At 40.2% G+C, this 446,928-nt stretch overlaps 1 protein-coding gene across 7 annotated transcripts; it reads right to left on the bottom strand.

The window, feature by feature from the left end:
* Nucleotides 1-94,896: 94,896 nt before the first annotated feature.
* Nucleotides 94,897-445,904, bottom strand: DYM (dymeclin). Of its 7 annotated transcripts, none has more exons than XM_049900187.1 (18): nucleotides 445,584-445,904; nucleotides 421,385-421,576; nucleotides 402,733-402,785; nucleotides 398,976-399,069; nucleotides 397,414-397,547; nucleotides 381,428-381,500; nucleotides 351,198-351,323; nucleotides 349,779-349,921; nucleotides 308,011-308,190; nucleotides 297,879-298,057; nucleotides 294,337-294,462; nucleotides 291,881-291,994; nucleotides 290,682-290,776; nucleotides 247,364-247,528; nucleotides 205,143-205,245; nucleotides 165,505-165,687; nucleotides 150,483-150,596; nucleotides 94,897-95,394 (listed from the first exon to the last, which is right to left on the bottom strand). In XM_049900187.1, the coding sequence occupies exons 2-18, from the start codon at nucleotides 421,522-421,524 to the stop codon at nucleotides 95,245-95,247; spliced, it is 2,172 nt and encodes a 723-aa protein (XP_049756144.1). In that variant the 5' UTR covers nucleotides 421,525-421,576; nucleotides 445,584-445,904; the 3' UTR covers nucleotides 94,897-95,244. The 7 variants fall into 7 exon arrangements, with proteins under 7 accessions (XP_049756144.1, XP_049756143.1, XP_049756140.1 ...); XM_049900185.1 differs by lacking the exon at nucleotides 247,364-247,528 and adding an exon at nucleotides 140,875-140,937 and having other exon boundaries at nucleotides 95,356-95,394; nucleotides 445,584-445,903; XM_049900183.1 differs by lacking the exons at nucleotides 247,364-247,528; nucleotides 445,584-445,904 and adding an exon at nucleotides 445,159-445,527 and having other exon boundaries at nucleotides 94,905-95,394.
* Between the last annotated feature and the right edge of the window lie 1,024 nt (nucleotides 445,905-446,928).

Here is a 446,928-nt window from a genome sequence, read left to right on the forward strand (position 1 = left end):
AATCGCCGGTGAGCCGGCTGAGCGGAGGACTGGAACCGCTGGGAGCAGAGGGGGCTTCGCCGGGAGTTTGGGAGCGGAGCTAGGCGGTCGGCGGCCCGACCTAGACCCGGACCCCGAGCCTCGCACTCGCTGTCCCGGCACTCCATTCATTCGTTTTGTTTAAAGGCCTGACGGTGGCTCCTTGGCCCCGCCGGAGGGAGGGAGGGGGAGGAGGAGAAGGCTGTCTCTGTTGAAAAGACATTTACACCGGACTGGACCCAGGCCCTGGGAGTGTGCGCTGGAGGGAACAGCCAGGCCGCCGAGGGCGGGAGGCGGCGCGAATGTGACCTCAGCGGCGGCCGCGCGCTCCCGCCCGCCGCTCCCGCTCCGGGCTCTGGTTTCTGGGACTGCCTGCAGAAGTGCGTCTAGCGCACAGCTCTGGAATGCATTTGGCCGGCTTATGCGCTGCGAGGGGCAGCAGCCCGGCGAGAAAGGAGGGAGCTGGGGGCTCGCCTGCCTGCCGCAGGCAGGTTTCCTCCAGGGCCCGGAAGACCTCCGCCGCCCGCCGCCAGCCTCCGGGCGCGGGGAGATTACCCTCTGAACAATCTGCCCGGTGCGTGCATATGCATACGGGGCCTACTTCGGCCCCTCCTCGTCCTCGGAGCTTTCAAGGTGCTTAGGGTCAGAGAGTCACTCCCTGACCCCAGGTTGGGGAGCAGCGTATAACCCACCTGGCAGGTCATTACAGGCAAATGGGTAAGGAAAGCATTGGTAGAGAAAGAACAGGAGCGCTTTTGCAGCGTGAAAACCGGCGGTACTAAAGACGTAATGATTTAAATATATACGCATCAGTAGCGGTAAGGCTATTAGCTGGCATGGTGATTCTAATCTCACATTTTATTCAGTGAAATACGATTTTAAAAACTCATTTACAATTGTGAGATCAGTACAACAATGAAACTCGTTAAAAAAAAAAAACCTTGCCGCCGAGTCGATTCCGACTCATAGCGACTCCTATAGGACAGACTAGAACTACTCCATAGGCTATAGGGTTGCCGAGGAGCGGCTGGTGGATTGAACCGCAGACCTTTTGGTTAGCGCTGTAGCACGCCGCCCTAGTTCTCAAATCACTGCACCACCAGGGCCCCATGAAACTCCTACGGGGTTTTAAAGAATCTTTAGAAACGCTAAAACGCACTGTTTGATCTCTGCCGCTAAATGATACAGTTTTAAAAGGCACAGATGAATCTTGGACACCCCTACAGCTAAGGGCCCCTCCCCTCCAATGTCTGACAGGCGGTAGATGCTTACTAAATATTTAGGAATCAACACTTAGAGCTGGATAGGACTTCAAGAGGCATTTGGACCACTTTCCCCACACACCCCCCAAAAAGCACCTTTGGAGACATAAAGGGGAGAAGAAATGAGCAACATTGGTTACGTGATCATCTCCGACAAGGGAGCTCTGAAGTTTATTAATCTAGAAGATAGCAGAATGCCAAGCGGTGCAGAAACGTGTATGTAGGAGGCAGTAGGAGCTGGCATTCTAAATATTTGCTTTGTAAGGCCACCTAGACTGCAACTGTATAAGATCAGAATTTTGTTGTAGATAAAAATGTTGCTTATTGAAACTGTGTGTGTACAACTTTCTGAAGAAACAGTCTGCAAAGACAGCAGCCAAGAAAGCCCAGGAGGAAATGGAGAAGGGGGAGATTTGGTTCTGGGTGATTCTAACATCATAGGCAGATACAACCAGAAGAAACAGAAATGAGATTTTCGAGGTGCCTGGGAAATGTCTAATACACTCACCTCAGGAAGGCTTAGAAAGAGTACAGTACCAGACTAGAAGTCAGAAGACCTGATTCCTGCAGAGCCCCTCACTAGTAAAGCAACTTGCGCTAATAATGATCCTTATGTTAGGCGAGCACTTGGCAGGGTTTGAAGCTTCCTGAGCAAGTTGCCTGCCCTCTTGGGTCCCATTCTGTCTCTCAGCTCTGAGCCTCACTAGCAGATCTTCACTTTTTGAGAGAGGCTAGGCCGGGCCACAAAATGGCAGGAAGGATGTACATAAACAGAAAAAGCGAGTATCATACCTTCTAACTACGTTTCTTGGCTAACTAGAGGATCTTAAGAATCTTTTGGAAATCTGGCCATTGACGTCTAAATCTCTCCGCCATGTGAGGCCAGAGCACACACAGGGCAAGTAGGTTTAACGGGAGTTTTGGAGTGGAATCTGACGTCACAGCTTGTCTGGGTGGAACATGCGTGTACTTGCAGAGGTATGTTCCCATATAGTGTAATTGTGGGTGTTTTAATTCAGGCGTCATTCCTATCTTGCCTTCTCCACGCAGCTTCCCTCCTCCATTTTACTATGCTGGGTAGAAAATGGGTGGGATGTGGGGCAAGTAGCTACAATTGTTGGTTCTGGGCTGCTTTATAGCTCCCTGGCACCCCTTGAATCAGTTAACATCCGGAGCCTTCCTGCGTGCCAGCCCCACCCCATCCCATTCTTACTCCTTTCCTTTCCAAGAAAGAAGCAGGCACTAGGGGAACTTCTGGCTGGCGGGTGTGCCTAGAAAGGGAGCTCCTTTTTTCCCTCCACGTGTACAAATATGACCGACAAGCACAGCTTCTCAAGACTATTCTGATCCTCTTAATAAAAAAAAAAAAAGTTTAGGAGTTCACCAAACTATTGTGAATGAGTTTGATTCTAATCATTTGCTGGCAGGGAATATGGAATAAAATATCTCATTTGCAGTTGTTTATTTCCTGTTGTGGCTTCTATTTTCATCTTTTAGTCACTTTGGTGATAGTAATCAAACCCTAATCATGGTGCAGCCACAAGTCACAGAGACCAAAATAACTTGCGGCAGAGTTATGACAAACAAGGATGGAGTCAGCTAAAGACCTGGCTAGCTACTTAATCACTGCCCACCCACCCCACCCCCAGCACCTGGGAGGGGGGGCAGGTGCTGCCACTTGACACACTGGCTAAGTGGAGAGAGGAAACCCTAGGAAGTTTCTCCAAGGCCTGTGGTCTCTGAGCATTCAGGAATCCCCAGAGTGCACGCGGATGGAAAGCAGCAAAGTGCACGAGAAGCAGATGAAGAAACAGGTGACCCTCGACAACTGCCAGGGGAAGAGGAAGCCTGTCAGAATAAGCCTGATTTAAGAAAGGGAAGGGAGAAAAAGGAGAATTTCCTGAATTCTCAACACCTAGCAACAACCCTAAGCCAAAGCTGAAAAACTCCTGCATAGGATTCTTCCTTTCAGTTCTTTCCTGGTTGTCAATGGTTCAGGGAAGTGAAGGGCAGAGAGACGCCCCCAAAGTGCATGTGGGTGCGTGTTGGTGGGGGTGAGGCCAGGGGTGAGGCAGGGATGAGGATTTTGTTCTCACAGTAACCAAAAGAAGAAACAATTGAAGAGGCCAAAAGAGTGTTGGAAAATATCGACATTTCTTGCACAATCGTCCCCTGAAAAATGTGTGAGTGAGCCCTAAGCCATCCCTAACTGGCAATGATACAAATGAAAGCCATGGTTTATGAAAGGAAGAAAGCTGGAGTGAGGCTGATATGACAAGCAGCACTTCTTGGGTTATGGTTGAAGAACAAGAACATAGGTGAATGAACGCGCATCTAATTCACTGTCAAATAAAGGTGCTGTAAGCCCTGACTCATCAAATATTCTTGCATTGCAGACATGCTGTCAGCTGAGCCATAACGTCTGCTAGGTGGCTGTCCAGTGTACCCAACTAGGTACCGGGGGTTGAGACTGGGGTGACAGGATGAAATACACTTTGTTACAGAGGAGATAAGAGAAACATCCAGAAGAAGTAAAGAAGGAGAAGACCTGAGACCTTCAAATATATGGGCACGTAAAACAGATAATGGTAATGGTTGAAAAACTTGATAAACATAATTAGTGCCACTGAATTGTACACATAAATAAGGTTGAGATGGCAAACGATTTGTTGCATATATATTTACCACAGCTTAAAAAAAAAAAAAAAGAGAGAGAATCCCGGTGGTGCAATGGTTAAGCACTCAGCTACTAAATGAAAGGTTGGAGATTTAAACTGACCCGCCACTCTGCAGGAGAAAAGACCTGGGGATCTGCTCCTGTAAAGATTACAGCCTAGGAAACCCTGCGGGGTCAGTTCTGCTCTGTCATATAGGGTCACCATGAGTTGGAATTGAGAGCACCTGATAATAATGTGTGTGTGTGTGTGTGTGTGTGTGTGTGTGTGTGTGTGTGTGTTTAGAGGGAGACATGTGGTTTCCTCTAGGGAAGGGAACTAAGTGGCTGCAGAACAGAGCTGGGAGGCAAACTTCACTGTATGTAAATTTTCTGTCTTTTGACTTTTGAGCCATGCAAATGTGTTACTTATTCAAAAAATAAATTTTAAATGGTTAAAACCCCCTGTTTGCTTTCCTCATTTCCTGAAATTTGCTCTTCTGATGTCCTTGTCGGAAAAGATAAGTCGGCGAGGTCCCCGTGGGAGTGATGCCCCTGTAGACAGCTTCTCTCTTTCTGTGGGGCGGGGCGGTTACTACAGGAAGGCGATGACAACACAGGCCAATGTCTCATCCCAGACGGCAAGGGTGGAGACTGCCTCGTCATGACCCTGGCAAGAGTCAGGGAGGAAACATGCTGGTCCTAATCAAAAGTCATTCTAGATATCAGTCAGGTGCAAGTCCTAACCCGGAACAGACAGCCCAATAAATACTGATGTCGCGACGACGGAGACTCGGGAAGGAGCCTGCCCAACCTGAGAAAATGAGAGCTTCGCTTTTTGGAACAGAAACGCAGTCACGTGATTCTTGATCAATTTTGCCAGCATTGATTCAGAGCTCAAGACCTTTGAGGGATATAAACGCAAGCATTAAACAGCCTCTGCCCTCAAGAAGTACATAATCTAGGGGAGGGCTAGAAATATGGAAACGAACAACCCTTGCAAAATGTGATCCCCGCTACCCTAGCAGCAAGAATGGAGGTGCTGGCTCTGGAGAACATAAAGTCAAGGAATTTATTCTGTCTGGGAGGGGTCTCAAAAGGTTTTCCAAAGGGAGAATGAAGAAAACCAAAGACACAAGGGAAAGATTAGTCCAAAGGAGTAATGGATCACAACTACCACTACTTCCACCAGACTGAGCTCAACCCAACTAGATGGTACCCGGCCACCATCACCGACTGCTCTGACAGGGATTACAATAGAGGGTCCTGGACAGAGCTGGACAAAAATGCAGACCAAAATTCTAACTCACAAAGAAAGACCAAATTTACTGGTCTGACAGAGACTGAAGAAACCCCCAGAGCATGGCCCCCTGACACCCTTTTAACTCAGTATTGAAGTCACTCCTGAGGTTCACCCTTCAGCCAAAGATTAGACAGGGCCATAAAACAAAATGAGACTAAATGGGCACACCAGCCCAGGGGCAAGGACAAAAAGGCAGGAGGGGACAGGAAAGCTGGTAACGGGGAACTCAAGGCTGAGAAGGTGAGAGAGTTGACATGTTGTGGGGTTGGCAACCAATGTCACAAAACAATATGTGTATTAATTAATTGTTTAATTAGAAACTAATTTGCTCTGTAAACCTTCATTTAAAGTGCAATTGAAAAAAGAAAGAAAGAAAAAAAAAAGTTTCCCAAAGGAAAAAATATTTTGAATGAGATTGGTTGAGTTGACTAGTCAGGCACAAGTGCTCATGGTACCAATGGTCCTATTTAAAAGGAAAACACAAGAAAGAGAGAAAAATATTTTAGTTTTCTGTCAACTTTAAGCTAACTTTCAAAACCCAAGCCATGCTTGTCTCTTTAAGTATACAACCTTGAAAAAAAAACAGTTGTCGTGAAGTTGATTCTGACTCATGGCAACCCCATGTGTGTTAGAGTAGAACTGTGCTCCGTAGGGTTCTCAACGGTGCATTTATTAGAAGTAGATTGCCAGGCCTTTTTGCTGAGGCACCTCTGGGTGGACTCAAACCTTCGATCTTTTAGTTAGCAGCCGAGCGTGTTAACCATTTGCACCACTCAGAGACTCCATCCCTTAATCTATAAAACCAAACCTAACCCATCGCAATCAAGTAGATTAGATTCCAACGCATAACAACCCTGCAGGACAGAGTAGAACTGCCCCCGTAGGGTTTCCGAGTCTGTAATCTTTAGGGGAGCAGCCTGCAGCGTCTTTCTCCTGTAGACCGGCTGGTAGGTTCAAACCACCGACCTTTTCGTTTAGCAGCCAAGTGCTTAACCACTGTACCACCAGGGCTCCTTTTCCTTTATCTATTTCCCACTGTCGTCGAGTCGATTCTGACTCTTAGTGACCCTATAGGATGGAGTAGAACTGCCCCGTAGAGTTTCCAAGGAGCACCTGGGGGATTCAAACTGCCGGCCTCTTGGTTAGCAGCCATAGCACTTAACCACTAAGCCACCAGGGTTTCCATAAATGCTCCTAAAGCTTCAGAAGTCAGTGATGGTCCTTGCACAGGTGGCCTGGGAGAGCATACTTCCTCAGAACGAAGCTGTCTTTGCAGGAAGAAAATTGCAGGAACAACCCGAGATCATCTACAGTTACAGAAATGTTTCTGCTCAAACAAATGGAAAATCCTTGACCTCCACTCCCCGAATTAACAGGCAGGTATCACTTGTGTCAAACTGGTTCATGACATGAAACAATGCCAGTTTTTACAGAAGTGGAGTGGAAGTGTGTTGAACCGTGAAGTCTTCTTGCAAAGGCTCAGTGTGGGGGTACTTAGATAATGTTCTCAAATGCCAACAAGGAAATAATTATTACTCCGCATTACAGTTTTCACAAAGAGATAAACAATTTAGCTCATTCCCACGGGCACTGAAAAACTGATTTTGCAGACAGCAAAGCAAGGAAGTAACTGTTGTTTCCTACATAGATGCACCTCGAGTATCCCTGGTGTTATTTCTCACAGTCTAAAACCCTGGTGCATAGTGGTTAAGTGCTACAGCTGCTAACCAAAGGGTCAGCAGTTCAAATCCACCAGGCGCTCCTTGGAAACTCTATGGGGCAGTTCTACTCTGTCCTATAGGGTTGCTATGAGTCAGAATTGACTTGACGGCACTGCGTTTGGTCTTTTTTGGTTATGCTCCAGGCAGCCATACTGAAATGGACTCCACACACCGGATCATGTTGGACTGCCACATTAATCTGGGATGGCTCCATCTGTGTTGTTTTCTGATTTTCTCCCTATTTTTATCTTTCCCATTCCCATGCCAAAAGTCACCAAAGGGTGACTTCGGTGTTGAATTCTGCCTAGTCCATGCTGGTTAGGATCTGAGCAAGGAGACATTCTGTAATGATGAATCAGAACTGGGCAGCCTGCAGAAGGGGTGAAGCAGGTTTCCTCTACAGAGCATTTCATCTGCAGCAAGGAGTTATTACTAGAGTCAAGGAGTCAGGGGGTACTACACAGCTGCCCCTGGCATACGCTGGCCCCACCAAAGAAGCCCCTGCGAACACAACAGAGAACCCATGAGAGAACCGGAGAGCAGTGAGATGCAGACCTCAAATTCTCTTAAAAAGGCCAGATTTGATGGTCTGACTGAGACTAGAAGGACCCCAGAGGTAATGGTCCCCAGACCTTCTGTAAGCCCAAGACAGAAACCATTCCCAAAGCCAACTCTTCAGACAGGGATTGGGCTGGACTACGGGATAGAAAATGATACTGGTGAAGAGTGAGCTTCTTGGATCAAGTGGACACACGAGACTATGTGGGCAGCTCCTGTCTGGAGAGGAGATGAGAAGGCAGAAGATGGCAGAGGCTGGCCGAATGGACACGAAAGCAGAGTAGAGGGAAGTAGTGTGCTGTCTCATTAGGTGGAGAGCAATTAGGAGTACATAGCAAGGCGTATATCAATTTTTGTTGGAGAGACTGACTTGATTTGTAAACTTTCACTTAAAGCACAGTAAAAATAAAAAAAAAAAAAAAGAAGAAGAAGAAAGCCTCTGGCCCATGAGTAATGCCAAGGTATTACTACTGCCAAGGTCGTAGAGGGGAGAGGGAGTGCCAGGCGGGACCTCTCAGCCCAGTTTTAGGACTAGATATGATACTTTTCTACCATTACTAACTTCCAGGCCCTAGGAAAGAAAGTCTGTTTCCGTAGTCTGTCTACCTTCCTCATACAACAAACTGAAATAACAATGCCTGTGTGTGGCTCAGGGAACAAAGTCCTCACCACAGGGTTGCTGGAAAGAGGTACAGACATGAGGAGAGAGCAAGTGCTATGCAAACCAAGTGTATACAGATGCTGATTATCACCATTCTCCTGGATTCTGAGGTAGGAGCCGCCCAATAAACTAATTTCCACAATCTTCGGCTCCTAGGAAATGAATTTTTAGAGGAGCTAATTGCCCGAGTGATAGGGTAATGAAGGAAGTAGCCATCTTTTCTAGCGACTGGGATTTTATTTGCGTGGGTCTGACAAGGACCGGTTGGAACCCTGTCACAAAGGCCAGCGTCAGAGTTTAGAAACAAATAATGGGAAATCTTTTTCTTAGCCTCTGAGTGAAAGGGGGATACGTGAGGAAACAATGCAAGTGTTTCTAGTCCTTTTCAAGCATAACTATGTGTCATAAGTGTTTTCCTGTGACCCGGAAATAACTCTGGTGATAATTATGACCAGCAACAAGGAAGCGAGGAGAGGTTTACCTTCAAAATATGTGTGGGGTGCAGGGGGAGGGAGGTGAGACTTGCCTCAGCAGAGCTACATCCTGGACACTTAGTAGCTCCTTTTGAAGGCTTTCCAGGTAGGTGGGATAGGGTACTATTTAGCGTTGCTAGAGTCCGGTAGACCAGTAAGAGAAAGATAAGGAAAGCACAGTAAAATGAGGTGAGAGTTTGAAGGGATTGTAAAGGTTATGTAGTCCAGAGACCCCTCCTCTTCAGTCCAAACACTGGAGGAACCCATCATCCCTGAGAAAGCTTGCACAATGTGAGTTTTTCCAAAAGCTAAATTATTTGGTATTTTTAGCTTTCTTTTTACATTTCATTTGTTTTTGTACAGGTAATACATACACCGTGATACACAGTTTAAAGGGTTTAAAGGGTATGTTGGGCAAATCCAGCCCCCCCACCCCCACCCTGCCAGCTCCCAGCCACACTGTTCTTTCAGGAGGCACCCTTTTGATGCAAAAGTTATTGAAATTAAAGGACTAGCTTCTGCTTGGATCTTCAGTCCCATAACTTCATGTGCCTATATGATATCTCCCCTTGGATGTTACACAGGCACCTTAAACTTATTATGTCCCAAACAGGTCATCTTCTTCCCAGAACATTCCTCTCCTCCAGAGCTCTGGTCTTCCACCTTCCATCCAGTGATTGGAGTAGAGCCCCAGGACCACCCTGGGCAGAAGCCTCTCCCTTGCTCCATATCCAAATATCCCCAAATCCTGTCAGTTTTACCTTCAACATATCTCTCAATGCATCTTCTTTTCTCCAAGTCCACCCACCACAACCGCCACCAATACATGCACCAGCATTCCTCTCGACAGATACGCCAGCCTCCTATCGCTTTCTCACTTCAGCTCTTGCCTTACTCGCGGCCACCCAGTCCACCTCTGATGCCAGACTGTTGGTCTCAATGCTGATCTGATTGGCACAGACACCAGTTCCCTTCCTTGGCCTACAAAGTCCTGTGTGGCCTGGTGCCCCCACCCTCCCGCATTGGCTCAGCATTCTCCCTTCCATCCCAGAGCCTGGCGCATTCTGCCTTCTAATCTGAAAGGCCCCTCATTTCTCTCCTATGGCTCCTCCAGCCTCCCAACCTCTGAGATTAGGCCAACACCCCTCACATCATCATGCACCTTCAGAGCACCAGGCACTGCCTCTAGATAGTATTTGCAACACTTGCAATTTTGTTTCATTCCCATTCTTTGATTAATATCTGTCTCCCCCACTGCATTGTACATTCCAGGAAGACTGGGGGGGAAAAAAAAAAAAACAAAAAACCCAAACCCCTCGCTGTCGAATTGATTCCTACTCATAACAACCCTACAGGACAGAGTAGAATTGGCCATAGGGTTTCCAAGGAGCGGCTGGGGGATTTGAATTGCTGATCTTCTGGTTAGCAGCTGTAGCTCTTAATCACTACGCAATCAGGACTCCTCCATGCGGACAAGTGTTACGTATATCAGTGCCTAGACAGAGTAAGCACTCGACTAATATTTGCTGGATGAATGACAGACCAATAATGATGGAATAAACCATTTATTCTGAGATAACACCCTTCCTAGTGTAAGGAATTAAGTGTCCTATCTTTTAAGTTTGCATTTCCTACTAACCTAAAGGTTGGGAGTTTGAAGCGATCTGGTGGTGCCACAAAAGGAAGGCCTGGTGATCTGTTTCCTTAAGATTACAGCCAAAAAAACCCTATGGAGAAGTTCTACTGGTACTGGTACTCCATGAGTAGATAATCCCTCGTGACACTAGGCAGGGTGGGCATATCCATTCCATTTCACGACACCCCCTCCCCATTCACTGGCTAGAGTAGCACCCAGATCTTGCACCAGACATGCCTCCTGCCCAATGGCACTGGTCCAGCCAGCCATCTCCAGTGTCCTCCACTGGCTTGAGGGAGACATAGAAGTGGAGGAGAATCAGGGTAAATCCTACCCCAGCTAGGAAGATACAGGTCCAAGAAGGCACTCGACAAATGTGCGTTCCCTTCCTCACCCTCGCTCAGTGGTAGATTGGGGTGGAGGGGTATTTTCATCTTCCAAGAGAATGTGCTCCATGGCTCCGGGATTCTGCTGTCCTCTCTGCCTCCACAGGGCTTCCAGCCCAACATTTCAGTCTCTCATGGAACATTCTTGACACTGGAAAGGATCTGGCCATCACGTAAGCCACTGTAGCTGCATTCTTTAATTAATATTTATTGAGTGTCCCTATTAGGTACCTGGCAAGTTCTTTGTGTTGTATGTAGCTGGAATATCTATTCCCCTTCCTCTCCAAGAATGGACATTCCTGGACAACCCAGGAACGCTGACAAGCCAAGTGAAAGTAAGCACACTCTAACAAAAGCAAGAATGAGCTGGGAGTTATGCTTGAGTCCTGGGTCACAAATTGGCTTGGCAACTTCCCCCAGGAAGCGTCACTTCTCTGAACCTGTGTCTACACAAACGTAATTGACAATATCACCTTACCTGCCTCCTGCAGCTGGAGGTGTCGTAGAAACCAAGGGAGATCAGGTAGGTGACATCCTTTGACAAGTTTAATATGCTATACAAATGCCAGATTTTCCTCCCAGATAAAGTCATTGGTGCCTTTCTTGACAGGCACACAAACGGAATCAGGTTTAGAAGAACGAAACCCTGGGATGTCAGATTCTGATATATGCCAGTTGTGGCATGAGTTTAGGTTCTGAGGCTCTGATTCAAATCATTGCCAAGCCCCTTACTCTTTGATAAATATTAAAATATGCTCCAATAGTTTGGCAATTTGAATTCACCAGCTGCTCCTTGGAAACCCTATGGGGCAGTTCTACTCTGTCCTATAGGGTCCCCATGAGTCAAAATTGACTTGGAGGCAACGGGTTCAGTTTTTTTTTTTTTATATGTATATTACATAAATATATCCACACACATATACACATATTGGGAGTGAGGGAAAAGGCAGGTGCCTTTGGGACTTCCTTTGCAATAACTAAGGAACTCCTGGTGGCGCAGTGGTTAAGCGCTTGGCTGATAACCAAAAGGTTGGTGGTTTGAACCCAACAGCTACTCTGCGGGAGAAAGATGTGGCTATGTGTTTCTGTAAAGATTTACAGCATTGGAAACCCTATGGGGCAGTTCCGCTTTGTCTTACAGGGCCGACCGGAGTGGCAACCAACTAGACAGCAACGGGTTGTGTTTTATTTTGTTTTGTTTTGCAATAACTTGGTGCCGCGTATCTGGAAGTTCAGTGAGCTTTATGCTGTACAATACGACTAAATTAGACTGGGAGTTGCTATAATACAGAGTTAGGCATGCAAACATCAGAGTATTAATTACATACATTCCTGGTGGACATGTAAATTGGTGCCATCTTACTGGACAGCAGTAGACAATTTGAATCAAGAGCCTTAAAAATGTTCCTAATTCCCGGCCCAGTAGTCTAGCTAGGAGTATATTCAAAGAACATAGTCAGAGAAGAGGGCAAAGATATGTGTACAAGGATATAAATTTAAATCTTATTTTGGGAAAACTGGGAACAACTGAAGTGCAAAATTATAGTGGAATGAGTAAATAGATTATAGGATATCTATGTTAGGAAATACCAGGCAACCATTAAAATGCCTGGTTTCGAATAATTTATAATGACGTGTTATGGATCAAATTGTGCCCCTAAAAAAATGTGTTGGAATCCTAACCCCTATACCTGTGGATGTGATCCCATTTGGAAAGAGGATTTCCTTTGTTATGCTAACAGACCATGTCATTGTAGGTTGTGTCCTAAACTTAATCACTTCTGAGTTATATACATTGTTGTTGAGTCAATTCCGACTCATAGCAACCCTATAGGACAGAGTAAAATTGCCCCATAGGGTTTCCAAGGAGCAGCTGGTGGATTCGAACTGCCGACCTTTTGCTTAGCAGCCATAGCTCTTAACCACTACACCACGTGGGCTCCAGCATACAGAGCAGCATAGAAACAGAGACAAACAAGCACAAGGCACAAGGAACAGGTATCAGGTGAAGATCACTAAGGAAACTGAGGAACTGAGGAACGGCAGGGCTACAGAAGCTGAGGCAAGGGTGTTCTAGTGCTCTGAATTTGGACTTCTAGCCTCCTAAACTGTGAGAAAATGATTTCAGTTTCTTAAAGCCACCTACCTGTGGTAATTCTGTAACAGTAGTACTAAGAACCTAATACAATATGACAAAATACTCACGATAAACAGAACTCAAAACCGTATCCCCAGAGGGACTGAAATTTTGGATACGCGCATACTGGTATATCTGCAAGGAAAAAAAATCATAAGGAAACAAAGCAGTGGTTATATCCAGGTGGGAGGAATTAGAGATGCATGTTTTTGTGTTCATCTTCATATGTTTCCTGATGTTCTATGGTGAGCCTGTATTAATTACTTTTATATTGGAAGTGTCTCCTGATCCCAGCTGGATCTGGGTATGTTCAGGAAGTGGTTAGCACCCAAGAGGGCTCCACAGCATATGCTTCCAATAAGCCCTCCTGGGGCTGAATCAGATACATAATCTGCATTGGTTATCTACAAAGTACCCAGGGTACAGTGTGGACACTTGCGGGGGGGGGATTACCCAATAGGCAAGGTAAGCACGGTGCTTACTTTGCTCACCAGGTCATCTGTAGTGAAGAAGTTCATGACAGACCTGTAAGAAAACACAAGCGAGCCTATGCTTATTACCTTGCTTACTGGGTCATCTGCTCCTGTCAGGGATTGTAAATCTGAGAAGAGGTTTTGATTCTATAGGAAGGTACTGTGGGGTTGAGAGAGAGACAGAAGCCAGCCATACTTAAAAGCAGAATCTTTGATGTGGTTAATAAAATATGAAATTGTTCACTACAGATGATCTGGTGAGCGAAGTTAAGCACCATGCTTACCTTTCCTATTGGATAATCTGCCTCTGGAGTGTGGCGCAAAATTGTGATTAAGTGACAATGAACTAAAAATACTGCTTTGGTGCATCTACAGCGGTTTTGTTGAAACTTGTGATGTATATACAGCAGTTGATTAAAGATTGTATGTCAGATATACTAACACAGACACACAAAGTCTCGTGTGTATTTCACATTTGAAGAGGATGTGGTTGGCAAGTGTTTTAGTTATCTAGTGCTGCTGTAACAGAAATACCACAAGTGGGTTGGTTTAGCAAACAGAAATTTATTTTCTCACTGTTTAGGAGGCTAGAAGTCCAAATTCAGGGTGCCGGCTCTAAGGAAAGGCTTTTTCTGTCTGTTGGATTTGGGGGAAGGTTCCTAGTCTCTTCAGCTTATTTCCTGGTTCCTTGGAGATCTCTTTGTGGCTTGGTATGAATCTTTCCCCATCTCTGCTTCTCTGGATTGCTTGTTTAATCCCTTTTATATCTTAAAAAGGAAACCCTGGTGGTGTAGTGGTTAGGTGCTACGGCTGCTAGCCAAACAGTTGGCAGTTCGAATCCGCCAGGTGCTCCTTGGAAACTCTATGGGGCAGTTCTACTCTGTCCTATAGGGTCGCTATAAGTCAGAATCGACTGGATGGCACTGGGTTTGGTTTTGGTTTTTGGTATATCTTAAAAGAGATTGACTCAAGATACACCCAACACTAATCCTATCTCATTAACGTATCAAAGACAACGCATAACCAAATGGGATTATAGCCATGGGCATAGAAGCTAGGGTTTACAGTATGTATTTTGTGGGGACACAATTCAATCCATAACAGCAAATATGATTCATATGAGTTACCTAAAATGTGTAAAACATAGTCTTCATTACATGTTAAATAGCAGCATTAAACACTGATCACCTGAAACTAAAAATATATAATTGAAGAAAAGACCCCATTTTCAATGGTAATCAAAAAGATAAAATACTTAGGAAAAACATTTCAAAAATGTGCCTAATCTATAGGAAGAAAACTTTTGAACACTAAAGAAGACTCGAATAAAAGAAAAGACATACCTTATTCATGGATTGGAATACTCAATATTATAAAGATGTCAGTTCTCCTCAAATTTATGTGTAATTTAACTTGATCCTCCAAAATGCCAACAGTATGATAAACAAGGGATGGAGTCGGGGAACTGAAAGGCTGAAGCTAGGAAAAAATTTTTAAAGGAAAAATAACAGACAGGGACTAAGACCACCAAATATTAAAGCTTTAGTAATTAAAACAATTTCTTACTGACACAAATTTAAAAATTTTTTTGTTTTTTTTGTTTATGGTACAGAATGGCTTACAAATATATGTTTTTTTCAAAGAACCAACTTACAGTTTTGATAATTTTCTATATTATATATTTGTTTTCTATTTTTAAATTTCTGCCTTTTCTTTGTTTTCCTCCTTCTTTCTTTAGGCTTAATATGTTGTTGTTGCTTTTTTTCTTTTTTTCCTAACTCATTGAAATAAATACTAGATCACTGATTTTCAGCCTTTCTTCTTCTGTAATGTATGCATGTTGTTGCTAGGTACTGTTGAGTCAATTCCGACTCATAGTGATCATACGTACAACAGAATGAAACACTGCCCGTTCCTGCCCCATCTTCATAATTGTTTCTATGTCTGAGCCCATTGTTGCAGCCACAGTGTCTATCCATCTTGTTGAGGGTCTTCTTGTTCTTCACTGACGCTCTGCTTTACCAAGCATGATGTCCTTCTCCAAGAACCGGTCCCCTCCTGACAACATGGCCAAAGTACATGAGATGAAGTCTCGCCATCCTCGCTTCTAAGGAGCATTCTGGCTGTATTACTTCCAAGACAGATTTGTTCGTTCTTCTGGCAGTCCATGGTATATTCACTATTCTTCACCAACACCATAATTCAAAGGCATCAATTCTTCTTCAGTCTTCCTTATTCATTGTTCAGCTTTCGCGTGCTTATGAGGCAATGGAAGATATGGCTTGGGTCAGGCACGCCTTAGTCCTCAAAGTGACATCTTTGCTTTTTAACACTTTAAAGAGGTCTTTTGCAGCAGATTTGCCCAATGCAATACGCTGTTTGATTTCTTGACTGCTTCCATAGGCTTTGATTGTGGATCCAAGTAAAATGAAATCCTTGACAACTTCAATCTTTTCTCCGTTTATCATGATGTTGTTTATTGGTCCAGTTGTGAAGATTTTTGTTTTCTTTATGTTGAGACGTAATACATATTGAAGGCTGTGGTCTTTGATCTTCATCAGTATGTACATAACACTATACATTTCTCTTTAAGTAATTGGTCTTGTATTTTCATTATCATTCAGTTCAAAATATTTTCTACTTTCCATTTGACCCAGGGGTTATTTGAAATGTCAGAGTAGGGAAACTTTTTATAAACCCAGATGACTTAAAAGGTTGATAAATTTAGGCCACACAAACTACCAAAAGTTTTGGGTGGCCTAAACCACACTGAGCTAGTTCTTACAGGTTCAAGAAAACTTTTGAACACTAAAGAAGACTCGAATAAAAGAAAAGACATACCCTATTCATGGATTGGAATACTCAATATTATAAAGATGTCAGTTCTCCTCAAATTTATGTGTAATTTAACTTGATCCTCCAAAATGCCAACAGTATGATAAACAAGGGATGGAGTCGGGGAACTGAAATGAGAAGGCAAGCCACATGAAGAGTGATGTGCAGAAATTATGTACAGGCAATCCCTGGATTACAAAGGAGTTCTGTTCCTGAGTCTGTCTTTATGCAGAATTTGTAAGTCAGAACAGTTAGGTGCAGTTCATATTTAACATCAGTTAGTTAAATGTTTGTCTTAGTATATAGTGTACCTTTCTATGCATAAAAAATATTAAAGAAATATTTCCAGATACAGTAAACAACTTTAATATAATAATACAGTAATAATAACAATGTTTTGATGCATGTCTTAAAGTAGCACCCTTTTGTTGTTGTGAACCATTGTATGTACCTCAAAATTTTAATATAATAGGCTTTGGAGGGGGTTCATAACTACTGGCTATAAATAAGTCAGATGTTTGTAACCTGGGGACTGCCTTACTGTGAGCATTTAGGACTGGCGGGCGATGGCGGGAGGGTGGATCTCAGGAAGTTTAATGGCCAATAACTGGGTCTCAATCGATCAGTAGGACTTACATGGATAAAGAAGAACTAAGGGAAGTATTCCAAATGCGGGGAAAAAGAGAGAGCCAAGCATCTCACTGTGATAGAAAGCATTTGGATTACCACATAACTTTGCCCTCAGCTTCCACCACCCATCTGTCTGTCCCGCTGGGATGGCTTGTGTGTTGCTGTGATGCTGGAAGCTCTCCCACCAGTATTTCAATATCAGCAGGGTCAGTCATGGTGGACAGTTTCAGCAGAACTTCCAAACTAAGACAGATTAGGAAAAAAAGGCCTGGCTATCTACTTCTGAGGAGTAGCCACAGAAAATCCTATGGATCACAGAATATTGCCCAAGACTTTGGCTAGCTTACTTTGAACACATCATCAGGAGAGACCAATCATTGGCGAAAGACATCATGTCTGGTAACATGAAGGGTCAGTGAAGGCAAGGGACATCCTCAGGGAGATGGATTGACACAACGGCTGCAACTGGACAAATGGCTGGACTCACATATACCAACGGTCATGAAGATGGTACAGGACAGGGCAACCTTTTGTTTTGTTATACGCGGGGTCTCCATGAGTCAGAGCCTACTCTATGGCAACTAACGAGAAACCCCTCACCTTGTTGGGAAATCTAGGGCATGTAATTGAATCTTTGTGCTATCCAAAAAACCAAACCCATTGCCTATGAGTCAACTCTGACTCATAGTGACCCTACAGGACAGAGTAGAACTGCCCCATACGGTTTCCAAGGAGCGGCTGGTGGATTCAAAGCACCAATGTTTTGGTTAGCAGTCAAGCTCTTAACCACTGCGCCACCAGTAATGAAATTACTCCTGAGGTTCACCCTTCAGCCAAAGATTAGACAAGCCCCATAAAACAAAAAGAGACTAAAGGGGCACACCAGCCAAGAGGCAAGGATGAGAAGGCAGGAGGGGATAGGAAAGCTGGTAATGGGGAACCCAAGGTCAAGAAGGGGAGAGTGTCGACATCTCGTGGGGTTGGCAACCAATGTCACAAAACGATATGTGCATTAATTGTTTAATGAGAGACTAGCTTGCTCTGTAAACCTTCATCTGAAGTACAATTAAAAAAAAAAACGTCGGAGCATGAAACATTTCTAGTTTTAAATTAAAACACATTAATAACCTGAAAAAAAGGGGGGAGAGGGTGCCGTGAGAGGCAGTGGTTAGAAGCACAAACACTGGAGCTAGACTACCTGAATTTAAATCTTGGATCTGCTCCAAACTAGAAATGTGACTCTCTGTGCCTCAGTACCTACTCTGTAAAATGGGAACAACAATGGCACTGTCCTTGTAGAATTGTCCTGAGAATTAACTTAGTTATAATTCAATTATATACATAAAGCACTTAGAAAAGTACCTAATATATAGTAAAGGCTCTGTAAGTGTTAGCTGCGATAATAGCCGTCATCAACATTATTATTAGCAATGAAGTTGACCTGTACATGAAAAAGGCCAGCTCCTATTCTAGGAGGTGGATGACTTCATTCAAAGTGAGAGATGAAATTCTAGATCCTGAAACAAGAGATGCTGTGAAGTCTCTTTCTTCAGGAATTACGGAATCAGAATCGGGAAGGACATTAGAAATGATGGATTAGAGAGAGGACATTCAGCCTGTTTGAAGACTTTCAGGGACTATGAATTCCCTGCTTTCAAGGAAGACTATTCTTCCCCTCCTGGACTTTCTAAATAGAAGACTGACCCCAAACTGAGCTGAAATTTGCCTACTTATAACTTCCATCCACTGATCTAACTCCTGCCTTTGGCAGCCAGGTAACCAATGAAGTCCACCTCCACCTGCCAGCTAGTCCTCCTTCACCTTCTGTCCTGCGGACTAAGTTGGCCTTGTTCTGTTGAGTCGCAGTCCTACAGCAGTATTTCCAGATACCTCGTCATCACAGTTACCCTCCTCTGGGGAACCTCTATTGGTCAACGTTCCTCTTAAAATCCAGTATCCAGAGCACAGAGCTTTGGGTCTGGCATGTTCTAGGCAAGAGTGTTGAATGAATGAATGAGGCAGTCCAAGTAACGCCATCATATACCAGAGCTACCATCATCCTTTGTCTAGTACTTTGTACTTTTATTAACACGGCCTCAGATTATATTAGCTCTTCAAGAGCTAATTCAATGGTTTGAGGAGGCAGACTTTCGTCCCCAGGCCCCTTCCTTCCCTGGGAGTCCAAGACTGCAGGACTCACTGGCAGACACCCACCTGCCCTGGGAGCCTGCCAAAGAAGGTGGCACAACAGGAAACGTGAAAGAGAAAACAAGCACTCAAATCATGAAAAACAGAAGCTTGCCAGTGACAGACTCAAAAGATCCCGTCTGTCCTGATAGACTGGTGGTAATTGGGGTGTTCATTGGTGCTGCTCAACAAATATTTCTGGTTGCATTCCCAGATCAAAGGCAGAAATGCACATCCCTGCCCCCTCAAAGTTAGTTGTGTCCATGTGACTTCCATTAACCAATGAATTACGAGCGCAAGGGCCAGTGCCCCAAATGCCTTGTTTCCTTTTCTTGAAAGCACCAAGAGGGAGCCTCCCTGAGTGGTGAGGACACAGAGCAGAGCCCCCAGCCACGCCCTGAGGGACATGGAGCATGAGTGAGAAATAGACTTTTGTAGCTTTACCAAAAAAAAAACCAAAAAGCGGGGGTCGGGGGTGTCTACCTCTACCTGCCACATGGACCTAATCACAGGCGTCTTGGGGAACATAAAACAAAACCCTGAGTGGTTGGAGCCAGAGGGGCTGAGAAAGAAGGTCCAGCCCCTACCATTCCCAGGTGTGGTCCTTGGAAAGTCATGTGGCTACCCCAGGCCTCATTTTCTTACCTCCAAAAGAAGAGAATTCCCCTAGGTGATCTTTCGCCAAGCTTCCTTAAATCTGCAGGATCACATGAAAAAACAATCCTTTTTTTGTGTGTGTGCTTTAAGTGAAAGTCTACTAACAGGGTTGCTAGGAGTCGGAACCAACTGGACAGCAACGGCTACAGGTATCTAGTTAGCGACTGACCCTCTTCCTCCCTCCCTACCCTTGTAACCATCAGAATGTTTTCTTTGAAAAGACAATCTTAAGACAAGATGTTATCACTGAGGAAACCGAGTGAAGGGCATACAGGATCTGTCTGTATTATTTTTGACAAGTACATGTGAATTATAATTATTGGGAGGGGGGTAAAGGCACTCTTAAGCTGAGCCAGTTCTCAGAATACTGGTTTGTGAGTTTGGTGGCCTCATCTATCAGGAGGAAACCATTAAACCAGGTTCTGTCCAATCAGTTCCGACTCAAGCTGACCCCGTCTGCGTCAGAGCAGAACTGTGTTGCATAGGGTTCTTAAAGGCTGATTTTTCAGAAATTAATTGCCAGACATTTCTTCCAAGGCGCCTCTGGCAGGTTCAAATCTCCAACTTTTTGGTTAGCAGCTGAATGCTTTAACCATTTGCACCATCCAGAGACTCCTTTGGGAGGAAATCCCCTTCCAAAAACTCTGTAGGGGCTTTCTGGGTGTAAGGCAATTTGGTTGTGAGCTTCCTCCCTCAGCAGGTCTCCCCAGCAGTCCATCCATCCCCAGGCCTCTGGAGAAGTCACTGGAGATCCAGTTAACTCTGAAAAATGGCGAGCCCAGAGTTCCCATTCTCCTGCTTAACTTAGCCACAGAAATGAAATACTGAAGAATATAACGTATAACAGCACTATATGTGTCCTTCCTCGGTGTAAAAGCTTTCAGATCGCTGTGTTTTTTTAATGCTGGAACGAAAAGTAAACGCTGGTTGTTATGTTTTTTTCTTTTCTGCATTTTCCAAATTTTCTTAAATGAAAAAAAAAATCATTCACCTTTATTCAAGGAAACAAAACTCACGGTCACAGGGACGGCCTGTTTGGCTGGATGATTAGAGGACACTAGAGAGATAGGAGCCTTTAGGAGCCCTTAGCTGGGTGACCTTGGGCAAGTCACTTTCTCCCTCTGGCCTTGGCGTCCTCTTGGCTGGACAGATGTCCTCTGAATGGCCCTTGAGGTCAGAGAGCCAGCAGAGCCATGGGCAGACTGACTTTCCCTTTCTTGTCCAGCCTCTCTCCCCTTTGTCATCCTGTCACACAGCTCCAGTCACCAGGATTTCCCCTAGTTTCCAGACACAAAACTCCCAGGAATCTAAACAAGCAATGGAATCTTAGTAATCTGACAGACCAAGACTAGTCTAATGTAATGGCAGGTGACCTTTTTGGCTGATCTACAGACACTAATTATTCTTAACCACAGTACTTGGGGATTGTCTTTAACAGCAGGTAAACTGAGGCACAAAAGAATTCAAAGCTTGGTCTAAAAAAAAAAAAAGTCTAAGGTCACCCAAAATGGTCCCCGGGTGGTGGAAACAGTTTGCACTTAGCTACTGACCAAAGGATTGCCAGGTTGAAGCCACCCAGCAGTGCCATGGAAGAAGAAAGGCCTGGTGATCTGCTTCTGTAAAGATTACAGGCAAGAAAACCCGATAGAACTCAGTTCTACTCTGTAACACATAGGGTCACCATGAGTCGGAATCAATGCGATGGCAATGAGTTTGGGTTTTTTTGGCAGATCACGCAGACTAGTGCTGGTACTGCGCTTTCTTGCAGTCCCCTCCTACAGATGTTCCTGTGCCCAGATTTGCAGGCTGGTGAAGGGTTCTTTAAGAAGCCTTAAAGTAGTTAAACGCTTGGCTGCTAACTGGAAAGGTCAGAGGTTCGAACCCACCATCTGCTCCATGGGAGAAAGATGTCTGCTTCCATAAAGATTAAAAACAAAAACAAAAAAAACAAATCCATTGCCTTTGAGTAGATTCCGGCTCATAGGGAGCCTACAGGATAGAGTAGAACTGCCCCGTATGGTTTCCAAGGAGCACCTGGTAGATTTGAACTACCAACCTTTGGTTAGCAGCCATAGCCCTTAACCACTACACCAGGATTTCCATTAAGATTATTGGCACCTTGGAAACCCTATGGGCAGTTGAGTCCACGGCAACTTTTTTTTTTTAAGGAGTTTGTATGGCTGCATCACTGGTCCAGTGAGAAAGCCCTATTCAGACAGGGAGCAGGCACACCAGGGCTTCATTCCTTTAGGTAGGCTATTTGACCTTTCTAGATTCCACCTGGGGCAGGGGGTGGGGTGGGGAGGAATGTTGGGCTTTCCTAGCTCTGTAGTCTAATATCTGAAATCGATTTATTCTATATGATCTATAAACTTTTTATTGACGTATAATTTACATGCAGAAAAATGCATGGCTCATAAGTATACAGCCTGAGGAATTTTCACAAACTGAATACACCCATAAACCAGCACCCGGATTAAAGAATGGGACGTCACCAGTACCTAGAGTCCCCCTCCCTTGTGTCCTCCCAGTCACTCCCCGCAATGGTAACCCGTAAGGGCTGTTGAGACTCCTAACGCCAGAGGAAACATTTGCGTCTGTTTGAACTATATGTACATGGGATCACTGCATTTTAAAATGTACTTTTTTTTTTTTTAAGCAACAAAAACTAACTTTCCACGTAGTGGAATTTCAGGATGAAGTTGTTTTTGGTTTGGGTAACTGCAAGTTGCTTAAAAATCACTTTATGTGGACCATGAAGAGATTTAAGGACAAATCATTTCACTCTGCCGGATTAACTCAACAACTCACTTGCAGCTGCTTCTCCCGCAGAATCCTTTGGGCTCCATTGCTAGTATTTTACTCCTCTCCTCAGAACACCAAAATCCTGTGACTCTAAGGCCCAAGCAAGACTGGCGCTTTTTTTTTTTTTTAAATAGACTTTTTATTTAAAATAGTTTGAGATTTACAGAAAATTTGCAAAGACAGTGCAACCAAAACCAAACCCATTGCCGTTGAGTGGACTCGATGGGACAGGGAAGAACTGTCTCATAGGGTTTCCAAGGAGTGGCTGGTGGATTCGAACTGCTGACCTTTTGTTTAGCAGCCAGGCTCTTAACCACTGCACCGCCAGGACTTCAGATATGGTGCAGAGTTCTCATATACCTGTCACTCAATTTCTCCTATCATTACCATCTTAAACTGCTATGGAACATTTGTCATAACTCAGAAACTAACGTTGGCATATTCCTATTAACTAAACTCCATGTTTTATTCAGATTCCGCTTGAGTATCCCTACTGTCCCTTTTCTGCTCCAGGATCCTCCCAGGATACCCCACATTACATTTAGTTGGCATGTCTCTGTATACTCCTCTGGACTGTGATAGTTTCTCAGGTTTTCCTCGTTTTTGACAATCTTGACAGTTTTTGTTTTCTTTTAAAATTTCGTTTTTTTGTTGTTGTTGAAAATCTACACAGCAAAACACATCGATTCAGCAGTCTCCACATAAACAATTCAGTGATTAAATTCTTTGGGTTGTGCAACCATTCTCACCCTCCTCTTCTGAGCTGTCCCTCCCCCATTTAACATACACTCACTGCCCCTAAGGTTCCTATCTAATCTTTCAAGTTGCTGTTGTCAATGTGATCCATATAGATAGCTCTTAAAAGAGCAGCATGCTCAAAGCAGACATTTTTTACTAATAAGTTAAATTATTGTTTAGTCTTAAGAAGACTTCAGGGGATATTTTTGGTTTAAGGTTTAAAAATTATTTCAGGGCAAAAGTTTCAGAGGTTCATCCAGCCTCCTTGGCCCCAGAAAGTTTGGAGTCCATGAGAGTTTGAAATTCTGTTCTGCTTTTTCCCACTTTTGATCAAAGATTCTTGTATAGAATCTTTGATCAAAACATTCACTAACGGTAGCCAGGCGCCATCCGGTTCTTCTGGTCTCATGGCAAAGGAGGCAGTTGTTCATGGAGGCAATTAGCCACACATTCCATACCCTCCTCTTATTCCTGATTCCTAAGACTTAGTTTTGACAAATACTGGTCAGGTATTTTGTAAAATGTCTCGCAGTTAGGTTCGTCTGATATTTTTCTCACTATTACACTGTAGATAAGGAGCCTTGGTGGTGCAACAGTGAAGCACTCGGCTGCTAACCAAAAGGCTGGCAGTTTGAACCCACCCAGGGACTTTGTGGGAGAAAGCCCTAGCAACCAGCTCCCATAAATATGACAGCCTAGAAAACCCCATGGAGGCAGTTCTTCTCTGTGATATAAGGTCACTATGAGTTAAAATCAACTCAATGGCACCTAACAACAACACTGGAGTTAAGACTTTAGGAGGAGGAAGACCACACAGGTAAAGTGGTTTCATCACATCACATCAGGAATACATACATGCTATTAACACGACTTTTCACTGATGATGTTAACCTTCAGCACCTGGCCCAGGTAGTGTTTCCTAGGTTTTTCCATTGTAAAGTTACTTTTCCCCACTACCCCTTTTCAAACTCTACTCTTTGGAATCAGGTCATAGGCGCAGTCCACACTCAAGGGGAGGAGGGGACCAAGTGCCACCTCCTTGAAAGGTATTAGCTACAGAAACTCTTCGGAATTCTCTGTGTGAGAGATTTGTCTCTTCTTCCCCGTTTGTTATATTTATTCAATTGTTTATTTGAGTCAATATGGACTCATTCATAGGTATTTATTTTATACTTCGGATGAGAATCCAATATTACATTATTTATCTTGAGGCTAGAATTGTTCCAGCATTGGCCATTGGGAGCTCTTTTGGGTTAACTCCTGTGTCCCTTTGATATGTCTCCGTCTTTTTGTTCTTGGAGCACTTGCTTACTTTCTGGGATTACAAGATGCTCCAAGCTTCTCTTGAGTACTTCCTGCCCCAGCCCTAAAATCAGTCATGCTCCAAAGAGCAGACTGGCTGGTTTTGACCCATCTTTTCCCAGCAAAATGCAAGCAGTTCTGATGGTGGGAAGGAATCCAGCCTTATTGTCTGTTGCATGTCAGTCATTTACAAAAGACTGTAAATCTAGTTTGGTGTTTTACGGGGGTTTCCCCCAAATTTGACTTGTTGCTGTGGTTAAAGTAGCTACATCCTTACCTTGGTGCCTACCTTACCTTCTCCCAGATTGTTTTCAGTTTGCGTAAAGCCACTTTGCTCACTCACTTTACTCAGCCTGTGGTGTAGATCCACCCCAAGTGAGTCAGGGCACAGGGCTAGGAGGATAAATTGGACAGGCCCTCCTCCTGCAAGGTCTCTGACCTGCCAGCCTGCACAACTGCTATATAGAGCGCTAGCTACACGCACAAACACATACACACACACACTCACACATCCATTTCCAAAAGAAGGCTGCAGACTGAGGGAGATGGAGGTATTCCCTCTGAGAGTTAGTGTTCAAAGAGGAAAAACAGGGAGGCACTTGGGCAATCCAGAAATGCAGGTCTGAGCTGGCCTGGGGTTTTAGCAAAGGAGGAGTGAGTTCTTCAGAACAGGACCAATTAAAACCTTTTAAAATCATTGTTCCTCTGCCTTCTTTCAAAGCTGAGCACTCATGGCCTTCTCTTTCATTCTTCCCACCATTCCATCATTTTAAATTAACCCCCTTGCTTTTCTCTGCTGCCTCCCTCCCCTCGTAGAAATGCTGATACACGTGGAGGGGGATGCTGACACTTGTTTTGCTTAATATGGAATCATGGTGGGCTTCCTGCCACGCTGACATTCCCCACCCCCTTTCCCGAAGAGCAGATGGGAGGGGGAAAGGAGCCACTTACGTCATCGGAGCACGTGACCAGGTAGTAAAGTTTCATGGCCCCCACTACTCTGGGGTGCACATGACTCAGTCTCCAGGAGCCAGGGCGGTAGGGTAGGCAGGGCTTCCCTGGGACAGAGCCATAAACGTTTTATAGCTCGGTGAAAGGCGACACATGGAGTAGGCATCACCTACACACCTTCATTCTTCTATCAAGTCTCTCTTAGGTCCCCCCGCCCCCAAATATCCCTTTCTGGGAGAATTGTACAAAGGTCTGAAGATTCTAAAGTGATGTGGGAAATAAAGTTCTCAGTGGAATTTTCTCGTGCGATAGGATACTATATAATTAATGGAACCGTACAGGCTGAAGGTGACTTTGACCTTGTCTGAGTGATAAATATAACCGGAGTTAGGCATAGAACACAGCATTCAGAAAAGGCAAACTGCTTTCCTCCTTTTTATTTTTAATCCCACCTCCACTTTGCCTCTCTATAGTATCAGGGTACTTTAAGGAAAGAGAAACCAGGTCTCTAAATCTTAAAAACAGTCAGCCCGGCTGCCTCTTTTTGGGGCGGAGGGGAAGGGGGAGGGTACTTGGCCTTACGTACAGTGTCCACCCCTCTACCTGGTGCACGGACCTGCTCCAGCCGCTCCGCCAGCTGGTGGCAGGGCTGTGACGGGAGCCCCGACCTCCCGACGCCTCTCTGCGTCTAGGCGCTTCCCATAATGGAAGGCTTCGCTCCATTAAAAGTTATTTTAGGGATTCCACAAGCCCACCGCCATCCCCCCAAAGTGGAAAATTTATGTAAACGAGTCAAAATGAAGCAACAGTTTCTTAATAAGTATGTTTGGAGTTACACTGTGGACTAAGTGGAGCCCAAAGCAGGCGAGTGGATGGGGATGTTAAGGGTTCAGTGTTCTTTTCTATACGCAAGACTATTTTTAAAGTTTGAAGGGCGCAGTCAACCTCACACCAAGTCCAGCGGTCCACGCCCCCACGCCACTCCTTCAGGTTAGACAAGGAGCCGGTTCCGCCTGGCCCTCTACGCCGCGTCCCCTCGGCGTGACCCTGGCCCAGCCATTCACGCACCCCCACCCGCTGAGCAGAGTGGCAGGCGCCTCGGGGAGGGCGCGGCCGCAGCCAGCTCCAGGTCCCCTCCGTGACTGTGTCTTCCCCACACCCCAAACAAGGTGCCGAGGAGGCCAGGCAACGGGGGAGGGGCTTAGGGATGGGGAAACCCGCGGAACCCCCAGCTGGCTAAGAGGCTGGGGAGGCTGGGGACCCTGGGTGAGGGTCAGGAGGGGGAGCCACACGTGGGGCGGGGGGCCCGAGGAGACGCAGCCAAGGCTGGGAGGACTCCTGTGAGGAGCGGGTCGGGGGTCTAAGGTCTGAACTTCAGGACAGGCGGAGGGGTGGGGGCTGCTCGCCATCCCTCTAAAATAGCTGCCAGAACACCCGAGGCCGGGGTTGGGGAGTGGGGCTCCATCCCCCTTCCGGGCTGCGGGGTCATGGGCCCGAGTCGCCCATGCCGAGTCAGACTCATGTGTGCGAGACCTGTGACTCAGACCGGCGGTGGCGGCGGCGGCGACTCGAGGCCCAGGAAACGGGGAGGGCTTGCCCACCCGCGCTCGGGAAGCTGGTGTGAAGAAGGTCGGAGGGGCGCACGGCCGGCGCCGGGGAAACTGGGAATGGGATACGGTGAAAAGCGAGGTGCGCGCAGTCGGCAGCGGGGGAGGGGCGCGGTGGCGGGAGCGCGCGCGCAGCGGCGGCGCCGGGCGGAGCCGAGGCCGCGGCGGGCGGAGCCAGGGCCAGGTTCTGCGCCGTCTGCCCGGCGCCGCGGTCCGTGCTCCCGCGCCGCCTCCCGGGTCGCCTCGCGGGTGGTGGAGGTAGAAGCTGGGGCGGGGGCGGGGGCACCCCAGGGCTCAGGTTCCAGATCCGGGGCTGGCCTGCACCACCGCGCTGGAAGCAAGCGGTCGACCCGGGGGAGCCGGAGAAGGAGGGCAAAGGAGGCGGTGCCCCGGCACGGGGAGGAGCGCGGCGGAGTGGCTGGGGGCGGGGATGGGGCCCACCGCGGGAGCCGAGTCCCTGCAGCTGCGCTCTGGGCCCAGTTTGAGGAAGTGGGAGCGCCCCCGCCAGGCCCCAAGGCGTGGTGGCCAGAGCGCGGGGCGGGAGGTGTGCCCGCGGCGAGGACTTGGCCGGGCGGGGCGCAGCCGCACAGCCACGATGGCGGCGGCGGCGGACCTGTAAACCTTAATGACAGCAGTCTTGTCTGTCTGCGTCTATGACTCACGCGGTGACCCAGCCTCCAGTCACCAGACGGCCTCCCTCCCTCCCTCTGGCCTCAGTTTCCCCAGCCTCGGAACAATGAGGCTGCTGTCGTTATTCATTCCTCAGAGCCCATTCACACAGGTAGCACTGCCGCCTCTCCAGGGAAGGGACCGAGGTGTCGAATTTTTAATTATCCCTGGTAGGGTCGGGGCTGGGGAAGGCCGCGCCACGCTGGATAATTGAACACGGGGACTATTTCCAAGCCGTTTTAAGTTCTTTATTTTAAACCGTTCGTTCTTTCCACTTCCTCATATTTAAGTTTGACCCCTTCCTCCCCACTCTGATGGAGAAGCTTGAAAAGCAGTGAATGAGTCACTACCCGGGCCTGGGTTTTTTGTTTGTTTACAAATACTGTTTACTGTTTACTTGCAGCAAGCTTTAGCGCCTACCTGGGCAGTGCTCTGTGTGGTTAGCACTGAGTCCAATCCAGGGTCCACCGAGAGCACATCATTGGTTGTGTGTGTGGAGGGGGGAGGAGCGGGTGTGACTGGGATGGGGCACAAGGGAACTGTCTGGGATGATGGAAATGTCCCATATCTCGATTCAGTTGATTACACGGGCGTATACAGCTGTCAAAACTCACCCACTCTAAAAATGGGTGCATTTTATTGCATGTAAATTATACCTTGATGAAGTTTATTAAGGCCACTAGAGTCTCAGAAGTTAGGAGGCTCGGTCAAGGTCAAATAGCTAGTCAGCCTTTTGCGTCATTCATAACATTTTAGGATGTATTGAGAGAAATAACTTTAAAAATATTACACAGACTTTGAGGAGGGGAAGGAATCCTGGAGAAATGTTGCTTGTTAGGGGCTCCCCAAGGAAGCCTTTACATAAGTTATTTATCTAAATCTTACAACCAGAGTCTGGAATGTTACTGTTCTTGTTAAGTGCCATGTAGTCGATTTTGACTTACAGCGCCCCACGTGAAAGAGAACTGTCCCATAGGGTTTTCTAGGCTGTCATCTTTACAGGAGCAGATCACCGGGTCTTTCTCCCTTGAAGTGGCTGGGTGGGTTTGAATAGCCAACCTTTGACTTAGCAGTTGAGCACTTAACCGTTGTGTCACCAGGGCTCCTTACTGTTATTCACATCCCCATTTTACAATCCAGGAAATAAACCCGAAGAGATAAAGTGACTCCCAGAGTCACTAAAAGAGACTGTCTACATTTTTTAGTGATCTTATCTGATCTTGCCCCTGTGTGGGGGGGCATCCACCCCCAGGCGCCTCTATTATCAGCCCTCAGTCCCTAAGGCTGTCCCCTGCCCTCACCATTGGAAGGCCCTGTCCCATGTGGAATCTACCCCACCCCTAGGACCTGGTTAAGGCACAGCTCAGCTTTTCCCTCTCTGCACCCTTCTCACTTCATCACCTGGGCCACACTGTCACAGCTCACTGGATAGTCCCATACACGTCCTGCACCTGCTCTGGCCAGGCCCTGGGCAAGGTGCTGGAGGTGCAGAGGAGACGAGGTCAAGCTTATAGTTGGGGACATTAACGCCTATGTGCTCCCCCTCACTGTAAAGTGAGGCCTCAGTGTGGGCCAGAGACTGGCTTGAGTCTTCAACCTTGGGAAAGGATATGGGACCCACTTCAGTGTCCTTGTCTGTGAAATGGGAATTTCAGCATTGTCTTTGCAAGAGAGTAGTTGAGGCAGCAGAGTGAGGTAGGCTCTGGAGCCAGACTGCCTGTCTTCAGATCCTAGTCTCATCACTTTGAACTGTTGGACCTTGGTAAGTTAACATACTTCTCTGACTCAGTTTTCTTATCTATAACATGGAAGTCAAAACAGTAATTCCCTCATGGAGCTGTTTTTAAGATTTAGAGCATTTAGGTTTGGAAAAGGTTTAGAACAATGCTTGGCACAAAACGAGCATGTGTACACAAAGTTCATACATGCTGAGCAGTCCCTTGTACATAGTAGGGGCTCAGCGAGTAAATGTACATGGCTTTGAATGTCAGTTCATTCCTCCGGACCTTGATATTTTTCTCTTTAACCATCTCTGAAGGGAGAGATGGCAGGCTGAGGCGAGACCTGTGTGCCTTGGTTCATGGAGAAGCGGGACCTTTGAGGAGGAGAGCCATGAGGCAGTAGGTGGGTGCCAAGCATGCTGGACTTGCATCCATCCCCTCCCAATGGGTACAGCCATTGATGAGATGGTAATTGGCCCCTCAGAGTAATGTGATCACAGTCCGACCCTTCCCCTGAACATGGGCTCATCTTGGCTTTGAGCAGATTTCCATTGTTTACTGGTATTTCCTCATATTTTCCTCCTCAAAATAAGTGTGTAAGTACAAATGCTGTTCTTTCTGAAGTTTTCATACTAATGTAACTCACGCTACTTGTGGTCTTCTCTCTGGGGTGGGGACACAGTAGGTAGCTTGGATACCCAGCATGGAGTCCTCACACTGTCCTCTCCAAGCCTGTGGACCTCCCACAGACTAGACTGCCCCGCTTTATTTTGTGGCTGCATCACATCATAAATGATCCAGCCTTCTTGTTTTGCTTTACCCCCATCACCAACTGCCTGGAAAACCCTGCTTGCTGTTCAGTACCCACCTCAAACACCCCCTCTTTGCTGTGTCTCGCTTGGCCAGCCTTGCACAGAACTCATGCTCCCTCTTGGAGTTCCTGGATGTTTTACTCATGGGGATTACGGTTGTTTAGTTGTCTCTTTCCCCAGCTGCGTGCAATTTCCTTTGAACCAGGACTGTCTGTCATACTGGTTCCTAGGAATAAAAAAAACAAAAAACCCTGTTGCCATCTAGCCGATTTCCACTTATAGCAACCCTATAGGACAAAGTAGTACTGCCTCATAGGGTTTCCAAGGAGCAACTGGTGGATTTGAACTGCTGACCTGGTTAGTAGCAGAGCTCTTAACCGTTGTGCCACTAGGTGCTTAATAAATGCTTGTTGTATTGATTTGAACAATAACTTGAACTGATTAATCAAAACCTTCAGCCTGAAATGTCCAACCCAGATATATATGTATGTATATTTTTTTTTTTATATATGTATAGGGGAAACCCTGGTGGTGTAGTGGTTAAGTGCTATGGCTGCTAACCAAAGGTTAGCAGTCCGAATTCACCAGGTGCTCCTTGGAAAATCTATGGGGCAGTTGTACTCTGTCCTATAGGATTGCTATGAGTTGAGATCAACTCAATGGCAACAGGTTTGGTTTTGTTTTTTTGTGGTGCAACGTTTAAGTGCTTGGCTGCTGCCTGAAAGGTTGGCAGTTTGAAGCCACCCAGCGGCTCTGCAGGAGAAATATCTGGTGAACTGTCCCGTAAAGATTACAACCTAGAAAGCCCTAAGGGGCGGTTCTACTCTGTCACGTGGGGTTGCCATGAGTCGAAATCACTCAATGGCACTATGTATATAATGCATATATTTTAAGTGACTTATTAGTTAAATCCATTTTTTTTAACCCAAAAGGTACCCAACGAACCAGTTTGAGTTGGAGCCAAACCTATGTGTTTTCTAACCATTGAACTGAAATCAAATTAGAACATATTGTCTTCCAAGCAGAAAATTTCCCAAAGTGAAGAATGGAAAAAAATAAATGTTCTTTGTTTCTGGGGACTCCCTCACTCCATCTCACATGCCAGCACCCCTCTTGGCCCTGAGGCAAATGTTCTCTGCTCCTGTGAAGCTGGTCCTGCCTGGAAGCTAAGTCTGATTATCCCTGCTTTACAGACAGGGGACAGGATGGTGAGGATGAGGCCCCTGTCAAGGTCGCCCAGGCAGGACTTGAGCTCCGGCTCTACTCCTGCAACCCTGGCTCTTAACCACCATGCTCTTTGCCTCCATGGTAGGAAAAACATCTGCCATTGCAATTCCCTTTAGATGTTGCCATAAAAAGGCTTATGGTATTAGTCCTCTCTGGGGCATTTCAGACAGTTCTTGGGGAATAGCTCTTCGTCAAAAGAGCTCACTATTTACAGGCTTGTTTTTTTTTTTTTTTTCTTTTTTAAATCACACCTAAGTTACAAGCTCTTGGTGGAAAAGCACCTGTCATTAACTCCGAATTCCTTATGAGAGCCTCAAATGCCTGGTCCACCCCTGGAGATTCTGAGTGGGTACATACGAAAGGGTAGGGTGGGTGGGGGGGTCTGCATTTTTAACAAGTCACACGTAGTTTGAGAACAATTCCCATGCAGCACTGAACACACTGTAGGCGTTCAGGATTTGCTTATGAAAGGAAGGAAAACTAGGGAAGGAGGGAGGGGCTGGCAGCTCACCAAAGGATTTCACAAGGTAATCTTTTTCTACCCAGCTCATGTTGTTGTTGGGTGCCCTGGAGTTGATTTCTACTCATACCTACCCCATGTGGCCGAGTAGAGCTGCCCTGTAGAGTTTTCTAGGCCGCAGTCTATATGGAAGCTTATTGCCAGCCTTGCTCCTGCAGAGCCACTGGGTAGGTTTGAACTGCCAACCTTTCAGTTAGCGGCTGAGCTCTTAACCGTTGCATGTGGTAGGCTCTTATAATTGTTGCATGTACAAGGAGGGAAAGCCTGTGGTGGTCCAGGAGTACAGGGCAGGGAGCAGCTTCTCTGTGCAGCCTGAGAGGACCCTCAGGACCTCAAAGGTCATTGTGCTGTCCAGAAACAGCAGCCACTAGCCACATATGGCTATTTAATTAAAATTAAAGATTAAGTTTCTCGGTTGCGCTAGCCACATTTCACGTTTTCAATGGCTACATGTGGCTAGTGGCTACTGTATTGGTCAAAGCAGATATAGAACATTTCCATCATGGCAGAAAGTTCTACGGGACAGTTGTGGGCTTGTATGCGTATGTTTAGAATGGAGAGGAAAAATGGGAAAGGTAGAGGGAGGACAAGAAGAGACAATAAAGAAAAATGGAAGAAGGAACACGGAGCTTCTGTTAGGGGTGATGGAAAGGTTTGGAAATGGACAATGGTGATGGTTGACCACCACCACGAATATCATTTACGCAACTGTCCATGCAAGAACTGTTAAGATGCTAAATGTTAAAAAAAAAAATTGGTAAATGTTTTGTTACATATATATTTACTGTAATTAAAATTTAAAAAATATATAAAAGGGGAAAAGGTGCTGAGGTAGGAGAGTGAAGGGGCTGGAGGCCCTGGGGGCCTGAGTGCTGATGGGTCCCTGGGTTGGTCACCAAGGCAGGCTCCAGGGGCAGTGCTTCAGGGAGAACTGAAGAGCTTACTGGGTGCAGAGCTTTGTGCAGGAAAATCACCCTCAGCTCAGCTGTGGGAGGACCTGGTGCTCCAATAAATGAGTGTTTATCCCTTTAAGAGTCAGTGTTACGTTCATTGTCCAGAGCTATGCTCAATTTTTGTATAAATCCTTAAATCTGTCATATAGATTTGAATGCTTTCTTGCTGACTTGTCCTCTGTGTGTTATTTCCTTGGACTGTAATACCCCGTGATTTCAGAGCCCTATTAAAGCGAGCCCCCACCCCCGCTCTTATACCAAATCATCCAGACAGCAGAGTTTTGATCATTTTTCTTTTTTAACAGTTCTTTTCCCTCTTTGCACCTTTTACTTCTCCATGGGTTTGGATATCAGCTCACACAGGCAGTTACAATTGTATATAAAGTACAAGTTAATATGTTTTGACCAAAGGCTCATCAGTCAATAAAGACCTTGTATTTTAGAGCATGGACTTTCTGACATCAATTTTGACTGCACAGAAGTATTTTCCATTTAAGCCTATTTTAGTTCTTTTCTATTTAATGGTGTATTGGGATTTTTGTGTACTTGGATTTTTGGTTAGTTGATGTGTCACTACTGGTAAATACAGAGACTGAAGTGATTAAAGTTCGGTTAGTTCTGATTCTTTGTGGTAATCATGCTCTATAAAGTTTCCACCAACACTGGTTTAGCGAATATGGAACCATTGCTCCTAGGGGAGATACAGAGTTAGGTTCTTGCAAGCCTCTGGTCCGCTTTTCATTAGCCGATCAATATATAACCTTGTTTATTTTTTTATAATTTTTATTGTGCTTTAAGTGAAAGTTTACAAATCAAGTCAGTCTCTCACACAAAAACCCATATACACTTTGCTACACACTCCCAGTTACTCTCCCCCTAATGAGATAGCCGCTCTCTCCCTCCACTCTCTCTTTTCGTGTCCATTTCGCCAGCTTCTAACCCCCTCCACTCTCTCATCTCCCCTCCAGGCAGGAGATGCCAACATAGTCTTAAGTGTCCACCTGATCCAAGAAGCTCACTCCTCACCAGCATCCCTCTCCGACCCATTGTCCAGTCCAATCCATGTCTGAAGAGTTGGCTTTGGGAATGGTTCCTGACCTGGGCCAACAGAAGGTCTGGGGGCCATGACCACCGGGGTCCTTCTAGTCTCAGTCAGACCATAAAGTCTGGTCTTTTTATGAGAATTTGGGGTCTGCATCCCACTGCTCTCCTGCTCCCTCAGGGGTTCTCTATTGTGTTCCCTGTGAGGGCAGTCATCGGTTGTAGCCGGGCACCATCTAGTTCTGGTCTCAGGATGATGTAGTCACTGGTTCATGTGGCCCTTTCTGTCTCTTGGGCTCGTAATTGCCTTGTGTCCTTGGTGTTCTTCATTCTCCTTTGATCCAGGTGGGTCGAGACCAATTGATGCATCTTAGATGGCTTCTTGCTAGCGTTTAAGACTCCAGACACTACTCTTCAAAGTGGGATGCAGAATGTTTTCTTAATAGATTTTATTATGCCAATTGACTTAGATGTCCCCTGAAACCATGGTCCCCAGACGCCTGCCCCTGCTACACTGGCCTTCGAAGCATTCAGTTTATTCAGGAAACTGCTTTCAGTTTAGTCCAATTGTTATAACCTTGTTTTATGTGTGTTTCCGTTTATTGTCGTTGTGTGCCACCGAGTCAATTCCAACTCATAGCGACCCTGTATAACAGAGTAGCATGCCCCATAGGGTTTCCTAGACTGTAATCTTTATGAGAGCAGATCTCCAGGTCTTTTCTCCCGTGGGTTTGAACTGCGACTTTAGGTTAGCAGCCTCGTGCTTAACCATTGCGTCACCAAGGCTCCTTCTGTTTCTGCTGAAAGACACCTTATTCAATATATATTGTTGATTCCTCAGCATTGAACTCATGGCCAAAAGCACTATTAACTCATGCCTGAACAAAGCTTATCCCACACGTGCATTTTCTCTGTAAGTCTTATCATGGCCGCCTTGCACTTAGGAACATTAAACAGTACCTCAGCACTAGGCTTGGGAGCCATTTTAAACAACGAAATCACCGACAAAAAAAGCACAAAAATGAGGAAAACGTGGCACTAAATAGACGGTGAAAAGGGCACTTGTTTAGAGTTTGAGAGCTGAAACAAGAAGTCAAAGCGTTGCCTTGTTCAGCCCCAACTGAGAATGTGTGAATTGAGTGACTCACGTTTTTCACTGCTCTGAGCATGTCCAGGGATGACCATGAAAGCATCATGATTTTGGCGCTATGCATACATCTTAGCGAGTAAGTGAATTCACAAGTATGGAATCTGTGAGTGATGAGAATCCACTGTAGTTCCTGTCCCCGGAGGCTTATTTTAAACTACCCATGACCATGCTGTTTTAGAAGGCGGGGACCAGACCTGAGACTCTGCCTTCGGCACCTTCAACCCCTCCTTTTCTTCTCCCCGCCCTCCCCACCCCCACCCCCCCCACCCCACCCCTGCAAAACCAAGGGCTTTGAGGTTTTCCTTCTGTACAATGAGTCACCAAATACTGACTTTGAGGCCATTTAGGAGAGCTTTAGGGAACAGTTGGCTAACCCAAAACCCCACAGAGATCGGGCCAGGAGGACACCCCCTATATTCCAGTTCCCAGGTTCTGTCCGCCACACTCAGGCTTATTCCCAGAATCGGCTCTCTCAAGGGAATCTGCATTTTAAAATAAAAACTTGGGGAGAACAATGTTTAACTTAATAGGGTGACTCTCCCAGGGTGGAATGTCATGCACTAGGACTGGGTGGGACTCCTCCTGGAAAATATGTCCCTTCTGATAACATGTCCAAAGTACTTGAAACAAAGTCTCACCATCCTCGCTTTTAAGGAGCATTCTGGCTGTACTACTTCCAGGACAGGTTTGTTCGTTCTTCTGGCAGTCCATCATGTAATTAATATTCTTCGTCAGCACCGTAATTCAAAGGCATCAATTCTTCAGTCTTCCTTATTCGTTGTCCAGCTTTTGCATGCATATGAGGGGATCGAAAATACCATGGTTTGGGTCAGGTGCACCTTAGTCCTCAAAGTGACATCTTTGCTTTTTAACACTTAAAACAGGTCTTTTGCAGCAGATTTGCCCAATGTAATATGTCATTTGATTTCTTGACTGCTGCTTCCATGGGTGTTGATTATGGATCCAAGTAAAATGAAATTATTGACAACTTCAGTATTTCTTCATTTATTATGATGTTGCCTATTGGTCCAGTTGTGAGGATTTTTATCTCTTCATTTCGGGGTGTAATCCATACTGAAGGCTGTGGTCTTTGATCTTCATCAGTAAGTGCTTCAAGCTCTCTTCGCTTTCAGCAAGCAAGGTTGTGTCATCTGCATGTGGCAGGCTCTTAATGAGTCTTTCTCTAATCCTGATGCCGTGTTCTTCATGTAGTGCAGCTTCTCGAATTATTTGCTCAGCATACAGATTGAATAAGTATGGTGAAAGGATACAACCCTGATGCACACCTGTCCTGATTTTAAACCAGGACTATTCAAAGACTGCCTCTTGATCTATGTACAGGTTCTGCATAAGCACAATTACGTGTTCTGGAATTCCCATTCTTCATGATGGGGTCACTATGAGTTGAAAGTCAAATTGACGGCACCCAACAACAACAATTCATAGTCCAGATCTTACCTCATACTGGGTACCTGGTAGTGGGAGGGAGATGTTGGGGTGAATTCCTGCTCCTTCCCCTCTCCTACTCCATGTCCAGGAAGAAAACAGTCCTCGGTTTTTGTCTTCCAAGGGACAGACAAAGCATGGGGCTGGTGGGCTCCGGCCCTGGGCCCTGTCTTGAGCGACCTTTGCCTGCCAAAGCAGTGTCCCCCACTCTCAGCCACTGCCACCTCTGAGGGCCATGCCGGAGGGCCACAGACTCGGCCTATAAATACATTTTTTCACAGTGGACTTTGTGTTGTTTGGCTCTTTGCTAAAAAGTTGAGGATTATCTCTGGTCCCCAGAGTGGGTGGCACATTACCCTTTCCACCTGGATTCCTAGGAGACCCCCCCGGCTCCACAGCATCAAATTCTATATTTTCTCTTCAGGACAACTTCTCTCATTCCCAGATGCCCTTTCTATCAGTCTTGCGCTATTTTGAACTGGGGCTCAGTTCAACTCTTCATTGTTTGTCTGGGACCCTGAGTGTTTTTCTATTGTGGTTTTCCAACACTCTTTTCCCCCCTTAATTTTCCCAGTAGTCACCAAGCCAGGGCCTACAGAGCTGCGGCTGCGGTTCAGCCCACTGCCATCCCTGCAACAACACAGGGCAGGGGTCTTGGGCCCAGAGGACTTCCACGGCACTCAGAAGGCCCGAACAACAGGCCACTCTGAAAGAACTGGGGCTTTCCTACCAGAGAGCCTAGAGTTTTCTTAAGGAGGCAGAAGGCAGAAGTGTGAGAGCTAAGGTAAGGACCTAACCCCAGATGTTACTTTATACAAACAATACAATCCAACAGCTTCTGGCTCTGATTGAAAATAAATTGGCCTTTCTGAGGTTCTTTTTTTTTTCCTTAAACCAAATATGCTCTCTTTTCTGTTTTCTCCCCTCCACACCGGAAACTCTACTTACGATTTTTAAATGGTCTTAACTGGGGAGAGGAAGTTGATTGGCTGAGGAGAGAATTCCAAACTCGGTCCATATCCCACTGGGCTGGGAGTCAATAGAGCGCCCTCCGGCCTGGCGGCAGGAGACCGGGCAAGCCTTGAAGTATTTATTTTCTGTGGCTTTGCCAGGGCCTCTGCAGACAGAGTTTTTATTGAATCTGGCCCCAAAACTGCTGGGATTAGGACTTGCTTGGCTACACAGAGAGAAATAAGTGTTCTCAGAAAAAAAAAGTTGCCATCTCCTGACCTCTCCTGCCCTCCCCCTCATCCACCCCTCCCCACGGTGGTTTCCGTGTTTTCAAGTTTTCCAAAATTTGCTCGTACTGAGGAAGAGTCATGTTTTTCTGAAAAGTCCAACACGCCCATCCCGGCTCCACTGGAGCTGCGGTCGGTGGCGTCAGTCTCAGGAGCTCCCGCCACCCCCAGCTGGGCACAGGGAGGGGGCCTACTCATGCCTACTGAACCCCTCCGTGTGCTGTGGGCCCAGGCCACCTCCCAGGTGGGCACTGTGGGCCGGGCAGTGGGGGCATCCCAACCCTTCCCTCCAGCTCAGAGCTGGGAGCGGGCCCTGGGTGCCCAGGAGCTGCGGAGATAGTGAATACAGCCCCAGGGAGCTGACATCTGAGGGAGAGGGAGGGTGTGAGGGCCTGGGGGCGGGCCTTCCCAAGGTCAGGCCTGTGCTGGGCAGAGCCAGATCAGGATCCAGCAGAACCAAACTCCCCAGCTGGGTCCGGGCTTTCCTGATGGACCCTGGGAAGTAGGCTCCCCAGGGCTTTAGGGGGCTCCAAGCTGACGCCAGTAACAGGCTCTCTGGCTGTGCCCTGAGGCTCTGGCCTGGCCCAGACCTGTGTCCTGAGGAGGCCTCTCATAGCCACTCAGGGCTTGTGGGTGGGGAGATTCGGCCCAGACCGGGTACACTGAGGGACGCCTGCCTCATCCACTGCCACACTGTGGATCAGGACACTGGGGTGAGAAGGCAGCCCCTGGTCCTACCCCAGGCTTGCTCCCACCCCTGGCCTGCCCCGGCCAGCATGCTCCATTTTCCACAAACTTACTGTCTGAGATGTGATTGTTCTCAAGGTCCCTTAAACACATTCATTAGTTTATTCATTCAACAAACAACTGTAAACAAAATATCTGCTAGAAGAGCAGTGCTTTGGGGTCCCAGAGGGGAGCGAAGCCACTATTTCCCTGGGGTACTTCCCAACTGGAGACAGGGTGTCCTTAGTGAAAGAATTAGACCACCCCCGGAGGCCTCTGTTCTGCTTTGGCTGGAAGACTCAAGCTGGGAGGACAGAGGTATAGATGGATCTGGGTTCCCCAGCAAGGCACAGCATCTTTGGAGAGAGGAGCACCCCAGCAGAGGCAGGGTAGGCTGAGGTGCCTGTGAGGCAGAGGGAAGCAGGCCATGGCCTGGTGAGCCCACTGATCAGTGTGACCACTCCTCATTCATGGACTGTGGCATCCACCCAAAGATTTGTTACATGAACAAAACCCAGCCGTGTTGGGTTTGGAGGTTTGTTCATGTGTTTCCTTGTTCCGAACTTGAAGAACTGTCTATGCTGTGGGAGGAAGAGCCAGCTTATCACCAGAGTTCATTGTGGGGCTATTAATACTGCTGCCCCCTTCTCAGGGTGGGGGAGATAGGCCAGGCTGGCCAGCCCAGTCCCTGCAGTGCCTTCCTCCTGGCCCTGCCAAATTCCTCAGAGCCCAGTGGATAAGATTAGTGGTTTCTACTTCCCAAAGGCCTGGTCTGGCCTCGAATTCTTATCCAGCTCCAGGCTCCTCTACCTTGCGTGAGGGCGGAGCTGACTCTGGAGGGTTAGGAGCTCAAAGACCCCAGTGAGGGGCCAGGGCCCTTATCCAGAGGTGACTTGATCCCTGAATCCTTGACGCCTCCCTGCAGAGCTGCCTGCCTCCTCCCTCCTTCCAGGCTCCTGTTACTCCCCAATTTCACAATTCTAGAGACAATTCTGAAAGCAAATGCCTGGGTGCCCACTCATCTAGCAATGGGCAGAAAGGAGAGACGGGCAGGGCAGCCAGGCCAGGACACAGCCAGAGAGACCCACCCTGTCCTGTGAACTTCCTGGGCCTACTTCCCTGTCCACCCCCACATCCCCACAGTTGGGCCCCTTTTGGCTTCAGGACTGGCCCCTCCCTGCCTGTCCACTCGAGATGCATAGCTCTGGCTGGTGCCCACACTAACCCCTCATGCACCCGGCGCCTGCCCCCCTGCTCACCCACACCCTGCCTGGGCCCTCACTGAGTACACTTGGCCGAGGTAGGTGAGCTCTCAGAGGTTGGTGCTGCAGAGCACTGTGGTCAGCAGCCCTCATGGGCCACTTAAAGTCCTGCCTCAAACCGTTTGATTGGTTCTGTGTGTGCAAGAGTGGTCTCCACAGCCCAGCTGCTGGCTTCTGGGCATGTGCACATGAGCGTGCGCACGCACACACACCCCATACAAACACACCACACACCCCCCCCGCCCCACGCACACACCCCGAATGAGCTCTGAGGAGGGAGGGATGGCAGGGCACAGAACCAATGGTCAATCTTTGTTGATGTTAAATGATTCATTATGATGCATTTAGAACTCCACGGGACCAGGCATCAGGAGCCCTGGATTCTAGAACTGATGGCTGCGATGCGCTGTGCGACCTTGGGAAAATCACTTACCACTCCATCTGTCCACAGCTTCTCCATTTCCTGCTCCATGTGGAGATGAGATTAGCCTTACCCTTGCAGAGCCTACTATGGATGAGGCTAGGGAGAGGTCAGAGGGTCACACCAGGGTCTGGTCACTCCGGTGGTGAGGGAGTTCATCTTGGGGAGGGTGCTGGGTCCGTTTCATTCCTGATCCCCAGCAGAATGTTTCTCTTGATCTCCCAGGAGCTCTGTTCCAAGAACAGGGGCCACCATGGTGACTCTGATGCTCCCTCTCTCCAGAGCCCCACCCCTGCCAACCTGCTGACCTCCCACTCACAGCAAACCCCAGGCTGTGAACTGCATGACCCCAGGGGGCCGCCCTCTGTGAGTCTGATTTAGTTCAAGGACAGATTTTGGCTGAGGGGCCTTCAGGCCGTCCTCCACTGTCCAGAGGCTGGAGAGAGGCTTTGGGGTTGAGTAGGCTGGCCCAGGCTGTGACCTTGGCCAGCACAAGGTGGCCTGGATGACAACTCAGAGCCCAGCCAGCATGGTTTTCCTACCTGTAGTCTGGTCCCATGGAGGACACTGCAGGGTTGCCTGGAGGCCTCCTCAGCAGCATAGGAGGGAGGGATCTGGTGGATTCCGCTGAGGTCAGGACGCTGTGGGTAAGGGGAGAACGTCCCTTCCTGGAGTAAAACAACACCCAGGGCCTTCGAGGGTTAGTGGGAGAAGGAAAGAGCCCCGTTGGGAAGCGGAGGCTGACCTTGAACTTCTGTCCCCCTCAAGTTTAGCCTCTTCTTGGAGGTCTGTTGTTCTAATCCCTGCTGTTGTGCTCTGCAGTCTCACACCTGAGTTCTCCTCCCCCTTTTAGTTGCTATTGAGTCAATTCAGACTCATGGTACCCCCATGTGTTGCAGTATAGAACTGCTCCGTAGGGTTTTCAAGGCCATGACCTTCTGGAAGTAGATTGCCAGGCCTTTCTTCCAAGGCTCCTCTGAGTGGGCTTGAACCACCAATCTTTCAGTTAGTAGGGGAGTGCTTAACTGTTTGTGCCACCCAGGGTCTCTCTTCTCTCCCTAGACCACGGTTTCCAACCCTGGCTGCAGACTGGAAACACCTGGAGAGCTCTGACAACCAGCGATGCCCAGGACCTGCCCCCAGAGACCCCAGTGTAATTGGTCTAGGGTGTGGCCTTGTTGAGACCCTGTGTCTTAGGGTCTAGCCTGCCTCCATGTGAAGAGCACCTTCTCTAACCCACACCCCTACCCTGCAGTATCTGAAAGTTCCCTGAGTTTCTGCCCAAACATGCACTGCTCACTTGGATGACTGTTGACACATCTGGTCTCTCCCACAGATGAGGGGCAGCCTCCTGGCCTCTGGACACTGGCCACCTGGGGCAGGTCCTTAGTAAAGTGGCATTAAAGGCTTATCACACATATGCAGGAGTCATGGGGTTCGTCCTCCTACTACTGCCTAGCACTAGCACTAGCTGGACAGTGCCCCCACCGCTGCACCATCCAGCCAACCCAGTTCCTAGTAGGAGGCAGGATGGGTGGTAGTGATCGGCAGTTGCCGGAGGGGGCCAACTCTGCAGCTCAGGGCAGCCTGGAGGGTCCCTTCTCCACTGAGCGGGTCTCACTGGGATCCCCAGTGGATGACCCTCACGCCTTCTCATGGGGACCTCTCGGTGGTGTGGTGCCATGGCCTAGGCCCTTCTCTGGCGTCTGCCTTGGCTTTTGGAACACTCTGACTCTCCTCCTATCCCTTGGCAGACTCCCCAGTTCCCCCTCCCCCACTTGCCCTCCAAATGAGGGGTCCCTCGGGGCATGTCCTTGGCCCTGTCCTCGCTCCACTCTCTCCCAGGAGTGACCTCATCCAAACCACAGCCTCAAATGCCATCTGTGCCCCTAGGGCCCTGACTCTTATCTCCACCCTAGCTCTCTCTCTGAGTTCCAGAACCCTGTATCCAACTGCTTACTGAACCCCTCCCTGGGTAGCCCACAGAAACCTCCAACTCACCCTATTCATACCCCCAAACTGCTACTCTTCAGTTTTCCCCTGTCTCAGAAATGACAGCTCCACTCAGTGGCTAGCCTGCACCTTTCCCTTGACTTCTCCTTGCCCCCACCTTCCCAACTAAGCTCACGTGGTTAATTTCACCAGCCAAGTCTTGATTCTACCCACATCTCCCCACCTCCCTCCACCAGCCTGGTCCGGGCCACCATCATTTCCCACCAGGCCACTGCAATAATCACTTCCTGAGTTCCATCTTGCCCTTGTTCAAACCTCCATCCAGCAACCACTAGGATGTTTGACAGGGGAGCCTGGGTATGTCACTTCTCTGCCTAACACCTCCTCATGGCTCCCCATTGCTCTTAGGACAAAGTCTTCTTTAAGGGGATTGACCCTTCCTTCATCCCTGGCCCCTGTCTGCCTTCCTCCTCCTGGTTTCTTCATCACACATTCCAGTCATTCCATCTTCTTAGAGTTCCCTGACATGCTGTAGTTTACACCTTTGAGACATTACACCTGCTCTAGAATGCCCTTCCCCCTTCCACCCAGTTAACTCTTATCCATCCCTCAAAACACCACTTGTGTGCTACTTCCTTTGGGAAGCCTTCCAGGAACTCTTTGGTCTGTGTGCTGGAGTGACTTGGAATGTGTGTTAGTGATTCACAGTGCCGTGCTTTCAAGGTGGCTGCTCTTTCTGTTGCCATGACCCTTGGGGAATTTGGAGCCTTGCAGAGGGACCACAGAGTGTTCAGATGAGGCGACAGAGATTATCACACGGTCCATGGGTCAGAGGAGTGGGGGTTTATCAGACTTCTGTGGGAGGCGTCTGGTACAGGCCCCAGTGTGAGCTTTGCCCACATGTCTTAGGTGAGAACGTGGTCAGGAGCATTCGCAAATGAGAAGCTGGGGCCGCCACGGGAGCTTTCTGGAGAGATGGTCATGTGTTGTGTCTTGCTAGGGGTTTGGGTTACAGGGTGTATTCATTTTTCAAAACTCTGTGAATATATGCTGAAGACTGGTGCATTTCATTGTATATATATATATATACTTTATATTGAAAAAAAACTTTAAACAAATATTGAGCCCTAGTTAATGATATGCTTGCTGACATATTTGGGGGAAGTAAACTGATGTCAAGGAGCCCTGGTGGCACAATGGTTAAGCTCTTGGCTGCTAACCGAAAGGTCAGGGGTTCAAGCCCATCAGCTGCTCCGCAGGGAAAAAGACCTGGTGATCAGCTTCCAAAATTACAGACCTATATCCCTCTTGAACTTAGATGCAAAAATCCTCAACAAAATTCTAGCCAACAGAATTCAACAACATATCAAAAAAATAATTCACCATGACCAAGTGGGATTCATACCAAGTATGAAAAGATGGTTGAACATTAGAAAACCAATTAATGTAATCCTTTTATCATATAAATAAAACAAAAGACAAGAACCACATGATGTTATCAATTGATGCAGAAAAGGCGTTTGACAAAAACTCAACACCCATTCATGATAAAAACTCTCAGCAAAATAGGAATAGAAGGAAAATTCCTCAACATAATTAAGGGCATTTATACAAAGCCAACAGCCAATATCATCCTAAATGGAGGGAGTCTAAAGCATTCCCCTTGAGAACGGGAACCAGACAAGGATGCCCTTTATCTTCACTCTTATTCAACGTTGTGCTGGAGGTCCTAGCCAGAGCAATTAGGCTAGATAAAGAAATAAAGGGCATCCAGATTGGTAAGGAAGAAGTAAAAGTATCTCTATTTGCAGATGACATGATCTTATACACAGAAAACCCTAAAGAATCCTCAAGAAAACTACTGAAACTGATAGAAGAGTTCAGCAGAGTGTCAGGATACAAGATAAACATACAAAAATCACTTGGATTCTTCTACACCAACAAAAAGAACATCGAAGAGGAAATCGCCAAATCAATATCATTTACAGTAGCCACCAAGAAGATAAAATAATTAGGAATAAATCTTACCAGAGATATAAAAGACCTATACAAAGAACACTACAAGATACTACTGCAAGACCAAAAGAGACCTACATAAGTGGAAAAACATACCTTGCTCATGGATAGGAAGACATAACATTATAAAAATGTCTGTCCTACCAAAAACAATCTATAGATACAATGCAATTTCAATCCAAATTCCAATGACATTTTTTAATGAGATGGAGAAACAATCACTAACTTCATATGGAAGGGAAAGAGGCCCCGGATAAGTAAAGCATTACCGAAAAAGAAGAACAAAGTGGGAGGCCTCACACTACCTGATTTTACAGCCTATTATACTGCCACAGTAGTCAAAACAGCCTGGTACTGGTACAACAACAGATACGTAGACCAATGGAACAGAATTGAGAATGCAGACATAAATCCATCCATATTTGAGCAGCTGATATTTGACAAAGGCCCAAAGCCAGTTAAATGGGGAAAAGACAGTCTCTTTAACAAATGGTGCTGGCGTAACTGGATATCCATCTGCAAAAAAATGAAAAAAGACCCATACCTCACACTGTGCACAAAAACTAGCTCAAAATGGATTGAAGACATAAATATAAAATCTAAAATGATAAAGATCATGGAAGAAAAAATAGGGACGACACTAGGAGCCCTAATACATGGCATAAAAAGTATACAAAACATTAGTAACAATGTACAAACACCAGAAGAGAAACTAGATAACTGGGAGCTCCTAAAAATTAAACACTTACGCTCATCCAAAGACTTCACCAAAAGAGTAAAAGGATTACCTACAGACTGGGAAAAAGTTTTCAGCTATGACATTTCCAATCAGCTTCTGATTTCTAAAATCTACATGATACTGCAAAAACTCAACAACAAAAAGACAACCCAATTAAAAAATGGGCAAAGGATAAGAACAGCCACTTCACTAAAGAAGATATTCAAGTAGCTAACAGATACATGAGGAAATGCTCAGGATCATTAGCCATTAGAGAAATGCAAATCAAAACTACAATGAGATTTCATCTTACTCCAACAAGGCTGGCATTAATCCAAAAAACACAAAATAATAAATGTTAGAGAGATTGTGGAGAAAGTGGAACACTTATACACTGCTGGTGGGAATGCAAAATGGCACAACCACTTTGGAAATCGATTTGGCACTTCCTTAAAAAGCTAGAAATAAAACTACCATACGATCCAGCAATCCCACTTTTTGGAATATATCCTAGAGAAATAAGAGCCTTTACACGAACAGATGTATGCACACCCATGTTCACTGCAGCACTGTTTACAATAGCAAAAAGATGGAAGCAACCAAGGTGCCCATCAACGGATGAATGGTTAAATAACTTATGGTGTATTCACACAATGGAATACTCTGCGTTGATAAAGAACAATGATATATCCATGAAAAATTTCATAACATGGAGGAATCTGGAAGGCATTATGCTGAGTGAAATTAGTCCGTTGTAAAAGGACAAATAGTGTATGAGACCACTATTATAAGAACTCAAGAAACAGTTTAAACAGAAAAGAAAATATTCTTTGATGGTTACGAGAGTGGGGAGGGAGGGAGAGGGGTATTCACTAATTAGATAGCAGATAAGAACTATTTTAGGTGAAGGGAAAGACAATACATGATACAGGAGCGGTCAGCACAACTGGTCTAAACCAAAAGCAAGGAAGTTTCCTGAATAAACTGAGCACTTCGAAGGCCAGTGTAGCAGGGGCGGGGGTTTGGGGACCACGGTTTCAGGGGACATCTAGGTCAATTATCATAATAAAATCTATTAAGAAAACATTCTGCATCCCTCTTTTGAGAGTGGCGTCTGGGGTCTCAAATTCTATCAAGCAGCCGCCTAAGTTGCATTGATTGGTCTCAACCCACCTGGATCAAAGGAGAATGAAGAACACCAAAGACACAAGGTAATTATGAGCCCAGGAGACAGAAAGGGCCACATAAACCACAGACTACATCAGCCTGAGACCAGAAGAACTAGATGGTGCCTGACTACAACCGATGACTGCCCTGACAGGGAACACAGCAGAGAACCCCTGAGGGAGGAGGGGAGCAGTGGGATGCAGACCTCAAATTCTTGTAAAAAGACCAGGCTTAATGGTCTGAGACTAGAAGGACCCCAGAGGTCATGATCCCCAGACCTTCTGTTAGCCTAAGACAGGAACCATTCCCAAAGCCAGCTCTTCAGACAGGGATTGGATGGGACTATGGGATAGAAAATGATACTGGTGAGGAGTGAGCTTTTTGGATGAAGTAGACACATGAGACTATGTGGGCAGTTCCTGTCTGGAGGGGAGATGAGAAGGCAGAGAGGGACAGAAGCTGGCTGAATGGACATGAAAATAGAGGGTGGAGAGAAAGAGTGTGCTGTCTTATTAGCGGGAGAGCAACTAGGAGTATATAGTGAGATGTATATAAATTTTTGTATGACAGACTGACTTGATTTGTAAACTTTCACTTAAAGCACAATAAAAATTGAACAAAAGATTCCCTTTTGCCAGTGAAATGATTCGGACTCAGAGTGACCCTATCGGACAGAGTAGAACTGCTGCATGGGGTTTCTAAAGCTATAAATCTTTACAGAAACAAGCTGCCACATCTTTCTCCCACAGAGCCACTGGTGGGTTTGAACTGCTGACCTTTCAGTTAGCAACCGAGTTCTTAACCACTGTACCACCAGGCTCCTTCCTGTAAAGAAATCCTATGGGGCAGTTCTGTTCAGTCCTATAGGATTGCTATGGGTCGGAATCAATTCAACAGGACACAACAACGACAAACTGATGTCTGCAATTTACTGTGAAATGTGTCACGAAAAGTACAATGGACGAAGAGAGGGATGGATAGACAGATGTTTTTGTTTTTGTTAGCTGCCCTCAGGTCGGCCCCTGACTCATGGTGACCCCATGCACAAGGGAGCAAAACCCTGCCTGGTCCTGTGCCATGCCCAGATGGACTGCAGATAGACAGACATGTACAGGTAGTCAGCACAGTAACATGTTGATGATGGAGCCCAGGTGGTGGGTAAACAGGTGTGCACTGTAAAATTCTTTCAACTTTGCTGTATGTTTGAAAATTAAAAAAAAAAAAAAATACAAAGCTGGGGGTGGGTAGCAGTCTAGAGTTGGCAGAGAAGGCAGGAAGAGCTCTCTTGGCCACCCCTGAGCCAACAGCATTTAGGTCTTCACGTGTGAGGCCACCCCAGCACCTCTCTGAGAGGCCTGGAGAATGTTGAAGTTTATGGTTTGCATTTACACAAACACCATGAATTGGATAAGTTTTATCACAACATGGTTTGTGCTCGACTACTAACCTAAAAGGTTGGTGGTTTGAATCTACCCAGCAGTACCATGGAAGAAAGGCCTGGCAATCTACTTCTGTAAAGATGATAGCCAAGAATATCCTATGGAGCAGATCTACTGTGTAACACATGGGGTCACTATGAGTTGGACTTGACTCAACAGCAACGGGCTTGTTTCTTGTTTTTAGGGCCTACCGTTTTCAGCAGTTCTCTCGGTTGTTTTCAGAAAGTCCCAGGGCAAAGACCTGGGTGGACTCTACTATAACATTGCAGTAAAGATGCTCTTTCTCAGAGTGAGCAAGATGAGGTAAACAGGGCCTCTCCAACCCCCAGCAGAAGGCTCTTCTATTGAGACTTCTTGCTGCCCAAGGGGTGACGGTTAGAGGCTTGCCCCTGTTGGAGCCCTGGTTGCACCCCCAGGACGCTGGAGGTGAGCTCCCTGGGGCAGGGACTGCTCCTGATTTTCCTTTGCAGCCTGTCTGGCACATGGTGGGTCTCAGAACTGCTTGCTGGGTGGTGGAGTGCCCTAGGCTGCCTCATATGGCACATTGGTTTGTCTAGCCTGGGTGCTCTGTTCATGCATGGAACCCACAGGGACTCCAGCTGCCCACTGCTGCCCGCAGAGACACCCTAAACTTGCTTCCTGGGTGGGATCAGGATGGTTAGGGCTCAGAGTCCCTCTGTCCTAGGTCACGATGGAGCTGCCTACTCTGGCATTCCAAGTGTTCCAGAGCTTGTCCCCACCTCTCTGGCTTTATTTCAACACTGCCCAAGGAGATTTCTCTGCCCCAGTCACAGAGCCCTAGTCCCTGCCCTCCAAGCCTTGTACCCTCCAAGCTCCAGACTTATGCTCAGCCAGTGACCCCTGCCTGGAATGCCCCCCATCTTCCCCTGCCTATCTGAACTGGCACTAGCCTTCAAGGCCTTTTGCCCCCAGGAGCCTCCCAGACCAGGGCTACCACTGTCTCCTCTGACTCTCCGTCACTCATTGGCCGTTCTGCTGGCCTGGCACTAATCAAACAGTATTATTAATTAGTAAGCATTACCAACTACTTCTTTCTGTGCATCTAGCTGATCTCCCAAGGCCTATCTATTCTCCAAGGAGCCTAGATGGCACAAGCAGTCTGCATTCAGCTGCTAAACCAAAGATTGGTGGTTCGAACCCACCCACCCGCTCCTCAGAAGAAAGGTCTGGAAATTTGCTTCCATAAAGATTGTTGTTGTTGTTGTTAGGTGCCATCAAGTCCATCTGACTCACAGCAGCCCCGTGTGACAGAGTAAAACTGCCCCATAGGGCTTTCTTGGCTATCACTTTTATGGAAGCAGATCACCAGGTCCCTCACTTGCAGAGTCACTGGGTGAGTATGAACAGCCAGGCTTTAGGTAGCAGTCGAGTGCGTAACTGTTTGTGCCCCAGGGCTCCTTCCATAAAGATTGCAGCCAAGAAAACCCTGTGGGGCTCAGTTCTACTCGAACACATGGGGTCGTCATGCTTCGGGCTGACCCTACAGCAGCTAAAAAGCTTTCTGTGCCCCTTCCCTCCCTCAAGGCTTAGTGCAGGGCCCAGTGAGGGAGACACCCAGCGAGCTGGTTGACAGAACCATGAATCTTCAGGCCAGGTTTGTGGTCCTGGGCCCAAAACAGGAGCCTTTTTTATGAATGAAGCATGTGAAATTGGAACCTGCAGAGGTGAAGACAGAAGCAACGCTGCCCAGACTGTCTTCCTGTGGTGTGGATGGCAGAAGATGGGCCTCCCAGGTCTGCTTTCTCCAGAGCCCATCATCACCTTCAACTTGACCTCCACGGGGTCTCCCATTTGTCCCGCTCCCCCACCTCTTCCCGAGCTGCCCTCTGTAAAGTGATCTTTCTATATTTACTTAAACTTCTATTTAAAGAGGAATTCCTCATAATTACTCAGCCACAGAGAGCTGACACTGTTTGGCTCTGTTTATTTAGTTTCTCCTAGTGATTGGCAAAATGTCCTCAGTGGCTTTAAAAAGCATATATAGACGAATGACCTGTGGATCATAAAATAAAGTATGATGTTCTTCTCTGTCCTCATGAGAGATGACATGCGGAGGGGACATGCCTCACCACCCATTCCATAAAAATACGGACTCCAGTCACGTCTGAGGTGGCATTAAGGGAGACATTTTTTAATTTTTGAATGAAACCCATATCATTCAGACGTGACTATGCCTGTGTATATTGTGTGTGTGCTCAGCACCCACAGCTACAAAGCACTTCATGTGGACACACACGGACATTCACACCCACACGCACAACCTCACGAATGGCAAAGGGCAGACAGATGCTAACAGAGGAATAAAGCAAGGATTAATACATCTATTTTTTCCTTAAAAAAAAAAATTAATTGATTCTTGGCTCTTAGTCCAGTAGTGAAACTAAAATAGTAAGTTATTTTTGTAGAAATAATTCCCAAAACGATTCCCTCTCTCCTCCCTCTCTCCTGTACTTCTCTTCCACCCCACCAAGCACACAAAGACCTTCCAGAGCCCTCAGGGAAAACTCCGCAATGACAAACCCAGAGAGAGTTGTGCTGAATAGCACTTGTAATCATCTGGCCAGTAGCTGGACCCAGAGATGGTTGGCAATTTAGGGATTTTACAGGGATGGCATTGTGCTGTGTGCTCTCCATTAGTCCCAATGAGTTTGAAAGCATAGAGGAGGTAGGGGCAATGTTTATGCCTCCCCAAAGGTGACCCCAATCAGCCTAACCCACCACAGCCTTCTGCTGCCAGGAAGTACCACCATAAGCCTCCACGACCTGCCTTCCTGAGGGACTCCTATCTCCACAGCCCATTTTCCACCCACCCAGACCTTGAGTGGACTCCTCTGTACTGGGTGGCCCCCAGGGCCCTCCACCGACTTCTCACTACTGCTTTTCCCATCCCTCGGTGTGAGTGAGTTGCCCTTGGCGGCAACTGCCCCTTTGAGGGGGACTGGGCCTGTGCCCTGGGCTCCCGCAGTGTCCCCAATCACCTAGTACACGGTGTGGGGATGAGTGTGCAGGAGGTAGGGATGCCACACGCCTGATGCTCCATTCTGTGGCCTGCTTTCACATGGCACAACCCCAGAGCACAGGAGAGGTCTATTATTGTTGACGGAGGCCCCTTCCTGAAATCTGATTTCTGCTGGGCCCGAGGCTGAAGAGAAAGACAGATCCGGGCAGATAGCGGCGGTAGCTGGCAGGACATCCTCTGGGTCCCTGGTTTTGTTGAGCTGGTGATTGAGCCTCACTCAGTGCTGTTGCCTCCCAGAAAGCTAAGGCGACCATTTCTATCAAAAGGGCAGGATGAGAACAGAGGACTTTCACCCATTCCTGAGGAGCCCTGGTGGCACTGGTAGCATAATGGTTAAGAGCTTGGCTGCTAACTGAAAGGTCAGCATTTTGAACCCACCAGTGACTCTGCAGGAGAGAGGCCTGGCAATCTGCCCCCATAAATATTACAGCCTAGAAAACCCTATGGGTTCCTAAAGCCAGCTGTCTTCAGACATAGGCAGGGCCCAGAAGCATGCAGTACAGTCTGCAGGGACCCCCTCTAAGCCCCACACCCCATCCAGAGAAACTTTGGCCCCAGCCCCTCCATAGTGTTTGCAGCCCTTCCATCACCCACCTCCTCCCAGGGCCTGCTACCATGCAGATGCTAAGAGACTCACTAAGCTATTTCTAGCTCTGAAAACTCCATTAGTGTAGTTATTCAACAAGCATTTATTGAGCGCCTGCTATCTACCATGGAATCCTGGTGGCAGAGTGATTAAGCGTTCATCTGCTAACCAAAAGGTCGGCGGTTCGAACCCACCAGTGGCTTCTCGGGAAAAAGATGTAGCAGTCTGTTTCTGTAAAGATTATAGCCTTGGAAACCCTATGGGGCAGTCCTACTCTGTCCTATAGGGTTGCTATGAGTTGGAATAGACTTGATAGCAATGGGTTTGGTTTTTGGTTTACCATCTACCATGAGGAAACCCTGGTGGCATAGTGGTTAAGTACTATGGCTGCTAACCGAAAGGTAAGCAGTTCAAATTCACCAGACAGATGCTCCTTGGAAACTCTGTAGGGCAGTTCTACTCTGTCCTATAGGGTCACTGTGAGTTGGAAATCGACTTGATGGCAATGGATTTGGTTTGGTTTTATCTACCATGAGCTCTGCTTAAAACAAAACAAAAAATCCACTGCCATCAAGTCGATTCTGACTCATAGCAACTCTGTAGGACACAGTAGAACTGCCCTATAGGGTTTCCAAGGCTGTTAATCTTTATGGAAGCAATTGCGACACCTTTCTCCTGGGGAATGGCTGGTAGGTTGGAACCACCAACCTTTCGGCTAGCAGCCAAGCACTTTAACCACTGTACCACCAGATCTCAGTTAACATGGCAATAAACAAGGCAGGTGGTTGAATCCCTGCTTCCAAGGAGCTTGTAGTCTAGCAGCAGAGTTCCTAACCTTCAGGTGCATTAGGATCCCCTGAAGGCCTTGTTAAAACACAGCTTGCTAGGTCCCACCCCTAGGGTTTAGGGCAGGACCTGAGAATTTGCATTTTCAACGTGTTCCCAAGTGATGTTGAAGCTGCTGGTCTAGGGACCACGGTTTCAGAACCTGTGGAAACTGTAGAAACTCCTCAAAGGAAACGGATTGAGAAGAGCAGGTGATTTTTAAGGAGAAAAAGACTGGTGGTTCCAGAAAAAAAGAGGGTGCATGGCCTGTAGACTCTCAGCATACCGGAGCCTTAGGACTTCACCTGAAAAGCTGCTGTACGAGATGGTCTCTAAGATCCTTTCCAGGTGTCTTTTCTGGAGGTGGGTGAATTGGCATGAGGCAGAGGATGGCATTTCAGGAAGGCAGCTTGTGAGCAAGGATGTGGGGGCTGGGAACCATTGGTGTGGGGCTGCTGTTGGAGATGAGGTGACTTCGAGGCTTCCTGTGTTCCCCAGCTTGTCTCTCAGCTGCTGCCTCCTCCTGAGCACCCCCAGCCCACCAGACACTGCTGGGCGGGGCGGGGGCGGGGGGCGGCGGGCGTGTAGGGGCGGCTGGAGCCAGCACGACCTGGAGCCTCCTTCCGCTGCCCACAACACCTACGGTTTTAGAATCTGAAGAGCGGATGCCACTCCTCGCTAAGCAACTCGTGAAACAAACAGCTTGCTTCAGGGCTTTCTTTTTTGAAGCTGACTTTGTTGTTGGGGTGGGGAGATGTGTGTACAGATAAGCTCTCCAAATGATGACATCACAAGAATAATAAAAATGACACTTTGCACTCTGTGTCTTCCACCCCAGAGGCACACTCTTCAAAATTGTTGCAGGTCAATTCCCTTTTTTACCAACTCCAGGGGCTGGGAGTGCCACTGGGAACTCTTGGAGGAGCTTGGGGGGAAGCCACCTTAGCGCTCGGAGACTCAGTTCCCCTATCTTATACATGAGCCGAGCTAGAGGGGTTTTAAGGTCCCCTGGTGGTGCAGTGGTTAAGACCTCGGCTGCTAACCCAAAGTTTGGCAGTTCAAATCCACCAGCCACTCTTCGGAAACCCTATGGGGCAGTTCTACTCTGTCCTACCGAGTCACTGTGAGTCGAAATCGACTCTACGGCAATGGGTTTTCCAGTTCCCAATTATATACATGAAACTGATTTTAACTGAGTGTCTGACCAAAGCTTTGTTCAATGTACTGTTCATTGCAGTGGTGGTTGTTATAACTGAGTTTGACCTGTATACTCATCAGAAGAACTTTGTCTTTTAGTAGTATGGTGAGGGGGTCAGGGGAAGGAGCCCTGGTGGTGCAAGAGTTAAGTGCTTGGCTGCTAACCAGAAGGTTGATGGTTTGAATCCACCCAGCGGCTCCGTGGGAGAAAGACCTGGTGATCTGTTCCCATAAAGATTACAGCCTAGAAAACCCTCTGGGGCAGTTCTACTCTGTCACATGGGGTCGCTATGAGTTGAAAATCGACTTGACAGTTCCTAACAACAAAGGGGTCAGAGGTTGCTCCCGAGGTCTCCTTATAACAAATAACAGGAAATTACTAATCAAAATCAGGTGCAGGGCCTGGGCAGGGACCCAAGACAGGAGGCGCCCTGAAGTGCAAGCTCCTTTAGCTCCACAGTAACCCCTCCCCTGTGTGGTTAAAGGTCTACAGTCATCCTGAACAAATACCAGTTATCTGGAGTATCAGAGACTCTTGAGATCCTTGGTCACAGGCTTGAGTTGGCACTTTGCAAACCTGGTGTCTCCGCGCCCATTCTGCCCTGGCCTGTGTTTTGGCCTTGACACTGTGGTTGCCAGGCAACTGTCTATCCTATAGGAATTCACACTCATTCTTCCAGGCAGACACACATTTAATTTCAGCCCCAGAGTGCTCAGTGACGCGGGGTGTCACCAGCCTGCACCCTCACAGAAATAGCCTAAAGCACGGAGTCAAAAGTAGCTAGGGGAACTGATAGCCGCATTTGATCTTATTCCCCTAAAATAGCCTGGTCCTGTTTATGGGGCCACTCTGCAAGGGTACATACGTGGGCCTGGCTGTGTCCTCGGCTTCCGCCCTCCGCCTGGAGCTGGCCTTTCTGTGGCCATCGCCAGAGACATTCTCCGTGACTCAGGGACATGAACATGATGTAACAGCGCTGGCTGCCGGCTGGGGTGATGGAATTCCAGGCGGGACCCTTGGTGCCTGCCTGCCTGTTCTTGATCAAGGTCAGGTGTGGCTGAGGGCAGGCCTCATCAGCCCAGGGTGTGGGGGCGGGAGGTGCAGCTGGGCCCCTCGGCCTCACACACCAGGGCTCTGACCCTCCCCTCCAGGAGCCCAGGCACTAGATCAGTGCCCCCACTACAAACACCCCATGCTCCGCACTGTGTGGACCCACAATGGTCTCGTTCTCTAGAGTAGTGACTCTCAACCATGCCTCCTGTCTGGAATCACCTGGGGAGCTTTAAAAAAGACTGGTTCTCCCCATCTGGGGCAAGGGAGAATGAATAAAACCAAAGACACAGGAAGGATTAGTCCAAAGGGCTAATGGGCCACAACTACCACAGCCTCCACTAGACTGAGCAGCACAACTAGATGGTGCCTGGCTACCACCACCGACTGCTCTGACAGGGATGACAATAAAGGGTCCCAGACAGAGCTGGAGAAAAATGTAGAACAAAATCCTAAGTCACAAAAAAAGACCAGACTTACTGGTCTGGCAGAGACTGGAGAAACCCTGAGAGCATGGCCCCTGGACGTGCTCTTAACTCAGTATTAAAGTCACTCCTGAGGTTCATCCTTTAGCTAAAGATTAGACAGGCCCATAAAACAAAATGAGACTAAATGGGCACACCAGTCCAGGGGCAAGGAAGAGAAGGCAGGAGGGGACAGGAAAGCTGGTAACGGGGAACCCAAGGTCGAGAAGGGGGAGTATTGACATGTCATGGGGTTGGCAACCAATGTCACAAAACAATATGTGTATTAATTGTTTAATGAGAAACTAATTAGCTCTGTAAACCTTCGTCTAAAGCACAAATTAAAAAAAAAAATCCTTTGGGAAAACAAATAAGACTGGTTCTGATGTAATTGAGAGATTCTTGTGCAGCCAAGGTGGAGAGGCTGGGGGCTCCAGCCCAGGGTCTCCTCCCTGACCAGATGCTGAGCCTTTTTTTTTTTTTAAATCAGGAGTTCAACACACACACACATTCATATATTTAAATTTTATTTATTTTGTTGTCGTTGAAAATATACACACCAATTCAACAGTTTCTACATGTACAATTGAGTGACAATGACTACATGCAACAAGTTCTGCAATTCTCACCCTCCTTGTCAGAGTGGTTTCTCTGCCATTAACTTAAACCCACCGCCCCCTAAGGTTCCTGTCTAATCTTTTGAGTTGCTGTTGTTGATTTGATTCCATATAGATAGTTCGTAAAACAGTGTAATGATCAAGGCAGACCTTTTTTAGTAGTTAACATATTGTTTGGTTTTAAGAAGACTTCAGGGAATATTTTTGGTTCAAAGTTTAAAGATTATCTCAGGGCAATACTTTCAGGGGTTTATCCAGGCTCGATGGCTCCAGAAAGTCTGGAATCCATGAGAATTTAAAATTCTGTTCTGTATTTTCCCCCTTTTGATCAAGATTCTTCCATAGAATCTTTGATCAAAATGTTCAGTAAGGACAGGCAGGCACCATCCAGTTCTTTAGTTCTCTAGGCAAAGGAGGCATTTGTCCATGGAGGCAATTAGCCACGCATTCCATTTCCTCCTATTCCTGGCTCTCTTTCTTCCTCTATTGCTCCAGGCAAATAGAGACCAATGGTGGTGCCTCTTTTTTGTCCCCCTTTTGACAAGCAACTCTGGATTCTGACATTCTAAGGCCCTTCTTGACCTGGGGCACAGCTGTCTGTCCTGTCCTTGGAGACCCTCAGCCTGACAGTCAGGTCCAACCATGGACCTATTGTGTGCCCTGCCTAGTGCTGAGCACCCCCTGCAGTCACTAGGACTCAGCCCATTGGGCCAGCTTTAATCACAGTGATTTGGGGAGACACTTCTTTTTTTTCAGCGGATGTGTGAAGGTCTGAGCACCATACCCAGAGTCTAATCCTCAGCCAGTCACTTAGCCTCGCTGGGCCTCAGCTTCCCCTTTTGTGAAGTGGGGGTGACTTCTGGTGCCCTGCCTGGTGCTGAAGGCTGAGATGCCCAGGTAGATGAGCTGTGGCCCTAGCAGGTTATACAGAGGACACAGGCCCTAGGCTGGCACTTAGTAATGGCATGAGAACTGTTCACGTAACAGTTGAATTCAAGGCCCACATGGGCCAAAGCCCCAGGCATGTTCCTAAGGTGCTACTCCCAACTTCACCCAGGGAAGGTGCTCTGGAAAGGTGGCCCAGCCTTGCCTTGTTTAGTAAGCTGCCTTATGGCCATAGGTCAGTCACTCAACTACCCTGGGCCTCAGTTTCCCTCATCCACAAAGTAGAAATAATGGCACTTTTTTCATCCTGTCCCTGGGTGATGCAAACAGTTAAGGCACTTGGTATTTGAGGTTCAAGTCCACCCAGAGGTGCCTTGAAAGAAAAGCCTGGCAATCTGCTTCTAAAAAATCCGCCATTGAAAACCCTGTGGAACACAGTTCTACTCTGAGACACACGGGATCACCGTGACTCAGAGTCAGCTCAAAAGCAACTGTTTTTCTTTTTCCACCTCTCATCTAACTCACAACTTAAACATAAACACTTATTTGGCCTATTTGAAAATCACTCACATAGTATATGGTAAACACTGGTTATAAAGTGTTGCATCATTTGCAAGCATATAACGAGCCCCCTTCTCCCTTTTCCAGGGCTGCATCCGTGTTGTTACGGTGTTGTTGGTGCTTCTTTTGTCTGTGCTGAGATTGTCTTTTCCAGAAACAGAGCAGGGAGAGAGCTGTGTGTGTAGGAGAAGGTGCCGGACAGGAGGAGGTGCTCCGGAAGTGGAGGGAGACAGCCGGTGCCAGGCCTCAGCTGCAGGGAGTGCTGGCAGTAAGCACTTCAACCTCTTTCTGTTTGCCCTTCGTCCTCCTGACTGGGGGCCCCTCTGGGCAAAACCAATGGGCAGCAGAAGGGCAGGGGCACTCTCACTGGTGAAGCCTCACAGAGAACCGGGGAGGGTAGATATGGTGGGTCAGGCAGACCACTTGGCTTAATGATCGCCGGCCACTGTTCTGTCATCTCCACCATCATTACATCCGGCCCTTGAGATTCCATGACAGTAGATTTTTGGTTCTGACAAAAAAGGATCTTCAAGACATATTGAGAACAAGAAGCATATTGCAGGTCCATACCCACAGTAAGACCCGTTTATGTTAACGAAAGAAACCCCAACTCCACATAAGTTTATTTTTGTAATCACGAAATGTGGAGGGGCCACACCAAGCCTTTGACGTTGGTGAATATGGAGCAGTCTGGGGAAGGGAGAAGGACTTTCTATGTTTCTGTACCACCCAAATCATGCAGGAGTAGAATATATCTGTGATTACTTGTTCAATTAAAATATACAAAACCAAAGCAAAACAAGGAGCGGACTGCCCGAGGACCCTCCAACTACTCGGAGGCTTTCTTCCAAGAAACCTTGAGATATGGAGGTAGAGGGTGGTGTCTGAAAATGGATTTTGGTCGAAGTTCCATCACCTAGCACCTTCACAGGCCCTCAGCTGTAAAATGGTGCTAACAGTATTTTCTTTTCTTCCAGCATATGTTTGTGAAGAACGAGAATGAAGGATTTCTGCAGAACCCCCTTGCAGTGGCTAAAGTGCTCTCTATGCTTCAGGAAACCCCTAAACCTACCTACAGGGCAGGAAGAAGTTTTCATTTCTCCATGACCTTGATGACAGTACCCAGTACATAGCTTGGACCCCAGCTGGTGCTCAACAGAGCCTTCAAGGTGTGCATGACTGGGTGAGTTATGAACCAAAGTGACCCCCATGTTACTGAACTCAGCGTATCAGCAGTATTCAATGTGGTCAGCCCTCCTCCATGATTCACTTTCTTCACTTCACCTCCAGATGCAACACTCCTGTTTTTTCCTCCTCATGGACGGGCCTTCTCCAGCTCCTCAGCTGCACCCTCCTCTTCTTCCTGACCTCATGAGTTGGGTGCCCAGAGCTCAGTGCTTGGGCCCCACTCTTCTATGGCTACACCCACTCCCCCCAGTGATCACAAGTTTGCTGACAAGGCCCACGTTCATTCTCCAGCACAGCTCTCTCTCCCAAACCCCAGCCTCGAACAGTCAACAGCCTCCTTGACCTCTCCACGTGGGTGCCCAATGGCCTTATCAAAGTCAGTGTGACAAACCTTAACCTCTGGTCTTCCCCCAACACTGCTGTCCCTGGAGGGTTTGCTATCTTGGACGATAGCAACTCCGTCCTTCTATTTCTCAGGCTAGAAACCTTGCAGTCATCCTTGACCTTTTTGTCTCCTACCTCATGTCAGGAAATCCCATGGGTCTTGCCTCTAAAATACAGTCAGACTCTGACCTCCATTATCACAAGAATCTCATCAGAGAAGTTCACTTTCTCGTTCATGTTCCCGTGTCTGCCTTTGGTCCCCTACGGTCTGATTTCAACAGTCAGAGTATCCTTCAGAAATGCAAGCTGTATCTATCACTCCTCTGCCAAAACCCTAAACCCTCCAATGGCTTCCCAGAGTAAAACACAAGGCCTTACAGTGGTCTGCTGTAGTGGTTCCCAACGTGTGGGCCCCAGACCAGCCACATCTACATCGCCTGGGAACTCGTTAGAAATGCACATTCTCCGGCCCTACAAGCCCTACAAGCAATTCTGGAGTCCTGGTGGCACCGTGGTTAAGAGTTGGCTGCTAACCAAAAGGTCAGCAGTTCGAGTCCACCAGCCACTCCTTGGAAACCCTGTGGGGCAGTTCTACTCTGTCCTATAGGGTCGGTATGAGTCGGGATTAACTCAACAGTAATGGGTTTGGTTTGTTTTTTTCCAGGTGATTCTGAAGCATGCTCAAATTTGAGAACTACCACAACCCACTGATCTGGCCTCTACCATCTCTCTGACCACCTCCTACCCTCTGCACCAATTGCTCCATTCCAGCCAGACAGGCCTGCTTGCTAATCCTCAAACACTACAGACATACTTCTGTCCTAGGACCTTTGCCCTTGGCTGTCCTCTCTGCCTGATGTCTGCTTGGCTCACTCCCTTGTCTCCTTCAAGTCTTGGTTCAGATATCGTCTTCTCAGTGAAGTCTTCCCTTCCTACCTGTCTTAGTTATCTACTGCTGCTACAAAGAAATACCACAAGTGAATGGCTTTGACAAGCGGAAATTTATTTTCTCACAGTTTAGGAGGCCAGAAGTCCGAATTCACAGCACCGGCTTGAGATCGCCATGGGTCTTGGCATCTATTTTACCCTATGTCTCCTCTGCTCACTTGTTTAATCTTTTATCTCTCAAAAGAGATTTACTCAAAACACACCCTACATTAATCCTGCTTCGTTAACATAACAAAGACAACCCATTCCCAGATGGGATTATAACCACAGGCAGAGAGGTTAGGATTTACAACACATTTTTTGGAGGACATAATTCAAACCATAACACCATTCTACTTAAAATTTCAACTCAGTGACCCTATGGATTTCCTAGGCTATTATCTTTATGGAGGAGCCCTGGTGGTGCAGTGGCTGTCCTACAGGATCATTATGAGTCAGAATTGACTCCATAGCAATGGGTTTGGTAGTCTTTATACAGGTGCCCTAGTGGTGCAGTGGTTAAGCACTTCGCTGCTAACCAAAAGGCCAGTGGTTCAAACCCACTAGCTGCTCTGTGGGAGAAAGATGCTGTAGTCAGCTTCTGTAAACCATATGGGACAATTCTACTCTGTCGTTTAGTGTTGCTTTGAGCTGGAATTGACTTGAAGGCAACGAGTTTTTAAAAAATCTTTATAAAGATGTCACTTTGAGGCCTGACCCAATATGCGCCTGACCCAAGCCATGGCATTTTCAATCACCTCATATGCATGGGAAAGCTGAACAATGAATGAGGAAGATCAAAGAAGAATTGATGCCTTTGAATTAGGATGCTGGCAAAGAATATTGAATATACCATGGACTGCCAGAAGAATGAACAAGTCAGTCTTGGAAGAAGTACAGCCAGAATGGTCCTTAGAAGTGAGGATGGTGAGACTTCATCTTATGTACTTTGGACACGTTATCAGGAGGGACCAGTCCCTGGAGAAGGACATCACGCTTGGCAGAAGATCAGGAAAAAAGAACAAGACCCTCAACCAGATGGACTGACACAGTGGCTACAACAATGGGCTCAAACATAGCAACAACTGGGAGGATGGTGTAGGACCAGGCAGTGTTTTGTTCTGTTGTACGTGGGGTTGCTATGAGTTGGAATTGACTTGACGGAACCTAACAACAACAACGTGGGAGCAGATTTCCAGGTCTTTTGTCCTGCAGAGCAGCTAGTGAGTTCAAACTGCCAACCTTTAGGTTAACAGCCTAGTGCTTAACCCTTGTGCCACCAGGGCTCCTTATTTTTCGTTATGACATTGATTATCTTCTAATATTTCATACAATTGACTTATTTATGATGTAGCTTGCTTATAGGTTAGCTTTTCTCACTAGAATGCTGACTCCATTTGGGCAGGGATTTTTGCCTCTTGTGTTTGCTGGTACACCTGAGTGTCTATGAAGTTGTCTGATCCACAGTGGACACTCAGTAAGTGTGTGTTGAATGAATAAATGAAAATCCACATAGCCCCAAAGAGCAATTGTGAAGTGCTGTTGAGACGATTCTGACTCATAGTGATCCTATGTGACAGAGTAAAACTGTCCCATAGGGTTTTTGAGGCTGTAATCTTTTTTTTTTTTCTTTCTGTCTTTAATTAGTTAGAATTTTTCTAGGCGGTAATCTTCATGGGAGCAGATCGCCATGTCTTTCTCCCAAGAAGCTGCTGGGTGGATTGGAACTGCCAACCTTTCAGTTAGTAGCCAGGCACCAGGGCCCTTCCAAAGAGCAGTAGCTACCATTCATTGAATGTATATTCCTTTTTGACTTCTCTTTAAAAATTAGCTCTAATTCTCTCAAAATCCCTGCAAGATACGAAAAAAATCTCCATTTTATGGACAGGGAACTGGACTCAGAGAAGTCAAGCATTTTGCCAAAAGTTTCTCAGCTAAAGAGGTTTGTGTTTGGAGTCTTTCTGATTGTGAGGCCTCTATACTTTCCCCAATACCTGGCAGCAACTCGTCTCCCTAAATGGCCACTAAAGCCCCCCAGCAGGAGGCGACACACAGCCTCAAATGCAATCCAGCCTTGGAGAAACACACAGTAAAATGTAACACAGGACCCAGCAGGCCGGGGACCAATCCATCTGTGGATAAAAGCTCAAAGAAACAGCCAGAATTCTTTGTTACCCAGGGCTGGGCAGGGAACGTCTGGCTCCTTGGAGTTGGCTGGTGGCGAGGAGGGGCCTTGGGAGCAGGGTGGGCTGGCATGGCAAGCAGGATGGCATCCAGCTTTCTCTAGATCCCCATGCAGCCCTTTAGAGAATGTGCCCTTCACCCAGTCTCTAAGCAACCGCCTTCTGCAGCAGGCAGAAAACTCGGGAACCGATCCATTAATGATACGTTAGGAAACCCTTACTGAAAATAATTACACCCTCCTCGGAGCGCAACGTGTCAAAACATGCTAGTTGGATTCGTAGGTTCAGGCAGAGCCAAGGCCACCCCTTTCCGCCCACTCCTCCTCTGCGCAACCTGCCACGTCTTCCAGGGCAGACCCTCTCCCTCCCTTAATGAAATTGGTAAAATTGTGGGGGGGTACCCACAAAATCCATACTGCATCTCTTTTCTGCACCGCATTACTCAGCTAACAACAGGCTCAGGGGATGAACACCATCTTTTCAGAACAAAACTGCAGACATGCAGTTGTTAGGCACCATGGAGTCGATTTTGACTCATAGTGACCTCTTATGACAGAGTAGAACTGCCTCATAGGGTTTTCTAGGCTGTAATCTTTGCCAGAGAAGAGCAACAGGTCGTTTCTCCTGGGAAGCCAATGGGTGGATTCAACCACCGACCTTTCTGTTAGCAGCTGAGTACTTAATCTTTGCGCCACCAGGGCTCCTTCCAGACACGCGGTAGATGGTTTGAAACCAGAGCTGCCCTGGGAGACCCAGGATGGATGTCAGCAGAGCTATGGGAACTTGAGGCTAATTCCAGCAGTGGGGGTTCAGGAGCCTATGGGGGCTGAGGGAGTGGGGAGGGGCTGTGAGGCTACCCTGCCAAGAAGAGGCCAAAACCCATTGCCATCGAATTCTTTCTGACTCATAGCGACTCTATAGGACAGAGTAGAACTGCCCCATAGGGTTTCCAAGGAGCACCTGATGGATTCGAACTGACCTTTGGTTAGCAGCCAATCTCTTAACCACTGTGTCACCAGAGCTCTGAGAGAAGGGGCCAGAAACAGTTAAAGGGGGGCAGAAAAGCCATCGCTCACTCCTGTCAACAACCCACCACATCACCTGGGTTTCCTGCCCTTTCTTCGAGACTCCAGCAAAATTGCTTTTGAGAGCTTTTGCCAGATCCCTCGGGATCATCCCCTTTTTTAAAAAAAAATTTCTTTACTAATTTTTAGAATGTCAAAATAATACATGTTTACTGGAAAACATTAAAACAACACAAAAGTGTCTAAAGGAAAAAACGATTGTACCACCCCCAGTCACCTCCTTCTTTAAATCCCACTCTCTTGGAGTTAACAATTCAGGGCATGGGTTCTCTGTATCTCTCTCATTGTGTTTTTATTCATTATTGTTTAGATTTGATTTGTTTTGTTTCCACAAATATGAGCTCATCTCACATGTACGGAGGAGCCCTGGTGGTGCAGTGGTTAAGCACTCAGCTGCTGACCAAAATGTCAGCAGTCTGAACCCACCAGTGGCTCCGAGGGAGAAAGACGTGGCAGCCTGCTTCTGTAAAGATTGCAGCCTTGGAAGCCCTATGGGGTAGTTCTACTCTGTCTTATAGGGTCGCTATGAGTTAGAATTGACTCAGTGGCAATGAGCTCACACCGATTCCCCCATGATCTGCTTTCTCACTCAACAGCATAATAGCATGGACGGACTGCATGAGGTCAGAGTGTGGTGATGTGTCAGAATTTATTGGAGCAACCTGCTACCGATAGGTGGTCAGGCTGTCTCTAATTTTTTTGCTGGTTCAGACAAAGCTGCATGAACATCTTTTTCAGAACTGTCCTCCTGAGTTTGTGCAAGTGTTTTTGTGCAATATTTTCCTGGACATGAAATTGCTGTGTTCAAAGTTATGTGTATTTAAACATTTGAGAAAACATTTGATAGCTATTGCTAAATTAACCCCCCCAAAAGGCTGCACCAGTTTACTTTCAAACCTACAGTGCAAGAGAGTTGTTTTCCTATATCCTTCCCAACACTGTATATTATCAACCTTTTTGTTTGAAAATATAATATCTCATAGTTGTCCATTTGTATTTCCCCTGATTACTGGAGAAAACAAACATCTTTTAATAAATAAATGTATTGCGCATTTTACTTTCTTCTGAGAATTACTTCTCCTCTGTTGCCTGGTTTTTTGGGTTTTTATCTTTTTCTAATGTGTAGATTCAGGATAGGAGCCATGGTGGCACAATGATTAAGCACTCAGCTGCTAGCCAAAACGTTGGCTGTTCGAATCTACCAGCTACTCCAAGGGAGAAGAGACCTGGGAATTGCTCCCATAAAGGTTACAGTCTTGGAAACCCTATGGGGGCCGTTCTACTCTGTCCTATGGTGTTGCTGAGTCAGAATCAACTGGATGGCACACAAGGACAACAGATTCAGGATACTAATTCTTTATATTTTACATATGATGCAAATATTCTCTCCTGGTGTGTCATTAGTTTTTTTTTTTTTTTAAATAATTTTTCTTGTGCTTTAAGTGAAAGTTTACAAATCAAGTCAGTTTCTCACATATAAACTTATATACACCTTACTACATACTCTCATTTACTCTTCCCCTAATGAGTCAGCCCCCTCCCTCCTTCTAGTCTTTCCTTTCGTGACTGTTTCACCAGTTTCTACTCTCTCTACCCTCCCATCTCCCCTCTAGACAGGAGATGCCAACACAGTCCCAAGGGTCCACCTGATACAAGTAGCTCACTCCTCATCAGCATCCCTCTCCAACCCATTGTCCAGTTCCTTCCATGTCTGATGAGTTGTCTTCGGGAATGGTTCCTATCCTGGGCCAAGAGAAGGTTTGGGGACCATGACTGCCGGGATTCTTCTAGTCTCAGTCAGACCATTAAGTCTGGTCTTTTTATGAGAATTTGGGGTCTGCATCCCATTGTTCTCCTGCTCCCTCAGGGGTTCTCTGTTGTGCTCCCTAGCAGGGCAGTCATCGGTTGTGGCTGGACACCATCTAGTTCTTCTGGTCTCAGATGATGTTAGTCTCTAGTTCATTTGGCCCTTTCCGTCTCTTGGGCTCATAATTATCTTGTGACCTTGGTGTTCTTCATTCTCTCTCTTTTTTTTTTTCTTAATAATTTTTATTGAGCTTTAAGTGAACATTTACAAATCAAGTCAGTCTGTCACATATAAGCTTATATGCACCTTACTCCATACTCCCACTTACTCTCCCCCTAATGAGTCAGCCCTTCCGGTCTCTCCTTTTGTGACAATTTTGCCAGTTTCTAACCCTCTCTACCCTCCTATCCCCTCTCCAGACAGGAGATGCCAACACAGTCTCAAGTGTCCACCTGATACAAGTAGCTCACTCTTCATCAACATCTCTCTCCAACCCATTGTCCAGTCCCTTCCATGTCTGATGACTTGTCTTTGGGAATGGTTCCTGTCCTGGGCCAACAGAAGGTTTGGGGACCATGACCACCGGGATTCCTCTAGTCTCAGTCAGACCATTAAGTCTGGTCTTTTTATGAGAATTTGGGGTCTGCATCCCACTGATCTCCTGCTCCCTCAGGGGTTCTCTGTTGTGCTCCCTGTCAGGGCAGTCATCGGTTGTGGCCGGGCACCATCTAGTTCTTCTGGTCTCAGGATGATGTAAGTCTCTGGTTCATATGGCCCTTTCTGTCTCTTGGGCTCATAGTTGTCGTGTGACCTTGGTGTTCTTCATTCTCCTTTGCTCCAGGTGGGTTGAGACCAATTGATGCATCTTAGATGGCCGCTTGTTAGCATTTAAGACCCTAGATGTCACATTTCAAAGTAGGATGCAGAATGTTTTCATAATAGTATTATTTTGCCAATTGACTTAGAAGTCCCCTTAAGCCATAGTCCTCAAACCCCCGCCCTTGCTCTGCTGACCTTTGAAGTATTCAGTTTATCCCAGAAACTTCTTTGCTTTTGGTCCAGTCCATTTGAGCTGACCTTTCGTGTATTGAGTATTGTCCTTCCCTTCACCTAAAGTAGTTCTTATCTACTAACTAATCAGTAAATAACCCGCTCCCACTCTCCCTCCCTGCCCCCCTTGTAACCACAAAAGTATGTGTTCTTCTTAGTTTATACTATTTCTCAAGATCTTATAATAGTGGTCTTATACAATTTTTGTCCTTTTGCCTCTGACTAATTTCACTCAGCATAATGCCTTCCAGGTTCCTCCATGTTATGAAATGTTTCATAGATTCATCACTGTTCTTTATCCATGTGTAGTATTTCATTGTGTGAATATACCACAATTTATTCAGCCATTCATCCGTTGATGGACACCTTGGTTGCTTCCAGCTTTTTGCTATTGTAAACAGAGCTGCAATAAACATGGGTGTGCATATATCTGTTCGTGTGAAGGCTCTTATTTCTCTAGGGTATATTCCGAGGAGTGGGATTTCTGGGTTGTATGGTAGTTCTATTTCTAACTTTTTAAGAAAACGCCAGATAGATTTCCAAAGTGGTTGTACCATTTTACATTCCCACCAGCAGTGTATAAGAGTTCCAATCTCTCCGCAGCCTCTCCAACATTTATTATTTTGTGTTTTTTGGATTAACGCCAGCCTTGTTGGAGTGAGATGAAATCTCATCGTAGTTTTAATTTGCATTTCTCTAATGGCTAATGATCGAGAGCATTTTCTCATGTATCTGTTAGCTGCCTGAATATCTTCTTTAATGAAGTGTGTGTTCATATCCTTTGCCCACTTCTTGATTGGGTTGTTTGTCTTTTTGTGGTTGAGTTTTAACAGAATCATATAGATTTTCGAGATCAGGCACTGGTCGGAGATGTCATAACTGAAAATTCTTTCCCAATCTGTAGGTGGTCTTTTTACTCTTTTGGTGAAGTCTTTAGATGAGCATAGGTGTTTGATTTTAAGGTGTTCCCAGTTATCTGGTTTCTCTTCGTCATTTTTGGTAATATTTTGTATTCTGTTTATGCCTTGTATTAGGGCTCCTAGGGTTGTCCCAATTTTTTCTTCCATGATCTTTATTGTTTTAGTCTTTATGTTTAGGTCTTTGATCCACTTGGAGTTAGTTTTTGTGCATGGTGTGAGATATGGGTCCTGTTTCATTTTTTTGCAAATGGATATCCAGTTATGCCAGCACCATTTGTTCAAAAGACTATCTTTTCCCCAATTAACTGACACTGGCCCTTTGTCAAATATCAGCTGCTCATATGTGGATGGATTTATATCTGGGTTCTCAATTCTGTTCCATTGGTCTATGTGCCTGTTGTACCAGTACCAGGCTATTTTGACTACTGTGGCTGTATAATAGGTTCTAAAATCAGGTAGAGTAAGGCCTCCCACTTTCTTCTTCTTTTTCAGTAATGCTTTACTTGTCCGAGGCTTCTTTCCCTTCCATATGAAGTTAGTGATTTGTTTCTCCATCACATTAAAAAATGTCCTTGGAATTTGGATCGGAAGTGCATTGTATGTACAGATGGCTTTTGGTAGAATAGACATTTTTACTATGTTAAGTCTTCCTATCCATCAGCAAGGTAAGTTTTTCCACTTAAGTAGGTCCTTTCTAGTTTCTTGCAGTAGTACTTTGTAGTTTTCTTTGTACAGGTCTTTTACATCTTTGGTAAGATTTATTCCTAAGTATTTTATCTTCTTGGGGGCTACTGTGAATGGTATTGATTTGGTGATTTCCTCTTCGATGTTCTTTTTGTTGATGTAGAGGAATCCAAGTGATTTTTGTATGTTTATTTTATAACCTGAGACTCTGCCAAACTCTTCTATTAGTTTCAGTAGTTTTCTGGAGGATTCCTTAGGATTTTCTGTGTATAAGATCATGTCATCTGGAAATAGAGATAATTTTACTTCCTCCTTACCAATCCGGATGCCCTTTATTTCTTTGTCTAGCCTAATTGCTCTGGCTAGGACCTCTAGCACAATGTTGAATAAGAGTGGGGATAAAGGCCATCCTTGTCTGGTTCCCGTTCTCAAGGGGAAATGCTTTCAGGCTCTCTCCATTTAGAGTGATGTTGGCTGTTGGCTTTGTATAAAAAAAAAAAAAAAAATTTTTTTAATACAAATAGATGCCCTTTATTATGTTGAGGAATTTTCCTTCAATTCCTATTTTGCTGAGAGTTTTTATCATGAATGGGTGTTGGACTTTGTCAAATGCCTTTTCTGCATCAGTTGATAAGATCATGCGGTTTTTGTCTTTTGTTTTATTTATATGGTGGATTACATTAATGGTTTTTCTAATATTAAACCAGCCTTGCATACCTGGTATAAATCCCACTTGGTCGTGGTGGATTATTTTTTTGATATGTTGTTGAATTCTATTGGCTAGAATTTTGTTGAGGATTTTTGCATCTATGTTCATGAGGGATATAGGTCTATAATTTTCTTTTTTTGTGATGTCTTTACCTGGTTTTGGTATCAGGGATATGGTGGCTTCGTAGAATGAGTTAGGTAGTATTCCGTCATTTTCTACGCTTTGAAATACCTTTAGTAGTAGTGGTGTTGTCATTAGTTTTTGAATTTTGTTTATGATGACTTTTTTTTCCCTTTGAGCTTCCAAGTAGCCAAAGGTGCTCGCCCAACTTTCCTTTCTGCTTTCTGGGTGTCTGGCTCCTCCTAAATCCTACTCTTCAGGGTGAAAATGATGGGGTCTCAGACCTTCAGACTTTGTTGGTATAAATGCCAAGCCAGGAAAGGCTTACCCTGAGAGAAGAAGCATTTTGTCAGGTAGAAGCGTCCTGACCCAGGTACGACACATGACACACCTCTTGCTGCACCTGGAACAGCCTCACCCACCCCCAGGAGCCTTTCCCAGGGCTGCAGAACAACTCCCTGGCCTGCCAGCCTGGCCCAGGCCCAGAACGTCCCCCAGGAGAGGAGCAAACAGGGGCTTCAGGCTGGGATCTCCTCTGCCCCCTCCCCACTCCCTGTCCCTGTTGCCATCCTGCTGTGGGAAGGGGAGGAGAGGACTGGGCAGACCGGCAGGCCACCCTTCCCAGCCAGCACTGGCTCCAAGGAGCCCAGATAGGAGAGATATGTTAATGGACTTTTCCAGAAAGTGTAGGACTCCGGCTCCAGTGTGCAGACAGACAGACTACAACACAAGTCCTGCAGAGAGCCAGCCTTATCTCCTGGACCTTTGCAGGGTGCCTCCGAAAAATGGGCTGGTGGAGGGGTGGCCCAGGGGTTGTTGCAAGGGAGCCAGCCCCAGGCCCTCCCCACCCAGCCTACTTAGTAGTGACAACCCCAGCTGAGTTCTTTTGTTAAAAATTCACAATTGTAAAAAATTTAAAAAGGGCAAATCTGCTGTAAAAGACCTCTTTAAAATGTTAAAAAGCAAAGATGTCACTTCCAGGACTAAGGTGCCCCTGACCCAAGCCATGGTGTTTTCAATCACCTCATGTGCGTGGGAAAGCTGGGCAATGAATAAGGAAGACCGAAGAGGAACTGATGCCTTTGAATTGTGGTGTTGGTAAAGAATATTGAATACACCATGGACTGCCAGAAGAACGAACAATATGCGTCTTGGAAGAAGTACAACCAGAATGGTGAGATTTTCTCTCACATACTTTGAATGTGTTATGAGGAGGGACCAGTCCCTGGAGAAGGACATCAGGGTTGGTAAGGTAGAGGGTCATGGAAAAAGAGGAAAACCCTCAACAAGATGGATTGACACAGCGGCTCAACAATGGGCTCAAACATAGCAATGATAGGACGGCGCGAGACTGGGTAGTGTTTTGTTCTGTTGTATATGGGGTCGCTGTGAGTCGGAATGGACTCAATGGCACCTAAAGACAACATATACTACATACAAAAATAGCAAATATCACAGAAACGAAACACATGGAGAGTGCCGGCCTCTTGGAGCTCACCCCAGAGACAGGTACCGGGCCTGGGGTCTGTGCTGAGCTCATTAGCGTTGCTGCTCACTCTTGTCCTCCCCCCACCATTTTCTAGGAAAGCATCCAGCTCACCTAGAACCAGTTGCCGTGGCGTCAATTCCAGCCCACGGAGACCCCATGTGTATCAGAGTAGAACTGTGCTCCACAGGGTTTTCAACGGCTGACTTTTTAGCCTTTCTTCCCCAGTGCCTCTAAGTGGGTTTGAGTCTCTAACCGTTTGGCTGCAATTTGCACCACACAGGGACTCCTGTACCTTCTGGATTTTCAAGTATTTTTGCATAACATGACACACAATATTTTCCAGCAGTTAAAGACTCACCTTATCTGTGGCTGGGCCTCCTTTCCCAGTTCTATTGTTGTGGGTTTGTATTTTTTTTTTCCCCTCTTTTAAAAAATCTTTCTTAAGAAATATACATAGATTAAAGTACATGAAACACAAACATACAGCCGAATAAATGAATTTAAAGGAAACTGCGTCCAACCACCATAGAGGCATGGAACATTATCAGAAGCTACCCTTCACCTGGCGCCCTTCCAGTCCTAACCTCCCACTTGCCTTCAACTAAAGGTAGCGCCCATCCTCTTGGTCAGTCACTTCTTTCTTGCTTTCTTCTCAGCTTTTCCCACTGTGGTTTGGTTTTGCCTGTTTTTGTTAGGTTTTGTTTTTTGTTGTATAGTTTTGTTTTTTTGAGGCTGGTCTATCAGCCCCTGCCCTAGGCCTCCCGCACCCCTCCTGCTCCCACACTAGGCTGGAGGCCTGTGAGAGCCACCCCTGGCCGCCAGGCTAATGATCCCCAGGTGGGAATTCCTTCTCCACCCCTCACCAGGCACAACCTAGGGCAGGTTATTAAATGCTTTAAGCTTCAGCGTCTTCTCTATAAAATTAGTTATTAGGAGGGCTGAATGCTATAACTAATGGAAGGCCTTTTAGCTCATTTCTGGCATTTAGAAAGCAGGACACAAAAGTTTGCTATTATTCTCGCACCTTCCCACCTCCTTCACTTGGGTGGTGCAAGTGGTTAACTCGCTCGGATGCTAAATGAAAGGGTGGAGGCTTGAGTTCATCCAGAGGTGCCTCGGAAGAAAGGCCTGGCAATCTCCTTCAGAAGGATCAGCCACTGAAAACCCTATGGAGACTAGAAGGACTCCAGAGGCCATGGTCCCCAGACCTTCTGTCAGCCCAAGAGTGGAACTGTTCCCAAAGCCAACTCTTCAGACAAGGATTGGACTGGAATGTGGGATGGAAAATGATACTGGTGAAGAATGACCTTCTTGGATCAAGTGGACACATGAGACTATGTTGGCATCTCCTATCTGGAGGGGGGATGAGAGAGCATAGGTGGCCAGAAGCTACCGGAATGAACATGAAAATAGAGAGTGGAGGGAAGGTGTGTGCTATCTCATTAGAGAGAGAGCAATTAGGAGTGTATAGCAAGGTGTATGTAAATGTTTGTATGAGACACTGACCTGATTTGTAAACTTTGACTTAAACACTATGGAGCACAGTTCTACTCTGACACACATGGGGTCGCTATGGGTCGGAGTTGACTCGACTGCAACTGGTTTTATTCTCAGTGCCTGATATACTTTGCAAGGGGGATCTCTTACTTCGCCAGTAAGGCCCAACCCAAATGTTACAGCTTCTGTGACACCCCCGCCGAATGACTTGCTTCTCTGGCATCTTTTTCTCACATGGCATTCCTACCTTCTAAAAGGCTAATAAAAATCTCTGCCATTTATTGGGCCACTAACTTCATGCGAACTCTTTCTACGTATTCTCTGTAATCCTTGCATCAGCAAGGACAGGTAGATTATAGCTCTGTTTTATGGATGAGCAAATTGAGGCTCATAGAGCTTAAGCAATTTTGCCCAAGGTCACAGAGTCTGTAAGTGACAAAGCTGGAACTCAGATCCCTGAGGGCAGAATCCAACTCCATATTTCCAGCCAAGGCAGCTGAACATGACTGGTTCGAAGCCCTGCTGAGAATTTGTATTTCTAACAAGGTATCAGGAAGTTATAAGAATCACTTGGTGATCTTGTTAAAATGTAGATTCTGATTCAGTATATCTGGTGGGAGAATGCAAATTCTCTTTAGGGAACTTGTTAGAAATAATAAATTCTCAGCAGGAGTTTGAACTGGCTTTGAAGCCCTGGGCAGCAGCTAGCCCATAGAGTGCCTTTTGACATGGTAGAGAAGGTGGACTTTTCTTCTGGGTGGCCGTAGCCCTGCACTGAGATGCAGTCCACAGGGGTGGTAGCAGGTGGGCTACGGGCCCCACTTGCCCCTGGTGTAAGGCACAGACTGTGTTAGAGTCTTAGAGTAAGAGACAACACTGTCCCAGCTCTCAGCCACACTAGACCTACCTGAGCTGGCCAGTGAGACCCACAGCAGTCACAGATCCCCCATGCCCCAGAGCCTGGGGAAAAGGGTGGTTCCCTGCAAAATGTGTGCTGAGGCCCTGAAATCTAATTGACTTTGGAAGGCCCAGAACATTCCTTGCTACATCTGAGCCTCCATGGGTGCCAGTCCTAGTACTGGCTGAGACCCTATGGGGACAGGAAATAGGTCGCCTTGCCCAGTCTGTATATGGTCCCTGCGGCCTTCTAGTTGACTTTGACGTGTGTTACTGAGTAGAACGCTCCATGGGGTTTTCTTGGCTGTAAATCTTTACAGAAGCAAGTCGCCAGGCCTTTTTTCCACTGCACCACCAGGTGAGTTCGAATCACCAACCTTTAGGTTAGTAGCTGAGAGCAAGCTGTTTGTGCCACTTAGGGACCTCTGTGAGTGGTAGTTACGGCCATTTTATTTATTTATTTTAAATGACTTTATTGAGGTACAATTGCCATACAACAAACTGAACATATTTGAAGCACACAATTTGATAAGTTTTGACATGTTACACCAATGAAATCATCGTCACAATCAAGTTATGAACATGCCTATCATCTCCAAGGAAACCCTGGTGGCGTAGTGGTTCAGAGCTACGGCTGCTAACCAAAAGGTTGGCAGTTCAAATCCATAAGGTGCTTCTTGGAAACCCTATGGGGCAGTTCTACTCTGTCCTTTAGGGTTGCTCTGAGTTGGAATCAACTCAACCGCAACGGGTTTGGCTTTTTTTGTATCATCCTCAAATGTTTTGTTCGGGTCCTTTGTAATCTCCCTCTCAGAACCTTCCATGACCCCAACCTCAAGCAATTACTGATTTGTTTTCTGTCACTATAGTTTGCGTTTTAAAGAATTTATATATATATTTATATTTTTAAATATATTATATATTCTTATGTATATATAATTAGCAATTATATACATATATTAAAAAAAAAAAGTTGCCCAGTCCACTCCAACTCATGGCCACCTGAAAAGTGTCAGAGAGCTGTGCTCCGTAAGGTTTTCAATGGCTGATATACTTTTTTTTTTAAATTGTACTTTAGGTGAAGGTTTACAGAGCAAATTCGTTTCTCATTAAGTAATTAATACACAGACTGTTTTGTGACATTGGTTGCCAAACCCGTGACGTGTGAACACTCTCCCCTTCTCGACCTTGGGTTCTCCACTATCAGCTTTCCTGTCCCCTCCTCCCTTCTTGTCCTTGCCCCTGGGCTGGTGTGCTCATTTAGTCTCAAATACATGGTTGATCGGTGCGTGTTATTGTTTGTTTTATGGGCCTGTCTAATCTTTGGCTGAAGTGTTGTGGCCATTTTAAAGCCAGCTGCCTTTGCCCTCTTGACCTCAGGGGAACTATACAATGAAGTGGCTACAGGCTCCAGAGCCAGACAGCCTGGGGCAAGTCCCAGCTCAGTCATTTCTGTCTGCGTTACCTTGGCCAAGTTACTTCTCTGTGCTTCAGTTTTCGCCTCTGTAAAATTGTGATTGAGGATAGCACTTACCTTCTAGGGTTCTTAAAGGGTTTAAATGAGTTTATACATGTTTTTACAGTACAGCGCAAGTACTGGGACAGAATAAGGCTCAGTAAATGGCAGTGATTTGGGTTCTTCCTCTCTTTTGGGCTCCCAGAGGACCCTCCCTCCCCGAAGGTGAATGCCTGCAGGCCCAGTCCCAGGTGCAGTCACATTCTTGAAGCCCCTTCCTGAGCTTTCACGGAACCTGGGAGTTGGGAGGGCTGGCCCCTAAACCAACGGCCAAAGATTTCGAGGGCTCTGGGAGGCCCCAGCGGGCCTGAGCTCTGCCCTAGGAGGCCAGGCTCCCAGGCAATGCTTGTGCTTCATCCTGGGTCCTAACCCTTCCCCAGGCCTGGGCCCACCCCTAGGTGGGTGCACCCATCTGACCCAGGAAGATAAACGGAGAAAAGGTGCATGCAGGAAACCAGCTCGTGTTGAAAATCTTGTGTGCGCTGGACCACAAGGAGGTGCTTCACAGCATTATTTCATTTATTTTTCAATACGCTGTGAAGTACTGGTATCAACCTTCATCTCACAGTGGTGGAAAAGAGGCTCAGAGAGATTAAGTAACCGGCTCCAGGTCACACAGCATTGGGATTCTGTCTGGCCCAAGTCTGGGCTTTTGCTTCTACAACTTACTGCCCTAAAGTGGGCAGCCCCCCGGGGTTGGGTGTGGACAGTCCTGAGGGAATGACCAAAGTGAGACCCCCAATTCCAGAAATAGAAGACCCCACTCTTGCTTCACAGAAATCCACATATCAGAGTCTTAAGAGATGGGGGTTGTGTTGAATCTGTAGATCCATTTGGAGATTATGGCTACCTTAATATTAAGTCTTCCAATTCACGAATATGAGATGCCTTTCCATTTATTTACATCTTTTAAAATTTATTTTAACAATGTTTATTTTGTATTTATTGTGCTTTAACAATGTAGTTTTCAGAATTACAAAACTTGTTAAATTTATTCTGTTTTGTTATTTTGACGCTATTATAAAAGGAACTGTTTTCTTAATTGGTTTTGGATTGTTCATTGCTAGTAAATAGAAATAAATTGATTTTTGCATCTTGAACTTACATTCTATAACTTTGCTGAGCTGGTTTATTGGCTCTAATACTTTTTTTTTTTTTTTTAATGGATTCTTCAGGGTTGTCTATATACAAGATCATGTCAACTTTGAGTAGAGAGAGTTTTACTTTCCAGCCTAGATGCCTTTTATTTCTTTTGCCACCTAATTGCCCTGGCTAGAACCTCCAGTAATCTAGTAGACTTCCACATCCTTCTTTGGCGGAGCGGCTGGTGGATTTGAACCACCAACCTTTCAGTTAGCAGGCGAGTGCTTAACCACTGAACCACCAAGGCAGTTCTACTGTGTCCTACAGGGTTGCTATGAGTCAGAACCGACTCGATGGCAATGGGTTTTTAGAACCTCCAATCGGGGCAGTGGTGGTTCAGTGGTGGAGTTCTTGCCTTCCATGTGGGAGACCTGGGTTCAATTCCCGGCCAGTGCACCTCAAGGACAGCTACTGCATGTCTGTTGGTGGAGGCTTGTGTGTTGCTGGGATGCTCAACAGGTGTCAGCAGAACTTCTGGACTAAGCCTGTCTAGGAAGAAACCCTGGTGGTTTACTTGCAAAAATCAGCCAGTGAAAACCCTGTGGATCACAATGGTCTGTTCTGCAACCAGTCACCGGGATGGCACAGGACTGGACAGCTTATCGTTCACTTGTGCACAGGGTAGCCACGAGTCAGGGACTGATCCGACATCAGTTCACAACAACAGAACCTCCTGAGCAACGCTGAATAGAGGCTGTGAGCAGGGGCATCCTTCCCTCGTTCCTGATCTAAGGGGGAAAGCTGTCAGTCTTTCTCCATTAAGTGTTAGCTGTGGTTTTCTTTGTAGGTTCCCTTTATCAGGTTGAGGAAGTTCTCTTCTATTCCTAGTTTTTTGAATGTTTGTGTCATGAAAGCGAGAGCCGTTTCTCTGAAAAGATGGCAAGAGAGCATTTGGCCAACTGCTTTCTCAGGCTTGTTTGTTCCCTACAAGGGGAGTCAGTGCTACTGCCTCCCCACCCACCCACCCAGAGGTGAGCTGTCTGGATCCTCAGAATCCCACCCAAAGCTTGGGATGGGAGGGCTTTGCCTCTGTGAATGAGACCCCTCTCCAAACATTACAGCCCGAGGCTCTCAGGTCCCACCCCTCCTGGCTTGTGAGTAGACATAGCCCCTGTTGCCACTCTGAGGAAGACCTTGGTCAGGGAGCAGGAGACAGAGGGATGGTCGGTCCCAGGGCAGTGGCTGCCAGTCCTACAGGTGGCTGCGGGTCCCTTGTCACCAGCTCAGAAAGTGTTCATGGGCCCTGTCCCTCCCCAGAGAGGGAGAAGTGGGGGGACAGGAGAAGGGGCCGTCCCCTTGCTGACCTTTCACCCCGTGTCACAGGAAGTACATGCTGCACCAGCTCTGCCTTCAGAAGACCTGGGTCTGCCTCAGGGGCCTCTTGGCCAACTCTCACCCAGTTCATCTCTATCTTCCTCCCCAGTTACAGCTCTGCTTCGTACCTTCCTCTCTCCTAGTTCTTCCTCAGGGGCCCCTCCACTGGCAGACACTCCCCAGGTTAGGGCCTCCCCCCAAAACCTTTGTGCCATAGCTGGCTTTGGCACACAGCAGGTGCTCAATAAATGCTCCTTTCCTGGGTTTACAGGCAGAGGCTTAGGTGTGCTGGGGGAGAAAGAATGAGTGGGAGGGGTGGGGAACCAGAGTGGTAGGAGGAGAGGCAACTGGGCCTCAGAGACCTCAGGGTGGGACTGAGGGCCATAGGAACCCTCCCCCAGTGCTGGGACCCCATTCTCCTATTCCCGGTCCCGGGAGAGGCCCATTCTTTTGGGACGACTCACTCGCCGTGCCCACCCACTCTGTCATGCCTGGGCGCCCGGCAACGGTGAAGATAATAAGGCTGACAAGGTATTTATGGCGCGTCTTCCTGGAGGAGCCGCATGGCTTCCCAGACATGACCTCAGTGCTCACGGGACAGCCTTAGGCACCAGGTTGGTGCCGACTTGCAGGAGGAAACTGAGGCCCAAGAGGGCGAGGGTTCACTGGCAGATGCTGTCCTGTGGGCCAGAGGGTCTCAGGAAATAGGGGACTCACTCCTCACCTCCAATTCACCAAACGCATGAAAGCCAGGGCAGTTAGAACATAAAGGTTCAGTTAGGCCCATTCATTCCTAGGGGGATCCCGACAGGTAGCCCACCTGGTCTCCACCCTCCTTTGTCTGTACCCTGCCTTGCCTGATGTGGCATTTGTGGCTTCAGCAGCCACTCTCCCTGGAGGGTCACAAATGGTGTCCTGCTGGGGTGAAGCAGCTGCCACAGGCCAGTACCCACCTTGCCAGGCACTATTGGGGAAACCAAGACACAGGCTTCACCCTCACCCTGGGGAGTCTGAGGAGTGGAGTGAACCCAGCAAGGCCGGGGGAGGGGAAGGGGGCAAGGGCTGTGCACAGGGCTGGTGGGAGCAGCTGAACTGAGCCATTGAGCCCTAAGGGGCCTTGGCCTGTGAAGGAGTGGTGGCCTCATGCACTTCATGAACTGCTGGTGTCTGCTCAAGGGGCCTCCACATCCATACCCCTGGGCCTCTGAGCATCCTGGCAGACCCCACCCCTAGGACCCTGCACAGATCAATAGCCTGGGGGTCTTGGGGTCCCTGCTGCGTGGGCCAGCTCTGACAGTGAGGCCTCTCGTCCCTGGTGGCCTGGCCTGGCTCATCCCCACTCCCCAACGGAGGTCTGCCTGTACAGCCGAGTGATCGAAGGTGCTGTGATCTGGCCTCGGGCCTGGACTGTGTAATACCCATTCCGCCTACTGAGCCTTTATGTGTGTGATCCCCTGTAGCCCGCAAAGGAGCCCTGGGAGTGTGCACTTTCATTAAGCTCCGTCACTGACCAGAGACTGAGGTACAGGGAAGTTCAGTTCTCCTCAAGGTCACAGACCTGCTAAGTGACAGGGCCTCAGCCACCGTGATGCTGGGTCCCAAGGATTGCTGACTCCCTGCCCCAAACCCAAGGCTCCCTGGGGCCCAGCTGGAGGAACAGGCCTGGGCATGGCTGGGCCTGAAGTTTCTGCAGTAGGAGAAGATGCTCTTTTGTGGCCCTGATTCTTCTCAGCTCCGCTCCCTGGGTCATGGGGTGCACGGCTGGGGGCTAGGCAGAAGAGAAGGCTAAGTGGGAGGGAGCTCCTGCTGCTCACGGAGGAGCTGGTGCACAGGGTGCAAGTTGGGGAAGCCAGCCCCTGGGTGGTGGGGCTGGGGGCGGGGGCTCGGAAAGGGCCCACCTGGGAGCACACAGTAGTACAATAGGTACCAGGCACACGCCTGCTGAGGGCCTTGCCCTGGCCTGGCTCTGTGGGGCGCCAAAGACCCCCAGGCCTGTGGTCTCTTGTGGTAGGGAAGGTGAGTCCAGAGCCTTGGGCAGGGAATGGGATGGGGTGGAGGGGAGCGGCAGCTGCCTTCTAGCCCTGACCAGCCCTGACAGGCTGATGACCTTGGACAAGCCCTTCCTCTCTCAAGCCACAGCCACAGCTGTGAAGTGCAACCTTCTACTTAAGGACGTCCACCCAGGGGCCGCCATCACCTGCTCTCCTGGAAGGCCCCTAGCTCCTCAACATGAACCTATTTCTTGACTCTAGGAGTGTGTGCATGTGCACATGTGTGTACGTGAGTGAGTGTGTGTCTGTGTATGTGAGAACATGTGTGTGAGTGTCTATGTGAGATTGTGAGTGTATGTGTGAACACGTGAGTGCATGTGAGTGTATGTGTGAACACGTGAGTGCGTGTGAGTGTATGTGTGAACATGTGTGAGTGTGTGTGAACATGTGTGAGTGTATGTGTGAACATGTGTATGTGAGTGTATGTGTGAACATGTGTATGTGTCTATGTATGAACATGTGAGTGTATGTGTGAACATGTGTGTGGGTGTTATATGTGTGAACACGTGAGTATGTGTGTATATGTGTGAACATGAGTGTGTGTGAACATGTGTGAGTGTGAATGTGTGTGTGAGTAGTAGATTTGTGAGTTTTGGCGTTAGTTTAGGCAGGAGTGCGGGGCAGAGCCCTGTAGACTTCCTTGTCTGGGAACCCACCGGGCTGGCTATAAATCCTCACCTTCAGCCCCCTGTTCCCACCCCAGCCCTCCCAGCAACTTCGGGAAAGAGGAATCATGTACAATCCTAGGAGGTAGGGGGCATGGGGAGGGGAATGTGAAGCCATCCCTCATCCCCTCCCCCATTCCAGGGCCAGGCTGCCCTTTGCCACCGTGTCACCTGCGCCTCCTCCACCCTCACCCCCTGTCACAGACTCAGGGTCTCTGGAGACAGCTTGCTGTGGCTCGAGGAGGAAATCTGGTGGCCTACAAATCCCCAGATGACACCTCACCTCACCCCCATTCCCTGGTCCTGGCTGCTCTGTTCTCCAAGTCCCCTGGATTTCTGAGAGCTCAGGTGAAGCTGTCCTTCTCATCTGTGGGAAATGGCTTCGGGAGTCCCAGTCCTGGCCTCTCCCGAGTCTAAAACTTGTTTCCAGTGGTTTCTACAGAAGTCCACCAAAGTGTGTCATCTCCACCACAGGGTCAAAAGGCCTGATAGACTCCTCACCTCACCTCTCTCCTCATGCACTGATGACCTCCCCCACCTCCCAGCCCCTGCTGCTCCCACTTCTTGTCCAGTCAGCTGCAGCCAGAGCCCACCACTGTGGCAGTAGGCTGGGAGCGGCAAGGAGCCCTGGCTCTGGAGGCAGTGGAGCTGGGCTTGAGCTCTGCCGTATCCATGTGACCAGGGCCCAGAACTGCCCCCTGAAGCTTCAGTTTCCCCTCTCTGTCTCTGTTTCAGGTAGGAAGAATGCATGACAGGACACCAGTTAAGAGCCTGGAGAGCATCCAGTGCTGGGGCTGGGGCTCTGCCCATGTGGGTTCCGGACCCCTCAATTCTTCCCCCCCTCCCACTTGAGCCCTTGTTGGCTGTCAATGCACGGCTGCCATCACCTTCTTGAGGGCCCCCAGCCCCTCATGGCCCCTCGGGACGGCAATCCAGTGACCTGTGCTGAGGTGAGCTCAGAAACCTCCATGGCTGGCATCTGTCTCCCATATTGGGGCCTGGCTGGCCCACTCACCCTCTGCAGTCCTGGTATCTTCCCAACTCTGTTTGCAGAGCAGGCAGCTCCTGTCCTAGAAGTGCCCTCGCCTCCATCTGCCTCACTGCGGAGAAAGGTGGAAGGGGAATTGGAGCCCAAGAAGGAAATGAAGCTCCAACAAGGATGCTTAGACTTGCTGGAGAGAGGGTCCATCTCCTCCTGGACATAGGAGTACACCTGCCCGGCCTGGGAAAGGACACGCCCCCTCCTGCCTGTGGAAGGACCTGCAAGGTGGGCGGCAGCCAATGACCTCACCTCTCCTGGCTCCAGCCAGCAGTCCTGCCTACCTCTGGAAAATTTATGACTCAGGCTTCAGGTAAGAAGGGTAGAGCCCTGCCAAAGTGCACTGTCCTGACCCTGTGTCACACTAGTCCAAGGGAGTCGCCCCCCAGCAGGGCAAAGGGGAAACCAGGAGGAACCCAGAGGGAGTTGGAAGCCACAAGCTCCTGCTCTCCCCAGTGCAGTGGCTGAAGGCTGGTGGCCAGGGCCTGGGGAGAATGCCGAGTTGGGTTTGACTCTCGGCTTCCAGGAGTTTACTAACAGAGGGGAGGCAAGGGTACACAGCCCACACACCACACTCAGGGCTGCCAACTATGGCTGCATGGGTGGTACACTGCTTAACTCCAGGGGGCGCCACACACACACTTTGACGTAATAGCTGGTGTGGCGATGTGAAGATCTGATCTTCTCTCCCTCTTCCTCTCCCTCTCTCTCACACATACACACTTCATTCACATCACATATTGAGAGTGATTTCCCATCAATGTCCTGATGTGTACATGCTTCCTCTGCCTTGCTTAAAGATGGCAGCAGCAGAATAAAGCCTGACTAGCGTAGGGGCTAAGAGCCCTGGTGGTGCGATGCTTAAGAGCTTGGCTGCTAACCCAAAGGTCAGTATTTTGAATCTGCCAGCCTCCTCCTTGGAAACCCTATGGGGCAGTTCTACTCTGTCCTATAGGGTCGCTATGAGTCAGAATCAACTTGATGGCAATGGGTTTGGTTTTTTTGGGGTAGGGGTTAACTTGGGGAGTGGGCTTACAACGGAGGAGATCAATTACTTTTCTACCAGACACCCCTTTTCTGGGCCTGCTCCATGCTTCCAGAAGTCAGAATTCCCCTCACCACCCTGGGATTCACTGGGGCTAGGCCTGGGGCTGCCACCCTTCCCTGGTCCAGGCCTCAGCCTGGCGGAGCGACTTCTTACTCTCAGGACTGGCCTCTTGCTCTTGTGCTGGCCAGGCCCTCGCTCAAGGAGTCCCCAGTCTGGGCCTCCCCCATTTGGACTTTGAGTTGGAATGTGACCTGTGTGTGAAGGACTTCCCTGAGCCCCTGAAAGTCCTCATGCAGTCACCCCTGCCCTGCCAGGAACATCGTCTCTGCCTTTCCCATGGGCTCCTTCCGCAGGGCTTGAAAACACTCCCAAGTCTCTCTCATCTTAACTCCCCTCCCCCCGTAATGTAATTATCAGCCAATACGTAACGAAGCACCCAATACATATGTATCATAGGAGCCCTGGTGGCACAATGGTTAAGTGCTGGGCTGAGAACCAAAGTTTATGGTTTGAATCCACCCAGCGGCTCCTTGGGAGAAAGATGTGGCTGTCTGCTTCTGTAAAGATTACAGCCTTGGAAACTCCGTGGGGCAGTTCTACCGTGTTCTGTAGGGTCCCTGTGAGTCAGAACTGACTCCACGGCCATGGGTTCGGGTTAACATATGCATCAGGCATGGCTCTAAGTGCTTCACAAATAACACAGGGTTAATCCCCCTGACAGCTCTGTGAGGAAGTCCATTATTATGCACATTATAGAGATAAGGAGGAGCTCTGGTGTCGTGACAGTTAAGTGCTCAGCTGCTAATTGAAAAGTTGGTGGTTTGAACCCACCCAGTGGCTCCATGGAAGATAGACCTGGCAATCTGTTCCCGTAAAGTTTACAGCCAAGAAAACCTATGGGGCAGTTGTACTCTGTCACATGGGGTCACTATGAGTTGGAATCAACTCAATGGCACCTAACAACAATAATGTGGAGAAGAAGGAGTCCCTTAGTGATACAAGTGGTTAGTGCACTTGGCTGCCAACCGAAAGGTTGGAGGTTTGAGTCTATCCAGAGGCACCTCAGAAGAAAGGCCTAGCAATCTATCTACATAAAATCAGCCACTGAAAAACGCATGGAGCACAGTTCTGCTCTGAACACATGGGGTCACCATGAGTTGGAATCAACTTGATGGCAACTGTTTTTTTTTAATAGATAAGGAAACTGAGGCTCTGGGTGGTTACACAGCTAGTAAGCACCAGAACTGGGATTTGAACCCAGGCAATACGTCCCCCTGGTCCATGCTCATAAAGATCACTATATTAGACTGCCTTTCTTCCTCTTTTAAGCCTTGTCAGCAGAAGGATATTGGGGATTCACCAGGCGGTAGCCTGTTAAAGTGCTCCACAGTGACCCCTCATGGCTTTCTGGAGAATCGTAGGTAACCGTAGCTTTTCCTTTGATGCCCCCACCACCCGCTCAAGGGTGCACTGTCCAGACTGGCATTTTTGTTCACTGTCAGCAAATCAGTTCACCCCTAAAATGTAAAACCAGAGCCCACGTTCCCAGGTAGTTCTTCTCCTCCACAATCTCAGTAACTCAGATTGTGCCTTCGTGTGCAGATGGCATTGTCACTGCCACCTCCTCCACACATGAATTAGCCATCCTTCTGCAGATGACAGAAAAGTCCTGGGCATGTCCCTGAGGCCTGGGGCTGCCCTCATGGAGCTGCCCCTTGGGAAGAGAGACATTCCACAGTTTACACATTAATGAGGAAGACACACACTGGGAGGAGTAGGGGCTGGAAGAAATAGCAGCAAGTGACTGTAGGTGGGGCTCTTTAGACAGTGTCTTAGTCACCTAGTGCTGCTATAACAGAAATACCACAAGTGGATGGCTTTAACAAAGAGAAGTTTATTCTCTCACAGTCCAGTAGGCTAGAAGTCCAAATTCAGGGTGCCAGCCCAAAGTGAAGATTTTTCTCTCTGTGGTTCTGGGGGAAGATCTTTGTTATCGATTTTCTCCTGGTCTAGAAGCCTCTCAGCATAGGGACCCCTGGTCCAAAGGACGAGCTCTGCTCCTGCTGCTTCTTTCTTGGTGGCATGAGGTCTGTCTACTCTTTGCTCGATTCTCTCTTTCATATCTCAAAAGAGATTGACTCAGGATACAACCTAATCCTATAGATTGCATCCTGCCTCATTAATGTAACTGCCTCTAATCCTGCCTCATTAACATCATAGAGGTAAGATTTATACCACATGGGATAATCACATCAGGTGACAAAATGGAGGACGATCATACAATAGTGGGAATTGTGGCCTAGCCAAGTTATACACTTTTTTTTGGGAGGGGGCACAATTCAATCCACAACAGACAGGGTGGGCAGGGAAAGCCCCTCAAAGCTGAGGGTCGAGAGGAGGGGGCTGTCAGAGGACCTGGGGGAAGAACAGACCAGGCAGGAGGCCTGGGGCAGGAGTGGGTTCACAGCTTAGGGAAGCAGCGGGGAGGCCAGGGTGTCCAGGGCTGAGGCTATCTAGGGAGGGGGAGGGGGGTCAGGCTCCCAAGCCAGAATCAGAGGACCCCAGGCCCTGTGCCAAGAGTGAGTGCATCTGACTGCGATGTGAGTGTACATGTTGGGGGGAGGCCCTGCTGGGGAACCTAACAGAAGAGGGAACCTGGACAGGTGGTGTTGAGTGTGAGACCAAACAGGGGCAAGCTCAGAGGTGGCTCCTGGGCTCCAAGTTAAGGTAGGAGAAGGGGACAGGTGTGTGTGTGGGTGGGGTGGTGGCAGTGACTTCAGACCAGGCTGTGCCTCCCACCCCCACCCAAGGCAGGGAGCCATAGAGGGCTGCCCACACCCCTCCCCTCTGGGTTTGAACTCTCTTCCCCCACCCCCCCACTCCCACAAGGCTCTTGAAGGCTCAGCTCCTTTGGAACACACAGTGAACCTGGATGTCCTTCAGAAACACATCCCACCCTACCCACCTCCCAAAATGCCGTAGCAGCAATTGCCACCAAATGAGCACGCGCACACACACACACACATGAATATGTCATCCATTAAAATTCCAGTTTTACAAACTTGTTCTAAAATTAAAATTGCCCAAAGGACGTGGAAAATAGCCCTGCTTTGAAGATCTGTGCACTTTGGAATGGCCTCCTAAGCCCACATCTGGTTTTCTGTTCTCAGGACGAGGTGGGGATGCTAGGTCTGGGTCTCCTGCTCTCTGGTGTGATCGGGCTGGTTTGGTGGAGTTTCCACTTGCTCTGGACACCCCCCTACTCTGCCAGCATCTGTCTCAGGGGGTTGGCTGGCACTGGAGTGGTGGTTGGCAGGCTGTGGCTGCAAATGAGGCCTGGGTGGGGGGCTGGGGTAGGATAAGGTGCCTGTGTAGCCAGGAGCTGGGTAGAGATGTCCCTGCGTAGGACCCTCCTTCTAAGGGTGCCCCCTCTGCCACACATACCCGAGAGTCCTGGCCACGCTGGTAGAGAAATACCTTTCCCAACAGAGGTTGGATTCTACCGCCTTCTCCCACCCATGACCAGACATCCCTTTCAATCTCCCCACATCCTCACCAACATGTTGTTATCCATTTTCTTTTCTTTTTTTAATCAGTGCCATTTAAGCCTTAGTAAGATGGTATCTCATTGTAGTTTTGATTTCCATCTAATGGCTAACTGGAAACCCTGGTGGCGCAGCGGTTAAGAGCTACGGCTGCTAACCAAAAGGTCGGCAGTTTGAGACCACCAGGTGCTCCTTGGTAAACCCTATGAGGCAGTTCTACTCTGTCCTATAGGGTCACTATGAGTCAGAATTGATGGCAACAGTTTTTTTTTCATTTTTTTAAATGACTAATTGGGGTCCTGGTGGTACGGTGGTTAAGAGCTACAACTGCTAACTAAAATGTCGGCAGTTTGAATCCACAGCTGCTCCTTGGAAAACCCATGGGGCAGTTCTACTCTGCCTTATAGAATAGCTATGCGTCAGAATTGGCCCGTAATTTTCATTTCTTATACTGTTCTTGTCAGACTTTTGGTATCTAAGGTTTTGTTGGTCTCATAAAATGAATTTGGAGGTTTTCTAGTCTGTGGAAGAGTTTGTGTAAGACTGACATCATTTCCCTCTTAAATGTTTGGTTGAATTCACTGGTGAAGCCATCTGGGTCTACAGACTTCCTTGTGGGGAGAATTTAAATTATGGATTCAATTTATGCAACAGATATAGATGTCTCCAATGATCAAGATCTTCTGATATCAGTTTTGAAAAGTTTTTTTTTTAATTTGTCCATTTTGTAAAAAACTTAAGAACATCTTTGTTACTATTTTAAGTTGCCATTGAGTTGATTCCAACTCATGATGACCCCGCGTGTGCAGAGAACTGTTCCATAGGATTTCCAAGGCTGTGACCTTTTGGAAGCAGATCGCCAGGCCTGTCTTCTGAAGAGCCACTGGGTGGGTTTGACCCATCAACTTTTTGGCTAGTAGTCAAGGGCTTAACCATTATGCCACCCAGGCATAAATGATATTCAATAAACTGCACATATGTAAAGTGTATAATTTGATTAGTTTTGACATACGTATACACCCAAAAAATAGCACTACGATCAAGAGCATTTCATCTAAATTTAATAATTTATTAGTATTCATAATCTCCTCTTAAAAAATTTTAATGTCTATATCGCTGTGCGTTGGAATCGACTCGAGTACTTTGCCACTTGTCACTTTAGATATTATTCATTTCTTCCTTCCTCCTCCCCTCGCTTCCTCTTTTCTTCCTCTTCTTCCCTTCTTTGATCAGTTTTGTTACGGGGTTACCAATCCTAATAGTCCTTTTAGAGAACCAACTTTTGACTTTCTTGCTTCCCTTTATTATTTGTGTTCTGTAGCATTCATTTCTGATTTATGCATTTAAAGACACAAATTTCTAAGCGTAGTTTTAACTGCATCCCGCAGTTAAATTTTTTATTCATAAATTTTGTTATGTGGTGTTTTCATTATTACTCAGTTAAAAATGTTTCAAATTTCCTTTGTGATTTCTTCTTTGAGAGATGGGTTATTCAGAAATCTGTTTCTCAATTTCCAAACATAGGATTATCAAATTACTTTTTTGTGATGGATTTCCAGCTTAATTGCATTTTGGTCGAGAACATATTTCATTTGAATTCATTTTTTTGAAGTTTGCTGAGACTTGCTTTATATTCCAACATACACATTTTGAGTTCCGTGCTCTGTGTATTTCTACGTTGGCAGCCATTTTCTTCCAGCACTTCAAAAGTCAATATTCCGTTGTTTTCATTGCTTCTGTTGACAGCTCTGCTGTCAGTCTAATTGTTGCTCCTTTGTTTGATGGTAAATCTTTTTTTCTTCCTTCACAGTTTATTTATTTTTTTAAATTTGTTTTCCAACAGTTTACTATGATGTGCCTAGGTGTGGACTGTCTGTTTTTATTTATCCTACTTGGGGTTTGTGAAGGGCTTCTTGAATTTATGGCTTGGCAGCTTTCATGAGTTTTGGAAAAATTCTCAGTCAATATTCATTTATTTAAATATCTCATTCTTTTACTCTTCTTTTGAGATTTCAACACCACTTAGGTCAGACATCCTTACTGTATTTTTTATGTCTCTTACCCTCTAGTCTCTATTTTCTGTATTTTTAACTCTGTGCTTTTTTCCCCTTCTGATTTTATACCTTAGTAATTCCCAGTTGTCTTACTTGCTTTTAAATCAATGCACTGAATTTTTTTTTATTGTGAAATAATTTTAGACTTAAAGATCCAAGAATAGCATAAAGAGTTCCCAGAATACACATTAGCAATATGAAAGGAGATATAAGGAATATCCAAGATAATATTACATGCAACTTGATGATAATCACTTTGAAACTCTACAGCAGGGGTTAGCAAACTACAATTTATAAGCCAAGTCTGATCAACCATATATATGTATTTAATATACATTTAATTTTATTTAGTTGTTGCTGAGAAAATACACACCAAAACATACATTAATTCAACAACTTCTACATGTACCATTTAGTGAACTGATTACATTCTGTGAGTTGTGCAACCATTCTCATCCTCCTTTTCTGAGTGGCTCCTCTTCCCGTTGACAAATTCACCACCTCCTAAGGTTCCTATCTAATCTTTCAAGTTGCTATTGCCAATTTGATTCCATATAGATCGTTCTTAAAAGAGCATAATGCTCAAGGCAGATCTTTTCTTTTACTAGTTAAGCCAAACTATTCTTTGGTTTTAAGACTTCAGGGGATATTTTTGATTTAAGGTTTAAAGATTATCTCAGGGTAATGGTTTCAGGGTTCATCCACCCTTCATGGCTCCAGGGAGTCTGGAGTCCATGAGAATTTGAAATTTTGTTCTGCATTTCCCCACTTTTGATCAGGATTCTTCTGTAGAATCTTTGATCAAAATGTGCAGTAATGGTAGCTGGGTACCATCCAGTTCTTGTGGTCTCATGGCAGAGGAGGCAGTTATTCATGGAGGCAATTAGCCACACATTTCATACCCTCCTTCTATTTCTGGCTCTCCTTCCTCTGTTGTTCCAAGTGAATGGAGACCAATTGTTATGCCTTGGATGGCTACCTGCAAGCTTTTAAGACCCCAGGCACGACACAATTAACTCGGAGGCAGAACAGAAGCACTAAACATGTTATTAGGCCAATTAACTTGATGTCCCGTGAAACCATAATCCTAAACCTCCAAACCAAAAGATCAAATCACGTGAGGTTTTTGATTGTACATAAGCAGCCTCAGCAGTTACTTTTTATTTTTTTTTGTCCTTGTTGTAAATGTATCTATCGTACCACTTTTGCCAATTAAACTTTTTACGATGGCAATAACAATAATTGGCTGTGCCGCTATACCCTTAATCAATGCAATATTTCCATCACTGTAAGCCCTCCTCTTCCCCCTCCCTCCTGGCCCTGGTAACCACTGATAACCTTTTTTTTCTATACATTTGCCTTTTCTTATCTTTTTCTATAAGTGAGGTCATACAATATTTGTCCTTTTTTGATTGATCCATTTCACTCAGCATAATGTCTTCCACTTCCACCCATATGTAGCATGTATCAAGACTTCATTTCTCCTACTGCCTGTATTTCATTGTATGTATGTACCATATTTTGTTTATCCATTCATCTATTGATGGGCATTCAGGCTGTTTCTACCTTTTGGCTATTGTGAATAGTGCTGCAGTGAACATCGGTGTGTTAAGTGTCTGTTTGAATCTCTGCTTTCAAGTCTTTTGGGTACATACCTAAGAGTGGAAACGCTGGATCATTTGGTAGTTCTATTTTTAGTTTTTTGAGGAACAAACACACTGTTTTCCACAATGACCTGTAGCATTTTGCATTACCACCAGCAATAGGTACAGTTTCTAATTTCCCCACAACCTTGCCAACATTTATTATCATTTAATCTTAGCCATCTTACACACTGCTGTTGCATCGACTCATAGCAACCCTACAGGACAGAGTAGAACTGCCCCAGAGTTTCCAAGGAGTGCTTGGCGGATTTGAACCGCTGATCCTTTGCCTAGTGGGAGTGAAATGACATCTCACCGTGGTTTTGATTTGCATCTCTCTGATGGCTAATGATGCTGAATCCACTGAATTCTTAATCTTCTTATAGTATTTTTTCAGTCCTAGAATTTCCATAGTTTTCAATTCTCTGTGGAGATTCTGGCCATGCATTTTCTTTTTGAACGTAGTGAGTGTAGCTATTTCAAATTCTGTGGCTGATAGATCTGCAGTCCCTGTAGGCATTTCTAATTCTTTTTCTTCCCTGATGGTTTTAATTCATATTGTCTGGTCTTCTCTTATGCCTGAGTATTTTTGATTATAAAGTTGTATAAATAATTTGAGGCCTTGGGTTATGTCAGCTTGGTCCAAAGAGAATTTACATTTGCTTCAGCTGGTCACCGGGGGACACTAGCAATCTGTTTCATCTCAATCCACATTTGGGGACTGTGATGAGTTAGAGATGAGCTGCAGTACCCGTGACGGAGAGTCTACTGACAGTAATGGAGGACCAGGTCATCCAAACCAATCTTTAGGGACAACTTGAAGATTAGGCCAAAACATTTAAAAAATTTGCTTGAAGGCATCACAGAGCCAAGAAGAGGGTGAAGTACTGCCAGGTCAGTTGCACAGGGCTGCTTTTCCTGGGGGGCTTTAGCTAATTCTAGCGGGTGTGTCTGAGTGACTGGCATTTTTGAAGGCCTTGAAAAGTGAGATTCCATGACCTGACCAAGGGGGGTTGGATTGTTGGTGAATCTCCCCTGCTTTGGGCTGGGACCCCAAATGGCTATGCCCTAATGAGATCAAATTTTAAGCCTTATCTTCACCGAGTTCTTAAATAAAAATGTATTATTTACTGTGGATCATGTGCTACTATCCATTCTCTTGGTTTTTCGTACTCACTGGAAGCCTGGCTATTCATCAGTGAACTGAAATCCTGACCTTCTTGAGCTCAGGAGAAAACATAGCACACTGAAACAGCCCCAAGTTTGGAGTCAGAGGCCCAAGGATCAGTCCCTAATATCAATGGACAGCTACTGAATTTACAGGCATAGTGCCTAGGAGGGATTAAAGAGACTCGAAGGGTTGACCTTACAAACTCAAGCCTGTAGGATATCACCAAGTACCACAACTCTAATTTATGGCTCTGGAAAGAAGCAGAGGGGACTCAGTTATGGAGGGAGGTATAAACTTAACGTAAAACCTTTTGCTTCCCAGCATCTAAAAGGACAACACGTTGCCTAAAGAATGGTATTTTAAGATTAAAGACATTGAGGACCTAAAATTATCCCTGCATTATATGTTTCTTTTGGGCTTCCTTTATAAACTCTTCAGGAAGTGGCTGAGCATTCTGACCAAACCTAGTTCGGTGTTTTTCTACTTCTCCAGCTCTCGCAAGCGCGTTCCTTCGGGAGAGGCCTGTGCAGTGCATTTTCTATGCTTCACCTTTGGGGACCTCCTCTTTTCCTCTCTGTCTTTGTCCCTGAACTGCTCCAGACCCCAGCTCCTGTCTGCTCTGCTGAATGGTGGCAGTCCTGTGATGCCAAGGCTGCTAGGCTGTTGTTCATAGACCCTATGACACCCGCCTAAATGGATGACTATGGGAACTGGAATTGTAATTTTGCAGCTTTTTGCAAAATGCCTTGAACCCTTGATAGGGAAGGTGCTACTGAAAGGGGCACATTCTTTTAAAAGTAAATATTGTGGCAGAACCCTTTGTTGATAAAATGGCACACTGCATAATAGCTTCACATTACGGGTAAAATCAGGTGTTGTAATTTCCACCCAAACACATGGTAGTCCTGTATTGCATCATTTTATACATTTTTACTTTGTGCAGAACAAGAAGATTTCTAAGCAAATTAATATTCAAAATTAATGCAAACACATTAATTGGTTTATCATTTAATATTACTTAAAAAAATTTTGTGTTTTCTGTGAAAGTTTACACAGCAAATCAGGTTCCCATTTAACAATTTCTACACAATTTGTTCAGTGACATTGGTTACATTTTACATAGTATGTCGACTTTCTCATTATTTCCATTCAGGTTGTTCTGTTTCCATAGTTTCACTGCCCCCTTGCCTTCTCATCTTCGCTTTAGAGTAAGTTTTGGCCATGTGATCTCGTATAGATGATCTTTTAAAGGAGTACTCCTCAAGGGCAACACTATTTTATGAGCCAGTCTGTTACTTAGCTAAAAGATGACCTCATAGAATAGTTTTGGCTCAAGGTTTAAAGGGTATCTCAGGGTGACAGTCTTGGGGAGTCCTCCAGTCTCAACTGGTCCAGTAAATCTGGACTTTTTGGAGTTAAAAAGTTCCACATTTTGCTCCCGTTCTATCAGGATGCATCTATTGTGTTCCTGATCAGAATGGCTGGTAGTGGTAGCCAGGTACCATCTAATTCTTTCGGTCTCAGGGTAGATGAGGTCATGGTTTGTGTAGACTACTGGACTTGTGGACTAGTTTCTTCTGAGTCTTTGGTTTCCTTCATCCTCTTTTACTCTGGACATGTAGAGACCAATAGTTTTATCTTAGATGGCTGCTCACAAGCTTTTAAGACCCCAGACGTGACTCATCAAGTTAGGATGTACAACATGAACTTTACATACTGTGTTATGCCAACTGACTGAGTTGTCACACAAGCCTATGTTCTAAGCTTTCAGACCCCAGAAACCGATCCCGTGAGGTGTTTTAATAAGTACCCGTGCTTGTGCTGCCTATGTGCTTTATTGAAAAGAACCCTGGTAGTGCAGTGGTTAAGCACTTAGCTGCTAACCAAAAGGTTGGTGGTTCAAACCCGCCAGTCACTTGGTGGTAGAAAGATGTGGCAGTCTTTTTCTGCAAAGATTTATAGCCTTGAAAACCCTTTGGGGCAGTTCTACTTTGTCCTACAGGGTTGGTATAGGCATTGACTTGAGGGCAATGGGTTTGGTGGTGTTGTGGTTCAGTGCTACAGCTGCTAACCAAAGGGTCGGCAGTTCAAATCTGCCAGGCACTCCTTGGAAATTCTATGGGGCACTTCTACCCTGTCCTCTAGGGTCGCTATGAGTTGGAATCGACTCGGCGGCCCTAGGTTTGGTTTTTGGTTATTGTATATATGAATATACATGGATGCACACACTTATATGTATATACACACATATCTGAATATAGATACATCTATATATGCCCACTTACACACACACACACACACATAACCACACTTCTTTTAGTAGTTGTTGTACAGTTGTATACGTCCTATAACTTACCAAAAAGTGTTTCTTGCATACTTCTTAGTGATATCATTTACCTTGGTCAAGCTGTGCACATTTCACTCACATTTGGTGTTATATTTCCCATTCCCCAAAATAACAAGTGTCTACTATCTAGAGAGTGATCCCCCACCCACCCCCCATCCCTGGTAACCAGCAGTGAATGTTGGTTTTAGAATGTATACCTATTCTTGTCTTTTTGTAATAGTGACATCATATAGTATTTTTTTTCTTTTATGATTGACTTACTTCACTCAGCATAATGACCTCCAGTTTCATTCACATTATATTTTGAGAACACATCATTATTCTTCATGGCTGCATAGTATTCTATTGTATATATATACCACATTTTGTTTATTCTTTCATCCATTGATGGGCACTTAGGTTGTTTCCATTTTTTGCTATTGTGAATAATACTGCAATGAGCATAGATGTGCATATGTCTGATTGTGTCTTTAGTATGAGATCTCTAGGGTATATACCTAGCAGTGGGATTGCTAGATCATAAGGTAGTTCTATTTCTAGCTTTTTGAGAAAATGCCATACTATTTTCCATAGTGGTTATACCATTTTCCAATCCCACCAGCAGTGGATAAGTGTTCCAATCTCCCCACAACCTTGCCAGCATTTTTTTTTTTCAATCAGTGCCATTTTAGCTATGGTGAGATGGTATCTCATTGTAGTTTTGATTTGTGTCTCTCTAATGGCCTATGATCTCAGCATCGTTTCATGCCTCTGTCACGTCACTTGAACGTCCTTTTTGTTGAAGTGTCTGTTCATGTCCTTTGCTCATTTTTTAAATGGTTTGTCTTTTTGTTGTCATTTAATTATTTTAATTACCATGTAAATATTTCACAAAAAAAGGGAAGGAACTCCTGGCGGCTTTGCAGAGCCTAGAGGCAGTGATGCAGGTGCTGCCTAAGTGCTGAGGAGGAGCTGCGGGGTGGGGGGCTGGGGGCTGGGGTCTGAGGGCTTGTGCTCACTGGCTGCACTGTCTAAGTCCTGAGGAGGAGCTGGGGGCTGGAGGTTGAGGGCTTGCACTCACAAGCTGCACTGGAGGCTGATGCCCCAGCTGAGTTTGTAGGCCAGAAAGCATGTCACTGTGCAGTGAACTTAAAGAGGGAGAGGGAGGTGGGGAGAAGAGCAGAAGGGTGGCAGAGGGAGAGGGGGGAATGCTGAGAGCTGGGCTCTGATGGAACCTCAGCTAGGTAGGTGGCCTGAGGAAGAGGCTGTGTGAGATCGTCAATCAAAGGTTCCTTGGCAATTTACGCTATCGAGATGACAAAGTTTCTGGGAGACAGTGTATCCTCCCATCATAAGGACTGACAAATTCTGCAGCCCAGTGATGATCATATAGCACTGCCCTGCCCTCAGACTCAGAGGACAATCCCATGGTCCTACCAGAGGCTGTCCCTGGGTGGTAGAAACAGAGAATGTACTTTGCTGGTCCACCCAGAGGCACTTTGAAAGAAAGGCCTGCCAATCTATTTTGAAAAACCAGCCACTGAAAACCTTAGGGAGCACAGTTCTAATCTGACACACACAAGGTCTCTTAAGAGCTGCAATCGCTTCAATGGCAACTGGTCTACTGGTTATCAGAGGCTCAGCTCCTCCTAAGGACCTTCTTTTCTCTTGATTTAAAGGAAAAGCAAGCAAATCAAAATGCCCTGGAAATAAATGCAAAGCTGTATTATCATTTCCTTATACAGGGAATAAGTCTAATTGCTACCTGAAATGTTAAGTCATTTCGTCCTTTTGACTGAGAGTTGCCCCCTTTGTATTCAAATTGCCTTTTCCCCAAAGCTAGGCAAACTGGAAGTCATTAACATGCCTAATTGGCTAGTTTGCAAAGTCTGGTGCACCTGATACCGGTGAGATATACAAGAGCAGGAGTCCTCCACCATTCATGGAACAGGTGAGAGGCTCGCATAGAACAAGCCTGGAGGTGGTGAGGGGCAAGCTGGATGTGCATGCTGAGTAAACGCAGGCAACAATGGGTCCTTCACCTGTCATTTAACCTCAGGAAGCCGCAGTGTCATCACCTGTCCAGATGAGGTTAATAAAACGGCCCTATCTGCCTCCAAAACCTGCTGAAAGTGTCACCCTAGGTCTTTAGCAGATGGAAAGCACAGGGATGTGAACTAAAAGCCTTTGGCAGTGTGCTTACCTTTTGCAGAGCTTGGTTTGACTGAAGGTGGCCTTCTCAGGACTCTCAGGAGATGATGATGGCCCAGGATGACCTGGGCTCCAGTCCCAGGCCGGGGACAGGAGAAGTGGCTCCCAAAAGAGATGACAGCAGACTGAAACAGGGTGCTTGGTCTCCTTTGGGATTACGTGCTCTCCACAGAGAATAGCAGGTGCTTTTTGTGTCTCTGAGGATGAAACCAGGCTCCTCATCTAGCCTGGAGAGGGGCCAGCTATGGCGCAGTGTGTGCCGAGAAAGGATGGCCCCACACTGCTCATTGAGCCCCAGTGCTGCCTCCTCCCCAGAAGCTCCTTCCTCCAGCCCTGGGCCCAAACACACACCACACAGGCCCAAAAAAGTTTAAAAAATCAGAGATGAAAACATGTTTTTCATCTCACGTGGAATACTGTATTCATCAAATCGGTTTCCTTTTTCCTCTTATTAGTCAGGCTGAAGAAAAAAGATTGCTCTCAAAATTAAGCTTTTCCTTTCTCAATGATTAATACAGAGTAGATTAAATTAATTTACGCTAGACTCCAATTTAATTCCAGCTCCAGCTCAAAGGCCAAATCCACAGAAGCACTCATCTGGGCTTTATAGCAAAGAGTTATTTTCTTTCTTTGAGAGAAGGATGCAGAGGGTCTAAAGGCTAATATAAACTGCCCGGGCAGCATCCAAAAAAACCCGACCTGTTGCTGTGGAGTTGATTCAGATGCTAGCGACCCTACAGGCCAGAGCTGAACTGCCCCACAGGGTTTCCAAGGCTGTGAATCTGTATGGAAGCAGACTGCCACATATTTTTTCCTGCAGAGCAGCTCCTGGGTTCAAACCACTGACCTTTCGGTAGTCCTTCTCCTGGGCATAATCAGCCAAAAACCAAACCTGTTGTCGTCAAGTTGATTCCGACTCATAGCAACCCTACAGGACAGAGTAGAACTGCCTCACAGAGGTTCCAAGGAGTGCCTGGTAGATTTGAACTGCCAACCTTTTGGTTAGCAGCCGTAACACTTAACCACTACGCCACCAGGGTTTCCCCTAGGCATCAAAAAAAAAAAAAAAAAAAAAAGGCATCATAGTGTTTATTAAATTGTGAGTCCTCTGAAAGGCAGCCACATAAGCAATAAACACACACACACACACACACACACACACACACACACACACACACACACAGAGTTTCATTTCCTTATTAACACCTATCTCATCATCTTTCCAGACTGATATTCCTTAACATTAAAAAAAGGAGCCCTGGTGGTACAGTGGTTAAGTGCTCCATCTCTAACCAAAATGTTGGTGGTTTGAACCCACGCGCTACTCTGAGGGTGAAAAGATGTGGCAGTCTGCCTCCATAAAGATTTACAGCCTTGGAAACCCTATGGGGCAGTTCTACTCTGTCCTATAGGGTGGCTATGAGTCCGAATTGACTCTATGGCAAAGGGTAATGGATAACATTAACAACAACCGCCACCCACCCCGGCCAAAACAAAATCTAGAACACACCCCTACAAAGGAAAAGTGGATACTGGTGAGATGTGATACACCTAAGGCATCAGGTTCCTGGGAAAGCTCTGGAGTTTTCGGTTTAGAAATGAAACTGCATGTTGAGTAGCAGGTTTTCATGTTTATTATTGTTGTGTACGGCCCCCCCACCCCCCTTTTGCATTACAATCTAAGGTGAGTGATCTATTGCCAACGGGCACAGATTCTCTAAATCAAAGTGGCACGGGAAACACGCTTTGTGTAATCCTCTTTAGCAGAAGATACACTAGGCAATCTATCTCCCTACTTCTGCTCCCTGGACAGCAAGAAAATAACTAGAAGGGCTGCTTGGCTGGAGGGCGGGGTCAGGGTGGGAGGCAGCAGCCGACCCTCAGTCGGAATCCATTGTGAACAGCTGGATGTCTTGAGGGTTCCAGTACAGGCCTGCAGCGGAGTTGTAGACAAGAGACCAGACGTAGGGGATAAAAAACTCCTCGGGCTGCTCCTCTTCCACGTATTTGAATTTCAGTTCTGGAAATTTCTGCAATGAAAACAAGGTGATTTGATAACTTCACAGTTCCCTGGAAAAGCAAAAGCAGCAGAAGTTTATACACTACTAATTGGTAATTAATAACTGGTAATAGGGCCTGAGAGCGCCTGGCTTTAAAATGTTTTTACTTTCAAACAACTCCTACGAAAATGCAAGTAGAAAGAGCAATTTACACTATTGGTTCTGGTCAGCTAATGTCCATTTGGCTGACAGTCTGCTGAGAGGAGTAGGGACTCAAACAGGGGTAGAGGTAAGGAGAGAAACATCACCAACTGAGAAACAGATCCTGCATGGGAAGGAAGACACGGGCTCAAGCAAATACCACCTACTGTACAGTGCTCAGGGCTGGTTCTTCTGGAGAAATATGCTTTCAGGAGTCAGTCATTCTGGAGAAGACGACTTTCCATTCACAGTTCCTGACTTGACCTGAGATGTCAGTCATGGTCTGGGGCAGGCCACATGCGGCCAAGAGCTCAGCCTCGGCCTTGGCCTTGGTCTCTTTGGAGGCAGGCAGGCACGAGCAGGTCTGGCTCTGCACACTCTTGCAGTGGCCTGGGTCTGCACTCCTCTGTCCCAGCTGGTAAGTGAGAGGGTGGGGCTTTAGCAGCCCTAGAGGGCACTTAAATTGTATTGCTTCACCAGGACTGGGGGCTTTGGATGTTCTAGTCTTACTGCTGACCTATTTATTCCTACAGGGGCAGTGGGCATGAGCCTCCTCTCAGCAGCCCCAGGAGCAGGCTGAAGTCCACAGAAAGCCCCTGAGGCTTCTTGCCAGGGTGACTGTGACTGGCAGGAGTGGCTGCAGTTTGGTGACCTTTCTGCCAGGTGTGGTGGGGTAGGGGGCAAGCTAAGTATGTTAAGAGGAAGTAGACAGTGGAAGGTTGAAGGAGAGAAGGTAGGACACAATACATATACACAAACATGCCTCCATACGCACATTTTCCGATGCATGGCCCTGAGGGCAGAGATTTTTACTTTATTTTTATTGTACTCATACAAAGATTCACACACACATTGTCATGTGACCCTAGCTGCTCTCCCCACAACGTGACAGCACATTCCCCACCCCCCAACCTGATCCCCCGTGTCCACTCAACCAGTTCCTGGCCCCTTTTGCCTGCCCATCTTGCCTCCAGACAGGAGCTGCCCATTCAGTCTCATCTATCTACTTGAGCTAAGAAGCACTCTCTTCACAAATATCATTACACGTCTTACAGTCCGGTCTAATCTTTGAATAGTTCGCCTTCGGAATGATTTCAGTTCTGGGCTAACAGAGAGCCCAGGGGGCCATGTCTTTCGCTGTCCCTCCAGTCTCAGTCAGACCATTAAGTCTGGTCTTTTTACTAGATCTTGAGTTCTGCACCCTACTTTTCTCCTGCTCCGTCAGGGACTCTCTGTTATGTTCCCTGTCAGGGCGGTCATTGGTGGTAGCCAGGCACCATCTAGTTCTTCTGGTCACAGGCTGATGGAGTCTCTGGTTTATGTGGCCCTTTCTTTCTCTTGGGTTAATTTTTCCTTGTATCTTTGGTGTTCTTCATTTTCCTTTGCTCCATGTGGGTTGGTACCAATTGACACACCTTAGATGGCTGCTCGCTAACTTTTAAGACCCTAGTTGCAACTCACCAAAGTTGGATGCAGTACATTTTCTTAATAAACTTTGTTATGCCACTGACCTAGATGTTCCCTGAACCATGGTGCCCGGATTCCCACCCCTGCTACTTGGTCAGAGATTTTAAAAATTTGTTCTGTTTGCTGTTGTATCCCCATAGACAGTGCTCAGGCACTGGAACAGTGCAATGAAAGAATGAAACAAAAAATCAACCATCTGTGAGGACTAAGTCCCAGATACATTAGTAGGTACTTCATGTATATTATTTTATTTAATCTTTCTTATGTGAGTCATTTTGGAGCCCTGGTGGTGCAGTGGTTAAGAACTCGGCTGCTAACCAAAAGGTTGGCTGGCAATTTGAATCCACCAGCTGCTCCTTGGAAACCCTATGGGGCAGTTCTACTCTGTCCTATGGGGGTGCTATGAGTCAGAATCCATTTGATGGCAACAGGAATGTGAGTCATTCATTCATTGTATTTAGTACATGCTACTTGGGGCCAGACAGGCATTGTATGTGCCAGGGGCTAGGGACATAAAGGCACAGCAGCCAAAAAACAAACTGTCCTTAGGGAAGGTACATTCTTGTGGGAGAGAGACAAGTGAGTAGCATCAGCAGCAGCAACAACAGAACAATTCTAACACAGTAGTAAGAAAGGGAAGGACAAGATGCTCTAGAGGCCTGGAGGCAGAGGAGGCGGCACCCAATGCAGAGGGAGGTGTGTCCCCAGGAGGAAGCATTGTGGAGGGAAGGCCTGTGGGTGAGGCAGGGGGCACATCACGATTGGGGGGTCGAGGAGGTCTCATGTGTGCAGAGTAGAACTGCTTCCCAGGGTTTTCAAGAATGTGACCTTTCAGAGGCAGATGGATAGGCCTGTCTTCCCAAGCACCTCAGGGTGGGTTCATACAGCCAATCTTTTGGCTAGTGGTAGAGTGCTTAACAGTTTGTGTCACCCCTAGACTCTTGAGGAGAGGGTGGAGGGAAAGTAAACACTGGCGAGCAGGGCCAGATCTGGGGAGGCAAATGAGCCTCCTGAAGAATCCTGAACTACTTCCTAAGGCCTGGAAGCCTCTCAAGGGCTTGAAGAAGGGTGCAGATGGTAAGAGTGGCCCCCAGCAGCAACCTTTTGCTCTCAGTGTGGTGAAATGGGGGGGGACAGGGCTAGTGCCCTGTCAGGTAAGGGGCAAATAAGCCTGAATGAAGCCAATGCATGCTGGGTGGAGAGAATTAGGTGGATTTAAAAGATATCTAAGGAAGAGAATCAACAGAATTTGTGGGTTTTATCATTTTAAAGGATAAAAATGGTAACAAATTAGGTAAGAGGCCCAAAGGGGGGAGCTAGGACCTGAATCCACATTTGTCTCATTCCAAGCCCGTTGTCTAATATACACTTGACTCCCGAAGGGCTTGGGATACACACTGCTGACTTTCCCCAGCACCTGGGGCCCTTAAGTGGTATCTTGGGTCGCTGTGTCACCCTGGGCAGTCCTGAGTACGCCTGTCCCAAGTGAGGAGCTAACACACACACACACGCACGCACGCACGCACACACAGAGTTACCAGATTTTTAAACAACATTTACAATGATTGGGACTAAACAGACTAAACACCTAAGTGATGATCAGAGAGGGGCAGGGTTAACCAGGAAATGCTTTGTGCGAAGGTGACTTTTGAGATAAAATCTTTCTTGCAAAAGTGTATAGGAATTCCTAAGAAGAAACGTTTTCTGGTCACTGATGTTATTTCATCATTCCAAGTCACTGCAGACAGCACAGCCCATCTGTACAGCTTTAGTGAAAACCAACTTCCTACATCATGGCTCCCAGAATAGTATGTAAATATAGGTTTCATGCCTTGTTGTCAGGTGCCGTTTAGTTGGTTCCAACTCATAGTGGAACAACAGAACGAAACATTGCCCGGTCCTGCGCCATCCTCCCAAATCGTCACTATGTTTGAGCCCATTGCTGTAGTCACTGTGTCAGTCCATGTCATTGAGGATCTTCCTCATTTTTGCTGACCCTCTACTTTACCAAGCATGATGTCCTTCTCCAGGGACTGGTCCCTCCTGATAACATGTCCAAAGTACGTGAGATGAAGTCTCATCATCCTCGATTCTAAGGAGCATTCTGGCTGCACTTCTTCTAAGACAGATTTGTTCGTTCTTCGGACAGTCCATGGAATATTCAATATTCTTCGCCAACACCACAATGCAAAGGCATCAATTCTTCTCAGTCTTCCTTATTCACTGTCCAGCTTTCGCAGGTACATGAGGCGATAGAAAGGACAATGGCTTGAGTCAGGCGCACCTTAGTCCTCAAAATGACATCTTTGTTTTTAACACTTTGCAGAGGTCTTTTACCCAATGCAATGTGTTTTATAAGTGGCCCAAATCCCAGCATTACCTACCCTGACAGCCTCTCTCATATCCTCCCTCACCATATTCTTCAGTTCCTTTCTCAAAACTCTTCTGGTTTAATGAAAATCCAAGCTTTTTCAGGCTCTCAGTGTTCCTAATCAGCTCTTTGTTATCATCTGTTTAGGCTAAGAGTCATGGTGTGTGCTGATGATAATGTTAACGATTGCAACTTCAAGTATAACTTCTCTGAGTGGGCTCTGTCAGTTTGGCTGACAATGTTCAGTTAGCTCAGGGATGTGGCACTACTTCCACTATGCGCTGACATGAGCTGGGATCCCCTTGGATCCCCGTTTTCCACTCCCTTGTCATCCTTTCACTTGAATTCTGCCCACCCTATGCTCAGTATTCTCTGGATGTACCGTAACTGCCCAAGCAGGTGGGTGGCCTTTGGTGGCCTGGGGCCTTTGACATCCTTGCTGAGTCTCCTCACACAGTCTGTGCTGCTTCCAGCCTGGCAGGGTACTCTCAGGTAGGGGGGACATGGTATGTGGAGATGGCAACAAGTCATTGTCATGGAAGTCAGGTATTTTATATAGGTAGCAACTCAATGAGATTCTTTTCTGGGTGCAGCTAATAGCTACCACTAACCAAACACCTCCTATGCACCAAACCTGCCTGGAATCTCCGCACAGAACATCAGGGCAGTCACCATAGTGTGCCGGCTGACACTGGTCTCACCAGCCCCAACTAGCAGAAGACAAAGTAGAGGCTTGGAGGGCTAAGTGCCTGGTTCAAGGTCACACAGCCTATGAGGGGCACAGTAAGGGTTAAAGCCTAGTCTGACTGAGTGTACCGGATCAGTGTGGAAAGTGACACCAGAGATCTAGCCACCTGCTATGGACTGAACTGTGTCCCCCCAATATTTGTGTTGTAAATCCTTTGTTATAATAAGAGGCTGTATCAGTGCACAGTGTGTTTTAAGCTCATCACTTTTGAGATATAAAAAGAGGAGATTAGGACAGAGGACCAAGCAGAGACGAGAGAAGATAGATGCCATGCCACGCCAAGGAACCAAGGAACAAGGGCCTTCGCCCAGAGCTGACAGAGAAAGAAAGCCTTCCCCTAAAGCAGGCAACCCGAATTTGGACTTCTAGCCTCCTAACTGTGGAAAAATAAATTTGTTTGTTACAGCCACCACTTGTGGTATTTCTGTTACAGCAACACTGGATAACTAAGACAGTACCCTAGAGCTTTGGTATTAAACTCCATTTACCTAGGCAGCCTTTTCACTGTATGGCACAGAACCCAGCACACTGCTGGTCCTTATCAGAGATGAGGACAATGACCACACAGCCACGTGATAGCAACAGTCAAGAAAGGATGGGGGCTCTGTTTGAACAAGAGGCATTTACGCCATAAGAATGGAAAGAAAGTCCTAGTTCTTGGAGCAGCCTCAACCTTCAGGCACCTTTGACGCTGACTCTGAGGGTAGAGGTGCAGCTGGGGTGCTCTGACAAGGTTGCAAGCCTGAACTTCCTCTGTCAGTGGGCATAACAACAGCCTATGTTTCTGTGTGGTCATGTAGCCATGAAAATGAGCTTCTTCCTGTTAGAAACAGAAATGACTCAGAGGCATGAAGCCTTTTCTCCCTCCTGGGATGTATTTGGGGGTTTTCCTATGAATATCTTAGGAAGGGACGTGAGGCAACTGATCTGAGACAGCTTTTGACACCTCTAAGGAGGGTGGGGAAACCCTGGTGGCGTAGTGATTAAGAGTTATGGCTGCTAACCAAAAGGTCAGCAATTCAAATCCACCAGGCGCTCCTTGGAAACCCTACAGGGCAGTTCTACTCTGTCCTGTAGGGTTGCTATGAGTCAGAATCGACTTGATGGCAATGGCTTTGGTGTTTTTTGGAGGATGAAATAGGACATAAAACAAGCAAACTTTAAACTGGATTCATAAGGTTTTTTTTGTAATCAAATCAAAAAAACTCAGGCAAGAGCCACTCAGTGGTCTGGCACTTAGGTTACCTGCCCTCATGGCTGGGGGAATTGATGATGACTCAGCTGGAAAAAGTAACTGAGTCAAAGACTGCCCTTTTAGAGCATCCAAAGGTGGGTCTAGGAGGGGCCTACTCAGAAAAGTACCTTGTCCCCATGACTACCTTTCCACGCCAGCTGGTAACAGCAGAGGTGAAAATGCCTCATTCTCATTTTAGCTAATGTTTATGGCAAAACATTCATTCATCTCACCATCTGCAAAGGCACATGACATCTCTTCCCAACATGGAGACTCTTTCTCAAACCTGAAAGTAAACTAGTTGGCAGATAATAACTATGGCTTTCAAATATAATAAATAAAATTTGAATGAAGGGTGATACCCAAAGTAGCAAGGATATCCTACTAAAAAAATTATAAAATTTATCGAAGAGTATATGGTATATAATAGTATATAAAAATAGCATAAAACAATATAAGCTGTCAATAGTAGAAACGTGTAGATTTTATTATAAAGTCTTTCTTCAAGCTGATCAATGATTCTTTCTAGAGCCCTGTAAAAACCCGTTGCCATTGAGTCAATTCCGACTCATAGGGACCCTACAGGACAGATGAGGACAGCCCCACAGGGTTTCCAAGGAGCGGCTGGTGGATTCGAACTGCAGACCTTTTGGTTAGCAGTTAAGCTCTTAACCACTGCGCCACCAGGGATCCATTTTTACAGCAATTCTCCATTAAAATTTTACTAATTGATTCTGAGATCATAGCTGTCATTTACTGATTACCTGTTATGTGTTGGGCATGAATAAACACTTTACACAGAGCTACACATTTAATCTTTGAAACAACCAGAAAAAGCATTTGAAAGGCAAGTAGATCACATGTGTTTCAGCCCCATCTTTTCACTCAGCAAATATTTACTGAGAGCCTAACCGATCATGGGAATGGCGCAGAACTGGGCAGTATTTCATTCTGTCATTTATGGGGTCGCCATGAGTTGGGGGCCAGCTCTACAGCAACTAAAAACAACACTATGCCGTTGGCACAACACTGAGCACACAGCTGTGCGTAAGACACAGTCCTGGCATTTAAGGGCCGTGAAGTCCAGTCCTTATTAGCTGGGTGACCTTGGACTCAGGCTCTGAAAATGTAAAGTTTGCTACACTCTGAGATTTTGCATTTAACCGTCCTGCCTACTCCTCAGAGTTGTGGTGACATTCAGAAGAGATGAGCCACGCAGAAGTGCTTTATACAGCGCCTGACACAGGTAAGCGCTGCATGAATGCTGGCTGCTATTGCTGAATGTTGGCTGCTATTGCTAATGTGAAGATGACAGGAAAAGGTAAGGTAAACTCATAATTTTATAACTTTCAGCAGTCAGATCTAAAAACTAGAAATACTGGAACTGGCCTGGTACCACACCCATTTCTCTTGTGCCATCCAAATGGATGCTTCTCATTTGGCAACCCTACCCCTGACTCATAATAATAGAAACATAAATGACATGAACCCTTCCGCGTGAAAACCCAGGAAAAAGTGCTGACAAATAGTTTAAAAGCAATGGACTCATCTTCATAAACATTTAAAACATGGAGTTATCTTAGTAAGAGAAGATAGTTTTGAATAACTTCCTTCTTTCCTTCTCTCAGAGCCTGACTCTACCTGAAGGGAGGGAACTGGCCCTGAGGTGGGTTTGTGGTTTTGGTAATGAGAACAAGGGTCATTTCTAAAACATATTTGACATTAAGAACATGACCTATGTGTTCACAGCCTTCTTGAAAGATTATATGGCATGTTCAATGACATCCAAGATGGAGCCAGGAGAGTGGCATCTAACCCTTTGAGCTGAATGGGCCTGGAGTGGCTTAGGTTACTGGGAGCCAGGACACTGTGCCTTCTGCTTGGCGCTTACAGAGACAACCCAGTAGGAGAGCTCAGGGGAGGTGACACTCACTGATTGTCTCCTATGTGCGAGGCACTTCCCACCCTACCAATGACCACCCTATATAAAACCAAAAATGGCACCTCTCAGCTCACTGATTCATTTCCTTCACAATGCTTAATGTAATCGGTGCTTATCTTATATATTAATTTATTTGTCCACTGTCTCTCTCCCCACTAGAATACAGGTTTCAACAAGGCAGGAACCCTTCAAGTCCTTGGCATATTATGTCTGTGGAATGATGATTAATTCACTAAATGAAAGAATGACTTCAAACCTGTACAATAACCCTGTGACATAGGTATTAACTCTGTTTATAGATTAAAAAAACGAAACAAAAAACCCAATGCTCAAAAAAGTTACATAACATGCCAAAGAAGACACAGTGTGCAAGTGGTGGAGCCAGAAGCTGGACGAAACTCATGCCTTCCCCAAGGTCAATAGGTACCTAGGTGTGCTTGTCTTTATAATATATATACTGCCACACCTTTCTCCTGTGGAGAGGCTGATGGGTTTGAACTGTCAAACTTTTGGTTGGCATTCGAGAGCTTTAACCACTGTGCCACCATGGCTAAACGGACATTAGGTGTCCACATCTTTCAAGTAATGGTAACGAGCTTCAAACACTTCTTCAGTGTCCCCCCCGCCAGTATGTCACTTTATCACTGTTCCTGAGTTTCCCCACCTGTGGGATGATGGAATTGATCTCCAGGCCTGGTTTCTACTCTGAAGTTCAGGTGGCCCAAGACTGGGGGATATTGTCTCTGTCCTGGCTCAACTACTGGCAAGTTGGGTCATTTTGGGCATTTCTCTAGGACTCGGTTTTATCGCCTTGTGTAAAACGAAGGACTTCTGAGCTTCCTCCAGTTGAGACTGGGTGTGGTTTTGGGAGATGACCCTGATAAAGTATAAACGTTTTATTCTCTGCTACACTTCCCCGGCTCTGCTGGATCATTCTGGAAAAAAAGGTTGAATGAGCTGAGCCTGGGCTCAGCTGCCACCTTGAAGTCAAGCTTTTACTAATTTCTACTTAACTAGGCTTCACTTGGTGGCCAGCTCAGCGGAGAGGGTATTTGAAGTTTACTGAGCTGTCCTGTGGTTTCACAACAGATTGTCTCAAAGGCAAAAAAAAAAAAAAAAAAAAGCCAGATCCTTAAAACCAAGACAAACACGAGGCTGTTGCAGAGTGGCTCTGTGGCCTGAAAGCTCACGGCCAAGGGGGTTGAGGGTCCAGATTTCGCCCCTGCTGGTGCTGGCTGGTTAGGGCCTGATGCCTTCCATAGACTGGGTTCCTAAGTCAGTTGTCTCCTGAGTGTGCACCACTGGTCGCAGGGGGACAGAAAGGTCAAGTACAGACAGAGCAGCGTGAGGACATCTTTAGGCCAGAAAAACACTTGAACACGGAGACAGCGCCATGTACATTCGGAACCTACAGGGCCAGTTCCTTCTCTCCTGGAGTGAGCAAGTGAGGTACTTTGGGGGCTGTTTGCTTGGCACTTTTCACCAGCACTTACAATGTTCAGAAAGGGCAATAATGCATAAATGGCAAGAAAAACAAGAGTACATTCTGTAGGACTGGTTTTATAAAACCAACACTTGAAAGCACCAGGTAAAAAGCATCCTTTTTCCAGCAATGAGTTGTTTTTAAGACCAGTGTACTGTAAACATTTTAAAAAGGTGAATAATAGATGACAAACACAAAAAGAGTTTTGAAAATGCTTTTTGGTCAACCTGATTAACTGGGAATGTGGCCTCTGCACAATTAACTGTACCCAAGTGACATCTGATTTGACTCTCTCCCAAATCTACCTCTCTGTCTAACAGCTATAGAAAGCCAAAATAGTTTGAGATTTAAATTGGCATTCTTAAAAACATGTGGTCTTCTAATATGTCTTAGGCATTTGAAAAGCTAAGGAAAAGACAAAAGGCTTTATGTAGCCCTGAGGACACTCGGGGACACATTTTGTCAGAATTCAGTCCAAGAAATGTCATCGTCTGAATGTCAAATCGATAACCTAGAAACAGCCTCTCTTTCCCTAATGCTTGTTTTCAAGCCAGTGGTGGAGAACATCATCTTCCTGTGACGGCTGAGGGAAGCCCCACTTCTCACTTGAGAGCTTCTTCATGATGCTCACCCAATCACAGTCCTTTGGCGAGCATTCTTCAGCTTTCCCAGCTCTGATGTCCGGTCAGCTTCTCTCTATCCACAGCTCCCCTCTCTTGGATATCTTAGGACTCTCAAGTGGACTTGCTCTGAGGATGACTAAAGCTTTCGGAAGGTGGAGGTGGGAGCTCTGGAGGGTTGGGAGCTTTGCTTTGATTGTTATGACAAGAATTCATCTAGAACTGGCTAGCAGTGGGCAAGGTGCTAGTTACCTCAGGCCCAGGCTACCCTGATAAGGGAGCCCCTTGCTTCTACCTCTCTCTTTCTGAGATAGTTGTCCTGTGACTCAGCTCAACAAAGAGAGAACACCCATTTCCTAAGCTTGGAGCTTGGTCTCAATCCAAAGCTACTTGCAACAATCCTGTTGTTTTGATTTTTGGAGCCAGAGGTAATGCTAGACTCTTGAGTTTGACCAGAATGCTTTTATCAGCTCCAGTGAATCAACCTACCACAGTGGGACATCCGGACGCCCATCTCTGAGACAAAGCAAAGGTCTGATTTAGTGGTTGAGGCTTGGGTATAACAAGCAGACTGAAAGCTTTAAAGACCGTCTCTGCTGTCAGTCATGGGATCTGATGAAAACCCACAGGAAGTTCAATGAACAGATGTAGGGCTCAACTGCAATAATTTTATTACCACAAAAGTTCAATGGCATTTCCCCCTTTCCACCTAAAGATTATACAGATAGCATCAGAAACTCTGGCAAGCACCTGGCACAGCTCCAGAAAGTTTAATGTAATTTAAAATCAAACAGCTACATAGCACATTAAAAAAAATTTTTTTTTTAAAAGACCATATTAAGGCCTCTGAAGAGACAAGTAGGTAGGTTATCCTCAGGAGTGAGGCAGCCCGAGTAACTGCTGGCAGATGGTGCGGGTCAGGATTGATTAGGTTAGTTATTGTAAGCAGCACACGAAGGCTTGTGGTGGGTAGGTCCTGCTCAGATGAAAAATAAACTGGGTTCAAGATCCTGTCACAAGATAGCAAGGTAAGAATTTATTATAGGGCCATTATTTTTTTTTTTAATCCAGGGGCAAAATATAAAATTTGAGGAGTATCCAGCCTCCCTGTCATCCTCCCCTCCACATACTACTACTGTTTAACATTGGGTCCTTCAATTATGGGTCCTTAAGCTAAAGGCTAGTGAGCACCAACTATGTATGAGGCATTGTGCTTGGGACCATAGTGGACAGACAGGAATAATTGTGGCCCAGGATGTTTAAACAGTAAGGAAGAATAAGAACAGGAGGGAGCATAAAATAAGACAGAGACAGTACCACCAGAGGCTCCCCCAGGTCTACCTGGCCCCTCAGATCTAGCTAATGCTGAGGTTGGAGGATTTCAGTTGGGCTCAGAGGCAAACTCTGGGAGAAATAATGAGCTGAAAAACTAGGACACTTCTATATGATCAATTCAGATAAATTATTTCCTGAGTAGATAAATCATTTCTTGAGCAAGACTGGATTTCAGGTTCTTCCATGTGTAATGGAGTGAGCCACAAGAGTATCAGATATTACTACTTAACTGACAAAAAGAAGATAAATGCTGGTCTACGAGTCACAAGAGGCCCCTGGGTGGTGGTGCAACTGGTTTGCTCTCATCTACTAACCTAAAGTTTGGTGGTTCAAATCCATCCGGCAGCACCATGGAAGAAAGGCCTAGTGATCTGTTCCTGAAAAGATTACAGCCAAGAAAACCCTAAGGGGCAATTCTACCCTGTAACATACGGGGTCACCATGAGTTGGAATAGACTCCATGGCAACATGTTTGGCTTTTATTGGTATGAATAATAACAAAACAATGAGAAGTATTTCTATCTTATGTGAACTAATTTTAAAATTAATGAAAAACTCAATATAAAATATAGAAAACTACAATGGACCACTTATTATTAGAAGCAAATTACAAGTTAAGCAATATAAAGCTAAAATTAAGACGCACACGATGGGGGTGGCTCAGAGGACAGTTACAATACACCGCATATCCAGGACCGCCATGGCTGGCTGTGCAGCGTGCCTTGGGGCTCTTACCACTAAAGAAGAGTAGTTATAAGGTGAGCAGACAATTCTGAAAGCTCAGGCCAGGCAACTAGCCACCTCTCCCCCAGGAAACTGCCTTGCTTCCTCTGAGTGTCTACAGTAACACTAACGACTTCTGTAACTGGTGGCAAAAAGACTCTTAGAACACATACAAAGAACACAGTACAAGGCTGAAGGCCACTCTCATGAATTTTCCACCAACTTGTCACCAGATCATCAGCCAGACTTTGAAGCCCACTGGAGTCTGGCGCCTGAGCAAATGTCCCTGTTAGACCCTTCACTCATGGGAAGGAGAGACACTTTCCTTTGTCTCCATTCTTAAAGTTCTCTTATTTTCTGAGGGTCATGATGAGGTATGGAGGAGAAAAAAACCAGAATAAGCTTTTCTGCTGCCAGGTAAGTCTGAGAAGAGCCTGGACAGATGGACAGCGTTCTGCCCCACAGGGACAGAGCTGGGGTGGGGTGGGGAGAGAGCTGGCCTTCCACGTGGAGAGACCCTCAAGAGCAAACAGGCACAGGGTGAAAAGTATGGTATCTGGGAATGGCAAGTAGTGTGGTGTGGCCAGTGTAAAGTCTTTTCTCTGAACCTGGAGTAAGAGAATTGGTTGAGGATAGAGATATATAATTAAAAGTCATCAGTTTTGAGGTGGCAGCTGAGGTTGCTGGGTTGTGTAAGTTCTTCAAGAAGACTGAACTGCACTGTTTCCTCAAACCACCTGCTCCTGAGGCAAATCAATCCCAATTCAGCAGGCTGGGAGGAAGAGGATATTCTGATTCCCACGTAGGAGACGAGAAGCAAAAGCAGGGAATGAACTCTTTTGTAAACTTTTGCAGAAATTCTTTTGCTGAAAGCTGGCCCAGAGGGGGAGCCAGAAAGGACTGGAATTGGTTGCCCTTCTGCACATAAAGCAGTGGGGATCATCCTTTAGAGAGGATACAGATATCTGGTGGATAGAGTGACAACCCAGAAAATAAATACTTTACTAGGAGATAACACTCTAGTTAGAATACAAGCTCCATGAAGGCAAAGGGTTTTGTTTTTCTTCTACTGATGTGCCCCTTAGTGCTTAGAATATTGCCAGGGGCTTAATAGACATTTGATGAATGAATGAAAAACAAAGGGATGCAAACTGTTTGTGGAAAACCCCAGAACTATGAAAAGAGAGATGTGGAAAATTGAGTCCTGCACACCAGGTGACTTAGTGGAATAATTTTCCAAAGTTATTTGGGAGAAAATGAGCCGTATTAAGCCCAAGGCAGGTTGAGAAGTGAATGAGCGAGCTCTCTTACTTGGAATTTTGGGGGCAACACTTCAATCTAACAGTTTTACTTCTCAAATTGCCTGCTCTCCTTGTTACCACTATCTATTCTCAATTACTTAGGAAGATCCGGCTCATGGATAATGTTGCTATAAATGGTTACTACCATATTTTATATTTCATTATATATCTAGTGACGGACAATAAGGTCATTAACATGTATATGAGTTATAGCCATGGACTAGACTTGGCGCATAATATGTAAGCTGAGACAAGTTCCATTTTTCATGAGTTCTTTACCTTTTACGCTTATTAAGGTTGCAATATGGTATTAAAAAAAGAAAGGCATATAGCCTCAAGATGTAAAAGTTAAGCCCTAACTACTGTATCAGTGATAATCTTTCTCTCATACTGATTTTCTTCAGACCAATTTATAAACTAGTGGGAGATACGGAGTGGGGGAAAGATTCTGGATCACGTTTAGACACATTTTGGCAGAACAAGAGTCTCTGTCATGTCTGAAGTGTCAATGCTGGGAGTTATATGTGGAATGACATTCACAGGTCTGTGTGGATGAGGGCAGACAGGAAGGTGTCACTGGCCGGCCTCAGCCCAAGCTGGTGAGTGAAGGAGAGTTAGGGTAATTTAATCAGGTGGAAGCACACATTTTTGCTATAGTATGTCAAAGAGCTATCTAGAAAGAGAATTCCAACTAAGACAACTATAACCAAAAAACCCAAACCCATTGCTGTTGAGTTGATTCCAACTCATAGCAACCCTATAGGACAGAGGAGAACTGCCCCACAGGCTGGTGGATTCCAACTGCTGACCTTTTGGTTAGGAGCTGATCTCTTAACCATTGCACCACCAGGGCTCCGAGACAAATATGGAGATAAGAAATTGTTCTTAATTTCTTAAGATCTATCTTTGTACATCTTAGAATTTAAGACTTTTTCAAGCCTTCAAGGTATGTCACATATTTTTAGAAAAATCGAGCTTTAATTAATTCCTTAGCAAGAAGTAAAAACTAGGCTTTGATAATGAACATTCTAGAGCATCCATTATATAAGAGTTTTTTTCTTCCTCTCTCTGTGTATGTTGAGAACAATTTACTCACAGTGTTATGCGAAAAGCTCTGTGGTTGCTAAGCCAGTGATGTTTTCTTCAATCTATTTTGAGAAAATCCTATTTAAATCCTATAATTCTAATGACAAACAACTCAAAGTCCAGTCTTAGCACTTCCTATGGCTGTATTTCCCAAGGACCCATGCATGATCCACGAGTGGGCGAGCCACACCTACGGCTTCCCTGCCAAAGCAACAGTCCTGGACCCGAGGTTATTCCAATGTGTGTTATCAATGAATTAAAAGCACATAACAAGATTTGTTTACTTCTTCACTGTCATTAGGGCTAAGAGAGTGAATTAGTAAATCTAGAGGAAAGGGAATGGAAGTTAAATGCTCTACAATACTTCTAGTAAGATCATTTGCTGAAGAGCGGAATTTGGTACGAAGTGAGTCCACCTTAGATTTCATTCAAGGAAGAACTCATGCCTTTGAATTATGGTGTTGGTGAAGAATATTGGACATACCAAGCTACCAGAAGAATGAACAAATCTGTCTTGGGAGAAGTACAGTCAGGACACTCCTTAAAAGCGAGGATGAAGAGACTTAGTGTCACATACTTTGGACATGTTATCAGGAGGGGCCGGTCCCCAGAGAAAGACATCATGCTTGGTAAAGTAGATGGTCAGCAAAAAAGAGGAAGACCCTCAATGAGACAGACTGACACAGTGGCTACAACAGTGGGCTCAAACACAGCAATGATTGTGAGGATGGTGAAGGACTGGACAGTGTTTCGTTTTGTTGTACGTACAGGGTCGCTATGAGTCGGAACTGACTTGATGACACCTAACAACAATAACATGCCAGTGAAGTTCCAAAATCATGTGGCTGAGAGGTAGAGCTATCTAGAAGATAGGATCTCCCAGCTTGAATACAACAGGTCTAGGTCACTCCTTTATTACTTTTCTGAGCCTCAACTCTAAGAAACCAGGGGATCACAGAGTATTCACACTAAAAGGGACTGAACACTCTCCCACCCCCACATATTTACTCCTATCCTTCTAAAAAGAAGGTACAAGTGAACAAATAAAAACACAAAAATCCTTAACAGTCAAGTGGAAATGATATTAAATTAAAAATGTATAATTTTTTTCAAGAAATTGTCCTAATATAATATGTATGTATATATATAAAACAAAAAACAAAAACCAAACCCAGTGCCGTCGAGTCGATTCCGACTCATAGCAACCCTATAGGACAGGGTAGAATTGCCCCATAGATTTCCAAGGAGCGCCTGGCAGATTCGAACTGCCAACCCTTTGGTTAGCAGCTGTAGCACTTAACCACTACATCACCAGGGTTTCCAATGTATATATATGTATATGTATCGTATATATATATACACACACATACACATACAGTAAAATTTGTGAAAGCCAGAACCTGTGTAAGGTGGAAACTTGTCAGAGAAGGAAAACTCAAATATTTCCCACCAATAAACAGTGAGAGAAAAGTGGTAAGACTGCACCCTGTTATAGGCGGAAAACGTTGAGACCCAGAAAAACAAGGCAGTCCTGTTGATCTCTGGCTTTCACAGGTTTCTCTGTATATTCCCTCAGCCTGAAACTCTTCCAACTCAGGCTTGTTTAAATGCTATTGATGAATTAGTTGTGCTTTTTTCCTCTTGAAGTCAGTAAACATGTACTATTAAGTTGATTCAAAAGATTGATTTTGGGTTATGTATCATGCTGTATGATATTAGTGTGTTCTTCTGATTTACAAAACAGCTAAAAATTGTGAAACGTTCAGTTGGCTGAGACCTCAAGACAGGAGACAAGCAACAAATGCATTAGAAAGAACTCATCCGAGGACAATGTTTCCAACTTTTCTCGGGAAAACATGAACAGGAAGACACAAAGACAGAGAAAAGTGGGTGGATGGGTAGATCACTGGAGGAGAGAGGATAATAAAAACACTACCTCAGTGAAGGTACATGAACTAGTACCAAAAAAGAGAGCAGCAAAGGGTAGGCTGCTCTACTATATATTAAACTATACAGCTAAAATAATGGAATGATATCATATCCTTCCCTCCCTCTAATATGGATCATCACAGGAGGATATAGTTTAGGTGGCGCAGTAGTTAAAGTGTGCGGCTGCTAACCAAAAGGTCAGTGGCTTGAATCCACCAGCTGTTCCACAGAAGAAAGATACGGCAGTCAGCCTCTGTAAAGATTACAGCCTTGAAAACTCTATGGGGCAGTTCTACTCTGTCCTATAGGGTTGCTATGAGTCAGAATCAACTTGAGAGCACACAACATGTTACAGTCACGGAAAACTAACCAAAAGATCTGTATAAAAGAAAATCTCATCTAGGGAAGACAGGGTAAATATTATTTTGTAGTTTAAAAGTAGTTGTTGAGATTAAACCTTCCAAAAATTTTCATTTCAGAAACGTGAGATTTAAAAATATACATGAAAAGAATCAAAGTTCAGATTTCCTTTATGTACTACATTGTATGAAGAATACTGTGGCTCCCATACTCACCATACTTCTTCCTCCCCACTCCTTGATTTCATTTTTTTTTTAGTAATTTTTATTGTGCTTTAAGTGAAAGTTTACAAATCAAGTCAGTCTCTCACACAAAAACCCATATATATCTTGCTACACACTCCCAATTACTCTCCCCCTAATATATATATTTTTTTAATGAGGCAGCCTGCTCTCTCCCTCCACTCTCTCTTTTCGTGTCCATTTTGCCAGCTTCTAACCCCCTCCACTCTCTCATCTCCCCTCCAGGCAGGAGATGCCAACATAGTCTCAAGTATCCACCTGATCCAAGAAGCTCACTCCTCACCAGCATCCCTCTCCAATCCATTGTCCAGTCCAATCCATGTCTGAAGAGTTGGCTTTGGAAATGGTTTCTGTCCTGGGCCAACAGAAGGTCAGGAGGCCATGACCACAGGGGTCCTTCCAGTCTCAGTCAGACCATTAAGTCTGGTCTTTTTATGAGAATTTGGGATCTGCATCCCACTGCTCTCCTGCTCCCTCAGGGGTTCTCTGTTGTGTTCCCTGTCAGGGCAGTCATCGGTTGTAGTCGGGCACCATCTAGTTCTTCTGGTCTCAGGATGATGTAGTCGCTGGTTCATGTGGCCCTTTCCGTCTCTTGGGCTCATAATCACCTTGTGTCCTCGGTGTTCTTCATTCTCCTTTGATCCAGGTGGGTTGAGACCAATTGATGCATCTTAGATGGCTGCTTGCTAGCGTTTGAGACCCCAGACGCCACTCTTCAAAGTGGGACGCAGAATGTTTTCTTAATAAATTATTTTATTATGCCAATTGACTTAGATGTCCCCTGAAACCATGGTCCCCAGACCCCTGCCCCTGCTACGCTGGCCTTCGAAGCATTCAGTTTATTTTGGAAACTTCTTTGCTTTTGGTTTAGTCCAGTTATGCTGACATCCCCTGTATTTTGTGCTGTCTTTCCCTTCACCTAAAGTAGTTCTTATCTACCTATCTAATTAGTGAATGACCCTCTCCCACCCTCCCCCTCCTCGTAACCACAAAAGAATGTTTTCTTCTCAGTTTAAACTATTTCTTGAGTTCTTATAATAGTGGTCTTATACTATATTTGTCCTCTTGCAACTGACTAATTTCACTCAGCATAATGCCTTCCAGGTTCCTCCACATTATGAAATGTTTCACAGATTCCTCACTGTTCTTTATCGATGCGTAGTATTCCACTGTGTGAATATACCATAATTTATTTATCCATTCTTCTGTTGATGGGCACCTTGGTTGCTTCCATCTTTTTGCTATTGTAAACAGTGCTGCAATAAACATGGGTGTGCATATATCTGCTTATGTAAAGGCTCTTATTTCTCTAGGATATATTCCAAGGAGTGGGGTTGCTGGATCGTATGGTAGTTCTATCTCTAGCTTTTTAAGGAAGCGCCAAATCGATTTCCAAAGTGGTTGTACCATTTGACATTCCTACCAGCAGTGTAGAAGTGTTCCAATCTCTCCACAGCCTCTCCAACATTTACTATTTTGCGTTTTTTGGATTAATGCCAGCCTTGTGGGAGTGAGATGAAATCTCATTGTAGTTTTGATCTGCATTTCTCTAATGGCTGATGATCGTGAACATTTCCTCATATATCTGTTAGCTACCTGAATGTCTTCTGTAGTGAAGTGTCTATTCATATCTTTTGCCCATTTTTTAATTGGGTTGTCTTTTTGCAGTATCATGTAGATTTTAGAGATTAGGCGCCGATCAGAAATGTCATAGCTAAAAACTTTTTTCCAGTCTGTAGGTAGTCTTTTTACTCTTTTGGTGAAGTCTTTGGATGAGCATAGGTGTTTGATTTTTAGGAGCTCCCAGTTATCTAGTTTTTCTTCTACATTCTTTATAATGTTCTGTATACCGTTTATGCCATGTATTAGGGCTCCTGATGTTGTCCCTAGTTTTTCTTCCATGATCTTTATCATTTTAGATTTAGGTCTTTGATCCATTTTGAGTTAGTTTTTGTGCATGGAGTGAGGTATGGGTCTTGTTTCATTTTTTTTGCAGATGGTTATCCAGTTATGCCAGCACCATTTGTTAAAGACTGTCTTTTCCCCCATTTAACTGCTTTGGGGACTTTGTCAAATATCAACTGCTCATATGTGGATGGATTTATGTCTGGATTCTCCATTCTGTTCCATTGGTCCATGTATCCATTGTTGTACCAGTACCAGGCTGTTTTGACTACTGTGGCGGTCTTGATTCCATCTTAATCAATCCATTAACCAGTGTACTATGTGAAAAACACCAGGGTATGATAAGTATAAAGCAAAGGAACTGAAAATCTAGTAGAGACAAAATATAAATGTACAGACTACATATTTAAATAACAATCTCATTATTAAATACCAAGAAGACTGATAAAAAGTGAACCACTGGAAGGGTTCCCAGCAGGGAGAGGTCAGTCAATGCTGGGAGAGTCTGCACAGGTGGTGGGTCAGACCCAGGGCTGTGCAGGGCAGGTGGAGAGGGGGAGAGGAGGTCATTACAGGCAGGAACAAGCAAGGGAGAAAGAGCAGTGTATTCCGGGGCTGGGGAGCACAGAACAGGCAACGGAACATGCTGGGAGGTCGCGGGGGCTGGGTCGTAAAGGTGGACTGGACTAGAGTCTGAATACTTTATTTTTCCTGGATTCTTCAGACATGTGGGCAGGAGGCAATGAAGGAGATGAGAGGTGGCAGAGATGGTGATGGTAAATGTGTGTCACATTTTCCCCCACCCAAAAGCCACCCTGGAGAAACAGGCTCCATAGACCAGGAGCAGAAGTACCCCTGGGTAGGTGCTTGTGCAAATTCTTGGAGCCCAGATATTCTGTGACTCAGGAAGACAGAAGGGAAAGAAGGACCAGAGGTGAAAAGAAGTTGGATGTTGGAGGAGTCATACATGTAGGAGAAACGTTCTCAGGAATGGGGAAGGGCTGAGATTGAAGACCTGCTAAGGCGTCCCAGCCCACTGGAGTTGAGAAGATTTAGACACCAGATATTTAGCCCAACTCCCTTATTTGACAAATGGGGAAATGGAGGCCTACAGAACAATGATTTTGTTCAGGCCTCAAGGCTAAAATGTGGCAGAGATCAAATAAGAACCAAGTATTTTGGGCCCTTGCTAGGCTGTCCTACAACAGAGACAGAGAGGCTGGGAACCAACAGGCATGGGGCCTGAGAACAAAGTAAAGGGTACCAGCAAGGAGGAATATGTAAAGGATAGTGAAAAATGGTGCTGCAAGATAAGCCAGTTGGTCCGAATGCCAGTAAGAACTTCTTAGTTCTACCAGTCTGCAAGTCACTTCTCAGTTAACTACTTTTATGTTACTGTAGCCTGTCTTCAAAGGTATTAATGTGAGAGAGATTCTGAATATAAGGTGACAAGAGTTCTAAGCTACACGTCTGGGGTCTTAAACGCTAGCAAGTGCCCATCTAAGATGCATCAATTAGTTTCAACCCACCTGGAGCAAAGGAGAATGAACACCAAAGACCCAAGGTAATTATGAGCCCAACAGACAGAAAGGGCCACATAAACCACAGACTACATCAGCCTGAGACCAGAAGAACTAGATAGTGCCCGGCTACAACCGATGACTGCCCTGACAGGGAACACAACAGAGAACCCCTGAGGGTGTAGGTGAGCAGTGGGATGCAGACCCCAAATTCTCATAAAAAGACCAGATTTAATGGTCTGACTGAGACTAGAAGCACCCCGGTGGTCACGGTTCCCAGACCTTCTGTTAGCCCAAGACAGGAATCATTCCTGAAGCCAACTCTTCAGACATGGGTTGGACTGGATAATGGGACAGAAAATGATACTGGTGAAGAATGAGCTTCTTGAATCAAGTAGACACGAGATTATGTTGGCATCTCCTGTCTGGAGGGGAGATGAGAGGGCAGAGGGCATCAGAAGCTGGTGGAATAGACACGAAAAGAAAGAGTGGAAGAAAGGAATGTGCTGTCTTATTAGGGAGAGAGCAACTACAAGTATATAGCAAGGTGTATATAAATTTTTGTATGAGAGACTGATGACTTGATTTGTATACTTTCACTTAAAGCACAATTAAAAAAGAAAAAAAAGTTCTAAGCCACAGTAGTAATATCTTCTTTGGTTGGAAGTTCTAAACAGATTGCCTGGGATTCTGCCCATATGCCACCTTCTTCATAGGTCAATGCCAAACTACATAGCTTCTCAAAAGTGCAGAGTGGCTAAATAAATCGGCAAATTGTTAAACATGAGTGCAGCAGAGTTCTTTGGGTAAATAATTTTAATTCTCTTTTTGGTCTTGGTTTTTCTTGGACCAAGGTCTCCCCACAGTGAGAATGGGAAGGAGAGGGTATGATGAGCTGGAAAGGAAATGTTTCCTTTTAGGGTCCCAAGAAATAGCCAGGAAGGGCTCCCACACAGTAGATGAGCAAGAATGAAGTGGCTGACTACAACAGGAACAATGGCTCCCTAAGGGGGTGCCAGCCAGGGACTGCTGGGCTGGCGCTGCCACAGAAACAGCAGTGACTCCAAGCCTGGCCAGCAGTGTGTGCTGGGCTTGGGCAACACGTGATGGGAGGGTGGGGAAGGGCTGCAGGGGGCCATGGTGGGTCTTAAGTCAGTCACACTCATGTCTCTTCAGCTGTCATTCTCTGCTCCCACTTGCCTGAGACAGAGGCACAAAATGGGCTTGGGGGCCTTAGTCTAGCACCGAGCAACTAAGAAGTCCAGTAAAAAGAGGGTATTTTTATTGTCAATATTATGGCAAAGAAGAATACTTCAAATTCTCTCCTTTTGAAAGCCAATGTAGACAGAGGGTAACAAACAAGGGACAGGCGATGGGATCACAACTCAAATGTGATCCAGATCTCAGACTGCATGCCACAGAGGAGAATATTCACAGGAAGCTCATGAATGTGAAAATGTTAATATTTGTAAGCTGGAGCAAAGATCAAATCTTCCATTTACAAAAGCCTATTCTTTCCCATTCATGACTGTTGCTTGTACCTTTTTTTGTTCAAAAAGGCAAAGGTTTTATGTTTCATTCCTCACTGTGTTAGCAGTTTAAAAACTGGCCTACCACATCCAAAATGGAGTCTTGAACTGACTGCAGGGCAGGTCTGGAATGTAACTGCACTGTATAAATCTGTGTGATTTGAAATTTTTCTGTAACTTCCTTATGAAGGGAATATTTTAACATTTTACAACATTATGAACAAGCAACAACACTGTCCGAAAAAAAAAAAAAAAATCCATTGCCATCAATTCCAACTCATATTGACCCTATAGGACAGAGTAGAACTGTCCCACTGGATTTCCAAGGAGTGTCTGGTGGATTTGAACTGCTGACCTTCTGGTTTGTAGCTGAACTCTTAACCCTGTGCCACCAGGGTTCCAACAACGTTGTTGGTAGGTTAAAAGTCTGTGCAGAGGTGGCAAAGCAGTGACACAAACCACCAGACGAGGGCACCACAGAAGGGATGACACTCCATGTTCTGAAGAGGGCAGCTCCTTGAGCCCCACCAACATGCAACGTGGTCCCACGCACAGATCAGTGGAATGATGGTCAGACAAGACAAGGCAAGGAAACTCGGAGTTAGTCACCCTTGTTCTTCTTCTCTCCCTGACAGTGGCTCTCAACACTGTGGATATAGACTGGAAGGTGGTATAACCCCAAATGCCATTTGCTGGATCTGGTTAGAGCCTTGGGAGCCAACAGGCTGTGTCTCACTTCATAGTTAGAAAGCGGAAGCTGGCGCAGGCATTACATTTTGACTTCTGCACCTTCTAGTTCCCCAGCTTAGGGACTGGAGGTTATAAAAGGCAGGACCTGGGCACATAATGCTCCCACGACAAGTGTCACACCTACCAATCGTGTGAAATATAAATACTATGATAAGGAAGGATAAACTTTAAGATTACTATGTATGTCTTGCAACTGGGCTATGAATGGTATAATGGAGGGAAAATTCAGGACACCTGAATTATAGGCCTGACTCTGAGGCTAATAAATTTGGACAAATAACGTCACCTTTCTGACACCTGGTTACGGCATCTGTAGACCGTTACTGCTGATGAGGCCTGCTCTGACCGGCAGTGGAGAACTAAGATGCTGAAGATAGCTGAGATGTTTACATGACTCACATGGGGCCCAACAAGGGCCAGGCAGGGTTGGGGCAGAACCTGGCTAGCACCTCATCTTGCCTTGTCCAAGCAAAGCCATAGAAGGTTCCGGAAGAGCCCATCTGCTGCCTGTGACAGAGGTCACAGCCAAAGAAACACTGGAAATAAGGGACTCCTCCTCTCTTCTCTCTTTTGGTCTCCACAGTTATTTTTCAAATCATTGCCCAGAAGGTAAAAAACACACCTGTAGGTGAATCATTTGAATATCTATAGTCATTTCCAAAACATGATAATGGTTTAAGAGGAAGGAGTCATATTTCATAGCACAGCTTCTAATTATATCAAATTTACATATTTCAATAAAGAAAGATACACTGATGATCTCTTTTACTTCCAGTGACCCACAACGGGTAACTCAAATTGCTAAACATAAGCATAACAATTAAACGAAATTGGAATTTACCTTGAAAATATTCATAGATCATTTAAGAGGATCTTTCAAAGGGAAATTCTAAATATAAATGATCAACACACTGTATTTTAGGATTTGGATATAGAAAATATTTAAGTAATAAAAACATTCTTTGATTCTTGGAGTTTATATAGAGCAAGAGAATGCAGGACATACCTCTTATTGGTACGGTATATGAAAACTATAAACTTCCTATAAAGAAAATTATTGTATACTCAGCACCGAAAGGATGACTACATCTGAGTCTGGGACTTTTAAAATGCCAGTTAATTTTCAAATGAAGAGAGAATGTTGTGCTTATTGCAAGAGTCATTGTAATTGTAGATACATCTTCCATGATTTATCCATTCTGGTGAACATCCAAATCACCCTCTGATAAAACTTCTGATTGAATCCCTATTGCAAAGTGACCTGCTTATCTATACATCCTTTCTTCTTTTTTATCAGTATTTACATTATCATTGCTAACACTGATGCTCTAACACACTGGTGCTCTAACACAGTGGTAGACACAAAATAATGGCCTTCTTTGTCATCTGGCTGATGGGTCTGCATTATTTAGTTTTGATTATTCCAGGATCCCAACAAAATGCTGACCCCTCTGCAGTTTTCCTGGCTGTTTTGGTGGGCAGGGCTCTTGCGCTGGGACCCCTGGCAGTGAGAGGTGGAGGTGGTTGCCCACACAGTGCCTCGGAGTGAGGGCAGGGGCGAGGGGCTGGGAGCCCTGCAAGCCCTGCAAGCTTAAGGCTTATTCAGTACCACTGAAAGCCCAACATTTTATTGTGAAAAATGTCACACATCCAGAAATGTGGAGCTAATAGTACAGTGAAGCCTGCGTGCCCATCAACCAGCTACATACAAGTCCTCAACTCACGGTCACTCTTGTTGCATATACCTCAATCCCCCTCCTCTGAACTGTTTGGATGCCAATCTCAGATATTATATAATTTCATCCTTAAATATTAGCAAATAAAATCTCAAACAGAAAACGACTTTTTGCTCCACTTTTAATATAATTCAATGTGAAAATAAATTATTTGGTGCCAGTTATACAATAAAATATATGAGATATGGTCCCTACCCTTAAGGATCCTAACATTTACTTGGAGAGGTAAGAAACACAAATAGGGAAAAAAAGATCACCAGAAAGCAGTTCTCCAATGTGCCCTAATATTAGAAGATGCAATGTCATAAGTGACAATTCTGATTTAGAGGATTCAAGATCTCCACATATTGGCTCCACCTGGCCTCTCAGCTTTATCTTCTATCTCTTCTTTACACAAGCCATCGGCTTCTGCCAAAATGAACTCCCCAAAGTCCTCTGTAGGCTCCAGTCGATTGTTCACATCCACACCTTTTCTGAGACTGCTCTTTGTATGTTGTCTTTCCCACGCACATTTTCGTTTCCTATAGAGCTGGCTGAAAAGCTTCCACCTCCTTCTCAAAGTCTTTCACAGTCCTTTCCAGTGCCCAGTGCCCTGCCAGCCCACAGCCATTTATTTGTACATTTCCCACAAGGTGCCTGGACTGGATGTGGGTTTGTATACGGTTTTCATTCGCTGCTAGATTAAATGAAGACAGGCTCCATGAGGATGCCACCTATAGCTCCAGGGAAAGCTTTGCTGACTGAGGAAGGAGCAGAAGTCCAGGCAACAGGGCAGAGCCGGACCAGAGGAGAGAATGAAGGTCTGTGGCAACACCACCAGGGTAAAGAGAGAAGGCAACTTGGCGGCTCTTCATTCCTGTACCTCCCCATCCCCAAAAGGAAACTAGGGCTTGGAAGTGACAGATCCAGAAATACATCAGAGTCTCCTGAGTGATGGTCACATTTCATGTTTTGAGTCTAATGACCTTTTTTACTTTTGTTTTCCACTAGAAACAAGGGAAGAGACAAAACTCTGTTTCCATCTTTCATCTGGCTCCATTCTAATGTGCCTTTATCTTCCTGATAAGGTTGCTTCCAGCCAGCTTGCCTCTGGTAAAAGGTCTCTTGCAGTGGACTTCAGGATGCCCTTACGTGTAGCTCAGGGGAACTGCTGCAATAAGCCCTGTCCTGATCGTCTCAGGGTGCAGATTAAGCAATTCTCCTGCCTCATCTTCAAAAGGTAGAAGGGGGGGAAGCAGAGTCTGGGAGAAAGTCTCAACATATATTCCTAAAGGAAGATGTTTTACTAAATTTTGTATGTTTTAATCTTTGATCATTATCAGCTCTGTAAATATTAGAGAGCGATGACAATGGCTCAGACTCACTGTCACCAACTTTCTGATCTCAGTTTAGGAAGTGCACCCTTATCTGGCTCAAGTTCAGGACACGCTGACTAATGCCCCTAGTCAGTCTCCAGGCCTGGACTCTGGGACTCCGGCGGCCTGGGGAACGCACACAATGACCAGGGACTCTCAATCCTCCTGCCTTAAGTGTGAAGCCAGGGAACTACCTCCCACATGGGCAAACAGCAAGCCATTCAGGTTCCAGAGACCAAAGTTAAAATGGATTGGACTCAAGGTGTTCCACTCTAATGGCACAGCCTTGTGTTTCCCATGCACAGACAGAATACACACGGATGGCCGTGCTCTTTGCTATTTGTCCTCCCCACTCCGCCTCCACCCTTGAATTATTTGGAAAGGAAATAGGAGTCCTTGGGACAGACTAGGGTTCTAGTGAGGGGCGCAGTAAGTTTAGAGAAATTTATGCATATTCAAATTTCTTTCCAGGGTTTCTTCCCCACCCTATTTCCTTTTGGGAACAGAGTTGGGTGGTAGGAAGGAGGAGATTATAATAAATTTGGAAAGCCATTTAGGCAACGAGCCTTAACCTGAGGGCAGAAAGGAACAAAATCCCCAAGTAGGAGCTGTCAGTATCTGGCATATTCTGCCATCATGTTTTTGTTCACCTCTCACCTCCTCTTTCCCCAGTGTGGCAAAAACTAGATTAACTAGAAATCTACTAGTTGGAACCTTCACTAAAGCACATCAATTTTTAGGAGCAAAGAATAAATATGATGAGAATAAACACATATTCAGGAAGCTAAAAAACAAATAAATGAAAAAAGCAATCTCCTGCTGAGATTTGTATATTCTCTGCCAGATCTCCCACACCTTACATGGGCCTGTCCAAGGAGAACTCATGTTAGAAGCAGGGCTTCCAACCGGTTTGTTCCATTCAAACCCCTGCTGAGAATTTCTAACAAGTTCCCTGCTGAGAATTTGCATTTCTACCCCAGGTATACTGAATCAGAACCTATATTTTAACAAGATCCCCACGTGATTCTTATGAATGATCTCCTGGGAACTTGTCAGAAATGTACGAACCTGTTCAAGGATCTGGTTAGAAGAACGATTAAAACAGAAGATTCTGAATTATTCATAAAAGATTAAAAACATGTTTTTTTTTTTTTTTTTTATCTATGCCCAAATAATTTCCCTCTAACTAAAAAGTCTGGAAATAAGTTTTACTGAAGAGGATTACATTTTGTAGATAAATCATATAGACAAAACTAAAGAAATGTGTACAAGAAAGACACTATGTCACACGGCCAAGAAACTGAATGTAGTTTCAGACAGTCCCTGCCCCAGAGTGGCTCCCCATCTAGAGGGACAGCCATAAATGTATAAAACAATGATAATTCAATGTGTGAAGTGCTCTAATAGCTGGGCTAACAAAGTGGTGGTCAGACCAGGGAAACTACAGAGAATATGTTTTTTTTAATTATTTGAATTAGCACAAATGCTACCTTTGTATTTGCAAATTCCTTCTATATAAAGAACAATGAAAGGCCAGTTATTAGTGAATAGCTGGACTTGTAAACCTTTTTGAGAGAGAACTATCCTTACAGTACTCCTTGAATGGTGAGAAGAGTCACGGAATATAAAGGAGATCTGCCCCAGCCAGCCTTGTGACCCTGGACAAGTTAATTCTCCTTGTTTTCCCCATTTATAAAATAAAGGGGTTGAAACAGAGAACTTCTAAATGATCTCTTATCTCTCCATTCTAACAACTGATGCTGTGACTGGATATTTTTCCACCCACTTTCTTAAGCTCCTGCCTAGCTCCTCTGTATCGTTCTTTAAATGACAACAGCATTTCCCACAAACCCCCAAGGCTTACAACGAAGAAAGAACACAGTTTAATGCTGCTTCTTAGAGATGAAGAAAACTCCAAAGAATATGGTTTGTTAATTATTTTAATGCAGTTTTTACTGAAAGGCTGGGCTGCTGGAGGTGAGATGTATAAAAACCACCAAAACCAAAAATGAATACAAGCAACTCAACAATCCCACTCCCCCCTAAAAAAAACCCTGAAGCTTTTGTTAGAACTTAAAAAAAAAAAAAAAAAAAATGTACAGCTCTCATATTCTGAGAATACCAAAACCAAAACACCAAACCTGGTGCCCTCAAGTCAATTCCGACTCACAGCGACCCTACAGGACAGAGCAGAACTGCCCCATAGGGTTTCCAAGGAGTGCATGGTAGATTCAAACTGCTGACCTTTGCTTAGCAGCTGTAGCTTTTAACCACTGCGCCACCAGGGTTTCCACTCTGGGGACAGGAGTAGAAATTTAAAACAAGGAAGTGGTTTCTCCTATTTCCTCTCCACAAGTGATTACATTCCAAACTATCTTTTCCATTCTACTGAAAAGCTGTACATTTGTGAAATAGGGAGTCACAGTTGACTCTTATATTTCACGTGCACACATCTGCATGGAATCGACATGTCTTTTCGTAAACATACACTCTAAAGCATCTTTTTAGGACACTGGAATCAAGTGAAAATCTATAATACCAAGTTTTCAGTTTCTGTATAACGGGAATAGTATGTACATGGGGAACATGGGCAAAACAAGAGAAGAAGTACAATGTTGGTTATGGGAAGAGTAGAGCTTCCATTAGATCATCGGGCTCAGCATCACCTGCCAACACACTCGTAGGATACTTAACTTCCTAGAGGGGTGATGTGTGAGTTAAACTAGGTAACTTAGTCTCAACAGAGCTACTACTGTGCTCATGAAAAACAGTGAATAATCTGTGCACTGTTAAAAATCAAATCGACTTTTGAGTTCCTCTTTAAAAGAATTCCAAAATTAATTAAACTTACCTAGCAATCTACCTATTTTGGAAGTTCCGACTAGTGGTCTGAGCCTTCCTTGGGCACAGATCCTTCACTAGCTGCTCTGAAAGACATGTCTTTCAGTTTTTCAAGGGCAGGGATGATATCAGTTCTGGGTCTTACAATCACCTCAACTTTTGCTTAGGGTCACGACCTCTAGAAAACCAAAACCCGTTGCCAGAGTTGATTCCAACTCATAGAGATCCTGTAGACAGAGTAGAGCTGCCCCACAGGGTTTCCTAGGCAGTCAATCTTTACCAGAGCAGATCGCCAGGTCTTTTTTCGCCATGGAGTGGCTAGCAGGTTCAAACCAGTGACCTTTTCAGTTAACAGCCCAGTGCTTAACCACTGCTGTAACCAGGGCTCCTTTCATGACCTCTATGGATCTGAAATTTTTTCTGATGTCTTTTTTTTCATGACTAGTATGTAAAAGTTCCTATAAGATACTGAAAAGTAAGATTCACATGTGGTGTTTTTTTCTTCCTTTCTTTGCTATATCAGGACAAACGGCCCTTAATTTTCACAACTGTTAATGTGCTAACTTGTAGCAGTTCCTTACGATATCTCTTCTAATCTCTCTTCTAATCTATTATGGGCTTAGGAACCAGATAGCCAAGCTTGTTAAAACTGCATTGAGCCAGGGGCTCATAGCCCCCTTCTATTAATAAAGTACATGAAAAGGACTTTGAGACATATATTTTCATTGTTCAGGAACTATAGCCCTAATTTTTTGCTTTGTTCTAGAAAAGTGAGGTTGATAGATAAGAAAAAAACACTGACTAACAATTACTGAGAGCTTACTTTGTGCTAGATACTATATTAAGCATTTTACACGCTTTTACATCTCTTTAAATCCCCCTAACTACCCTAGGAGGTAAGACTGGTTATGAGATAGTTCCATCCTTGAGGTGAGAAAGTGATGTACAGTGAGGGTTAAGTAACCTGCCCAAGACTGCATCCCTGGTGCAGCTATGATTCACTGTTAAGCCCTGTAGTATCCTACCTGCTTTTCCATTTATGCACCTCAGGACATTGGTTTCAGGGTCTAAATTCTGCCACGTTCAAACAAATCAAGGTATCTCATTGCCCTCCATGGTTTGTTTGTGCAGTGTTCTTCCTTTGCCTCCCAACTCCCCTTCCCCATCTGCATCCCCCCCAACCCAATTCATTTGAGATTTCTCACATGTGAAAAGGAAAACAGCAGAGAAGCTGTTTCTCTGAATGTTACTTTAGAAACTGTGCCCTCTCAAAAAGCAAGGCTCTTTAAAGGACAACCCCTAGCAGACTGCTGAGCAAGGAGGACTTGCTCAACCAATATTAGTTCAACAAATAAATGAAAGGCAAGAAAATCCATATTGCAAATACCAGCTTTGTAAAAAAAAAAAGGTAATGTTAGCCACTGGATGTTGGACTCAGAGGTCTAAGGACTGAGGGAACACCGTAAATAAATAAATGATCAAGAGCCCACATGGCTGCTTGTACCCTATTGTATCCTGATCTGAAAAACCCTCAATATTGGATTTGGTGTTTTCTCTTCAACAGGGACTGTTAACAATGAGAGGCTCTATGATGGAATGTGGAAAACATGCATAAAGAGCTAAAATACTCAATGATTTTTTTCATTTTCAGATTTTGTAGTTTAGGGTGGGATACAGACTGCCAGAAATAAGGCAAATAAGAGCCTACCTGCTATTATTTCTCATATCTGTATCAACAGGAAGAATGTTGAATGCACAAATCTGATAAGACTGGTATTTATCTAATGGCAGAGGTTGTTAGAAACAAGGAAAAGATCTAGACACACTATTTGAATACTTTCATTGGTAAAATTCTTCTAATGCATTTTTTTAAAGAAAGGCTCTGCTTTTATTTCCAATAATACAGTCTTTTGCTACAAACACATTAAAAATGAATGGAGAAAAATAAGAAGCAACCACCCACTTCAGTCTGTTTAACATTCTCGGATATAATCGAAACCATGGACACAATGCTCTAAATGCAATTCAAATTCACTAAAGCTTATCTCCCAGGGATGAATACAGAGAATGATTCACTTATTTACCCTTTATGGAACCACTGTGTCTCTTCAGGGGTTCAGATTATGAGCACACCCACCAGCTGGCATAGACTAAGGGTTAGCTTTGTGACTTCAAGTACATTTTTAGCAAACAGGAGCCAGGAGAGCCAAGGGTAACAGAGCTTACGGATAGTAAGTCTTCAATAACCGGGGGGCCAAAAATAATCGGGACTAAAAGTCAAGTAAAAAGAGTCTAAATTAAAAAAAAAAAAAAAAAAAGTCTAAGGAATTCACTCTTAAATATTTATCAAGTGTATATACATTAAATGGCACCTATTTAATGACAAGGAAAGAAAGGACAATAATGGTGAGACTACAAAGGATCCCATTTACAGCATCTAGTCAGAGGGACTATTGAAAATTAAATAACGCTGTTTGTAGCTGCTACTGCTATCAATTAGCCAGCAACCACTTCCACGGCCGTAATAACTGCCACATGCACACTGTGCATTACCTCTGGGCCTGCTAATTCTAAACACAGGAGGGTCCTGGCTGTTGACAGCACTCAGTAGACTGGCCTACAACAGAATGCCCTGCTCGTCAGATTTTGTTTTACCAGATGAAATGATTCAGTACGTCAGAATATTTTAGATAATTTAGCCTAGTTCCGTTCCTTAAGCATATGAACTAGATTACACACTTTGTAATAATTTAACCTTCACTTTTCAAACATTTTCTGTGCCATACGACTGCAAGTTTCTCTTTATTTTTGTTCCTTCTAGTTTTGCAAAATTTAAACAGTGATCATTGGTCTTAGTTACAAGGTTCTGCTGCCAATAAGGTAATTCACGTCCTGTTTAAAGACTTTATCATTTTTAAAAACAGAAAAATCAGTCCTGTCAAACTGAAACTTCAGTTCGAAAGATGAAGATGCCAACATGAAAAAAGAATCCTATCCCAAAGGGGGTGTCTTTCTATATCTACAAAAGTGGTCCCCATACTCGCTCCACTGCCTGGAAGGGAGCAAAGTCTAGCACTGATGGGGTTCCCACGGACAAAGACCTGAAGTGCTGAACAACCAGAAGGAGTTAAGGCTCCTCCTGAACTCTGGAAAGGACCAGACTTCGTCAGTGAGGTTTGGCAATGTGAGAAACCCTGTAACCAATTTCATTTCCTGATAAATGAATGGTCCACGGGGGAAAGTCAGCCGGCCTGATCTGGAGCTGTTGAGAGCTCAGACTTCATTGAAAGGCTCCTTGAAGGAGCCAGCCTGTCTCTTGCTTATCGCTGCTGAGCCAGACAGCCCCATGTGAACAGGGGACCTGCCAGACTCCATTTACAGCTCTTACTGCAGCACAAGTGACAGGGCTTCCCAAACATGTGTATCCCTTTAAAATGACACTGCTATCTTATGCCCCTTCTATCAGACTATGCTTTTCAACCAGTGGGGCTGGAAACAGGCCTATGAAAATGATTTTAGAACTAGTCTAAACCAATGGTCTTTATCATTTAAACTTAACTTCCCTCCCCCAGCCAAAAGCAAACTATCCTCAGCATTCAGTTTAGAGTTGAAGAAATGCAATTGGTAAAAACAAATGAAACAAAATATCCAGATAAATAAAAGTAAAAAGTAAAAAGGCAGAAAGTCCATCTGAGGGGAGCTATGAAGACAAAATACTGAAACAGGTTTCTCTGAGATGTGTATAGCCTAATTCATCATTACAGCCTTTTACCATTTTAAGATAAACTGGAAATGAGTATATGTTTAAGTAAACAAAAAGGCAAATTCTCGTAAATATAACCATATATGCTGTTTTTATGCTTAAAATATTAAAAAAAAATCTTAACGAACACTTTACATTAATTCAAAATTGGCCAAAGCATATATTTAAAAATACGCTTGCTGAATTCAAGTAACTTTTTGTCAAAGGTTAACCTGACAAATATCTAATTTGGGCTTGCTTAGAGAACACATACAATCAAAAGAATACATACAATTACCCTACATAAAATGGTCAAATGAACTCTTGAAGGCAAGAGAAGGGAAAAGTCCTAAAACAATGGCTTCAGGCCCTCGATGATAAAAATAAAGAAAAAAATCTTAAACGAGTGAGCTTTCTGAGACTCTTGCAGCCTTCAACTGGCAGTAAGGAAACCTGGGGCTGATTAGCCTCACCCTCGCAAACCCACGTCACAGCAGCCATGAGGAAACGCTGGAGGTTTACAGGGAGAGGGAATGTTAATTCCATCCACCAATAATATGTATAAAATAAGGAAAAGAGGGAGAGCCAGTGAGCCCTGAAGCTTCCTCTTTAACCCACCTTCTGACCAAATCCATTTTCTCTTCCTCCATGGTTTTGGGACCACAAAGATACATTCTTTCTTTGACTTCAATTTTGGATTCTTGGCGACATCAAGTTAGGCTGCCTCCAGGCCCAGGCAAGGGAGAGAAGTCTTATGCATTCACTTGCAAGGAGCTGGTACTAAGCTTGCCTTATTAAGGTCAAATAATTTGATAACAAAAAGGACAGACTGAAAGGAAAGGGAGTTTCCTAGGTTATTTTAAAATCACCTGAGTTGTCATCCTGATTCATCCCATCAATTGAAAAAGATAACCACTTAACACCAAGGCTCTTTTGGTCTCCAGGGCTTATCAATAAAGAGCAAAAAATACATTTCTAAATATTGTTTATGAACCATGTGAAATTTCAAGTCTACATATATAAAAAGCACACACGGTACTTTTAAATTCAGAAAATAAGCAAAACTGGAAAAATTGGAAGGTCTAATTTAAAAATAGGGCACATTACCCATGGTGGGGGAATCAGCCTAGTTCATAACATGAAAACTGAGCTATTTAAAGGATAATCGTCATCACTTTGTAGGCAGAGCCACAAATGACTACCAAGTTTAATGGCCAAAAGCAAATCCGAGGCCTTTAATTAATCTCAAGAATAGTTTCTTATAAATATTCTGCAAAGCATATCAGTTTCTTACACAAAAGAACCAAAACGCCTTCCTGTTTTCTTCTGAATGTGGCTGCTTTTGGATCATCTTAAATTCAGAGCTAGGAGGAGCGGGAGTTAAAAGAGAGGAATGGAAGGCTTAAAGAGCCAATGCTGAGCCTGCTGTGGAAAAGGCCTGCCGTGACTGGACTCACATGGTTCTGATAAGAGACTGTCTGAGGGATGGGGGAAGCAGACAGGACAGGATCTCCCTCTGATTCTCATCAACAAAAACTCCAGGAGGGCGGGGACCCAGCTTCCACTTTTGCCTCCAGCATGATTTTTATAGCTAGACAATGGATGAGACAGGATCCTAGGGTCTGGACAAATAGAAATACCAGGTATTTATCATGAGGAGGAGTCAGGGAAACTCCCTCTTTCAGTATGCTCTTCTTTCTTTCCGGATTTGTGTTGATCCACGTGAGCCACCACACTTTCCTGAGGAGGGTGGTTCTGCTGGTTTGGAGGGAGCAGACCAAGCCTGAGTGCTGAAGGCTTGTTTCCCCTACACCAATGCGGGAAACTCACCCACCCCATACTACCCCTTATACCTCTCTTCAGACTTTCATCCAAGGATCGGCATCATTCAGAAATGTCTATTTAATTAAAGTGAGGAAGTTTTGCCATAAAACACCCGAGGAAATGTAGGCACAGACAGATTTAGTGATGAATAAACAGGAGGTCAATGACAGGTCAAGAGAAAAATATACATTTCTGGATCCCTACCTTGGGAAACTGGCAATGGGTAGGATGAACTAAACTACAGATACGAAGTTTCATCCACATTTTGATGATGGGGGTAGGTGGTTAATGCTATAAAATGTCAGAATTTTTCCAACACTGGAAATTCAAAACATTTATTACTGTGAGTCTTGGAAACAGGAATGGCAGTTTAAGTTCTGAGGTGGGGAAGTGGAAGAGATCAAAAGACTATTTTGTAGAGAAAAAGTTTTATGAAGTGCTCTTTCCAGCTGAGGACATAATTATTATTTTCTGCTGGGAAACATTCTGGCTAATTTACAGTAATGATCTGATATAACATGGGAAGAGTTAAAATCCCATACCCGTAGAAGCTTGCGAAATACATATTTTCCTATGTTGAGCTTGGGATACATTTAGCCTCCATTTTGATAGGGCAATGCCAGAAATGTGTTAGCATGGGTGCCCTGTTACTGCAGACGCAATGTAACAACATTAAATTTTAAAAGCAAAGCAAAGCAAAACAGAAAAAACAACCTTCCTTAAAGCTTACCACTCTAAGTAAGTAAATACTTTCATTTTTGGGACTGGTGTGTGTATGTCTACATTTGGATAGATGGATACACACACACACACACAGTGTGTGTGTGTATATAAATATAAATATGAACATAGATGTAATCATATGAAAAATATTATGATGTTTTTAACTTTGAGTCTGGGAAACACATTAAGAAAAGCTGCCATGCCTTTCTACTTCTAGACGACACTATAAATTATTTCCTACTTTTGGTTTACTCTCCATGCTACAGAGATTATGCCAAAAGTAAACTACTGAAATATGTTTTGGTGAAACATACTGTTGTAATTGTTCAAGTAATTCACAACTCCGATGTAAAAGCAAGCACCGTACCGCCTAGGTTTTGAGACTAGAGGCCACACAAAATGATTATTCTGGAGCCACTTCAGTTTTTCTATGAAGAGTTATCATATAAAAATGTAATAAATATAAAGCGCACAATGTTCACATCCTGAAGACACTTGGGAAGAAGTGAACTGTAGATTCTGCTTTAAAACAACCCTTGAAGGTACTGCATAAATACGGTATCAGTTACTACCAGAATTCTCCCTGGGGGCGCCACAGAGAGGCTACGGATGCCACAGAACACACCACTGCTGTCAGTACTGATCATTTTCTGGCAGAAAATACACTCAGATGGAAAATCTTTTTCTTGTTCCACCTAAAGAAACTCAGTTTTTAAGGGTGGGTTTTATTCTATAGCTTTTATTCTCTATTACTAGTACTGGGCTGTGTGAGAAAGGATATGGAGAAAGAATACGCTTTAGAAATCCTATTCAGAAGCTTAGCTTACACAATTCATTGCAATCAAGTCGAGTCCGACTCAGAGTGACCCTACAGGACAGAGCAGAACTGCCCCATAGGGTTTCCAAGGCTGTAATCTTTATGGAAGCAGGATGCCACATCTTTCTCCCTCGGAGCAGCTGGTAGGTTCAAATCGCCAACCTTTTGGTTAGGAGCCTAGTGCCACGAGGGCTCCTTTAATTACTCTTTAAATTATCTAATCATAAACTAGCTCTTCTCTTAAGTGGTGAAACCGTATGGTACCCTACACAACAGGGGGACTTCACAAAAGTACTTTTTGTCTTTTTCCTTTTGGTAATATTTCTCTGGTCTCAAATTATATTTCTGAATTTAACTCTGGCATTTGTTAGGTGAAAATGACCAAAATGATTTTCCCCCTCTTTTTTGTTTATTGAGATTATCTTCATGAAATAAAATTCACTAATTTTAAGTGTTCAATTTGATAAATTTTGTTATTTATATACAATTCTGTAACTATCACCACAATCAAGATACAGATCTCTTACCCTAAAAAGTTTCCTCTCACCCCTTTGTAATCAATTCCCCACCCTCCCTGCCTTGGCCCCAGGTAATCACTGATCTGCTTTATGTCACAATTTTGCCTTTTTCTAGCATTTAACTGATTTCTAAACATATAATTTGATGATTGTAATGTTTTAAAATTTAGTGAGACTTGTTCTATGGCTCAGAATATGGCATCCTGGTAAATGTGCCATATGCATTTGAAGAGAATGGGAATTCTGCCATTGTCAGGTGAAAAAATTCTACGAATATCAAGTCAAGGTGGTTGATAGCATTTTTCAGATCCTTTATGTCTTTGCTGATTTTTCTCCCTTTTGTGTCTAATTGTTCTACCAATTGCCGAGAGAGGAATGTTAAAATCTCCAACAATTATGGTGCAACTGTCTATTCCTTTAATTCTGTTAGTTTTTGCTTCATGATTTTGAAGCCCTGTTATTGATACATACACATTTATGATTATTATGTCTTCCTGTGGAATTGTCTCTTTGATCATTGTGAAGTAACCTTCATCTTTGGTTTTGCACTGATATCTGTATTATCTGATATAATATAGCCACTTTAACTTTCTTATGCTTACTGTTTGCATGGCACATCTTTTTCTACTCATTTACTTTCAATCTACCTATGTTGCTATACTTAAAGCACATTCTTGGCAGAAAGTATATAGTTGGGTCTTGTTTTATCCACTCTGATAATCTCTGCCTTTAAGTGAGTGTTTAATGCATTAGCATTTAGTGTAATAATGGATATAGTTAGGTTTGAATCTTCTCTTTTTGTTCCTTCCTTCCTCTTTTCCTGTCTTTTTTTTTTTTTTTTTTTTTTTGAGGGGGTTACCTAAGTATTTTTTAGAATTGTATCTTAATTTTTCCGGTGACTTTTTAGCTTAACATCCATGCTACGTTCTGCGAAATAGGACATTATGTGATTTGGACGTTGTGCAAACACCATACTGGTTTATATACAGGCAGTCCCTGGCTGCCCAGCCCTGCCTGCTGTTCTACCCACCTGAGGAGCAGAAGCATCCTGGGCTCTGCAGCCTCCACCACCACTTGCCTGCCGGACAAAGCCTGAGAGCTGTATCTACTGTATATAGGAGGCCAGCCTTGCCAGGTGTGCATCTGCAGGCTGGGTGGGGGGCTATGCCGGCAGCCAGATCAGAAATTTGTACATGTCCAGGCACAGGGAAGGGGGTGCACAGGGTTGGGGTGGGGCACAGAGAGGTGGCTGCGGGGACTAGGTGGGAAGAGTGTGTGTGGGTGCCAGGAGTGTGGCTGGTGGTGGCAACCCTGGCTCCCACCACTCTACTGGTATGGCCACTTCCTGATTGTGTACAGCTGCTGCCACTGCCCAGAGCTAGGAACCCTCAAGTGTCCCAGGCCTGGCCGGTGCTCCCGCCAGTGCCAGTGGCAGGAGCAGAGGAGCCATGGCAGGCACTGCCCTGCACCAAGAGTGAATGGCTGCATGGTGGGTGAATGAAGCCAGGAGGAGGGGAAGGAGGAGGAGGCAGAGGAGAAGACGCTGCAGGGATTGGGATACTTGCTGGAGCCCCGCTGCTCGTTTGGGGTTTGGGGTCTTTAAAATCATTAGGGGGAAAAAATAAACAAAAGGAGAGCTGCTTTACTTTAAAAAAAAAAAAAAAAACTTACAGGACCATGGATGTACATGCGGTTGGATGTTGCCTGAACAGACGCTATGCGGCGCGTGACTACATTTTTATAATGGTTGCCCTAAAAATTATGTATACCTTTAACTTTTCACAGTAGACTTACAGATAATAATGTACTACTTCATGTAAAATATAGAACTCTTATAACCATAAAGACCCCATATTACTGCTCTTTTATCCTTTATGTTATTTATAATACATTTATAATGTATTTATAATACACCCATGAACATTATGAACTCTACAAGGCAAGTGATAATTTGGGTTTTAAGCAGTTACATAATTTATAAGAAAATTAAAAGGAAAGAGAGAGATAGAAAGAAAGAAAGGGAAAGAGAGAATATGAACATGAATATTTTGCATTTACCCATTTCTGGAAAATATTCTTTACTGTTCTTTGAGAACCTGAGTTTCCATCTGGTATCATTTCCCTTGAGCCTAAAGAGTTATTAAGTATTTTTTGTAGTGCAAGTATGTTGGAAACAAATTCTCTTAGTTTTCTTTAATCTGATGATGCCTTTATTTTGCTTTCATTCTTGAATGATTTTTTCCCTGTCTAGATTCAGAATTATGGATCGACATTTTTTTTTTCTTTCAGAACTTTTTTTGTTCCATTCTTTTTGGTACTCTGTGGTTTCTAATAAGAAATCAGCTGTTAAGTGGATTGTTGTTCCCTTGTACGTACTACGTCATTTTTCTCTTGGTCTCTATCATTGGCTTTCCACAGTTTCGACTATAATGTGCCTTGACGTGAGATTCTTTGTGCTTATTCTGCTTGAAGTTAGCATCTTTTTTCTGTAAATTTCTTTTTCCATTTGGTTCTTTTTATTGTTTCTATTTCTTGGTTTACACTTATTTCTCTGCTGAAGTATTCACACACTGAAAATGTGTTTTGTTTTACTTCATTAAAGAAAGTGATGTAGCCGTTTTAAAATCCTTGTCTCTTAGTTTCAACATCTGGTTCATCTTGGGGTTGAACTCAACTGGTTTTCTTTTATGTAGAGAACATATTTCATTTTCTTGGTTCTTCGAATGCTGGGAAATTTTGGGTTATATTCTGAATAATATGAATGTTAAGTTGTGGAGATTCTTGTCTGAGTTTGAACTGCAAACTCTGACTCTTGAACAGCAGCTCTGGCTTCTGTTCAGATCTTTTCTCTTTAGCTGGGCTGCTTAAAGTTTGTTCTGCAGATGTGTGGTTCAAAGTTTAGTCATGAGATTTGAGTAGACAGAGTTAGGGATGCCCCTTCTCTGGCTCCTTCTCTTCTGGGATTACTCTACTATCTTCAGAGTTCATGGGTTCTCAGCTTCTGTTTTCTGGTTACTGAATCCAGAAAGGCAGCCACTTTTCCACATGAGCCCCACCTCTGCTGTGGATGCCATGGACTGCAAGTAGCCCTAAGATAAAAGCCTTAGAGATAGGAAGTAAGTTCACCACCTTCCGTCATCCAAGCAAACATGCACTCTCCACCAGAGTCTGGCTGCCTTTGTTTACTCTTATGAATCTTCAGGGCAGCAACTCTGGTATTAGTTCAGATTTTTGTCTTTGCTGAGCTGTTTTGAGTCTGTTTCTCACATGTAGTAGTTCAGGGACCAGTCAGAGATGTGGACAGAGTTTGGGGATCATTCCCCTGACTCTTTCCCTTGAGATTCCTCTTTTCTCGTCAGCATTCGTGCTTTCTCAGCCTTACTTTTCTGGTTCCTCAGGCTAAAAAAATTAAGGCTTTTTTTTTTTCCCCCATATGAGACTCTCGTCACCATGCTGTTAAACTCATGGACTGCACTTAGCCCCAAGGCTAAAAGCCATGGACATGGAAACTTACTTGTATATCTTCCTGTCTCTTCTTCTAAATGAGCATGAACTCCCTGCCACAGTCTATTTGCTTCTATTCACTCTCCAGTACCTTCAGGTAGTGAAGTTTTGTATTATTTGTTCAGATTTTAAAGTTGTCTTCTGCAGGGGGTATAATCTGGTAGAATCCTAGTCCATCATACCTGGAAGCAGAAACTTGATTCCCAAATGGCAGATTTTCAACTAAACTGTATTAATTAATTCAATAATATTTAATGAGTAGCTACTCTGTGCAAGATAGCTTATTATGCTAGATGCTATGGGGAGATATAAAAATAAGAAAATATTGCAAGGAACTTGCAATCAAATGAGGGAGATTAAAAAGTATAGATACATTTTTATATACAAAGTAGTATGGGATAAGAATAGTACAAAGTGGTAAAGAAGAGCTTGGGAAATGAAAGAAAGAAAGTAAAGAAGAACTTGGAGAAATATGTTTCGAAGTGCTTATTTTGGGTTTGTTTTCTAAATAGATTTTAAAAACAAATTTAGATTTACAAAAAAATTGCAAAGACAGTACAGAGAATTCCCAAAGACCCTGTACCACGTTTCTCCTATCGTTAACTTCTTAAATTAATTAGTATGGTACATTTGTCACAACTAATGAACCAATATTGATACATTAACTATAGGCCATACTTTATTTGGATTTCCTCATTTACAAGAAATTACTGAGGTGAAATTCACATAATATAAAATTAGCCATTTTAAAGTGAACAAGAATTGACATCTGTGCATTCAATATTGTGCAATCACAATCTCTATTTAGTTCCAAAAATTTTTCATCGCACTGAAAGGAAACCCTGTACCCATTAAACCAGTTGCTTCCCACCCTTCCCCTTCCAATCCTGGTATCATGGATTGAATTATGTCCCCCTAAAAATGTGTGTATCAACTTGGTTAGGGCATGATTTCCAGTATTGCATGGTTGTCCTCCATTTTGTGATTGTAATTTTATGTTAAGAGGATTAGGGTGGGATTGTAACACCACCCTTATTCAGGTCACCTCCCTGATTCAATGAAAAGCGAGCTTCTGTGGGGTGTGGCCTGCACCACCTTTTATCTCTCAAGAGATAAAAGGAAAAGGAAACAAGCAGAGAGCTGGGGACCTCCTGTCACCAAGAAAGCACCACCAGGGGCAGAGCACATCCTTTCAACCAGGGGTCCCTGCATCTGAGAAGCTCCTCAGCCAGGGGAAGACTGAGACAAGGACCTTCCTCCAGAGCCGACAGAGAGAGAGAGCCTTCCCCTGGAGCTGACACCCTGAATTTGGACTTTTAGCCCAGTTTACTGTGAGGAAATAAATTTCTCTTTGTTAAAGCCATCCACTTGTGGTTTCCGTTACAGCGGCACTAGATGACTAAGATACCTGGCAATCACTAATCTGTGTCTCTCTCTGTGGATTTACCTATTTTGAATATTTCATGAAATATTCCGAATCATACAACATGTGGCCATTTGTATCTGGCTTCTTTCACTTAGCATAATATTTTTGAGGTTAATCTATGTTGTAGCATACATCAATGCTCTATTACTTTTTATCGGGCATTGATGGCTCAGAGTTACAAATCTTACCTTCCAGGAGACAGAACGGGGTTCTAATCCCGGCTAACGCACTCATGCGCGGCCAGCACCTACCTGTCAGTGAAGGCTGGTATGCTGCTGTGATGCTGAGGTCTCAGTGGAGCTTCCAGATCAAGGTGGACTAAGAAGAAAGGCCTGGTGACCTACTTCTGTTTCTAGGGGGATAGGATACACTGGGACTTCTAAGCTGTTGGTAGTGTGCCATTTCCTGATCCAAAGAGTGATTAAATGCATATTACTTTATAATTATTGTTTTAAAGAGTTCATATATAGTTTATGCAGTCATTAACATGTCTGATGTCTCTCATAATTTAAAAAGTTTTTTTTTTTTTTTTTAAAAAGGGAGGGTTTATTAGTAGATAAAACCTTGACTATGACCTAGATATGATGTATGACCACGTACAGGTACTATATGCTTGTGACTCAATACACTTCTGAAAATGGGTATAAAATAATGTTCTTTCTAGACAACACTTCCTAAATCATTCTGAGGCCAGAGTTACTGTAATGCTGAAACCAAAGAGAGGCATTACTAGGAAGAAAAATTAAAGACCAATATCTCTCATGAGAACAGCTGTAAAAATCTTCAACAAAATATCAGCAAATCAAATCCAACAATGTATAAAATAATTATATACCATGATGAAGTGAGATTTATTCCAGGTATGCAAGCCTGGTTCAACTTGCAAATCAATTAATATAATTAATCACATCAACTGGCTAAAGAAGAAAAATCATATGATCATATTAACAGATGGAGAAAAAGCATTTGACAAAATCCAACACTCATTTATGATAAAAACTCTCAACAAAGTAGGAATAGAGGGCTACTTTCTCAACTTGATACGTATTCAGCACTGTATTTGAAGTCCTAGTTAATGCAATTAGACAAGAAAAGGAAATTGGAAAAGAAGAAATAAAATTGTTTTTGTTCATAGATGATATAACTACGTAGACAATTCCAAAGAATCATAAAGAAAAAAAAAAACCCTAGAACTAACAAGTGATTATAATAAGACTGCAAGACACAAGATTAATACACTAAAGTTAGTTGTTTTTCCTATATACCAGCAATGCTCAATTGGAATTTGAAACTAAAAATACAAACACTATTTACATTAGACTTAAAAAAAAAAGGAAATAGTGTTATGGATTGAATTATGTCCCCAAAAATTATGTGTTGTAAATCCTAACCTCTATGCCTGTGGTTATAATTGCATTTGGGAATGGGATGTCTTTGTTATGTTAATGAGGCAGGATTAGTGTACAGTGTACCTTGAGTCAATCTCTTTTGAGATATAAAAGAGATTAAACAAGTAAACACAGCAGAGACAGGGTAAGACAGATGTACCAAGCCACATGGAGATTTCCAAGGAACCAGGAAATAGAAGCTGAATAGACAGACAAGGACCTTCCCCCAGAGCCAACAGAGAGAGAAAGCCTTCCCCTAGAGTCAGCGCCCTGAATTCGGACTTCTAACCTCCTAAACTGTGAGAAAACAAATTTCTGTTTGTTAAAGCCATCCACTTGTGGTATTTCTGTTACAGCAATTCTAGATAACTAAGACACTTAGATGTAAATCTAAGGAAATATGTACAAGATCTGTATGAGAAATACTATAAAACTTTGATGAGAGAAATCAAAGATCTGAAAAAATGATGAGATAGTCCATGTTCCTGGATAGGAAGACTTAATGTTGTTAAGGTGTCAGTTCTTCCCAACTTGATCCACAGGCTCAATTCAATCTCAATCAAAATCCCAGCAAGTTATTTTGTAGATAGCAATAAAATGATTCTAAAGTTTATATGGAGAGGAAAGAGACTCAGAATAGTCAACACAAAACTGAAGAAGAGTGCAGTAGGAGGACTGACACTACTGTACTTCAAGGCTTACTATAAAGCTACAGTGATCAAGATAGCCTGGTATTGGTGATGGAACAGACAAACAGATCAGTGGAACAGAATAGACAGCCCAGAAATAGACACATACAAACACAGTCAACTGATCTTTGACAAAGGAGCAACGGCAATCAATGGAGAAAGGACAGTCTTTTCAACAAATGATGCTGGAGCAACGGAACATCCAGATGCAAAAAGAAGAAAGGAATCTGGACACAGCTTACATATTTTACAAAAGTTAACTTAAAATGGATCATAGACCTAAATGTAAGATGCAAAACTATATAACTTGTAGAAGATAACATAGGAGAAAATCTAGGTAACCTTGAGTTTGGGGATGAATCTTTAGATATAATACCAAAAGAACAATCCATCAAAGAAAAAATTGGTAAGTGGGGCTTCAGTAAATTAAAAATGTCTACTCTGAAAATGACACTTTTGAGAAAATGAAAAGATAAGCCACTAACAGGGAGAAAATATTTGCAAGATACATATCTGACAAAGGATTTGTATCCAAAATATACACACACACAAAAAACTCCTAAGCTTAACAGTAAGAAAACAACCTAAAAGATAAGCAAAAGATCTGAACAGAAACCTCACAAAGAAGATAAACGAATGGCAAACAAGCATAAAAAATGCTTAACATCATATGTCATTAGGGAATTGCAAAAAAAAAAAAAAAAAAAAACAATGAGATACCACTATACACCCATCAGAATGGCTAAAATCCAAAACACTGACATCATCAAATGCTGGTGAGGACGCAGAGCAACAGGAACTCTCAATCATTGCTGGGGGCAAAGCAAAAGGGCAGAGTTACTTTGGAGGATAGTCTGGCAGTTTCTTACAAAGCTAAACATAGGCTTACTGCATGATCCAGCAACTGTGCTGCTAGGTATTTATCCAAATGAGTTTAAAACGTATGTTAAAAAAAAAAAAAAAAAAAGCATGTTCACATTAAAAACCTGCACATAAAGGTTTATAGTAGCTTTACTCATAATTGCCCTAAATTGGAAGCAATTCAATAGGTGAATGGATAAACAAACTGTTGTACATTCTTATAACAGAGGATTTTTCAGCAATAAAAAGAAATGAGCTCTCAGGCTATGAAAAGGCACGGAGGAATCTTAAACGCATACTGCTAAGTAAAAGAAGCCAGTCTGAAAAAGCTACATACTGTATGATTCCACCTATATGAAATCCTGGAAAAGGCAAAACTATAGAGACAGTGAATAGATAGGTGGTTGCTAGGGGTTCAGTGGAGGGGAGAGAGAAGGGAAGAATAGGCAGAACACAGGTTATTTTTATGGCAGTGATACTATTCTGCATGATACTGTAATGGTGGACACATGACATTATGCATTTGTCAAAACCCATAGAACCGTACAACATGAAGAGTGAACCCTAATGTAAACTATGGGCTTAGTTAATAATAAGACATCAATATTGGTTCATCAATTGTAACAACTATACCACACTAATGCAAGATGTTAATAATAGGAGGAACTGTGCAGGGGGAGGGGCATATATGGAAACTGCACTTTTTGTACAATTTTTCTGTGAATCTAAAACTGCTCTACAAAATAACGTTGATTTAAAAAATATATATTCCTTCTGGTCTCGCTGAAAGACTAGTGAGCAGCAATACACTTTTCATGCCAAACATAGCTCAGGTTTAATTTACCTAATGCGAAAGAAAAGCTGATTTAAGTGCTTTTTAAAAACTGTAACATATTTTAAATACAATAGGGTCATTTCTGTTTGAAAAAAGTGTGTGAAATACATTTTTAATGAGAAAAGATTCCTTCTGGACACAAATAATTATCCTGTAATTTATCATTTTTAACTGTGGAGTTTTTGTATAGTGGGTTTTCTTCAAGTGGGGCACGCTGGTAATGATCTTCACAATCTAGTACTTGGCATTGCATTAGTCAGAGATTAGGAAATCCCCTAAAATATTTGTCCAAATTCATATTTTAGGCTGGGCTTGGGTTAAAGACTATATCGTTATTTCTAAGTTTTCAAAATGAGTTAGGTTCCTGCCAACTGAGTGCAGTGTCTAAAGCACTTCCTATGGCCCTCAGAGCTCCCGATCAAGAAACCCTCAAAGAACCTGTATGTGCCCAATTGCCAGGAAAACAAAAATTGTTTCATTAGCTAATTAATTATCTCAAACTCACTTTTAGGCATCAATGGTGTTCACGTTCTTCGCAGAACCAAGTTAGGCTTTTAGGGCTCGAGTCCTATAAACGCAACAAAAGGGTGACCAAGAAACTTGAAACTGACGTGGCCGGATGCTTACCAGCATCCTTGGTATGATTGTGATTATTCACGTGCCAATTACTCTCACTACTCCCCACTTACCCCCAAAAGAAAACAGCTTTTTCCCCCAAATGACCATTTTTGCTTATCCTAGTATTTAGGACACTGGACGTGGGTCTCTTTGAGAAGTCTTATATCCCCTTCAAAGTTTTCAAAAGCCTTGAGGATATACGCTCAATTAAGAACCAAACCAAATCTGCTGCCGTCAAGTGGATTTTGACTCAGCAACTATAAGGGTTACAAAGCAGAACTGAGTTCCTTAGGGCTTTCTTGGCTGTAATCTTTACAGAAGCAGATCGCCAGGCCTTTCTTTCATGGTTCTGCTGGGTGGATTCGAACCACCAACGTTTCAGTTAGTAGCCAAGCACTTAACTGTTGTGCCACCCAGGGACCCCGTGACACTGGTTAAAAAAAAACTGGTTATCTGCTTTTAATTCTTATGATTTACCAGGTGTCTTCAGCAAATGAAATGAAAAGTTCACTTAGTATCAGTAACTTATATTATTCCACAGTTTCCCACATACACTAAAAGAGGAGTTATCTTCTGATTAATTCTCCTTGAAAATCATGACTTAATTTTCAAATACTAGATACGGTAAAATTCTTTAATCCTCAAGTGACACAGGTAATTCATTAAACTGAACAAAAGAAGGAAGCTGGTTTCTTTACACACACAGATATGAGGTGGTGGGTGGTGGTATGAGTGCCTGCATAGGCCTGGATGAATTCTGACCCATCATTGTGACATTCAAATTGGTCACTGGTCCGCAGAATAAAAGCCCAGAACGTGCCCTGTTGTGGATGCAGACAGCAAGAGCTTTGAGCTGCAGCTTCTAACTCAGCTCCCCAAACTTTAATTTATTTCCTTCCAAAGCTTCAAGGAGAAACAAGCAACTTAAGACTTCAGAGCCTGTTCTTTATGTCTCTGTTTATCCAGGAGGGTCTGAAAAAACTACCTACCTGGTATTGCGTTTCTCAGGCCAGTAAGAAGAGAATGTTTACAATGATATTAATACTATTTACTCTGAACAGCCAAGTTGTTTAACTGTATAGATAGATTTATCCAAGGAGTATATAGTCCCACACAGGATATTACACAAATATTTTGGAAGGCTATGTCAAATAATATTTGATTGAAAAATATTTTATTTGGTTCAAAGTCAATTACCACGCCATGGGCTTCCAGACCTTAATGTTTACTTGCCCAAACTTGGAAGAATGATTCTTCAACAAATTGGCGTTCGTTCCCCAATCCAAGGGGAACTTCAGAAGCTTCTGGTTCATCTGCTTCAGTTGACATTCGCTGGCCAATTTCTAATGAGTAAGGGGCATTGTGATCCTCTCAACAACCAAAAAGGTGGTTGGAAAGAGCTCTGAATTTTTTAATGTTTAACTTATATTTCAATAAGGAATAAGTCAGTAAGTACCCACTATTCCATACTTGCAAAGAGAGCTTCCTAAAACAGCATTCCCAAATGGAAGCAACTGATTCTTTTACATCAATCGCACATACAAAGGTATTATTACATACTCGACAATTATTTTATCAGTATATATTAGTGAGCCACCCAAAAGACGCTTATGTGCCGTCATGTGGTATAATACAAATATTATTCAACACACAGCTTGAGTTTTCAATCAATTTTAGATACTGTAGTATTCTATGAATTAAACTCTAGGGATTATAAGTGATTCCTTTTATTGTAAACACTCAATCCAAAAAGATGATTAAAATAGAGATAAGGCTTGATTGTAAGGATAAACAGTTTTTTTTTCTAGTAACATCTGTGGTAATAATGTGCTATCATTTTAACCAACTGAGGATGACTCACCATCTGTGAGTAAACATAATTTTTGTTTCTTTTCTAGTACTGGTGATGGCTTTTTTTTTTTTAAACTGAATCATCCAGGCACCATCTTTTGTCCCTCTCGCAGCCCTCCAGCTGGGGTCAGGAACACAGGTTCTTGTTATGTTCCAGTGCAAAATTAACGGACTCACTTAAGCGATTTGCCCATGACCTTGGTCTGATTAGGATCTTGCTCTAACTAAGAGTTACCTGGCCTGGGGCCTATGATAGATCAGTTAATTTTTCTCTTTCCTTAGCCACAGTCCTGAAAACCAAAAAGTTCTATTTTCAATTATGTCACTCTCTCAAATACCAAGGTCCCCGAGTGGCGCAAACAGTTTGCTCTTGGCTACTAACCTAAAGGTTGGCGGTTTGAACCCACCTGGTGGTGCTGCAAAAGAAAAGTCTTGGTGATCTGCTTCTGTAAAGATTACAGCCACAAAAACCCTATAGAGCAGTTCTACTCTGTAACACACAGGGTCACAATGAGTTGGGACCAATTTGATGGCAACAGGTACAAATATAAAGGATGCTTTCTTTTCTGAACATAGTATAATAAGGGAGCAACGTATCAGCATTCAAGCACATAACCTGCCCAATGCAATTCATTTTGTTTTAAGGTAAGTATTACAGTGAAGTACAAGATTTACTTCCAGTATGTGCTATGGCCCATGGAGGGGCTCCTGGGCCCGGAGAGTTGGCTAAAGAACTTAGAGAATGAAATCTGGGATTGGAATAAGTAGGAAAAAACTAGCTATGGACACAATTAGTGAAAGATAAGACAAAGGAAAGGACCTGGAGGGATACAAAAGAAGAGCTGAACTGTACCGGGTATGGCAGCAGAGTAAAGATTAGCTGTCCACTTAAGAGAAAGGAAACTGGGGAGAGGAGGAAGAAGAGAAAGGATATGTTTCAAGAAGAAGGTGGCCTAAATACCTTTATATAAAAAAAAAAAGGAACCAGGACTCATTGGAGAAGCAGTTGATTCCAGGGCTAGGGCAGCAAAAATACAAGATCAACCTGTGTTGTCTCTCCTTAGTCTCCTCTAACATGTGACAGTTCCTCAGTCTTTTCTTGTCTTTCATGACCTTGGCACTCTTTCTTTCTTTCTTAAAATTTTTATTGTTGTGAAAATATAAAGAACACTTTGCTAATTCAACATTTTTCATGTATACAATTCAATAAATCCAATTATATCTATATCTATCTATCTATATATCTATCTATATATCTATCTATATATCTATATATATTTAAAGAGCACTGTACTCATGGGTGATATCCTTTGTTTTGGGTGCCACTCTGTTATTTTGCTAAAAGGTGGTCTCGGGATAGTTTCAGTTCAAAGTTTAAAGAGTATCCTAGGGTGACAGTCTGGGGGAGTCCTCGGTCTCAATTGGTCCAGCAAGTCTGGACTTTTTAAGAATTTGAGCTCTGTTCTGCATTTTTCTTCCATTTTGTAAGAGTTCATCTATTGTGGCCCTGTTCAGAAGGGTCAGTAGTGGTAGCCAGGCATCATCTAGTTCTTCTGGTCTCAAGGTAGATGAAGCTAAGGCTCGAGTAGGCTATCAGCCCTGTAGGCTAGTTTCTTCTTCTAGACTTTGGTTTCTTTCTTTCTCTTTTCCTCCTGATGAGTAGAGACCAACAGTTCTATCTTAGATGGTTGTTCCCAAACTTCTGAGACTCCAGATGGTACTCACCTCATTAGGATAATCATGTTGTTTTGATGAGTGCTGGTCAGTTATTTTGTCGAATGTATTTCAATGTTGGTTTTTCTAATGTTTCCTCATGATTAGATTCAAATTATGCATATTTGGCAAAATTACCACAAAAATGATGTCGTGTCCTTCTCAGTGCATCATATCAGGAGGTCCAGGATGCTAAACAGCTTTAGTTATCAGAAAACATTTCCTTAGGTTGAACTAATACCCGTCTTGGTCCAATTTCTACTCCTGCCTCATGGCATGGATTAAATGGAGCCTATTGATTCTAATTTGAGTCTTCTGACAACATTTGTATAAATTCATGCCATTCCATTATATTTGGCCTCCATACATACTGTCTTTCTATCACTTCTACATGTCCTTTTAAAATACATGCTTGCCACCGATCTTCTCATACAGCTTCATTAGTTTTTACAGTTCTTATGCCACATTGTCTGTTGGCAGCTCAAGTGCTATTCTTCCGCTTTCATGACTTCCTTTGTATTGAAGGGGCTGTAAGTTTGGGAACTATATCTCCTAGAATATCTTCAGCAGGATTTTGGGAAACACTCTAATAGAATTACAGACTCTCAAGAATGGGAAGATCCTTAAAAGTCACATAGTTGGATTTCGCAAATGATGTTTCGATGGCAAATAATTGCATAAGGGTTCCTACTTTCTGTTGCCAATGGCAGACATTGCTAATGGATCTGAGCACTCTACCAGCTGAACCTGAGCTCAGCCTTAGAATCTTTCTCTAGCCAGCTAGTGCCAAGAGATACAAGCTGTATTCCAAGATGGAACCTATTTCATCCCTGGCAAGCAGCCATCCAGCAAGAGTGAATGCATCCTTTCCCAAAACTTGCCTATTCCATCTCTATTAGTTTCAACTTTTTAGAAACTCTTCCTTACATGGAACTGAAATGCCTTTCCTTGTATGTAGCTTCCACCCATCGGTCCTAGTCCTATTCCTTGATATCACACAGAACAAGTTCAAATCTGCTCCCATAAACAACTCCTCCAATACTTGAAGACAAGTCTCTTCTGCTTGAATCTTTTCTTCTTAAGGCTAACTACAACAATCTGAATTCCTACAATCATTCCCTGCATTTTTTCACAATTTTGGTAATTCTCTGAAAGTTTTTTAGATTGTTTTAAGGTGTGACACCCAAAAGTTTGTCTGAAGAGTCTAGCATAGACAGACTCTACACATTAGTACCATACTGATCCATAACAAACTGTTGAGCCACAGGTCACTTAGCATATAAGCTTCTAACCACAACAGACTCAGCCAGCCAACCAGCCTATAAAAGTTTTTCAGGTTGTCTTAGGTGTCCTATTCTTTGAAACCACTTAGAACAAGTCTAAGTGTGCTTCTATAAACAACCCTTCCAACACCTGAAAACCAGTTCTCTAACCACTCTCTCAGAACTTATGTTCCAGCTATCATTCCCTGGAGCTTCTGCAATCAATGCAGGTTGCAGTGATCTCCTGAGAGGCTTAAGTGCTTGGTTTCCCACTATAGAATTGCTTAGACTGATTTTTCTGGCACTTGTACTCCTACCCCCATGACCTAAGTCAACCAGTAGTCTCTGCTTTCTTGTCTCCCTGTAGTCTATTCTCAACACAGCAGCCCAGAGACCCTACTAAAAGGCAAATCACATCATGCCACCCTTCTCAAAATCTTGCACTGGTTCCCTATTTCACTCAGGAAATGGTCTGCAAGGCCCTACTATATGATCTGACTCCCCCCCGCCCACCCACCAATCATCTTTGTCCATCTTCTACTATTCTCCCTCTTGTTCACAAAATTCTAGCCACTGTGGCCTCCTTGCTATTCCTCCAAAATGCCTGGCATGCTCCTGGCTGAGGACCTTTTCAGCGGCTGTTTTCACTGCCTGGAACTCTCCTCGAATTATCACCATGTTTAACTCCCTCACCTCCTCCTTATCTTTGCTAAATGGTGCCCAAACCAACCTTTTTAATTCTACAACCTCCCACATACCCTGTAATACTCCTGATCCTCCTTAACCTGCTCTATCTTTTATTTTCTGCAGCATTTATTATGTTCTAATACACTGGACAATTTTTTAATTTACTATGCTTATTGTTTACTGTCTGCCTTCTCCTCTTAAAGACTGTGAGGGCAAGTATCTTTGTTCATGGATGTATCCCAGGCACCTATAACAATGCTTGCCACAGAGCAGAGACTTGATAAAGGCTTATTGAGTGTTGCTGGAACCTTGCGGCAAGCTTAAATCTAACATGTCGTATGTCTTTATTATCATTGGTCATTGCCATGTAAAAGGATTTCATTTTACTTGAATCCACAATCAACACCCATGGAAGGAGCAGTCAAGAAATCAAACGACGCATTGTCTCGGGCAAATCTGCTGCAAAAGATCTCTTTAAAGTGTTAAAAAGCAAAGATGCCACTTTAAGGACTGAGTTGCCCCTGACCCCAAGCTATGGTGTTTTCAATCACCTCATAGGCATGCAAAAACTAGACAATGAATAAGGAAGACCAAAGAAGAATTCATGTCTTTGAATTATGGTGTTGGCGAGGAATACTGAATGTACCATGGACTACCAAAAAAATGAACAAATCCATCTTGGAAGAAGTACAGCCAGAATGCTCCTTAGAAGTGAGGATGGTGAGGCTTTATCTCACATACCTTGGACATGTTATCAAGAGGGACCAGTCCCTGAAGAAGGACATCATGCTTGGTGTCTTAGTTATCTAGTGCTGCTGTAACAGAAATACCCCAAGTGAATGGCTTTAACAAAGAGAAGTTTATTTCCTCACAGTAAAGTAGGCTAAAAGTCCAAATTCAAGGTGTCACCTCCAGGGGGGAAGGCTTTCTCGCTGTCAGCTCTGGGGGGAAATCCTTGTCCTCAGTATTCCCATGGTCGAGGGGCTCCTCAGGCATAGTAACTCTGGGTCCAAAGGGCACGCTCTGCTCCTGGTGCTCGTTCCTTGGTGGTATGAGGTCTCCAACTCTCTGCTTGCTTCTCTTTCCTTTTATCTCTTAAGAGATAAAAGGTGGTGCAGGCCACACCCCAGAGAAGCTCCCTTTATATTGGATCAGGAAGGTGACCTGAGTAAGGGTGGTGTTACAATCCCATCCTAATTCTCTTAACATAAAATTACAATCACAAAATGGAGGACAACCACACAATACTGGGAATCATGGCCTAACCAACTTGATAAACACATTTTTTGGGGGACATAATTCAATCCATGACACTTGGTAGAGTAGAAGGTCAGTGAAAAAGAGAAAGACCCTCAGTGAGATGGACTGACGCAGTGGCTGCAACAGTGGCCTTGAGCATAACAACGATTTTGAGAATGGCACAGGACCCAGCAGTGTTTCATTCTGTTGTATACAGAGTCGCTATGAGTCAGAACCAACTCTACAGCATGCAACAACAACAGTCAGCTATTCTCCCCTGTACTTTGCCACCACACTGTTTTGTATGTTTTCTCCCCTGATACAACCTCTTGTTGCTTCCCTCCTTCCCGCACCTTTCCAAAGCGCCTTTCTAAACCTCTACTTCATGGTTATTAAGCACCCCTACGTTCTCCGCCTTTCCACTGTTGAACCTTCCCTCCATGTTTCTGCTTTTAACTGAAATCTGCCTCTCCATTCAGGATTCTCATTCCCCTGGAGCCTTTGGAAGTAGAGGCTGCTCATTCTCTCCCACTCCACAGCCTTCGGGGTCTGGATGTGGGGTTGGTGTCCCCTTTGCTCTCATTGCTGTTCCCTCGCTATTATTCTTCTCTTCCTAAGCAAAAAGTTCTGCTTTGCTCATGAGGCTTGTGCCTGCCTCTTCTTTTCCTAGAAGCTGCCACCTACTGACTTCTAGGTCCCTCCTGTATTTATTGCAGCATTTGGCTCATAGTTCTTCTCTACCCCTGGCTTGTCATCATTCTGGGTGACTATGAAGCCTACATGCCTGACCCATCCTAGGTTCGTTAACTGGTTCAATCACAGGGGCTTTCACTCACCTCCAGGCCATTTCAGTCCCCACGCTCACGGCTACACCAGACTGTATTATCACCTAGATCTGCTCCACTTCTGAAATCTGAAGTCTCAATATACTGCTGGCCAATCACCATCTCCGTTACTTCCACTGTGCTGGTTCTTCGGCCTTATCAAAATGTCCCTTCTCCTGACTCTTCTGCTTTATTCTTTTCCGACTGGTTCCTAATATTTTCAATTCCTTCTTGACTCATTGTAGACACCAAGATCCATCATTTCCTGTAATCAACCACTCTAATTTTCAAGGATCTTTGCACCTGTTGTGTGTGATAACTTCATGTAGATTCAAAATAGTGGGGGGGGGGGAGGAAACAAGTCTTACTTCATATAAAAGTGGAAATAATATGAATTCCCTATATTTAAGAAACTGTTAGGAATCGCACGCCAAAGCTGGGGGAGTCCAGTGAACAGTAATCTGTTTTTATGCCACTGCCACCAGGGTGGTGCCACTTTAGCTGATAAACAGAACCGGCTGCCGTGTTTGGTGAGTGCTGTGTGAACCTCACTGCTGTTTATGAACGGCGGAACTTCTGTGGCTGACTGTGATGACTAATGCGCTGCTATTTTACAAACCATGTTATTATAACTGAAAATATTTTTATATTCTGTAACAATATCTCTCAAGCATTCATTAAGCAGTGGTTCTAGTGATAGTGCTGAAAAACATACCCCCAAACAGTAAATGTGGAACAGAAGTTAGTTGTGATAAAACACTATGAAGAAGGCCAAACATCCACTATAACACACTGGGCTGTTAATTTAGGAGAGAACACACTGTAACAATTAGAGCTAATGAAGAAAAAAAGTAATAACAAGTATTCATATGCCACAATGCTGTACACTCATGCATCCCCCAAAATATCCCTTTTACATTTTTTCCTGTGGGAAAATTAGTCTCGAAGTTTTATATCCTCAGATCACTTTGGAAATGCATCTATTACACAAATGTAAACGCCTTCTTCAAATACAGTGCTTTTCATGAAATGTTTCTCTCCATTGCTATGTCCCAGGCATACAGTAAACAGTGTGGTGGTTATCAGCATGGGATTTGGAGCAGGCTGCCTGGGTTTGTGTCCCTCAGCTCCACAGCTATAAGGCTGTGGGTAGGTTACTGAACCTCTCTGGGCAACAGTTTCCTCTTCTGAAAAGTTAGGATGATAACTCTACCTACCTCAGAGTAGTTGTGAGGACGGAATGAGTTAATGTATGTAAGACACTTACAACCCTGTATGGCATTGAGTAAAAAACTCCATGAGTGTTAACCACTGTCATTGTCGTTGGTATCATCATGATTGCCATCATCAGCTTCCCATCAACCGTTGATAATGCTTAAGAGCCAACCAAGCCAATTCCCACTCACAGCAACCCTGCAGTACAGAGCAGGACTGCCCCATAGGGTTTCCAAGGCTGTAAATCTTTACACAAGCAGACTACCACATCTTTCTCCCATGGAGCGGCTGGTGGGTTTGAACTGCTGACCTTTTGGTTAGCAGCTGAGCACCGCACCACCAGGTCTCCTCTGATAATATTTACAAGACTGAATCTGTTTCACTGGGGGAAAAAAAAGGTGCCTCTTTATTCATAGTATATGAATTGCTCATAGTATATGTAGTGGTTACTCACTGGATATACAGGGGATGGAAGACACTACTCTTTTTTGGCTTTTTTCTTTTGAGAAACTGTCAGAAACCTTCATCACCGTTCTAAGTATCACTGTATAGTACAGTAGGCAATATTTAACGGGCCTTTTCTAGTGTGAGTATTGTGTAAACGATATGATTTTGAATAGGGCCTGCTCAGACAGAAATATTTGTATTTACATCAGGCAATTTAACAGTCTGTGTCAGCTGAACGTTTCTTCAGCCAGTCTTACCTTCAGCCTGTCTTTGGGCAGTGCAACAACCCCCTGCTTGATGATTTCCAGGACCCGTTCCACAGAAAGCTCAGCTCCAGCTTGCAGCAACCTTGAGCTAAAGAAGGTGATCACCTGGAATGTAAAGTGTTATTTTTTAAACAAGTAGATGTATGAAACGTATTGTCAGTACACGCCCTTCTCCCATGGTAATCAAACCACCTTAATTCCATTTCTAGAGTGACCTGGCTTTTCATTCACTAGCCCCTCTAAATGCAATCCTCTATGTGCAGGATCTGAAGGCTGAATCAGCCAAAGCTGGTTATTCAGGGCTGATTTCCATTCTGTGAATTAGGTAGCCTCCTGAAGTCTGCTTTCTTGTACTGCCTCACCTTGCATTTCTATTTTATTTAGAGAACAGCACCCATTAGAAAGTCAAAGAGAAAGCTAAAGTCTAAATCTTATCAATTTTAAGGCTTAATAGTAGCTCTCAGAGAAGGCTTAATAAGAACGAAATTTGAAGCTAATGGCTACAATGATGTTTTGGGGATTATCTATTAATTTAATTTATCCACATCACCTTTTTTATCCCTGATCACCAGGGAAAACTCAACAGTAGACTATAATTACTTTTGTTTCATGTCACAGCACAGTCTGAACTAGCAAGATGCTAACACAGGAGCATTCTGGGAATAATGCTGTTCCTAAACTAAAAGAATGTCATCATGTTTTTGCAAATCATTTTTAAAACCATAATGTTGATAAATCAAGACTATAACCCAAAACCTACTGCCACTAAGTTGATTTTGACTCAGAGTGACCCTTCAGGGCAGAGCAGAATTGCCCCATGGGGTTTCCAAGGGGCGGCTAGTGGATTTAAACTGCCGATCCTTTGGTTAGCAGGGCTAAGCAGAGCTCCTAGTAAGACTATAAAACCCAAAAAACCCAAACCCTTTGCCATCGTTGAGTTGATACTGATTCATAGTGACCCTAATGGACAGAGTAGAACTGCACCACAGGGTTTCCAAGGAGCGCCTGGTGAATTTGAACTGCCGACCTTTTGGTTAAGAAGCCACAGCTCTTAACCACTATGCCACCAGGGTTTCCAATAAGACTACAGACCCCGTTTTATTCAAGAGAACAACACTTAGGTGTTTATACTCAGATATGTGAATACATATATGGTTTACTTTTTTCTAAAAGTTAAACATCTCCCTTACATGTTTTCTATTTTATAGGAAAAATAATATTAAGTTAAAAATAATTCTTTGCCAACATTTTTATAACTTTCCTTCAAGATTACTCTCTTAAGTATTAATTGTTCAAGAGTAGAATATCTTTTCTCTTAACCATTCTAGTGGAAATGGGCACTGAAATGCATTTGTTCTGGAAAGTGAAGAGACCCAGCTGGAGCCAGGGACCGCTAATAAACTTGTGCCTCAGACGCTGTGGCGATGTGTGAAAACAAAGGCAGCCTATGGCTGGTTACACTGCTTTTGATTTGAGACAAATCATTTCTTCATCTGAAGCAGTTTGTCATTACCAGCTCCTTTGCAAGTTGCTTATTTTGTTCACAGAAGGTTGGTTTTTCAATATATGCCTAAGGGTCTTATTTTTCCCAAGTTAGGTTTTAAACTCCTTTTGGGAACTCTGGGATGAACTTTTATTCACAGAGCTTATATGCAGCAGGTATTCCAACTGATTTCTTGTAGTACAGTGAATAAATCTTTGAGGAAAGACATAACATAATAGAAAACATATATAAGAGCTTTATTAAAATATTTTAAAATACGTAACAGGAAGGATGCCAAATAGTTTCCTTTTATATAACTATCTTTACAGGTTTTAAACATAAAAATGAATTCTGAGAAAAAATGTCGTTAACCATATAAATTGCCAGTGTGAATTTTACAGTGTCCTGAAGATAAAAATGGTCCTTGCCTTGCCTATACCATACAACTATTACAGTTCACTGCATCCGTTCTCCACTTATATTCAGCCCTTCCTTGATTTAGGCAGCTAGGAAATTTCTTTCACGTCCTCTCCTGTTTGGTGCGGTAATATTTTGTTGTGCTGCTTTATCAGTCAGGTGATATCATCTTATGAGTCAGACGGGAAGGATACATACCAGGGGCTAACAGAAATTTGGCCACTTGAAAAATATCTGTTTAACTCCTTCTGCAGAAAGTAAAAGTGCTCCAAGGTTAGTCACGTCTGTCTCAGTATTGTTGAATGTCCTAATGAAAAATATCAACTGTCAACTCCCTGTCAGCTAAAAATAACAGTAGATTCATAGTCTCCTTTACCAACACTTTTCAAGGTTAACTCCATGAAAGAAGAAAATAGCAAAGGCTCGCTCTAAGCCAAAGTTTCAGGGGCACTTAGGGGAGGTGAGGGGAAAGTAAAGTGCTGATATTTACCTTTATCATGACATTCTTTTCAAAATATGTAAAAGGAGTGTAAAATGTTTTTAATGAATTTCCAGTGTACCCAGCATTATTTTGGATGGTAATATTCAATAAGAAAATTGTTGGAATACCTACTCATTTTGAATCTTAGGTTTACCCAAGTGAGTGTTGAAAATATGGGATTTGTAATGAGAATACCTGGATTCAAGGCCCTGCCGAGTGACTTACTAGCTAAGTGACTTTAAGCCAACCATTTCCTCTCAAGCCGTGCTCTGCCTCCTCACAGGGATGGTTTGAGGGTCAAATGAGTTACTGTATCAGCACCAAATCTGCAATGATAAAGCCCTATGCAAATATGTGTTTTTATCAGCTATGACAATGATTCTTAGGAAGGGATTTGCTAAAATCACTCAGGAAACCTTCTCAACTACAGGTGTCCAGGCCCCAACCCCAAACCTACTAAATGAGAATATTGGGGGTGGTGGAATTTTTGTAAAAAGTCGCCCAGCTGATTCTGATACATACCCTAGATACTGTTCTTCTATTTATTGATATTTTCACAGTGACAACTCTCAGCAAAAAGTCAGAACTTACTGACAAAAAAGACTGAAGTATTAGGATTCACATTTCTTAAATGCTTGGGGAAATTAAAAACACAAAGGCTGACTTTCAGTGGAGGAGGGATGGCCCTGGCTACAGGGGTTACTGTACATTAGGCTGATGTGAGGTCTACTTAAGACCAAACTAATTGTTGAAAAGACAACTTAAAGCTTAAAGGAGTGAGATTCTTCAAAAATAAAAACAAAAAACGTGAGAAATTTTGATTCTTAAATATTAAAAGCTCAGAAAAACTATCCTTCTTTAAGAGAAACTGTATCCCATAGACACACTAAGACGCTCATCACTGACTACCCAAACCTTCCACAAATGTTTAAAACTGTGGAAGCAATGTTTTTCCTGAAGAAATTTAGAGAATGACAGGATTTTATTTTCTGCAGTTTTCGTTGGTATTCTGATTTAACATTATTAATATCTCAGAGAACTGTGAAGATGAGTAAATACATATTATATGTTTAGAGACCCAACAGGGAAGATAAAAATATGAGAAACTAGAACAGTATTATATCATGAGAAATGAGCCAGTCAGTGTTAGCCTTGGTTACCAATTTTCTTAATTTTAAGAGCAAAAACATTTTTGTTGTTGTTAATACTTCGTTTTCCTGTTTTCATTTATAGTCACGTGTTGCTTAATGTCCATAATACAATCTGTCAAATAGGATGTTATATGATTTGGACCTTGTGTGAGCATGTTATATAAAGGAACTCCCTGTACAATCTGTAGTTACAAACCAACCCCCGTAAAGCCTATTATATTAAAACCTTACAGGAGCCTGCCAGGCAAAGCTGAAGCGCTGTATCCACTGGATACGGAGGCTGGCCTTGCTGGGTGTGTGGCAGCAGGCCAGGCTGTCCAGGCATGGGGGGGGGGAGCTGCAAGGGGAGGTGGCTGCAAGGACCAGGTGGGGAGTGAGTGTGTGGGTGCTGGGAGCATGGCTGGTGGTGGTGGCCCTGGCTGCTGCTGCCCTGTTGATGCAGCCGCTTCCTGATCATGCACAGCCACCGCTGTTCACCTGGAGCCAGGAGCCCACAAGCACCCAGGGGCCTGGCTGGCGCCTCCGCCAGCTTTCAAGGCAGGAGCTGCCCTGCTTCGAGAGTGAAAGGCTGCATAGCTGCTGGGTGGGTGAATGGAGCCAGGAGGAGGGAGGGGAAGGAGGAAGAGGACGTGGAGGAGGCACTGCAGGGATTGGGATGCGTCCTGGAGCCCTGCTGCCTGTTCACTTTGGGGATTGGGGGCGGGGCGGGGGGCTTTAAAACCATTAAAAACCCACCCACTGCCGTTGGGTTGATTCCGACTCATAGCGACCCTTTAGGATAGAGTAGAACTGCCTCGTAGAGTTTCCAATGAGCGCCCTGTGGATTCAAACTGCCAACCTTTTTGGTTAGCAGACGTAGCTCTTAACCACTATGCCACCAGGGCTTCCTGTTTTAAAACCATTAACCATAAAAAACCCATTACCATCGAGTCCATTTTGACTCATAGCGACCCTATTTAAAACCATTAGGGGGAGATAATAAACAAAAGGAGAGCTGCTTTCCTTTCAAAACAAAACAAACTTATTGTATCACCGACACATATGCCATCAGGCAAAGGATGCTATGCAGTACATGACTGTCCTAAATCTCCATGCTGTATCTAGCATTCCAAAACGCCAAATGGGAAAGAATCAGCATGATTACCAGGCTTTCTCTTTGTCTCTGTCCAATCTGTTAATTTAGCAAAGCAGGCATATAACTTATCTTCCCATAGTTTGAGACTCTGCAATATCATGGCAGGTAATGTCATTGTCTTCTTAATCAATCAGTCAATACTACGCTGCAACATGCTGGCCTATGTTCTTACCTAACTGAAGCCAAAAAACTTCAGAATCCCTAGAGACAAGTGATAACAGAAATTCTTATATTTACTATTGCTTTGGAAGTCTTACAACAGCAAAAGATTTACTAATGTACTTCATTAGCTTTCTTGTTGTAACAGTCCAATGGGAAATTTTTTCAGCAGAATAAAATTTAATTAAAGCTACTTTAAAGTAGTGAATAAAAGAAGTGGCTTTTCTTAAAATGAATATTCTATGAAAAGCATATTTCATATTAAAAGTTGAAAAATTTGAGCACTTTCAAAAAGCTCATCAATAGACAAGACAAAGCATGGAAGATGTAAACTAGCGAAAACTATGGAAATTCATTATAAAGGCTCCAACCTCTCCTAGCTCAAACAACAGACCACAGACAGAGTATGTTAAGGTGATGCCTATACCACCCAGCATACAATGATCTCAGGGCTCATTTCACCCCCCTTTTTGGTGTTCAGAAACCCTGAGGAGACTTGGCCAAGGCTGTGAAATAGGGATTGATAAGTCAATAACATAGGAGATCAATTTTTGAGAGAATGATATCAAGATCATTGGTTTCATTAGGGGAAAGAATCACTAATTTTGTTACAATATAAATGAAAATTGTGTGTTAGATTCAAATTATAATCTTATTTTTGTTATAAGGATTTTCTGATTAATTGACCAAAAATAAATAAATAAATAAATAGAGGAAATCAACTAAACCTAGCTTGAATGTCGGGATATTTACTTGAAAGATCAGACCATTTTGGGAAAATGGAAGCTGAGAAAAAAACAGCCAAGTTGGCAGCTGTTAAGCTAAACTATTGTTTGGTTTTAAGAAGATTCCAGGGTATATTTTTGGTTAAAGGTTTAAAGATGACCTCAGGGCAATAGTTTCAGGGCCCAATCTACATTTTTAACATCCCAGGAGGTCAGACTCATGCATCTAATTACACATTCACAGACAACCATTTGCGTCTCAACCATAATTTGGCTAAACTGGGATTCTGGATTTTTTCCCTACTCACACCTACACCTGCTCTTGTGCCTGTCTTCTCATTATTTGATTACTGAAGCCAAATATCTAGGGGTTAAAAAAAAGAATTTTGCTTCATTTATTTATTTAGGACACTTACATATTTTAACAAATTCAAAACGGTATACAGCAAAAAGAAAGCCTCGTTCCCAGGTCTATTCCTTCACCCTAGTGCTTCTCCCCAAAGGCAACCATTATTCAGGGTTTTTTTGTTTTGTTTAAGGTATTTTATGCATATATATATATATTCTTTCTTCTCTATCACACAAATGACAGCATTGTTTTGCATCTTTTTTTTTTCACTGAAGAGTACACCTAGTAGATTGTTCAATCAATACTTAATAATCTGCCTCATTCCTTTTAAGAGCTGCATATGGCACAGCCGTTCTACAGGGATTGCAGAGGTACAGCAATACAGTCACGTGTCACTTAATGCCCACGATGTGTTCTGTGAAATAGGACATCATGTGATTTGGACGTTGTGCGAACATGCTCAAATTGCAAGCAAGGGCATTTACTGATTTTCTACCTTTGTGTTGTTTAATAACGTTTTGTTTTACTTCCAAATTGATACTGCTCCTTTGCCTCTTACTGCTGCTATCACTAGCATTGGTTTTGCTGCATTTGGGAGCCATGAGGCACTTCACGGTAATATTTTCGCAAGAAAATTAAACAAAGAGATAATGCTACAACACTTGAGACGCTTGATACACTAGATTGGATGCTGCTGCCTACGACTTGAAGCATACGCTATTATAAGGTAAACTTTTTGTTTGTAAGTAGGGAAAGTTCACATTAAAATAACAGAGAAAATACAGTATAGCACCTAAGCCAGTAACATGGGCATTTATTATGACTATCAAGATACACGTTATAGGTTATATACATGTATTGCACCATTATATGGCCTGGCAGCACAATTGCTTTGTATACAAGAGACATGAAACACATGTGCTACATGCGGGAAGCTGTTGCATTTGCCATGTCTGGTTACATCCTCTATGTCCAATTCGCTGATTGGGATTTCTGAACTCTACTATAAGCTTGTGGGAACATGGACGTATATGTGGTTGGATATTGCCCAAATGGATGTTATGCAGCGCACGACTGTATAATGAATGGGAATTTATTCAAACAGTGCTATGATGAGTAACACTGTACATATATAACTTCTCAAATGTGTATGTATTACTGTAAGATACTGTTCATGATATTTCAACATTTCTAGAAGTGGAACTGCCGCATCATTTTTTTTTTTTTAAGTAAAAACCACCATTTTGCCTGTCAGAGAGACTACTGTTTATAGGTCTATCAACAGTATGGATTACACCTCAACATAAAGAAAACAAAAATCCTCACAACTGGACCAATAAGCAACATCATGATAAATGGAGAAAAGACTGAGGTTGTCAAGGATTTCATTTCACTTGGATCCAAAATCAACACCTGTGGAAGCAGCAGTCCAGAAATCAAAAGATGCACTGCATTGGGCAAGTGTGCTGCAAAAGACCTCTTTAAAGTGTTGAAAAGCAAAGATGTCACCTTGAAGACTAAGGTGTGCCTGACCCAAGCCATGGTGTTTTCAATTGCCTCATACGCAAGTGAAAGCTGGACAATGAATAAGGAAGACTGGAGAAGAACTGATACCTTTGAATTGAGGTGTTGGTGAAGAATACTGAATACACCATGGACTGCCAAAAGAATGAACAAATCTGTCTTGGAGGAAGTATAACCAGGATGCTCCTTAGAAGCAAGGAGGGTGAGAGTATGCCTCACATACTCTGGACATGTTATCAACAGGAATCAGTCCCTGGAGAGGGACATCATGCTTGGTAAAGTGGAAGGTCGGCAAAAAAGAGGAAGACCCTCAACAAGATGGACTGACACAGTGGCTGCAACAATGGGCTCAAGCGTAACAACAATTGTGAGGATGGCACAGGACTGGGCAGTGTTTTGTTCTGTTGTACATAGGGTCGCTATGAGTTGAAACTGACTCAATGGCACCTCACACCACCACCACCAACAATAAATATTATCTTCATTAATGAAGCACTAACTTGTTGATTTCTGCCAGTCAGATAGGGAAAACCAAAAGATCCATTTTTATCTCTTTTTTGGTGAACTGTCCATTTCCTTTATCTATTTTTTCTTTTTAGTAAAAAAAAAAAAAATCTTTTTATTAATTTATAGAAATGGCAGTGGGTTTGGTTTTTTGGTTTATTTCCATTATTAAAAATTCAAACCTAGTGATATGAATTGTAAATATTTTTCCTACTTCTGCGGCTTATCTTTTGTCGCTGCATGTTTTTTCCTATATAGAAATGTTTAATTTTTATGTAGTCATATTTACCAATATTTAAAGATTTCAGGTTGTGTCATATATTAAGAAGGGCTTTTTCTAGGCCAAGAGTATACATATTCCATATATCACATAGATACTAAGGATGCAGTTTACCAAACTACCTACATGTTTTGTCCCTACTGCCTTAAGTTCCACAGAGCAGCAAATCTGCAGTGATGCTGTTTTAGTTAGTATACTATGAGCGCTGACTTTTCACACGCATCCTAAATTCTCAGCATTAGCTCTTCAAATGTTTCATCTCTCTCTTCTGCTTCTGGGAAGCCAATTAATTCTTTGTTACACCAAATCATTCACAGTGAGCAAATTAATTTTCCTAAACTGCTTTATCTGTACATTGAGGATTATCATCAAATATATCGCACAGGTTTTTTTTTTTTTAATGAGGATTAAATGAGATAATGCATGGAAAACACTTAGCAGGCATGCAATAAGAGCTAACAATAGCAACGATGATGATAACATGAACAGGGAAGAAACAAACAGTTTTTGATGTGGTTTAAATAAACGCTTGAGGCTAAATAATCCAAATGTTGTGTTGTAACATAATGATCTATCATTTATTACATTTAGGATTACAGAAAAAAAGAAGCTCTAAATCAGTCTTTTGTTGAAAATGCAAAGAAAATGTTGGATACCACAAAGAAAGGTATTTATTAAATCAGAAAGCATTTGCCCCAATATATTGCAGGTATATCCATCTATCTATATCTATCTATCTATCTGTATCTCTATAAAAAAAAAAAAATTCTTTTTTTTTTTTTAATGTAGTGCAACGTTCAGGTGACTATCCTAAAAAAAATAAAAGAAGGAAGGAAAGGAAGGAACTGGAATCAGAGAAGGATCCAGAGAAAGGCAAAAGTCATGAGAAATGGGAGAGAGGACTGCCATAAGGGCAGACAAGAACAACTGGGATAATGTAGATTAGAAATAATAAAGGCTGAAAAAGGACATACTGGATATTTATATAATTTAAGGATGTAGATAAATCTTAGAAAACCAGGAATATCACCCAGCCTGAAGGAGAAACATTTCAAAACAAACACAAGAAAATATTAATTATGTAGTATTGCTATGCCCATTTTGGGGTGATATTCTTAGGTTCAGTTAGACACTAAGAGTCTCGAGACTACCATAGGCCACACCTGGCATCAGATTAATTTAAAAGGATAAAAAGATAAGAAAAATAGCATGCTTCCAGGATAGTCACAGGTGTTAGTTTTCCTTGGGAGTCCTCACAGTAGTCTCAGGGTTAATCTTTGGCCTGTAAATGACAACTCAGAAGCAAGAAAATAAGGTAGATGCAACAGCCCTCCCAATTTAGAAGCCATGTCCCAAACAGAAACCAAAATCTGGTGTGACAGTCTCAGTTTCTGGGTCCCTGCAAGGGACATATCCAGTTATAAGAGTTTTTTTCACTCGGGGAAGTCCAAAGCTATGGCTTTCCACCATGTATCAGTAGTTCACTCACAGTCTTCCCAGTCCAGATTCAGCCTACCACTCAAATGCCATTTTTATCATAGCAGTGTTGCCTGGTAACACAGCTGACGTTCCACCTTCATCAGATTTCCAGGGGAACAGAGCGAGAAGTAGCTTAATCCAAGGTCAATTTCTCACGCAGAAGGGCCAAAGGTTTTGTTAAATCTTTACTCACAAATATAATGCTTCTTAAATTCAGTACTCCCAAAAATGGTACTAGCAAGATGAAATAGAAATGACTTTGGACAAATCCATGATTAGCATGGCTACAGATGGATTTTCAGAAGTCAATAAGTAGCCTGTAAAGCTGTCTTTACGAAGAAAAAAAATTTCCTCCCTACATTATAACCCTTAAGACTGTTCTTAAAAAAAAAAAAAAAAATTGTTCTTAGGAATCAGCTATTAGGAAGAATGGATAAAGGAGCAATGGATAAAGGCTCTGCCTCAGCACAGCAGCTCCTGTTGTGGAGCTTTTCTTTGAGAGCCGGGACCAGAGCAGAAGGCTCAACCCCCCGAGAAGATCCCTGTGGACTCTTCACTTTTTCATGGAGGTAAAGCTTCCTCGGAGCCCTGGTGGCATGGTGGTTAAGAGCTCAGCTGCTAACAAAAAAGTCTGCAGTTAGAATCCACCAGCCACTCCTTGGAAACCCTATGGGGCAGTTCTACCCTGTCTTATAGGGTCGCTATGAGTCCGAATTGACTCAATGGCAATGGGTTTTTAAAATTTCTTTGTCTTTTTGCATTCTCGTCTCTTACCAAAGCATATATCTAAAATTAATTCTTGGACTATAAACTATAGTCTACCCAGCTGTCAAAAAGCATCTACCCTACAAAAAAGACAGGGATAACCTGTAATAGGTACTTCATGGATAATGTGTTTTATGATGTTATTTCACAAAAACGATTCTCAGCCGTAAAAGGATGACCTTATACCAATTAAACCCAGAGTTAACAAGGATATGGGGCCAGAGAAGAAGTTTTTGAGAAGCTTGACGAAGCTCCCAACAAATCCTAAATATTGAAAAAATCTACATGAGAGTACTGGTTCATAATGGTGAGGATTTAATTATAGATAGACCTGCCTAAAAATGTGAAGCCTGCCTCTGAGAAACAAACATGCTCATATGAAATGGTGTTTCAGCTTTATCTTTATTATACTGATGACACACCAACTCAGATGCCCCAATTCTGAAGGAAATCTAAGTGATGATATTACCTTAGGAAAACAGCAAGAGTGTGCATAGCAAGATATTATGCTACTGTTGCAACTCTTAGGTATACAGTTAAAGCAACTTAAGAAAAGCCAAAAGGAAAAAAAAAAAAATAACCAAAACTGACAGCAAAGAATTCTTATTTCTGTTTACTTTGCCATAGATTACATGCCAGTAATCATGAAACAGCAGTAATATGAAACAAATCAATAAAACATGTAGTTAAACTCACATGTAACGGTGTAGATTCTGGCATTTCACCAGCTGATAAAATCAGAAGTATTAAAAGTCTGGAAGGGGAAGCTGGTTATAGCCCAAAGATGATTTCAGTTACATACCTAACAAGTATACAGGACTCTACTGGGATGAGAAAAAATTAACTTATTTTGGTAAACAGGCTTAAACGTCTTAAATTTGATCACAGTCTATGAGCCCTGGTGCCGCATGGTTAAGAGCTCGGCTGCTAACCAAAAGGTCAGCAGTTCAGATCCACCAGCTGCTCCTTGGAAACCCTACAGAGCAGTTCTACCCTGTCTTATAGGGTCGCTATGAGTCGGAATCAAATTGATGGTAACGGGTTTGGTTTTTTTTTTTGTTGTTGTTACATATTGTTGCCACCCAGAAACAGAGGTTTTCACTCTAGAGGCCACTTTCCACCTCACCCTCCCCTCACCGATTTTGCCTAGCCTCTTTCTACCTCAGCATTTAAAACACCTGGCAGAAAGACAAAAAACACCCAGGCAGATAGGCTTATATCCCCCAGGGATTCAAACCAGTTCATTCCTATTCACCCCCCTGTTAAGAATGTGCATTTCCAGCCCAGATACACTGAATCAGAACCTACAGTTTGACAGGATCCCCAGGTGATTCTTATGTTTTGTCAAGACATAGATTTATACATAAGAATCAGCAGGGAGTCCTGACATCCTGACAACCCCAGGAGCCTGGAGAATTCTTATCTGAGGACACTGATCAGCCCAAGAGATACAACTTAAAGATACCGTCATTAGGGGATTCCCAAGCAAATGGCTACCTGATTAATAGGTGTTTCAAAGACAGGAAATAGCAGGGAAGAAATAATTTTAAAAAATATGATAGTTCTGAGAACAGGAGTCTCTAGACTGAAAGGATCCTCCAAGTGCCCCATGTAATTAACCAAGGCACAGCATCATGAAATTTCAGAACAGAAGCATCATGAAATAAGAACAGTTTCCAGAGAGAAAAAGTCATACGTAAAGAAGGAAAAACATTTTCAGATGTGAGAAATTACCAAAAAAAAAAAAAAAAAAAATCTATTTCCCCTCCACCGCTTTCCCAGAAAGCAACTGAATGTATGTTCCACCAAAATGAAACCGTAAACCAAGAAAGAGGAAGACACTGGAGCCAAGGAACAGCTCAAGCCAACATGAGAGAGAGATGAAGAAAATTCTGAGGAGGATGTTGCAGCTGTGCCGGAGAGCCCGCTTACGGTCAGGCCAGGCCGAGGCAGGAAGAGAAGTCTCCAGGAAAAGAACGGCACCGAGAGCTTGACCATCTGAGAGGAATTTTAGAGTTCTGTCAGAAAGTCTGTAGCTGGGTTAGTAATAGGATGTTTATAACAAATATAGAAAAGAAAGACCTAGAATCCAGAATATATAAAGAATGTCCACAAATTGGTAAGAAAGAGTTAAAGAAAACAGGAAATCAAATGGTCACGAAAAGTATATTATGCTCATCCTCATTAGCAATCAAGGAATTACAAATTAAAATGACAGTGAGATGGCCACTACATAACTGAAAAAACCAAGTGGTTATGAGGATGTGAAGCAATAGGAGTTCTCATACACACGGGTCAGAGTACCACCCTGTGGAAAAGAGCTGGTACGATACACATCACCAAGCAATTCCACTCTTAGGTGTATACCCTAGATGACAGCACGTACCTGCTCATGACAGTACAGGTACAGGAATGTTCATAGCATCACTGCACGTAATAGTCCAAAATGCCGAACAATTCCAAATATCCATCCATAGTAGAAAGGATAACTGCAGTGTGATTAATTACTTCTGTGTGGGGCCTTTCCAGCCATGTCTTGTAACACCCAACCAGGTGACTGTGTGATAGGTTAACTGTGGCCTACCAAGGGGATCGGTCAGTTTTGCTTTAAAAGAAAGCCAATTCCAGGAGCCCACCACCACCTAGGAAGGAGAGATCAGCAGGAGAGGTCCAGCAGCAGAGACCCGGCAGCAGGACACGGCATGTTGGGCTTCCCAGTCCACAGAGAGAGAAAACTAAATGCCTTTGGGCAGAGACTGAGGGCCAGGGAGAGAGGTGCCTGAGAACATAGCTGGGAAAAGGCTGTCCTGATTGAAGAACTGTATCCTGAGTGTTCCTGAGCCTGAAACGTAATTGTTACTTCCCAAATAAACCCCATAATTTTGAGTATCGTTTGTGAGTTGTGTGTGACCATTGCAATGAATAATTGAACCCAGTAGAGAGCGCTGTGCGGAGGGATGGTTGGTGTCAGAATTAGCAAAAACAGCCGGGGAGAAGAGGCTCATCTGTTGATCTTGGTTCTCCTTCCCCCTTGCGGGGTTGGGGGAAGTCAGACACTGCCAAGCCATTTTCACAATGACTAAGATGTGACATATCCATATGCTGGTATAGATAGTATTTAGCACAGAAATAAACAAATATGACCATACCGCACACATGGATTAATCTTACCAACAAGGGTGTTAAGTGAAAGCCGCAAGGCATGGACCACTGCCTGACACTCCCGCTGTGTTTCCCTGTACGATGGCTACTTCCAGTCTTCTCCATTCTCCTACATATCCCACCTCACTCTCAGCAGATAATACAGCTTTCACAGAGAAACAGACAAAAATCTTGCTCCAATGAAGCTTATTTATGATTAAAATTATATACTTATACAGTAAAACCTGTGAGAGCTTGAACCTGTGTAAGGTGGAAACCTGTCAGAGAAGGAAAACTCAAATATTGTCCACTAAAATGAGTGATAGGAAAGTTGTAAGACTGCACCCTGTCAAAGGTGGAAGACTTGCAAGTCCCCAAAAAACAAGGCAATCCCATCGAGTTCCGGCTCTCACAGGTTTCACTGTAGTTGTGTAATAATTTAATTACTGAATATCTTCCTAAATATATAAGTAACACAAGGAAAGGGACAGTGGCTCCTTAGTTTACTCTTGGGTCTAGCACTGTCTATTGTATCGCTCATTTGATAAATATTTATGAAATCAAACTGGACTGAAAAACACTAATATAGCAATAGAAAATTTAGCAAAAAAATTTTTAAAATAAGGACATGAAGTGAAAGTTCACAGACCTATGAAAAATGTTCAGCCACACTAGTAATGGAAGAAATTGAAGTAAAAATAATGAAATACTATTTTTGCTATAAAGAGACAAGTATTAAAATGTAACAGTCAAAGCTGTAAGAGTTGCAGTGACAGACCCTCTTGTAGATCGCCTGTGGAGGGATAAGGTGATACACAGATGCATAAACTGTACAGTGTTTCTGGAAAGCAATTTGGCAATATGTGCTGAATCTTGAAAATACAGATAACCCCTGACACAGTAAAATTCCAGTACTAAGACTCTGTACCAAACAAAAAAAGGTCAAGAAATGTGAGGCAAAATGAGCTTATAAACTGTTCATTAATTATGAATTAATGTGAAATATTGGAAAAAATAAAAAATGAACGACAGTAAGATAACGGCCAAATCGATTTTAGGACATCTACAAGTTATGAAAAAAAAATTTTTTTTAAGTTATACAGATACTAAAATGTAAGGTTTCCAAAAAGCTGATGATACCACAGAAAAATATGGATCATCTAAATAATATTAAGTAAAATGACAGAATACAGAACAGTATAAAGTATGATCTCAATTCTATTAAGTATGCTTGTATACCTCCCACCCCCCGCCACAGGGAATGCAGCAACTGTTAACAGCAGAACAGACTCCAGATAGAGTTAATGTTAAAAGGACGACTCTTATCACTGCAGTTCTTATCAAGGTTTGTTAAATTAAACTTTCCTTGCTTTAATACTTAAAAAAAAGAACCGTAATAATTATGTCTATTTATACTTACCAAGTCAATATTTTGCATTATATCCTGAAATGATGGGTGAGTTCGAAATTGTTCAAAGAGATCTCGTTTGTAAAGCAGGGCATACACCAAGTTTGGGTTGTGGTGCAGAGAATTTGTCAGGCAGGAATTGATGATCTCTAACATCATTCGAATCACTTCTTCAATGACATTTAGGTCTTGCGCCTTACAAAGAAAGGAAACCCCCACAAAGAGTCAGTGTTTTTTCCTTGGGATCAAATTATCAGAATGAAAGCAATTCTTTTAAAATTATTACAGCATTGGAAAGATAATGCAGAAGAGGTAAATCTCTACATAATTAATTTTTTTCAAGAATCTTTAGAATTAGGTGTATCAGTTACTAAAGGGTGAGTTAAAATCTTTTGAACTTAGTACGGTGATAATCAGGAATTGCAAATAATAAATGATAGACTCACCAACTAAAGGTCAAGTTGGTGCTTACAGCCTCTCACTTATGTGGTCCTTATTCGTATTCTTGTCACTGTATCACATTAGACTGTGCCTCCATGTAAAGTGGTGGTAGGGTCTTACTGATCCCAAGAAAAGTGCCTAATTCATAATATTACTTTATTTCCCTGAACCATCATTTCAATCACTACATTTACAGATAAGTAGACTACGGTTTTGTCTCTCTTTCCTCAAGAGTTAACAGTCTTTGAAAAGCTGAACATAAAATAATTAAGACAGCAAAACTCAAAGTAGGCAATCAATGAATCTCTTAGAAGAAAAAGCTGAACATAAAATAATTAAGACAGCAAAACTCAAAGTAGGCAATCAATGAATCTCTTAGAAGAATAACTTAAAGTGCAAAGGTATGGGTAAATACAACAGACATTCTTTCTCCTCTTGAGTTTTCTAAATTATGTGTGATAGTCAAAGCAAACATCATAACATTTCCAATGAGGTTCTCCATACATAAAGAAAATATCTAAGGTAATTACAAACAGGGGAAGTAAAGGGATTTAAAGGAAGGTTAAGGTTTCTATACCTCACTTGAACCAGTAAAATGTCAATATTAGTAGACGGGACACATTATGTATGTATAATACCTCAAACAACCAGTAAAAATCTACACAAAGAGATACACTCAAGAATACTACAGATATACCTAAAAACTGTTCAAATAACCCACAGGAAGGCAGGGGAAAAAACACAAAAACACAGACAAATGAAAAGCAGGTAACAAACAGAAAATATCCTCATGCAAAGAAAGAATCTAGACACAGCTTACTTTCTTCACAAAAATTAACTAAAAATGGATCACAGACCTAAATGTAAGATGTAAAGCTATATAAGAGAAAATCTGGATGATCTTGGGTTTAGTAATGACTTTTGGGACACAATGGCAAAAGCACAATCCATAAAATTGGTAAGTTGGACTTCATTAAAATAAACTGCTCTACAAATGACACTGTTAGGAGAATGAAAAGACAAACCACAGATGGGGAGAAAACATTTGCAAACCATAGACCTGTTAAAGGACTTGTATTTAAAATATACAGAGAACTCTTAAAACTCAACAATAAGAAAACAAACAACCCAATTACAAGATCTGAACAGAAACCTCACCAAAGAAGATATACAGACAGCAAAAAAGCATATGAAAAGATGCTCAATATCATGTCATTACTGCCAGTTGCTGTTGAGTAGACCCTGACTCGTGGCGAGCCCACGTGCGTCAGAGTAGAACTGTACACCGTAGGGTTGTCAAGGGCTGATTTTTCAGAAGTAGGTTGCCAGGTCTTTCTTTCGAGGCACCTCTGAGTGGACTTGAACCTCCAATCTTTCGATTAGCAGCTGAGTGTGATTAACGATTTGTACCATCAAGGGAACTGCAAATTAAAACAACAATGAGATACCACTAACGTGAGAAGATGTGGCAGTCTGCTTCTGTAAAGATTTACAGCCTTGGAAACTCTGTGAGGTCGCTGTGTGTTAGAACTGACTTGATGGCAGTGGGTTTGGTTTTTGCTTTTTGGAGATACCACTACAGACCTATTAGAATGGCTGAAATACAAAACACTGACAAATTCAAATGCTGGCGAGGATGTGGAGCAAAAGGAACTCTCATTCACTGCTGGTAGGTATACAAAATGTTACAGCCACTTGGCAAGATAGCCTGGCAATTGAAAATGTATGTCCAAATAAAAACCTGCACATGAATGTAGCTTTCTTCCTATTTGTTAAATCCTGAAAGCAACCACGATGTCCTCCAACAGGTGAATGGATAAACAAACTGTGGCATATTATCCAGTGATAGAAAGAAATGAGCTATCAAACTATGACATGGAGAAATCTTAAATACGGAGAGCTAAGTGAAAAAAACCAGTCTGAAAAAGCTACATACTGTATGACCAGTAGTCACTGCCAGTCCTATTGGATGATGGCTGTATGTCACAATTATTCCCACAAGTACTTTCAAAAGGATTATTTAAAAAAAAGTCATTATTTGTTGCTGTTGAGAATATACACAGCAAAATATACACAATTCAATAATTTCTACATGTATAATTCAGTGGCACCGATTAGACTGCAAGTTGTGCAACCATTCTTACCCTCCTTTTCCTAACTCCTCCTTCCCCATTAACATAAACTCATTGCCTCCTAACTGACCCATAGGTCATCCAACCTAATCACTATTTGGGTGTGAGAATTTCAAATAGTATTTAAAGAAAGTGGTTATTTGATATTTTTTTAATGAAATTTAACTGAGGTAACATTTGTAAAGTCGTTAAAACTGCTGAAAACATGCTAAGTACCATGTAAGAGTTGTTTTGTTTTTTTAAGTAAAAACAAATACACTATTAAAACATTTTGAAGGTGAAAAGATGATTTTAGACATTATTACAAAAAAGAACAAAAAGATAAATGCCTTTCCAAAGCTGCTAAACTAATACAATTACTGTAAGTACAAAGCGTTCAGAAACTCCATGTCTTAGTCTTAAATATATGCCCAAAATTCAACTTCTACTGATTTATAAAATGGATTCTCTAGGGAACACTGTATTGAAAAGTTGACTGACATTTATGTAACAAATTAAGGTCTGATAACAAAACACACTTTTAAAAAATAAGCCACGTCAAAATTAGCTTTGTCAGAGAATAAACCTGATGGTTCATCGATAGAACAGCAAAATATGTGTGGAATATTGTGTCTTTTTCATTGATGGTATTTTCTTTTTAGTACATACAGCTTCCGTTAAGAGGAATGGATGCCAGATCCAAAAAACTTTCTCCTCAAAAAGGCGAACATACTTTGTTTCATGGCAGAAAAATTTCAAATGTAAAAACGGGAACCCTGAGAAAAAGGATTCCACTTTCAGATGTTTCTGGTAGTATGTACACATTGGTAATGACAGCCCAGCAAATTCTATGCTAAGTAGTAATTTAATATCAAATGGACAAGCTGGCAGCTGTGGGGATACTCTACCTTGTTAACAGCGGTCACAGTTGCCTCTTATTATCTAAACTTTCCTTTTAAGAGGGAATTTATACAGATAGTTTCAAATCATTTATTTCTAGTTTTCTTAAGAGAAGCGTATGTATCTTGTTTGTTATTAGTTTTGGGGAGATTCCAAGAGAGTTATCTAAATTTCCTGCATTTTCAGCAGAAAACAAAACCTTCAACAGAATTAATGGGGCTTTGCCAAAGGGGAGTGGGGGGAGGGAAGCCGCTTTTTAAAATTAATGCGCAAATGGCCTTCAAAGCCAATCATTTGGCGATAGACTCTTGCTATCTTTACGTTAATGCACTGACGTACACACTGAAAAGCTTTGCACCCATCTCATTTCTAGCCAGAACTAGATTTATCTCAAAATATCAAGCTTCTGATAGAAAGAACTGGCCTCATGTTACGGTGCAAAATCGCAGCCGAAGAATAAGGTCTGTGAGCAAACGAGACAATGTGTAACTCTACCAGTGTGGTGGGACCAGGGGAGGGTGCCGAGGACAGCACAGAGCTATGTCGCCCTCATCTGCCACCACCGTTCTTACGTGGGTATGTAAAACTGCATTGTCTGTTGCTTTATTCCTTGGGCAAGAGTCTGAATGGGGCCCATCAGCCTAAATTAGAACCCTGAGAAGTTCGTTATTTAAAACATACTGCTGTTAAGACATGGGTGGCAGAAAGGCAAGATAAACTGTGGCTGGTAAGGGGACATTGCTTACCTTGACATGGTTTTCAGATCTGGAGAACAGCCAGACAACTCAGAAAAAAGGAGTATTCTGATTGAAAACCAACTAGGTTGCGGGCCCCCAACAATCAGATTACCTCGGCAGGCCACTACACTGGGCAGAAAGTGGGATGCAGAGCATGGTTTTTGTTTTTGCTTTTTAAAATATGTCATCTTAAAAATTAGTGTTCACTTTCATAATATATTGGTGTTTTATTATGAAAACATATACCCCTCTGCACCCCATACACACACACACACACACACAAAACGTCTGAGTAAAACAATGCACTAGAAAGATGTGTCAAAATTTTTTTGGGGGGGGCTTCGACACACTACTGAGTGTCCTTGCTCATCCACCCCGATTTGAGATCCAAGAGTCCCAGTTCTGCCAATAACTAGCTATGTAAGTTACTTAACCTCTTTGAGTTGCAGTTTTTTTGTTTGCAAAAACAAGTGCTTATATGATTTTAAAAATTCCTTCCTACTCTCAAGTCTCAGCTTCCATAAAAAAAAAAAAAATTATTTTATTTATTTTTTCACATAAGGAATGTAGAAAACACTGAATTTAGAAAGCATTATTTTGTCAAAGTAACAAAAAATGTAGTTAATGTATAAAATTCTTCAGAGCGGCCTCAACTGTCAGTAAAAGCTAGAATTTAGACTGCCCCATCACCTTGAACGAAATAATTGTGTGTTTTTAGAGTGAATAAAATAAAATTTTAAGAATAAAAGTGTGTAACGCTAAGTTTCAAAATAATCATTCTCTCAATCAAAGAATGTACTGATTTGTCTATAATTCATAATTTTCAATGTATGAATTTCACATTATATCCAAGTCCCCTTTTCTCATTCTTTCTTGGGAAGCAGAGTCAGTGATGCTAAGAGTGGCAGTAAGGGATCACAAACAGGGGAACTATAGCCCTGAGGAAACCCTGGTGGCAAAGTGGTTAAGTGTTACAGCTGCCAACCAAAAGGTCAGTAGTTCGAATCCGCCAGGCACTCCTTGGAAACTCTACCAGGCAGTTCTACCCTGTCCTATAGGGTTGCTATGAGTTGGAATCAACTCAACCGCAGTGGGTTTTTACAGCCCTGAAGCAGAAAAAAGGCAAAGCAGAGGCTGCTGCCAGTCAGTGGAGAGAGCTCTACTGGGTTCTAGTCCCAGTTTTGCCACGGAATGGGCAAGTTGTTTTCTGGACCTCTGGTCCACAACTGTGAAGTAAATGGGCTGTCTGGGGCAAGCAGCGAAGCACTGTAGAGGGTCAGGACTTGCGCTTCTGTTTGGGATGTGAAGCTGCAAAGAACGCTTCTCCTACTCTAACAATGAGAAGAAGTCTCAGACACAAGGGAGTTAGTTCTCACTTGCTCAAAACCTCTTTTCCCCTTGGCCTCCACCAGGCGCTCGTGAGAAAAACCGGTTGAGGGGCAGGAGACTCGGACTCTAGTGGGGTCAGACTTGCAGAGGTGATTAGCTACTGCTGCAGGCAGGCACCAGGTCTCACCTGCTTCACGTAAGAGAAGTACTGATGGAAGTGTAACTGAAACAATTCATAAATATGTACTAAAAATCTTAAAAAATGCAAAAACTTTTTGTCTCTGAAATTCACGTTAGGAATTTCTCTTAAGGAAATCATTAAGACTGTGCCCAAGGATTTATCATGTGGATGCTTATTGCATGATAACAAAAAATTCTCGTTATTCCTCATTTTCTACTGCTATCATATGCACAAAGGTATTATCTCAAAGCCCTGCAGGTCAGAAGATCCAGTGGATTTGGCTGGTTCCTCTGCTCTGAGTTCTAGGAGGCCTAACTCAAGGTATCAGCTGGGCGGGGCTCTTATGTGGAGGCTCTGGGGAAGAATCCACTTCCAAGTTCATACACGTTGTTGGCAGAATTTTCTTCCTGGCTGCAGGGCTGAGTTTCCTGTTTTCTTGCTGGTTGTCTAATGGAGTCTCTGTTAGATCCTTCAGGCCACTTGTGCTCCTCATCATATTGCTTCCTCCATCTTCAAACCAGCAACTGCAGGTCAGGTCCATTTTAGGAATCTAATCTCTTCAACTTCCCCTTCTGGCATATCTCTTCTGTTCCAGCTGGAAGAAGTTCTCTGCTTTTAGGGGCTCAGGTGCTTAGAATCTGGGTAAGTCACTTTAATCTCCTTATCTTAAGATATGTAGCCTTAATTGGAGTCCCTGGTTGGTGCAAATGGTCCTCATCCTCCTTGCTAATCGAAAGGCTAGTGGTACATGTCCACCAAGAGGCTCTCTGATAAAAGGCCTGCTGATCTACTTAAGAAAAATCAGTGACTGAAAACCCTGTGGAGCACAGCTCTACTCTGACACGCACTGGGTTGCCATGAGTTGGAACAGACTAGACAACCACTAGTTTTTTTAACCTTAATTGTATCTGCAAACTCCTTTTTGCCATGGATACTTTTCAGGGGCCATAATTCTGCCTATCCCAATCCCAAATGTCCGACAGTCGGTGATTGGTAAAAAGAATTATAGTAGATTTGGACAGTAAAATACCACAAAGCTATTAAATTTTTTTTAAACCAAATTCTGCAATCTGAAATCAATCAAACGTAACAGTCAAGATGCACTGATAATCGCTGTGATTGGAAAGAAAAAGTTGGAAACAAAAAGGATTGGTAGTTGAAAAATATGGGCTTCAGACAGAAATGGTGCCAGAGATCACATCATAGAATTTTGCAAGACCAATAATTTATTCACTGCAGATATCTTTTTTCAACAACATAAATGGCAACTATACATGTGGACCTCACTGGATAGAATACACAGGAATCAAATCAATTACATCTGTAGAAAGAGAGGATGGAAAAGCTCAATATCATCAGTCAGAACAAGGCCAGCGGCCAACTGTGGAACAGACCACCCATTGCGCATATGCAAGTTCGAGCTGAAGCAGAAGAAAATGAGGACAAGTCCACGAGAGCCAAAATATGACTTCAGTATATTCCATCTGAATTTAGAGACCATCTCAAGAATAGATTTGACACAGTGAACACTAATGACCAAAGACCAGAAAAGCTGTGAGACGAAATCAAGGCGATCATATGTGAAGAAAGCAAACGGTAGTTAAAAAAAAAAAAAAAAAAAAAAAAAAAAGGAAAGAAAGAAAAGACCAAAATGGGTGTCAGAAGAGACTCTGAAACTTGTTCCTAAACATAGAGTAGCTAAAGGGAATGGAAGAAATGATGATGTAAAAGAGGTGAACAGAGTATTTCAAAGGGTAGCTCGAGAAGACAAAGTTTTATAACGAAATGTGAAAAGACCTGGAGCTAGAAAACCAAAATGGAAGAATACGCTAGGCATTCCTCAAGCTGAAAGAACTGCAGAAAAAAATTCAAGCCTTGAGTTGCAATAGTGAAGGATTCTAAGGGCAAAATATGGAACGATGCAGGGTGCATCAAAAGAAGATGCAAGGAATACAGAGTCATGGCACCAAAAAGAACTGGTCAATGTTCAGCCATTTCAGGAGGCAGCATACGATCAAGAACTGATGGTACTGAAGGAAGAAGTCCAAACTGCACTGAAGGCACTGGTGAAAAAGAGGGCTCCAGGGATTGACACAATACCAACTGAGATGTCTCAACAAATGGATGCAATGCTGGAAGCACTCACTTGTCTATGCCAAGAAATTTAGAGACAGCTACCTGGCCAACTGCCTGAAAGAGATCCTTATTTGTGCCCATTCCAAAGAAAGGTGATTCAACTGAATGCGGAAATTATCGAACAATATCATTAATTGATCATTATTATTATCATACTTGAGTAAAATTTTGCTGAAAATAATTAAAAAACAGTTGCAACAGTACACTGACAGGAACTGCCAGAAATTAAAGCTGAATTCAGACGAGGACATGGAATGAGGGATATCATTGCTCTCATGTCAGGTGGATCATGGCTGAAAGCAGAGAATACCAGAAAGATGTTTACTTGTGTTTTTGTTGTTGACCATGCAAAGGCATTTGACTGGGTGGATCATAAATTATGGATAACATTGCGAAAAATGGGAATTCCAGAACACTTAATTGTGCTCATGAGGAACCTATACATAGACCAAGAGGCAGCCGTTTGAACAGAACAACAGGATGCTGCGTGGTTTAAAGTCAGGAAAGGTGTGCGTCGGGGTTGTACCCTTTCACCATATTTATTCAATCTGTATGCTGAACAGATAACTGGAGAAGGTGGACTATGTGAAGAAGACTCATTTAGAGCATGTGGTATGCAGATGACACAACCTTGTCTGCTGAAAGCCAAGAGGACTTGAAGCACTTAGTGATGAAGATCAAAGACTACAGCCTTCAGTATGGATTACACCTCAACATAAAGAAAACAAAAATCCTCACAAGTGGACCAGTAAGCAACATCATGATAAAAGGAGAAAAGACTGAAGTTGTCAAGGATTTCATTTTACTTGGATCCACAATCAACACCCATGGAAGCAGCAGTCAAGAAATCAAATGACATATTGCACTGGGCAAACATGCCGCAAAAGACCTCTTTGAAGTGTTAAAAAGCAAAGTTGTCACTTGGAGGACTAAAGTGCACCTAACCCAAGCCATGATATTTTCAATCACCTCATATGCATGTGAAAGCTGGACAATGAATAAGGAAGAGCAAAGAAGAATTGGTGCATTTAAATTATGGTGGTGATGAAGAATACTGAATATATGATGGACTGCCGGAAAAAAGAACAAATCTAACTTGGAAGAAGTACAGCCAGAATGTTTTTCAGAAGCAAGGATGGTGAGATTCCATCTCATGTACTTTGGACACATTGTCAGGAGGGATCAATCCTTGGAGAAGGACATCATGTTTGGTAAGGTAGGAGGTCAGCAAAAAAGAGGAAGACCTTCAGCGAGATGGAATGACACAATGTCTGCAACAATGGGCTTAAACACAGCAATGACTGTGAGGATGGCACAGGACCGGGCGGTGTTTCATTCTGTTGTACACAGGGTTGCTATGAGTTGGAATTGACTTGACAGCACCTAACAATATTAAAATGATTTATCACCCAATTAACCTTGAAATGCATAAAAAAATAAGATTGATTGAAGGATACAGAGGTGAAAAGGTAGGCGATTAGTAAAACGTTAACTGTAGAATCTAGGTGGTGGACATACGTACATTCACTGTAAAAATTTCTTTCTTTTTTGCATATTTGAAAATTTCCATAATAAAATGGAATCAGTCCAATGATCTTTCAAGAAAAAACAAACCAACAAGACGGACTTCAAACTGCACTGAGTAAAAATCTAAGTATTTGTGAGGATATTTCTAGTAAAACAGCAGGAAGTAAGCTTTTGTGTGAGGTTTATAAGGAGACTAAACTTCAAATAGCATTAAATGTCACTCCCCTTTATTTTTCAAATAATTAGCAAATTAACAGTGAAGCAACAGTGTAAGATGAACGTTTTTGAATCGTCCATATAAAAACCAAATAAAATCTTATGCTTGAGGCATTGTTATTTTTATTTTATTATATTTATTTTCAAAAGCTTCTACAATCATTAATAGATAAAACAAACACTGTTTTGATTTAACTACTTCTAGATGACAAACCTACCTTATGGTTCAACACAATTTGACATAACAGAATTCTCAGCAGATTGAACTGGACAAACAGAAATGAATATAAAACCACCACAGACGACAATGATTTAACAAACATCGAGAGTCCACGTCAGGGCACGCAGTATTGTCCCAGGCACGGAGAACAGGCACACTGTGTAGTTACAAAATCCTGACTAAGTTCATAAGGCAGAAGTATCTCAAAAAAAAAAGCTTCTTTCAAAGTATGTAAAGAATTTGGCATTTAAAAAAAGGGAACAAAAACCTGACATGTTATTGGTATACTTGGAAATAATATTCCAAATGTAACAGAGGAATCCTGAACTTCAATGTGCACACCAAATATTATTTTAAGGGATTCAAACCAGGGGCATTTAATCCGAATGTTAAAGACACCCCAGTTTTATGGAAAATTGGTGAGATTTTAGTTGAGGAAATACTGTAGCACAGTAGTTAACAGCCCAGGCTCTGTGGTCAACCTGATTTGCCTTTGAATCCTTGTTATACTATTTACTGGTTACATGACCTTGGGCAAAATTGCCAACTCTGATTTCTTCATTAGCAAAACTCTTACAGTTGAGTGGAAATGAGATAATAAATATGTAAAACATCTACCCCAATGCCTGATACACAGTAGCAGCTCAAGTAGGAGGTCGCTCTTTCTACTGAAAGCAACGAAAACAAGTTTCTTGTCACAGATACACTGGGGAGGTACATTAACTGTATCAGGCACTAAGACAAAAAAAGTAACTTTTTCTGACTTGCAATTTATGTCTATTTATTCAAAAGTGTTTCCATGACTCTGAAACAAACTAATATGTATTTTAAAATATTTATGTGCATTACAATGAAATGCTCTGAGCTATGAATCTTAGCTCTTTAAGAGCCAAAATGCTAATGTTATACTAAATGGTTAAAAAATGGTTAAGGCTCTCAGGAAATATTATGTTCAAAAATATCCCAAGTCAAACGCTGAAATACAGGGGACCCCTGATTGAAGGTAGCTTGATTTGAGACTCTCTGCATTACAATCATATTCCATAATGATGACCAAAGGTTGTATTTATTTATGGTTGTCTAATGACTGGGACCAATGCCTACATTTTGTCCAAATAACTGCCATTGCTGACGACTGGGTTAAGGTCAATGGCGACAAGGGTGACTCAGTCAGCTGCTACGATTAGAGCAAGGGACCAGTGAAGAAGTTGCCATGGAAACTGCCTATCGCCCAGCAATTACCACTCAAAAACTTTGGGAGGCAATCCTGTATTAAATTTGCAATTTATTTCTTGTTGCAGAAACTAATTTTAAGACCAGTTTGAAGGTCCTTAGAGTAATGAAAAAACCCTCCTACAGGAAGAGTTACTAAAAACAATGTCTTCAGTCTATTGTCATTGGATTTATATTTTTAAAAGCCTCAAAGGCACCCCAAAGCATACATATAACTCGAATCTTATCTTCTTGTTATTGTTTGTGATTATATGATTATAAAATAAAAAAAAAAAACCTTTTACTCACTGTAATCTATTTTTGTGTTTTTATAATATAAATTTTGGGAAAGGGGACTTAACATGTATAACATTTGTTTGAGTCTGACTTAAAGTGGCCCAACTTAAGACCATATTCTAGCAATTAATGCAGTCATGAGTTGGGGGCTGTCTGTCGTTTTGATCTGTGGTGTCAATTTCTTCAGAAGAGGCAGACGCCTAATTTTATTTTCGTCTCAATTTTCTTAAAAAGAAGGTTTTAGAAACTACCACCAACATGTAAAAGTTCATACCAAAATAGGAAGAATAAAATACCCTAATTAGGATGAAGGAAACCCTTCCTTTACAAGTTAATATTAATATAGAAATACAGAAAAAGGCTATTAAGGGAGTCTCTTCAGTCAAGCTTTACTTGGCAAGAAGGAACGTGATCCCCTCTCCATTCCTTCCTTCTGTTGTACTTCTTTAGCCCTGTGTGCCTCTGAGTTGATTCTAACTCACAGGAATCCTACAATAGGACAGAGTAGAACCGCCCCATAGAGTTTCCTAGGCTATAATCTCAGTCTTTATGGGAGCGGATTGCCAGGTCTTTTCTCTCTCTGAGTGGGTGGTGGGTTCAAACTGCTGACCTTTCAGTGAGCAGCCAAGAGCTTAACCATTGCACCACTAGGGCTTCTTAGTCTACTTGTATCCATTTGGCCATAAGGAGGAGATTTTGTTATGAAGAAGATATGAAATGCAAAAGCAAAAGACATTTTAGGGTAATGAATATGCTGTAACAAGAAAACTCACAAGTGCTACTATTATCATCAATGGCAATAAAGCTAAAATTCACCTGGTAGCATTTCTCAAAGTACAAATGCTTGTAAAAGGAAGTGATATATTGAAGACGCAGCTTTTTCTATAATGTGTGAACTCTTCAGTATTACTGTATGACATTTCTATTACCAGACTGTACTAAACTAAGTGACAGCCATGCCGTGGGCTCTACTATGACTGCAATGACAAATATCTTTCTGGACCTACCTCATGGTGGTGTTAGGAGAATGAGTTAAATAAAGCACTCAGAACAGTGCCTGGCACCGGGTAAGTAGTAACAGAAGGCTTTCATAGTTGTGTCCTCTTGAAACGGACAGAACATTGCGCCAGGAGTCAGCAGACCTCAGTTCTAGACCTGACTGTGCTAAAGCCGTCTGAGCTTGAGAAATTCTCTGGGCCACATTTCCTCTTTTGTTAAGAACAGATACTAACACTTGCCTACCTTGTAGAAGTTGTGAGGATTGACTGACGTGAAGGTGATTTGCTGGGCATTACAGAGATATGCGATCGACGGTGTAAATTAAAAGGGAACTTCTGCCTTTAACTCTAGAAGCTCTGCCATTCCCTAGTTTTGTTTGAATATAAGAAAAAGCATAGATAATCTAGCATCAGATAAAAGAAGTGGCAATTTAATGATAATCCTCTTTGGTTAGCTGTCTTGTAAATTTGTAAATAAGAGGCAGGGAGTTTCACTTTTTCTTTAAAAGAAAACTAGGCTTTCCCTAATGTTCATAGTCAGAGACGTTATCAGACACACACAGATTCAAGTGGGACAAACTGGACCTAAGGTATCACATGTGCGTGTATCACAGACGCAGGGTGCAACACAAAGTCTTTTGTAATGGATGTCATACGCTTAACTTTGGCAAGGACTTAAACGTACACAGCAGCAGTTGAAGAAAAATCTCTGCCACATTTCATAAAAGAAAGCCAATGATCAGTCAAAACTTTCCTGAAAATCAATTAGCTTTACCAAAAGAGCACACTGGGAATTAGATGAATGAGCATTCTTGTATTTCCAGGGAACAGGAAAATGGTAATAATCAATTTTAGTAATTTAACTGCCTTCTAAAAATGTGTCTCCAAGCAAATTTTTTTAGGAAGCAGTTTTCTCCTTGTATGTGTTTCATTTATATTTAAGAAATGTTTTAACCTTACTTGAACTAATTTACTGGTTATTATCCAATAGTCAGTGCAAATTCTAGCCCTTCGGTGTGTCAATAAGCCAAATAGAAGAATGATTATATCCTTCTTAATGACTTCAACTTTCTGTCAATTGAAATTTGGGTAAATTGGATGAGGAATCAGATGTCTTGAGCAAAAAGAATATGAAAACCAAAAGGCAGAGAAATAAAGGCACAGAGGGAGAAATTTAAAATGCATTAACTGTACACACAAAAGGCTGTAGTTACAAACTGCCTTTCACAAAAGATCTCAAAACAGCAACTATCTGAATATAAAGTACATCTCCTAGGAGCTTTGATAACAACAAGGATACCAAACACCTGTCTCGTATTCTGTGCTTCACTATAATTTACTAGCCATGGTAGGTCTGGTTCAATGTAATCTAGGCAGCTGGGGAAGTTTCATTAACTCCTTCAGGTTACAAGGCTAATTGATACAACTGAATCAATTCTCTCAATGGCTGCCAATTAGTGAAAATAATGTTTCAAGAAGAAACTGTCATTCACTTAACAAATGGTTGATTTTATGCCAAGGCACTGTACTAGGTGCTGGGGATGAGGCAGTGACCAACAGAACGATGTTGGCCTTGATGGCACTTACCGCCCAGTGGGAAGAACTGTGAAGTGTACTAAATGCTATGAGGGCCAAGAAAAAAGAGGGTGAATACATATAATTTAGACTGAGACCTGAATAAAAGAGCACAGGAGGTCCAATTTAAGACTCAACAGTATAATTATTTCAAGAGTTTCAGTCCAGTGTCATTAGAGATTTCCAATTAAATATGTAAGAATACCAGAAGAAGAAAATGCCTAATTGTGGAATGCATAATTTATCAACAGTTCTAGCCAGTCTCTCCTGAATTACCAAATATCAGACTATGGCTGTCTAGAGTGAGGGCGTAGATAAGCCTATCATTTTATAGGCTAAGAATACAGACTATTTTCTGGGCTAAGAATAATATTAAATTTGGTTTTGAAAATGTTTCCAAATATTTATTGTATATGAGAGTTTGGTTTCCTGTTTGCATTTTTCTATTCTTTAAATGTTTGTTTTAATTTTAATCAAAGTAATAAATGAACATAGTTTAAAAGTAGAATACTGCTAGACTTAAAAAAAAGAGTAGTCCCCTGACTCATCCTTTCCTTCCCTAACTCCCACTCCCCAGAGGCAAATACTCTGGACCATTTTAGCTATTTCCTCTGGCATTTACCTTTGTATATGGAAATATGTCTATACTGCTATTTTTTATTTTTATAATTTTCAATTATCTACTGACTTCCTACTCCTGAAAACTGAGGTCCTTCCGTTTTTTAAATTAATTTTAGAATCAGCTTGTCAAGTTTTACTGATTTACTAAACAGTGAAAATAAGCATTTTTAAAACCACTGTACGAAGCAGATGACAGAAAAGTGAAACGAATATACCCCTAAGCTAAATTGCTGAAAGAAATGAAATCAAGAGATGAAACTAGGAATCTGAGAATAAGATCATGCTTCCAATGTTATGATTTGAGACAGCGGCAGTTAACCAAATCTCCTTGTCTCTGAATTTCTATCTGCAAAATGAGGCATGAGAACATTAACTTCTCATGCTTAGTTACAAGAGCAAAATCTGAGTCTCTGCAAGTGTGAGCATTTTCCAGAGTGCCCTCTAGAAATCCAATTAGGCCTCTCTTCACTGCACCCCATGGTCATTCCCTTTGACTGATAAATATATTTTGAAACTCTCAGAATATGATGTATCCTAGGTTGTTGTTTTTTCCCTTTTTCTTTTGTTTTCTTTTCTTTCTTTTTAAGAGTCTGGCATTCCCAATAGGCACAGCGGCCATCCTGCTGGCTTTCTCTCTTGCCCCTGTGCTATTACATTTAATTTGTCTGCTTTTATAACTCTGTACTTACGCCCACAGGCTTTTGAACAATGGGCACCCGTTCAATAAATCCAAGAAATAAATGACTTGATGATTGTAAGCGCTTTGAACTCAATAAACAGAAGGCTTTACATAAGTAATACAATAGTAAGGACACTAGGATGAAAGATTAAAAAGAAAAAAACAAAACAATTTAAAGCTCTTTCAAAAGCCTAACACGCAGACACACACACACACACACACACACACACACACACACACACACACACACACGTCGTCATCCTTGTTACGCAGGACTCATTTTCCTCATTTGAACTCAGGTCTTAAAACCTCTTCGTTTTTGTTTTTTGAGAGGAAAATAACAAGCATTTATGAAGGAAAAACACATTTCTATATGCCGTTAAAGAGTACTTCTTTTGAACCACGTAGGGGATGAACACTGCAAAGCCTGTTACATAATGTAACATACTTAAATCTACCCTGCAATCTCATGGAAATAATATCAGTGCTATCATGAGGTCACTGAGAGCTTCCTATAACCTGAGTTGTGGGGACACACTTTCACTTCAGTGTTTTTTGCTTGGTTTATTCAGCATAAGTTAATTAAAAATCTGACAGACATATAGGTTTAAAGAAAATTAGTCAAGATGTTTAACTATGAGGTTTATTACCATGAGTTGTTATTAATAAGCCTAACTGCCCGTCAGTTCATCCTGTGTAAAATAAAGTCCATTTTTACATGCCCATATATCACCTCTGTTTTGGCAAATCTACTGGACACGTTTTAATTTTCATCTCATCATCAGTCCTCACTCCATACTCGGTTTGCTATCTCTTCCTCTGTAACATATCCCTACCTGATGCCATGTACTGCAGGTTTCCCTGGTCTCTTTCCTCTCCTATCAACTTCTAAAGATTGAGGTCCCTAAGAGTTCTGGACTGATCTTTCCTTCTCATGCTACTGTCTCTCTTCCATGGTGCTCTCATCCACTGCCACAACTCTAAACATCTTATTTATGCTGCCACCTATGTTTCCATCTCCAGCCTAGACTTCTCTGACTTCCAAGCCACTGTCATCTCTCACCAGGTTGATTAACTGGCCTCTCAGCCTCAGCTCTTACCTCTTTAAATCACTTCTCCACAGTGCTTTCTTCAAAGATTAATCAGGCCAGGTAACTCCACTGCTCAAAATCCTTCATGGCCATCTATGGATAACATGCCAACACCTTACAATGGCCCATAAGACCTGGCATAATGTGGCACTGGGCTGTACCTCCAATCTAATGTAATGCTGCCCTCCCCTTAGTATGCATACTCCAGGGCATAACGGCATACTTACAGTTTCCTGTGAGTTGTCCTGCCTCAAGACTTTTGCACCTGCTGTTCCTACTGCTTAAGACACTCTAGCTTCACTCTTCCTCTGGCTGATCCCTATTCATCTATCAAACAACAATAACAAAAAAACCCCAAACCCGCTGCCGTCGAGTTGATTCTGACTCATAGTGTGACCCTATAGGACAGCACAGAACTACTCCAAAAGGTTTCCAAGGCTATAAATCTTCACGGAAGCAGACTGCCACAGCTTTTTCCAGAGCAGTGGATCACCAACCTTTTGGTTAGCTGTTGAGCGCTTTAATTACTGCGCCACCAGGGCTCCTATCAGGTCTTACCCTTTTTTTTCATCTAAATTAGCATTCTGTTTGTCCCTGTTATTTTCCCTAGCTGTATCTATAATTCTGTACTTATTTGCTAAATGATTGTTTTTTCTTCCACAAGCTCCCTGAGGCAGGGTCTATGTCTGTTCATTTTTCACTCAGTGCCTGGGGTGAAACATGACACAAATACAATCAGTACATGTGTTCTGAATGGGTGATGGCCTCCCTGAATTTATGCTTTTTTTTGTATCTACTGTATTTTATCGTATTTAAAAACTAATTAATAACAGGACTATTGTACCTATGAAATGAAACTCAAAGAGATTAAGTGATGTGGGAACTGAAACTCAAAAACATTAAGGAATTTCCTTACTATCACCTCGTTATTGTGAGACAGAACTAGGATTCACATTCAGGTATGTCTGACTCTCGAGTTTTTATTTGTGGATGGGGAAACTGAAGCTCATATAAAGTGATTTATCAATGACTTAAACATACTTAAGAGTTTGAATGGGTTCCTTTGTTCTGGCAAAGTAAAAGGATGCATATTATTATCTATATGCTGAGAATATAAATTTTCTACAGAAAGCAATCTCTGTGGTTCTCCTTTGTGACATTACTGACTTACAGATTCCTTGAGGGCAGTGGCCATGTCTCCTAGCATCATGTAAGCTCCACGAAGCTTTATATGGGCAAACTACCTTGTGAGCGCCCTGTAAGCAATGATGACGATGCGGCGCTGACAGAAATGTCACGATGAGTTACACTATCAGAAGAAACAGAGCAATCAGGATGGTGAAAGAGAGAGAAAAACGAACGACAGACCCCAGAGTTTGAAGGGATCTGAGTAGTCACCTCCCTTGTATTTCCAGATTCAGTTCTAGAGAATTGTTAGATGTGGATTTCATCTCTATTGTACTTGAATCTCTAGTGGGAGAGGCAGAGTAATTTTTTCTATTTGCATCTGGTACATAATGTATCCTTTCTGCTGTAGGATTTCTGTATTTCTAGAAAAAGGGCAGGATAATGTGGGACATCACTATTTCAGTGATCATTAATCTGCCACAATCACCAATACAGAGCACCTCACCATTCCTCTAAATAGAAAGGTGATGAGACTCTACTGATAATCAAAAGCCAGTGAAGGAAAAAAAAAAAAAAAAAAGCTACACACTGAAATTTTAAAAGTTGGAAAAAATATATACCATTTAACAGTATGTTCTAAAGCCCATAATTAAATCAGAAATAGACTGTTCTTGTGTTCAGATAAATTTTTCCCAGGAAGGGTGTATGGAAAAGGTCTTACTTTCTATTTCAGAACAATGATGATCATATTTGAATGAATGTAATTCGTGGTATGATAATACCTACCACTTACTTGGAGCCACAATCAATGCCCATGCATGCAGCAGCCAAGAAATCAAACAATGCGTTGCATTTGGCAAATGTGCAAAAGATTTATTTCAAGTGTTAAAAAGCAAAGATATCACTTTAAGGACTCAGTAGTACCTGACCCAAGCCATCCATGGTGTTTTCCATCACCTCATATGCACGGGAAAGCTGGACAATGAATGAGGAAGGCTGAAGAAGAATGGGTGCTTTTGAATTATGGTGCTGGCAAAGGATACTGAATATACTATGGTCTGCAAGAAGAACGAACAAATCTGTCTTGGAAGTACAGCCAGAATGCTCCTTTGAAGCGAGGATGGCAAGACTTTGTCTCACGTACTTTACACATGTTATCGGGAGGAACCAGTCCCTGGTGAAGGACATCATGCTTGGTAAAGTAGAGGGTCACTGCAAAAGAGGAAGATGCTCAACGAAATGGACTGACACAGTGGCTGCAACAATGGGCTCAAGCATAACTACGACTGTGAGGATGGCACAGCACCAGGTACTGTTTCATTCTATTGTACACAGGGTTGCTATGAGTCAGAACCAGCTGGATGGCATATAACAGCAATAACAACAACATCATTTAATGAAAACCTACTAGGGTCTAGGCATTGCATGAAGACTATTACATGTATAATCACTAATATTCAATCCAACTCTGCAAAGTAGATATTAATATCCTCACTTTATAAATAAGAAAACCAAAGCTCGGGGAGCTACAGTAATTTCGCTAAAGCCACTAAGTATTTACTAACCTAGGTAGCATAGCTCTGAAGTGTTAAAACTAAGAGTTAATTCAAGTCTGTCTGACTTGCAGTGTAAGCTTATGCCATTATATTGTAGTGTACTGAAAAGAGAATTCTTCATAGGCTTCCTCAGCAATAGTGGTGGGAGAATAAAGGACATATCTTCCTATCCTTCAGGTGATAGAAGCTGTAGTGGTAGTAATGTTGTTGTTGTTAGTTGCCATTCAGTCGATTCCAACTCATGGCGGCCCCATGTGTGCAGAGTAGAACTGTGCTCTATAGGATTTTCAAGGCCATGACCTTTCAGAGGCAGATCGCCAGGCCTGTCTTCTGAGGCACCACTGGGTAGGTTCAAACTGACAACATTTTGGCTAGTAGTCAAACACTTAGCCATCTGTGCCACCCGGGAACTCCTAAGTGGTGGTAATGCTGGTCGCTAGTATTTACATACTACTTGTCATATGCCCAATACTATGCTAAGTGCTTTCAATGCATTATCCCATTTAATTCCTACAACAATCCTACGAGCTAGGTATTATTGTTTTTATTTAACTGATGAGAAAACAAAAGATCAGAGAGGTTAAGGTCAAGTCACATGAAGATTAAATCTAGTTCTTTCAGATTCCAATGACCATACTCTTAACATTTTTATTTGGAACTTTCAAGTACATACAAAAATAGAATGGTATAATCAATCTCCATACATCTGTTACCGAGCTTCAACAATTTTCAACTCATGACCCATCTTTCTTCTGCATACCCACCCACTTTTTCTCCTCAAGTGTTATTCTGAAATAAACCCCAGACGTATATTTCAGCTGTAAATATACTGATAAGGAGCTCCAAAAGATAAGAATTCCTTATAAAAAATATATAACCATAATATCAATCTCACACCTAAAAAATTAACAATAATCCCTGAAGATTTTCAAAGCTGTATTCAACTTCCTAATTAGGTAAAAAATGTTTCTTTCTTTTTTTTCTTTTCAATTTGTTTGAATGAGGATCCAAGCAGACTCTCTACAGTGCAACTGGTCTTTATTAAAGTGCTTTCTCTCTCTCTTTCCCCTTCCTCCACCCTTCCTCCCTTTTTTTGCGATCTGCAATCTGGATTTTGGTGTTGTTTAATGCTTCTCTGTTCTGAATATTTCCAGTAAATTGCTGGCTGAATCTAAATACTTGGTCAGATTAAGTTTTTTTTTTTTTTTTTCCTTAAGCACAACTACTTCCTAGATTGTGGCATGTTCCTCACCAGGAGATACATAAAATACAGTCGTCTCTTTTTGTGATATTACCAGCCACTGATGCGCAATGCTTGGGTCTACTAACACACTAAGGTTTATAAAATGGTGATATTCTATCATTTCTTTTTCAGTGATTAGTTACAATACTTTTCTAAAGAGGAATTTCACCTCATCAACTATTTTGTTACCTAGTGTTACCATCTTAAAGGAAAAGGAAAGGGAGGATAAAACCCTACTTTGTTTCAGTGGATATCTGGTTACCAGGGATGCTCAATGCTATGCTACTGGATTGGTCACTGTTTCTGTGAGTTCAAAGAACAGAAATTGAATGACTAGGTTGTTGTTAGGTACCGTTGAGTCACTACTGACTTACAGTGACCCTATGTACAACAGAACAAAACACTGCCCAGTCCTGTGCCATCCTCACAATCATTGTTATGCTTGAGCCCATTTTTCGCAGCCACTGCGTCAATCTACCTCATTGAGGTTTTCCTCTTTTTTGCTGACCTTCTACTTTACCAGGCATGATGTCCTTCTCCAGGGACTGATCTCTCCTGATAACATGTCCAAAGTATGTGAGATGTAGTTTCGCCATCCATGTTTCTAAGGAGAATTCTGGTTGTACTTCCTCCGAGACAGATATGTTTGTCCTTTTGGCACTCCATAGTATATTCAATATTCTTCATCAACACCACAATTTAAAGGCGTCAATTCTTCTTTGGTTTTCCTTATTCATTGTCCAGCTTTTGCGTGCATATGAGGATATTGAAAACACCGTGGCTTTGGTCAGGTGCATCTTAGTCCTCAAGGTGACATCTTTGCTTTCCACCCTTTAAAGAGGTCTTTAGCAGCCGATTTCCCCAATGCAACGTGTCTTTTGATTTCCTGACTGCTGCTTCCATGGTTGTTGATTGTGGACCCAAGTAAAATGAAATCCTTGACAACCTGAATCTTTTCTCCATTTATTATGATGTTGCTTATTGGTCCGGTTGTGAGGATTTTTGTTTTTTTTCACTCTGAGGTGTAATCCATACTGAAGGCTGTGGTCTTTGATCTTTATCAGTAAGTGCTTCAAGTCCTCTTCACTTTCAGAAAGCAAGGTTGTTCCATTTGCCTAATGCAGGTTGTAGCGAATCTTCCTCCAATCCTGATGCCCATTCTTCTTCATATAGTCCAGCTTCTTGGGTTACCATCAGAACCAAAGTATGACCTTGAGTATATTCTACCAGAATTTAGAGACCATCTCAAGAACAGATTTGACATGATGAACACTAATCACTGAAGACCAGACAAGCTGTGAAAGGACATCATACGTGAAGAAAGCAAAAATCTTTAAAAAGACAGGAAAGAAAGAAAAGACCTAAATGAATGTTGAAAGAGACTCTGAAACTTGCTCTTGAATGTCAAGTAGCTTAGCTAAACTGAAAGGAAAAAATGATGAAGTAAAAGAGCTGAACAGAAAATTTCAAAGGGCAACTAAAAAAAAAAAAAATACTACAACGATATGTGCAAAGACCTGGAGATAGAAAACCAAGAGAGAAGAACACGTTCAGCATTTCTCAAGCTGAAAGAACTGATGAAAAAATTCAAGCCTCGAGTTGCAATAGTGAAGGATACTATGGAGAACATACTAAATGACACAGGAAGCATCAAAAGAAGATGGAAGGAATACACAGAGTCACTATACCAAAAAGAACTGGTCGATGTCCAACCATTTCAGGAGGTAACATATGATCAGGAACCAATGGTACCGAAGGAAGAAGTCCCAGCGGCACTGAAGGCACTGGCGAAAAACAAGGCTCTGGGAATTGACAGAATACCAGCTGAGATGTTTCAACGAACTGGAAGTGCCCACTCGTCTATGCCAAGAAATTTGGAAGACAGCAGCCTGGCCAACTGACTAGAAGAGGTCCATATTTATGCCTATTCCCAAGAAAGGTGATCCAATGAATGTGGAAATTACCAAACAGTATCATTAATATCACAAGGAAGCAAAATTTTGCTGAAGATCATTCAAAAGCAGCTGCAGCAGTATATTGACAGGGAACTGCCAGAAATTCAGGCCGGATTTAGTAGAAGATGTGGAATGAGGATTATCACTGCTGATGTCAGATGGATCCTGGCTAAAAGCAGAGAATACCAGAAAGACGTTTACCTGTGTTTTATTGACTATGCTATGGCATTTGACTGTGTGGGTCATAACAAATTATGGATAACACTGCAGAGAATGGGAATTCCAGAACACTTAATTGTGCTCATGAGGAATCTGTACATAGATCAAGAGGCAGTTGTTCAGACAGAACAAGGGGATACTGCATGGTTTAAAATCAGGAGAGGTGTGTGTCAGGGTTGTAACCTTTCACCAGAATGACTATAATTATAGATATTTTAAAAATGATTCCATGGAGATATTTCCTATCCAAACTCAAGGACAGAAGGTTTTTACTCAATCTCTTCTATATTACATCTGCTTATACTGCTCCTGTGCCAAGAATCCTGGGTTCCAAGGACAGTGGGGAAAGCACTATTAGAATATTACACAATTACTGATTTGTTTTATCTCACATTACACACATGTGTCTCGAAATAACAACACCAAGGTTTCTACATGAGTATGGTGCATAAAAACAATTTACTTTTTTTCTCAGTTCTTCATCTAGGGATGAAGAGTTACTTGGATCTTTGCTTATGGTACCAACTGAATATATATTTCGGCTCATTTATCTCAATTTATTTAAGTTTTCGAGACTGTTTTTTAAAAATACTATTTACTTTGTTTTTGTTGTGGGGAATATACATGGCAGAACATATATACCAATTCGACAGCTTCTACACATACAATTCAGTGATACTGATTACATTCATTGACATTGTACAACCATTCTCACCTTCCTTCTCTTAGTTGTTCCTCCCCCATTAACATAAACTCACTGTTCCCTAAGGTTATCTAATCTTTTAAGTTTTTGTTGTTAAATTGAGTCCATGTAGACAGTTCTTAGAAGAGCATAAGGCAGGCATTTTTCACTAGTTAAGGTGAACTATTGTTTGGTCTTAGGAAGACTTTAGGGGCTATTTTTGGTTTAAAGTTTAAAGATCATCTCAAGGCAATAGTTTCAGGGATACATTTGGCCTCCATGGCTCCAGAAATTCTGGAGTTCACAAGAATTTTAAATTCTGTTCTTCATTTTCCCCCTTTTGATCAGAATTCCTCTACAGAATCTTTGATCAAAACATTCAGTAATTGTGGCTGGGCACCATCCAGTTGTTCTGGTCTCATGGCAAAGGAGGCAGTTGTTTATGGAAGCAATTAGCCACACATTTCCATTTCCTGTTCCTGACTCTCCTTCTTCTGTTGTTCCAGGAGAATAGAGATCAACTGTTCTGCTTGGGTGGCTGCTTGCAAACTCTTCAGATCCCACACACTATACAATGAACTAAGCAGTAGAACATAAGCACTAAACACTTATAAGGCCAATTACCTGGATGTTCCATGAAACCATGACCCTAAATTTCCGAACCAAGGAACCAAATCCCATGAGGTGTTTGGCTGCACTTAAGCAGCCTCAGCAGCTACTCTTCTTATGTTTTGTTGTTGTAAATATGACTTGCACACAACTTTTGCCAATTCAACTTTTTACAGCTGTAAAAATTACTAACCAAAAACCAAACCCGTTGCCTAGTCAAGTCGATTCTGACTCATAGTGACCCTATAGGTTAGGGTAGAAGTGCCCCATAGAGTTTCCAAGGAGCACCTGGTAGATTCAAACTGCTGACCTTTTGGTTAGCAGCCACAGCTCTTAACCATTACGTAATTACATTAATTGGCTGTGCAACTCTACCCTTAATCAATGTGTTCTATCCATAAACAATAACTCCCCCTTCCCCTCCTCTTTCCTGCCCGATACCATTAATAAACTTTAGTCTCTATACATTTGCCTTTTCTTGTCTTTTTATATAAATGAGGTCATACAATATTTGTTCTTTTGTGACTGACTTATTTCACTCAGGATAATACCTTCAAGCTCCATCCATACTGTAGCATGTATCAAGACTTGATTTCTCCTACTAGCTGAGTAGTACTCCACTGTATGTATGTACCACATTTTGTTTATCCATTCATCAGCTGATGGACATTTACATTGTTACCACCTTTTGGCTATTGGGAATATTGCTGCAATGAACATTGGTGTACAAGTCTCTATTTGAGTCTCTGCTTTCAAGCCTTTTGGGTATACACCTAGGAGTGGAATTGCTTGGGTATGGTAGTTTATTTAGGAATTATCATGCTGTTTTCACAATGGCTGTACCATTTTGCATTCCTACCAGCCATGGATAAGTGTTCCAATTTCTCCACATCTTCGCCACCATTTGTTATTTTCTGTTATTTTATTTATTTTTATTATGTTTTAGATGAAGGTTTACAGAGCAAATCAGTTTCTCATTAAACAATTAATACACTTATTGTTTTGTGACATTTGTTGCCAACTCCGTGATGTGTCAACACTCTCCCCTTCTCTACCTTGAGTTCCCCATTTCTATTCGTCCAGCTTTCCTGTCCCCTCTTACCTTCTTGTCCTTGCCCCTGGGCTGGTACGCCCATTTAGTTTTGTATACATGGTTGAGCTAAGTGTATTACTGTTTACTTTATGGGCCTGTCTAATCTTTGGCTTAAGGGTGAACCTCAGGAGTGACTTCAGTACTGAGTTAAAAGGGTGTCTGGAGGCCATTCTCTTTCGGTTTCTCCAGGTCTGTCACACCAGTATGTCTGGTCTTTTTTTGAGTTTGAATTTTGTACCACATTTTTCTCCAGTGCTGTCTGGGACCCTCTATTGTGATCTCTGCCAGAGCAGTCAGTGGTGGCAGCCAGGCACCATCTAGTTGTGCTGAACTCAGTCTGGTGAAGGCTGTGGTAGTTATTGTCCATTAGTCCTTTGGTGTTCTTTTTTTTTATCTTAGCCATCCTAATAGGAGTGAAACAGTACCTCATTGTGGTTTTGATTTGCATCTCTGTGATGGCTAATGACGTTGAGCATCTTTTCATGTGTTTGGTGGTCATCTCAGTGTCCTCTTTCGTAAAACATCCATTCAAGTCTTTGCCCATTTTATGGTTGGGTTGTCTTCTTGTTGTTAAGTTGTTGAAGTTATGTATATTTTTTGGTTATAGAGACTGTTTTTCAAATTTAAATTTTGTTTTATAATCATGTAAAATATTTATGTAGTTTTAAAGTTAAAACTAAAGAAGAAAAAATATTTAAAGAAGTCTAGTCTTAGTCACTTCCCCCCTTGCCTTCCCTCTCATTATATGTAACTGCTAATATATATTTTTTAAAATAGCTTATCCTTCCACTATTTGTTTTTCAAATACAAACAGATACAAATGGATATCGCCAATCTATTCAAAGGATGACTGTGTGGTGGCAGAGCATCATAAAAAGACATTCTTCACTCATTTTTAAAGCTGCATAGTACTTTATTGTGTGAATGTACCATTTTATTCAACTTGTTCTTATTGATGGAATTTTGGGTTGAATATCAATTTGTTTGGTTTCAATGCGCTCATATAGTTTTATATTTTTATGTATCCACATATTTTATATAGTCTTTCAACATGTAGTTTATTTTATTTGCTTTATTTTCATATTATATTTTTGATATCTCGGAAGGTTTGTATTTTTGTTGTAATGGTTACCTTTATATGAATAAAAAAAAAAAAGAATAGCTTTATATAATTCCCCAAGTCCCTTTATTTTTTGTTCGTCATTTTCTATTGGTTTGAAACTTTAAGCAATATTGACGTTAGTTAGTAACCTCTTCTTCTTCCTACCATTTCTCCCCCAGCATCTGATTTGAATATCCTTCTACTCACACTTAACTCTAAGGTGGAGCCCTGGTGGTGCAGTGGTTAAGAGCTCAGCTCCTAACGAAAATGTCGGCAGCTCGAATTCACCAGCCATTCCCTGGAAACCCTATAGGGCAGTTCTACTCTGTCTTACAGGGTTGCTATGAGTTGGACATCCATTCTTTTGTTTTAAAGATCTCTTGCTTTCTTCATGTATGTTGTCCTTGAAGTTATTCCACAACTCGTCTGGTCTTTGGTCATTACTGTTCAGTGCATCAAATCTATTCTTGAGATAGTCTCTAAATTCAGGTGGTATACTCAAAGACAGAAAGAAAGGTGATCCAACTGAATGCGGAAATTATCGAACAATATCACTGATATGCAAATAAAATTTTGCTAAAGGTTATTCAAAAACCACTGCAACAGTACATCGATAGGGAACAAACTGCCAGAAATTCAAGCCAGATTCAAGAGAGGACATGGAACCAGAGATATCATTGCTGATGTCAGATGGATCCTGGCTGAAAGCACGGAACATCAGAAAGACGTTTACCTTGTTTTATTGACTAATGGATCCTGGCTGAAAGCACGGAACATCAGAAAGACGTTTACCTTGTTTTATTGACTAATGGATCCTGGCTGAAAGCACGGAACATCAGAAAGACGTTTACCTTGTTTTATTGACTATGCAAAGGCATTCAACTGTGTGGATCACAACAAATTATGGATAACATTGTAAAGAATGGGAATTCCCAAGCACTTAATTGTGCTCATGAGGAACCTGTACATAGATCAAAAGGCAGTCATTTGAACAGAACAAGGGAATGCTGCGAACTTTAAAAGTCAGGAAAGGTGTGCATCAGGGTTGTATTCTTTCACCATACTTATTTAATCTGTATGCCGAGTAAATAGTCCAAGAAGCTGGGCTACATGAAGATGAACAAGGCATCAGAATTGGAGGAAGACTCATTAATAACCTGCGATATACAGATGACACAACCTTGCTTGCTGAAAGTGAAGACTTGAAGCACTTACTGATGAAGATCAAAGACTTAAGTATGGATTACACCTCAACTTTCCAAAGAAAATGGAAATCCTCACATCTGCACCAATAAGCAACATCATGATAAATGGAAAAAGACTGAAGTTATCAAGGATTTCATTTTACTTTGATCCACAATCAACACCCATGGAAGCAGCACTCAAGAAATCAAGCAACACATTGCACTGGGCAAATCTGCTGCAAAAGACCTCTTTAAAGTGTTAACATGCAAAGATGTCACCTTGAAGACTAAGATGTACCTGACCCAGGCCATGATGTCTTCAGCCGCCTCAAATGCATGCAAAAGTTGGACAATGAATAAGGAAGACCATAGAAGAACTGACATCTTTGAATTACAGTGCTGGCGAAGAATACTGAATATACCACGGACTGCCTAAAGAATGAACAAATGTTTCTTGGAAGAAGTACAGCTAAAATGCTCCTCAGAAGCAAGGATGGTGATACACCGCCTCACACGCTTTGGACATGTTATCAGGAGGGATCAGTCCCTGGAGACGGACATCATGCTTGGTAAAGCAGACAATCAGTGAAAAAGAGGAAGACAATGGGCTCCAAGCATAAGAAGGATTGTGAGGATGGCACAGGACCAGGCAGTGTTTCATTCTGTTGTACACGGGGTCACTATGAGTGCAAATCAACTTAATGGCACCTAACAACAACATGAGTCGGAACTGACTCAACAGCAATGGGTTTGGTTTTTTTACTGGGGGTGGGGGTTAACTATAAGGTAACCTGCACATTCTATCTTTCTTTTCTTATGTCCTCCTTATTCTCTCCCTCTCTCCATTTCGATACATGTACATTGTGAGAGACATTGCCTTCACATAGTATACTATACTAGACTCTCTCCTTTATGAACATCATTTAGTGTTAGTTTTACAAGTTAAAATATATTTAATGCTCACCACCAGTCTTTACATCCATGTCTCCCCAGTCATCGTGACTGCCCAAATTAGTTCTGTGGCCTGTTTTTATATGGCCTTTGAGCTAAGAATGGTTTTTATGTTTTTAAAGGGCTATAAAAGAAACAATCCAAAACAAATAAGATAAGTGACAGAGATAGCATGTGGTCTGCAAAGTCTAAAATTTCTACTATCTGGCTCTTTATATAAAACCTTTGCCAACCACTGCTCTAGTAGGTTCATTGGGAAGGCAATAATATTCTCTGAGTTCCTGCATGTACATAAAGTTGTCTTGTGTCTGTCATAGTTGCAAGTCAGTTTGACTGGATATAAAACCCCTGGCTCATATTTTTTTTTTAAGTGTTTATAATTTTGATTTATGTCGTTCTTTATATTTTACATCATTTCGCATTAATTTCTTTTGGCTTGTTTTGACAATTTATGGTATTCATCTATTTTGTGGGTACATCTTTTTGGCATGCTTTCATTGCCTGTAAGGACAATGCTCTTCTTCTTATCCTCTTTTATATTTTTACACTGTATTTGATTACAATTCTTCTCTTCCACTCATTTTTAATAAAGTTAGTTTTCCTGCCCTTTTTTTTTTTAGGAGACAGAGGTGGGTAAAGATAGCAGTATCTAGCTTCAGGGCTCTAGAACTACATTTCCTTTGTTTTTGTGAAGTGTGGATAACTTTCTGGGATCCCTTGGCACACTTCTCCAATTTCACATTTATCTGAACTTTCTTTTTCCTTTGCTTATTGTTGTCTCTGACCTACTCAATGTGGATTCTATTCCCAGTTGTTTCACCTCAGAGTGGGCTTGGTCTTAGAAGGGTGCTTCAGTTGTTTAGTTTAAGAGCGTATAGGGCCCAAAGAACTAGAGTTTCTTTAGGCAGACTGTTTACATTCAACTATGAATTACAGTAGGCAAACCTCTCTGAGTTTCAGGTGCTTTTCTCGAATTGGCCTATCTACTTTCCGATGAGTCCCTTTTGGTTACTTTTAGGTTCTCCTGTTCTCCGAGCCCTCAGATGTTCCATTGCTTTCTTCTGGTTCCTTTCACAGAGATGCTACAGGGGTCTTGTAGCTCTTATTAGTTTGTATTTTGGGTTTCATGCAGCTAACTTGTCATCTAGTTTTGTTGCAGATATTGTGTTGTTAATGTATTCTATTTATTGTTTTTATGGGGCAATTTCAGGAAATTAAAAAAAAAAGCTGGATCACTTTTTTTTTTTTTGAGTCAATTTTTTAAAATTGTACTTTAGATGAGAGATTACTGAGCAAACCAGTTTCTCATTAAACAACTAATATACATATTATTTTCCAACATTGGCCGCCAATCCCACAATATGTCAACTCTCCCCTTCTTGAACTTAGGTTCCCTATTATCATCTTTCCTGTTCCCTCTTGCCTTCTTGTCCTTGCCCCTGGGCTGGTGTGCCCATTTAGTCTAGTTTTGTTTTATGGGCCTGACTAACCTTTTGCTGAAAGGGCTGGGTCAATCTTTCAAGAATTCTCCCAAAACTTACACTCCTAACCTCTCAGTTAAAGGCCCTTCCGGCTTCTGAGACTAAGATTAAGACACTCAAAATTTTATGACGCCTTTTAAGAGGAGTCTTTTATTTACAGCACTCTATAAACTATCAATGGATATTTACCTTATCTATAAATATGTTCATCTCTGTGCACTATCTACAACTGTTAAAGACAAAGTCTGCATCATCATTCTGTATTTCCTACTGAGCCTCTTCATGCACCCAGGCCCACTACTACTGTATAATTCCAGAGCACACTATTCACACTGTATTCTGGATATCTCAGGAGACATCATTCACATGGAATACAACGTGAATGGGGTTCCCTCTATTTGTGCACTGCAGCAATCCTATACAAATCCTGCCCTATATATCCATGGAAATGACGAAATCAGAAAATGCTAAAGCTAAACAAAAGAGAACAAAATAAAAATAAAAACTACTTTAAGATACATTTTAAAGGCAAAGAAATCAAAGTCCAGAATGGCAAATAAGTTGTTCAAGTTCATAGCAAACTAAAGGTAGTTCAAAAATAGATCTTGATTCTTCTAATTCTCAGGCTGTTGCTCTACCCAAAACTTTTCTGGGTCACTCCTCAATAAGCATTTGTTCAAGAAGATTATAAATATGATTCAGATAATCTCTTTCCCAGCCATACAATGCCTTGTTGGGGCTCCTTGAGGCTCTTGCCTCGAGGCCTTTACACTCCCTGCTTGTCTTACTAGGACACACTTCCCCTAGATATATACATGGCTCATTCACTCTCCATTTTCAATTCTTAGCTTCTCAGTGAGGAATATACTCCACTGACGACCATTTACATTGCTACCCTCTCCATCACCAGCACTCCCAATCCCTTTAATCTGCTTTATTTTCTCATGGTATTTATAATCTTCTTTCACTCATCTGTTCATTTATTCATCCACACATCCATCCATTGAATCATTAAACATCTCCCTTCATTAGAATAGAAGCTTCGTGAGGGTAGATTTTTATTTTCACTCATGTCTTCCCAAGGTGGATAATACTGCCTAGAACACAGTAGGTGCTCAATAAATATGTGCTGAATGAAGGGATAAGGAATTTCAAACCCAGTTACTGAATGTCTTTATGTACACATTACCATTTTTCATAACTTTTATTTACTAACCTGGAGAATTATTAGTAATTATATGGAGCTGTTACAGTGGGTATGAGAAATTTAGGACTTGGAATGTTTAATGAGCTACTGTACCTGGAGGTTTAACTAGCAGCGGTCAAGCTGATTTCGAGACCCCGTGTGTGTCCGAGTAGAACTGTGCCCCACAGCATTTTCGGTGGCTGATTTTTGGGAAGTATACCACCAGACCTTTCTTCTGAGGACCTGTGGGTGGACCAGAACCTCCAATCTTTCAGTTAGCAGTTGAGTGTGTTAACTGTTTACAACACCCAGGGACCGTACAGGTTTAAAGCACTACTACTAATGAAAGAAAAGTTACTTTTATTCTAATCTGAATTCACTGACCAGTATGAAACAACTCTGTGAGAGAGATAATATCCTATTATTAAAGGCATAGTACTGTTTAGGCTTAGAACATGACCCTAAAGAAGATGAATCATTATCTCCATTACTGTATTGATCAGCTAGCACTGTACATTAGAAAAAAAAAAAAGACATGTTTCAGAGCAACACAATACCCTCTTCCTCATGACCTCAATCAAAATACAAATTTGAGATCTTACAAGATACCAGGTGAGATTACAGGTGACTCATACGCGTGAAAATAAAATAAGGAAACTTGCCAGCACTACTGATTATTCAATAAACACACTAAGTAATTTCATTTCTGTGGTACTTAAGTACATTTAAGGACTTAACATTTAGTTCTTAAATGTCAACTATCCAAAAACAACTGCTTTGTTGTATTAACAAATAAATCAAGAAAACCATTCCAATCCAATCATGGAATGGCCTCCGATAACTGTTAAAGGACATATCAACTTGCCTTTCTACCTTCCAAGGTGTACTGCCTTCCTATGGCTGAGACATCCAAATTCACATCTCAGAAATGCAAATAATTTATGAATAAATTATAATTTAGGACTTAATTTTATCTTCTAATAATGCCTTAGTCTAGATAAACTCTGGTGTTTTTCATGCCCATTCCCCATATTTATAAGATACACAAATATTCCTGTAAGGATTTTCCTTCTATGAATTTTCATATATCATGAAATTTCCAGAAAAATTAGGAGAGCTGAATTCTTTAAAATTCAATTTATTTTCAGAAAGTAAATTAGCTAAGGGAAGAGGTGAATTTCCACTCATAGAATGAGTAAGATTACTGTCTTTTTGGGGGTCTTATTTGGGGAAACGAAAATAAAGTGCCATTTATAAAACATTTGCAGCTTTGGCTATAATCAACTATAATAATAAGATACCAGCTCAAAAAAATTCTTTTCATTTAAACCTCTTTTGTAATACTGCTTTTTAATAACCCTCATAATGGCCGAATTAAAGGACCTCAACTGAAATCATTCATCCCACATAAAACAAACATTGCCTTTTCTTCTTAGCTTTGTTTTACAAGCTACATTATTTCCAGATGATGCTTGAGGGGACTATGGTTTTAAGAATTAGATGCTTAAACAGACAGCTGCTTTCTATTTGCCATGTAAATCAAGGATAAATCAAAGAAAATTCTAAATAGTAGACTTCTTTTCTTGCTATTAGGAACTACAAACTCAGGCAGAGAGGGAGAGAGGGAAAAACAAAATGCTAACAAACAAAAAATTAAAATACAAATTTTTTAATCAATAAAAGGATATACAGAAACATCATATAGGAAGTTTTTGTATTAGTTCTTCACAGCAACAATGAACATTTTTTTTCACTAAAATGGGAAGGGAAAAAAATAAGAAGCCATGATCACTGGTTTTAACAAATCTATTTTTTTATCCATGTTGCTACTGAATTTAATATGCATGGCTTATTATTTTATTTTTTTTGGAATTCTTTAAACTGGACTTAGAAAGTTAATCAATCATTGCCAGATTTCAATGCAAACACATCCTATTTCCTTTTATACACCAGAGTACTTTTTTTTGTATTTAAGCATTTTTAATGATAATTTAAAAACATCCTTACAAAGAACATTCTACCATACACCACAAGAAAGAACAAAAACCTTCCTCTTCAGGAATAACGAAAAGGCACTGTTCGTCTCAACTGAAGGGTGCTTTTTAAGAATGAAGCAATTTTTTTAAAAACAAAAAACGAGAGTCCTCCAACTAAATACTGTCTTTAGAAACATTCATCTTGAGAAATGCTGTATTTCTCAGAACATTTTTGGAACTCCTAATTCAGAAGAGTATTCAAAGCCAAGTTAAAACACAACCAAAAAAATCAGTCTTCCTATGTTAAAGTCAAGCCTGGTTTCTCATTAAAAAAAAAAAGGTTTCTCATTAGGGGGGAAAAAAAGTGGTAGGAGGGGAGCTTGCACACTTGCTAGAGACTATTTAATTTGAACTGTAAATCAATTGTACTGAAGAAGAAACTTCCTGGGATCCAAGCAACGTGGGGCTTGGGATCTATTCAGGTTAAAAGCAGTTGTTGTATAGATGATCATCTACTTTATTCACAAGGTTTGACTCTGATTTTTTATACTAACTTTTTAATTATGAAAGTAACTATAAAGATCTTGATCCAAATTTCCACAGCCTCCTTGGAGAACTAGTTGATTCCAGGGCTGAGGGAGGGAAAAGGATAAGATGAACTGGAGCATCTTTGGAGGCTCAAAAAAAAAGGTAAAGGCATATTGAAAGGCTAGAGGAGCCAACCTAACAGCTCCAAATGGCCAAAGTTGGAACAACTTGAGCAATAAGATAAATAACAACATTGGATTATAACACAAAGAATAAAATAAATATTCATGAGTCCATATTGATATAAATTAATAACTGCATAAATATATTAGGAAGAAGTGACAACTCTTCCTTGCAGAAGAATTCTAACTAACGAATGAGAATAAACAGAAAAAATCACCATTAGAATACCAGAGTAATAATTGCTGCAGGGAAGGCCCACCAATGGATGCTAAAATTTGTGGGGAAATGTTTAAGCAGAAACAATATATGTGCATAGTCTCAAAGTAGTTCCCCCAAGTATTTATTAATCTACTCTGCGAAGGTAACTATGGTTTAATAGCTTCTTGTGCACTATTCCAGAAAATTTTAACGCATATTTTAAAGCAGACATGTACCTATACACTATAAAAACAAACCCAGTGCTGTCGAATACATTATATAACCTATATAATATACACATATCTTACTGTAACTCACTTTTTTATACTGATGGGTACCTTTTCATATTAGCCCACACAGATTAATTCACTAAGAAAAATGGCCAAAGGATATTGCACTAGATGAGTTTATCGGTCCCCTATTGATGGATATTGTGCTTGTTTCCAACTCTTGCTCTTCAACAAGGCTGAAACATACACATAAAAAAACCAAAAAACCAAGTCCATCGATTCTGACTCATAGTGGCCCTATAAGACAGAGTAGAATTGCCCCACAGAGTTTCCAAGGAGCACCTGGTGGATCTGAACTGCTGACTTTTTGGTTAGCAGCCGTCGCTCTTAACCATTACACCACCAGGGTTTCTGAAACATAAACATATCTCTGTGTAACAGCTATCTGATTGACTTTGGCAGTTTCTAAAGTCAAATCCGCTCAAGACACATAGCTTCTCTCCCAGAAAATACTAATTTTTTCAAATTATAAAATTTATTTTTCCACATTTGCCCTCATGCTGTAATGCCGGTCAAGCTGACATCTATCTACTCAACAAATTGTTTGTTTTTGTTCCAGTGCTCCAACCACTTCGGGTTTTTTTAAACAGCTTCATTAAAATATAATTTACATACCACACCTTTCACCCATTTAAAGTATTCGAGAGGGAGTCCCAGTGGCACAGTGCTTAAGCACTCAGCTGCTAACCGAAAGGCTGGTGGTTTGAACCTACCAGCTGCTCTCGGGAGAAAGACGTGGCAGTCTGCTTCAGTAAAGATCCTTTGAGGCAGTTTTACTCTGTCCTATAGGGTCACTGTGAGTTGGAATCGACTTGACAGCAACAGGTTTTAAAGTATAGAATTCAAGCGTTTTTAGTTTATTCACAGAGTTGTGCAACTGTCACCACAATCTAATTTTAGAACATTTTCATCACCCCCAAAAGAAACCCTGTACACTTAGCAGTCACTCCCCATCCTGCCTCACACCCTCAGCTCTATGCAACTACTAATGTATTTTCTGTCTCTATAAGAGCTGCCTATCCTGGCCATTTCATATAAATGGAATCATACAACATTTTTCCTTTTCTGGCTGGCGTCTTTATTTAAACACGGTAGAAGTTTTACTCCTCACTCCCGTCACAGACCAACAATGCATTCAATAGGCCTTCCATGAGATTGGCTCAAGGGGCCAAGTATGGCCAGCATCTGGGACCTCAGAGTTTCCCACTGGATCTTTGCATACAGTTAGGAGATGATGAGGGAAGAGAAGTGTGGAAGATGGCACAGTGGAGACATTACTTACACCTATATACCACTGGCTAGAGCTTGTCATGTGGCCCTTGTCTAGATGAAAGGGAGCTGGAAAACACTGCCTAGCTGTGTGTCCAGGGAGAAGAAGGTGATTTGGTAAGCACCCGGCCAGTCTTTGCCTCACCAAAGGCCTAGTGGGGTGCTGGCACATGCTTGGCATTCAGGAAAGGTGGCTGGTTGACTGGAGGCTTGCCAACATGACCCACTGCTTTGCTCTTGGTGGTCATTTTGCTCTGGTTCATCTCTGGGGCTCCAGAACATGCCCAGCGCTGGTAATTCCAAGGTCAGGGGGCACCCTGGCAAAGTGAGGGCCCATCTTTGGGTTCAAATCCACTCTGCAATGCCAAATCACTACCCAGATGTTCCCAGGCAGATCAGAAACCCTTCCTGATGCTGTTGCCCATCTGTGATCAGTTAATTAATGGTGGGCTGTTGGCATTTCCTAACTCTCCATCTGATGATGTCATACATTTTCTCATCTTGTAGGAAGTTCTTCCTGCCACCAGAGGATGCAGAGATGTCTCCATCCTCTGAACTAATACCTGTGGCCCCAGAATGTCTCTTCCACATGTGGGTAGCATAGTGTAATTGTAACTGCTGACACTCTGTGCCAAAGGTCCAACAGACTCACTCATTTAATTCTTACAAGAACCCTAGGTGGTAGGTTCTACCATTATTTCCATTTTACAGATGAGGAAACCAAGGCCCAGAGAGGTAAAAGGACTTGCCCAAGGCCACACAGCTTACAAGCTGCAAAATCAAGTTAAAAAATACATTATTTGCCCATTTTTAAATTGGGTTATTTGTCTTTCTATTATTGAGATATAAAGAAGATTAAACAAGCAATCCAGCAAGCCGAGATGGGGGGAGAGAGATGCCAAGCCACATGAAGATCACCCAGAAGCAAAAGCTCAGAGACAAGGACCTTCCTCCAGAGCCAAGAGAGAGAGAAAGCTTTCCCCTATAGCCAGCACCCTGAACTCAGACTTCTAGCCTCCTCAACTGTGAGAAAATAAAGTTTCTGTTTGTTAAAGTCATCTGCTTGTGGTATTTCTGTTATAGCAGCACTAGATAACTAAGACAATCATACATATCAATGGTTTCCTAACATTTCATCTCAAGATCCTTTTATACTCTCAAAAATCACTAACTCCCTTGAAAAGCTATCTTTTATGTGGATTATATGTATTGATATTTACCATATTAGAAATTAAAACTGAGAAAAATTTAAAAATGCAAGAATACAAGTACACATTCTATTAGCTGTCAGGGCATTGACATCACCACTCATCATGTAGGCTCTGGACAATTCCACCGCACACTTACGAGAAAACAAAAATAAAAATGAGACTTTCAGAACCACGGGAGTATGTATGCACAGGCTGGTTGCACTATACATGCTTAGCAAATCAATGATAAATCTTAACTACTGTTTATACTTCTGCTGAGTTTTCTAATTTTGGCTCCTTACTATTTTTTGGCCATGGTCCTTCTGGTTTTTGTCTTCACATTTACTGTCTGGAGTTAGATTGTAGCGTCGAGTCCTACAGAAAAATCTGAAAACTGTTTGGTGATCAAAGGGCAATATAATTTGGTTCCTTATGGTTCTAACTAGAATAAAAGTTAGATTCTTCCCTTCTGAAATAGTTGCTAAAATGATTGTTAGAAATCAGGGAAACAAAGCTTAGATGACATTGTGACAATATTCATAATTTTTGTTTCTGTTGAAAGATTTCTCTTAACGGTTCTCTTCCATGCTTTTAACCATTGAATTAAATTTTATAAAACCCTGATGTAAAGATGACAAAGCACAGCCAAGTCGACTAAACTTTACTTGCATCCCCAGATACCTTTATTAACCCTGTAGAGGCAGACGAGTAGTGGTCTCTCTCTCTCAGCAGGACTTGAGTGTAATTTTTGCTTTATTTTCCCTTAGGCAGCCAAGGCAGTTTCCTCATTATCTAGAACTTGATAGAAGGTTTCAGGTTTCCCCCGAGATGTTCAGAGAAACACGAAGCACTAATATTAATGTTTTTATAACTTGCTATTTGCTTTCTATGTCGTTACTCAACTGACTTGTGAATTACCCAGTATAATGAGGATAAACATTTTCTTAACAAACTCAGAAACCTCTAGATAGGCTGAAAGCAGTCTATGCACTACAGTGGGAAGAAAAACATATCTTTATTCTGAAGCACTTATTCAAACTCTTTGCTAACAGAGTCCATGCTGTCCTGCTGGAGGAAAGTGTGCATCTGGGAATCCGACGCTGCATTAAGGCCCTTTCGTTTTCCCTTTCCATCTTTTACACACAAGTGGTCTAAAGCATTAGTCCAGGAAACAGAAATTTTTGTGGTCGTTGGCAAAGACATTTAACAAGTAAAATTTCTAGGCAAGAAAAAGGAGGGAACATTCTTTATTTTCTCAGTTAATGACCAATTTAAAAGAGGACAATAAGAACATGGTTTCAAATGTACAAACCACTCTTTTGAGCAATGGAAATGGACAATAAAACACTGAGTTATCATGAAAGAAGAACATACGACAGCGCTAACTCTGAAGGTTACTACTGTTTGCTTTAATCACTTTTCAGATCAGTGGCAGGAATAATGATTCACAGTTATCATCACAATTACTGAATCAGTGCTAACCACCTTCTTCAACTTACTGAGAAAAAGCAGTAAAATTCAAGTTCATAAACCCATTTGGAAAACGTTGTGATTTGCAAAGTCTCATACATACAAATGTTAAAATAAGGACCATGAATGGCAGATTCCAAATGGAATTTTTCCAATATCTCTAAGAAGCAGATGCTCTAGGAAATTTATCTGTACTTAATGAAAAGTTTATGCAAGAACAGTCAATCAGTAACTCTAAAAATGATAAGTTCAATAGTAGAAATCACATGTTCGTTATGAATTCAAATTTAGGTACTGTCCTTTCATTGAAAAATCACTTCCATGATTGTCAAAAACTTACAAATGACACATTTTCTCTAAGAAATATCAATTCTACAAATCTCTTATAAAAAGAGAATGCTGCTAGGGCAACCTCAGGACTGTATGAATCCAATACATTTTTGTGGAATGAATGACACAAGAATACTACATAGATCAAATGATAACTAGATAAAAATAACAAAACATTTACAGATGAACCAAATTCAAGTTCTAAACAAACAAAATTCCCCACTACCACACTGGCATCCAACTGAAGTTTCCAAGGAGCAATTAGAAAGAAGTATTTTTATTGTAACAAGTCATGGCAAGTATAGAATGAAGCGAGCTATTATGCTAATTTTAAAAAGTTCAAAATATTTTACTAGCAGGAAAAATTATAAAAGATACTTTATTTTTTTAGGAATCATAAACTTAATACCGTGATGGGATGACAGACCATACACACACACACTCTCTCTCTACATAAAAGAGAAGAAAAATAGCACCAGCCAGGTTGTGGCTCCACACAGCTATCTTTGTTTATCAGTGACTGATATCCGGACTGGGTGCTGTTCCCACAGTCTCGTATCAGCCAACCATTTAGAAATGAAACAAACCACAGGAAACAAGCAAAACAACTCTCCAGCTGTGTGGTATGCATCACCACTTTAGACTCAGAATTTAAAGTCTCTAATAAAGTTTGTCCACTAAGTTGTTGTCTGATGGTTTAAAATGGTTTAGGTGGGTCCTTATTAGAACTTGATGAACTTCTGTGATTTATGACAAGATTATTCTTAGCCTCCTTATCTAAGCCATGTTCTGAAACATAAGAAATGTAACAGATAGCGGCACTGCCCTAAAGGAACTCATCATGATTTCTTCTTCTATTATCATGTAATGTTCTTTCTATTCTACTCCATCATCATCCTCTGAGGTCAAGTGGTAGTAAGCTCTTCATCTTTAAAGGAGGTGGAACAAAGGCAACCTGTCGCTGCTGTTCTCATCTACCAGGGCCGACTACACTAGGGTGGAATACTAATCATAGCACACCAATTAGATTCTCTTTCCCAGGAAGTGAGAATTAGAACTTCAAGACTGATCACTTAGCTAAAGGCACTCAACTCAAAAGGACATGTCATGGGGAGGGAAGGGTTGGGGCCAAAGCCAAAGCAAAAAGCAGCAGAAACAAGAAACTAAATAGCCTCAGAAAAACAGGATATTCTTGAACCTGAAAGCTTTTCAATTTCAGGTGTAGGTCGATCCTCTCCTTGAGTTCAGTAAGAAACCTTTGCTTACTTCCCACAAAACCCCTACTTCTGTTTTTGTGTAACAAATTTAGTGGGTTTCTTGACTAAGATAACAAGATTACTAATTATTAATAATGAACAGTTTTGAGTTGCTTTTCTTTAACCAACTGTTAATACTCACTTAAAAATTTTCCCTCAATTTGAGAAATAAAATTTGCACATTAAAGGGTCCTAGGGCATCAAGATTGCAGTCTGATTTTGAGAGAGAGGGGTATTATTATTTATAAATTTAACAATAAAAGAACAATTTTTTATTGACAAAGTAAGGTAACTACTTACATAATCTGGCAGAGGGACATCACTGGAACTCAGCGAACCTCTCAATGACTGGGTGGCTTGTTCCAAAACTTTGTTGTGTTTTTTAGACAGCAAAGAAAACAAGCTGAAGAAAACAAAACATCCAATTATATTAAAAGAACTAAACATCTCCTTTTGTAGGACTTAAATGGAATTACATAGTTCCACAACATGTCAATTATTCTAAAATATACTGGTAAATGACCACAATTCTTTGTTCATGCTTGTGCTGACAAAAGGATTACTATCTATGTAACAAAAAACGAAATGATGAGAATGTTTAAATTTTCTATTAAAAAAAAAGTTTGACAGCTTAAAATTATGTTTAAAACAGGTGACATTTTAAAAAGATTACTATAGTGGAAAGAACAGTGGACAGAGATTTAGAAAACCTGCAACATGGACTGACTATAACTAACTCATAGTGTAATCTATTATAAGTGATTTGAGTTTGTTGTATTTCACTTTCAAATAAGTGTATTGGATTAGAATATTCCTCTAGTATAAAATTTTTTTTTTTTTTTATAATATAGAGTCTATGATTCTGTATTATAGCTTTATATACTTACTTCTCAAAAAGAATGAATTTAAACACATGTATTTTAAGATTTCTGCTTCTGGCCATGATGGATCAACTGGTACCAGACTAACCCTCCTGCTGTGAACAACTAAAAACCTGTACAAAATACGTATGAAACAATTTTTTTCATATATTGTACAACATTTGAAGTGCAAAACTGTGATCTTCAAAAAAAAACAAAAAAACATACGCAAGCCCCATAATGGTGAGTTTCCACCTAGAGAAACACTTCAAAATATGGTTCAGAAAGATGAGAACCAAACAGTGCACAACAGTAGTGTGCAAAGCTGAAGAAAGAGATGCAAAGTTCTGGTAGCTGGAATTTGCATGGCACAATATTAGAGAAGAGAGACTTGTAAGAAATGCGCTACAGAAATTCTTGAGTCTTCTGCTAAAAAATAAGCTGTACTGTACAGAGCAAGGCCACACAAGGCACAGCAATGAACAACCATCTAGCAGCTGTGAACTGAACAGAGATTCTGGAGGTCACGAATGGCTGAGATATGTTGGAATTCCAATCAGCCAGGGTGAATAAAACTCACTGAACACCATGGACATTCAGTTGAATTCTCAGAAAGGCCATGCTTTAAGAGTATGGCTAATTCTAACTCAGAGTAAGAAGAACTCTATATGCCCCTAACAAAGCTAAATGAACAATCTTCAAAGAGCTAAAACTGATCTACAAGTAACTTACTATCTGCCAGAACAAAACTGAACAATTCTTGAAGACAACAAAATCCAGACACTCAACAATGTGGCATCTACAATTTCAAGCAAACAGTAAAAATTACTAGACATGTGATGAAGCAGAAAAATATGACTCATATAAGGAGAAAAAGAAATCAGCCTAGAGACGCTGGAATTAGCAGAAAAGAACATTAAAACAGCTATTTTAAAATGTTGAAAAATTTAAAGAAAAACATGAACATAATGAGGAAACAGATGGAGAATATCAGTAGAAATGGAAATGTTCTGGCACACAGTTAATTTACTTGTAGATCAGTTTTCTCTCTTTGAAGTCTGTTCATTTGGCTTTGTTAGAGTATATCTAGAGTAGAGTCCTTAATCTGGGGTTACAGTAGCCTCACTTCCAAAAGTTTTTTTCTTTTTTACTACTCTATTTTATCACCTATACTGGCTTTTTGTCTATACCTCCTTATTTTATTTTTTAGTGATTGAGTTTACAACATGCATGTTTAATTTACCACAATCTATCATGAGTTAATATTAAATTAATTCATGCATATGAAGAACTTTACAACACTATACTTCTCTCTCTCAGTGTCCTAGTATTCTATCTTCACTGAAGAAGAATGGAGGTAATCTATGGTAACTTTCATCGTTAATTTAAGAAAATCATCGAACAAGTCCTGGGAACCAATGTAAAAAGGATTTGAGATTATTCTCTTTGGAAAAGAAGAGCTAGATTGTTTATTTATTCTGAAATTGAACACTAACAATCTGTTCTCGTCAGTAGACGAGTGAACAAGGACATGAGCTTCAACTGAAACATATTTCAGTTAGATATAATGAAAATTTTACTCCTAAGGGCATTCAATGTTGAAATGGTCCACTCAACAAGCTACAGATATTGCTTCCCAGCTATTGTTAAGAAAGTTTTTGCAAGAATAGATGATTTGAGGTCACTTCCAGTTTTCTGACTATCATGAATGAGAAACAGAGAATTCACACTTACTTCAAGTTTTCATTCTTAATACAGTTTAGTAGGCTTTTTTCCTCAGATCTTACAGCTAGAGCTTCCAGAATTGTTTTCGTTTAACTTTCTGATTTTGACTTTCCTTTAGCATTTTTAGGGAAAATGACCTAAATTCATACGAGACATGACTTGCAAGTTAACTTTTGCATAAAACTTTGCATTCAAAGTACTATCCCTAAATTGTTAATTCTAGTTAAAGTAAGTGATAGAGACACATGATGTTTGTGCACAAAGGGGTAAATCTGATTTTTAAAATAAGTGAAATTCAGTCAGAAGAGAGCTACCAGAATACTTTTTAAAATTAGAAAAAGACTAGATTTTTCTTTATGTACAAGAATGTTAATTATAAATTAACAAAAAAATGGAAAACAATCAAAATGTTAATCATGAATAGAATAGATATTGATCAAGAATAGGATACGTTAATAAACTGTCAGATAGATACCCACACAATGAAATATGATACAGCAATTTGAAATTACCTAAAGCTACATGTATTGATATGGATAAATCTCAAAAATAATACTGAGCAAAAAGTAAGAAAGGGCCCTTGTAGAAGAACGTGAACAAGATGATATTAATATAAATGCAAGACTATATTACATATCTTGTAATAGATAATACATATGCAGTAACAACTTAAAAAATATATGAAAATGATAAACACTACCTGTAAGATACTCATTATTTCCTGATAACAGATGGAAGGAATCAGGGAGGAAGGCATAGGGGATTCAGAGCCCCTGCCAACAGACAGCATTTTACAAATGAAAGAAGCATACAGAAAAAAATGCGTGTGGTCAGTCTAAACCAGAACATGCTCAGAAAATCACAAGCTGTTGAGAATGGCTCCAGTTTAGGGTGCACAGGAGGTGGCAGGAGATGAGACCAGAATGAAGACAGTGTGAAAACAGACCATGAAGGGCCACTCATGGCACATTAAAAGCCCTGGGTTTCATTCTATAGGGAGTAAGAAGCTAGCGGAACGTCAGTCTTGCAAAATGATGAGCAAGACATGGTTGATTACCTAACGAACTTAAGTCTAATGGGATAAGAAAAAAATGTCTACAACACTGAAATCAGAACATGCCATGGGTCTGAACAGTGTGCTGCAGGAGCAGAGAAGAAGGCTAAGGGAGTTGCTAGTTGGGAAAAGTAAAAGGAGAGGGAGAGCAATCCAGGGATGGAAATAACGTGCAGAAAGGCACAGACAGACTTTAGGGACGTGCCAATAGCTTATAAGATCAGAACAGTGAATGCCCATAGGGGTGAGAGGTGGCAAGAGATATAGATGGCAAGATAGAAAGGGGCCAAATAAAAAAGGGCCTTCTGTACCATGCTAAGAGGTTTGCATTTCATTTTGTCAAGTGAGACCGACAGTAAGTCAAATATTTACCAAAGGCCTACTATGTGCCAGGCAATGTGCAATTTGCCTGGATACAAAGGCAAACAAAAGCAACACAGTCGGGTCAGGAGGGTACACCTACACAGATGGGTCTATTGTCAGCGTGGTGATGGAAATGGGCACGGAGTGTTATAGGGACCCGGATGACGACTGCACAACTGCACCTCAAGGTGGAACAGGAAATCATTTTTGGAGAGGATGCCTGAGCAGAGTCTTAATGAACATTTAGGAGTTGGCCAAGCGAATTGAGGTAATGGTAAAGGCAGTCTGGGCAGAGAAAAGAGGATGAACTAAGGCAGGGAAATATAAGCACTGTTGCTGCAGGAAAACAGCATAGTGTGCACCTTCATAAAGTGTTAGGTACACGGCTAGAAACAGTAGGTAGTAAGGTTGGGGTGGCAGTGGGTATAGTTTGTACAGTGCCACTTATGTCTTGCTTAGACCTTGGTCTTCATCCTGAAAGCCAGAGGTGTTTCATGATAGCAGGACTGCAATATGAAAATAAGACAGGGGTATGGGGCAGGAGGCAGGCAGGAAAAAGCAGCTGACTTGTTCAACCTTGTCTTTACCTCTCCCCTGTGCTCTCCAATCTCGTGGTGGCCATAGAGGCCCTGCCATAAGAGCCCAGGGCTCCTAAAACCACAGAACTGAGCACGTGTACAACAACTAAATTTGGGTTTTAGACAGCTTCCTCTTCCTCTAGAGGGAAGGATGAATAGGAGATGACAAGAGAACAAGAGTAGAAACAAATCCTTTAGGAAACTTTGACATGACTAAAAGTGAGAGATGAAGAGGCCCGGAACTAAAGCAAGTATAAGTAATTTGGAAAGCAAAACAGACAACACAGAGAGTGAAAGAAGGAAATCACAGTTGTGGTAACTCTGAGGTTTCTAAGTTGGGAAACTTAGCGGCTGGCTGAATGTGATTGTACATGTTAGGAATATAAGAAGACGAGCTGAAGGATAAGGTGAGGGCCCAGGAAGACAAAGAGCTGTGCCTTGAAGAAAATAGTAATAGCAGCAGTAGCAGCTGAGACTTGCATAGCGCTTATTGTATATCAGGCACTACTCATCCAACTATCATAGGAGGCAGGTACTACTATTACCCATTTCTTTTTCTTTAAGGGATGATGGACTTGAGGCACAGAGAGGTTAAGTACATAGCTACTAAGCAGTGGAGTCAGGAGTCCTGTTCAGGCAGGCTGGCTCCGGGATCTGTGCTCTTACCAATTCTGCCATGAAACCTAGCAGTGCTGAGGAATTTCCAGGTGGAGACGGTTAGAAATATCCAGGAGGGCAGTTCAGAAACACTAATCTGGTGCTCAGGAGAGAGGTGAGGAGAAATTTCAGGGTTATCAACATCAGCTGAAATCACCAAAGTGGAAGGGATGACTTAAGGATAATGTATAACATAAGAAGTAACAGGACGGAACTCTGGGAGACACCAAGACCAAAAGGGTGAGCAGAGCACAGGCAGCTAGCAAAAGTCGCTGAGAGCAAGTAGAAGTAACAGGACGGAACTCTGGGAGACACCAAGACCAAAAGGGTGAGCAGAGCACAGGTAGCTAGCAAAAGTCGCTGAGAGCAAGAGTCAGAAGTAGAAAAACTAGAAGAGAAAGACACTCTGTTAGCCAAGAGAATAATTTCCAGGAGGGAGTAGTCATTCACTGCCAAAAGAACTGAAAGCAGGGACTCAAACAAATACTTGCACACCAATGTTTGCTTCAGCACTATTTGTAATAGCCAAAGGCGGACACAACCCAAGTGTCCATAAACAAATCACTGAATAAACAAAATGGGGTATATACACATATGGAATATTATTCAGCCATAAAGAGAATGAAGTTCTGATATATGCTATGACATGGATGAACCTTGAAAATGTCATGCTAAATAAAATGTAAGTCACGGAAGGATAAATATTGTATAATCCCACTCATGTGAATATCCAGAACGGGCAAATTCATAGAGATCAAAAGTTCATTAACGGTCACCAGGAGCAGATGGGAGGGGGAGCGGGGGATATTGCTTAAGGGGGATATTGTTAAGGGTGATAAAGGTTTTGGAAATAGGCAGTGAGGATTGCTGCACTGCCACTGAACTGTATAAAAATGTTTTAATACATATATTTCACCACAATTAAAAAAAACTGTCAAACAGTAAAGTGCAATTTAAAAAATGAAACAATATCACTAGATTTGGCACGAGAAAAGAAATCAATGGTGATCTTATCAAAAACCATTTTCAGTGGTGTGGAGGAGGCAGTGGTTGAGAAATATTTAGTAGGATGTGAGGAAATACAGAAAATAGGTGTAGACTCTTCAGAAATACGATAGTGCTCGGGAGGAGAGAACTAGAGTAATACTCTGAAGGGAAGGTGCTCAGGAGGTCAGTTACCAGGAGGTGGTGTGGGGGCTCTCTCAGATAGTTCCCATAAGAGTCTTGCCAATCCTTGCAGCTTTTAGGCAACTTGTCTCCATGCCCTAGTCCTTCCCTCTAGCACACTCATAATACTAGTTACCTGGGAAATGAGAAGTACCTCAACTCCACAAAAGAATGAAAAGAGTTGATTTACAGATAAAGAAACTTAGGTATACAACAAGGGAAAGATTAGTCCAAAAGACTAATGGATCACAACTACCATGGCCTGCACCAGACTGAGTCTAGAACAATTAGGCGGTTCCCAGCTACCGCCACTGACTGCTCTGACTGGGATCACAATAGACAGTCCTGGACAGAGCCGAAGAAAAATGCAGAACAAAATTTTAACTCAAAAAGAAAGACCAGACTTGCTGGCCTGACAGAGGCTGGAGAAACCCTGAGTATGGTCTCTGGGCACCCTTTCAACTCAGTAATGAAGTCACTCCTGAGGTTTACCCTTTAGCCAAAGATTGAACAGGCCCAAGGAACAAAACAAGACTAAGGGGGCACACCGGCCCTAGGGTGGGGACTGGAAGGCAGGAGGGAACAGGAAAGCTGGCAATAGGGAACCCAGGGTTGAAAAGCGAGAGTGCTGACATGTCATGGGGTTGTTAACCAGTGTCATAGAGCAATGTGTATACTATTTGATGAGAAACTAGTTTGTTCTGTAAACCTTCACCTTAAGTACAATTAAAAAAAAAAAAGAAGAAAAAGAAACTTAGGTATAGAGAGTTGGACAGTTCATCCAAGGTCAAAGCTATATAGTGTAATGAATATAAAATTTTCATAAATCCTAAAGAACAATTAAAATACGAAAAAACACAAAGAATTATTAAAATCATTAAAGGCAGAGCTGTGGCTGACCAAGTCTCCTTAGGGTCAAACTTCGTGCTCTCTCCTCTGTGGACCATGATTCTTCCTATACGCAGAACACACTCTCTGCCTCTCCTTCAGGTCACCAGTCAAATGCCATCGATTCCACACCCTCTGTGACAGCTTTCTCTAATCTCTGCTCTCTCTGCCTCTAAATGACAGTAACTTCTCCACTACTCACTTGGCACTTCAATATACTTTTTTCCCCCTCAATACACTCTTACACTACTGGTACCCTACTTTTTGAGGTATAATTTATATACATTATTAAGGTATAACTGATATACAGTAAGATTTACCAATTTTAAGTATACAAGTCTATGAAAAATGTAGAGAGTCATGTAACTCACCACCAGAATCAAGATACAGAACAATTCTATTACCCCCCAAATTCCCTCATGCCTTTCTGCAGCCAATCCCTCCTCCAACATCCTTTCCCTTCCCCACAACCTGTTTTCTGTGACTCTAATTTTGCCTTTTCTAAAATTTCATGTAAATGGAACCACACCATATGCACCCTTTGGTCTATCCGTAATTCATTCCTTTTTACTGCTGAGTAGTTTTCCAATTGTGTAGATGTACCTCAATTTATTTACTTACTAGTTCATTTCTCTTGAATACCTAGGAGTGGGATTGCTGGGTTGTATAATTACCTTAAACTCAGAGTGGAGGCACTTCACATGAATCGTTAGGAGTACTGGACTTGTATCCTTTGGAGTCTGGATAGAGGAGCTAGTGCCTGGCTTTCATCATCTGAAATCTAAAGGGGAGAAACTGTGGCTGGAGCTGCCCTGTCTGGCGGCAGAGTGAAAAGAAGGCAATTTTGTGAGTCATCTGCCTTTCCGTGGCTGGTAGGGTGAAATTATTGTTTCTCATAGACCAGATGTGGGCCATGGCGTAGGGAACTATTTTAGAGTCCCAAGAGGACTATCTGCAGGGGTGGTGAGATCCCAAGACAGGAGGTAGACTGTTAGAGGCTAAGGGGACAATTTTAAGTGAGCTGCTTGAGGAGAGGTATTATCCCTATCAAAATGCACATGAGAGGATCTCCAAGGAAGCTGCAAATGTGTTCCCCGACAAAAGGTCATCTTTGGACAACTACTACAACCTGAGAGTACCAATGTCAGATGACAACTGTACACACTCTGTAAGACTGTGCTCTTCTCATTAATCCTTTTCTCCATGAGCCGACCACTGGAGAAGTTGGAGATGGCAGAGAGTGGAAGTGGGCAGGAAGGGGCATGCAAAGAGAAAAGTTGAACACATCCTATTCCTCCACTTCAGGTGCCAAGTCTGAAGCACCCTGAGCTGGGGGAGAACAGACAAGAGTTTGAAAGTTTCATATTACTTTGAACTGCAGAAATGTAACCGTTGAACTCGATGGAGTTTCTTTCCCTGCCCCTCCTCTTTGTGCTTTAGATGAAAGTTTCTCATTAAACAACTGATACACAAATTGTTTTGTAACACTGGCTGCCAACACCGCGACGTGCCAACACCCGCCCCTTCTCGACCTTGGCTTCCCCATTTCCATTTGTCCAGCTTTCCTTTCTCCTCCTGCCTTCTCGTTCTTGCCCCAGGGCTGGTGTGCCCATTTAGTCTTATATACATGGTTGAACTATGTGTGTTATTGTTTGTTTTATAGGCCTGTCTACTCTTTGGCTGGACGGTAAACCTCAAGAAGGATGGTGATTTTTAACTGCTAATATGAGATGTTCCTTTGAGTGAAAGTGACTAAAAAGGCTATGGGACGTCCCTGAGATCTTATTCAGGGGTAAGAACAGAATGAATTTAGAGAGTCAGTTTGGTGGAAAATTGGTGAAAGCTACTTCCTTATTTTATGTAATGAGTCCAACTCATTCAGTATAATAGTTACAATATTTCATAAAGGTATAATATTCTGAAGAACAGAAAACACAAAGATGAAAAAGGAAGAAATCACTAATATTGCCAATGAGATAAAAACATTTTAAGAAATTCTACTTTCATTCCTTTTCCTATTTTTTCATAGTGGTAGCTGGAATAGATAGATGATCATGCTCTAATCCTTTCCATCCAGAAAAGTGGATATGCACAAAAATAATCAAAGGTATATTTTTGCTCCTCATCCACAGGGCTTAATGAAAAGTAGTTTGTTCTCTACTAATTTCAATTCATTACTAATAGGTTGGAATAATCACAACCAGTCTCCAATTACTAATAGGTATGTTCCAAAGGTTCATTAATAAATTGGGTATTTTAGAACTGAAAATATGTTTTTTTCTTATAGAAACAATGTTTTACAGTCTTTTTGTATTACGATTATAAAGGACCTGAAAAATAAGACTGACTGTGGCTTTTTCAATTACAACCAACCACTTCTGTAAGAGGATTTCTATAGGAGAAATATAATTCAAGATTTAATTTCTCTCTTTTTTTTTTTTTAGAATACAACTTCTTAAGGTGAAAAGAGGCACTAGTATGTACATAAATATTTCTGAGTATGAATAACTTGTTACCTAAAAACAACATTGAGGGCCTCTCTGTATTTGCATAAATTACTTTTCGTTTTTTAAGTCACTCATTCTCCAGGTATTTTTTGATTTGGGAGAAAAGGCCAGAGAGAACCAAATTTAGAGTTCTCCGCTTCTTTGGTTTATGTAAGGCTGCTCATACATTAAGAGTTGTATATGCATTCTTTTTTCTTAGTTAGCTTTAAAAAGGCTAACTACAGAAGAGGAAAATCTTAAAAAGAATATGCTCAACATGTACTCAAAATCTTAAAAACAGTACGCTTAACATGTTTCCAGAAAAAAAAGGTAAAAAAATTAATAATAAAAGCAGCATGTATTATGAATTTATAGCTGGTAGAACAATACGCAACCAAAGGAAACATGGGTAAAATAACAAGATTTGTTTTGTCATGAGAGAGAGCTGAGTACATATTGTTGTGGATTTTGTGGTAACAAGGAAATCATCTGTGAATTAGAAAGACCCCTTAAATCTAAACTCTTTTACTAAGAACCTGACTTTGTGATTTAAAGAATTTAATAGGTTTAAAACAAAGAAGAAATAATCATCCAGTAAAATTAGTAATAACATTTTCATCACTTTGAGGGCAATTCAATCATTGCTGGTAGGGCTAAAGATACGTTTTTATATGTAATTTCCTTTTAAATGGCATGATGAACCAAGAAAAAATTTTAAAGAACAATTTGAGGTAGAAGGGTGAGGTTAGGAACTTGCCCTACCAGATAATAAAACATGCTAAAATGCATTAAACATTGTGTTACTGGCACAAGAGTAGATGAATAAATCAACAGAACAGAATGTAATTTAGAAAAACACTGATCTCAGTGGTAAAAGCTGACTAAGTAATAAGTGGTGTTAGATGATAATTGCAGAACTGGTCCAGGAGGCTGAACATCCAACTAATAGGATTTCTATTTGGGGGAGGGGGGAAGGTAGAATTCTACCTTATTTCATACACAGGACACACACACATACACACAGACAGAGAGAAAGAGAAAATGCAGGATAACTTTTTTATAATATGTGGGGTGGGAAAGATCTTTTGCTACGTATGACACAAAACACAGATTTGCAGACCATTTTAAGGACTTTGGCTTTTCCATTCAGTGAAATGGAGAGACACTAGAAGGTTTTTAAGCAGAGAAGTGGCCTGTTCTGACTTACATTTTAAAAAGGCCATTCTGACTTTTATCTTGAAGTATGAGAGGCAAAGGTGGCAGTCGAAGAATCCAGTTAAACGCTACTGCCAAAGGTAATAGCAGGAAAGTAGTGAGGACTGGCAGATTCTAGATATATCTGAAGGCAAGGCCAATGGGATTTGCTGCTAGATTGGATTGGGGGTATAAAAGAAAGAGAAGAGTCAAGGATGCCATCAAGATTTTTAGCCTAAGCAAATGGAAGGATGGGTTTAGCATTTACTGAGATGGAGAAGACTGCAGGGGAGGAAGGCAGGTTCCATGGAAATCTAAGGTTCTGGATACGGTAAGTTTGAGATGCCTATTAGTTATCCAAGTGCACGTTTCAAGTAGACAGCTGGATGTATGTACCTGACTTCAGGGAAGTGCTAGAGTTGAAAGATAAACGTTTGGGGACTGTAAATATTTAACGAAAACACCCCTGGTGGTGCAATGTTTAAGCACACTCAGCTGCTAACTGAAAGGTTGGTGGTTTAAACCTACCCCATGGTTTTGCAGAAGAAAGACCCGCCGATCTGCTTCTGTAAAGATTACAGCCAAGAAAACCCTATGGGGCACTTCTACTCTGTCACATGGGGTTGCTATGAGTTGGAATCGACTCTACAGCACCCAACAACAGCAACACATATGATCACAATTTCAAGTTATGGCAATGGATGAGAAAACTCAGTGAATAGTATAGAGAAAAGAAGAGAGACCAGAGAAAGCCAAAACCTACACTAGAAGTAAGGGAAAACCTGGAGCTAGCCAGTTTATATTCTAGAGCTCCAGAAAGAAGCATTGAAAATACCAGGCATTAGAAAGTGGGGTGCAGGTGAGAAGATGACTGAAAATCTGTATTAAAAAGTCAGACCACAGTTCCCTTACCCTCCGCTACTCAGCCTAGAGAATGCCTTCCTCCACCCTGGCTGGAGAATAGATGTGTTTACTCTTGAAAGGGTGAACCTGAGAGATTCTGGACTTAGAGGCACAAGGCACAATTCAGGATGGGAGTACTATACTGGAAGAGAGTGATTAAGTAAAACTATAGGCACTGAACACGGAACTCCGGCTCCATTCCCCCAGTCAGCTCAGAGAATGCCATCAGCTCAGTTTGTATACCTGGGAAAAATATTGGACAATTCCTCTCATTAGAAACTGAAAAGCACAAGCCAGAGATGTTGATACTTGGAGATTCCCCAAAGAAACAGTCCAGGTGGAGCACCTGAAAATGAAGCCCAACCCAAGCACACGGAACTTCCCATCAATTCTTTGGTGTGTCACTTCTAAACAGGAACTCTTTGCCAAGGATCACCAGAGAGAGCCACTAAAATGACAGACAAGACAAGCAAGCAAGAAAAAAGAAACTGGATAAAACAGAGACAGTGCAGGGGGCAGGAGAAAATTTCCAAAACGTTAGGGTTACTAAGCTCGGGGAGAAAAGCAAATATATTGCAGGTATGAAACAAGAAGGAGGCCATGTAAAAAGGAATATCAGAGAACAAAAAAGAACTCTTAGAAAATGGAAATATGATAGCAGAAATGAAAATTTCAACAGAAGAAGTAGAAAATAAATTTGAAGAAATCTTCAGAAAGTGGAGCAAAAAGAGAGAAGGAAAATAGTAGAGAAATGACAATTAGAGAACTAGCCCATACATAAGTTCTAATGTCCAACTAATAGGATTCTTAAAAAGAACAGAGAAAATGGAACAAGAGGAGGAGGACATTATTAAAGAATTATTTCCAGAAAAGTTCTCAAAGCTGAAAAATAAGAAATTTCCAGAATGGAAGAGCCTACTGAGAATACAGATTTTTCAAATTTTGACTAAATTTGGTCATAAATGCTATTTAGCAAGAATGACCCTAGATATGTGGGGGTAAATTAAAAATTGGTAATTTATCTCAAAATAAAAAAATTTACCCTGATTTCAACTTACTTTTGTACCTATGTCATGGATTATATACTTGAAAAAATGTATATCTTTATATAAATTCAAGTGCAATGAAAGACTTAAATTATTTCACAATTAATATGCAATTCTAAAGACATCAAACTTGTTAAAAGTTTTATGGTATTTTCTCTTCTGTATTATAAAACATGTTCTGTAAACTAGAGAAACAGATTTTCTGACTTGAAAGCATTTAGGCTTTCTCTGTTATCCTTTCTTTGTCCCCTAAGAAAACTAAATGCCAAGCCGATAAGAAACCTATTCATTTCTTAAAAACAATATTCCGTAGTATAGTATGGCTAATTTTTGGCAATAAATTGGATTCAAATAATATTTAATGAGATATTAATTTAATATTTAATAAAATATTAATTTAATGGTTATCTCATAGGGAACACAGGAGCAACCAGGATGAACAGTTTACAAGTTATTATCACAGATCTTAAGGTCTTAGGTGTAAAGAAACTTCCCCTCAGGGGAAATCAACCAAATAAAGCATATCTACTATAGGTGAAGTAAAGATCACAGGACACATGATACTGAGGATAACTATATCTGGAAAATTCTGCAGAATCCCTACACTGATATTATAGTATAATTTACAAGGAAGATATTCTGTAAGTGTTGGACCCTTGGACTAGGGTTCCAACTAGAACTCAGGGATTTATTTTTGCTTAGCCTTTACTCTTAATTTTGGAAACCCTGGTGGCGTAGTGGCTAAGTGCTACGGCTGCCACCAAAGGATCAGCAGTTCGAATCCGCCAGGCGCTCCTTGGAAACTCTATGGGGCAGTTCTACTCTGTCCTATAGGGTCGCTATGAGTCAGAATTGACTCAACGGCAATGGGTTTGGTTTTTTCGGTTTTACACTTAATTTAATAAATATAACCAGTGTTTGAGAGGGCCATAGGAATAACAAATCTTAATTTTCAACTTATGCTACTCTCATTGCTATTAAACTTAATCTTTGCACAATATGATGAATATAACCAATGCCATTGAATTGTACATGTAAGCAATGCTGAATTGGCAAATGTTTTGTTATAAATAGAACAAAAAAATCTTAAAACCTGTAAAAACTCTATCCGTTTATTTCAACTTGCTTTCCATGTCTGTGTACTTAAAAAACACTTTATGTGTTTTTGACATACATCTTTATCTTTAGTTTGTACATTTATTCCATTTCTTCTATGAACACAATTTCAAGGGCACACATGTCCATTCTTCTTTTCCTCTTTTTCAACTCTTCTGTAATGCCTCTTGTATATATCTGCAGTGCAATGAAATCACTTTTATATGTCCTTTCTCGCCATGGTCTTGTAACTCCCACCAAATGACTGGGTGGGCTATGCAAATAAGGTGGTGTGGTCCACCAAGGGGTGTGTATAGCTTGCCAATGATGCAAATAAGGTACATGGCACCCTTGTGGGAGTAAAAGGAGTAGGACCATGCAAATATGGTGTATGGATTGGTCAGTTTTGTCATCCCTCTAGGCTTAAAATGAGCCATTTCAGAGGCGGAAGGGGAAGACCTCACTACCACCAAGACAGGAGTTAGAAGTGGAGCATGTCCTTTGGACCTGGGATGCCTGCATTGATAACTTTGTGGATTAATGAGACAGAGAGAGCTGTAACACTGGAGACGACAAGAGATGGTGAGAAGTCACAGCAGAGAAATGGGGGCAGCAGAAACAGGAGACGGCATGGTGGGCTAGGAGCAAGAGAGCTGAGCACTTGAGGCAGAAGGCTTGCTGGTACAGTGGGGTGCCTCCGGACACTTGTCCGCAGAGCTAGGCTTGCGGCCCACAGAGCTAGAGAGCTGAGAGCCTTTGGGCTGAGGTTTACTGGTGGAGTGGGGTGCCTCTACGCACTTATTGGTGGAGCTAAAGAGCTTTGTAACACTTGCCTGAGCAAGGCAGAGACTGAGCTTGTCCAAGAGGCCTGAGGGATCAAGAGGCTGAGGCTCAGGGAGAGGTCTGCCTGTGGGCATGGCAAGAACCTGCCCTGCACAAAGAAGTGTATCCTGAGTTGTTCCTCATCCTAAATTGTAACCTGTTACTTCCCTAATAAACTTTGTAACTTTGAGTATCATCTGTGAGTTGTGTGTGGCCACTGCAATGAATTATCAGATCCAGCAGAGTAGAGAGTGCTGTAGAAGGGACGGCTGGTTCAGAATTGGTAAAAAGGTTAGAGAGAGGAAGTATGTCTGACCTCTGCTTCATAGGAATCAGCTTTGGGCTGATGCTGATGGTGATTCTCTTTCCCCTTCATGAAGTGAGAGGTCAGATGCCCCCACCATGCCATTTTTAAAATACCAATGGTGCTAGTGGGTTAGTCACTCCATCTCTAATTTTCCCTTTAAAAAAAATCTACTACCAATTAATTATGAATGAAATATCCTTTGAGTCAAAGTTTAGAAACACTTTTTTGGAAAAACCAAGAAAGTAAATACATATTTATAATAATTTATAGGAAATCCACCTCTCCTGTGACTCACCCTGAAATAAAGGAGCAGCACCCTTTTCTACACCTTAAGACACAAGATCCAAACCACAAGCTAAAAGAGAAAGATTTCTGTGCATGAAATGGTTATTAATGCTCAAAGAAAAGCTATGAACTTAACTCTTAAGCTTGACTATTAGCTTCATCAGCTAAAACTTCTAAATACTAAAGGAACAAACAAGACGAGGGGGAAACCTGCCTGGGAATATGGAGAGAGAGAGAAAACCTAAGAGAGCAGTATAACCAAAAAAGGAAAGGAGTCTTGACATCAAAGTAGGAGCAAACTCAGATGTCTATCACCATTTAGCACAACAGTGCGTGTTCATACTGACGACCCTGCAGTATCAAGAAAAAGACTTGAATGTATGCAAGGCCTTGTATTTAAAAACTCAAGGAAGTCTGCAATAGCAAGATCTCTATCCAAAACACTTTTAAAAACATTTTTTAAAGTAATGCTTTAATGGAACATACTTTCGTTATCTGGAAAAATTTTGGAGTCTCACAATTCCTGAGGATGCTAGATAAATAAGATACTGCTTAAGTAAAACTTTAAATAAGCCTGTAATATTTGAAGCTGCAGTTTCCTTTCAGTTCTAGGTTAATTCCCAACAGCAGCGCTATTACACTATCAACCGAAGAATTTCTGATATGATAAAATTACAATGTTTTTAATTAAAATAAGTTAACAATACAGAACATAAACCATGATGATCCTCATGCATAATAATTGATTAAGTGTTCTTCTAGAACACAGCCCTTTATTATAACTACCAATTATTACAGAAGTAAAATTCTGTCAGTAGTCGTAAAAATGTTCCTCACTCCAAGACAAAATTATAGCTTAAATCAAGTTGAGCAGAACCTGATAGGAAACCATCTACTATTTTAAGAACTGTGGTTAATGTTTAACCACATAAAACCCCCCAACCTTCCAAGGACCCAGCCATAAAGTCATGTTTTGATGCTCCCTCTGCTGGCTCTACATTTACAGCTAATCTCATTCTTGGGAGATTTACTGTACAAAGCAGTCCCAGTACACCACACTGGTATATTTTATTTGGGATCTTAAAGATGTAACCCAGCTCCCTCATTTGAGTGCTGAGGAAAAACTAGATAGGTGACAACATGACCAAGGCCACATAGCTTGCTAGAGACAGAGCAATCTTGGTCTTCTGATTCCTGATCCAATGCTTCTTCCACTCCATGATGATCTCGGCATCTTCATGAACAAGACTATTGTTGAGCTATATTCGGCTACACGTTATCTAAAATATAAAGCTTGATATCTCTGGGTTACAAACAGATTTTTCACTGTACTGGTCGGGGATCTGATCAATATTCAGTGCAGACGTATTAGGCTCAATAAGTGTCCATGTTTCCAATTTTCTTGGACAGCGCCCAGTTCAAGTAACCTACTGTAGTTTCCTAACACACTGAGTACTTAAATTTCTCCCAATGTGCTTCTCTATATTTGCTTACAAATCATTGTCACAATTTTTACTTGGAATGTATGGTCAACATACAGTACGTGAAGTAATACGGGTCTTTAGGACCGTAAAAACTGCAAAGTTATTTTTTGTTAATGATGATGATGGTGATAATTACCATCTATAGAGTGCCTACTAACATACCAAGGACAGGGTTGGGCCTTTATAGACATTACTGTCAAGAGTAATCTCTAAGGTAGGTAGTGCTATCTCTCTTTTACAGAGAAGGAATATGAGGGAAATAATTTTCCCAAGGTCTGTCTGACATCAAGGTATCTACTACTTCTTCAGTACCTAACTGCTTCGGTATTTTGCTCATTCTTTAATTAACAGAGATAACAGTAAAACATTCTCTCTTATTACCAGCACCATAACACACTCCTCCTGCTTTGGGTAAAAGGTACATTTTAAAAAAACACGCACTTGTTTAAATTTCTTTTAAAATTTAAGCTAAAGTCAGTAGGGATAATATTTTCCTTACTTCCAGTAGAGTAAGTCACATTACCTATGCCATAAATGTTCCTTAACCCACATCAGAATTAGTGTTTAATCCAATTTACTTTTGTGTTATAGATGTGTTTCGTTATCTGTCAAGCAGCCTGTTATGAGGAAAGCTGAAAACACGAGTCCTAGTCTGATAACAATGGTATTTAGACAGACGCAAACAGTCTGGGATTAAAGAATCTAATCTGTTCAGACAAAAAGTAAATATTTATTAAACCAGAATATACAAGTTTATCTTTGTGGGGAAGAGATATTTGTTTCCCAACGAAAGATATAAATTGTTATCTAAATCATAGACAATTTTTACTCAAAGTGACGCTTAAATTCTATGGTTCTTTTGGAAACAGAAAACTGCAGACATAAATGCCCACTCTTGCTCTGTGCTAATGATTAGTTCTTATTTTTTTCATGGAATGGAATCACATTAAATAAGGTCTTCAAATTGGAAAAGAGTGTTAAAAAACATATTTCTCAATTACTAACTAGAAACATATTTGGACAGTTCAGGCACTATTGCAGAAATGAAAAAGTAGTCTAGGTTAAATTCAGCCTCATGGAATTTAGAGAAAATTGACAAAATGACAAATTTAAACTTGGACAATTTAAATAATATAATTGACTTGATACCTGGGGCTCTATAGCTAGCATTATATAATATTTATGGATTATTAATGATTTTTCAACTGAAATTAAAGATAAAAATAACCTTGTTTCTCCCGTTATGAAAAAAGGAATTTAGGTTAAGTTAGATACCAGCTCCTCTACTAGCCCTGTGAACTTTGGTGCTTAACATTCCTGCGGTTCAGTTTCATTAGTTGTAGAGATGATGACAGTGACAGCTCTTCATCAGAGTTATTGTGATGGTTAAACGAGAGAATTAATATAAAAGGCCTTAATAGGGAGCCTAAGGAAGAAAGCCACCAGTCAGTTCCAACTGATGACTGGCATTCAAGAATGTCGGCTCTGGGTTACCTGCTCTTTCAACTTTTAATTGTTATATGTTAGCAACAACAAAAATTTTTTTTTAATTTTTATTGTGCTTTAAGTGAAAATTTATACATCAAGTCAGTCTCTCACACAAAAACCCATATACACCTTGCTACACACTCCCAATTACTCTCCTCCTAATGAGAAATCCTGCTCTCTCCCTCCACTTTCTCTTTTGCTGTCCATTTTGCCAGCTTCTAAGCCCCTCCACCCTTTTATCTCCCCTCCAGGCAGGAGATGCCAACACAGTCTCAAGTGTCCACCTGATCCAAGAAGCTCACTTCTCACCAGCATCCCTCTCCAACCCATTATCCAGGTCCAATCCATGTCTGAGGAGTTGGCTTCGGGAATGGTTCCTGTCCTGGGCCAACAGAAGGTCTGCGGGCCATGACCACAGGGGTCCTTCCAGTCTCAGTCAGACCATTAAGTCTGGTCTTATGAGAATTTGGGGTCTGCATCCCATTGCTCTCCTGCTCCCTCAGGGGTTCTCTGTTGTGTTCCCTGCCAGGGCAGTCATCGGTTGTAGCCGGGCACCATCTAGTTCTTCTGGTCTCAGGATGATGTAGTCTCTGGTTCATGTGGCCCTTTCTGTCTCTGTCTCTTGGGCTTGTAATCACCTTGAGTCCTTGGTGTTCTTCATTCTCCTTTGATCCAGGTGTGTTGAGACCAATTGATGCATCTTAGATGGCTGCTTCCTAGAGTTTAAGACCCCAGATGCCACTCTTCAAAGTGGGATGCAGAATGTTTTCTTAACAGATTTTATTATGCCAATTGGCTTAGATGTCCCCTGAAACCATGGTCTCAGACCCCTGCCCCTGCTACGCTGGCCTTCGAAGCATTCAGTTTATTCAGGAAACTTCTTTGCTTTGGTTTAGTCCAATTGTGCTGACATCCCCTGTATTGTGTGCTGTCTTTTCCTTCACCTAAAGTAGTTCGTATCTACTATCTAATTAGTGAATGACCCTCTCCCACCCTCCCTTCCCCCTCTTTTAACCACAAAAGAATGTTTTCTTCTCAGTTTAAACTATTTCTCAAGTTCTTATAATAGTGGTCTTATACAATATTTTTCCTTTTCTAACTGACTAATTTCACTCAGCATAATGCCTTCCAGGTTCCTCCACATTATGAAATGTTTCACAGATTCCTCACTGTTCTTTATCGATGCGTAGTATTCCATTTTGTGAATATACCATAATTTATTTATTCATTCATCCGTTGATGGGCACTTTGGTTGCTTCCATCTTTTTGCTATTGTAAACAGTGCTGCAATAAACATGGGTGTGCATATATCTGTTCATGTAAAGGCTCTTATTTCTCTAGGATATATTCCAAGGAGTGGGGTTGCTGGATCGTATGGCAGTTCTATTTCTAGCTTTTTAAGGAAGCGCCAAATCGATTTCCAAAGTGGTTGTACCATTTGACATTCCCACCAGCAGTGTAGAAGTGTTCCAATCTCTCCACAGCCTCTCCAACATTTATTATTTTGTGTTTTTGGATTAATGCCAGCCTTGTTGGAGTGAGATGAAATCTCATTGTAGTTTTGATCTGCATTTCTCTAATGCCTAATGATCATGAACATTTCCTCATATATCTGTTAGCTACCTGAATGTCTTCTGTAGTGAAGTGTCTATTCATATCTTTTGCCCATTTTTTAATTGGGTTATTTGTTTTTTTGCAGTTGAGTTTTTGCAGTATCATATAGATTTTAGAGATCAGGCGCTGATCAGAAATGTCATAGCTAAAAACTTTTTCCCAGTCTGTAGGTAGTCTTTTTACTCTTTTGGTGAAGTCTTTGGATGAACATAGGTGTTTGATTTTTAGGAGCTCCCAGTTATGTAGTTTTTCTTCTACATTCCTTATAATGTTTGGCATACTGTTCATGCCATGTATTAGGGCTTGTAACGTTGTCCCTATTTTTTCTTCCATGATCTTTATTGTTTTAGATTTTATATATAGGTCTTTGATCCATTTTGAGCTAGTTTTTGTGCATGGAGTGAGGTATGGGTCTTGTTTCATTTTTTTGCAGATGGATATCCAATTATGCCAGCACCATTTGTTAAAAAGACTGCCTTTTCTCCATGTAACTGTTTTGGGGCCTTTGTCAAATATCAACTGCTCATATGTGGATGGATTTATGTCTGGATTCTCAATTCTGTTCCATTGGTCCATGTATCTGTTGTTGTACCAGTACCAGGCTGTTTTGACTACTGTGGCTGTATAATAGGTTCTAAAATCAGGTAAAGTAAGGCCTCCCACTTTGTTCTTCTTTTTCAGTAATGCCTTATTTATCCAGGGCCTCTTTCCCTTCCATATGAAGTTAGTGATTGTTTCTCCATCTCCTTAAAGAATGTCCTTGGGATTTGGATTGGAATTGCATTAAATGTATAGATCGCTCTTGGTAGAATAGACATTTTTATAATGTTAAGTCTTCCTATCCACGAGCAAGGTATGTTCTTCCACTTATGTAAGTCTCTTTTGGTTTCTTGCAGAAGTGTACTGTAGCTTTCTTTGTGTAAATCTTTTACATCTCTGGTAAGATTTATTCCTAAGTATTTTATCTTCTTGGGGGCTACTGTAAATGGCATTGATTTGGTGATTTCCTCTTCGATGTTCTTTTTGTTGGTGTAGAGGAATCCAACTGATTTTTTTATGTTCATCTTGTATCCCCATACTCTGCTGAACTCTTCTATTAGTTTCCACAGTTTTCTTGAGGATTCCTTAGGGTTTTCTGTGTATAAGATCATGTCATCTGCAAATAGAGACACTTTGACTTCTTCCTTGCCAATCTGGATGCGCTTTATTTCTTTATCTAGCCTAATTGCTCTGGCTAGGATTTCCAGCACAATGTTGAATAAGGGTGGTGATAAAGGGCATCCTTGTCTGGTTCCCGATCTCAGCGGGAATGTTTTCAGGCTCTCTCCATTTAGGGTGATGTTGGCTGTTGGCTTTGTATAAATGCCCTTTATTATGTTGAGGAATTGTCCTTCTATTCCTATTTTTAGTAACAAATTTTAACTTTTTAAAAACATTGTGCAGGCAAGCCAAACAAAGCACCTCTTTGGTCTGAGTCTAGCCTGCAAGCGGACAGTACGTGATTTATGTTTTAGAGAATCATTTGGAGATGCCACATGTCATGGAAGACAGCAAAGCCTCCAGAGTCAAGATTGTGTGGGATTAGATGGTCACCCACATAATAATCATTTCATGTGTTACTCTGCTCATTCACTGTCTTTCTTACTAAACAATGAAACATACGAAACTGCCAGGTTTCTTTCTTTTGGGGGTATATGTTCACCACACCTCTTCTTCTAATCAGAGTGTTGATGGTCTCAACATTTAAATTTTTTTCTTGTCTTCAAATGGCTCCACAACTCTTTTCCAGCTCGTGTGTCTGATCTCATCTCCTCCCACACCCTGTCCCATTCCCCATCCTTTTCTCCTAAATGCACCCTTTGTCTTTCGCCCACTCTTGCCTATATCTTCTTTCATGCCACCCCCTACGCTTGGAACAACCCACTGATCCACCAAATGTCTGTCCTCAAATCACTTTTTAAAAGTCACTTTACTCAGTGAAGCCTACCTGATATCACCCATCCACCCACCTGTCCTATTTATGGAATGAATCCATCAGACTCTTTGAGGCTTAAATTTGAAATGTTTTTGATTGTTATTACACTACTATGAGGTTCACCATATTAACTCACATGAAAAAGAATGTGAATCCCTACAAACTTTACAAATTTAAAAGTAGAACTCTTAGACATCTATAAATGTATTAATAAAAAATAAACAAAAAACCCGAATCAGTTGCTGCCAAGTGGACTCTGACTCATGGAAACCCTGCGTGTACCACAGAGTAGAGCTGTGCTCCACAGGGTTTCCGATACGGATTTTTCGGAAGCAGACTGCCAGGCCTTTCTTCAGAAGGGCCTCTGTGTGGACTCAAACCTCCACCCTTTTGGTTAGCAGTGAACATGTTTACCTTCTGCACCACCCAAAAAACCAAAAACCAAACCCAGTGCCGTCGAGTCGATTCCGACTCATAGCGACCCTAGGAGAGTGCTTAGTACAGAGGGGCTCTTACTAAAAATCTTAAATCCAATCTTTTTTTTTTTTTTTTTCAGAGAACACAGGGACAAATACTCAGATGTGCACATTTGATTGTTAAAAGGAAGGCTGTATTCATTGTCAGTATTCACTGTTAGTATACCATCTATAAAAACTGCTCTCAATCTCACGGGAAGATGACTGAATTGAAACTCTGGTCTTGCCCTGCTTCTATCACCTATAACTTGCCCAGTTCTGAACACCAACTCTGTGTCAGAGAAAACAAGGAAGGTGATATCTGCTAGAGAGAAATGTTAGAAAAACAAAGTGGCATGGAAAGACATCTCTTTTAGGCAGAAGAGTGCATTCAGTGAGCTGGTATAATGAACAAACACAAGAGAAAATCTCATTAGCATATTATGTTTTTCAGTAGAATTGTACATTAAGCAAGGCAGATGATGAATTCTAGACAACGATTTTTTTAACATCATGGGCTTAAAACAAACACAATGAATTAATATTCAAAGCTGAAACAGAACAAAACCATCAAAAAGGTACTTCTAATAAATTTATATTTTAAAATAACAGGATGAAGACTAAACTTTCCTACGATAAATGGTGGAATAATAAATATTAATAGGCAAGGAAATAATGATTGTATTCATTTAAGTATAAAAGAAATGTCTTTAGAAAAAAATGTCATTGGATCATGTAAGAGGGAAATCCAGCCTCTGTAAGTGCACAAAATCAGAGAATGTCACCTACAGAACCAGATTAGGAATAACAACATGATAACACATATAGTTTCTTTATGCTGGAGCCATGGTGGCGCAGTGGTTAAGAGCTTGGCTGCTAACCAAAAGGTCAAGAGTTCGAGTCTACCAGTAGCTCCTTGGAAATCCTACTTTGTCCTATGGGGCCACTGTCATGGACTGAATTGTGTCCCCCCCAAAATATGTGTCAACTTGGTTAGGCCATGATTCCCAGTATTGTGTGGTTGTCTCCCATTTTGTGACTGTAATTTTATGTTAAAAGGATTAGGGTGGGATTGTAACACCACCCTTACTCAGGTCACCTCCCTGATCAATGTAAAGGGAGTTTCCCTGGGGTGTGGCCTGCACCACCTTGTATCTCACTAGAGATAAAAGGAAAGAGAAGCAAGCAGAGAGCTGGAGACCTCATACCACCACAAAAACAGCACCAGGAGCAAAGTGTGTCCTTTGGACCCAGGGTGCCCATGCCTGAGAAGCTCCTCGACCAGTGGAAGATTGAGGATAAGGACCGTTCCTCAAGAGCCAACAGAGAGAGAGAGCCTCCCCTGGAGCTGACACCTTGAATTTGGACTTTTAGCCTACTTTACCCTGAGGAAATAAATTTCTCTTTGTTAAAGCCAACCACTTGTGGTATCTCTGTTATAGCAGCACTAGATAACTAAGATAGCTACTATGAGTCTGAATCGACCCCATGGCAACAGGATTGGTTTTACATGCTGAAAAATGGAAAAGTGAGTTCTGTAGTTTTGATTATGGGAAGGCACGTCAAACTCTCCATGTTCAAACAAATAAGGCCACATTACCCTCTGACAAGCATACATATTGATCCTTTTTAATTCGTGAAGTTAAAGAGCATGGATGCAAATAAGTATGTACATTCAGCAATACATTAAAAAAAGTGATTTAAGTCTTGTGTCAACGAGTTCAAATTTGAGAATATAAACACACCAGGGCTGAGTCAGCTAATAAAGCAATAATTTCAAGAGTTCATTTTGTTGTTTGGGATAGCATTCTCACTATGGCAGAACAAAATAACCACCAATTTGTCTGTAAATAACCTTGCAAATTAAAACCAAATTGGCTTAGTTTCATTTAAAAAGATGCATAAAATGCAGGAGGTGGAAGTACTCAGTCAAGAGGGAGTCCTGGCTCAGTCATTTCTGTTTCCCTAAGCCTACCAAAGCCAGATAGTGGAGCACCAAAAACCCACTGCCACTGAGTTGATTCCGACTCATAGCGACCCTACAGCACAGGGTAGAACTGCCCCATAGAGTTTCCAAGGAGCGCATGGTGAATTTGAACTGCCGACATCCTGGTAAGCAGCCGTAGCACTTAACCACTACGCCACCAGGGTTTCTGGTGGAGCACAGAGGTGAGTATTTTTAAGACATTTTCTCTGTCAGTGGCCAATTTGGGGTACAAAGAAAGATAATGTAAAAGACGTATAAGCCTTTTAGATCTAGCTGTTCATAAGTGAGAAAATCTGCCTCGAGAATACAGGTTCAGCTTCTTCTCTTCCAGGGCAAAAGAACTTTGCTTACACAGCTCTGGTCAAATTTCTAAATAGCATACGGAGCACTGGGGAAGCATTAAATAACATACTGTTATCATGTCTTGTCCCCAAAGTTAAGTTTTAAAAACAGCCAATTTATATTTACTATTTGCCAAACAATGAGCTAAGTCCAGAAATGACCAAATAACAAGAATGTGGGCAAACAGAGCAAAAGGAGAATAAGGCCGAACGGTCAATCCAAAAGTCATGGGCATGCGTGAGTTACACTGGCAACTTTACAGTCAGTGCCTCTTAGTTTATGCCATGATTCGAGCTCAAGGGGGTCATCTTTCAGTGAAACCTCAAGCTGTTAATGTATACAGATTCAATGTATAAACAGGTTATTATCATTATTATATTCACAAGAGGAAGGGAGGGGCTAGAAAACCAGACAAAGCAAACAAACAAAAAAAAACCCAAACCTGTTGCCATCGAGTCGACTCCGACTCACAGCAACCTTACAGGACCGAGTAGAACTACCCTATAGAGCTTCCAAGGAGCACCCGGTGGATTCAAACTGCCGACCTTTTGGTTCACAACCGTAGCACTTAACCACTACGCCACTAGGGTTTCCAGAAAACCAGACAGTGGGGGTAAAATAAAATTTCCCTAAACACCCCTGGTAACAGGAAATACCACAAACTCTTGCAATAGCCACATCATATGTTATGCAAAACTTGGTAGTCCGGATACTTATGTTTGCTGTTTCATGCCAGACGCAGAAATCAAGTGACAGTGACTTTTGAGAAGGAACGTTAAAAAAACTAATAAAACCTGAAGCTCTTGTTTTCCCTTTAAACTAGACTGTCAAAACACATTGTCTTCACAGCTTGGGTACTACATTAATATATTGTCATGTAAGACATGGAAAGAGCGAGAACAGAATAGCCACAGAGCAGAGGACTGTGCACCGTTTAACTGCTGGGTATTTAACCCCCAGTGACACTCTCTGACTTGACTATTTAGGGACAGTCAGAGGAATTCAGAGGCCATTGTACAATCAGTTAAGCTATGAAAAGTGTTCCCCAAACATGCTTTTCTCAGTGAACACGCAGAAATACCTAGGTAAATCGTGCCCTTTTTATTCAATTCTTTTAGATTAACTTGTTAACCTTTTTTTTTTTTTTTTTTTTAACTTTCTACAGAAAATATCACTGTATAGCTCTATTGCTATCTTTAAAAGTAACTTAGAAATTTAGAACTGGAGGGTATTTCATAAATACTAGAGAGTTAACCACGTTAACCAGACACAAATTGCTGTCTCTGACCAGATTTACAATCCCACAACCACTGCATGCTAGGCTGCAGAAAGCATATACGGAATTCTTAAAATATCTATTGCCACAAATAACAGGCACTTGAACTTCCTAGTGACTTACAGTGTGTGCTACTTGAAAATAAATGCAGACAGGAAAGGAAATTAAGAGAATCAACATGAAGTGCAACAAGCTGAACTTAAACGTAACCAACATTTTTAAAGTCTATAAAAATGCTACCTGTATACCTACATGAATAGTAAGTACACTTCCAATTAGACTAAATCTTCAGGAACCCAAACCAAAACCAAACCCACTGCCATCGAGTCGATTCCAACTCATAGCGACCCTACAGGACAGAGTAGAACTGCCCTGTAGAGTTTCCAAGGAGCGCCTGGTGGATTCAAACTGCTGACCTTTTGGCTAGCAGCCGTAGCACTTAACCACTATGCTACCAGGGTTTCCAAATCTTCAGGAAAGCTTCTGCTTGTTTCTTTAAAGTTAGAAGAATATTCAACTGTTAGTCACTAAACAGAAGAATGGCAAGGGAGCTATAGGAGTATTAGTCATCATTATAAATTATATTCAGTTGCTAATTTTTTTTTTTATTTCTGCCCGGTGTTAAATAGAAAGCAAAACTTATCTTTTGGGTTTCATTGCAAATCTGCTTATAAATGCTTATTTTATGAGATCTGGTTAAAAACCATTTGAGAATAGCATGTATTCACTATCAGTTTGAGAAGACCAAAAAAAGAAGCCTATATTAAAAATTAAAACCAAACTCAGACATTTAGATTACAACACGATGAAAAATTTTTAAGGAATAACGGCTTTGGAAAATGGGATCTTCTTCAGGTTTGGAGAGCAGAAGCCAGACTAAATGGTCCATGTAGAATTTAGAGGACTAAGAATGAATACCGTTTTGAGTTTCTTACATTTCTATAGTCTATACTTCAATTCTGAATTGCAATCAGTTTTACAAACTATTTACAAGTGAAACTGTGAGTGGATAGAGAATAGAAGAAGTTTTCGAGAATTCAGACAAATATAATTAAAATGTACAATTGCCCAATAATTAGATTTGTAATGGCTTTAAGATGGGTTGAAAAGATTTCAAGGGCAAAGTTACCTAATAAAACCACACTATTGTAAAAAGGTTTCTTGGGAGGCAGTATAAGGTTAAAAGTGTGGCTTCTACAGCCAGAATGTTTCGGTTTCAATACTGACTTTACCATCTTCTAGCAAGTTACTTGGTCTCTCTGTATATCAGTTTCCTCATCCATATAATGGGAATAATAATATTACCTATCTTAGAGTTGCTGTGAGGATTAAAGTATTGTTAATAATTACAGCAGTGTCTGGTACAGAGTAAGAGCTCAGTAAATACTAGCTATTATCACCAGTACAAAGAAAATATTTTGTATGTGTGCTCTCTCTAATACCCAGCCTATTAAAAAAATCTATAGAATACATCCAAAGTTCATTTAAAAATTAATTTTTAATGAACTGCCTTTTACAGACAGCTAATTTTTAGAATTGTTGTGCAAAACAAGAGACCTCTTGGAACACATCTGATTCCAGTGTAAGATCAATATAAGATCACTATAAGATCAATAAACGGAAAAATGCCAAAGAAAATAACTCTTCAATTCCCATTCCAGCTCAAATTTGTAAGACAGAGATTTCAGAATGTAAAAGAAAAGAGCTGAAATGAAAGATACCAAAACATGAAATTAAAAAAGACACAGAAGCAGCTATCTTTTGGGAATAATTACATCAGGCATACGTGTGGTGAGATGCATTCACCTCCCTGTATGACGCTGTGAACCTTCAATACGGTGAAACTTTGATCAGAGCAGGGACGCCAGAGAGACTTGGATTCTACTTCCAGCTTGTTGTGATTGTTGCCAAACCATTTAACTTCTCTGTATTCTCCTCTCCTTCCTCATTTTTTGTAACATAGGAATAAATCATTTTGTTGTCAACTTAACTTAAAGAATAGGACTAGAACGAATGCCATCCCTACTCTGTAGCCAAATTACAAAGGATTTAGCTTTCTCATCAGGAACATGATGATTTAGTTACTTAGGGCCAGTAGGTGAAACATTAACTTCTGATTTACATCACTGCCTATTTAAATTCTGGAAGTCAAATAAATGTAAGGGCTGGCATCGTGACGTGCCAAGCCATGGAGAGTGGGTGGAATCACTTTTCTTCCATATACGGGAAACCCTGTATGTTTTAAGTCTGTTAGACATTTAGTAACCAAGAATATTTCTATAAAAAGCAGTTACGCGAGTCCACATGTCTGAATACGTACGTGAAATTCCCTGCAAATGGCAGTCCTAGGGGAATAGCATCCAATTTGGAGAATTTTGCATCCACTCCAAATCCTCCATATACGTAGTCTAAATTGCACGGGAAATTTTGTTATTTACAGCATCTATCTTCAGGAACTCTGGTTATACCTATACACCCTACACCTATACAACCACAGGTACATCAGCTAAGACTTGAGTACCTACACCTAGAGGTATTTCTAGGCGAAAAAGACCTACTCCCATTTTTTAGATCAAACCATGTATTTCATTTGTTTTTTCCTAAGATTTTATCAGTTCTTTCTTACTTTGCTTCTATGTGCCAAAAATTTCATGACATTTGTCTCACAGGTTCACAATTTACTTTGTTAGTATCTTTTGTTATATTTTAGTTATTAATTTAAGCTCTTCCATTTGGATAATAAATTGTGCAATACAACTCAGTGACATTTTAATATAGATCACCATGGCAGGCGAGTCTAACATTTATTTTAGGTGAGTTTTATTGTTACTGTAGGTCTTGAACACATCTTACCAATATTCTTATAAGTGATATGTTGAAAATATTTTTTCTGAGCCTTTCCACATAAGTATAGTATATAAATTTGCTTCTTTACTAGGTAATTTTAATAAGAAAGTTAATAAAATTTTTAATACATGTAGTGATCTATTTTCTTATTTCTTATGTTTCTGAAAGTTTATTTTGCTGCTATTATGCCATAGTATTAAGCCAAAATAATTTATTTCTGCTAAAAAAAAAAACCTTTTTTTTTTTTTGGGTAAAACCTATTAGGACTACTCTGGTTTCAAATAATTTTCCAGTGTCATGCTAAAATTTCAAGGGGCAAAATTATTTTTGTTTTTCTCTCTGAGTTTCTTCTACTTAGCTAGAGCCATCAGATAAAATGCTTTTTCTGCATTTTTATGAGACATCTTTTAAAGCATATTGATATTGCCTTGATGGTCCAAAAACTGAGAAATTTGTAAAATATTTAACTGACAGAAAAAGCAATGCAATTCCATATATTAGAGAAGAGCTAAGGAGCCTTGTCCTGCCAGGCAGTTTTACTGTAGATCTCTGAAAACAATATATCCAGACAACTGTAACAGAATACTCCATTATCTAATGATACACTACGATCGTGACTGCTATTTTAAAGATGTAGTAGCACTGTAATAGGATTGACATTTTAATGCTTCTGGCCAAGGTAATCTCTCAAAAAGTGGTTATAATTAGAATGGGCAAGTCTATAAAAAGTTAATTTCAATAAACTAAACTAATTCATTCATACAGCAAAGGTAGAGACCTACTGAGTACCCAAATATATTAGGCACTGGGGACCAGTGGGGACCCTGGTGGCGTAGTAATTAAGAGCTGGACTGCTAATCAAAAGGTCAGCAGTTCGAATCCACCAGTCTCTCCTTGGAAACCCTATGGGGCTCTTCTACTTTGTCCTATAAAAAGTCACTATAAATCACAATCAACTTGATGGCAAGGGGTTTGTTTTTTTTTTTTTTTTTTACAGGGGATCAGTGGTTAAAAAAAAAAACACGTTTTCTGCCCTCATGGAGCTTACTGTGTACTCTGAGAGAGAGATAAAGAGAAAAAGGAAGCATACATAAGAGAAAATACAGTATTAAGTGTAACAATGGACTGGGTGATCAGGGAAGATCTGTCTGACAACATGACAGATGCAGGCAATACAGAATGGGAAAAAGAGCACTCTACACAGGAAAGAGCATATGAAAAGCCCTGAGATGGAAAAGGGCTCCAGACGTCCTTCCTGGAAAAGGAAAGACAATTGGCGTGGCGAGAGAATTAAACCATCCAAAGGGCAAAGGGAAGCCACTAAAGGGTTTTGAGCAAGGGAGACAAAGAATCTGATTTAAACTGTATGAAGACCTTTCTGCCTGCCTGATCAGGAACTGGCGATGGGCGTAGGAGTGGGGGTGATGAGACTGGAGGAGGAGAAACCAGATAAGGAGGGTTTTTAATAGCCTACGGAAGACATTCACAGACAGGCTGGTTTGAGCTAGGGTGGCTGGCAGTGGGGGCGGAGAACAGAGGACGTACTCGTTTATATTTTGGATATAGAACTGAAACGCACAAAAGTGAGCCTGGATGTAGGGAGGTGAGAGAAAGAAAATGCCACTGGTTCTCACGTGATAGGCATGAGCAACCTAATGGATGTAGACGCCATTTACTGAGACGGAGGAGGCCACAGGAAGAAAGGGTTTATGGAGAAAGCTCAAGAGTTCACCTGGGAGTAGCAGCATGCTAGGGGTGTGAATGGTGATGTTAACAGTAAGGCAGTTGAAAATGGACTGGAGCTCAGAAGCTCAATGGAGTTATAAATTCGGGGAGCAATGGGGCATATGGATGACATGTAAAGTCATAGAAATCGATGAAAACGCCTAAGGCAAGAGTTTAAGTGAAAAGAGAGGAGAGCTTTAGGTACAGGCCTTCAGGAATGCTAATACTTAAAACAGCAGAGGTTATGAAGAAATGGTCAAAAGGGTGGAGAAAAAACTGAGAGTGCACTGTTACAGAAGCAGTAGAAGGGAGGGGAGCAAAACTATCTATCTCAGCGGTGAAATCAATAGAGATCGTGCTTAGCATGTCAAGCTTGCCCTCTACTCTTCTTCAGAACACTCAGCAACAATTCATTACTATAATTTCTTTAAAATCAAAATCCCAAAACCGAAAAAAATACTAAGCTAGAATGCCAAAACCAAAAACCAAACCTACTATTGTCAAATGGATTCCAACTCATACCAACTCCATAGGACAGAGTAGTACTGCCCCGTAGGGTTCCAAGGAGCGACTGGTGGATTTGAACTGCCGACCATTTGGTTAGCTGCCATAAGTTAGGATAGTGAGTTTAAAGAAAAAAAAAATAATAACTTTTTTTTCTTACCAACTTCTTTCATCAAAATTACCTGCCCTACTTTGACTTATACTGCATTGAGTATTAAAGTAATAAATCTCTAAAACTGAACACATTATAGAAAATGAAATATGCTTGACGACAGGATCAAGTAGTGAGTATGTAATTCAAAAGGAAACCATAATGGTTTAAGTGGGATAATACATTTCATTTCATGCCACAGAAGTGGCCCAGAAATCAATAAAGCACACAGCCACAACAGAATTATTAAGACAGTATTGTATACATGAAAAATTATTACTATGGCTTCAAATCTTTATTCATTACAGATTTAGTGATAGATATCCTATGATGAGGCTGTTCCAGCAATTTTCAAAAACTCTTTAAAGAAAATTCTTTAGAACACTGTCTTTGGTTTACACTAAAGATGCAATCCTTTGAAATCAATAAAAATGGTACCATATGTAATTTTTTTAAAACCACAGTATAAAAGACATGCCAAGTGGGTAAAAATAATCCTAAATTTGAGATTGTTATAATTTAGATACAGAAATGATTTAATATGCCTACTCAGAATTATAAGCCCATGCAGTTAAAAAGAAAAGCTGCATTCCTCCCTCCCCCTCAAAAAAGTGAATTCTAAAATTTTAAAGTAAACCATGGGGGAAATTTTCTATGATCATAGATTGGGTAATTACTATCTATTCCCAGAAACCATTGCAGTTCTTTGCCAAATAATAAAATGAGATGACATGATGTTGGTGGGAAAAGGAAAGAAAAGCAAAGCTAAAGATGTACATTTACCTTGGGGCAGGAGGAAGGATAAGTAAGGGAGGGGAAATTTTATAATTTAAATTTGTATAATTTTTTGAAATTCCTAAAAATAGCATCTAAAATTATAAAAAAGAAATGTCATATATTTTTTACTAGTGCTGCACAATTTATTTGTTATCTAGCTTTTGTCCATATGCATGTAATTTTATATAGCTGTTTTAATAGCAAGATATAATTTTATATTCTTTTTTACTTAACATTCTATCAAAATGTATTCCGTATTTTTACTTTTTTTCTTTATAGTATTTTATACTTCATTATATTCCATGGAGTTGACAGGATATAATTTACTTGACCATTTCCTTATTTTGTTCCAAAAAATAATTCTTTCCTTAGGTTAAATTCTTCACTTAGAATAAATTCCATGATATTAACATTTTAATGACTTTTGGTAGGTATTTCTAGCATATTTCTTTACAGAAATCTACTATTTTCCACCATACTTTACCTTACAAATGCAATTTACTATTGGAAAATAATCTAGGGTTGGGTATTATACCATATCTTTATTTATTTATTCATTTTAAATTGTGCTTTAGGTGAAAGTTTACAGAGCAAGTTAGTTTCTACATTAAACAGTTAACACACAAATTGTTTCGTGACACTGGCTGTCAACCCCAAGATATGTCAACACTCTCTCCTTCTCCAGCACGGATTCCCTGCCTCCATTTGATCAGTTTTCCTGTCCCTTCTTACCTTCTCATGTTTGCTTTTGAGCTGCAGTGCCCATTAGTTTCATACACATGATTGAACTATAAAGCACACTCCTCACGTGTGTTATTGCTGGCCCTATAAAAAAACCAAAACAAATCCTGTTGCCATTGAGTCGATTCTGACTCACAGCGACCCTATAGTGTATAACCTTTGGCTGAAGGGAAAACCTCAGGAGTTGACTTCAGAACTGAGTTAAAAGGGTGTCTGGGGGTCATATTCTTGGGGTTTCTTCAGTCTCTGTCAGTCCAGCAAGCCTGGTTTTGTGTGTGTGTGTGTATAAATTTGAATTTTGTTCTTATTTTTCTCCTGCTTTGTCTGGGACCCTCTATTGTGATCCCTGTTAGAAAGGTCAGTGATGGTAACTGGGCACCATCTAGCTGTTCTGGGCTGAGTCTGGTGGAGGTTGTGGTAGTTGTGGTCCATTAGTCCTTTGGACTAATCTTTCCCTTGTGTTTTTGGTTTTCGTCATTTTCCTTTGCTCTGATAGAGATGGGACCAGTAGATGTATACCTTAGATGGCCACTTGCAGGCTTTTAAGACCCCAGATGCTACCCACCACAGTCGGATGTAGAACATTTTCTTTATATACTATGTTATGTCAATTGAGCTGGATGTTCCCCGAGACCATGGTCCCTGGCCCTCAGCCCAGGAGCTCGGCCCCTCTGGGCATGTGGATGTGTCTATGACTTTGCCTTGGTCAAGCTGTGCTGACCTCTCCAGTATCGTGTACTGTCTTACCTTTCATCAAAATTACCACTTATCTACTACCTCGTTAGTGTTTTTCCCTCCCTGGTAACCATCGAAGATTGTTTCTTTCTATGTAGAAACATTTTCATGTGCTTTTATAGTAGTGGTCTCATATAGTATTTGACCTTTTGTGATTGACGTACTCAGCATAATGCCATATCTTTAATATTTTAAAACAAATTGTGAAATGTTTGTAAAGTTTAAAAAGCCTTTACTCTAGAAAAATCTACCTTTCACCGGATTATACAAAGCTTCTAAAATTGACTGTCAGTGATAAAAATATCTCTAGCACAATCTTAGTTGGTAATCGACTCGACGGCAGTGGGTTTTAGCACAATCTTATAGTATAAAACATAAGCCACACAACCATTATGGAAAACGACATGGTGCTTCCTTAAAAAAGCTAGAAATAGAAATACCATATGATCTAACAATCCTACTCCTGGGAATATATTCTACAGAAATTAGAGCCGTCACATGAATAGACATATGCACACCATGTTCACTGCAGCATTATTCGCAACAGCAAAAAGATGGAGACAACCTAAGTGCCCATCAACAGATGAATGGATAAACAAATTATGTATATACACACAATGGAATGCTGCAGTGAAATCAATTACTTTTGTGTGTGGCCTTTCTAGCCATGGTCTTGTAACTCCCACCTAGGTGACTGTGTGACAGGGTAATTGTGGCCTACCAAGGGGACTGGTCAGTTTTGCCTTCAAAGAGAGCCAATTCCAGAGCAGAGGGGAGGAGCCCACCACCACCAAGGGCAGAGAGACCAGCAGCAGAGATCCCAAAGCAGAGATCCAGCAGCAGAAAGAGAGAAAGCTGAGTGTCTGTGGGCAGAGGCTGAGGGCCAGGGAGAGGCGTGTCTTCGAGCACAGCTAGGAAAAGGCTGTCCTGATGAAAAAACTGTATCCTGAGTATTCCTGAGCCTGAATTATAACTGTTACTTGCCTTATAATAAACCCCATAATCGTGACTACGGTTTTGAGTTCTGTGTGGTCACTGCAATGAATCACAGAACCCAGCAGAGAGTAGAGAGTGTTGTGTGAGGGACAACTGGTGTCAGACTTGGTAAAGATGGCCAGGAAGAGGCGTGTCTGACCTCCTCCTCATAGGAATCTGCCTTGGGCTGTTGATCTTGGTTCTCCTTCCCCCTTGTGGGGTTGGAGGAGGTCAGACACTGCCCCCAAGCCATTCTGACAAATATGAGCAATGATAAAGAACAATGATAAATCCTGGAAACATCTCAGGACATGAATGAATCTGGAAGGCATTACGCTGAGTGAAGTAAGTCAATCACAAAAGGACAAATATTGAATGACACCACTATTATAAAACTCCAAGAAAAGGTTTACACAGAGGATAAAAACAATTTTTGATGGTTACGAGGGAAAGGAGGGGTGCGGAAGACAAATCGCTAACTAGATAGTAGACACGTGTTTTAACTTTGGTGAAGAGAAAGACAATACATAATATAGGGGAAGTCAGCACAACTTGACCAAGGCAAAGGAAGACACTGAGAGGAACACAAGGGAAGGGAAAAAAAAAAAAAAAGGCAATCACAGGAAATACTGTAGCATATACAAACCTACATAACAGTAAAAACAAATAATAACTTACAAGCAGATATGTATGCTGAATAGCGGAAGGAGGGTGTATAGGAATATATCCATGTACATACATATAGGTTAGGCTGTGGATATTTATACATACATATTTATACGTACAGCATGTATATTTATATATATATAATAGAGCACAAAGGCGGCACAGTCATAGAAGCTTCCTAGACACATCTAAACACCTTGAGGGACTGAGTTACTAGGGCTGAGGGCTGGGGACCATGGTCTTGGGAGACACCTAGGTCAACTGGCACAACATAGATCATAAAGAAAATGTTCTACGTTCTACTTTGATGAGCAGCATCTGGGGTCTTAAAAGCTTGCGAATGGCCATCTAAGATAACATCTATTGGTCCCATCTTGTTCGGAACAAAGGAGAATGAAGAAAACCAAAGACACGAGGAAAATATTAGTCCAAAGGACTCATGGACCATATGAACCACAGCCTCCACCAGCCTGAGACCAGAAGAATTAGATGGTGCCCTGCTACCACTACTAACCGCTTTGACAAGGATCACAATAGAGCGTCTCCAACAGTGCAGGGAAAAAAATATAGAACAAAATCCAAATTCACAAAAAAGAACAGACTTACTGGTCTGACAGAGAGTGGAGGAATGCCTGAGATTATGGCCCCTGGACACCCTTCTAACTCAGAACTGAAGCTACTGCCGAAGTTCACCTTTCAGTCAAATATTAGACAGGCCTATAAAATAAACAATAACACACATGAGGAACAAGTATACAAGACCAAATGGGCGACACCTGCCCAAAAGCAAAGACAAGAACAAGAAGGCTGGAAGTGATAGGAAAACTGGATGAACGGAAACAGGCTGAAAGAGGTAGAGCGCTGACACACTGTGTGGAATGCAACCAATGTCATGAAACAATCTGTGCATAAAAGTTTGAATGAGAAACTCATTTGCTCTGTAAACTTTCACTTAAAGCATAGTTAAAAAAAAAAACACAAAACAAAACAAAAAGCCACAGAGAAGATTTAGGCATATCTGCAATGCTGACTGAGAAGAATTAACTAACGTGCACAGAAGTAACGTTAGAGTCCCTACTGATAGTGAGAGCTTGGCTGCTAACCAAAAGATCAGCAGTTCAAATCCACTAGCCATTCCCTGGAAACCCTATGGGCCAGTTCTGCTCCGTCCTATAGGGTTACTATGAGTCAGAAATGACTCGATGGCAATAGTTCTATACCATTTCAGTATTTATGTTCTCTTGAATTTTTTTTTTCCTTCAAAAATCACTTCCACCAGTTCCTTCTTTTTTTGTCTCCACTGCCACAATCAAGTCGTCTCTGTGTTGGTTCTGTTACCTACATTTGGGTTCTAGTCTCTCTAATTCACCAACCGTACTACAATCTTCAGATGAAGCAGGCTTTGACTGTGTCACATTCACGCTCAAAATCACTAAATAAAACCCAGCTACCTACAGAAAACTGCACACATACACAATAAATAAAATAGAACAAAACAAAAACATACATTGGTATTTCATTTTTGTAAATTTATTTTTGTCACTATTGAGAAAACTGTTTTTTAAATGTTTATTGATTGTACATTTTATCAGTTGCTACCACGTGTACTTTGTTCATTTGTCAATTGTGTCCTTCATTTTCACTTATTGATTTCTAAGAGCTCTTTATAGACGTGAGGAGAAATTGGCTGTCTATCTTATGTTATAAATCATGTTACCTTTTAATTCTGATTTTTTTCTTTTTATATTGTTATTGTGCTTTAAGTGAAAGTTGACAAATCAAGTCAGTCTCTCATACAAAACCTTATATACATCTTGCTACATACTCCTAGTTGCTCTCCCCCTAAGGCGACAGCATATTCCTTTTCTCCACCCTATGTTTCCGTGTCCATTCAGCCAGCTCTGTCCCCTTCAGCCTTCACATCTCCCCTCCAAACAGGAGCTGCGTACATAGTCTCATGTGTCTACCTGATCCAAGAAGCCCACTCCTCACCAGTATCGTTTTCTTTCTTACAGTCCAGTCCAATCCCTGTCTGAAGAGTTGGCTTTGGGAATGGTTCCTGTCTTGGGCTAACAGAAGATCTGGGGACCATGACCTCCGAGGTCCCTCTAGTCTCAGTGAGACTATTAAGTCTGGTCTTTTTACGCGAATCTGGGGTCTGCATCCCACTGCTCTCCTGCTCCTTCAGGGATTCTCTGTTGTGCTTCCTGTCATGGCAATCATAGGTTGTAGCCGGGCACCATCTAGTTCTTCTGGTCTCAGGATGATGTAGTCTCTGATTTATGTGGCCCATTCTGACTCTTGGGCTCGTACCTGCCCTGTGTCTTTGGTGTTCTTCATTCTCCTTTGCTCCAGGTGGGTTGAGACCAATTGTTGCATCTTAGATGGCCACTTGCTGGTGTTTAAGACCCCAGACACCACTCTCCAAAATGAGATGCAGAATGTTTTCTTAATAGATTTTATTATGCGAATTGACCTAGATGTCCCCTGAAACCATGGTCCTGAAACCCCTGCCCCTGCTATGCTGGCCTTTGAAGCGTTCGGTTTATTCAGGAAACTTCTTTGCTTTTGGTTTAGTCCAGTTGTGCCGACCTCTCCTGTATTGTGTCGTCCTTCCCCCTTCACCAAAATTAGTGCTTGTCTACTATCTAATTAGTGAATCTCCCTCTCCGTGCCTCCCTTGCTCTCTCTTCTTATAACCATCAAAGAATATTTTCTTCTCTGTTTAAACTATTTCTTGAGTTCTTATAATGGTGGTCTCATACAATATCTGTCCTTTTGCAACTAATTTCGCTCAGCATAATGCCTTCCAGATTCCGCTACGTTATGAAATGTTTCACAGATTCATCATTGTTCTTTATCGATGCACAGTATTCCATTGTGTGAATATGCCATAATTTATTTATCCATTCATCCATTGATGGGCACCTTGATTGCTTCCATCTTTTTCCTATTGTGAACAGTGCTGCAATGAACACGGGTGTGCATATATCTGTTCGTGTGACAGCTCTTCCTTCTCTAGGACATATTCCAAGGAGTGGGATTGCTCAGTCATACGGTAGTTCTATTTCTAGCTTTCTAAGGAAGTGCCAACTGATTTCCAGAGTGGTTGTACCATTTTATATTCCCACCAGCAGTGTGCAAGTGTTCCAGTCCCTCCACAACCTCTCCAACATTTATTATTTTGTATTTTTTGGATTAATGCCAGGCTTGTTGGCGTGAGATGATTTTTTTTTTATGTTTATAATTTTTACATAGTCATATCGACCAATCTTTTTCCTTATGCTTACCTCTCCCACTCCCCCTTTTATTCTTCTGGTTCTTTTCGGATTCATTTTCAACATTCAACTCTAATTAATGTAGAATTTAGTTTGATTTGCAGTATAACATAAATTTCTAGCATTCTAGCATCAGGCAGCAACAAACTAAACCTCTGAGTTAACAGTCATTCAGAATGAATTGTGCTGCCCCAACAGGATCATCTCAACACTCATTTTCCCCTTGATTTCTCCTTGTCTCAGACCCAATTAAACATTAACATTTGCAGTTTTGACATCAGCTAAATATGTCATGTCAGTATAAAGTCACTTTAAAATAACGGAAATAGGTGTTTTCTTACTTCACAGGTTTCTCAAAACTTATTCATCACTCCACCTTGAAATCTAAGAAAGTAAAACTTAGAATTGGACATAAAGTTCTAAGGAGTCAAAACATTAGACTTCATGTAGTTACTAACAATGAATTAGAATTCTCAAGTGCTCACTCAAAATTCTCAATTTGATTTCTATACAAGTCAAATCTAAGGCGGGCAATTTGAGAGCTGATCTGAATACTTCCAGGGGTGAAAAGAAGAAGCTACCTGTTCTGAAAAATGGGACAAAATGAATACATTACATTGAAGTAAGAATAAATGTAAGGCCCTGCAATTATGTTCAAATATTTAAGTACAAGTTACTCAGTTGCAAAATGTACTAGATAGGGAGATGTATATGATTTTACATGAGCCAAAGTATGCTTGTTTTTTAAAAATGACTGTACTTAGGTCAAATTAATAAAACATAATTTTAAGTTATAAAGCCCAAAATTATAAAGTACAACTGAAATACTACATCCAATTCTGGATGCCAAATTTTATGATGGGTGCTGACAGATACAGATCAACCAGGAAGACAAGGAGAAAACTGAATAATCTAAAAATCATCTGTTGTCAGAAATGGTTGATGTAACTAGGGTATTTAAGCTGGAAAAAAGAAAAAAAAAGATGAAGGGAAGTCATCACAGGTATTTCTAAAAATCTGAGAGATTCTCCCAAGTGGCGAAGTTGGTACTTGTGCTTCTTTCCAGCACAGAACTAGAGCCAAGATATGAGAGTCACTGGCAGGCAGACTGAACAGAAGACAACCTTTCTAACAATGAAATAATAAGGCCTCTGCTGCCTCGTGAGGCAGCGAGTACCTGGAAACACTCTCTCAGGGATGCCGAAAAAAGAATTCTTACATTGGGAAGAAGGCTGCATTAGGATGACTGAGATTTCTCTCTACAGCAGTAATTCATGTTACATGAAGGTAAAGACCTTTTTAAAGGAAGAAGTTTATATTTCTCTCTAAGAACAGAGCTACGTTTTAAACATCCCACAAACCAAAACCTATTTGAGTTTGTGAACTGAGTCTGTGATTGCTCCATAAAGACATCTGGCTTGGTTTAACCTTCTACATAATGTAGTTCTGTTGAAAGAACATTTCTCAACTGCAGGGACCTTCCCATGTGTCACTATATATGCAGGATGTTAGTTACTTGCAAATAAACGTGGTATGCGACGCTAACCAGATATCCCTTTTTATGCAAATCACACCCACAGCCCGAGGTCGGCCTTGAATGGAACAGTGTCATGTACAGTGTCCCAGATTGCAAGTGGTGGGTCTGGGATTAACAGTCAGGGAGGGAGGGGCCTTGACTCTGGAGCCCATGTCCCTGACTACTACACTGTATTAATACATTATTATTTCTTCTCTGCTGTTCAGAAAAAAAGGAAAAAGCCCGGTAGAATTGGAGGTCAAGAGACAGTACATCTGGTGCCCTTATAGGGGGCAGCATCTGAAAGATGCTATAAAGTTCCCCTGGCCTCAGAATGTCTCCTCAACTACCTATCTGGGCCTACCAGGGCCTGACATGTCAGTATAGACAGGTTCTAAAGGCTTTTTAGTACTCAGTAGAACTTTGTATTGGATATATATATATATATGAGTCGGAATCGACTCGATGGCACTGGGTTTGGTTTATACATATACATATTCTTCAGTGGGTTAGTACCTTAAATGTTAGTTGGGAGTACAAAACCACCACCTGGGGAAGTGAAAGAAACCAAAGTGAGTAAGTAACAAAAGGGTTCTAGGAAAGGTGCTAAAAGGGGAAATGGAAAATATAAAAGAAACTCTGTAACGACTTGGGCATTGAGTGTCTATTTAACTCTGCTGAAACCAGGTGAAGGGGGATCAGGAATTGCCCACTGTTTCTGGTACATGGTGCCCCCATCTTCTCTCTGCTCTCTTTTACGTTGCTTCCTCCCTACTTTGTCTTTCTTGTTTTTCCTTCACTTCCTCCCTACTTTGTCTTTCTTGTTTTTCCTTCACTTCCTCCCTACTTTGTCTTTCTTGTTTTCCCTTCACTTCCTTTTATCTTTCCAGTTGATGTGTCTTTATCCCTTCTATCTACTCCTGTCAGATGGATGACTCAGGAGGAAGCAGACAGTGGCCTCTGTCACATCTGGCAAATGGTAAAACCTGCTGCAAACAGTATTAATGAGGGTTAACAATGGGCCAGACATGAAGTTAGGGACCATATGATGTATCACAATGAATAAGATAATTGTGTCTAGTCTAGGAGGCTTACAGCCTAGTAGGACAGATGTGATACAAAGATACATGCAAAGAAAAAAAAAAAAAAAAAAAAAACAGGAGAAACAAAGTAAATAAGGGCAAGGTCAACTACACTGCCCATTTAAGAGGTTCCATGATCCAGCTGTCGCCCATTCCCTGCAGCCAGACAAGCTCTGTGTCCAATTCCTAGGACTTACCTGATACTCACTCTACATAAGGCAATAGAAAGTTATTGGCTTTCGTTTGATAAAATATTATCTTTATTATATACTTAACAATTTATTCTATTATTTTCACTTGCTTTTCTATCCCTGACTTTTTAAATATCTTATACCTATACTTTTATATCTATATAAAATATTTATATACATCTATAGATCTATACTTTTATATTTTTTTATACCTATACTGACTCAATAAGATCCTCGTAGACATCATCAGACTGTAAAAGTTTTCTGCTATCAAGAAAAGGCTCTGTCAATTTAGTTGCCACACAGTCCCCCTTTCTTAATAACCAAACTGTTTTCACTTAGATGCTCTATGTAGTCTGAAGCTTTTGTATGCTTCTTCACCTCAAAAACTCTTGTTTTATTCTAAATGTCTTCCATTTTCTGGTTAAGAGTGTCATGGAGCGCTTTCTTTATTTCTCTACATCATTTGGCAGTAAAGACATTGCCCTAAATTATCATATCTCGCCAACGGTATAGTGCTGGTATTAATCATCTCTGACTTACAGAAAATGTGTGTTAAAAATGTCAACTGCAAAGTACAAAGCAGTAATGTCATACTGCACCTCTTTTGGCACACGATACACACTAAACAGCAGGTACTGCTTTTCTCTGATATTTGCGATCGATGACTTCTCTTTCTTATTACTCCCACCATCATTATGTTTAATCTACATTCATCCATGACACACTGCAACTTGCTGATTTTATAAGTATGTAAATAAAATGAGTAAGGAATACAAAACTCCAATAGCATAATATCTACTTTCGCATACAATTCAAACTGCTCAACTAAATATGCCTCTATCAGACACGTATGGAGTCCTGCAGCTAGCTAGCTCTCAGATGTGCTTGCAGAGCAGGAAAGAGAATTCAAAATCCATCTGTAATTAACAGCCACTGTAGAGTCTATTCCACAGACAAATAAGACAGAGCACTCCAACTACTATAAATTAAATCAAAACATTTCCAAATGGAACAAAATATAGAAAAGTTCCAGCAAGTTTACACGACAACCACGAGGCTGAAAGCTTTCCTCTCTCCCACAAAACATAATATAAAGTACTTAGGATGACATTTGTAAAGAAACAAATCCCAGCCATTATTTTAAAGTATTACCACATATCATTTCAAATACAAACATTCCCTTTAGCCATTTAAGTGCCACGTGTCCCACTAAAACATGCAAATCGTCAGTCATACGCAGCATGCAGCATGCAGTAAGTGGACAGCAGAGGTTAATAACCTGGAAGCATAGGATCTGAGAATGTGAGAGCAAGTTAAAGACAAGAGTTCCTCTCCATTGTCACTGAGGGTCGAGAAGCAACGCTGAAGTGTAGAACAGTGGGAGTGGGGGAAATACAGTTTGTCCAACACATAAACATATCTCCGCAAGTGGCGGCAGGTATAACTGAAAGACAAAGGTAAAGGGAGAAAAACAGAAAGAGAGTTTTCCTTTGAAAAAAGTAAATCATCCTTTATGTCCCCAAAGCTTTCTGAGTATCTTCAGTAGATGGTGCCAGAGAAAAAAACAACTGTTAAAAGAGAATATAAAAAAAGATATATTGGCGGTGAGAAAGTTTCAAAATACGATGGCGCCATTAGTTAAACATATGAAATTTGGCTTGGTAGAGCAAAATGATGTAAGATATTTTCTTTTTACGGTATTACAAATACATTCCTGGCAGATAGGCACTAATAATACTACAGTAATAGGGCAGATGCTGTGAGAGAGAGAACACTGAATTAGGAGAGAACTCGAATTCTAGATCTAGCTCATCCATTGGCAGCTTTACAATAGTGGGTATTTGAACTCTCTAAGCCTCAGTTCCACAAATTGCAACACAGAAATAAAAACTTAAAATTACTCCAAAATGTTGAAATGATATTACAAAAAAAGTAAAATAATGATATGAGGAATTATTACTATTATTGCTGCTATTAGAACAGACTCACGGGTGCCACATTTCAGGTCATTTAAAAATAACACGTTTGAAAGAGGGAAAAGTAAAATCAAGCTGACAGGGTAAAGCAACAAAACAGTAAACCCATCAGTGATATGCCCAGACTACCAGTCTCTGAGAACCATGTTTAGAGAACCATACTAAAATTATATCAATTTGGTAAGTGGGCAATAAGTGATTTTTAAAGAGTGTTGAGCTCAAAATAAAACTAATGGAGTGAAATATTTGAAATGGCCAAATTTCTATAAATGGACAATCCACATCAATTCAGCCAATCAACTAACCAACCAACCAACAAAAACAAATCCGTTAGCCAAAGAGTATCTATTATCTACCGCATGTAGGAACTATGCTAAGTAAGCATTCAGTGTGACTCATTACCACCTTAAACACGTGATCACAGTTAATATTATCATCAGTAATGGGAAAATATGTCTCCCGCCATGATCACAGCATAGTTTAAATCTAATCCTGAAGAACCATCCAAAACCAAAAACCAAACCCACTGCTGTCCAGTCGATTCCGACTCATAGCAATCCTACAGGACAGAGTAGAACTGTCCCATAGAGTTTCCAAGGAGCGCCTGATGGATTCAAACTGCCGACCTCTTGGTTAGCAGCCGTAGCACTTAACCGCTACGCCACCAGGGTTTCCACTAGATAAAGCCAGATTGAGAGGTAGTCTACAAAAACAGAACAAAACAAAAAAACACTGTCCTCTACTCTTCAAAACTGAAGACCAGGAAAGACAGAGAGAACGAAAGACCGAGGAACTGTTTCACATTAAAGGAGTAAAGAGACAAGACAACCAAATGTAATATATGATTCTGGGACTAGATCCTAGACTGGGGTGGGGTTCCTTTTCTAGAGAGAAAATTGGTGGAGCACATGACCAAAGCTGAATGGCTGTAGATTAGACAATACTGTTTTATCCATGTTTATTTCTTGATTTGGATAAATGTCTTTGTTTTTAAGAAATACATACTAAAGTACTTAGTGGTAAAGGTGCATCATGTCTACAAACTCATTCTCAAATATTTCAAGCAAAAAAGCAAATGTGGCAAATTTCTACATAAGAAGAATCTAACTTAAGGGTAAATGAAAATTCTTTATACGATTCTTAGCATTTTTGTAAGTCTGCAATTTCAAAATAAGAAGTTAAAAATGAATATGACATGAAACATGAAAAATTGATATATTTTGTATTTAATCTTAAAAAATCTTTAAAAAAACTAGTCTTTTTGATAAGCTGAATAATATTTATTTTAATATTATGAGATTCAAATCTAGAGCCCTAAAATATCATTCTGACCTCTATAGTTAAAGGTTGGGACATCAGAAAACTAGAGCGTGGGAAATAAGCAAATGTGGTCTGGAGCTATCCCATTGAAAACAGTCACTGTTACTTAAGAGTCGTACTTCCATAAAAAATAAAATCTCCTCAGTGCCTTCTTACATGAAAATGTTCAAGATTATGCAATGTATAGTTCTAAAATGATATTTGTTATGGTCATGCTTCACCAAAATAAATTATAAAAATGTTCTGTTTTAGAACAACATTTAAGCCTATAAAAAAAATCCCAAAAAACACAAGGAAAAGAATGATGCTTAAGAAAGACCCCAGAGTCAGGCTTTTTAATAATGTATTTTACAATACTTTGACAATAAAACTAATAACGTATTTCCATAGTAACTTTTTAACTACTTATCTTCTTAATTATTTATATGTTTAAAGAACTTTCAAAGAACAAGGAGATGACGAGGGGGAGTTTAAACTTTATGGATTATCCAGAATATTCTGTGTATCACTTTCTAATTTCCATTTTTCTTTAAACAAAAGTCTGTTTGCAGGTCCACTGGCAAATATAAAACACATTACATTAATAAATACTTTAAGATTTATATGAAGAAAATTACAAAAATGTACTGTTGGGCATAAAAGGAAACTTGACTAAATGAAGAGACATCAGCATGTCCCTGGGTGCGGAGACAAAATATTATGAAGGATGTCATTATCCGCCACAGATTCAAAATCTCAACAGGAAGATTCTTTAATCATGACAAAGTAACTCTCTTACAGCGTTTCCTAATTTTTTTGTTTAAGTGTCCCTTACAAAATCTCGTAAAAGACCTGAAACTCCCCTATAGAAAAATATAGCAAGTCATACATGCACACAAATCTTACATAACATTTCAAGATCTTCAGAGCCCCTGGAGCCCATTCACGTTATTCCCATGCCAGATGCATAAAATGCAAGGATTGAACTTGTGTACCAAAAAAAAAAAGGCAAGACGAGCTAAGAAAACTTTGAAAAAGAAAAGTAATAAGGAGGAAGTAAACCTTATAATGTTGAAATACATAAGACTATAACAATAAAAACAAATGGTACTGGAAGAATAGGCACATGAATCAATAAAATAACAGAAAACCCAGAAACAGAACCTAGTGTGTGATCAAGGTGACATTTAAACTTTGGAAGGGAGAGGAATTTCTCATGTGTCCCTGGAAAAGCTGTCTACATACTTGAAGAAGGAAGAAAAAAGCTAGAAATTTATGTTATGCTGCAAACCAAATTAAATTCCAAGTGAATTAAGAGTTGAAAGTTAAAAATAAATCCAGAAAAGAAACAGAAGTATAAAAAGAAGAGTGGGAGAGGCAGGCATAAGGAAAAAGGTTGGCTGATGTGACTACTTAAAAATTTAACCTGTCAAAAAAAAAAAAAAAAATCATCAATAAAAAGGTAACATGATTTATAACATAAGATAGACAGCCAATTTCTCCTCATGTCTATAAAGAACCCTTAGAAATCAGTGAATGAAAATGGACACAACTGACAAATGAACAAAGTACACATCCTAGTAACTGATAAAAACGTACAAGCAATAAACATAAAAAAAAAAAAACCTATTCTCAACAGTGATGAAAAAATAAAATTATAGAAATGAAATACCAATTTTTGGCTGTCAAACTGGAAGATCTTTAAAAGAAAAGATAATAGAGATGGCAAGAACACAAGAATATTATCATACACACTTTATCGACTGTAAATTGGTACAATGTTTCTGGAAGGAAATATAGTAACTCATAAACCTTCAAAATGTGCACTGCCTTTGACCAGTAATCCCATTTCTATGAAACTATTCTATTCTACTAAGAGCCTCTTTAGCAATACCCAAAAAGACAAAAACTTAACCTCTCATGATCTAGAATCAAGATTTAGGCCTTGATATATATTTCATTATGTTTTTCTAGACTATCAAACTACCTTTGGTCCAAACACAGATATAAATTATGGGGCAAAGCAAAGTGATAACATGGGCAGAGACCAAAAGTAGATTCTGTGAATGATTCTGTCAAAAAATAAGAGAGGACTTCAGCTAGTACTCCTTTACACATTCATTCAACACAGGCTTTTGGAGCATATACAAAAAAATAGACATCATTCTAAAAAGTTGAGATTCAGTGGCACAAAAAGATAGACATGGGCTCTGCACTCATGGAAAATACATTTGAATATTGAGAAAGACTGAGAACAAATGATTTAAATAAAATAAACAAGATAATTTCAGTTAAGAAAATAGAACAATAAGATAAAGGGTGATGGGAAAAGGGCTGAAAGGGCTGAATTAATTTGGGTGGTTAGGAAAGGCATGATCAACGGAATGACATCTGACCTGAGATATGTATACCTAGAACAAGTGCAGTCTCAACTTGTCAAGTATTTGGTAACATTACGAACTAATTTAATTAACATTTTTTACTCCATGACTGAATAAAAGCATTTGACACTTAAAGGGAAAGAGATATCAATAACTTGAATAATGGAGTATTTACATGAACAAGATGATAGGTTCCCCCCGCCCCCCACCTCTCCAGTGGCATGAGTATGACTGATGAGACAATGAGTATGACTGATAATGGGGCACACTGTGATCTCAGCATCACAGGGTTGGGAGAGCCTAGGAGGGCACGTTGCCCAATCCTCTACTCACAGTAGGATGTCTTTCTACATATCCCTGGCTAGATGTTCTTACTGCTCTTACTATACATCTTTAAGCCAAAGAGAACTCCCTAATTTGGGAAATAGCCCCATTCCACAGATAGGTCTAACAACTAAAAACTTTTTTCTTTATAATATGCTAAATTCTATTTTCCTATAACTTCTACCCAGTTATGGCATCTGGAATTACATATACAAAGTCTAACTTTCTTCCCTACATGACAGCCTTTAGATATATGAAGAAACCTCTTAATCTTTCATTGTCTATTAATATTAAACATCTGTTCTTTCACCACTGATTGAACATGGTTTCTAGATTCTCCATCAATCTTACTGCTCTCCTCTGGATACTCACATTGATTAATATGCTTCTCAGCAGCATACCAAGGGCAGGGAAAAGTATGTTACAATTAATAGTGTTTAGAATTGCTGGTGCATGGTGGTAATAAAAAAGCAGATCAACCTTTAGTTAGTTTTATTACAGTTCTAAAATTCTTTATGGACAATACATTCTCCTACTGGCTAAATCTAGATCCAGGGTGAACCACTCATTCTTGGTACACCTCCGGCCATTCTTAAGATATGGCAACAAGAAGTGAACATATTTTAGGAGAGGTGAAGCCAACATAGTGCTACAGACAGAAGTACCACGTCATCCTTCACACCAAAGACCTGAAAAACTAAATAAAACAGAGACAAACATCAATCCTGGAACTCTAAGTGTCAAATGAAAAGGGAAATAACTCAACCAAAACCAAATGGAATAAGAAACTGACAGAGAATAGAGAGCAAGGAGAGATACGAGCAGAGGTTCCCTATCAGCTAATGCAGCAGAGATTTGCCACCTTGGACTCCTGTCAGAGATTGGTGGACAAGGAACATGGGAAAGCAGATTCACGGAGCTCTGAGCAGGAGACAGAGCACCTGGTAACCAGTGATATATGCTTTCCCACTCCTTACCCTTCCTTCTTCTGCTTGGTCTCCACCGCTTCCCAGCAGGCTGATCTGCCACTTCCCAGTGGGCCAAGCAACTGCAGCAGGGGAGGCACTGGCTCCATGCCATGCAGATTTGCCCTACCCACACCAGCTGGCTCTTCAGTGCCATTTCTTTGTTGTTGGTGTTGCTTTCTTCGGCTTCTTTTGGTTTCTTCCCTGCCTCTCACCTCCTCCCCTCCCTCTCCTTTCTGTTGAACACCTGACTCTATGAGCCATCTTCGCTTCTTCTTGACAGGCTGTGAAGTGCTGCTGAACTGGGGAACTGCTTCCCCGGTCCATGCCGCCATGCTGCTGGGATCCCTGGGGGCTTTCTTCCCCCTCTTTTTCTTTTTGTTTGCTTCTATGTTTTCTCTTTTTTCCTATTTATTTTTCCTCATTTCTTGGTTTCTCGTCTCTTTCTACTTACCTTCTTTTCCTGTCTCCTGAAAACCTCGTGCTGTGTGCCATCTCCACCCCTTCTAGCCAGGCCAGACTGTGCCACTTTCCTGGTCTGTACAGCTGCATCGGTGGGATCCCTGGAGGCATTTTTAATATTTCTCCTTTTGTTTAGTTTTATTTTTTCTTTTTGTTTTTCTTCAATTCTCGCTTTCTAGTCTATCCACTCCGACAGCAAGCTCCCTCAGCACTTTTTTTTTTCGTGGGGGGGCTCCTATTTGTCTTTCCTTTCTCTCTTTATTCCCATACCCAATCTAGCTCCACAAATCACAACATCCCTCCTCCTTCCTGCCTACCTGCACTGTGTGCTGAACACCCCCAAGCAGCACAGGCATGGCCTACAAGAACCTGCCCTGCACTGACAACCAGCCCACCTTGTCTGCCCCAGTACATGTCACAAACAACCCATCCTAGCCCCTCCCCTTCAGCTGGACCTGCCCTGCTGCACCATAGCTGAGTGACTGGCTCTGCCCATTGGACAAGGAGATGAAAAATATTGTGCCCACAGATGAGCAAACAAAGAATGCACAGCCTACTTGCTCGGACATAACCAAATAAAACAAACAAACAAACAAACAGCATAAAACAAACAAATCTACAATCAATAAACAAAGAAAATAACTACTGGATGTCCCAAAGACAGCAGACAATATCAAAACATATATAAAAAAAAAAAGGACAGGATGGTTCTAGTAGGCATCCAAAATAAAAAAACCAGATGACTTTCCAGTAGGAGAAAAGGCACTGGAACTACCTGATAGTGAATTCAAATCTCTAATTTTCAGAGCTGTCCAAGAATTGAAGCAAAAAGCAGACAAAAATGAGGAAAAAATAGACAAATTCATGGAAAATACAGACAAAAAAATGCAAGAATTCAGGAAAATAATACAGGAACAAAATGCCAAAATAAATTCACAACTAGAAGTCATACAAAAGCAACAATTAGAAATCCAAAATATAAACAACAAGATTTCAGAATTGGACAATGACATAGAAGGTCTGAGGAGCTGGTGTGAAGCAATACATGACAGGATCAGAGAAACTGAAGACAAATACTTGGATACCACTTTGCTTGAGAAAAAAATCAGAAAACAAGAATGAAGAAAAATGAAGAAACCCTCAGAATGACATGTGATACAATCAAAAGCAAAAATTTGTGAGCGACTGGAGTTCCAGAACAGGGGAAGAAAATGGAAAACACAGAAGGGATCATTAAAGAACTGCTGACAGAAAGCTTCCCTAGTGTCATGAAAGATGAAAAGCTGACATCCAAGAAGCTCAACAAACCCCATATAGGATAGACTCCAGAACAAAATCACCAAGGCATATCATAATCATACTTGCTAAAACCAAAGACAAAGAAAGAATCCTGAGAGCAGTTTGAAAAAAACAAAAAGTCACATACAGAGGGGAAACAATAAGACTAAGCTCTGATTACTCCGCAGAAAATGCAGGCAAGAGGCAATGGGATAACATATATAAAACCTTGAAAAAAAAAAACGGCCACCCAAGAATTACATATCCTGCAAAACTCTCATTCAAATCTGATGGTGAAATTGGGACATTTCCAGATAAACAGAAATTAAGGAAATATGTAAAAACCAATCCAAACTTACAAGAATTATTAAAGAGAGTCCTTCGGTTTGAGAACAAGCAATATCAGACGACAGCCTGAATCTAGAACACAAGACTGCACCAGCCAGACACCAGTCTAGGACATGAACTCTCAAGGACTATTCAAAACCAAAAGATTTACAGCGGGGAACCAGAGATGGTAATCTGTAAATGACAACAATGTCAGAACAATAAAAGAAGGAATAAATGGTATAGGTATAGACCTTTCTAATAGAGAGGAAGGCAAGGCAATACCAAGTGATAACAGACTAGACTGTTTCAAACTTAGGAAGATATGGGTAAATTTCAAGGTAGCCACAAAGAAAGTTAACAAACCTGCTCAATAAAATAAACAATAAAAACATAAAGTCTCAGTAAAAACAAAATTTACAAAAACAAAAGAAATGAAAAAATAATCCACAAACAAAAAGGAACTCAGCACAGGAGAATAAGAGGAACAAAGAAAACATCAGCACCATGAAAAAAGGCACTACAAAATGACAGCAATAAACTCACACCCACCAATAATTACACTGAACATAAATGGCCTAAATGCACCCATAAGGAGAGAGAGAGTGACAGAATGGGTAAAAAACAGTATCCATCGATATGATGTCTATAAGAGGCACACCTTAGAAACAAAGACGTAAATTTATTAAAAATCAAAGGATGAAAAAAAAAAAAAACAAGCAAACAAGGAGGAGTGACAATACTAATCTCAGATAAAATAGACTTTAATACGAAATCCACCATAAAAGACAAAGAAGGGTACTATATAATGACTAAAAAAATGATCAATCATGAAGACATAACCATAATAAATATCTATGTACCCACTGGCAGGGCTCCAAAATACATAAAACATACTGTAATAGCACTGAAAAGAGAAATTGCTAGTTCCACAATAATAGAAGGAGACATCAACACATCACTCTTGGTAAAGGACAGAACATCTAGAAAGAAACTCAACAAAGATCCAGAAGATCTAAAGGTCACAATCAGCCAATTTGAACTCACATATATCTATACAACACTCCACCCAACAGCTGCAAAGTACACATTCTTTTCCAACGAACATGGAACATTCCCCAGAATAGACCACATCTTAGGCCACAAAGCAACCCTCAACAAAATCCAAAACACAGTGATAATACAAAGTATCTTCTCTGATCACAATGCCATCAAAGTATAAATTATCAGAAAGAGCATGGGAAAAAAATTGATTACATGGAAACTGAATAACACCCTGACTAAAAACCACTCGGTAATAAAAGAAATCAAAGATAGCACCAAAAAATCCCTAGAAACAAATGAGAATGAAAACACATCATACCAAAACCTTTGGGACACAGCAAAGGCAGTGCTTAGAGGTCAATTTATAGCAACAGATGCACACATCATAAAAGAAGGGACAAAATCAAAACATTAGCTACATAACTTGAACACAGAAAACAGCAAAAGAAACCCCAGCCACCAGAAGAAAGGAAATAATAAAGATCAGAGCAGAAATAAATGAAACAGAGAGCAGAAAAACACAGAAATTCAACAAAACCAAAAGCTGGCCCTTCGAAAAGATCAACAAAATCAACAAGCCCTGGCAAAACTGACAAAAGAAAAGCAGGAATGGATGCAAATAACCCAAATAAGGAATGAAATAGGGGACATTACGACAGACTCACCTGAAATAAAAAGGATCGTAACAGCGTATTATGAAAAACTATACTCCAACAAATAAGAAAACCTAAAGGAAATGGACAAATTTCTAGAAACACACCACCTACCCAAACATAAAATGATGTTGAAAATCTGAACAGGCCTGTAACAAGAGACGAGGTTCAAAAGTTAATAAAAAAAAAAAAAAAAAACTCCCAACAAAAAAAAGTCCTGGCCCAGATGGCTTTACTGGAGAATTCTACCAAAAATTCAGAGAAGAGCTTACACCAGTACTACTCAACGTATTTCAGAACACAGAAAAGGAAGGGATACGTTCAAATTCATTCTATGAAGCCAGCACAACCCTGACACCAAAGCCAGGCAGATACCACAAAAAAAGAAAATTACAGACCAATATCTCTCATGAATATACATGCAAAAATTCTCAACACAATTCTAGCTAATAGAATTCAGCACCAAATTGCAAAAATAATAAACCACAACCAAGGAGGATGCCGTATCAGGCATGCAAGGATGGTTCAACATTAGAAAATCAATCAACATAATCCACCACATAAATAAAAGAATCACATGATCACCTCAATAGATGCAGAAACGGCATCTGACAAAATCCAACACCCATTCCTGATAAAAAACTGTCAATAAAATAGGTATAGAAGGGAACGTCCTCAACATACAAAGGGCATCTATACAAAACTAACGGCCAACATCACTCGTAATGAAGAGAGGCTGAAAACATTCCCCTTGAGAACAGGAACAAGACAAGGATGCCCTTTATCACCACTCCTATTTAACACTGTGCTGGAAGTCCTGGCTAAAGCAATATGGCAACAAAAAGAAATAAAGGGCATCCAAATTGGTAAGGAAGAAGTAAAACCACTCCTATTTGCAGATGATATACTATACATAGAAAACCCAAAAGACTCTACAAGAAAACCACTGGAACTAACAGAAACATTCAGATAAGACAAATATACAAAAATCAGTTGGAATTCCTACACACCAATAAAGAGAATGACAAAAAAGAAATCAGGAAAATAATACCATTTATAATAGCCCCTTAAAAAAATAAAATACTTTAGAAATAAATCTAACCAGGGATGTAAAAGACCTATACAAAGAAAACTAAAAAACATTACTGCAAGAAACCAAGAGACCTACATAAATGCAAAAACATACCATATTCACGGACAGATAAACTTGACGTTGTGAAAATGTCAATTTTACCCAAAGCAATCTACAAATACAATGCAGTCCTGATCCAAATACCAAGAGCATTTTTAAAGAGATGGAAAAACTAATCATTAACTTTATACAGAAAGAGAAGAGGCCCCAGATAAGTAAAGCACTACTGAAGAAGAATAAAGTAGGAGGACTTGCACTACCTGACCTTAGAACCTACTATACAGCTATGGTAGTCAAAACAGCCTGGTACTGGTACAATGACAGATACATTGAACAATGGAACAGAATTGAGAACCCAGACGTAAACCCACTCATCTACGGCCACCTGATCTTCGACAAGGGCCTAAAGTCCATCAAATGGGGAAAAGACTGTCTTTTTTAACAAACGGTGCTGATAGAACTGGATGTCCACCTGCAAATAAATAAAACATAACCCATAACTCACATCATACACAAAAGCTAACTAAAAGTGGATCAAAGACCTAAATATAAAACCAAAAACTACAAAGATCATAGAAGAAAAAATAGGATCAACGGCATGGCATTAATAGGATACAAACCATAAATAACAACATACAAACTCCAGAAGAAAAGCTAGATAACTGGGATCTTCTAAAAATTAAACACTTATGCTCATTAGAAGACTTCACCAAAAGAGTAAAAAGAGAACCTAAAGACTGGGAAAAAACGTTTGGCTATTACAAATCCGACAAAGGTCTAATCTCTAAAATCTACTGGAAAATCCAACACCTCTACAACAAAAAGACAAATAATCCAATTAAAGAATGGGCAAAGGAAACGAACAGGCACTTCACCAAAGAAGACATCAAGCAGCTAACAGACACAGGAGGAAATGCTCAAGATTACTAGCCATTACAGAAATGCAAATCAAAACCACAATGAGATACCATCTCACCCCGGCATTACTGGTACGAATCAAAAAAACAGAAAATAACAAATGTTGGAAAGGCTGTGGGAGATTGGAACTCTAAAGCACTGCTGGTGGGAATGCAAAATGGTACAACCACTTTGGAAAATGATATGGCGCTTCTTTAGAACCTAGAAATAGAAATACCATGTGATCCAGCAATCCCACTCCTAGGAATATATCCTAGAGAAATGAGTCAACACACAAATAGACATATGTACACCCACGTTCACCGCAGCATCGTTCACAATAACAAAAAGATGGAAACAACCTAGATGCCCATCAACAGATGAATGGATAAACAAGCTATGGTACATACACACAATGAAGTACTATGCAATGATAAAGAACAATGATGAATCTGGGAAGCATCTCACAACATGGATGAATCTGGAGGGCATTATGCTGAGTGAAATAAGTTAGTCACAAAAGGACTAACGTATGAGACCACTACTATAAAAACTCATGAAAAGGTCTACACACAAAAAGAAACAATCTTTGAGGGTTAAGAGGGAGGGGAGGGGTGGGGATGGAAAAACACCTACTAGACAATAAATAGATAAATGGTAACTTTGGTGAAGGGTAAGACAGTACACAATACTGGGGAAGCCAGGACAGCCTGTACAAGGCAAGGTCATAGAAGTGCCACAGACACATCCAAAATCCCTGAGGGACTGAACTACTGGGAGGTGGGCTGTAGGGACCATGGTCTCAGGAAACATCTAGCTCGACTGGCATAACATAGTTTATAAAGAAACTTCTACATTCTATTTTGGTGAGTAGCACTTGAGGTCTTAAAAGCCTGTGAGCGGCCATCTAAGATACTCCACTGGTCTCACCCCTTCCGGAGCAAGGAAGAATGAAGAAAACTACAGTCACAAGGGAAAGATTAGTCCAAAGGACTAGTGGTCCACAACTACCACAGCCTCCACCAGAATGAGACCAGTACAACTAGGGGTTCCTGACTACCACTACTGATTGCTGTGACAGGGATCACAATAGAGGGTTCCAGACAGAGCTGGAGAAAAATGCAGAAGAAAACTGTAACTCACAAAAAAGGACCAGACTTATTGGCCTGACAAAGACCGGTGAAACCCCAAGAGTATGGCCTCTGGATACCCTTTTAGCTCAGTAATGAAGTCACTCCTGAAGTTTACCCTTCATCCAAGATTAGGCCCATAAAACAAAAAAAGACTAAAGGGGCACACCAGCCCAGGGGCAAGACTAGAAGGCAGAAGGGGACAGGAAAGCTGGGAATAGGGAACCGAAGGTCAAGAAGGGAGAGTGTTCACATGTCGTGGGGTTGTTAACCAATGTCATAAGACAATATGTGTAGTAACTCTTTAATGAGAAGCTAGTTTGTTCTGTAAAACTTCACCTAAAGTACAATAAAAAAAAAAAAGTGAACATATTTTAGATGTGCTGTGTTTTGGGCAGTGCTGACAAGATTACATTCTATTAATGCAGTTCAAAAGTACACATATTAAAAAATAAATGGTAGATCAAAATGAGAAAAAAATCTTCCAAATTGAAAGCAAAATGAAGCAAATGTATATCAAGTGGTGATACAACTACATATGGAAAAGAATTATTATGAATAACTTTAAAATGCAGAATTAACTATACACTTAGTGGGATATATTCCAAGAACAAACAGAGGTACAAAAAAACCTTAAGCTTCATTCACTGAGACTCAGTATTAGTAGTAATATCAATATTATTTTAAAACATCTATATGTATATACACACACTTATAAATATAAATATATATAAAAAATCTCGGTGCTCATAATAAAATCAAACAAAAAACAAAAATGCATTGGGTTACTACTGGAGGTAACAAGGGAATTAATTCCTTTTTCTGAAACTTAAATATTAAATGGGAAGATTTAAGCATTAATCTTGTCTTTCCAACTAACCCTTGATGAGGGAAAATTCTTTGCACAAGAATTCATCTAACAAATATGCATGGACTATTATAATTAGAAAATTGCTGTTATACAGTCTGTAATGAAGTAACCAATTTAGGCAAAGATCATCAACAGATGAAACCATTAGAAGAAAGAACCATGCTGAAATTTAGAATGAAGGGATTGTGCTATCATCACCTGAATCCATGGATCAATCTTAGTATCTCTAGGACAATTAGATATTATGTGTCTCCTGATATGATGCAATATTTCCTAAGCACAGGAGAATTTAAGAAATGTTTAAAAAAAGAAACTGTATCTGACTCTTTTTTAGCCTCTAGAATTAACTTTCATATTACAAGAAAGTAGAGAACAAGGGAACAAATTAAAAGACAAAGGGAGAGGCAAACAGACAAATCCAGAAGGTTGGATATTCTATAAGACAACTGACCCATTCTTCAACTAGTCAAAGATGTGTTTAAAAAAAAGAGGGAAAAAATGGAAGGAAGGAAGGAAGAAGTGCTCTAGATCAGGGATCTGCAAACTTTTTCTTGAAGAGCCAGATAGTAAATATTTTGGACTTGTGGGCCATACTGTTTCTCTTGTAACCACTTAACTTTGCAATTCCAGGGAATATTTTTGCAAACCAAAGAGTTTATAAAATAGTGTACGCACACATATACAATTTTACAAAGTATAAAACATTCAATACAATATGGATATCCAAGAAAATAAGCCAAGGAAAGTCTGGGACGAATGTCAGGAAACTAAACAACTGTGGTGGAAGCACAACCTTGAATCATTTAACTCCTTGGCAGTAGAAGGCATTTTTCCTGGAGATGAATCTACTGCCAGCAATGAACATCCTGGGAATCTCTAGCATGATGAAGGATTAACAGACTGGCCCAAACACTGGAAAATATATTGAAAGGAACAATCCAGTACTAGCTCAGAAGGGATGAAATGACCTAATATCCCACTGCTAGATCTAAAAGTAATAGATGTGTAATAATAATAAAAATAAAATTCCTCTTCAAAATTAGAAAGATAATAAAAACTTCTTTTCTGTGACTTGTTTTATTATCTCAATTGCTAAAAAAAAAAAAAAAATTCAGAATAAGAACTTCTCTAGATTTGCAGAATATTTTTAATCAATTAAAATTGATACCATCATTGAAACCTGAAATTCAATAAAATTTTCTGATTTAAAAATCTTCGAACAAGCACTTTCATCCTAAATTAGGTCACTTATTTTGGCATATAAATATATCAACAAATACCAAAAACTTTAATATTCTTAGAAGCTCAAAAACTAGCAAAATATTACAGATATAAATTTTATGACTATTTTGTCAAATTACTTGTTTCCTGATTTTAAAACATTTGTTAGAATCAGATATAAATTTGGTAGTAACTACAGTATTAATCACATTATTTTTAAGGGACAAATTTTATTTCCAAGAATGTTTTTGAGAGCTTTGACTTGTCTTTGAAGACTGGTTCATAGTTTACATAATTTAGTTTATACCATCTCATTATCCTCTTTATAGAAAACAGAGTAGTTAAAGGCATTGATTTCCATATACCACCAAAACAAAGGGAACAAGGGTGGGGGGGTGGTGGGGGGGAAGCTTTGTAAACAGCCAGGGTCACATGCACTAAAACTATTTGACAAAGCAGATGGAAACTTATATGGTACTCATTCAATACACCATTGTCCCTTGTTTTAAAGATGATGTTACAATCTATATTTACAGGTGTGGATAAAGAGATCAATATATTACCAGCATTCCCTTCTACATGGCAAAAAAAAAAAAAAAGTCTTTTGACTTCGGACAAAGGAACTATTTAAAAAGAATGTTGTCATGGCTCTCCATTACAGACATTTGCTCTGCCAATGCCCAATATGGCCATGCAGCAATGTGGAGTTGGCCTGGTTCCCAGCAATGCAGTTATACTATATGGCTTGAAGTTGTAGTTCAACATGTTAATAGCATGTTGCTGTCTGCTCTACTTGTGGTCTAATACGCGAGGTCTAATAAGCCACAAATGTGGTCATTTATTCCAAGCTCCCTTCTAAAACCTTCTTTTCATGGACTTAAGAGTTAGGATGAAGGGAACACTGGTGGAAATTTCAGAAGGAAAGAAACAAAATTCACTTGGAAATGATTTCTTGATTGGATTTGTTTGCAATTTATATTTAAAAAAGCATTTTAATTTGTCATGTTCCTCCTTGTGCGAGGGGAAGTGGTGGATTGACAGCACACACATTAAAATGATGACTCCCACAGATACCAAATTGGTTCCAGTGGGGGTGGAGTTGATTGAAGGGGGGAAAAAAAAGAACAAAAGCACATGCTCATTACAAAAATAGTTATCGAAGTCAAGAAACGCAGCCCAAAATTTTTAAAATTTATCTTTATACCTCAGTTGGGAAAATTAAGCAATCTTGTCATTAAAAATCTAGTCTTCAGAAGACATTTATGACCATATACTAGATTTTGATGCCAGTCCACACACATCTGTCTACAGTGAATAATCTGGGGTATAAACACAAAGAACATAATGGAAAGTCTGGATTTGCCAATAAATGGGAATAAAATAGCATATTCGGCATATTTTATGACCATCCAAAAGCTTGCTCACTTTTAAAGTCATTATACTTTATGAACTCCCTCTTGACAAAAAGGCACAGAAAGATTTATAGCCATTGTAAAAGTCTTCTGAAAAATGTGAGTTCTGATTCTTCAACATACATGCCACATGTATTAAGTCAGTGAAGTTATATAATCTGGAGTCATGAAAAAGGCCAATTCTGCTGAGACTGACTAAATATCTATGTCACATCCTTTCTGTAGCACAGCACAAGATAAAATATTATATAATTGTAAGGTTGAAAATCTACTGGGCCCATTACAAATAGGAACAAGTCTTCATATACAGAAATTATGCTGGTAACGCTTCATCAGAAGACCATCTCGCAGTCATTTTTCAATTGTGGTCATGGATATACACGGAAACAGCCACACTCCCTCACCCTTTCACCCACATGGGTGTGGTGACACACACTAAATCCACATCTGTGAGCTGGCAGGCAAGGATTACTGGTACTGTCTGTTACAGGAATGTGGTCATCATGAAATTGAAGTTCATTGGCGTGGGTGGGTGGAGATGAAAAGCCTAATCCTGGGCTCACCAGCACTGTGCTCTAACCAGCCTGACCAAAGCGTTAGGCTGACTGCCATAGTAACTGATGAACACATCAGGACACCTTTTCCTGGGGGAAAAGACAGGCCATGCATTCTCTCGCTTCCCATCGGCTGCCAACAATCTAGAATGCTGAACCCAATCTCCTTGTCCTTCTAGAAAACACCTACTCCTCTGTTAAAAGCTGCTTTGAATGTTACTCTTCAGTAGGGCTTTGTCTGATTGTTTCAGGTACATTTTGGTGTGTCCTCTTCTAAGCTTCTGTTGTACCTTATGCTTATTGCCAATATACGACTTAGTTACAAGTACATTTTGTTGTCTTTATATCCATCTCTCATCTTAAACATAAGCTCTTTGAAGGCAGGTTCTCAAATGTTTTATTTTTGTCTCCCAAGTGTCTAGCACAGTGCTCGGCAAAAGAAAGCCCTTATATTTAGTAACTCACTGACAAAAGATGGAAAACAGACAAAAGAGTTTCATATTCAATAATCCACAAGTTATCTTGTTTATGGGAATTTTTATGCATCATAATTACGTTTATATTAGGCTGACATTCACACTTTAGGCTGGGCTAGGATTTAGAGTCATGACCATAAACATAAATTACTTCCTTCCTTAACAGTGTGCAAAGGTCTATAAATCAAGGCAACAGGAACTTAACACAATCATTTCTCTGTAAGGCCTAAACTGCTAATTTTTTAAAACCATAAAAGAATCCCATGATTTGATCACCTTGCAGAAGTGCAAAAGGTTCAACCATTTTAATCCAAACTACCCCACCCCCTAGGTCTAAATGAAACAAATTTTCTTCCTGTGGAATAAAAAACCAAAGCTAAACCCATTGCCATCGAGCCAATTCCAACTCAGAGATCCGGGACAGGAATGACCTGATTAACCTCACAGTTGACATCCTAAAATGGTTCTGAAGACCTTGCTAATTATCACTTTATTAATTTTCTGAATTGTTTTAGATTATTTTGGATCAAAAATGCTACTACCGATCTCTAGAATTAGGTGCTTTATGAAAGGCGACATAATCTTAGGGCAAAAGTTGTAACAGCTGTATGTATGAAATAGGCAAGTCAGGATGCAAGAGATCACAAGAGAGGGGAAAAAGAGTTTCTTGTGGGTAGGAAGACAGACCACAGTGCTTGCTTAGTGGCTGTTCACGGAGGGAGAAAAAAGGGTGCAAGGAAGACCTGTACCAAGATGGAGGGGACATAGATGCTTATTTATCTAGCACCTGAATAAACAGTTAACAGATCTTTGAGTCCTCCTTCTCATCCCTGTTTTGTGTGTAATCTACAAGAAAATTAAATCAATAGTCACTCCTCAAGCAGTTTATAATCTAGTTGATGACTCAAGATATAAACATACCAGAAGTTAAATAGCAAGAAAACAACGTAAAAATGTATCACAATTCCATATATTTACTCATTGACAAAATAAATCTATGACAATAAGAATAGGGGTTAGGAGAAAGTACTGCATGTGGACTATGAAGAAATTCAGTACCAGGAGAAAAAAAACATTAAGTAGGCAAGACGTGTTTCCATACAACTGAATGAGAAAATGACATGGTACAGTCACTGCCACCCCTTCCCTGCTGGCTCAGCAAACTCTCTTCTCCTCAGGGCGGAGGTGGGAAGCCTAGATGATGGGGAGGCACTTGGCCGGCAATTGAGGTGAGACGAGCAACAGCAGCAGACAGGTGTTTTTGCTCACTTCAATTTCTGCCATCACTTAAAATCCAGAACTTAAAACAGAAAGAAAAGTTAAAGATCACACAGGGCAGCTGTTTTTGACCATTTTTCTGCTACCAGAAACATGACAGATGCCTTACACTTCTAACATGCTCGTGTGTACATTTTCCAAGGAGCTGCCTCGACTTCCACTCTCTCCCCCCACTCAGGAAAGCATGCTAGCATGCAAGCGAACTGAAGTGACTTTTACAGGGTTAACTCTGAATCCATTCGAACTTACATTACAAAAAGAAACAGTAACTCCATCCTTAGAAAAAAAATATTTGGAATATACCTCAGACCTCCTTAAAGAGGACTTCTTGGGCCAACCAATCTAAAGTCAGCTCCCTTGTCACTATCGCATCATCCTGTCTTAACCTACACTTATCTGAACCCCTCCCTAGTCCACTTGTTTACTTGCCTATTATCTGTCTCCCTCCTCAGAAATTGAATATAATGCAGTTGGGGGCGGGGGCATGGTGGTAGAGAGGGGGAGACCCAAACCTAAGTGAGGGGACAGGAAAAAAAGGTCAGCAAAGGTTTCTCAGAGGAAGGCTGAGACCTGAAAGATGAGGTGGAAGAGTAAATAAAGACACAATCTCTGACTTTGTGCTATGTTTTAAAAACAGTATTAGGACAAGCAGAATTGGAAGCAGGTTTTCAAAAAAATGTTCCTCCAACCTCTACCTTCACATTCAAACCACAATTTTAAATATTTTCAATATCTTCTTAGAGTACTTTAGTAGCTTCCAAGAACAATACAAAAAGGGAACAAAAGGCCTTACTCTTTCCTAAAATGGCAAGATATATGAGGTATATTCATAATCTGCTGTACAATTTGTTATTCACCAGGAAGCACGGCAATTTTTCCTTCACACTTCAATTGTGTAGAGGCGCTGCCTTATTTTAAACACCATTTAAACACGTGGAAGTGACCCTGGCTGTACTCAGCAAAATTCTTCAGTTAAAAAAAAATGCTTTGATGCTTATAATCTATCTTTTCAACACTGAATCCATTTATAAAGGTAAAAACATGGCTTTAATAATTTGCAATTGTAGGCACTGTGTTTCAGATGGTAACTGTCAGACCACCACAGAGCATAAATCTAGAGGAAGAAGGAATGGGGACCTGCCAAGGCTGCTCGTGTACTCTTCAAGTTACAAGGCTGAAGCTCAGATGTACATTGGGGGTGGGTGAGAAGGATGGTTCACAACACCCCTGTACATGTGACAGTTTGGTCAATCTCTCAAAAAGAGAGTAAGGAGTTCAAAAGTTTGCCAATTTTATCATTTTTGATTTATTAAATTTCTTTTATCCATTGTTAAATTCTTACAGGTGATAAGAGGGACACTGTTTTCGAAAGACTCATCTCCACCAATACTTTAAAAATCAATTGCTGGTGTGCCATAATTGACAAATTCAAAGGACAAAGGACCCTCTTTTTGACAAATGATGCTGAAATAATTATACATTAATGTGCAATAAGTGAACATTGATTAATATTTCATACCATAAACAAAAGATTAACTCAAAATGAATCGCAGATCTAAATGTAAAACCTAAAATTATCAAGCTTCTAGAAGAAAATATAGGAAAAAAAAATCATGACCTTGGGGTAGGCAAAAAGTTCTTAGGTAAGTATCAAAAGCATGATCCATAAAAGAAAAAAGTGATAAATCAATCTGCATCAAAATAACTTCTGCTCTTTGAAAGATACTGTTAAAAGACAAGTCGCAGGCTGGCAGAATATATTTGCAAAACGCATGCTTGAAAAGGACTTGTAAACAAAATATATAAAGAATCCTCAAAAGTCAAAATAAAAAGCCCAAACAACACAATTTAAAAAGGACAAAACATCTGAATAGACATTTCACTAAAGAAGATATATGGATGGCCAATAAGCACATGAACTGATGCTCATTACTAGTCATTAAGGAAATGCACATTACGACCACAAAGAGGTACCACTATATATGTATTAGCATGGCTTTGGGGGAGAGGGTTAAAAATTTCTATTGAGATAAAACATATGTAACAAAAAATCTGCCATTTTAATAATTTTTAAGTGTATAATTCAGTGACTTTAACGACAGTCACCCCTCGGTATCCTTGGGGGATTGGTTCCAGGATCCCCGTGGATACCAAAATTCACAGGTACTCAAGTCCCTTATATAAAATGGCGTAGTATTTGCATATAACCTATAAACATCCTCCTGTACACTTTAAATCATCTCTAGATTACTTATAATACCTAATACAATGTAAGTGTTATGTAAATAGTTGTTACACAGTACTGTATTGTTTAGGGAATAATGACAAGACGCTAGGCGAACAACGCTCAAACAAGCAGTGCTAGAGAGAGGCTGCGGGAAATGGCGGGAGGCTACAGAACGGTTTGCCTATATACACCACTTCATTCACATGGATTCGGTGTAGTGCTTACCACGTGGCAGATTCAAGTTTTGCTTTTCGGAACATTTTTCTTTTTCCAAATATTTTCAATCCACTGTTGGCTGAATTCACAGATGCAGAGCCTATGGATATAGAGGGCTGACTACATTCATCACGGTGGGCAACCATCACCACTAGGTATTTCCAAAATTTTTCATTACCCCAAAGAGAAACTTAGTACCCCTTAGGTAACAGTTCCCCATTACTCCCTTCCCTATTTCCTAGTAATCACTAATAAAATAAACTTTTGTCTTTTAAGCATTTGTCTGTTCTAAGATACTTCATATAAGTGGGATCATACCATATTTGTCCTTTTGTGTCTGACTTATTTCATTCAACATGATGTTTTCAAGGTACATCCATGTCATAACATGTATTAGAATTTCATTCCTTTTTATAAACGAACAATATTCCATTGTATGTGTCACGGATTGAATTGTGTTCCCCAAAAATGTGTCCCAATTTGGCTAGGCCATGATTCCCAGTATTGTGTGACTGTCCACCGTTTTGACATCTGATGTGATTTTTCTATGTTGTAAATTCTGTCTCTATTATGTTGATGAGATGGGATTAGTGGCAGTTATGCTAATGATGCAGGACTCAATATACAAGATTGGATTGTGTCTTGAGCCAATCTCTTTTGGGATATAAAGCAGAGGAGTGGAGAGACGGAGGGTCTTCATACCACCAAGAAAGCAGCACTGGGACCAGAGTGTGTCCTTTGGACTTGGGGTTCCTGGGTGGAGATGCTCCTAGACTAAGGGAAGACTGATGACAAGGACCTTCTTCCAGAGATGTCAGAAATTCTTCCTCTGGAGCTGGCACCCTGAATTTGAACTTCTAGCCTACTAGCCTGTAAGAGAATAAACTTCTGCTTGTTAAAGCCATCCATTTGTGGTATTTCTGCTACAGCAGCACTAGATAACTAAGGAAGTATGTATATACCACATTTTATTTATTCATTCATCTGTTGATGGACACTTGTAATATTTCCCAGTTTTGTCTGTTGTAAATAGTGCTGCAATGAACATTGGTATACAAGTATTTGTTTAACTATCTGCTTTCAAGTCTTTTGGTTATACACCTAGGAGTGGAATAGCTGGGTCATATGGTAATTCTCTATTTACCTTGATATTCCATAGCACCTGCACCATTTTACATTCCCACCAACAATGCATAAGAGTTCCAATTTCTCCACATACTCATCAACACTTTTTTTCCATTTTTCTGATCACAGCCATCCTAGTGGGGGCTCCCATTGTGGTTTTGATTTGTATTTCCCTAATAACTGATGATACTAAACATCTTTTCATGTGCTTATCGGCCATTTGTATATCTTCTTTGGAGAAATGTCTATTCAAATCCATTGTGCATCTTTAAATTGGGTTGTTTGTCTTTTTGCTGTTGAGTTGTAAGAGTTTTCTATATATTCTGTGTATTAAAACTTCATCAGATACACAGTTACTAAATATTTACTCTCATTCTGTAGGTTTTTTTCTTTGTTGATAAAGTCCTTTGATGCACAAAAGTTTTAAATTTTGATGAAATCCAATTTATCTATTATTTTTCTTCAGTTGCTTGTGTCTTTGGTGTCATATCTAAAAAACTGCTCTTAAGAACAAGGTGGTAAAGCTTTACCCCAATGTTTTCTTTTATGAGTTTTGTGGTTTTAATTCTTATATTCAGGTCCTTGATCCATTTTAAATAAATTTTTGTATATCGTGTGAAAGGTATGGATGGGCCCAACCTCATTCTTTTGCATGCAGAGATCCAATTGTCTATTAAAGTGGCTTTTTTAAAAAAAGATAATACTAATTACTGCTAAGGAAGCGGATTAACTAGGACTCTCATATATAGTTGGTAGGAATGCAAAACGTTACAGTCACTTTGGAAAGAGTTTGGCAGTTTCTTATAAAGTTACACATACAGTTAACACATAACCCAAAATCCTCACTCTTACTTATTTGAGAGAAATAAGAACTTATGTTCCTACAAAATTCTATATACGAATATTTATAGTAGCTGCATACATAATTACCCCAAACTGAAAACAACCCAAATGTCCTTCAACTGGTAAATGGATAAACTATGGTATCCATACAACAGAATGCTACTCAGTAATAAGAAGGGACGATACACACAACACGGATGAATCTCAAATGTATTATACCTTCTAAGACATAAGTGAACAAAGCCAGACTCAAAAGGCTACATACTACATGATTACATTTGTAAACCTGGAAAAGGGAAAACGATAGAAACAGAAAGGGGCTCAGGTGGGTATAGGGATTGACTAGAAAGGTGCAGAGGAGAATCTTTTGGGTGAGGAAACTTACGTGTGGTGGTAGATAAAGAACTATGTGTTTATCAAAATTAAAAAAAGTATACACTAAAACAAAAGTCGAGTTTCCTGCATATAATTTAAAAAATTTTTAAACTCTCCTAAAAGCTTAAAATCCACAATCACTATGGTGAAACATTAGTCTATGCTAGTCAAATACACCAATCGTATTCCAGGGAAGAAGGAAACTAGGCTATGGATTCCCAGCTCAGTTCCAGATACCCTGTCCAAGCACAGACCATTTGCCTTTGTAACGACCTTGATAATCTGTGCATTCTTTTAAAAGTTCTTATTCCACAACAGCAATAAAAAATATATTATCATTTTCAAAACAGAAGTATTATCAGGTATCTGGGAACAAAACAAGTCTTTCCTGCAATGACAGAAACTTGTTAACATCTCACCAAAAATGACCTGTACTAAAGGTTAGACAAGTTACTAAGAAAAGGTTAACCACACCCTAAATACAGAGATGGCTCATTCAACATCAGTCTGTGTTCTGGGCAAAAACAAACAAAAGGCTTATTAGAGAGGAAGTATTTCTAGAGATCTTAATGGAAGCCAGAGAGGAAATAGTCAATGACGCACTAAATATTTAATTCAAAACACTAAGTATACTTGGTTTGGTAGCCTAAGACATATGCCTTATAATAAATAAAACAGATTTTCTCCATAAGAATACACATTCTATCTGCTAACAGATGAAATTCTGTAGGAGGCAGAGAACAAAGGAGCATAGAACCAAGCAAAACTTGATGAACTATATACAGAAAAAAAAAAAAGACAAATGTGTATAAAATGTGTATACATTACAAATAATGCAAATAGTTTAAACAACCAAATGGACCCATTATTTCTTTTTTAAAAACTGACTTCACAAATGATAGCACAAAATGCTATTTTTCTAATGTACAATACCAATGTTTTAGATAGTTGCAGTGCCTTAAATATATTGCCTTTTGAGGCATTCACGGGACCTTAAGATCAACCTCCTTACTCCATTATTTAAAGAAGTGTTTTCAGATTTTCACCTTAGTTATTCATGTATGTATGTATTTTATATAAGCATGCATGTCAAAAAATGGAACTGTTTCTTCAGAAGAAATCAGATGTGAAAGCCCAACATGTAAAACAGATAAAAGTAGAGTAAGGGGGAGTAAGGGGTTCAGAGCCCTGGCTATTTATGTTGCGATACCCCAGAAAACTAGAGAACAAAAGAAAACACAAAACAAACCCTGAAAATCATTGCCTTAAGTAAAGAATACCCAGTATCAGAATAACAAAATCTTGGATTTGGGAGTGACTTTACTTAATTTTCCATTGATCTCTTCTACTGCACTTCCTAAGGTATGCAGCCACCGTTGAATAGCTTCAGCTACCTTAGTTCTTTCCCAGGGTAAGCCAAAATGTAGGTCATAGTTACACTGTACTACGTGTACACGAAAGCGGGACAATGAATAAGGAAGACTGAGGAAGAATTGATGCCTTTGAATTATGGTGTTGACAAAGGATATTGAATATACCATGGACTGCCAAAAGAATGAACAAATCTGTCTTGGAAAAAGTACAGCCAGAATGCTCCTTAAAAGCAAGACTGGCGAGACTTCGTCTCACTTTGGACATGTTATCAGGATGGACCAGTCCCTGGAGAAAGACATCATTTTTGGTAGAAAAAAAGAAAAAATTGGAAGAAGGTCAGCAAAAAACGGGAAGACCCTTAACAATATGGATTGACACAATGGCTGCAACAATGGGCTCAGGCATAATAATGATAGTAAAGATAATGCAGGACCGGGCAGTGTTTCATTCTGTTGTGCATAGGGTTGTTATGAGTTGCAACCAACTTGACAGCACCTAACAATAACAACATCATGTGAAAGAAACCGAAATATATGAAGATAGCTACACACCCTTTGTAGCTAATAGCATGAGCATGCCCACTTCGCAAAATGGACCAGGGTGGGGTGAATCTATCTGTACCTGGTTCTTTTGAGTTAGTGGCAGTCTAGATCTAACTGTGATGACGTAAACAGCAGTTAAAATGCTTTGTACTGTACTAGTACATCCGGAGCTGGAAAAGGATCAGAAGAATCTTAGTCAATGTCTAATATAAATTGTTAAGCACTAACTAGTCTTGAAGAGGCCCACATCCACACCATCCTAAAACTGACAGTGCCTCTGTATGATTTTACTATGCTGGCAGAAAAAGGAATAGAGGTGGGAGACAAGACAACTTCAAAAGTAAACATTCATTAATATAAAATGAAAAAAAAAAAAAAAAGCAACAACAACAAAAAACCCAAAACCAAGTAATTCTTCTATAGTAACAGGCGATTCAATCCATATATGTTCCACAATTCCTCTTCTTTGTCCGCCTGTTAAGCATTTTCTAGTTATGTGATGTCCCCGTTTCTCTGCTGAAATATTATTCATCCCTTAAGATCTTGATTAAATGGCATGTACCACTTCATGAAGGCTTCATTCTATCCTCTCCCTTCTATGTTCCTTCTATGCTGTATCACTTATTACTCTGTCTTCCATTACAGTTGGTCATATACACATCTTGCCCCCTTTCAATACCAATTCCTTGAAGATTTTCTACAACATCTAACACATAGTAGAAATTCTATGCATTCAAACTTAATTTCATATTCTTAGAGAGTACTTTCACACTTGTATTATAAGGATCCATGTAATACAAAATGGATGGACTGGCTACATACTCTGGGGGTGGCTAGTTGAGACTTAAAACGATATCCAAGAATGCACCTTTCACTAAACAGTTGGATGGTCCATGAAATACTAATACATTGATGGAAAAAACATAGAAACAGCCATTCCCAATGTGTCATTTGAATTTCAGAACTATTTCAATTTGATCGAGTATGCCCCACTTTAAGAAAACCAATATGTGGAAAGAAGAAATTGTTTTAAAAATGGAGAAACTCAGGAAGGGAAATAGAAAAGGATGAATCCTAGCAGCCAATTAACAATTAATGAAGAATGAAAATGAAGGCTTTTTAAAGTAATCATCAAAGTAAATGAGAAAATCTGAACTGACTGCCCAAAAGGCAACTGTGGGATTGGGCTTGTGGAACTCCCTGCCTCCTAGGTGGGAGCTGAACTCTGCCCCACAGCATGCCCACCAGTAGACTCAGATTAGTCCAAACAGATCTTGACTTTGTCAACACAACTTAACAAGGTAAACCAAGGACTCAGGGATCACTCACTGAGAACTTGCTCTCCCCAGAAAGACTCTGAACACATTTCCCTGCTACTTCAATGATGCCCAGGACACACCATCTGGGGGCAGTGGAACTAGATGTGCACCTGGGAAGAGAGGAAGTCCCTGCAGTCGCTTATTCAGGATATCCTCATGCTACATCTCATCAAGTGAATCATACAGAAGAGTCTCCTGTTTTCCACCCCAGGGATCCCTCTAGGGAACAATACCAAAATGGCAAGCTACAAATAAATCCTTGTGAAGGGTTCTGAGGCTCACTTGGGAGAAGGAGTTGGCTAACACTTAAATGCACTGTTGTTGTTGTTGTTGTTGTTAGGTGCCACTGAGTCAGTTCCGACTCATACTGACCCTATGTACAACAGAACAAAACACTGCCCGGTCCTGAGCCATCTTCACAACCGTTGTTATGCTTGAGCTCAGTGTTGCAGCCACTGTGTCAATCCACCTCATTGAGGATCTTCCTCTTTTCCACTGACCCTGTATTCTGCCAAGCATGATGTCCTTCTCCAGGGACTGATCCCTCCTGACAACATGTCCAAAGTAGGTAAGACTCAGTCTCGCCATCCTTGCTTCTAAGGAGCATTCTGGTTGTACTTCTACTAAGACAGATTTGTTCGTTCTTTTGGCAGTCCGTGGTATATTAGATATTCTTCGCCAACACCACAATTCAAAGGCGTCAATCCTTCGGTCTTCCTTATTCATCGTCCAGCTTTCACATGCATATGATCTGATTGAAAATACCATGGCTTGGGTCAGGCGCACCTTAGTCTTCAAGGTGACATCTTTGCTCTTCAACACTTTAAAGAGGTCCTTTGCAGCAGATTTACCCAACGCAATGGGTCTTTTGATTTCTTGACTGCTGCTTCCATGGCTGTTGATTGTGGATCCAAGTAAAATGCACTTCTTGACAACTTCAATCTTTTCCCCATTTATCATGATGTTGCTCATTGGTCCAGTTGTGAGGATTTTTGTTTTCTTTATGTTGAGATGCAATCCATACTGAAGGCTGTGGTCTTTGATCTTCATCAGTAAGTGCTTCAAGTCCTCTTCACTTTCAGCAAGCAAGGTTGTGTCATGTGCATAACACAGGTTGTTAATGAGTCTTCCTCCAATCCTGATGCCCCATTCTTCTTCATATAGTCCAGCTTCTCGGATTATTTGCTCAGCATACAGACTGAATAGATATGGTGAAAGAATACAAGCCTGACGCACACCTTTCCTGACTTTAAACCAATAAGTATCCCCTTGTTCTGTCTGGACAACTGCCTCTTGATCTATGTAAAGGTTCCTCATGAGCATAATTAAGTGTTCTAGAATTCCCGTTCTTTGCAATGTTATCTAAAATTTGTTATGACCCACACAGTCAAATGCCTTTGCATAGTCAATAAAACACAGCTAAACATTCTTCTGGTATTCTCTGTTTTCAGCCAGGATCCATCTGACATCAGCAATGATATCCCTGGTTCCACGTCCTCTTCTGAAACCTGCCTGAATTTCTGGCAGTTCCCTGTTGATATACTGATGCAGCCATTTTTTAAAGATCTTCAGCAAAATTTTGCTTGCATGTGATATTAATGATGTTGTTCTATAATTTCCACATTCGGTTGGATCACCTTTCATGGGAATAGGCATAAATATGGATCTCTTCCAGTCAGTTGGCCAGGAAGCTGTCTTCCATATTTCTTGACATAGACGAGTGGGCACCTCCAGCGCTGCATCTGTTTGTTGAAACATCTCAATTGATATTTTTCGCCAATGCCTTCAGAGCAGCTTGGACTTCTTCCTTCAGTACCGTCGGTTCCTGATCATATGACACCTCTTGAAATGGTTGAACATCGACTAATTCTTTTTGGTATAATGACTCTGTGTATTCCTTCCATTTTCTTTTAATGCTTCCTGCACCGTTTAATATTTTTGCCATAGAATCCTTCACTATTGCAGCTCAAGGCTTGAATTTTTTCTTCAGTTCTTTCAGCTTGAGAAACGACAAGCTTGTTCTTCCCTTTCGGTTTTCCACCTCCAGCTCTTTGCATATGTCATTATAGTACTTTACTTTGCCTTCTCAAGACGCCCTTTGAAATCTTCTGTTCAGTTTATACTTCATCAATTCTTCCTTTTGCTTTAGCTGTTTGACGTTCGAGAGCAAGTTTCAGAGTCTCCCCTGACATCCATCTTCGTCTTTTCCTTCTTTCCCGTCTTTTCAATGACCTCTTGTTTCTTCATATATGATGTCCTTGATGTCATTCCAAAACTCGTCTGGTCTTCGGTCACTAGTGTTCAATGCGTCAAATCTATTCTTCAGATGGTCTCTAAATTCAGGAGAGATGTACTCAAGGTCATATTTTGGGTCTCCTGGACTTGCTCTGATCTTCTTCAGTTTCAGCTTGAACTTGCATATGAGCAATTGATGGTCTGTTTCAGAGTCGGGCCCTGGCCTTGTTCTGACTGATGATATTGAGCTTTTCCATTGTCTCTTTTCACAGATGTAGTCAATTTGATTTCTGTGTGTTCCATCTGGTGAGGTCCATGTGTATAGTCACTGTTAATGTTGGTGAAAGAAGGTATTTGCAATGAAGAAGTCATTGGTCTTGCAAAATTCTATCATTTGCTCTCCGGCATTGTTTCAATCACCAAGGCCATATTTTCCAGCTGCTGATCTTTCTTTGCTTCCAACTTTAGCATTCCAATTGCCAGTAATTATCAATGCATCTTGATTGCATGTTCAAGCAATTTCAGACTGCAGCAGCTAATAAAAATCTTCTGTTTCTTCATCTTTGGCCTTAGTGGTTGGTGCGTAAATTTGAACAACAGACGTATTAACTGGTCTTCCTTGTAGGCATATGGATATTATCCTATCACTGACAGCATTGTACTTCAGGATAGATCTTGAAACGTTCTTTTTGATGATGAATGCAACACCATTCCTTTTCAAGTTGTCATTCCCAGCATAGTAGACTATATGATTGTCCGATTCAAAATGGCCAATACCAGTCCATTTCAGCTCACTAATGCCTAGGATATCAATGCTTATACGTTCCATTTCATTTTTGACGATTTCCAATTTTCCTAGATTCATACTTCGTACATTCCAGGTTCCGATTATTAATGGATGCTTGCAGCTGTTTCTTCTCATTTTGAGTCGTGCCACATCAGCAAATGAAGGTCCCAAAAGCTTTACTCCATCCACATCATGAAGATCGGCTCTACTTTGAGGAGGCAGCTCTTCCCCAGTCATCTTTTGAGTGCCTTCCAACCTGGGGGGGCTCATCTTCCAGCACTGTATCAGACAACGTTCTGCTGCTTATTCATAAGGTTTTCACCGGCTAATGCTTTGCAGAAGTAGGCTGCCGGTCCTTCTTTCTAGTCTGTTTTAGCCTGGAAGCTCAGCTGAAACCTGTCCTCCATGGGTGACCCTGCTGGTATCTGAATACCGGTGGGATAGTTTCCAGCATCACAGCAACGTGCAAGCCGCCACATTATGACAAACTGAGACACGTGGGGGTTAAATGCACTAAACAGTTCTAAATGGTTTTCGTATTTTTATAGATGATCCTCACAATAACTCTATAAAGTAGAAACTGTCATTAGCCACATTTTACAGGTGAGGAAATGTACATGCAGAAGGGTTAGGTTCACACAGGTAGCAAGAGGTAGAGGTGGGTCTCACTCCAGCATCTGCACTACTAAGCACTATCTTATACCGCTTCTCATGCATGCTCAAGAATTTTCTTTCCAGAGCTGTAAGAGCATGTACGCGAACAACTTAAAGGTCCAAATAAATGGCATTACTAATTTTATCTGGATAAATTTGATGATATTTTCGAGCTATTATGTTACAGAAATATATCTCTCAACATAGACTATATATACACAAATATATATATACCTATATATAAAGTTACACAAATAAGCGAGCCTCCTACGTTTGTTTGCCAACCGTGCCCCTTCCCCAAGGTATTGTCGTAAGCACTGCTATGCCATTTTCTTTTACATGTTGACGTGAAAAAAAATTGGCATAGCTCCCTTATGAAAATGCCTCGCAGGGGGAGTGCTTGGTTGGCAAACAAATGTAGAAGGTACACACGTTATCGGTTTAAAAACATGGTGTGTGTGTGTGTGTGTATATATATATGCATATGTATATAAAATGGAAAATACTTATAAATATATACCAAAAAAATTTTTTTTTATATAATGGAAAATACTTACAAACTCTATATATGGTAAAGCCCATTTAAAAAAATACATTACATATATATGAAGAGAAAAATAATCTACAATGATTAGTTTAGGAATTGCGTGGAAGTAGGCATTATAGCTATCTTCAAGCTTGTCTTTATCTTCTGTGATGATCCTGTATTGCTTTTGTTTTTTATTTGAGTTATTTTAGAATAACTGTTTATTCTACAAATATTATTTATGTGCCAGGCACAGTTGTAAGTACTTGGGATACATTTAGTGAACAAAGCAAGGATCACTGCCCCTTTGGTGCTTACATGGTAAGGGGAGAGACAGGGAAAGAAGGGAAGAGAAGAAGACAAGACAAACATATCTGGTGAAGTCTTGCTCTCCTCCCCACCTCATAACTATTTTTATCAGTTTCTTGTACATCATTCCAGAGTCTCTATAAACAAAAACAAATGCAAATATATAGTCCCTCCCCCCTTACTTACACTACCAGCATACTACACATATAGTTCCATGCCTTGTTTTTTTTTTTCACATCATATAGATCTTGGAGAGTTTCCCATTGGAACCCACAGGGGTTACTCTTTTTTGTAGTTGCACAGTATTCACTGTGTCAGTATACTATATTTCTCATATTTATTTAAACAGGTCTCTTCATGGATATTTGGGTTGTTTCTCACATTTTGCTATTACAAAAAAACACACAAAAAATAAACTTGCACACTGTCGTTTTGTACAAGTGCAATTAAGGTTGTTGGGTCAAAGCATAATGTATTTGTAATTTTGATGTTGTGTTGTTAGGTCCCCTCAAGTCGGTTCCAACTCACAGCAACTCTATGTACAACAAAACGAAACACTGCCCTGTCCTGTGCCATCCGCACAATTCTTGCTGTTTGAGCCCATTGTTGCAGCCACTGAATTTTGAGAGAGATTGCCAAATTGTTCTGCGTAGGCGTTGTACCAATTCGCACTCCCACTAGCAAAGTTTGAGAGTGTCTGTTTCCACATAACCTTACAAATTTTCCAATCTGATAACTGAAAAATGGCATCTCAATGAAGTTTTAAATTGCCTTTTTCGTACACACAGTGAAACTGAGCATTTGAAAATATATTTAAGGGTTATTTGTATACCCTTTTATGTTCTTAAAATTTTGAACTTTATGAGTTACATCAGCTTTACACAAACTGGTTACTGCCTCCAGGGTGTTTACAGGCAAGTACAGGTCTACCTTGAATTCAATAAGTTATTACATGTGCACTTTTGAGAAAACGTCAGGAAAATGAATGCTCAGGAGTTAACTATGAGGACAATAACTGTGTCTTATTAATTCCCCTAAAGCTACCACAGGGCCACCACAGGGCCCAGTGTGCCTCAGGTATACAATAAAATGTTTGCTGGAAAAACTGGGACCAAAAAGATGTTTTCTTTGTAAGTGATAGCGCAACAGCACCACCAAGGGGACCTTCAGCTAAAGCATCCCCTTACCAGATTTCCTTCAGCCAGACCTTCAAATAAACAAACAAACGAAAAACAATCCCACTGCCACAGAGGCAATTCTGACTCACAGTGACCCTATAGGACAGAGTAGAACTGCCCCATTAAGGTTTCTAAGGCTGTAATCTTTATGGAAACAGACTGCCACATCTTTCTCCTGTGGAGCAGCTGGTGGGTTCGAAACATCAACCTTTCAGTTAGCAGCCAAGCACTCTTTTATGGAAGCAGACTACACTGGGTAATAATTTATGACACTTAAATCAATAGTCTTCTGACAAACAGTAGTGAGGCGGTTATTATCCAAAGATGGCCACAAATGAACCATGCCTCCCAGCATTTGTGCCCTTTTGTGGTCCCTTTTTTTTTCTGCTTGAGTCTGGGCTGGCCCTGTGACCTGCTTTTGACCAATAAAATGTGGTGATGTTCTGAGATAGCTGGGCTAGGTCAAAAGAAACTTCTCAGCTTCTGCCATTCTTGGGATGCTCCCTCTTACAACCTGGCTGCATTGCTGTGAGGAGTTCAAGCTTCATGGAGAGGTCACGTGGAAGAGAACTGAGGTGCTCCAATCAACACCTCAACAGACCTCCTAGCTGATTAAAAAAAAAAAAAAAAAGATAGCTACTATCAATTCCCAGCCATGAGACCTGTCATATTGGATATCCAACCCAGTCACTGTTTGACTGCAAGCTTAATATAATAGACCTCAAGTAAGTATCAGTCAGCTAAGAAGTCAACCTACAGCAATGTGAGAGATAATTATAAATTGTTGTTTTAGACCACTAAATTTTGTTACACACCAATAGATACCCCGAACAAACCTTGTTACTTTATAGCATACCCAGGAAAGACGAGTAATAAACATAAGACAATTTAGTACAGTGACGACCCCATCTTATGGCCTTTTAAGATATAGACCATGAGCTCGTACAGGGAATAAACACGATTTATATCTTCTGTATATCCCCTTTCTCTTCCAAACACCAATGACTATGTTCTCAATAAATATTTATTAAATGGAAACATGAATAATATAAACATCGCTAGCTAGCTATTGATTATATTGATGGAAGGAAGTAAGGGTATAATTAATTCAGAAACAGTAGATATTTAAAAGTATACATCGTGACTCACATTCAATATCACTCTCTCATCCTCTGAATAGACATTAGAGCACTGGATCTCAAAATTTTTTTTTTAATATCAGGGCCCCTTTAGACTTTTACAAAATTATTAAGAACCCCAAAGAGCTTTATTACATGTGGGTTATACCTATGGATATTAACTATATTAGAAATTAAGTCTGAGTAAAATCTGAACTATTTATGAACTCACTGAAATATAAAAATACATTACCAGTTAACATAAATAACACTTAATGAAAAGCAACTACGTTTTCAGAAAAAACTAATGAAAGTGACATTATTTTTTCTTTTTGCAAATCTCTTTACTGTCTGGAGTCCTGGTGGCACAGTGGTTAAAAGCTTGGCTGATAACCAAAAGGTCAGCAGTTCGAATCTACCAGCCACTCCTTGGAAACCCTATGGGGCAGTTCTACTCTGTTTTACAGGGTCACCATGAGTCAGAACCGACTAGATGGCAATGGGCTTTTACTGTCTGACTTAGCAGAAAACAGGTAGATTCTCATACCTGCTTCTTAAGTCAATCTGGTGCTATATGGTGTTTTGGTTGATGTATGTGAAGAAAACCCAGTCTCATAAAGATACATAGTTAGAAAAGGGAGGAGCATTTTATGGTCTTTTCAGAAAATTGTAGGTATTCTTCTTTGCTACTACAACAAAGCTCAACAAATGGCAGTCTGTTAAAGATTAGTTACAATTTGGAATCAGAAACCCTAACAAAAAACTTTTTGTAGTCTGTCACATTAAGATTCATTGGTCTCTTTTGTAGTTTTAATGAATCTTTTTAATCAGGCATGATTCTGTGGCCTGATGTAACAACCACTGTAGCTGAGTACACAGCAGAAGTGCTTTATGTGAAGTTCCCGTTTTATCACAGACATGTAATCAAGAGTAAGATTTAATATATTTAATCATTTTTACTGCTTCATCAAGAGCATTCTGAAGTAAAAATGACTTTTTTTTTAAATTGCAAGTGTGTGGATGTGAAGAATATAATGGGTATAGTTTGATGCCGCTGCCTTGATTTAAACTAAGGTACCAGCAGTTTTATACAACTGCTTTTGCATAACTGGTGCAAATGCCAGCACAGTGAAAAAGGCAAATGATGTCATATTATAAAAATAGTTTAGTCCATGCTGACCTCCTGTGGTCTGTGGACCACACTTTGAGAATCACTGCATTGAAGTAATTCAGGAAAAAAGACTGTATAGAAAGTCCGCACAGTGGACATTACACTCAATCATAACTCAGCACGTGAATATAGGGCAGTAGACATCTGTTTAACCTTTTCAGAATTCACCAATGTCAGGTGTGCTATAAAAGAGAAAAATGAACACTTCTAGGGCTAGGGCTGGAACTGATTCCAATTTCAGCTCCACCACACTATGAGCTATTTGATCCTGAATAAATGTCTTAGTCTCCTTGAGCCTCAGTTTCCTCATCTATAAAGTAGAAATAATAATAATATATACCTCATACAGGGCTACAGTCACAATTAAATAAGACAGCCTATATATAACAATACCTAGCACCCTGCTTGGCACAGAGTAATCCTTGGATAAAGTTTAACTAAATTTGAGTCCAAATGACTAAGAACCAAAACTATGGCTAATGTTTGTATTTTGAATGACGGTGGTAACACCAATTCTATGTTCCTCTTTACCATGTGTGGAAGCACCAAATCACAAATAAACCAAAAAACAAATCAGTTGCCACTGGGTCAATTCCAACTCACAGAGTAGAACTGCCCCATAAGGTTTCTAAGGAACAGCTGGTAAATTCAAACTGCTGACCTTCTGGTTAGCAGCTGAGTACTTAAAACACTGTGCCACCAGTTATCCTTTTACATACTGCAATTTTGATGGATTGAATAATGTCAGGAATAATTTCAAAATAACCCAGAGTAGGGAGGGAAAGGTAGAAATATACACAAAATAAAGTTGGTCATGAGTTGACATTTGTTAAGCCAGGTGATAGGAATCTGAAGGTTCATTATACTCTTCTCTTTGTGGTTTGAGTTTTCCAAATTAAGAAGGAAAAAAAAAAAATCACTTCTTTGAAAGGCTTCTAACCGATACGTACTTAGAAGTTTACCTGCTGACTAATAATGCACAAAATCACACGTTCTCCAGTCAGTCACCGACTATGCTGTTAGTCATTACTGTTTTCCCTCCACCACAACACACATTTTCTTCATGAACCTTCACTGGACAGATAAGCCAGTTGGACTGCCTCCGGCTACACTTCATTTGCTATGACCCTGCCCTTCACATCCCACTCCAATTGCATCCTCAAACCAAACAAACAAAAAAAAACACCAAACCCGTTGCCAGTGAGTCAATCTGGACTCATTGCAACCCTATAGGACAAGGTAGAACTGCTCCAGTGGGTTTCCAAGGCCGTAATCTTTACAGAAGCAGACTGCCACACCTTTATCCCGTGGAGCAGCTGGTGTGTTTCAACCACCGATCTTTCAGTAACCAGCTGGGCTTTTGACCACTGCACTACCAGGGCTCCACTGCATCCTTAGTTGAGTTAAATTTTAAAGTAATTTGTGTATTTCAATCATCTGATAATTTTTTTTTTCTCTGATAAGTACTGGGTTCTGGCTATTTAACAGACTCTAAGTCTTTATCCATTATTAATCATTTCTCACAAAAGTCCTATGGAGAAGCCCCTATTATGTAAATGAGGAAACTGAGGAACATTAAGCATTTCATTTCAACAAATATTAAATGCTCATAAAACTCACGATATTTGTGACAGGCTCATTTGTGACAGCAGTTGACTTTTTCCAGCTAGCCTCTTATCTCTCCCCTGGTTTGGCCTGGTCTCTGGTACATCAGCTTCAACATATATTTTTACATTAAACACGTGACTCAATTTAAATCTCTTTGGCTTTCTATTCTACTCCCATTTCTACCATTAACACAGCCCTTGTTTTTTTGTCTTGGAAAAGGTGCTTTTTAGAAAGTCCATGCAGCATGTGCAATTCATCAAGAAGTAAAACACTTTTTTTAAGTCACTTCATCTCTCTTACATGCTCTTAGCTTTGCTTAACACATCACGTATCATAAGGAACGAAAAATGACAGCCTAGTTCAGTGGGGAGAACATTAGGGCCAGGGGCTAGGAGACTTGACTTCTATGTTTGTTTCTGCAATGGTGTACACTTGGACCGTCACATAATAACTCCAGGGTGTAGTATTTCCGTAGGTAAAATACACAAATTTGCTTTAGATTATCTTTATTGTTCTTGTTATTTTGTTGTTAGGTGCCATCGAGTCAGTTCCGACTCATAGTGACCCTATCCGCAACAGAACAATCGTTGTTATGCTTGAGCTCTTTGTTGCAGCCACTTTGTCAGTCCACCTCGTTGAGGGTCTTCCTCTTTTCCGCTGACCCTGTACTCTGCCAAGCACGATGTCCTTCTCCAGGGACTGATCCCTCCTGACAACATATCCAAAGTAGGTAAGATGCAGTCTTGCCATCCTTGCTTCAAAGGAGCATTCTGGTTGTACGTCTTCTAAGACAGATTTGTTCATCTTTTGGCAGTCCATGGTATATTCAATATTCTTCACCAACACCCCACTTCAAAGGTGTCAATTCTTCTTCGGTCTTCCGTATTCATTGTCCAGCTTTCACATGCATATGATGCGACTGAAAATACCATGGCTTGGGTCAGGCACACCTTAGTCTTCAAGGTGACATCTTTGCTCTTCAACACTTTAAAGAGGTTCTTTGCAGCAGCTTTACCCAATGCAGTGCATCTTTTGATTTCAGAAGATTATCTTGAAGCCCCCTCCAAATCTGTAATTTTATGGTCTGCGTTTAAGACAAAAATATTCTGGTGATGTCAAAGCCACTCAGACACAAGGCTTTAGGTTTGCAATAATGAGCTGGGGATTCATTAAGACACATATACAAACAGGAGGCAAATGAGGCCATTTAAGCCTTCACTACTTCTAAGATACATAAATCTAATGCATTAGCAATTGAGATATAAAACTAGAGCAGTATCAACTAGCTATCTTGATAACATAGTGACAGTTTTTTCCAAATGCCATTTTTCCAAATGGCAATAGAAACACATAGCTAGGTAAAGATTGCTGGGAGACAGTGCCCCCGTGGGTCTCTCACATTTCTGCACATCTTGACAGCAGAGCATTAACAGCCTTTCACTCTAGATTATCTTTTCATGGATGTTTGTGAAGTGAACAGTCTTAGAAGATACACTGCCTCCCTCTGGAGCAGAATGTAGGTTTGTCTGCTGTGAAGTATATTAAAGATAATGTCTTAAAAATGCAATTAACAAAAGAAAGAAGAAGAAAAGTTAAGAAATGGTTCTTTACTCCGTGAATTCATGTTTATAGTATCTCAATATAAGGCCATGATTAGTGTATGTCGAAGACTCGAATTCCCATTTTCCTGTCTGTGTCCTGAAAATTATTTTTCTGCTGTGGGAAAGAACGGGAATATAGCTATATAAATTTACAGACAAAAAAACGAACAAACACAAAAAGACAATGTCTCCCCTCTCCAGAGCAAAGGTTGCTTGAAGCCTATTATAAAAGATCAGGGCTTCGTAAGCCCAGGGTTCCCTCCTATAATGCAATGCACTGGATATGCAGGTGTCTCCTGGCTCTTGGCAGGCTGCCCTGTGGGCTCAGGGAATGTACAAGTGATGATACTCTGGCTCCTACTAGTGCTGTGATTAATAAACTATCCTATGTCTCTAACCCAAGAGTCTTGCGTCTCCTACCAACGTCCACAAAACTCTAGCAGGCTAACTTATAAGCTTGAAAGTAGGGTCAAATCTCAGAGTAGTTGACAAGAATGACAGTTTAATAATTCATAGCTAAGAGAACAAAGTATAAGTCCCTGTGACGCTGCTCCCCACCCCCGTTATCTCTACAATGTTGTTATGACATTCTAGAAAGCTCCATGCAAGTTATTTTAACGTTTAATTTCTGATACGGCTTGTTTCTTAAAAGGCAATTTTGCCCACAAAAGTCTTTACTTATAAGAAATAAAAATTCATATAAATGTATGACACACTTTTTTAAAACCTGACATACTGACTGTGCCAGCAGTCAAAACTGAAATTAAACCTGTTATGAAGCTTTCAGGTGTCCCAACAAGTCTGCCAAGCCACTCTGGTGTATAATACTAGCAATATCTGAATAGTTAGAATTTTTCAGTTGGATACTTAACAAATTTTCAACTCCGAGCTGATCAACTGCTCTCAATGTAACTTCTTAAGGAAGGGCTAAACTAAAAAGCAAACCATTCCAGACTTCTCTGAAATATTCAGCTGCCTTCAATGTACCACTGGCTGCAGGAAGTGCAGGAAGCCAAATTTTTAAAGCAAAACATTCTTCCTTTCTTGCTTGGTTACTGCTACACCAAAATCAAACAGACATCAGCAGAGGAGAAACTGAACTAGGACTTCCTTATTGCCTAGGCACTGGGCAAAAACAAGCTAATTTTTAAAAATGAATCATGTAAGTTTATAAGAAGTAGTTACATTGCAAAGGTTTCATAGTTGGCAAGTTTTAAAACTGAGATCCTAAACCCTGGCTGTCTAGCTCTAGAGTATGTGCTTCTAACAACTATACTGTATTACCTCAGGGGAAAAAAAAAATCTGGATTGTAAATATAGATGTGCATGGTTTTCCGTATACAAGTAGATATGGCTGAAGTCACAAGGACATCTGTGATCTTCCAGGGAAAATGTGTAAAGAGAAGAAAAAACAAGCCAGGGTGAAACACTAGACAAAACGATCTGTGAGGCCCGAGGGTGAAGGAGAAGCCAGAGGAAGATGCCAAGAGACGGATGCAAGAGAAAATGAGGGAAAGTCTTAAGGGCAAGTTAGTCATGATGTGTCTATAATCCACAACGATCCCTTGCATATAATCTACTCTTCATAAACATTTTTAAATTGAATTCATAACCCCATAATCTCAAATAATGATATCACACATCTGTGCTTAGATCTTATTCAAAAGACTTTATGGTTGGGCAAAACCGAATCTATCTATGATTTTTGTAGGATACGAAGAATTTATGAAACAATAGCTTAGATACCATAAAAAATCATTCTTACATTTATGCCCAGCTAAGAAGGTTTTTTAGAAGCATTACTCAAATCCTACTTTCATAGTAATGGAAACATGCTCAACTGTTTTGCATTTCGTTGAAGATCAAATGAAATACTGGCTCTAGGTTTTACAACTGACAGATACAAAATTGTGTTCCTAAAAGAGGATTTAGAAAATGTATGTATGAAAACTGATTACTTCTCACTCTAAGGAGTCACTGGAGCATCTGATGAATCCTGAGCTGTTCTGCTATAATAAATCTCCTGTGTGTCTGAACAGTTTTTGTTATGCATTCCTTATCATATTTTACAATTCTAAACCCTAAACACAAACATTTAGGAGAAAATGAGTTCCCTCAAGATACAGAAAAGGCTGGCCCACATTTCCAATTCAAAACAAGTGTTTTCCCAGGGAATAAATCTTGATTTATAGGTCCAAACTCAAGGCACGTTCCAAATTTTAATGTGTGTACAAGTCATTTGGGGATCTTGTTAAAACGAAGATTCTGATCCGGTAGGTCTGAAGCTGGGCCGACACTTTGTATTCCTAACAAGCTCCCTCCTGGCTGATGGGGACACTGCTGACCCACACAGGCTACTCAAATGCAGTCCTTAGACCAGCAGTGTTGGCAGCACTTGGGGATTTCTTAGAAATACACCTCCCTCAGCCTGACAAATGGAGCATACTAATATCATCCACTTAAATGGATAATTCCAGAACTGTACCTTACCAATATTTTCTTTAAAGTCCATTTACGACTCATTCACTTACATTTGCTTTTTTTGTTGTTGAAGATCAAACCTTTTTTTCTCTCTGTTCCTTCCATTATCCTAAACGTTGAATCTAACAGTTAAGCCTCTCCACAATAAGGCCTGAAAGGTTGGTTCATTCAGGCTTCTATAATGCCTATACATGTTCACTATGGGCCATTTAAATGATGCTGGTTATTTTATAAATATAAGCCACCCTTTCTCACTGCAATCCCCTCGTTTTGTTTAGTTGTCGATGACGCTTTTCGTTCCATCGGACTGGTCTCTAACGCTGTCCCTCTTGAATCATCTTGCCTAATCTCTCAATGAGATGCGACCTCACCATTCTCTGAACCAATCACTCACCCTACCAGAAGAACTTTTTTTAAAAAAACATTTATCACATTCTGCTACATATGAGATGTGTTGGTCCTTGTTTTATCCATGCTGCTGAATTCTAAGCTCCGTGAGTGTAGGAATCTTTCTTACTAATTTGTTTGTAATTGAGGTAAAATTCACATAACAAAAAAATTAACCATTTTAAAATGAACAATTCAGTGGCTTTTAAAATACATCCACAATGTTGTGTAACTACTACCCCCGTCTAGTTCCAAAACATTTTCATCATCCCAAAAGGAAACCCTAGACCCATTAAGCAGTTGTTCCCCCTTTCCCTCTCCCCAAACCAGGAAACCACCAAATCTGCGTTCTATCTCTGTGGATTAACCTATTCTGGATGTTTCATATGAATGGAATGATACAATCTACACTATATTGTGTCTGGCTTCCTTCACTTAGCAAAATATTTTCAAGTTTTATCCACAATGTAGCATGAATCAGTACTTCATTCATTTTTATGGCTGAATAATACTCCATTTTATGTATATACCAAAATTTGCTTATCCATTCATACCTTGATGGACATATGGACTGTTTCCATCTTCTAGCTATTGTGAATAATATCCCTATTAACGTGTGTATGTGTACTTGCTTGAGTACTTGTTTGCAATTCTTTAGATATATACCTAGGAGTGGAATTATTGGGTTATATGGATGGTAATTATAGGAGCCCTGGTGGTGCAGTGGTTAAAGTGCTTGGCTGCTAACCAGAAGATGGATGGTTCGAGCCCACCAGACTCTCTGTGGGAGAAAGACGTGGCAGTCTGTTCTGCAAAGATTTACAAGCCTTGGAAACCCTATGAGGCAGTTCTACTCCATCCTATAGGGTCACTATGAGTCAGAATAAACTCGGCGACAGTGGGATGGTAATTAAATGTTTAACTTGATGAGGAATGGAGAAACTGCTCCACAGCAGCTGAATCATTTTACATTTCCACTAGCAATGTATGATTCCACACATCCTTACCAACACTTGTTATTTTCTGTTTGTTTTCAATTGCCATCCTAGAAGGTCCAAAGTGGTACCTCCTTGTGGTTTTGGTTTGAGTTTCCCTAAGAACTAATGAATTTGAACATCTTTTCATGTACTTGTTTGTCCATTTATATACTTTCCTTGGAGAAATGTCTACTCAAGTCCTTTATCAGTTTTTAATTGGGGTATTTGATTTTTTTTTGGTTGAGTTGTAAAAGCTTTTTTTAATATATGAAAGACTTATACATTGAAATTTATAAAACACTCCTGAAGAAGATTAAAAAAGACATAAATAAATGGAAAGACACTCTATGTTCATGGACTGGAAGACTTACTGTTGTTAAGATGTCAATACTACCCAAAGCAATTTGTAGACTTGATGCAATTATGATCAAAATTCGAACAGCCTTCTTTACAGAAATGGAAAAACCAATCCTTAATTTTATATGGAATGGGAAGAAGCCCCAAATAGCCAAAAGAATTTTGAGAAAGAGGAACAAAGTAGAAGGACTCACATTCCTAATTTCAAAACATACTATATAGCTACAGTCATCAACACAGCCAAGTAATTGGTATAACAGACACATAGACCATCGAAGTAGAATTAAGAGTCCAGGAATAAAGCCATGTATCTATGTTCAATTGATTTTCGACAGGGGTACTAAGCCTGTTTAATAGGAGAGGGACAGTGTCTTCAATAAATGGTGCTGGGAGAATTGGATTTGAACATCTAGAAGAATGAATCAGGATTCATGCCTCACACCACGATAAAAAATCAACTCAAAATGGATGAAGAACCTAAATGTGAAAACTACAACCATAAAATTCTTAGAAGAAAATACAGGGGCATAGCTGCAGGGCCTAGTTTTTAATAACGAATTATCAGTTACAACAAAAGCATGAGACGCAAAAGACAAAATAGATAAATGGGACCTCATAAAAATTAAAGACTTTTGTTCATCAAAGGATTTAACAAAAAAAAAAAAAAAAGTAAAAAGACAACCTACAGAGTAGAAGAAAATTTTCAAGAACCATATACCTCATAAGGGTCTAATATGCGAAATACATATAAAACTTCTACACAAGAAAAAAATAACCAAATCCAAAACGAACAAAGGACTAGAACAGATATTCTGACTCACAGCAACCCTACCTAGGACAGAGCAGAACTGCCCCACAAGGTTCCAAGGAGCAGCTGGTGGAACTGACATTCCCGCTGCCATCAGGTCAACTCTGACTCATAGTGACCCTACAGGACAGAGCAGAACTGTACCACAGGGTTTCTAAGGAGCGGCTGATAGATTCAAACCGCCAACCTTTTGGTTAGCAGCATAGCACGCCGTAGCTCTTAACCACTGTGCCACCAGGGCTCCAGTTAGAAACTGCCATCAGAAAGATGCAAATCAAGACTACAAAGAGAAACTACTTCACTCCCGTGAGGATGGCTAAGATAAAAAACGGAAAATAACAAATGTTGGTGTGTATGCCAATTGCTGGCAAACACAGACAACTTCTTAAAAGTTCTGTGTGATGTTCTAGAAAATGCTCAGCAAATATGTTGGTTAACTACAGCAACTAAGAAATACAAATACTTCTCCATAAAAAGCTGACACACAAAATTTTAAACTAGATTATATAAAAAGACTGAAAGTAAATGCCATTAATTTTAATTGAAAAGTTAGGGTAGAAAACTAAGAAGGTAATAAAAATTAAACAGGAAAATTTGATATTCCTTGAAGGTAACAATGAAAAGGAGACCCCCATAATATCCTTCGCAGTAAGTATGCCAGGACAAAAATCACTGTTTTCTTTCAAAGTTCATATTTACCTGATGATTCTCTGGGCGGCATATTGATGGAGGGAACGAAACTGTGCCGACATGTTTGCTAAAGCTGCCAAACAATTTGTGTGAAGGTACTTGTCCTGTCAGGAAACAGCAAGTTTAAAACACATATCAAGTCTTCTCTACATCTTAAGTGAGGTGAATTAGAAGCAAGGGCAAACTCGATTATCACTGATTTTAGAAAATTCAGGTCCATGATCCCCATCCCTAATGCCAAAGTTCAAAAAGCACTAAAAATAGAAAGTTTTCCACAACTCACTTGGAAGCAATGTCTGACCTAAAGGATTATGATGCTATTTATGGTCTTCGTTTACTCCCACTATTGTGAATATTTAAATCCTTTGCCACAGAAATATTAATGTTTAATTACATTACAGAGTGGCGCCCTAGACTCTAATTGTTAGAAATATTATGTATATGCACCATAATTAACTTTCTAAAATAGGAAAACAAAACAAAACTCCCTGCTCTAAAATGTATCTGGCTCCTCGGGTTTCAGATAAAAGATATAGACATGTATCTACATCAGCCCCACAAAGGGAAATAACTGAAAATGGTTCAGTAAATTTGACTATTTCTCTAACTATGAATTCTGTACATTGCTTCTCTTTGACAATGAAGTTCTACTGAACAGAACTGAAACTTGGTCCCAGGTTCTGAAAAGAAATCCAGTAGGAATTTTCTCTTTACTCTTTATTCTCTTTCTTCTACTTTTCTTCTCCATCTGAACCCGTATTTTCTTCTGCTCATATCTTCCTACAATTTGTTGCTGTAGCTCTTAAGAGGCAAATTAGTTTTATCTGTCCAGCAATTGTATAAAGCATAATACCTTTTATATAAGGTATTTTATATAAGGTTTTCTATTTCATGCAAAATGCCTCTAATCATCCAATCTATTAAATATCAAGAAGCACAATGAACTGTACATGTGAAGATTATTGAAATGGCAAATATTTTGTTACCTATGTATTTACCACAATAAAAAAATGTAAAAGAAAATATTAAGTAACAGACATTACATACATTACCTTGGGATCATATATTATAATGACTACATGTTGATCTGTATTTTTTTACACCATATTTTATCAGGATTTTAGCACTCTAAACTTAGGATTGCTTTAAACTATAGTCTCCATTGTACTATATACATAAAGATAGAAAAATAGCTAAGAAATACTTACTCTTGTCCTTGTCATATTGTATTGAATGGTTCTTATTACGACCAGTATCAGGAGACTCCCCAATGAAATCTCAGTTAAAACTCGTTCTGAATACCAAGTAATATTTTTTAATATCTGAAACAGGGAAGAAAAGTTTAATAAGTATGACTGCTCTAGGGGAAAAAAGTACTTATGCCACATCCACCATTATTGATAAGCCATGGCTTTGCCCTGAAGGTAAGTTAAGCTGCATATAAAACAGATTTGTGAGATTTTCAGTTCAAGATAGCAAACTGGGCCAAAGTGTTTACTTACTTCTCCTTCCTCCTTCCTTCCTAAATACAAGAGGGGAAAAAAAATAGCACATGATAACAATCAACATGCAACCAATGCTCTTATTCCACCTTCTGTATTAAAAAGCTGGCTCTGAAATTCCAACTTCCAAATCTTGCCTCTGACCACTCAGTGTGGCATCCTCAGAGCTAAACAGAACTTTGTCTTCTCTCTCACACATACACACGCACGCACACACACACAGTTACATTTTCATTACATATTCCTAAGTGCCCATTATGTTCTAGGCAGGTACTGGAAATATACAGCTGAATGGCATTCTGACTCTGTCTTCAAGGATGCACAGTGTAGGGTGGGACAATTAACAATATCACACAGTGTGAGAAGTGCTGTGGTGGAGCTGAGTTAAACAGAGAAAGATCCCCAGAGGGCATGAGTTCACCACTGAGAACCCAGGAGGAGTTAGCTAGAGAGGAGGGCTGCGTGGGAGGTAACAAACACTCAAGGCTGAGGAAACAGCTAGGTCAAGTGCACACAGGTGCCTCCACTACAGATTTTTACTCAGCTTAACTCTCGGCAAGAGCCCTCTGTCACCTAGAGTTCCCATTATAAACAGTCCAACCCTGACCTGTTCTGAAGTCTCCCCCCAAAGGCTGGCATATAGCAAACACCCACTACATGGTAGCTGAACACTGAATTGAAAAGTCAAACATAAATTTTGAACATATCCTTTCTTAAAATGACTAATAATGGTCTTAATCAAGTAGAAAAGATAACCTAAGTGTAAAACAAATAACAGTAGTTGAAAAACTTCAAAACTGTTTGCCAACTGACTTTTTATAGGGGAGAGGCGAAGTGCTCAGCCCCTCTGACTTACTAAGTCAGCAGTTCTCAAAATGTGGTCCCGAGACCTTTCAGGAGAACCTTCAAGGTCAAAACTATTTTCATGATAACATAAAAGAATTTTATTCTCTTGTGAATGTACAGTGGAGTTTTCCAAAGGTTACATGATATTGCTGATAGTGCACCAAATTGAATACAGAAGCAGATATCAGAATCTACTTGTTTTCTGTTAAAAAAAAAAAAAAAAATTTTTTTTTCTTTCTGTTAAAGCAGACATTAAAGAGATTTGCAAAATTGCACAACAATGCCACTCTTCTACTAAATTTTTGTTTGTGGCAAAATAGTTATTTTCGTTGATATTAACATATAGGGAGTTTATTATTATTACTTTTAAATGCATGAGTTAAATATTTTAAAACTATATAAATTTTAATTTCTTACATGGCAAATGTGGAGAATTATCAACCACATACACAAAAGTTCTTTGGAGTCCTCAATAATTTAAGAATACAAAGACTAAAAAATTTGAGAGCCACTGCTCTAAATCTACCAGGCAATACTAACCCAGGACACTCATTAGGCAACTCTACTAGTGAGAGGAGTCTCTGTCTTTTGAAAGGTCACACAGTTAATATAGTTCTGTTGCTCCTCTCTGTTTTGGCTCATTTATTTAAAAATAAATTATCCATTCTGATTTGGAAGAGAGGTCATTAGTTCTTAACATTGTGTGTGTCAATTATACAACAGAATGGATGAAGTGTTTCAAGTAATAATAGCCTTACTCATTTAACATTAAACAAATATTTAATGAGTATCCACATAGTAAAATTACAATGTTACTATGAAAATTAGAAATCCAATTTAGCATTCACCTAAAGGTTTGTCTTTTTTTTCCCAGCAGAAAATATATAATTGCCTAGAAATTCTGATAGTATTTAATAAAAAATGTAAATAACTCGTTAGAGAGCTCATATAGCTTTTGTTCCCTATTTCTTGGCTCATTCTATATGCAAGGAGCAAACCTGCTTGACAACTTCTGCCACAATTAAAAGGTGAAAATAAAATGGAGAAAAAAAACGAACCTAGTGGCAGCAAAAATATTTGCGCCAATTACTAAAGAACCATTTTGAGAGAGTTTTTAACAATGGCCAATAGTCTTTCAGAAAAAAAGCACCGCCTCTTAAATCCGAAGACAGATGTACCATTTCTAAGCCAGGTTCATGCAGAAACATCCACCAGAAGGAAAAGAAAGAAGAAATTCTAACGCAGTAGAAAGTCTTACAGAGGTACATGTTTATACTGTTAACTCTGTAACTCTAATCAAAGTACCGGTCACTCACCACTTCATGAATGGATCTATTGAAGCCATCATCTTCTGTAAGAATCAATAATATTATAAGAGCCATATATACATGGTGTGAATTTCTTTCTTCAACATGATACAGAATCTCAAGAATTGGTAAGACCTAGGGAATTAAAATTATTGTTTACTATTAAGTTCAATTACTTTTGCTACAACACCAAATGTTTTAAACCTTTACACTTTTACTTTGTACCCTTTGCTTTAATATTCTAGTTATCTTTCCTCTGAGAAAAAAGAACGTATAAACCAACCTCTGACTGAAAGTATTTCCATATGGATACCTAAGATAACAACAAAGAAAATCATCACCAACTCTGTGAAGGTATCCCTGAGAAGGTCTGTTCCACATAGAGATCTGATTTGCGGAGACAATTCGGTTCATGGTTTGTCTGAAATTTTTAAGAAGTCACACCACCTTCCCCAACCCGAGAACAATGCAAAAAGGACATAGCTGCTCAGAAATTGAGTAAAATGTTTTCATTTATGTGATTCACAACGCTTATATTTTAGAAATATTAGGAAATCAAAATAGATTTCAACGAAATATGAAAAAAAATAACAGACAACTATAACCAAGGGGCATTTTCTCAACATGTGTATCAAGGTTTATACTTTAGGGTATCTGTCAGGCATTTCCTTTTATAATCCTGTTTATATTCATTCAGACCAATTTAGTTTATTCCAATTACTTTAATACTTTGTATTTGTTCATTCTTTACTAATGAAGGTAAATAGATTACTACAAGAATCTACTAAATACGGACATACTAGCTACACATCAGGAAACCCTCAGGGCATAGTGGTCAAGTGCTATGGCTGCTAACCCAAAGGCCAGCAGTCCAAATCCACCTGGTGCTCCTTGGAAACTCTATGGGGCATTTCAACTCTGTCCTACAGGGCTGCTATGAGTCGGAATTGACTTGATGGCAATGGGTTTGGTTTTCTTTTGAGCTACATATCATTCTTGTGTGAAACACCCATAAACACAAGCTTAATTAAGCCTTTCAACTACACCGCACGCGATGATCATTCTTGAGATGTTCAGTTTTAACAGGAGTTTTATAGCAGTCTAGAACTACTCAAAGTGTCAGGCTCCCAAGGGCCAAATCCCTACTGGAATTGACTTGATGGCAATGGGTTTGGTTTTTTTTTGAGCTACATATCATTCTTGTGTGAAACACCCATAAACACAAGCTTAATTAAGCCTTTCAACTACACCGCACGCGATGATCATTCTTGAGATGTTCAGTTTTAACAGGAGTTTTATAGCAGTCTAGAACTACTCAAAGTGTCAGGCTCCCAAGGGCCAAATCCCTACTGGAATCCATTCTTTAGCTCCACTGAAAGGATTACCACAGGCAATTATTACTAAGCTACTAGAAGGTTTAAAAATCTTCAAGTACATATTCTTGCAGATTAATACAGAGGTGTATTTCCAACAAAATTAAACCGTAGTCAGGATAAATATTATGACATAGTATTTGGAAGTCTGTGTGTTTTGGTGTTAGCAATGGAAAAAAAAAGGGAATGACATATAAAATATGCTAAAAATAAAAACTTCTACTATGGACCAAACCAACTACATATTGAAAGGTACATAAAGGGAGGTAAGATTTCTACACTTCACTAAAAGTGGTAAAATGATGATACCAATACACTGTGAGAAGTTATGTACATAAAATGTGATGCCTAAACCAACCACTAAAAGAGCTGTACAAAGAGATGCACTCAACAACACTTCAGATAAATAAAAACAGAGTTTTAAAAGATGTCCAAGTAACCCACAGGAAGGCAGGAAAAAGAAAATAGAGAACTGAAAAACAGAAGAAACAAACAAAAAACAAAATGGCAGACTTAAGCCCTAAAAAACTAAAAAAAAGTTTTTTAGGCCTAACATAACAATAATTACATTAAATGTAACTGGTCTAAATATACCAATTAAAAGACAAAGGTAAAAAAATATATATATAGCAGATGAAAAAACAGGACCCAATTATATGCTGTCTACAAGAAACTCACTTCCAATATAAGAATACAGCCATGTTGAAACACAATGGAATAACATTCTCAAAACAATGGAATAACAACAAAACAAGTCAGATCAGCGCAGTAAATTTCCTACCAAAATCATACTTTATAATTATAGACTCGACAAATATTTATCATAGGAGAAAGGTAAGTGGGCAAATAGATCGGTTAAGACACTATCAAAATAATGCATGCAAGAAAATTAAAAAACAAAATCGAAACAAATAAGCACACGAAAAACAAAATAAAACTTTTCTCACTTTTCACTGGTGTATGTCATCATATACAAAGACAACTGCACCCTGCATCATCGTATATAGCAACATCCTTACCATGCTATTTTCTAGAATGGGTCCTTATTATCATCATTTCTCTCAGGATATGTTATGCTCAGAATTGTCTGTGTCCTTATATTCACCCATCAGTAAACAAACCTACTCTTTACAAATTTTCATTCACATGAGCAATACACTTTTACACCCAATTTTGCTGTCTAAGACAGTGTTTTCCATATTATGGCTTGTGTAGGGATAAGTTCTTTCATCACACACTTTATTTTCAGTGTCACTTTGATATTGAATCTGCTTAAGAATTCTAACATTCCGTGTTTACTCATTAGTGCACAGTATTTTATCATTAACTCTGGAAAAAAAGGCTACCAAATACCCAGTGAATTCTGCCATCAGCCTATAAAAACTGGTACACAGGAAACACGGCAGCTGCTGCCAGCAAGTTGCTACTATTTCAGAAATAACAGCATTTATATTAATGCATTAAGAGCCCATGGTTTTCTATATACTATGTATTTCAAAAATAGTATTAGCAGCCTGCTGAAGTAGCTTACTTTTTAATGAACATTAATAATTGCATATAGGGGTTTGCCTAAGAACAAAAATTCTGGAGCCACTTTCACTCACACTGTGAAGGACGGTATATATTTAAGTGATGTCTGGTACCTGTAACACTCCAGGAACTGAGTTTTGGCAACCCTAAAGTCTAAGACTCTAAGAGAGACAGGACACTTGAGAAACTGAGTTTAAAAATCATCCTTCCTTTTACCTATTCTCATCAGGAATATGCTGCAATTGTGACTAGTTACTTAATCTGGGTGGACATGCAGGCAACTTAACAGATGGAAGGGACCATATGGGTATAAAAATCTGTCTGAGAATGGCAGAGAGTGCTGACTTAATCAAGCAGAATCATGGGCAACAGAGTGGCTGGTAAAAGCCTAAAGGACAGGGAAGCTTAGAACACCAGTTAGGGGCGCTGCTGTGTTCTCCTAGTCTGTGACGCCATCTCCATGTGAGTTATCTTATACACTGAAAAAACTCACATCCTTTGCCAATGTCTGTTAACATCTCCGTATCAATCCCTGGACCATCGCCCTTATGGCAACCAGGCAAACACACTTATCCTTTTCAGAAAACACATTGTTCTTCAAAATATCATAAAGCACAAAAAGCATAAAATGTTTAGTATGATACTTACAAGATTTTCCATATCTGTGCGAGCCAACATGTATGTTCTAATATTACTATTCTGATGGAGTAATGTATACAAGAGGAGAGTTGCCTGATCAGACGTCTGCTGTTCACATAGAGCTGTGTACAAACTATTAAAGTTAATCTGGAAAGCATGTAGAACTGACGAGGGGAAAGGACTGTTATCTGGAAGACAGGAAAAAAACAATGTAAAAAACCCCATTACTTTAGTATTTTCTGGACTGTACCTTATGTAAATAATAAAAGCGCTATTAAAATAACACATACAACTTAATTCTCATTAATTGCATATAAAGTCACTACATTTCAGATTTAAAATTTTAATTAAAAAAGAACAAAACTAAGTCACATAGTTTGACTTTGTTACTATTTCTGCATTAATATAGCTAAACTCCACCACTCGTCTATCAGTTTGTCACACTGTGGTGGCTTGCACGTTGCTATGATGCTGGAAGCTACGAAACAGGTATTTCACCAAATACCAGCACAGTCACCCGTGATGGACCAGCTTCCGCAGAGCTTCCAGACTAAGACAGACTAGAAAGAAGGACTTGGTGGTCCTGAAAAAATTGGCAAGTGAAACCTTATGAATAGCAGCAGAACAATGTCCCGTATGGTGCTGGAAGATGAACCCCTCAGGTTGGAAAGCACTCAAAACACTACTGGGCAAGAGCTGCCTCTTTAAAGTAGAGTCAACCTTAATGACCTAGATGGAGTCAAGCTTTCTAACCCTTAATTTGCTAATGTGGCACAACTCAAAATGAGAAGAAACAGCTGAAAATATCCATTAACAATCAGAACACAGAATGCACGAAGGATGAATCTAGGAAAACCGGAAGTTGTCAAAAATGAAAAGGAACACATAAACATCCAGGAATGTTTTTGGCATCAGGCATCAGAGAGCTGAAATGGACTGGTACTGGCCATTTCAAATTGGACGATCATATACTCTGCTGTACTGGGACTGATAAATTGAAGAGGAATGGTGTCGCGTGGATCATCAAAAAGAACATTTCAAGATTTATCCTGAAGTACAATGCTCTCAGTGATAGGATAATATCCACACGTCTACAAGGAAGACCAGTTAATACAACTATTATTCAAATTTACATAGCAACCACTAAGGCCAAAGATGAAGAAATTGAAGATTTTTGCCAACTTCTGCAGTTTGAAATTGATCAAACACGCAATCAAGATGCATTGATAATTACTGGTGATTGGAACGTGAAAGCTGGAAACAAAGAAGAAGTAACAGTAGCTGGAAAATATGCCCTTGATGACAGAAATGATGCTGGAGATTGTATGACAGCATTTTGCAAGACCAATGACTTCTTCATTGCAAATACCTTTTTTCAACACGTGAACCTCACCGGATGGAATAACACAAGAATTAAATCGACTATATCTGTGGAAAGAGATGATGGAGAAGCTCAATATCATCGGTCAGAACAATGCCAGGGGCTGACTGGAACAGACCATCAAATGCTCGTTGCAAATTCAAGCTGAAGCTGAAGAAAATTAAAACAAGTCCACAAGAGCCAAAATACAACTTGAATATATTTCATCTAAATTTACAGACCATATCAAGAACAGATTTGATGCAATGAACATTAATGACCGAAGACCAGATGAGCTGTGCAAGGACATCATACATGATGAAAGCAAAATGTGACTAAAAAGGCAGGAAAAAAAGAAAAGACCGAAATGAATGTCACGGGAGACTCTGAAACTTGCTCTTGAACATAGAGCAGCTAAAGCAAATGGGAGAAATGATGAAGTAAAAGAGCTGAACAGAAGATTTCAAAGGGCGGCAAAGTAAAGTATTATAATGAAAGGTGCAAAGACCTAGAGTTACAAAACCAGAAGGGAAGAATAGGCTCAGCATTCCTCAAGCTAAAAGAACTGAAGAAAAAATTCAAGTCTTGAGTTGCAATACTGAAGGATTCTATGGGCAAAAGGAAACCCTGGTGCTCTAGTGGTTAAGAGCTACCACTGCTAACCAAAAGGTCAGCAGTTCGAATCCACCAGGTGCTCTTTGGAAGCCCTACAGGGCAGTTCTACTTTCTCTTATAGGGTCCCTATGAGTTGGAATCGACTTGATGCCAATGGGTTTTGTTTTTCTTTACAGGCAAAATATTGAATGATGCAGGAAGCATCAAAAGATGGATGGAAAACAGAGTCACTGTACCAAAAAGAAGTGCTTCACGTTCAACAGTTTCAGAAGGTAACGTATGATCAAGACCCAATGGTACTGATGGAAAAAGTCCAACCTGTACTGAAAATACTGGTGAAAAACAGGGCTCCAGAAATTGATGGAATACCAACTGAGATGTTTCAACACATGGATGCAGCGTGGGAGGTGTCCACTCATTTATGCCAAGAAATTTAGAAGACAGCTACTTGGCCAACCAACTGGAAGAGATCCATATTTGTGCCCATTCCAAAGAAAGGTGATCCAACAGAATGTTCAAAATTATCAAACAACATCATTAACATCACACAAAGCAAAATTTTGCTGAAGATCATTCAAGAGCAGTTGCAATAGCACATCGACAGGGAACTGCCAGAAATTCAAGCCAAATTCAGAAGAGGACATGGAACCAGAGATATCATTGCTGATGTCAGCTGGATCCAGAGAATACCAGAAAGCAGAGAATACCAGAAAGACGTTTACCTGGGTTTTATTGACTATGCAAAGGCATTTAACTGTGTGTTTCGTAACAAATTATGGATAACACTGCAAAGAATGGGAATTCCAGGACACTTAATTGTGCTCATGAGGCTCCTGTACACAGACCAAGAGGCAGTCATTCGAACAGAACAAGGGGATACTGCGTGGTTTAAAATCAGGAAAGGTGTGCATCAGGGTTGTATCCTTTCCATACTTATTCAATCTGTACACTGAGCAAACAGTCGGAGAAGGTAGGCTGTATGAAGAAGAATGCGGCATCAGGTTTGGAGGAAGACTCACAACTTGTGATATACAGATGACAAAGCCTTGCTTGCTGCAAGTGAAGAGGACTTAAACACTCACTGACAAAGATCAAAGGCCACAGCCTTCAGTATGGATTACACCTCAACGTAAAAAAAAAAAAAAAAAAAAATTCTCACAACTGGACCAAAAGGCAACATCATGATAAATGGAGAAAAGATTAAAGATGTCAAGATTTTCATTTTACTGGGATCCACAATCAAAGCTCACGGAAGCAGCAGTCAAGAAATCAAACGACGCATTGCAATGGGCAAATCTGCTGCAAAAGACCTCTTTAAAGGGTTAAAAAGCAAAGAGGTCACTTTGAGGACTGAAGTGCGCCTGACCTAAGCCATGGTATTTTCAATCGCCTCATATGCATGTAAAAGCTTGACAGTGAATAAGAAGACTGATTGATGCCTTTGAATTACGGTGTTGGCGAAGAATACTGAATATACCATGGACTGCCACAAGAACAAACAAATCTGTCTTGGAAGAAGTACAACCAGAGTGCTCCTTGGGAGTGAGGATGGCGAGAGTGTCTCACGTAGTTTATCAGGAGGGACCAGTCCGTGGAGAAGGGTGTCATGCTTGGTGAAGTAGAGAGTCAGTGGAAAAGAGGAAAGAGATGAACTGACGTAGTGGCTGCAACAATGTGCTCAAACAGCAACAACTGTGAGAATGGTGCAGGATTGGGCAGTGTTTTCTTTCTGCTGTACGTAGAGTCACTATGAGTCTGAACCAACTGGACGGCACCTAACAACAATAATAACATAGCTGAATTAAATCTACTATAAAAATATGAGCTTAAAAACAGAGCTGTGGGCTAGGTAAAAAAGCCCCCTATGGATACAATCTAAACCAGGTCACAGAGATGTGTTGTCACCAACCTAAATGTCCACCAGTACTAAATAAAAATGCCTAGAGATGAAGAACACAAATTTCTACATAAAACAGAAAATCCTCCTGTAAAATAGGATTAAGAACAAAAAAACTGCCTGAAGCTAATTTTTTTCAAAGGAATAATCATGGTTGAAGTGTCTACCAATCATTAATCCAATTAATGAAATAAAATGGCTGGAATAACAACATATAATTTATCCAGTTTTAAAATAATATCAAAGTTGGCTACGTTCAGTATTAGCTTCTAAATGAACGAAATAAGCCAAATCTAAGACAATGATCAGAAAACTTGCATAACTTTTTCTAAAAAGGAAAACATATCTAACCAACTGCTAAGAATCTTAAAAATATATACATGCACAGTCACTGGGATGACCAGAACCATGAATTACAGCCCACGCTGGGGAAAACTCTTGGTATTCCAAAACTGACAACGGCCCTTGCCTACAGTTAACTGGATTTGCTTAGAAACTGAAGCAAGCAAGGTTAGGAAGCCAAAAAGAAAAGAAAGATAGGTTCGTCTGACTCAGAGAAAGTCATAATCTCATCAAATAAAATACTGGAACATGACAGCACGAAGAGCTGCTGTTTTAATGTGTTTTGAAAAGTAAGCACCAAGAATTTTACAACAGAGAACCACTACAAAGATCAGAAACGGCTTTACCATTTCCAACAGCTGTGCTCCTAGGGAAACGAGATGTGTGCCAACACAAACAGTCTTCGTTAGCACAGTCTTAGTCCTTTCAGACTCTCCTTTCTAATCTTTATATTTGTGAAAAGAATGTATCTAGAAATGTCTGAGAATGTATCCAAAATTTTACAACATGGTGTCCTCACTTGTCCTTCCACATTTGGAAGATGGGTTATTTTTTCAATCCTAACACTGTATATTTGACACTTAAAAAATAATTCTTTTGCGTGACTGACTTCGTATTTTTTGCAAAGGACGGCAAGAGGAAGCTGCACGTACAATGAGTGCTTAAATATTACTGAATCTAGAGAAGACTCACTGGAGAAAGATTCTGAACACGATACACTTTTTTTTTTAACAATGGAAGCCAAGTAACATATTCACCAACCTGTATTACACATGATTGCAAATGGAGTATGTGTGTGTGTATCTACATCTACATACTACTGAAAGTGCTAGGAACCAGCTATTATACTGACAGCTTTATGTACATCATCCTTTATTATCCAAACAACAAACATGTCATTAGAACTAGTTCTACAAAGGATGAAACAGAGGCTTAGAGAGACTAAATAACTTTTCCAAGATCAGCCCTGAGTGGAACCCAGGTTGGTCTCTGTTGTTGCCACATTATACTGCTTTCTCTAATAGCAGCAATCATTTCGTCAGTCTTTACTGTTGTACCAAAAAACCAAACCAAACCTGTTGCCGTCAAGTCCATTTCAACCTACAGTGATGCTACACGACAGAGTAGAACTGCCCCATAGGATTTCCAAGGAGCAGCTGGTATATTTGACCTGCTGACCTTTCGGTCAGCAGCAGAACTCTTAATCACTGCACCACTAGGGCTCCATACTGTTGTTAAATGCTCATTTAATTCTTATTTAGAACCTTGTGAGATAGAGATTACAAGCCCTGCTTTACACATAAGGAAGCTGGGGCTTAAAGAACGAAAACTGGGATGTGAGCCCTGGTCAGTCTAACTCAAAAGCCAATGTACTGAATCACTGTGCTATGTGGACTCCCAAAAGATGATTATCCCAAGCAACATCCAAACTTAAACACCAACATTTGGTCTGATTAGCAAAGGTAACAACAGTACATACCGTATACCATGGTGCAAAATCTAAGCTTATCATTTTAAAACCTTATCTAGCTTGGTATTTATAAAATATTATCAAGTGACACTATCTCCATTTTACAGAAAAATCCATTGAGGCTCACTGAAAACAAGCAAATTATTTAACGTCTAACAGGTCCTAAGTGATAGAGCTGTGCTGTGAATCCAGGTCTGCCTAACTCCAAAACTTGCATTCTTAACCATTAAGGCCATCCTGTCAACATGAAGAAGAGTATAGTAATGAATAGAAAAAATACTACCAGACACACGAGTTTTCATTTTTTATCTATCAAATTGTTAAAGATTCCCCAGTTCCCCTACAAATAAAAATAGGATACCATAATTTCAAAGATACAACTAACTGGCACCCTTATCCACTATATATAAGAAATGTGTATTACAACAGTTCCGGAAAGGAACATGGCAGAGAGCATCAAAAGCCTTTAAAATGAAGCTAGCAAGCAGCCATCTAAGATACATCAACTGGCCTCAACCCAGCTGGTGCAAAGGAGAATGAAAAACACCAAAGACACCAGGAAAATATGAGCCCAGGAGATAGAAAGGGCCACATAAACCAGAGATTCCATCAGCCTGAGACCGGAAGAACTAGATGGTGCCTGACAGGGAACACAACAAAGAATCCCTGATGGAGTATGAGGAAAGTGTGATGCAGAACTCAAATTACAGTAAAAAGACCAGGCTTAATGGTCTGACTGAGACTGAAGGAACCCCAGAGGACATGGCCCCCGGACTCTCTGTTAGCCCAAAACTAAAACCATTCCCAAAGCCAACTCTTCAGACAAAGATTAGACTAGACTATAAGACATGAAAAGATACTGGTGAGAAGCGTGTGCTTCTTAGCTCAAGTAGACACATGAGACTGTGTGGGCAGCTCCTGTCCAGAAGCAAGATGACAAGGCAGAGGGGGACAGGAGCTGGCTGAATGGACACGGGAAACACAGGGTGGAGAGGAGGAGTGTGCTGTCACATTGTAGGGAGAGCAATTAGGGTCATGTAACAATGTGTGTGTAAGTTTTTGTATGAGAAACTGATTTGAACTGTAAACTTTCACTTAAAGCACAATAAAAAAAGAAAAAAATGTAAAAAAAAAAAAAAAAGCCTTTAAAATGTTCTTATCTAATAATTGCACTTCTTACCCATCTCAATTATATTAGTTTTGGACAAATCTTGCTACATTAGTTACTATATTGATCTTGGAACCCTGATGGCACAGTGGTTAAGAGCTACGGCTGCTAACCAAAAGGTCAACAGTTCAAATCCACAGTCACTCCTTGGAAACTCTATGGGGCAGTCCTACTCTGTCCTATTGGGTCACTTTGAGTCAGGATCCACTTGAGGGCAATGGGTTTGGCTTATTTTTTTAATATTAAAAAGCCCTGGTGGCGCAATGGTTAAGTGCTCGGCTGCCAATCGAAAGACTGGTGTTTCAATCCCACCGGCCACTCCTTGGGAGAAAGACCTGGTAATGTGCTCCTGTAAAGATTGCTGAATTTTTGGTTAGGTGCCTTTGAGTCAGTTCCGACTCATAGCAACCCTATGTACAACCCAGCGAAACACTGCCCTGTCCTGAGCCATCCTCACAATTGTTGCTATGTCTGAGCCCTTTGTTACAGCCACGTGTCAATCCATTGCATTGAGCGTCTTCCTCTTTTTCACTGACCCTCTACTTTACCAAGGATGATGTCATTCTCCAGGGACTGGTCCCTCCTAACAACCTGTCCAAAGTACATGAGATGAAGTTTTGCCATTCTCACTTCCAAGGAGCATTCTGGCTGTACTTCTTCCAAGACAGACTTGTTCATTCTCCTGGCAGTCCATGGTATATTCAATGTTCATCACCAGCACCATAATTCAAAGGCAATTATTCTTCTTCGGCCTTCCTTATTCATCACCTGGCTTTCACAGGCATATGAGGTGATTGAAAACACCATGGCTTGGGTCAGGTGCACCTTAGTCTTCAAGGTGACATCTTTGCTTTTTAACACTTTAAGAGGTCTTTTGCAGAAGATTGCCCAATGCAATATGTCATTTGATTTGCAATACATCATCTGATTCCTTGATTGCTGCTTCCATGGATGCTAATTGAGGATCCAAGTAAAATGAGATTCTTGATAACTTCAATCTTTTCTCCATTTATCATGATGTTGCTTTTATTGATCCAATGGTGAGGATTTTGTTTTCTTTATGTTAAGGTGTAATCCATACTGAAGGCTGTGGTCTTTGAGCTTCTTCAGTAAGTGCTTCAAGCTCTCTTTGCTTTCCAAAGGCAAGGCTGTGTCATCTGCATACTGCAGTTGTTAATGAGTCTTCCTCCAATCTTGATGCTGCATTCTTCTTCATACAGTCTACCTTCTCGGATAATTTGCTCAGTATACAGATTGAATAAGTATGATGAAAGGATACAATCCTGATGCACACCTTTCCTGATTTTAAACCTTGCAATATCCCCTTGTTCAGCTCAAACCGCTGCCTCTTGGTCTATGTACAGATTCCCCGCGAGCACGATTAAGTGTTCTGGAATTCCCATTCTTTGCAATGCTATCCATAATTTGTTATGATCCACACAGTCGAATGCCTTTGCATAGCCAATCAAACACAGATCAACATCTTTCTGCTATTCTCTGCGTTCAGCCAGGATCCAGCTGACATCAGCAATGGTATCATATCCCTTGTTTCAAGTCCTCTTCTGAATCGACTTGAATTTCTGGCAGTTTCCTGTCAATGTACTGCTGCAACTGCTTTTGAATGATCTTCAGCAAAATTTTAGTTTCGTGTGATATTAATGATATTGTTTGGTAATTTTCACATTGTGCTGGCATACCTTTCTTTGGAATGGGAACATACATGAATCTTTTCCAGTCGCGTGGTCAGGTAGCTGTCTTTCAAATTTCTTGACACAGATGACTGAGAACCTCCAGCGCTGCTTCCATTTGTTGAAACATCTCAATAGATATTCCATCAATTCCTGGAGCCTTGTTTTTCACCAATGCCTTCAGTACAGCTTAGACTTTTTTTTTCAATACCATGGGTTTTTGGTCATATGCTACCTTCTGAAATGGTTGAATGTCGACCAATTCTTTTCGATACAGTGACCCTGTATCCCTTCCATCTTCTTCTGATGCTTCACACGTCTTTCAATACCTTGCGCATAACTAAAACCCATTGCTATCGAGTCCATTCCAACTCATAGCGATCCTACAGGACAGAGCAGAACTGCCCCACAGGGTTTCCAAGGAGCAGCTGATGGATTTGAACTGTGAACCTTTTGGTTAGCAGCCAAGCTCTTAACTACTGCGCCACCATGGCTCCAGCATAAAGAAACTATATATGTTGTCATGTTGTTATTCCTAATCTGGTTCTGTAGGTGGCATTCTCTGATTTTGTGCACTTACAGAAGCTGGATTTCCCTCTTACATAATCCAGTGACATTTTTTCTGAAGAAGACATTTCTTTTCATACTTACATGAATACAATCATTATTTCCTTGCCTACTAATATTTATTACTCAACTATTTATCTTAGGGAAGTTTAGTCTTCAACCTACTATTTTTAAATATAAACTCATTAAAAGTATCTTTTTGATGTTGTTCTTCTATTTCAGCTTTGAAATAGCCTAAGCTTTCGGTAAGAGATTACTGTTTCAACATGGAAATATCTGTCATGTTCTAATTCCAAAAAATCCAATGTCATCAAGTCTATTTTGAGTCACATCAATCCTATACAACAGAGTAGAACTGCCCTATAGTGTCTCCAAGGCTGAAGTCTTTGTGGAAGCAGACTGCCACATCTTTCTCCTGCAGAGCAGCTAATCCAGAAGTTAGCAAATATTAGTCCACGGGCCAACCTCGTACCTATTTTTGTATACAAAGTTTCATTGGAACACAGCCAGGCTCATTGATTTAGTAATCTCTTCCTGTGTCTGCTTTTGTCTACCACGGCAGAGATAACAGTTTGTGACAGAGACCATATGGCCCTGCAAAGTCATCTACTCCTTTGCAGAAACTGTTTGCCAACTCTTGTTCTGATTTTTAGTCCTACAAAACTTTAACTGGAATATTGACTTTAAATGAAAAACTTCCAACAACATATCTCTTGGGGTTTTCCAGGTAATTCCTATCCCCAGCAGACAGGACGGGCTGATGCAAATTAAATACGTGCCAGTACAGCTGTTTCTGCAAGAAACATAAATTAAAATGGATAAAAAGGATCGCAATCCTCATCAATGATTTATTTGACCTTGCTGGCAATATAGACAGAAAAACTTAAGTTTTTCTCATGTCTAACTAATATGATAATATACAAATGGCAGCTCCAAAACTGTAGCTCAATAAACAATATGGAGTAAACAATATCCTCTTTCCTCATTAGAAAGAATATTTAGGGGGGAAAAAAAAAAGAAAATTACCACAAACCTTGTGTGTTCTTAAAGGACATAATGGCCTGTCTGTAGGGGTTTGGTGCGTCTGGTGCATCTGTCAGGTTGGCCAACACCAGCAAAAGCAGGAGACTCTGGTTGGCCAGAGGTGAAGAGAGCTCTGGAGTTTGCTGTTTGCTGCCCGCACCACCTAGTGTGAAGACAGTCCAGAGTCCGGCTTGAGGAAAAAAACACAGTTAAGATGTGCTATGAATACAAAGAAGAATATATTTCTGTACAATATACTGTGTTTAAATGTTGAAATAACACTTTTTCTTTTTCTATTATAAAAGTAAAACAAGTTAATGATTTGAAAGTTTTCATATTGCCTAAGTATATAGAATTTTGTAAAGACTATCCTAATTTCCATAATTCTACTTTCTATAGGTAATCAATAATGAGCCAAAAATAGAACCAAAAAAACCACTGGTAGATTTTAACACCTATTCCTAATTTAAGGGAAAAAAATTTTTTTTACAAACTACAAATGGTAGGAAACCTCTTTAGTTTCAAAGTCTATCTAACAAGAAATCCATAGCAGTCAAGCACTGGAAGTATTCCCGCCAATATTATCAACATCAGCACTACTACTAGTACTCCATGCAAAAGCATTAAGGCAAGGAAAAAAAAAATTTTTTTTTTAAGTTAGGAAAAAACTTCATTATTTGCAGGCAATATGACTGTCCACTTAGAACCACACTTGTCCAACGTAACAGCCACTAGCCACTTGTAGCTATTGAGCACTTGAAATATGGCTAGTCTGAACTGAGTTGACCTGAAGTGTAAAAATACACCCTGAACTCTTAAGACTTAATACCAAAAAAAAAAAAAAAAAGGAGAGGAGGAGGACAAGTAGGAGAAATATCTTACCAATATATTTTAAATATTGATTACACATTAAAATGGTAGTATTTCTAATATACTGGGTTAAATAAAGTTTACCGTTAAAATTAATTTTACCTGTTTCTTCTTAATATGGCTAAAAGAAAATTTAAGCAACAAATTCAATAAAATATTTAGGGCTAAAGGTAAAAGAAATATGTAAGTCCATTAGGCAGATGACCATAGAACTTGACTGAAGGCCAAGTGGGATCTGAATTAATGTAGAGACACAAAATGTTTCTGGACAAAAAGACCCAATACTGTAAATATGTCAGATCTCCCCCTAAATTAATCTAAAATACAATACAATCCCCATCAAAACACAAACAGGTACTTACGTGATATTTTGTAATACAGTATAAATGAAAAATTGCTGGATAAAAAAATACATTAAGAAAAATTTTTTCAAGAAAGGCTAACATGGGAAAGAACACTCCCCTCAAACAGCAGAATTTTTATCAAGCTATATTCATTTAAAAGTGTGATATTGGTAGTAAACAAATAGCTCAATGAAACAGAAATGACTTCAGAAACAGATCCACATTAATTTGAGAATTAAAGCTTATGATACAGGTAGTATTATAAATCCATGAGGAAAAGGGTAAAATTCTATAAATGACCTTGGGATGATAAAATTTAATCATCTCCCCCTATATTTAATAAGAGAAAGAAAAGAAAGATTAACTATCCAAACAAAAATGGGCAATGAAAGTCCAAAGCAATAGAAAATTTTAAATGTAAATTAGAATACCAGTAACCCAAATTAGAATAGTAATAAGATATTTCATGAGAACAGAATATTTTTTTAAAAGGCTGATAACACTCAGCATTAGGTAAAGTACAGAAAATTACCAACACTAAGACCAAAGTGGTACAGATCTTTTGAAGGATATTTGGTAGTTCTCATTAAAATAAAAAAACACACGTCTCCACCAACCTAGCAGTTCTTTCTGTCTATCCTAGAGAACACTTTAACAGGTACACAAAGATGCATGTGTATGAATGTTTATTGCAATATCCTTTACAATTATCAAATAATGGAAACAATGTAAGTGTTCACCAGTAGCAAATGGTTATATAAACTATGGCTAATCTACAGTATGGAATATAAAGAGGTAGATGTCTATGTGCTAACAAGGATCTAAGGTATACTATTAAGTGAAAAGAGCAAATTACAGAAAAACTGAGGTAACAATTTTAATAATCACTTATAAAAACCATAAAAGTGTGTTATTTAAGTATGCAAATACATTTTTTTAAAAAAGGAAGGCCTATAAATTTTTTTTTTTTTTTTTTTACACTATACACATAATGGTAACAGAAATTATCTCTGGAGAATGGAATGGATTCACTGAAATCAAGGAAGACTTTTGCTTTATTTGTACAGTTTAAATTTTTGCCTAAAGGATATATTCATTTACTTTTTAAAAATAGATGTAATGAATGAAATTAAAATAACAGAACAATATTGACCTCATCAGTATATCATTATGTGGGATAATGAAAAATCTAATGAGTAAATCATTAAGTGAAAAAGGAAAATCACAAAACAGTACATACCAAAACCAAAAACCAAACCCAGTGCCGTCGAGTTGATTCTGACTCATAGCAACCCTACAGAACAGAGTAGAACTGCCCCCACAGAGTCTCCAAGGAGTGCCTGGCAGATTCAAACTGCTAACGCTTTGGTTAGCAGCTGTAGCACTTAACCACTACGCCACCAGGGTTTCCAAACAGTACATATATACCAACAATATGCCCCATTTATTTTTTAAACAATTATAAATATAGATATCTATGTCTGTAAATGCACCTACAGGTGCCTGGCCAGGATCCACTGTTGACAGTGGTGACCTCTGGCTGGGAAGCAGCATAGGAGTGAGGGTGCTTGAAGACTGTCTCCTATTTGCTCAGTGCATTACTTCAGTACATGACTCTTTTACAATACAAATGTGTTCAAGCATAACTTAAGCAGTTAAAAAACAATAAGGAAGTGAGGGAAAGAGGAAAAATCCTGCTTACCAACCCCAGAAAATGTAATGCAATATAAATTGGAACTAGGATACAGGCCTTTAATTTTTACTTTTTAAAAAAAGCTCCTCCTGGTAGTTTTGGAGGTATAACCACCAATGTGCTAACATTGATTATATCTAGGATGACAGCAATGGACAAAATATTTTACTTTAATCTTTGTACATGTCTATGTTTTCAATAACTTATTACCACGAGCAAGTCATTTGCACAAAAACATATTTGTTAAAAGAACTAAATAGCAAAAAAATGAAACAAGGCCCGTATCTCACACCATGGCCAAAAACTACTTCAAAATGGATCAAAGACCTAAACATAAAATCTAGGACAATAAAGATCATGGAAGAAAAAATAGGGACAACATTAGGCGCCCTGATACATTGCATAAACAGTATACAAAACATTACTAACAATGCAGATGAGAAACCAGGTAACTGGGAGCTCCTAAAAATCACCGAAAGACTTCGCCAAAAGAGTAAAAAGATTATGTACAGACTGGGAAAATTTTTTTAGCTATGACATTTCTGACCACTGCCTGATTTCTAAAATTTATATGATACTACAAAAATTCAACTACAAAAAGACAAATAACCCAATTAAAAATGGGCAAAAGATATGAACAGGCATCTCACTAAAGAAGACATTCAGGTAGCTAACAAATACATGAGGAAATGATCATGATCATTAACCATTAGAGAAACGCAAATGAAAACTACAATGAGATTCCGTCTCACTTGAATAAGGCTGGCATTAACCCAAAAAACACAAAATAATAAATGTTGGAGAGGTTGTGGAGAGACTGGAACACTTATACACTGCCGGTGGGAATGTAAAATGGTACAAACACTTTGGAAATTGATTTGGCGCTTCCTTAAAAAACTAGAAATAGAACCGCCATGCAATCTAGCAATCCCACTCTTCGGAATATATCCTAGAGAAATAAGAGCCTTTGAACAAACAGATATATGCACACCCATGTTCACTGCAGCACTGTTTACAACAGCAACAAGATGGAAGCAATCAAGGTGCCCATCAATGGATAAATGGATAAATAAATTATGGTATATTCACACAATGGAATACTATGCATCGATAAAGAAAAATGATGACTCCGTGAAACATTTCATAACCTGGAGAAATCTGGAAGGCATTACACTGAGTGAAATTAGTCAGCTGTAAAAGGACAAATATTGTATAAGACCACTATTATAAGAACTGGAGAAACAGTTTAAACAGAGAAGAAAATATTCTTTGATGGTTACAAGAGCGGGGAGGGAGGGAGGGAGGGAAAGGTGTTTTGGATAATTAGATAGTAGATAAGTATTATTTTAGGTGAAGGGAAAGACAACACACAATATAGGAGAGGTCAGTATAACTGGACTAAACCAAAAGCAAAGAAGTTTCCTGAATATAACAAACGCTTCGAAGGCCAGTGTAACAAGGGCAGGGGTTTGGGGACCATGGTTTTAGGGGACATCTAAGTCAACTGGCATAATGAACTCTTTCTGCATCCCTCTTTGGAGAGTGGCATCTAGGGTCTTAAACGCTAGCAAGCGGCCATCTAAGATGCATCAATTGGTCTCAACCCACCTGGAGCAAAGAAGAATGAAGAACACCAAAGACACAAGGTAATTATGAGCCCAAGAGACAGAAATGACCACATAAAGCAGAGACTACATCCGCCTGAGACCAAAAGAAATAGATGGTGCCTGGCTATAACCCATGACTGCCCTGGTAGGGACCATAACAGAGAACCCCTGTGGGAGCAGGAGAGCAGTGGGATGCAGACCCCAAATTCTCATAAAAAGGCCAGACTTAATGGTCTGACTGAGACTAGAAGGACCCCGGAAGCCATGGTCCTCAGACCTTCTGTTAGCCCAAGACAGGAACCATTCTCAAACCCATCTCTTCAGACAGGGATTGGACTGGACTATGGGACAGAAAATGATACCGGTGAAGAGTGAGCTTAGATCAAGTAGACACATGAAACTATCTTGGCTTCTCCAGTTTGGAGGGGAGATGAGAAGGCAGAGGGGGTCAGAAGCTGGTCGAATGGACCCAAAAAGAGAGTAGAGGGAAGGAGTGTGCTGTCGCATTAGGGGGAGAACAATTGGAGGAGTATATAGTAATAAATAAATAAATTTTTGTATGAGAGACTGACTCGATTTGTGAACTCTCACTTATAGCACAATAAAAATTTTAAAAAAAGAATTAAATAGTTTTGTAAAGAAATTAAAAATATTGGGGAAATTTTTTTTTCTCCTGAACTAACATAAGCAGATACATTTTTTTTCTTCTTCACATTGTAAATAGTTCAGTGTAGACATTTGTTCATTTCCAACAGTTTGCATTTTTTATTAAGCACACAGTATAAACTATCTCACAGGAAGCCTATCAATATATCATTTCTTACATAATTGCAGTCCTGTAAATCTCTAACTTTTTCTTTATTGACTGAAATGATTTCACTATTAACTTCTGAGAAGCTGTTGTTTGGAATGAGAGTAAACAGCACCCACCCTCCCCCTCAACACCTCCCACATACACACAAAAAGCAAACCACTTTCAGAGGCTCCCAGAGGGATAAGCAGGGAACCTCAAAGTGCATATCGGTATAAGCCTTCAGTGTAGGCATGAGCAGACTTGAGACTCAGCAAAAGAAACCAGCAAGAAGAATTTTTTTTTTTTTTGAACTGCAGGAAGGACTTTAAGATGATTGAGGAAGGCAAGAAAATTTCTTCTAAGCAGTGTGCTCCCTCCATTTCACTAGTGAAACTTATATGGTTTAAAATTATCAACTAAAAATTGAGCATTACATACCTCAAATTTAAATATATTCAAAACAATGTGCATGACACAGTTCAGAAACTTGAGACATTTATTAAGAAAATAAAAAATAATGTACGCAGCTACAGCTAACAGTCGCGCTTTCTTTCCTCTGGGATGGATCGCTTGTTTATCTGTAACATTCCTAAAAACTTTCAGTCACTTCCTTCCACTCAGAGTATGCTCCATGACTGTCTGTTCCTATATCCATCTCTGTGTGTTCCAGGATTGGGATCAAGGAAAACACAATTATAAAATTAAATCTGCAGCAAAAATAACCTCAAAATGCTTTCCAGAGTAAAGCATGAGTGACTTTTGGATTCTCTTCACCAACTGCTCGTCTGCATTACTAGGGAGGAATAGGAGTTGACTGGATACCACCAGGCACATCTCACAAACAAAATCGATTCTCTTCTGGAACAACTTCCTTTTCTGCTTTTTTCCACACCCCCTCCTTCAAGTTTTTCCAAGAGAGCTTAGAAGCTGCTTATAGTGTCAGATAAACTATCATTTATTGGGAACCCCCCACACACATACCCTTTTTTTTTCTCCTGGTGAGTATTACTCTTATGTTGCCTTTCCTTATAGGGAGAAATGAGGCAATCTGCCACTGCCTACACTGTAGTTTAAACTGGCCCATAATACTGGACCAGAATTCTTCCAAAAGTTCATTTCTTTTCGCTGATCCAAGCCTCTGATCTATGACCCAAGAATCTTAGTAGAACTGCATTTTCCTGTCGGCAAAAAAACATTTTTCTCCACCAGAAAAATAAGAGAAAGTTACAGTATATTCCTTCTGTTCCAAAAACCAAATTAAGGCTGGTCCCCACAGTTTTTAATTTTATCCCTCAGGTCCTCCAAATGAACTCTAAAAAAATTTTTTATCTAAACCTAAAAAGTACTGGAATTAATAAGTAAAAGAACAAATCTGATGTAGATGATTCAATTTTTTAAAGTACTGACTCAATTATTTACCCTTAGCAATAAAAATATGAGGAAGATACAAAGTTTAGCAATAAAAACATGAAGAAGATACAAAGTATGACAAACTGAAATGTCAGTAAGAATAATACTCATCAAAAGAAAACAGAAGTCTATTGTCTAAAAAATGCTAAACTCAAAAATAACATTTTATTACGATTTAAGGAATTAGAGGTAAATTACTGTTTTTTCATATCACTAAACATGTCATTTGCCTAACTATAATTGATTTCTTGTATCTAACAAATATATTGGAAACCCTGGTGGCGTAGTAGTTAAGTGCTACAGCTGCTAACCAAAGGGTCAGCAGTTCGAATCCACCAGGCGCTCCTTGGAAACTCTTGGGGCAGTTCTACTCTGTCCTATAGGGTCGCTATGAGTCAGAATTGACTCGATGGCACTGGGTTTGGTTTGGTTTTTTAACAAATATATTCTAAAACTCTAGTTATTCAATCAGAACTATACAAAAAATAAATGATACTATACACTGTCCAAAACCAAAAACCAAACCCAGTGCCATCGAGTCAGTTCCGGCGACCCTATAGGACAGAGTAGAACTGCCCCATAGAGTTTCCAAGGAGCGCCTGGCGGATTTGAACTGCCGACCCTTTGGTTAGCAGCCGTAGCACTTAACCACTACGCCACCAGGGTTTCCCTATACACTGTCAGGCAGTTATAAAAGGGTCATCTGTATGCATTTTAAACCAGTGATAGTATAACAAACCAGGTATCACAGAAGTTAGTTCTTCTACAGACTTGGTAAACAAAAATGATATTTATGTTTTCTGTAAAAGTTTACACAGCAAATTAGGTCCCATTTAACAATTACTACACCAACTGTGCAGACACATTGGTTATATTTTCCAAAACGTGTTAAAACTCTCATTGATTCCGTTCTGGATGTTTCACTTCCAGCAATCTGGATTTCCTGTCCCCTTACCTGTTCATCTTTAGGGTAACCGTTAACTATTCAGTCTCATATAACTTTTTTAAAGGTGCACAGTACTCACTGTTAATGTTCTTTATTTTATAAGCCAACCTGTTATTTAGGTAAAAGGTGACCTCAGGGGGTAGTTTCAGTTCAATGTTTATGGAGTATCTCAGGGCAATTAGTCTCAGGGAGTCCTCTAGTCTTACTTGGTGCAGTAAATCTGGACATTTTAAGAATTTGAGTTCTGCTGCACACTTCCCCCCCTTCTATCAGGATCCATCTATTGTGGCCCTGATACAAACGGCCATTAGTTGCAGCCAGGCACCATCTAGTTCTTCTGGTATTAGGGTAGATGAGGCTGTGGTTCGTGTGGACTGTTAGTCCTGCAGACTAGTTTCTTCTCTGAGCCTTTGGTTTCCTTCTTTCTCTTTTGCTCCAGATGAAACGAGACTGGTAGGTGCATCTTAGGTGGCTATTCACAAGCTTTTAAGACCCAAGATGCTACTCACCAAACTAGGATGTAGAACACAAACTTTGTGAACTATATTATGCCAACTGACCAAGTTGCCCCACAAGACTACGGTCCCAATGCTTCAAACCCAGAAAACCAATACTGCAAGGTGTTTGGTTATGCCTAAGAAATATCTGTAACTGTGCCCCCATGTGCTTTATTATATGAACATAAATGCATGCACACACAAACACGTCTATACATCTAGCTACATGTATATATACACACAAATACATATATACCTATTCACATATATGAATGCATACATACATACATATGTAACCACATATATTTTTTGGTGGTGGTTGTTGCAAAATTACATATGTTCTAGCATTTACCAAACATATCCCTTTTTGCGTGTATGTTTGTGTACTTACTTCTTAGTGGCATCATTTACTTTGGTCAAGTTGTGCACACTTTACCCACATTCAGTGTTACCTTTCCCATCAACAAAAATAGCAAGTGTCTGCTATGTAAAGAGTGATTCCCCTTCTTCCTCCCTTTCCACCCATCCCTGATAAGCACCAATGAATGTTGGTTTCTGTATGTATACGTATTTTTATCTTTTTATACAAGTGGGATCATACAGTATTTGTCCTTTTGTGACTGACTTATTTCACTCAGCATAATGTTCTCCAGTTCATCCACGTTGTTTCAAGTACTCATTATCATTCTTTATGGTTGCATAGTATTCCACCATATATATGTAACCACATTTTGCTTATCCATTAACCCACGGATGGGCATGTAGATTGTTCCCACTTTTTGTTACTGTAAATAGTGCAGCAATGAACACAGGTGTGCATAAGTCTGTTCATATCAGTTCTATTAGGTCTCTAGGGTATATGCCTAGGAGTGGGATTACTGGCTCACTGTTGCTGTTGTTACAGCCACTGTGTCAATCCATCCCATTAAGGGTCTTATTCCTTTTCACTGACCCTCTACCAGTGCTTCTCCACGCACTGATCTCTCCTGATAACATGTCCAAAGTATGTAAGATGAAGTCTCGCCATCCTTGGTTCCAAGGAGTATTCTGGCTCTACTTCTTCCAAGATAGACTTGTTCATTCTTCTGGTAGTCCATGGTATATTCAATATCCTTTGCTAGCACTATAATTCAAATGCATCAATTCTTCTTCAGTCTTCCTTCTTTACTGTCCAGCTTTCGCATACATATGAGGCAACTGAAAACACCCTTGCTTGGGTCAGGCACACCTTAGTCCTCCAAGTGACATCTTTGCTTTAGAATACCTGAAAGAGATCTTTTGCAGCAGATTTGCCCAATGCAATACATCATTATGCTCATCAAAGAATTCATTAAAATAGCACACAGACAACGTACAGACCAGGAAAAAAATCTTCAGAAACGATTTCTTCAATAAGGGTCTAATCTCTAAAATCTATAGACTATTGACTACTGCTTCCATTGACAGTGGGTTCAAGTAAAATGAAATTCTCGACAACATTAGTATTTTCTCTGTTTACCATGATATTGCTTATTGGCCCAGTTGTAAGGATTTTTGTTTTGTTTATGTTAAGGTATAATCCATATTGAAGGCTGTAGTCTTTGATCTTCATCAGTAAGTACTTCAAGTTCTCTCCACTTTCAGCAAGCAAGGCTGTGTCCTCTGCATATTGGGGGCTGTTAATGGGTCTTCCCCCAATCCTGATGCTGTGTTCTTTACATAGTCCAGTTTCTCAGATTATTTGCTCATCATACTGACTAAGTATGGTGAAAGGATACAACCCTGATGCACACCTCTCCTGGATTTAAACCATGCAGAACCTTTGTTCTGTTCAAACAACTGCTTCTTGACCTATGTACAGGTTCTGCAAGAGCACAATTAAGTGTTCTGGAATTTCCATTCTTCGTAATGTTATTCATAATTTGTTATGATCCACACAACTGAATGTCTTTGCATGGTCAACAAAACACAGTTAAACATCTTTCTTGTAGTCCCTGCTTTTGGCAAAGATTCACCTGACATCAGCAATGATATCCCTTGTTCCATGATCTCCTCTGAATCCAGCCTGAATTTCTGGTAGTTCCTGGTTGATATACTGCTATAACCATTTTTTAATTTATCATCAGCAAAATTTTGCCTGCATATGATATTGCTCAATAATTTCTGCATTCTGTTGGATCACCTTTCTTTGGAATGGGCACAAATATGGATCTCTTCCATGCTGAATCATAGGGTAGTTCTACTTCTACCTTTTTGAGGAAGCACCACACCATTTTCCATAGTGGTTGTACCATTTTATAATCCCACAAGCAATGGATAAGGATTCCAATCTCTCAAGGATATAACTGAAAACTCAGAATTAAACCCAGTCATCTATGGACAACTGATTTTTGACAAAGGTTCAAAGTCCATTCACTGGGGCAGAAACAGTCTCTTTAATAAACGGTGCTAGCAAAACTGGATATCTACCTGCAGAAAGATGGACCCATACCTCACACCATACACAAAAAGTAACTCAAAACAGATCAAAGACTTAAATGTTAAATCTAAAACCATAAGATTTCTGGAAGAAAACTATGGGACCTAATCTTTCATAAAAATCAGATAACAAACATTATAAATGCATGAATAGAAGAAGACAAAATAGATAAATGGGACCTCTTAAAAATTAAAAACTTATGCTCATCAAAGACTTCATTAAAATAGCACACAGACAACCTACAGGCTAGGAAAAAAATCTTCAGCAACAATTTCTTCAATAAGGGTCTAATCTCTAAAATCTACAGAAAACTACAACTCAACAACAAAAAGACAAGCAACCCAATCACAAAATGGGCAAAGGCCCTTCACCAAAGAGGATACCCAAGCACCTAACAAGTACATGAAAAGATGCTCACAATCATTAGCTATTAGACGCAAATCAAAACTACGAGATACCATCTTACCCTAGCTAAAATGACACTGATAAATAAAATAGATAACGACAAATATTGATGAGGATATGGGGAGACTGGAACACTTATCCATTGCTGGTAGGACTGTAAAATGGTACAATCACTATTGAAAATGGTACAGTGCTTTCTCAAAAAACCAGATATAGAACTATCCTATGATCTAACAATCCTACTCCTAGGTATACACCCTATCAAACCTGTTGCCATCGAGTTGATTCCAACTCATAGCAACCCTATAGGATAGAGAAGAACTGTCCCGTAGGGTTTCCAAGGAGTGGCCTGATGGATTCGAACATAGTGACCTTTTGGTTAGCAGCTGAGCTCTTATCCACTGTGCCACCAGGGCTTTGGTCTATACCCTAGAGACCTAAAAATAATGACACAAACAGACATACACACATCTACGTCCACTGCTGCTTTATTCACAATAGGAAATAAATGGAAACAAATGAAGTGTTCATCAACAGATAAATGGATAAGCAAACTAGTACATACATACAATGGAATACTACACAACCATAAAGAACAATGATGAGTCCTCAAAACACATTATAACATGGATGGACCTGGAGTGCACAATGCTTAGTGAAATAAGTCAAGCATATAAGGGCAAATACTGTATGATCCCTCTTATAAGGCGACAAGAATAGATAAATACAGAGAAAACAATGTTCACTGGTTACAAGGAAGGGAGGGTTGGGAAAAGTATGCCTTATATAGTAGAGACTAGTTGTTTTTCATGATGGGAAAAGTGGCACCAATTGTAGCTGTAGTGAGCAAAGCACAACCAAAGTAATAATGAGCATTTGACCACGTATGAATGGGTACACGCAAACTGGAATAAGACTAGGTACAGATACACACATAGGTGAAAACTGAAGTATCTATTAAAAAAAAAAGAAAAAAACTGCCATCAAGTTGATTTTGACTCATAGCAACCCTATAGGACAGAACAGAACTGCGCCATAGGGTTTCAAAGGAGCGGCTGGTGGATTCCAACTGCCGACCTTTTGGTTAGCAGCTGTAGCTCTTAACCCCTGAGCCACTGGGGCTCCAGAAGTATCTACAGATATGTGTAAATAGGTAGCCATAAATAGAAACGTATGGCTGCAGGCACGTATATTCACTGAAGACACAAATACAGATATTCCTCAGACATAATCAAACACCTTCCAAGATCGGTTTTGGGTTTGAAGGCTTAGGACCATATAGTCTCATGGGACAACTCAGTCAAATGGCATAACATAATTCACAAAAATCATGATCTGCAACCTAGTGAAGTGAATACTGTCTGAGGTCTTAAACGCTTGACAGGAGCAAAACAGTAAGAAGGTAACCAAAAGTGCAGAGTAGCAAGAAGTCTACAAGAGCTACAACCTCATCTAACCTGAGACCAGAAGAACTAGACAGTGCCTGGCTACCACCACTGACTGTTTTGAATGGGACCACAATAGTTGGTCCTGGATAGAATGAGAGAAAAATATGGAGAACTCAAATTCTTATTAAGGAAAAAAAGCCAGACAAACTGGAACAGCAGAGAACAGAAGGCTCCTGAGGCTATCTCCCTGAAACACTTTTTAAACTTCGAACTGAGCCTACCCCCTGAGATCACCTTTTAGCGGAAGAGCAGAGTACCACACAAAATCAAGGATATTACCCATAAAATCAGTTCCCTACTTAAAAAACATCAGTACAAGACCCAAAGGTCAACAATTTTTGAAAAGCAAAGATGAGAGGTTAAGGCAGCAGGGAAAACAGAGTACTGGAAAGAGAACAAACAGAACACAATTAAAGAAAACACTGACATATTGTGATAAATGTAACTAATGTCACTGAACAATTTGTGTGGAAATTGTCAAGTGGGAACCTAACTTGCTGTGTAAACTTTCACCAAAAACTCAATAAAATATTGTTTAAAAAAAAAAAAAAACTATCACTGAATAGAACTGACCATTAGTTTGTAGACTTTTTACAAATTTATGATTCAACCAAGGATGCCATTCCACTCTCTCCACTGCCCCCGTCACCCCTTTCTTTTTTCTTGCTTGGAAAATACTTCAAAGCCCAAATATCACTCACCTATTGTAGGCACTTTTCCTGATCCATGAATCAAAATATAACTATTCCCTCCTCTGTTCCCACAGCACTTTGGTGACATCTCTATCATTGCAGCTACCACCGTTCGACTTTGACTGGAGTTACATATGTTATATACGCAGTCTTTCTCATCTTACTGTGGACTCCTTGATTGCAAAAAGCTGCATCTTATTCACATTTTATATAAATTTAGAGAACTCCAACTTATACACTAAATTTGTTCCTTTAAGAAATACTTGTTGTTGTTAGGTGCCATCGATTCGATTCTGACTCACAGCGACCCTATGGACAACAGAAACACTTCCCACTCCTACACCATCCTCAAAATCACTGTTATGCTTAAACCCACTGCTGCAGCCACTGTGTAGAAATACTCACTGAAGGATATTTAAAAAATGTGTAAATAATATAAAATTTGTAATATATCTGCTATTTAAAGGAAAAGCTTTTTTTTTTTTTAATTAAGTTCTATATACAGGTGTTGAAAATTGGTTTTGATGCTGTCTTTTAAATTATAATACTTTAATGCTGATGAGGGTACTAGGAGACAGGTATTTTCAGACACTACTGGCTGGACTGTAAACAGGCACAATGTTTATGAAAGACAATCTGATAATGATTTTGTATGGAAAAACAGGTTGATTATTTGGCCCAACAAGGCCATTCCTATAATTTATCCTAAAGAATGAATACAAATAATAAACCAAAAGGCTGTTCTTCTTAAGTCATAGTAAAAATGTACACACTTCAAATATCTAATGAGAAAAAATTGGTTAACTGTGACATACTTATCAACATCACTGAAAACCATGCCTCACAGTTAAAAATCGAGGCATATCACCCAGGATGGTAACATTTTCCCAGTAGAATGCTGCCTAGTTTTTAATATCCAGGCTTTCTGTAATCTATGTATTACTCATTTTAATGCTTTTCAACCAATGTTTATAAAATAACCTGTTATATTTCCAGCTCCAAAACTCAATGTTTTTAACAAAATAATATACAGCAGAAAAGAAATTAAGCTTCATTACAACTATATCTGGTACAATGATAGAAGTGCTGCCGTTTTGAAAACTGAACTGAGTGTAAACAAAGCAGGCGTGTGTCAGATGTTGCTGGTGCTAAGAGAGCATCATAGCATCATGCCCAGTCTCTACCATTGGGCACACACACTAAACATACTTCCATAACATGTTTTGTGTTAAGCCCTTGATTTTGCTGAGTGATAAACACTGAGCGGCAAAAGTTGAGAAGGTGCTAAAAAACAAAAAAACATGGCAAAGGGAACAAAGTGAGTGAGAAAAAAATGACTAGAATATAAGAGATTATGTTACTACTTACAAAAGAACTGTTTGCTAATAATTATTAATTGGTCAGGAAGCCATGTTTTAAGCATTTTATATACAAACATGAGTTTGTTACTTAAATATAGGCATTTTAGTGTTTTAGAAAAGTGGTTGAATATTTTGGCTTATTATACAGTGAAACCTGTAAGAGCAGGAATTTGACAGATCTGTTATATTTTTCCAGGTCTCAGAAGTTTTCTGCATTTGACAGGGTGCAGTCTTGTTACTCTTCTATTACCTTCTATTAATTGAAAACACTTGCGTTTTCCTTCTCTGACAGGTTTCCACCTTACACAGGTTCCAGCTTTCCCAGGTTTTACTGTATGTGCATTATAATTTTTCAAAACTAAAATAATGGAAACCAGGTTCTCGGTAAGCATTTTTAGCACAATTCTGATTTTCATGAATGGATTATTGGTCTACAGTGGAAGATTTCTGCATATACAATTACATTGGAGGATAGGCTGTTAGGGTTTGACTACCAAGGAGTACAAGGGGATTTTTTGAGGTGATGGAAATGTCCTGTATCTTGATTAGGTTGTACAATTTCAGTAAACGGTTCTATTAGTTTTGACAAGCGCATACGGTCATGTAACAACCATGTGACTATATGTGCTTGTCAAAACTAACAGAACGTTCACTGAAATTGTACCACTTCACAACTTTTAAAGAGTTGTACTCTTAAAAAAGAGTAAATTTTGCCGTACATAAATTATACCTCAATAAACTTGACTCCCTGCCCTGCCCCACCCCCCAAAAGTGTTAGCATGGATGTAGAGAAACTAGAACTCTCTTATTCTACTGAGAGTGTAAACTGGTACAAATACTTTGGAAAACTCTTTAACTATAACTACTGAAGTCAAATGATGCTTAACTAGGACCCAACAATTCCAGTAACAATTGTTAAACCCCACAAAAATGCTTACTTGTGTGCAAAGAAGACATAAGAATGCGAAGAATAACATTTTAATAGCTAAAAGTTGGAAACAAACTAAATACACATTAAAGTATAAAGAATAAATAAAATGTGGGATAGTCATGAAACGGAATCATTTATAGTAATGAAAATAAGCAAACTATGCTTCATGTAAAAACAGGGATGAATTTCACAAATAAGCAAAAGGAAGCAGACACAAAAGAATACATGGCATATGATTCTGTTTATATAAAGTTCAAAACCAGACAAAACGAATCTATGATGTCAGGAGCAGTGGTTTCCTTTACAGCAGGGAGGGAATAATGATTAGGTGAAAGTGTGAGAGGTTTCTGGGATGCTGAAATTACGTGATCTGAACGGTACTTAGGTGTTCCTTCGCTTGATGGTAATTAACTGAGCTGCACACTAATTCGGCACTGGGTTTTTGGGTACACACTAATTATCTGAGCATTTTTCTGTATATACTTGAATAAAAACATTTATCACTAAAAAAAAAAAACAGTTTGCATCCCCTTTTCTAAAATGATGATGATGATAGATGTATACCATAATGTTCTAACTGGCTAACTTTGTGTACTGGGACTAAAGGTGATTTTGTTCTCATTAGAATTCTCTGATTTCTAAACTGAATACGTAATACAAATAATGAAAGTTAACAGGATATTCCTAGAACATCAATGTTTCTTAAAAATGTTTCATTAAGATATTGGTTTAATCAGAAAAAATGTATTTTATGCTATATTTCTATTAAAGAACATAATCTTCAAGTATCACTTTTTGTATGTAACTAACTTGTATGTTAAGAAAACACCATCTCTAGCAATTATGGATGCCATCTTAAGATGAATGTAAAACAGCAACATCTACAATCTTGAACTATGGTCAATCATACCATAACGCAAGGAGAGGAAAAAAGTCACTAATAGTTTCACTTTTTTACATGTGCTTACATTTAAACCAGGAAAATCTGGTGGCATAGTGGTTAAGTGCTACAGCTGCTAACCAAAGGGTTGGCAGTTCAAATCCAGGCGCTCCTTGGAAACTCTATGGGGCGGTTCTACTCTGTCTTATAGGGTCGCTATGAGTCGGAATTGACTTGACAGCACTGGATTTGGATTTGACATTTAAACCAAAACCAAACCAAGCCCATTGCCGTCAAGTTGATTCCGATTCATAGCAGCCCTATAGGACAGAGTAGTTAACTGTCCTATAGGGTTTCCAAGGAGCAGCTGGTGGGTTCGAACTGCTGACCTTTTGGTTAGCAGCTAAGCTCTATACCACTTTGCCACCAGGGCTCCTTACATTTAAAGCACTCTTGAAATACCTGGTGACTGCTAGTTCCCAAAACAGTTTTGAGTCAAATGCCATTTTCCTAACATAAAAAAACTACATGATATTACTAACCCTCATCCTGTCTCCCAAAAGAAATGCTCTGACCATCTCAAAACAAAAAAACACACTATAAAGGAACAGAGGAAAATGTTTTTTAAAAATCCAAAGCACAGTAAAACAATTTATCTGCCTTTGTAGTTTGAAGTCTGTCAGAATCTCTGATTTATAATCTAGCATGATATAAACCATATGGAACTTTTTTAAGTTTAATCCTTTAAAAAAAAAAATGGAACAAAGTTAAAAAAAAAAAAACTCCATCAAAATCATTCAATATTTATGAAGACTAATAACTGGCTTTAAAAAAACAATGAAACATAATAGAATTCACTTGTCTCAGTAAAACTCTAGATTCACATATCTGATTTCCAATCAGAGAATTCTAATGAGAACCTACAATAAGCCTGACACTGTATTAAAGCATAAAGCATAAAGGGAAAAAAATGAGTAAGAAACCTAGTATCCAGTCAGCACCAGCTTGACAGCAATGGGTTTGGTTTGGTATCCTCAGAGGGCTAAATCCTGTCTCACACACTCACACGAAAACATGAGACAAATAAACGGTGATCTGTGAAAGAGGAGGGAGCACTGTGAGTTCAGATCCTATACAACTCTTTCTCTGATCAGGTCCATATATGGTTCCAAAAACTTTATTCCATGTGTCCCAATGCCATCCCTAAAGTGGTGTATCACAAAATGGTACATGGAGCACTGACGATGTGAGGAATAGTTTTAAGCACAGCATAGAAAAACTTAAAAAAATAATTTAATAGTTGTCTATATTAGGAAAATATATAACTAGCACTTAAACTGGGAGTTTGCTTTAAAATGTCATATTGATGAGACAGATATACAATCAATAAAGTTTAATGATCACCCTACTCAAGGGACTATTGAAGGGAGAGGAAGTGAAGGAGGGAAAAAGAAAAAGCAGCTTCTGTCACTTAATGATGATCTATACAAATTATCACATTTAAATCTCACAAAAGCATAGTTATTATTCACATGATTTTACAGATAAGGAAATTAAAGCTCAAAGAAGTTAAGTTCCTTACTCAAGCAATAAAGCTAAGCAGACGTGCACCCACACTGCCTCTCCAGCTCCACAACGGTACACAACCCCCTAATGACTCTAGCCCCAAATTAATCTTTCCAGATTTCTTTCCCACTCTCCATCCTCATCCACAGAATTCTCTATCCAAAACAACATAACCAATAGTAAAAGAACATACAATTTTAGGGTTTTTTTTTTTTTTGCCTATTTTGTGTTTTGGCTTTTCTACCTTCTATTCAGGAGCCCTGATGGCACAGTGGTTACATGCTCAGCTGCTAACTGAAAGATCGGTGGCTCCAAACCACCAGCTGCTCCATGGGAGAAAGATGTGGCAGTCTGCTTCCATAAAGAGTACAGCCTTGGAAACAACCATGGGCACTTCCACTCTGTCCTATAGGGTTGATGGCAATGGGTTTGGTTTTTGGTTTACTTTCTATTCATCTTGGTACTGGGTCTGCATTTCTTTGTTTTTTTTAATTGTGCATTAGGTCAAAGTTCACAAATCAAGTCAGTCTCTTATACAAAAAGCCATACACACCCCACCATGTACTCCCAGCTGCTCTCCCCTTAATGAAACAGCACACTCCTCTCCATCCTGTATTCCCCGTGTCTATTCAACCTGCTCCCGGCCCCCTTCCTTCTCATCTCGCCACCAGACAGGAGTGACCCACATAGTCTAATGTGTCCACCTGAGCCACGAAGTTCGCTCCTCACCAGCATCATTGTCTATCTTATAGTCCAGGCCAATCCTGTCTGTAGAGTTGGTTTTGGGAATGGTTCCAATCTTGGGCTATCAAAGGGTCCGGGGACCATGACCCTTAGGGTCCCTCCAGTCTCAGTCAGACCATTAAGCCTGGTATTTTTACAAGAATTTAAGATTTGCACCCCACTGTTCTCCTGCTCCATCAGGGATTCGCTGCTGTGTTCCCTGTCAGGGCAGTGATGGTGGCAGCTGGGCACCATCTGGTTCTTCGAGTCTTAGGCTGATGGAGTCTCTGGTTTATGTGGCCCTTTCTGTCTCCTGGGCTCATATTTACCTTGTGTCTTTGGTGTTCTTCATTCTCCTTTCCTCCAGGTAGACTGAGACCAATTTATGCATCTTAGATGGTCACTTGCTAGCATTTAAGACCCCAAAAGCCTCTCACCTAAGTGGAATGCAGAATGTTTTCTTAAGGAATCTGCATTTCTTGATTTCCCCCTAAAAAATAACCTCTCCTAAGCTTTTAGTCTCTTATGGTTCATTCCTTCATTTACTAAACTGTTTATTTGGCAGGCATGCTCAGATACTTCAGTGAATAAACTGTCACTATATATACATATATATATTTTTTTATTTAAGGTGCCCATAATCTTTTGAGGAGACAGGAATGGCATTATAATACAATGCAATGAGAGTTTTACAAAGTCCTGGGGGAACAAAGAGGACTAGCTCTGCTACAGCACTGAAGGAGCACTTCCCAAAGAAGGCTACCTGTGACCGGGGTGTGAAGGTCAATGACAGATCGGCAGTGACAGGGAGGAAGCCATTCAGTGTATGGAATGGCATCAAACAAAGATGGTCACGTGTGAACCTTTGGTGTACCTGGAGCTTCCACTGAAGATGTGAAGTGCGATACAGCTGGAAAGAGGTCAGGCTGTGAGGAGCCTCAAGACAGGGCTTCTCAAGGTCAACTCCACTGCCCTATTCTGAAGGATTACATATAAGACAAAATGCAAATCCTGTCTTCTGTTCTTACAAATGAATGACATACAAGCATATAAACTTTCATTTTCATTTTTACCTATGATTAACACCTACCTAAATTAACTTTAAAAAAGGAAACCCTGGTGGTATAGTGCTTAAGAGCTACGGCTGCTAACCATAAAGGTCGGCAGTTCGAGTCCACCAGACACTCCTTGAAAACCTTATGGGGCAGTTCTGCTCTGTCTTATAGGGTCGCTATGAGTCGGAATCGACTCAAAGGCAAGGGGTAATATTAACTTACTAAGGAGCCCTGGTGTTGCAGCGGTTAAGCATTAGGCTGCTAAACAAAAAGGTTGACGGTTCAAACCCACCAGCCACTCTGTGGGAGAAATATGTGGCAGCCTGCTTCCCTAAAGATTTACAGCCTTGGAAACCATATGGGGCAGTTCTACTCAGTCTGACAGGGTAGCTATGAGTCGAAATCAACTCGACGGCAACAGGATATTAACTTACTAGGTGGTTATGGGATAGTGTATTTGGTTACTGGAGTTTACAGAACACCTAATCTCCTACCAAAAGGTCTGGCTGCTCTGCAATGTTGGCGTTGCACAGCCCCCGTGCACATACATGCACGTATACAGATGTTCGGAGTTCCTGTAATCTGGGAGAAGGATGTTCTGTTATCAGTGCACTCACCATTTTGTTTTGAATTGGTCATGGTCTTTGAATTATGCATTTCTAGTTTTTTAAGTTATAAATTTCCATTAGCTTCATAATGATCAATTAAGACAACTATGAGTTCTCTGGTTAACCCTAACAAACACAATGATGTATAACTGATAAGATCACATGACTAAAGATAACCTTCCCCGCCATAAAATAACCAATCAGTAGTATATATGGGAAGCTCAAAGACCTCTGAATTCTTCAGATAAGACACACTTTCCTGGCCATGAGGACAAGAGTCTCACCACTACAAACTGTCAAAGACTATAACTAGAACTGATTACCTACCCTCCCCCTCAGAGATCATCAGGACTAATCACATTATGCCTATGCCCTCGTTTACCTTGATCAGCAAAGAGGCCTAAAGCTGCCTCATCCTCAGTGCCATATGAATCTGTTTGTTTTGGTAATATAAAAATTTTAGGGGGGAAGTCTGTACATCCCCTAAACTGACACAGTTTCCCACACCTCTCCCTTCCTGTCATGCCCTCTGAAACACCCATCTTTCATCCAAAAAAAAAAAAAATCTACATTTTCAACCTCAACCTCTTTGAATACCCTTGATCTAACAAACCTAGGTGTCCCCTGAGAATAGTTCTTTCCCAGCCGCCTTTTCAAGTGCTGACTGTTCCTTCTCTACAACCCACAGAGATGTCTCTTCACGACCATTTCTAAACCATTTCTCCTCAAACATCCCAGCCACCTTGAAGCATGTCTCATCAGACTATACCACCCATCAATCCTTCTTGCTATAGTCATTTACAGACATCCTGGTCATACTCTTGCTCATTTTGTGAAAGCTTGAGCACCTGGCTCAACCCCTCCACACATGCTTTACATGTCAACAGACAAGCCACTCAACAATATGGTCTCTACGTCCTTGATCTGTTTTCTCACTTCTTCTACTTTACCACATCTACCTATTCCCAAAGCAGCAACTAAAAGAAAGCAAAAGTCAGTTCAGAGCAGAAGAAAATTCAATTCCAAGGAACTTGGGAGATTAAGTGTATGCCTACATTTACATAATTTCACTGTACATTCTTAATGACAGAAACCTTCATGGCATCTCACAGCCCCAAAATAAAGCAAAATGTTAGGCAGGGCCATCCCATTCCAGCTTTCTGCTGCCATGACCTGGATGCTTTCCCAGAAAAATACAATTAGAAAAGTTACCATTGTTAAGTTTCTTAAGAAAATAAAACCCTAGCAGGGACAGAAAAAGGTAAGGAAGAAAGAGAATAAATCCATCTTGGTAGAAGTCAAGTTAGTGGCCAGTACAGTAAAAGCAGGGTCAACATGAGGGGAATGTCTGGAGTGAATGCTAGTAATGTTGTTTCTTAATCTAAGTGCTCATTACACAGGTGTGTAATTTATACACTGATAATTTTGCAATTTCCTGTACATCATGTTACACTTATATAAAAACTTTAGGGGGAAAGTCTAACAAAATTATTATATTTGGTATAGATGGAATTGAACTGATTATTCATTTGCCTTAGTATATATTGAAGTTACTCTCATATCTTTTCTAATAAAAGGCTGTATTCATATATACAGTAATAATGAGAAGTTGTACTACCCATTATGACTGCTTGTCTATTTACATATTTTATGTTCTGAGCACGTAGGTATTATTTTAAGCAAATTACAAATTATTACACAAATTTCTATCAAGCTGTGTCAGTCAGCAATCTACTGCCACTCAGCTCCAAATGCATCCTTCAATACATGCCCTGTGATGAACAATGAAATTCTTCTAAGCATTTCTCCTGTAAATTGAGCACAATGTTGAGCACAATGTTTGGTTTCTCAGTAGAGGATGTTGGAGGGACATGGCAGGAAGAAGAGGCTACCTGCAATATCCAGCGTGGGTCACAGTCCCAGAACACTGTTGCTCTGTGACCTTCTAGTCTTGATCTGTCTGCCCTCTGACATGGAAACCAGAGTCCCATATGGCCAGTTGCCTGTGGGACTCCCTAAGCAAACTCCCACCACACACCAACCTTATCTGTCACTGATTGCCTGCTTCCCCACCTGTACTCCAGAGGGTTGCCTATTGTTTATCTAGTAACTCCAGGCCAGCTCCAGCCTAGCTAAACCAGCAAACTTTTCTGCTATGCAATGGCTGAACAAGGCCTGAACACCTTCGAAATGTGTCCTTCCTTGATTACTCTGTCTCAACCCTAAGCTTGTTGTTCTGTGTCATTGACTCCATCCTGACTCATAGTGACCCTATATGACAGGGTAGGACTGCCCCATAGGGTTTCCTAAGCTGTAATCTTTATGGGAACAGATCTCCAGGTCTTCTATGGAGTCACCAGTGGGTTTGAACTACCAACCTTTCGGTTAGCTGCCGAGCACTTAACCATTGCACCGCCAGGGCTACTCTTATCATAGTTAATAATTCTTTATATTAAACTTCCCCTGTTTAGCTTATTGCTTTGTTTCTATCCCTTGACTGGAAACAGACTGTTATGCAGATGTCAAAGGATAATAAACGCTACATAACATTTCATGGGACATACCTAAAATAATTAACCAAAAGTAGTTTGGAACAGTGGTACATTAAAGTAATAGTATCTATGCACAGTTCAAAAAATAAATCTGATGAAATAAAGAAACACTAAGTAGATCCAACAGATGCTTGACTCAATATATGGCTATCTATAATTTAACATCTTTTCCTCAAAATCCCACCCCTCTCCAATAACCAAAACCAAACCCACTGCCGTTGAGCCAATTCTGACTCATAGCGACCCTACAGAACAGAGTAGAACTGCCCCATAGAGTTTCCAAGGAACGCCCAGCAGATCTGAACTGCTGACCTTTTGGTTAGCAGCTGTAGCACTTAACCACTACGCCACCAGGGTTTCCCCCTCTGCAATATATACACACAAATACAAATGATGCCTACAACTGGGTTGAGCAAACACTCATCCTGCCCCTTCACACCCCCCCCCACCCCCACCTAAACAAAACTGGGAACCACTGCATTATAGGTGAAAGCACACTGGGTGCAGGTCAGACAGATCTGGGTGCAGATCTAGGTTCCACCAGACTAACCATGTGAATGTGGTCTTTATACTTACTATCTCTGTCTCCTCCTCATTTTCTCTTCTATACAATGTAGATAATACCGCCTGGACTTTTGAGAAAAAGACTATATATATAATTATACACATACACATAATCATCTAACACAATGCACACTACAAAACAGTCACTCAATAAAGGATTCTAAAATGGTTATAATTAACATCCTCGTCTCTCATTTTACCTGTACATCTCCAGTATCAATTTGAAGTCTGCTCAAATGCCCCGCCTCTTACAGGTAAGCTAAGCATCACAATTTCTGAAGTCTTTTCTTTAATTACAAAAACCCAGTTTATACCTTTTAGACAATTTGCCCTCATTGCCATGTTCTCAGTTTTGGGGGGCTTGTTTTGCTTTGTTTGTTATGCCTTCAAAAGAGGTTTTTGTGGGAGGAAAAAATTCAGAGGTTTGTCTTTACTTTCAAAATTAATATTGTATTTATTGAATTTATCAAAGTTGCAACTTAAAATACTTCAAACTTTTATATTTACTATTTTACTATTTATAAACCACTTTTAAGAAGTCCTTCCTTTAATTGTTTTGTCCTCATTTATCAAACTTTGTTAACAAAATTTCTTTAAATATTTTAAACTGTATTTTATAACTTTATTGTATTTGAATTTTATAAATCAAATAATACATATGGTGACTCCTAAATTTTCTTAACTATTCCAATACTGTACATACACTTCGTAAAATCTGAACATAAAATCTTAAAAATGCAAATCGACTACTAAATCACACATTGTAAACTAGACTCTCCATGTTAGTCTGTTAATCAAAAATATTATATATGGATTTGTTTAACTTACTGGTGGTTAGGGTGGATATTGGCTGGTAAAGACCACAAGGGAGTCTTCTGGGGTATGGGAAATGGTCAGTATCAGTTTTAAAACCCAAGCATGTATCAAAATCACCTGGAGAAATTGTTAATAACAGATTTTAAGGCTTCACACCCCCAGTTTCTATTTCAGTAGATCTGGGACAAGGCTCAAAAACTTGCATTTCTAACAAGTTTCCAGGTGATGCTGATGCTGATACTGCTGGTCCAGGGACCCAATTTGGAGAACCAGTGCTCTATATCCTGTTACAGTGGTAGTTACATGAGTATTTAACCCATCGTTGTTAAGTCGATTCTGACTCATAGCGACCCTACAGGACAGAGTAGAACTGCCCCATAGGGTTTCCAAGGCTATAAACTTCAGGGAAGCAGACTGTTACATCTTTCTCCTACAGCATGGCTGACCTTTTGTTCAGCAACCAAATGCTTTAACCACTGTGCCAAAGGGCTCCTTACATGAGTGCTTACGTGTATAAAATTTCATCATGCTGTATACTTTAATTTCTGTACTTTATCGCACACATTTTATACCTGAAACATTAGAAAACTTCAATGAAAGCTGTTTATAGTAAACCATACGCACTTGGAAAGAGAATTAGTGAACTAAAAGATAAATCTGAGGGAATTACCCAGACTGCATCTGAGGCAGAAATGGCAATTCTAAAAGAGAGATTAAAAGACATGAAGAACTGAATCAGAAGGTCCAACATACATCTGACAGGAATTTCAGAAGTAAAGAGAACAGTAGAGAGGTAACATACACAAGTTACCAGAAAATAGAGATTTAGTTATCTCCCCCACAACAGTCGCAGAACTACCTAACCCAGTGCCGTCAAGTCGCAGAACTAGCAGGCTTAAATCCAGGTTTCAGGCTTTTTGTAATATATTGGACCACCCAGAGAGGACAGAGGAAAAATCCAGTTGCCTCGGATGCTCCATTAGGCTCAAATCATATACACCCTGCCTCTCAAACTGGGATGCACACACTTCTGGGAACAGTCTGTGATGTGCGTGGAGGGATAAGCAAGGCCACAGACCAAACACAGTATTTTTTATTTACTTTGTTATTGAGAATATACACAGCAAAACACACATAAAAAATTCAACAGTTTCTACACATACAATTTAGTGACACTGACTACATTCTTGAAGTGCAACCATTCTCACCCTCCTCTTCTAAGTTGTTCCTCCTCCATTAGCATAAAATCACTGCCCCCGCCCCTTCCTATCTAATCTTTCAAGTTGTTGTTGTCAATTTGATCTCACATAGATCTTAAAAGAGCATAATGCTCAACGAAGACTTGTTAAGCTAAACTATTGTTTGGTTTTAAGAAGGCTTCAGGGAATATTTTTAGTTTAACGCTTAAAGATTATCTCAGGGCAACAGTTTCCCTCAGGACTCCAGGAAGTCTGTAGTCCATGAGAATCTACAAACACTATTTTCTTCCTAGAGCATTAATCTTACACAAAGATTTCAAGGAGGTTAGTTAAGTAACTTAATTGGCATATAATTGCATCTTCTTAGCAATAAAACAAATATGGATAAGTTTACCTAAGTAAGACTTAAAGTTTATAAGATAAAGAATTTATAAAACCTTAGCTTGTGTGAAGCGGCTTCTGATAAACTCCTAGAACCTTAAGGTCATACACTCATTTACCTAAATTTTTTTTTTTTTTTTTTTAAACTACTAAGGCTAGGTTTAAAAGCACTGTTAATGGCTCTGGAGCCCTGCTGGTGCAGTGGTTAAGGGCTCAGCTGCTAACCAAAAAGGTCCACAGTTCAAATCCACCAGCTGCTCCTTGGAAACCCTATGGGGCAGTTCTGCTGTGTCCTATAGGGTTGCTGTGAGTCGAATCAACTCAACAGCAAAGGGTTTGGTTTGGTTTTGATTAATGGCTCTAATTGCTTTCTTAACAATGTGTGAATTACTGTAATTCTCAGAATCAAGATCTGTTTAACAATACCAAAAGAAGATCCTCTGTGGAATTCACTACGTTTTTGTTGTTTCCTTTACTCTGAATTTAAATGTTTAATTTTGTGAAGAGTATGACAAAAGTATTAGGGAACTGAGGGCATAAACTGAGTACAGACAGAGAGAAGTACAAGGTTCTCTCTCATCCCACTCCCTTCTGGTTGCTATGAGGTTCTGATGATAACTTCTACAAACAGTTCATCCTAGAAAGCTAGTTTTCATTACCACTGCCTTGTCTTCACCAGTAATAGACCCAGGTAATAATGACTAAAGTTCAAAAGTAGGTGCAGCAAAACTATGTTGCTTCAGGATGTTCGAGAGCCAGGATCCTTTTCTCTTGTTGCTCCATTGTGTATGGTCTTCATTCCTAAGGTTATTCATAGCCCAGGATGGCTAAGCCAGCTCTAGCCATCACATTTTCTTCAAGAGAGAAATAAATAAGTACATTCGCTCCTTTTAAAAACACTATTTGAAAGTTTGCCCATACTTCTGCTTACATTTCACCAGTCAATTTCAACCATACCTGGTTGTGAAGGGAACTGAGATGTGTGGTCTATTCCTGGCACCTATGAGGTCGGCTAAAAACGGGAAAGGGAGGCAGCTAGCAGTCATTGTTATACCAAGTTTGAGTAAATCCTTTGAAATGTCCCAAATATATGCCTCTTCTACTTGAGATCATGGAACAGCGAGTTTGTCTTCCATGCCCTGTCTTTGAAGTTCTTTCTTTAACTTAGCTCAAGGAAAAACAACTGTGCCCAGATAAACGAGCGAGCTTAATTAACAACATGAGAATTGGCAGAAGTATGGGTAGACTTACCAAGACATCTCCCTTTGAATACGAGAAACAGGATGCCTCAAAACATGTGTTATTAATCACAGAGCCAAAGGAGGAGGAAAATAACTCTGGCTGTTCTACTGCAAGAACTTGCCTGCTCTCCTGATGTGAGCAAGTCAGGAACTGAAACTAATAGAAGTAACAGCTTAAACTGTACCTTTCTTTAAGAGGACTCGAATTTTTCGAATGTATAGCAATATGCCACTTTATTTTCATAACACACCCTAATGACAAGACAAAATGATATCTATACATCTTAAATACCTTCTATTTTAATATTCAGTTTGCTAAAATCTAAACGTACATGCACGTAAGGACAAAGACTGAAAAAGAATGAGAAAAAGTAGAAACAGACAATTTGGTACATTGGTAGAATTTACAACTAATCTTATATTTTTTAATTTCCCTAACTTACAATGCTCTTGGTGCAATAATGTTTTAAGGTTTTATGCACACACTCACACATACACTTATATACCTCACACATATTCAGAATACAGTATGGAAACAGATGGCATCATGAAAACATCACTGGCTTTGGAGCTATTCATCATTTTAAAGTCCAATCCTATTACTTACTAGCTGTGTAAGTTTATGAAAATTATGTAACTTCTGTAAAATAAGGGATCACAGTACTAGCCACTTACTTTGTCTCTTTGCTCTCATTTTCAACCCCTCCCATCTATTATCTGTATTACAGGGGATTAGAACCCTGCAAGCTACAATTTCCAAACTTCCTTACTGCTGGCTTCAGGTTAGGGTCTGACAATGGCAGACACTAGCAGAAGACTAGAAGGGGAAAAGAACGAAGAAGCTATTTTCCTTTCTGCTTCAGATGGGATCCCTGGCAGATGCAACCATGGGGTCCAATGGCTTTCTGCTCAGGTAGTAAGGTTCTCATGGTAGTGGAGCTGGCAGGGTCTCTTGCAATGCAAGGTACAAAGATATCCACCACCAAGTTATCTAGAATAGCAAAATATTGAAAACCTCCAAAATGACTAACAGTAGGCCGAAAGCTAAATACATTTGGGTGGATCCATATGCTATATCGGAGCCTGGTGGTGCAGTGGTTAAAGAGCTTAGCTGCTAACCAAAAGGTTGGCAGTTAAAACCCTCTATAATGTTCGAATCCACTATAATGAATTTACTATAATTGTTTAAGTACCATAGTGAGAGTGCCTTGGATAGGCATTTTGAGTGATTAAAAAGAAAATCTAATATATTAAATTTATAATGGCAGTTTCATATTTTTAATGGATTTAATTATCCAAGTTTAGAAATAAGACTTATTACATGAGACTCAGTCTGTTTAATTTGAGTTAACTGAAAATTAAAGGCGCCTTTGAAAGTAATTGCTAAAATTGACTCAATTTAATATTTGTAACTTGAGTCTAAAAGCTAAAGAAAAACTAAATTTGGAAACATTACTTCAATAAAGTATAAAAAAATTAGTATAAAACACAAGTAGCTGTCAATATTACTTTCTGAGCACAAAAGATGCCCTTAGACATGAAAAAATAGCATGACATCAATTTTGTATTACATACGAAATGCACATGTGCACAGGAGATATATCAAAATATTAACTATGATTATCTTTTTGTTGTTGCTGGGTGCCATCGAGTCAATTCCAAGTCATAGCGACCCTATGTACAACAGAACAAGACGCTGCCTGATCCTTCCCATTCTCACAATCGTTGCTATGTCTGAGTCCATGTTGCAGCCGTTGTGTTCATCCATGCGGTTAAGGGTCTTCCTTTTTTTCAATGACCCTCTGCTTTACCAAGAATGATGCCCCTCTCCAGGGACTGGTCTATCCTGAATAACATGTCCAAAGTACATGAGATGAAGTCTTGCCATCCTTGCTTCTAAGAAGGATTCTTAGCTGTACTTCTTCCAAGACAGGTTTGTCCATTCTTTTGGCAGCCTGTGGTATATCCAATATTCTTCACCAACACCATAATTCAAAGGCATCAGTTCTTCTTTGGTCTTCCATATTTGCTGTCCAGCTTTGCATTCATTATGAGACAACTGAAAATATCATGGCTTGAGTAAAGCGCACCTTAGTCTTCAAGGTGACATGTGTGCTTTTCAACACGTGAAAGAGGTCTTTTGCAGCAGATTTGCCCAATGCAATGCGTCTTTTAATTTCTTGACTGCTGCTTCCATGGGTGTTGATTGTGAATCCAAGTAAAATGAAATCGTTGATGTCAATATTTTCTCTGTTTATTGTCATGTTGCTTATTGGTCCAGTTGTGAGGATTTTTCTTTTATGTTGAGGTGTAATTCATACTGAAGTCTTTAGTCTTTGGTCTTCACCAATAAGTGCATCAGGTCCTCTTTACTTTCAGCAAGCAAAGTTGTGTCAGCTGCGTATCACCGGTTGTTAATGAATCTTCCTCCAATTCTGATGCCACTTTCTTCTTCGTATATTCCAGCTTCTCGGATTATTTGTTCAGCATACAGATCGAGTTAAGTATGGGAAGGATACAACCCTGATGTACGCTTTTAAACCAGGTAGTATTGTCTTATTCTGTTCAAACAACTGCCTCTTGGTCTATGTACAGGTTCCTCATGAGCACAATTAAGTGTTCTGAAATTCCCATTCTTCTCACTGTTATCCATAATTTGTAATGATCTACACAGTCTAATGCCTTTGCACAGTCAACAAAACACACGTAAACATCTTTCTGGTATTCTATGCTTTCAGCCAAGATCCATCTGATATGTGCAATGATATCCCTCACTCCACGTCCTCCCTCTTCTGAATCAGCTTGAATTTCTGGCAACTCTCTGTCGATGTACTGCTGCAACCATTTTTGAATTATCTTCAGCAAAATTTTACTTGTGTGTGATATTAATGACATTGTTTGATCATTTCCACACTCTGTTGGATCACCTTTCTTTGGAATGGGCACATATATGGGTCTCTTCCAAATTTCTTCCCATAGATGAGTGAGCATTTCCAGCATTACATCCATTTGCTGAATCATCTCAATTGGCATCCCATCAATTCCTGGAGCCTTGTTTTTCACCAATGCCTTCTGTACATCTTGGACCTTCCTTCAGTACCATCAGTATCTTTAGCCAACAGAATTATTTAATATTTTTTTAGTTTTTCTTTACAACTCTCTGTATTTTTCAATCTATTTGTGTTAAATGCTCCTACACATTAATACCTTGTTAATTCAATAAATTATAGGAAATGTTACCTTTATATAAGAAAAAAAATGCTGCCTGAGAGGGTTATAAATGATGAGCTTGACAAGCAAAAAAGAAGGCTAAACATCCTCGTTTAGCCTACTACTGTTTGACAGAAATATAATGAATGAGTCACATATAAAATTTTTATTTTTCAAAAACAGGTAAAAATAATTTTAATAGTATATTTAACTCAATATATCCAAATTACTACCATTTCAGCACATAATCAATATAATAAATATGCATGAATGAAATACATTACTTTTCATTGTATTAAGTTTTTGGTATCTGGTGTGTATTTTCAACTAGGAACACATCATTGCAAACTAGTTACATTTCAAGTATTGAATAGCTACAAGGGACGAGTGTCTACTGTGCTAGATAGCATAGTCCTGGGGGGAGGGAACTATAGAACCAAAGCTACAGAGGCACAGAAGCATAAGACAGCGCTGGAGAAGACTGAAGGACCACGTATATGGAGCTGAAGGTATTAGGCAGGCTGAATCCCAATTATGATGGTCATCATATACCACTAAAGGAGTTTAAATTTTATTTCATTACCAATGAGATTCACACGAAAAGAATACAAATAAGAAAACAGCACAATCAGGTTTTAGAAAGTTATTTTAAAAATTATCTCCAGCAGAAAAGTGTGAGGGAGACTGCAACAAGACAAGAGTTCAAATGTGAGATGATGAAGGCTAAGATTACAAGAGTAAGGGGTAGAAAAGAGATGACCTGGAGGTAAAATTCAGAAGAAATACCTGCTAATTTAGAATGTTTCTATTTTTATGGTGACTTATTTTCTTTTATTGTCACATACTGGCCATCTTTACCTCTAGGAAAGCTATAAATATCGACATAACTGTAAAAACTTCATTCTTGTTTGTATTTATCCAATGTGTGTAAAACTGAGCGCATATTCGGGTTGGGGGAAGAAAAGGGTGGCGTCAAGAACAGACTATGGAGTCCAAGCTTAGACAGCTGAAAAGATGTTGAGTTTTCTTAGCTAGGAAAAGGTGGAGTAGAATAATAGATTTAGGCACTTTGATAGCAACGGGTTTGGTTTTGAGTTTGAGGAGTCCGTGGATGCAAACATTTAAGTGCTAGACTACTAGCTGAAACATTAGCAGTTCAAACCCACCCAGAGGCACGTGATCTTTTCCAAATGGTCACAGTCTTGAAAATCCTATGGAGCAGTTCTACTGTGCACACATAGGGTCATTGCGAGTCAGAACTGACTGAACAGCAACCAACAACAGCAACAGAATACAGTACTAAAAAACACATGTGCCAGGAGATTAGAAGAGAAGTGGTTGCCAGCGATAATGAGCTGTGGTTATGTATCCCCAAGTAGTCCTTGAAGCCACAGGTATAGATAAAATCACCAATAAAGATGACATCTGACCTCATTAACTCTATATACCTATTTACAGTACTTAAGCATTCCACTGCCTATAAACCCACATCCATCATGTCTACAGGAAACGGCTATTTTCTGAGTGCTATTCTGCATTGCCAGAAAACCAGATAGCAGCAATAAAGGCTTAATTGTATTACTGTCCAACTCATTTGATAAGAATACCTCATGGATCCTGCTATGTACCTTTTACTTTATCACATGAAGAGTTACACAATGTTCCACTTTAAGTGGGTGATGCAACTAGTGACAGTCTGATCCTTCCATTGTAAAGTTTCCCACCAATTTTCTCCTAATGATTTTAGCATCACTTGGTAAGTGCCGCCCAAATTAATTTCATTAAAAAAAAAAAAGGGGGTTGTAAAATGGTGATAAAACCATGATACCATGAGGAAACTGGAATCTTCTGTAAAGAACCTCCTCTCAGGAACTAGGGCTTTTTGGTTAAAAAAAAATTGGTTACCTGATATAAAATCTGTACATTACAGGCAAGATAAATGGTTAATTCTTTTCTTTCACTGTCAATTTTCAAAGTAAGGAGTTGGTACCCTAAGCTAACTCCAAGAGTGACCAATTTGGGGGTTGTATTTTTTTTTTTCTTTTAGTTAATTGGTGTTGTTTGGTTCAATATTGTTAGTCTAAAACTGTTGTCTGTGTAACGTGGGATATATAATTATGGGATATTCTAATTCAATTATTCCCTAAGTCCTCGAGAACCAGAGCTTTGGGTATAGAAGAAAGGAAATGCAGTATAATATGAAAGAAGAAGACTTTTATTTCTAGGATTATAACAATTATAAAGAAATCCAAAGAGGCTGAAACATTCCCACTACGAGAGCATTACAAATTAAAATGCTGAAAAGTCAGCGTCCCATAACAAGGTAAAACTGAATATAAGTGATTATTATTTTCAAAACAAATTTAACTTCTGCTTTTAGAAGTTGCATTGAACACATGCATTTATTCACTTACCCTCCCAAGAGTCCTTTAAAACAAAATATAAAGGAGTAATTAAAAGTATAAAACCACAACCATAAAGAGAATGGGAATGGAGCCATAAGAGGATTACAGATTTTAACAAAGTTCTAGTAGAAAGTTAATAATATAGAAGAGGACAGAGACTTAAATTCTCATAAACCCGAAGCCAAACCTGTCGCCACTGAGTCGATTCTGACTAATAGCGACCCCACAGGACAGAGTAGAACTGCCCCATATGGTTTTCAAGGAGTCGCTGGTGGATGAGAGCTGCCGACCTCTTGGTTAACTGCTATAGCTCACCACAGTTCTCAACCACTGTGCCACCAGGGCTCCTAAATTCTCATAGAAGGGACCATAATAAAAGCAAAGTCTATCTACCCAGCAAAATCCTTGGCAAGGGTCCAGAATTACAGTAGGCATACCAAAGGGAACAGGAGTGAGATGTAGGGCTGAAAACAGAGATTTATCAAAAATCTTTTGGCAAAACAGTTAACCCTGATATAATGTTACTTTACTAGTCTTTAGCCATCCAGATTTTCATGACTGGTCAAATCACTGTCAGAGGCTAAATGGCATTCACCGTTTTGACAACTATTTAGTACTTCCCACAACCCAGGCTCTCTGCTAATGTGCTGGGGGTATAGGTATAAACAACACGAAATTCCTGCTCATAAGACTTCCTTCACATCCTAGCAGAAGCCTAGACAGTTTAAGAATGTAGGGCAACTCAGAAAAATAAATGGTTCTACACAGATACCATCCTCTTTACACTCTCATTATCCATTCCATGTGACCCTACTCCAAAACTACACCTACCACCCCAGACCCTGGCTCCAAGTTCACATACTCATGACCATGATGTTTCTCCTGGAGCCACCACTGCTTCTAGCATCATGACCACCCAGAGATGGAAGCAGTTCTTCAGGTCAGGGCCACACACAGCAGCAAACTAAGGCCAGGAAAGGAAGTGGCTAGTAAGCCAAGAGCAATGAAGAGGGTAAGAACAATGAGGAGGAGGGAGAGAGATGGGACAGGAAAAGGAAACTGAAAGCAAAATAAGACAGGTCTAGAAATGATCTTTAAAAATAAATAGATAAGCCCATAAATTTTTATTTACTCACACAGTATCATCTCTTAAGCAATATGATTATATAAACAGGTAAAATTATTTACTTAGAAATGTCCCTGGAAAGCTTTATACTTTGGAATTATTAGTATTGAAAAGACCTGCTTTCTTAAATTTAGTATCTGTTGGTCCATCTATACTCTCTAAATAAACTGGGGATAGGGGTTGGTTTACATCAAAAAGGTATTGGAAAAATAATTTAAAAAAGGTATTGGAAAGCATTTTGGAAAGACAAGTTTAAAACATATCAATATTCATCCTCAATTCACAGCACCAGGAGCTACAAATAATATAGTACATGATAGCTCAACTTGACTTGCTTTAGCACCAGTCAAATGGCCTTACAAACAGTACTGATAGCTAGCAATGCTTCCAATTTGATGAAGTAATAGTTAAGGGTGCTATGGACGTCGCCATTAAATGTGAATTTATCACCCATTTTAATAATCTAGAAAAGAAGGGTGAATTATCATAACACTATTGATAATTTTGCCAGCAGAAAGGCTGAAGAATAAATATGTTAGCCTAACACTGTTAGGAACATGAAGCACAGAAGACAAAAATATTTAAGGTGTTTGGAATAAAGAAATGAACACAGATGAGAGGAAAAAAAAAATATATATATATATATATGAGGCAGATAAATGGTAACTAATGAATCTTCAGGATCTACCATGTGCTAGACACTTAGTCACTACTTTTTCAAATGTCATTTAATTGTAATTAAAGCCCACGGATTCTAATTTCAAATTTTTACAATGAGGAAATTAGGGTTCGGCAATGGTAAGTAACTTGTTCAAGGTGACACAATAAGTGAAAGGCAGAGCCCGGTTTCCAGCTCAGACCTGTCCAATGCCAAAAGCCATATTCTCTTCTAATCCACTGTCCTGCTGGTGAGGAAAGGAGGTGACAGGAGATGAAAATGGCCAGCTTCTTTCTCTGTCATTTTCCTAGCCTCTGTCAAGTATGGGATGCCTATGGCCTTGCAGGAATTAGTCTGGAGGCTGCTAGGCATCATAGGGAATGGAACCTCTCTCTCCACTACTCATCAGATTGAATGTGATGGGCCTTCGAGGACCATGGTCTGGCTCACAAAGACTATGAACAAGTGCAAGAGCAGAAAAATGAGAAGACATTTACTGAGCGCTTATCATAATCCTACAAAGAATTATCATGATATTTTTACAGATGGGAAAAGGCTAGGAGAGGTTACAATGCTTTCATAAGGTTATAGAGCTAATTGGCTTACAGTGGGGATTCAAACCCAGGCCTGGTCAGACCCCATGTTCTTCAGAAGCTAGCTCATCTAGCACATCTAGAAGAATTAAGGAGGTTCAAAAACAGAGCTTTTTAAAGGACAGATTGAATTTTACAATAGTAATTCATCCTTGTGGTGATTCTATTTTTTTCCCAACATTTTATTATGAAAATTGTTAAGCATATAAAAAAGTTAAAGGAATTATGTAGTGAATACCCATATACTCACCATTTAGATTTTACATTAACATTTTGTTCCTGTGATAACATACCTATCCATCTATGCAGCCCCTCTGCTCACCCATCAATGTATCTTATTTTATTAATGTATCTCAAAGTTACAGAAACATAATGATTCTATTTTAACAGAAAAGTCTTCAAATAATTCATAATGCTACACTTTAAAAATTAAAAATTATTCATTCATATAAAAAGGCAATCTCAAAACTATACCAGCTATAAATATATCAGGTTTTTTTTTATCATTCACAAGTTGTCACCTTGAATAAATTTAAGTTTTTAATTTACTCTGAACATTCATGCTGAAATTAAAGTAAATTGAAACAGCTGCTTAATAAAAGTTATACTCACTTGACTGGGACAGAATTTAACAGTTTTAAAGTAAATCAGTTTTAACTGCTTCGTTTTTCAAAAATCAGATTTACATTCTCAAAAAATTAGAATTCTATAATTTAAATAATTTTAAACATTTGTATTTTAAAATACTTTTAAAGTCCACAATAAAATGGTTTACATTACAAAAGTCTCAAAAATAGATTAACTCGTTGGTACCAGATAAACAACACTTTTAACAAGCCTGAGAAACTGACTTTTAGGATTTCATCTGAAATTGATTATTTTATTCTATATCTTTCCTGGTGAATATGAATAAATTCATTCCTCAACTATTTATGACATAAAAGAGGCCAACAATCTTCCTTTCAAATCTGGTAAGCAGGAAATGAGAGTAGAGGGCCAGTATATTGACTCTCAAAGGCATTTCTGGAAACCAATTTAAGTTACAAGGACAAAAGGTAACAAGCCAATACTGTGTTTTGACACTACATTACTTCCAATGAGTATTATTTAATAAACGCCTTTTTAAAAAGTCTAAATTCTGAAACGATACTTTTGTTAGAGAGTAAATGAAATTAAAATAACTTACATTACTACTTTACAACTAAATACGGTCATCGTGCGCTCTAGATATCATTCTAAATCCTCAAGGTATCCCTGCAAGAAACAACTACTAGGAAATAATAAACCGAAAATAACTATTTTATGTCACAAAATGAGTTCAATCCAGAAAAAGGAAAAGCAAAAAAATATAATTCTTTCACCTGGTATATAAAATCTACCAAATCATTCCAAATAGAAATGAACTACATTACTGTTTATAAAGCATCACCTGTTTTACAAGTTCGAAGTGCTTTAATTAGATATGTTATTTTCACAACTATGCCTGAGTCCCCCATACTTTTCTCTTAGTGTAGTTTTTTCTTTCTCCCTATGAGTAACTCCAGAAAATGCCAAAAACAAAGAGAAAAACAACTGTCAGGTAAAATAAATTACAATGACTGCATACCATATCTATCACAATGAATTCAATAATTTTCTCAATAACAGCAACTGGGAGAAATATGAGTTTTAATCTGTAAATTCTACTTTCTTAAATTCTCTCTACAGCATTTGCCTAAACAAAGAATCACAACTTTGGCCTTATAATTTGGCTGCAACACCCATCACTGCTAGCAGCAGGAAAAAAGAAAAACATTTTTGATGGCTCATTCAAATGGAAAAACCATATATCAGAAGTTATTGTGTAAGATCTCAGTACTTATGATGGAAAGTGCAGCTTAGCAGAACACATGTAATTAGGCTTGACTCTTTAAAATATCGAATACTCAGTTATAATCACATGACAGCTTTGTATTACAACTAAAAACACACAAGAAACTTCAAATTCAACCCTTCCTCATTGCACCCATTTTTTAGGCATATGGGGCAATTAAAATGCTTGAAAATATATTAAAAGTTCAAGGTCAAAGAATTAAGACTAGAATCAAAATCAAAATAACTTATTTCTCCCCATCCCATCAAATTTTCAACATTCTTTTATGATGATCTGAAATCTCATATAAATGTACATATCAAATGCCACATATTTTCATAATTTACATTAAAAATCTGAGTAAACTTGTAAATTATAAGGTCATTGATTTTTTTCTATTCTTCAGTATTTTTTAAGCAAAAGTTATCTTCAAACACTACTCTGTAACCATTTATTGAGTACCTTATGGACTCAAAAATACCAATGATTACAAAGATGGTGCAGGATGGGCAATGTTTTGTTCTGTTGTATATGGTGTCGTCAGGAGTCCGAGCAGACTCAAGGCAACTAACAACAACTAGGTGCCAGGCTCTTTACTGTACGTTTAGTCATTTTATCACCTCGGCAGCCTTGTTTACAAAGGAAGGTATTATCCTTGTTTTATCATGAAGTTAATAGTCCAAAAACACACAATAAATGGCAGATCTGGCACTCAATTCTAGGTCTCTCAAAAATCAATACCCATAGTCCTATATTTCTACCACTTCCATTAGTATGAAATTGTCATAACCTGTAGTCAAACTCTCCAAAGGAAAATATATCTGGTAAACCCCAAAATCAGAAAAGAAAAATAACCTGTTTTGATCACAGAATTGTTTTTTGAAATGCCTTTTTTTAAGGAATCAGTGAGAATGGAACGGGCTGTGACTCATCTACTTTGGCTACAACCCTCACCACCAGAGTTGCAGGTTAAAACCTAAAATGACTAGAGCTGAAAAGTGCCTTAGTTATCAACACACAAAAGAGATCAGCAGCTTCCTGTCTTGGTTATTTAATGCTGCTGTAACAGAAATACCACAAGTGGATGGCTTTAACAAAGACAAATTTATTCTCTCACAGTCTAGGAGGCTAGAAGTCTGAATTCAGGGTCCCAGCTCCAGGTGAAGCCTTTCTCTCTCCGAAGACTCTGGGAGAAGGTCCTTGCTATCAATTTTCCTTAGTTGAGGAGCTTCTCCACACAGGAACCCCAAGTCCAAAGGATGCGCTCTGCTCCCAGAGTGGCTTTCTTGGAGTATGAGGTCCCCCTGTCTCTCTGCTCACTTTTCCCTTTTATATCTCAAAGAGAGAGTCAACAGCAGTGGTGGGTTTAATCTTGTAGATTGAGTCCTGCCTCATTAACATAACTGCCACTAATGCCATCTCATTAACATCATAGAGATGGGATTTACAACACATAAGAAAACCACAAGACATGACAAAATGGTGGACAATCACAAAATACTGGAATCATGGCCTAGCGAAGTTGACACATATTTTGGGGGAACACAATTCAATCCATGACACCTCTCAACTGAGAATTTCAGCCCAAAAAGTTCCAGCATAACCTACTTAATACCTTGTCACCACAGAACCTGCCCCATCACATAACAAATCATAGAGGTAAGGACCTTTGGTCATTTGCTTTATAGAGCATCTTTACCAGGGTAGGGTGATATGCTTGTAGATCAAAGCAAAAATTAACTATCAATTCCCTTACTGACTACAACTAACCAAAAAAAAACAAACCTGTTGCCGTCGAGATGGTTCTAACTCATAGTGACCCTAAAGGACAGAACAGAACTGCCCCATAGGGTTTCCAAGAAGCACCTAGTGGATTCAAACTGCTGACCTTTTGGTTAGCAGCTGTAACTCTTAACCAGTATGCCACCAGGGTTTCCACTACAACTAAGACTACCAATATTATTGATATCTTTGACTAAAAAAAAAAAAAAATTTTTTTTTTTTTTTTTGACTAGACGAACATTTGAAATATTTATTATCATTCCACCTGGGTAAGCATCAAGTCCTTTGCTGCTGTTGTTAAAATCTTTGATTGGCTAATTTCATAAACAAATTATCAAAAAGCAAATATGATCATCTTTCAGATAAATCAGTAAATGAAACAGTAACATAACAATTGTTACCAAAGCAAGTTCATTTAAGAAGCAAGGAGAAATCTCTTGTGGGCAATATCTATTTAACAATGAAATTTTCCTTTCTGTCATTGGCCAAATTTTGCACCCCATAAAATGAAAAGCCAGTTTGAGAAAGAACAAAATCATGGCTGGTATATTCAATTAAGTCAGTTTTTCAAAACGTTTTTTACATAAATGGTTTTTAACTGTCATATAAATTTGTCGAACGTTTTCTGATCACTGTTCATCTAATGAAATTTATTTTCTTTTAAAGTACTTTTATTTTAACTAAGAAGCAGCAGAGTTTCAGTGCAAGTAACAAAGGTTATTTACATGAGAATAAATGTATAATTTTAGAATTTTATATACAATATAACATTTATTCCTCATAATAACCCTATACAAAAGGACTTTATTAGTTTTATAAATTATGATAATGAGATTCAAAGAGTTAAGAAAATCACACTGAGCTGGGACTCCATTCCAAATATACTGATTCTAAACAATGCCTCTGAAAATTTACCCTTATCCACAAGGACTTTCAAGAATGGAAGAGGAGAAAAGGTGGTTGAGATATGCTGTGGTATAATGCGAAAAGTGGAGATATCAGGAAAAAAGACCTGGGTTTGAATTCCCAAGAAATTTTTCAACCAGTGTCTTCTGCCACCAGGGGGACTACCAGCTCCAGTTTCATGAATATCCTTGTGGGTAAGTCCTAAAAGTCCAGGAATCCCCATTAACTGCTACCAAGCTACTTCCCCCACATCAAATCCTCACCAGGTTTCCAGGAAATGAAATATTCTACATAGAATAGTCACAAAACTCTACTTATATACGTAAAATTCACGTTTTGGGGGACTTAGCATGTCAATGACCTGTTGCCATTGTTGTCGAGTTGATTCCAACCCACAGAGACCCTAAAAGACAGGGCAGAACTGCCCCACAGGGTTTCCTAAACTGTAATCTTTACAGAAGGAGACCGCCACATCTTTCTCCCACAAAGTGGCCGGTAGGTTCTAACCTCAACCTTTCCATTACTTGCCAAGTGCTTAGCCACTGGACCACCAAAGCTCCTTATGCCAATGACACCACATACCGCACTGGGCTTTCTTTTGATATGACACATAACTGAAAGAAAACCCAAAAACTATGCCCAAAACTATGTTTACTTAAAAACAAAAAGCTGCCAAGTACTGCCCTTGGTTTGGGGAAAGGAGTTAATGAGCTCCTACTATCTCCCCATGGAATCTCCAACCATATTTTGAAAATATTCTCTTTTAAATACTTACACCAGCTTATTGACAGAAAAAAAGAAACCACTAACAGATTTATTAAGCCTTTCCACAGGACACAAAAAAGCCACTCCTGTTTTCCTCATCTGAAAACAACGTGAGGGCACTGGACAGAAGTAACCTAAAGAACCTATGCAGGTCTAGCAGCCTAGGTAGGCTGCTCAGCACCAAAATGAAAGCATGAATGATCACAAACGTAATTCAATTCAAATCAAACAGAAATCAAAAGAAGGCAAATGTAGAAAGCTTGGTCTTCAAATCAGTTCCTAAAGTCAGCAGAGCAAGTCTACCATTGTTAAAGCCCCCCGCCCCCGCCAAAAAAAACCACTGCTGTCCAGTAGATTTCAACTCATTGCGACCCTACAGGACAGAGCACAACTGCCCCTTAGGGTTTCCAAGGAGTGGCTGGTGGATTCAAACTGCTGACCTTTTGGTTAGCAACCAAACGCTTAAACACTGTGCCACCAGGGCCCCACCATTGTTAGAGAGGTCTTTTAATTCAAAGAAGTTCCCAAGACTCATTATCTATAAAGTTATCACACAGTATTGCCTTTTCATATCCTCCTTAAGTGTGGTGAGCACGCCACGGACAAAATTCAACTGTGGTTATCGATCAGCTCCATTTAAAATTCCTTCAAACAGCTGAACTCTACATGACACAGTTAAGGAGAAATGATCCTGCTGGTGTATGTAGTAAGAGGACCTTTCAGACTTACAACCGCCTAAGTGGTGGCGTTAGTTTTGGTCTCTCCTTCAGTAAGTATAAGTTCACCTCACATGACCCAGGTCCTCCAGATTAACAAAGGGGAAAGCCAGGAACACTCCTGTACTTTCAGTGTCTTTAGGTCTGAAGACTGTGAAGCAGAAATCAGGCCTTATCATGGGGTGGAAAGGGCTTTCTTCAGGTACAGAATTTGCTCTCAACTTGACAAAACCCAAGTTTGTGCCACTTCAGAGTTTATTACAAAACCCTTCAAAATGTCCTAATTTGTCACTAAACAAATGAAACACTGAGCATAATAGGAAAACTAAGGCTAATCAGTCATGTAAAAACCTAGCCAATAAAAAAAAAAAAAAGCCCCTAAAATAGAAAGATGGCCTCTTATACCACAAGCAGTAAAAAGTTTCCGAAGGCTTAATTTTATTTTCACTGTAGAGCCAGAACTCATATAATATGCATGTTTATTTGTAAACATTTTTCTTGGGAAACGGTCCTATAATCTATTCATCATTTGCATATATTTAACAAGTCACTACACAAGATGGAAAAACTAATACTTAAATTACTTCCAGTATTTCAAATTTAGCCAGCTGCATAAAAAAAAATCAAATTGTTAATGGTAGCAACCAAGTGAAAAGAATTTCTTAGGCCTAATTAGACAAAATCTATATACTCCCAACAAACTGAAAAAATGAGAAAAGACTTACTTGCTACTCCTGACGCAAGTCCATAGAGCAGTCCTCCCCCATCGGATTGCTGAGGGAAAACATGGGCTCCTGGAGGCGGTGGTTTTTCTTGTCTGATAAAGTTATACAATAAGGTTTTCACAAGTTTGCTGGTGTATGATACACTACACACAAAAAAAAGAAAAGAAAAACTCCCGTTTATGGCAGTCACCTGATTCTGCATAATGACACAGAAATAATTTTGCTATTAATATAAACAGGTTAATACAATTCAGATAAATACTAGCACTATCATACAATAGTGAAGACCATGGGCTTTGTGATCAGACCTGAGGTTTAATTCTTGCTTTGCCTCTTACTACATCATAAAACACTGGTCTAATCACTTAAACTCTTTGAGCTTCAGTTATCTCATTTGTAATCTATATAAAAGTGTGATGAATTCATGCATAATACACTACCGGACAGTTGAAAAATGACTGCAATGTAAAACCAATAGGGAAAATCAAGAAGTAACAATAATAATAAATTGTACTTTTTAAAATGAAATTTAAGCATGCATACAAAAATATATACATATGCACATAGATTTTTTAATGTTAATACTCTGGCTCCAAATCTCAAGCCCTTTTTCTCTTATCAGTGGTTTTCAAATATGGTTCCCAAGAGCCTTAAGGGGTTCTCTGAATGTGCCACAGGTATAACCAAGGTAGAAAGAAGTTACCACAGAGGCAACCAAGGCAGCAAGAAGGATGTGGAGAAAACAAAGCTCTCAACTCTCTGCATACTTTAATCAAAGCTGCTTTATTTGTATTTTAGTTTTACAATGTAAAGTTCTACGAAGATTAAGTCAATAGAAGGGGTGTGCACATGCATGGGTTTATTTAGTACCTATCCATTTCCATCCCCACCAGCTAGGGGCATTCAGCATTATAGCCCCAGACCCTAACAAAATGCCTGGCACTTGGTAAGCACACAATAAATATTTGTTGAATAAATGAAGGCAGGAAAAACTAGAGGCTGTTAGGCAGTTTGAGTAGTCCAAGCACCTGGTGATAGGGCACAGATGACAGTAGCTTCAATGGGACTGGTGAGAAGGGAAGACACAAAAATAATTCTAAATGAACAAATATGACTTGGTAACTGCTTACACACAGAGAATGAACGAAAAGGAAGAAGATGAAAAATGACTTCAAAGTTTCAATTCTACAAAACAACTACTAGAGAAGGTAATAAGCTGAGGGGCTAGAGCACAGGGAGAGACGGAGAGTTTGAACAGGAAAGCAGAATCTCTTTCCACGTATGTTGGGTTTGAAGTAATGACAGAACTATCAGCGGAAACCTCTAGCTGGAGATATGGGATAACACTCAGGTAAAAGGACAAGACAGGAATACAGATTTACAAATAAAAAACTAGGTAAATTTAAAAAAGAAACATACCATCGACCTTGCATCAAATACTTGTGACTGATGCTCTGTCGTAAAACTTCTTTGTGGAAGAGTTGGCAGGAAAGAAAGACAACCATTGTTGATATAGCTTCTACGGATATTTCATAAGTAATATCTCTGGAAAAAATGAGGGAAAAATCAGGATAATGATCACTTCGCAAGATTAAGATACTGCTCTTTTTTAAATAAACTATACACTTAAAGGAAACCCTAGTGGCGTACTGGTTAAGTGCTACGGCTGGTAACAAAAAGGTCGGCAGTTCAAATCCACCAGGTACTCCTTGGAAACTCTATGGGGCAGTTCTACTCTGTCCTATAAGGTCGCTATGACTCGATGGCAACAGGTTTTGGTTTATGCACTTAAAAATGCAAATCTAAATATTCAATACTTTTCTAGATTATAAAAAAAAAACACTAATATGTTTAACAGAAAAATTAAGTCAAGAGAAAGTATTAGACCTTTTCCCAGCCATTAGCTCTTGAATTTGGATCCAGTATCCCATTATTTCCTTATTTTCCAGTTCCCATCTCCTTACTGAATGACAAGTCTATTCTTGCATAATGACACAGTTACCAGCAGTGTTCTGCTTTGGAGATACGCTCTAAAGCGCTTATGTTGATACCTGTTTAGTTACAGTCCAGAGACAAAAACTCAGATTGTAAATCTGAAGTCACAGTGCAGGGAAGAAAACAATGCCTTGTGGAGCTGATACACTTTACAATCAGGACAATGATATACCCCAGATCTTCTGTCTCCAGTGTCCACTTTCTCAAAACTAACTCCATATGTTCAGCAAAATAAGAACAGTAAACAGATCATTACTACTTTATTAAACATGTTTCTATTATCAAAGACTACCTTTATCCTCCCAAGATCATTAGCTCCTTTTAGAAACAAATCATAGGTCAAATAAAAAGGAAATAAAGCTTTGACTGAGCAGGGGGCTCAGGAATAAATACATCAAGAAATCTTTAGTTACTGCAAAAGCTTGAACAGGATTATCGTGGGAACCAGTAAAATGTTAAGACCAGGGAAATGGAAATCTCACCAACATAGCAAAAAGGGTATTCACGGAAAGCCCAAAGAAAAATACTTAACATTTAGGTAAAGGCTCATTAAGCAAATTAAAAATTACTTGATTCTAGAATTGGGCAAGCTTAAATTCCACCAGATATTTTAAGGACTTATTGCTGCTAGAAATATATTTTAAAAACAAATACACAAAACACCAGAGGCCCATGCAACTGACCTTATTAATTAATGAATAAATCTCAATTCTATTCAGAAATCTGACTTTTGAAGTACTCAGAACAATTTTTTCCCTAAAATTTCAAAAATTACTTGTTGTATATATTAACCACACAAAACTCAATTCTTATATTTGTTTCTCTCTTGAACTGAATCTAGCTAATTTCCTAACTTTCACCAAAGAAATCCTAGAGAATATTTCACGACAAAAAATACAGAGCTAAAGGTTATAAATGAATTCACAGGTAGATAATGTAATGGATTGAATTGTGTCCCCAAAAAATATATGTATGAATGTGGCTAGGCCATGATTCCCAGTATTGTGATTGTCTGCCATTTTCTCATCTCTTGTGATTTTCCTGTGTGTTGTAAATCCTATCTCTATGATGTTAATGAGATGGGATTAGTGGCAGTTATGTTAATGAGGCAGGACTCAATCTACAAGATTAGATTGTGTTTTAAGCCAATCTCTTTTGAGCTATAAAAGAGAGAAGGGAGCAGAGAGACGCGGGACCTCATACCAACAAGAAACAAGAGCCAGGTGAATAACGTGTCCTTTGGACCCAAGGTCCCTGGGCTGAGAAGCTCCTCAAGCAGGGGAATATTGATGATAAGGACCTTCTTCCAGTGTCAACAGAAAGAGAAAGCATTCCCTTGGAGCTTACGCCCTGAATTTGGCCTTGTAGCCTACTAGCCTGTGAGAAAATAAATTTCTCTTTGTTAAAGCCATCCACTTGTGGTATTTCCGTTAGAGAAGCACTAGATAACTAAGACAGATAATGATGTATAAATTAAAATAAGGCCTGCATTCTTCCTGTGTCACTAGACAACAGGAGATAACTGTATAGCATGTTTCACGTAAAACTGATGATCAAATATGCTATCTGAAAGTTTCTTGAAAAATAATTAAGGAAGTGGGCAGGAAGGATGGTTGTAGACAGAGGTACAGACAAAACATGAGTGGCAATGAGGTGAAAATTATTGAAGCTAAGTGATATGCATATAGAAGTTCTTTATTACCCCTACGTTTATACGTTTGAAATTTTCTATAATTTAAAAAAGATTAAAAATATAAAGAATTGACCAAGAAATGACTGAGGATCATGAATTTCCATGAAGACAGGGGCTTTCCTTGACCTTATTTCAAGTTCCAACCACAGTTCCTGGCCAATAGTAGGTACTTAACAAATATCAGTTAAAATGAATTAATGACCTAAAATTCCATATTTAATAAATTTAACAAATCTAAGACATCTGCTTTGAGAAGTCAGATATGTTCCATCAGCACTGTATTAGTTTTATATTACTGCCATTAGCAATTCACCACAAACTTAGTGGCTTAAAACAACACAATTTTCCTCATTCTATAGATCAGAAGTCTCATAAAGTTAAACTCACAGCATCGGCAAGCTGAATTCCTTTCTAAAGGCTCTAGGAGGGAATCCGTTTCTTGTTCATTAGGGTTGTTGGCAGTTCCTGGTGGTTCTAAGACTGCTGGTCAACAAGTTTCTCTTTATATATGGCTTTCTGGTCCTGGGTCTGTAGCCCTGCCAAGATAATTTGCTAGGCCACGATCTTGCAAAGGGATTGGACAATTTATGCAAATAAGGTATATAACTCTCGTGGGGACCGGCTGATTACTATGCGAGCTAGGTCACTGTGGCCTACTGTCTTAGTCATCTATCATCTAGTGTTGCTGTACCAGAAACACCACAAGTGGATGGCTTTAACAAACAGAAGTTGATTGATTCTCTCACAGTCTAGTAGGCTAGAAGTACAATTCAGGGCATCAGCTCCAGGGGAAGACTTTCTCTGTCAGCTCCGGAGGAAGGTCCTTGTCATCAATCTTCCCCTGGACTAGGAGCTTCTCTGCACAGGAACCCTGGGTCCAAAGGACATACTCTGCTCCAGACCCTGCTTTCTTGGTAGTATGAGGTTCCCCTGTCTCTCTGCTTACTTCTCTCTTTCATATCTCAAAAGAGATTGGCTCAAGACACAATCCAATCTTAAGGATGAGTCCTGCCTCATTAACATAACTGCCACTAATCCGATCTCATTAACATCATAGAGATAAGATTTACAACACACAGGAAAATCACAAGAGATGACAAAATGGTAGACAATCATACAATACTGGGAATCATGGTCTAGCTAAATTGGTACACATATTTTTGGGGGACACAATTCAATCCATGAAACCTACATAAGGAATTGGTCAGTTCTGCCACCCTAGTAGACTTAAAAGTACCAATCCCACAGAGGCTGAGGGGGACCTCACTACCATCAAAAAGAAGAGCTGGGAGCAGAGCACATCCTTTGGACCCAGGGTCCCCGAGCTTTGAACCTTCTAGGCCCAGGAGACACAAGGAGCTATGACACTAGAGACAGCATGAGATGGCACAAGACAGCACAAGCAGGAAGAACCAGGAGACCAACGCATGATGGAGTGAGAGAGCTGAGCATGTTTGCTCAGGAGGCTTATTGGCAACAAGGCACTTATTGGTGGAGCTAAAGAGTGGTAACACTTGCCCAAGCAGGGCAGAGGCCAGGCTCAAGTGGGGCCCAGCAGCAGGTGCTGAGAGTGAGGCCTGCCTGTGGGCATGGCTAAGGAGAAGCTGAGAGCTGTTTTGGTTGGAAACTGTCTGATTGAAGAACTTTATCCTTAGTTGTATCCTCTTACCTCCAAGTTGATCCTGGACCTAACTGTAACCTTTTACACCCCAAATAAGCCCCATAACCTTGAGTATGGTCTGTGAGTTCCGTGTGGCCACTGCAACAAATTACTGAAGATGACAGAGTAGTGAGCGCCATGGAAGGGACGACTGGTGTCAGAATTGGTAAAAATAAAAGCTGCAGAGTGGAATTATGCCTGACCTCCACTTCATAAGAATCAGCTTTGTGCTCATGCTGATTTTCATTCTCCCAGTTTGAAATTAGATGAGTTTTGACATTACTGTATTACAAGGACCCAGGTCTCCATTTTCTTGCTGGCTGTAAACTGACAGTATTTCCCAACTTCTAGAGGTCCCCACATTCTTTGGCTTGTGACTCCCTCCATCTTCAAAGCCAGCAAGGGCAGACAGAGTCCTTCCCATGTCAAACCTCTCTTATCCACTCTTCCGCTTTCCTCGTCTACCTTGAAGGACTCCTATAAGTAGACTGGGCCCACTGGGATAATAGAGAGTAACCTCTCCATCTCGAGGTCCTTAACCTTAATCACACACACAAAATCCCTTTTGTCATATAAGGTAAAACATTCAGAGGTTCTAAACAATTAGGGCGTAGACATTTTTTTTGGGGGGGCGGTCATTTGGAGCCCTGGTGGCGCTGTGGTTAAGAGCTTGGCTACTAACCAAAAGGTCGGCAGTTCAAATTCACCAGCTACTCCTTGGAAACCCTATGGGGCAGTTCTACTCTGTCCTATAGGGTCAGAATTGGCTCGACATCAACAGGTTTTACAGGGTCATTATTCTGCCTACCATAACCCAGGAAGAATCAGATTTAAGTGCTAATTTCAACTAGAACTGAAAATCTGTCACCATCCAGCATGCAAATAATACTCGCTGCTATACTAATCCACCGTATTTGGAGGGAGGAGGGGCTAGATATGTAATATTCAAGTAAATGGATCAAAATAGGCTCCAACAAAATGGCTGAGAAGAAATAATTTAAGTACACAATGAAGCCTAACTTCAAATGACAGAGCAAAAGTACAAATATTAGAAATGGCTAAAACAGAATCTTTTTTCAAAGATGTCAAGAGCCTGATTTCCAACTTTCATTGTCTAAAGACAATGCTTACAGCCACAAGCACTTTCAGTGCACAGTGGGAAACACTCATGCAACAATAACTACTATCTAGTAAAAAAAAAAAATTTTTTTTTTTTTAGTAGCTGCCCACCCACTTGGAATAACATACAAAGTCCTTAACTTAGCCTCTAAGACTCTATATGACTTCTGACTTAACCATCCTACATCATCTCCTACCATTCACCCTCCATCCTTACTCATTCTGCTCCAACTATACTGGCCTACTTAGTGGTCCTTGGATACACTAAGCATGCTCCCACCTCAGGTTTGTACATCTGCTATTGCCTCTGCTTAGAATGCTCTTTCACCCAGAGAGTGACAGGAATCCCTGTCCAACTTTATTTGGGTTTCTGTTAAAACATCCACTTCACAGGGAGCCCTCCCTTACAATTTGGGCTAAAATATCACCACACCATTACTGTTTTTCTTCATTGCACTTATCATATCCTGCCATTGAATTGCACATCAATTTGTTTACTGTCTGTCCCACCCACCCCCAACTAGAATTTATGCCTTATTCACTGTTATATCCCTAGAACCTAAAACAGGGGTTGACAACAAGTAAGTACTCACTTATTTGTTGAATAGTCTTTTTTCTATTATGCTCACAGACAGTGAGCCATTAATATCATTTTGGGTTTGCTAAAACCAAGAAAGATATATCCATTCATTCACAAATTTTACTTCACAAAATAGATTTGAAACTCTCAGTTTCCAAGCACTAGTTCATAATTTAGTGCCTTGCATAAAAATTCACTAGACTTCTAGGGCCAAAGTAACGGAACTAGTAACAACAGTAAAAACAATAGTCAACATTTGTTTGGAGCAAGACTGGGGCAAAGCAGCCCATGCCCTCATTTAATCCATTCTGCATCATATATGGTACTAAAGAAGGCTGATGCTTTTAATTAAAACTCTGCTTCAAAATAAGAACCCAAATTTGAGTTCTGTCCACCTGAAAGAAAAAATCATATAAACCTCTGAAACAGCCATTTAAGAAATTATTTTGAAGACACACATGGGTAAAATGCCAACTATTCATCAATTACTACTTCTCAGTTACCATGTATCCTCATACCTCCCAAGCCTGTGTGATAGCTCCGGCCCCCCGTCCCAACTGCTTGGCTAACTCATATTCATCTTTCAAGACTCAGAAATAGTTTTACCTCCTCCAGAAAACCTTCCTTGACCCAAGCTGTTTAGCTGTTCCTATAACACGTTCTGAACAACACTATTTAATGCTTTTTCCCATGCTATAATTTACATTCTACATCTACGTAAGATTTTAAAAAGTTGAATAAAAAATTCAGCTAATATTAGAAAATAACTGCAAAGTGTAACAGAACATAGCTTCCATATTAATGTATTAAAAAAAAAAAAAAAAAAAAAACCAAACCCACTGCAGTCAAGTCGATTCCTACTCACAGAACCACATAATATTTGAAGGGAGCACAGAGGCTAGGGCTTCCTGATGACAGCAACAAAAAACACTGAGAGGGGAAAGGGCAGGTGAGAGAATACTTCCTAAAAGCATCAAAAAGCTAACAAAATATTGAGGAATTACAAGGCGAAGATTCGAGGCACTAGAAAAATTGAGAGAGGTCAGGCTGACATTGGAACTGCTTTGGTTCAGGGCATTTTTACTGATCCATAGGAGGTGGCTGAGAAGCTGAGCAGTGCTTTTGATAGACATGAGGATCTAGGGGATAAAAGGTACATAGCTCAAGACCTGCTGGGTGTGCAGGCTCTGGTAATCACTCTAGATTCAGGATTGGGATAACCAAAGGGATCATTAGAAGGATAAGAGTGAGCAGGAAGTAAATCAACTCTCTTGCAAATTACAACCCAAGCTTTAAGTCATCTAAAAAAGACCCAAATCCACTGCTGCCGAGTTGATTCCAATTCACAGTGACCCCATAATGTTTCCAATGCTATAAATCTCTACAGAAGCAGACTACCACATCCTTCTCCTGTGGAGCCACTGGGGGTTTCGCTTTAACCATGACATCACCAGGGCTCCTTTTAAGTCATCTAGATGGTCAAAAAATTCCAGCCTTGAAACTGAATTAAGAAGGTTCCAAGTCACTCCAGAAACAGAAGAAAATCCTCTCTACAGAAAGATAAAATTGCAACCATCAAATTATTTCTACAACTTTATAAACACAAACACTATCATACACAAAAAGCTTACCCTTCCCCCTAATGTTATTTCATGTTTCCCTCCTGTTTTCTGCTATAAAACTCAGTATCAAATTTATAGTCACACTTACATAACTCTAGCAGCACACACCTCTTCCAGGTCTCTGCTCAAACATCAGAGTCATCTTCCTCAGCAATCCACACTTCCTCACCCCACTTCCCCTCCTTTTTTCCTTGCTTTACTTTTCTCCACTGCACGTGCTTACCATCTGACATCATTTATCTCACTTGTTTATATGTGCATTATCTTTTTCCCCATTAGAGAATAACCACCATGGTGACAGACATCAGTCCACTCCTGTATCCCTAGCAACAAGAACACTGCCTGACAATATTAGCACTCAATAATATTGACAGAATAAATAAATAAAAGAAGGGATAACTGTGGAGAGAAAAACAAAGACTATGATACAATCAAAATTAATCAGGTACATAAAGAAACAAATTACATGAACAAGAACCACCATACACACCCATTAAAAAAAGAAAAAGAAAACAAATTCCTCCCAACAATTACAAGACACAACAATGCTTACTATATTCACAGACATAAACAAATTTTTGAAATAAAAAATTTCTCAACGGTCTGTAAACTATGTAAAATAACAGAGAATCTTTAAAAATTTTAGTTCTATTAAAAAAAAAATTCCAGAACTGAAAAATAGCCAAATTTAAGAACGCAATTGATTAAAAAACACATAAAATAAGAAGAAAAGAAACTCAATGAATGGATTTAACAGCAGATTTGACCCAGCTGAAGAGATTTAGTGACCTGAACATTAAGTCATAGAAACTAGCCAGAATGAAGAACAGAGAGCAAGAAGGAGGGGAAAAAAATTGAAGAGACATGAAAGATACAGTGCAAATGTCTAATATAGGTTTATCTGGAGTCTTCCTCATCAGATACCCGAAATTACTCATTCTAATGTAACCAATAAATTCAATATTACCAAGTTGACAAGACTCAACCATCTTTATCATGTTTTACACTACGCAGCATTTAATACTATTAGTCACTCCCTATCTTCAGTAAGATAGTGGTTTAACCCCACCACTTGGCTTTGAGACAACATGTTGTAGTAGTTTTCCTATTTCTTGATTTCCTTATAAATTCTTCTTCATACTTTAAATGTCTGAGTTGCCTAAGGCTCTCTGTCTTTGACTCTTCAATTTTCACCTAGCTCAGCAAGCCTAGTTGTTAGTTGCTCTCAAGTCAGCTCCAACTCATGGCCACCTTATATATAACAGAATAAAACATTGCCTGGTCCTATGCCATCTTCATGATCACTGGTATGACTGAGTTGACTGTTGCCTGTATTGTGTCAATCCATCTCACTGAGAGTTTCCCTATTTTTTTTGTTGTCCCTCTACTTTACCAAACATGGTGGCCTTTTCTAGGGATTAGACTTTCCTGATGACATCTCCTAAGTAAGTGAGTCAAAGTCTTACCATCCTCGCTTCTAAGGAACATTCTGGTGGTACTTCTTCTAAGACTGATTTCTTCATTTTTTTGTCAGTCCACAGTATATTCAATACTTTTCACCAACACCATAGTTCAATCGCATCAATTCTTCTGTCTCCCTTTTTCATTACCCAACTTTTGCATGCATATGAGGCATACGGTAGCTTACATATGAGGCAACGGCAGCTGCATTCAAAACCACAGCTTCCACCTCCAGGCAGATTGTTTTATCCAAAGATAGCCTCAACAGTATCTCCCATCCAACATGTTCTATGATGTGACTTTGCCAGTTCTTCCATTGAGAGATAAGGTCTATGTCCCCTCCCCAAGAATCTGGGTAGGCTGATAACTGCTTGGACCAAGAGAGTTATAAACAGAACAGACTGTATCTGACAGAGGTTCGGAAGCTTTCTTGGTTCACTGTACCTTTAGTGTCTCAGTACTTTTTTCATGGTTCCCCTAGGACAAAAATGAAAAAATCTCATAGTTCCACTTATCAAAAAGTTGGGTCTAAATAACTTAATAGTAGTTCACACTGTGTCAGACAAATGTTGCTTTGTTTCCCTCACAGATTTAAAATATTCCATGATGCCCAGTGAGTTCACTACAGCTTCCCAGGTACATCAGCACACAACTTGGGAACTGGGGCTATATGATTTCCAAGGCTAGGTTATAAAAGACCATCCAACATTCCACCTGGCATTCTTAGAAGGTTTACTCTAGTAGAAGCCATGAGAGGCCATGCTGGAGAGGCCACGTGTTACAGACAACAGTCAATATGAACTACTAGCCAAAGGAATAAGCCATCTTGAACATCCAACACAGTCAAACCTTTAGTTGACTGCCCCAATCAATATCTGACTGCAATCAAATCAGAGACCCCATGCAAGAACTACATAGCCTCGGTAAAAAAAAAAACAGCTGCCATTTAAAATGCGTTAAGAAAATATTTAAGGAAAACTTAACCCATTTAGCTCATGCAATATACCCACTGCTATCGAGTTGATTCCAACTCATAGTGACCCTATAGGACAGAGTAGAACTGCCCCACAGAGTTTCCAAGGAGTGCCTGGTGGATTCAAACTGCCGACCCTTTGGTTAGTAGCCGTAGCACTTAACCACTACACCACCAGAGTTTCCTCATGCAAGTATTATAATAATTATAATTATTATTAGTGTCTATATCATGCAATATAGAACCTAATAATAGTTTATTCCATCTCAACAGTTTTTTGACCATAAAAACAATGTTTTTCCCTTTCAATAAATAAGTAATTTGTAGAGAAATATTTTGAAATTATACACACAGCCTGCTCCTCATCAAATTTCTACTGACTAGTTTTAGTACCCACTGATGATGTCCTAATTCAGTCTTTCCTTATATGTTTATTAAGTGGCATTCTACTTTAAAAACAAACTTTCCCTTCTCCACCATTTATCCATCTGTTCATTTATTTACTTGTATATCTTTATGAATTTGTGGAATCTTATTCTATTCAATTAGTTATATTATTGTGTGTTTTATATTCAAATTATCTCAGATTTGACAATAGGAGCCCCTTCAAGAGAGTTCCAGGGTCCTTTTGCTATGCCCACATCATTTTTTGTTGCACTTCTTTACTTTCTCAACAAGATGTTCCAGGCTATTTTATACTTTCTCATTCCCACCCTGGATCAGCTTTTTCTCTAAAGAGCTCTTATTACTTTCAGCGGAGAATGGTATTTAGAAACTGAGAGCTGGGCACAGGGCTTCTCCTTGCTATAGGTGTGTCATTACTTCTTGACTTTCACAGAAGACCAAGCTGGAAAATTACGTGTGTGTATATATCCGCTGTATGTAATTCATATACACACACACACACACACACACACACACACACACACTTACATATCAGTTCACAATGATACTTAAAATTCCAATCCAACACCACAGGGAATATTTGTAAGTCTCTTACCCAAAAATGAGACACCTTGCTCCCATTAAGCTCAATATACTTATTCATTCACTCATGTCTAGAATACCTAGACAGGAGCTTCAAGATTGCTAAGCCATACCACTACAAAATGCGAACCTAGTAATTAAGTGTTTAATATTGGTTTAGACTTCCTTTTCACAGATAAAATTTGATGATATCCACAGATCTGAGTATACCATTTGACGTGATGACAAAAGCATATACATGTAACTCATGTGTATACACATCCATGTGTAATGCAAACCCCTATCAAGACACAGAACAACCCCATTACAACAGAAAGTTCCCTCAATGCCCACTCCCAATCAATCTGCCAAACCCCATGGCAACCAGTTTTTTTCAAATTTTCACCATGGATTAACTCTGCCCATTTGTGTACTGGAAAAAAGGGGCGGGGGGGATGAGTATCATATAGTATATATTCTTGTTGATTCTGCTTCTTTCACTCAGCATAACATCTGAGATTTATTCATGTTGCTGCATGTATTGTTGGTTCATTTCTCTTATTACCAAGTACTATTCCACTGTATGAAAATATCAAAATCTGCTTATCCAGATTTTGATGGGCTTGCTGATGGGCATTTGGGTTGTTTCCAGTTTGGAGCTATTATGGGTAAAACTTTATAAACATTCTAATACAAGTCATTTGTGGACATATATTTTCTTCTTAGAAGAAGTAAATACCTAAGAATAAGGTGACTGAATGAGAGGAGAGGTAGATATTTGACTTCATGAAAAACTGTCAAACCTTTTTCCAAAGTCGTAGTACTATTTTTACAGTCCCATAAAAATTTTTGAAAGTTCCAGTTGCTCCACATTCTCACCAACACTTGGTACTCTAAGAAGATACTGATACACATAGTATTGGGACAATTGTGTAGCCTTCTGAAGAAAAGAATAAACTTGAATCCATACGTGACGCCCTATACTAAATTAAATCCCAAATACATCAAAAATACAAATTTAAGAAAATAAAGAAACAAGGAGCCAGTTCATAGACCCTGAAGGCCTAAAAGCTGTAAAAACTTGATAAATCCAACTACTTAAAAACAAAAACAAAAACCAAACCCAATGCCGTCCAGTCAATTCTTACTCATAGTGACCCTATAGGACAGAATGGAACTGCCCCATGGGGTTTCCAAGGAACACATGGTGGATTAGAACTGCCATCCTTTTGGTTAGCAGCCGTAGGTCTTAACCACTACACCACCACGGTTTCCCTATATAAAAAGAATTTAAAAAAAATTCACTGTGGCAAAAAAAAAAAGCAAATAAGTCAGTTAGAAAGCAAACTGAGAAAAAGCATACTTTAAATTTACATCACAAAGAGGTTATATTATAACCTCTCTAATATAAAAAGTCCTAGAATACATCCAAAAAAAAAAAACATGACGCATTGCACTGGGCAAATCTACTCCAAAAGGCCTCTTTAAAGTGTTAAAAAGCAAAGGTATCACCTTGAAAACTAAGGTGCACGTGACCCAACCCATGGTGTTTTCAATAGCCTCACATACATGTGAAAATTGGATGATGAGTAAGGAAGGAGGAAGAAGAACTGAGGCCTTTGAATTGTGATCTGGGGAAGAATACTGAATATACCATGGACTGCCAAAAGAAATCTGTCTTGGAAGGAGTACAACCAGAATGGTCCTTAGAAGCAAAGATGGAGAGATTACGTATCACATACTTTGGACGTGTTATCTGGAGGAATCAGTCCCTGGAAAAGAAGGACATCATCCTTGGTAAAGTAGACAGTCAGTGAAAAAGAGAAAAACCCTCAATGAGATGGACTGACACAGTGGCTGCAACAATGGGCTCAAGCATAACAACGATTGTGAGGATGGCGCAGGACGGGGCAGTGTTTCGTTACACTGGGCCACTATGAGTCAGAACCAACTGAACGGCACCTAACAACAAGAAATATATAACCATAGAGGCTCCAGTACAAAAAAGAGCTAAGGATATGATCAGAGAGTTCACAACAAACTACATACACATGGCTCTTATATACACAAAAAAATGTTGAATGTCATCTTAAAGACATTAAATTTCTTTAATGTCATTGAAAGACTACACTGAGATTCCATTTCCACTTCCCAGATTGGCACAAATGCAAAGTTTGCCAACACACTCTTTGTCGAATCTATGAAAAAACAAGCATTCTCACATATCGTGGGAAACTGTAAAGTAAAACAACCCTGTGGAGAACAATTTATCAATATACAGCAAAATTATAAATGCACCTACTCACTGATCCAGAAATAGCACTTTGGGGAATTTATCCAACACTTACACTTATAATTGCATGAAAATCCATATAAGGCCATTCACTATAGCCCTTTTTTAATAGCAAAAAATGTTAACAACCCTAATATCCATCAAAAGGAATGTGATTAAATATTTTTTATATTGACCTACAATGGAATATGATGCAACTTTTAAAAAAGAATGGGAAAGGATGAAGAGAAATTGGAACCCTAATACATTGCTAGTAAAAACTAGTAGGAATGTAAAATGGCGCAGCTGCTTTGGAAAACAGTTTAGCCAATCTTCAAAAGTTTATAAACACAGAATTATCACATGACCCGGCAATTCCACTCCTAGGTACATACCAAAAAGAACTGAAAATATATGTACATATAAAAGCCTGTACATGAATATTCATAACAGCATTATTCATAATAAACAAAAAGTAGAAACAACCCAAATGTCTATCAATTGACGAACTGATAAATAAAATGCGGCATATACATAAAACATTTTTCCACAATAAAAATGAATAAAGTACTGGTACATGCCACACCATAAATGAATCTTGAAAACATTATGCTAAATGAAAGAAGCCAGACATAAGAGGCTACATATTATATGATTCTATTTATACGAAATGTCCAGAATAGGCAAATCCATAGAGAAAGAAAGTAGATTAGTGGTTGCTAAGGGCTGAGAAATGCGTGACTGCTAATGGGTACCAGGTTTTTTTTTGGGGGGAGGGGGGGTGATAAAAGTATTCTGGAATTAGATATGGGTGATGGTTACAAAGCACCATACTATACTAATAACCACTGAACTGCATACTTTTAAAGGGTGAATTCTATGGTATGTGAATTATAATAGCTCAATGAAGTTGGTATTTAAAAAAAAAAGAGAAAGCTCTCTAAATGCTTGCGTAGAACGACTGCCAAGATTAACTGAAAAAAAAAAGTTCAAAACAATATGTATAATTTGCTACCTTTTGTGTAAGAACAGGATGAAATAAGAATCTATATTCATAAATGTGTATATTATGCACGAAATTTTTCAGGACAGATACATAAGAAACAGTGGTCACTTATGGAGGCAGATGGGAGGCCTGGGAAGATGAGAAACAAGGATGAGAAAGCTCATGTATACTGTGAATGTATTTGGATTTTTGAACAATATAAATTTATCATCTATTAAAAAAAGTTAAATACAGAGCTAAAAATCGATTGCGAGAAATGTTCAAAAGTAAACTTTCATGGATTAAAATCTGATGACATTAAAACAAGAGCCAACAAAAAAAATTAGTCACTCAAATCATACTGTGCTATGCTGTAGGAGCCATGGACCCAAAGTTCAGAAACTAAGATCTGCTTCTAAGTTCTCTATTAACTCGCTCTGTTAACTTCAGCAAACTCCCCTGGGTCAGTTTTCTTATATTTAAATTAAAAAAAAAAAAAACAAAACCCTGTGCCGTCGAGTAGATTCCAACTCATAGAGACCCCATAGGACAAAGTACGCTAAATAAGATGATTGCTAATGTCATTTCCTGCCGTAACTTTTTATAATGCTCAAAAAAAGGAACTGAAGGCAACATTAGGTTTTAGGGAAGACAAAATTAAAAATGTATTAGTTGGGCTATCTTTAGTGCCAAATAATTGGGGAAAATGAGTCAGAGAAGCCAACACTTGAAAGAAACCAAAATTCTACCACGCTGAGTGTGGTGGTTCTTAAAAGAAGAAAAATGTTTTAACGTCCCTGTATAATATTCAGAAGATTTTCATTACACAATCGCCGAAACAAAATCAACTTTAAACAGCCAACATGTTACCCTGGCTGTTATATTATCCCAGGAACTTTCCACCATCTGGTCTGGAAATGTCCTAGAACAAACTACTGTTGGAGCAAGTTATTAATTTCATGTGAAGAAAAAAAAAAACCGTTGTAATGACCTTGTACTGCTGCTGAGGCAGAGTGGAAGACTTGGATAAAGACAAAAGCCTCCATGAAATGGTGTTAGTGTTGGCTAAGGGCAAACTCAAGGACTATAGAGGGAAAAAAACATGCTCCTTGACTTACTACTGGATAAGAAATCTGATGGTATTGTACATGGAACGTAAGTTTAACAAAAACAACTGATGAGTTGAAAGGATTAAGACCAAATTTTAGAAACATCAATGTTATGCCAACATAGAGATTCCAGAAGTCAAATACGAGGAAAGATTAAATAGTGGTATATTACATATACTACCTATCCTAGTTATCTAGTGCTGCTATAAAAGAAATACAAGTGGGTGGCTTTAACAAACAGGGATTTATTTTCTAACAGTTTAGGAAGCTAAAAGCCTGAATTCAGGGCACCAGCTCTACGGGAAGGCTTTCTCTCTCTGTTGGCTCTGGAGGAAGGTGCTTGTCTCTTTGAGCTTCTGCTCCTGGGACATCTTCATGTGGCTTGGCATCTCTCTTCCCCCATCTGCTTTTTTAGCTTGTTCGTTTAATCTCTTTTATATCTCAAAAGAGACTGATTTAAGACACACCTAACACTAATCCTGTCTCATTAACATAACAAAAATAATCCATTCCCAAATGGGATTATAACCACAAAAAGAACACATATTTTGGGGCAACAAAATTCAATCCATAATATTACCAAAAATAGTGATGTCTACTTTGAAAAGTTAACAAATCAAAGAAATGTTAATACTCCTCATGTATAAGAGTCTTAACAAAGGAACATAAAGTGCCCAGAGATCAGAAGTGAAGAAGCCTGGATGCTAGCTTCAGACCTGCCACTCATTACCTTTATCAGCCACTTCACCTCTCAACTGTCTAAAAATGAGGCGATGTACCACATAAACTCAAATATCCATTCCATGATTTTATGGGTTCTGAAATACTACATATGTAACAATGCAACAAATGTATAAAATAGAGCCACAGACCTTCTTGAAAAAAAGTTCAGTGCAAAAAAGAGCTTTTATAAATACCCTAAAAATTAAAATGGATTGTTTAGATACATAATGACAGAGCAAATAGAGTAAAATTATAACTACTAGATAATCTGTGGTGTGTATATGGGTGTCCAAAATGAAATTATTTTAACTCAAAACTCTGCATTCGTATAACAAGGAACAATCAAAGCACAAAAGCTCTCAGGAATTAAAAAAGATAGCTAAAATTTAATCGAAAAGGAACTAGAAATGGCTTTTAAATAGTGAAGAGATGCTCAATCTCATTCATGGTAAGAAAACACATTAAAATCACAATGTAATTTCCATTTTTAACTTAACAAAAATGTGTATAATATGTAATATTGGCAAAAAGCACCATTAAATGTTTTCGGTGGAAATATAATTGTTATAATCTCTGTAGATTATAATATTTACCAAATCTATCAAATTTTTATCAAAATTTAAAATGTGCATACTTAACAATCCCAGCTCTAAGGTTTATATTATGGCTACATTTGCATATGTGCAAAAAACTATGTACATGAATATTCATTGGACCATTGTTTATAATCACTAAAGACTGGAAACTAAACAAAATTTTATGAGGCACTGGTTAAATTATGATATATTCAGAAAATTCATACACAGCTATAAGAAAATTAAAGTAGATTTATAGCTACTGATTTAGGAAAAATCAAGTTAAAAGTGAACAAGTTACAGAACAGTTTGTATGATACAGTAACTTTTTTAAAATTTGTATGTGATACCATTGGTTGCCACTGGGTAGAGGGACTAGAGGATTAAGGATAAGGGTCTGAAGTGAGAGGAAGGTTTACTTTGTATTCCCTTTCGTACTAATTTTTTTTTTCATGAACATATATTACCTACCCAGAAATAAGTCAAATATTCTAATAGATACTTTGATGAGGCAGGTCAAAAGATAAAAATCAAAAAATTTCCAATAAATTACAATTTAAAAAAACAAAACAGATGGAAAGAGTTGAGAGGCTAAATCTACGAAGTCTAATATTTGAACACGAATTTTAGAGAGATAAGAAAAAAAAGAGGGGAGAGGAAATGAATTAGGAAATAATACAAAAAACTTGTCCTATCTCAAGAACATGGATTTACTGACTGAAAGGTTGCCCTAAATAACCAGTTGCTGTCTAGTCAACTACAACTCATGGTGACCCCATACACGTCAGAGCAGAACTATGTTCCAAAGAGATTCAATGGCTGATTTTTCAGAAGCAGATCACCAGGCCTTTCCTCTGAAGTGCCTGAGTGTACATGAACCTCCAACTGTGCAATTAGTAAATGAGCTCATTAACCATCTTCACCACCCAGAGACTACGGCCCTAAATAAAAAAAGCAGCCTATAAATTTAAAAAATATCAACCACACCCAAACACATTATCAAATTTCAGGATTCAAAAGATAAACCTAAGACTCTAAAATGTTTCAGAGAGAGATAAATAAAAACCTACAAAGCAATGAAAATCACATGACATCAGAATTTGCTTTAGCAACACTGAAGGCAATAAAAGCAATGTCTTCAAAATTTTAAGGAATAAAGATTTTCAACCAGAAAATTTTACCTGGTCTAATTCTCATTCATGTATGAAAATAAACATGTAAGAACTAAAACTTTCTTAGGAAACTATAAAAAGATGTGTGCCCCTGGGCAAAGGATATGAACACACACTTCACTAAAGAAGATATTCAGGCAGCTAACAAATACATGAGAAAATGCTCTCGATCATTAGCCATTAGAGAAATGCAGATTAAAACTACGATGAGATTCCATCTCACTCCAACAAGGCTGGCATTAATCCAAAAAACACAAAATAATAAATGTTGGAGAGGCTGCGGAGAGATTGGAACTCTTATACACTGCTGGTGGGAATGTAAAATGGTACAACCACTTTGGAAATCTAGCTGGCGTTATCTTAAACAGTTAGAAATAGAACTACCATACAACCCAGAAATCCCACTCCTCAGAATATACCCTAGAGAAATAAGAGCCTTCACACAAACAGATATATGCACACCCATGTTTATTGCAGCTGTTTACAATACCAAAAAGCTGGAAGCAACCAAGGTGTCCATCAACGGATGAATGGGTAAATAAATTGTGGTATAATCACACAATGGAATACTACGCATCGATAAAGAACAGTGATGAATCTGTGAAACATTTCATAACATGGAGGAACCTGGAAGGCATTATGCTGAGCGAAATGAGTCAGAGGCAAAAGGACAAATATTGTATAAGACCACTATTATAAGATCTTGAGAAACAGTATAAACTAAGAAGAACACATACTTTTGTGGTTACGAGGGGGGGAGGAAGGGAGGGAGGGAGGGAGGGTGGGAGAGGGTTTTTTTACTGATTAATTAGTAGATAAGAACTACTTTAGGTGAAGGGAAGGGCAACACTCAATACATGGAAGGTCAGCTCAATTGGACTGGACCAAAAGCAAAGAAGCTTCCAGGATAAACTGAATACTTCAAAGGTCAGCGGAGCAAGGGCAGGGGTTTGGGAACCATGGTTTAAGGGGACTTCTAAGTCAATTGGCAAAATAATTCTATTATGAAAACATTCTGCATCCCACTTTGAAATGTGGCGTCTGGGGTCTTAAAAGCTAACAAGCGGCCATCTAAGATTCATCAATTGGTCTCAACCCACCTGGAGCAAAGGAGAATGAAGAACACCAAGGTCACACGACAACTAAGAGCCCAAGAGACAGAGAGGGCCACATGAACCAGAGACCTACATTATCCTGAGACCAGAAAAACTAGTTGGTGCCCAGCCACAATCGATGACTGCCCTGACAGGGAGCACAATAGAGAACCCCTGACGGAGCAGGAGATAAGTGGGATGCAGACCCCAAATTCTCATAAAAAGACAATACTTAATGGTCTGGATGTGACTAGAGGAATCCTGGCGGTCATGGTCCCCAAACCTTCTGTTGGCACAGGATGGGAACCATCCCCGAAGACAATTCATCAGACATGAAAGGGACTGGACAGTGGGTGGGAGAGAGATGCTGATGAAGAGTAAGCTAATAATATCAGGTGGACACTTGGAAAAAAAAAAAAAAGATGTGTGCTCCATTAAAAAAAAAGGTTGGGGGTGGGGTCGGACTAAACCAGGAAAGGTTAAAAAAAAAAAACCCAAGCAAACAAACAAACCAGAAAACTGTAGATGCAACTCAAGTGTGATGGTTAAGGTTGTGTGTCAACTTGGTTGGGCCACAATTCTCATTGGTTTGGCAGTTATGTAATGACGTAATTCGGCAGCTATGCAACGATGTAGTCATCCTCCATGATGTGATCCAATGTGATCAGACAATCCGTTGTAGGGGTGTTTCCTCAGGGGTGTGGCCTGAAGCCTATATATATACATACATATATACACACGCACACACATATATATACATATACATAGACATTTTGGCAAAGCTTGCTTGCTTGCTTGCTCTGGACCCTGAATCCAGCTCATCATAATCTGACCTCTGGTTCTTGGGCCTTGAGCCAGTGGCCTGCTGTACTGCCTGCCAATCTTGGGATTCGTCAGCTTCCACAGCCTGTGAGCCTACCATCTGATCTGCCCATCTTCGGTTTGTCAGCTCCTGCAGCTATGTGAGTCAGGAGAAGCCTCCAGCATGATGCCTGACCCAAGGACTTGGGACTTGCCACCCTCTTCAACCACGTGAGCCATTTCCTTGATTGACATATATATATATTTCACTGATTCTGCTTCTCTAAACAGTGAAGTGAAATCCAACATGGTGCAACATTTGAAAAACAGTTTGACAGTTCCTTAAACATACATTTAACATCCCCCCCCCCCAAAAAAAACCATTGCCATTGAGTCAATTCCGACTCATAGCAGCCCTACAGGACACAGCAGAACTGCCCCCATAGAGTTTCCAAGGAGCACCTGGTGGATTCAAACAGCCAATCTTTTGGTTAGCAGGCATAGCTCTTAACCACTACACCACCAGGGTTTCCACATTTAACATAGAGATAAATAAATAATGAATCAAGAAATGGTGTATCCACTTTATTTCTTGAATATGCTTACACTGTTTCCTTCTGCAAATATAAGTACCTACATCTAAATATTCTTAATTTATTTTTTACATAAAAGGTAGCATACTATTTATTCTGTTCCGTATCTTCTTGTTTTCACTTAACAATACACCATGGAGATTTTTCCGTATCAGTATCTCCAGAGCCTCCTTTTTGTTTTACACAACTGCAGAGTAGTTCATTTTGTAGCTGGACCTGAGTTTATTTTAACCTGTTGAAATTGATAGGTATCTGTGGTGTTTCCAACCTTTGCTATTACAAACAATACTTCATTGTTTGCTACATTCCTGTCATGGATTGAATTGTGTACCTCAAAAATATCTGTCAGCTTGGCTAGGTCATGATTCCCTTACATGACTGTATGATTGTCTACCATTTTATCCTCTGATGTAATTTCCTTAGGTGTTGTAAATCCTATCACTATGATGTAATAATATGGACTAGTGGCAGTTAAACTGACGGGGTTTACTAGATTAGATAGTGTCCTAAGCCAATCTCTTTTGAGATATAAAAGAAAGAAGCAAGCAGAGAGACAGGGGGACCTCATACCACCAAGAAAGCAGCGCCAAGAGCAGAAGGTGTCCTTTGATGTTCCTGCGCTGAGATGCTCCCAGACCAAGCAAAGACTGATGGATCACAAGGACCTTCCTCCAGAGCTGAGAGAGACAGAAAGCCTTCCCCCGGAGCTTGCATCCTGAATTTGGACTTGTAGCCTACTCCACTCTGAAAGAATAAACTTCTCTTTGTGAAAGCCATCCACTTGTGTTTCTATTAGAGCAGCACTAGATGGCTAAGACAATTCCCCTACATAGAGCTGTGCCATTATGCATTGTCATTAATGAAATATCAAGGTGCCTGTTTCACACAGACACACCAATGGAGTATGTTTTCAAACTTCTGCATTTTTGAAAAGAGGATAAATCATATGTAAATGCAGCATGAATTTGCCTTTCTTTCCAAATGAGTGAGATTAAGCATCTCTTCATAAGTTTAATATCAGTTTCTTTTTCTGTTAACTCTTTTTTCCCTACCTTTTGTACATTTTTACAATGTGTTGCTGATCTTTTGCTTTTCTATTTCCTAGGAACTCTTTAAAAACTTGGGATATTAGTCATATTTCTACTATATGAGTTACAAATATTATTTTTCATTTTGTCATTCACATTCTACTTTGCTTTTATCTTTGTCATATAGAAGTGTATCACTATTATATCAGCAAATCAAACAACAAACCAATTTGTGTTTTCTAGATTATGAGTCATAGTTAGGAAGATCTTCCACATGATAGATTAAAGTAGAATTCTTTTCTGCTTCCTTCTAGTGTGTTTATTTCCCTTTTCCTAACATTTAAATTTTTTATCCATTTTAATTTACCTGGTGTTTATCAAGCATTTATCCTGCCTCTCTGAACAAATTGTACTTCATATTACCAAATAATTGATGAAAGAATCATTTAATAGGAATAGTCTAGCTAATTGGAACATTTAATATTGTTACGATGTTAATACCACCCAAAATGATCTATAGATTCAATGCGATCCCTATCAAAATTCCAACAGCCTTTTTGAAGAAATGGAAAAGTCAATTCTCAAATTCATGTGGAATTGCAAGGGACCCAAATAGCCAAAAGAATTTTTGAAAATGAAGAACAAAGTAAGAGGACTTATGCTTTGCAATTTCCAAGTGGACTATATAAAGTTATAGTAATCAAAACAGCGTGGTACCAGTATAAGGATAGATATACAGAACAATGGAACAGAACTGAAAGTCCAGGAATAAATCTCTGCATCTATGGTCCACCAATTTTTAATGAGCATGCCAAGTCCATTCGATGATGAAAGAATAGTCTCTTCAATAAATGGTGCTGTGAAAACTGAACCTCCATATGCAAAAGAATGACACTGGACACATATTTCACATCATACATAAAAAATTAATTCAAAATGGATCAATGACCTAAACATAAGAACTAAAACAATAAAACTCTTAGAAGAAAACTTAACAGTGAAGCTTTGGGACCTAATTTTTGACACTGAATTCTTAGGCGGCGTAGCAGTTAAGAGCTACGGCTGCTAACCAAAAGGTTAGCAGTTCAAACCCACCAGGTGCTCCTTGGAAACTCTATGGGGCAGTTCTACTCTGTCTTATAGGGTCACTATGAGTCGGAATTGACTCGACGGCAACAGGGTATGGGGCATATCTAATAAAAGTTTAATACCCAGAATATATAAAGAACCTCTATAACTTAATAAACAAAAGACCAACAGACCAATTAAAAATGCACAAAGAATCTGAACAAACATTTCTTCAAAGAAGATATACAAACTCTCCATAAGCATATGAAGATATGCTCAACACTATTTGCCATTAAGGAAATGTAAATCAAAACCACGAGATACTACTTCACACACCACTAGGGTGACTATTATAAAAATAGAAAATAAGAGTTGATAAGGATGTGGAGAAATTGGAACCCTCAACCACTGCTGATGGGAATGTAATATGGTACAGCCACTGTGGAAAACAGTCTGACAGTTCCCCAAAGAGTTACACATGGGATTATCACACGATTGAGCAACTCCCCTCCTAGGTATATATCAAAAAAAAATGAAAACAGCAACTCAAACAAATCAGGTTAAACAAATGTTCATAACTGCTTTATTCACAATAGCCAAATACAAGGGTTGGAAACAACCTAAATGCTCATGGATAAACAAGTTGTGGTATATCTATATATGGAATATTACTCAGGGAAAAAAAAGAATGAAATGCTGATACACGCTACTATACGGAGGATCCTCGAAAACATTATGCTAGCAAAATAAGTTAGACACAAAAAGGACAGAGTGTATGATCCATTTATATGAAATACCTAAAATAGACAAATGCACAGAACCCAAAGGTTACTAGTGGTTACCATGGGCTGAGGGGAGGACGAAATGGGGGGTTATTGCTTAATGAGTACTGAGTTTCTGTTTGAGGTGATGAAAAATTTTTGGAAATGGATAGTGGTGATGACTGCACAGCATGGTGAATGTAATTAATGTCACTGAAGCATACACTTAAAGGGGTTCAAATGGTCAATGTTCTGTTACATGTATTTTACCACAATAGAATTAAGAAAAATAAAAAAGAAAGAAATGGTGGTAACATTATTTCGAAATGTACAGGTAAGATAAAGGCCAGAACAGTTAAAATTAAAAGTAGTTGCCTCTGGGAATGATAAAATGAGATGGGACAGAGGGTATTTCTCATTTTATGCCCTCTGTGCTATTTAATTTTTTTTCCCCAAGTTATTTACATACATATATTACAATTTAAAATAAAATTTCACCCTCAACGGCTAGTATCAAATACCCAAATATAATGTAATCTGGATTATGCCTGGAAAAAAATTGCTCTATAAAGAACTAATTTATATGTGTCAGAAAATTTTAAAAGAAAAATAAATTGTTTAACTGTTGGTAGAGTTAAAATTTGCAGGTATTAATGTCAAACCACCTCATTCATATTTTGCTACAAATGTATTTATAACAGCAATAGAAATTAACAAAAGTACTCAGTATCATTCTTCCCTTTTTAGGAGTAAAATTTCTTTGAAGGCAGAGAGTCAACATTTTCAGGGCTGAGCTACTCATTAATCCTGCAAACTGACTTTAGGGAAGTCACTTCCCTTCTCTCTACTTCAGTAACATCATATATAAAATGAAAGAGCTGGGATAAATAAAATAAGCTTAATTCCAGTTCCAACAATCCAATGACTATATGACTCTACAAAGCCCCTAATTTGCAAAGACGTTTACATAAGCAGGCAAAATGACGGCCAGGATTCAGGACTCTGCTTTTGCTGCTGTTAATTGTTCACACCTAGTGCCGGCCTAGAACGAGCCCTCAGAAATGGCCAGAGAAGCTCCTCCAAGCAGCTGGGCACAACCGAAACTTGCTTCAGCGCCTGCACAGATCATCCAGCCCTGCCCTTGCAAATCTCAGACCTCCTGCTCCCTGTGCTCGCTACACTTGCTAATGACCAAGAGCTATACTCTTTACTGATAGTTTAAAATATGAAAGTTAAACTAGAAGTATATAAATTCAATATATTTTTTAAGTACTTAGTTCATGTTAAGACAACACATCTTGTAATTATATGGCATTTACAAATGCAATTCCTATATCTAAAAACTTAAATAACCGAACTGGATGGCTTCAAATGTCTTTTCCAACTGACAGTCTATAACCTATTAACCCCGATTTTTAAACGGGAAAAACAAGGCCTGGAGTGACACTGCTGGTTAGTGGTAGAGCTACGACTCAAACCATTATCTTCTGGATCATTTATGAACAATCTAAGCAGATATCCTGTAAAATCAACATTATTTAAGGTACTGAATATATTTTGTCAGATTTCTTCCATAAAAACCAGGTAATGATTTACATAATAAGTTATTTAATTGGGGACCCCCCCCACATGCCCCCCAAGGCACCAGACATCAATTTTCGAACTGCAAAGTTACTGTGAACTTAGTATATTGGTATAAGAAAATGCTATAATCTTTAACTTAGTGCTTAAAATGTCCTAAAAGCCTCCTAAGTCATCCAGAAAGCTGTACTAGATGTTTACCTTAGAGTACCTAACACTTAAATGTTCACTTGCTTTAGCCACCCACCCTGGCGAGGCTCGATGTGGAGGAGTATTTGGGTATCAATGTGCGGGGCTGTAAAAAGGCATTTTTCCCAACAGTTAGGCCCTTCACTGCCAACCATGGGTCTCTCCAACACCTTTACTCTCTTCCAACAATTGTAGGCTTCATAAAGAAACTGTTTATGGATCCTCAGGTTTTTGAACCAACACCTACGGTACTCACTGTTAACACTCAAAGTTTGAATATTCAAATTTTCCACAATTTAACATCTATGCCAATAACACTAGTCTATGGGTGAAACAAAGGTTCATTTTTTAAATAATTTTATTACATTTCTGAAATCCTGTAGCTAAGCTGAATTTTATAAATCAAATTCTTGACCAGTTTTATTTTCCTACAAATACTTCCAAAATGGATTTTAGAGAAACAGCTCTAAAATATACACTATATTCTTGTATATCTTCATAGACAGAGAACACTAATCAAATCTTCAGTCTAACATCCAAGTCTTTCCATCAAACAACACAGCTTTTCCTTCCCTAATCTCCCACAAACCCTCTGCTGTAATCAAACTAACGCACTTATGATTCTCAAAAAAAAAACTTTCTTTATTCACACCCAAGAGGTCTAGACCCAGCTCCTTGGACTTCATCAAAATTAGAAACTTTTGTGCCTTAAAGGGCATTATCAAGAAAGTGAAAAGACAACCTACAGAATGAGAGAAAATATTTGCAAATCATACACCCAGTAAGTATTTCTTATTCCAAATAATCATTTTTCCAAAGAAGACATACAAACGGCCAACAAGGATGTGAGAATATGTTCAACATCACTGGTCATTAAGAAAATGCAAATCAAAACCACAAGGAGACACCACCGTACACTCACTAAGTTGGCCATTAGAAAAGAAAAAAGAAAAATAACAAGTGTTGGCAAAGGTGTGGAGACACCAGAACATTTGCACATTGCTAGTGGGAATGTAAAACGGTGCAGCCTCTGTGGAATACATTTTGGTGGTTCCTCAAAACATTACACACAGAATTACCACGTCACAGCAATTCCAAGAAAAATGAAAATATATGTTGACAAAAAAACTTGTACATGAAGCATTATTCAAATGGCCAAAAAGTGGAAACAACCCAAATGTCCATCAACTGATGAATCGATAAGCAAATTGTGGTATATCCATACAATGGAATGTTATTTAGCCATGAAAAGGAATGAAGTACTGATTCATGCTACTACATGGATGAACTTCAAACACATTATACTAAATAAAGAAGTTAGACACAAAAAGGTCATGTATTGTATGATTCTGTTTACGTGAGGTTTTCAGAATAGGTAAATCCACAGAAACAGAAAGCAGGTCAATGATTGCCAGAGGCTGGGGGCAGGGCAAAGTGGAGAGTGAGTGCTCACTGGGTACAGGTTTTGAGGCAATGAAAACGCTTCAGAACTAGACAGAGACAGGAACTGCAGAACATTGGGAATATATTAAATGTCACTAAACTGTACACTTTAAAATGGTTAAGTTTGTGTTATGTGAATTTCATCTAAAAACAAATTAAAGGCAAGGTTTTACTTTGGGAAGACTTACTTAAATTCTGGTGGGATCAACCCAATATACACTGAAAAATGCCATCATCTACTTAAAACAACATATGAACAAGTGCATGACTTAATCTTTATTCTAAATCTATGAATGCTGAGACGTAAGGAGTCCTTGGGTGGCACAAACAGTTAAGCACTCAACTACTAACCAAAAGGTTAGCGGTTCCAGACCACTAGACAGATCTGGCCATCTGCTTCCGAAAGGTCACAACTTTGAAAACACTACAGAGCAGTTTTACTCTGTAGACACATGGGGTTGCCATGACTCAGAATCAACTCAGTGGCAAATAACAACAACAGTGGAGTTAAGGAAGGATTTCTAGAAGATGTGCAATTTTAATCAGTATTGGAAGATGATTTATACCTCAGAGAATTAGTATTTTATCAAGAAATTCAATCTGTCTGGAAAGCTGTATCCACTAATAATATTCAATACAAATGAACTCCTGCAAATTCTGAGAATTTATCTAAACTACTGCAATTGATCCTATTCTCTTACTAATAAAGTATCATTTAAAACTTAGTTTATACATCTCTAAATATGTGTGTGCACGTATGTGTGTCTATCTTGGTAATCACTTTGCAGCACCGGCATGCCAATGTTAAACGTACAAAGTCTGATGTTAAGGTGTAACAGTATCCCTTGTTCTCACATGCTAATATTCTCCCTTAAATTATAAGATGGTCCATAATACTGCACTACAGTTGTGGTAGATGAAACACATAAAGAGTAATTTGGTTTCACATGGAAACCGTTACCAAGACAATCCTTGTAGGATGAAGTTCCAAGAACATTACCATAAATCATAAGAAACTGTTTCAGCAGCTGGTTAAAGCTGAGTGTACATGATACAAGACATCTGGTTGTCTGTGCATTTTCAGTTCATTTAAAAAGTATAAACACATTAAAACACTGGAATGCTTGATATATTACAACACTGCTTGCTCCTCAAGAGCGTTTAAGTGGCTGGTCTTTTCACTGTGTTCAAGGCTTTTTTACCATCCAAAAGGATTTACTATTTCCATACCCCTTAACATCACCAAGACATTTTATCAATAAAGGTAGGAATGTACTCATTTAGGATATATATTTGGTAATGAAATAAATGCAACAGAAGTGATGCTATCTCAAAAATTTAAATCAGGAATATGTACACACACTGACATATAAAAGGTAGACAAAATATGTTTCCCCTCCCTTCTCATTCATCTCTTTCCCTTCTTATTAAGTACTTTAGTTCTTAAATTCTACAAAGGAGTTTATGTTTGCTCGACACACATACTGAGCACAGACTGCAATACACACTGGGGTAAGCACAATAGGAAAAGCATGAAAATCAGGGCTATTTAAAGAATTAAATATCTGAAAAGACAGACAGGCCAATGGGCAATTAAATAATTGTTAGATTCGTGCTATAAGCAATAACAACTACAGAAATTCAGACACAGCTGTAAAATGATATTCCTACTTTGTTGTTTTTAATTGCTACTGAGTCAAGACCCCAAGTGTGCAGAGTAGAACTGCTCCATAGGGTTTTCATGACTGTGACCTTTCGGAATCAGAGAGCCAGGCCTCTCTTCTGAGGCGCCTCTGCGTGGGTTTGAGCTGCTAACCTTTTGGCTAACAGTCAAGCACTTAACCATTTGCGCCACCCAGAGAGCCATACTCCTACTACCGCTGTTTTATTCAGGGTTTCCGGCTTTATCTAACTCCTAAGTGGTTAAATGGTTACGTGCTCTGGGCTCCAGCCTAAATCTCACTCTTATTTGTCTCCTCGTCCACATTCTCCAAAGATCACTCCATCTATTCTCATCTCTTCAATGATCAGCTGTATCTGGACTACAATACAATCCATATTCTAAACTCAGAACACTCCTAAACTCCAAATCCACTCAACTATCTGCTAATTAGACATCCTCACGTACACATCTCAAAGTCAAAATATCTAATACACACTAACTTACATGTAATAAAAGGAAAGATAAAAGAAAATGCCAATGTTTCCTTGTACTTGCAGAAAGAAAAACTGAAAGAATGAATAAGAAATAACAAATGGTTACCACCTTAAGGTGTGCGCATTCTCTGATTCGTTGTGTCATCTTTCTCCCTGACAATGGATTTCCACGTTTATAGTATATAATTTTTGTTAAGAGCTTTTTATAACAATAAGAATTGCAGTAAAGCATATGTAACAGAAATATAGTACAGCAGCTTAGTCAAAACAGGTGTGTGTTTTTTTCATGTAAGAAGAAATCTAAAGATAAGTAATCCAGGGCTGGTATAATAATTCCAGAATGTCACCCATACCTCTGGGACACTGATAGCTCCTGGAACGCTATTCTTTGCATACAGCACTCGTTACCACAGTTCCAAGATGCACTGCCTCCACGTTCCAGGAAGGAAGACAGGAGAAGGGCAACGAGCAAAAGGCTGAAGGGTACATGCTCTGGAAGCTCGTGATTTCTGCTTAGATCTCACTAGCCCAAACTGGGTCACATGGCCACACTTAGTTGCCAGGGTACCTGAAAATTAAGCTGGGCACACACTAACAATATTTGAGTTCTGTTAGAAGGGGAGGGGAGAAAGGATATTGGGCTTGCAAATAGCTGCGTCTGTCACATGACTTCAACTTGCAGGGGAAATTTTCCCCTGTGCCCTTCCCTATCAGGTATTCCTCAGTTGTCTCAGCCCTACCTTCCAGTCCCAGCAGTTACAACCAGGTTTGCTGGTTCTCACTTCTCAATCTATATGAAAATTCCAGATGCTGCACTCATGCACAACAAAGGCCGGGAGCACATTTTTCTGACAAATACATCTCTTTCCTTATTGAGCCACAGGCAAACGGCACATCTCCAACCATATCCACACACAGACTGAGATTCTGTGATGATAAACTTTAAAATTCAAGTCTTCATTTCAAAAATAATTCCTTTAAAAATAATTGCCTCAAAACTGGTTCTTTGGGGGCAAAAAAAAAAAATCACAGAGAATAATACAATGGTTTCTGGCACTCCCACAGTACACACACACAAAAAATATACAATGTATCTGTGGTATTAAAATTTCATTGCAGGAAAGGGGAAGGGACAATTAGAGTAAAAGGTCTAAAAAGGTACCTCGCGGGGGACAATAATGGAAAAAAAGGTTGAGAATCACTATTTTAAAAGTAACAAACTGGATTAACATTTTGAACCAGATAGGAATTGCACTGGGCTATAATAATTTTTTTTAGAAACTAGTTATAGTAGCTTGAGCAAATAAAGGTCTATTTTTCTCACATGAAAAGTCAGGGAGGCGGGAGGCCGGGGGGGAAGGGCTGGCAGCTGACAGCTTTGGTTCAGAAGCTCAGTGACGTCAAAGCAGAGCTCTCTGTGAGTCTCATGGTACCAAATGGCCACACAACTCAAAAGGCCTCCCCACATTCCAACAGCAGGAAGGAGATGTGTCAAGAGCAAAACAGTATGCCTCCTAGCTGGGTCAGTTTCCCTTAAAGAGCTTTACCCAGAATTCTCACTCCAAGGCTTCTCCCTACATCTCACTGACCACCTCGAGCTTCAAGCAGGTTGGAAAAGGAAATGGAGAGAACAAATACTGGGTTTACAACTAGCTGTCTCTGCCACATAGGGATGGGTTAGTTTCAAAGTATCAGAGCAATTGACTTCTAAGTTCCAAATAACCCTTGTCTTAAACCCTTGTTTACAAAAGGCTGTTAGCCAGTCTAATAATGTGCCTACCATATGCTTAATGTTGCTGAAGAGCTTGGTCATTTTTCCCTTCACAACATGAAATTCTTGCTTTAATGATGAAACATCAGGCAAGTATTAGTAGGCAACACAGATAAAAGAACCCCATAGATGTTTAGTCCTTAAAAGGTACACATAAAAGCACTATACCAGGACCCGTGGATCCTGCAACGTGCGACAGATTATCATCTTCAATACATAAAAAAAGATAAAATAAATTCTGTTTTAGCCAGAACTTACAAGAGTGGAATATCAGTGATTAAGTGCATCAAACAGCAGATCAGTTCTTCCAAAAGATCTTCTGAGGCAGAACCTGGTAAGACACATGAAAAGTTTTTTAAGAAAGTATAAAATAGAATGGAGTTGTTTTAAAGTTAGATCTTCACTCCTAACGCGAATAAGAACAGTTATAATTACGTAAACTGAGGTCAAACTACCGTTGACCCCAGAATAAAATCCAAATTATGAGTAAGTCAGTATCTATTATAATCTTCACCTAGTATAGGAAATCTGAACAACCACTATTAATTATATGGCTCTTAAAGCTTGAGGGTATCTTATGGCTCCTCTAGGCCTGTAGTTTTCAGATTTCTTATATTGTACTATTTCTTCAAATGAAATCTTACATAACGTCAAACTAATAAAACAGATAAAAACCAAGCTGCTCTACATGCTTTGTTTGAAGCAGAGGTTGAGGACCTTTAGCTCCCTCCTCCTCCAAATATTTGACCTTACCCTTGATCTTCTTGATGGATAAGAACCCCTGGGGCTCCACAGATCGCAGACAGAAAACCATTGAGACCAATCACAATTTTAGAAAGAACCAAAGATAAAATTGCTTTCCCAAGTCCCAAAACAAGTGGCAAAGGCCATTAATTGAGACCAACCACAATTTTAGAAAGAACCAAAGATAAAATTGCTTTCCTAAGTCCCAAAACAAGTGGCAAAGGCCGGACGCAAATTACCATTCCAATAGAAATGCTCCTCTGCCCCCATCAAATAGCTCTAGTTAAGTGACCTCTAATTTTCAAGTCCAATTGACATCTTATGGCTTCTGGACACTACTGACACCTGCTCCTTCAAGAAACTCTTTCCTCCCTTAGTTCCTATGACACCTTATTCCTACCTGACTTCTTCTTCTATTCCTCCCTAGCATGTTTCCTCAGTATACCTTTCAACTTGGTGAGTTCCACCACTGGCTTTGTTCTCTTCTTACTTCCTATGATCTCCCTGGTCAATCATCACGTATATGTTGATGATTTCTAAATCTATAGTTTTTCCTCTTGACCTCTCCACTGAAATTCACGTTTTTATATCCAATTGCTTACTGGTATCTCCACCCGGATGCATCACCAGTACCTCAGACTCTACATGTTCAAAACTGAACTTCTCTCCCCCAACGCTTTAAATCCACCTGTTTCTTGTTTTCTCCTTCTTGGTTCATAGTATCAGTAATCCAAGCCCAAAACCCAGACTACTCTCTCTTCTTCATCTTTCTATAACCAATCAGTTTCTAGGTCCCCTTCTCTGATATTTCCTCATTTCCTCTTTTCTTCATCTCCTCTGTCATGCTTTAATTCATTATCTCATCATCTCAGTTCAACTGAACAGTTGTTAAATTAAAACTCACTCTCAAACTCCTTCAAACTTTCCCAACTAGTATTCCGACCTCCAATTTCACACTTTTCCAGTCTTAAGTCCAGGTTACTATCAGAGGAAGCTAACTAAACTCCATCCTTTCCTGGCTTAGATCTTTTCAATTGTTTTAAGCCAATTAATGTGTATTAGAAATAATTCCAAGCTCCAAAGTGCCTTACACAAGACTCTTCAAGATGAGGGTCCTGCATCCCTTTCTTTTATGTCTCAAAATCATTCCCTTTACAAATCAGATTCCAGCCATACCAAGCTGCCTGCTACATGCCATTTCATGCCTCCTCAACAACATTCCCTCTACCTGGAATACCTTGCAACAGTAAGAACTTGATCTCTTCAAAAGAGCATTTTCATCCATCTGAACAATCCTGAGTTTTCATCTTCTCTAACAAACCCAACTCTCTTGCCTCACTCTGAATAAAAACAATCATCTATAAAGCATTTATGCCTTGTGCATATGTCTTTCATTGCATACGTCAGTTACGTTATTCCAACATTTTCTATCTACATGTCAGCAGGACCTTACTGGGCTTTGTACTTCTGAAGGGCAATGACCAACAAAGAGCTTGGCAAATAGTATACACTCAATATATGTTTGCTGAACTGAACTCAGGTGTCTAAGTATAAATCCAGCAGCTATTTCCAAAAAACCAAAGCACTTGGAGTCTCAAAAAAACTTAGCAATTCTTTCCTTTAGATTACAGTATCACTTGGTATTTAGAAATTACAAAGAAATTCCTTCCTGCTTGCCACAAATAGAACTGGCACAGTAAGTAACTCTCTGAGGGTGAGTACACAGACTTAAGAGAATATTAAATCATACTGAACACATCAATCAGTGCTAAAAAGGATATACAGCAAAATCAGGTTCAATAACCACGTTAAGTATCACTACAAGCAGCCATAGGTTTGGCTTATCTAGAGCAGAGAGTAAAATAAGGAAATAAGCAATGCTTATCTCTGAGGTTACACGATAAGGGGTAGATAAACAAGATTCTAACTAAAATCTCTTCCATTGCCAAGGCTGTCTGACATATACCCAAGTGAATTAACAACCTATTCCACCAAGCCGATTTATTGACACATAATATATATTCAATACATGCTTGCTGAACTGCAGTGTCACTCACTGGCTCATCCTGAATGTAGTGACTCAGACTAAGACCCAACTTAAAATCACTTACTGATTCCCTAAAGAATATTTCAGACTAAAAAAATTGACCAGTTTAATAATATACCCATGTACAGCCAAGCAGCCAGCACAGTTTATTACAGAAGGTGAAGGAACAAGCACTCGGTGCCCACAGTTGGTAGTCAACTGGATTTTCTTCTTCCAAGAGTACGAACACATCTAATTTTTAAACCTTACAAAGGTGACAAAGTTCTCTATTTGGTATCTCAAATGCCATCTAAATCATGATCTCACCCAAGTTTACAGCTGGTTCAGTTAACAAGTATATTCACTAATTTAGCACAATGATGATGATAAATACACTTCATACAACTAAAATGTAACATTTCAAGGTCAAAGCTCTAACAAAACACAGGACAAGAATAAACAATTTTCAGTTGAAATCTCTGAAGACTTCCATTTACTAAAAGAACATTCTTGCAGAATATATATTCACATTTATTGGCTAATTATTATACAATAAGTGAAGAAAGACAAGATTTGATTGCTTATTGGGTTTAAGGCCAAGCAAGCTATTCGTATTGCACTATTTTTTTAAGCAGTCTTTTACATCACTTCAGCTTTCATATGAGGCCAAATGTCTTCCTTAGTTCCAGTAAGACCAAATACATACAAACTCACCTACTAAGAAAATCTTCTCTCAAAAGTCCCTGAAATTTGCAGGTCAATGACAAAGTAAATGGAGGTTCTTTCAGTAAACGACTTTGCAGAGAGATTCAGTGTGTTTAATACATTGTGAAGGTTTACAATCCAACTGTTTTATCTTTTAAGGAGTTTTAAATTATTCTCTAAATTTCTATAGCTCTAGTCAAATATTTTAATGTTTCAAATCTTTGCATCTGAGAGCAGTATTAATAGCTAAAATTTACTGATACTTTACAATCTGACAGGCATTGTGCTAAGCACTTCAGACTTGTTATCCCATAATAAACCTGAGAATAACTCTTAGAAGGTTAACTACAATTACCATCATTTTACAGATGAAAAAATTAAGTCTCAGACAGGTTAGTTTACTAACCCAAGTTCAGTAAGTGAAAGAACCCGAATTTGAACCCAAATCTGACTCCAGGTTCTCAAGGGGAAAAAAATTTTTTTCATAAATTTTTTAAAATAATTAATTTTCATTGAGAATAACCAAAACCCAGTGCCGTCGAGTCGATTCGGACTCATAGCGACCCTATAGGACAGAGTAGAACTGCCCCATAGAGTTTCCAAGGAGTGCCTGGCAGATTCGAACTGCTGACCCTTTGGTTAGCAGCTGTAGCACTTAACCACTATGCCACCAGGGTTTCCGGTTGTTGAGAATATACGCAGCAAAATATACACCAATTCAAGTTTCTACATGTACAATTCAGTGACGCTGATTACATTCTTTAAGTTGTGCAACCATTTTCACTCTCCTTTTCTTTCTCACCATCCCCTAAGGTTCCTATCTATTCCTTATAGCTGCTGTTGTCAATTTGATCCCATACAGACAGATCTTAAAAGAGCATAATGCTCAAGGCAGACATTTGTTACTAGTTAAGCAAAGCTACTATTTGGTTTTAAGAAGACTTCAGGGGATATTTTTGGTTTAAGGTTTAAAGATTATCTTACGGCAATAGTTTTAGAGATTCATCCACTGTCCATAGCTCCAGAAAGTCTGGATTCTATGAAATTTTAAAATTCTGTTCTACATTTCCCCCCTTTCGATCAGGATTCTTCTATAGACTCTTTGATCAAAATGTTCAGTAATGGTAGCCTGGCACCATCCAGTTCTTCTGGTCTCATTGCAAAGGAAGCAGTTTATAAATTATTTTTAAAGACCTATTTATTTCTAAAGTTAACAACAACAAAAAAAAAATCCAGTCAACCAACCCATGTTTCACTGAACACCCTTAATACAAATCCCAGATAAGTGAGTACCATGAGCCATATTAGGACAGAGAGAGAGAGATCTTAAGCATCACATATTAGTTCATACATCTACATGATACACTATACATTCATCAACATATACTGGAAGTCTTTGACTTAAATATCCAATTTACAAATAATCTAAAACAATGAATAAATATAAACTATTTATGAGTATCATGAAGAACAAGGTCACTGAAATCCCACCCCTATACCTGGCATTTCCTCACTATAAATAAGTCCCTAATCCTTCTCTGGTCCCCATGAGTTTTGCCAAAGAAAGGGGCAAATAAAGACAGGATGACATCTAAGGTCCCTTACAGGTCTGATAATCTATACTTAATCTATACTTAAAACAAGCTGCAGTCCCTATTAGTATTTCTGCTTGAACCCATTCAATACCATGTGCTAAAACATCAGTCTACCACTCCCTCATTTTGTCCTTAAGGGAGACAACAAGAAAACCGTAAATAGTGCCCTAATCAAATGCCTTCCATCAGAGCAGGAGGGGAGGGCAGGAGAGGGGGAAAAGAAGAATTAAAAAAGCACTCACTCGGAGAAGGGAAAAAAATAGCACTGATGGAAAACAAAGCTGCAGCCAGAAAAAAGAAACATATGGGTCACTTAAGTCAGGTTACACATAGTTATTAAAAGTAATAGTAAAAGACAGTGAGCTAATTGCTGTTTTCTTTCCATTCAGAAAGTTAAGCTGCCAGTTTCTCAATGCTGCCCAATACTATCTGTGCCAAATGCAAGTACTAAAAAATTAATCAAGAAATAACAGAGCCGTACTCAAAAACCAAGCTAATGGAGTGCCTGGAAAGTTCAGAGCAAAACTGACTTCCTTAAAATGGAAGACAAACATGGAAGCTAGATTATATTTACTATAAACCTGTATTCAGAAAATATGGTACAATCTATGTTATTGCCAGTTTGAATTGTGAAGATAATATCTGAATTATTCTAGAATATTAAAAATCGGATCTAGACTTTTAATTAGCCAAATGTAAAACTGCCTCTATAAATTAATCATAAGAGGAAAAGCAAATGGACTCACTGTTTTCTAAAAATAAAACTGATCTATATTTCAATGCATTACACTACTTGGAGGCCTGTGCCCCATACCATCCCAATACAATCCGCAATAATTCTGGTTGACTGCTTTTACCGTGGTTAAAGGAAATGTTTCTAATTACCCTAAAGGATAATATAGTCTACCAAGTTTGATTATAAAATGTGCCTCTTAGTAAGTTTAATTGATTTCGTTCCACAAATGACACAAAGGAAAGATAGAGAAATATAAAACTCTTATCACCGATTACATGACCAAAGAGTAATTCAGAAGCTCCTAGAGGCACTTTTGTTTTTCTGCAAAGCTAGATTACAACTCTTATACTGTTAAATATTTTAAAAGAGTAAGTCCATGATTTCTTTTTACTCTGAGTAACACTTTTCAGTTACTGGTTTATTTTTTGCATTATTACCTATAACTAAAAGAACCCTGGTGCTCAGTGGCTAACCAAAAGGCTGGCAGTTTGAACCTACCCAGTGACCCCGAGGCAGAAAAACCTGGAGATATGTTTCTGTAAAGACTGCAACCTAGGAAACACGATGGAACAGTTCTACTGTCACGTGGGGTCACTATGAGATGAAAATCGACTCAATGGCACCCAACAACAACAGCCTTGACTAATGGAATTAAACTGCTGTGTTTTATATGAAAACAAAACCAAATAGCCATTCAGTATACAATTTCAGCCAGCCCCATCGACTGGGGACTGCCTCCAACAGAGAGAACAGGGAAACCCTGCTGCCACAAAAGCCAGATCACCTCCGCCACCTGAAAAAGCCAATCCACTTCCAAAGGAGAAAGATTCACCTCCACAGAGTTTACTGAACAAACACACCACAAATTCTGAAGGTAATTCTTTTTTTTTTTTTTTAATTCTAAAGAGTTTTTAAAAGGTTTTAAGCCAGAGAGAGAGTGGAAAGAAAACTGGTGTTGGGGAAGGAGGTACGACTGAGGATTTTTTTCTATTTCCACAAATTTCCCATCTTACATAATTTTTTCTTCTGTTTGAAAGGCCAGAGTGAGACAAAAGGCTGACAGAACCTGTCAACTGTTTCTCAATGGAGGGTCCCCGGCTGTTTTTTTGAGGGACACCCAAATATCACTATCAGGAAGTCTCTTCTGTTTTGGTTCACTTTCTCCAGAAGAGTACCCACTAATCTCCTGGCAGTAGAGGGGATGAGATGGGCAAAATCCTGGTGCCAGCATTCTAGGAGCCAAGTCAAAACCCTTCACTCTTCCCAGTTCTGTTCTCAGTACACCACCCACCCTCAACTGTGCCGGAGCACGCATACAGGGGGTGATCAGGGACTCCTGGGTTAGCCTCTCTAGAGAGCACATCTCTAGAATACTGAAATTGGGGGTGGTGCTCTCATGACCACATGGGAGGGGAAAGGATCTGGGTGTCTAACTGCTTCTTGCAACCAAACCTCCTGGTTGTCTGCCTTGGCAGAAAATAAATGTCTACATCCTAAAAAGCTACTGAAATCTCTCTCTCTTAGAACAGTTGTATACTAAACAAACATAAGAAAAGCTTATTTTAGTGTCTTATCAAATGTAAGCTAATGGCAAATAACCATATACCTCATTGGTATAATGTCTCCATCTTTTGTGCCTCAAATCTCTTTTCTAGAAATACAAAATGTATTGGGCTCTTAGCCCACAATCATAAAGGCTGTATACAAGAGTTATCATCATATAACGATACAAATTCTCTCTAGCAAGCAATTTGCTACCACATAATGTATAGCCAATGGGAAAATATGAAATCTCCACAAATTTAGATTACAAACTCAGAGCTTCCTAATAGTCACATTACCCTCATAAAGATTGCTTCACTGAAAAATGCCAGCAATATCCATCTGATCACAGCAGAATTACAAAGTGGAAGAAACATAAAAATTCTGTATGCCGTACTATCCCAATATACCTAATATGCCTCAAACAGCTGACTTTGTTGTTTGCAGATGGTCCTCTACTTGTGTAAGTTTGACCTTCAAACAGCCTGTATTACTACCTATCCCTAAATAGTCCTTCACACATCTAATTCAGATATTCATACGCCAGCTAATAACTGAATGTTTTCAGCTACTGCATGGTGACGCTGCTTGCCAGCCAACTTGGGTTCTATTTTTTTCCCCAATCAGCGGTTTCTGCGCAATTATTTAATTTTATTGTATTTTTTTAAATTGTAAAAAGAAATGAGTTGAAAATATGACGCTAGTGATAAGAAGTAGAAATCTCAAAGAACATGTAAGATTAAGACGAAAATAATTACGTATGCCAAGAACAGACTATTTCAAAAAGATAGTCACTGGACTTAAGCCATGGACCAAAAACAAACAAAATTGAAGTGCATGTATAAAATCCTGCAGTGATAATGCTGTATTAAAGAAGGGTACAGTCTGTCAGTAAATAGGCAGAATCACTGATCATCTGACCACAGAGATGGCTCTTTCAGTGATAAATTGTTTTTACACTGTCTCTATGTTAGGTTACCTAGGATATACAATAAAACCACGCTTCTTTCTCAGCTTGGTTAAGAGTGGAGGGTGTGGGGGTAAAGAAGGTATTCTGAGAGTACGCTTGGCCCCAAAATAAACACAGTATATCTCTCACTCTTTACCTGATAAATTATTAGATGGTATATTATTTAGAAGGAGTCCTAGTGGAGTAATGGTTAAGTGCTTGGGGGCTAACCAAAAGGTTGGCAGTTTGAACCCACCAGCCACTCGGTGAGAGAAAAGACTTGGTGATCTGCTCCCATAAAAATTTACAGCCTTCCTGTAGGGCTGCTATGAGTCAGAATCAACTTGATGGCAATAGGTTTGGTTTTGGTTTTTTATATAGGATCAAACTGACACCAGCAACTCGAAAGTTTAGATAGGAACTTAGAGGGCAGTGAGTTTATGTTAATAGAGGAGGGACATCAGAAGGAGGGTGAGAATGGTTGCCAACCTGAAGAATGTAATCAATGTCACTGAATTGTACATGCAGAAAATGTTGAATCGGTGTATGTATTGCTGTGTATATTCTCAGCAAGAACAAAAATAAAATAAATTATTAAAAAAAAAAAATTTACAGCCTAAGAAACACTATGGGGCACTTCTGCTCTGTCCTACAGGGTCGCTGTAAGAATCGACTCGACCACACACAACAATATGAGATAACATATTATTTGTAATTTAACATCTTTTAAATAATATCAAAACATAATTAAGAGTTTCACTTTCTATGCCTCTTTTTCTCTCTCCTCCCCACCAAAAAAAAAACCAAACCCATTTCTGTCGAGTCAATTCCAAATCATAGCGACCCTATAGGACAGAGTAGAACTGCCCCATAGAGTTTCCAGGAGCACCTGGTGTATATGAACTGCCAACCTTTTGATTAGCAGAACAACTCTTAACCACTACGCCACCAGGGTTTCCTCTCTCCCCAAAGTTAACTCAAAACTGCACAAAACAATGAGTAATTTTCCATGGAATACATCAGCTAGAACAGAAACAGCAACAAAAAAAAAAAAGACAGCAAATAAAATTGCTAAAATTATATTAATATGTTTGCTTAATTCAATAATAATATCATAATAATTAAAGTGATCACATTTTAGCTATGAAAAGAAGGACAATAGCTTTAAAAGAAAAGTAGGACATATTATGACTTAGCTTCCCTACAAGCAGAACATATGACTTAGCTTCCTTACAACAAGCCAACTACATCATTTGTTTGGAAAGAAACTTTAGAGCTCTTGAAACGAGTTTAATTTTGGTATTCTTAATTCAGCAAAATCTCAAAAAAGAAACTTAAATAAAGACAAATAAACTCAGTCTTTATTTATCCAGTATTACTAGAGAAAAAGTCAGATTTTCCACATAAATTAAACAGAAAACATAAACTAAAAGATATCTTGTTCACATACAAACTGGACTTTGCTTATCTAATCTGCACATGTGACGGAGAGTGCAAATATAAATTTTGGCAAATTCCATTCTGTCTATAAACTTCTTACCAAAGAAAAAGGAAAGATCTTACCTACTAAATATCCTGTACACCTATACAGTACACTGTATGTGATTTGCCTTCCTGTGATAATGAAGTATTCAGAATAAGAATTTTTGGCCATTCTTCAGTTTCCTCAAAATGTACAGAAGCACTTAATGACACTTTTGACTTCATTGAAATGGAAAGAGACAGCATCCTCAGACACGTGCCTATAAAATGACTATCAATGTGACCGGTCACAGAAAAGATGTTGAACTGTTGTCCAACTAGTCTGGGGAACCATTGGGGGACATCAAGGTCAACTGGCATAACAAAGTGTATTAATAAAATGTTCTGCATCCCACTTTGGTGAGTGGAGTCTGGGGTATTAAAACCTAACAAGTGGCCATCTATTATTGGTTACATCAATTGGTCCCAACCCACTTGGAGCGAAGGAGAATGAACACCAAAGACACAAGGAAAATATTAGCCCAAGAGACAGAAAGGGTCACATAAACCAGAGATTCTATCAGCCTGAGACCAGAAGAACTAGACAGTGCCCAGTTACCACCAATGACCACCCTGAAGGGGAACACAACAGTCCCTGACAGAGCAGGAGAAAAGCATGGAGCAGAACTAAAATTCACGTAAAAAGACGAGACTTAATGGTCTGAGACTGGAGGAACATTTGAAGCCATGGCCCCCAGACGCTCTGTTAACCCAGAACTAAAACCATTCCTGAAGCCCACTCTTCAGATAAAGATCGGACTGGACCATATAACATAAAATAATACTCATGAAGAGTGTGCTTGTTAGTGCAAGCATATAGGTGAGACCAAGTGGGCAGGATGAGAAGTCAGGAAGGAACAGAAGCTCTTTGGATGGACACAGAAAACCCGGGGTGGAAAGAGGGAGTGTGCTATCACATCATAGGGATTGTAACTAGTGTCACATAACAATATGTGTATAAATTTCTGTATGAGAAATTAACTTGAGCTGTAAACTTTCACCTAAGCACAATAAAAAAAAAAAATTGGCCAACTATAAAATTGTATTTTCAAAGTGTAGGACAAGAAGGATGTATTTTTCCAATTTGGAAATAAGTGAGAACGAGAATGGAGAAAATAATTAAAGAATAAAACAGAAATTTATATTCTACTTCTCCAACACTATTCCATGATCTTTAAAAAGGCCAAAGGAAGGCTAGAAAAGGATGACTAGGCCATACCTGAGTTGTTCAATGGAATGTCTAGGAAATTCCTTCACTATCATGTTAACAGGGTCTCAGAAGGGAGAAAATATAAATACTTGTGGTCACTCTACCACCTTGAATTGGACCATGTTGTACCATGGCTTTTCATTTGTTTGAAATGTAACATAATTCTCTAATATATTTATATGATAATAACCAGAATTTCTTTTAAGATTTTTGCCAACCAAGCATGACTTAAAAAAAAATGTTTGAGTACATAAAAGGCTAACTTTCCACTGAATCTTTTCTATCTCCCCACAACATTGTTTTTAAAAATTCTAGAATTTAAGAAATATTTCACAAGTGGATATGCACGTACTGAAAATTCACTGCATTATGATTTTGATCTGGTTAGACAATAAACCCTTTGTGTGTTTGTTCTCCTTGCCAACATTTGATTTTGTTTAGCAACCATAGTGGAAAGAGAACCATTTCTACTTTTATGAAAGTATGTGTGATTATATATATTTGTGAAACCCACAGAGCAGAAAGGCTACAATTAAAAGGATAAACATTATAGTTCTCCCAGCCCCACATGAGAAATTGGTAATGTTTGACTTTGAGTCATACACGTGATCTCTGTCAGCTCAAGGTGGGCAGGAAAGCCTAATGAGGGAGGAAGTATCTTTAGAAAAAGAGAACACAGGAAGCCCAGGAGCCATACTTTGCCTGCAAAGAGAAGTTAGTGTGACTAAGGAGGCATTCTTTAGAGTCAGCTTCCAACTGTGCTACCTATACTCCTGGGGGGAGAGGAAGACTTTCCAGTTTTTTAAACTGATGCTTGAGAGAGTCCCTGAGATCAAGGAGTCCCTTTTTGCGATAGCCCTAAGAAAGACACAACATCACTTGGGTAGTATTCCAGCCAGGAATGCATAGCCTGGAACAGATCACAAGGAAATATCAAGTAAACCTCAAATGAGGAACGTGTCATAAAAACAAAGGGGTTGTACCCTTCAGAAACTTCAATGTCATAAAAGAGAAACGCCATAGAAATGTTCGAGATAAGATGACTAAGTACTATGACAACTAAATATAAGACTTAATCCTGGGCTGGAGCCTATACTGAGGGGAAAAAAAAATCTACAAGAGCCACATGGTCTCATCAGTTGGTGCAGAAAAGGCATCCGACAAAGTCCAACACCCATTCATGATAAAAACTCTCAGCAAAATAGGAACAGAAGAGAAAGTTCTCAACATAATGAAGGCCATTTAAACAAAGCCAACAGCCAACATCATCCTAAATGGAGAGAGTCTGAAGGCATTCCCCTGGAGAATGGGAACCAGACAAGAATGCCCTTTATTACCACTCTTATTCAACAATGTGCTAGAGGTCCTAGCCAGAGAAATTAGACTAGAAAAAAAATAAATAAAGGGCATCGGTATTGATAAGGAAGAATTAAAAGTGTCCCTATTTGCAGATGATATGATCTTATACACAGAAAACCCTAAAGAATCCACAAGAAAACTACTGGAAGTAATAAAGAGTTCAGCAAAATATCAGGATACAAGATAAACATACAAAAATCAGTTGGATTCCTCTACACCAACAAAGAGAACGTTGAAGAGGAAATCACCAAAACAATACCATTTACAATACCCCCAAGAAGATAAAATACTTAGGAATAAACCTAACCAAAGATGTAAAAGACCTATACAAAGAAAACTACAAGACACTACTGTAAGAAACCAAAAGAGACCTATATAAGTGGAAAAATATACCTCGCTCATGGATAGGAAGATGCGACATTGTGAAAATGTCTATTCTACCCAAAGCAATCTATAGACAAAATGCAATCCCGATCCAAATTCCAATGGCATTTTTTAATGAGATGGAGAAACAAATCACCAACTTTATATGGAAGGGAAAGAGGCCCCAGATAAGTAAAGCATTACTGAAAAACAAGAACAAAGCAGGAGGCCTCCCACTACCTGACTTTAGAACCTATTATACCGCCACAGTAGTCAAAACAGCCTGGTACTGGTGCAACAACAGATACATAGACCAATGGAACAGAACTGAGAATCCACACATACATTCATCCACTTATAAGCAGCTGATATTTGACAAAAGGCTCAAAGTCCGTTAATTGGGGGAAAAGACAGTATCTTTAACAAATGGTGCTGGCATAACTGGATATCCATCTTCAAAAAAAATGAAACAAGACCCATACCTCACACCATGCATGAAAACTAACTCAAAATGGATTAAAGATCTAAATATAAAATCTAAAATGATAAAGATCATGGAAGAAAAAATAGGGACAATGCTAGGAGCCCTAATACATAGCATAAACAGTATGCAAAATATTACTAACAATGCAAAAACATCATAAGAGAAACCAGATAACTGGGAGCTCCTAAAAATCAAACATCTATGCTTATCCAATGACTTCATCAAGAGTAAAAAGACAACCTACAGACTGGGAAAAAAAACTTGGCTACGACAAATCGGATCAGCGTCTAATCTCTAAAATCTACAAGATACTGCAAGACCTCAACAACAAAAAGACAAATAACCCAATTAAAAAATGGACAAAGGATATGAACAGGCACTTCACCAAAGAAGACATTCAGGCGGTTAACAGACACATAAGGAAATGCTCACAATCATTAGCCAGCAGAGAAATCCAAATCAAAACTACAATGAGATACCATTTCACCCCAACAAAGCTAGCATCAATCCAAAAAACACAAAGTAACAAATGTTGGAGAGGCTGTGGAGTGACTGGAACACTTATACACTGCTGGTGGGAATGTAAAATGGTACAACCACTTTGGAAATTGATCTGGCGCTTCCTTAAAAAGGTAGAAACAGAACTACCCTATGATCCAGCAATCCCATCCCTTGGAATATATCCTAGAGAAATAAGAGCCCTCACACAAATAGATATATGCACACCCATGTTCACTGCAGCACTGTTCACAATAGCAAAAGGATGGAAACAACGTAGGTGCCCATCAATGGATGAATGGATAAGCAAATTATGGTATATTCACACAATGGAATACTACGCAATGATAAAGAACAATGATGACTCCATGAAACATCTGATAACAATGGATGAATCTGGAAGGCATTATGCTGAGTGAAATCAGTCACAAAAGGACAAATGTTGTATGAGACTACTATTATAAGAACTCAAGAAAAGGTTTAAACACAGAAGGAAAAAAAAATCTATAAATGACATTATTGAATCAATTAACAAAACTGAAATATAATCAGTAGATCTACTGAATTTACTGAAAGCTGATAAAAGTATTATATCAATATTTAGTATACTGAAGCTGGTGAATATATTGTGGTTATATTAGGTAATACCCTTATTCATAAGAAATACATATTGGAAAGTATTATGGAGTAAAGGGTCAATATGCCCATAATTAAACTCAGTCTCAAATGGTTCAGAGAAAAAAATTATATACATATAATTTTGAATGGGGGGGTGGAAGATTACACACACACAATCTTGAAAGAGTGCAAATAGAAATGTAATGGGTAAAATATTAAAAGTAGGTGAACCTCACTGACACATATACACATATTCTAAAAGTTTTCTGTAATTCTGAAATCAAAAAGTTTAAAGTGTACTAATAGTAAGCATGAATACATACACACATATATAGACAGAGGAGGTGAAGGAGGAGGAGAGGGAGGGAGGGAGAGAGACAGTAAAATGTTAACACATAAGTGGAAGGTATATGGGTGTTCTCTATACAATCCTTTCAACTTTTCTAAGAAAAAAAAATAACATATTTCCTTTTTTTTTTTTAAACAAGAATGAGGATCTATCACTGGACGATTAAAATATTACTTCGTTAGTGGATATTGATCAGACACAATTCTCAATGTATTTCTAATCTTTCTTCACATCTTGTGGGCAAGGCACTCACTGTCCTCTTTATAGAACCATATTTTTTGTGCATGCATTTTTTTTTTATTGTGGTAAAATATACATAACCACACAGCTGTTTCAACCATTGTTATGTATGCAATTCAGTGGCATTAATTATGTTCACATTGTTGTGCAACCATCACTGCTGTTGCCAAATTTTTTCATAACCTTACAGAAACTAGTAATCCTTAAGCAATAACCCCTCATTCCTCCTCCCACCTGCCCTTGGTAACCATTAATAAACCTTGGTCTCTATGTAAAAAAATATATATATATATTACTTCCCTTACTTTGTTAATTAGGTTAACTATGGAGGGTAGGAAAAAAATGTTACCAGTGTAGATGCAAAATATTAAATGCCCTGTATTTCACTTTTTGGTGAGTTATCTACCCTTTTACTTTCCGGGTTGTAGGTTTTAAGCTTCTTTCCACACCCATGGCCATCAGGTCGGTTCTGACTCATAGTGACCCCACAGGACAGAGCAGAACCGCCCCACAGGGTTTCCAAGGCTATAATCTTTACGGAAGCAGACTGCCACACCCTACTTCTGCGGGGCAGCTGGTGGGTTCAAAACATCAACCTTTCAGTTAGCACCCAAGTGCTTAATCACTGCGCCACCAGGGCTCCTTTTAAGCTTCTTAGGCCTAGTTTTTTTCTCTTAAGCTAAGAGACGAAACATCAGAATCTGATCTTGAAAACTATAGGCCTTCCTAACCACTGGCAAAATAATCTCAGTAATATTAGGAGAAAACGGTAACCTTTCCCTATACCTTAAAAAAATAAGACATACTTCAGCATCATAGAATAATCCTTGGAACTGTTACTTCTGAAAAAGTAGTCCCAAAGACACCCAGACTCAGAAACTGTTGTTATAGCCTATGAAAGTAACCTCTAACGTTTCTAAAATCTATAATTCCAATTAGTTGTCTTCCTTAATAATATGTTGCTCTAGTAATGATATTTAAATTGACATTTCTGTTTTTTATGAAAGGAATAAATACTTGAGTTTTATCATTCTTTTACTTCCTTCTTATTCCTCATGAATACAAATAAAAAATAAATAAAAGCCTTGATTCTATTGGCTGTTTAAAAAAAAAAAAAACTGTTTTGAGAGTCTTGCTCATTTAAATTAATACAGGCGAAGAAAGAGTGACAGCATCAGGTCATGTTAAAAATAGAATGGACAGGAGGAAAAATGAAATTTTTCAAAATTATACTTTTATTCCTCAGATTTTATCCTTAGATATTACACATGCTATACCCAGATCACCTTGAAAGGCAGTACTTACTATAACTGCCAGGAGATTTTTCTTCATAAGTAAAATGAAGTTGTAATTCCTCCTCAGACATCTCACAGATGAACACTTTCAGCAAACAGCAAATTATAAACAAAGCATTGTGTGTCTGCCAAATGAAGATGTGGCTAGAATGGAAAGAACAAAACCACACAAGAATCAACGCTTAATCATAAGCATGGTCAGTTTATTTCTAGCACATGACTTCCTCATAACCCACCAACCACTTTGTCCATCCTGTTTGTAATATTAGAACAATGCCCATATCTTTTAATAACTGTTCATGACATATTACATTGGATCAGTGGTAACTATTACATTTTACTTTATATCTCATTTTGTGTATTTTACATAGTGAGTCAATGTAATAAAAATCTCTAGTGATGTCTGTGAGCATGACTGCTTTGTTCTTGACTTTACAGATGCCCACATATAGGCAATAAAAGAAAAGAAACCTTAAACATTTTTTGATTATGTTAATAAAGAAAATATATGTAAATATATGACAAAAAAATTTAGATAAGATCTCCAATAGCATAGCACGATATTTACTCTCTGTATTAATGACCACAGACTGGCAAGAAAAACTTTAGGTGGATTCAATATGTTCAGAAGGTAGAGCAATGAACAAGCATTTAAAAGGCTGCCATTCATCTAAAAAAAATGCTTGAGTACATAAAAGATTAACCTTCCACTGAATCTAATATGAAAAAATTAAAGGCAACAGATATGGAATGAAACAGTACTCAAACTAAGTTTACTATTTAAACCAGAGCTTTGAACCGATTCAAACCTGTTCAGTCACAGCCAACCAGGTGAAATCCCAAAAGACCTGAACTTTTAAAATTTGGATTGAAAGAATGATAACCAGAAAGGGAAAAATTATGGGTTGAAGCCCTGGAATGGGAAGTAGAGTGAGCCATTTCAGGAGCCTGATGCAGGAGACTGGGTTATTGGCAGGACTGTGGAGAGTGACACATATGCAAAGCGGTGCAGTTGGATGCCATCTCTGAGCTGCCAAGCAGCGCTATGCAACGCACACAATGCCCTTGTTTTCTAAGAGGGAGATTAAGTTTCTAGCAGAAAAAGATTAACTTTCTAGCAGGGTTTCAACCTGTAATTGTTGCCGTTCTGGTTATCTTCCTGGTTCATCCACATTTAAATAATTTGGATCTGTTGCGATTTCATTTCCTCAGCCATGACGGAACCTGGAAGAACTGATTTGAAGCCCTGATTTAAACTAGATATGACTAGTAATAATAATGAAAACAATTACCTCTTTTTGTAATAACTGCATCATCATTAATCTTCTTGAATAATATATTCTAAAGACTATCTAAAATGCTGAAATCAAACAGACTGCAGAATTTATAATCCTACCCCAATGACTTGCACAATAAACCAAAACCTCTTTCTTTTACCTTTTCCCCGTAATAGTGAGAATAGTTCCTTAACCGGAGTTTTCAAAAGACCATTAGTCTATTTCCACCATTAAATAAAAAATAATATTCATGTTGTTAAATATTAAGAGAACATGATTTAATCAGCTGGCTTACTTCTGACATTCTGCTGAAAGTTTTAGTTCTTTGGTTCTAGAAAGGAAGACCTTAATTAGTGCAGCAAGGTTTCCGGTTCGAGGATTGTTTTCAACTGCAAGAGAAGAAAATGTTTTAAAAAGTAAAAATTAAGAACTGAAATTGAAGTGAATATATCATAACATTTATAAAACCAAATATCTATTTCAAGTTGCTCACAGACCACCCCACTGTCAATTTCACGTCTAATAAGGGGAATACACAATCAGAGAAACTGCTGCTCAATCTTAATTCTGAACAACAAAAAATGATTTACAATGTGCAAATCAGTAGAAAAAAGCAGCCACCTCATCTTAGAATCCAAAAATGTAAAGACATAATAGTTAATAAAAGCAAAACCCGTTGCCATCAAGTCAATTCCGACTCTTAAAAATCCTACAGAACAGAGAAGAGCTGCCCCATAGGGTTTCCAAGGAGTGGCTGGTAGATTCGAACCGCAGACCTTTTTTGTTAGCAGCCAAGCCCTTAACGACTCCGCCACCTTACATGCACACGCACACACACACCTTTTTCTAAAAAGCAGACTTTCAAAAAAAAATAAAAAATTGATCATCTGTATCTCCAGTATATAGGCTATAATAAACTGTAAAATTCTGCTAAAAAAAAAACACAAACAAAAAAATAATGAATATTCCAACAAAAAATAAAAAGCCACATTTAAAAAAGCAATGTAATCAGAGGGGGAGTTATTTGATCAGACAAAATTTTAAAAGATTTAAAAACAAAATACGAATTTTAAAAAGTTTAGAAAATGGGCATTTCAGCAACGTCGGCCTATAGCATTGAGAGAATACTATATTGGGAAACCAGATTTGGTTTCTATCCAGGTCTATACTGAACCCCAGAGAAACCACTTTACTTCTCCAACCTCAATTTTCTCATCTGTAAAAGAAACAACAGCTAACATATACTGAAAAACATACACTAAGTGCTTTACATGCATTATCCCATTTAATCCTCAAAGCAACCCTATGGGATAAGCACTCATATTACTGCCATTTTTACACATCCTCACTGAAGATTGTTACTTGCTGAAGGACCCATCCTTGTCTAATGACTCAAATCCTTGGCTCTAAGCTGCCCTGCTATACCAACCCCTTTAAATCAAGGTATTGGACTTAATGAAAGTAGTTCTATCAGCACTACAGCAAGTCACAGAACAGTAGAGCTTAAGAATTCATCAGAAGGCAGAGACCGCATCATCAGAATCTTTAATCTTACTGATGAAGAAAAAGAGGCCCTGCAAGGTTAAGTGCTGGGCCCAAAGTCAACATCATGTTAGTGACAAGTGCCCAGGCTTTTTGCTTTACCAATGGTTTTCAAACTGTGAGATGCCAGAGTTCGGGATATTGGTTTTTCTTTCAAAGCATATTTTGAAAACCAGAAATGCAAACACTCAACACACCTGGGCTGCCAGGAACATGTATTTTTGTGCTGATCTGTGAATTATGCTTTTGCTGTCATCTGTGTATATATTTGAACTTCTTGAAAATGTGTCAAAGATTTAAAAGGAAATAGTCCTCCAACACTTTTTTTTTAACCCAGGTCTGCACACACACACTTAAAAAAACTGTACATGGGAATAAGTACACTATTATAGCATACCTGCAATGTGCTTACTAACTGCCAAGTCAACTCAGGTATAGCTGCTGAGTATGCATTCTTGTCACAGGTTGAGAGTCAAGACAAGTAACTGTGTAAGCTTCTCCTTGCATCGCAACATGCTACTCAAAGTGTGGTTCATGGACTACCAACAAAAAGCCTTATCTGGAAGCTTGTTGGAAATGCAGAATCCCAGGCCTACCCGACACTTACTGAAGTTGACAGTGCTTCCCTAAGTTGAATGTGCATTGAGATCACAAGGCATTCTTGTTTTTGTTTTTTTGGTATTTTTTTAATTTTTTGTACTTCAGGTGAAAGTTTACAAATCAAGTCAGTCTCTCATACAAAAAGCCACACACACTTTGCCGTGCACTCCCAGCTGCTCTCCCCTTAATGAAACAGCACATTCCTCCTCTCCACCCTGTATTCCCCGTGTCCATTCAACCAGCTCCAGTCCTCCTCTTCCTTCTCATCTCGCCTCCAGACAGGAGTCACCAGCAGTCTCATGTGTCTACTTGAGCCACAAAGTTCACTCCTCAGCAGCATCGCTGTCTATCTTATAGTCCAGACCAATCCTGTCTGTAGAGTTGGTTTTGGGAATGGTTCCAATCTTGGGCCATCAAAGGGTCCGGGGACCATGACCATCAGGGTCCCTCCGGTCTCAGTCAGACCATTAAGCCTGGTCTTTATACAAGAATTTAAGATCTGCAACCCACTGTTCTCCTGCCCCATCAGGGATTCTCTGTTGTGTTCCCTGTCAGGGCAGCGATGTTGGCAGCTGGGCACCATCTAGTTCTTCGGGTCTCAGGCTGTTGGGAGTCTCTGGCTTATATGGTCCTTTCTCTTGGGCTCATATTTACCTTGTGTCTTTGGTGTTCTTCATTCTCCTTTGTTCCAGGTGAGTTGAGACCAATTTACGCATCTTAGATGGCTGCTTGCTAGCATTTAAGACCCCAGACAACACAACATTCTTATTAAAATGCAAAATATGATTCCACCCATGTAAAGTCCGACCTGATATTCTGCAGCACTAACAATCTCCCAGGTGATGCCCATTGCTACTGGTTAGAGAATCCCACTGTGAGTAGCAAGGTGCAGCATTTGCTGTAGCTGGGAGAGCTTCTGTCCAGCATTCATAATTAAGAACAGATATGTGATCCGATATTAGATATTGTTAAAAGTCGCAAGAAAATTTCCTACTTCTTTCCAAGTTTCAGGTTTAGTTTGATGAAAGAATACCTCAAGATTTCAGAATAAACTGTTAAGAGAGTTAATATTTCCAAAGTACTTGTCTGTGTGACTATTACCTAGCTCTTGTAAATCAAAATAAAATACTGAGACAACGGAGGGCTGCGGCTGATAATGACTATATTCAGAATCCCAATTTCATAGCCCTATGTTCATTCAACAGCCTCTTTGTTACTAAATGACTTTATCAGTAATTGCTTGAATTTATAAATGTGTAGCTATAAAAAAAAAAAGTTTAAAAATGTCTTGCTGGAAAGAGGAACCAGACTACTTGACTGATGTAATTAAAGCTTTATGTGCCTTTTATATTCATTCATTCAACATATATTTACTGAGATACCCAGATGTACACAGCATTGTTTCAGGAACAAAGGAGATACCTGTAAACAGAACTCTCTGTCCTCACGGAGCTTACATTTTAAGAGTACTAATGTTTTCCACAGTGCCCTTTTGGACAAAATGAAGATCAAGGCTAAAATTAATACAATACATTCAACGCTTTGTAAACAATAATATGCAACGACAGATCCAAGATACCAAAATGCTTCAGTGGTAGGAGCAACAGTATTTAAGAGGACCAACGTTAACTGGTAAAAACCAAATGCTAAATTTAGGCTGAATAAGCTTCAGAAGCCAGAGTAGGAACAGGGGACATCAATAGGAAGACAGAAAAACATAATGGGACTAGACTACAGAATCTGACTAGGTTCCAATCCCAGCTCCATCACTATCTAGCTGTGTGAAATTTGGGAACTCGTCTATTTGCACATTCATCACCTCATTAATTCAATTCACATTACACTATCAAAATTTATAACAGAAAAATTTGAAATAAATGTGCTTCACACATACATTTTTTTCCCCTTACCTAAAGACTTGCAGACCGAAATGGTTGCCTCCTCCAAGAGCTTCAACTCTGTACTGGAGAGACAGAAGAAAAAGGTGATTAATAACTAACATTAAATATATGTACATTAAATAATTTTTTAAAAACCAAACCAAACCCCTTGCCATTGAGTTGTTTCCGACTCACAGCGACCAACAGGACAGAGTAGAACTGTCCCATAGAGTTTCCAAGGAGCACTTAGTGGATTCGAACTGCCAACCTTTTGGTTAGCAGCTGTAGCACTTAACCACTATGCCACCAGGGTTTCCAAGGAATATATAAATGAGACATGCAATTTGCAAGAAAAATATGATATACAACAGTGAACAATAAGATCAAGAAAATAAACTTATACTTCAATTAATAATGTAATTAGAAAATTTACTATAATTCTCAATACCAGATTTCTAAGAGCTCGGGATGCTCTTAGGCATTGGAAAAGGGGTGGGAAAAGACAAGGGAGAGAATGCATATATAAACTTCAGTGACTTATAAATACAGAGACACATAAGAAGATAGCTCGAAACAGACAGAAACACAAACACAGATACAGAGACGGGGGACCAGACAGATGAACACAAGCAAAACACAGAGGCAGGAGACAGAGCAGAGACAGAGACAGACAGAAAAAAGAAAGTAAATATGACACAAATTTGACAACTGATAAATCTAGATGAAATATATACAGGTGTTCATTTTATCACATTTAATACTTCTATAGATTTAAAATGCTGCAAAGTAAGACGTTGGGAAAACACACACACAAATGGAGAATTACAGAATTAAAATGCATAACAAAAGCATGTAAGTCGGAAGGGGTAAACAGAATTGAAAGAATCTGTAAAGGTACAAGTTTATATCAAACTTTAATTCAAGGATGCATGCTCTAAGGCTAACCATTTAAAGAGCAGAAAAGAACATACAACTAAAGAACACAGAAGGGCAAAGGCAGAATAACAAAATGCATTTAAGCAGGCTAAAAGATTGAAAAAAAAGAACTTAAAACTGGCCAAATAAAGAACAAAAGGTAAGATGACAGATATAAACAAAAATATATTTAAGTATATGTAATTACATTAAGCATAAATGGACTACAAATATGACTAAGACCATGATTGTCAGTCAGAATTTTAAAAATAATAATAAAATCTATGCTGCCTACAAGAGATACATTCTAAATTTAAGAATTCAGAAACATTGATCTTTCCCAAAATCATCAAATAGGTTAAATGCAATTTCTATCAAAATCCCAGCAAGATTTTTTGTAGATGCAGACAATCTTATTATAAAAATTTATATGAAAAGGCCAAGGAATTAGCTAAAAGAATTCTGAAAAGCAAGACTAAAGTGGGAGGAAACACTCCACCCAATTTCAAGACTTATTAGTTATAGTAATCAAGACAGAGAGTACTGAGGCTAGAAGCTATGCCACTGGTATTTCATATGCCACCAAGGTCACCCATGGTGGACAGGTTTCAACAGAGCTTCCAGACTAAGACAGGCTAGGAAGAAAGGCCTGGCAATTTATCCATAAATAAAAAAAAATCCATAAATAAGCCAATGAAAACCCCACGTAGAACAACAGAATATTGCCTGATACAGTGCTGGAAGATGAGTCCCCCAGGTTGGACGGCACTCAACCATACCAACAATCATGAAAATAGCGCAGGACCGGGCAACACTTAGTTCTGTTATACATAACGTCACCATGAGTCAGAGCCAACTCCACGGCAGCTGACAACATGGTAGTTTTATGTCTAACTATCTGAGGAACCAAAGTTTCTTTTCTGAGGTGATGAAAATGTTCTAAATTTGATGGTTACACATATCTGCGAACACAGTAAATCTCACTGAACTGTATACTTTATACTCATGTAATAAACAAAAACATGGACAAAAAAGGTACATTATCAACTTCAGAACATGGAAGTAGGAAGGGAAATAGAATGGCAAGGGAAGTTTCAGTATATTATTTCTGTAAAAGTTTATTTCTCTGATAAAAAATCAGAAGCAAAAATTTTAAAATGTGTTAAATCCTGGCGGTGAGTATATAAGGATTAAATTATTTACACTTTTTAATCTTGAAAGCATTTCATAAATAAATTTCTGATGTAACAAAAAAACCAAATTAGGCATAGCTCTGTTATAGAGAGTCAGTATCTACACAAAAGACTGCCAGTCTCTAGAGAAAAAGCTGATGGTGCCGTAAGGGAAAAGAACAAGATGAAATCAGCATTCACCCAGAACAAAGCTTTAAAAAAAAAATCACCCCAGCACCCCTCCTAACAGAACCTACTTTATTTACTGTCTCAGAGGTGAGCCTGCATCTGCTGGGTAACCTCTTCTAAAGCTGTACTGTGGGGTGCTTAGCACATTTCCAGAGTCTTCACTGATTCAGACTACTTAGCATTATTCTCAAAAAAAAAAAAAAAAATGAAATTTCAAATTCTAGGTGGTCTACAAGAACAAAAAAAAACCAAACCTGTTGCCATGGAGTCAATTCCAACTCAAAGCACATTCTAATTAAAAACAAATGACACGATAAAAAACCTGTTTCAGTAGAAACCAAACTTTAAAGAAGCAAAAACAAATTAGTTTTCTTTAAAATTTACAAAAGAAAATTCAACTGACAACTGTTCATCGATCTAGAAGTAGTATACTGATTCAAAATGTGCATTCCCCCTGACAGGGAACACAACAGAGAATACCTGATGTTGCAGGAAAAAAAGTGGGATACAGACCTCCAATTCTAGTAAAAAGACCAGACTTAACGGTCTGAGACCAGAGGGACCCCAGAGGTCATAGACCCCAGGCTCTCTGTTAGCCCAAACCTAAAACCATTCCTAAAGCCGACTCTTCAGACAAAGATTAGACTGGACTACAGGGCATAAAATGATACCAGTGAGGATTATGCTTCTTAGCTCAAGTAGACACCTGAGACTATGGGGGCAACTCCTGTCTGGAGGCAAGATGAGAAGGAAGAGAGGGACAGGAGCTGGATGAATGGACACAGGAAATACAGGGTGGAGAGAAGGAATGTGCTGTTACATTGTAAGGAGAGTAACTAGGGCCACATAACAATGTGTGTATAAGTTTTTGTATGAAAGACTGACTTGAATTTTAAACTTTCACTTAAAGCACAATAAAAAAAAAAAATGTGCATTCCAATCCTAGTTCAACTAGCTATGTGACCCTGGGCTAATTTCTTAAGTCTTTGTTTTCTTAGATTCCCCATACACAAGGGTAAGTCAAAAAGTACTGCTATTAGGGTTGCAGTTCATACACGCATGGGTTTATCTGAAACGTGTTTAAACATGTCTCTGCCATCAGTGGATGGCTGCAGACAAGTTCTCTCAGTAATACACCTGGTTAGGGTGCCTTCAAAAAAAAAGATAATTTTTCAGTCGTGGAGAAAAACAATTCTGAGGTCAGAGTTAATATCAAATTTTCAACAAAACTCAAGTGGACATCTTCCCAAATCACTGAGCTTTGCAACAAGTTTATGGGAATGCTGGCCCACATAAAACAGTTTTTAGATGGATCAAGCACTTTAAGAAAGGTCAGGAAGACCTCAAAGACGAGCCAAGAGAGAGAAGATCACTCAGAAGGTTACGGTGACTGTTTTGGGGGATTCCCAAGGGGTAATCTTGATAGATTTTCTCAAAGAACACAGGACAATCACAGGGGGCTTATTGTGAAGAACTTTGAAGAAAACTGAAAACTGCATTGTTGAAAAAAAGGCCAGCAAAGGTGTGCCGAGGAATTTTTTCTATTGCGACAATGCACCTGCTTATTCTTCAAGGATAACAAGGGCTGTCCTACGAGAATTTCATTGGGAAGTCTTACCCCATCCATCCCACATCTCTGACCTTGCCCCATCAGACTTCTTTTTGTTCCCAAAACTCAAAGAACATTTAAAAGAAACACATCTTGAGTCCCTCAAGGATGACAAAACTGCTGTTATTACATGGTGTAAATCGAAGAACTGTCTGGAGAAGGGTCACAGAGATGGAAACACTGCCTGCAGAAATGCATAGACCTAGATGAAGGATATGTTGAGGAAGAATAGCTTCACATGTTGATATGTTTGTTTCCTAAAGGTTTCTATGATTTTGTAGCAATACTTTCTGACTTGCCCTCAGAGTTAATAATGGTATCTGCTCCCTAAGGTGGTTGTGATGATTAAACGGTACGTGTAAAGCTTAGTATAGTGTCTAGCACAAAGTAAACCCTAAAAAAACAGTACCAATTGTTGATTACAAAATGTTGTATTTTTTCCTAATTAATAAATTAAAATACAGGTAGTCCCCGATTTACAATGGGGTATGGTTCCGAAGACTCTACCCTAAGTAGGTTCTGACGTAAGTGGAATACCTCATTTTTATTTTTCATTATTATTGCCTTTTTATTATCCGTATCTTTATAAATTTGATCTTTATTTCTCTTTGGGGATTGAAAACATTACATATAAACTTATATACATTTTAATACATACGTACATACATTAAAAAATACACAAATCATAAAAATGTCCTCTAATGATGAAGAGTGGACAACACCGGTATTTTGTCAGCTGCGGTAACGACTCCACTTGTGGAAGGTTCTGGATCATCTGGATTATCCCTGGGAATTGGTACAGTGTTTCTAGTCAGAAAATCAGCGAGAGTTGTCCGTATGGTCCTTTTCTTTTTCTTCATATATTTCACAGTAACATCTCACTGCTTTTCGAATCTACCTAACCACTTTAGCAAAGGAATCAGCACTTGGGTCCATGTCTTCAAACAACTGAAGCCCCCGATTTGCTTTAGAAAACTGAATCTATACAGCAGTGTTTTGAACAGTGTATCATAAAATGGAACATCTGCAAGTGAACATCTGAGAATAACATCAGCAAATTACGCACTGCAATACTGTATACAGTACATATTACCAATGATTAGATTTAAAAAAAAAAAAAAAAAGAACCGTAAGTGCAGTTCATCATAACTTGAATACATCATAAGTTGGGGACTCCCTACAATGTCTTACATTTGCTGTACTCTTTAAATGCTATTCCAAGCACTTTCAAATTTATTAGTGTGTTTAAACCCCATAAAAAACCTCTTCTAGGACAGTTACAATCCCTATTTTTTATAGATAAGCAAATTGAGGTTTCCAAGAAGTTTAAGTAACATTCTAGGAATCAGGAGTCTAGAAAGAACAAAGGCCAGCTTTAGAGTACTAAGTTAAAAATTACATGGTCTTTTCAGCCAACAAACATAGCACAGCAAATCCTCCAAACGAGCCCCCAGCCCCCAGAGTTCTCTATTGTTGCTGATAAAACACACTTTAAAAAGAGGCCCTGAAGCACTAAGGCTTTCAATAAGAAAAGTTTAGGAAACTGTGGAAGAAAACTGATTTTTTTAGCTAACTCTAGAACTATGCTGCCTGAAATGGTAACTACCAGCCACATATCCTACAGTAAAGTATCTATAGTATTTATCACTATATTAGATATTTTTAGAGTGCCCGTCTGTCTGCTGTCCTCCCCACCTCCTTTTTCTATCTTCTCATCTACTATTCACAGGTGAGCGCAGGTAGCCAGATTTGTTTAGCAAACTCTCACACCTACTCCCCAATTATAGCTGACTAGATCATGGACAGGCATCTAAACCAAAGCCAAGCCAGAGTCTTAGGGAATTTAGAATTGAGCTGGAAAGGTAGGCTTTCCATATGGCTAGAACTTGGTTGTGATGCTGAGGGTTCCGGGAAGCCATCCACTGAATCCACGGAGAAGCAGAAAAAACCAGTTAGTAAGAAAGATGAATAAAAGAGCTATGTGGAAAGAAGAAGAGATAAACAGAAAGGACTCTCAGGATCCCTGCTGGTCTTCCAATTCTTGGTACCAGTTCGTCCTGAAGCCTAGCTACGTTCCTGATCTTGGATTCTATGAGACACTCCTGTCTCTTTATTACGTATGTCCATCTCTTTTTGGCGTATGCTAGATCAAATTGATTTGTTAATACCAAAAAGACTTTGAATTAATATATCACTGGTCAGATTCAATAATACACATTATAGTACTAGTTGACAAAAAGTGAGAACTATGAGTTACTTGGTTTATTGGTTACTCAAGCAAAAAAAGAGGTCTAAAATGCAAAGGATTGTAAACAGCTTTATGAGGTTAAGAATTAGACCACACGAATAACATGTCTCACTGGCACTTCTACTTTCTTCAGTCATTAATCACTCTCTTTTCAAACTGGCTGAAACCAAGAGCTTCCATTATGTAAGAGGTTTCCATTATGAAGGCTACGTCTCTAAAAGCTTCTGAATTTGTTCATTCAACAAACATTTCCTGGGTGCCTAGGACATGCTGGGTTCTGTGAAAGATGCTGCCTCTGTCTCCAAACAGATACAGATAGAGGTACAAGAAAAGTGCCAAAACCAGGACTAGCCCTGTGTGTGAGCTCACAGGAGGTACACCCAACCTACCCAGAAAGGAATCAAGGAAGGCATGCTGGAGGAAATAACTATTCTGTTTAACCTGAAAGAGGAAGTCAGGCAGGCAGACAAAAGGGGTGTGCTTTCCAGGCACAAGAAATAGTATAGGAAAAGGCATAGCGGTCACAGACAGCCTGGAATATTCTAGGACGTGGAGGATACTCAACACAGGTAAATGACAAAGCTGGAGAAGTATACCAAATGGCTGAGGTACAGAGTTCCATTTTCTCAACTTATTCCTAAAACAAAGGTATTGAGTGTTCCCAAAAGAAAAACTTAAACAGGGCTCTGATTTAGTTTTATTACAATATTAGTCTATTAACAAAAAAGAATTTCAAGATACATTAGAGGAGTTGGTTTGGACATCATTTCCTCCTGGAAACCTAAGGCCAACTAAGACCATCCTCTGCCAGTAAAGTACCCAATCATAAAACTCAGTATGCTACAGCATAATGCCATTTACTTCTCTGTGGCCCCACTACATTTAGACTGCTCATTCATCATAGTATTCCTAACCTGATAACAAAGTAGGCATTTAATAAAACTTTATTGACCAAATGAATTCCAATTTTAGACACTTCATTGACAGAGGATGAAATTACCTCCCACTGCACCACAGGAAACTCTCCCCACTCTTCAGCCCTCCAGGCAAGGTCAGCCCCCCTTAGGCCCCTCCACGTGGCCAGGATCTGAAACAGCACCACTGCCACGACCTTCTCAACAACACCACTTCAGGTCAGAAGCATCTCCAGGGCTCAGATTATAAACTGTGAGAACAGGAAGAATGTCTCATTCACTCGTGCATCCCTCACCATGCCTGGTACAGTGGCTCAGCCTTGGTGATTACCTATTAAACAAAGGATTCATGGAACTCTGCGGCCGTGTCCCTGAAATTTCTGCACTTTGAAGCTTTACTTATTTCTACAAAGGAAATCAGTCAGGCACAATCCTGCCAAAACCAACATACTGATTGTTACAATAGAATTCCTTTCCTCTCATCCCTCCATACACCAATGTTCTAAACTTCTTGGAACATTTAAGAATAATCGGCTTTCCTGTTCGCTTGATTTAGAGCTATAATGAGGTGGCAAGCAACTGGGGTGGCTGGTAACTGCTGCTGCCTGTTATAGGCATCTATGCACAGCCCTGTTTTAAACAAATGAGCTCAAATGTTCTGGCAGCAACCAACTAACAAATCATTTGCAGTAAAAAAAAGCAAAATGGTACTGCAAAAACATGCCAATGTTTTAAAGACAATTACAATTAGAAAACGAATTTTGTTTCTGAAGGCAGATTTGAGATGCCGGAAACATGCAAAAAGAGGGCAAAAGGCAGCAGTCAGACGTATTAATACAGATTAAATAAGTACCACACAGAGTACTTCAAACTTACTGTATACATAAACTCCACACCCCTGGGTCAATTTCAAAAATGTCGATAATTGAAGACTAGAGATAAATACTTCAAATAAGTACTCTCTTACTCTCTTAATCCTTTTCTACCAATTGGTCTTTCCTAATGGTGAGTCCAAAGTAAGGGAGTTGAAGTATCACCACCCTCTCTTCTAAGGTGCATTTCTGGTTGTTTTTCTTCTAAGACTGATTTGTCCGTTCTCTGGTAGTCCACGGTATGTACACTATTAGTTGCCAATACCACAGAGTATATCGGTTCTTCTGTCTTCCTTTTTCAGTGTCCAGCCATTCTATGCATACGAAAAGTCCATCGCTTGGGTCAGGTGCACCTTAGTCATCAAAGTGACATCTTTCTTTTTAAAACTTTAAAGTGGTCTTTTGTAACAGATTTGCCCAATGCACTACATTGTTTGATTTCTTTTTTTTTTTCCTGAATCTTTTTTTCCTTTTTTTTTTGTGCTTTAGGTGAAAGTGTACAGAGTAAACTATTTGTTACATATGTTCGTCACAGCAAAACATATGTAATATTCTTGAAATAACAAAATTAAAGAGATGGAAACCTGATGAACAGCTGCTACACGTTAGGGATGGGGACTGGAGATGAGCGTGGCTATACAGGTAAAGCACAAGGGACTCTTGCCGTGAGGAAAGAGCTGCATATCTTGATCGTGGTTATGGATACACAAATCTACTCATGATAAAACTGTATAGCTATACATACACGAGTGCATATATAACTGATGAAATCTGAATAATGCTCTGTAGATTGTACCAATGTCAATTCCCTGGTTTTGATATTATACAATACTAATACTATAGATGTAAAATGTTACCATTGGGAGAAAACGAGTGAAGGGTATGTGGATTTCCCTGTACATTTTTTATGCTGCTTTCTATGAAATCTATAATTATTTCAAGATAACAGTTTAAAAATTGAGCTATAAAAATACAAAGCTGTACAAAGTTATGTAGGTATAGGCATTTCTAAAATACACACACACACACAATTTTGCATGCACAAAATCATGCTATACGAATGGTTTTATAACTGGCTTTAACCACTTACTATGCTTTGGCTCTTATTCCATGTCTATAAACATATGATTATTTTTAATGGTTATACATTGTACCACCATGCAGATATACTGTTTTTGTTTTTTATTCAATCTCCTTACGAGTAGACATTTGGGTTGATAGCAATTTTCTGCTATAATGATTGTCTTTACACATACATCTTTCTACATTATATATTTTTGAACTTGTCCAATTCTGAACGTAAATTCTAGAAGTGGAATTGCTAGGTCAATGAACACTTCTATTCTGACAAATATTGCCAAATTACTTTCCAGGAAGATGTAACCAATTACCATTCCCACCAATAGTGCCTAACTGTGGTTTATAAACCCACACATATTGCTGAATCTGCAAAATTGCAAACCCAGATCTTTTGACATCAAATCCAGTGATTTTTATACTTACAAAAGCATGTGTCAACAGTCTGCAAGCATAAGAACCTTTATTACAAATACAGATTTTATTTCCCCTAAAATGGACTATGGAGAGGAATTCATAAAAGGATGTGATGTCTAACTAGCAAACTATTACTAGGCCACTGTAAATTTAGAGCAGATTCTATTCAACACTACCTAAGTTCTTCATTTGTACCATGCAATCAATCTCTGTATTAAATAATGTGGGGAAAGAGGCACATCAATAACTGTTGTACAGAGAGGTTAAAGCCTCTTTGGATTTAAATCCCATTTACAATCCTCTGACAAACAGGTCTGGCCTTAACTTCAAGGATGGAATAATGAAGAGGATATAGAAATGTTCGGTTGTGGCAGAAAAAATAAAAATTTAACAAATATTAAGTAAAAAATGGTGAATATTTTTTCATTATAAAGATAGATGATCGACTATATTAGCCACTTATGATGCAGAAAACGCCTTCAAATGACATCAGCCACAATTCATGAGGTGACAGAAGAGAAGAGAAACCCTGGCCCTGACAATTAGATTTGTTCTCTACCACAACCTCAGAGGAGAACTGCCATTAGTTCATCAATGAAGGAATACAAAGATGAGTGCTCAGTGTTAAGGCATGCATCTTCCATTAATCAACAGAGTACCACGTTCAGATGCCTAGCAGTTTTCCGAATCTAACAAGCAAGAAAGAACGTTTGTTGGTAGAAGAAAAAAGCTATTTTCATACGAAGCCTGTAGTTCAAGAATTCAAGTTTCCGCATCCAAAATAAATATATAAAAATAGGTGAGCTAATAAACTAAATACCTATTCCTGATACTTGTCACACATGAAAATATTCAAGAGAATTATTAATGACATTTTAGTTAGTTGGTGTAAAAAGTCAGGCAGGCTACAATTCACAAGTTAAACATTGACAACTTGAGTTAACAGCAGCAGCACACTTAAGCTGATAAACTTAATGATGACCTGCGTCCTATGTCATGTTGCCAATATGAGGCACCAGAAGGCACTGTGGCCGTTTAGAGGTTTCTACCAAACACCTCTTCTTTCTTTTTCAATTTCTCTAATCTTTTCTATCAACCCTTCTGTCTCTTTCTTCTTCATTTATCTATGCTGTGAATTTTAAAGTAACACTAAGAGGTACCAGTGGACACTGCCAGACCATGTTGGCCCTCAGGGATTAAAAAAGAAATAAAGGTTGAATAGTACATAATCATAGAGGAGAAGGTTGCCAACTGTTTGTAGAACAACACTGCAACCTAAAACATAGTATTGTTATCATTTCCTCAAATGAAGAAGTATTTTAGCCCTAACATAAAATTAGATTTTTACATTTTTACAATACAGGGAAAAATAATTAACTTTTAAACTAATAATTATAACTAAGTACGTACTTAGTAGGCCTTCATTAATTTGAACTCACTAATTCAGAATATGGGGTTGTTTGGCTAAAACTGAGTTGAAATTGACCTTCGAATTTTTAAAAATATTTCAACAAGGGAGGAAGGAACTGGGAAAAGTATTGTTTAACCACTAGAAAAGAAATGTTTAAAGATTCTAGCATATTTTAACCGCTGAATTGCAAATATATTTGCTGAACAGAAATAAAGTGCATTGTGTATAGCACTTTACACTTCTTAAAGTTCTTTTACCTTGTTTATTTAATTTAATTTCTTTTAAGAACCCTGAGAAGTTGACTGAGGAAATGGGAGTATCCCCATTTTACAAGTGACAGAAATAGAGGAGCTAATTAACTTGTCCATGGTCATAATATAAGAATAAAACATACCTGACTTCTAGTTTAATTAATACTCTTGCAATCTGAATAATACAACTTAGGTAGCCTTTTATTAAGGCAGACTTACATAGCATCAATCTAGAAACACAACCACCAGCTACTTGGAATTTCTATATAAGCCTAAAAGAAGCTGTGTCATAAAAATTATATCTATTTTATGATTACAATCCTGCAAAAACTATGTGAGTGATAAAGAACAGGAATAAAACAGAATTTTTTTTTTAATTCTAATAAGGAAAGATGTAAGAATACAGATGACTTTTTTGTAATTGCTATGAAACCATGAACTGTAGTTTGGTCAGAAAGCTAAAATTTTTAAATTATACATACCCTAATTTACAGCTTTCAATAATTTAGACTGGTTTTGTTGTACTTTTAAGCACACCAATCTCATATGTGAATCTCAATAATGAAAGATAAGACACTCATAGTTCAAATTCTTTAACAAAAAGCAGATGGGCAAACAGCTAAGAATGACTTGTTGGGGGAAAATTATACACAGATTTCCTCCTGAACACAGATCTGCTGGGCAAAGTATAATTATAAAGCTCATAAAATAAAAACACTGAAAATGCTTAAGTCCCTTTCACTGAAAATTCTGCCATGAAATGATTTCAAAATTGCTATTATATATATTAAGGATGTCATTTTCAGCCCATAACATGCATATTGTCAAATATGTAATGTTTGTCAGTTTAAGATACAACCTGAATAAATCAATAAGTAACCATTCAGAAAAGTATAGAAGCATTTGTAAAGACTTTTTCCCCTTACCTTAGCAAAGAGAATTACAGAAATCATTCACAAAACTAACAAGAATCAGCCCATTCAGTAGTTAAACTGTGGGAATATCAACTTTTTAAATGGGCCTATTCATAGGAAAAACTCAAAGGATAAAAACTGCATATAAAATTTATTATAGCAATGTTTAATGCACCTAGCAGAACCAAAAGTACTTACATTCACATGATTCACAGACAATCCTATATGCTGTCACTCAACTTCAAAATGAAAGGAACTTTAACTACTAAAATGTCAAAATTTTAATAACGAACATACTAGATAATGCTGTATTTTTTTCTCAAGAAAGTAACACAAAAATTGACTTAATAATTTAGATTCCAGTTAACACAGTGAGAAACGAATTGACAGACGCACTTGCAGCACGTAAAACGTACTTGGCCTCTTACTTTAATGCTTTGAACAATTCTGTTATATTTTCCCCCATTTTAACATAATTACCCGCAGTTCTTTGGACTTTTAGTTTAAGGGATCATTCGAACCTAGGCAAACTCAAGCATCTTCTAAAATGATTTTCCATACCCCATTACCACCAAGTTGATTCCAACTCTTAGCAACCCTACAGGACAGAGCAGAGCTGCCCCACAGGGTTTCCAAGACTGTAATCTTTACAGAAGCAGACTGCCATATCCTTCTCCCACAGAGTGGCTGGTGGTTTCAAACCATCAACCTTTCGGTTACCACTGTGCCACCAGGGATCCTTATGATTTTTCATAGAAAGGTATATATGAAAGGAACAAGAAAAAATAAAGGGTTTGACTCAAAATGTAAAAACTGAACTTCTTTTGGTCCCCCACTTTGAGAAAACAAGATGCCAAAAAAAACCCAAATTGGTTAAATTATTTATTCCCTTAGCAAAATGGCCTAGTACACTATGTTGGTCATCATTCAAACAAAGCCTATAATGAAAGAATTAGAAGAGTTGTTTAAAAGACAGTTTAGTAGCTATCTCAGGTCCCCCTCCATGACACAGCAGATTGTTTCAACTTGAAAAGTTCTAATAATGTTGCTTTATGTACTAAAGAGAACATAAAGAAAACAAAAATTCTACAACTGGACCAATAAGCCACATCATGATAAATGGAGAAAAGCCTGAAGTTGTCAAGAATTTCATTTTACTTGGATCCACAATCAACACCCACGGAAGCAGCAGTCAAGAAATCAAAAGACGCGTTGCATTGGGCAAATCTGCTGCAAAGGACCTCTTCAAAGTGTTGAAAAGCAAAGATGTCACCTTGACCCAAGGTGCGCCTGACCCAAGCCATGGTATTTTCAATCGCATCAAATGCATATGAAAGCTGGACAATGAATAAGGAAGACCGAAGAACTGACACCTCTGAATTGTGATGTTGGTGAAGAATATTGAATATACCATAGACTGCCAAAAGAACAAACAAATCTGTCTTGGAAGAAGTACAACCAGAATGCTCCTTAGAAGCAAGGATGGCGAGACTGCATCTTACATACTTTGGACATGTCAGGAGGGATCAGTCCCTAGAGAAGGACATCACGCTTGGTAAAGTACAGGGTCAGCGGAAAAGAGGAAGACCCGCAAGGAGATGGACTGACACAGTGGCGGCAACAATGGGCTCAAGCGCAACAACTGTAAGGATGGCAAAGGACCAGGCAGTGTTTCATTCTGTGGTACACAGGGTCACTGTGAGTCAGAACCAACTCAACAGCGCCTAACAACAACAACAAAGAGAATAAAAATACAGAAGCAGAGACAGGCATCAAAAATTCAAAGAGAAAAATAACTTTATAATCATTAAATTTTTTCCATCCACTAAAAACTTGTGACCTAAAATCCAATAAAAGTCTCTTCCTGTTGCTCAACTGAGGAAACAGACCGAGAAACTTTGCGAAAGGATCATTCAAGCAGCTCCCCTTAAGTGGAGTTGATACACTCCCCTCAGAGGAAGGTTAAAATATTAGACTTCTCATCAGCTTATATGTATTATTGTAAATAATGGTACTCCAGCATAACGTACCTGTTATTATGACCTGTTGCTTTGAAAATGTGAACATATAAGCTGGTGATTCTTTTCTGAAAGATTACCATGCAATTTAATGCTGTAACTCTTTAGCCATTAATTGATGCTCAGTCAGTAAACAGTCTGAGCTTCCAAATGAAGCCAGCATAGCAAGATGATCAAAAGAGTTCACCTCCAGAGCTACACAAACCTGGTTTAAATCTGATCCATACTAGCTACTAGGTGTGTGACCTCAGACAGCTTCCTAAGCCTCAGTGTTCTCATGTGTGGGGATAATAGCAGCACCTTCATCACAGACTTATCGTGAGAACTAAGTGAGAAAATGCACCTAAGGCTCTGAGCCCAGCACCTGGCACACAGTAAGTGTTCAGTAAATAACTGCTAAATTAACGATGACGTATGCTGGCAAAACCTCTTAGCTAAATGTACATATATTTTATAACACAAGAATGATCCCTGAAAAGAAAAACTGGAGTGGTAACTTGAATCTACCAATGCTGTAATGAAATGGAAGACAATTAAAATTTATAAAAGAGTTACAACAAACTGAAGTTTACCAAAACATTATGTGAGTACAATCTTTCCATATTACAGGACAGTTACAACAGACTCTACTTAATTCCCAAATACCTACTTTAAAACATGCTCACCTCTGGAATACCACACAACATAAAAAACCTTTACTCTCTGTGTAATTTGGTCTCTTGCCCATTGTTCTGCCACGCTGGTCTTCTTGCTGCTCCTCTAACATGCAAGACTTATTCTTGCCTCAGGATCTTTATACTTGCTGTTCCCCTTACCTGGAAGACTCTTTCCCCAGGATCTGCAGTCCTCATTCCCTGGCATCAGTTATGTCTCTGCTCAAGTTATGCTTTCCCAGAGATGGTCTATCTAAAGAAATCACCCACGTACACTTGTTCCCATTCTGTCACTCTCTGTGACCTTGCCTTGCTTTACTTTTCTTTACTGGACTTGGTACTTCCAGAAATGACCTTACATATTTATTAATTTACTTGTTTACTGCCCATCTCTCCTACTAAAATATAAGCTGCATGAGGGCAGGGACCTTATCTCTCATGCTCCCTGCAAGAATCTCCGGGCCTTAAAGCAGCAAACGGGAAGCATTCAGTAATTATTCTGGGGGTAAATTAATTAAAAAAAAAAAAAATCATACTTATTGACAAGATATCAAATACATTAAGTAAAAAAAAGTGTTAACAGTAATACAGTATGTCTCATCTTTGTAATAAAAAAAGATAGACATAAATACTCATGTCCATATACAGGTAGGAGTCCTGGTGGCACAGTGGTTAAACACTCAGCAGCTAACCAAAAGGTAAGTGGTTCAAACCCACCAGCCACTCCATGGGAGACAGATGTGACAGTCTCTTGACAGTCTGATTCGGTAAGGATTTACAGCCTTGGAAACCCTGTGGGGCAGTACTCCTCTGTTTTATATGGTCACTGTGAGTCGAAATCAACTTCACGACCATGGAATATATAGCTACGTACATAGAAAAAAGTATGGAAGAATATAAAAATATCACCAATGGTTATCTCTTTGTGATGAAAATGAATATTTCTCTTTTGTTTATTTTCTAACTTTCCTACACTGAAGGATTACTCATGTGATCATAAAAAAGAAAAGAAAAAAAGATTATTTCACCAGCAAATCAACTACTATGAACTTAGTTTACTTGCATAATTAGGGTTATGCACAAAAACTTGGCTACAAGGAAGTTCATCATAGCTTTACAGATAATCATGAATAATAAGAAACAACCCAAATGTTCAACATTAGTTAAATAAATTATGGCCATCCGTAAGACAGAACACCCACAGCCATTTGAAATTATGTTGTAGGACAACAATAACATGAGAGAAATGTGAGTTAATGAAACAGTGTGTAGAAATATAATTCCAACATTTTTAAATGGCAGGCAACTGAAATGATATAAACCAAAATGTTAATAATGGTTACTCCCGATTGATTGTTTTTCTCTTTTTTTTAACTTCCTTGTACTTTTCTGTATTTAATGGTATTAAAAACGAACATGCGTTACTTTGGTACTGGGAAAAATGAGTTTTAAATGACTGTGCCAAAGACTGCCTTCTTGCCTTATATGAGCACCATCTAGTGCTCAGTATACATAAATACAATTTTTATAATGCAGTAAAAAAAAAAAAAAAAAAAACCCAGTTTCTAAAAAGTAACCTTTATGAAAAGAATATTGCTTAAGCACAAAGAAAAATATTACTATATTCAGTGCTCACCTTAATTTTTAAAACAGTTGAATAATCCATTCAAGAGTCACAGGAACCCCCGAAACTACTGCCCTGAGATAATCTTTAAACCTTAAACCAAAATATCCCCTGAAGTCTTCTTAAAACTGAACAGTAGCTTAGCTTAACTAGTGAAAAACGTCTGCCTTGAGCACTATGTACTCTTTTAAGATCTGTCTATATAGGATCACATTGACAACAGCAACTCAAAGAGTCTCGACAGGAAGCTTGGGAGCAGTGAGTTTATGTTAATGAGGGAGGAACACCCCAGAAAAGGAGGGTGAGAATGGTTGCACCACTCAAAGAATATAATCAATGTCACAGAATTGTACATGTAGAAACTTGAATTGGTGTATGTTTTGCTGTGTACATTCTCAACAACAACAACAAAACAAAGTTTAGAAGTAAAAAAAGTCACAGGACTTTCAGTCATCAGAAAACTGGTTAAATTTCTGCTCATTTTCATCCCTCAAATATTTTAGACTAAGTCAAGACAGAGCCCTTGCTCTTTTTTAAACTAATGGGTACTTACTCCTTGAAAGTAAAGGAAAGTCAGATACTTTACATACATTAATTCATTAGGATGTTTTATTCTCCCCACAAATCTATGTGGTAGGTATTACCATTTCCGTTTTACAGAAAAGCAACAGAGTTCAAAGGTCACTTCCTCTTTGGCTGCCTCCAGAAAGGACTACTAGGTGACTAGAGGATAGGGGTGGCAAGGAGACCTTTCATTAAACACCCTTTGGTAACTTCTGAGATTTGAACCATGGCAATGAATTACCTTTCAAAATATAAATGAAGTAAATAAATAAATACATGTCACTTACTCCCAGCAAGTCTATGACCTGCCCCACTCCATTCCAGCTCAGAGCAATAGGATGATGGCCTACTGTTTCTCGTGCTGCCAGGTGCTTCTACTCTAACAGCCTTTATTACACTTCACTGCAGTCACTAGTTGTTTGTCTTTACAGATAGATTACAAGCCCTTTGAGGGTAAGAGACTATATTTTACATAGTGGTTAAGAGCCATGGCTGTTAACCAAAAGGCTGGCAGTTCAAATCCAGCAGGCGCTCCTTAGACACTCTATGAGGCTGCTCTACTCTGTCCTACAGGGTCGCTATAAGTTGGAATCCACTCGACGGCAATGGGTTTGGTTTTTGTTTTTTTTTTTTAATTAATAAAGGCTCCTTAATGTAGAAATTATTGAATTCGTTTATGATCTGCTGTGTATATTCTCAACAACAAAAACTAAAATTGAAAAAAAAAAGCTTTTTTACAGAAGAATTCCAGTTAATAAATGTAGAAGGAATGAACAAACTAAGAATATTAACATTTTGTAACGTCTAATGAAATATATGACTCAGACAAAAATTTCAGTTCATGCTAAAATACTCAAGCCTCTGATTAATCTTAAGCAGGATAATTTTTATTAGAAAGAGTTAAAATGAAATATTGTTTTTCACCTATCTGACTGGCAAAGGTCCAAAAGTCTGACCATCCATTACACTGATAAAGGTACAGGGAAACAGACCCTCCCAAACTTTGCTGATAGGAGTGTAAATTGGTACAACGTTTATGGACCTCAGTCTAGCAGTATCAACCAAAATTACAAATGCACATACAATTAGACCCCAGAATTCTACTTTGAGGAATTTATCCTGTAAGATATATTCCCATGCGTGAGGAATGATACATATAGCATAATTTGTTACGACAAAAGACTGGAAAAAACCTAAATATCCATTAATAAAAAACTGATAAAATATATTGCATGGATACTCTGCAGCCATTAAAAAGAAGACAGCTGTATGTGTGCTTACATATAAATCCACTGCCATTGAGTTGACTCTGACCCACAGTGACTCTACAGGACAGAGTAGAACTGCTCCATAGGGTTTCTAAGAAGTGGCTGGTGGATTCGAACTGCCAACCTTTTGGTTAGCAGCTAAACACTTAACCAATGTGACACTAGGGCTCCGTGCCTACATGTACAAGATATATTTTACTTAGTTGTTGGAAAAAAAAAAGGGAGAGAACAGTATGTGTAGTATGTGTATTATGCTACCACTTGCATTTAAATGATTTTGTAAAAGTACATGGAATATATGCTTAAATAACCTGGTACTATCTCTGGAAGAATTCAAAAGAAATTGCTACCAGTGATCAACTCTGGCTAAGGGAGGTGGATGAGTGGAGGCCAGGGACAAGAGGAAAACTTTCTCACTGCTTTTCGTATCTTTTGGACTTTCTTCTAGAGTATGGGAGGGAAGGAAGGAAGGATGGGAACATTAAGAAATACAAAATAAAATCAGCGTACCACACAAGTTCATGTGGCCCTTTATACAAATTTTCAAACTCCAGGTAATCTCCTACCTGCTAGTTGGTGCAGGGAAAGAAAATGAGAGAAGCTGATTCCAAAACGGGTCATTCTCAGAGACAGATTCTGTGCCTGATAACTTTTTTAAGTACTCATTTTTAGGAAGATCACCAATTCTGCTGCTGTTCGATCCCATCTTCTAATGTGGTAGATAACTTGTCCTCAAGCCTTCATTTCTTCAAGACAATCTATAAAGAATGATAAGAAATTTTAGACCTGCTCAGAATAATCATTGTAACTTTCCCTCCCCCGTCCTACATGTAAAAAACTATAAACCTACTAGAGTAAAGCACACCTCTCTTTATTTTGTAAATATATTAAATAAGAGATACAAAGTTAAAGGGGGAAAACAGTACTAAAATCTGTCTTAGCCAACACAAACACAAAAATCTGAACCTATACTTGTATACTAAATTAATCTCAGGATGGGTGTTCTTCTGCCCAAGAAAATGTCTCAAAGCAAATTTATAACAATGTTATTAACAAATAGAAGGAAAATGAAGCTTTTTACAACTAAAACAATGGTGCTAAAGAAATATAGAGGCTGGAAGGCTTGCATGTAGTAAAGAGGAGAAAGTAGTTCAAGTAATTACCAAGCACAAACAATTAAGCACTTGATTAGTAGCCAAAAGGTTGAGAGCTAGAACCCACTCAGAGGTGCCTGGAAAGGCAGGCCTAGAGGTCTGCTTTGAAAACCCTATGGAGCAGTTCTACTCTCCACACAAGGGGTCACCACAATTCTTGATGGCAACTAACACCACCACTCACATTTAAAAGAGGAATGGGGACTGCGTGAGTTACCTGCTTAAAGTGAAAGAGCTCCCAATTCCAAAGGAGTCACATTTAGTGTGTCTCTCATTCTTGTAACGCACACACAGAATTTGCTGACAGGCCTCTTGTCCTAAACCATGAGGTTTTTGAGGACAGGGACTATCTTATTCCTATTTCTATCCCCAGTGTCTAGACTAGCAAGTGGACTAGCATGTAGCAGGTATTCCCTACTTAGCATGTCGAAGGAATGAGCATGTGAATAAGTTAGTAACCACCAGGCTCTTCAGGATCTGTTGTTCTTAAGTCACTAAGGGGAAAACTAATAGTTTAGTAACAAGTATGAATCCCTATCTTCGTCAAATCACACTTCGCACAGTTCTAAATCATGTTTTATCTCAATTTGTTAAAAAAAAAAAAACTCTCCTTGACAATAATAAAATGGTGGTTAAGATGAATAATAAATTACACTATTTTAAAATTACCATCACAATAAAAGTAAACTAAGTGGCTCAATGGCCACAGAAAGCTCAGGTCAGATGAGAATTTACATTAGTAACTCTCTTATGCCCTTCCTCATTTCACAAAGGCATTGAAGTTAAGGACAGAATTTGGAAGGAAGCATGCCTTCCACATACTCTTTGGGACTTTGAAACTGGCTTGAGCTGCCTATCTACAACATGAGGCTTCCCCAAAGCATGTGGAAAGCTGAGTTGAGAAATACTGATACGGCTCCTTATCACCCTTCCTCCTTATCACCTACCCCAAAACCTCAAGCTGCCCACTACTTTCATCCTCCCTACACATGGGGACAGGGGCCACAGTGATACATGACTCCAGCTAAGCCTCCATATCAAGCCAGGTAGTCACAACTCTAGATTTTAGGAGGTAAAATAATAGGTTTAATTTCTTAAAATAGGAAATGTTAAGCCCAGTAAGAAAATGCTACAAAAAAACTGTTATGGATTGAATCATGTCCCCCAAAAATGTATGTCAACTTGGCTTAGGCCATGATTCCCAGTATTGTGTGACTGTCTACCATTTTGTCATCTGATGTGATTTCCCTGAGTGTCGTAAATCCTACCTCTATTATTTTAAGGAGGCAGGATTAGAGGCAGTTATGCTAATGAGGCATTTTCTTATTGGGCTTAACATTTCCTATTTTAAGAAATTAAACCCATTATTTTACCTCCTAAAATCTAAAGTTATGACTACCTGGCTGGATATGGAGGCTTAGTTGGAGTCAGCCGTCTTTGGGGTCCCTGTCCCCATGACTAGGGAGGATGAAACTAGTGTGCAGCTTGAAGTTTTGGGGTAGGCGATAAGGAGGAAGGGTAATAAGGAGCCATATCAGTATTTCTCACTCCTGTTCAGAAGACTCAGAAGACTCAGCTTTCCACAAGCATTGGGGAAGCCTCATGTTGTAGATAAGCAGCTCAAGCCAGTCCCGAAGTCCCAAAAAGGCAGGACTCAATCTACAAAATTAGGTTGTATCTTGAGTCAATCTCCACTGAGATACAAAAGAGAGAAGAGAGCAGAGAGACAGGAGGACCTCATTACCACCAAGAAACAAGAGCCAGGAGCATCTGTGTCCTTTGGATCCAAGATCCCTGTGTTGAGAAGCTCCTAGACCAGGGGAAGATTGATGACAAGGACCCTCCCCCAGAGCCAACAGAGAAAGAAAAGCTTCCCCTGGAGCTGACACCCTGAATTTGGGTTTTTAGCCTCCTAGACTATGAGAGAATAGGTTTTTTGTTTGTTAAACACATCCATTTGTAGTATTTCTGTCATAGCAGTGCTAGATACTAAGACCCAATTATTCTGAAATTCCTTACTTGTCATATCCCACACCAAAGCATAATTTTATATTTTTTTAGCTACATAAAATTAAATGTTTTTAATACAGCCTTACAATGAAATACAATAATGAAAGTGAACTACAGCTACAATTACCAACATGGATACATCTCAAAAATATACTACAAAACAAAAAGAAGAAACCTACAGAATAATACATGTGGTATGATCTCATTAATATGATTTTAAGATGTGAACAATATTATAAATTTACTCACATGTAGTACAATTATTAAAAGATATATGGGTAAAATAAACAGGAAATTCTGAAGAATTGCTTTCATCTAATGATATCAGGAAAGGGTTCAGAAGAGCTTTAACAGTACCTATAAATAGTTTCTTAAAAAAAAAAGGGGAAATTAAAATGAGATATGAAGCAAATGTGGCAAACGTTTAGATTTGCTGAAAATGAATGGAATGTACATGGGTTTTTATTATATTGCCCTATATGCCTATCTGTTACATATATACATACACACACTGGCTTGTTTGTTTTCTAAACAAAACAATGGTTTTTCAACTTGTTAGTAGCAATACTGGAACCTAGATGACAGGGAAGCAATTTAAAATTTTTAGAGAACAACCAATGTTACAGAACAATTTGTACATGGATTATTGAATGGGAAACTAATTTGCTTGTAAACTTTCACCTAAAGCACAATAAAATGTTCAAAGAAAAATTTTTAAGAGGGGGTAATTTAACTAGAATTCTATACCTAGCCAAGTTATCAATTAAGTATTGAAGGTAAAATAAAGACATGTTTAGACTTGCCAAGACTGAAAAGTTTACTTCCTATGCGCCCATTTTCAGGAAGCTCCACTCCTTCAATACAAGGGGATAAACTGAGAAAAAGGAAAACCCAGAATTCAAGAAATTGGGGATTCAACATAGTACAGTGGTGCAGAGAAGTCACATGACAAGAGCTATGCAACAGGCTGGGACAAGAGTAAAGACAGCTGCAGATCTCCAAGAACGGAATGAAAAAAAAAAAAAAACAGAAATGCCAGGTCTAACCTTATTCTGTGAAGTTTTATAATAATGTTGGAGAATTTGGACGAACTGATAGTTATACAAAAAAAAAAAAAATTTTTTTTAAAGACTACTTTGAGAATAACAAAAACTTATTTAAGAAAAAACATGTAAGCACAGTATACGATTAGATTTAACAGTAGTCAATATTTACGTAATTATTATAATTTGAATACCAAATAAAGATTTAACTAAAAATTTGTGAGGTAAGTATGTTGGGAAGATGCTAGGAGGAGAAGTGGGACTGGTGGTTTAGAATGGTACATCTTTATCTTCCATAATAGACAGGAAGTCAACAGAATATATCTAAAATTATTAAATAAAAAAATAACAGTAAAAATATATTAGTTATACTAGTTGGTGCCCGGCCACAACCGATGACTGCCCTGACAGGGAGCACAACGGAGAACCCCTGAGGGAGCAGAAGATCAGTGGGATGCAGACCCCAAATTCTCACAAAAAGACCATACTTAATGGTCTGACTGAGACTAGAGGAATCCCAGCGGTCATGGTCCCCAAACCTTCTGTTGGCCCAGGACAGGAACCATCCCCGAAGACAACTCATCAGACATGGAAGGGACTGGACAGTGGGTAGGAGAGAGATGCGGATGAAGAGTGAGCTATTTGTATCAGGTGGACACTTGAGACTGTGTTGGCATCTCCTGTCTGGAGGGGGGATGGGAGGGTAGAGAGAGTTGGAAACTGGCAAAATGGTCATGAAAGGAGAGACTGGAAGGGCTGACTCATTAGGGGGAGAGCAAGTGGGAGTACGGAGTAAGGTGTATATAAACTTATATGTGACACTCTGACTTGATTTGTAAACGTTCACTTGAAGCTCAATAAAAGTTAAAATATATATATATATATATTAGTTATAAATAAAGAAGTAAATAACGAGAAGGTAAATAAATAAAATGACCACCTTGAAGAAAGGGACTCTGGAATGGGGAAACTGGAAGCGTAGTTTTTCATCTTAAGTCCATCACATTATTTGGCTTTTTAATATACTGTCCATACAATGTCCATACACTATTTTGATAAAAAAAAATTAATTACTTTTAATCACCTTCATCCCTTTTCCTATTCGTAGTTACAATTTTTAACTTATATGGAAAACAGAACATTACCATCATGACTAATTTAATGGTATCAAAAACCCGAATTATCCTTTACTGAAGTAAACAACTAGCAAAAAAAAGAAACAAGCTAATGAAAATTTAGTCAGACTATTTTTTATTTTTATTTTTTAAATTAGAAATTTACATGGTACAAAATACAAAGGGTTCAGAAGGACATCTGGTGAAAAGTCTCCCTCTCACCACATCTCCAAACCCCCTCATTCGACTTAGAGAAAGCATTCCTAGTGCCTTCGGTATCATTCCACAGATTTTCCATTTACATACAAACACATATATTTTCCACCTTTTCATACAAACCATAACACACTATACATATGTCCACTTTGTTTTTTCTACTTATCAATATATGTTGGTATGTATCTGTACGTGAAAAAACTTCCTTGTTCCTTTTTACAATTACATAACATTCAATTTTATAATTTAATAAATCCCATACTGATAGACATTTAAGTGGTTTACAGGCTTCTATTACAAATAACTCTCCAATACATAAATGCTATATTTCACAGATGTGTGAGTATATAAACCAAAAACCAAACCCGTTGCCGACAAGTTGATCCTGACTCATAGTGACCCTAAAGAACAGAGCAGAACTGCCCATAGGGTTTCCAAGGAGCAGCTGGTAGATTTGAACTGCCAACCTTTTGGTCAGCAGCCAAGCTCTTAACCACTGCATCCACCAGGCCTTCCTACGAGTATATAGGTAAGATAAATCCAGAGAAACAGAATTGCTGGGTCCATTTATTATTTTGACAGGTACTGCCTAGCTGTCTTCCACAGAGTTAGAACCAATTTGCACTCCCATCAGCAATGCTATTTTTCCATACCACAGCCACCACTGTGTAATGGAACTTTCTGATCTCTGCCAACCAACAGGTGAAAAAAATCATTTTTTAATATGGTTTTAATTTCCATTTCTCTTATTTTAACAGGCTGTTACTTATTTGTATCTTTTGCCTATTTTCTAACGGTTCTTAGGAAATAAATGTGACTTTCAAAACTGCTAGGATAGACCACAAAGTCAGTGTTAAATCAAAATAACTGCTCAGCCCAGGACCACTCTGAAATCTCCCTAAAACAGCAATATAAATAAAGCCTGCAAGCTTATCAGAAGAGACTGAACAGAATATTAACAAGGAAAATTATGATGGCATACTAAGCACATACTAAGCAGTTCCCCTCGTCCCCTCCTTCCTCATCAAACCCTAGAAATAATGAAAAAGGTGTTTTTAAAATCGTAAGTAATTACAGAGCCATGCTCAAAAATTCACAGGGGACCAAAAACTGTGAGCAATCCCCATAAATCAGAAAACAGCTGGAGAAGGGATGAAAAGGGAAATGGCATGAGCAAGAGCCTTAAAGGGTACCATGAAGAGAGTGTGAACAGTAGCCCCAGCCCAGGGCCTTAGCTGGAACACTGTGAGCAATCACCCCTGCACAAGTCCTCCCACTCCTCTAGGCAGCAGAGGGTAAATATGAGGCCTGAGGAAGCTAGAATGCCCAGGGAAACAAGTTCACCCAAGCCCAAAAGACAAGCCACTGAGGCACTCTTGCCAGAAAGTTCCAACTTCATCCTCAGAGAAAGCAAAGAAATAAACCAAGGCCTATGGCACCTCTTCCACAATGATTCATGTTAAGGATTCAAAATATAAATAGGTATTATATATAGATAGATAGGAAACCCTGGTGGCGTAGTGGTTAAATGCTACGGCTGCTAACCAAAGGGTTGGCAGTTCAAATCCTCCAGGTGCTCCTTGGAAACTCTATGGGGCAGCTCTACTCTGTCCTTTAGGGTCGCTATGAGTGGGAATCGACTCAACAGCACTGGGTTTGGTTTGGTATAGACAGACATGTTGTTGCTGTTAGTTGCTGTCAAGTTGATTCCAACTCATGGCAACCCTATACGTGTGCAGAGTAGAACAGTGCTCCACTGGGTTTTCAAGGTTGTCACCTTTGAGAAGTTGATAGCCAAGCCTGCCTTCTAAGGCACCTCTGGGTGGGTTTGAACCACCAACCCTTCAGCTAGTAGTAGAGCACCTAACCATTTACGACCTCTAGAGGCTCCATAAAAAAAAAAAAAAAAAAAAACCTACTGCCATTGAGTCAATTCTGATTCAGAGCGACCCTACAGGACAGAGTAGAACTGCCCCATAGAGTTTCCAAGGAGCGCCTGGTGGATTCGAACTGCTAACTCTTTGGTTGGCAGCTGTAGCTTACGCTACCAGGATTTCTAGAGGCTCCAAAGATAGATATAAATATGTGTGTGTGTGTGTGTGTGTGTGCATGTAAAATGGAAGTTGAAAAACCAACTATTCAATTACCTCCAAAGAATCCAGCTGGCTTTTCCCTCTCACTGTGCATTCGAAAGCTTCTTCTTTGGTTTGCAGCTCTTCTTTCTCTAAATCTGTCAGTAACTGATCTTATCTTCTGATGTCAATAGTTGTTTCCATGCTAGCACCTTCAAATTTCTCCTTCTAAGCATACCCTCTAACCAGAATGCCAGTCCTATATCCCTCAAAAAATTGAGATTTTTTTTGACTCAAGGATAACTATATTATCAGTAATTTTGGTGATACCAATGCTCCTTGTACAAGTCTGTTGGGAAAGCGCTCCACTGCCGATGCTTTAGTAACAAATCTTTTAAAGCACCTGGCTTTCATGGCAGAGTCAAGAACCCAACATGTGCAAAACTGATTTTATCTGCCCTCTCATAACCACTTCCCCCGCCCAACTTCCTACTACCTCCCTAAAGTCCCCGTTATGTGAAAACTGCCCTGAAATGTTATTTTTCTGTAGACATAGCATTTCCCCAAGCAAATTATTCATGGGAGGCATGAATCAGACCTTACAGTCTTCTTTATTCCTCATTAGCTTCTAGCACCCGATTAAAGAGAAATGACTCAAAAAGGAAAGGGAGGGGTTAATGGTGATGGAAATATCACACTGATTAAGGAAGGGTAGGGCTGCACAGCCAATTATTGTAACTGCTGTCAGTCAGTCGTATACCTGTAAAAAGTTGAGATGGCAAAAGATGTGTGACAGATATATTTAAAAATATATATATATTTACAATGACAAAAAAAGAGTAGCTGCTGAGGCTGCTTACGTACAACCAAACACCCCATCAGATTTGGTTCCTTGGTTTAGAGGTTTAGGGTCATGATTTCACGGGACATCGCAGTTAACTGGCCTACTAACATGGCTAGTCTTCTGTTCTACCTCATTGTGCAGTGCCTGGGGTCTTAAAAGCTTGCAAGCAGCCTTCCAAGGCACAATTGGTCTCTATTCACGTGCAGCAGAAGAGGAAGAAGGAGAGTCAGGAATAGGAGAAGGAAATGGAATGTGTGGCTAATTGCCTCTATGAACAACTGCCTCCTTTGCCATGAGGCCAGAAGAACTGGGTGGTGCCTGGCTACCATTACTGAATGTTTTGATCAAAAGTTCCATAGAAGAATCCTGATCAAAGCGGGAGGAAATGCAGAATAGAATTTCAAATTCTCGTGGACTTTAGACTTTCTGAAGCCATGCAGGATGGATGAACCCCTGAAATTACTGCCCTGAGATAATCTTTAAACCTTAAACCAAAAATATCCCCTGAAGTCATCTTAAAGCCAAATAATAATTTAGCTTAACTAGTTGACTCAACGGGCACTGGATTTTTTTTTAGTAAAAAAAAGTCTGCCTTGAGCATTATGTTCTTTTAAGAACTATCTATGTGGGATCAAACTGACAATAGGAAATAGATTAGATAGGAACCTTACCGGGCAATGAGTTTATGTTAATGAAGGAGGAACAACTCACAAAAGGAGGGTGAGAATGGTTGCACAACTCAAAGAATGAAATCAATGTCACTAAAGTATACATGTAGAAACTTTTGAATTGGTGTATGTTTTGCTGTGTATATTCTCAAGAAAAACAAAATAAAATTTAGAAAAAAATATTACTAGTTGAAATGCCCATGGTTCCAAAGCTAATAAATATATGAAAATATCTTCAGCCCAAATTAGGACTAAGATATGCTAACTAAAGCAGTAAGTTATCAATTTTACCTGTTAGATTTGTTGTTGTTGGGTGCCACCGAGTTGATTTTTAACTCATAGATACCCATGTGACAGAGTCAGCAAGGTTAAAAAAAAAAAAAAAAAGGCTGATAACAGTGTGGGGCTATAAGGAAACAGAAACTCCCACCACTAGTGTGTGGATAGTTGGCAATTTCTATCAAAATTTTACACACACATAGCCTTTGTGCCAACAACTTTCTTTTTAGGAATTTATCCCTACAAGTAAGCTCATACAGGTTAGTAAGAGTGTTACTTATATCATTGTAATGGCAAATGCAAAAACAACCTAAATGACCACCATCTGGGGACTGTGAAAACACACACAACGGAATGCTACGGAGCCACTGAAAAGGATGACGTAGATCTTATATGTGCTAATATATAAATATACCCTAAATATCTAAGTGAAATATATAAATATAGCCTACATGTCCTAAATAACAACAAAAGAAAAAGAAAACCACACAGCAGCACATGCACTAGAATTTCATTAAATAACTATGTAACATTCTTTCATAAAAAAAAAAAAAAAAATTTTTTCTGTTTTACATTCTTACACAGGCCTAGACAATTTCTGGAAGGAAAACATAAGCAATGGTCCCAGACTGGAAATGTGGATGAAAAAAACTTTTTACTTTATGTTCCTCTAAATCAGTGGTTCTCAAACTTAAAGGTACATAAAAGCCACCTGAGGGGCATGTGGTTAAAAAAAACAAACTCTTGGGCCAACATTCAGAATGTCAGAGTAAATGAGTAAATGATTCTCATACAAGTAGCCTGTGAACTTAATTTGCAAATAAGTGTCATAGAAAAAGTGGGGGCAAACAGTCTTCTCAACGTCTAGCACGCTCTTCAGTATCTCCGCTCCTGCCAGCCACATCTGCCTTTCAATACCGCATCTGGCCCACGATGCCTTAAACCACATTCACTTCTGCACAGACTTACCTTTGCTTTTTTTCCTCTGTAATCCTACAGCACTCATTATCTTCACCACTCATTTGGAATTTAACTACCCTTCAAATATGCCTTGTTTTGCTGTCTGACTCTTCTACTGCTATTGAACTTTTCAGATCAGTTATTTCCGCAAGTCAATTTCACCATCATGGGCAAAAACAATACTTCGAAAAAGAAATCCTTGATATTTTGTATTTCATTTGTAAAATATCTGATACGTACATCAAGTTAAATCTCCTCTTTCATGTGCACTGATTCGCTATCTCCTGGTTTAATGTGCCTCAAATGGAAAGTAAAAACTTAGGAACATGAAAATCCATGATAAACAAATTTTGTCTAATACCCTCAAAATATGCAAACGGCTTCCTATCGCACTTTGTTCAAACTTAGGATGAGAATCCATAAATCTTAAGCTATATTCCAGATTTACCTGCCGCCCCTCCCCACCAAAAAATGCCCCATTTGTACCAAGAGGCTTTAAAAAGAAATCTCATAGTTGAAATTGGAGACCAGAGAAATAATGGGCAATGACTACTAGCCAAAGGATGTTAAATGCCACAGGTGCCAGTAGTCAAGCAAGCAATGGAACATTCTCTGAAAGGTTACTATAGTTCAGGCGCTATATTAAGTACAGCTGGGTATTCCACGCCAGTAAAATGACAGTAATGAAAATAAAAGGATATAAATCTACAAAGATAAGAAAATCAGAGAAGGTGTGAAATATTGAAAGAAGTCAGGGGAGTAGTAACTGAACTGGTAAACCTGAAGAAGTCACAATGTAAGTGCCTGCCAAAGGGGACACTAACAAAAAAGAAGCCAATTCACCCTACGGAACCCTGGGAAGGCTAAAAAGTCAGAGACAAAGAACCATGGAAGACAGGGGCAAGGTGCGGGCTAGCATCCCGACTAGGAGACCACATGTGCACTCTCTGGAGAAATTCGACTGGAGAGACTGGACTCCAATGCCAAGGGTGAGGAGGGTAATGAGGTGGAGGATGAGAACAGAAGAACTGAAAGTTAAAATCTGGTTGCTACACAGTTACACAGTGGGTTTCCCCGCCTCCTAGGCAGGAGATGCAAGGATTCTTCTTGAGAGAAACTGAATGTTGACCCAGGGAAAAGATGCTGACATTTTGGGATTCGCCCCATTTTAAAAGCTGGCTGGCCACCCTACTGCAATGCTCACCACTCAACAAAACTCACACAAAGAACTTCCAATAATTTTTTTGAGTCTCAACTTAAACAAGGTGGTGCGATGGTTAAGCCCTCAGCTGCTAACTGAAAGGTCAGCGGTTGAAACCCACCAGCTGCTCCACGGGAGAAAAGACCTGTGGAGCTTCCATAAAGGTTACAGCCAAGCAAACCCTATAGGGCAATTCTGCTCTGCCACATGGGGTCATTATGAGTCAGAATCAACTCGACCGCACCCAACAACAATCTTAAATAAGAATGGACAGCCAAAAACACTAGACTTGTAAGGAATGCCTCCAACACAAAATACATAAACCAAAACAAACTGAAGAAAGGGATTACAGAAAACATAATTCTGGGATCAGCAAAATCTAAAAACTAAAATTCCTCAGAGAGATAATAATAAAAACAGTAACAATAATAATAGCAAATATTTATGTGTCACCTTCTACGTCCCCAGGCACTATTCTAAGCTTAACCACTACGCCACCAGGGCTCCTTATATATTAACAACCAAAACAAAAACAAAACAAAACCCATTGCCATTGAGTCGATTCCGACTCATAGCTACCCTACAGGACAGGGTAGAACTGCCCCACAGAGTTTCCTAGGAATGCCTGGTGGCTCTGAACTGCTGACCTTTTGGTTAGCAGCTATAGCACTTTAACCACTATGCCACTAGGGTTTCCGAAGGACTCCCAAAAAGAACGCATAAAGTACAGCAGTGTTACCCTGTCAAGCCAGGAACTGTGAAGGGTCTGAGACTTTACCTTACTTGCAACCTAACAAAGACATGAAGCCTCTGGGTCAGGGACAAAAAAACATTTTATTATGCACAGCACTAGCAGCCAGAGTTAACACCTTGCATCAGTTTCCTAAGCCCCAATTTCCACAGCATTTGATGAAAATAAGAAATATGTTCATGGAAAACTAAGCAAATTGAAAGAAAAGCAATAAAACTACTCAGCTCAGCAGTTAACAATACTGATGTAGTCATAATAATACAAACACTGAACACTAAATTAACCAAGAATTCTTACATATCTGTACTATAAAGGCTGAAAGAGTCCTCATCTACCATAACAAGAACTCAACAGGTATTATCTAAATTGATCAACAGTATTTAAAAAAAAAAAAAAAAAACCGTTGCCATCAAGTCAATTCCAGCTCACGGCGACCCTACAGGACAGGGCAGAACTGCCTCAGAGGGTTTCCAAGGAGTGGCTGGTGGATTTGAACTGCTGACCTTTTGGTTAGCAGCCGTAGTTCTCAACCACTGCACCAACAACAAGAATTCAACAGGTATTACCTAAAATTGATCAACAGTAAAGGCATATTATTTATAAATACAGAGATAAATACCAGAAGAAACAGCTTAAAAGAGTTAAAAGTAGTCACCTCTGGGGACCAGATGAAAAAGCAGGATGGGTAAGTCAGGGAACTGCTGATTGTATACAACGTTGCTTCTAGTATTAAATTATCATTTTTAACAATATGCAAGTATTATTTTTAGAAGAGAAATTATGTTTTAAATAAACTGGAGAGAATGTGTTATACTACTTTCACAATCATCAATTCAAATAAACAACTCGATGTGCAAATACCAAAGACCAGTGCATGTCTGAAAAACCAAACTAGCAATACCCAAACTACGTCACATTACGTTCATGTAACCACAGGAGTCTGACAAACTTATTCAACAAATATTTCCTAAGTGCCCACTATATGACCAGCACTATGCTACGTTCCAAGGGTAAAACTAAGAACAATGGATTAATAATCTAGTAAAAGATAAAAATAACCCATTCCTGATTAAAAAAAAAAAAAAACTCTCAATAAAATATAGAAGGGAAATTTCTCAACATAATAAAGGGCATCTATACAAAGCCAACAACTAACATCTTTCTTAATGGAGAGATGCTAAAAACAGGAACAAGACAAGGACGCCCTTTGTCACCACTTTTATTTAACATTGTGCTAGAAGTTCTAGCTAGAGCAATAAGACAACAAAAAGAAAAAAAAAAACATCTAAATTGGTAAGAAAGAAGTAAAACTGTCCCTATTTGCAGATAATATGATACCATACACAAAAAAACAACAGACTCCATGAGAAAGCTATTGAACTAAATGAAGGATTCAGCAGAGTAGTAGGACACAAGATAAACATACAAAAATCAGTTGGATTTCTATACACCAATAAAGACAGTAATGAAAAGGAAATCAGGAAAACACCACCATTTATAATAGCCCCTAAAAAAATATAATACTTGGGAATAAATCTAACCAGGGATGTAAAAGATCTATACAAAAAAAAACTATAAAACACAACTGCAAGAAACCAAAAGAGATCTACATAAATGGAAAAACATACCAGGCTCCTGAATAGGTAGGCTCAACATTGTGAAAATGACAATTCTACCCAAAGCGATTTACAAATACAATGCAATCCCAATCCAAATACCAACAACATTCTTTAAAAAGATGGAAAAATTTATCATTAACTCTATATGGAAAGGGAAGAAGCTCCAGGTAAGTAATGCACTATTAAAGAAGAACAAAGTAAGAGGGCTCACACTACCTGACCTCAGAACCTACTATACAGCTACAGTAGTCAAAACAGCCTGGTACTGGTACAAAGACAGATACGTTGACCAATGGAACAGAATTGAGAACCCAAATGTAAATCCATCTACCTATGGTCACTTGATCTTCAACAAGGGCCCAAAGTCCATCTAATGGGGAAAAGACATTCTTTTTAACAAATGGTGCTGGCAAAACCGGATGTCTACCTACAAAAAAAAATGAAATAGGACCCATACCTCACACCATATACAAAAACTAACTCAAAATGGATCAAAGACCTAAATATAAAGCCAAAAACCATAAAGTTCACAGATGAAAAAATAGGATCAATGCTAGAGGCCCTAATACAGGGCATTAACAGGATACAAACCACAACCTACAACACGCAAGCTCCAGAGGATAAGCTCGATAACTGGAATCTTCTAAAAATTAAACGCTTATGCTCATCAAAAGATTCCACCAAAAAAGTAAAAAGAGAACGTACAGACTGGGAAAAAATTTTGGGCTATTACAAACCAGTCAAAGGTCTAATCTCTAAAATCTACAAGAAAATCCAACACCTCTACAACCAAAAGACAAATAATCCAACTAAAAAATGGTCAAAGAAAATGAACAGACACTTCACCAACGAAGACATACGAGCAACCCACAGACATATGAGGAAACGCTCTCAATCTCTAGCCATTAGAGAAATGCAAACCAAAACCACAATGATACACCATCTCATCCTGGCATTACCAGCACAAACCAATAAAACAGGAAATAATAGATGTTGGCGAGGCTTCAGGGAGACTGGAATTCTTAGGCACTGCTGGTGAGAATGCAAAATGATACAACCATTTTGGAAAACGATACAGCACTTTCCTAGAAAGCTAGAAACAGAAATACCATACAATCCAGCAATTCCACTCCTAGGAATATATGCTAGAGAAATAAGAACCATTACACAAATAAACACATGTACACCCATGTTCACTGCACCATTGTTCACAATAGCAAAAACATGGAAACAACCTAGATGCCTACAACAGATGACTGGATAATCAAACTATGGTACATACACACAATGGAGTATTACGCAACGATAAAGAATGATGATGAATCTGTGAAGCATCTCATAACATGGATGAATCTGGAGGGCATTATGCTGTGTTAAGTCAATCACAAAAGGACAAATATTGCATGAGACCACTACTGTAAAAACTCATGAAAAGGTTTACATACAAAAAGAAACAATCTTTGATGGTTACGAGGGAGAGAAGAGGGGGATGGAAGAACACAATAGACAATACCTACCCACCTGTTGCCTTCGAGTTGATTCCGACTCATAGCGACCCTATATGACAGAGTAGAACTGCCTCATAGGGTTTCCAACGAGTACCTGGTGGAATCAAACTGCCGATCTTTAGGTTAGCATCTTTAGGTTAGCAGCCGTAGCTCTTAACCACTACGCCTGCAGGGTTTCTGAATAGACAATAGGTAAGTGGAAACTTTGGTGAAGGGTAATACAGTACTCGATACTGGGGAAGCCAGCACAACCTGTAAGAGGCAAGGTCATAGCACCACAGACATATCCAAACTTACTGAGGGATGGAATTGCCGGCCCAAGGGGCTGTGGGGACCATGGTCTCGGGGAGCATCTAGCTCATTTGGCATAACATAGTTTATAAAGAATATGTTCTACATTCTACTTTGGTAAGTAGCGTCTAGGGTCTTAAAACCCCGTGAGCGGCCATCTAGGATATTCCACCAGTCTCACTCCTTTGGGAGCGAGGAATAAGGAAGAAAACTAAAGACACAAGGGAAAGATTGGTCCAAAGGACTGATGGACCACATCTACCATGGCTTCCACCAGACTGAGTCCAGTACAAGTAGATGGTGCCGGGCTACCACCATTGACTGCTGACAGGCATCACAATAGAGGGTCCCAGACAGAGCTGGAGAAAAATGCAGAACAAAATTCTAACTCAAAAAGAAAGACCAGGTTTGCTGTCCTGATAGAGACTGGAGAAACCCTGAGAGTATGACCCCCGGGCACCCTTTCAACTCAGTAATGAAGTTACTCCTGAGGTTCACCCTTCAGCCAAGGATTGAACAGCCCCTGGAACAAAACAAGACTAAGGCAGCACACCAGCCCTGTGGCAGGAACTGGAAAGCAGGTGGGAACAGGAAAGCTGGTAATAGAAGCTGAGTGTTGAGAAGGGACAGTGTTGACACATCGTGGGGTTGTTAACCAACGTCATAGAACAATGTGTGTACTGTTTGATGAGAAACTAGTTTGTTCTATAAACCTTCATCTAAAGTACGAAAAAAAAACACAATGAGATACCATCTCACCCCAGCATTACTTGCACGAATCAAAAAAACAGAAAAAAACAAATGTCGGAGGGGCTGTGGGGAGATTGGAACTTTTATGCACTGCTGGTGGGAATGCAAAATGATACAACCATTTTAGAAAACAATATGGTGCTTCCTTAGAAAGCCAGAAATAGAAATATCATTATGATCTAGCATATGAGCCTAGGACTAGATCCTAGAGAAATAAGAGTTATCACATGCCAGAAGAATGAGATGGTGCCTGGCTACAACCAATGACTGCCCTGACAGGGAACACAACAGAGAATCCCTTAGGGAGCAGGAGAACAGTGGGATGAAGACCTCAAATTCTCGTAAACAGACCAGGCTTAATGGTCTGACTGAGACTATACGGACCCCAGAGGTCATGGTCACCAAACCTTCTGTTAGCCCAAGACTGGAACCATTCCCTAAGCCAACTCTTCAGACAGGGATTAGACTGGACTATAAGACAGAATATGGTGCTGGTGAGGAATGAGCTTCTCGGCTCAAGTAGGCACATGAGACTATGTGGGCAGCTCCTGTCTGGAGGCAGGATGAGAAAGCAGAGGGGGGGACAGGAGTTGGCTAAACATAGGGTGGAGAGGAGGAGTGTGCTATCTCATTAGGGGGAGAGTAGGTGTATATTTAAGTTTTTGTATTAGAGACTGACCTGATTTGTAAACTTTGACTTAAAGCACAATAAATAAAAAAGAAAAAGAGTCATCACATAGACATATGCACACTTGTGTACACTGCAGCATTCTTCACAACAGCAAAAAGATGGAAACAACCTAGATGCCCATCAACAGATGAATAGATAAACTATGGTACATACAACACACAATGGAATACTACGCATCAATAAAGAACAATGATGAATCTGCAAAGCATCTCACAACATGGATGAATCTAGAGGGCATCATCCTGAGCGAAATAAGTCAATCACGAAAGGACAAATATTGTATGAGATCCCTGGTACAAAAATTCATGAAAAAGTGTACACAGAAAAAGAAACAATCTTTGATGGTTACAAGGGAGGGAAGGAGTAGAGATGGAAAAACACTAAATAGACAATAGATAACTTAACCACTGCGCCACCAGGGTTTCCAAGTGGTAACTTTGGTGAAGGGTAAGACAGTATACAATACCTGAGAGACGGAATTGCTGGGCTGATGGCTGTGGGAACCATGGTCTCAGGGAACACAGTTTATTGAAAAAAAATGTTCTACATTCTACTTTGGTGAGTAGCACCTGGGGTCTTAAAAGCCTGTGGGCAGCCATCTAAGATACTCCACCAATCTTACCCCTTTGGGAGCAAGGGAGACTGAAGGAAACGAAAGATACAAGGGAAAGATTAGTCCAAAGGACTAATGGACTACATCTACCATGGCCTCCACCAGACAGAGTCCAGTATAACTAGACGGTGCCCAGATACCACCACTGACTGCTCCGACAGGGATCACAATAGGGGGTTCCGGACAGAGCTGGAGAAAAATAGAGAGTAAAATTCTAACTCAAAAAGAAAGATCAGACTTGCTGTCCTGACAGAGACTGGAGAAACCCTGAGAGTATGCCCCGACACCCTTCCAGCTCAGTAATGAAGTCACTCCTGAGGTTCACCCTTCATCCAGTGACAGGCCAATAAAACAAAACGAGACTAAAGGGGCATACCAGCCCAGGGGCAAGTACTAGAAGGCAGGAGGGGACAAGAAAGCTGCTAATAGGGAACTCAAGGTCAAGAAGGGAGAGTGTTAACACGCTATGAGGTTGTTAACCAATGTCATAAAACAATATGCATACTGTTTAATGAGAAGTTAGTTTGTTCTATAAACCTTTATCTAAAGTATAATTTTAAAAAAAGATAAAAATAAGTCACCGAGAAATTACAATATGGCAACTGTTGTAGACTCAGAGTCCAGAGATCATGACATAAAAGCTAAGACCACAAGGGTAAAAAGGACTGGCCTGGTTAGGTGTAGGGTTCAGAAACTTTCAAAGCAAAGAGAACAGCATGTATACAGGCCTGAAGTTAAAAAAAAAAAAAGAGATACAGCTCATTCACAGAACTGAAAGAGGGTCAACATGGCTGCAGCAAGGAGGGAATCAAAGTGGAAGCAAAAGAGACCAGAAAGTAAGTTGGTGCTTAATGGGCCATGGGGAAACCTACTAAATGGCATGTCTTCTCACCTTGCACGGTTTAAGTGTACAATCTCATATATCCTCAAGACTTCTAGATCAGTGAACTCTATCCCTGTACATTGATGATTCCAAAATATCTATGTCCAGAGTTCAAGAACTGTCTCATTGAAGCCTCCACCGAGACTCCCCTCACCCCCTGCTCCGCTGCGGTTCTCCACCCGCCTCGCAGCCCGCCAAGCCAGAACTTCTAACTGCGGTTTGGTCCAACCATTCCGCAGCCCTTACCACAGTTTGAATTTGGTGCCAGAATCCTGTGCATGAGCAGAACCTGAATAGCTCTGTTCTCAATCTGTCCTTGGACCTGAACATCACTGACATGATTCAACAACTGGACCTCCAAATATGGACATGGGAGGGCTCAGGGTGGAAAGTTCTGGTCACCAAACCCAACTCCCAGGTGCAACTGGAAATAAAAAACTCCCCAACCCCCTCAGACGGTGAGCACGTGGCCTCATGGTCGCTAGACTCCACGCTGCTCCTTGTCTGTGCAGACAATAAATTCCTACTTTCTGTTTCCCTTGCAACTGGTGGTGTAGCGTCCGTCTTATTTCGATCGGCTAATAAGACAGGACAAGAACGCTCGTTCAGTTACATTATGGGTGCCACACCCATTTATCTGCTGCCTGCCATACATCACCATCTGGTAGTCCCGATGGAACTTCAAATTTAACATGTTCAGAGCACAAACATTAACTTAATATATATCCTTCCTCCTCCCATCTCCAATTCCTATCCTTTTTATAGCACCCATTCAAATATCCAAGACCAGAAACCTGAGGCAGAAGGAGAAACAGCAAGTATCGCATATACTGCTAGATACTTAAGAGGCATTTTCATTTAAATCCCTCACTAGAATATAAAGTAATGTAAGGTAAATGTTAGCCCCATTTTACAGATGAGTAAACTGAAGCTCAGAAAGGTTGAGTAACATGCCTATGGGTCATAAAGCAAGTGACAATACTAGGATTCAAATCTAGAGTTTTAGGAACTGTATAGTTTGGTCTAGACAAAAAGAAAACAAAAATCCTCACAACTGGACCAATAAGCCACGTCATCATAAACGGAGAAAAGGCTGAAGTTTCAAGGATTTAATTTTACTTGGCTCCACTGTCAACACCCATGGAAGCAGCAGACAAGAAATCAAAAGACACATCACATTGGGCAAATCTGCTGCAAAAGACCTCTTTCAAGTGTTGAAAACCAAAGAGGTCACTTTGAAGACTAAGGTGACCCTGACCCAAGTCATGGTGTTTTCAATCACCTCATATGCATGTGAAAGCTGGACAACAAATGAGGAAGACCAAACATTTGAATTGTGGTATTGGAGAAGAAAACTGAATATACCATGGACTTTCCAAAGAATGAACAAATATGTCTTGGAAGAAGTATAACCAGAATGCTCCTCAGAAGCAAGGATGGCAAGACTACATCTCACATACTTTGGACATGTTATCAGGAGGGATCAGTCCCTGAAGAAGGACATCATGCTTGGTAAAGTAGCAGGTCAGTGGAAAACAGGAAGACTATCAATGAAATGGACTGACACAGGGGCTGCAACAATGGGCTTAAGCATAACAATGATTGGGAGGATGGCGCAGGACCAGGCAGTGTTTTGTTCTGTTGTACAGAGTTGCTATTGAGTCGGAATCAACTCGATGACACCTAACAACAATAGCTTAGTCCGGAGTTCAGAGAAACCGCTTACGAAGTACGGCAGAAAATGCTAATTGACTACCCCAATCTCCAGTATTCCTTTCCTTTTAGTAACAGAACTGCGCTTTTTGGCTGGGTACGTTCCTGTCCAGCTAAAAGGTACGTTCTCCAACCTCTCTTGCAGCCATTATGGTCACATGACTAAGCTCTGGTGAATGCTTAATTATCATGTGGCAGTTCCAGTAAGTCTTCTTAAAAAAGAGTGGACAGCCACTTCTTTGTCCCTTCCTTCTTCCTGATGCTTGGAACATGAATATTTTAGCTAGCAATCCAATAGCCATTCTGGACCCAGAAATCAACGGCCACACCTAGGGATGAGAAAGAAGGAAGCTGTAATAGAGGCTGGGTCCCTAATGACTGTGGAGTCATCACACCAGCCCTGAACTGTCTACCTCTGGACTTCTTTGACATGAGAAAGAAACTAATACCTTGTTTAAGCTATTATTTTTCAAGTCTCTATTACTCATAGCCAAACCTAAAGGCTTTGCAAATATTCTAAGAGAAAGGTGGAGGGTTTCAAGAGATATTCTGAAGGAGGAATTGTCAAGATTCACAACTGACTCAATCCTCAATCTAAAAAAGAAACATGTCATAAAACATGCAAAAGATAAAACTAAAGAAATCTTCCAACGTCTGACTGAAAAGCTATAGCCACTTTTGGTGTCTACATTTTTTAAATGTGATGAAAATTAGAGAGGACATCAAAAGTACTAATCAAACGTCCTTAAAGCAATGGAAAAAAAAAAAACTTTTCATAAATAAGGTCTATTTGAAAAGTTGTTACCAATCCTACTCCAAAAACCAAACCCACTGCTGTCAAGTTGATTGCAACTAATAGCAACCCTATATGACAGAGTAGAGCTGCCCTACAGGGTTTCCAAGGAGGGGCTTGTAGGTTCAAATTGCCGACCTTTTGGTTAGCAGCCTGAGCTCTTAACCACTTCACCACCAGGGCTCTAAGACGCAAACTCAGGAAAATAAACTTAAAGGCAGGAGCAGGTATTTAATAATTCCTATGGCACTGATGCAGCCCTGGTGGTGCAGCGGTTAAAGCGCTTGACTGCTAACTGAAAGGCTGGCAATTCAAATCTACCAATAGTTCCGTGGGAGAAAAATGCAGCAGTCTGCTTCAGTAAAGATTTACAGCCTCAGAAACCCTATGGGGCAGTTCTACTCTGTCCTATAGGGACGCTATAAGTTGGAATCGACTTGACAGCAGTGGGTTTGGTGTGGTTTATGATACTAACTGCTAAGTGGTGTACTAAGACAAAATACACTGCCATCAGAACCAGGACCTTTATGACAGGAGAGAGTCAAGACTTTGACAGTTAAGCTGGAAAGTGGAACCCTGTCAAAAGCAAGATACTAAACTGGAGGACTTCCTGAAATTCTCTCCACCTCAATGATGGCAGCAATGGCCATCTTTCAGGCCCAGAGCACTCAACCATGCCCAGCTGGGTTACAGGAGGAGAGCCTGAGAAGGGACTTCAAGTCCAAGTCCCAGGGTAGCACATTTTGTCTCACAGTCTTCTCTTACTTTAATCAAGAGTCTTCTCTTCATATTGGACTAGGGGTGCCTCTATCTCCCACTGGGACCAAGAGTCCCTGCCCTCTCCCCCTGGGCATGGGAACCATCATTGCCCCCGGATGCCTTGCATCTTCAAGTATCAGTTTAGCATTACACATACGCTCTGATTATAATTATACAGTACTTAAAAAACATAAACAAGACCAAAAAGAATTACAGAAAAAGTCACATGTTGTCATGTTGCTTTCACAGTTAAGCACTTTTAGAGGTGTCTTTTTACCAATGCCTGTACAGGTTTTGTACTGCAAGTACCACAGGTACCTCTCATGTATTTGTTTACAGTCAATAAAAAAGAAAATGAAACAGTTCTCTCTCACTCTAACCATTCCCATTATCTACAACCCTAAGTGAAACGTAATGTACACCCATGTACCTATTACTCAGCTCCAACAATTCTCCCCTTAGACCCTGGGACTACTAATCTGCTTTCTGTGGATTTGGATTTGCCTCATGGCCAATTTAATTTCACTATAGTTCTATCTATTCCTATCTCCACCCCCTAATTATTTTAAAAATAAAATTTAAAAAAAGCAAATCATAGACATGTCATTCTGTTTGTAGCTATTTTAGACTGTATCTGTAGATTGATTCACTCTTTAATATGCCCACAGTACCACTGTCACACCAAAAAAAATTAGTATCGTTGTTAATTGCCGTCAAGTTAGTCCTGACTCATGGTGACCCCATGCGTGCAGAGCAGAACTGCTCCACGGGGTTTTCAAGACTGTGACCTTTTGGCAGCAGATTGCCAGGCCTGTCTTCTGAGGCACCTCTGGATTGGTTTGAATTGCCAGCCTTTCAGCTAGTAGTCAAGTGCTTAATAATTTATGTTCAAAGGACCTCAGGTAAGCCCTTAATGTCATGATTATATAGAAGGACTCATTTTTAAAAATACAGTATCCATTTGATATGAAGGATGTACACAGTGCAAACACACTTATACTGGACTTTGAAAAACACGGCAGAATTATATCCTGCTCTTCCCCGTAGATCTTGCTCTCCTTGACCTGCATTTTCTTGGCTCACTCTTCTACAAAGAGTTGAAGAATTGCCACTTTTGCTGGCTTTTTATTGAATAGAGTTTTGTGAGGGCAGGAGAAATATAGAAGTGAAAAATACTGCAACATGCACAAATAACTATTATGTCTTATAATGCTCTAAATATCTGGGCAATTTGTTTATGCTTTTCTCTAGATGGTTTTGCATATTGTTAGAAGTTGTTTAATGAGTGTGTATTTGTTTTCTATGACTGCTGTAACAAATTATCAAAAACTTGGTGGCTTAAAACAATACAAACTTACTATTTTACAGTTCTGTAGGTTAGAAACCCTACAGGGGTCTCTCACTGGGCTGAAATCAAGTGGTCAGCAAATTGCTCTCCGGAGGTTGTAGGGGACAAGCCATTTCTTTGCTTTTTCTAACTTCTAGAGGCTGCCCACAGTCCTTGGCTTGTGGTGCCCTTCTTCCACGTTCAAAGCCAGCAATATTGGGTTTCTCTGGCCACAGCTGGGAAAGATTCTCTGCTTTTAAGGACCCATGTGATTAGATTGGGCCCACCTGGATAATTCAGGCTAATCTTCCCATCTCAAAGTCTTTAACTTAATTATATCCACAAAGTCCTATTTGCCAAGTAAGGTAACACATTTACAGGTTCCAGGGATTAGGGCATGGTCATCTTTGGGGGGCTATTTTTCTGTTTACCACAGTGTGTTTTGGGATATTTTGCAGAGACTTAGGAAAATAGGTGATTTTTCTCAGCTGCCGCAAATGCCTGCCTGGGCTCCTCTGCTAAGCTACACTCCTCCCCACCACCTCCATTCCCCACGTCTTCAATCTTTAAACTCAGTACCTCTCCCCTCTACCAGTCCTCTCTCCACTCCTCCTCCTCACCCCTTCATGGATCCCGCTCCATCCCCCCGCCCCACCAGTCAGTCTATCCTGGGTGACCCATAAGCTGGCCCTATTAAAATCATTACCTTTTCAGTACTTACATCCTATCAGCTTTACCACCTCATTCCCCTTAAACCCAGTACTGCCCAGAGTTAAATTCCCACTCCTCTGCCCTTCAGTTACACTTGCTCAGGCAAATTCAAATCCACAGAAAGCAGATTAGTGGTGCCAGTGGCAGACGGGAGAATAGGAGTGACTTGCCAATGGGTACAGGGTTTCTTTTTAGCCTTATGAAAATGTTCTAGAATTAGTGGTGATGGTTGCCCAACCTCGTGAATACACTAAAAACGACTGAATTGTACTTTACTTAGAGTTTTAAAGTTTGAATTTTATGGTAAGTGAATTATACCTCAATAAAAATATATATTAAAAACAACAACAACAACAAACTATTGCTCACCCTGCTCATCACACGCCCATCTGTAAAAATCAACAATGCCCCATCTCCGAAAGCATCCACTTGCTCTTCGGTATCCCCCAACTGCCAACACCAGCCTCAGAGAGAAGTCCTCTCACTCTCAGGGTTAACACACCCTCTCACCCCAAGGCTCCAAGAGCTACAGATACCCCGAAAGGGGGAGGGCGGAAGCAGCTCTCCCAGCCCGGAGGCAGGCCCGCTCTCGCAGCTCCGGCACAGCCGCACCAGGGTGGCCCCGCTGGCAGGGAAGTGACTCTTCCCCCCTCACCCCGCTCCGGCGGAGCCGCCCCTCACCTCCAGGCGCTAACCAGGAGAGGGGAAGGCGTCCCCTAACCCGCTTTGACAAGGGGCGGGGAGACTCGCCGGGCTTCCCGGGCCGCACAGCCGGGGGCGGCGCCACAGCCCACCTGTCTCAGCCTGCGGGGAGATCCGCTTCCAGCTCCAAGACAGACGAGTAGGTGGCAGAGGGGAATCGGAAGAAGCCTCGGTGGCCGCCGCGGCCCGGGGTGGCGCACGCCGGCTTAGGCCTCCATGTTTCCACGTCGTCTCTGCAACTCCGGCTCCACCTCCGGCTCCGGCTCCCGCTCGGCTCCGGCTCAACTCCGGCCCGGGCCGCCTCCAGTGAGAAGGGCCAGAGGCGGGGAGAGAAGAGGGAAGCGGCGGAGAAAGCTCCTAGGAACCAAACAGCCGAGTACGCGTGGGCCGGTAGTCACGTGACGCCTGGCGCCCGCGGACTCCTGGGAAATGTAGTTCTTCAGACGTTACTCGCTTCACCGCTCTCCTAGTGCCTCCTGGCAACGGCAAAGCCACGTGGCAAAATTGCCCCAGTGCAAAAACTCTCGCCTGCCTCATGCGAGAATCCTCGTTTAATCTCCATCAATTGTTCAGGCGGTTTAACTGTATTATGGCCCTTGTTAATTACAACTGAATAAGGCTTCTAAGGCAAGCAATTCCTTGTAAATCTCTGAAAAAATGGGAAATAGGAAAAGTAGTTTTTGATGGAGACAGCAGGTAGGTCTAGGCTTGCCTGCAATATTGCTGGAAAGGACAAGCCCACAGGAAAGAGTAACACGGTGTGGTGCCCAACATTTGTAATTTAAAGTCAAGTGAGTTGAGGTTACCAGCTTAATCTCCTTGAGTAATTACTCAGCCTCTCCAAGCCATTTGCTCATGTTAAATGTACACATGAGGATGATGATCATGATGATAATACTGCCATTACAGGATCATTGACAATATCGGTAATAAAAATTAGCAATTCATGTTAAGGTTGTTTACCGTGTGCTGTGAATTGTTATCATGTTTAGTTCCCCAAACAGCCTTAAGAGATAGATATTACTGTTATTTCCATTATGTACTCAAGATGTGACAATGTACTCTATAAACTGCAAAGCACCATACAGATGTTAGACATTCATTACGAGCATCTAGTGCCAGTAAATTCACGGCATTTACAGGATTATAACACGAAAAGTACTAAAACACAAGGTAACCTGGCATACCAACCCAGTAAAACAGAGTAGGCCTTCCCCATAGAACTCCTAAGTGGTTGGTGAATTTGAACTGCTGACCTTTTGTTTAGCAACCAAGCTATTAACCACTGTGCCACCAGGGTTCCAGGTACCTGGAACTCTAGCTAAAAAGAGGAGGTCACTAGTCTGCAGCCAATATAAACAATGCTATGGATGCATATTTACTTGAAAATATGTTCATAATGTATTGAATGGAAACAATATGTATAGTATTATCAAA

Source organism: Elephas maximus, chromosome 11, assembly GCF_024166365.1.
Source record: "Elephas maximus indicus isolate mEleMax1 chromosome 11, mEleMax1 primary haplotype, whole genome shotgun sequence".
Taxonomy (NCBI): Eukaryota; Metazoa; Chordata; class Mammalia; order Proboscidea; family Elephantidae; genus Elephas; species Elephas maximus.

Excerpts from the sequence above, each read along its gene's own strand:
- DYM (XM_049900187.1), bottom strand. The coding sequence starts at position 421,524 with ATGGGATCGAACAGCAGCAGAATTGGTGATCTTCCTAAAAATGAGTAC. Across the intron at positions 397,548-398,975 it reads CTTTCAGCAGAATGTCAGAA|CCACATCTTCATTTGGCAGA; the intron begins GTAAGCCAGCTG and ends TTTCCATTCTAG. Across the intron at positions 381,501-397,413 it reads AAAATCTCCTGGCAGTTATA|GTTCTGCCTCAGAAGATCTT; the intron begins GTAAGTACTGCC and ends GTGTCTTACCAG.